At 32.1% G+C, this 459765-nt stretch overlaps 17 protein-coding genes across 33 annotated transcripts; 9 read left to right on the top strand and 8 right to left on the bottom strand.

The window, feature by feature from the left end:
• The first annotated feature begins 3540 nt into the window (after nucleotides 1–3540).
• On the top strand, nucleotides 3541–141098 carry LOC130891122 (uncharacterized). 5 transcript variants are annotated; one of them, XM_057795690.1, is made up of 16 exons: nucleotides 3541–3664; nucleotides 36457–36489; nucleotides 80883–80926; nucleotides 117942–118225; nucleotides 121697–122017; nucleotides 123914–124220; nucleotides 124284–124516; nucleotides 124596–124845; nucleotides 125523–125791; nucleotides 125937–126442; nucleotides 126500–126845; nucleotides 128548–128766; nucleotides 128822–129157; nucleotides 130031–130210; nucleotides 130290–130584; nucleotides 131872–141098. In XM_057795690.1, the coding sequence occupies exons 4-16, from the start codon at nucleotides 117986–117988 to the stop codon at nucleotides 132123–132125; spliced, it is 3756 nt and encodes a 1251-aa protein (XP_057651673.1). In that variant the 5' UTR covers nucleotides 3541–3664; nucleotides 36457–36489; nucleotides 80883–80926; nucleotides 117942–117985; the 3' UTR covers nucleotides 132126–141098. The 5 variants fall into 5 exon arrangements, with proteins under 5 accessions (XP_057651673.1, XP_057651672.1, XP_057651671.1 ...); XM_057795689.1 differs by lacking the exon at nucleotides 80883–80926; XM_057795688.1 differs by lacking the exons at nucleotides 36457–36489; nucleotides 80883–80926 and having other exon boundaries at nucleotides 3569–3664.
• Nucleotides 85569–86930, top strand: LOC130891787 (protein NEDD1-like). Its single transcript, XM_057796750.1, has one exon. It carries the CDS (start codon nucleotides 85569–85571, stop codon nucleotides 86928–86930), a length of 1362 nt encoding a protein of 453 aa, XP_057652733.1.
• A 1891-nt stretch (nucleotides 141099–142989) lies between the features above and the next one.
• Nucleotides 142990–152957, bottom strand: LOC130891267 (radial spoke head protein 6 homolog A). The gene is made up of 9 exons (XM_057795902.1): nucleotides 152755–152957; nucleotides 150542–150731; nucleotides 148422–148612; nucleotides 145560–145647; nucleotides 145024–145254; nucleotides 144719–144911; nucleotides 144452–144661; nucleotides 143454–143762; nucleotides 142990–143301 (listed from the first exon to the last, which is right to left on the bottom strand). Exons 1-9 carry the CDS (start codon nucleotides 152883–152885, stop codon nucleotides 143072–143074), a joined length of 1773 nt encoding a protein of 590 aa, XP_057651885.1. The 5' UTR covers nucleotides 152886–152957; the 3' UTR covers nucleotides 142990–143071.
• A 2987-nt stretch (nucleotides 152958–155944) lies between these two features.
• On the top strand, nucleotides 155945–178496 carry LOC130891249 (nose resistant to fluoxetine protein 6-like). The gene is made up of 11 exons (XM_057795881.1): nucleotides 155945–156212; nucleotides 160731–160942; nucleotides 162158–162383; nucleotides 162475–162570; nucleotides 162715–162911; nucleotides 162966–163123; nucleotides 167319–167487; nucleotides 176108–176240; nucleotides 177106–177308; nucleotides 177603–177935; nucleotides 178180–178496. Exons 1-11 carry the CDS (start codon nucleotides 156008–156010, stop codon nucleotides 178399–178401), a joined length of 2154 nt encoding a protein of 717 aa, XP_057651864.1. The 5' UTR covers nucleotides 155945–156007; the 3' UTR covers nucleotides 178402–178496.
• Nucleotides 178497–182872: 4376 nt separating this feature from the next.
• LOC130891786 (uncharacterized) lies at nucleotides 182873–196268 on the top strand. The gene is made up of 6 exons (XM_057796749.1): nucleotides 182873–183068; nucleotides 191059–191273; nucleotides 194337–194563; nucleotides 194626–194714; nucleotides 194836–195032; nucleotides 196100–196268. The coding sequence occupies exons 1-6, from the start codon at nucleotides 182873–182875 to the stop codon at nucleotides 196259–196261; spliced, it is 1086 nt and encodes a 361-aa protein (XP_057652732.1). The 3' UTR covers nucleotides 196262–196268.
• A 2240-nt stretch (nucleotides 196269–198508) lies between these two features.
• On the top strand, nucleotides 198509–202472 carry LOC130891298 (nose resistant to fluoxetine protein 6-like). Its single transcript, XM_057795939.1, has 4 exons — nucleotides 198509–199672; nucleotides 199745–200080; nucleotides 201214–201546; nucleotides 201610–202472. Exons 1-4 carry the CDS (start codon nucleotides 199547–199549, stop codon nucleotides 201799–201801), a joined length of 987 nt encoding a protein of 328 aa, XP_057651922.1. The 5' UTR covers nucleotides 198509–199546; the 3' UTR covers nucleotides 201802–202472.
• Nucleotides 202473–204022: 1550 nt separating this feature from the next.
• On the bottom strand, nucleotides 204023–235654 carry LOC130891857 (AMP deaminase 2). 11 transcript variants are annotated; one of them, XM_057796897.1, is made up of 9 exons: nucleotides 235121–235654; nucleotides 219144–219294; nucleotides 217655–217787; nucleotides 217433–217598; nucleotides 212695–212805; nucleotides 212097–212310; nucleotides 211324–211606; nucleotides 210519–210868; nucleotides 204023–209921 (listed from the first exon to the last, which is right to left on the bottom strand). In XM_057796897.1, exons 1-9 carry the CDS (start codon nucleotides 235236–235238, stop codon nucleotides 209060–209062), a joined length of 2388 nt encoding a protein of 795 aa, XP_057652880.1. In that variant the 5' UTR covers nucleotides 235239–235654; the 3' UTR covers nucleotides 204023–209059. The 11 variants fall into 11 exon arrangements, with proteins under 11 accessions (XP_057652880.1, XP_057652883.1, XP_057652882.1 ...); XM_057796900.1 differs by having other exon boundaries at nucleotides 211336–211606; nucleotides 235121–235651; XM_057796899.1 differs by lacking the exon at nucleotides 235121–235654 and adding an exon at nucleotides 231377–231845.
• A 2418-nt stretch (nucleotides 235655–238072) lies between these two features.
• On the bottom strand, nucleotides 238073–242330 carry LOC130891801 (mesocentin-like). Its single transcript, XM_057796770.1, has 3 exons — nucleotides 242128–242330; nucleotides 241295–241357; nucleotides 238073–240984 (listed from the first exon to the last, which is right to left on the bottom strand). The coding sequence occupies exons 1-3, from the start codon at nucleotides 242202–242204 to the stop codon at nucleotides 238152–238154; spliced, it is 2973 nt and encodes a 990-aa protein (XP_057652753.1). The 5' UTR covers nucleotides 242205–242330; the 3' UTR covers nucleotides 238073–238151.
• Nucleotides 242331–242746: 416 nt separating this feature from the next.
• LOC130891800 (asparagine synthetase domain-containing protein CG17486) lies at nucleotides 242747–245281 on the bottom strand. The gene is made up of 4 exons (XM_057796769.1): nucleotides 245167–245281; nucleotides 243901–245085; nucleotides 243237–243478; nucleotides 242747–243045 (listed from the first exon to the last, which is right to left on the bottom strand). Exons 1-4 carry the CDS (start codon nucleotides 245227–245229, stop codon nucleotides 242868–242870), a joined length of 1668 nt encoding a protein of 555 aa, XP_057652752.1. The 5' UTR covers nucleotides 245230–245281; the 3' UTR covers nucleotides 242747–242867.
• Nucleotides 245282–245544: 263 nt separating this feature from the next.
• Nucleotides 245545–259099, top strand: LOC130891799 (kinesin-like protein Klp98A). Of its 3 annotated transcripts, none has more exons than XM_057796766.1 (21): nucleotides 245545–245743; nucleotides 246060–246129; nucleotides 246267–246485; nucleotides 246565–246818; nucleotides 247104–247233; nucleotides 247347–247611; nucleotides 247671–247876; nucleotides 248300–248476; nucleotides 248900–249126; nucleotides 249600–249725; nucleotides 249941–250139; nucleotides 250195–250332; nucleotides 251048–251182; nucleotides 251346–251462; nucleotides 251545–251771; nucleotides 252169–252415; nucleotides 253240–253428; nucleotides 253839–254000; nucleotides 254621–254684; nucleotides 254978–255156; nucleotides 255225–259099. In XM_057796766.1, the coding sequence occupies exons 1-21, from the start codon at nucleotides 245697–245699 to the stop codon at nucleotides 255453–255455; spliced, it is 3609 nt and encodes a 1202-aa protein (XP_057652749.1). In that variant the 5' UTR covers nucleotides 245545–245696; the 3' UTR covers nucleotides 255456–259099. The 3 variants fall into 3 exon arrangements, with proteins under 3 accessions (XP_057652749.1, XP_057652748.1, XP_057652751.1); XM_057796765.1 differs by having other exon boundaries at nucleotides 251527–251771; XM_057796768.1 differs by lacking the exon at nucleotides 251048–251182 and having other exon boundaries at nucleotides 245580–245743; nucleotides 251527–251771.
• Nucleotides 259100–259757: 658 nt separating this feature from the next.
• LOC130891798 (protein krasavietz) lies at nucleotides 259758–273709 on the bottom strand. The gene is made up of 8 exons (XM_057796764.1): nucleotides 273373–273709; nucleotides 268370–268440; nucleotides 265325–265501; nucleotides 264295–264455; nucleotides 263470–263784; nucleotides 262671–262898; nucleotides 260652–260978; nucleotides 259758–260097 (listed from the first exon to the last, which is right to left on the bottom strand). Exons 2-7 carry the CDS (start codon nucleotides 268428–268430, stop codon nucleotides 260652–260654), a joined length of 1269 nt encoding a protein of 422 aa, XP_057652747.1. The 5' UTR covers nucleotides 268431–268440; nucleotides 273373–273709; the 3' UTR covers nucleotides 259758–260097.
• Nucleotides 273710–273954: 245 nt separating this feature from the next.
• Nucleotides 273955–277655, top strand: LOC130891429 (stomatin-like protein 2, mitochondrial). Its single transcript, XM_057796181.1, has 5 exons — nucleotides 273955–274428; nucleotides 274480–274584; nucleotides 274692–275135; nucleotides 275219–275572; nucleotides 276620–277655. The coding sequence occupies exons 1-5, from the start codon at nucleotides 274387–274389 to the stop codon at nucleotides 276812–276814; spliced, it is 1140 nt and encodes a 379-aa protein (XP_057652164.1). The 5' UTR covers nucleotides 273955–274386; the 3' UTR covers nucleotides 276815–277655.
• A 902-nt stretch (nucleotides 277656–278557) lies between these two features.
• LOC130891430 (maspardin-like) lies at nucleotides 278558–281865 on the bottom strand. The gene is made up of 5 exons (XM_057796182.1): nucleotides 281569–281865; nucleotides 280939–281179; nucleotides 279328–279557; nucleotides 278979–279227; nucleotides 278558–278837 (listed from the first exon to the last, which is right to left on the bottom strand). Exons 1-5 carry the CDS (start codon nucleotides 281665–281667, stop codon nucleotides 278763–278765), a joined length of 894 nt encoding a protein of 297 aa, XP_057652165.1. The 5' UTR covers nucleotides 281668–281865; the 3' UTR covers nucleotides 278558–278762.
• A 255-nt stretch (nucleotides 281866–282120) lies between these two features.
• On the top strand, nucleotides 282121–283527 carry LOC130891096 (uncharacterized). The gene has a single exon (XM_057795649.1). It carries the CDS (start codon nucleotides 282279–282281, stop codon nucleotides 283470–283472), a length of 1194 nt encoding a protein of 397 aa, XP_057651632.1. The 5' UTR covers nucleotides 282121–282278; the 3' UTR covers nucleotides 283473–283527.
• A 28789-nt stretch (nucleotides 283528–312316) lies between these two features.
• On the top strand, nucleotides 312317–332696 carry LOC130891101 (retinal homeobox protein Rx1). Its single transcript, XM_057795658.1, has 3 exons — nucleotides 312317–312495; nucleotides 319896–320122; nucleotides 326151–332696. The coding sequence occupies exons 1-3, from the start codon at nucleotides 312390–312392 to the stop codon at nucleotides 326607–326609; spliced, it is 792 nt and encodes a 263-aa protein (XP_057651641.1). The 5' UTR covers nucleotides 312317–312389; the 3' UTR covers nucleotides 326610–332696.
• A 41872-nt stretch (nucleotides 332697–374568) lies between these two features.
• LOC130891179 (retinal homeobox protein Rx1-like) lies at nucleotides 374569–441797 on the bottom strand. Its single transcript, XM_057795778.1, has 3 exons — nucleotides 441592–441797; nucleotides 420694–420974; nucleotides 374569–378931 (listed from the first exon to the last, which is right to left on the bottom strand). The coding sequence occupies exons 1-3, from the start codon at nucleotides 441776–441778 to the stop codon at nucleotides 378557–378559; spliced, it is 843 nt and encodes a 280-aa protein (XP_057651761.1). The 5' UTR covers nucleotides 441779–441797; the 3' UTR covers nucleotides 374569–378556.
• A 1694-nt stretch (nucleotides 441798–443491) lies between these two features.
• LOC130891785 (piggyBac transposable element-derived protein 2-like) lies at nucleotides 443492–443896 on the bottom strand. Its single transcript, XM_057796748.1, has one exon. It carries the CDS (start codon nucleotides 443894–443896, stop codon nucleotides 443492–443494), a length of 405 nt encoding a protein of 134 aa, XP_057652731.1.
• Between the last annotated feature and the right edge of the window lie 15869 nt (nucleotides 443897–459765).

Below are 459765 nucleotides of genomic sequence, written 5' to 3'. Positions count from 1 at the left end.
ACTCTATTAAATCTACATCACAAAAATTCATTTCGAACGTTTTAAAAACCCGATAGAGCTACTAAATGTGAAGATGCTCTTCCCTGATGAAACTTCTAGAAATTTACATATTTGTACGATAGGAGACAAGCAAATTTAAAACTATTTTATATTTAGAATTGTTCGTTGTCACTAGTAAGAAGTTGAGAGTAGAAAAAAAGTTTTTAGAATTCGACCAATCGCTTACCAATAACACAAAACAAAAGTTGACTCAATGCATAAAATTTCTATATGTCGATATGACTTTAAAAAGTCTACTTTTTTATTTATTAATAATACACATTATTGAGTTTTACTATCAAAACAACTTACAAAAAAAATGAGAAGTATTAAAAAATGTACGCTTCTACTTTTTCTACTTTCCTTGGTTTCTCATCTGTGGAAATCATTCTAATTTTCGACCAAGACCTCAGCTTAAACTTTTGCTTATGATAATCTCGAAAAAAATTTTTCATGTATCAAAAAGCTTCTGAAGCTTGCTCCAGTTTTTCAAGAAAAAGTTTCTTGAACCCTAATTTAATCTGCAGAAGTGACATTAACACTTTTTCCGCTCCAACAATCGATTCAAATGTTTTGTTTTACGGCACAAAGTAAGAGATGTACTAAGTGAACGTTGGAAGAGACTGGAATTTATTTCCGTTATATAATAAAACAGCTTTAAACCTTTTTTTTTAAATTTGTCAATGAATAAACACCATTTGCAGAATATGCCAATGTCTTCCGAACAACCTTTCTATGTCAATGCGAAATCAAAACCCATATTTTTTTGTGAAAATGTTGGAATTGTTTCATGCCTAGTTCGCTGATTGGTGATATTAACATCATTAAGCAAAATCCACTAATTTAGACGAGGAACATAAAAGCTCTTCTTTATTTTTTTGACAATTAAGTCAAATCCTGGAAATCTTCTTATGTAATAAGATGTTGTTTGAGTTATTCTAAAGCAGGTAAAAATTAATTTTCCGATGCCACTGGTATTGGTTGTGTCAGATCGTACGCAACTGGACCCGAAGAAGATTTAAGGTCAAAATATTCGATGGGTTCAGCATTTTTAACTTTACATCTTTTACTTGGATCCATAAAGAAAAATACTAGTCATTAACATGGTCTGTTGGCTTTTACCAGCTTCTTCGTATTGACAATATCATGCACCGCTTAATTACAAATTGCTTACCTTCCAAACACATTTTAGAATATCTACAAGCAACGTGCAAAGTTTATAATTTAACTTGATTTCGGGCTGAACGAGAAATGCTTCATAGGTTTGACGTTTTTGCGCAAAATTCATAGAATTAGAGACTAGTCTTAACAAGTTACGAAATGTTACTTATGAGACATCCTCTGTAGAATAGCATTCAACAAAATATTTTAATTATCAATCAATTTTGTTTATTCAATCACGTTATCCGAAGAATCAGCTTTCCTTGTTTGGACCACATATATGGTAATTAATAAAACATATCAGATTACTAGTAAATTAAAACTTGTGGACATTACCATTGATTTCTAATAGAGTCTTTGACCCTTACGTTTGTAGAGTGTGGAATAGGGCCAATAACTGTTCCTCGTTATGTGCTGCTCCCACATAATTTAATAATGGGTAGTTTCACGTAACAAGTGCAAACATTCGTTAATCGCTGGTAATTCACTAATTATCGATCATTTTTTTTTTTCTATTATGGTCGTCCAATATTTACACCAACGTGAGGACATAATTTTGGAATTTTCCGTTTTGCGAAACGAAGCTAATAATCAATATCGCTGTTCTTGACTGACGAAGATTCTAGATTCTGATATGTAATGTTTTTATCATTTACTTAAACATTAAATAACAAAACTGTATATTAATACACACGGTTTTACTTACGGAATTTATTTATACACTAATTATTCACTAACACTATACTCAATACAATAATTTATTTAAAATACACCGTTAGTTTCACTTGTGTTTATTATGACACCAAATTGCCCGTTGGCTTGTAATCACCATTTCAACTTAAAATTAGAAACATTAAATATTGGTTTCATTTATTTTAATGACGAAATAACTATTCTAACAAAATTTTCATGAAAATCTGATCATTTTGACACATCTGCGCTACAATTTTATAACAGACCTTGACAACGCTGTAACTCATGTAAAGATCAAAATGGAGACTTCAGGGCGTCCCTTCAATTTGGATACGCAACCCAATTATTCCAAGTAACAAAAATTTTTTTTGAATATTGTTATTTGATCAAAATTAGATTTCATTAAAATCCCCCTTCACTACTTCCTAAAGCTTCATTTTGTATGATTTTCATGTAATGAAAATGGACGTTATAGTTCATAATAGTTAAATGGGTTTTGAAATATTTATGTAATATGAAATTATAGCCTTGCACGGTTGTAGTTTCTACCGGAATAGAGATGAAAGGTATTTCTAATTGATATAAATATAAAATCGATATAACTAAGACTCAGTACAGGGTTCATAACTTCTGTATCAAAACTAGATTCGAATCTTGTATTTTGTCATTACTGGATAGCTGAAAATAAATATATTGACGAATTAATTTTTATTAATAAATGTACAGAATACGAAATATTTTGAATACTTCAAATGACGAAGTTCAAAGTGATGCAGCAAGATATAGAACAAAATGTTTGTCATAAGTTTTATATGTGGGTGATTCCGTTCTAACTGTGATATTCAATGTCCTGTATTGTTTTTTTGTACTAGTCATTAATTAATAATCAATTAATAAAAATTTTGTGTTAATTGAATAATTCTTAAGATATTTAAACATTATTTTTATACAATATAACTTGCCACTTAAAGAAAACTTATACTACATCACTTGAATGTCAGTACCGTGTCATGTCCATTCCTAGAATTTACCGATAAATTATTAATTTTTTTTGTCGTAACAAATGATTTAAACTAATTACCTTATAAATTCTAATGTTTATGATCAAACTGAGGAAAATTGATGCACTTGTTGTTTAATATCTTAAGTTACCATGTCAGTACCGTGGATAAATGAGTCAGTACCGTGGAACTCAAAATCCGACATTTGTGTCTTGCTCGTGATACTTTGAAGTTGTAGTAAATTCCTCTTAGAGTTTTATTTTTACAGTAAAATAGATGAATAATATGCATAAAAAAGTTAGAAAAGTTAAATTTTAAAATCTTGAAATTTTGAATACAAAAAATCACAGTTAGAACGGAATCACCCATGTATATTAATTTCGTGAATTATTAGATTATTATACATAACTAACCTATTTAAAAATATATTTATTGGCTTAACTCTTGCTATCTATATTATAAAGATCATAACTAAGCACTGTTGAAAACAAATTTCTGCAGTAATTTTATAGAAATCTGTATAGAAAAAGTGACTCAATATTTCAAGTGTGGCTTTTGACTAGAAGATGTCACTGTAACTTACGCCGACTGTTTATTATTGAAAAAGCAGCTGTTTTAGGAGGGGCAAAAAAACCGAACACCATCCAAACCTGACAGTGTACGCTCATAGTATGAAATGAAAGGGTAGTGCTCGAGCTTTAGTGAATGTGTTTGTATCTCGAAAAATTAATAGATTTTTCATAAATTATTCCTCACAGCTGAATATAAAGGTAAGTGAAACAATTTAAAGAAAAAATTAGAGCTACTTTAAGTAATCGGTTGTAACTTAATCATGTGCAAACATTTCCGTAGCCGGTTTTCTACTTTTTTTTCTTGTGTTTTCATCTCTCTTTATTTAGAGTAACTACCCTCGCTGTTAGGAGGGAGGGTGAGTGAGAGATGTAGCGAAATCTGGTACCAACGTGAATGAATAGTGTCGTTGCCTTCGTTTATTAATAATACTACCATACACACTACTACGTGCATCGTTGGGCAGCGATCGGGTCACTGAGGTTAAGTTACCAGATCAAGATGCAGTATATTATGAATGATAAAAAAATAATACAAGATTAATTTAAACTTTCATTTCTTTTCAGTTTTAGTATGAATGAATAATACAATAAAAGTCTGTTGATACATAAGAAAATATTCAAAAAAACCCTTAGTACAATTTTAATTTAACATGAATGGTATTTGCCTGAAGTACTTTATGTTTTTAATATATAAATAGAGCCGTTCACCTCGGGATTGAAAAATTTTACTACTGAATTTAGGTTCCTACTTTATTTATTGCTGTATTGTCGTAAACTTTAATAAAAAGCTACTAATTTTCAAATGAATTCATGTCCGGAGTATTTGGTGGTTATTTCATGAAATGATATAAATATACAATTGTTCCCTATGAATAAACAAAGAAAATAAATTCATCAGTAATATTAGTGGTAATTCGTTGGTTTTATACGGTTAGTAACTTTATTCGAACGTCAAATTAAATTATTTTCAAAACATATTGAATCTATCACTAAAAAGTCCGATCCATTAACTTGGCATTCTGATTGCACTTGCTGTTAACAGATGACGTTTGCCGTTCTTAGTAAATTCTACACCCTATTCATAAACTGACGTTTCTGCCGTTAACCTAAAAAATTTGTTATTAATTTTGACGTGTGTACTGCTTTGTGCTTCCTTTGTTTATAATCCGATATTTATGGACGATATTATGGAAAATAACGAAGAGAAAACGAGCAAAGTCAAAAGACCACCATAAACAAACAAACAAAGTCAAAAGACCACCATAAACAAACAAAGAGAAATAACCTTAACATCACGTCATACGTCAAAATCACGTGACAAACACAAACGGATGTGATTGTTTTTTTTTTTCTATTTCTACGAACGGCCGACGGGAGAACTCATTTATTTTGAAAGTAAACAACGGTAGACCGATCGGAAAACGGCAACTATTCATGGACTTTTCAAGTTTATGAATCGGCAATTAAGGCATTTGCAATCCTCTAAGCACCAAATCTATTTTAATACAGCTATATTTCAAACTTAATCTTAAAATGAATGTTTTCTGAATACAGCAACGCTCTACTACATTGATTATTTCAATTCCGGACAAAGGCAAAATTAAAATCAATATACTGAATAAACAATTCGTAGAACAATAAATATCTTGTGAGAAATTCGTTTGTATTATTTACCATAGACACTATAATCAATCAATTCAGTTGTCGGTTATAAGAAGTAAGCAATTGTCTCAAAATCTATTTAGTTAATGGTCTGGAACTGACAATGTCGAAGGCCACACACCCACCAACTCCTTAGTTGAAGTACTGTAAACAAAAACTGTTTTCATTGTTAAGGTAATTATTTGTCTGGAAACTTTGTAACTACATGCTTTTAAAATATCTTTCGACATATGTATATTATTAATTGAGGAACAAAATATATTAGTAATTTTTGATAAATATCACTACAGTTTTAGAATACAGATGGATTTTATTCACCCGTCATATTAGATTTATTCTCATTAATAACTTCCACAAGTTTTCTTCCTCGTTTGAAGTAGCTATTTATGTTGTCGTCGATGTAACATTCTACAACTGCAGTTGATTTAGACCCTCCAAGATTTTTCACAGCTTGTGGGGGGATTTTTGGAAGGCACGTTCAAGACTCAATTTGTTGCGTAATTATCAATTGATAATTAATTTAGTTTTCTGCAGTATTAAGTTACGATAGAAAACTCTTAAATCTTAAATCTTAAATGAGCTGACGACATGAACCAGACGGCATATTTTGTTGTTTTACGATGATATAATGAATTTTTCTTCACCACAATCGTTTTTATAGATACTATATAGATACCCGCGCATTTTAGATAGAAAGGTCTATATAAGAAAAAAGTTATATTATACGACTGAAATGTTAGGTTATATCCAATTGCTACAGTTCCGCCACTGATTTCTCAGCTTCATAAAATATATAATATTCATATATTCAGATGAATAATATATTTTTTGTATCCGAAAATAACTCTTGTAACTAGTTTTGTCATCTTCCGATTATGTAATGAGTTCCAAACAAAACAAATTTCGTTTACCGTTAAATTTCTATGAAAAAGATCTATTTTGATTATATATTTTAAATTAAAAAAACTTGTAGTGTTAATCAGATTATCTTTCGAAATAGACTCTCTGGAAAGCCCATTATTATAAATGTAAATCGAATGAAAATAAGTATTTTGTAGCCGAATAGTTCGGTCAATCGGCATAACTGCGTGTACTGAAACGACCAGAATCATCAAGAATTAAACCTGCCTGTATTTGTGTGGACAGATATCCAAGTTGGGGGACTCATACGTTTTTAGCAGTCACATGACGGGCCAAAATTATCTGAAAAAAGAAATTTTATTTGGCCAAATGAATAACGATCTAATGGATAGACAAACGAGGATTCCTTGAGTGGTCTGCACAGTCATGTGACCTGACACCCTGTCATTTGTTCCTGTGGGATTTCTGAAGAACCGCGTTTTTGCAAGAGAACCACGCACCCTTCCCGACCTCCGAGCTGCAATTAAAACTTTTCGCGAACAGCTCGACATGTCTCTCCGTTGAGAAAAGTAGCCGTAAATGTATTGATCGAGATGGTTATTAATTTGAACACTTGCAGTAACCCTTTTTCGAATTTCTTTTATAATTTCTTTGAATAAATTTATTTTGACGTTGCATTTTTTCTGTTAATACAAATTTGTTGCCTGAATTATGCCGATCTCTGTATATTCGTCACTATAAAACCTAAATGGTTTTCCACAAATTTCTCTCAAAGTCAGCTCAGCACTAATTTGAATATTTTACACACGAAAATACCTTTACTATCGTTCTATCGTATTTTCTTTAATTACCTTCAATTTTTGTTTAAAAATAATATTTTAGTCGGGTCTCTTGAAGCTTCTTCGGGGTTCATCCACGATCTTTTTCATACATTATTGTCGTACGTGATCCACTTCTCATGACAAGTAATTATTTGTTTCAGAAATGATGAACAATTTCGTTTCGTTTCAGTAGAAATTCTCAAATGGAAACTCGGTCCATTCAATTTTCCGATGTTATTTTTTTTATATCCATTATCACGTAAAAAGTTTAAAATTATTTTTTGCTCGACGTTTACTTCCGACTATCTCGATTATATGAGAAATTTCATCGAATTTTTCAAGAGATGCAGTTTCTCCTCCTCGGAATCTTTCTTGCCAAAGTCTTGTTTTATAGACTTTGAAGTAGTCAACATCAAGTTTATTTATCGATTTTAATTGAATTCAGGCTTATTATATCCTGTTAAAGAACCTAGGATCACATATTAGGAATATACAGGTTCAACTAAGAGCAAAAACCGGTGAAGAATAGAACTGGCTAAATATACAATTACCCAAGACCATTACAGAACATTAAAAAATGAAACATTTCACTATCTTCCGAGTTGATGAAAATATTTTGGATTACGTGAATCAAATCATTAGAGAACTGAACATCTACAAGTCACAAACGTACCACATGCGTGGCGCCTAGAACAAGTACCACCGATGAAAACGTCAGCGCTGTAGAAAAACTCATTTTGGGAGACCGATGCAGTACTAAACGCAATATGGCTGAAGAATTGGGTATCGTAGTATTGATAAAATAGGCTTGGCTTGGCTAACGCAAAATTTCAAAATATTAGCGAGATGGGTGCCAAAAATTCTGTATTTTAAGCACAAATCCTTCGTGCTAACTAAAAAAACCTCAGCTCTGTAACTTGATAATAAAATTTTATTTATAGCTAAATTGTGTTTTATATTTGACCCACCCTCGTATCTTAAGGTGGTACAGAAGGTCGAAAGGATATTCTTATTAATTAACAATGGATATTTATCTGGTAAATATATATTTCAAAAATTTCAATACCTGTTTTGACACCTCAATCATCTCGAGCTTTTTTAAGTTTTGATTTGAGAATAAATCACCGCATTTCATTATTCGAACATTTAATAATTGTTATGAACGCAATCATTATCCGTTTTGAAACAATTTTCTTTAATAACGACCGAAAGGGATCATATATCATCCAATTTCCGCCTAGTTTAATTAATTTACGCTCCAGGTCCAACCGTTTCAAACACGGGATGAAATCTGATATAGGGCAGGAGATGTAACGACTCCATTAATTCTAGATCGTGAAAAATGTTGACCGTTATTAAAAAAATATATAATAATTGTTGATTATAATATGTAATATTTCTTTAATAGGTCCCATGAATTAATAAACACTACTCTGCTATCAACATTAATTAGTCATTAATGTGTCTGACAATCCGTTTCAAATTATCACTAGAGGTGCTGGTTAGAGTGTCTGAAATGACGAATCAAATGACAAATGTCTTTTAATATGACCTATATAAGTTAATCTGAATAAATTACGGTTGTGTTTATTTTATTACGGCATAATTTTAGAACTTCCATACTAACTACTGAACAAAACGGAATTATACAACACTCGCGTAATTTCAAGTTTCAGCAGCCACATTCAATGTCAAGTTTCTTCTTCTATTCTCACCTGAGGAAGCACAAAATACTATAAAAGTAAAAAATAACAAAATAATCTGTCTACATAGATTATTAAAGGCTAACAAGTTTACAAGCTTACAAATTTAATTCAAATTATTCGCTACCATATTTTAATTGACGTATCCAATATATAAAGCGACTGTAGGTTATCACTTTATTGCTTTAAATCTACGACACTATATATTGGATAGTTAATAATAATTAAACACTAAAATTGATCGTAAAAATCTCAAACTGATTCCCAAAATCAAATTAAAATAGTCTAAACCTTTTTTTATATATATCAACAATAATTATTACATTAAATACAAGAATGCGAACCGTCACTGTCGATACCAAATGCAACATTTCATTTAAAACTAATAATGGGACGACTTATTTGAAATAATCAGCGGACTTCTTTCACCAGAAAGTTTCTAAGGGAACGATTTCTTATTACTTCTTTATTATTATGCCTTGTCAGGTCCTGTCGCTGACAGGATGTTATGTATGACTGTCCCTTCCCGAATGTTCCACAACTTGCAGTTGAAGTTGAAGCAAAATTTTCTAAGAAAAATCAGGCATTCCATGAAAGAAAGAAGAAAAGATCATTATAGAATATTTTAACGTACATGAACGAGGTATGACAGTTTTCAGTATTCAACTGTTGTCAAAACTTGCCATGTTTTATGTGACCAAATTTCAAATACTTTCAGTGTCCAACAGCCTAGACCAAATATAACATTTAATCATACTACGTCTCAGTTTTCATCACATCATATCGTTGCAAAACCGTGATCTCTGGAAACTTGCATGGAGCCAATCAATCCTGCATTTAATTTTCATATTCTGGTCCAGTCGTTTGGTGATATACCATCTAGGTATTTAAAATTGGATACCCTCTCAACCTTCTTTCTATTTACCTATTCTATGTAACTAGTTGAGATATGGTTGGTGGTTGAAGACCATAAACTTTGTCTTAGCAATATATATAATCAGTTCTTTTTTCTTGTTCCACTGCATTAACAGAATCCAGATTTTAAGACCCACTAAATCATCGCACAAAACATCAATATCTTCAGCATAGCGAATGGTGTTAATTTATTCACCGTTGATTTTGACCCTTAATTGTTTTTCATTTGAACCTTCTTTGAAGACTTTGTCGGAATGTAGGTTAAACAACGATTGAGACAGGATACGTCCTTGTCGAACTCCTTGTTGTGTGCGTGTTCTACTCTTGTTGCTCTCGATATTTCTGGTAAATTGCTTCTTGGTATCAAGGACATTTCTAAAACAAGTGCGTTCCGACTAAATCAGCGTGTATGATGTTATGAAACACTTTTAGTGTGTGGCTCATCAAACTTACCAATCTATGATCCTTATACCTGCTGGCTTGGATGTTTTTGGGGGTTTTTAACTTGAACTGGAATGACATCCCGTTGCTGTATTATTTTTTACAGGAAATTATAAAACTGCGGGTTCACTAAGAATACCAAAACTGGTATATTATTATATTCCTTCAAATTAGAATAGATTAAGTATACTGTAACATCTCTAGTTTGAATAAATTAGTAAACTTCAAATTTCCTCTTCATGTTTTTTAGTTTAAATAATCTCTTTTACATATATTATTTTTAGAATGCTATAGCGTATTTAAATAATCCGATTCGCCTCTTAAATAAGAATATTTTAAGCAGATCATCCGAACGCACGCGGTCTTTGTTTATAAACAATAGGTTTAATCATTCATAAAATTTATTTATCTGCAGATCGACTATAATCGTGTATAATGACATGGGTGTACCTCACTATACACTACAAGGATAAAGGGTCATTTAACTTTAACCTGTTTTTGCAACGAATCCTCATTCACTCACAAAATATACGGTGTACTTATTTATTTATCATTACAAGTAGTAGGAGAAACAACGTTTACATGCACTGTAAGTTGAAGCGAAAATCAGTTACGGTGAAGCGATTTACTGGTAAACAACGTGCTACAAATAACTGTTATTAAACTTGTACAAGAACAGTTCGTCGTCTATGTGGATCCCATCATCATCACGACGTAAATGAAGCACCGTCGGTAGAGTGGATCTGGTATTGATTGATTTGAACCAGAAGTCATGAATACGAACCCAAAAGGGCATACGAGGATAGCAAAAATACTGGAATTATGTAATAAATTGCCATTACTAGTCCTCTGGTACCTTATTTTTAACAAAATACTAACGATACTGCACTTGCGGCTCGATTTTAACATTTTAAAACCTTTAGATGCATAGGGAATATCAACTGGCCAACCAGACGTCCTGATAAAACTCACATTGATTTTTTTCTATGCGTTTACCCTTAACAAAAGGTCTATGTCTAAGTCTATCTTTATGTTATGTATATCTTCTTTATGCGTGAGTTCAAATTAGGTTTTATTGCATAACAATTTGGTTTAATAGAAGTACAAAGCTTATTTGTAATAATTTCTGATACTTCTTATACAAAATATTCTAGATGGCATGAAATAATTATTTACTAGAATTCATATGAACACCAGAATCAATCTTTCGATGGTTTGCTCGCTTGCATAAGTGTAATCGGGCCATTAGAATATTCGTAACGAACGCAGTGATTCTAAATCTTTCACTTCTCTTCATATTATTGAAAAGAAGTCACTAGGGATAAACTGAAATGATCAAATCTGGGAATGAAACAATGAAAAATTTAGACTTTGATCAAAAAATTACGTTAAAGTTGGGATGTAGAAGCAAATAGAATAAAAACATTATACTAGAGTGAACAGAAATCAAATGGTAAAAGGGAGGTTCCAATATACCAGACGAAAACAATTTCTCGAGCAAAAATATGTGTCTAGTTAAACTTAAAATGGAATTATTGCAAACAGGAGATTATCAATACCAAAAGCCAAGCAGGAATTAGAGTTCTTAGCTCCAATTTCATAAGACCCAATGGCAATGTCTGTATACTGTATTGGAGGGAAATGAAACAGCAGACTTGCTAAAGTAGTGGCAGATAAATCTGTTGTAGGACCTAAACCCCAGAATAGAAGGTTTTTAGTAAAGAAACCAGTTACTAGAATTATCTACAGGATTTAAGATATCCTGAGAATCTGTTTAATGTGTGCGCATTTGCTTTTCGAATATGAAGCATCCACGATACTACTAAAAACTTAGTTTAAACATTTTTGAGAGGATACAAAGTTGATTCAGCCCAGCATCAGAATTGTAGTCTGTACGTCCGGATGGTGTTTACAATTTGACATTTGGTTAGTGCCTAAAATACTAATATTTATGTTCAAGAATTTTGATTGCGTTTTATTTTCCACATTTTTCTCTATTTTGAAAGAAGTGTTGTATCATCTGCAAATGTGGCAATTTTTATATTATTCATGTCAAATCAAGACACCACTCTCTACGGCTCGAAGGACCAAAGTTCTTCACATAATTTATTCTATTGTTTCGATTGATGATTCTATTTAATTAACAGAATTTTGTGAAATGAACTCTCATTTAATACCTTTGGTCCCATTTTCGGCTAATGAAATGAAAAAATGAGTATTATAATGAAAAATAACATTTCCATTTAAGCCGGAGAGAAAAACGTTGCACAGTTTCCTGAAAAATAACGTTAGGTAGTATATCAAAAGAAATAGCTCGAAAGAGAAAAATTTAATTTGTGTTTCACCGAGTGGAAAATGATAAAACGTGAAGGATACCAAGACTTCAAAGGGAATTTTTCTTTGACGACAAAATGTTTACTTAGCATTAAAATAGTATTAACGAGAGATCTGTTAATTTTTAAAAACCCCGACATGCAAGGTAGAAATATCAATTAAAAAATGATACATATGTCTATTCTGTTGATTAAAGATTTTCCTCATTCACACTTTATACATAGAATTGATGAAAAAAGGTATAAAAATCGTATCTCATTGATATGGACAAAATCACGGGTCCTTTATGCCTCTCTTTTTTATAAAATTTTTACTTGCTTAGCTACGACAACCCTAAGATTATTGTCTATATTTCAAAACCAAATTACCTGCTTTTCCATATAAATGTTGATGATAATGCAAGTTTATAACAGAGTTTTGAGCTTTTACATTAACTTTAGGCTATCAAACCTCCGACTAAAGTAGGTAAAATGTAATAAAGTCTAATAGTCTGAGAGATCGTCTTATTTCAAAATGAATTTTTTAATACAATCTCAATGAGAGCTTATAAAGTCGCAGTAATTCATCTCCGTCAAACAAAAAATTTTTAAACAATACGCTAAACTTTTCAGCGTTAAATGATATAATTGCCGTGTACACACTAGATTTATTCACGAAATGAATCAAAATGATTCAGATATGCAACAACGGAAGTTTGCACAGCCGGGCAATGTGAATAATAGTTGGTAACTGGATATTACTAAGACATTAATCAGCAGAAAAAATGTTTTTAATAAATGAGACTGGCAATCAGCATGAGCTTTATTCAATTTGAACAGTTGCATATTATTTGATTAATCTACAGACACTACATTTATCATTTTCAATAGCGTGTAAATATTGAAAACAAACAAATAGAAATCCAATAAAACGGTTATCAACAATAATTACCAAAAATCATCAATCTTTGATAGAGAAAAGCATTTGGAAGATTACTATTATACTTTATTCATAAAGTACGTGAAATAATAAAGAATGACTTTAGAAGAATTAGTGCAGAACTTGCGGATTGTCTTGATAAGCGTCTGTACTTCCTCGTTGGAAACAATCTATTTTAATGATATGGGTGTGGGAAATCCGTACAAACTGTTTGTTTTTAATTATTTGCACCCAGTCAGCTGGATTTCCTAATTTCTGTTTTTTAAATGTTGCATTAAATTATGAATCTGGCCTATTCAAAATTATCTTTTACAATTCTTCATGTATAGTTTATTCCCAACCTTCAAAATATATGTTTTGTTTTAAATTTCTCCAAAAACGTCCAATTGGTCTCAGCTAAGGTCCATTAGGAACATTCCTAGATTTCTGAATAAATGGAATATTTAACTCAAAAACACCACAACGTCCATTACATAATATACAAAACATACAAACATAAAATTTCCTTCAGGATAATTTTTCTTGATCAGCTGCATTAATCTAAGTCTAACACACTCTTTATCATATATTTTGGCGTTTACAGAATACATTCGAATTGAACTTTTTGTGTCTTTTGAAATACATTTCTGAATTTACTTCTGACAATAATATTCGCCGTGACACTCCAGTCAAAAGTAAAATATGACTTGTCGATAATGCTTCCCAAACCTTTTGCGGGTGAAAACTCGTCAATGAAGTTTTGATTTCTGTTTCAGAATATTTGGGTACCGATTTTCTTGACTACATTCTGTTTCTTTGAATGTTGTTTACATATTACGAATTTCCGTAAACTGACTGTTTTCCGGGAGTCGCTTTAACTAAAGCTTCCCTCTTCATTATTTACATTTTTTTTCTTCTCTGCCTGATCCTATTTCAATCGAAATACATGTCCCAACACGCCGACAGATTTTTTAAATTATGTTTCTGGTTAAGTCTAGTCAAGTTGAGTCTAAGAGTAAATCTAAGAAAAATCAGCCAATTTCTTGATATTCTATGGGATTAAAATCCGCATGATGTGGAGGTTAACCCAAACGGGATGAAAATGGTCATCATTTGACTTAGAAGACGTTTTCTAGTAAGTTACTAGAAAAAATTAAGTTTATATATCTAAATTTAACTGTCCTCGTGATTTTTGAACGTTTTAGTGGTTTAAAACTGGTTGAAAATAATTCATACTAATCTGTGCGTTTAAGATTCATTACTACGTCAAATTTTTGAATTAACTATAGTGTACATTGGAAACTACAATACATGAGCTCCGTTTTCTATACGATTAAAAGGCAAGTTTTTCACTAAGCTCTCAATTTGTTAATTGTTTGTTGAATCCAGACTGTACTCCTCCACTTTCAAAATTTCCCTAACTTTGTTGATCTCTCTGCTACTACATTCCAACCATCTTTCCAAAACTTGTCCTTTAATGTAAAAATCTCACGATGGAAATTTGTTAAGATCCCTAAGAATTCACCTGGACCGCTATTGAAAGAGTAGATTTTTGTAGAACTTTTCGTGATCCTTTAGGGACTCTTCTTGATACCTGGGATTGACTGGTTCAAACGAACATGTTTACATTATTATTATTATAAATTTTCAACTGCTTTGTAGGTCGGGGAACATCCCGTCTTCATCTGACTCATATCGACTTTCATATCTTCAAAATTACTACATAGTTACCAAAGAAATTTTTTGATATTTTTGCGTTCCTTAACTTAAAGTCATAAAAGCGGTTTTTCTACATGAAATGGTTTGAAAGCAGGAATAATGTGATTTTAAATTTGATCTTTTACATATTTTATCTTATCAAGTTACATTGCAATGTTTCATTTTTAGTAGAAACTCTACACCGTACCTTACGTCTCGCAGTTTCTTTGCGACCAATATCTGCCACGTGTTTGTTGATATCTATTGGGAATTTAATATCTTGATATATGAACAAATATGGTTATTATATTGGTTGGTATAACGATACTTCTTGTAAATAAAATTCTGCGATATATGATCCAATCTAAAAAGCTATTTCTACTCTCAATCAATCATCTTCCATCCCTATTTATTTTGTTATATAACATTAAAACAGAATGTGAAGAAGACGAGGTCAATAAACAAGGTGTCGATAAAAGTGTTTCTGTTCATTGTTAGTCCACCATTGGCGTGTATTTAATCGTTACAACAACGCGAATTAAATCAGAATTATTACCAAACGAAATTCAAAATATATGAAATTTGGAATAATTTTCAAAGAAAAATTCTAATAAATTTTCGTAAAATATAAGCTGTGCTCTATTTAATTAAGTATATATTTTGTACATTGTTTCTCAATATTGTACAAGAAAACGCTCTTGGATAAAATCGCAGCGAATCAAGAATTTTATTGCGTCAAAAATTGCTTGACTGTTAAATTATGATAATAACTTTGTAAAATGACATCTAAATCAATTTAAAATATTGCTCGAAGAATTCTTGGTAGTTTGAATACAATCGCAGCTGTTGCATATATGTGAATATTAGAAAGAAGTTCTCGAAAATACTGACACTCAGTATAACGAGAAAAATATTTCCGTTGACCCCTTGAGGAATCAATCGACTCAAGTCTTAGCTTTATAATGAGTGGTCTATGTTGTTATTTAGTTATTTTTTTTGCAAAGAAAAAATCTCAAATGAAAAAAAATCTTATACAAATAAAATTTATTTAAAAACCTATTAACGTTTAGTGTTCGCTCCCTTGGCCCTAATAACAAGTTTCTGGTGTAGGATTTCAAGCCCGAACTTGTCTCTTAACTTTATCCTATGAAAGTTTTCGCCGATGAAACGAGATCCCCTAAAATGTCTTCTATTTATCGGTTCGTCATTAATTCTCCTGCTCTACCGTCAGAATAAGAATCAACTCTCTTTTTGCTTCCACTGAACAGCTCGTTCAAATCGTCCAGGAATCTCCTTCAAAAGCCACGCTTTCTTTTATTCAATATTTACTAATCTTTCTCCACATCTTTAGTAAACTCATAGACACACTTTGGTTTCATCTGAGCATATAACGTAGCTCCATTGATGGTCAATCCAATTCACGTGTTATCTGGTAAATCGTAGGTAGGCTGCTCGATGGGCTGGGGTGGATTTGTGGCCAGTAGCTAAACTTTTTGGCTCAAGGATAGCTGCTCTTCTGAATATCCAGCTACTCCACACGGTTCTCTGAGCTCTCTTTGGACTTAAACACAAGTGAAGGCCCGATATCTCAGCAGTGTGCTGGTTATGAATCGGTCATCTCTCCCGGGTGCGCATCTTTTTCTTCTGAAAGCGCATTTTTGATGAAAATTACCAGTCTCTTGGTAACGACGGTAAACTTTGGAAACAGTGGACTGACTCATGTCCAGCGAACTCGTCACTTCTCGCTGACTCTGCCCTTGTCGCAATGAGGTAACCGCTTGAGCAGCTTTATTACTTGTTGTGTCCAGTTTTGGATAGAACTCATGTTTGTTGTTAACGAAGATGTGGATTGATTGACTATTGATGGCTAACTGATAGTGGTGGGTCAGGATAACATTTGATTCAGTTAACCCTTATGTCAATTAGAACCTAATACCATTAGCTTTAAGATTTTACTAAGAGGAAATGAATTTCTTCTTTAGTTTTTGTACCAATTCTACAAATGCAATTTAAAAATTTTTGATTTACAAATTTTACGAAAAACGTGTTCTCACCGTAAACAAAAACTATTTAAATTAAATTCTTCAACTCTTTTTGAGTAATTTCCTGTTTTAAGAGAAGCTAAATATTTTCGTTAAAATTCTAAATTTTATTGCAGGTGCCTTCGTTTCTGTTTATATTTTCGATTTAAAAATGAACAAATACTTTCACACATGTCGCGCGTATGGATAGAATCTGTTAAATATGTAACCTTGAGGTTACTCTTGTTCAAGTTAAAATAAGATTGTTATTGAAAAAGATCGGTGTTGACTTAGAAGCATAAAAGAATCAAGGTCGATAAGAATTATTCGTCATTTTATTATCGCATAGGTTAAAGACCGTCTCAATATTTAATGATAAATAGAATTCAAATCGTTGTCATGTGTTGGATGCCTGCAATAAATGAATTTTCTAATAAACTTCCAACTTCTGGACTTCCGAAATCAAGAACCCACCGATTGGCTTCAATACTCTATCATACACTAAATGATTGTACTTAAACGGATTTTTGGCGTGGATTAATATTGAAATTGAGTATATTTATCTTATCACCAACCCAATAGTGGGTTATCATAAAAAATAGTTCTGCAATTGAACCATAATAAAAAAATGATTGATTTTGACAAAGGTAGCAAAAAAAAGCCATTTATCGTTTCAATTATCTTGACTTTTTAATTTAATATTTATTTGTAACAGAAAATATTAGTTGTTTACATTCTACATAACTTTATACTTATATCATTTATCAATTACAATTGTCGACAACTATTAAGGATTTTTGTCTATAGTTTATTTCAGAAATGTATAGACTAATAAAATCTCATTAGGTTTGCAAAGGGACCACAGAGTGACCCAACGAATATTCAAGCCACTTTTATAGTTTGGCATTGATTTCATTGTAAATTTTTTTTTATCAAGTGCAGGTATTACCACCCGGGCTGGGGTCAATATATGGGCTTAGCCTATTGTTATCCATTCACAAACACTGAAAATAGTGTGCCAAACGCGTGCCGGTAGGATACTTATAGCAAGGAAATGTGATGAAAAACAAATTTTCTAATACAACCAAATCCACAATTTTGTTTGTAAATTTACACCATCCAGAAAATGCTGAAGAAATTTAAACAAGTATGCAGTTTAGTGTTGCCGTTCCAATTGATCAATTCTGGTGTATGGTCTGTTTGAATTGCCTCAATTGTTGAGATTAGATAATCACATTTATAGTTTCACCAAGCTCCAGCTTGGTCAATAAGGGATTCGTTATTGCTTGTGAACCTTCTACAGGCTTTAACCACAATATCCTTCTGTTTGAGTCAACAAATGATGTATCTTTATTAACTAGAGGAAAATCCAGTGTAGAAAATAGAAAGGCAGCAATAATCATACAGGAAACAGAATATAATTCCTCACAATTCAAATCTTGGATAGAACATTCATTGAAAACAAATAACATGGAGATTCCAAATTATATCAAAATACTAAACGAAAGAATAATTGTGGGATATTATGTTTTATTCTTTATTATTGTTTATATTTCTTTTAAGAATAAGAAATAAATAGTACGGTGAAAATTTCACGTTTGAGAATAACAAACTTTTTTCATTATACTTCTCCAAAACAGTTCGTTGTGGATGTAGATGAATCTCACGAGAAACTAAAGTAGATTAATGCTTTCCGAGAAAAGAGAAGAGTCCGCACAAACGTATACAAGACCGTGAACGAAGTGACAGAAATCCTGAACTTCTTTAGTAAGTTATACATGAGTTCTGGGAAACTGGTTATTTATAAACATCATTTTAATCTTGCTGGTCGGATGTATTATTTGAATGAGAAAACTTTTGTATAAGGAACTTTGTTTCTATTTTCGAAAGTTTCAAAGTGTTTTTTTTCAACTAGTTGACGTATAAAAAATGGAAATGTCTTCACCAAAACATATCACTAATTGAATTAAGAAATACTTGACACATATATCCACTCTAAATCTTTCATAGCAGATATTTTATTAGGCCTTTCTCTATTTAATGTATAGCTTTTGGTGCATCCCTAATCTAGAATGACCCACATTGACTCTTGGTATCTTTTCCTTAGGTGTTCTCCACATTTTCTCCATGAACCCTCTTAAAAATTATATCCCGTGATATGTATCGGGGTTAGGTTAAGTTCTGCACAACAGAAAACGTTTATTTTGTGTTATATGCTTCACTATATGAAGCAACGTCTTTGTTTCTCGACGCTGGAATATTCATGTGAGAATTCCACGTTACATAACCAGCCTTCAAAATCACTAGACCTTAATGCTTGTGATTTTTTTGTGGGGATTTATGGATTTATAAAAGACATTGCTCATATCCAAATGTAAAAACGTATTAGAGCAGGATTCTCAATACTATTCTTTCAAATACTGTTTGCTGCGAGAAATCCTTGGGATCGTTGTCATGCAGCATGATAAATTTTCTGCGCTGACTAGATTTAATATTTTTATAACATTTTTTTTTCAAAATCTCTTTCAGTTGAACAGGTCTTCAGTTGCTTTTCCTGAAAACATCTCCAGCTATCACCAAGCCTCCGCCGTGTTCTACAGATGGGATTACACATGGATCTGACATCCGTTCTTTTCTCCCACTCTTCGTGCTTCCAATTTTTCTAGTCCTTAGCCCACTACAACTACATAATTCCATTATGACGTCTTAAAAGAGGAATCCTCCAAAAAGGTCAGCTTCTCTGTAGTCTTCTGTAGCTTCTCTGCTGTAGTCCACGACACGCCGAGGTATTTTTAATTTGTCGGCAAAGGAACGGTTACTTTTGTCTAGACTATGAAGAATTAATGCACGATTTTCAACCAACAGTTCCTTGGTTTCACCTATTTTAAAACTTACAAGTCTTCTTCTTCCTCTTTCAATAGGACCAGGTACTGTTCAATTATGTACGTTTGGCCCTCTTCCTGGATCTTCCTGAGAAGCTGAACTCCAGCTATCGTACCACCTCTTTGGTGGTCTGCCTACAGGTCTGCGTGTGTTCGGTCTCTGAGTTTTAGCCCACTTTGCCCATCTGTCTTCTGGCATTCTTTCTACGTGATCCCTCCAGAATTACTTACTTACAAGTCTGAATTTGCTAAAATGAAAACAGTTTGTCTACGAACTTCACAAAAATATGTCTTTGTCCAAAAAACATTAATCATAGCACGTTCTGGGGTCTCACAGGTCTATCTGGGACTAAACTGCAATCATAAACCACGAAGAAATAATTCACAGTTGAATAATAACACACAAATCAGACGGTACTTGCAAGCTCTAACTTGTCGCACTCCCTGACAAACTATAATGCGCTGGTATAAAGTAAAAAAATAACGGACACTATTATATTTGGTTTGTAAGACACCGTTACAAATTTTGCTTGACAATATGAAAAGAAATTTGTTGAAGAGTATTATTCTGACATTTAATGAATTAGAGGGTGGACTAAAACCATAGATTTACTTATATCAAAACATTTTAAAAGTTATCAATTCCATTTTTTGGAATTGGTCTCTATTGAGGCTTAATCATTTCCCCTATCGATGTTATGCGTTTATGCGAGAAAAAGATTACTCAGCTTGAAGTTTCTTAACATTTTTGTGTGTGGTGGTTTTCATGTTTTTACTATATCATATAATACATTACATATCACATCAAAATTGGTACAAAATTGTTAAAGTGGATGTAAATGGAAAAAGAAATTCCACCAGATTGGAAGATACGTTTCAATTGATCACTTTTTGAAAAAGGTAACAGAACAGATTGCATTAATTAAAGAGGCACTGAAGGTCCACGAGAAAATCTTAAAGGCAAATTGAGAAAAAGAGCCGAAAACAAATAAAAAAGCATACTTTGGGTTTACATACATTCAGAACGCATTTGACAGCGTCCGAAGTAATAAAAAATGGAAAAGTTCATAACCAAGGGGAGTTGGAATCAAACATATCAAATGTATATATGAAACAACGAAAAACCAGATAAGGAAAAATAGGATTTCACGACAAAAGAATGATTAGACAAAGAGAAGTAGTGGATGATGAGTTGAAAGAAATGAAAACAAAAAAGATTATGAGTGTGATTTAGTATTCGCTAAAAATGAAGAAGAATTGTAGCATAAATCATTAACATGGAATCAGGCATTAAAATCGAGAAGCACGAATATTAATATGGAGAAAACAAAAATAACGATAGTGGGGAATTTTGTCTTCTACCGCAATCACGTTTCAAACTTGTTTCTAGAGGATTCTATACATAATAGGTTACAATGTATTTCATCAATTTCTTAGGGGCAACGCAAAGTAATTGGCTCTGATGAATAAAAATCATGGAATTTAATGTTTAATATGTGTTTAGCTGTATATAATCACATTAAACGTTTTTCATTTCCTACAGAAAGAATTAAATTGCTTGGAAAACTTCATTGAGTCAATATTCACCAGAAAATTAGATGGTAGGAATAAAACTACGGAGAATTACTTCTAAATCCTAGCATTTCCAACATTTTGAAATTAAAATAGCAATTCTCACAAGTATTATTTTCTAAGATGAAGCTGAAAGTTAAAAATAATGGTGTGAAGAACAATTAGAGGAAATTGTACTCTGCAGCGCCGGTAATAAGAATGGAAAACATTTTTTTGTTTAACTACAGCACATGCAAATCTAAATATTTATAATGAAAGCTCATTTTTGCATGAACGTGAAAGTGAACTTGAATAGAAAAAAAATTATTCGAAACATCTTATTTAAGTGAGAAAAAATAGATATCGATTGAGACAACACTTCCAAGCAGATTTTTCGAAAATAACGTCTCTCGATAATAGTTTTTCTTGTAAACAAAAACAAATTACTATATTTTTTTTGATTATTAGGAAATATTTGACGATTATATTAAGATCATGATGAAAAACAATATTTATGAATGGTGGAATTTTAAGAAGATATAGAAATCAATTTTATTCATAAATTTCAGTAACAGTAACAACACTTGATGCGTAAACAATCTCTTATCCATTACTAAACTAATTTTATAATACGAGGTCGACCAAATGAGGTGACGACTCCAGAAATGTTGAAGAAAATCCACAAAGCGGTACTGGATGATCGTCGACCCAAAGATGGATTGCGTTTGCTCACAATGGAACAAAAACAGCGTCGATTTCTATCGAGTTTTTGGCAATGTTTCACAGAATTTTTACGCTGTTCCATAACCATGAATGAAACATGGATCCTTTACTTCACGCTAGAAAAAAAAAAGAACAATCAAAACAATGGACTGAGAAGGGAGAACCGGCTCCAAAGAAGGCAAAGACAGTTTCATCTGCAGGCAAGATCACGGCATCGGTTTTTTGGTATGTGCGTGGGATAATTTTCGGTCGCATTTGGCTAAGAAGAAGTATTGTTTCATCAAGACAATGCACCAGCTCACACATCCGTTATTGCAATCGCCAAAATGAATGAATTAAAGTTAGTATTACTACCTCTTGACCCTATTCGTCAGATTTAGCCTTCTCGGATTATTTTCTGTTCCCAGACTTGAAAACATGGCTCGGTGGTCAAAGATTTTCCAAAAATAAAGAGGTGATGTCGGCAATTAATGGATATTTTGAGATTTTAACGATTCTCGTTGTAAAAAGGGTATCGAACTTATTGAAGAATAAATATATTTTTTCCAAAAATAAGCAAAATTTATACTCTATACTTTTACTGATAAAGTTGGAGATGATCGACTCTAAATATTTGTATTATACATAATATATAAAATTTTATGAATTTATTTTATATTTACATTTCCCAATCATTATGTCGACTTTTCTAAAGTAGTTTAAGAAATAAGAACAAACTTTGAACTTAATATATTTAGCGTTTGTGTATACGTGGTATCATTCATAGAATTAGTCAATTAACACAATTATACAGGTCATTATGATGCATTTTACACTAGCGACTCAACAGCTGCAGTTATGTGTTCATGTTAGAAAAATAAACACATAACATTTCTAGGAATGTACGAAATATTAAAATTTGTTTATAATGTGCCAAGAAATGGGTCGATTTAGGTAAATACTCGACTCAAACGAAAAATAACGGATCAACACAATCAATTTATTTGGTCGAAGAAAAAGTCATAGGATGTCAGATATTTTATTCATCGAGGAAGGCTTACTACCCTAGAATTTCTGGAATCGTTAGTGATATTCGTACTGAACACACTGTTTACCCTACTACTACACCAATAATCACAATTACACCTTGACACTATGTTCAGTTTCTTTTAAATTTTAACTCAAATAGGAAGCGTCCTCTATTGGAAAAAATATAAAATGTGAAATCCCCACTTTTGAAATCGAAAGCATTTTATTAAAAAATAATAAAATAACCTACAACAGATCAGCCTTGACTTATTTCTGCAGGTGTCTGTGTAAGGTCTTTAGACAATTCTTCCATATATAACTTTCACCAAAATTAGACTTAGATAAACTTATTTTCGTCTAAAGCCTTTTAGTTTAGGCGCTATGCGACAATGAGGAAGATTAACTCAATAAACATTTAAAATTATATTCTAATAAATCTATTAAAGCTGGCATACATAACAAATTATAATTATGTATGTATAAAAACGGAATTATTTGAATTGATAGACACAATAAGAATATTTATCAAATAATTAATTACACTCCCTTAATATAAATTGATTTATTGTTTTTTAGAAACCAAATAAAATTGTCGTTTTTTCAATTTTAAATCTTTTGATTTTTAATTAACATCATAGGTGCTAAATTTCACTTATAATTGTGTAGCTATGACTCTCTTATATGACACAAGTTACGCTGATGATCTGAAGATCCAGGACATTTACCATTTTAGTTTCAAGGTAAAATATATGGGTGATTTTCCATACGGCGCCATTATGTTGAAAAAATTAGAACATTCGTCAATTGAAAATATTAAACTGTGTCTATTCATGCCCTAGATTAAATTATGGTATCAAACAATTCAGATCAACGATTTATTAAAAAACTATCAACATAAATTGTCGTGCAAATCAATTAATAGATGAAGATGAATAGTAAAAGCAGTCCAACCATCTGGACCATCTGGCAAACATAATTCTAATGCAAAATTCAATCGAGAGTAACTACAAATCACTTCTGTCCTAAATTCGATTCCCTAGAAATGATGCTGTGCGGCAATTTAATTCGAAAACGGAAATATTTCTCTTGCTTGATTTAATTTAGAATGTGTATCGACAAATCGTACTAGGATAAACAAACGTTTCATTTAATTGTTAATCCGGATATAATTAAAAATATCGATACATTTTTAAGTTTGATTGGAAACCGAATCTTACAAGCATAAAAACAATTTTTATGAGATATCCTATACATACGGTTTCTTTGGAAATGCCTCATGGCAAATGTCTTTATACAGGACAAAAAATCATTATTGATAACTGCTTATCTGAATTTAAATTATATTTTACCATATCGAACAAACTCTAATTTAATATCAAGTATTTCGTTCCCAAATAAATAAGTCTTTTTCTCCCTATAAAAAGTCATCAGGATCAATTTTTTCCTTTCACACAGTAATAGTAATTGGTACTATTTGTTCCTCTATTTACATAAATAGTTTCCAGAATTTCTCTTCATTTATTATGAAATGTCTTACAGCGTTTTTTCAATTTCGTAGATATTTTTGATATTGTAATATTTTTCTTATATATTCATACGATTTATATTCGTGGAGGGAATTAATAAACACTGTTTCTCACGTTCTTAATTTATTTAAACACTACACACTACACTTAACTAACTAATAATTTATTTAAACTCCTCGATTACTTACTATTTGGGTTTATTCACTATAACTATTCATTATCAACTTAATTAACTGTGCTACATAAACTTCTCATATATATTCCCAAAGAATTCTCAGAACTTCTAGAAAATAAACAAAACAAATGAATAGATAGATCTTCCTATTATTATTCAAAAGAAACAATGTAAATAAACCGCTTGCTATAATTAAAAAACGGATTCCGCGGTTTATAAAAAGTATGTCTAAGACGCCTTGTGCCTTCGTCGAATTTTAGAATTCCAATACATCTAAGCAGGACTGGCTCCAGGGCGGAAACGTGTTCGTAACAATATGGAGTCACATAATAATAGAAGAATATCTTGAGGTTTATATATTGTATCGTTTATCGAGACATATCTCTTCATTTGGACTCAGATTAGATCAATGGGGTTCAATCAAGTCAACAGGTAACCGCAACATTAAATCCATGTTATTACTGTTTGTTTTAATTTAATTATTTGCACGTAATGAAACAATGGGTACTACACTATAATTACACATATTTTATGTAACTGAATCAGCACCTAGTCAGCTCGCTTTTTGTTTTTAAATGTTGCAATTCTTCATGTGAAGTTGCCTGCCAACTTTTAGAATGAACGTTACAACATTTAGAGGAGGACAAATGTATGCCACGAGAATATATCGCCAACACTTTCGGGTTGAACTTTTTTGTCTTTTGGAATACACTAATTTACCACCTCGTTTTTCTGACAATAAAAAGTCTTTTATTCGCCGTTTCACTCCTGCAAAAACTCCTCAAATATGACTAGTCGTCGATAACGATTTCCAAACATTTAGCGAAAACTCGTCACTGAGATTTCTAAGTTTTGATTTTTGTTCTCAGAATATTTGTGTGCCAACTTTTTTTATTTTTTAACTTTACATTCTGTTCCTTTAGAAGGTTCGTTACATAATTCTTATCCATTTTAAAATAATGAATTGCCTACGATTTGATTTTAGAGTAAATTCGAGTTCGTAATCGTGCAACTTCGACACATGTTTAATTATCTATGACTAATGCTATACAACATTGACCGACCATCCGATGACAATGTAAATACGGCATTTTTTTTCTTTCTTTATTACATTGTCTTTAGTTTATTTTGTAAATGTGAGATACTATATGCGAATAGAACATGAGTAATAACGTTGCCGACAAAAAATTCAATGATCTCACAAAGAAATTGTATACTAAGTTATGTCAACCATCAGGAATTTAGCGGTTTATGACTTTGCCTGGTGTGTGGCTAATAATAGACTAGTTATAGTGCTATGGTGTTATTTATACAACAAATAGTGTTTTACGTTTTGATGTTTGTAACGGGAGCCGAGTTTCTAAGGGACATTTACCTCCGATAAATAAAATAAGATCAAAGAAACTACTGAAACTATGAAAGTAGTTTATTCTATAAAAAATTCACCAAAAAAATACATAATTACTTATACTAGGGCTATTCAGAAAGTAAAAAACGATTTAAAATTAACACATTTATAATAAACTTAATAATGTACCCAACAAAATACGTTTTCAATATCTTTTATAACATTTAGCACTTTTGAGGGCTAATAATGGTTGACCCTACAACAGACGGTTAACTAATATGACAATAATTGTTGATTACCAAAGAAAAGTATGGTCACCAAAACATTAAGGCTCTTATCAAAGTGGTGGGAAGGCTTTTTCGTCACAAAATTCTTTCGCTTCTACAGCCACTCTTTGACGTGCTCTTGCTGCTCATTGTCATCGTGTTTCTTTGGAAGTGTGAATAACTTTCTCCACCTCCAATTTGTGCGTGATGACCATGTATCGGACTATATGCGAAATCAGAATTTTTGGCGTCAACTTCTTTAGTGTTTGATTTCAACTGTTCTCTCAAAGCAGCGCCGTAGCACCACAATAAAGACAATAAATTAGAAATTCACTCTATCGATATTATAAGACGGAAGCTTGAATTCCTTTTCATAAACAGTGATTTCTCACCAGCATCTCATCACCATTCGATTTAGTAAAGACTCATGGTTTATCCAAATTATTATATTGAAGTATGTAATAGACATTTTTCATTGTTCCTCAATAAAACAATATTTTTTTGCGCCCTGGCTGATCCAGGGTATTCCAAATTGCCTTATTTTGTGAATTCCAAGTTCCTCCTCAAGCGGAAGTTTGTATTTGTATTCACTCAAGTTTCACTGCGACCTTCGGCCGATATTAACTCGAATTATATTTATTTCAATATATAAGTTCTAAATAGTTAATCGAACTTTGATTAATGTGTTTGCCTTCCTTCATACTAATCCTACCGTATCTTTTATTTGATGATTTCAACCAAAAGAGTCCAAGAAATTTGTGAAGAACCGACAGTTTCCATGACTTTTATCAACTTCAGCGACCAGTTGGTTAGTCACATCCATGAACCATTTTTAAACTAAATGCATCATTTCCGGATATGTACACTTCACACATTTCCCGGTAAATTTCAATAGGTTTTGGGTTTATAGTCTCCCCATCTGTTCTGAGGTATTTTATAATCCATATCCCTGTTAAATACATAGAATTTCGCTAAAACCGAAGACTTACTCGACACATATTCTCCAAGCGGAAGCAGTTAGGAGTTGACTAAACCAAATGTTATGGCTCACAGACAAGAAATCCCAACTTTCAACTCAAAGTGCTATTATCTAAAGTCGAAAGATACAGAGGCATGGCTTAAAATCCAAATATGGAATATGTATAGAAGTGTATGCCGGTATGGCCATACGGAATTCAGTTTCGGGGGATATCCAGCAATTCCAACATATAGATCCTGGATAGTGCCTAATAGTGTTATCAAATTCTTCAAAAAAAGTGATTGTGCAATACGACAACAGCGTTAATCAAAATTATTTAATCAAACGATTATTTAATTGTTAAACAGTGAAGGGCGACGTCTGGAAAGAACGAAATCTGAGTAGACTCATGTGGTTAAAGGTAATTTAGTTTAACCCTACGCAATCAGAAGATATTAGTATCGATATAAGTCATTTCATATCATTGTAAGTCATAACGAAAAATGTTTTACGAGGGCAGCGTAAAATTTTTCCCGTTTCTATGGGTGGACGTCGGCTGAGAGAATATACATGATCAGTATCAGCCAGTCCTTGCAGTTTCTTATTATTTTAACCTCCTTGATTGTTCTTAAATATTACGAATATTCTAATAATATTATCAAAGTATAACTATATAACTATAACTTATGACACAAATTTTCATGTAGCAAAAAGTAGTTGATTCAATAATTAAAAAACTAATAAAATAATTAGACAATTCATGATTATTGAGTTGAAATTATCTTCATTTAAAAAATTATGTTTTATAGTATTTCTCGCAATAATAATTTAATCGAATTATAAAAGGACCCGCAACAATCCCATATGGTTCCAGTCATGAAACATGCTTACTTTATCATCTATAACTGATTAAACTCAAACAATGTTTTATTCAATTATCTTATTTCGTATGAATAATATTTCCAAACAAGTAACTAACGAAGATATTGATACGTTTTTAAACCTTTCAGTAGACGTATTCACTTTCTTTTTTAATTTCGAAACTCAATGTATTATGCAGCATTATATCAATTACTCATAGTACGCTCTTAAGGAGATAATGAACCTGTTTTCCATATAAGCACAGAGTGTAGGATGAATTTTAAAATATTCTTTCATACCTTCAACTGCTTCTCTTATAACGAACAAGTTTCTACTGAATACTTCATCTGATTTATCATCGAATATTACATTTTGTAGCAGATAAGTACATATTTTTAATTAATAACATCTCCTGCTGTTCGAATGAATTATTAATATGAAGTTCGTAGTGTTATTAAAGGAAATAACTTGAAACGATGGATATGGAATACTAACCAAACTAATCGGGTCACAATCACTTTGAATGATGTATAGAACTTCGGAATTATTATTTTAATGAAGTTATCTTGTACGTATAGATATGTATTATCATAAAATTTTATATCATCATATAAAATTTCAATTCTGCTTTTTATAGAAAAGGACCAAAAACCTTTCCGACCTTTCGAAGCAATAAGTTAACTACACATCAAGGTTAACAAACAGAAGACCACAACATTTTTTTCTTGCTCTGCAAACCAGACCTCCACAGCTTTTATTACGGAGCCAAATCTGGTGAATAAAGGGGGTGTTCTAGTAATTCAAACCCTAAATCACGAATTTTTTTACATGGCAACATGAGATTTGTGTGCAGAGGCGTTATCCTGCAAAAACAAAACACCTTTGGATAGCTTTCCGCGTCTTTTCTCTTTAATTTTTTTCCGTAGTGTGGTCAGTAACGTCGAATAGTAATCTTCAATTATTGTTCTACCCTTATACAAAAAATCAATCATGATTACTCCATGGCAATCCCAAAAAACTGAAGCAAGAACTTTTCCAGCAGATTTTTGGACACGAAACTTCTTAAGTCTTGGAGAACCAGAGTGCCGCCATTCCATCGATTGTTGCTTTGTTTATGGATGGTCGAAATGTACCCAAATCTCATACATAGTAACAATTCGGTTTAAGAAGTCTACATCGTTTTCAAATCGAACAGATCGAACGCGATGCTTCTACTCTTGCACGCTTTTGGTCAACATTCAAACATTTGGGGGTCCATTTTGCATCAATTTTTCTCATGTCCAAATTGACGTGAACTATATGACGAACGCGTTCGTATGAAATATTCAGTGCTTCAGATATCCGTTTTAGCCCAATTCGACGGTCTGATAAAATCATGTCATGAACTGCATCGATATTTTCGGAGACTGACACAGAAACTGGCCATCCCGATCAGTCATCATCTTCAATGGAAAATTTACCTGTTTTGAAGCTTGCAGTCCAATTTTCACGGTAGCATACGAAGGACGTTGATCACCAAGGGTATTAAGCATATCTTCGTTAATCTGCTTACCTCTTAACCCTTTTAAATACAGGTAGTTGATGATTATTTTCACAATTTCGGTGGACATCTTTTTTCTTTTATTTTATTGCGTAACTCTAATTTACTTTTTTGACGTCAAACTTTACACTGACACTTCTAATAATTTATTGTTCGTTGCTATGGTAACGCAATATTTTGTTTATGCATGGAACTGGTCGTATATAAGTGAGTATCATATGTACATGGGATTCTTTGTACTCGTTTTTCAGGATATTCCAAAAATGTGTAGAGGAAGTAGAACATTGCTTTCTGACCTCCTTGTTCAATTTGTTCTACAACAACTCAATAGGTTTGGAGTCGAGCGACTAGGACGACCGATTCTTCCTATTCATTTCTTTCAAATACTCTTTACACATCTTCGAGGGATCGTTGTCATACTGAAAAATAAATTTTCTGTCAATCAGGGTTACGATTACTTGTATAATACAAAATGGACAATTTTGTGTGCAGAATACATTGAAAACTATTAACAATCACTGAGGAATATTCTCTCGATGTAAATCGAAAATCAAATATAAGTAGCTGGATGAAGATCAAAGCACTTATCTCAATATTGAGACTTATTCTGCTCTGCCACGACCATAAAATGCAGAAATGGTTTTCTTTTAGATGAATTCTTTTGTTTTGGTAAGAATTAGAATGTGGATAGAAGGATTTGTTGGTTACTATAAAAATTCATTCGAAAAATCAAAAATGATTCCTTATACACTTAGTATCTACCAGATTGAAATCCACATTCTATTCTTCAAATAAAGGGTGTGTTTTGATGGATGTGTCCAAATCTAATCAGACATGATTGCAACAAGGTGAAATTACGGCCCAATCACGCCGTGTACTGACACTGCGTCATTATGTAACGATTCTTGAATAATAAAATTCTTCAATTAAATGTGACTTTCATCTGAAAAACATATATTATTGAAGAAATCTTGACCTTCGTACATCATAGTCAAAAATTAATCGTAATACACAATTCTGTTGTTCATATCTTTGTTTATCAATCAAAATACGTCTTTGAACAAACACAGAATCGACTCTTTGCTGATATCCAACTTCAATGGCGTTCGCCTAGGACTTCCGTTGAAAAATCTAATTGATGACACTTCCATGGTTTTCATTTGTCATTACAGTGCCATGACGACGAGGTGTCTCAATAATACAAAGCACTACTGGGTTGTTTAGTACCTCTTTATGTGAGAAAATTAATTACCAATCAACCAACATCACATAACAACATTATTTTCTGCTAAAAACACATAACGCTTGACATGATGCAAGACAACGTGCAATGCAATGAAAGACGCAATATTCCTTGATCAAAGCATGCGCAGATGAAATTCAGCTGATTGTTTCGTGCATCGGTTTGATGTCATTTTTATTCGCTTACTAACCAACTTGTCCATCAGGCTCCACAAGTGAAATTGCTGCAGATATCATTATTAACAGCGACCACTGACCACTTTTTCACTTCGTTATTTACTTAGTTTGGTTATTCTAATTTTTGGTTATGAATTTGTTTACTTTTACTAATGGAATTTTTTATAGTGGCAGTCCTAATGCGTGTCAGTCATTCGTATGTGCAATATCTGTCAACGTGCATGAAATTGCAATTTCTTGCACCTTGTCAAGTCGACCGCAATTATTCAAACTAGTCACGTTATAAAAACGATAAATATAGAAATTATCAAAATTACCAAATTTATATTTCATTCTATATAATACTAAATTAATTTTACATTCATTAAGTGTAACTAGTTTAATAAATCCCATTTTATCTGTTGCTACTGCTTCGATACGTTCATGTGAAAAGCCTATTTTGAATTAACTTCACGTGCCATCATCTAAGTTGGTGATTTGTGTACTTCCGGCGTAGCTTTTTACATCAATCATTCGTGAATAGCAACGAATTTCCGCTTTTTTATCGAATGATAGAAGGAGAATGGTGAATCGCATCTCTAAGATTTTGATTATGTGGTACGGAGAGAAAGGATTTTGTCTAATCGATCATTTTTCTTATGGGCAAGTACGTAAGGCAGACTGATTTGTTTTACCAATTTGTTTATCGTACCTTTAATTTCATTACGAAGCGATGAAATGTATGTAAATTTTATGGTTTGAGAAGTTTTCATAATTGTGTTTTTAGTAATTTTATTTCTCCAATTTGCAATGCAGTGAATTAACCTAACTTTAATTCCAATTCCATGCACATTGAAAGATTTTCTACTTAGTTTTTCTCTTTACTTGGCATCGTTGCTTGTTTGCGAGTGGATATACAGAGGATAATTAATATTTCTACACAAATAAATACTTTGAGAAAGTTGTATGTAACTCCATACTTAATACTTGATATTTTAGTGTGGATAGGAGATTAGTTTCTTGTACTATGACCAGAATCATTCTATTTAATGATATAGAATCATCAATAAATGTTCTAATAATGTAAAAACTAACGCCACCTTCTTCAGACGAGGCAATTCCACGAATTTTAGATCATGCCCCTGCTGGTTTTGTATTTAATAGCCGAGGTAAAGGTCAATTTCAAGCTTGTCTTTACTGTTCATTACATTTCATTTACATTTCATTGTTTGAGATTCCTTTTCGTTTGATATTTGTTCTTTACCAAACAATAACAACCTAGACCAGGAGTAAACTGCGGGTCTTTAAATGTAAAAGTGCGTTTCTTACAGCCTACTCAACCTGCTGGTGAATCCACCACTGTCTTTAATGGAATTTCAAACCCAACTAAATATCTATAAGCGGTTGTCGAATAAAACAATGTTGCCAAGTCAACATTGCCCACCTTGTATTCAAGGATTGTCTATGATTTTCATCTATGTTTTATGAATTAGATAAATATTTTCCTACTTCTATATTAGTAAATGATTTTCTTTATTTTGTAATTAATGTAATAACGGTTTTTTAATAATCTATTTTCCGGTACATTCGCTCACAATAGTAATTTCACAAATCTATTCAATTTTCCTACTTTTCCCCAAGCGCTGCTGTGCACTTTTGTACGGTAATTGCATATTCTGGTTACAAAGTTCTGTAGTCATTCGAATAATTTGAGTAAATCATATGCGCAATTTCATATTAATTCTATCTTAATATTGGTTTTTCACATTTGCATACTAACATGCATATCGCGTGTACGCTTCGCTGATGAAAGTGCCAACTATAATTGAACTGAATTAAACAACTGAGAGAAGATAACTTGCTGGAACTAAAAGAGAACTACGTTAAAAGATAGAATATTACACAGTAAAGTAACTTTTTTATTGAATAGTCACTTCGCCCTAGTAGCACAACGTTTAATTAACACATTATCTAAATCGCATCGACACGGTCATGAAAATCCGAGTCCAATAAACGATGAAATTGAATTTCGGATTACACCAAAACCCAAATATTGTTTGCTACTAAACCGGTGCAGAATTTAATCCTCAATTAGCGATAAACTATAGACCACAAAAGGATATTCGAAATTCAAAAACATGCGAAGATACTTTTGTATGGGTACTTTTTGGTAGACAATTTTTTTAAGTAATCAAGGTATTGAGAACGAAATTAAAATAAAAACTCATAATAGTGAATCCATATGGGTGATAAACATGGAAAAAGTACCGAAACTTTGGCAAAACAAGGATATATGACATCGATTTAAAAAAAAAAGGAAAACGCAAACTATGTGAGAATTGTCGCGGGATATGAGTCATGTCTTTAATGAGAAGAATACTTAGAAACAGAATTAAACAACAAATAAAAAGAAAACTAAGAGGAGAGTCGGTGGGATTAACAGCAAGAAAATCGATAATAGATCACATCTACACAATTTTATTACTAGAAAAAAACCAAAAACAATAATGTACTGAAAAGAAATATGAAGAGTTATAGGAAAAAATGGCACGTCGTTTTTTGATTTTATTGGTCTTTCTGGTCGTTATGAATTAGAGAGATCGAAATTATTGAACTTAGATAACGATTTTTGATATTTACTCGTCACAATAACCTTTAACACGTCTTCGAAGTGTGCAAATATCAACATTCATAAAAGCGATATTACATCCCGATGAAGAATAAATATATTTCAAGTTCTAAGTTATAGTTTACATAAATTTTTAATTCCAATCTTGAATGACGAAATTACAAAGCTTTTCTCATCTTATAATTACTTGAATCTAGTACACCGTCTCCTAATATTTTGTATATGACCACTACGATTTACTGATTTTATAACACTCGATTTTTACAAATATCTAAGCTATATGTAACAAATCTAGTGAATTATTTACATAAAAGCTCATTTGAATAAACCATCAATATTACTAGGGATTAATATTCTATGTATTATGGTTTAGTGACATCTGAATTCCTTCATTCTTCTTCTTTTGTAAAGACAAGTAATTAAGTTTTTTATTTTCAAAGAAATTTACCACTGGTTGCAGTGTAAATTATCTGATTTTTATATTTTCCAGTAAATGAGACTCCAAGAGGAAATTATTATGAAACTGTAGGGAAACTTTTCGAATATTAATATTTACCTCTATAGAAGAGATAATCAACTGTCGGCTTCGAGGTTTTTTTTTCACTTTTTATTCATTATTTTTATCTTTAAGTGAGTTTTTTGCAATAAACATAATTCACGACTGCAATGTGGAAATAACAAACTTTCTATGGAAGCGTCTACCAATATTTACATGTCATCTTTATTTCAAATTATACTGTGAAATGGAGGTTAAACTGTTCTTTTGCAAAATGTTTGTTTCGAATATACATAATGCACGATATGCTAGAAAAGAACCGTTTATCCCTTTATGTTTACGAAAAGAGAAAATCGACTACAGGTAATTATTGTTACTAGTTCAAAAAGTAGCCTATCGAAAGTAGGTTATAAAAATATCGAGTTAATTAGCGATAGATTATGAATAAGTAAATTTCATAGATATATTTGTTGTGCTAGGGATAATTTTCACGAGAAAATTAATCTTTGTGCACAAATACATGCTTTCAACGCTTCAATTTTACGTATACCTTTCTATCAACTGATGCCCATTTAAAAATACCCACTGTGTGGTTTGTGAACTTATTTGTTTGGTTTTAGAGTTCATTACAACAGTTTAATAAAGAATTGTTGCTAGAAGAAGTGCGAAATTTCCTCCCGGAAACGTGGTTTTTTCCACAGACAGTGTTTTTCTTAGTGTTGGCATGTGGTAAATATAGTATGAACGCAAGTATATTAGAAATTTGTGGAAAAATAGCAGGATTCTCACTAAAGCTATTTTCATCTAATGAAAACCTAAAGCCCTAAGTTTGTCCTTGTACCTCTCAGCTACGCCTATTTGATGTAGAATCAAAACGTTCCTGAATATAATATATAATATAATATAATATATTTATCATTTTTAACAATCAGTAAACTTTTTTAATTATAATGATTTAATAGTTTGCTTCTGACAGATTTCCTCAAAATCTGCCATTGATAACAGTGCTACACTTCATATGAATACCCCCATTAATGTACATAAAAAAAACTTTGTATTTTAGATGCTTTTTTCAGAGAAACCTGCAAAACTTTCTATTGAAGGGTTCTGTTCAAACTTCTGTGACGATCTGGAGCCTCCAACTTCTATTTTCAAAAAATAATAACAGTTTTTCACACATCAGGAATACCCTTTTTATTCTAGATGTTTTTTCAGAGAAACCTGCAAAACTTTCTATTGAACGGTTCTGTTCAAACTTCTGTGACGATCTGGAGCCTCCAACTTCTATTTTCAAAAAATAATAACAGTTTTTCACACATCAGGAATACCCTTTTTATTCTAGATGTTTTTTCAGAGAAACCTGCAAAACTTTCTATTGAACGGTTCTGTTCAAACTTCTGTGACGATCTGGAGCCTCCAACTTCTATTTTCAAAAAATAATAACAGTTTTTCACACATCAGGAATACCCTTTTTATTCTAGATGTTTTTTTCATAGAAACCTGCAAAACTTTCTATTGAACGGTTCTGTTCAAACTTCTGTGACGATCTGGAGCCTCCAACTTCTATTTTCAAAAAATAATAACAGTTTTTCACACATCAGGAATACCCTTTTTATTCTAGATGTTTTTTCAGAGAAACCTGCAAAACTTTCTATTGAACGGTTCTGTTCAAACTTCTGTGACGATCTGGAGCCTCCAACTTCTATTTTCAAAAAATAATAACAGTTTTTCACACATCAGGAATACCCTTTTTATTCTAGATGTTTTTTTCATAGAAACCTGCAAAACTTTCTATTGAACGGCTCTGTTCAAACTTCTGTGATGATCTGGAGCCTCCAACTTCTATTTTCAAAAAATAATAAAAGTTTTTCACACATTAGGAATAGCCTGTTTATTCTAGATGTTTTTTTCATAGAAACCTGCAAAACTTTCCATTGAACTGTTCGATTCAAACTTCTGGAACATTTTAAGCTCTCAACTTCTTTTTTCAAATAAAAAAACATAAAATATTGTTAATCCATGACTCTAACGCTAAAAATAACCTAAAATTTTTCATTATGTACAAGTATAAAAAATGAGTATATTTTTCTATTAATTCACTGAAAAATATAAATTCATAAACGTGTAAAATGGTTTTTATTTATATCCAGTGGTCAGTGACACTACTTAAATGATTATTAATTCATTTCAATCTCAATAGAGACAGTTAAGTGATGATTGCAGTAATAAAGTATCATGAATAAATTATGTTCTGATAGCATATCTTTTTGTTTAAGGCATCGATTCTACGAACTTCTGAGACTACTACGGTAAGTTGTTTTATTTATACATAACGAATTATTTAGATTTATCGCTTTCTTTAATAAAAGGTATTAACTAGAGAATAAATATCAGTAGATAAAATAATCACAATGTGCAAGTATTCACTTGAAACTACTTTTTATAAGCTCAATTACCCTTTTGACCAGTTCCATTTTTTTATAGAGTTGTGATTGTTGTGATTTTCCTTTCACTTCGGGCATATCATACAGAATTCATACCTCGTTGTTTGTCACTATGGATTCCAAATAATCATCTCCATCAGTATTGTTATGGTCAAGAAACTCCAAAGCGAGTTTTGTGGTTGTCACCCAAAATCGTTGGGACCTAGTGAACGCAAACTTTTCCGTAGCGCAATTATTTCAATAGACCACATGGCAGATCGATAATTCACTTATGGTGAAGTTTCGAATTTCCCTAACCGCTTGGTCAATTCGCTGAATAAGTTCTGTAGCGACTTGGCACCTTCCATCATGAACATCATTAAGTTTTCGACACCATTCACGAGAAACGTCTTCACTCATTATTGGATGAATTCCCGCTGCACTGTTCCTTTCTGCAAGAAACGAATAACAGCTCGAAATTAACACTCGGCAGGAGAATCAATAGCGACAGCCATCTTTATGTGACTGCAACTCAAGGAGTCGTCTCAGGTCCTGTATGTCAATCATGTAGCGTTAATAAAAATTCCTTGCGGCGCACCTTGTATATTTCCGTTGGAAATGGTAATTAATTCTTGGGTACCAAAGAAAGAAAAACCACCCCTTGTCCTTCCTTAGAGATTGGAATTTAATATTTCACGCTGTCTAGACGCTTGCGGATTTCGTGGAAATTTTAAGCTTAGAATTTTTACACTCATTGCTCGAAATGAAAATATCAAATTACGTTTGGTACAAAGAATTTCCTTAAATGATTTATCAAATTCTAGGATATCACGTAGCTCTTTACTTGTTTTTTTGTTTATAAATGGGAAATATTATTTACGTTTACGTGGTTTACATGATTTCCACTTTAACATAAACTATGACAATAGAATGACATTTCAACTAAATCATTCGTAATCTAACCAATTAAAAATATTTCTATCAATGTTAATTGAAATATTGAATTTTGAAACTTTTCACAAGAATACGATTCAAAACCACCGAAAATCTTAATCAATTATTGTAAGTAGAAATTTTATTATTTTTATACACTTTTTTTATATTGTATTTGACCATAATTTCAGTCCCAAACGATGAATACATAAGTATTCGAAAGCTCGGAAAATATATTAAAGTTAGTCCACTAAGTGTTCCATTGTTACGTTCCCAATACCGCTGTACATATATATATAAAAAATTAATGAATTTCAAATAGTAATACGAGGGCGGGTCAAGAGGTAACAGGTTTTTAGATATAAAATTCAAAATAGGTATTTGTGATATGATTTCTTGGTTAGAGTCAAATTTCTTTCGTTAGGTTCATAATCACGAAATTTTCAGTACTGAATTCCGAGAATTACAAAGATAGAAGAGCAATTCGTTGTATAATTTATGGGTTTTTATCCCAGTTTCTGGTGTTGAATGAACTTAATTCTTGATCAATTACAATCGTGTTGTTTTAAAATCGATAGTAAATCGATCCAATAAATTGAAATAATATTCACCATTTATTGTTTTACTATTTTTTCAATATGAATGGAACCTTTTTTTGTATAAAACTAGTGATACAAGTCCTAAGGACGTCCAAAAGTCCATTAACAACAGAAAACATTAACCGAGAGAGATTTACTAGAAACTGTTGACATCTCGTTAGGAAATATCAAAAATATTTTGACTGAAATCTTGGGTTACATACTCCGGAACACAAACACAATTTCTCGAAACCGTTTTACAAAGGACACAAAAGAGTTTGTGCATATTTTTGAAAGTTTAGATGTGAATTGACTTTGCTGTCATAATCCTGAATCGAAACAAGGAACTAAGTAGTCATACTGCGGCAACATCTATTCTTCTCGCCAGACTGGAACCTCTTAGGAAGAGTATATGATAAGATTTCTTTCAAACTGTAAAACTGTGTTCTTATTACCGAACACTAAAACTTTTTTATTTAGTATTACTTTTGTCTCTCGAGGAGATGAATATTTTTATGGTGAAGTTTATTTCCGAATATTCCACTTCAAGAATTTTATTCTTGCTAAAACTCGAACATTCGACAGGATTCTGGGTATATGCGAGTATGTGACTTGGTGACACTATTTTATCTATGAACTATGAAATGTGGTGCTTTTGACTGTATCAAAAACTCTGAATATGAAGTTAAAATAATACTAATAAAACAATTTTTGCGATATCTTTATCTAGTAATATGAATTCTTGATATAAATATACACATCATCCTTAACAATTTCTGAAAATTCTTTTCTCCTTGTATTTCATTCCGTTTCAAGAATTTTCGAATTTTCATAATTCATGGTTTGTTACTGCGGCTTTATTTTTTTTTATCATATTGATGAACTTTTAATCTATTTTCTTAATACTGAGATGTCTGTTCTATGTAAACAGCGTTGCAAAGTACTTGATATAAATTACTTTTTTTGTTTTCACGTATAATTTGATAGATGTTGGAAAATTACTTGTACATCCTGTAAGGAGAGGTGTTTTGATTTATTATTCCTGTTTTGTGGTTAAAACAGATTTTTATTTGATATTCATGTTGTAGGTGATCCATTGATTAATATAATTATGTCAGTTGTCAATACAAGGTCATATTTTGATAAACACCGTAAAAGATCGAATCATCAATATTTTTGTCCTTTTTGAATAACTAATTTTCAAGCAAAAGAGACCTAAAATCAAACTTCAATATCGTTTTGCGATATACTGTATAATAATACTGTTTAAAACTAACATTCGATTGGTTTAAATATCAAGTGGTGTAAAAAGAACGCATGGGTTTCAAACCAATATAATTTCCTTTATTTTGATTCAATACAAAATGGACTCACATGAATACGAAGCTTAGATTATCCAATTTATGACTTTGTTCATTGGAGCCTAGTGAAGCGGCGAGGACTTTGAAGAACCGACATTTTGTGGAGTTTGGACCGTGCGAGGACGACTTCTGATCCATAACTGATCCAGTTGTGCAAAAAGAGGCAACCCAACGAAGTATTGTGTTGCGGTCAAGTTTCAAACCATTTCGTAGAACATTGAACTCTGTGCGGAAAAGCCTTTAAACAGTAATAACAGATTCATTACTTTTGAAAATATACTCAAAAGCGATGCGAAACGGTCTACTGCGCCATTGCTACTAAAAATAGACGCCCTAACCCACAAAACAACCAGCCCCGGACCTTCCGCTCCGCTCCTTTTATTCCCACTACTCAACTCAAATTCATGCGTTCTTTTTTCGCATTTTCTCCAATTTATTTTTGTGACAAACAGTATAAAAAATAGCCCATTTGCTCCAGTTCATTTTGGGATAAGCTATAAAAAAATAGTTACTTTGATCCAATTTATTTTTGCGACAAACTGTATAAAAAACTAGTTGAAAATAACATTTCACTTTGCTCCAAATATTTTTTCGTCATACTGTATGTAAATCTAACATTCAATTGGTTTATAATTATTTTTGCGACATACTATACAAATATAATATATAATAATATAAAAAATATAACAATTTATTTTTGTGACACACTATAAAAAAAATAGTTCATTTGCTCCAGTTCCTTTTGGGACAAACTATATAAATTATAGTTCATTGGCTCCAATTTATTTTTATGACAAACTATATGACCATTTAATTCGCTCAAATATTTTGTTGTACTTCGTCTATTTCAAAACAAAACCTACCACGTAGGCAACGTGCAAATCTACAAGCTGTACGTTACATGGAACTTTAAAATTTATAGGGCTAGTAGTCGAATGTGTTTAGGTGCTGAAACGTTACTTTAAATTTATTGTGGTGTGTAGGTTCGAACCCCGGCGTAGGTTTTTTAAATCGTTTCGTTTTCAGTATTTCCCATACAGGACGATGTCTATCAATGGCTCATTCTGTGCATCAATACTGATAGATGAAATTTCTGTATATCCTCTCATTACCACGATTTCTTGGGTTTTAGGGATGGAAACGCAGAAAACAATTTTGATTTTGAATCACAAAAAAAAATAATTAATACAAATTAAAAACAAAAAATTAATTCCAAAACATATGTTTAAAATGATTTAATCTACTATTTCATATACTTTAAAAAGTTCTGGATTAACAACATAATAGTGGGTATAAACAAGCAGATAAATTTGCATGAAATGTTAGGTATTGATAATTCAGCAAGTTTAATTTGGCTCTATCTAAAGCTCAAAGCATTTTGCATTAGCTGAAAACAAAACAAAAATTTTAAGTACACTGAAAGTGCATACACTTATATTCTTACCTAATTTCATTGTTAGTGACATCACTGTCATTGTCATTGACATCACTGTCTTTGTCATTGACAGCACTGTCATTGTCAGTAACAGCACTGTCATTGTCAGTGACAGATAATCCAATAATTAATTTGAGTTCATTTACAGTAAAATGTCCTTTTCGGTTAACTGATATTCAGAAAGCTGCCTTTATTGCCGAATTGGAAGATGGTTGGTCTATCAAAAGACTGACAATTCCTTTTGAATCGGCTACTAGTGCTGCATACAAATAACAAACTTTCCAGGATCTCGTCAAACGGCATGTAGACGAATGATTTCGGATTTGAAAAACTGTGCAAGTGCTAGGGAAGCATTGCTTCCAAATGACTGCAATCAATCCAAAGTTGCTTTTGCACTTGATTATCTATATCGTGATGTGGACTTTTGGGAACGAATTGTCTTAACAGATGAAAAAACATCCAGCAAATTCAAGTTTTATGTTATCTAGCTAGTGATTTATCATTATTATAACCATTAGCTCTATTTTGTATTTTTAAATGTTTTGTGGTTTTTCATATGACCCGGCCTGTACTATAGAAGGTCGTGGGAAGTTATCTTAATCCAATTCCAATACAGGAGACGAATCATTCCCGGGATCCTCACTGAAATCAGTCCTGAAAGCAACCGAATTCGCTGTTCTAGTATGAACCAATACGATTTGTTTCAATGCTCCCATTCTGTACCTCTGTTTCATAATAACATCATTTTACCTTTTTTGTTTCATTATAGATCACTATGAACATTTTTCCTAATGTCTAAGAAACACATTTTTTGAGTACAAAGAGTATTTGTTGTTAAACACAGCTAAAAAATTTGTCCCACGGCTTGTATGCTATTTCAATGAAAAGACACGTACATTAATATATTATTTCGTACATATTAGTATATTACGGTTAATTGTTTTGTCGTATATTTTCCTTCTGGTTGGAAAGTAGTAAATATAAAATTAAATGGAATGGAGAAACGTTATATTCAAAATAACAATTCATAAATTTTTAAATGTTTATATTAACGGTCATGGTAATAAAGTACGATTCAGTCATAAATCAATTCGTACACTAAGCATGCACGTTTCATTTATAATTTTTTGTCAACAAGTCACGTTAAAAAAATTTTAATAAGTTTTCAATCTGAGATAGTCATTGTTGTTTACTATGAATTTATAGGTGTCAAAAAGTGTTGATACTCAGTCAGTCAGTGCTGGTTCTAGAGAGAATGTAGCAAGTCAAAAACCTCATTTTCAGCTTCGTAAATTTCCTCAAATAATGAAGTCCAACTGACTAAATAATTGAATAACAAAAACCTAAAAAAACATTGAATAAGCTAACTATTTACTAGGTTTTTGTGAATTTGTGATCTTTCTTGTACTTGCAAGCAAAAACGCTAATCGAAATACCAAAGAAATAGGTATGAAATACTTTGGTTTCCAAAAAAAAATCTTGGATAAAATCAATTTAAGATATGGTAAATGAATGTCGTAAAATTAACTTAACAAAATAACACACACAATTTCTATTTATTCTCAACCGCGCACTGCATTGAAAACGTTAAATCTAACTGGGAAATTCAATAACCATATAAATAATATATATAGTCATGTCTTTGCATCACTTTTGGAACCAAATTAAAACTTTATAACAGGTATACAGCATGTATTATACTTCACATTTTGATTCCAACATGACGTCACTTCGTGCTTGCTTGCGCATAGGCATACCTTGTATGTTTATGACTCATAACCGGAAAAAAATCTCGGTCCATAAATTTTTGTTGGATTTACAAAAAAATATTGGACGAAATTTTTCTAAAATAATTGCTATATGCGTAGGTATACAAACTACATTAAAAGAACAAGATGACTATGACATCTATGACGAGAAGAAGAAGACGTAGTAGCTTTTTCAATTCTACAATAAAAGAATGAAAAGGGACAGATCAAAGTTGTAAGAACAAGTAAAACTGGAATCAAGCTATTGAAAGAAAAGACAAAGGACTGGATCGCATGGAGAATAATTAGAGTGGAATGCAGTGAGGTTTAATCAATTATTTTTAACTTTCCAGCGGGTCTCCGCGACTGTCATATTTTGCTGTGTTTGAAGATAGTTCAATTATATCATCAATATTAATTGATATATGTTGAGATACTTTGTTATTGAGGTTGGCATGTATAGAATTCGCTTCATTTAGTCGGATTCCATCCATTATTTGTTCGTGCTATTTGTAGTTTCCAGTTGTATCTCCACTATTTTTACCTACTATTGATATAGATGTACCGTTATCAAAACTAGAAATAGCATTATCTTCTTAATAAATCATCATAAGCTTCAAAAAACAAAAATAGACGTTTCGACCTATTTCGGACTTGACAATTTGCATAATAATATTAATTGATAGATCACCTACATCATGAATATCGACATAAAACTAAAAATATAAAAAAATTGATAGTTGTGCTGTGAAAGCATCCTTATTAAATCTTGTAGCACAATTAAGAGTGAAAACTATCTTAAGATAACTTAATATAAATATTCCATTATGTAGATGATTGGATAACCGCTCTAATAACTGTTTTTTTCTATCAAAAAGATTTAAAATCACGCTGACTTATCAAGAAAACGTTTTAAAAGGTCTGAGGATTAAAAATTATTATTTTATAGTTATCGTATGTCACTTGTGTATAAGAAGCACCAGACTCAATACGTTTCCTTGTGGCACACCAGCTTCATTTGGTTTCAGTTCTAAATTTGCTTATTTTTGTTTTAATTTAAAATATCTTATGTTTATTTCTGAATCTGAAATGTTTAGGTGTATAAATCTTTTTAGTAAGAGTTTCTTGAAGAATTTTGGTATTACAGGTAGAATTAATATCCTGTAGGACCTACAGATATAGTGACTTTTAATGTAGATGAACATGGAACGGCTTCGAGACCCATACAAGTATGTGATTTCGTACCAATTGTAGATTTTCGTTCATTTAAAAAATACCAAAGCAAACTAATTAGAAAATAGACTACAATGGACAAATTCAGTACAGCTATTATATTACAATAATTGAAATAACTTAAATAAAGAGGGTGCCTTTATCAAGGTAACAGAACAAAAGTAGAAACGACATTATTGTTCTACAATATCGACTGTATACCTCCACCCCAGGTTATTCGAAAAGTCCTGTATACACCGAACGATGTTATCTGCGCGCGATGCCGAAATATCAAAAGGTAACGCAAATTTAATAGTGATACGCCGTTTGGGAATGTGATGTATATCGAGATAGCAAAACGTTCGTTATTGTATGTTGCACGAGAGGGAAATTTGATTTAGGAGTTAACAACTTTAATTTCGTTTTGGCCACAACCGCTTCTGTTCTCAATACGAGGAATCATACAAAAATCATTACCCAAAAAGATGGTATTATATTATTTATTTCAGTTATTTTCATATCTGTTCTGCTAAACATCAGGAAAAAATCTTTGAAGACACTAAAATATTAATCGAAAAGCCAAATAAACAATTGATATGATTCTTGTAGGCTGCTATCGTTTAGGTATTTGAAGTTACTAAAAGGTGTGACTCATTTTTACAAGACTTGAAGAATAGATATTTTAATTATGATAACAAGAACTCAAAAGGAGGTTTGTGAAATTTTTAATAATAAATACCGTGGTCAACACGATTCACCAGACAGTGTTCAATCAGCGTATCAGTAATTCTGACCCGATTTGAATCGATCAAAGCGGTAAAGCAAAAAATGGCAGAGCTCCTAAAGGCCATCACCAAAGAAGACTTCCAGCACTGCTTCGATCAATGGAAAAAACGTTTGGAGAGGTGTGTGGCGAGGGGAAGGAAGTATATTGAAAGGGAGCAATCTCGCAGAGTTTCTTTAATGATCTTCAGATGGTGATTCACCAGACAGTATTCAATCAGCGTATCAGTAATTCTGACCCGATTTGAATCGATGGAAGCGGTAAAGCAAAAAATGGCAGAGCTCCTAAAGCCCATCACCAAAGAAGACTTCCAGCACTGCCTCGATAAATGGAGAAAACGTTTGGAGAGGTGTGTGGCGAGGGGAAGGAAGTATATTGAAAGGGAGCAATCTCGCAGAGTTTCTTTAATGATCTTCAGATGGTGATTCACCAGACAGTATTCAATCAGCGTATCAGTAATTCTGACCCGATTTGAATCGATGGAAGCGGTAAAGCAAAAAATGGCAGAGCTCCTAAAGCCCATCACCAAAGAAGACTTCCAGCACTGCTTCGATCAATGGAAAAAACGTTTGGAGAGGTGTGTGGCGAGGGGAGGGAAGTATATTGAAAGGGAGCAATCTCGCAGAGTTTCTTTAATGATCTTCAGATGGTGATTCACCAGACAGTATTCAATCAGCGTATCAGTAATTCTGACCCGATTTGAATCGATGGAAGCGGTAAAGCAAAAAATGGCAGAGCTCCTAAAGCCCATCACCAAAGAAGACTTCCAGCACTGCCTCGATAAATGGAGAAAACGTTTGGAGAGGTGTGTGGCGAGGGGAAGGAAGTATATTGAAAGGGAGCAATCTCGCAGAGTTTCTTTAATGATCTTCAGATGGTGATTCACCAGACAGTATTCAATCAGCGTATCAGTAATTCTGACCCGATTTGAATCGATGGAAGCGGTAAAGCAAAAAATGGCAGAGCTCCTAAAGCCCATCACCAAAGAAGACTTCCAGCACTGCCTCGATAAATGGAGAAAACGTTTGGAGAGGTGTGTGGCGAGGGGAGGGAAGTATATTGAAAGGGAGCATTCTCGCAGAGTTTCTTTAATGATCTTCAGATGGTGATTCACCAGACAGTATTCAATCAGCGTATCAGTAATTCTGACTCGATTTGAATCGATGGAAGCGGTAAAGCAAAAAATGGCAGAGCTCCTAAAGCCCATCACCAAAGAAGACTTCCAGCACTGCCTCGATAAATGGAGAAAACGTTTGGAGAGGTGTGTGGCGAGGGGAGGGAAGTATATTGAAAGGGAGCATTCTCGCAGAGTTTCTTTAATGATCTTCAGATGGTGATTCACCAGACAGTATTCAATCAGCGTATCAGTAATTCTGACCCGATTTGAATCGATGGAAGCGGTAAAGCAAAAAATGGCAGAGCTCCTAAAGCCCATCACCAAAGAAGACTTCCAGCACTGCCTCGATAAATGGAGAAAACGTTTGGAGAGGTGTGTGGCGAGGGGAGGGAAGTATATTGAAAGGGAGCAATCTCGCAGAGTTTCTTTAATGATCTTCAGATGGTGATTCACCAGACAGTATTCAATCAGCGTATCAGTAATTCTGACCCGATTTGAATCGATGGAAGCGGTAAAGCAAAAAATGGCAGAGCTCCTAAAGCCCATCACCAAAGAAGACTTCCAGCACTGCCTCGATAAATGGAGAAAACGTTTGGAGAGGTGTGTGGCGAGGGGAGGGAAGTATATTGAAAGGGAGCAATCTCGCAGAGTTTCTTTAATGATCTTCAGATGGTGATTCACCAGACAGTATTCAATCAGCGTATCAGTAATTCTGACCCGATTTGAATCGATGGAAGCGGTAAAGCAAAAAATGGCAGAGCTCCTAAAGCCCATCACCAAAGAAGACTTCCAGCACTGCCTCGATCAATGGAAAAAACGTTTGGAGAGGTGTGTGGCGAGGGGAGGGAAGTATATTGAAAGGGAGCATTCTCGCAGAGTTTCTTTAATGATCTTCAGATGGTGATTCACCAGACAGTATTCAATCAGCGTATCAGTAATTCTGACCCGATTTGAATCGATGGAAGCGGTAAAGCAAAAAATGGCAGAGCTCCTAAAGCCCATCACCAAAGAAGACTTCCAGCACTGCTTGGATCAATGGAAAAAACGTTTGGAGAGGTGTGTGGCGAGGGGAGGGAAGTATATTGAAAGGGAGCAATCTTGCAGAGTTTCTTTTTATAACAAAACCCTTTTTCGTAACCAGTTTTGTTATTTAATAGCCAGACTTCGTAATGATAATAGGGAGTAGGGTTATCCACAATTTAATTATTTATCAATATTTCTGACTAATTTTTAACATTAATTTTCCTGATGGAAATTAAAACCAAATAAAATAAGTATGGCTATTCCCAGTTATATTCTGAATATTTTTCTCCAAGCATAATTATTTTATGAATAATTCTCGAACTTCTTTCATTTACATTTCTATACATAAATTGCCTGGATGTGAAACTTCGAAATGAACGATGTGCTATAAATGATTTTTCTCACAAATGACGTCAATTCAATTCGAGAACGCTTCAAACAGAAATAATAATAAATCAAAAGTACAGAAATGTTAAGAGGAAGTTATTGGCACGAGATTTTTCAACACTTAGAGTTTTTATTTTAATAATTAAACAGAATCAAATGTTCATTAGCGATTAGGGATATTTTATTTCGTAAAGTAATTTATATATTTATTATTTTCTAAATAAACAAGATAAAAATATATTATTTTGAAATAAATAATCCATTATAGAGGCAGCATCACTTTTGAATCATGTTTTAAACTTCTTAACACAAAAAGACAAAACTATTTACATTTAAAAATCATTATTATAATCTTAAAATACGCCTATCATTTGTCGTACAATATGTGGGCGCTAGACTTAGGATCGATTATAGCGTAATAATCAAAGTTCGATAACTACTTAAACTTACTATAGATATAAATATACCAACAAAATAATATGCACAAAAATATAAACAAACGTAAAATTAAACCATGTCGCGCGTGCCGATTCTCTAGGAGCGGCGTAGCTCCGCTGAGATCTAGTAGTTCGAGACCTGCTCGCTTCGCTGACGAGAAGAATATAAAAGAAAGGTCACTTGGAATTCCTAATATAAGACAACCTGCGACTCCCGTTGCGTTGTTCGGGGAAATGATAGAAGGATAAAAAAGTCGTTCATGATGGTGTACTTGTGTTATGTATTTTTGAATGCGTATTTACGTGTATAAACATAAAACTACATGGAACGCCACTGCCCAGGTATTATCTCAGCTTTGAACCACGTTGCCTTTATGGTTCGTCACAGAAAGAATCGATGCGAAAGTTTTCAGTATCAGTAAATTCTTGACAAAAACTAAATTTACAATAAGGTCCTTATTAGACGATGCAGCCAAGCTGCGCAACTAGTTGAGAAACCCGTTGGTTCATATGGAGATTATTAAATGTTTGACAGCACACTGGCAACCACTGGCTGCTCAATCTGGTTGTGCTGCTATGTAGCTTACGGATCTCATTACGCTCTCGTCGACACACAGGAATTTTCTCAGTTACAGATCATTCATAACTCAGTGAGTATTTATCAATATTATGTTATTTTGATCTCTACATGGTTCATCAAGTGTGTAGTAATAATCCTTTTGATGTATATGCATTGTCCTCCGTTTCCATCTTCTTTCATTTTTCACTAATTAATCCTTAACACGGATAATATTGAATTTTTGATGTAGATTTGATCATAACCCCTTTAAATGAAGTTTAATGAGGAAAATTAGACGATCTATCGAGACATTTCACAGTACCCATTGTTCTGATACATCTATTTTGGAACGATCTCTTGAGTCTTGATTTCGGGGTTTACGTGAATGAAAATAAGTATTTCTACAAGACTCAATTTATATTTGTTTAAGAAATGTAAAGATTGAATATATTGAATACACAACAAAAATACGGGTTAATAAACAGAACTAATTGGAGCGTTTTGTCCTTAATAGCTCAATTGAGTCATTTGCGTGACCGCAAAGAGACAATGCGGACCTAAATTAGATCGAGGAATTCACATTAAATTGAATTGATGCATTCAATTCACTAAGAACATTTCTTCATCTTCTATATATACCGGTCACTTAGTCACTTTTCTTTATGATATGGAGTTTATAGCTAACTATTAAAAATAGAAGCATATACAGGGCGGTGCTATGGTAAAAATTATATAAAAACACGTCCCACAAATTTTTTAATGAAGATTCTTTTTAATTCCTAGAATTACATATTTGGTCAGTTGTTCCTTTTTTTGTATCATCCTTTTCAATGTATACTTTTCCGTCTCATTACCTCTGTTTATCATTAAGTTCGATTGAGTTGCTAACTTTTGCTAAATTTGCTTTTCCAATTGTTATAATTGTTTTTTTTTATAAACAATTATTTTATTCAGTACTTTTATGATTCGTATACGAGGTCTCCATAATCTTTTTTCCAATACAAGGCCCCTGCATTAGATCCAAGCAGAATAGCGGAATTACTGAGCGGCCGGCTCAATTAGAATCTAATTCCAACAGCCTCAGATGTTCGGAAACCGAATGTTTCTCCAAATTAAAAAAAAAAACGTGATATTAGCTGCATAATTGCGTCTGGCGGTCACCCAGACCTGTAAAGGTCAATACTGGTTGCGTTTGGGTTAACCATTTTGTTATCTACAGGCTAAGGTTAGATTAGGTTAGGCTAGGTCAAAAAATTTCAAACAAATACTTTAATTTTATGATTAATAAGTTGGTAATATACAATTGTCTTAAACTCCAGGTAAGAAAATGGTTAAACAGAATTCTATATTTAAATATCGGTAATCCTGGAAAGTATAATTAGTTTACAGAAGTATTTGTTACTACATTTCTTGGAAGGTTTTCGGGACGCAATTCATAAACAACCCTTACGATAACCTAGATTAAAATTTGAAATTTTATTGAAAGGGTGGCGAGTTTTCAGGCACAAAAGTTATACCCACAACCAAAATTTCATTCTTGACATTAAATTTTTGTTGGAACGCCGCATATATATAAATTTTCTTCTATAATGCTTTTCTTAACTTTTTTCTATTACGTGGAAGTATAATAACAAAAAGTATTTACATAACGCTGATTAATTTTCCGAGATAATTTTGGTTTTCTTTACGAAAAATTCGTTTTTAAAAAATATATTTATTCTAGCAATTACAAGTTTATTGTTAGAGATCTGAACAGAGAATGCTTTATATTAAATGATATTACAAGAAAGTAAGATTTATCTACATATGTTGTTAAGTAACAATTTCTCAGAAAGTATAATGTTTCTGCTGCGCTTTTAAGTTTCCTTGATAAGCGGCGTATGTAACTCCTCCCTCCTTAAGTCTCGAAAAGTATGGACTGACTTTTCGATTTTTGGGCCCTTTCCAGGTTTTCTTGACTTTTTTCTTTTGTGTGTTTTCTGCATACTAAAATTTTTGATTTGAATTTGAACAAAACACCTGCTATTAAAATAATGAATATTATCGCTAAAAGGCTTTCGATTATTGTTACATGACTCTGTGTATTGGAAATTTCTTGGATCGGCTTCAATTTTCTTGACAATTCGTTGATTTGGAAAAGATCATCGAGATTGAGATTTGTTATGTTATATTTTTCGTAGTGTTTTGAAGTTGATAATTTGTTTGTTTCTAATTTAGGCAGGACAAATGGTTTACCGTAACTGATTTCGTCGTCATTGATGTATCGTTGATTATTGATCCATAGTTCACAGTTTTTTGGGATTTTGACAAGTGATGGTTCTTCTATTTCGAGGTATCGATCGGATTGACATTTTGAAAGTATTTTTTCTTGTTGAATCGGCATTATTAGGACTTCTTTTGCTGTAACTTGTTGAATGATTGTTTCTTCGATATTGACTTCTAGAATTTGGCAATCATCGAGAGTGTTCCCTTCAAGTAGACTAAGGGTGCAATTATCCCTTTGGACAAGATTTTGACGGCAATAGTAAGTACCTTCGAGTGGTGGACATTCTTCTTTTTCAGATTGGGTTTCATTTTGCGTTCGTGCCAGGTAAGGGAATTTAGGAGTGTACATTTTATTATTTTGGATTATTGGAAAAAGGTGGTAAAATTCAAATGTTTCGGAGATGAGTATAGGTACGTGGATAGCAAAGACTAATTTCGAATCAATGATTGATACTTGAGTTCCAAGAAATTGATAGTATGTTAAAATGTTAGAAAATTTAGGAATCTGTTTTTCTGAATATAGTTTTCCTAAATGTTGAATTATGTCCAGTATCTCGTAACTAGAAATTATAGACGTATGTACAGAATTAAGTTTCGAAAATACAACTGCGTTCTCAATATTATCTATAAACGTTATTGTTGACTGACAGTCTAAATTAATCTGATACAACATACCTTGAAACGTTAGATAACTTTCTAGTGTTTCAATTCTGTTATATACAGAGGCTGAAAATAGTTGTAACCCATTATTAAAGTTTGCTTGATTTTTATTTAAAGTAGTAATTGACTTATTGTAATGATCAATGAGTTTCTTATAGAGAGAAATTTGAAGGTTAGTTTCATGGATAATGTTGTTTTGATTTTGTTGTAATAAAGTAATTGCGTTATCGTATTTTATCTCGTCATCTGAATCGAGGTTTCCAAATAGCCATTTGTTTATTTTACCAACGCCATTTAGTAAGCCTCTTCGATTTCTGATATGAGGATTCAAATTTTCGAATTTTTTCTGTACAACATTGATCAAATACTCGGTTCTTATTAACATGTTCTGTGCTAAAGCGTGATAGGATATAGTATTTGTAGTGGTTACAGTTGTAATACTATTTTTTATGTAATTGAAATGCGTAACTAGACTATCTATTTGCTTAATAAGTTGGCTTAAATCTAAATAATGTAAAAACGTGTGTTTACTATATACTAATCTAGCGTTTCCTAATTGGATAGGAAGAAGGAAGTTTTGAATTTTCGTAACCTGTATGTCATCTACACTACAGGTCGCTTGAAATACGCGAAGAATCAGGTAAAGCATCAGGATTCGCGTGCTCGTCGACATCCTGTAACAATTTCCGAACATTACTTCTTGGTTTTCGGACAATACTTTTATGATACGTACCTTTATCGGTTTTTAGCAGAATACCTTTATCTCTGATTATTTTAGTTTGTTTAAATTTAGGGAGTTTTTTATTTCTTAATTTAGTTTTTACGTAGGCGGTTTTTTGATTTGAATAGTCTAAAGGTTCGGACCTTTTTCTATTTAATTTCTCTATAACCTTTTGTTTAGTTTGTTCGTTTTGTTGTTTAATTTTTTCATATAAGCGTTTACTGTTTTCTTTGTGATTTTGAACGTATTGAGATATAACTAAATGATCATTCAGGTCAAACGGGTCAGGATTGTTTATATGTCCTTTTATAATTTCGAAAGGCGTGAATTTTGTTACTGTATGAACTGAATTGTTATAACTAAGAATCGCGTGTTTCATTATTTGATCCGGTGTCAAATTTTTATTATCTTCCTGTATACATCGATAATGTTCTAAAATACTTGAATGAAATCGTTCAACTGGCGAATTGGAATTGCTATTTTTCGCTGTGGTATGATGCAATTCTATATGGTGAAGTTTGCAAAAGTCTTCTAAATCGAAATTCTTAAATTCAGAACCACTATCTGTTGTTATCTTTTGAGGTAGTCCATGGTGAGTTATGAAATTTAGTAAAGAGTCTACTGTGGAAAATCCTGTAACACTTACTATGGGGTAAGCTTGTCCGTAACGCGAAAAAGAATCAATTACTGTTAGATAAATTTTATTTGCAATTTTAAAAACATCCATATGTACATGCTCAAAAGGCTTAGACGCTGTGGGTGTTAGACTAAATTTGACTACAGGGGGATTCCTATCATATTTATTTTTCAAGCATGTATCGCAATTATTGATAAAGTTTTCTACATCTTCGATCATTTTCGGCCAGTAGTATCTACAACTAAGAGATGTTTTAACTTCGTTTATGCCTCTATGACCTGATTTATATATATGATGATATTTAATTTTTTCTAATTGCTCTTCTTTTGTTTCAATATCTGTTACTGATTTGGTACACATTGTAAATTTAAATGCAGAATTCTTAAACATATTCTGTGCAGTTACAATAAATATTCTCGATAAGGGTTCGTTCTGGAAATAAAGTGCATAATTTTTTCTGGGGTCAATATATTCTTTAATGAAGGTTATTATATTATTTTCGATGTCAATTACCGGTAATGTAACGTATAGACGAATATTTTCGAATACTTTCTCTCTTCTAACTTTAAAGGTAATCTTAAGTGAGGTCCTAATAGTTCTCGATTAGTTAGATCAATATTTATATTCATACCTATTAAATCTTTAATACCGAGAATTCCATCAAAATAATTGTGAAAATCATATAGTATAAAATCGATTTGATAGTTTTTATTTTTTAGTTCAGGAAATGCAGGAATAAGCGCTCGATACCTAACGTTTTTACTTCCAAGACTAGTAGATATAGTAGTATCAGAATGATAAATTGTATCTGGAAAGTATTTTTCGGCAATAGAAGGTCTTATTATTGATTTAGAGCTACCAGTATCGATTAGCAATTTAATTTTTGGATTTGCAATTTCTATATATGGTAGCGGATTAACTGAAAGTATATTTATTTCTATGTTTTCCCGTCTGATGGACGAGCTGCTTGAAAATTTTCATCGCGATTGGCTTCGTCGTTTTCATCAAATTCTATTTCGTCATATTCATCATATTGATTGTCGTGATTATAGTCTGAATTGGCATATTGATTTAAGTATAACTCTTCGGAAACGAAGTTTGGTTTAGCGTTTGGATTTGATCGGAAAAATCTATTATTATTATTATTATTATTATTGATAGGTTTTCGAGTACGTTCAGTAAAATTACGTGATGTCGTGGACATCGGTTCAGGTGTTGGTAATTGGTTTTGTGGAATTTGGTTAGGTTTGAATACGTTTTTGGGAGGGCCGAATACTTGTCGATTAGTAAAATATCTTTTATTTTGTGGTATGGATTGAATAGGTATCGGCTGATTTGGCCAACTTTCTCTATTTTGTACGAAATTTGGTTGGTAGTTTTGTCGATTGCTATAAGAATTCGGGTAATTGTTAACAGGTCTGTTATTTGGTACAAAATTTTGATACGTATTAGGATTTTTATAAAAATTTGAATTGTTTCTTTGAGAATTTTGGCTATGCGCATGCTCTCTATTAGCATTATTAGGTGTACTTTGTCGATTATTTTTATCGTTTAAAGAACCGTACAGTCTTTCAAAATTTTCGAATTCAGCCACATAGGCCATCGCGTCTTCTAAAGAATGTGGTTTTCGTAAATGCATATTATTTTTCAGAGTACCGTCGCACCCTGCAATAAACGTATTTAAAGCGGTTTTATCGTATTGATTTATTTGACAATTTCTTTCTTCAGCAGTTATATTGGGGTCATTGCTAATTCTTTGAATTACACTACTACGAATTAATTGAAGTCTACTTCCAAAATCAATAAGATGCTCGTTTTTTAATGGTTTGGCTCTGATCAACTCTTGCACAAGACAATTTAAATCCCTTCTATCAGCAAAACACTGTAATAAGGCCGTTTTTAATTTTGGCCAAGTATTTAATTCAACTCTGTTACCGACCATGAAGGCTGCTCTACCTTCTAATTTCTCTTGAATACATTCTATAATGTGTAAATTTAATTCTGCATCATTATAAATTCTATATGACTCTATTAAATGCTCACACCTTGTAATAAATTTATTCAAATATTCGCTGTCACCGTTAAAAGGCTTAATATTTGATAATTTGGATTTGAAAAGATCCCAATTCATTGCAGGAGGAGCCATTTTGTTAGTATCAGTTTGTTCTACGTTATTTTCGACTAAAGAAATATTATTGAACAATTGAACTATGTTATCGAGATTACTAGAGTTTAATTCACTCATAAATTGATAATTTCTCTTTTATTAATTATATACGTTTTTTGAAACTTTAAAACTTAATAATCAATACTATCTTTTTGAAATCCAAAAAAGGTAGGAAAGGCAAGAAGAGGACAATAAGGCACTTACGTTTCTGAAGAACAGGCTTCTAAAATCTTCTCCTTCGATGATTCCCTGTTACCTCCAATGTTCACCACTAAAGGGCTATTGCACGATAATTGCTAGTCTAATATTGTTCGTTGTATTCGCACTTAAAACGTTGAAACGTTAAAGCCGTGAAGTCACTAAACTATTTCGCACGATCCGAAATTTTGTTACGCACTGTATGCCCGTAAACGTTTTAGTGATTTTTGATTTCTACGACTTGCGCGATCCTACTGACTGCGCCAATTTTGGTTTTCTTTACGAAAAATTCGTTTTTAAAAAATATATTTATTCTAGCAATTACAAGTTTATTGTTAGAGATCTGAACAGAGAATGCTTTATATTAAATGATATTACAAGAAAGTAAGATTTATCTACATATGTTGTTAAGTAACAATTTCTCAGAAAGTATAATGTTTCTGCTGCGCTTTTAAGTTTCCTTGATAAGCGGCGTATGTAACTAGATAACTGTTTTTATTAACTTCAACTGACCCTACGTCAGTCACAACCCGCTACAAAATTGTTTTGTCGTTACTGTTTCACCGAGCTCGTGTTATTACAGCTTTCCGGTGTAAACATATCATGTGCTATTTATATTGAATACCCCGAAGGGTGCTACATCTATCGAAAAGAATGCAATGCGTGTGACAAAACAGAGTTTTAGATATTTCGAGAGTTTCTACACGTTATATATCAAATGGGAAAAAACAAATAAATTTTCGGTTTTTGAAATGAGTTAGAATATACATCTGTTCATCATTTAATGAAATTTACTAGGATTCGAGAAAAATCAAAATTAATCAGTTATATTTGGTGATAAGCAGTTCTATTACAGAATTGTATAATTTGCTATATTGATGTTAAGAAGAAAATTTACTTCTTGAGCTATTGGATTACTCAAAGCGAGCTAAACTGAAACCCATTTCAAGAATACTTAATCAGGAAACCAGCTAAAATGGAATACCCAGAGTAACCGCCATTAATTATCATTAGTTTGAACTTACTGCTCGTAGCAATCTTTGTAATAACTGCAGAATCCTGCAGACAGAAGACTTTTTAACTCTAGGGTTGTTGCTGTATCGATCTAAAAAATGATTATCCTGTGCATAGGCAACAAAGATTAGCTTGGATAACATCGACACTGGTGTAATGAATATCGTTATTGATTGGTTTTTGACAACAGATAAAAACGAATATGGATAAATCAATCGACGGCCTTGCATCACGTCGAGCTGCAGTGGTTTTAGTAAAAATAGAAAATCAAACTTAAATCCAGGTCCCTAATCTAAATCCCATAGTTTTTTTATATTAGTTACAAAAAGCTATTGACGACCACAATTCAAAATTTACAGAATATCAAAAGACCAAGTCAAATATGGATTGAAAATGTGAAAGAAGCAGCTGAGATGAAGGGGATGGGATGGGAAGGAAAGAAAGAAACAAAGGCATGGGAGGAAAATATGTGTAAAAACCCCACTTTTAAACAGCCATACACCACACGGTAATCTGGCTTTGAACTGAATAAACAAAATATTTAAACATTCTTTTCCATTAAATTTCTTAATACATTATTTTGTTTTGTTACATTGTTATTTAATTTTCAGTATTCGAAGATAAGCAAAAAAGATTTTATGATTTTGTTTTTAGTATTCAACAGTTATACATTCTTTTAAGAAATGCCATAAAATTTTTTATTATAGCTTTCAAATTCGAATTCAATCAACAACTTCAACTTTCGAACAGCTGTTATATTCTTTGTTTATGGTGTTAAAAAGACGTCTTAATGGAAACGTCTATGTTTATAATAATAAATAAACCGCATTGTTGTTCTATGTACTATTGTTAATATATTGAATGCCTCAATTCCAATAAAAATATAATCTACAGGGTATATAAAGCTAAGTTTACATTATTTGAGATAGTTGAGACGTTGGAATTTTTCATAAGCTCAACAGACTTTATAGGGCCAATGCTTAGAGTCGCCCTACAGCTTATATCCATTTATTTTTATACATCGCTTCTTCACGCCAGTTCTCTATTACTGTTCTCTTGGTGGCTTCATTTTTTTTCGTTCCTTCTCCCCTTAACAACAATCTGCAAACGTTTTGTGTTGTTGATTTCCCTGGTTTCACCTTTACCACCACTCCCAGGTATTCGAAATCCAGGACTTTATCAAATTTATAGGTACTCTCCTTGTTTTGATCTGCCACTACCTTTAATTAGTCATTCAGATCGGTTCCGATCTCCATATATTTGGTCTCTTGTCTCTCATATTTGTCCTATGATTTAGTGACTTCGTAAATAAAATATATTAAATATTAAAAATAGTTATCAACAGAGACGAGTAGATGTTACTGGTTATAGTTAAATCATCACGAACTGTTTGATTTTGTATCAAAGTTTCGATATTAAAAGTTAATATTGTCCTCAACGAAACTGATCTGTTCAAGTTCTGCAAACCGCACTTATGATTTTATTATCCGAAAAAAATATTTACCGCGCACGTGATTTTCAAATTTTAGAAACAGTCGGTAATCAATAGGTGCCAAATCTGAACAATATGACGGAGGCTCAACTAAATAGAAATCATTCTAAGCTATTGCAGGACTGACGTACTTGTGATTGGGTGCGTTCTCCAGATGCCCCAGCGCTTTTCTTTTATCACCTCCTCAATTTTGCAACGAAATTAGCAATATAATTACCTACATTATGAATCCCTTTCACAGATAATATACTGTAAATAGGGTTAGCATGACCTTCTCTACTAACTGGACTGGAAATAGAGTTTTCGACATTTTTCTATGTGGTACCTCTATGTTCGTATGTAGACGACCCTCTACCACCTTTTCACTACATTATATTATGCTGCAGTTTACCCAGATGTATACACCAAATCTTTGTGAATTGCGTTGGGTTCAATATTTAATCACCACGTGCTGCTCAACGTGATTCATTTTGATACAGAGATGTGACTCTTCAGTAGGTTCAGACTTATCAGTTTTTAGCGTGATTCTATACATAATAGACGACGTACGCCAATCAAATCCACATGGAAAATCTATTCTTATGAATGTGTTTTGTTGTTAATCGCTTTTTGTTACTTTTTTGGTGGCTGCTTATAAAAACTGAATTCTTGTAAATAGGTTTCTGTAACTAATCTAATTTAATTACTAGAATTTCTAGAAGAGAGGTGATAACGCAAGACATTTCTCTAAATTCAGTACATATATCAGTTATTTAGTTAAAAGCGACGCGACGTTGTTTCGTCCGTTCCGTCCACTTTCAGCCTCAAGTTGTACCTTATTAATTCATCTCTGTTAAACATTGTTTTCCGCTCGGTGTATTTGCATGAAATCGTTGAATATAATTAAACAAAATATCCAGAAATTCCATCAGAATTCATGCATCAGATGATCTAGCAGAATATTTAATAGAGTGATACCCGTACTGTTTTGTTAAAATAATTTCGGTGAACAGTAAACATTCCTTTTGCTCAGTAGTTAATTATTCATTCAGTTTAATTGCGAATTTCCAACAAATTCTCAATTCTGATTCTGTTTTAGTATCACACAATTGTTGATGTTGAAATGACCACATATTTCGTATTTCGCGGTTTGTTCAAATAGATCGGACATTGTTGTTTGCATATTGCGACAAAATCCCGAATGATTGTCAATATGAAAATTCTGTACCACTCAAACAGTATATATAGATGAACAAAAGAACTAGGTTCACAGGTTGAAACGCGTTGGAAGGATACTCCTCTCAACCCCTTTTTTTGATTGACTCCAAGGCCTCAATCTGCTCACTCCTTGGAATCTCACCGAGAAAATGAAAAAGTGAAACAAAAAATATAAAATAATTAAAATAGAAGAAAAAAATAATATGCTTACCAAGGATAACACTGTTGATACAAACACAATCACTGTTAGTCTTGAGCTAACAGTTAGCACAAGACAAGCAGTTAATTGGATGTTTTTATTTTTTTCCTCTAAAGTCTTCTTCCACTATTTCTCTCCATCGTTGGTCTATCTATTCCTCTTGCCCACTGGTATCTTCCATGGAATTCGTTTCAAAAGCCTGTCTTCGTCCATTCGTTCTAAGTGACCTAGCCATTGTCTTTATAAACGCGCTGATTGGTGCCTCATTGTAAAGTGTATAAATTTCATGGTTTAATCTTCTCTTCCATCCTAACTGTGTCTGCTTTCCTCCAAAAATTCTTTTTAGTATATTCCTCTCCCAGATTTGCAATTTCTGTTTAGTTTTATTCGTCATCGCCCAGGTTTCGTAGGCTTATGTCAGGGAGGATCTCAAAATTGTTTTATAAACTCGAAATTTCGTAGATCTTGGTATCACTTTCGATGTTAATATTCTTTTAAGGCTGTTACTTTTGGCAATTCTTAGTTCGATTTCCTTTTCTTCTTAGCATCTAGTAGTAAACCCAAATACATGAAATTTTCTACTTCCTTCAAATCTATTAACATATTAACTTTGTTTTGTCACTATTGAAGAATAGACTTACCTCTTCTGCTGCTAGAGACTTTAGTATACTTGATGCACAAGCATCTTCAACAGTCTAAAATTTTGTAATTAATAATGAGACCATTATCTCGAAGCACGTTTGGAGTTTAACTGAGGTAGCGCAAAAACGACTTCTATTGTTAAAAATTCTTGTATATGTACTTTGTTTGCAAGAACAAAAAGAATTTATTGAGTACTAGATCAGGACTTTATGGTGGATGCCTCATCAACTCTATCTTTTAGCTCATTGAACAGCGATGTAAGGCCTTGTATATTTTTCAACGTTTTAGTAATTTCTTCAATAACTTCTGGCAAAAATTTGTTGTGTCTTATTCGGAGTTGACGGATTTATGTTGCTCTAATACCATTCATGTCACATAATCATTGGTGCTAAAAAAAGAAAGCAATTTGCTTTTTCCTCTTAAACAATTTTTGTTGGATTTGATATATCTTCTAAAATCCGAACAGTTAATTCCGTATTTGAGTTCTATAAGAACGTAAGTCACATTGTTTTGCATCACTGATTAATTTTTTTCTTAACGATACAACACTTTCCAAAATACATTCGAATCCAATAGCATATCAATTCTTCAAAATATATTAAATTTTGGATCTGACAATCTTAAATGCTTTGGGATGTTCAGAATATTTTCGATGAACTTGAATTACTTTTTTCGGTTATTTATATGTGTAGAACTGTTTGCGCAAACAATGAAATTAACTAATTTTGACGTTCTAAATCAGGATTTTATAATCTGAGTTTTTATTGGGTTTATTATCAAACTTTCCGTTTCATTAATTTGGCTAAAAATTTATTGGCCTACTCGCTTTGTCGATTTGAAGAATAAATCTATTTTATTAGCCATAAATTTGCTCTGGCATAGATAGTGCCTAGATTATTCGAGGTAACTACTGTTCAGTTAAATTACGTCCAAAGCTTCGTATGCAAGCGTTATTAAATCGATAATTTTTTGAACCATAAATTCACGAAAATTTTCCATCGCCTTAAATCGATGTTTGATATGAATGTTGATAATCAGAAAGATACTTTTTGACGATATATCTAATTCGTAATGTTTGAAATTTGATGGAAAAACCACTAATAAATAATTTTTAATTTGCTTGTTTTTTTATACTCAATATACACTGAGTATCGAATACTATAATGAAATGGATATTAAACTGATGATCTCATCAATTGAATTATGTTAACTTACACTACAGCCGTTTCATAAATTAACCGAGATTATGTAGATTGCGTTGAAATATTGGTCGTTATGTATTTCCTTTTCCTTCTATACATTTCAATTTCTGACAGTTTGACCTACATTTCCAGAATCAACAATGTATCGATGCGTTTTGATTAACACTTTTCAACACATTCTCTTTATAAATGGTTCTTCGATATATTTCAAAGATTGTCTAAAAATATGCATATCTATAATAATTGTAGTGTTATAAACCGAGAAGTTGATCTCCTCGAGATTTTCTTTATAGCCATTATTGAGAGCTTTTGAGACTTTTTTCCTTAAGATAATTAAAACTTACTTGTTAAGCAACTTTACTGTAAAGAGCTAAGTTAAAATGCACGTTTTCATCTAGAACAAATTGAAAGTGTCCAAGGACTTTTTACCTTCAATTCGAATTATGAAAAGTATTTCAATGTGGTTTTTAAGCAATCAGCTTGAAGGAGATTCAAAAAGTGTAATAATTCTATAAGAAGATTTCTGCAAAATAGGTGCCGTATTTGATCGTTTTGTAACTATAAAATATACTTGAGTCTATTACCGTGATCTTGAATCAAAACGAAAGGCAACAAAGTAGTGTGAATCCGATATCTCGACTCCAAAGCGAAATAGAGACCAAAAATTGGGCAAAAATCATCAATTTCCTCAAATATGAAGAAATTTTACTGACAGATTATCTATACACAAGATGTAAGATTGTGTTAAAACAGCTTTCTTCTGAATGTTCTTTTTTCTCAAATCTTAAAAACTTCATGTGAGGAAAACGATTTCCATCGAAGGTAATAGCAGTATGTTAATTAATACAATACGTCTCCAACCATCATGTGTCCCAGAACATGTGAATCGATTCTTGTAAGAGATGAAAAATTCTAGATTCCAATGAGGTTTAACTCTTCTTGACAAAATACTAATTTGAGTTCTGAAGAATCAAGTTTGGTCATTTAACGAGGATGGAACAAGATAGATTAACAAATCAAATATGGAAAAATAGAACTATAAGAAGAAGGAGAAGTAGCAGATAAAGAAATCATGAATCAAAGAAATAGCAGATATTGGAAATAAAGGTAAAAATGGTCATACTGGCACAATACAGAAAAAGATTAAGGAAATGCATAAATGGATAATGAGTACATTTACGAAGCCCTAGAGAGGTTTTTAACACATGAAAGGCACTCTGGAAAATGAACTTTTTTAAAATTTTCAAATAAAAAAATTCAAATCGAAATTTTTTCATCTCTTACAAGAGTCGTTTAACCTATACGAGGATACAGCATATAACAAGAAATCGTAACAAGTATATTTTCCACATATTTTGTATTTTCCTTAAGAAATAATATACTTTCTATTTTTTGAGAATATTATAATATACTCATACATCCAAATATGAACCAAAGATGAAAATTCTGTAATAAAAATCGAAATCTGAATTGTAAACATTCTCCAACGTATTTTCTCATCATTTATAAGACATTTTCCTCTCGTTTCATTTGAAGCGTCTCCGCTCAACATTCTTCTGGATCTTATGAGAGATTTTTGCCTATTCCAACCAGAAATCCGTATCTAATCCGACACTAAATTATTATTTTGAAATAAGAGAGTGTTTTCAGTTTCCTAAAATTCAAAAGCTATCGACGATTCCAGTATTAAGATCCAAATCTCAATTCTTTCTAAGTACGAGGTCTGACAACAAAATAATGAAAATTTTTTTGAAGAACGAAACTTCTACCCCATATTGGGATTACCTACTCTATCTACACATATTTATTTCAGTCAAGTGCGATTATCAATTCTTGTAGAAACGAAATGTCGGGCAACGCGTTGGGGTCAAATTTTGTACGAAACGATTCGGTTAATAAAACTTACGGTACAGTATAAAAAGTATTTGGTGATAATAATTAGAGCTGACCTCGAGTGTTTTATTATGTTCAACCTCTAGTTAACGTTTTGAATGATAGCCGACGAAATAAATATCAACCACGAAACCTCAAACAGATTCTAACTCAATTTTTCACGATGAAAAAGCTCTTAGCAAAAACGTTTCCGAAAATCTCAAAAGAACAAAAACAACATCGAATGTCAACTTCAGAAAACCGTTTGGAATAGGTAGAAAATAACCCTAAGCAGTTCGATTAATTACTAAAACCATAAAATGAAGCACCAGTATCAAAAATAGCCATTATCAAATAGTCTAAGACAAAAAAACCTCATTAGAGCAAATTTAAAGAGATAGCGATGCTTATATTGAGTACTCCATCATGAAATGCATCCAACCACTGCACGTTGATTGTGACGCAGTTTTTAGCGTCCAGTATACGCATTATAAATCGATTGAGGATATCCGGTCAAAGACTTTATGTTATCGATTATTTTTTTTTTAGGACCAATCACATTATTCAATTGTTATATTTTGTAGGCATGAATTCCTATCAAAAATTGTTTCAAATGGTTGTTAGAACAATGGATAAGGCACTGATGATTATTTTTGACTGTTGTTTAAACATATTATGTAGAGAAATTCATGGCAATCAATATCAAGTCGATAAAGCAATATCAGAAGTATGAACTTTTTGTAATAAAACGAAAAGTTTAAAGAGATATTGAATTATTATTCACTTTTGGTGTAATAACTCATATTCAGTGTTTCTGAAAACATCCTTATTCTTTTCATTTATACGTCGCATTATTGCAGCGAATTTTTCTGCGAAATTATAATTAAATTTGTGTCTAGTTTTTTATTTGTTTCGTAATTTTTAGCTCCCATTTGTATTTCGTATATATAACTATGATAAATATCTCAGCATAATAATAAAAAAGTATCAAAGATTATAAAGTTACGTGTCATTTTAATAGACTTAATATTTTAGCACTGTGAATGTCGGATACAAAAACACTGATTTGGAATTATTCATCTTGCACTAACATTGTTTTCACGTATTTTATTACTCCCAGTTTCATTCGTTGCGAGGACAAATACCTTAACAGAATTTCTACATTATATTTTATATAAGAAGAGAATTAAATTTCTTGCAGACGTAAAAGTTTATGAAACTGAAATAACAATGAGATGCCTCATGATATTTGTTTAATTTACCTCAGAAACGGTGACCTAACTATATTCTAATTTATTTTGTGTTCGCCAAAATTTCCACAATATGTTTTTTACAACTCGTTTTGTAACCAATAGATCTGAGTCGGATTTCCTGTCCAGGATTTGTTTTTGATTACTGAAAACTGTTCACTAAGTAGGACTTCCATTTCCATTATTTCTTTCTTTCCCCATTTTCTTAATATGCTCGAAAGGGCTTTTCTGCGCTTAGATGGACGGTAGTGTTTCTTGGCGAGTCTCTTGTGTAAGTGACTGAAATATAAATGCGGTACATGTCTCTAGGACAGCTAAAACCAATAGAATTGGATCTGAATCCTATTCTGAGTCGTCCGAATATTACCAAAAATCACTCAATAAGTATCCCTTTCCTTTATTCTCTATTTCCACATTTACTTAATTGACCCCAAATGGTGCTATTGAACTTAGGACTACGTGGCACTCTATAAGTTTTTACTAGTTTCATTCCAAAATACATAGTTCATCATAGATAGTACCTCACATTTTTATAATTAACAGTAACTTTAATTTTCTCATCAGTAATTTTTTTATTGGTACCTCAATGTAAAACATTGAAATCTCAACGTCAACTTTTAATTATTGACTTGTCAAAAGTACCTTAGCATGTTGAATAAAATGTTAATGCTCCCTTTTTTTAAATCAGAGGAAATGCTGGTGAAACATTTTTGGAAGTCAGTGCACTGATACTATCTTAACCATAATCAATAGATACCGTATGAAAACTCGATCTGTACTAATCCCATCATTATCGGCAACAGTGAAAAGTCAAGCTTTTACTCTATTAGACGGCCACCACATACAAAAATAAATACGCTATGTCCGGTGCATCTATGAAAAATTTTCTCTAATCAGCTTCTTCGAATAGATATGCTTCTTTGACTAAATAATTTTTGATAACCGCCTTCATTAATGCATAATCTTTTACGAATGATTTTATGTCAATTCCTTTGTCTATTCTCAACATACGTTGCAATTTTGATTGACTAGCCCACATTGTTGATGTCTTGTTTTGCTCTAACATTTTTTGATGGTGAGCAAATACAATTTGTTCATGTATATCTGTCACGTATTGCTTTCCCATAGATTCGATGAACTTATCAAACTTTTTTTTATATACAAGCTCCGATTTTTGGGGTATTAATTAATATTAAACTTTACTGTTCAAATAATCAATACCGGAACTCATTTTAAAACAACTGGGAAAAAAACAATAAATTAATCATATATGACAGATTGCAAATTATTTTTCTCATTGTCTCGACAATGGATGGTGTAGAATTCCAACTTCACGATCTCGACCATTCAATTATTAGTTCTTGCATTTTTTGTTATTGTTAAAGCAGTATCTATATGTTTTTTAAACTATTCTTTACTTTTTAGTTCAATGTGCTATTCTAAACCCGTTCTAATATGAACAGATGTGTTGATGGTTGTACGTCGTTTTTCTAAGTCTAGGACTGCGAGCTTACGCAGTTCTCCCACTAACTTTATCATTTTTACCAGGATAATTTGATATTTTGAGCGGATTATTCCATTGACGTCAATCAAAAGTAGGGACAAAATCGAGGCCAAAAAGTCGTGTTGAAAATTATCGAATCTGTAACTTTCTTACACAAACAGATAATGAGATTTAATCAAATATCTTATAAGAGTATCCAGTGAAGCCCTTTTCCGACTCATTTACCAAAATCGAAGTGACAGATCCTCTTGTTTTTCAAGATAACATCAGTAATTGGCTGTGATTACTTTTCTCGAACAGGAGGCGAGCTTCTAATATAATCTTCGGGTCTCTTTCCCAATAATGTACACTCATTATTTATGTTCACCAGGTGGAGTAGGAAAAAGGAAAGTTTTTAATAAATAATATATCACGATTAGGATTTACCCTATTCACATAGAATCTGAGTTTCCGTTATTCGTTTAGATTAATTATATTTTCAATGTCAAATCAAATTGAGTATTTTGAGATAGTTATTTATATTTCCTAAGTTTTTCAATCTCTTTATCCCCTTTTTGAATATCAACTACTTTACCAGTAAGTAATGGTCGAAATTTTCCTTACCAAATTCGATTTTGTTTCTAAGTCTACCAAAAGCTTAAATTCATTATTCCTTACCTTCAAATGGTGGTCTTTTTATAATGTCATATGTAACTGCAGCAAACACGTTCTTAATCCGAATTTTCATATCATCGGAAGTTGTAAAACGTAAAACTTACTAACTAACCACTAACACAACAGTTATATTTTTATCAAATTCGTGAATTGGAACGACGTCTTTCCCAGCTAGATTATGAGAGTTTTCGTAGTGGGATCGTGGCAAAATTAAACACCAAGGTGTACTAATTCCAATATATTTCCGAGCTCCCGAATACTTATCTATTCATCGTCTGGGAACTAATTTTGTTGATTCTTATAAAAAATATTGAATTTTTCGATTTCAAAACGCAATAATCGAAACTTACTAAATAACCACTAATACAACAGTTATATTTTTATCAAATTCGTGAATTGGAACGACGTCTTTCCCAGCTAGATTATGAGAGTTTTCGTAGTGGGATTGTGGCAAAATTAAACACCAAGGTGTACTAATTCCAATATATTTCCGAGCTCCCGAATACTTATCTATTCATCGTCTGGGAACTAATTTTGTTGATTCTTATAAAAAACATTAAATTTTTCGATTTCAAAACGCAATAATCGAAACTTACTAACTAACCACTAACACAACAGTTATATTTTTATCAAATTCGTGAATTGGAACGACGTCTTTCCCAGCTAGATTATGAGAGTTTTCGTAGTGGGATTGTAACAAAATTAAACACCAAGGTGTACTAATTCCAATATATTTCCGAGCTCCCGAATACTTATCTATTCATCGTCTGGGAACTAATTTTGTTGATTCTTATAAAAAATATTGAATTTTTCGATTTCAAAACGCAATAATCGAAACTTACTAAATAACCACTAATACAACAGTTATATTTTTATCAAATTCGTGAATTGGAACGACGTCTTTCCCAGCTAGATTATGAGAGTTTTCGTAGTGGGATTGTGGCAAAATTAAACACCAAGGTGTACTAATTCCAATATATTTCCGAGCTCCCGAATACTTATCTATTCATCGTCTGGGAACTAATTTTGTTGATTCTTATAAAAAACATTAAATTTTTCGATTTCAAAACGCAATAATCGAAACTTACTAACTAACCACTAACACAACAGTTATATTTTTATCAAATTCGTGAATTGGAACGACGTCTTTCCCAGCTAGATTATGAGAGTTTTCGTAGTGGGATTGTAACAAAATTAAACACCAAGGTGTACTAATTCCAATATATTTCCGAGCTCCCGAATACTTATCTATTCATCGTCTGGGAACTAATTTTGTTGATTCTTATAAAAAATATTGAATTTTTCGATTTCAAAACGCAATAATCGAAACTTACTAAATAACCACTAATACAACAGTTATATTTTTATCAAATTCGTGAATTGGAACGACGTCTTTCCCAGCTAGATTATGAGAGTTTTCGTAGTGGGATTGTGGCAAAATTAAACACCAAGGTGTACTAATTCCAATATATTTCCGAGCTCCCGAATACTTATCTATTCATCGTCTGGGAACTAATTTTGTTGATTCTTATAAAAAACATTAAATTTTTCGATTTCAAAACGCAATAATCGAAACTTACTAACTAACCACTAACACAACAGTTATATTTTTATCAAATTCGTGAATTGGAACGACGTCTTTCCCAGCTAGATTATGAGAGTTTTCGTAGTGGGATCGTGGCAAAATTAAACACCAAGGTGTACTAATTCCAATATATTTCCGAGCTCCCGAATACTTATCTATTCATCGTCTGGGAACTAATTTTGTTGATTCTTATAAAAAACATTGAATTTTTCGATTTCAAAACGCAATAATCGAAACTTCAATAATATATTGAAATTAGTACACTTTGGTGATTAATTTTGCCACAATCCCACCACACAAGTTATATTTCAAATTACATATATTCCACAGATGTTAAATTAAAATAGGAGATGCAATGATTAGGGTCGTCAAACATCAAATTAGTACACAATATTCATTAAGTTCCAGCTTCTAGTATTATACACAATATTTTTTCTGTGATCCCATAGAAATAAATTCATTAAAATCTAATCTGCTTCGTTTAAGCAACACTACTTGTAGCACAAAATCTTGCCAGCAACACTTCTAGTTTTCTATTGCTGATATCAGAAAAATGCCTTCAAGGCATTCGCCTTTGAAATCACGTCAATTCTTTCTTGAAGAGAATATTTGTAATGTCACTACAAAGTATTGTTGTTAAGATAAAAACAAACAGAAGAGAAAAGTGTGTGATAGTTATTAAAACATATTTTTCAGATTCAACAAAGGGATGTTTTAGAGATGATAAAAAACCAAAAAGAATCACAACAAAGCTCCTATTCTCGATGTCTGGTTTTTGCAAATATTTGAACCGAGTCACCGAAAGCTTCTTATACATTTTCCGTGACTTTTTCCTACCGCAAGGTGTGATGTGTGTGCTTGTGATGTTAAAACAAACAAAAACAAACATAAATCAACAGCTTCATGAGTCAGAGGCGCCGAAAAGATAGATGTAACGGATAATAATAATTTCACTGCGAATTTCGCATAGTTGGTGATATCTATCAATGTCAGTGGCAATAAACTTTTTTCTCCGAAGCAAATTAATAAAAATAGACTTTTTATCCCAGAATTTGGAATAAAAATAACAGTAAATGTCGTATAGATTTATTTTTTTATTGTCTATGTCTACAAATTATCTAAAGATTTAAGAACAAGTTACTAGGACACATCGTGAAGGCACCTTGATACATTCGGAACAGTAACATCTACAAGGATCTGGACATAGACACTGTCGACCAAACTATAGTGAAATCTGAACTACCACTCCATAACCATACCAATATTGAGGTAATAAAAGGTATCAGAACTCTAAGGAGGCTATTAGTAAGACCGTAGCTGTTCACACCGTGATAATTTAAGTTACCTCAAGATCAGATTGTAATGTTGAAACAATGCTGCGCAGAGGTTGTCGTTTTGCTCAATAATAACAAAAACAACGCTTGATAAAGTTTGGTACCAATCCAAAGAAAAATTTTTTTCAGCAACTCTTTACACTCGTGATGATACAAAGCTGTTAAACTATGCGTCTATGAACCATTCCAATGAGAACTTTTAATGAACATTAACTTAAATTATTTTATTGTTTCATTTTGTTTCTCGTTCCACCCATGGTGGGCTTATCTTTGTGCTACCCGCATACAAAAGCCCTTTTGTGTATTTTGCTCAGCGAGAAACTTTGCAGATGCCAACTTACAATTGGATTTGAACTTGGAGAAATATTTAGGAAACGTTTTATGGATGAATAATCAGAGTTATAGTTTGGAATATATTATAAAGAATCCTCTAAGAAGTAGGTATTGCTTAGAAATAGACTTATGCATATAGTCAGTCTCCTTAATATAAATTTTTCTGAAATTGAACCATAATAGAAAAAACTGAGAGAATTGGAAACATACATCCAAAACTTTATTTAAGATAATTAATATTTAATCACATCTTTCCCGTTCCCATTTTTATATAGGATATTTTTGTTGAGGGTTATTACATCACTTCTTATTATTTTTAACATATTTCTGAAGAACGAATTGCTTCCATTCAAATAATTAAAAATTAATATAAATATTATGAGATAACCTTAAAGTAGTGACATGACATCAATTATCTTAATGTCTTATTAACATCCCAAAAACGTGAACTTTGTAATTAAAACCGTATCACAAAATTTTGAAATAAATGGTCCTCAATGTAACCTATTAAAGGGTTGTATCCAACTCATTATTATTTAACATAAATCTCGTTGGTTTTGCTCATCAGGTGTTTCATAATAAATTAAGGAACAAGCAACATCAGGATATCAAACTATGTCTTTATACGAGGATGGTTCCAAAAAATACCTGTCCCAACAAAGAAAAGAAAAATATTATGGGAACAAATTTATTTATTTTTCAAAGTAATATTTTTTTAGCTCCATACACTTTCCCCAGCGATGTTCAATAAGACGGATACCTTTTTTAAAATAAGAATCGTGTAGCTTTCCAAAATAGCCATTAACTGCCGACATTACTTCTTCATTGTTGGAAAATCTTTGACTTTCGAGCCATATTTTCAAGTCTGGAAACAGAAAATAATCCGAGGAGGCTAAATCTGGCGAATAAAGTGCTTGAGGTTGGAATTCAAACTTTAATTCATTAGTTTTGGCAATTACAATAACGGATGTGTGACTTGGTGTATTGCCTTCGCTCAAACGTTGATAGTTTTTCTTTTTCAAAATAATCATTGGATAATTATCCCATGGGCCAAAACGCGACGCCATGATCTTGTCTGCAGATGGAACGGTCTTTGTCTTCTTTGGAGCTTGTTCTCCCTTTTCTCATCCATGGTTATGGAATGGCTTTATTTCTGAGAAAAATTGCCAAATACTCGAAGGAAATATCTTAACGACGCTCTATTTGTTCTACAGTTTTCTCATGTCCAAATTTTCGCACTTTGTGAAATGCCTACTGTCTGCTAACTCGCGCACTCTCAGTCGGCGTTTAACCAGTACCGATTTGTTGATTTTGAATTTTAGAAATAATGTAAATAATTCTTCATTTACACTGATGATGTGTATAATTACTAAATGACGTTTATCAACTGTTAATAATTTTAAATAAGATTCTATTATTCGATAAATAACTTTGATAAAAATATTATCTTCTCCATATTCTATTGAAACTCTGCATAATCTTCAAACTTCCGAAGAAAAAACGAATATTGAACGATCTTGAATAACTTTCATGGATTTTAGCTTGGAATATCGGATTGGAACACAATAAATAAGTTTTAAGCATCTTTCCACAAACTCCAACCAAGCTGCATAGTTTTACAGAATTGTAATAGGTTTTTAAATCTCTCGAACTATTTCACAGCATGTTGGATATTTTAATATTTCATACGATCGGAGTGTTTCCAGACTTCCGCTTTTCTTTCAGATAGAATTGTAAGATTTATTTGCTGAACGTCTTACATTGGGAAACTCAAAAAATATTCTTCCAGAATACGGAATTTTTGTTACAAATTCGAAACAGGATTGAGGATAAATATTTCATTAACTGATCGTAGGATCAGTTTCAACCCTAATGTTACTTCAAACTGAATTCGATACAATTATTCAATTATTTTTTTCCCAAGGTGAAAGATCTTTTGTAGAATTCTGTTTTTATTTTGCTACCCCAAATGATATTCAATTACATTCTTAGGACACTGCACAATTTATTTTCAACCATTTGGGATGCGTGTGAGATGATTTTCATTGACTATTTTGAAAAAAGAAAAACTACCAACGGCGAGTATTATCAAACTTATTGCAACGTTTGACCGAAGGAATCAAGTAAAAACTGCCGCATTTGGCTAAGAAGAAAGAGTTGTTTCATCAAGGCAATGCACCAGCTCTCACATCCGTATTGCAATGGCCAAAATTAATGGATTATTTCGCACCTCTCGGATTAGTTTCTGTTCTCTTGGAAAAATGGTCAAAGATTTTCCAACAATGAAGAGGTGATGTCGGCAGTTGTACTTCTGAAACCATCCTCGTATTCAGAAAAGTAATATTTATGGATGCAAGGAGTTAAAAATAATTGGGGCGTTGTATTCAAAACAATTATATTAAGAATTTGAAATAATAATTCTCTTTTACTGAAGTGCATTTCGGCATTTAATCTCCTTAGAGGAGGATTAAAGCAAGCTGGCAATGTTGCGATAATGAGAAGATCCCCGGACTCGAAAATTTATAACTAGAAAATGAAATTCCCTCTGATAATGCCGACGTAATCAAAATTTTAATTAATTAATCTACAATTATTTCATTTAAAGCGTTATGTGATTTATATACAACCAAATGCTTATTAATACATAAATTCCTGAAAATATAAATAAGATTTTGTGTTGTTGTTTTTCGAAAATTGTTTAAACGGATTTGAACTTTGCAAAGAATCGATAATGAATAAAAATTTTCTCAATACACACTCGGACAATATTTCTATATATTCATGTATGTTATTTTTAATATTTAATTTTTCTTCAGGCTGTAGTAAATTGGATTCTTTTCCAACATCTGAACGTTTTTCTCTATCTGCAGGGCATACAAAAGTTTTAACTACCTCATTATTTCAGCTCAGTTTCTTTTATTGTTATAAATACACCAACACAAGACTTCTAGAGTTACCCCTCTTCATATTGCGACGAAAGGGTCGAATTCAAAACCAAGCTGTATCTGGGAAAATCCCCATACCTCTCAGTCGAATGCTTTCTCCATTGTCGGTTTGCAAGGCAGACTATATACTGTCCCTAGGCAGGGCGTCGATACGGCCCTCAAACCATTCGGTGTATATTTGTGGAAGGCGTGGAGAAATAATATACAGGACGTCCGAATTAAATGTTTCGATCAAATAATTCAGATAAGCTATTTAAACGTTTTATGGAAAAACTACTATGTAGAATAAAATTGATTTTTTAAAGGAATTTCTATCACACTGTACAGAAATGCGAAAATAAACTGCCTTTGTCGATTTTGAGATCAAATCTCGAGAAGTTGAGTTTGTTTCAGCCATGATTTTTTTGCATTAACATCGTGTTGTCGATTACAATTAACTAACAGATCAGAATCTAGTTCAAATTTTATGTTGGTTGAGTCTTCAAATTTGAAATATATGATGTCCTTTCTACCACAATGGTATTTTTCAAGCAACTACCGCAATCTCTAGGTCAGGTCAGGTACTTTTGGAACCATCCTCATACACGAAGAAAGCAACAAAAACCGTGGAAAACAAACTAGACTGGTAATGGAATTCTGAGGGCGTGTTGAACATCGAAAAATGACTCGTGAATGTGTAATCATGTTTAATACAGTACAATTCATGTTACGAAGGTAAAGAAAAAAATTTAGAAGGGAGGAGAAGAAGAAATAAATATATATCATATATATTTTGTTAGAGCGGCACGTCTAAAGTTTAGAGAAAGAGAATAAATATAAATATAGGGAATGTATAGTTGTGTAAAACTACGGAATATGAAGTTTATATTTTCATTCTACTTTCCAATCGAACTACTTACAAAAAGCAAAAGAATTCACCATTCATTGAGTTCCGGGACACATTGAAGTGTAGAGAAATAAAATGGCGGTTAAACTTGTTAAAGGAGTAGCGGATAAACCTTTTATAAGACATGAACTCTTGTAAATAATCAGCTGCTGGACAATAAAAAAACTAGAAAAAGAATTATGGGAATTACAAGGGCTGAAGAAGATTAAGATCTATTGAATGTTTCAATCTAAATAAGAACAATTCAAAGAATATTGACAATCTTGTCAGGTCTCAATGAACACCTAAATTTGCTAGATTTAACAGAGGATACTGCTATGTAGAGGACGACAGTCTCCTGAAGTCTTGGTGAGTACGGAACTGCTAAATATAACACCAGGGGGCACATGAAACATAAAATGAAAATATTTGGTAGCTAGAGCTGTTCCACATTTAAAACTTTCTAAAAGAATTGGGATAGATAAATCAGCTATATACACGTACTATATCAAGAAAAGGAGATACAATAAAGACTTTAAATCGCATTGTATATGACTATATATACATCCATATATACAAGGAGGAGTAATGGGTGGAAATATGTTGGAGGCTATGCTGTCTTCAGAGACTAACTGGACAGCAACGAGGTATTAAAGAAACTTCACTTTGACAAGATAAAGCAAAATCGAGAGGGAGGTAGCAATTGATAAAGAGTTGTATAGGTCCCCTCGCGAGGTAATATCTAAAGGAGGTACCGCGGAGAAACAGGAGTCAGATGTAGAAGAAGTTTCTTTGTTGGTATGAGAAACGTTCCGATTCCGACATACCAGGCAGAAAAGTAAGCTAAGATTACAGGGTTAGGAAGCAAATTAGGCATAAGTTTCCAATAGAAACTTATCTAAAACGCACATAAACATTCTCTCAGATAGCCAAGCGACCTTGAATGTTTTGAAAGCTATTGAGTGCCCACACAAATTAGCGTGGGAGTGTAAACAAACTCTGAAAGCAATAGCTAACAAAACAAAGTAGCCTTAATGTGGCTTCCAGGGTATACCAGGAAATGAGGAAGCAAACAGCCTTGCCAAAAAAGGGGCAACGACTCCATGCTTTGACCAGTCGTCCAACGACACTCCAAAACAATCTATAAATTTTCCTGTATACACTTTCATTTCTAATCACGTTGCGTTTGACCTACTATCTAGTGTGGATTCAATATCAACGATGTCGTTCAATATCTCACATGAATGTAGATTTATCAAAAAACATGTTTTTTATTGCAGTCTTCTAAAAGGACGATTTTCCAGTAATTTTTGGAAGAATGTTTGCATATTATTAGATATCTACCATGTGGAAATAAGTTTCTTGAACGTTTTTACTTATATCTTCACCAAGTGGAGTTTGTCGATGAATTTGCGATGTGAGTGGCAGTTCAGGTTATTATTCTTCATATAAATGAGTAGCTTCCGTTTGTTTTTTACCTGCCTCCATATAAAATCATTCGTAATCTTGTGTATTCTAATTAAATAACCATATTAAAAACTAGCAATTCCGTTTATTTGTGTAATATCTAGATTGCTAGTATCAAGACATGGCTTTTCCAATACCTCTAAATTCGCACACATTATTAGTATTTTTACTATTGAATTTATTCCAAAATACAGTGTCATATTCTGAAATGCAAATAATTGCTCAATGTAATTCAGTTAAGTCGAGATTTAGATTTCGTTCAAAATAAACAAACCTCCGACGCACATTGACTCATTGAAATGGTTTGCGGTAAGTTTGGCATCAATTTAAACTGGTTTTAGTCATTTGTATAATTAAAACAGGAAATTTAAAAATGGATCAGAATTATCATTAAAATAAACAAAAACTGTTGTTTTTAGAATAATGTAATAAGTATTATTTTTGGATATTTCAATAGAAATTTGCTTATCTGGATATTTTCAGTTGTTTTCACAATTCAATTTAATTGTTCTTTATAAACAATAATGTATAGAGGAAAATGAAGTTTAAAAAACAAATTTTTCAAAACTAATCAAACTGAAACATAAGAAATGTTAATGAACGAAGAGGTAATAGGAACAAATCTTGAATTAAATCTGCTTCATATCATAAAATAGTATTTTTCTCATCGATCTAGAAAACTTATTGAACAACCAGGTATTTTAAGGGCGTTACATTAGAGGACGCAATTTTATTGTAGGGATGTTTATGTGGGGGGTGAAAGAATCACTAGGAGCTTACCTTCAAGTTTTTGGGGTTGCAACTTATGTCCCGCGGTCGCTCTTTTAGAAAAAAGAGTTCAAACGTCTTTTCATTATATTTCCGTTACTACCGATCTTATTTGATCCCTAGCAATTTTAGAGTGCTCTAAAACTATCATTAATGCATAGAACTACTAGTTCTATTTCGAAATGCAAAGTTAAATATAGTACAAAGCATCCTAAGAATATCCACATTATGGTAAAAAGTCGAAGGCTCCAGCCACCCTATGTAACAGTCACATGGTAGATGCCAAGCAAGGATCTAGGGCGGATAATCATCGGCATAGCTCGCTACATTGCCTTCCCGAATTGTCTTTATTCCTTCTAATAGCTCTTCTCCTACCAGATTCCATAGCACGAAAATAGAACACCGATTATCGTGCAGCTCGACGTCACTTTGCCAAAAATGATGGTGTCACCTCATAAGTCGAGATTGTCTGACTAGCTAGCAGATGGTCTATAAATTCTCTGATTGAGAGAGCTATTTCTACTCTACCCAGAGCCCTCTTAATGGTGACTCTTGAAGTGTTGTTTAATCCTCCCTTTATATCTTTAAAAAACCACTTCTACTTGAGCCTCCAATGGAGGTGCTCTCTAAGGTCTCCGTTGATTTTCCTTTTTAACTTCTTAACTTAAATAGAACCTTATTATGAATATATTGAGCATGAAATTGTAACGAAATGGTTTCAAAATTAGCATAATTGGCAAATGAGAAGGTTTATGTATAAGATATGTGCCAGCCGTAATGAACGCAATCAAACAGATTTATATCTTGCTCCTGAGAAGGCTGATGTACGAAGAGGATTGTCGGTTAGACGAAACGAATTAATTCACAACGTTATAGAGAATACCTACAAAAAAAGATTGAATAGTGATTCCAAGAGGATCCTCATAATCTGAATCCTATGTCTATAGTAACTGTTGATCACTTGAATTAGAAACAATGACATTATTTTGTAACAAGTAGATATTTCTATTGAATACGTTTTCTTATAAATCAGTTCTTTTCCATTTCCTTCCATCAATATCTATTTTGAGGTTTAGAACATCGATTAGCTTTTTGACCTTCATTATATGGTAACTTAAAACTTTGTTTAACTGCGAAAAAATCATTGTTAATGCAATAATTTCATGAATGTTTCGAAAGATCTTGACTGAGGTCATCAGATAATCAAAAAAATAAAGAGTGATATGATATTTTAGGGACGAATTGATTTTTACTTCTTCGACAGAGTACTTGCGAATTGTTAAGTAGAAAATTCATGCCCACACACTAAAGAATTCGTCAGTAAATCAATTTTTACGAGATTCTAGTTTATCAAACTAAATTAATTTTTTCTTTTAGTTTTTTTAACCATTATTTATTAAACTTTTCTGTCTATACATCATATTACATAAAAATCAGGTCACAGCAATATCAATTAAACGGCGTTACCAGTAACATTCCAAGCATCTCTCTTCGGCTTCCTGGCATTGATACTCGTATTCGCCTGGAGTAGAATTTCATCCAAGGTATAGATCCTACATCCAGTCATTCACCAGAATAATTTCATTATACCCTTCTATTGTTTGGTTCGACAACAGCCGGCGGGGAATCCTGAACATGCTTCTCTCAAAGATAATATTGAAGTGTATATATATATATATATATATATATATATATATATATATATATATATACACATTTATATTTTACTCATATTTTGATATTTACCATACCGTATTTAATTTATTCTATTCTTATTCTACTAACTTTTAATCAACCTGTTGCCTTGAAGTTTGACAAATTCTCTCGCTTTTGATGAGACAAGAAATCGCATCCCCGGGAAAAGAATGTGACTCGAAAAAATGCTATTGAAGTATTTACTTAAATTACAATTTCAATTTTCAGTAACCAAAGCAACTTATTGAATATTTTGAAAGTTTCTTATCCAAGTGTCAAAAAATTAATTGATATAGAATCATTATTTATCTGTATTTTTTGTAGTAAAACCAAAGGGTCCAAGCCGTGACACTTATTTAGAATAACTTTATTGAAAATGACGCAAACAGAAAAATAATATAAAACATACAAATAAAGCAAAAAATACGTTTATAAATTATTACCAAGAATTATAAAATGACAAGTATTAAACTCAGAAGATCCTCGTTTTTTTGGTTTTCTTGGATTCAAATAGCATTTTTCTAAACATGTTATAAAGTACAAGGAATCGGCTTCTTTTTTCGACATAACTGTATTTGCTTAAATTCTTCATCTTAAGTAGGATTTTCTTCGGTTAATTTCACAACATTCACTTAAGAAATCCCTTAACATTGAAATGTCATCAGTCTATAATCTCTAGAAATAATTATCAAGATAACTGAGTTCATTGACATGAAGGGTTCCCCTTTTTTCGTGCCTAGGATTTGTGCATATTGATTGAGTACGAATGAATGGCCAGATCTTAGACTTCCTTTCGTTCTGACTAACCTTGCTCATTAAATGTTTATGGGTAATTGGTATTTTGAATGGTACTTAGTCAAAGTATAAATATATATGGATATTATATGAAAAAACAAACAAAGTCTAGTGTATTAGCATTATCAAAGACAGTTATCTCTTATTCTAAAAATTTAAGTACACATGAATCTCATCGGCCCTTCTATTACTATGCCCTTCATGCCACAGGTTAATCCCGTATCCAATTTAGACACCATTAAATTGAAGCTGACAATTCGTCGAGGTGTAAGAAGAACCGCTTGCACTTCATAGACTGAAACCATACAGTTAGTATTTGTCTTCTTTTTTCTTTGTTTGATAATTATTTTTCTTCTATATTCAATAGATAGCTACTAATTTTTCCTGATGATCTCCTGTAACATTTTTATAGCTGTCACAAAGTCCACTAGCACAACTAAAAATGTTTTGCTGCACATAATATTAATATCATACGAAAAAGTCACAAGTCCAAATAAAACACTGTTCCACTTAAAGATATTGTAGCATTTACAAAACAATATACACATAAACATATTTGGACGCATCGCCGACTACTAGCCAAAAAGTAAAAGTGTCACTTCCGCCATCTAGAGGTGATGAGTTGAAGATGATAAATGACGCTTTTGTAGAGGAAAGAACTTTGATGTATATTTAACTCAGTAATTGCATTTTTTTGAGTTGTGAATATCGCGTAAATTATTCAAAGTAATTTTTATATGATATATTTTTAATCGAATTAACTGATGCTATGAGTTTTATAAAATAAATCATTTATATGTACTTCAATCCATATTTTCAAATATATAACTTCGATAATGAACGCGACTACAATGGTTGGGACCTGAATAGAAAATTCAGATTTTGTAAATTGTAGATTTTAATTCTAAAACTTTTAGTTAGAACCATACTTTATCACATTGTTCGTAAATATGAATGACAATGAATGACTTCACTCAATAGCTAATTATTACTTTTTCATCTCTGTCATCATTATTCTTATTATTCTTAAAGACCAATTGTATCAAGATTAATGACAAAAATTAAATTTTTCATTTTTAGAGCATGTTAAATATAGTGTAGTTTTCGAAATATGTCACTACAAAAATTGATTTGCTAAAAAAGATTATCGATATCATTGAATTAAAAATAGTAGGAATTATTCGAAAACATTCCTTGTTTTTCTTAGTCTGAAAAATTATACAACTCAACTTTGATATATTTATTAACTACAGCATCACTGGCCCTTGGGTAAATCCACTGCATCTCTAGCACTCTATCACACTGATGACTTGTTAAACTATAGTTGGACATATTTCAAGTGCAAAAAATTCCACCAGGCAAACAAAGAAATTCTACGGTTCACAATTGTAGTGAGATGCACTTTATCAGTTTCAAAATTTGGTATAATAAAATTTCTTTTTGAAATTCACCCAATTTGTATACTACAATTATTATCTCTTAAAAATTTACTATTAGATATATTTATTTTACGTCATTCTATCCCAATATGAATCAAAATAGATAATGCATGTTATAAATTTGCATGCGATTCGTTATCATGTAGTGATTATCCATGGATTTCATGGCTACTAATAGGGTAATTTCCATGATTTAATGGGTAACAATATACATGTTTATGTCTAAATAATTTGTCGTGATAGGAGCAAGATGTTTATTGCTAATATACGTCGGTGGTTAATCATAGTATATGTGTTAGAATCCGGAAGCAAATAGCTCTAATTTAATACTGAAGAACCAATTTTTATTTCAACATACTTTCAATAATGTCAACTGTATCAATCCTTCAATAGTGGTACATAAAATTTGCCAAAGAAATATGAATTTGCGAAGTGATATGATCTACTATGATTTCAAGGTCAGTTTAAGCAAACAACAAAGTCCTTCGGAAGAAATTGTTTCGTTGGTATAGTGAATTTGGAAGAAGACGGATATCGCTTGGTGATGATAGACCATGTTATTCAGTTACTGTTGAATATAATGGGAGGACGAGAAGAATAATCAAAGAAGATTCAAGATGCACTTATCAAGCGATTGAAGCTATTTATTAGTGACGATTTCCAAAGGGCAGAGCGAGTAAGATTCGCGGGGAAAACTTTAGAAGTTGTAAATAATTTTGAAAATTGTATTTTTCTGAAGTAGTAACAGGTGATGACACATACATACGACTTTATGTTATAACTACCCGCCAAGAAAGCTGTGTGTGGATTAACGAAGAACACCAATAATGAATTAAAACCAAAGATTCCCTTGTATCTCAAAATGTATAGCTTCACCCTCGTATAAACTTTCGTTTTGTCAGTTATATCAGTTTTTATAAGGCACCAGTCGTTTACCAACTTTCATTTCATTACAAGATTTCGGTTAGTATGTAAATTATTAAATGTATAACATGTGTTTTTCGATAAAGCTCCTCTTAACTTATACTTTTGTCTTTTCCGGCAAACAATTCGTCTCCCATTCATTTCTAAACAGTTTTTCTTTTGTTTTGTCAAATTCCCTCAACCTAGACAGTTTATTGTATCTTAGTCTTCATCTTTTTTCCTCTTAACTGATTCTTTCCATAGTCAACATCAACTTTAAAGTTTCTTTTTTATTTATTGTAGTTTCAGATTCTATTTCATCTTATTATTCGCATTATTTGTTTTAAATATTCCTTTCCAATTGCTTCATCTTCATCATCTTCACTTAATCTGCGAAATACTTGAATAAACGTTGCCTATGTTATTGTAAGGATAATTATTATCTTATGTAATCTTTTTTTGATTCAATATCTATTTGTTTGTAACCAAAGATTATTTTATTTATTTCATACTATAATCCTGACGATTTATTGGCTCTGTTTTTGAATTATGCGTATATTTATTACCCATCTCTTATTATTTTTGTATTTTCCGTTTATTATCAGCTACTTCGCTCTTCAATCTTCAAAGCAACAGCTCAATCGTTTTACAAAAGTAAACTATACCTTAAATGAAAGTTTATTTCTGAAGATATCATTATCACAAGCTGGGGACAAGAGACGTAATTAATAAGACAAATATTGTAACAGAATACACCCGAGATTAAATTGAATCCCTATTACAGATAATCTAATGGGATTTGTTACCCATTTACACACAGGTATAGGGTTTTAAATTGTTCACTTGATGTCTAATAAAAGCTCTTTAGTTGAATATCATCGATTTATTTCTTTTTTTTATAGTTTTTACGTCTGAAGCAGCGATATCTCTTCACAGGAAGCATTTAGTGAGTTCTAGTTTTATCAGTTAATTCCTTTATAGCTGTAAATGTGCCGAATCGAAAGAAATTTTGGGCAATGTGATCCCATTGGCCAAATAACCTCAAATGATATGAATTGATGTGAATCGACATCAACAGACATCATAAGACATCGATCAATATCAAATGACAGTAGACGTCAATTCATGTCATTTGAGGTCAACTTTTTAATGAAGTTATTGATATTTTTCTTCTTTTATTTTTCATAGAAACTTCCTTTTATAAATAAAAATTTTTGTCAATATTTACTACATATATATTCATGTTTACTCTTTAAAATTAATATATTTATTCACAATATTTCCTGCAACAGTATATTAGTATCATATTGAGGAATATCTTCAAATATTGAATCAAATGACAAGTTATGCATAGAACATAATGCTGGATCATGTTCCATGTTATTGACTTTAAAAATAATACAGACACCTCAAAATCCCAAGAGCAATAACCCAAAATTAGATTTTTGCGAATGTTTCTCCGAACCTACTTTCTTGACTGAGATGACTACCAAAGTTATTCCCAAACTACTTTAACAATAGCTCAAACCTTTTCTTATACAAGTTTCTTGGGTTTTTCTGTACTTATCAAGTGTAATGGAATCGTAATCTGCCTCCTGAAGGATTAAATGGTCCGGGTTAAAATCCAGATCTGGACAAAACTGGAAATTCGACGTGCCACCTGTCAGAAAGTAGTGGAAAAACATAGACATGGCATACGAAGAAGTTAAGGTTGAATGTGTATTCTTAGTCATGACCTCGTTTTTTGCGTAATTCGTCAATAGCATATTTTTATACCAGTAGGCATTTCATCGTTTGAACTTTTGCAGAGAAAGGTATATTTAGACATAAATACTGTGATTTTCTGTTGCTACTGTTGGAAATTTGGGGTTACAACGAGTGATTCGCTCCACTTGACATAATAGTTATTGACTGGTGGAATTTAAGGTAGTTTTTTAAACCACTTTTCAAATGAATCTTCTATCATGTCTTCATGATAATCAGCAGTAACATATTTGATTCGTTTTCCCTTAGAGCATGATAAATTTGACTATTGTCTACCTAACCGCTATTTTCGTATCAAGATCGTGTCCAGAAAATATTAGGTTGATATGTCTCTCTGTTAAGAAATTGAACCTTACAATCGTGGATTTTCATTTTGATGCACGTCAATTAAGTTCATAACAACCATGGCTTTGTTTGAAAGTATACGATAAGCATCAAAATTATAGTTTCGTCATTTCAACTAAGAAACCGAGATGATTTAAGCATAAGAAATAGATATTCAGTGTAAAATCTGTGTAGGTGTTGAAATTAAAATAAAAATTAATCCAGTGTTAATATTATATGGTAAACTATTCCGTTCTATCACAAGTGCAATGACTTATAGGCCAAACTGGGCATCTTCGACACTAATATCGATTTTATACGGTTTAACGAATATCAACCGCGTTTCAGTTTTTGTAATCATTGTATCAAGAATTTATTATTCGTATCTAACTCCAAACCAATTTATTTCTTTATCGTTCGTGACATTTCCAAATAAAAAAGAACGTAGCGAAACACTATGTGATTGAAACGAAAAATAATTGTTAGATCCACTTAAGAGAATTTGGAAGTACGTGACGAAAAGCTCAATTATTAGACGACTATTCATTGGTGGGGGTTAATAGGGAACAAAATTTACTTTGATTCATATTCATAAAAACTCTTAATATCAATGAATGTCAATTTTAAATTTCTTCAATCTTAATTCTTATGATATTAATTTTTTCAAATCTTATACGTGGTATGTGAAAAAATATTAATTGTACTCGAGAGTAAAGCACGTTTTTTCACAATATGAGAGAATGTTAGAAGGCTAAAGGTTAGCAGCAACTGAAATGTCGGTCATTTTGTGATATATTGTGTTTTTTTTCTACTTTATTTATACGATTTCTATTCGTGGATTGAATTGATAAGCACTATCTTCAACGTTCTTAATTTATTTAAACACCAAATACTACACTAAATTATAATACTTAACTTATCACTAACACTTAAATAACTTGAATAATTTATTTAAATTCTTTCTATTTCGGTTTGTTCACTAATTATTATAAACTAAACTAAACTGTGATACATAGATTCCTTAGATATATATATTCCAAAAAATTCTAGAAAATAAAGAAACAATAACAAGAATAAATAAATAAACCTTCCCAGAAATTAGCTAAAAGAAACAATGTGAATAAACTGCTTGTTATAATAAAAACTTATATAAAACAAACATCAAACGGGTTCCGGGTATTTCCAAAGTACATTAAAGGCGCCGCGCTATCGCCGAATTTTAGAATTCCGCTACAATCGGACATGACCGGCTCTAGGATCCATATAGCAGACTTGTTCGTAACAATATTAATAAACTAAAAGAGTTATGGAAACAATTATTCTTCGATAATATTTTTCATATGTTACTATAATGATTTTCTGATTTTTTTAATAATTACCTTATTTTGTTAAAATTATCTTAAATATTATTGATTTTTGTCATTTTTTTGCATTCTTTTGGTGGTGTTCTCCTCGTTATTTTGAATCTTCCAATGCTTTTGTATCTATATGTTATTCGGAGAGAATTGTCGCAGAATATATAGATTTACAACAATATTTTCATAAGTCCCTTTATCCTGAGATATTTTTAGAAAATACAACTTGGAGAAACAAGGGATTTTCACTTCAATGGAATCGTCAAAGATGGTTAATCTCAAATCCGTTTAAAGCAAATTCAATTTTAAACGTCTTTGTAGTCTAATCAATAAATATTCCTTTTGGCACACTTTTATTTAAAAAACCTAACATAGGTAAATCTCTTTAAAAGCTACCCTATCTCATCAATATTTAACGTTCAAACAAAAATATTAAATTATAATTAAACCCTATACAAGAATTTCCGAACCGGTAAAAGGTACAAAAAATCCTGCTCCTTAAAAACATTCCAGTTCGTTATTGAACGAAAGTTTTAGCGACCACACTCTAGGCAGTATAATTTCCGGGCCTCTCTTTCGACTAAGAAGGGTGGATTCTAAACGCCCGGGGGCTCTTTCTTTTTGATTATTTCCCTAAGCACTCCGACGCTTTTCTAACGACTGATGAAGTTACTGATAAATTAGAGTAGGTCAATAGGGATTTGATGGATGTATAAAAATAGAGAGGATCCTTTGGTTGAGATTACTTGACAAAAAAGTGGATAATAAAAACAACGACGATATAATCCAATATGAAGTGTATCGAAACATTTTCCAAAATACTATGAAGAATGGAATTGTTTCATAAAAATATTTATTGTGTTTTTTTCTTTAGGAGATTTCATGAAAACCAGAATGCCAGAATCGTCAGCCTTTTACGTGTCTAGTATCCCTCTTATGTTTTACAGAGTACTACACTTTAAATCTGTTTATTAGCCAAGTTATGACCACTAAAAATAACCTTATAGCTATCGCGTAATCCCAATAAGCTTCTATGGATTAGCAGCCTTGCTAAAACACTAAGCATCTTCTTTCTGATGGTCTAGCTGTTTATCCGGCCTCATATATCAATCGCAGTCTTTTCTGATGTAGTTGATTACTTTAGCTGATGATTCCCAGTTATTTCAATTTTCTACTAGCGGTATTGTCAATGAAACCTAATATTTTCTTCTGAACCAACTGTCAGTAGTTTTGCTGGGCTTTAACGTATCGTGTGATGATGACCACTTTCCTCTCGACGACCTGATGACGGTAATCTCCGCGCTGCTGTGAACACCATGGCCCTCGCCCCTTTGGGGCCCGAGTAGGCGTTGTATGCAAACAGTACCTAGCACCTGGGCACCTAGTTAAATAGTAGTAGAATTTACAATAATGTACGAAACTTTGACATTGTCATTCTGCAATAAATGGTAGGCCGGGCCCTGTAACCAAAGTTGCACCAACCCGTCACTTGAGGAGGCCATGGTGAACATATAGAGTATGATTGAGATAACGGTAGATCTGATGAGGTTAAGCTTGCTCTTCAGCTTTAGTCCACTAGTTGGTCGACGTGATGTTCAAATGTAAGTCCTTGATCTAGGATAACTCCTAAGTATAAATTGGCCATTCAAATGATTTCTCCTCCTGTTACGTTCAAATTATTTTTGCGTTTTTTCCTGTTCTTCTTGAGTTTCCTCAACATTGAGACTCATCTATCAGTAATCAATTTGACCCATAGTTTGATCAACTCAAAAGTGATACTTTTTCTGTCTATATAATGCGATGTTGCCTCTAAGTTTATTGATGATAAATGTATATTGTCAACTAGATGTTTTTGTTGTGTTAAAAATACATACTTTAGTTTGAGTGGTAAACGAACTTCTTAACGCAAAAAAATGTCTCAGTATTAATGGAGAGTGTAGAAAAAACAATAAAACTAGGTCCGATCATTAATTCCTTACCAAATATAATGTCAAAAAATTGATTTCTATGTCGTTGTTGGTACATTCTGTAGAGGTTAATGTCATCCGAGTGACAGTAACTGGTAAACTTCACAATATGTGATATTATCGTACATATGTTCATCAGAATTTGTTCAAATCTATACCTTCGGAATAAATTTTAGTGATGACCCTTGCAGCAATAACCAAGGATGTCAGATTTTATAGATGGCCCAATATTAATTACATAGGAATATATGAAACGCCTCTAGACAGTAAGTCAATAAAAAGTATTTCATGGTCTTGCGATGGGAGAAAAGTGGTAGCCGTAAAAAGCAAAGGCGGTCCAGTGATTATACAAGTGCCTAATAAGGATCAACAAATTGAAATAGTTGATTGTGCTTATGTGAACCATGTTTCCATTGGTGTTTTTTCGAATATAAATCCTGATGTGGTAGCTTATGGAACTGATGAAGGATACGTTTTGATTTACAATATAAAACATACCCGCCACCCTCAAGAATGTTTGAGCCTTTCGGGACAAATTCAAAATTTGGGCTTTTCTGCTGACGATCAACTTTTAGCGGTGGATAATGCTTCCAATTCAATTGTCTTATATAATTCTAATTATAAACCGTGTGCAAGCTTTTTTATTCCGAATAATACTTCTTTTTCAAATGTGATATTTAGTAAATACTCCACAAACTTACTGGCCGCAACGTACAAAGATTCCATCGTGTCTTTATGGAACACGGAAACCATTGATAGTTTATTCACCAGTGAACAACATTCGTCAAAGATAACCGATATTGCTTTTTTTGAAAACGGGCTATCTTCTGTGGGTACGGACGGTAAATTCATTAGCTACGACTTGAGATCCTATAAAGCCAATTGTTGTGTATTAGATTGTCCTTTATCCAGTTTAGCATATCTGAATGGAACATACGAAATTGCTGTGAGTACATTTTCAGGACAAATCAGAAGCTACGACGCAAGAAATATGAAATCTCCTTTGAAAACACTGGTAGCTATCGCTAATAATGGTATTAAGAAAATTGCTTTCCCTTTCTATTCAAATGTATGTTTTCCTCAAGTCAGAAAAAAATACTTGGATGATTTTTCTGCTTCCGGTGATTTTAGTATAGCGTCTGGTTCTTCTCCTTGTCGTCAACACGTAAGCGGCGAAGAAAAAACATTATATAAGATCGAAGGTGATTCATCCGACATATTCGAAACTATAACTTCTAACCAACCATGTATGAATCTTGAAGAAATAAACAAACTCGTAGAAGAGAGATTGAACGAAGCGACTAAGGAATTCGAGGAAAAATTGATTCAAACTTTCTATAAATTGAGAATTGGCACAAGTAAAAAGTTTATTACTTTGGAAGAGAGAATTTTACAAAACTGGAATAATTTCGTGGATTATTTAAAATTGTCTGGAGAAAAAGAAGCGCCTTGTACAAGTGCAGTAGGTATGCGTAAAAGTTGTTATGACGAGAAAAATACAGAAGAAGATTCTGAAATGACGAATAATGATAAAGTTTAGTTATTTTCAAGAAATAAATTCGTTTTTTAGCAATGATTGAAGAAGTTTCATCATTTTAGACAGTTTCAGTACAAAAAAATTAAATAATGGAATAATTAATGGATTTGATTTTGTGCAAAAATTATACTTTATCATAAGCTGTAGAGATTTCGATAATAAAATTATTGCATTTCGATTTAGCTAAATGTTTATGTCGGCAATCTCATAAAGCAAAAGATACAATCAGTTGATTGTACTTATGGTTCCTGTGTTTTCCATTTTGTGGTCTGTCTGAGTCTGAATTTAATGGAAATTTCAATACGATGTAACCACTAAATCAACAGTTTACATATTCCCGTTATACATAAATACGTATGCTGTTGCATATTGATCCATCCTGATGATTTGAAGCAGAAGAAAATTCCTATAAACAGCCATTTTTTATTATGAATAAAACTGCCTTTATTGAAAGTATATTTATTGTTCAAATGTCTCTAATGCGAAATATTTTAAACAAGTGTTTCGCAAAAGTAAATTATTAGTAATTTTCTTTGTAACATACTAACTTCTTAACGAAATCGGAGGGGTGTAACCTAATCGAGATAATTACAAAATCTGTACTAAAAATCTTCACCAAAAATCTAAGATACAAGTTTAAATAATAAAATAAATGCTGAATTTACAATTGATTATTTTATAAAAGTCCAACAGTTTCCAGGTCAGTAACTCGAATTAAACGATTTGATGATAATGATTTAATACAATCTTAATAAACTCAACTACTAGATATAGTTTTCTATCGATCAATAGTGAGAAGTAATTTCTTATTGAATCCAAAAAATCTCGTTCAATGAATCAGCTTATACATATCTACGTCTAAAAATACTATATCTTGACCTTCCAGTAGAAAGATCATGTCCTTGTATCAACGAAAATTGATACAAATACAAATTACATTTTTTTAACACAAAATTAAGAAAAAGCAGCGTTCTCATTCATTCATTCAAAGTTATAAGAGCTAATTTGATAATGAAAGTATTGATAAACAATTTTTAACATCAAGGTCATAATCTTCGAAACTATAGTATTTTTTAATATATATAAAAAATATTATACTTTGAAAAAACTCAACAAATGAAATGTACGCAAATATTTAAGCTTCCAGTTTAAAACGTACCACAAATTAAAATGATATACACATACCAAATTTGTTTCTTTGGAGTCTACGAGTTTGTTTTGAATTTCTTTAATTAATGCTTTAAACATTAACAATAAAATCTGGAACAACGAGGAAACCTTCGAAGAAACCCCAGTATTCAGTTCAGGTGCATACCTTTGTTAAAAATCAAAAAATAAATCCGGGAACATCCATAATGAGATGAGGTACAAAACATTTGAAATATCAACTCAAAAATCAACGTTTTCAATAAATTGTTAACAAAATATCAACATTATTAACCAAAAAGACTCAAGTGCAGAAATTACCGAGACGTATTAAATTTTTAATGTTTTCTAAAATCGGGTTTGAGGTTTTCAAAAAGAAATGCCTCTACATATTTCAAATCTCAGATTGTACAACCCTGCTATTGCAATTAGCTGTTCGAAAGCTTAAAGTTTTGTAAGCTCCATCCAGGTATTCAAAAGTATCAAGGAACGAGCTTCTTTAGGAATTATCGCACAAATTTATAAAGGAAGAAAAACCTTATGAAGAAAATATACAACGTAAACAAAAAGAAAACGAGACAACATTTTAAATTGAAAACATGACATACTGAACACACTGTTGACAGTACCATTTCACAAACACTCAATAATCAAGATATCGTCTGTAGATACTGAAGGTAAACTGAGTTTTCTTTATACCTCTCGTCCCTAAAAGAGCTGTCTAACATAATACCGCCTAGTGTAGTTTTTGCAAGACAGGCAGACGATTGATTTGTTTTTTGTTTTGTTAAATTAGTAACTGTCGCTTGCGGTTTCTTCTGTTAATATAAATGAAACATTTCCTCGTAAAAACATTCATTATCCAGTCTGGTCCTAAATAGTCGAAAATTCGTTGCTCCTATTTTCATTTAATTGTAAATTGTGTTCAAATCATATCCCAAAAATTCTTTAAAACATGGTAATTTGTTCTACTTTCTGTAACAAATAATTTGACAGATTCGCAACCTAGTTATTGATCATTTTGTAAGATTTTTAGAATATATTTTTAGGGCAGAAGCATAAAGTTGAACAACCGAAGCGCATTTTCAATTGAGATAATTTTGCCAACAACCGTAACTATTTATAGAACTGCACATCGGTCTTAAGATATTTTTATCTACTAAACGCTCATAATACTTTAATTGATCGAATGCATGTTTCTGTTCCGTAGATTAAATCAACAAAAACTAAAAAGGCCGACCGCATTATCTTATGTTTCATTAATTTTTTTTATTATTATATTTTGTGGATGATCGCGAACTAATAAAAGAGTCCAATTCAAAAAATACTTAACAACATTAATTCATCATTATGAAAGTTGATCGACTCAGTAATTTATCACAAACTGTTAGATCAGGGACATTTGAGAATAAATTGTTTATTTGGTTAATAAAATGGTTGCTTCAAAAGTAAAAGATTATAAAATACAAAATGAAGGCGTATGGGTAATTTCGGAATGACGGTCTTAATCCCAAAGGACATTTGGGCGCAAGCAACTTGGTTCAGAAACAGGTCAGAGATTAGATTTACACGAGGATGGTCCCAGAAGTACTAGGCGGCTAAATCTGCCAAATAGGTAGCATGAGGTGGCAATTCAAACTTTAATTCATTAATTATGATCATTGCAATAACTGGTGTGTGAGCTGGTGCATTATCCTATGAAACAATACCTTTTTCTAAGCCAAATGTGGCCGTTTTTGCTTGATTTCTTCGCTCAAAGTTTCCAATAAGTCCAACGTTAATATTTTTCCTTTTTCAAGAGAGTCAATGGAAATTAATCCCACGCGTATCTCAAAAAATCGAGACCATGACCTTGCCTGCAGAAAGAACGATCTTTGGAGCCGGTTCTCCCTTTTCAGTCCATTGTTTTGACTGTTCTTTGGTTTCGGGTATGAAGTGATGGTCACAAGTTTCATCCATGGTTTCATCCATGTCTGCCCAATAATTTACTGTTGTTAGTTCAGCTTTTATATTGGTTGGGCTAACGACTTTCAAATAAAAGTATTGTATCACATAACGATGACCAATTTTTTTATGTTTACAAATTCACTGCGAACGTTCACTATTAATGGCTGCCAAACAAATACTAAACAACAAGGTGTCTTCAAACTTGAAACATATGTTGTATACATTGTTTTCTTTCTAATATAGTGGTATTTTTCAAGCAACTACCGCCATCTCTAGGTTATGCTTACTAGGTATTCGAATATTAAACAAAAAATAAATGGCCGAGTTTCTAAATTTCAATCACTTTAATTACAGTTTTTTGTAGTGATGTTTATGTCTCGGGGCATACTTCTTTCACTCATCATCAGAAGTTCTATCTTAATCTCTGAGAAGCCGGCTTATATGAATTTTTTTCTCTAGATATCCCTACCTAATGACTATAGATGGCTAATAACAAACAAATACCCTTCTCGGCTTTATCTTCTAAGGGCTCATTCATATTTGATTGACACTCATATCATAATTATTCCACGTGTGTATTAAGTGTGGATAAAACTTTAATTAATGCTTCTAAATGTTCTCGATTTTAGGTCTCTTCTGTTTTTGAAAGATTGACAAAAATTATTAGAAAAAACTTATTTTAAAACTAAAGAGACGTAAAATCGAGAACATTTAGAAGCATTAATACATCAAAAGGTCTAAGAAATAAGGAATTGAAGAAATTTAAAACGTTAATCACGAATATAATAAGTATTATCTTCTAGTTAGGGTACATATTTGATAAATATCTTTTTTTTTTAATTTTTATCAGTTCACAAATGTATTTACAGTCCCAGAGACATTTTTATGCTACCACATCAAACTTTACGTAATGGTTCGTGATTCAACAAAATAAACTAGGATTTTTGTAATTCATCTCTACAATGTCAACAAATCTACACACAAAATTTTCTCTTGTTTACATCATTGTTTGCGGAAACGAAAAATCCCCTCATAGTCGAGTTTATTTAGTCCGATGTAAATACATTCGTTGGGTGTTGGTTTGTTTGCGTTTCAACGATAACGCAAATCCATATGAGGAAAATATGATTCGATTTGATAACGGTCAAGTGCTCGGACAACATGGAAAATTTTCCATCGATTTTATTCACTTCAATACGGATGAATATCGTTAGTTTTTCGATGCTGTTTATTTAAAGTAAATTAAAATGTTTCGGTTACTCGATAGCATATGGAAACTGCTCGATTCCTTCGAGACAAAGAATTTAAGAGCTAGGCTTGAAGGCATCAATGTAGAGAAGGCAAGACAATAAGGAAATATGTAAATGTCATAAAAATCCTGATATTATTAAATTTATTAAACTGGATGACAGTATAACGATCCAAAACCCATTAAAAAAATTGTTTCTGTCAAATCCTAAACAACAAAGATGAAGAAAGTGACTGAAATCCTTATTGATTTAGCAGTTTTAAAATTTGAGTATCGGGGAATTCTCGCCACCTAGAGAATTCCTTCTTTTTAGAGGATAACCGTAGTTCAGCTCGAGTTGGCGTGCTGTTTATGATGATGCGATATCAGCGTGGTTTTGTCATGATCTTGTTAATATTGAAATCTATCTAATCAATCTGAATACTGGACAGTATTCTGAAAAAATATAAGAATCAAAAGACTTACGTCACTTTTTTCAAAGCGTGTTTCTTATTAGTTTTATTCCGTAACACAGAGTTAGCTTCTGAAACTGTAATTCAAAACAGTGAAAATCAAAATAAGTAGATTCACTTATTATAGCGCCACATCTCAAAAACCTTGTATATTTCGAGACAGTTTGGCTATACTTCGTTCATAAATTGCATATGAACACTTCCAGTCTACTAGTATATTAGAATCGAGATTAATCAGGTTCAAAATGGCATTTTGAAACGAAAAGTTTACCGTTGCCTCAAACTACGATCAACTGAGTAAAATAGCTTAAAAACTCGCTGAAATAGGGGCAAATTAATCCTCCATAGGATCTGAACTCATTTTTGGTGTCAGCTACAGAGTAATGGAGAAAACTCTGGAAAAGAAGGTAGGATAAAGGTAAATCTACAGGGTTTGAGGTGGGCCAAAAAAACTTCTGGGAAACTATAACAATATTTGAATAATAACAGGAGTCTACTGCCACCTGAAGATGTTTAGATTCTGTTACGTAGAGGACAAAACTACTATCTACATTCTCTCGAAGTGTGAGACTACGGAATTAGAGGGCATTACACCTGGTAGTGTATGCAAGAAGATCTCCAGTGATACAGCAAGGAAAGAGGACACAATATATCCTTTAAACTACATATAATATCAATTTTTTCGACACTTATCATATTCTTATCTTTCAAATTAATTGATTTTAGCTTATTTTTTTAAATTGATTAGAACGGATAATTATGTCATGCCCTTTATGTTATCTTTCAACTAACTTCATGTCATACATGGTTTGTTATATTGGCTTTAAAGTCCTGCCCCAAAGTAAATTTTCTATTTTCACCTAAGATTTACTATATACACACTATCTCAGAAACTTTGTTTGGAAAGTGAGCTATAACAATATGACGGCCCTGACGTCAAGCTCAGATTGTCTATTGGGAGGTTACTGATGCTTGGGGTTTAGTTATTGGTAATAAACCTTGAATCAAAATGTTCAATAAGAAATATTAAACATCTTGAAAGAATCTATTATATAACTGAATAAATATCATGAAAGAATAAACACAATATTCTATGTATCAGATTTTTGTTGGAATTTCGACCGAAAATGGAAGGCAATGTTCAGAAACTGTGATCAAAATATCGTTCTGGATCAACAATCAGATGACAGATGATCTGTATTACCTAACATAGTTTCTGAAAAAGCATTTATTGATATGTTCAGAAACAGTGTTATTGGATTTTTTTAATTGCAATTTTTATCTCGAAAATAGAGTTTAAAAATTTTATGTTAAGAATAACGGAAATGTTGGTAAAAGAAAAGTTTCAGTGAATTTTTAGTGGCGATCTTAAATTAATGAAAAAAACGATCTATTCTTATGAAATAAATTCTACCGGAAAACATTATTTCCTTCCGCATCCAATCAATCGTATTCTAATATGTACAAAAAATATACCTTAGCACCATTTGCTAGGATGATTTATTAACGCTACTCCGCAATTTAGTATGACAGCTGAAATTTCCACGAAGGAATAAATGACACAACGATAACCTCCTTTTGCACAAAAAAATCTCAATACTTTTCTCCTTGTATATACTAAAAGAAGGTGATGTTAATGGTGCTTGAATATTGCCTAATGGCGGAAAGCGGGGTTTGATGAAAATTCAGGATTTTCGGCTCTAAGTAACAATAAATTATTTTGAATTTCTTCGTTGCTGAAGTAGCGCGGTAAAGCGTACCATCGACATTTTTCCGGAATATTACGTTTTCTGCTAGATAAGAACTGAACTTCAGTTTATACCTTCAACCGTTTAGGCACACAGAGACGTACTATGTAGAAGTAAATGATTCACCCTTCTATATCATACTTTTAAAGCAACAAAGCATCAACTTTTGACATGTAATTTCTTTTGAATAATCTGTTGTTTACTTATTTTATTTATTATTAAGTTTTTATTAATAGTAATAAGCATTTGATGGCAGCTATTAAAACACGATGTGTGTCAAATGTGTTAAAGATAGATATAACCTTGGAAAAACAGGAAGTACTGTCCTGACTTCAGTTGAGTCCTATGTAAAGAAGGGACATATTAATTGATATACAAACTCTAATTCATTTAACTCTCAAGTGGTGAATTAACCTGTCGGTTGTACGGAAAACTTTTTGCTGGCCATACAAAGACAAAAGCAAAATAGTATGTTATCTTCTAGCTATATGCTAGATGTGAAATATGAAGGAAAAAATTGTGAAACTTTGAAATTTAAGACGTTTTTTTATGGTAAAACACATATCGCATAAGAAACTGCTGACTGCAAAAACCATGACCTCGACCAATGGTTAAAGGGCTAGTGCTGGCACACTTTTTGCCAGTGTATGTCAGATTATTACATTATTTTATCATGAAAAAGGGGAAAATGAATTTTGCTGTTTGTCTATTTTTATGAATAGTGTCAGTGTAACTTTCCTTCCCTAATCTGAAAAAATTATTTTATGAAAACTTACCCTAACAAAAGTTGTAGGTATATACTGTATGTATTGATATTCGTGTACAAAAATTAGAAATTTTGAAAAAGTGCCTAAAAAACTTGTTTAACTCTGAACTTTCCGTTTGCCGTTGTCATTGACTTTTGCTGTTACAAAATTAAAAACATTGAAATGCATAAGACCATTCACAGTTGCCGTTTGACATCGCCGTTTGCTGATCGAACTGCCGTTGTTGATATCAACATAAACGAATCTTTTCCCGTCTGCCGTTCGTAGTAACTAATATAGTCGATAAATACCGGATTACAAACAAAAACACAAAAATATTGTTCCGTCAAGTTCACGAAAAGGGCCCATAAGTCGGAATTCTAAAATTCGGCGAAGGTGGCAACCTTTAATGTACAATTAAAATACCTGGAATTATAAAATTGGGCCGACGCGCTGGCTTCTTATATAACTTTTTATTTCAAGTGTTATGGCATAATTAGTAATGGAAGATTTCGAGGAAACTGTCCTTAGCAAACTTGATATACATATTCCATTATTTTTGGAGATATGTAGATGTTTGCATTACTTCCGTACCAAAGAATCAAATTGAAAACATAAATAAAAAAATCAATTCTTAGGATAAAAAATAATAAAATCAATTTTCTTGATGACACATTATATAAAATTAACAATAACATAAAAACAGAATGGTGTACGAAACCAAATTGGTCCTCAAAATATTTAAACTTCAATTCATGTCATCCTATGACACAAAAAAGATAAGTGATAATAAGTTTGGCTGATAGATAGATCCTGAATTTAGATGCTTAGCTATTCAAAAAGCAAAAACTGTATTGAAAGAAAATAATTATCCAGAAAAAATGATAAACAACATATTCAAGAAAAGGATAAACAGTCACTACAATCAATTAAAAAACAAAAAAATAATGAAACATTAAAACATACAACATTTTTCCTCGTCATATGTACAAGGACTTTTCCAACAACTATCAAATTATTTTAAAAAATATGATATTAGTATGAATTATAGAGGACATAAAACGTTATCCAAATATTTCACTAAATTGAAATCTAAAACACAAGTGCCTTGTACTAATTTTGATGCTGTCTACATAGGGCAGACCTCTCAATATTTAGAAAATAGACAAAAAGGTCATCAATATAAATGAAAAAGTAAAACTGCGTTAACAATCCAGGAAATATCAAAAAAAACATAAATGCAATTATAAAGATTCAAAAATTCTAATCTAATACACGAAAAACAGAATTTTTTGAAATGATTCACAATCATAAAAACGTAAAATATAAATGATTTGAAAGACATAAATAACTTAAGTGAAATTTATAGCTCTAATTAATTTTTTTATTAGAACATTTTCTATTTTGATTTTATTCTTATTTTGATGTCTATGATTATTAAAAAAAATAATTCTACAACAGAAGAGACCTAAAACCAAAACCAAAAACATTTAGATGCATTAATATATCAAAAGGTCTAAGAAATAAGAAATTTATAACTGTTTATTATAGCAGGCGGTTTATTCACATTGTTTCTTTTGAATAATTTCTATTTATCTAGCCTATTTATTTGTTTTGTTTCTTCATTTTCTAGAAGTTTGTGTGGCGCAGTTTAGTTCAGTTTATAATAAATAGTCGTAGTGAACAGGACGAATTAGCAAAGTAATCGAAGAATTTGAATAAATTATTCAAGTTAGTTGAGTGATGGTGAAAAGTGAATTATATAAAACAGTTAAGTTTAGAGTAAGGTACAAATTAAGAACGTAAGAGACAGTTTCTATTAATTCATTATTAATAATTAATTGATAGAAATTCTACAAATAAATAAGAAAAACATTACATTGGTGCCAGGCGTGGAGTTTTGTAGATAAATAGTCATATAAACATGGCCATAAGACTAAGTGATCTGAACGTGGAGGAACTGAAAGCCGAACTGGAGTCGGAACAGTCCAGTAAGAAGAGCGGATCAGTAGAAAGACTCAAAGTAGCTTTAGTAAGTGACGGTTTTCATCCAGATACATATCTATTTAAAACCGAGTCTTCCACCTTGATCTTGTTAATTTTTATTAGAAGATATATCGAAATTTTATCATTAAAAACCGATATTACCGCCTTTGCCGAATTTGAGAATTGCGTAAATGTCGGGCAGGGCCGGTTTAAGAGCCCATTTCGCGAACTTGTTCGTATCAATATCACGGAAATAAAAAAATATCATTTTTAGATTAACTTTGGCAAATTCAAGTTTATGAATTGGGTGTAGAATTTTCTACGAACCTCAAACGGCTAACATCACCCGCGAACCGCAACGGCAATCGGAAAATCAAGTTTATGAATCGGCCTTTATATTTGAATAAACTCACAAAGTTTTGACATTTATGTTCGTTGTTTACGTGACAAAACAAAATTCGTTGTCGACCTCTCGCCAAGAAAGACCCTTATCTCTCTAAATATTAACACTTGTTTAAATAAAGAAGATAAACGGCTGAAATAGGTTGTGAGAAAAAAGAGTATAATCAATTAATGAACTAAATTCCAAATATATCAACGTTCATTCACCTTTATTTTCTATTAAGCACCTAACTGAATAGACGCAAAACAGTGACTCTTGCGAAGAAACCAACCTACATCAAGTTTGTTGGTTAATATCCTCTTGGTGTACAGAAAAACGGTTTTAGACGTTATTGTTCGGAAAGTGACTGTGCCAAAATTCGTCGTTCCTCTCATTTAATAACCTGCTGGCACGTCACCATATCGATTTTCTGAAATATCTGCATTTCTCCCTTAGTCATTGGCGTGCAATACGATCTGAATATAAAGATACTAATTAGCAAGTTCTTATAATTTACATTAGAAACATTTTATTTCAATTACAACATTATTATAATAGATTCTAATATTTTTATCCCCTTGTAGGTAAATTGGATTCATTTTTACGACTTTTGGACCTCGTTCTCAATCATATCTATTTCTAGTTTGGTTCCACTTACGTCTAGTTTTCCTTTTGAACCAAGACAAAGTGTCTTTTATTTTTTAGGTGCTTGATGCCTACTTTTGGACCTCGTTCTGTGTTCTCGCGGTCAAATATGTCTTCAGCTGATTGTGCATCACTTCCAACCCATCTTCTTCACCTGTTCGTAGTTGTACGAAAATTTCTGTCACCTTTCATAAGGAATAATCGCGAGATTATGATTTGATCTTATTTAGTAGTTACTAATTTTATTCTCTTTCAGATCTATTTCTAGTTTGGTTCCACTTACGTCTAGTTCTCCTTTTCTTCCAAGACAAGGTGTCTTATTTTTTTTAGGTGTTTGAAACCAACTGCTCTTCTGCTTATATGAAGAGCATCTTCTCGTTCTGATTGCTCTATCTCTTCTGTAAACTTTATAGCTCCATCAGTTAGCTGCTCTTTTGTTCTTAACGGCATATTTAAGATATTTTTTATCATATGAGTATTAAAATTGAAATCTATGTTATACTTTGACAGATGACACCAGGAATTAACATTATAATCATCGTGTGAAAGTGTTCTAGATATAACTCTTCCGTCAAATCGCTCTCTTTAGAGACAAGTATACGTAGAGGAATTTGACCAATTGTGCACTTTAGATAGATTTCTAATTATATATCAATTTGTTCTTTGTAGTACTGCTTTATGATGTCAATCTAAATTGAAAATGTAGCCACTTGTGAGGCAAATCTGTGAGGTTTATGGGCAAAATGCCTCAATGATTCAATGATTAGAAGATTAGGCACGATTAGGAACGATGTGAACTCCCTTCTTTGGTTACTGATGATCTGGTTCATGCTATTGAAGAGAAACTCAAGCATAACCATAAATTTACAATTAGTGCTTATCACTTATTCTCGAGTTACTAAAAAACTTGGATTTTGAAAAGTTTGCTAACGTAAGACACCTCAGAGACTACATGGCAATCAATGTTATAGAGGTAGATTCTTTTCTCGGAGAAAGTTAATCATAAGTAAACATTGACATTTCGAAAACTCATGTGCATTGTTTTTTTGGAATAGAAAAGGCATTTTGCTAAATGATTTCTCACAAAGAGGTCACGTGTTTACTACAAGACCATTACTACCAAAAGTTGTTGTTTTTTCCTCGATAATTCCCGATCTCACACTGCGAACGTGACAAAGAAACTCCTACAGGAATTTGATCATTCTCCTTCTAGGCGGAACCTCGCTCCAGCGAATTCCATGTCTCTACATACCTAAAAGCTTTAGTTGTTGTTAACACTTAAATGGTGATGAGCTGAAAAAACATGTCACCACGTGGTTGAAAACACAGGCGGCAACCACTTATGAAGATGGCTATAAAGCTTGTGCGTTTACAAACTTAATTTAACAGCTGTAGATATTGTTGTACAATAAATATTTTTTCTGTATCTATACACGAAATTAGAGTGTGTATTTACCCCGTATACTACTTATCCTACCTCCTGTTTTTATTTTTAACCGTTTTTTCATTTAATTCTTCCTAATTTTTTAAAAAATGATGTGTATTTACTCATATTAATAATTTCTCGAAATTTATCGGTCATCAAATATTTAAGTACGTTAGTTCATCTTCACATTCTTGTTATCTGAAACTGTTTAAATATGTATATCTTCGGTAAAACCATTATTTATCAATTTACATGGAATACTTTTTGTATATATGAACCAATAAATAAGATCTGGTATATTTTATTCAACAAACTGATGATTTATGAGTCGAACTTAGCTTTTATCAAAAAGTTTCCCAAACAATTTCTTCCTAATAGTTTAGAGAATAGCTTCGAAAATAATCAATGATTTTACAAGAAATTTGTGAAAGTGATTCCTTTCTGTAAATTTTCCTCGAATGCAACTTTATCAATCTGGAAACCAAGTCCAAAGTTCAAACATTGCGCAATTGAGAAAGCAGAACAACGATTTTCTTGTATTTCTTCACAACAATGTATGTGTACAAAACTTTAATTCTCAATATAACTTTTAAATATATTCAGCGATAAAAATTCATTTCGAGCTTCAATTGCAAGGGTTTTCAAGCTAACCGTGGAATTTCTCAACAATTTCTTGCTCTACTATATCACTTAACATTTTTACTTAACAGCAAAAAAATTCTGGCTACGGCTATACTGATTTGTTCATAGTAACAACAAGGGATGAGCTGTCAATTGTGTTTTCAGTTTATATGTAGCTTTAGGCTTTCCAAAAACTATACTTTCACTGAATATGGACGCCCATGAAATCATTCAACGATAAAAACCATCAACTGTCGATTCGGGAAATGCCATCGTAGAAATGTCTGAACTACTGAAATTCTCACAACTTGTTACGCCATTTTCGAATTCATAAGTAGAAAGGTGCCAATTTAACGGTGGGTGGTTCTGAAAGTTCGCCAGCTATATTGTTCGAAGTTGTTACAACTTTTGGAAGTTGTGTTACTATTTTCTGGAAAGTAATATCACAAATAACCGAATCTAATTTACCAAATTGTGCTGGGAATTTATTGAGACAAAATATTTAAAAATTTATAGCTCTGATAGCACAGTACAACAAAATGTAATATAAATCTACCTGCTGAATCAATTTTACTTGAGTTGTGTCTAAGTTTTAAAACTATTTGTTTGTTTTAAAAAAGTCGATTTTGTACATTTTTTTGCCAGTAAGATTATACAAACCAGAGTAGAGGTACATTCGCACTGTAGATTTTTAAACAACATCTGCTTCCTTTGTCAAGAACGACAAATAAAATGAAGGATTAGATATTAAAAAGAGTAACCAACTTTATTATTTGATGGGTCTCAACTAAAACAACTTGCTAAAGATCTACCATTCACCACATCTATGAACAGGACTGAATCTATAGCTTGGTGTTCATCTGTTCAAGATGCATAACATATTATGAGGTAACATAAAGCAGACATTTGTAACTTGAACATAAAAGCTCGAAAAATAGATAAATAAACAAAATCTGACACCCAGAAATTAATCACGAACAAGTGCTGTTAAAAAACAATTCCAAGAATGGTGCAAAGAACATCAACTTTCCTGGCTACACCATCAGTTCAAATACTATCTTCAATTTCTACTTCAATTCCCGTGGTACCTGCTCCTGGTCCTAATAACGTGAATAGCACTGACGTCAACATACAAATTTCTAAGGTACTAATGCTTCTGAAAACACATTACGATAACTGATATACATGTATTTTTGTGAATAATAAGTAAATGTTATTTTCTGTTGTTTATACCTAACTTGACTCTGATTAGCAAAGGTCAAAAATCAAATTTAGCGCGAATTTAGTATTTATCATAATTTTCAACTAAAATTTTATTGTTGGAGTAAGCAAATTAGTGCAGAGAACACGTTAGGAACAATCTCCAGGATTTAGAACACTATTTCTGCAATACTAATCTCAAAATTAAACAAAAATGGAATAGATATCAAGATATTCAATGAACATTATCCCACCAGCATCCCAAAAAGCCTGTTCTCCCTTTTCAGTCCATTGGTCTGATTTTTTTTGTTTCGGGTATGAAGTGATGGATTCACGTTCCATCCAACGTCTTCACGACGCTGTTTTTGTACCATTGTAACGTACCGCACTCTTTGAAACACCTACAATGTCTACTAGCTTGCGCACTTCCAGTCGAAGATCATCTAGTACCGCTTTGTGGAATTTCTTCAACATTTCTGGAGTCGTCACTTCGTTTTGTCGACCACTGGGATTCTGGTCTTCGCAAGTCGAACTGCCTCGTTCAAACTTGAAACATATGTTGTATAGATTGTCTACTTTCTAATACAGTGATATTTTTCAAGCAATTACCGCCATCTCTAAGTCAGGCCTGGTATTTCTGGGACCATATATGTGCGGTGCTAAGACTATTAACAGGAAAAACTATTTTACCGAGCATTCCTTTTATTCACAAAGTACTTTTTTACCTATATATATATGTATATATTATCTGTCTAAAATAATATATTCTTGTTTTCAAATACAAGTCGGTTAAAACAGTATAAAGCACCTCCATTTCCGCCTGTTATATATATACCAACAACAATAACGCCAAGACTGCGGCAAGAAAATGCGTCGTATATTCACTGTACATTCAAATGCTCACTTAAACAGTTTCCCTCGAGTACATTTAATTTATCTTACTTTTGTATTAAGAACGAGCTTTCTTCGAGAAAATAGCCGATTAGTAAGAGATTCATGCGTTATTTAAAAAACAGTTTCTGGGTCGATATTTCTTTTATTCAAAGTATGTTAAATACATTTTCTTTTCCCATTTTATTTTGTATTACATTAGTTGTTTACTTCCGATAGAAATTGAATCCTAGGTAATGGAAATGGATTGTTCCATACAATAGTTGAAAGAAAAACTAGTAAAAATAGAATTTCACGATTCGTTCAATTGAGAAACAAAAAAATAGAATTACATGTCTGTCGCGCGTTTCGATAACCAAGTTATCGTCTTCAGAGAGACTGAAGGTGAAGTGTATCATCAGTCACTACACCAGCACTTACGATTACAGTGTCTGACGCGCGTTTCGATAACCAAGTTATCGTCTTCAGAGACTAAAGATAAACTGTCTGAAGACGATGACTTGGCGTCGGATGGTTTATCACCAACGTTCCAAAAATTTCAACTTCGATAGGCTGTAGTGTCAATTTTAGCGAAAAAAAATAGTTTCCTTAAACTAATTCTTGATGAATGATGAATGAATTTCTTTGGGTATTCACACAAATTAACCATTGCACTTCCCTTCCATCTTCTTTTTCTTGATCTTCTCGAGTTGATGTGAATTGAAATTAACAGTTGTTTCGTCATTGATGGAAGGAGTTTTTTTTTTCATTTCAATACCAGCAGCACAAACAAAAGGTACATGTTGGTGGAAAAGAGAAGCTTATTGTTTGTAGCGACATTTTGAATTACACCCATAATTGCTTTTCTGGTGCAAGTTGAAGTAGTTGATTCCAAAACATTCCTAATTAGCTTCTTATTGACTTTCAAGCTACACTTGACCCTAGATAATTTTGTTAATGTTCAAGGTCGAAAAAGAAGCAAATGAACGGCACTTTAAAGTGTCATTTGAAAAAAATTCAGATCTTATTCAAGGCTACATGGTCACATAAAATAGGACACTGTGGTTCTTTTCAGTACATATTCTCAAATTCATTTTCTTCAGGGAATCTTAAGGAGAAAAGTATAGGAAAAATGCGTCTAGGTATTCACATTCACGTGTAGAAGATGAGCTATTTTTATTACTGGTTCAAGACACAACTGAAATCTGGAGCAGCTTTTTGTAGCAACGCTTTTCGAAAACAGATAGGAATCTAAGACTCAATTTCCTAGACACAATCTTTCAAGCTCTGATATAGATACAATGTTTTTGTACTGGACCCATCGCCAAGTCAACAAGCTCTGGAGTAATTAAGAGCACTGATAATCATTTTTTAATACCTAGATGCCCTCATCAATTCCTGTATCTGATGGTTCCAACAAAAGTCCAAAAGACAGAAGATCTAAAGAAATCTTTCTGAAAAGGTGGATGGAAATCTCCGACATGTGGCAATTCAGAACCTTATTCGGAGTGCTATCCAAGATATTTGAAGATAGTCCAATTCGACTCAAAAGAAATCAGATTGATTACTAGCTATTGGTATATGACAAAGCACGTCAAAACGTTGAAAAGGTCTGTATTCTAAAAGAAAGGAAAGAGAGAGGAAAGCTATGTAGATACTATCCTGAAAGTACTCCATCCCATATAATGATGGTTAGCTTTTAAATGTAGCGATATGAACGCAGATTATATTGAACATCGTGTACTGTAACTACTCAAAGAATGGTTTATAAAATCCGCGCCTTTGTACTAAGACATAAAAGTATGCGAGAGGGTTAATAAAGTAATATCGACATGTTACATATGACATATACATTATTTAATGCTGATCAAAAGCTCGGAAATTCCATAACAACTTTTGTATATTGCCGTAGATGAGAAAACTCCTGCTATAAAAATAAAAAGAGATTGTGGATCTTTTAGATTATTTAGTTTTCTCGTCGGGTGCACAATTCATTCTACTTTCTTACAATACACCGGTAATGTATTTGATAAAAGTCTTGTACCCGACAAGGGTAACAATTGAGACGAAAAATTTACGGTCAGTCGTTGAAGTAAGGGCTTTTGTAAATTGTAGAGTCATAAATAAAGAACTTGACGTTATCACTAAAGTTCCTAAAGTATTAATTGAATTCTGTGGTTAAAAGGGTTTGTCTTTTGATAAATTCGTTAAATATTCTATGGAAACAATTATGATTACTCTTAGGTGAACTCTATAATGGAATACTTTGCAAAGTTTAACGGTTTCTCAAGAGAAAAAAAAATGGTGTACAAAAATAAGGACGAATTTGGATGTGTTTAAATGAAAATTCTTCTGCAAATAACAAATTTAGTTGGTTGAATAAAAATTATTTAAGTTAAAATTACTGAGTTCTATTACGATAAAGCCCACTTCAGATTAGGATAAAAACACTATAAACCATATCATGTTTCTATTTCACGTTTGAGAGAAGGATATTAATCTCTGAAACTGTTTGGAAGGAGATCGAACTGTCTTCCACAGAGATAGCAATTAATCTTATATTAGGATACCTTGAAAATATAGACAGGGATGTACCAGCCTATAAATACATATAAAATCATTTCTTCAGGAAATTTGACTTGATTAATATTCAACCAAATCGCTTGTATTTTCACCAACACTGTAAAGTTACTCGGGTGATGTAAATTTGGCCGAATTAATTTTAAATTCACTAGTACATTCGGCCAAAAAATGTCTTAAGTTAGGTTTCCGTTCGTAAAATAGATTGCTTGGTTTTTCGCTTTGTAATTAATTTGTCGCGTACTTTACAATGTTTACTTTCTAGTTAAAATTTCTTTTCTTTTCACTTTTGCTCTTGTATTTATATGAATTTGTTTTTTTTTAATATAGGCTTACTTATACTTATCTGACATTTGTATCATTTACGTATATAAATATGCATCCCAAATTTCTTGGGCCTATTCCCAACACCAAAAGGTTATGTTATTATCTGGTCGAATTCAATACAGCGTAAATAAATTTGGTGTAATTTCAATTTATAAAAAAACAATGATCTCAGAATTATTTTTGCTATTATCTTAAGTTTCTTCTTCTTTGCAAGCATCTACTCTCTTGGTAAATTCGTGAGAATAAAAAAAAAACAGGCTTTGTTTTATTTTTTTTTTTTCGAGTGCCTGCTGTTTTTGTTTTAACTTACCATTTTTGACATCACGTGATGATTTGAACTAAAGGTCATCAAATTTATTAAAATAATTTTTCTGCTTAATTTCAAGAATAGATTCTGCGCCAAAACAAAATATTCAATTTTGTAATAAAATATTTTCAAATAAAAATGACTAGTAACGCAAAGAGATGGCACTAAAATTACAGTATATTGAAAATAAATTATTATTAAAAAACTAAAAAATACTCCACTAGCAATAAGAAATGGAAAAATTAACATTAATATTATAAAACCGTAGAACCACACGGTATAAAAATTTGGATGCTTTGTATGATATTTTGAAACTAATTTTGCGTTTTGTTAACAATAGATCTGAATCTGATTCTCAGTCCGGAGACTGACCGAATGAGTTTTTCGATTACTGAAAATTAGTCCCTCAATAACATGACATTAATAACAGTTTTTGACGTTTGACGTATGACGTTTGACGTTTGACGTTTGACGTTTGACATGTGAAATGACGGGTGTAATTGCACTTTTTATGGGAAATTTTAAGTGCTTTTATCTCAGTTCTCTCGGGTTTGAAGTTGGTTAAATATAGTGTGGAAGTTTTGACAGAAGTGCAACACTATTTTAAAGTATGCTAAAGATGGCAATTTGAAACGATGTTTTCATCATATTTGTCTATTTGGTGTAACGTGAGACATGTATTGCGTGTTTGCTAAGGATAATAACAAAACCTTACAACGACGTATATCGTTCATCTAAGATCATTAGTTCACATCGATTTTTATATTTACAAGGATAATATTACCTTGAATCCATTATAAATAAGACGAAAGTGTGCGTGTTTGTAGGAAAATGGAAAAAGCAATAATAAACAGCAGATATAGCATAAAATCGCTTCCACGATTATGGTTCAAAAAGCCACTAATCCCGTTCGACCTTAGAACTTTCCCAATTTTGTGGAAAATAGTCGTTGTTTCATTTTTCAATTTCTAGTATTGTTTCAAATGAATAGAAAAAACTATTTGATATCCATTTCAAATAAATTCTAGTTTTTTGTTGTATTGAAAACAAGTTTTTATTAACCGATTTGTCTAACCTAATCCGATTATTTTGAGATCGTCTTTAAATGATTCAGAAGATTCTACACTATTCAAAGTTTTCAAGCAATCCCAAAAAATGTCAAGTTGAAATAGTTTGTCAACATTTTGTTAAAAAATATTTTATATTTGATCCAAAAAGTTAGGGTGTATACAGTATGGTATGGTACAGGTGTATACAGTAGGGTGTAGGGTGTATAAAGTTAAAAATTTTTTTAAATGCTCAGTGAATTAAAACGTTAGTTTTTAAATCATTGACGGACGTATCTGCAATTACAGATACATGTGTAGGGGCAGGACTGCGATAGCAAGGAAGGAATTTGTTATCAGGGAAGTGTCCCATGAATAAATTTGATTGGACCATCAGACCTCTGTGGTATCCCAGTCAGCCGTACCGTAATGTTTCTACAGTGAGGTTGATTCATATAACCAAAGTAAATATAAACCAAAAGAAATATATAAATACAGCGTAAATATGGCAGGGGTCGATAGAACTGATGTCTTATTACAGCTGTCCACGAAAATAAATTCGCTGGTACAAGAAAGTGATCTTTCATCTGATAGATGTTATTGTTGTCAATAGTTTCCTTCTTAATCGGGAAATTACTCAATCGAAAATAAGCCTCCTTAGTTTTCGAGAAGCTATCATTAAGGATCTACTTGAAATTTTACCAAATATAAAAGATGGGTAAGAACAATCCCTTATTGGACATCAGCCAGCTCTACAACATGTTTTGGAAAAAATTTCTTTGCCTGAAGGTTACAACAGGAAAAGTTACTTTTTGAGATGTTGCCAATGCTCAAGGGATAGACATCATGGAGGTGTTCTGCATGCGAAAATAACCGCCGTTATGCGTTGGAGTTTGTTTCGCAAATTTTTTTTTTTGGTAAATTTGCTTTTCACGAATTTCTTTCTGTTTTGATAGATATTTTCTTTTTGTATTAAATGCTTTTTGTTAGGTTTTCCAAAGAAAATAAACTTGGTTTATTTACATAATAAAGTTTACTTCCGTAGTTTTTTCTTGATTGTTCAATATTTGTTCTTACTACTACATGTCTGCAACAACAATCGTGTCTCCCTTTACATAAATTTCAAATGCTTAGGAACATGCCTAATGGGCACTTGTACTATTTTTTCAAAATCATCCGAGTGTCCGCGAATGTGTTGATCAATACAATTTTTAATTGTTTTCATATTATTAAGAAACAAAACCATTGTCTTTGATAAATGATTACCTTTATAGAAAGAAAATACTTAGAAGGCAATTATTTCAAATTCAATGTTGTTAACACATCCCGTTCTAACAATTTAATGTTAAAAATAATAAAGTTCTTTGCATTATTTTTGACCCAAATAAGTGTTCCGTTCAAAATATTTTATATTGTTTTGTAACGTAGCAATTTCGTCAAAGCAATATATTCAATTGAATTGTGCTGTTTTCGCATATAAAAAGTATTTCTACAATTTGTAACGTAGACCGAGACACTTTTCGAATTCGCTGCAACAGTCTCTTGAATTTCCGCACGAATTGACTACTTTCCGTATGGGCATCATAAAAAAAATAAATCGAAGTATCTATCGAAAGAATACGACGATATTTTCCCGATGACAGGATACAGTTGTTATATTTCATACATTCTAAATGGTTTTTGTTTAAATTTCTCGCGGAGGAAACTGTGAAACGTTGATGACACACACTGTCGGATTGTCTAAAAATGCTGTATCTGGTAGTAAACCCAGATGAAACGAAAACAATTAGTTAGTAGCTGTACTCAACGGTTATGAACAAAGAATTGTAAATAGTTTAAAATCGGTTTAGAAATCCAACAACACATTAAAACAATTGTTTGGCAATCCTAAAGATAAAATCCCAAATTTGGAAAAGAGTGGTATATATGAAATAAATTGTGGTGATTGTGACCGAAAGTATATTGGGCAGACTAAGAGATCCGTTATTGTCCGGTTTCAAGAACACATAGCTCATTTGAAATATGGACGGACCGGAAAATCAGGTATTGCCGATCACGCTGCCAGTCACAATCGTAGCATAAATATTAATAATGTAAAATTGTTAAAAAATTCCTTACAGCCCACTATATAGTTTAGTAGTCAAAGAATAAACATGAATATTACCGCCAAGGAGTTTTTTCCCGCTGGAATTAATTTTTCGCGGGAGGTGGCTCATTGGTGGGAAAATTTAGTGCAGCTGTTATGCAGAAAAGTTTCCTCGAAGAAACTTACCGAGTAAAAATACATTTAGAACAATTGAAAGACGTTGTTGAGAAACTGGAACTGTGTTTTTGAATTTAGTTGATCAAAATCCAACAGTTATCTTAAGGAATATAGCAAGACAAACAATTACGTCTTCTTCAAGTACTTATAGAGCAACAGTTACATCCTTATCAATACAGACAAGTCCAACAGCTCTTGCCGGACGATCTATCGGTTAAAGTGGATTTTTGTAAAAGATTACGTACATACAAGTCATCATTCCAAATTTTTTTAAATCTATTATTTTTACAGAAGAGTTTAACTCCCATAATGCACACTACTGGTGTAATGAGAATCCACAAATATTTTTCAGTTTTCTCTCTATCCTAGAGACGGGATTACCTTTTTTTAAACACCCGGTATGGCTGAATGTTATTATAAATATAATTAACTTGTATCTATCACAAGAAATGAGATAATAAATAGTTAATTCATGACTTTTATCACCTTTGCCAGAAATAGATACTTTCGTAACCAATGTTTTTATATTTATAAAGGATCTGTTGAATGAAAATTACCCGATTGATTATAATAACAATATGATTTTTTTTTTCGAAGAGTCAGTTTTCGCAACTAGGCCACGAACATATTCCAAAACATAAAATTTTAGTATCGGTGTTATGAAACAAACTTATTAATAATAATGTAGCCGCCTTCATTATATATGCATGCAATCATCAAATGTTTTATATGCTCCATAAAGATCGTTATTAATAAAATTGATGGAATACGAATTAAGAGGAAAATTAGATTCACAAAAATATGAATGTTTTATTGTTATTTTATGTTGAAAGGTTTTCATGGCTTTCTAAGAGAAAAGAAAATTTTATTTGTAGTCTACAAAAGCCAACCATCCATTTTTTCAATAGAATTAAGACTCGATAGAAAAACAGGATTTTTGGAAGTGGTAGGTGTCCCGACTATGTGAAACAAATAGTGTATCGTTCTCTCTCTCCTTCATTTAGTTCTGCGCGCATGAAGCATGCGCAATATAGATAAAGTGTCTCGAACGAGAGAGAAAATGAATACTGTCGGCACCGTAAGAACTGTCCATATAGGAGTATTACATATATGAATTTTTGAAAGTCGGGACTGATGAAAGTCATCACTTACCATAGGATACTAAGAAACTAAATCCATGTCCGGCTCTAGAGAGGGCTTTTACAAAATTCATTCTCAAACCAAGATTAATGTGTAAATGATTTTCTCAGATGGTTTTTTACATTTTTCTGACAAGGTACAAAACCGGCCAGTTTCGTTTTATAGAGAACTTTTATAGTATAGCCAGTTTGCAACCCTGAAATTAATGCCACTACCTCTAAATCTGCGCCATTTGCGCTTTTAATAACACTGGCCGATTAGATTTTCATAACACAGGTGAGATCTTTATTTTTAAAATGAAAATATCCATCCAATAATAGAAAAAATATTTATTAAGCCCTAACACGTACCACTTTTCAATAGCTTATTTATCTCTGTTTACATTAGCAGGTAGGAAAATGTCGAGTCAAACGCGCCGCAGTTGCAAAACTTCTCCTGACAAATTTTGCTATATTTGTGGAGAATTTATGGTGAAATTGCAAGTCAGGCCGTTGTCTGAAAATGTGGAAAAAGCCTATTTCAAATATTTTGGTTCTTTAATTGGAGACCAAGACAAGCAATGGACTCTCCACGCGTGGAACCTACCAATGTTATGGTGGGAACCTACTAACCATTTTGACGACTGCTTTTTTTGTCTAACAAAGACTGAAGGTTATTCTGAGAAAGGGAAGCACGAATATAATTTTCCGTCATTTCCGTCTGCTATACAACCTGCTCTTCATAGCGAAGATTTACTACTACCGATTTCGTCTTTAGATCGACAAAATATTGTTAGAAGATACTAAAGACAACGTATCATGAGGAAGCACCGAAGAACAATACACTGACCCCATTTTTACTTCAAGTACCAGTTCTGGTGAGTCACATTTGATTGTACAAAGTGAGTTGAATGATTTAACACGTAATTTGGGGTTATCGAAGCAACATTCTGAACTTCTTGCTTACCGTCTTAAGGAACTTATTAGCCGAAAAGACAAAAATTAAGACCTCAAGAAAAAGAAATGCTACATATGAGTAGAGCCCAGCTTTGTCTTCTTCTATAGAATTTTATGAAGTAAAAATTCTGGAGAATGTGGTAGCGGTATCGGACTGTTAATACTTTAACATACTTCACCGAATGTTTGGATTTCATTGGAAAGCTTTACACAGTTGTTAAACAGTCGTACACGTTATTTTTGGGTTCAAGTTTCGGCATTGGTGCACCAAAAGGCATGTCTTTAATAATACTTTTGTACAAATCCGTCAAAACATACTTTCAGCACCGTCGATTTGGTTTTTAATGACAATTTTAAAATAAGCAATTCTTAGGCATGAATAATATGTACGTGTCTTGAATTTTTCACCCCAATCGCCAAATCAAACAAGAATTTCTCCTAACTTTCACGCGTTCACTGTATATTCAATAAAGTATACAGAGAGACATTAAAACCGATAGCATATCGTCTATTTACACAATAATATTCTTGTGGTATCCAAATAAAAACATCGGCGGTTTATCTTTTGAATGATGAACACGTATCTTATTTATAGTCTGTATACGGTACGTATTCTTTTATGCAAATTCGAGACACCAGTGATAGTCACAGATGTGAAGTGCATTGTGCCTGAAAGAAATTAGTCGAGCTCAACTTGTTGACGATAGTGCAGTTTTTTTTTATTGATGGTATCATTACGTGTCGTTAAGTGTTTTTTATACATACTCAAACCGATGTGTTGAATTGTAAGTTGAAATGTTTCAATTTGCAACAATTCTAATTATATTTTGATAATTGTTCTTAAATAGCCAAAAATATTATCAATAAAATTAATTTGAATTTAACATTTTTATATAGTTATGATAAAGTGATGCGAAAAATCATGAAACGTACAAGGTTTTTTATTGAAAATTCAAAATACGTTACATAAATAGAAACTAGATTTCGCATTTACGGAAAAAACTCATATTTAAAGAATTAAAACTTGAAGTTATGTAGCAAGAACATCTCTTATATCAATTTTTTCAATTGTTTATTAGTATCACTCTCAAATTATTATAGGTTCCGAAAGAGAAAAAGTAACTCTAACGATTACGGGTTTTGGCAATAGATTTCAAAGTCGCAAATAGCATGTGCTTCACTTGAAGAAACACATCATCAAAAATCTTCATTTACCAAAAGCACAGTTTGTGTTTGGAATACTTCACAATCTGGAATTCGTTTGTAGTAAAGTTTTTAAAGAAAGAAACTGCACACATACAAAATTCAATTCATGCACGGACTCTCAGGAGATGATCCGGGCAGTCGTATGGAATTTTGTGAAATCTTCATGAGGTATTGTGATCAAAAACCAAATTTTCATAATAGTGAAATGTTTTCAGACTTGACAACGTTTTAAGTGGTACAGTAAATCGACATGATTGTCGCTACTGGACCTGGGAAAATCCACAACGTATTCATACGGCACCAAAAAATTATTGTTTGAGTAGGATATTTGGAATATCTTCGTATAGCATTGCTTACAGACCTAATTGCCAAATAATAGCATAAACAGTATTTGGTTCCAAGATTGGTGCACCGCCACATTATGGACTTAATGTTCAAACGTTTTTGGATAACCAGGACGCCACCTAGATCACCTGATGTTACTCGCGGAATTTTTTTCTGCGGTGATATTAAAAAAATCAGGTCTGGATTAACCGTCCTCACAATTTATAAGATTTAATGGAAACGAAATTAAATGACACAGATGATCGAAAACTCTTAAATCAGATCTACCATGGTCTCGGTCTGTTAAATAGTGAACGGGATAAAGCTTGAACAATTCCTGTAAGGAGTAGCTTTGTTTTAATAGACTGTCCAGTTAATTTACATTTATTACTAAAATTTAGTTTTTTCGTTTATTTCTTTATGCCCCTTCTCAAATTTAAAAAAAAAAATATTGACATAATTTTGAAAAATTTAACATGGATTAAAATGAACTGTTTGACGTTTTCTTATACGAATTTTATAAATTATATTAATTTGAATAATGAAAATTTAAGACCCTGCTTAAAGTTTTTGAAAATTTTGTATTGTTAGTCGAATTTTTCAAGGAAAAATTAGACTATTACGGTAGGCATGACTAGAAGAAAAATGGGGGGCACATCATTTTTCCCATGTTTTGAGACCTCCTGAACAGGATTATGATGGTTTTTCGAATGTCTATGGGTCCGATTTGGTTCAAAATTAGCATACATGGCTTTTTTGGCGGCGGATTGATGTTATTAGAGTTTGGTTGAAAACAAATGAATATTTCGAGGGGTTGCAGTGCAAAAAAAGTGGTTTTTGACTTTTGCTCACCTCTCAAACGAAAAGCGACTGAAAAATTAAATTTCACATGTAGGTTCAATTAATTGCGAGATGATTTCCCGTCTAAGGTCGAAACTTCTCTCTCCATTTTATGGTCATTTTTGTTATATTTTCTTATTTTTTGGCCAGATAAAGTTTGACTAGAGGGTTGGAAGTTCGCGTGCAAGTAGGGGTGATGTTGAAGAATTGTCTTTCTCAAGTTCAAAGTTTTCTTCTTCAGTTCTTCTAGCACAAAACGCCCGAAATCATTTTGATCGTTGTAATTGTTGAACTGGACCGCCTCCTATTTAATGAATAATACGAGTATGATCGTTGCTAGGGTGATTTTTTTACTTCCCATTTTCGAAATTTCTTGTCGTTATGACAATTTTTTCTTTGTTGTCAATTGGAATTGAACAAGAGTGTTCGAGACCACCGGGTCTATTGAAATTATGAATTTTCATTCGAGAGAGAGAGAGAGAGAGAGTTAACTTGTGAAATGAAAAGTTATTGAGGAATAGCAAATTTTCCATATAAAGAAATAAGATTGAGAATTGATATCATTTCCAAGAAATTCATTTTATGGAAAGATTTGTTTGTATATTAGTTAAATTCTTCATTCGACGAAAAATTCGACTTTCGTGATGGAGCTCTGCTGCTCACGGCTCTTTTTTTGTATATATTTGATTATACAAGATGAAATATATTATTCCACTTCTCTTAGATATTATTTTCAATTCTACTTTTTTTCCATTTTAATGCTTCCCAATTCATATTACAACGAACTTTGAGAATGAGTTTCGATTTTAGTCTAATTGCTTTTACTACTTGCCAAGATCTTGTTTTGAAACCTTGCCAGAATAGGATACTTAGACTCTTCTACACAATCTACATCGTCTTAATGTTAATGTTGAAGAATCCGCCAATTTCCACATCTTTATCATTTGAAACCATTCTCTTGATTTACTAATTGGAATTTCTTTTCATAAGTTGAAAAAGGAACCGATTAATAAGTTTTAAATTTGAAAAAATTATTTCAACCAAAAGAAATTAAGGTAGGCAGCTAACAGAAATAAAGAGGAAACTAATTAAAATCTAATAAACGTTCAAGAAGGTAAATTACTTTTGAGTTGATGAAAAAATATTAACTATAAAATCCAAATTCAGTCCGAGCTGTTTTCAGTTTACCTCTTTTTATACATGAATTAACTTTCTATTCTGCAACAATAGGCTTTTTTTATTTTTATCCACATCATCTTGATATAAAAATAATATTTTAAACTGAGTATAAAAATATTTAGTCAATTAACAACGTCGTTAACTGAAAGTTGGGATACTCGTTTTATTATAAAGAAAGATAAAGAAATACTTAATGGCGTCTCACAATGACCATTAGAAAAATTAAGAATCGCCATAACTCCCTATGGGACAATTACTTATTCCACATTGAACGTATCAACAATAAGTATGATTCGATACGGGTTCTGTTAATTGTCGATTTCCTGAATCGACGGCGATAAACGCCAAGAAATTAAATTTTACTGCAGTTGGCGTCGTAAATTTTTCAATAAATTGGACAAAGATAATGAAAACCAAGCCCCTCGGTTTTATAAATAGAGGTAAACTCAATATTGAGCAATTTGATCACAATTACAGTTAGTATCTTAGATTAGAATGAATGTGATGATGTTAAAGATAAAATGTATTTGTTTGGAATCGTTTTCAATTTGGGCACTGTTTGAATTGTTGTTACTAAATGGTAAACGAGCTTTCAGTCTTGGATTTCGTTTTCCATTTGTGTGAATAGTATAAAGGATATAATGAAATATCACGTATACTGCTTAATGGAAACTGATTCAATTTGCTCATAATAGTTGAGCTGAAAGTTCTCAAAATAGGTCTTAGATTCTACAATTACCTCTTTATTGGAGCAAAATTGAGCGTTTTTTCATTAATTTATGACATATTTTTGATAAAACAGAAATTTTTCTTCTACAAATGGGACTGCTGTTTTTGTTTTTAAGAAAGTTGATTAATATTATATCTTGCGCATCTTAAAAAAATAATGCCATATTTTGGTCAGACGACCTTTGAGTCGGTTTAAAAAGATTTGATGTTTTTACACGTTTATGAGCAGAGCTTTCGCAAATATTCATTCAGAAAATGTCCCAACACGATCCTTTGATATATTTGAGGTCTCAACTAACTGAGTCATCCTCATTTTAAGGTTAATCGAAATTATTTTGTAAACTTTTTGATATTTTACTAGGTTTTTAGTTCAACGATATCTCGAAATAGAGTTTTTTGGTTTATCTAGTTTTTGATTGACTTTTCCAAACCGACGTTAACTTATTTTTCGGAAAAATATTTACACTTCAAAATATTTTGATTCCGTGATATGATTATTTATAAAATAACAATACGACTCAATAAATTTAGTTTACATAATGAAACCAAATAAATACGATTTTTTATATAGAAATATAATGTTCACATTAACTCCAGTTATATATTCTGGTGGCTGCGACGGCGCATTTGCCATATTTTCAAAAATTTGAAACGATCCAATACAAAATACAAAAATAATACGTATCGACATTAATTGATGCAATTAATTTCAAAACAAAATGGAATATACCTTCATCATTATTGACATATGTTGCTTAGACTTTTTATTCTCATATCTTGGCAGTAACTTCCTCCCACTTCTTTATCTTTAGCCTTCTTTTCTTTCTTTCTTTTTCTTTCGGTCCTGCATTCCTCTCTCAAAAATAAATCTATAAGTTCTTATGTTATATTGTGTTTGTTTTGTTCTGTTTCTCTTATGTCCATATTGGTTTCTGTACGTACCACAGCTACCCTTTTTGAACTCATTATTTTGCTCAGTTGAGTTTCTTCAAATTTCTTACTGTAATTAGTTCTTAATCATAATTTTCCTCCTTCTTCTGGTTATTTTCTTTCCCTCTACTTTGGCAAGTATCCACATTTCGCTACCATATTTCTCTAACGTTTTCTCTACAGTGTTAACAATTATTTTAACACTTTAACATTTTAACACGCGATATTTCTTCATAGTTTATACATCCATACTTTTTAGCATTTACAATTATTGCGATTTTTCATATTGTCTTCTTATCTTTTCTCCTTTATGTATCCTTTAACTTTCATCCATTATTATTTCTCTGCCTCTCTCTCTCTCTCTCTCTCTCTCTATTTACTACACATATTCTCCAATTTTCCTCTTATCATATTCTATTTCCATGAAGAAGTTTTCCATAGCTTCGTTCACAAACCTTTCATGTTAACTTGATTTATCTTGTCCTCCTGTTTGGTTTCGATTCTTATCTCCTTTTTCTATTTCTTTTTAGTGTGTAACTATTTTTTTTAATACTTATCACGTTCTTCATAGTGTCTTAAACGTTTCACCGTATTATTTTCGTTTCATATAAAATAGGATATATTGTTTTGTTCACCTTTATTCGTAAACATATACAAATAAAAAACATTTAACTAGTTATTTATTGGACCACACAGATATATTAATTTGGATGATAATAAACATAAAACGTTTCTTATAACGTGTCTCATATACGTTAAAAAGTTTTCTTGCTACGACAGCTTATGTACTTATGAATTCTGTGGAAGGTTACTTTCAGCAACTGGAGTCATTTACTTGCAAGTCAGGTCTAGTGCATAGTTGATGTTAATTTGCAACGGAAGTACTATAAGCCTTTTGATTTAATACCATCAACTATTACAGCTTCTACAGTACGAAATCGAAGTTTAAAATTATTTAATCTCTTTAAATATCTTGTGGGTTGTCTTTTGCATAGAGAAATATGTAAAATATCCGTAAAATAAAGGAGAGCATCTAGTTATAATATGCAATGATTATTAACACATTTCGTACTTGATATTATTCAAAAAAATCTATTTAAGAATAACAAAATGGTTGGGGAAACTAAATGTAAATCGAGTTGAAAGAATATTGAGATAAATAAGACAAAACGTACTGGAAAATCGTAAATTCAGAAAAAGTATTTAAAATTCAGAAAACGAATCAGTCTGAAATACCACTGCACAAGTTTATTTTGATTTTTGAATAATCTCAAAATCTCCAATGGTTCTTGGAACAAGTCAAATATTTTCTCTTCAATTCTAAATATGTATTTAAATTTTGTTTTCATTTCATAATTAAAATCCCGTGCATAATCTTCCGTTACGAGTGGTCTAATCTTCATGACAACCACGATCACGAGTTGGCATATTGCAACAGAAATTAAAATTTTTGGGCGGTTATTAAAATCACGAGTTGGAGTATGCTAATTTAATGATATGACAAATATTTTATAACTCGTCAAATATAACTGTAGTCTTTAAAATCTAGTAATGATGTCCAGCTTTTCCTTCCAAAAATTATGTTCAATCGCTCTACTTTAAGAAAGCGCCACTAGTTGGCGTTAATCCTAATAGATGGTTTTCTTTTGCTGGGGAGAATAATATCAGTATCTGTACAAGTAACTGTATGGTGTAAGATCTTATTTAACCAACAGAACACTTTTTCGAGGAAACAAGGTTCCATTTTGTTACAGTAAAACGAAACACTTATAAAATCGAAGGTAAATTAATTTCTGAACATTCATTTAAATATAAAACGTTTATTAACTTCCTTTGTTCAAAATTAGCGAACCGAATACTAACTCAGTCGTTGAAGAGAGTAAAAAAACAACTAGGAGCTATTTATATCGACAGAAAATATCGAAAATTAATTTAAAATATATAAGTAATTGAAAAAATAAATAAAGAAACGTGAATTTACCCGAATCGATAAAAACATCCAGAGCGAAAAACATTTATGCTCGTCTGATTCATTATTCTGTGAAATGTTTAAGAGCATTCCAACTTCAAATATTTATATTTAATTATTATTTTAAGTGTTCATAGAAACCAAAATTCAATTAACTTGTCGAATGACATCAATTTCAGCAAAATAAATTGAAGGATTGTATAATATCAAGTGATTTCAAAATTCAAATATATTTTATTTCTATTACGTAATAATCAACTGCAAAGTTCTCGATGAAGAACATAAATTAAACCAAAAAAAGTTATTTGATATGTACATATCCATCTGTCGTTGCCAAAATTTTTGATTTCGCCTTGCAATGCATGGAAAATTGCTCCTTGGTTCAAATCCATACTAGATCCATCTGCTACAGGATTTGGAGCCACCACATGCGTCAGATGGAAACATAAACATGAACTGTTTGGTCTAGCACTATGATTTTTTTTAATTGGAGACGCTATTGATCTGGGAAAGATGTGGCTTAATCAAGTTACCGCAGCTGAAAACAAACTTTGGAGATAGGTTGATATTGATGTCAATAGACTTAAAATTGATTATTTCCTGTGAAGTCACGTGGAGCTACTAACTTATTCTAATAAACAGCACAATCTAAGCCTTGGAATCCAACATAGTTCGTGCTATTTTTGACAAACAACCTGTAATGCTCTAAAAAGGGACCCAAAGTTGTGTATTTAGAACGCAATATATAAAATTAGTACTTCTAACTCCAAAAGAAATTTTTCTTTACTAAATTTGCCTTATCAATTGTTTTTTTATTACAGAGCAATGATAGCGTGATCATTTGCCGAGACACCACCCACTCATTATGTGTTCAAGATCATTTCTAGTTGCTTCTCTTCTGGCAACTACGGCTGCAATAATAACTTCTACGATCGCTGACAATGGCGAAGAATTCGCTTTCGATGTTGTAGAAGATTTGGAAGTGGAATTTGAGGGAGAAAAATTGGTGAAATGGCACGAAAAGGATTTGGTAGCTCCAGTTGGAAGAGCCTTCCATTTGGTCGTACCTAAAGAACATTTTAAAGGAGAAGTAACAAGTTTTGAGGTGAGATTAGAATTTTGCCTAGAAAATCAATCATCAATTCTCAATCACTTGCTTTTTATCGCACGCAAATCTAAATCACAAGCAATTCATGCTGAATTTCTAATTTTAAGATAAAGTAGTATGTTTTGTACTTCTACTCATAGAGTAGATGTTTTTATTTGGTAGTTAATACACTTTCTATCAAGGTGTCTAACTTTAGATCTGTATAATAATAATAATAAAGACACCATATTAGGCTCTTCCTAATATGTATTTGTAAATTCGTGATATGATTTAATATTGTTGCTTTCTTCCTGTATTGCTTTCACAAACTTTTTAGTCTTCACCGACGAATAGATACATCCATGAGATTAATATTAAAGTTTACACCGGAAGAGAAACGATCGAGTCTTCATTCATTTCAAATTCCAAGTACTTCGGTTCGTTTTCGTATATTACAAAGCTATGGTTGATTTTCTCGCTTATTTTTAATGCTGTTCTTTATACTTTCATAAATTACTGCAATACCGTTTTAAAGATACCTATAAATATTTTATTGAATGAGTAAAATTAATTAATGTAGGTAGAGGTGAGTTTCTAGACTGGTGCTTGAATTTATTTTCTAAAATAAAATAGGGATTCAGATTTCTATCGTCTTTCTATCTTACTTTTGACATTTTTGCAATAGAATCCGAGAAAAAGACGAAGAGATATATCCAAAAAATTGAAAAATTACCCCACCTCTTATTTTAAATCGCGTGGAAATGCTCTCTGAGATGTAATTTATTTAAAAGTTTGAATATTTGGAATTTTTAATCGCGTTTATTCAATCCAAATTTTAAAAACTTTCATCCAAATTTTCTTAACATTTTTACAAAGAAATAAACATTTGTATCCCCATCAAAATATAGATTTATTTGAAATAATACCTGTCTGATGTCATATGTCTGATGTCATATGTCTAATGTCATATGTCTGATGTCATATGCTACACTGGGTAGATGTTAATTAAAAAAATTCGAAAATCGACATTTTTCAATTCTCTCCTAAATTTTTAATTTGTCATAGTGTGGAGCAATACATTTCGATGTTTGATCGCAAATACGTCAAAAGTTATTGAAAATTTTAGTTTTCACATTTTTAGTTTAGATCATTTCATGTCTTTTTACGTTTTTTATATATTTTCAAAATTGTTGTACCATTTTCTAATTACTTCCTACCCCTCAAAACACTGTTCAAATATATATCACTTAAATGTATACCAAAATAACTTTAATTGCAAAATGCAGATTTGACTTTTGGATGGCGATTTATATCATAGTTTTATTGGACTATTTCATCAAATTTAACAGTAAATGTGTACACCTAAACCTCACCACGAAGTTCTTTTCAATGTACAATCCTTTAAATAACAGACCATTATACTCCTGCCATTTTTATTGAATGCCCTTTGCTATGAGGATGGTCCCACAAGTACCTGGCCTGTTTCAAGTTTGAAGACGCCACGTTGTTTGGTATTGGTTTGGCAGCCATCAATAGTGAATGTTTTCAGTAAATTTGTAATAATGAAAAAGATTCCTCATCGTTATGTGAAACAATACAAATCCAGCATCACAATGGTCGACTCCAGAAATGTTGGAGAAACTCCATATAGCGGTACTGGATGATCGTCGACTGCGAGCTACCGCATATTAACTGAAAATTTGGACATGAGAATGTTGAGGGTCATGAAGATGTTTCCATCGGGAGCTTGACGATGTTTCTCACAAATAAAACCGAATATTCACGCTGTTGCATAACCGTGGATGAAACGTGGGTCTATCACTTCATACCCGAAATAAATAACTATCAAAACAATATACAGTAAAGGAAGAACCGGCTCCGAAGAAGGCAAAGACCGTTCCATCTGCAGGCAAGTTCATGGCGTCGGTTGTTCAGGATACGCATGGAAAAATGTTCATTGACTATCTTGAAATAGGAAGAACTATCTACTGGGGGTATTATGCGAATTTACTCCAACGTTTGAAAGAAGAAATCATGCAAAAACGGCCTCATTTGGCTAAGAAGAAAGTGTTGTTTCATCAAGACAATGCATCAGCTCTCACATCTGTAATAGCAATGGCCAAAGTTAATGAATTAAAGTTTGCATTGTTACCTCATGCACCCAATTCGCCAGATTTAGCCGCCTAGGATTATTTTCTGTTACCAGATTTGAAAAAATGGTTCGGTGGTCAAAGATTTTCCAACAATGAAGAGGTGATGTCCGCAGTTAATGACTATGGAGATTACGTTGAAAAATGATAATATTTGTGCTTTCTTTGTTGGGCCAGGTATTATATAACACTTCTAGAATAGTTAAGTTAAAATACACGATTCATTCTTTTCTGAATGGCTCTTGTAATTCACTTGTTGGTTGAAGAAACCTCATCTCATTTCATCGCCGCAGAAATTATTTATTCAAGTATGTTACACTAAAATAAATATTCGGTATTTTCCAAACAGATTAAAACTCTTCATATTTCCAGAGAATGTAAAATTTTTCAATTGAATTTGAATATATACTCGATTTATGAATGTACTTACTAAAAATCCATAGCCCCTGGAATAATAATCTCGTATTTCTTCAAGTTGTCTTATAAACTGGAATTTTATTTTCCAGAAGGGGCACTGTCTCGGCGAAACATATTAAATCCTATGTCGAGAAACTGTTATTACCGCCATTACTGCTGAAAACTATTGATGCTCCTTTTTATTTGCGGCTAGTACCGAACACGATAGTGTAAAATTTCCTAAAAGGAAATTGAAAGGCGTCCAACTACCATTCTAGAGTTTGCGAGATTTTTTTACTATCAGTATATAACATACTACAATGTTTATGTTTTTTTAAGTCTTCACAGTTTCCAAGATGTGGGATTGTAAATTCTACGAGTAGTAAAACGTTGGATAACAATAAAAATTCCAAGGAAATAAAAAGGAAATTTAAATCCTGTCTACGTAGTGCACTTCACTTAACAGATAAATTTAGACGAGTGCAGGTTATTCACTTTTATTTGGCCGTATCTGATAATATGGAAAGATTAGATTGGCAACTTCCCAGGGTCAAGAAATTATTTCCACTAATGGAAACTGGTATCAAACATTTCCAAGGTAATGTGGGTACGACCCTTCAAAGTGTTCTTATTGGAGATTGACGTTAATGCACCTTCGGCTGAGGTTGACGTTTTCAAACCTGCACAATCAACCCCAAAAGATGCTTTTCCATACAATGAGGGATCTGAAACTGATATTGATACTAAGTCTTCGATTAAAGATGAAGATCCGTCTCCTTCTGACGAATAGTTCGTTAGTTTAACAAAGCTGTGTACTTCGTTTCTGTCATTCTGTTCCATTACATCATTTTCTTATAGTTTTTCATTGGAGTGCAAATCTTGTTCAATAGACTTTGAAAATCATTTGTAAATATTGGTTAAATAATCCAAATGTATGTTCTAGGCAAAGAGACGCACAGGAAAAGCTCTTCCCTCCTGGCTGCTTTTTGATAAAAGGGGTGGAGTATTTTGGGGTGTACCGCTTACTCAAGATATCGGAATAGTAACACTTACTGTGAAAGCATTAGGAAAATTCAACAGCACAGAAGATATCTCAATTAAAGTAATTGAATCTACAGAAGAATCCACAGTAATTGAGAAATGTAAATCGACTGAAGAAAATACGATTCTCACTTTATTGATAGATAAAAATATTAAGGCAATCAAACCGAAACAAAGAGTTATTGCCATTAATAACATCGCCCAGTTTTTCGGATTACCACATGTGAGTAGTCAAAATATTTTTTCGAATAGTTCTTTAGTTAAAAAAAAAATCTTTTTATATTATACTAGTTTAGTATTAAGTTCAAGAAATTTACAAAATAACTTTGTGTGAAAACAAACCCCTTATTGATTTTGGATATTATGATTAACTAATTCATTAGTGGCAGTAGTTAATTACCTAACTGTGTTTTATTAATCAAGAAACTAAGTTATATGGACCTACTGGTTAATTCTGAATATTCTGAGTAACTAATTCATTAGTAGCAGTGGTTAATTACCTAACTGTGTTTTAATAATCAAGAGGCTAAGTTATATGGACCTACTAGTTAATTCTGAATATTCTTAGTGACTAATTCATTAGTAGCAGTAGTTAATTACTTAACTGTGTTTTAATAATCAAGAAACTAAGTTATATGGACCTACTGGTTAATTCTAAATATTGTGATTAACTAATTCATTAGTAGCAGTAGTTAATTACCTAACTGTGTTTTAATAATCAAGAAACTAAGTTATATGAACCTACTAGTTAATTCTGAATATTCTGAGTAACTAATTCATAAGTAGCAATGGTTAATTACCTAACTGTGTTTTAATAATCAAGAGGCTAAGTTATATGGACCTACTGGTTAATTCTAAATATTGTGATTAACTAATTCATTAGTAGCAGTAGTTAATTACCTAACTGTGTTTTAATAATCAAGAAACTAAGTTATATGAACCTACTAGTTAATTCTGAATATTCTGAGTAACTAATTCATAAGTAGCAATGGTTAATTACCTAACTGTGTTTTAATAATCAAGAGGCTAAGTTATATGGACCTACTGGTTGATTCTAAATATTGTGATTAACTAATTCATTAGTAGCAGTAGTTAATTACCTAACTGTGTTTTAATAATCAAGAAACTAAGTTATATGAACCTACTAGTTAATTCTGAATATTCTGAGTAACTAATTCATTAGTAGCAGTGGTTAATTACCTAACTGTGTTTTAATCATCAAGAGGCTAAGTTATATGAACCTACTAGTTAATTCTGAATATTCTGAGTAACTAATTCATAAGTAGCAATGGTTAATTACCTAACTGTGTTTTAATAATCAAGAGGCTAAGTTCTATGGATCTACTAGTTAATTCTGAATATTGTGATTAACTAATTCATTAGTAGCAGTAGTTAATTACCTAACTGTGTTTTAATAACCAAGAGACTAAGTTATCTGAACCCACTAGTAGATTTTGAGTATTATGATTAACTAATTTATTAGTAGCAGTAGTTAATTACCTGTGTATCAATAATTAAGAGGTTAAGGTATTTGGACTTATTAGTTGATTTTGAATCTTGTGGTCCATGACTAATTTATTAGTTAATTACCTAGCTGTGATTAAATAATCGAGAGTTATCTGAACCCATTAGTTTTCATTTAATGCAATCAATTTCTAATCTCACAAATTGTCTGATGAAAAATTTTGATTTATCTTTCTACCTGGAAAAAGTTGATATCATTTTAAAAGAAATTCTGTGAAGAGATGCATTCAACACATAATATATTGGAGAAAATAAATTAGGGAATGTCAACCATCAAGAAGAAGGAAACAAATTAGATAAGAAGAACTGAGAACAAACATTTATAAGTTGAAATTATGCGTTCTGTCCTACACAATGGTAATTTGTATTTCCTCAATGACGAGTTTTTGATATATTTTCGATTTACTTTAATCTATTTTCTAATCTCATGTAATGAAAACAATGTAATCAAAATCTTATTTGTTGTTAATTATGGATTACAAAGTTATGTTTCATTTATTCTTTCACATAATTGTTTAGGATGATCTATTTTTTCTGTTTCTCTATCCAGTACATTTATCGTTATTTATGTGTCATCTCGCATTTTCCTTTTCAGCGTGCCTTTATGTTGAAACCTCAAATACAAAAAGATGACATCACAGATAGTTCTGTAGTACTGGCTGGTCCGGGAAATATCCGATCAAGAAATTCCAAGGTAGCATCTTTTCTACAAGTAGCAGTAGGGTGCGATGGAAGACTGTGGCTCTCTACAACTTCGATGGTGCATCAACTGAAGCAACAAGCAAAAGATGGAACCATTACTGAAGTATTAGGCTTACCTTTAATAGGCTGGAGAGTTAAGACTGAAACTAAACCTGTTGTTAGAACTAAAAGAGAATCTGATATTCTTTATGGAGATGATGGTGAGTTTCTTAGAGAAAAAAATCAGTGGAATAATAATATTTTCTTCGATATTTGATAAATAGGTAGCGGAGACTATAATGATGAAGATGAATATTATGATGATTACGAAGATTCTTATGATAATGAAGAACTTGGAGACGTTGAAAAAGTACCTCCGTCTGCAGCGACTCCAATAACTCTACCAACTCCCAAAAAGACTACAACTTCAACAACAGCTGCTAGTACAACTATATCTTCCGAAATTACTACTCATCCTCATAGGCATCATCATGGTGAACCCAATCCTAGCATACCAGTAAGTTTGATTATATTTAATCAAATGCTAATTTCACTATCATAGTTTCATGATTCATTTAAGAAACTTTATTTTTTAGAATATACACCATCAAACAACCAATAAAAACTTTAATATTGACGAATTTGTTCCTGTAACAATTCTTCCATCTGAAACTGAAATATCTTCTTCTACCACTACATCTACAACCAGTACGTCACAGAACTTTGGACAATCTAAATCCAAACCAGACGATGTATTGAACTATGAAGAAAACTATGATTATGGGGAATATGATGATGAGGACGATGACCTCCCGGATCCTATTGAAAGTGCAACTGTTGTACCAGGTATGTGTATATAGTAACACACTGAGGTTTCATTGCTATTATCATCAAGCACTAAATAAACTCCTTCTCTTTTTCATATTGTAAAGAAACTATAAAGGTTATTCAATAGGAGGAAATTCGTCTTCACTCTATATCTCGACCTTGGTCTATATAATTATGCAGCTATCGAACATTCTATAAAAAATTTGAGGAATGTTCTAAATTAAAAAGTTTTAACTAGAGCTGGATAGAAAAATTCTAATTAGAAAATTTCATGATATTTACTTTGGAATAAATAGTATAAGCTCCTGTATTTTCATATCATTGGTGTAATATCCCCCGTTTTTTCTCCTATCGCCATTAAGTGATATCCTCTACACATCCCATCTCATTGTTTGTCGGTGTTGCAGGTTTTCAAAGATTTTCATGTAACCTAGTTCACCAGCTGAATAGCCAATAATACAGCAACTGCTTTCTTCTTCTCTCCTTTGTCTTTCATTATATTGTGGTGCACAACACACTACCATCCCCCACAACTCAAGCGCTGAAGAGGAGTATTTTCTATATAAGGGTCGAACCGGATGAATCCTTTCCCTCTCATGAATAACGTACAAAGAACAAAACGAACCCCTCTATCTTTTTCCCTTTGCTCATATTTTTGGTTGCAAGATTTTATAAAAATTCCTATCCTCTTTCAGAGTTTCCCAAAAAGAAACAAAAATTTGTTCCTGTAGTTGGAGATACAGAAAGCACAACCACTGAAGAAAGCAGTATCAAAACTCCAACTACTGTTAAGATTGAACCAGATCTAGTAACTGAATCAAGTACTGTTCCTAGTACTACTACAACTAGTACAACTACTACCACTACTACTACACCTGTTCCTTCAACTGTTATCATTACAAGTACAACAAGTACTACTGAAGCTCCAACAACTTTCCAAATCGTTGAAGAAGGAGAGCTAGAGGTAATTAAATATATGCAACATATTCACAGTATACACCTAGAAGAATTTCATTTTTTTTTTGTAAAGATTTACTAGAGAATGTTATCAAGAACAACTCAATGTAAGGCACATATTTATTTTAATTCATTTTTATCATTAATTTTAGATTGAATTTACAACAGAAACTGAAAGACCTCCAACAACATCTGAGGTACTACCAACTTCTGAGGAAACCACTGTTCCAACAACGACGTACCAAGCTATTTATAATATTCCGAAGAAGAGTGTAGAAACTACATCTACTTTTACAACTTCCACAGTAACAACAGTAGCAGTAACATCATCAACTGTAAAAGGGGAAGAATCCACTACACCATTTGTAGAAACTACAACACGTCGAGAGTCTTCAACTACACAAAAATTACCAACTACAATTAGAGAAGTTACGGAAATTGAGTACCACGAAAACTTTGATCCTTTTGTAGAAAATCGTCTTCAGCCTATGTCGGTTATTGCTGGAAAAATATTCAGATTCGTGTTGCCACTACATACGTTCAAAGATTTTGAAGACGAATACGATTTGACATATCAGTTGCTAGATTCTAATAATAATACAATCACCAATAACAGTTGGTTGAATTTTAACCCCACTAGAAGAGAATTTTATGGATTGTAAGTAAAAAAAGTTTACTCTATATAAAAATATTTCACTATTTTGTCGATTTTCAGACCATTGGAAGTTTCCAAGTGGTTCTTCTGGATCAAAGCGACCGATAAAGATGGTGGATCCGCTCAAGAAATGTTAATCATTCACGTTCAACAACATAAATTGGAACTTGTAGTTAATCACGAATTTAGTTTAATAATAGGTATTGAACGACATCAAGAATTCCAACATTATGTTGACTGGTCTCTGAAGGTACTGAGAGCATTAGGAAAAATTTATAATACAAATATGACGGAAATAACAGTCAGAAGGATTAATTATACAAGTGAACCAGTGGTATTTACTTGGTCCAATGATTCTATTGCAACCAATTACTGTCCGAGAAGTGAAATTGTATCACTTTATCAGGTGAGTTGAATTGAAAATAATTAGGATCAGTTAATATTGCAATTCATATTATATTTCATACACTAAGAAGACATTCAAAATTTATATAATAATCCATCTTGGTTCTATAGCAAAACCTCGTAAATATGCCTGCTCAGTAGCACAACCTATTAAATATACCTACAAAGTAAGAAAACCTGTTAAATATGCCAACACACAAGCAAAACCACAGTAGTAAAACGTATTAAATATACCTGTAAAGTAGCAAAACCTCAATTTATATTAAGATATAAAATTTATTTCATATATACATATAATAAGCTAAAAATTTCCAAGTTTGATATAACCTCAAAATATTTAATCTGATTATATTTACATTTCATTCATAAGTAAAGCTTTTGAAAGATGATTTTAAGTTTTTTTTATATCTTGAATACGCCTTTAAAATGGTGTATCCACAAGAAATCTATTCACCTCTGGGAATTCAATTGTAAACAAAGTTTGTTTGAAAGTAGGACATACTAATTTACGAGTTTCTGTACAGTTTTCGGGGTTGAATTTGTATGTTACTCATTATTTGATTCATACTTCATTGTTTTTCAGTTTGCAGTGTTCCCTTTGACTTAAATTTTATTCGGAGTTTATAATCTTTGATTTTATTGATTCGAAATGCCGTGTTCGTACAAGGACTATAGTTATGTCGCAATAATACAGGGTATAAGAAAGATCATTTTTTTTTTTAAAAAGTTCATGATTTTATTTTTCCACTCATCATTTTTATGAAAGGAAACAAACAAGTTATTAAAAAAATGGGTATCTTTAAAGAATATATCCATAACTTCAGTGGTTCTTGCAATTCAATAGCTTTTCTCTACTAAACTGTTCGTCCTGAATCCTGCTTTTCCAATTGAAGACAGATATAGTAAGTTAAGATGATGTCAGAATGATTTATGTTAATTCTAAGAAAATTCACAAGCATAATAAAATTTTATCAACTCTTGTACTGAATTAGATGGAAAACTGACTGAAGAAGTGATTGTAGCTTGACAGACATATAATTTTAATGTACAGTTATGGTGAATTGTTCGTGGACGCGGCGACAACGTCACTTATGACGTCATGACTAACCTTGTCATGTGGTGTCGAAGTCAACGTTACAATAATTAGTGGAATGTGCAAAGCTCAAGCAACGTAAATTGCTATCATGAGAATCTATATCATCATTTTATGCAGTATGGGATGTTATGAGTACTTTTGATGTATTTTTGTGACGCACCACCAAATATTTATTCTATAACCGCAGAAGAAACTTCGATTTTACTTAAATGTAAATTAGTTAACCACTTAACAAATTGTAACATAATTTTCCAAAGCTTTTGCTTCTTTTTTTTATGTATTGCCATTGATTAATATTTATCTTAACACTCAAAACGCCTCGTTATTCCACTTGAGTTTATAATTATAACGCTTTGAATTAATTGGAACGGGAAAGATCGTGGTCTTGATTGTCGTGAGTGCTTAATACATCCTTAAATACAACCTAATAAACAAATTTTTGATATGCTTTACCAGATTTTGAAATTCTGAAAAGTATTGGAAGATTCAAGACAGTATAGCTAAAAAATAATCATTGAATGGATATTTCTTGATTATTTCAGCTCTTGTTTGTTTACATTTTGTACTGGCTTGTTCAATTTCTGAACATTTATTAATTTTTTTTTAGGTATTAACAGCAAATAAAGTTGGAGATCCTTCAAGGGAACTAAGCATTGCTTTATCTCCCGGACTGCGCGTTAAGAAAGTTATATATAAAGAGTTAGGATTATGTGAACAACCCCTTATTCCTGTTACACCTCCAACAAACTTTTCACCAATTTTGAGGAATCCTGTTGATAAGGTGAATGCTACAGTTGGAGAACTGCTTGTTTTCAAAGTTAAAGACGTAAGTATACAGAGCGTCATGTCGGATAGATTCTTAAGAAGATAAATTATTTTAGGACACATTCTATGATCCTGAAGATGTGGATTCGAGAATGTTGAACATATCCCTTCTAACCGGCGAGAGACAACCCATTCCACCGGACAATTGGCTTCAATTTGACAGTAAAAACAGAGAATTTTTCGGTATTCCTAGAAAAGCGGGTAGAAGTGAATATCAGTTAGTCTGTGTCGATAGTGGTGGCCTTCCTGCTACTGATAGTTTAGAGGTTGTGGTGTATCCTCCTCTGAAGAAACCATATAATGTTGAATTTAGTATGAATATTACGGAAATTCCGTATGAAATCTTCATAAACAGTGCTTCTCTTCAAAAGAAATTCGTCGAAAAATTAACGGTGCGTAGAAATTGAATATAATATATGGATTTGTTTGTAAAGTAATTTCCTTTTCAAATAAATACATATACAACAAGATAATTCAAAATATTTCGATAAAGACCGAAGTATATTGAAACGTCAAGATTTTATGTTTTCACACGAAATTTTGATTAAAAGAGACCTAAAATAAAGATAATGTATCAACAAAACTATATAAAAGAGGTCTAAGTTGGAAAAATTTATATAATTTGTTCAATTATTTAGTCTAATTTTAAGGGTTTTGGGCATAAATTGGTTATTTTTTATTGTAGTTTGGGTTAAAAATGGCGCGGCCACTCTCATGTGGCCGCACGGTCTCTATAAAGCCACCACATACTTAAAGCGGATAAGTTTAAGTTAAGTTAGTCAATTTGTTTCATTTTTTGTTTGAAACTTTTTTCTCTATAATAAATATTTAATAAAATTGTTATAATTTTGAAGAAAGTTAATGGGCAAACTAAGCTTTGTTTGTAAAAATCTTTTTAGGGATTTCCTTCTCTAAAAAATAACAAATTTTATCTAAAACTTCAGCAAAATTGGGAGTTAAGCTTTTGGAATTCTGTCCAAAAATTATTATACAGATATGGAATTCATTATAATTAATGACATTACTACCAATCAAAATAAGTATATGATTCACTCATTCATTCATTGTTTGTTGTTTTCATTGAATCATGGAATATCAATAAATCATTCATCTTATTGATTTTCTTTCAGTATAAGCAACCATATAAAATTTTTCGAAATTTAATCTCATTGAGAATAGAAAAGTTTTGATGAACAATTAAAATACCATTTTTTTATCATAATAATTAGTTGCATGTTATTTCATTCCGAAGTGTTTTGTTTCAGAAATTATTCGAAGAAACCAGTGCAAATAATTTCTATTTTCTTCCATTCAAACGGTCTTATGATTCCACCATAGTTACATGGTTCAATAAAACTTTGCCAGTAAATCGGTGCCCACAAGAGGAAATCAAACGCTTGGAATCTGTCTTACATAATATGAATGATAGATCAATTGCACATAAGGTTAGTGAAAAATATTAAAATATTTTCATTATGATTCATCTGTATAACAATATTCACTTACTAATTTGAATATTTCCAGGTCCATTCGATTATGGAACCAGAATTTAGAGTATCAACTATTAAAGTACATCTAACTGGCAACTGTAAACAGAGGGTAAGGGAACAGGAACCAAAATCAGAAATTAGTATCCCGGTTGAAGAAACTACACTTCCACCTAGCAGTGACGATTATCTCATCACTTTCATTGTCCCGGCAGTTATAGTTTTTATAATGTTATTTTTGGCAGCAGTAGCAGCTATTGTTTTATACAGAAGAAGACGTATGGGAAAGATGAATGTGGAAGAAGATGGAAGACAAACTTATGGGAATAAAGGTAAGTATATTTTTTTCTGCGCATCTTATTATTTTGTCTATTTTGTTAGAAAGGAGGATGGTACTAACATAATTGTAGCTCTGAATTTCGAACTTCTCATATTTTTAGTATTAATACAAGCGTCTATATATATTTCAAGGTATATTATATAATGGGTATCCCAAAATTAACGCAAGATTTGAATTAAATAGAAAACACATTTCGTAGTCTTTTGATTGTAATTTTTTCATTGAGTCCTAAAGTACATAGTATAAGGTTATTTATGGAATAACACATCGGACAAATGGTCACGACGGCTTTGCATACGCATACGCTCTCGTTTGTCGATATTTTCCATGACAATTCTGCATAAATGTGGCTGAATTTCGTTGATGCAACGTTGAATCTCTATTTTAGTGCATGAGTGATTGTGAGCTTGTTGACGTAGATCTGTAGGTAATTTTATATACAAAAAATCTAATGGTATCAAACCACAGGATCTAGAGATCACCGAAACGAGAGAGTACACGATCTGAAAATGTCTCAGACAATGACAAAAAATGAAACAATTGAATTGTTTCATGAACTGTATGGCATGTGACACAGTCTTGTTGAAACCACATATTGGCCAGATCAATGTCATCCAATTTCAGCAAAAAGAACTGTGTTGTCATGTCGCGATTCGAGAACCATTACCATCCGGACTTGACCAGCTCCATTTTCAAAGAAAGTAAGGTCCCATTATGTCTCAAGTCCAAAATGCACACCAAACAGGGATACGTTGTGGATGTATTTGTTTTTTGATAATCACATGTGGGTTTTCAGAATCCAAAAGCGATTGACGATTAACAATCCCATCATGATGGAAATGATTTTGCTGATACATTTGTTGATGCTCAATAATCCATTCAAAATTCAACAAACGCTCTTCACTGTGTATGCCCATCAGGCTTCAGTTTTTGTGTTAATTGAACTTTATAAACATAGAGATGCAAATCTTTTGTGAGTATGCGATGTAGAGATTTGGAATTCTTGTCCATCGAGGGTCTGTGTGTCATCTCCAAGGAATCCTGTCTCCCGGAATTTTTCATTAAATATCTTCAGAGTTTAAGAAGTTAAAGCACTATTTAGACCGAAAATTTCATTGTGTAACACTCCATTTTTACTAAACTGTCAGCTATTGTTTTTTTAGGGCTGTCAAAACTTCTCTGCGTAAAAGGCGGCAAATTTAATTTTGAGACACCCATTATATAGTTTAGATGTTTAAATAGAAATAAAAACCAACCTAATTAAAAAAATTATTCTAAGGTATCCCAGTTATCTTTCAAGAGGAGCTTGAAGAAAAACCTGAACCAGGTACAAAAGCACCGGTGATTCTCAAAGACGAAAAACCACCATTAGCGCCTCCAGAATATAGTAAAAGCGGTTCCGTTAAATTAACAGATGATTCGGAACCATATCAACCACCGCCACCTTTCACGCGTACACAGGATAACGGTAGACAATCCCGACCAAAACCCACCCCTACATATAGGAAACCTCCTCCTTACGTGCCTCCTTAACAATTACATTTCACGTTTTTCCAGCAATAAATTTGTTTGTCAAGCTGCTAATACTGCTATTGGTCAATAAAACTATTAGCTACATGAATTTTTACGGCTCGGCAACTTAATAATATTGATATTTTGGACACTATTCCACAATATACATCACAAAATTTACACTGAATAATTGAATACTTTATAGATGAATAACTTTTTTAGATCATCAGAACTTATCTATGATATACTCAATCCTGTTACTCAAAATGTTACTTGATATTATTTTTTATTTTTTCCACCCCTCCTTCATATATAAGCTGTTGTAGTTTTGAAAATTTATTAATTATCATTTGGTATATTTTTTTAAAATCATATAAATCTTAGTGAAAATTTGAATAACATGATTTATATATAACGATGTGATTTGAAAATTAGACAAAACATTAATTGTTAATTATATATAAATGATTTTTAATCCCTGATTGAATATATGTATATTGTGAAATGCCTTTTTATTGTCCATTTTTTGGGTAGCCATCTCGATGCCAAATTATTATTACCACACCCACAGGATATTTTAATCTATTTTATATTTCTTTTATATATTAAATTATTAACTAGTTGCACAAATGATCTTTTTTTATTGATTTTATATTTTTTATATTAGAAAACAATAATATATTATCATTAAATTTGAAAAATGACCTTATAAGGTATAAAAGTCAACAAAGAAACTCATTCTACAATAATATCTATATCTTCTACTTCTCTTTTAAAAGTTTTAGTACCTTCTACTGAAGTTGTCTATTTTGGTACTGGAATACCAAAATGTCTTGGAAATTTCGAAATTTATTTCTATGGATTATGAAGTAAACAAAATCTATTCCTTAGCAATTTAATACTCAACCAATACAATATTTATAGATTTTGAAATAACCCACACTTGTGTTACCATCATGGATCTTCACGCACCAGATTCGGATTCCCAATCCTCCTCCAGCTATTTTTTCATAATTTTCTGTTCCTGGAAAATACTCTTATTCCATATATAGTTTTCCCTTTATTCCTTCTTATCTTCTCCATCTCATCAAACCATTGTATTTGTGCTCTTAATATACTGCTAGTGGACGATCCGGTGTTAAAGATCTCTAAGGAAAATTCACTCAAAAATATGCTTGAAATTAATTAATAAGATGCCAAATTAGCTTTGAATATAATAAAAGACTGGTAACAAATTTAGATTTACTCACCTCAGATGTTATCCAGTTCATTAAAACTTCACACTTTGTCACATAAAACATAATTTGAAACCCGTAGGAAAACCGTGGAAAATGAAATCTTACACTACTGAACACTGTTGAGAAATATATTCATTAATTTTAATTTGAAAGTGCTCCTACTCGTTCGAAGATCGGAAGTAAAGTTCTATCGATTTTGGAGTTGTTGTTTTGGTTGTCTACCTCGCAGTAAAATAACCAAATGGTCAACTCCTAAAGTCGAGTACAAGATTTTCTACATTTAACTGCTGCAACCGACTAAAATAGGCCAATAAATGTATTCTAATGGATTTCTTTACAAAGTCAACCCTTTAATAGACTAAAAGTAGAAATTGGTTTTAATACAACAATTTCTTTATACTTAATGTGATTCATAATATTTTTGAATCGAATTTATACTAAATAAAATTATTTACAAGAAATATGAAATGTCAATAAAAACAATGATAAAAACCTAAACTCAACAATTCTGAAGAGAGGGGTAGAAATACTCAGCAAAGGAGTTTAGGTAGGGGAGGCCAGTACACAGGGCACAGTTTATTCCCCTTGTGAAGCAGTAAAAAGGTTAACTAGAAATCCTATACCTAGAACTAGAAGGATAAAAGTTTCTATTTGTACTAATAGGATGATCTAGTACGGAAATCCACGGCCAAATTACTTCTGTTTTGTATTTTTCTAATAAGAGTATTTTCCTAGACAACGAAAAGGCTCTGGGCTAAGTACTCTTTTTCTATGTCACAAACTAAAGATAATTTTTTTATTTTTATCTATTTTGTAGAGCTTTCAGCTTCGAGTGATGATATAATACCTTAGTGCTTTGATAACTGCTTGAATGAATCTTCATGTCACATTTTCGGTAGACTCTATTCTGATTCAGATACTAAATAATATTGAATAAACAATATTAGGTTTGAATTTAATCTTTGTTGATGTTTTTTATCTTATAATTTGTAAGAATTTGTGCAACCCTAAAAGACATGATGTAGTGATAATTATGCTAATGACAATTTTTTTTATTGAAACTTTTTTACAACAAAACTCAACTCACCACTCTAACTACTATTTCACTGTGATAATCATTGCTACTATTTATTAAATGATATGTAATTTTTTTACTTTTTTTTCTTGTGGGTGAGTATTTTATTTAGGATAAGCCGATAAAATTTAAAACGCGATACTTGCAAATCTGTTTGACATAAATATTCGCGTAACGGATTTTGATATTTTTATTTTTAATATGTAATTGTATTTGAATGGTCATTTCACAAGTTAATTCTATTCTTTTTATAATTTATTATGTGAATATAATCATGTATTTAGCAATATTTCTTCCGAGATCAAGTAATAATTAATTGAACTTACGGTACAATTTTTTCGGATACAAACATGAAACCAAGAAATTATTTAAAAATATCTTAAGAAGTCACTTGAAAATGAAAATTAGACATAAATGTAAACCTGCTATACTTGTAAATGCTGGTGATTGAACTGGAAAGTTATTGAACAGAAAAGTTATTCAGTATTTCGTATTGATTTCATTTCCTTCTAAACGAATTTTCAATTAAAGAAGATCTAAAATCTAAACAAATCATCTTGAAATATATATAAAGAGGTCTAAGAAGTGAAAAGTCGACAAAAGCTTTCAGTATTTGACATCTGGTGAGGAATCTTCGGTTTCTGAAGCAAATATGTGAGCTGTCAAACAAATATTGAAGCTTTAGAAAATATATTAACTATAAATAATTGGATGATGGTTACTTAGTCAGATGAGACGAAAATTAATAGAAATATCACGGTCAGTAGATAATAGAACTATGAAAAAGAAGATGAAGCACTCTTAGTGGTAGTAATATCAAATTGTAGTTGTCTGACAGCTTATGACATTAAGCCAATTTCCAAACTCTTAGGGGTGTTGAACAATATCTTGTAAATGAAGTGGTATCATCAAGAAATCGTCCATCAATAGTTGTTGAAAACTGGCTACATAAGAAAAAATTTCCAGTTCTGTGAAGGCCATTTAAGATATTGATCTAAAAGAAAATTAATGGATCTACTTTGAATAACATGCACTTAAATGAATATAAAGCACCACTAAATTTAAAATATTACTTTTCATAGAAATGTGAGGATCTGACAAGGTTACAGGAAAATCACAGAAAACCTACAACACCAATATATATTTAATCTTTTATTGATTTAATATATTTGATCTCATGGTTCACACATTGAATCACAAAAGAAATAATCGAAAAACAATTTTGACAAGTCCATTTAAGTAATTTAAAATTAACGTGATATCACATAACAACAATTTTCATTATTTTCATAAATATCTAAATATCTACACAAACGCAACAATTAAAGCAGCTGTTGATAACAAAATAACATCTTTTCACTATATACGCAAGATGCAATAATTAAAGCAGATGCAGATAACAAAATAACATCTTCCTCAGACATCTAGGCAGATGCAACAATGAAAGCAGTTGCAGATAACAAAATAACATTTTCCTCAGTCATTTACGCAGATGAAATAGTTACAGCAGTTGCAGATAACAAAATAACCTCTTTTCCAGTCATCTACACAAACGCAACAATTAAAGCAGCTGTTGATAACAAAATAACATCTTTTCACTATATACGCAAGATGCAATAATTAAAGCAGATGTAGATTATAAAATAACCTCTTCGTAACTCATCTACAAAAGATGTATCAATTACAGCAGCTGTAGCTAACAAAATAAAATCTTCTCACTAATATAAGCAAAATACAATAATTAAAGCGGATGCAGATAACAAAATAATATCTTCCTCAGACATCTAGGCAGATGCACAATGAAAGCAGTTGCAGATAACAAAAAAACATCTTCCTCAGTAATCTAGGCAGATACAACAATGAAAGAAGTTGCACATAACAAAATAAAATCTTCCTCACTCATCTAGGCAGATGCAACAATGAAAGCAGTTGCAGATAACAAAATAACATTTTCCTCATTCATTTACGCAGATGAAATAGTTACAGAAGTTGCAGATAACGAAATAACCTCTTTCCCAGTCATCTACTCAAATGCAACAATTAAAGAATTTGCAGAAAATAAAATAACATCTTCCTCAGTCATATACGCAGATGAAATAGTTACAGCAGCTGTAGATAACAAATTCAACATCTTCCTTACTCATATTGCCATATGTGACTTTACAAAAATGTACCCTATTCGGCTTTTTCACTAAATATGGACGATTACTATAGTAGTTTGATAGTTTTTTTACATTCTCGTTAGCTCGTGAATTGACCATTTAGCTTTTTAATTGTAAGGAATTGTTATTAAGGATTGTGCTAAACCTATGATGGTCTTGATATCTGATCTGTAAATATTAAAAAAAAAAACGTGTACATAAAGTTATACAAATAAACAGTTTTAGTTCTAAGAAAGAAAAATGACTAATTGGCATATTTATAAAGATAAAGGTGAAGATATAAAGATTAGATTAGATTAGAAGTTTTTCGACGATCTACGCATTTTCATTGGTCGTTAAAAAAATATAGTGTATAACTGCAGAAATTTTATATTGTATGACAATATGAGTTACAGGTTCATTATCTTATTAAATATTTGTATAAATACAACAAACGTTTGAAACACAACAAACATGTCAGTATATTTAAAAAAAAAAATAACGAGAATGAATTAAGAGCCTTAATTGATCAATAAATCATTCAAGAACTAATGGATCCAGTTGAATCGATTAAAAATAGAATTTGTTAAATAGAATTATCACAATCATACATATCCATTGTATTTACATATCAAGGTAAATAATTTGTGTAAGATTCAGTTTTTTGAACTATTACAGTGTTGCCTATCCCACAAAAAAGTTATGTAACTAACTAAAAATTATGGAATTTATGGTACAACATAAAATAATATTGATAGTGATATAATTGGATTTGAATTTCTTATTTTCGTTATCGAGGTAAAAACAGAGTAATCAAAGTATTTGTTTGTTATACGTTGATTTTTCTCGAATTATATCTTTTCGATAAATAGAAGACTTACTTGTTTAGCTGAAGTTGTGATTACCTCTAAGTTTGATCTACGATGATTCCTGTTGTGTAATCCGACTCGAAGGATCATAAAATGATTTTCCGGTTATTGCCATGGTGTGATATTATTATTGATTGAGTTATGGGTACAATTGAATGAACGTGTTAACTTTTTATTTTACTTCTGAAAATACTTTTGTGTTATTATCAAAAACAGCCTTTTTCACATATATTAAACGATACAGTATATAGAAAAATATTCCGTAGCATTAGGTGTTATTTGAAATTATTTAAAATAAATTTAACACTTTTCATTAACGAAACAATTAGCTTTCTACTATCATCTACATATTCCTTCTAGTTCTAACATATTCTCCTAAATGAAATTGTGAAGAATTTACAATCAAATATAAAATATTGAAGTCGCTACATGGATTTAAAGTTCCACGATGGTTCTCGATGACTTCTTCTGGTATATAGCCCAATTACCTTATCTTCTATTTATTAAAAAATATTTATATTGTTGTATTTAATTTTCAGTCTCATTGAGATTCGCAAAATTAGAACTTATAACAGGGATCGTTAAATAATTGATTTAATACTTTACATATCACTAAATGATACTAAAGTTCCTTAGTAAACCAAATTAACTTTGATGTCAAATGTATTAATTTACATTGAGGATTATTAACATTTAGCGTGGAATGTACATAAAATAATATTTTCGGATATACAAGACCATTTTTAGGTTTTATCATTTTAAACTTACTAGTAGTGCAGTTAACTAAAATAAAATAGACTTAGGCCAAAATGACAACAGTAGGTTACAGAAAATTAACGTATTTTAACATAAACTCATATATATACTGTATTTTAAATTATTTAAAAAACGTAGCTTCCTGTAATCTACTTGATTATTTCATGATCATGCAGGACCGTACTTATACATGAGCGTATATACTAAAAACGTTTTTTTTTGTTCTAAAATTTTGTCATTGTGGTCATGACGTAATCTCAAAATGATTAGCACACATTGTATAGATTCAGATATGTGTAATTCTGACCAAAAGTTGGATGGTAACAATGTAAAACTTTTTATAAGTGACTTAACTCGAATCATAATATATTATTATATCATTATTTAAATATATTTGGTATTTTATTGAAAAATATATGTGAATATTATACTTCTTGTAATTGGACATTTTTTTTTTATAATTTTATACATGCATCAAGTAATATTAATAGACTCCAAATATTCAAAAGAGTTTTCCTACTTTTTTACACCTGGACATGCAAATGTAATGGAAAGTGAAGGAGCCAAAATGAGTTATATTAGAAAGGATATTTCGCATCCTGCTGATTATTTTCTCCATTTATAAGTCCTATAAAATATAACTAATTGGAATAGAGAAAATAATTTGTTTAAAAAATACTCTTTTTGAAATACAGTGCTAGTGAATACAAAATAATCGCTGTGTTTACAATCTCAAGCTCCAACGTAATTGAAAATATATTGTTTTAAAATAGAGGAGCCATAGCAGGGATTTTGGGGTACACTCTAGCGTGTTAAAATTAGGGAAGTTACTTTGCAGAGCATTTCCACCATGGATAAGTCTTTGATAAAGTATAGAGTATTATATAAGCTGTGTTGCCAACTCGGTCTTCATTACAATTTTTTTATATATTTTTTAAAGATTTCTCAGATGAAGATACAGTAGAACCTCTATAAGTTGTCCACCTAAGAAACTAAGGTTTATATAAGTATATTAAATTAGTAGCATTAGATTTATACCTACAAATTTATAATCAAAAAAATTAGATTCTTTTTATCTCTCATAGAAAAAAGAACTAAACATTTTTTTTTCTTTTCATCCTTTCCCGGCTATTCCCAAATTATCATTGGATGTAAACAATTAATGGAGTACTACAAGAGAGGCAAGTTTTACTCGGATAAGCGAAATGACTGATGAAGAAACTTCTGGAAGCCAGATGGAGAACAAATAAAATTCAAGAAAACATCAGTGATCAAGTTACAGAGATTAAGTGACATTTCGGTCAACATAGAGTGTGTGTGTGTGTGTGTGTGAAAGGAAATGGCTTGGAAGCAAGTCCTTAAGCCACATAATTTGTGAATGATTCTACTAAATAATAATTTCAATATCCTTGATAAAATTTACTAATAGATCTGAAGTATTTCGGTTATTTATGCTTAAAAGCTGTGTGATTGAGATCAACACAAGAATTATCATCGCAGGCACAGGCTAAAGATTGTATAATACCCAGATTGGCGAATTTACCTTCAGTCTCTGAAGACGATAACTTGGTTATCGAAACGCGCGTCAGACAGGGTAATTGTGAGTGTTGGGGTAGTGGTAGTGTAAAAAGTGTGTTCAGTATGAATATCGCGAATAACGGTTCCAGAAATTCCAACTAAGTATATATTATTGTCTTGTCAGCAAACTCTGCTAGTATGGATTTCAACAAGATTGAGGTAAAGCGACTAGATTAGGTATAATTAGGAATTATGACTTTGTGGACTTCAAATATAGCTTTATAAGGAATGTTATATATCGATAAAAATCTGTTCAACATAAAAATTTCTACAAAGGTTTGTGTAAATAAAAAATTTCGTATCCATGAAATTTAGAAAATCCTTCCAAATAATACTCATATTTTCGAATAGTTTTGCTGCTAGAACAGTCTGTGTAGTAATTTGAAATGATAGAGTATTTGAAAATGCCTATTTTTTGCTTTTTTAGGACATTCTAAACTATATGATTTTAGACGCATCTCTCACCGCCTATAGGAGAAAAATAATATTTCTTATCATCTAAACTTTGGCTTGACCCTTGTATAAATCCCATTTTTCCTCTTCGGCTCCCATACTATCATATAATACACAAAAATTAAAGAAAGACAAATCAAAACAGATGAATCAAATAAGAAAAATTACTAGTATAATGAGAATATTATTAGGGATATGTAATGTATTGATTATAGTCAACAAAACAATAGTTTGTAAATATCTGAGTACGGAATTGGAAAATATGAGAAATAAGGCAAATGGAAAGCTTTAGTGTTGAAAGAACTGAATACAAAATATGGATATACATAAGCAAGGAAAATGGTTGTAGAAAGTAAAAAACTGTAAAGTTCAAGAAGATACTCGATTATACTATTTATTGTTATAAATTTAAAACATGGTCATAACTAATTAAATTATCAGTATTGGAAATGATTAAAAAACTGCTAAAATTCGAGGTAAAGGTTAGAATTTGTGAAAATGTAAGAAGTGGGAAGGACTCATATTCGTATATCTAGAAGGACTTCAGAATTAATAAAGCAGAATAATTATTAGAAAATAATATATTTTTTGTGAGTAGTAGTTACTATAAAAAGTTTGTCAATTGTTAAAAGAGGATAATATAGAAATCTTCATATTGAATCGTGTTTATAACAATTAGTTACCAATAACTTTTTTATATAAATATTTTGGTATATTTACAAGACAACTTTTTTACGTATTTAAATTCGTATGTATAATCAACTTATTTTTTTGTTTTAATATTAATTATTAGTTAGATGGTTAAATGTATCATATCAGATTTGTCTCCCATATACACATCCATTTTGTATTAACCGTCTTTATTCAATACATAACAAAGTAAACGTAGTCTTTTATTTCATTACCTGTCAAATTTATATGAAAAATAAAACCAAAATACCTAATTTTGACTTATCCATATACGAGGTCTGGCTATTAAATAACGAGACTGCGCTTAGAGGGCTCCTAGGTGGGGTACGAATAGTGCGTTCGGTATCTAGATATCTTGTCTATGCACGTGCCAAAACACGTTATCGTCACTAATATAATATTTGTGCAGTGGCGGTTTGAAACGAACGTGTTTTTATTTTTTGCCGAAAACCATACGTGACGAAAAACAACGTATCAATCACAAATTTCTCGTTAAATTGAAAAAAACTCCCGACTGAGTGCTATAAATTGTTGCAAGAGACCTATGACAAGAATTCTCTATCTCGTACGCGTGTTTTTGAGTGGTGTAAGTACTTTAGTTAAGGCCGAGATAATACTGAAGATGACCAGGTCGCTCTGTGACTGTTTCAACTCCGTATACCGTGACGAAAACCACACAAATTGTGCGTGCAGATCGTGGATTGAGCATCCGGATGATTGCCGAGGCTGTTAACGCCGATAAAGAAACGGTTAGAAAAATTTTACACGAGAAATTACACTTGACAAAAGTCTGTGCGAAGTTGGAGCCAAAAAATCTGACTCCAGGCCAAAAGCTCTTGTGTCAACGGGTCTGCTCAGACTTCCAGCACGGCTTAGATCAATGGAAAAAACGTATGGAAAGGTGTGTGGCGCGGAGAGGGGAGTATATTGAAGGGGAACATTCGAATGTAGACTATTTTTTATAATAAAACCCTTTTTCGTTTCGTTATTTTATAGCCACACCTCGTAAGGTTACTGTATTAATGAAGCGAATACAAACATAGATCAAGTAACGTCAAAAGTGCGAGAAATCAGTTCTAGTAATTACATTTTTATTAAAATAGACTTGAGATAATGTTTTTTCTTTATACATCGGTTGAAAGTACGCATTTTTGGCACCTATTTCTAGGCGGAAAATTGTATTGGTAAAGCTACACATTCAGGACTCTTATCGGGACTGTCATTAGTTATTTTTTATTAACTATGTTCTGGAGAAACAAACAAAAACCAGTTGGATGGAATAGTGGAGTCCATATTCAAAAAAGGAAACTTAAAAATTACAAACCTGTCATCCTATTAAATACGATTTACAAGGTTTGCACTTCCATCGTTAATACGAGATTAAAAAGGTAAACGGAGACTCATTTTGGTAAATGTCAATACAGATTTAGGCCTAGGAGATCTTCTAATAATTTACTGACTTAAAACAAGCTTTCGACAGCATGAAAAAGACATACAGCAGGTCCCAAAAACGTAGAGTTTCTCCAGTATGATGATAACGTAGTGTAAATAGAACACAATGTAATTACGAGGAACGAAAGAACTAAAAAATTCGATACAAATCGTGGACAAGTCTATTCAATACATGTAGCACTAGACGGAGTAATCAAAAGACGTCCAAATATTGGCATACGCAGATGATATAGCGATAATAACTAGAAGTAAATATTCTTGAAGATCGAGCTGAAAGCTAGTAAAAGGGGACTAGAACTAAATAAAGAGAAGAACAAGTATATGGAGTTGAAAATAAATCAAAATGGCGTTAAGGGTGTTAAATACTTGAAAGTAACAGATAACAACCATAATGAACGAGAGAAGGATTCACACAGGCTACCGAGCATACCATCAATTCTCGCCTCTAATGTTATGCCAAACAATTAGTAGACATACTAAAACGAAAATTTACAGAACAAAAATAAGGCCAATAGTAACCTATAGAGGGAAACGATGAATTTAGCAAAAGCTGATGAAGAAAAACTCAACACCTTCGAAAGAAAAATGATAATATAGAATCCTTATAAATGCCGATATAAAGTAAAGTCTGTTTATTTGTAAAATCGAATATGTCACAAAATGTTTTAATAATCTAACGACATTAAACAAACGGAACTTTTTCTTAAAAGTATTTTTAATCTTCGTCTTCTTCCTCTTCTTCTTCTTCTAGTTCTTCCGGTTCTCCTTCTTCTACTACCGGTAGATCTATTTTCGGTACTGGCAAGTGATCTATGCGCCATTTTTCTTCTTCTGCTCCAGTTGGATCCAAGACTTCCATGATCTCCGGACCGATCGGATATTCTTGTTCGACAGGCGGCAGTGGTAATGGAGAAAAGTTACTCTCCATATATTTCAAACCATAACCTAAAAGTACTTTTTTTTCAAAACAAACATACTTTATTGATATCATTATGATTATTTTCAGTATCAGATACAAGTTTTAAATAAAATTGAATTACGTCACCCAAATAATGAAGAGATATTTGCAGAAATCTGTAGGTGATTATCGATCTTACCAAAATAAATATTATAAAATAGTTTCCCTTGTGTCGAAAAGCAAAAGGCTCCTGGCCATAAATTCGATCTAACTACGGCAAGAGCAAAATCGTCTATAATATTAGAAGAGCACCTCACACTCCAAGCAGGTACAGCTTCGAGAGATGCATCTTCTGCTATAGGTATGAGTAAAGGGGGACCAGTTTCAGGTTCCACGCGTTGCATTTTTACTTTATCTTCGACTTCTTCTTCTTCTTCTCCTAATTCTTCGCCTAGCTCTTCATCTGCGACTTCTGGCATTGGATTCGGATTCCACCATGTTGTTCGACCTAACAGATGATATGAAACATTTCAATGTTATTCTTATTCTATACGCTGTTGGATAACATATAAACAAAGTTTTGATTCTACAAGAAAAAAGCTCAAATTAAGTCATTCATGGTTTTGAGAAATACTTTATATGATGGTGCATTAAAGGCTGTGTTAGAGATCGTGGATCCACATAAATGATCCCGAAATAAAACATTTATCAATTGTGTGGCTCTTTCAAGGAGAGACAAATCCAATAAAAAATAGGGCAACGTAAGACGACCAATTTCGAATGGTGTACAAATTTTGGGATTTTGAGAATTATTAAAGAAGAGGCCAATCAACCAGAATGTCCGATTCAACCATATAACCTTGACTTTACTTTACAGAAGAAGCTATTTTTGTGTTCGAAATGCAAAATCTTTAGCTACCTAAGTCGATCTGGAAGAAATGCTTTGAAAATTGGTTCGAATGCTTGTAGAATATTTTTATCATATGTACTTATTTTTTTATTGTTAAGATACACATATAAATAGAGATCGTTACTTCAATGGGAAATTTTTTACCAGAAATTAATATACACTAATATTCTTGCGAAATCCCCTAGTTTTTACACCGAAAAGTATGGTCTTTTTGTTGAATTTGACAACCAAAGAAATTGTCAAACATCATCCTTGACTCAAACGCTACTGCTATTCAAGGAATTTACCTTGAGGTAAAATATATTGAGCATGATGAACCCAAAATGATAGTGACATGTCCAATAAATCTTTCAAAGGCGGTGGCTCATATTTGGGATTTACTCTGTAACTGGTTTTCATATCTCCTGCCACTTCTTCGGGCTCTTCATCTTCTTCGCCACCTTCGCCTTCTCCTCCGATCCCGAAAGTATAATATCCCAAAGGAGAAATCTGAGTGCCTAAAAGAGAAAAAACTCTGAAAATATCGATAAAAATATATTGTTGACTGCTCTAACCTGCGGATATTCTAGCGATCTGTGCTCTAAGATAGTCCTTTTCTTTTCCCGGAAATTCCGGATATGTACAAATCGGCTCCTCTAAATTTCCCGTGAACGATTTGTATATATGTCTAGCAGTACGAATTTGTTTTGGAGTAACGTCCGGTAGTTGAATCCATGGCTCTCCGACGCCATTACATACATAATATACCTTTTTAATCAGTTTGATAATTTATAGAAATGTATTTTTGATATTAAATAGAACTGTTAGAACAATAAGTAAACACTACAGATATTTTGATTTTGATTTTGTCAATACGTACCATCTTATTTAACCCTATTCCGGATAATTCAGACGGTGGCTCCGGGGGCTCTTCATATATAATTTTAGGTAGTGGAGGCAAAGGTCTAGGATATTTACCACCTTCTCCTCCTAATTGTTGCTGCTTGGCAATTTCGTCCAACGCTTTTCTGATTCTGTTTTCTTCCAAAATAACTGTTTCATCTGCGTTTATAACTTGTGGTTTATCTATTTCAGCTTCTTGAGCATAAATCTATACAAAATTTTCTATTTCCTGACATGCTTCGAGTGAAAAATTATTTAGTAACTCTCGTCAAAAGACGCAGTACCAGAAAGTTTCTCTTATATACTTATATACGAGGTATATCCATAATGTAAGTTCCGTTTCTATTTTTATCAGTGGCGGCACTGCGATAGCTGCTGCCAACTTGTTCTTTGTAGTGCGGAATTTACTTTGTAGATATACCTAATATCCCAAAATCAAATTAGATTTAATCAGACTTTTAGAAGTCAGCTAATGATGGAAGCAAATCGTAAGTAAGATAGATTTTTCATTACCTCGTTTCGTTTTATATACTCTTCATCTTTCAGCTCACATTCAACGATAAAATAATCTTTAAGTGTGCCAAATATCTTTCCCCAAAATCTAATAAATAAACAATATCATTTTTGTAACTTTTTTTTTGTGTCGGTTGTTATTTGGCATTAAGCCAAATTTGAAAAATCGCCTACCACCATGTATATACATAAATAAACAATAACTAATTTATTATGAGTTTTATCAATAAATTATGAGTTTTGTGAACATATTTTGAGTCATCTTAAAGTTAGCACAAAGAAACGAGGGTAAAATAATAATTTCATCCAATTTGCTATATTATGAATAATCACAACACACAACAAAAGATCTCTACGCGAATTTTGTTTGAAAATTTACGGATAAGTTTCCTTCTGTGGCTACTATGTTTTCGGTTGTGTTAGGTGTCATTTTCCCCAATCGTATTAATTTCTTTGGTATTTAAAATTTTTTTAAAATAATATCAAACTAAATACTGTTACGTATTTCAATATGATGAAATAGATTATCCTTCGTGACAAATACAAGTTGAACTTTTATAAAATTTATTTTACATGTAAAACATTATTTTGCATTATTCATTAAGTATGTTCTGATCCAAGCAATTTATTGCTGTTGCATTCTATTTTTAAACGTTTTCTCACGTGAAATAAATATTTCTTCATCTTATAGAAAATGATTTGGTTCACTGATCAATCTCATGGTAAGATCTAACGCATAACCAGCAAACTGTGTGGTTAAGATTATGTTTTTTTTAATAAAACAATATTTAATTCCTTCCTGACAATTCTGTATGTATTTACTGAGCTTCTATACAAATCTATAGATTATTTTTCTATTTTATTATTACCTTGGGAGTGGGTATTGAATCGAAACGTTGATGAAAAACAAAATGAATTTTTGGAAAAAGTGTTTGAAACATTATAACAAAAATCAGGAAACAATTTTAAAGTTTAGTTTTCTATTATATATAATATGTGTCAGTAATTTATCAGAAATTAAACTTTGAAATGCTGAGATCCGTGGATAACTATGTCCATCGCGAACATACATTAAAAATGTATACAGGGTGTGCTTATCATTTGTTTTATCAGCTCTTTCTCTAGATATATCTGGTAAACATCAAATCTTTCTTCCTTACCAATTACAAAAAAAAATCGAATTAGAAAATGTTTTAATACAACTTCTACATAAAATATTGTAAATATTTGAAACTTGAAAATATTGATCATTAACAAAGTCACATAATGTGGTGTCCTCAACTCAAATGTACATTATAGAAATCTTAGAAATTATTGGGTATGGAGATAAAACAAGAACAAGATCTTTGCAGAAAAAAAAATCTTGATGTGGCATTTGTATCGCAAAGGAGTTTAAGTACAATATAGAGAAAACCAAGAAGTAAGAAAAACAAATACTTTCGAGAAACTTTCCTTGTATATGTATAATCCCCATAATGTGGGATAGATGTAGCTGCCAGAGATCTCTGACTTTTGTTTCCTATGCTGCTACGTGTTTCACACTTAAAGAATATATGGATAGAGGTTTTATCCTTTGTGTAACAGAATCTGCATATTGTCTGCTAAATCTAGCGTCTTCAGGTGTCCATTGAGGCAATAGCTCCCCAATAAGACTCCTGTAAGTACTCGTAGGCTGCTTTTGCTTAGGCTGAAGCATTCAACAGACCTTCTCTCTTTATACCTCTTTATACCTTCCAATACTTTCTCTATTGTTCTGTAGTTGATACAACAAATAAATTTATGTCCTATGAAGGGTTAATCTGCCCCTACTTTAGCGAGTTCGTCTACTTTTTAATTTCTTTCCACTCTAGTGTGTTGAGGAATCCATTGAAGGGTTACTTTATTCTTGTTTCTAGTTTATTTAGCTTGTCCATTCAATCCCAAATTGGATTCTATGACATTGGAGCTTAGAGATCTAATTGCTGCTTGGCTATCGGACAAGATTTTCTTCTGTTCTAGATTGAACTTAATACATTTTTCCATTGCATATATTTCTGCTTGAAAAATGCTGGTGTGCTGCCGAGGTTTTCACAGTGTTTGGTTTTAGGCTTATACTTCATTTATCTTGTGGTGTTTTAGTTTTATTCGCTCCTACAGCTTAGTTTTGAGGTCATTTTTCTAACAACACTAAACGTCTTCGGTATTTCGTTATGTGGCATATCCCAGACTTGATCATTCTTTGAGGGCGTTTTCCTTTTACTACTAACTATTGAAAAATATCTCTTTCGGAATAAAGAATAAAGATATTGAAATAAGAATGTCAGTAAAGCACATAAATTGCATTCACAATCTTTCAAGAATTACTAGAAGATCATCCTGATAGAGTACTGCATTTTAGTGAACAAATTATTGATCGGTAGGATCCAAACAACATTCTAATTGAAACATGTTACATTCTATTTTCTAATGAATCTACGTTTATGTTACATGGTGAAGTATATCAAGAAAATTATCGATATTGGACGGATAAGAACCAAAACTGGAAGAGACCCCAAAAAGAATGAATGTTTGGATAATGATAAGTGCCGTTATAAGCTGATTCCTAAGCATGTACATGGTGGTATTCCGAATACGCAATTAGATGATGCGCTTCCCAATTTCGAAAGACCTATTCGTATTTCGATGCTTTGTTCCCAGACAGTAGCCTATTGAAGGGAAAAATACTGATTCTAAGTTTATTAATCTTGTGTTAATTGTCTATATTGATTGTGGCCAAACTAGAAGGTAAAGTATAGAAGGAAGAATTATTAGAATATTCTTTAAATAAGGTATAAAAGAAAAGTATAATAATCATTTGGGCTATAATATTATTAGTCAACTCACCTAATCGAAGAAATAGGTTCAGCATATATAAGCTGCCTCATTGATAGCATAACGAAAAACATTTCCGTTCTTGGTATACCCAATCCGCATTGCTCTAGATAATGTAGTAATTCTATCATATTGTTTCGAGACATATCCGCTAATTGTAAATCAGCAGGATCTACAGTAGATGGTTCGGTAGGAGGCAAGGGCTAAAAGTATATGTTTAAAAATATAATTATTGGGCGATTAAATGAAGTATTATAACGTGTTTCATTGCTAAAGCCACAATCGTTTGAAATATTTGCTTCAAGTAAAAAATTTATATGAGAATGGGATATTTTTTTAAAAATATCTTGTAGCTACACACCTAACCTTATGAGGTTAGGCAGAGACAAATTTGAGCTACCTTTGGTTTGTCATTATACTACTGTAGTCGTTTGAGGGAAATCATATTTGCAATAAAAAGAAATCCGAGGAATAATATAATGATTGATATAAATGATTGATTAATTGATTTCCATTCCGATTCCGTTCAGGCGTTCTACCCAACCGATTTGCTTATTTTTTTTTTCAATGAAAGGTATCGATGCACAGATCAGCCATCAACCATCGGATTTCATCTAATTTTCACCATTCTCAAGTTATACTCAAATGCGATTTCACATACACACGTTCTATCCTCAATATCTCAGGTTCTATTCAAGATAGAGACTTCGTTTTGGTTTAAGAACACTCGCCGAAACACCTTCTTTCTTTTGAGTTTTTGAACACTTAAATCGGTTGAATTGGAGAGGAGCTAGGCGCGGACATTCAATGTGGAGTTATGGATTTTTGTAGGTTTTTGGCAATTTTTCTACATTCAAAGATCTATATCTCAGGTTCTAATATAGCTACAGAGTTCGTTTTGGTTTAAGAACACTCGCTGAAACACCTTCTTTCTTTTGAGTTTTCGAACACTTAAATCGGTTGAATTGGAGAGGAGCTAGGCGCGGACATTCAATGTGGAGTTATGGATTTTTGTAGGTTTTTGGCAATTTTTCTACATTCAAAGAACTATATCTCAGGTTCTAACATAGCTACAGAGTAAGTACCTAAGTAAATAACTATATTTACTAACATTACTTCACCAACACTTATAGTAACAAAATAATACTGTCTCTAGCGTGCGTTTAGGTACGTTTCTAGAGACCTAAGGTTTACTTTTACCTCGTGAGTATTGGTAGAAAATAGGGTGCTCATATGAGTATCAAGAAACGGATCTAGAAATTTCCACTTTGAGTAATTAAAAAGTACAAATAAATGAATTACGGTTTTCAACAGATAAAAAAGTACAAAAAGTGTTCATTCAAATAGTATATTGGAGCAAAAAGGCTCATGGAAAGATGTGTCAAAAAAGATACCTATAAATTAAACCAATTGATTTCTTATTAATCATTATATAACACTTTATACCACAAAAGGCTTTTGTTTTGTGATTTTTTCACTGCTAAAAGTCTTCCTGTCTGTTCATTGTCCTCTTACGCACCAGATTTAGCACCATGTAACTGACTCTTCCGTTGTGACACCCTTTCTGACATCGAGAAGGCCACGACAAAGCAGATGAAATCCATTTCGAAAGAAGCCTTCCAAAAAATCTGATTCTGTGTTAAGATAAGCAAGATAGAGGACTAAGATTCAAGTTTAATGGAATGATCCCCTTTAATTCTTGATCATATTCCATATATATCTTTTATTATCTTTATAAATCTATTGGATTTTTCAAAATGACTCTAGGATTAAAGAGCAGAACGTTGATGTCATTACATAATTAAAACATATCAGAATCATATAATTTCTTTGGAGTGATTGATGCCTAGCATTCTAATAGTGCATGCTTCAGTTTCACAGAATTTTCTCTTCCACATCTTGAAGATAATCTAATAATCTGGTAAAACATCTAAATGCACAAAAGTAATGACGGCATTATTATTTTACGGCACTAAGTGAAAACAGAAAATTATCTTAAGATTGTTGTCGCAATTGTTGGTTTGAAGACTATAAATACTTTCCTAGAGCATTTTAGAATATGGAAGTGCTTTACAGACATTGATATCAAATAGTTTGAAGTAATTATTGTTATTTGAGAATATGGTACTCACTTTAAGCAAAGGCATTGTTTTTTGAGCCACTTGTAAGCTACCAGGAGAGCAATAGATATCTTCTAAATGATCAGTTAGTGGTTTAAATCTTCTCTCTTTCACTTTTCTACTATACTCTTCGAAAAAGTCAATTATATTCTGGGGTCTCTCTGCTAATATTTTGTTTAAAGTTTCAGATAGATGATCGTATCTTTAAAAAATTACAGATATTAAAATTATGTCCAACCAAATCTAGACTCTCCTTATGAGCGATTAGGAAAATTTGTACATTCTTTTCAAATAATATATTCCAATGATTGAAGCTATGAAGATGGAATATACAGTGTTTCGCATTTAATTAGATATTTTCATCATTTGAATGAATCCAGATTTGAAATTTTGTACAATAATAAATAAATTCGTAAATTTACACCTAAGCTACTTTAATAAATACTTGTACTTTTTTATTTATTATTTCAAAGTACCCTCTTTATCGTCTCATATCCACTTATACTTAAATATTCCATTCTGGTAGTCGATGCATCCTCTTATAATTGAAGAAATAGTCATTATCAGTTGAACCAACATTGGATAAGACAACAAAGCACTTTCGAGTCGTAGCTACCGAGTTTCTCAACCTTATATCACCCGAATATTATTTACGAGGTATGCTAAAAGTAGAAAGCAGTATCCAAGAAAAAAATTATGTTAGAATGAAACAAGTATCGTAAGAAATCAGCAGCTGAAGAGATTGAATGTAAAAGGCTGAAAATCAAGTTCAAATGATTAAAAATGCATGGAATAGACCTAGTTAAAAAGATAGTTTATTATTTTCGTATACTACCTGAATTTTATCGTACGAGTATCATTAGAAAACAATCTTCCTATCTAAGTTTTCGTATATTCGTAAATTAAAAAGGAAAATTACAAATATTGTCATAAAAATCGGCAGATAAAATAATATTGTACAAATTATTGTACAAAGCTTTGCTTCTGTGTCAATTTTCGTAACAAATATTATCATGAATAAAGATTCAGCTATTTAGGTGTAAAAATTATTTCAAATAAAAAAGTGATCAAGGATAAATTATTTGGTCTATAGACAACGAATGTCTATTAAGACGCAATTTTACAAAATAGGTTAAAACTGAAGTTTAAATTATTGATTAAGCACTAGTTTAAACCAAGAATAAACGAATTTGAACTTGTATTGGTTTTTCAGATGATGTATTAACAAAATGCAACTTCTCTGAAGATGAGGTAGCGCTTTTGCCAACCTTTTGAAGAAATACAAAAAGTTGACCAAAAAAAAAACGATGCAGTAACTTGGAAAGTAAAGAATAAAGAAGTTGGCATAGGAATTTAATTACGAGAATAAAAAATGATAATGCCTCTGAAAGAAGCACAAAACTATTGATTAAGCACTAGTTTAAACCAAAAATAAACGAATTTGAACTTGTATTGGTTTTTCAGATGATGTATTAACAAAATGCAACTTCTCTGAAGATGAGGTAGCGCTTTTGCCAACCTTTTGAAGAAATACAAAAAGTTGACCAAAAAAAAAACGATGCAGTAACTTGGAAAGTAAAGAATAAAAAAGTTGGCATAGGAATTTAATTACGAGAATAAAAAATGATAATGCCTCTGAAAGAAGCACAACCAGTTTCACAAAAATTGCAATTGAAAACAAAAATGTTCTAAAGCTAGTGAAGAATCATCTTGCTCATTTTTTTATTACTAAGATTAGAAATAGTGATTTCCATAAATACTAGGGTGAATGTGATAGAAGGATAAACTATATCCTGGAAATTGCAATAATTAGATATTGCAAATAACTAAAGCTGTATTTACTACCAATTTGAAAAAGCTTTGTTGGAAGTCTTGGTTTCATATTAAACTATCCCCAGAGTGCTAGTAACGTTTCTATGAAATCGATATGTGTAGTTTAAGCTGACGCTATAGGTTAGAGGCAAAATAGGAGCTATAAGAGGATTTAGAAGAAACATAATAAAATATTAGTTCATTATCATCAATTAGAATATGAATAGTAACATAAAACGTCGAAAACATAACGTCAAACCTATTTTTTCACTCAGTGTTTGAATGGTAGGTCATAATGTTGTAATACTTTTAATCAGCTAACAGATTTATACCAAATAAATACAATTGTTGTTAATAATGGAATTTTTTCAATTCTCTTTCGAAAGTTTACATTTTCTTTTATGCATACTTACAAATTATCCCCAGTATTAGTACTTGCCATTTGCAAAAACATCTTAGCGTTAATGAATTCGCTCTCATATTGTGGAATTTGTGGTATTACAATTTGTTCTTCTGCGTCTTGTACTTCGTATTCGTTAATCATATTTTTTATATTTTATTTCTTTCAGAAATCAACTTTAATCAAATTATAGTTTTATGTCATAACGACAGCCGATTCAGTTTTGTTAGTTCTAGAAAATATTATTTCTTTTTATCGACTTTTTATTGGTTATCTATTACGCAACAAGGCATTTTAAAATTTTCATTATAACATCAACCAACCAATAAGATTTCAACTTTTTCCACAATCTTATATTAGTTTCCCCTGTATGTTTGGAACTGACTTTTTGGTCTGGATTTAGCACTACTTTGAGCGATCATTCTCATTTTTGATTCATGAATTCCTTTTTGAATCATTTGTTGAGAATAAAAATTATAGAGCTTGGTGACGAACTACGTAAGCGCGCAGTCCCCGAGTTACAAAATCGAGATGTAGCCATCAACACAACAAATATTAAAGACAGATTTTAAAGAAGAAGAAAATTGATGTCACTATATATTTTAAAATTGCTTTCCATGACATTTTTAAACTAACTCTGTATTTAGGAATAAAAATCTCAAATTCCGAGTTGATTTCTAATGACAAACTTCAGTTGAAATATTTTTTTGAGTAAATAAATCCATCGCATTTAATGAAAAATATGATAGAGTTGTCATTATGAAGTAATTGTCTTTTTTATTGTATAGCGCAGTGACACAATGAAAAATTAGGATTTACTTGAAATAGCTGCTACATTTGTCTCCAGAATTGTATATTACATGCTGAAAGACCCTGCAAAACCAAAGAGAAATCGAAAGAGATTAGTAAATATATAAGATTCCTCCAAAAAAATTTCAATAGTCAGTCATGGTTGGTCTAGTCTTTTTGATATATCTTTGTGACAATGAAGCCACGCGCACTTTTCAGTCGAGACTTTTTTTCTGGTCTGTTGACTCACTATTTTATTATTTTCTTACGTGAATGTGACAGCTATAGCCATTATTGAGAGTTTAATTACTATAATTACTATTTATATTACTAAGTTGAAAAAGTGTCCAGCTGTATACGATAAAAAACAGTCTAAAAATCGATCGTTTGAATCATAATTTATTATTGAAAATATAAACAATATAAACAATAATATTTGACGCTTCCTTCGAAAAATTTGACGCTACCCTTATTTAACATAAGACGGACACTTTTTCATACACACAGATTATTTTCTTTACCTCTATTCTTAATAATAACAACGTTATAATAGAAAATATAATACAGCTGTCAATATGAAGTAGATGTCTTTCTCATAGTATATTGCATTGAATCAATGAAGAATTCACTTGGACTAGTAGCTAATTTGTTATTGCAGTTGTATATTACTTGTTGAAAAACTCTAAGAATTCAAAAACAGATGAGTAAATATATAAATATCTAACAGAAATTTCAATTTCATTTAATTTTTCACTCTTAGTCTAGTTTCTTTGTGACACTGAAGCCACGCGCACTTTTCATTCATTCATTCATTTTTCCGGCCTGTTAACATAATTATTATATTGGCTGATGTAAAACAGTAACAAATATATTGGATGATACAAAAGCTAGTTTAGATTTATAAAGTATCCACTAGCTGTTCGCCCATAAGGTTAAAGTTTAAATCTAAAAGATGTCTTCGGGTAGCAAATCGCAAGTATATGTTTGTATATATGAGGTAGCCATGTGTTTAGATCCGTACAGTTGTTGATTTGAGTTAGTGGAACTCTTAGCATCGCACTTTTAATATCCCTTCTTATCGGAATTAGAAATTGACATAATCGTTGCTGACCTTGAACCCATGTCGCACTAGGCGAGTAATTCAGTCGAGTACAGGATGTTTAGTGCCCAAAAACTTTTCGAACTGCTGTCTAGTACATACACTGTTGGGCTTCTGTTAGGGTTGCCACCTTTTATAATATAATAAAGTACATTTTATGTAAATATTATCTACTACGGATCATAAGCACAGTAAAAGGAAAATTACTTGTTGCTAGTTTTGTACAAACCTCTCAGAAGTACATATCTGACTATAAAGTTAATTAATTAAAGTGATTTTTCCAGAAAGACACGATATAAATTATTTTCTCGTACTTTATTGTTGTCATAAAGAATCGAGTACAATTACCTGAATGCAATGATTTATTACGGGTGGCAACCCTAGTTGCAACGTAAAATTGATTAAGATGACCACGATAGAGATGACGAAAGCCACTTCGAAAGAATGCTTCTAGAAAAACATTCAATTAAGTATTTAACAAGAAACAGTTTTGAGATAGACAAATAACAAAATTGTTTATAATTGGATATAATTCACTTTTGAATACGTTTGAACCAATTGGCGAAATATCTTTTCCATTCCGATTGAGGTACCTCCAAAACATGTGATTTGAACGAATTAACCGCTTCTTCGGGTGAAGAAAAACGTTGATCTCGCCATTTATTTTTGATATGCGCGAATAATAGGAAATCTTTGATTGCCAAACAAGGACTGTATTGAGGATGACCCATCTATTCGATTTTTAAAAACGTTTTTGATGGAACTGATGTGTGAGAACTCGCATTGTCGTAGTGGAAAATGATTCGTGTTCTGCGATTGGTTTCTCTGATTTTTTCGAACAATTCTGACAAAAAAATGCTGTTGTACCATTCAGAATTGACCGTTATACATCACACATCAGTGTTGCCATATCTCAAAACTTTCTAGATTAAATTACTAGCCTATTGTGGATCAAACTTTCCATAGAATAAGTGGGTATTAGTTGAGGTTTTTAAACGTATACTTTTCTAGAGATCCTCAAATTAACTTTGTTGTGGGTTTCACGAAATTTGACAATTACATATTGTTTTATTTTCGTAAAAATCTAAATTTCTGTAAAGTTACGACTCTTCAGAAATAGTTAATTCTTAGAACAATTTATTGCAATGGTATTTATTTACCATAAAAAATGAACGACTGGAAAAGTAATTGATTGCTTTTTGGTGTAATAAAAGATTATAAACAATCGCTGTCTTGCATGACAATATAAACTTTTGTCAAGGATACGAAGGACAGAGCACCTTCGCGCATTATATAAAAGCTTTATTAAGTAGCGATCTTACTTCACTTGTATATATTTCAAATCGATTTTTAAATCTGATATACAAATGCTTCCGGTATGCTTAAGATGTTTCAGTTGAGTTTATTAGGATGGTTGGTTTTTTTGTGCTGGTGTTCGGTGGGAGTTTTCGGTAAAAATGAAGCTTTACAGATCTTTCCACCCCTTCCGGTAACAGTTTCGAAAAGTACAAATACCGTTTGTAGAGATCACAGTGATTTGTATATGGATAATTTGAGGAATTTTACTTTGTGGGCACACGAAAGTGAGTTAAATTTTATAAAAAACTGATTCATTAAATTGATTTAGCTGGTTTTATGTACTTTTTAGACAATAATTATAATATTCTTCAACAATCAACTCACAATATGGATATTTGTTAAATATTATTATGCATATAGGACGTTTATTATAACTATTTCCAATGAATACCTCTAGAAACCCAACATTTTTGAGAATTGTTTAAAAAGCACTTCAAATATTATGGAGAGAGAGACACATTATCTGAAGTATAGTTTATTTTTCTGCTTAACGTCGTAATTTTTTGGAATTATACAATATTTTGGATTAAAATAGTAATAATAACACAAAAAGCTTAACAGTTCAGCAATTTAAATAATTAAATGTTCGAAATCATCTCCATTAACCTCCATATTATGATATAACTATAATTCTGAGAAGTTTTTTATACAGTAGCTCCATGGTAATCCAAAAATTATATTGTAGGGCCATTAAATTTGTCTGATCTGTCTTAGACCCACTATAGAACAGAGTTTTTTGAAAAAAGTATCTTCCAAATCGACATTTTACAGAGGAACACAATTCTAAGGGTGTGGGAACAAAAAAATCATACATTTTCAGACAGCTCAACAATTAACCTTTTTCACTGCTAGTATGACTTTGTCAATCATTTCTGAAATCCATTAGAATGGGTTTACGGGACTATTTTAATCAGTTGTAGCAGTCAGATGTTGAAAATCTGGCGCCCGACTTTATGGATGGTCCGCACATTCGTCTGGCCCTAATAAAATGGGGTAAAGTAGGGAAAGCTTCACTGGCCCGACTATAGAAGGGCGTCGCAGTGAAAAGGTTAAAGTAGGTATTGATTGAGAATGTTATAAATTGTTTTGTCGTACGACGTTTTGTTCCAAGTATGGAATATCTATAAGAAATCGAATTGCAAAGAAATTGTTTACGGTTAATCACTTTGTAAGAATGGGAATAGCCAAATAAATAATTTAAGATATCTGTCGGCGTGTTAAGACAGGTATTTCGATTGAAAGAAAGTCATGATCAGACAGAAAAGCAAAAAAAATCTAAGAAAGAAGAGAGAAACTTTGGTTAGATCACTGATCACTGATATTCAGTTCACGAACATTGGAGATGTTAAGTATTTTATGATTTAATGTAACATTTGAAAACATTTAGCTATGTGTGTATTGATAGTGTAGTAACCATTGTTTTATAGAGTTAAGTGAAAATAATAGAACTAAAAACAGACAATTTGTACGGATTTTTTCTCCCCACATCCATATTTGAACTAAAAGTCATTACATATATATTTTGTATTTAGATAATTGAACAACACAATGTTTGATTATAAAATTAATTCATGTATACTTTAGAATTTACAAAAAATAATAACTAATCTTTAGACAAGGATTAAAAATCATATCGTGAACCAATAAAGCATCATTTTTTTCATGGTTGACATTGTTAACACAAGAGACAAAGTTTTGTCCATCAGTTTTTTCATAACTAAAAGTTAATTGAAAAATGTACCATTTTCTTCAGTCCATTGCAACCTAGCTCAAATATGTTAATTAATTTTTATGCTGTCACTTGGTATTTGCAATAGTATCGTTATCATCTTCCCAATTTATTATTGTACAACAAGAAATTTCGCTTATAATCTCTTGACCAGACAATCTTTTTCTCTTGTTTTCCACACTACCATATTTCCCGACTTATCTGTGTTTAGGTATTAACTCGCTCTGATACTTTAAAACTAACGGGTCGAATAAGTGAATTTTATGTACAATCAAAAATGTGACTTGGATTATAGAGGATACCGGTTGAGACAAAGTCTGAATTTCCGCGAGTCCAATGTATTTTCAAATATCTCCAATCAGGAATCGTCATTCTGATACAATTCTTTGTCGCAAAATATACAAGAAAATTGACATATATTTTGAATTTTAATTTTCCCCACAAAAAGAAATCCAAATGCGACAATTCGTTAATCGGTGGCCAAAAACTATGATACGCTTAATGTGGAGGTGATAGTCCCACTAAAAGTTTCATGTTCCATTAAATCAGTAATCATTCTATTTATATCGTCTTCTTACAAATTTAGTATTTTCACTGAAACTTTTGTTAAAAATTCCAGCACATATATTTAATTTGTGAGATGTTTCTGTGTTTGTTCATGTCAATAAATGTTCCAATTATGTAATAACGACAGTTGAAAATAAAATAACATCAAAATTTGAACCAATTTTATAACGGTAGTATTTATTAGATTTCAAAGAGTGACTGGAAGATGCTTAAACACCAAAATCTCGAACTAATTATATGATATACTATTGATTAATCATAATCAATAACATTTTTCATAGAGTAACATTATTATAATTTTCCTCTTCGTTAATAATACTAACAGTAAAAGTAGATTTTTCATCCTTAATTTCCCTTCTTGATTTTTATCTGTTGTATCTGTATAACCTTCACTCCACCACTGATGATTTTTATAGTAATTAAATCTGCCTTGGTCCAATGGACGTAATGTGCTATGTATGTATGTGCATTTAACAAATTTTGAAATATTGCTATTGAGGTGGACTGCCAAAAAATGTATTCTCATTATCTTTTTAATTTAAATCTCCAAGACGTAGTAGTTTTCAACATTTTTTAAACGTGTTTCTATGCAATGTCGTATAAATATCAATTCAGTTCATTAAGGGGTATTTTAATTAAAAAATTACTTCTAAAATCATTATATAATTTATCACATCGCAACGGCATGCTCCAAATATGGACGCATCCTAGAAAATAAGCATTGCGTAAATATCTAGGTAATTTTAGAATTATTACAATCCGAACGTTCCTTATTCATTGAGCATATTGTCAATTTGAATACTTTCTATATTTTACACCTTATAGAAAATTCAAAAATATGATATGTTGCGTCAGAGTTATTGTTAAAGAACTGTTCTTTTTTCTTACAAAGTGCAGTCATATATTATCTAATAACTTCTTTATTTCAGTTCAAATGCTAGTTAATAATGCCACTCTGTATTGTTTTTGAAAAATATGCTAATAGTTGCATCAAGTTGATGTTTAGCAAGTTAGAACATTTATAAATAATCAAGCAGCCTCCAGTCTAAAACAGTGTTGTTCATAAGCTTGTCAACTAAGTACTTTTGCTTTTTACTCATAGAGAGCGTTGCTTTATTTTTTGAATAACTTATGTTAGTGCTGTACTTTATCACGTGATACTGAAAAACAGCTCATGCTGTCAGTTTAGTGTAATTATAAAGGTGTTGTGTTTTTTTGAACTGTTTCCAAGGAACCAAATAATAAATTCTGATGTTTACTTTCAACAACTAATGAAACGGAATTAAACAAACAAATCGGAAAGGGTTAGTGTCCCGCCATGATAATGCAAGGCGTCACACATCAATGGCAACTCTTGGAAAACTATTGGACCATGTTTAGGAAGTGATGCTACATCCACCATACAGCCCTGATATGGCACCATCTCATTACCATTTATTTCGAAGTTTGCATTTTTTGAATGGTCTAATTTTCACAAAAGACGATGACGTTCAATCGCACCTGCTTGAGTTTTTTGCTAATAAGGACCAGAAATTTTATGAGCACGAAATTATGATGCTGAAAGAAAGATGACAAAAGGTATTTGAGCAAAATGGGGGATATATAATTGATTAAAAACTATTCCTTGTCGCCATCCAAAAATATATTGCATTAGTTAACGATATCTGACCAATTATTAATAATATCTTATCAGAACGTGGCCCTACTCTAATTTCATACAGAACAGGTTGTACATTTGATGAAAACAAATGGTTAAAATAGGATTTTAGTGCCCCCAGCAACAGATTGAAGTCAGTCGAAAAGACTTTTGGGATCTAACATCTACCCTACCAGAAGGATTCTATTTCGATTTCGAAAATCATCAATATAGAAACTTTAATAATTGTTTGGATCACTATAGGCTTGCCCTTGTTAGATCCGGTGCAGGTATTTGTACACACCTGGATATAATAATCACATTTTTAATAGCAACAACAAATTCCATAGGCAATAAGATATTAATTAAAAATTGCTAAGCATTTAAAGAAATATCTTTATTTGTATTGTAGCAAAAAAACTATTCGTAGATTACAGTAAAAGTCCTGCAGACTTAAATTTAGGTAGACCTCTCCCTAATGACCTGACCAATAATTTACATTGACGCTCATTCTTCTGTAACAAATTGTAGTATTTTTATAGATATATAAAGAAAGTAAATTTCTATTTAAGCAGCTTGATGCCAAAATTCTTTGTTAAATGACAGATTTTGTGTTACCTTCTCTCTAAAACTCTCTAAAAAAGCAGTGTCAATGTTTTAGTTAGAATGTGAATATAAGAAATAATCAAATTTCCTTCCGAATGATTTGCAATCTTCAGTCTATAGAGAACGTCTATCAATGTAAGCTGAGGTTTTATTCGAAAATCATGATCTTCTATCTGATTTCTTCACTTTTTTCCTTTGTTTCAGTGTGGGATGCTACATCAAAATCTTCTGCTGGGATTCTACGCGGGAATGTGTTTCAAATGGGGCATTTCGATCAGTGTTTATCGGCTAACGCACCGTTTCCAACACAATATTGTCTAGCAACTCTTACAGCTAGTATACCGAAACCAAAAGGAAACAGAGACCCATTTTCTTTATATTACGATCCATATCAATCTGTATTCCAAAGATTATACGTACGTACTCTAATAATTCTCTAATTAATAAGTTATTTTCACCTCCAAAACAACGGTTCTCACAAATTTATTTTCATTAGAATATAATATTCTCCTATTAGAAGACGATTTGTTGTAATTCAAGTATTTTTGATACTTGTTTTGATTAACAAAACTCTTGCTGAACAATCGTCGGATTGTTGCTCAATACTTAAAAATTCATAAAATTACAAATTGGAACACGTTTGCCTGTCACAATTTTTGTGTTATACTATCACTGTCACTTAAACATATCTAAGAGGGCTTATTGCCTGCCAACTTAACTAAATTGAAAATAAATATAAACATGGTTACCAACTTTGACTCTATATAAAACAAAATAGTGTCAAGGTTGGGATAGATCGGGTCAGCTGTCAATTTGATCAATTCTCAACATGCATCATTCCTTTTTATGACGAAATTCTTCAACTAAAACAACTCATTATTTAACGCTAGTACTACTTAGAGAAAAGGCAATTATGACTTTTTAACACTCTATTAGAAATTGTTCTCAAACCATTAAAAAAAACTATAAACATGTAAACATCAAGCAAAATACGTTTTTTTGGAAACACGCTTTTTGTCTGATTATTATATGACCCCATAGATCAACCATATGTATGACCCCTCAACAACGAATCTATTTTCTTCAATAACTACTTTCAATTCAATATTCGTCGAGGAATTAGTCAGGAAAGTAGTTGTTTTCTCGTTTGAAGAACGGCAGAATACAATTTCGAAATTATTTCAGAGGTGAATAGTAGAAATAATCTATTTTGATATATTTCACACACATTCCATTCACCATCGGAATCTATATTATCGGCGACTTCGCTAGATTTCTACCTGACTAGTGGTTTGCAGTTGGAAGTAAGGATGGTGTCAACTAGCGACGTTCTTTGACTTTGTCTTCAGTTCGGGCCTCAGGCCCTAACGAGGGTTGTTATACCACTGTAATAAGACGTCGAAACTAGTCAGTGGTTATAAACCTCTCTTTGCGAATATAAGCTATTGGGGATATTAATATCGACAACAAGGTCCTCTTCAGAGGAGATGTAATTCAATATTCGTCGAGGCAGTAGTCAGGAAAGTAGTTGTTTTCTCCTTTGAAGAACGACAGAATAGTGGAAATCATTTATTTTGATATATTTTACACACCTGATTTACCATATATATTGAAATATGTTGGTTTTACAGAAATATGATGATAAATCACAACAGTCACGAAACGTTATAAATGTGGGATGGTGTGTGCCTTCATCTTGTTCAATATTAGATCTTGAAGAAAACCTTAACGAGTACTTAGCAAAAACAGAAAACAAATTCACGCAACGAAACATCACATATAAAGCAAAATTTAATGAAGCTTTATGCCATACAAAAGCAGAAAGTCAATATTTTGATGTAGCGGATATATGTTTTTGGAAAGTATTTTTTTAATATTTTATGAACTCATAATAGTTTTTTTTATATCAGTAGAACAAATCTCTATTAACATATATTTTCTAACTTCAGTTTGTTGGTTTTCTTACTAGCAGTTTTGGTAATTTCGGCTACAATATGTGACTATTCCAAAACAGTAGAAACTAAAAAGGACAAACTGCTAAAAAGTGAGTACTGCTTTTTGGTATCCCTAACTCATTATCATTGAATCACATCACATCCTGGAGAACATTTTTTTGGATAAGATCTCGAAAATGTGTTAATCTAAACACTTAAAAGAAGTTGGTCTGGAATTACAAATGTTTTTCTAGAGCCGCGATCCTCAAAATTCATCATGGCTTTTTCTGCTAGAGGAAATTTTCTTGAATTGAATAGAGCAGACGAATCGAATCCAGCTCTAAGCATCCTCTATGGTATGAGGACTATATGCATATTGGCTATCATAATAGATCACCGTTTCGGAACTTTTATATCATCTGCAGTTCTAAATTTTGACTATTTGGAATATGTAAGTAAGAAAAAATATAGTTTTCATATACTAGTACTTAATTTTTATTCTTAGCAATACCGTTCATCTATGGCATGCTTCCTCTTCCATGGTGATCTCTTTGTGGATTCCTTCTTCATTCTAAGCGGATTATTAGTAGTTTATAGTCTTTTGAATCAGATGGAGAGATACCATCTACGTCCTGGATTTATAATTATATTAAGATATATCAGGTGAGTTGTGGGTTTGGTTTTATTCATCATATTCATGGTTGATCCTATGTAGTAATGAGAAAACAAATATTCACGATCTACACTAGTTGTATTATTTGAAACATATTTCCACTCCGACTGAGGTAGCAGTTTTGACGCAAAAACGACTCTTTTTAGTGTTGGGAATACTTGACACGAAGATTGTTTTTGGGTTACGGGAACACAAGGAAGTGAATGCTATTTGAGGAAACAATAATTTTTCAAGAAAGATTGGAGAATAATTTGGAAGTGCATGCTCAATAAACTCCAAATCTAGTCTCCAATCATGCTTTCACTATATTGGCCTTTATACAGTTCTCATTTTTAATATGCTCTTATCTTTTACAACATGGCAATGTAAATTACAGGAAATGTACTTTTCTCAAGTTTGCGTTGCCTAAAAATCCGTAGAATATTGCTCTAAAAATGCTCAAACTTGCCTTTTGACTACTATTCATCAACTTGTTTGTGGACCAACAAAAACTTTAACTTTGTTTCTGATAACTTCGGAAAAACTTTTTCCAGTTTTCAAAAGCTTCAGAAGTTTCATCCAGTTTTATCAACAAATTGTTTTAACAACCTCAACTTAATATGGTTATTAACACTTTTTCCGCTAACAATCGGCTCAAATTTTACATGTTTTCCAAAACAGAGTGCCATGCAATGACCGTTGAATGTCGTCCTCATTCATTCTGCTAGGTCATAAACAAGAAAATTAAGTTTGTGTAGACTTGTCTAAAACACCTGCTCATTGTTTTTTATCATTGGAATGCTATCCAGTGGAGTCATGTTATTGCAAAAAATTTTCAAGTCATAAATGACAAAATGAATTCCATTCCATCGAAAATTTAGAACAAACTTATATCTGTAACCCCGCGAACTCTATTCTGTAGCACATTCATTAGAATTGTTCAGTTGGAGCAAATTACTAATTATTTCAATACATAAATTAGTTTATTCTCGGTATTATTTACAATTATTGCTTGTTATTTCTTTATATATATACAAAATGTAAACGTAATTGTGGTTGGTGTAATTTATATAATTACAAATTTTAAAAAAATGGATTACCAAGTTAATTTATTAATTTCCATTCAGTTTATAGAAAACGAATAAAAATTGTTGGCATAATTCAAATTTTGTAGTAAAAGTTCCCAAGAAACGATTGCTTATTGTGAAGAAAACTTCAATGTACTTTGTATAACCAATATAAACAAATGTCAAAATAACCAATGTAAATTAAGTTCAACCTGTGATGATTTGTAAAAATAACTTTTCAAATATTTAAAAGCCACAAATTCATGAACGAAAACTAGCTTGTAAATTCCTTCGTCCTAGAATTTAGCCTTTAGAATTTTTCAAACCGAGGCGCCAAATCGTAACTTTATATAAGGCACATAAAGAAAATTGTACAATTCGAATTAATTTTGTCATGAAATCCAAATATTGTTATGCAAAAATGAAATTTTGAATGTCAACTTTCAGCGATGCTTGTTTTTAGTTACTCTTCTAAGATAAAACACCATCAACGTATACTTGATCATCGCGCGCCTAGCCACTTGAGACATTTTACTCTCTTTTTGAATAGCCCTCGTATTACTAAAAAATATCCAACGTATTTACTCTCTTTGCATTTCCTCAAAAAATCCAGCTACCTTGATATCACTTGTCGCTGGTCGTACACTGATTCTGAATTGAAAATTTTGAAGCACGTTTCCGAGATTTTTTTCGAGCAATTAAATTGAACCAAAGAAATTTTTTTCTATTTTAAGCGTGGCTATAATTTTTTTCATCGTCTACTATATATAAATAAACTATTTGACTTAAATATATGAAAGTGCATGCACGTAAAACTAAATGAAACAAAATTTAAAGACACTTGAAAGAGGCATTATGGAAATTTATAGAAACTATATTGACTTAGCTTTGAAAATTTCGCTATAGGATATCATTTTATTAATAATCATCTCCTGAATTTTGTCACATGAATTTAGAAATACCGCGAATAATTATTCTTGTTTTAAACTTTTGGCTATACCACGATTTTAGAACCAACCTGTATTTTTATGTCAGCTATGACGAATTTAATCTTCTAGTTTTGTTTTTAAACACTTTTGCAACTCATTAATGACATGTTTTTTATGTCGATAATCTGTATATTCATGTCGTGACTACTTATTACTATTGTTTATAATAATAGCGATAAATCTATGGATACTTTACATCCTATGCGGATATAAAAATAGTAAAATGTACATAATAATAGTTAGCAGGTGTAAGTGATATTAATTTCGACAGATCTCGTTTTAAATAGTCACGGCAATTTAAGAAATTAAACTACCATACTGATTATAGAGTATTTTCTGTCAATATAAACCATGAAGATTTCGAGCAAATAAATTGATAACTCAATAAAAGTTGTTAGAGATTATTAGCGAATAAAACGTTGAATAATTTGCTGGAATCAATAAGAAAAGCTACAAAATCTCTAACTTTGTATAAGCCTGCAATGATAAATTATCTGATTAAGATGAAGTAAACTTTTAACAAAATAAGTAATTGATTAAATAAAGAAAATTTATGATTCATCATGGAAAATTTAGGTCTATTTCTTTGGTGTCTAAGATCGTTCTGGAGCTTCTAGATGCTCTCCCAGTGCCTTCGGTCCTTGAGGTTTTTATTTCATAACTTTTTCCCAGTTATTCGTTGCACAGGAACCAAAACTTTGCTTCAACTAAGATGTCCTCCAGAATTTGCTTCTTCTATCATATAACCGCTCTATGGGAAGGGCTGACATGTTAGATCAATATGTGGACTGTACCAAGTTGCAAATCCTGACAAATGACTGGACCTATTCGCAGAGATATGTGTCACTGTCTGTGGTCTTCCAAAATATCGAATGCGAAAGTGGACACTTGATAAATAGGCCAGAAGCTACTACAGAGTAAGATGGGCTCAAAGAAAATGCGTAGAACGTGAATGCTCTACGATATATTACACCTAAGCCCACTGTATAATGTTTTTTCTATAACATCATTGCCATATGTTGTTTTGTTAAAAAATGTTTTGACAGGATTATTTATAATAATAATTTGATGGATACGAGGGCTGTTATTACTTGTTTTAAGATTTGGCAACATTACCATCATAAAGTTTGACATTTTTAATAGTGAATGAGTTGTCATACAAGTACATTTGAGTTGTTTATGTATAGTTAAAACGTTCATTTTGGTCGAAAATGGAATTAAATAGTGCAATGATTTTCTATAATTAAGCTGATATTGCAAGATCGTCATGTGACATCCCTTGAGATTGACGCATACTAGGGCATTAGTTTCACTCGCATACACTCGGCTGTCAAAAATATTTCGCGTTGTATACCGCATAATTTTACAATCGCTCAAAAAAAACTCGTATCGATTGGTGCGAAGAAATGTGTGGATTTATCCATACGAAGCCTAAACTAAATAACAACCGAATTTATGGGCCTTTCAAACAAGCCAAATCCAACACAAGTTTTCTGCAGTTTGAAACAAATAACCGCCTGTTTTCTGGAATAAATGCACATGTCGCCACCAGTCGTAGAAGATGAATCGTTCTCCACGATGACAGTTCGGGCTCTCACAACATCAGTTCAAACAAAAACGTTTTTGAACAGTCAAAACATCGAATTGATGGGTCATCCGACGTACAGTTTTTGTTTAGCACCCAATGATTACTTTTTATTCCAGCAGATCAAAAATAAATTGCGATGTCAACTAAAGAAGCGGTTGATTTGTTCAAATAACATGTTTTGAAGGTACCTCAATCGGAATGAAAAAAATTGTCTATCTTAAAACTTAAGAAGCAGTAGCAGTAGTTATAAAAACAAAATAAAGACATTTTCAAATTTATTAACACAATAAATATGAATCTTTCTACGATTCTATTGAATAATAAGTATTATTTCCTGTTTTTCAATACTAACACTCCTTAAGATTGTTACAATATAAGCTAATGGTTTTGACTTTCACCTGATTCCATTATTTAAATGGCTGAAGGTTATATACGTTACATATTTTTATAATGCAACAAAATTTTTATTTATATAATCTTATGTAGAAAATATTTTCGATATATCTATTTAATTATTTAACTATATTGTGGTTAATATGTAACTACATACACTATTTTCCAGATTAACGCCAGTATATGCCCTTGTTATTTTTTATTACGCAACTATTTTCAACCACACCGGTGAAGGTCCTCTTTGGAAAATTGTGGCGGGAGCAGATTCGAATGACTGCAGACAAAATTGGTGGACTAATTTATTGTACATAAATAATTACGTAAATGAAGATCACACTGTAAGTAACTTTGATACATTTGTTTTTGGAAAAACTGAATTTTTTATATTTTAAACTGTGAAAATTAAATCACGTGGATATCTCTTTCAATACGTAAATTAAATGAATTGAATTCGCCTCTTAGATTAAAATTTATTGAAGATTACATACTATTGAAATTGCACAAATTTCTATAAATTTTCATTAATCTACACTGGTATTTACTTCGATTAAAACATAATGGAATTAATTAATAACAGTTAACAACAGTTAACTTCAGAATGCTTCTATTGTTGTTTACTGGAAACGAACCGTGGGGTTTTTAAAAAAATTTTAAGTTGTAAAGTACTTCAAACTTTAAATCTTAATGTGTCTTGACATTGCGGATTCAGTCACACACAAACAATCAACGAAACAAAGTGAAAAAAATAATGTAAAAATATCTGAAACTAACCGAAACTGTTGAAATTAATCAACTATCCAAAAGTGATGAAATTTCATTAGATTTTTAATTTTAGCTTGTTACCAACGTCTTCAGTTGGATCAACTGAAAACAACTTGTCGGTTCAAACTATTAAGCCCTTGAATCAACTGAAAATCAGATGAAAACGTTATGAATAAACTAGAAACAATTGAATGCAGTTTGTGATCAATATATTCAATATATTTATTGATATAAAGTAGAACCCAATTGTCAATTAATTAAACTAGTTTATTTAATTGATCAAAATGATACAGAAGCTCAAAATGATTGGAATAGCTCAAGAAATTAGCTTAAGGCTCTTAAAAATAAGTTGAAACAGGCAAAAACTAATTTAAGTGAATATGTGGAGAAATTGAGTTCTCAGAACCTTTGTGTATTTACTTCTTAACAAAATATGTTTGTGAATTGAACCTTTGGAACAGTTGGATATTCATATTCTTATCCATTTTGGTTACCAACATTTCTGAAAACGATATACCTATAATTTCTTTTGTATTACAATTTTGTAGGGTCTTAGTACTTATATTATACCAACTTACTATTGGGTTTTTCGAATAAAAGTCACTGCTTTTATTCTTTTTACTGTTAAAAGAATGAGACCCCATATAATAAATTGCGGCTGAGAATTCAAAACTGAAAAGTATGAAATTATACTGAAAATAAAACTGAAATCAGTGCAATTAATTCAAAAATATGTATTTGTATAGTATATTTTCTACCCGAATTTCTTCCGCATCTACCAAATTCTCCAAAGCTAGTCCCTATTAGCTATTTTCAGACATGAAAACATGCTTTACGAAAAGATAGAAGAAACAAGATAAAAAGTTCTTTAAAAATAGCAAACAATGGTTGGAGAAACTCTGAACTAACAGTACCCCTTTCAAAAAAAATATCTAATTAAAAATAAAATGAAATTTGGTCAATACAGTCATAATATATTTGAAAATAAACTATTTTCAATCGACATAAGACATTTTTCCACCTCTATACTTTTTTATTACTGATTAAAAGATTATTAATAGATTAAACAGCATTCGACCTACTTATTAATAATTTTTGTTTTTCTGCTATATAAATCTAATTAATCTCTTACGAAACAACATTTATTAGTCAAGTTTGTAATCCTAATTATTTACTAGACCGTTTTTTTTGTGAAATAATAAAAATGCGGTCTTATTATCATTCCTTAGGAGAGTAATTCGGTATAACACGCTCGATTTATGCAACAACACATCGTATATTACAAATTGCTTGTTTATCTTTTGTAATATACGCGCCAGTACACTGTTTAACATACAGAGTGCTCTCTCATTTAGTGATAAACCAGCATTTTGTTTAAACAACAATATCAACACAATTTCTGTACTAATCAAATCCGCCCTAGGTGATGAAACATAATATCTATCAAATGTTTGTTGCTATACTTGGTGAAGTGACTCGCATACGTGAAAGATGAACTGTCCTTCCCTTTTCCACATTCCTACGACTCTCTCTGTCTGTGCTATAGCTAATATGCTTCCAGGTCTTGACCACTGAGATTCTTTCATGTATTCAGCAAGTGCGCAGATAGATATTTTCTTTTCTTTCCCAATGAATCTGCAATCTGTAGATTTTCTGCAGCTACTGCATTTTTTCTAGTTGAAAGGTAGTGTCTTAGCTTTTTTATCAATATTGTATCGGTGATGATTTCACAGAAAGGTTCTGGTCCCCAGAAAAGTTTTTCGGACTCTTTTTTGTAGTTTATGCAGTATATGCAATAGCTTGAGTTTCAAATTTCCTTCGATAGCCCTCTGTCAAGCAATTTTCGTTACTCATGTTAAATAAACATAATAGGCCGCCCAAACTTTGAGCACTTTAGAGGTTGTCTTTCCTCATCTTAAGCCTGGTTCTATTGGTGCTATCTGCTTACGTTCTGAGGGTCACACGATGGCGATATTCACCCTCAAGGATACTTGAGCTTCAGCTCAAATTTTTTCTCCTGTGAAGTTTAGAGTAGAATTTCTCTTTTTTCCCTCATAAGCCACTTTCAAAATACTTATTACTAATATTACTAATTACCAAGACATATTACACCGCTTCTAGCACAAGTATAAGCAAATTAATGAGTACGAGAGAGATAGATAGCGAAATCAATTAGTGCGTTACTTCACAGTGACGCAGCGTGACGTAGGGTCTCGTATTGTCACAGTAGGCACCGTCATTTTGATTGCAGAGTCCGCCATTGTTAATACACGTAGCGACATCTGTTCCATAATAGTCAATGTGACGTTGCGCTCTCTCTGTCGCATTCATTGATTTCCCCTGTACTTGTGCTAGAAGTGACCTAATACATCTACTTCCATGGACCCCTGGGGGTGCATCTGGACCACTGCTGTAGAGTGCTTTTTCGTGTTCTTTCCACAGCAGCTTACTATTGAGTGATACATATTTGTGGATAAGATTTGACGTCAGAAATAGATTGTTACATCTTCATTTTTATGAAAATAGAAAAATATTGTATATTATGAAAAACTTTATTACAAAATGCTATATGAAACTTGTTGAATGAAATAGCAAAGTTTATTTTGATGATTCGAAAGTCGTTCTCTAGGAAGTCCCATAAAAATAATTATTACCTATATTCTAACACGTTCATGGTCAAATCGAGTTTAATTACTATTACATAAAAAAATTCATGTACATATTGCTAAAAAGTATCCTCCAAATAAGGTACTAACGGTACACAAAAGACATTATTCGTTTCATGACATACAATTTCTAAGACATCTACAATCGTTAACCTTGAACAGTATTTGCACCACTTTCTCCTACATAACAATTATGAAGAACGGTGAAATTTAACTGGGCTCATTATCATGCATTATATAACATGAAAGAAATTTTGTAACGTCCAGTCAAAATAAATCGCGTTGGTTGGTTAATATTTAAAAATCAGGTTTGATTTCGATTTTACGTATTATTTAAAGAGCAAATCAGAAACGCGGTGAAGTATTTGATTAAAATCAAAATAAAAAGGCTTTTGTCCAGCAATATACTTATCCTAAAGTTAAATCAATGACCGAAAGCACTTCTGAAAAGGTTTTTCTGCTTAGTCGTTGCCTTCTAAATATCAGTCGCGTGGTACTAAATCTGGTGACTGGGGCATATAGTGTTAGCATTACCGTACCACAATCAAGTTTACATTAGTCTCCTTTTAACTAGTTCTGATTCCACAATCGTCTTATAACCATGTCATTGATATTCAATTTTAATTGACGAGCTTTTTTAGTGATTTTCCACGAAGTAATTGTTACTACAAAAGTTTATTTATTATATTTTCTAACACTTTAACTATTGATAACAAATCAAATATTTGACGACGTCTTCAATCATCACCGATTTGCCTTAAAGAGTTTAAGACTGTGAATTTATTGAAAATTTTATGACTACTGAATTCGGCCGATCAGAAGCACAAGTAGAATAATTTATACTTTTATTCCTTATACGTACTGGTATATAATAAAAAATAATTACTGATGTTCGTAAGTATTTAAAAAAAAGAATTTATAATAAGACTGTCTATTTTTTTTTGTTTGTAAGGTCATTGAAACAACGCAATGTTCAGGCACTTGGATTTTAAGGGCTCCTCATAGATAGAACCTCACCTTTTTCGAATATATTTGTTCAATTAGCTGCCTTTTGGCCATTTTTTGGCGACACCAGTGAATGGTTTTTGTTGATCTATTCCTAAAAATATAGTTCGTTTTCTTCTCGAATTTCCTTTTCATCTCTATCTTCATCTCCTTTTTGTTATCAACCTCATCTTCAGAATCGTCACCTTCTTCTACCAAATGCTCGTTTTTTATGAGGTCGATTTCTTTGTAGATTTTTTTAATCCTATATTAAACATGGTATCATGTCAATGGTATTTCAATAATATTCAAAAATATGATCGTATATATCCTATATATGTTTTCGTAGAAGAATATCATTTGGAAATGATAATTATTTCCAGAAATTTCCCATTTACACAGTTCACTCAGTCTCGGAAGTTGATAATTTTCACTGTTGGTGTAGTGGTAGCGTTAATAAAGTGATTACAGAAATCCCATCTTAGCTGAAATTTCTTATTTAAAAATATGATCACATCTAGTACAATTGATTGCTTGGAATCAGAAACATTGTTCAGCAGAAGTTAGAAAAAAAAAAGGCTCTACACAGCATTTTTCTTATCATTATAGATTAACCATATTGTTTCCATTTCTTTTCATCAGCCAGTACCAACAAATAATCTAGAAACAAATTATCAGCAAAATAAAAATCGGTTTTAACCAGAAAAATAATTTTTCTTTAGTATTTACATTTCAAAAATATGTAGCAGCTATCAATTAAATTATAAATTTCTAGAATTGAATGTATGTTTTTTCGTGGTTTTTATTTTATTATCATATTGATGACCCTTAAATCTATTTTCTAAATACCGAGATGTCTGTCCCCTTTTTATGCAGCGTTCCAATTATTACAAGGTACTCCATATATAATATAACTTCTTTTGATTATGGATGTTTTAGATTGTTAAAAATTCTTCTTACCAGTTAAATATCAATAACCTAACAAGTTAATTTTGGAAATATGTGTTGTTTCCAATATGTCAAAACTATAACTCGAAAATTTAACATTACATCAAATAAAAATACAATTATAAGAGAATTATACGTCAATTCAAAAGGGGTTTCAAATGTTTGTGCCCCATGGAAAATAAAATTCATCGATTTTCTGCAGTTTTTGAATTGATTTCAAATGAATATTCAAAATAGTAATAGAACCATTTTGTAGAGGTAATCAACTACTGAAATTATAATGAACACTCGATTCGTAGCCTTCCTAAAATAAATTTTATAAATTTCGTGTTCGTCCTTAATTTCATATTTCAATAACAGGATAAATATTGAAGGAAAACAAAAATAATTACAAGGAAATACGATTCAAAATGTGAATGATCAAGTTTAAATCTCGAAATTTAAGCCAATCAAGTTATACAAACAAAAATATGATAACTAGGAAATTGGAAAACATTGACTGAATCAAAGGTTATAACCAAGGTGAATGAAAACAACATTTTAAAATACGAGGTACTAAAAAATAAGTGAAAGTATTACAGTGTCAAATTTCCCAATCCAGTAGAACCTCGATAACTAATTTTTCTGTACCTTACTACTTTGATACTGAAACATCTTGAACTTGAAATAAAAAAAGTCTTTGAAGGGATAATTGTACTTAACGAAATGTTCAGATAAGGAATGACCGCGTCGTTTCAACATTATGGCACTACGACGATATATAAAAAAGATATTAAGAAGTTTATATGATTCGCTGTGTTATAACGAGTAGAAGAGATGAAGTTTCATAATAATTGTGATTTATACACTCGTAAATGAACTAATTGTATTTTCATTTTGTGATAACAACAATTCGCGGAATCAGAATAAAATGAAACACAATTAAGCAAGACGCATATTTCACATATTTTGCATATTATATGAATTCCAAATATCTGCATATATTCTCAGTAAATAACATATTGTGGATAATATCATTTTAGCTGCACGACCCACCACGGTCATATTAGTTATCAGTTTCAGTCTCAATCGAACAGTAAAAAGCTAAAACCTGAAAGGAAGCCCAAATTCGGACGTAGAACTGACGGGATTGATGGACATATTTGTTTCATTTCAGTTCTAAGAATTCTTGTGTATAAACAAACGGGTCGGGTTCATGCTCTTGCATCAGTTTGGCAACTGGTACCAACCTTTGGATCAGGCATATAGCCAGAATGGAGGAAGATAGTTGAATGAAAAGATCCTTATTGAGGATAAAAATGATAAGAGGGCAGCCACGTAAAAATTGATAAAAGCATGTAGAGAGGATTTAGAAAAATAATGAAACAGCATGGATTAGCTATGAATAAAAACCGAGGAGATAAAAATCAAGCATCGAATTATCGACCGATCGCATTCTTTACCACGTTATCTAAAATCATTGAAAGATTGGTCAAAAAGAGGATTTTATCATTTCTATTTAAATGTAAATTACTTATTATCCATCAATCTAGATTTTTAAATAAAAAAGATCTAAAAAATGTATACTATAGCCTGAACAGCCAACACTCCACTGCAACAATATTGTCTACGTCTTTCGATTGTGTTAATCATAATATTTTAATCAACAAATTGAAGTAATACGGTTTCAGGGGAACACCTCTTGCATGGCTCTAGTCATACCTTACCAACAGAAGTCAGGTTGTAGCAGTTGATAGAACGATGTCTTCTTGCAAACCAATAAAATGTGGAGTGCCCCAAGGCTCAGTACTAGATCGTATTTTGTTTCTTCTGTTTATAAACAACCATCTAGACTTCAGTGGTAAAATATGTCTATTTGCAGACGAATCTAGTTTCTTGAAGCAACCCTGGTCTAACGGCACTTCATAGGACCATATCTAGTGCCCTAATCACCCTTAAATCATGATGCAACTCTAATTTTCTCTGTCTCAAAGTTTCTAGCCTGTTTAAATAACACCACCATTGACGTCGTGAATCTGTAAAATTCTTAGGACTTGTTGTCCACAATTCCTTGAAATGGTAGTTACATATTACCGCCTTATTTAAAAAATTAAGTTCATCCTGTTTTGAGTTGATATCAATTTCCCAAGAACTGAACTTATCCACCTCCCTAACAGCTTATTTTGCCCTTATTGGGTCGCTTTTTCGATATGACCTTCCCTTCTGGGGTACGTGTGGTGCGACTCAATTTAGATAGTTAGATATTTACTCAGACTAAACACCAGAGCTCATTGCAGGGACTTCTTTAAAAGTTTTAAAATTCTGACTTTTCCTTCCTTATTCATATTTGAATCCGTTTGCATAATTCGTGAACACGCTTCTCCAATTTCAGAAAGATCGTTGCATCGCTATCCTCTTAGGAACCTACCTACTCCACGTTCAGAATTAGTTAAGGGCTCAATATTTTACAATGAAAAAAATGCACTATCACTTGCCAATTGAAATTAAATCGATATCATCTTTTCCCGCATTCAGTAATAATTTGAGGGCATATTTATTGGAAAGTGTCTTTTACTCTGTAAACGACTTGTTTGTTTTTTAGTTTTTACAAGCTTTTGTCTACAAATTTTTTGACAATAAAGCTCTCTCTATCTCTATCTCACTCCCTAAGTTCTGCTTGATATATGGACAAAAGAACTAGGTTTACATGTACTATGTAAAGAAAAATTAAAATGTCTGTTTATTTGGCAATTAATCAATTCATGTAAGGGAATTTTCTTGCAAGTTTTCGAAATTTTTGTGCAAATTTGGACCAAATGATTTGCATATTTTGGGTTTTCCATTTGCGTATTCGGGCTACATTACTGGCTATACTATCCGAGTTGGAAAGACGTGCTATTGAATCAGTGCTTCCTACCGAGTACTGTCTAGTCCTGTTACCAGGCAGAGTGTGCTATCTCGGCCTAGTACTCGGTATAATCGGAACAATAATGTTTTCAGAATCTGAAGCATCTATCGGTGAAACATTCCAAACGAATACAAATGCAAATAAAAAAGATTATTTGTCGAAAGTTCGTTTGTATTGTTTAAATATGTTTAGAAAATGTATATAAGTATTTGTAGGACTATTGTGAACAAATTATTTGATTATTTGCATGGAGAATGTAATTTTTCACCGTTAGCCTTTCTCCTAAAAACATTGCTGGGCGTATGAAAATTATTAATTAGTAAAACAAACTGAGCTATTAAAAAGAAATTCTGAAAATATGAAATAATCAAAACTAGCGAGATTTTCTAGTTTAAAACTCCACCTTTTCCAAATCACATCATCGATCCTGATGCATGGCAAACTGTACTATAATATGGACACAGGTGTTGGTGGGACATTGTGTAAGAAAGGAAAAAATTCACAGAGAATTTTCCAAGATAAATCCTTGTGAAAGTAATATCTCAACATCGTATTTCTCCTAAAAACTTTCCAAATTCACTTCGAGGCCTCTTCATGGCAAGTACATTAAATTCGTGGTCTGAATATGTTATAATGATGAATACTACAATATTTTTTGTTCTTCGGGTACTCATGTTTAAACTCTAAAATACATGGGAATTTTTTTTTTAGTGTATGACCCACGCATGGTATTTGCCTTGTGATTTCCACTATTTCATTATAGCTATTTTTCTTGTGATGGCTATTAAAAGAAATAAGAAATTCGGATTGGGAGTACTTTTTTCCCTACTGGTGCTTTCTTTAGGTATGTAGTAAAGCTTTGAAATATTATGAAGTAATGAAAAATACAAATGGGAAATGTCCAACTAACAGAAATACAATTTACTAATGTGCATTCAACTGATACTTAGCTTCGAAACCAAAAGATAAAATAAGAAAAAAAGATAATTTCTCCTTTTTTCTAGCTTGAAAATATGATACATTAAAAAAATATATGATTGAACGTAACGATATTATTGAACAAAATCGTAATACAACCATCCACCATGTGGCCCCTAGCTTCGATCCTCTGCCACATCTGCTCTTTATTACACATTCACTAGTCTCCAGTCTCTTCTAACCTCCTCCAATCATTCTTTCCTTGGTATTCTTCTTTTTTTAAACCTTCTCCACCTTTTAGTACTAGTTTTAACCATTTCTTATCATTTTACCCATATGTCCCAGCCATCTCTGTTTATTCTTAATCTCTATACTCGATCTTCTCTAGTGCCACTCTAAATCTTTTTAAGCATTCTACGTTGCCATATTTCTAGTTTATTTTGTTCTCTTTTTATCATTGTCTATGTTTCACATGTGTAGGTAACAGAGATTTTATTATCTTTGACATATTCTTATTTTATCTGTTTGTGAAACATCTTTTAATTTTATCATTTTTGTTTTTATTACCTTTTGCTTTTCTCTTTTATGTTTTTCTTCCATCCTCTCCTTCCTATATTCTCATTTCTCCACCTCATTTTTTTAAGATTTAAGATAATTTGGAGTAAATATCCCCAAAGTTATTCGAGGGAATTAACCTCGGGTATCATTTAATTTTGTAGAACATTCAAATATTTATCTCCAAATTATGGCATTAGGTCAGTTTTTATAAACGTATTTTTATGTATTTCCAGCTATACCATTTGCAATTATAATGATGTACCAAAGACCTGGTCTCATGCACTTCTATCCAGAATTTCTTACTGGACCTAAAGTTTATATAGATTTCCAATTGACCTACAATAAAACCCACACCAGAGCCACACCGTATTTCGTTGGTATGTTTGCTGGATATTTATATTATCAGCTCAAAGAATCTAATAAACATGTATGCAGGGTAAGTAACATTTGAATTGCCTAATCAATCCCGTTAAAAAATAACTTTAGGGAAATTTTTGATGATAAAAAGCAGAAACTAACATGATAAGGCAGTAGATTATTTGATCTGTACAAATTAGCAGAATTGATTGTATCGGTAAAACTGATGTCAAGAGTTTTTTGCGGTGTCTAATGGCGTTTTTATTCTCTGCTGTCGTCGTGAGGTTCACTTCTGGTTACGTATAAGACCGAAGTTCAGAATATTAATATGATAATTCAAGTTTTCTAATAAGTATTTAACAATTTGTTTCAGATAAAATCGTTCACTATAATTTTTGCCTCAATTTTGATCATGCTAATTTGCGTGTTTAGCGCTAAAGTGTTTTATGATCCTTACCATCCGTACAATGCTATAGAAGCAGCAAGTTATGCATCTTTTCATAGACTTGGTTGGGGAATTGGTACCGTAGGAATTTTATATACGGCGAGCTTCGGACATGCTACATTTATGAAAAAAATTCTTTCATGGAGACCATGGATTCCTCTTAGTAAACTGGTCTATGGGGCTTATTTATGCCATATGAGCTTTCAGCTTAGGTCTGCGGGAAGATTCATGAGTCCAAGACAAATTACTTACTTTGACGTGGCAAGTATTTGATTTATTCTATTCTCTATCAATATTATATCAGCCTAGAAATAGCTATGAAAATTGTTTTTCACAATTTATTAAATCATCTCTACAACTATGAAAATAAGATTGAGTTCAATAAACCGTAACTATCTTTTTCATTTATTTCGTATATGAATATATTACCTTTTATACTTTGTTTTTAATAAAATAATTCATCATATTATTCATCGCACGTTTTTTCACATGTTTTTTGTTGCAGCTGAGCTTAGCATTGTCGGACATAATTTTATCTTTTATAACAGCAGTAGTATTATATTTATTGGTTGAAGCACCTTTCAGAAAAGTCTTTAGGGAAATTATGATGCCATCAAAAAATACTCAAATGAAACCCAAAAACAATGTGACGCACAATAATCCATCAGCTGAAGAAAATATGATTATAACAAATAATAATAATAATGTACAAGATAGTAGACTGTAACACCAAATGGAAATGTTAATATTTTGATATTTTAATGTACTAATTTGAAAAATAATTTTGTCTTTTAGAGTTTTCTTAATAAAATATAAAAAATATACTTAGATCTTTATTTAAATCGCCTCTAACACTAGGAAGTACTAATCGAAGTATTTTTGAACTACGTTGGCCTACGTGGACCTCTAATGTATATTGTTCCCACCTTTAAGAAGCTGCGCTTTTCACTTGACTATCTACAACTCGCCCTTCAGTTCCAAAGCTTGAATGAACCACCGTATCTGAGATGGCTCCAAGGAGGAAACTTTCGCTCTACTACAAGTTTCTAGTCCAAAACATTATATGTGTTGACGTATCATAGCAAAGGGAATTCGGTAAATATATTATCGGAATGTTCTTCGCGTTCCCCAAAAAACCTTCGTCATTTTCAGCTGAACCTAGTCTGATTATGGCTTTCTAAAATCGACGAGAAGATGGAAAGGGTTCAATTCTAGTAGAATCCTCTGACATGTACTACCTTCCCAGCCTCCTGATTTTTCTTAGTTCTCGAATGACAGGAAACTCGAAGCAAAAAGACTGAAGCCTTTCCAGATTAGATTTGAAGCTTTGACATGGAATCTTTGACTATCAGAATATATAATTAAGTCGCATTTCTGTAAGTTTCTTTCCAGATTCCATTTCCAAAGAGCTGATAAAAGTTTCAGCGGTGGATCCCATTTTCCCGTCTTGCTTTCTACTTAGTGAAAAAATAGTACACGTAATAGCGTTTCTAACAAATCACGAATGCCATATATCCACTTTTCATTCTAATACGGTAACACATCTGTTAACACATGCTTTAATCAAAATCTCGTTGATTGTCTTCATATTTCCAAGTATCTTACAAAGGATTACCATTAATTTATGATGTACAAATGATCAAAATTAGTGTTGTTTTTAAAAATAAAATTCCACACCGATTGAGGTAGCACGAAAATATGCAGTTTTAACACAATCTACAGTTATGAGAATTTTGACCACACAGTTTTTTCAAACAATTGTTTTATAGATATAAATAAGATACGAATATAATGGACGAAAAAGAAGTTGTACAAGTGAATACAGAGTATAGTTGTTGAAGAAGATTTAGTAGCTCTAATTTGAACAAAAACTTAATGTAGCTGTCAAAAAACAAGATATGATAAAAACAGTATCGAGGCTACTCAAAAAACCAATGTAATATTATTCAGTGACAAATTAGATGAAACATCTCAACCCAAAATAAAACCATTTGATACTACTCGAACAAACAACGATGCAATCACCAAAAAAAAAGATGTAGGAAAAACTGTTATAGACAACATTCCCTTCGGTGGAAGTTAATTGAAAAAAATCGGTTTGGAATTAAACTCAAATGAACCTAAAGATGTATTGAAGATAACATTATGGGTTTGTTCTTGGTAGCTGCACTTTACTGGATCAGTGCAGGCCAGTTCATGAGTGTATAGAATTATTTCGATAGGATACAAAGAACGATATAGTGCAGAGTTTGAGGTTATTTGATGTGATTCAGGCCTTGTAGTATTAACAATGATGGAAAACGATTTAGTACTTTTTGATATTTTACGTTCGTCCGATGACGAAGATGTAATGCCAGATTGCACTGCACTGGCTGAACTGTTGAACTAGCTCTCTTGCACAGCGACTCCAGCGCTGGTTCTGTCACAAAGACGCTTTAGTGTGCACTTTCTGAACTAGTTCTGCCAAGAGCAAACCTTATATCTAATTTCATCGCTTCAAGTGCTTCAAATACTTTGAATTCTTCCAAAATTCCCATGAATGTTGTGTACTATTAACGAAACTCGTTTAAAACTAAAAATAGTTACTGGATACTTTTTAGATTTCATACCGTGCAGAAATTTGTATTTTTTTTCGTAATCTTAATAATAAAAATGTTTTACATATGCTACGAATTTGAATTAAAATTAATTTAAATTTTTCTTCATTCAAGTAATTAAATTTAATATTGAAAGCTGTAATTTTTCTCATAAATTCTCCAAGATTTCTTTAGAAAAATGTTTCATAAAGTTCTGTTACCGAAACTTAGAATAATTAGTACGTTTCTTAACTTTGATTAATTCAGAAATATAACATTTCAGTCCAAATATTTCTGTATTTATAATTATAATCAAAAAAAGTTTCTTCTCAAATTTAAATCAATGTATAAAATCATCTAAACAGGAACAATGATGAAAGATTTGATCCGTACGAGGGGAAAAATAACTATCAATACAAATATCTATTATTCAACTTGTTAAATATTCACGTAATTACTAAACATTCACCTTTAAAGATTAAATAAAATTATCATTATATAATCCACATATCTAGGATTACAGTTTGCACAACGTATATCAAACGTGATATACGAAGATATTTCTCAACTCTAGAATAACAGTTTAAAATTAAAAGACATAATGAAAACTTGCAAAACTGTAAATTGGTTGTTGAAAAATATTGAGACATTTCCGGATAGCAAAAATTACCTAAAAGATCTAATTTAATATAAAGATTCCAATTTGCAGGATATTGACACACATAATTTTGCATGCAATTCCAATTACAATAAAACACATGGCAGGCCGTACTTCTTTGCATTTTATAAGCGATCTAGAGAAATTTAGATCGATTCAATTATTATCCTTATGTCGTCTATTTCTGTCGTTATCCATAACAGACTGTACCAAGTGTGAGTTCGATCAAATCAAAGGTTAAAAACTTCTAAGCCACCGACAAGAGTTTTAATGAAAAAACAAACAGGGCAGCTATCGATCAGGGGAAGCGAATCCTAGTCCGTTTTCACTTAAAATATCAACAAACAGAATTGAGTACATAGAGCCTCAAATTAAAGCCTTTACATTCGCCTGAAGTGATGATCATACAGCAAGACGAGAGTTTACTTGTGGTTAAAGAAATGCTCACAAATTGATTTCGCATATAGGCCTCCCTGCAATCTAGACAAACCTCCAGTTGTTTTTTTTTTCATAGCGTATGCTGAAACGTTAATTTGCGTGAATAATATTCCAATTAAAGGAGAACAGTTTACAAATATCTAAGGCAGTTTTCATTAATGCCACAGGAGGGATGGCGATTTTATTTTTAAAGAAATTTCTAGCCCACATTGTAACATCATCATCATTATGAGTGTTATATTGCCGTACAGGTCCAAAAAGTACTTGGCCTGACTTAGAGATGGCGTTAATTGCTTCAAAAATGCCACTGTATTAGAAAGAAAACAATCTATACAACATATTTCAAATTTGAGGACGCCACGTTGTTTAGTATTTGGCAGCTATCAGATTTTAAACGAGGCCGTACGACCTGCGAAGATCAGCATCGTAGTGATCAACCAAATGGGGTTACGACTCCAGAAATGTTGAGGAACATCCACAAAACGGTACTGAATGATCATCGACTGGAAATGCGCGAGCTAGTAGTAGTAGTGCCCTGTTTGCTCACAATGTAACCAAAACAGCGTCGTGAAAATGGTTCCATCGAGTGTTTTCCAATGTTTCACAGAAATAAAACCGAATTTTGATGCCGTTTCAAGACCAAGAATTAAACGTGGGTCCATGACTTGACACCCGAAACAAAAGAACAATCAAAACAATGGACTGATAAGGGAGGTTATCGTGAAAAAAGAAAAACTATCAACGTGAGTATTATGGGAACTTATTGCAAGGTTTGATCGAAGAAATCAAGAAAAAACGGCCGCTATTGGATAAGAAGAAAGTGTTGGTTCATCAAGACAATGCACCAGCTCTCACATCCGATATTAGAATAACCAAAATTAATGAATTAAAATTTGAATTGCTGCTTCATTATATTTTATATTATATATTATATTTTTTTCCAAAATTTTAGTGTTTAGGGCCAAGTACTTTTGGGACCATCCTTGTAAGTAGTCTAAGCCATGTCACAACTTTTCAGAAACAACTTGTATATTATAAAATAAATCGAACAAAAGTGTAATAGTGATTATTCAATAAAATTCATTCAGGAAAATACTAAAAATTCAATGTTTAGAGACAAATTATTCGTGTACCACTTTTGGCGATATACATTCGATGTTATATAACAGAGTTTGTATAAGATGTCAATATCGCTGTTAATCCAATTCATTGACAAACCCATTTCTCTTCAAAGATGATAGTACGAACATAGTTGAAGAAATTTCTTAAATAATCAGTTACCGCAACCGAAAGAACTGCCTAAGTGGGCATATTAGATATTGAATGTGATGGGAGAGAACGACTGGTAGGCATCGGTACGTTTCGAAGAACGTACCCTGAAATCTTGAAGGACGAAAATTACAACATAGGACCGAGACAAGACAAGTTGGCGTAAGATCAGAGAACCGTACCGTGTATTATAACACTTTCAGTAACTCACGACGATAGTCATTTCACTAACGATTTTATATAGTAAATTTCGACAAATGTTAATAAATTTTTTCGTTGCGGTTTTTTGGTGCGCGGTCGTTGCCGCTTACGATGTTCACGATAAAGATGAAAAGTTCGATTTGTTTCCCGCTTTACCGGTGGGTATTGTGGATACGGATAATGTGCTCTGTAGGGAACATTCTAGGATGTATGTGGAACACCTAAAAAATTTAAGTTTGTGGGCATACGAGAGTAAGTAAATTTGAAGATACAAATTCTTTACCGAAAAAAAATTAGTAAAAATATTAAAGAAACAAAATAAAAGAGTTAAAAGGGATCAAATTGCGCCAAAAATTATTCGTTACATTAAATCCCATACGTTGTTATGATTTTTTTATATTAATAAATGTGAAGATATAAACAATTCGTCAATGGTTTGGTTGATTTTGAAATTTTTTTTTTTTAAGAATCTCGAAATTTCCCGATCTCTAGAAATTTAACGATTATATACAGCTTTGTCATATTTTCGAGCTTTTTTGAATAAAACAGAAATTAGAGTTAAGATGAAAACACCCCCTCATTTTCAGTATTCACTTTTGAATTTTTACAATCACAGAAGTTGATGGACTTCGGTTTTTAAACTATCGTGTTATGGAGTGTAAAATTCGAATAACTAACTAGAAATTGTACAAATTTAATGAAAAATGATGGTGTTAATATTTTTTACACCATCAAAAATAGAGATTGCAAAGAAAAAAATTTCATGGACTTCTTAGGAGAAGCTAATATTTTCACGGGAGTATTTTCGATTGAAAATTTGGTTGCTTTTCATTACATTGAATCCCATACTTTCCTAAGATTTTTTTATGTTAATAAATATAAAGATATATAAACAATTCGTGAATGGTTTTGTTGAATTTTCAAATTTTTTTCGATGAAAAATTCTAGCGATTTCTTGGAATGCTGGTAACGTTGTGGATGTTTCTCGAACATTTGTCTTAATTCCAACCACACTTTTTGGATTACTTCTTAAAGAATTTCGAAATTTCCCGATCTCTCAAAATTTTCTGACTAAATACAGCTTCATCTTATTTTCGGAAAAGTACGAGCTTGTTTGAATAAAACAGAAATTGGAGTTAAGATGAAGACACCCCCTCATTTTCAGTAATTTAAAAAATTCACCTTTGAATTTTTACAATCTCCGTAGTTGATTGTTTTCAAACTATCGTGTTATTAAAGTATGAAATTTGAATAACTAACTAGAAATTGTACAAATGTACAAATTTTTTAGATGCCAGTTTTTATCGTTTTTTTACCTTTGCTACAAAAATCTACCATGATGATGGCAATATTTTTTACACCATTAGAAAATAAAGATTACAAAAAACAAAATCTCATGGACTTTTTAGAAAAAGCTGATTTGTTCGATTGAAAATTAGGGTGTTTTTTCGATATTATAAAATAAATATTTCGAATCAAATGAAATGAAAATGAAATATTCAAATCTTTTTTGATGAAAAATTCTTGGAATGCTGGTAACGTTTTGAATGTTTGTTTCAAGTTCGATCGCACTTTTCGATTACTTCTTAAAGAATTAAGAGTTTTCTCGATCTCTCAAAATTTCGCATATTTTTGAAAAAATACGAGCATTTTTTTTAATAAAACAGAAGGAAATATCATTTAAATTAGATGAAGAAACGTCATTTTCAGTATTTTAAAGAATTTACATTTGAATTTATTCAACTTTTCATAACAAAACACGTTTTTAATATTTCTATTATTTGTATCCAAAAATGTTTGTTATACTTTCATAAAAATATCTATTTTACTTCAATGAGGTGAATTAAATTAAGGGACAAAATATAATACGAATAATTAACTGTCTTTAAACATGATTTCTCTCGAATTGCAACTATTTGACTGCATTTTCAGTCCTTCTTTCAGATTTTTTTATTCAATTTCGTTATTTATTTGTTTGTGAGTGAATCCGCAACCTCGAAACATAACTTTGGATCACATAAAACAACTCAAATCCTTTCCAAACTCAAAACACTCGAAATGGATATACATTTTGTTCCTAATATTCTACTTTGATTAAAAATAACTCGCTGTAATCAAAATAATAAATTATAATAAACATTATATTGGGAATAAGTATTCTTTGCACAAATACATATTTTTAAGATAAGATATTAAGCCTTTCGCATTCATTTCACTTAGAAAAAACATTTTCACAATAAATAATAAATGGACTCGAAATAATATTTTAAGTTTAACAAACAAACGATTTATGACGGGAATAGAGGGTTAAATTTGAACATAGTTTCCAGTAGCAACGATCAAAGCATTCCAGACTTTTTACCAAAAAATTTACTTAACTATGCTCAAACGCAAAAGTGAAGTCACGTAATTTAACTATCGTGTACAAAAACATTGTCTGCAATTTCAATAACACAGAATCATCAGAATATTTCCAACAAACAAGGCGAATTCGATTTATTTAACGGAGGTATTGAAGGGGAAGAATGTTTAACAATTCATTTAAATAGGATGTTGTTTTGATTTAGGTCGATAATGCAGATTTTTTCACATACTTGCTTATTCTAGATCAGAACACGTGATTCATGGACCTCGTTATCTTAATTTTATTCACTACCATACCTAATAAAAAACTCTTATCATCTTATCTAAGACATATAAAATTTTTGGTTCAAACAACAACGAATATTTCTTGAATTATGAACGGCTGCAGTATTTACATATCCCGTTACATCATGAACTTTATCCCAAAATTTTCTATCGGAAAAGGTAATCAAACGACCATCGATTAATGATTAACTATTGTCCCAAAATCCTACACATGACATCGACTTTTTGGTCCTCAAAATTCATAACTTAATGAGGTATATTTGAGGAAGCTTCGTATTGTGAATTTCTAAAACATTAGATCTATATCCTTTAGATTTAAGCTGGTGAGTATTTTGTACGTATCTCTATTTTCTGATGGTGTGAAAAATATTACTATCAGCATGATGGATTTTCTCAGAAAAGGCGAAAAAAGATACGAAAAAAAAAACTCTCATCCCAAAATTTTTGTCTTTACGTACAATTTTTGAATATTTATTAAAATTTTACATTCTAATTACTTATGTTTAAAAATGTTACATGGAATCTTACCTTTGTCGTGTTTCATAGTGTAAAATTTGATTAACTAACTAAAAAATGTACAAATGTTCAAATTTTTTAGATGCCAGTTGTTTTGTTCTTTTTTTTCTATTCTGAGAAAATCTACCATGATAATGGTAATATTTTTTACACCATAAAGATTACAATGTACAAAAATCTCATGGACTTTTTAGAAAAGATTTTTTCGATTGAAAATTAGGGGGCTATTATGTCAAAATGAGGTTAAAAATAAATATTTCAAATCAAATAAATTACAGTTTATTTGGGTTCTGGTAGTTGTCGTTTTTCACCCTTTATTCCACTATTTTTATTTTTGGTTTCAAAAATTTATCGACGCTGCTCTAGTAGTTGAATTAAAACATGTAGTATCATCGTTTAGATTAATAACTAAATTGTTATTTCCTCTTAAAATGATAATTTGTTATATTGAAACTTAACATATTCCATTTTGATTTTTCTTGTAAGTGGAAAGGAATAAATTTGTAAATACTAATCGCCGGATCTGTGCGAAGAAATTATAGACTCATGTTGTGTTCTATTCTTTAGCTAGAATTTTATCTTGTACAAATAATAATTGATCCGATGTAGGGAACATAATTATATTTATATTTATCACGTTATATAAACCGTATAAATAATAGGTATATGCAGTCAACAATTTCTCAATAGCAAGAAAAATTTTTGTTAAATAGGTCCTTGAAATAGCTACCTTTCCAATTAATTATTACCTAATTATGAATTATAATCATTGAGATGATGAAATCTATCACAAGTAATTCATAAACAAACATATCTTGAATCTAAAAATAACAAAAATGATCAACAAATATTAATCGAGGTTAAGCATATGTTTTCCCGTTATAGATATGCAAAAGTTATTTTATAAATAAAGAAAATTACACAAAACATCTAATCAACATATTTCATTATTAACAATTAATATAAATGCGAAGGTTATTTTCTTTCTGCCTTACTAACCTACTAATTGCTTTTTTGTTGTCGTCATCTTCCATCCTTTCATTCTTATTAAAGCTCGCTTCAACACTACAACATTTCAATGTTTGGCATCTTGAATGATTCTTCACAAGTTCAAGTTAATATACCCCACTCGTAACAATCTTAGAAGAATTCCTTTTGTATAATCTTAGTTACCAGATTTACAAAGTACGGAAAAATCGAAGAAGAATGAGTATCCTAGTACAAGGTCATCATTATCTTCATGAATACTACTTGACGCTAAAAGTTTCCGTAGCCAGAGTCAGTAAAATGAGTCTTGGTTTTAAGGTATCAACTATACAAATAAGAAGGTCATTCTTTTTAGAAATTGATGCACATTATCAATAACGTGATACCAACTTTACAATCCCCAGATCGTTTTGTAGGATCACGAATATATACGATCAGTTTCCTGATATCGCCACGTGGTTCATTATTTTTTCAGTAACTACGTAATGAATGAAAGTTCTAATTGGAATTGATTCTTAAAAATAGCCTAACGCTCCCTACCACAAATTATATGCAAAAAATTGCTCATAGAAAACCATAAAATTTGGAGTTCTGTAATTCTTGGGTCCTCGTTAATTCCTGGATCTAATTGTATTTGGTAACTGATCGTGGATCAGGCAAGTCTTTTGCGAGAAAAAATTACAATCCACGGAATGGGTAGATACAAGGTTCCTTATAAAACTAAGAAAATTATTGGAAACCTTAACACCAAAGAAGATTTTGAGGTTTTTTTGTATATGCGGTGTGTTTCTAATTGATTTTCTTGAACAAGGTCTTACAATAAACCGTGAATGTCACCGTGTAGGGTGAAGAGACTCTTCCTCATTCATTTTACAGGCCAAAACTTTCATCTAGTGATTCTCCTTTGATTGCAAGAATTAGGTCAACAGCAGGTGGGCGTTATCAAGAGGATGAGATTGTAGGTGTCACAATTATTTAACGGAGGGATTTAAAATATAATTATTTATAATAAAACTTTTGGGATAATATGTATGATAACTAAAAAAAAAAAGATTTTTTCAGAATAATTGAGATATGATACCATTTTTTATGTAGTGCGAGTTTATTAAAGTTAATTTCATTTATAAAAATATTCTTTCTCGTTTTTTATCGTCGTAGTGTACAACTAACGATTCTTATTGAGAAACAAAAGCTGTTTTTCTAATGAATACAATAAATTATGTCATACTTTCACTTTTGGCAAATAATTACTAACATATAACAAATTTATCTTTAGGTTTTATAATGTTTGTGATCATATTAATTGATCTACTAAATGGATTTTGTAAGAATTATGTATATTATTTTCACATTTGTACAAGATTTAATAATTAGTTTAAAAACGGATAAATGAATATTGACATTACTTTAAGATATATAATTTTCATGTTCAATAATTTTTAAATTCACTTTTTCAATAATTTGAGTAAGAGTATGAATTTCAAGACATAAAACGAGTTTATATTGACATGAACAGTGGAATGAAACAAGGCGATAATTCAAAACACTCAGTTTTTCAGAATATACTACGAAGTACATAAATTATAATTACAGATACAGATGGAAAACAGAAAAAATTACAAAAAAGATTAGATAAAACTAAACTTAAAAGAAATGAAATACTCAAACGTGAAAGTGAAAGAAATCATAGAAGATAGATGCAGAAGAAGACGAATTTAACGAGAAAAGGAACATAAAACAGTATTAAAAACAAAACTAGAAACCAAGGAAGAAACAGACCATATACGAGGGTTGCTACTTAAATTTTGAGATAGATGAATAAGAACAAATATTTATAATTGTTTATGGCTTTATTGTTGTTCAAAAGATTCTCCATTGGGTGCCAAATAACGATTATACGGGGGATGAACCATCAATTCGATGTTTCAAAAACGTTTTTGTTTGAACTGATGTGTGAGAGCTTGCATAGTCATTATGGAGAATCATTCGTCTTCTGCGATTGGTTTTCCTGATTTTTTCGAACATTCCTGGCAAATATTTAAAATAATTTATGGCTTTATTATTGTTCAAAATATTCTCCATTGGGTGCCAAACAAGGATTATACAACGGATGACCCATCAATTCGATGCTTTAACTGTTCAAAAGCGTTTTAGTTTGAACTGATGTGTGAGAGCTCGCATTGTCGTTGTGAAGAATGATCCGTCTTCTGCGATTGATTTTCCTGATTTTTTCCAACACTTCTGGCAAAGAAATGTTGGTATGACATTCAGAATTTGTTATTCCAATGGAACGGAGGCGATATGTTCAATTATTCCGAAAAAATAGGCGACCATTTGCTTTGTGCGTAAACAACCATATTATATTGTATATATCTCTTAATATTTAACTAAGTTAGAATTTCTGGAACCGTTATCGTCTTCAGAGACTGAAGGTAAACTCAGTTTACCTTCGTCTCTCGTCAGACAGTGTGGATGTTGATGTAAACAATGTATTCAGTATCTTTTAATATTTGTTACATATCAATTTCATTTGTATAATTTATTTTCGACAACGTAGTTTATAATATAAATTTCTACAAACGTATTAATCTGCAGCAAAACAAAACTCTTGGAATCTTCTACATTAAGTGTTATTGACATTGCGGAGGGTCAAATAGAATATTTATTATCATTCTTTATCACGTGAACAGCACAATACTTTTCACCACTTTTTCATCTTAGGCATTCAAGCAAATGTCTCAAATCTTTATGTCCAAATTTTCGACTGATTTCAATACTTTTTTCACCATTTGACACTGTATCGTCAACCTCAAAACGTCGCCAAAAAATCATCACCAATAGTGAATAATAATAATAATAAAAACAAACTGCTAAAACTTAATACAAAAATGGTAAACTGACCATAAGATCTGCAAAACAGTTTGAAATAATTATAACTTGCAACTCTGTGGACCGCTACTGTCCACAATCGAAACCAAAATAAAAATTTTATGTATTCCAATAAATTATAAGCGTTTCCTTAAGTATTATTCATGATTTACAAGTAATTCAACTCTATTGAAACAAAATGTTCTCGTATTTAGAAATATTTGCATTTTTACTTATTGCACTGCTTAATGCTTTCGCTATAAATTATTTGATTCAATCATTAACCTAGATTAAGAAATGCATAAAAGTACGATTGAATCAATACACGTTTAGAATGGATTTAACTTTATGACTGCGGTTATAGAGGATGCGTATTCAGACGAACTAACGATACCATTAACACATGGGGATGACATGTAACAAAGTAAATTGTATTCATATTTTATTTTGGATTCAATTAGTGGAGAGTAGAGGTAAGGAGGAGTATCTCATATTGGAGAGAAGTTGAAAAAATGTCCAACTGTATACGACAAATAACAATTCAAAAAACTTTCAGAATGGCTCTAGTCGAGACAAATGGTTTGGTATGAATGTAGCAATTGTAGATTAAAGTATGCAAAGTTGAAAATTTTTCATAATTTTTTTCTCAAGTAACTCATTATGAAAAATTTCAACGACAAATATAACCAAAAAGAAATGTACCCTGATGCTAAGGTGGCGCCAACCTTATTTAACAAACTTCGACGGACACTTTTTCATATACATTTTTTAGTCTAAAAATAACTTTAATAATAAAATTAATAGTCATCAAGAATAGTTAAAACACCGTTGCCAAAGTATTAAGATATCAAAGTTGAAAACTCATTATAAAAATTCACGAAAATCGATATGATCTAGAACTGAACCTTTAGATCTACCCAGATTGTACCTAATTTGAGAAAGTACTGGTTAACTTCGTCAATGTATTGTTCTTATCATAAAATTTGCTAGTTTTTATAAAACATATCTACGCAATAATCATCAACTTGTAAAGTACACAAAAAGTTGTGTTAAGGGTATCTCAGTTTCTCTAAAATTTTTACAGGGTGTAAAAAGATTTCAAACAACCTTCAAGAACTTGTAGAGTCGAAACCTTTTTGTATGCACTTTGATACCAAAGTGTTTGGCTCGTCAAAAATTATATTTAATGTTTGATTTATAACTAATTTTTTCATTATTTCAGTGAGAGACTCTACAGCCAAATCCGTAATAGGAATTTTGACTGGAAATATTGCTCAATTCGGCCAATTCAAAGAATGTTTGCAATCCTTGTCTCCGTTTCCAACCCAGTACTGCATATCTACAATCACAGCTGATATTCCTGAACCAACACAGCCATCAAGAAACCCAAAATCTCTTTTATATTCACCGAACGAGTCAGTTCTTAGAAAACTTCATGTAAGTAGTGAAGATATTTCAAGATCAATAAGAAGGAATTTTAATGATCTGTCAACGTTAGAAGTCGTATTCTATTTTATTTATTTTACGCGACTATATAACGTGTGGAATTACGCGGTCCGGCTATTAAATAACGAGATGGGTTACGAAAAAAGGTTTTATTATAAAAAATATTCTAGATTCGAATGCTTCCCTTCAATATACCAATACAATCTCCTCTCCTCGCCACACACTTTTCCATACGTTTTTTCCATTGATCAAAGCAGTGCTGGAAGTCTTCTTTGGTGAGGGTCTTTAGGAGATTTGCCGTGTTTTACTTTACCACTTCCATCGACCCAAATGGAGTCCCCTTCAAAGCAGCCTTTGAAGCCTAGCCTTCAAAGGAAATCTAAGCAGACCCGTTGACGCAAGAGCTTTTGATCAGAGTCAGATTTTTTGAAACCAAGTTTTGTCATGTGTAATTCCTCGTGTAAATTTTTTCCAACCATTTCTTTATCGGCGTTTACAGCCTCGGCAATCATTCGATGATCTGCACGCACATTTTGGTTGATTTTGGTCACTGTTTCCGGAGTTGAAACAGTCACAAGGCGACTTGGGCGCTGGTCATCTTCAGTGCTCTCTCGACTCTTACTAAAGCGCTTACATCGCTCAAAAACACGCGCACGAGATAGAGAATTGTCCCCATAGGCCTCTTGCAACAAATTATAGCACTGAGTCGGAGTTTTTTTCAGTTTAACGAGAAATTTGAAATTGATACGTTGCTCCTGTTTTTCGTCACACATGGTGAGAAAAAAATACGTTCGGCTCCAACCGCTACTGCTCAAATACTATAATAGTGACGGAAACGTGTTTTGGGACGTGCATAGACAAGATATCTAGATACCCAACGCACTATTCGTTTTTTACCTCACCCGTTTAGCGCGCCCTCTAGACGCGCAGTCTCGTTATTTAATAACCAAACCTCGTATTTCACACCAATTTCTCTACATCTTAATAAATATCATCAGTAATCGATCGCGTAAAATTCGACATTGAAATCACTGATAGTTGCATAACTGACCTACAAGTAGGAAAGTAGGTAAAGCTTTTAACGATTTGTTATAGCACACTGGGTTTTATATAAGGTATACTATTATTCACAAATTACATAATATTGTACAATGCAGTTCAGCGCGATCATTCACATTATAATTTTAATTACCAACGGTTGGTTAGTGAACATGTCCAGTTAACCAACTTTTTGGATCTTATATAACTATTATTCATAACAAGTTTGTGATGTACATATATATTTACGCTCCAAAAACGAATAATATGCCATAACTTCTTCGATATTTCAATTTTTTAGTTACTGTATGTTGGAAACGGAAAGTGAATACTTTTAAAAATAGTATACTAATCTCATCATCCTCGAAAACATGAGAAATTTGTTGATGTAAATAGACGTACTTACCCTAAAAGTGCACTTAATATCATTAAGGATAATCCTTTTAGTTAATACATTGACAAAACTACAGGCATACAATGTCCATGACTTATTTTTATTATATCTCATCTATCTGAATTTACACACTGCGATTTTGTATAATATCCTTCGAAACTCCATTCAGCCATTTCCTCTTTAGTCTCCTCCTCCTTCTCACACCTTCTTTCCCTTCTTCAATGACCCTTTTTGAAAATCTATTTCCCACCATCCATTCAATATCCATCTTATTTTTGGGCTTTTATATATCTTGTTATTGATGCATATTTATACAAAAACTTCAGTTCTTTCTTAGTTTTTCTTCTCCATAGTCCTTCACTTGTGTTTATATTCCCCCAAAAATTTCCCTCGACACTTGCTTTTCCCCTTGTAACCAGTTTTGTTTCTTCGGCCTTTATTAAAACTCATGTTTCACTAACTTACTTAAGGATCTCGCGGCTTTAATTCCTCTGACTATTCCCTCATTTATTTCAGTCCGCTGTTCATTTTTATTTGACAGCGTCGCTCCTAGGTATTCAAATTCACTAATTTTTGTCCTTTCCCGCTTTGATCTCTATGTATTCCTTTCTACCAATCACATTTTACTTCCGCTCCACATACTTTATTTCCTCTTGGTTTATTCTTAATCCATGATAATTTTGCAGTCTCCTCTAGTTTACAGAGAGAAATACTTTATTGTCAAAAAAATTGTTACTATATGTAGACAAAAGCTTGTAGAAACTAAAAAACAAACAAGTCGTTTACAGAATAGAAGACACTTTCCAATAAATATGCCCTCAAATGATTGCGGAATGCGGGAAAAGATTATATCTATTTAATTTCAATTGGCAAGTGATTGTGCATTTTTTTGCATTGTACAATATTGAGCCCTTGAGTAATTCTGAACGCGAAGTAGGTAGGTTCCTATATGCAACGATCTTTCTGAAATTGGAGAAGCGTTCGTACGAATTAGGGAAACGAATTCAAAGATGAATAAGAACAGAAGAGTCAGAATTTTTAATCTTTTAAAGAAGTCCTTGCGGTGAGCCCTGCTGTTTAGTCCGAGTAAATATCCAACAGCTCTCTTTGTAGTTTGAAGATTCGCTCAAATTGAGTCGCACCACACGTATCCCAGAAGGTAAGGGCACCTTGTGACAGAGAAGATTAGAATCGCATCATGATTTAAGGGTGATTAGGTCACTATATTTGATCCTATGAAGTGCCCTGAGATCAGGGTTGCTTCAAGAGAAATTAATGTCGTCTGCAAATTGACATATCTTACCACTGATGTCTAGATAGTCATTTATAAACAGAAGAAACAAAATAGGGTTTAGTATTGAGCCTTGGGGCACTCCACATTCTATTGGCTTGCAAGATTATTATGTATAAAAGCAGCATCATATCACGCAATTATTTTTTCTTAAATTGTAATTTCCATACCTTTACATTTCATCATCCTTCCTACTAAGGATCTGTCCATGAAGATGTTAAAGAGTGTTGGTGATAATAACTAACCCTATCACAGATCCTTGATGGTATTGATTTAAAAATTGATATTTGTTAAGTGTAAATTTACTACTCATGATAATACTTTTTCACAGGATAAAAAAGATCCTTCCCAACAACCGAAAAACATCGTCCTGATGGGTTGGTGTATGCCTGCTTCATGTACAGCAAACGGTCTACAGAGATATTTGAATCGATATCTTAACACAATAGATTTTCCTTTGAAACACATGAATGTTACTTATTCGTCATATATCGATGAGTCGTCTTGTCAGAAACAGGATGACAATAAGGACTTCGACCAAGTTGAAATTTCTTTCGGGTGAGTACTAAACTAATTTGTGAGGTAATTAGAAGTTTTTTAGTACTATTTTTTTGTTTTAGATTAGTGTGTGTAATAATAGTAGCTCTTGTGATCATGTCAACAACGTACGACTGTTTCAGGAACTACTCCAATGAGAAATTAGTTGAAAGTTAGTATATTACTTAGTCTTTAATTACTTATTTTGGTATAATGTGTATTTATTAGATAGTTTCTTAAAAGTAAACAGAAAAAGATTGTAGATTATGTCAAGTAATTAAAATAATTTTTAGGATCGCCAATGGCATCACTTTTGTTAACTTTTTCGCTTAAAAAGAATATAAAAAAGCTTCCACAGTCTGATGACAGCAATCCTGCTCTAACAATTCTTTATGGTATGCGTGTTATTTGTATTTTAATGATTATAATGGACCATAGATTTGGAACACATTTAGCTTCTGCTGTACTGGATTTTGATTTTGTCGAATTGGTAAGTTCAGATTTCATTATTTAGAAAAACATGTTCATGCAAATTGAAGTATAGTATAAGGATGATTATTGTTGTAGTGGTAGACTCAACAATTTTATTATATAGCTTTTACCCACGGCTTTGCTCGCATTGAAGCCATTAAATAAGGAAAAGAGATCATTACAATGGAAATGAATCTATATGATTGAAAGCAAGAGTTATCCTTTCTTATTTGCTTCAACTCATCTGTATGACCTTACAATTAAGTTTTAAAAGCTCTTCAACAAGTAATGGAAGTAAAACCTTTCCACTGGAACAGCACATTCCAACAGTTTCATTTGAAAGCATCGCAATAGTAACATTTTTTCATTAATTGAGCCAATAACAATCAAAGGATGATTATGATATCAAATTGAAGAATCATATTGAAGCCTAGTACCACTAAATACCGATCCTGCATTTCTGCATTATGAATTCTTCTCGCCTACAGCGTAGCTTGACTTTTTCCACGAACTCGTATCTAAAGAGGAGCTTCAACTGCCCTCAAAACACTTTGTCGCTCTGCTTGCTGTTGTCTTCTCATCTCTATGTGAACCGAAGATCAATTATTTCGCGCAGCTTTTGCTGCACGGGGTTTTTACTTCCGAGGCATTTTTAAAGGAGAACAGAGTAAGAATTAAAACCAAAGAGTAAGATCTAATATAATGAGTAGCATTTAACTACAAAAATGATACCTAACCTCAAAAATTCAAATAGTTCTATACTACACATGTAATGAAAGAAAAAATAACCAAAAATAAAGAAAATTCCAAACAACTGACACTATAGCCGATTGGATGGCGTTGAAGAAGCTAGATTTTGCGATTTTTGACAAAAAATTATTTTATATCTCGAGAAAAATAATTTTTTGTTCATAAAAAGTATCTAATACTTCCAAGAATATGTGTACAAAGTTTCATGATGATCGGTTAAGTAGTTTTCGCGTGAAAGCGTAAAAAACTTACATTCACATTCATAACATTCGATATTGAGGCATACATTGTAATTGTAATTTTGAAAAATATATTTTCTATAATTACCAATTTCAGCAATACAGATCTCCAGTGGGAAGCATATTTTTCCATGGTGATGTCTTCGTTGATTCATTTTTCATTTTAAGTGGCTTATTAGTAACTTATTGCTTGCTTGTACAGTATGACAAACGATTTATCAACCCAGGAGTCATAGTGTTTATGCGGTATATAAGGTAAGTACGAATTAATTTAATCAAATTTATTTTTCTCAAGGTAATTGATAAAAAATGAAAGAATAAAACTGCTGGGTTTCAACCGGATTATAGACGTATCAGACGACATAAAACAAGATATATAAATAAAGCATGACTACTAAGGTATCGGGTTCTTCATTTACATCAATTAAGTTCTTCCTAAAGTCTTTGTAACATATTTTGATAAAATTTTAAGGGTTTTCGTTATTAATCTTCTATTATGTGTGCTGATAATAATTTTATGGCATATATTTTATTTATAACTTATTTCGAGTTCCTTCGACACATTTTCCGATTTTGTAAAAACAATTTATTAGCGTTGGGTGTATTCAACTTGACTTTTTTCGCATAAAACTTTTAGATCAAAAATATTTAAAAATGTATTCTTTTTGTAAAAGTTGATTTAGATACAAAGTCATAAATTGAAGTTTTCATGTTTTTATTGTTCTTAGCATGAGATGAAAATATTTCAAAATCGTCAGCATGTATATCAATGCAACTTATTGATTTATGGCAACACTTGATCACTCATTATTGAGCTTACAAGGTGGCTTTTAAAACTTTGTAATCATCAAAATTGGAGACACAGACCAGAATATATAATCGAAATTAAGAGAATAAGAGCTACTAAAAATAGATGTCAATTTGGAGTTGATGTTTTCCATTCTGTATATATTTCATTTTGTCAAATAAATTTATAAAAAAAATATCTTCATATAATTTTTTGTACGGGTGTGAATATTCTGTGATCGCAAACTAGCGATCAAAATAGCTCTAATTCAGCTTCTATTTTGGATCGGAACTGGAGTCCTTCGGCTTATTCGACTACCTGAGAACATTGAAGCAGTGAGAGCTTCAATATTTGAACAGATTTCTTTATAAATACCTACATTTACATAGAATGGCGATTGTGCAACAACTGCCTTAATGTGACTACAATTCACAGAGCTTCTTCTGGATAATGTTCCTGAGAACAATATCATTATTGTAGTGATGGAAATGCGCTACTGGACTGACACCAATTCTTGAGAATTGCATGAAAAGCCTTTGCATTCAAATAAAGTCACAGTGTGGTGTGTCATCTGCAATTATTCTTTGAGGAAAGTGTATTCGGTCTGGTATGCAAAATGTTACAGGGATTAAGTAACCACAGCTATTTGAGTTGGACTTGGTTCTAACAAGAAAGTGCAACGGCACACACCACAGGAGAATCAATGGCTATTAGGAGAAGCGATTCTACAGAATTTTTGGAAATCTCGTGTTTATGTGAACCTTACAAGGTTCCGTTTAAAAACAAAATTCAGAAGGAAATTGTTAATACTATGCCTTTTTGTTTAAAGGTCTCATTACAAATGGTTTACTCAATGTATTGGGAACGTCACGTATATTATTTGCTCTTAAAAAATATGTTGAACAAAACTTTAGGAATGTACTGCCACACCCTCAAGTTAAAAACCCGAAATCAGACAGTGGTTTCTTCGAGTCCGGTAAATTATTATCTGGTAAAGATAGTTTTTGTGATTCCATAAATGTTTATTCGAATATAAACGAAATTTCGAAATTATTTCTTATGTAATCACTTTCTTTTAACTAATGGTTTCAAAATATATATATCATTCGGTCGGTATTTATTTCTATAAATTGTTATAATTTTCTTCTTATTTTATTTAAAGATATTTCATTCAAACCAGTCTTGTTGTCCTTCAAAAACATTCACTTGCACATGTTCGTCTGACACCAATCCTCATAAGTAGATTCAGGGGACTCGCTGTCAATTTCAAACGGTATTAAATCAAGTTTCAATGATTCTTTTACGGCCACAAATATTTCGGATTTGGTAAGCCATTCGTGTTTTTTAGGAGCTGTCGAATTCTTTACAATTTTCCAAACTGTTCTTTCAAGAAGCTTTCAATGAAAAGTATTTTCGTAGCCTAGCTCTACTAATTATAAGTAATCACTTTTAACTATATCATCACTCAATAAGTCATGTGACTGACATACAGATGGCGCTGCCATTGTCAAATACATATGACGTTTATGAAGTGACATGAAGAAAAAATGACAGTCATTTAATTGAAGCTACTTTTGTTATTTTTAAAACAATGAATTCACATCACAAAAAAATCATTTGTTAAAGAGTTCGCTGAATTTGAACGTGGTCATACGGACACGGATGAGGGTGAATGTTCTGGTCGTCCAATTGAAGTGGTTACTCCAGAAAACATCAAAAAAGATATCAGAAAGCAGTGTGTTTACATTTATGCGTAAATAATGAGCCATGAGAAATCTTTTTTCAAAGTGGTTGCTGCGGTCGATCCAAAATAACAACGTGTTGATTATTCAGGGCAGTGTTTGGCCATGTTTACATGTAATAAATTAGATTTTTTCGTCGATATGTGACAATAGCTGAAACATTGATCCTTCACTTTACTTACCCGATCATCATTTGAGTGGACTGCAGCCGGTGAACCACGTCCGAAGTGTCCGAAGGCACAACAGTCAGCTGGGAAGGTTATGACTTCAATATTTTGAGATGCGCATTTAATATTGTTCATTGACTATCTCCAAAAGGGAGAAACAATCAATAGCGAATACTACATAGAGTTGTTGGATCGTTTGAATGCAAAAATCAAGGCAAAACGACCTCATATGCCGAATAAAAAACCACTGTTTCACCAAGTCGATGGCAATGATGATTAAATTGAATGAATTACATTTCGAATTGCTTTCTCATCCACCGTTTAGTCCAGATATGGCTCTCAGTGACTACTGACTATTCGCTGATGTCAAAAAAATGCTGGCTGGTAAGAATTTCAGCTCAAATGAAGAGGAAATTGCTGAAACTGGAGCCTATTTTGAAGCAAAAGACAAATCCTTCTACAAGCACGGATCTCGAGAAGTTACAGAACAGTTAGAATGAGTGTATTGCTTTTGAAGGAGATTAAATTGATTATTAAAATTGATTCTTTGCAAAAAATGTGTTTTTCTTACGACTTATTGAGTGATTATCATTATTGCTTCAACGGGTGAATATTTGCACTGTTTGGTAGACATTTCAATAGACACTATCGATTTTTATAAAACACTATATTTCATGGCTCGAAATGAACTGACAAAGACGTTAGGACCATACCTAATCCGAGCCAGTTAACAGTTTTTTATCCTCTTCGATAAAAATGCAAATGATAAAAATTATACATAATAATATTTGAATTCTACTTCTAGACTAACACCTTTATATGCCATAGTTATATTTTATTATGCATCTATGTTTAAATATTCCGGAAGTGGTCCAATGTGGAAAACCATAATCCATCCGGAAGTAGAAGATTGTCGACAAAATTGGTGGACAAATATTTTATACATCAGCAATTATATCAACGTAGACAAAATGGTAATATCTTATCTAATAAGTAATATCTCCTTATGAAATTCTCTGATATTGATAAATCGTTTCAATTTTCAGTGTATGGTACATTCGTGGTATCTCCCTTGCGACTTTCACTATTTCATGATTGCAGTGGTATTATGCATTATAATATACAAAAACAAAAAAGTCGGTCTATCATTCTTAGCTCTGGTCACTTTGGTGGCTATAATTGTTCCATTTATCATTGTATGGCAATACCAAACATCAGCTGTGATATATTTCTACCCGAACTTCTTGAGACAACCAAAGAAACAAGACGACTTTATCATAACATATTCCAAATCGCACACAAGGGCTTCGCCGTATTTCATCGGAATGGTAGCTGGTTATTTATACTACAGAATGAGAGGATCGGAAAAATGCCTCAAAAAAGTGAGTTTATTAGATGTTATCATCAATTTGAAACAACGATTCGTTAAGACATATATCATCGCTCATTATAAAATAATGATAAACTGCAATCATTTATGTACATAATTTCCCCGCATCTTGAAAAAGCTAACTCATAATTCATATCCGGAAGCCTACCAAAACTATGTATGCGGATATTGGGGCATCATATACACTGAGATCCAAACGATTATGTCCCCCTTTCTTGCTGCGATACTGGAGAACCCAGCTGATCTGTTAATCCCAATCCTTTTAAAAAGTCTAGAATTTAGTATGCTCCCAGGTGTAGTACTCTGGAGTTCCTTGGTGTTTCGCACCAGATAATGTGGATAGAGGATTCGTCCTCTGTGCAAAATCTGCACGCCGCATTTTGTGCTATGTCTAGCAAGAGCCCCCTCGTTTTTCGCTTGAACACATACTCCCCTAGAATGAAAAGAAAATATTTCCATACTCTCGAATCAGAATATAATTTAACCTTCATAAAGTCGGATCGATAAACTGAAATATATTTTCCCCATGAGGCTTTTCATGCCCATGAACTTCTCATTTAAAAAATCAACGTAATTCATACTTCAAATTCCATTTTCCACAGCTCATCAATTGATTGTGGATCCTAACCCAAAACGAAATACAGATCACACAGATTTTGCACTAAAGTTCAATACCAATAAGCTAAAATTCAGAAAAATATGAAAATGACGCTGCTCATGAGAATTAAGCCATTTAAGGGCAATAAATAGTTGTCGCAAAACCATAGACAACTGGAACAACCCGTCAGCTAATCGCGTTTATCCTTCGGTCTACCATGACTATGAACCAATTAACTTAATTAATTTCCAAACAATAATGAACGGGATCCGAGTTAGTTTTATAATAAGAATCGTCAAGCTCCTCAAAATAGCCATTAACTGCCGACATCAACTCTTCATTCTTGGAAAATCTTTGACCGAGCAAGTCTGGGGACAGAAAATAATCCGAGGGGTCTAAAACTGATTTTGGCCATTGCAATAACGGATATGTGAGCCGGTGCATTGTCTTGACGAATCAACACTTTCTTTTGAACCAAATGCGGCCGTTTTTGCTTGATTCCTGATAATATATTTTATTTTGTGCAGGTTTATTCCCATATAATATTACTCACATCTATATCCATTATGATGACTTCATTATTAACCGGTATAGTTTTCTACGACGCAGAATACGAATACGATGCAGTTGAATCGGCATTATATGCATCTTTACACAGAGTAGCATGGTCTCTAGGATCAATAGGTGTATTATACGTGGCTAGCTACGGACACGCTAAATTGATTTACAATTTCCTTTCGTGGAAACCATGGATACCTCTCAGTAAATTGGTATACGGTGCTTACCTCACTCATATGCAATTTCAAATGAGAGCAGTTGCTAGGAAAGGCGGAGCTGATTTCATAAGTTATTTCGATGTGGTAAGTACTAATTCAATTTACACATTAAATAAACATAGATTATATGGTTTTATATTATTTCAGATAAGCTACGCCTTGTCAGATATGGTCCTAGCGTTTTCGTCTGCTTTTGTATTATATTTAGCTGTAGAAGCACCTTTTAGGAATCTATTTAGTTTACTTTTGATGCACCCTTCGAAAGATTCTAAATCGAAGCCGAAGCCTGTGGAAGATCAAGAAAGCGTAAGCGAAGTAACTTGTGATAGTCATTTATAAAGTAGCTCAAGTATATTTAGATGAATGTAGTATTAATTTTCGATGTAAAAGGTCTCTATTTTTTTACTAGATCGATAAGTGATTCATGAAATAACCATAAAGGCTGAATGTTTAACATAAATCACCGGTTATTCTATTCCAGTGACGAGCTAAAAAATATTCAACTATTTTATTTTTGCAACTTTGGAATTTTTGGAACTTTTTAAAGATTACGAAGTGTAAATATGAAATATGTGTATTTATCGTTGGTTAGGTTAGGTTAGGTTAGGCTTTTTTCATAGGTAATTCATGGGAGTTTTTCTCTCTTTCACTTTTCAAACAGACTATAACTCTTCTACCTTAAGATAAAACTTATTATTTTTGATTGTATTTTTTTTAAAAATCAATAAGTTTTATGGATGCAACTTCATAGACTTCATACTTAGGCAGTCTGTAAAATTGAAACATTAACTGTGAGAAAAGAAAAAAAATTACTAGTCCTAATCAAACTTTCTTTCAATAGAATGTAATGTAGTAGAATGTTTCATGTAATATTAATAATATTTTGTATTGTTTCATTATATCATAAAATGCTCACTTGTTAAGTACACGCCGCCAATTTTTTAGCGTTGTTCTACTCATTAAATTTACGTTACTTTGTGTTATTTTTGTGAATAAATATTTATACAGTTTGTTGTATTTTTCGTTTATCGTCGTTTTAGATTGTCATTGATATAAACAAGTAAAAATTTAGTCACTTAGTGATGGTCTGTGAACTATTGTGGCACCAATCTTTCATAAAATTTGCGGTAAATTATGAAACTTATGGAAAATTGAAATTTCTATAACGTTTTTATCAACTTTAACGATCAGTTTTAGACTTAATGCTCAGATGTCCACTTTTCTCTTAATAGTTATCGTTAATTCGAACATTTTTAAAGCGAGTCCCAAAAGAAATCATCAAAACATTAATTAGAATAATTATATGGAACGTACTACAACTGTGACTCATGCGTAATAAGTAGAGAGAGGTTCGTTGGGTTGTTTGTGAATATTATGAGGCCATTATTCATATGGATTGAGGATTATTCTATCTTTGGCCCTGATATAGGAAAAATTTTCCTCTGCAGGACAGGAATTGTGGTGGATTAAGGAAGGTAGAGTAGTATGTACCGAATTAAAATGAAATAAAAAAAGAAAGGCTCGGCGAAACAAACATTTTTCAGAAAGTGTAATAATTTCTTCGTTCGAACCGGATCACCAGATCACAGGAAACCTACATGCTAGGAAAATATGAAGAGAAGAGTCTAAAGTCGATGAAGATGACGATTAGATGTTAAAGAAAGAAAGACAGAAAGGTTTTTGTTTTATAATAGTGATATTTGGATGAAATCTAAAATATTTAGTGTTGGATTGTTAGGATAGTCTTTTTAAAGTCACTCTGTTCCTATACTTAAAAGATATTTTGTTTTGCTTCTAAAATGAGGCTCTCAAATGAGGCTATTTTTTTGGTTAGGTTAGGCTTCTGTCTTCACTATAAGGTGAAGAGGAGGCAGGTTTAGTAGAACTTATAAGGCTACGGTAGGGTAGGTTGAAATTGTCCCTGTAATACCTAGACAGATTAAATCATTCAGTTCTCAACCACCAAATAAGCGGTGCATATGTGATCATGGTTGTGATGATTGTTTGGTAACCCCGAAATACCAGCTTATGCTTTAGCTACCATGTATTGCCAAAAAGCCTGCGATAAATCCATATAGTCGCAATGGCTTTTGTAATTATCTTCTCTATGTGATAGGTGTGCTTAAAATTGCTTTTCTTGTAAATGGGACTAGTGTTGTGTTACTGGGATTGATAGGGAGATGCCCTTCATCACCCCAGTTTTTAATTGTGTTTAAGGTCGGACAGAGATTATACCCTCATGCTACTACCACTTTAATAAAATGTTATTTTTTACACATATAATTTTTGGTGAAAAGTTTCCACTGGTCTAAATTCACCATAAGTGTACTGATAATGAACTTACGGTGAACCGCCCGCTTCTAAAATCTGGACGCCACCGGCCAGTGTTGGCTGGCAATCGTGGCCATCAGTTTCCGTTGACAGTGAACTTGACAGATGACAAAGGCGCCAATTATTTCATTACTGTTGTTACACCAACTCTTACTTTTGTATAATTTAATTTTGGGTAAAGTAAAACAAACACAGGATTTTATACAAAAAAAAATAAAACAACTCCCAATTACTGCATAAATTTTATTTCTTTAAATAATTATCACAACAATCGTAAAAATGAATAATTCAGACATAAATTCATTATATAGTTAACTGGGGATGATTAAACATTTATATAGAACTATAAAAAAAACTAAATATCAATGACATATTACAACAATTCTCTTATAATATCTAGAGTAATTAATGATTATGAAATAAAAAAAGGATACAAAAATTTTACAAAAATATCAATATAATCCGATCAACTATCAACATTTAATCAACAAAAGCACGAGCAGCGAATCGCGATCGAGTAGACGTTAGTTTGTTTAAGAATATACCGTAAGGTTTTGAGGAAACACCGTTCCGCCATGTTATATTTGGGTCAGCTACCTGCGCTTGTGAACCCCGAGCGCCCCCCGACGCTTGACCCTTTTCGGACCTTCTGTGTACCTGCTTTTCATTATTGTTGAACTTATAATTGTTTTTCATTGCAACAGTAATAAAAAGCAGGAATACAGAAGGGTCGAGCGCAAGTAGCTAACCCAAATTTAACATTGAGTTTCTTATGCTCCGTTTCCTCAAAATATTATGGTATGTATGACAATGTACTGGCATAACATCTCGATATGACTTGAAATACCAATCACGACTACGAACAGTTTTCCAAGTTTAAAACTAATATTATAATTTGGATTTATTTAAATGTCGTAAAAAAATTGAGTTTTACACTTGAAAAATATTTAAATGAAATGGATATTATGAAAATTTAAACCTCCTGCCGTTATGGAAAATTAAAAGTACGAAGTATTTAACCGACATATGAATGAAAACAGATGAGATGAATAACCTCATAGTATAACCTAATTTTTTTTGTTTTAAAGACAAAAATTCTATTCTTTCAAGATATTAAACATTTCATTTTTAGTTTACTATAATTTGGAGGTGAAAATTAATTATTTGAATAACATTTGGTAAATACATTGTCAATCTTGTAAAATAGTTCATTTTAACCATAAAATCAGGTATAATTTTAAATAGAGAATAGACCATATGGACCCAAAATATTAAGGGACAACCATGGTAAAATTATTGTAAGTAGTGAATTCTCTTGGATCCTTAACATTGTTAGGACATGTTTCCGAAACTCTAATTTAAATATAATTATTTTCATAGATATACTGTTACCTAATCCATAATACTTACAATTTTTTTTTTTCAAAATAAATTTATACGAGGACTAGATAGTTACCATTTTTACAGTGGAAACTTTCGTAATGACATCCGCAACGGTTTCCGCGATCAAATCCGAACGATCCCGCAAACTGTTCGTTCTACCATACGCCGCGGAGCGCGGCTCGTGCGTTGTTATATTCATGAGATTACTAATGTAAGTAAGGCTTTATTTCATCACAATCCTATTTCAACTATTGAATATAAGTAAATACTAATACCTACAAAGGAAGTATAAGAATATTATAATGTTATAAAACGTTCCCAATTATATAAAGTTGTCCAAATTTCTATACATCAATTTCTACAAGTACTTCTTCACGTTAATTTCTTTCCCAAATAATAAGGGAAATATAACCCTTAAAAAGAGTGATTAAAAACCTTATTGTTTCTTCCAAACTAATTTCATATTTTATTACACCACCATCTATCTCATACCATATGAATTAAATGTAAGTGAGGTTATTAAATTACATTTTCGATCACACTGAATCAAAAATATAACTAAGTTCAAATTATTACATTTTGGCATTTAACAATCGGAGGAAACAAATTTTGTGAATTAATTGAAAATTAAGACACTGAATCTTGCTCTTTATATTTACTCTAATTCTTATGGAATGGAGTAGGCGATAGCATATATCAATTTTACCAACTTCTTGTGTATGGAGTTTAAAAATAAAGGAAAATCAAGAAGCATGTTAATCGAAAAGTTCTTAAAAAAAAAAGCAATTACCTCTCTTCATCTTTCCTCGGTGATTATTAAAAAAAAAACAAAGTTAAAAGCAAAATAGGCATCAATGATAAACAAAAATGAAAACAGTGATTTACTTGGTATAAAAGACCCAGAATATTAAATTTAAGTTACGTCAAGGATTGTAAACATAACCTAAAAGAAATGGAGCTGGACATCACCTTAATTTGGATGGTAGGCAACGAGACCTACCTCAGATATGAAGAAAGCAACTTTTTATTCAAGGAACAGCCGAAAAATGTCATCAAAGGTCAAGTCTTTTAGTGATATTGTATTCTCAAAGTATCCATAAAGATTATATGGACAAAGAACTTGAAATTTGGCGGGCGTAGTAACCAAAACAACAGCAAGCAAAGCAATATATCAAACATGGCTTTTGTAAGTGTATACTAGACGTTAAGGTGATAGTACATAAATTTGTGTGTGACTGTGTGGACTGAGGCAAATTTTAAATTATAATCTCACATGAATAGGTCAGTATAGCGACTAAAAGGATGAGCCTGAGCTTGGTACTTGAAAATCACAATAAGTTTATCAAAGACATATATAACGTCTTATATTGACTTCCGAAATATTAGCTTTTTAATCTACACTTTGCAGGAACAAATAAGATCCCCAATTCACTGATTTATTCAGTTTAAAAAAGTTTACTCATTTTTGGACTTACTATCAATTTTAGAAATTATTGTACATAATTCTGGACCACCGGAATAAATATATTAATACATATTAACTGGGATTTTAAAAAAAAGTCAAGGCACAGGCACAAGACTAAATTCCTCAGGTAGTACCTTAATCTTGGAGGTTCGTTGGTAGGTTACTATCCATTTAGCCTTGTTGTCTTTACACTTTATGTACAATAAAAAATAATGCACTCTGCAGTGGAGTACAATCATAAATTATATATTTTTTCAATGTCATAATTTTCATAAGAACTGAAAGTGACTAAAATAATTTCTGAACCACTTTAAATAAAACAAATTTTAAAAAACAACGCATCACAATTATAGAAATATTGTTTTTGGAAAATTTTAGAATGTTCCTTAAAAATTTCTCGTAATTACAAATAAAAATGCAATTTGCATGGATTTTTTATGACAAATGTTTTTGTTGTAACCAAACAAAAGAACTAAAACAATTAACAACTTCAAATAAATTATAATTTGAACATTGTCAAATAAATATTCAACATTTTTCCAAAGCTCGTATTGTATATCAACACTTATGCCTCTTATCTACTGGGAGTGAAGCTGCGAAAAGTAACAAAATAGATGGAACTGTAGAGAACCAAGGCCACTGGGCCCCAAACTTTTATATGAATAAATGCCACAAATTTTCTGTATCTGTGACTGTTGCCTGTGTCTGATACATCAATGAATGAATGAAAGGAAGTTGTAATTACAAAGTGGAAAATTTTTCCTCGGAATTAAAAATATGTTGAGAACAACCATCTGCTGCGAATCAGTACAAATAATGAAGCACTTAACCAGAGGCATCCCCAGAAAGTCTATGTTTCGCAACATTCTTCTCCCAGTTGATGGGAGGATTAAAGTAGATCCTTTTTTTTAGTCCAAGAAAATGAGTCCTCTAATGCGAATTCTGGGTAAGTTCCTGAATATTTTCAATATAATTTATTTTGCACTATTATTCGAAATAGATTTATCAAGATTTTTTTAGAATCATCCCTCGGGAAGGGGTGACAAAAAGTTGATAAAAATCTGAATTTAGGAAAAACGGAAAAATTAAGATAAAAAACATCTGCTCAAATTTGTAGATTTTTGAATTTTACACAAAAATAGTCCTCCAAAGTTTTTTGTTATAACTGATATTTACAAAGTCAGACTGGCTAAAGCTTAAAGAATAATGATTATAGCTTTATTAAACCCCAAGTCACTAAAAACGTGACTCTATTTTCAAAGAATTTTTTAATTATTTTTAAACATTTTTCACCAGTTTGCTTACTGTGAGTGTTTTTGAATATTGCTCAATTATACCATGAAATGTCCATTGAGTAAAATAGTTGGAAACGAAATTTAAAATTTTAGTTTGTTATAATAGACATAAAACAGCATCGATTTGGTACACGGCGTTTGAGTTCGTAAATCGCTAGATAAAAGTTAGTTAATCACCAAACGGGGTATTTTTGGCTGTTCATCCCGACCACAAATGAAAATGGCAGCCTGTTTTCCACAACGAGAAATATGCCGAAAAAACTGAAAAGGTAAACGCGTGAAAGTTTTTTCATACTACCGTAAGAATCTCAACTTAGTGCGGTGTTATAATTCTAGAAATTATCTGGTTGGAAAACTCCCCGCCAGAAACGATTCAAAGTTCTAGAAAATCTATACCGAAATACCGACAAGGTAACCGCGTACAACTTTTTTCATGAACTTCTTCAATATTCACAGACTTCTTATTAGTTTCTTTTTCACAAAAATGTAGGTACTCATTTTGAAGCTTAGAATCTCAGTTTCAATTTTATACAAAAACTCTACATTTTTTGTTACAGGAGTTTTTACCGAATTCCTCATAGTTTTCAAGTTATTAGCGTTTATTTTTTGAGTTTAAAGTCTCAAAATTTCAAAAATCCGTACCCGTAATTTTGTTAAAAGTTGCTAGTCTTATTCAGTATCCCAAAACCTCCCAGAATCTAAAAAATCAAAACCGCCCAATTTAATTTGAGGTTTTAGCTCAAAATCGCCTAATTTGCCTGTACTATAACCGCGAAAAAAAAATTTTGATAAACATATTTCAGATAGTTCAAAGTAACTTATAATGAGAATTCAGGAACTTTTGGAAACAATTACATTATAAGCTCATTTATCCATAACTGTATGTCTTCTACACACGGAGCTACTCATTTGAAACTAATTACTGATCCCCTTGAATCACTACCAATATTCAATGGAACATAACAGAAGGTTTTACTAATGTTACTAATTAATTCCAATGTTACATTGAATAACATTGGTACTTACATAGTTTCGCGTCAGTAATTAGTTTCAATACTTATTATTGTCGGGATTCTGGTAGACGAAATTTTGGTAATGGAGATAACGCGATGTATCTAAATGTTTAAACACATTTCGACTGATGCGGTTTGAAAATGTTGGACAATTCATCGATGAGAGTTTCATAGCGAAAAGCTACCCTTATATCCGGTACGTTCGTTCTCGCTATATCGTTTCCAGCAACTCCTTCTTTAGTATAATTAGGACCCAACCAGTACTGTTTGGTCTTATGTGAAAAACCAGACATTAAAACGCTGTTTCTAGCTAACTCGCACATATCGCAACTGGATAGTTTCCAAACTTGTGCCGCTATACTATATTCTTCCATCAGAGGTTCTTTAGTAAAGTGGAATTGAAGGGGATCATCTGTTGATAGAGATACCACTAGACCTCTAGCTAAATATTCTGGTAAAGGATTACGATGGTAATTTAAGAACAGACTGTTGTTTGATAAAGGACTCATAGCGATACCTATCTGAGCTAAATAATAAAGATACTGCAAAACTGGTACTTTTCTGAGTAATAAACCGTGAGAAATATTCTCGGAAAGCATGTACCCGCAAACCAAATGTTGTACCGGTCCAGCCTCTCCACAATGAGGTCTTAAAACAAAAGGATGCAGTCCTTTTTCTTTTCTAAAATGATTCAATATGGTTAAATTAGCGTACATGTAATATAAGTAATAAGCATAATTAGGATTTTCTTCGTCGTTCCAATTATCTGGAGTGGCGGTGTCCTTATCAAACAATGGATTCTTTTCCGGTTTACTTTCGTCATCTACTGAATCGAATCCAATAACGTACTGAAGAAAATTGTGCAGCTCAGGATGGGAGCTTGGTTTTGCAGTCACTTCGAACAATGGAAGGAATATATTGTCGATTACTTCTTGGAAACAGCTCAATACTTTGTTGGATTTGAAAATGTCGCTGGAAGGAAAAAGAAAATATGAATTTGTTGTGTTACTAGTTAGTTATTAGAAGCCTCTGAAGATGATAACTTGATTATCGAAACGCGTGTAAGATAGTGTAACTGTGAGTGTTGGTGTAGTGGTAGAGTAAACAGTGTATTCAGTATTAATATCACCAATGATTCCAGAAATTCCAAGTTAATTATGTACCACTAGAACTTCACAGATTACCTTCAGTCATTAAAGAATTGACAGCACAAACACAGAACTATTTTGACAAAACACGCTAATATACCGGTGTTGCCGTAACCAGTCGCTCGAGTTACAAATTTGTGACCGAAGGGGTACATGAGAATCTATAAATTCCATAATGCTGCCAATCAAATCAATCCCTTGTAAGAAGGGTGAGTTAAAAATACCGGCCCAGGTCTCCATGTTAAAATGTCTGCCACAAACATTCAAATATTTAGAAGGGCTCTTAATGAATGGCGTTTTCCTCAATTACACTTTTCTTAGTTACCAACTGGCGAATAGAAACACGTTAGGGTAGAGAAAGAGATCAGTTTCTAATATATGGTGATTCGAAATTATCTAAACACATAAATTTCATACTTACAAAAGTCGGGGCACTTGAATCAACCAGCGAACATTATCAGAATAAACATTTTCGTTTATCGCCCATTTAGCTAATTTATCCCATTCGTCTTTGGTCTTACCGTATATGCTTAATCTGAGCTCGGCGTTCTGATATTTGGATTCCTCCAAGTCGCTAGCAACTTCTTTAATAATATTGGCGAAGTATTTACCTTTCGCGTAATTATCTGTTTTTAAGAACACTTCTCGGAGTCTACTTTCTCCTATCGGATTATATTTAGCATTGAATTTGTCGAATCTGTGGAAAGTGTTACGATCGGCGTGAACATCTAACATGTCAACCGTTAAATCGTATGTTGTAAGGTTCATTGACTGAAATAATATTAATAGAATCACAATTTTTTTTAAATGGGTTTTAGAAAAACTAGAAACAGAGAGAGCAAACAAAATTAACAGTCTACTAAAACTAGCCTATTTCCATACGGCCCTAATTCGGTAAGAATAGACCGGTTGGGCCTAATCTGTCAAAAATAACTTTTGAAGAAAATACATGAATTAGGAGATAGACACCAAAAATCATGTAAAAATGTTTCCGCAACATTTTGAGAATTACAAACTTGAGTCTATATAGCACTAACGAGTTCAAGCAACATACTAAAACATATTTTATGAATTTGCATTTGTACAGACCTAAAATGAAAAAATTTAGTTTTAAGAATCAAAATAGCCAAACAATAAAAGCTAAAATTCAACCTTCAACCTATATATACATGATTATTAAAAGTTTGCAGTGCTCCAGTTCTATTTTTCACTAACTTTATAATCACCTGAATCATTACCTGAAACACTTGACGAAGTGTCATTGGTCCTTCTTTAGTTATGGACACTACTTCGTCGGCGTTAGTCTTCAAAGTTTTTTTAATGAATCGCAAAAGATGTTTTTGATTCATACATGATGCGGCGTGTATGTGTGTATCTACTTTACGTATATTATAGAAATCTCGATGTGGTACTGCTTTCTGCGAAGCCAATTCCCTCAGTTCGTTGAGCAGGACGTGCAATTGAAATTTCGATGACAAATACGTTAGACGGCGATAGCAGAATGATTTTCTAAAAAATATATAAATGAATCAGTGATAATATTTGATTTTCACACTTTCACATTATGTTTAAACCGCCCTTATTCAATTTCCAACTTAATTACGACGTCAATACTATGGCATATATATACAACACACCATACACAACCGTTGGCGATCATAGACAACACAGCATACTCGACAGTTGATAGATTGTAGGTGAAACATCACAGCACAAACTCCAGATTTCACGAGACAGTCGAAACAGAGATAAGACGACAGGTGCGATCATAGGCAACATAGCACATACAACAGATAGCAGACATGATCATAGATACCACAAAACAGTTAGCAGAAACGACATATGACACAGCACACAAAACAAACGACAGTTGACTGATGACATTGACATCCAAGATGACAGACAAACCCCTCTCCTTTCAGCTCACCTACTACCAACAATTTTCAACCAAGTTTCGAAAAGAACAATCTAGAATCATAGGACTTTGATAAATACTTACAATGGTCCATCAGCAATCATATTACACATGGTGTAAAAGTCGTCGGTGAAAGTAATGACATCAGGATACTCGTAGTTACAAGGTTTGTCGTTGTTCATGTCCTCTTCGTTCATATAAACTTTATAAACCCCACGATCGTTTTTGAAAGTATGTGCTGTGTCGCCTATTTTGGGTGCTTCCCATGGTGTATGTATGGGTGGATGAATACCGTGGTCTAGAAGAAAATAAATATTCAAACATTGTTTCATATGATTCCACGCAATGAAAAAGCTTACATTTGTTACCACAAATACACGCCATTGAAAAAAAAGCAAGAATCGTTATTATAAATGGAAGTTTGTCAATGAAATATAAAAATAATATTGCAGCTGTACAGAAAAGCCAGTTTTAAAAACCTAAACTACAGTGTACCAATGAAAGTTGAATTTTTTTTGAAACTTGTTTCAAATTTTATTTACCTAAACGAAAATTTTGTACACTATTGACAAAAGACATGTTTACATGAAAGTAATCACACTAAAATCGGTTATTCACAAAGGACCTGTCTAGTTAGGTATTTGTAAGTCCGTGATTTTATACACAAATGAGAACAAGTTACCTGGACCACTTTTTAAAATCTTCTCGACATTCTCAACGGTCAAGATCTTCAAAAAAGAGTCATCAAATGAGGCTCTGGCAGTTCTCAACAGCAATTCGGCATATTCTCGATCTGTCATAGATACGTGTTCCAGGTATAAATGATTATTAAGCTCATAGTATTTTGGGAAAGTCGCAAGATTGCAAAAATTTAAAATTCTAAATGTACTGGGTGGATCAATCAATCAACCGATATACAGCAGAAATTTTAGAGAACAAATTAAAAAACTCAATTATTCTAAATAGTATTTAATTCTTGATTGTTTGCCTTGATTTTGACTTTATTTTCTATAAAAATCAGTTTATTACCTGTTTACCTCTTAGTTAAAACTGATTTTCATAAAAAAGAGATCAAAAATAGAGACAAATCATCACAAAAATATATATAAAAGGTCTAAGAAGAAAAAGTTGGATAAGATATTATTTTTATACTTCTAAATGTACTCAAGATTAGGTCTTTTCTGATTTCAAAATAGTTTCTTTTATAATTTTTCGAAGGCAGGTGAAACTTTGACGTTTCGAATTTGTTTAATTATTGATATTTCGTGGTTCGTCAATGTAGTTTTTTTTTATCGTATTGATGAGCTTTTAGTCTATTTTCTAAATACTGAGATGTCTGCCCTATGTAAAAACAAAGGAAACATTAATCTTTATTGTTAAAATAAATTTCTATTTTCATTTTATTCTTATTTTAATGTTCATGATGTAGGTGATCTATTGATTAATATAAATAGGAAAATTTTCGTCTGTCTTCAAAAAATTATAAAAGAAACTAATTTAAATCATAAGAGACCTAAAATCTACAACATTTAGAAGCATCAACATATCAAAAGGTCTAAGAAATAAGAAATTAAAGAAAAATCATATTTTTTTGATATCCCTGCCTTATAATTTTGAATTATTTATGTTTATCGAAAGACTGAAAGGTGATTAATATTGACATGCATGTAGTTTTATAAGGGCACCTTTTGATCAACTATTTAGTCACTATTTTGTAAATATTTTCAAAATTTCGCAAAAATAACCATAACTTTCTGATGCTCACACATACATTCTATTTGTAGTAACTGTAGTTTAATGTGAATAGTTATTGTAAGTCCATTATTAAACTAAAATTAATTTATACATGAACAAAAACCTCTGATTATCTATCTCGATGTATATACAATAATTTTTATATATTTTTCAAAATGCAGAAATAAATTATAATCCAAACAAAAATGGAAAGAGCGATTTTAAACACAATATAATGAACAATTTTGAATAACTTTATCTTTGACTTTAAATATTTTTAAATATAAAACTAAAGCTTCTTGCATCGATTTAACAGGAAGTATCATCACAAAGATATACAAATGTTTTATTGGTCCACCCAGTATAGTGTATCTATTGTATTCATTAATACTTTCTTCGCAAGTTTATTGAACTTCTTTATATCAAGTTATCATTTTATATTATGATAAAATAAAGGCGTGAATTATGTAGAAAGAGTGATGTCATTTACCAAATTATTAAACTATTAATAAAATGTTATCAATTCCGCTAATTTTCATATTTACTTAAAAAATTTCTTTATAACGTACTAATGAAAGATATAACTGAGCTCAATTTATCTTTTATACCTATGGGAATAAATAAAAAATGGGGATTCGATTAAATTAATAAACAAATCTAAAAATTATCTAAAGCAAACACCAAAAAATCTTAATAATATTATGGGGATGTGAAGGGGTGTGAGTTAACTTTGGTTTATGGGGATAAACTAAAACTGTTATAAATTAATTTCATCAATTAATAGTTTGCATTAAGGGATGTGAATTAATTTTGGTTTATGGGAATAAACTAAAATTGTTATAAATTAATTTCATCAATTTATAGTTTGTATTAAGGGGTGGGAATTAACTTTGATTTATGGAGATAAACTGAAATAAAATTTAACATTTAATAATCGATTTTGTTGCTTATTCTTTAGGCTCATTTGACCATTATTCAATGTAGTAACTAAATCTTCTCTCCATTTCCCGTGTAACAAGTCGAGTTCAAGCTAGCTTGTGTTAAGAAAATTACTGCTAGTATAAAAAATACGTACGGTCTTTTTTTTTCAAATTTTCGGTAGTACTTACTTGCAGCAAAAAATTAACAACAACTTTTGGTTCACTAGTTGACTCGATATTTATTAATTTATCAGAATTTTCTGCTATATTTATATGAATTTAGCATTAATTGCGATTTTTCGGGAACGGCTTAAGCAACTAACTAGCAACAAAAAAGCTACAAATTTGCATATTTTTTTATTGATTTTTGCTAATTTGTCACTGCTACCTTGATAGAGCTCTTGTTTTGTTCTTTTTTAGGTACAATTGTTGATATTTTTTCAGCTAGAAGTCAACTTATTTCAAGAATAGCTCTATTTACAATTACTGTCGCCATTTTAAATCAACTGATCTAATTGAACCGTGTAAACGCCCCTTAAGTAATTCTTCTTCTTAAGTAGTGCCACAATCTGTTGTTATTTGATCATATTGCTTCGTTTGAGGTTACTTATGACAACTAAGAAGGATCGATGCAGACAAATGTAGATTTGATCATTTAAGAGAAAGGTAATAGGTGAAAATTTTGATATCTTTGTGATTTTCTATACATAATTCATTAGCATCGAAAACCGAGAAACAGTGTTTGCCTACAGATGTAGCTTTATAATGATAAAAAAAATATATAGATGATCAGACACTACTAAAAATTATAATCAAAACAAAAAAAAACATTATATTTATACAAATTTTTATCACATATCATTTTATATTTATATTTTATGTACAAGCTTATGTAAAACAAATTCCTTCACAAGTCATCCCAAGTTATTTCACATAGTAGCACTAATAATAAAGGAAAAGTTTCTATTATTTCGAATATTTTTTGTACGAAGCCCTACCTCAATTAAAATGCCCAAAGACCTGATGCTTTTCCTTGGTAAGCTTGAAAGCAACCCAGTTTTCTGAGAACCAATTCTGAAGCATGCTTATAGTTAGTTTACTAGCAATTCATATCCTACCTTATATTAACATGATGTGAAAAGGTTAAAATTGATCAAATTAAGTTTGAAGGACATTAGAGAAAACTATTTATTTAACACGTTGAGCCCTGGTGCGGTCCACAGGCCCGCAACTGAACTTTCTCCACAGCCTAGAGCAGGCCTACAACATATTTTATTTTAAGCCTTCTCCGCAGCCGAAAAGACTGTATTTGAGAGTGTTTTAGAATTTGGTTGGACGGTTCTGTGTCCTTCGTCCACTTGGCCTGTTTAATTTTGTTCTAGTTTCCATATTTTTTTTGTTTTCGACATAATTCGAAAAATATTTGATAAAAATTTTTGTTTTGTACTACTTTTTCATTACCTGTACCTATTCTTGTTAATTTTGTTTTTGAGGGTATATAAAACATGACAAAAAACATTTTACAATATAATAACAATTATTTATGCTTTTTCGAAAAAAAAAGGAATGCAATAATGTGGTTTTTCAAAAAAAACATTGTAAAAACTCATCTTTTTCACTTTGAATACGTTTTTTTTCACTGTACCTCACGCAATCTCTTCTCACCTTGTGACTTTACTTTTACTGTTACTTTCTTCACTAGTTAATGGGTTTATATGGTTTTGGCGCCTTGACGAGCAACATAGGTAGTTTATTTGCAATAACTCTTTTGCTGCACTGATTTAAAAATCAGTTATTGCTATATTATTTTATAAAGAATATGGGCATTTACCATTTCTATACCAAACAGCAATGTCTTTCCCAAAGAAGTGTTGTCACTTGTCATATAGATTTATAGAAGATTTGCCTTTGTTATAGTCGCCAACGGCTTGAGACTCTACAAGCACTCCTGATCGTCTTTCCATGCTTACTATCTCATCAGCATGCTTTGTAGAAAGCATCAACACGCCACGATCTGGGCCCTGGAAAGAGTTTTAGCCGTAAACTTTTCCACGGGCCCAGACCAGCCCTATAGACCGCACACAAAAACATAACTTTTTCGCAAAAGTTTTATATCAATACATTAATATGTTTGCCAAAGCCCAACATATTTGATAAAGTGATAACATAACAAAAGAACAGAATAAGACTAAAACAAAACCTCGAAACGGCATTTCTAGGTTTCTTCAGGATTGTTTGGATGTCCTAATGTCTCCAGTCTTGATGGTCAATTAGAGAAATAGAAAAGGGAGAAACTAAATGATTTTTTGAAACCAAACTTCTTCATTTAATACAGTATAGTGTCCATCAAAATGGGCTAGGAATAATTGTCACAAAAATCAAAGTAGAACGTATAATTTCATCCAAATACCATCGAATACACCTAATTTATTGCTTTGGACCGGAATCCACTTTAATGTAATTGATATTAAAGCTGAAACCTGAATAATTACCAGCAAGGATCTACAAAACTACAAAAAATATTATAGACGTCAGTTATAACAATTACCGATTAAAAATGACTCAAAAATTAATAGGATGTTTATTAGCTATGGAGGAAACATTACTCGCAATTTAAAATAATTTTTTGGCACAAATTCAAACTGACAGTAATAGAAAAAGAGTTCAAAGTTTTGGTAGATACGTTATGAGAAAAATTACGACAAAAAAATTTTGATCGATGACGTGTAGTGGAATTTGTTTTACATTCAGTTTAGTTCAACTAACCTTCAATCGACTGTTTTTCATCATGTTGTCGTTGCTCTTTATTGGGATCCAAGAATCTACCTACCGTAGCAGAGAAATTTTGACAAGACATTTCCATATAGCGTTTTCTAATTTTCAAAGCTTGGATAATGAGTTTTGCAGCTCTTTCCAAGTCTTCAAGGGGAACCTAGCAAATATATTAACTATAACTAACGATCCCAAATTGAAAATATATATGCTTACTCCACTAGTATCCTCTCCGGATATTGAAACCCGTTGGAAATGGGGAACGTACAAATCGTGCTCGTCAAGCTCCTCAACTTCTGCAGTACCTTGAACTGAAGGTTCATATTGACTGCGTTTGTCTTCTAATACCCTATAATATTAAAGTTATACGATCTCATTATTACATTTAAACAAACATAATTTTCTGATTGAACGATTGAAACGATGCAGATAAAGGTGTAAACGTTTATTGTTAATATTGACAAACTTGTACCTATATGGCCACACGTTTGAAAAAAACTGGATAGAGAGTTCTTCAAGTCTTATTTACATGCCATCAAAATTGAAAAGAAATGAAAAAAGATCCATTACGCTAGTTATTGAAATAACCATTTTCATACAAGGAAATGACAAAGAGACCAGCTTTATTCCGAATTGCCATAACTCGATGAAGGTTCAAATATGAACCGGAATTTTCCTGTAAAAAATTTTATCATTAAGATACAGAACTGGATTTTTTTAGTTTTTCTAGATAGTTGCCGTCACACTCTACAACTTTTGCCACCTCTCTGGAAGCTTTTAGGTGCTTTTTTCGTAAAAATCGGCTTGTCACGTAACTATTCGCACATGAACGATTTTACCTCTTTCAATAGACCAAATAAATAATAATCGCATGGCGACGAATCGGGAGAATGTTTCAATCTTTCCCAACCTAATTCGTTCAATGTTGAGGTCTTGCATTGTCTTGCAGCAAAATAGGGTACACAACATCTTCTCCACTGACATTGTAACTTTCACTTTAACTGGCACGTCTTCGTCTTTCATCTTTTTTCCTCCACTCCATACTGCTGCAGGAGACACGTGCAAACTTCCCAGCGTGTGAATTACTACTCAAAATTCAGAAGTCTTGGCAGCAATCTGGCTGAAATTTTGCGGTAATCGAGCTGAACATTCTTCGCGTACAGTACTGCGTCGGTCTCCCAAAATAAGTTTGTCAAAAGCGCTGACGTTCTCATCGGTAACACTTATTTTTATATTATCGTTGACCAAAAAACAAATAAGTAAACCAAAAAGCGAGGTAATGCGATTTTGACTCTTCCTTGGTAACAGACCAGTCTAACATCCAGTGCAGCCACTTTTAGAAAACTAAAGCTATCGCGCATTTATTCAAAAATTTCGATTCATATTTGAACCATCCTCATAAGATGAATTATAAAAAAAACTATAACTAGAATGATTAATACTGATTTGAACCAAAGTGTAGATTAACAAAGCACAGAGATTGCACATCAAGGTTTCCCAATTACTGTTCGGATGTTCTGCTTTGTGTTTTTTTGATGGTCAATTAGGGGAATAGCAAACGGGGTAACTAGATGAAATACTGACACCACACTTTTTCGTCCAAGTACATAAAAAATGATTGCTTCGACTGAGGTAATGTTTGACTCGATTTAATTTTCTCAAATTCACAACTAAACACATAAAAAAACAGAAAGGGATTACTAACTTGCAATTTAATTGTCTCTGTATGGCCAATTTCTTTTCTATTTGTTCGATAGGAAATTGAGGTACTTCGTACGGAGCTGATAGTTCATTGGGTAATTCTGGTTCATTTATAGCAAAAGATGGATTTCCAGCAAACGAAGGGCTTTCGTTTCCTATAAAACAAAATAATTTAATAATTATTATTATATAAAAATATATAAACTTTAAGGCAAAGTCATTCAATTGAAGAAATAGAAATCATCATATAGCGGAGACGATACGTATAATAACGAGTTTACTTGTATAACGGAGTTTTATCCCTTTATAACATTTGAAACATTACGTCGAAGAAACTCACTTGTTTTCAAAAACAAAACTTGTTTTAGTTTCAAAAACAATCTCGAAACTCGATTTCAACCTAACGGAAAAAAAACTAGTCCGATCTGCGCATTTTCTTTTGGATTTGTTTACTATGGTTTTCACTAAACGAACAATTATAATAATCCAAAGGGACTACATACTATAATTTCCTGTATTAGTACTTATCACTGTTATAGAATAGATAAATTCACGTAGGACACATAAAACCGTATATTCAAATTGTTGCCTCTTTTTTGATATCGTTTATTGTCAATCGTTTCCAAGATTTGAAAAAAAAATCACAGACAAAACACCAAACCAGTCATCGGCGACGAAAAGTCCCCAAAATGTTTGTTATTTCCAAAAAAACAGTTTTTGTTTTGCCGGAATCGACAGAGTTGCTATTTTGTTTTAATTTTGTCCGTTTTGAGGAAACCTCTCCTTAAATTTAGTTTTGATTGTTGTCACAAATGCGAATGAACACTTTACATCACTGAACACACTGTTTACACTACCACTACACTAGCAGTCACTCCACCACACCAACACTCACAATTACACTGCCGGAGTGACTCCTGGTGTAGTGAAATGACTGCTAGTGTAGTGGTAGTGTAAACAGTGTGTTCAGTATGAATATCACCAACGGTTCCAAAAATTCCAGCTTACACCTTACACTAATTGTATTTTACTGTTTTTTTCGACTCATCAAAACAATAACTATAAAAGCAACGTTATCATATGTAATTACTTGAGGTAAAATATTGTAGCCCTTGTATATTCTTAATATAATCCACGTTACTAAACGAATAGAAATATTTTCATTAAATAAAACGACTGTTCATTATTTTATTATGTATAATTAGACAGAAAATAATTAAATATATACCAATCTGGCAACACGGTAGTTGTTTTAAGGCATTTAAATTTAAGGGAATTTAGATTCAGAATCAGATTATATCTAGCAGAATATTGATTACCAAATATGTTCCCCCTGTCTATGCGTCATTAAAATATGAGATTTAATAATATTAGCAACTAATGCAAATTATATAAATAGCTTGTTTATAAACCTTGGGATCTGTTTATTAGGTGCTGGTGTGCTTAGTTGATATACGTATTAAAATGAAAATATTTGTTTATATGCAACACATGGTTGCATAATGATTACACGTACTCTATTGGTAATAATTAAAATTTATACCAATAAAAATAGGAAAACAAAATAATTTGTATAAATGAATATGTGTGAACATTATTTTTTATTAAATAATCATGTTTAAACATTTAGTGACCACTCAAATTTAGATAACTAAATTGGATGTAAACTTCAAAGAGAGATATTGGGTTCAAAATGTCAATTTTATATTGAGAAATCAAAAAATTAAAATTTCTTTTTAGCTAGTTAATACGAGGGTCGTTTTTTTCTCAACCTCCGATAGGCTATAAATAAAAGACAAGACGTACGGTCACTACCATTTCATTTAATTATGAGCCTCACTAAACTGTCTTCTGTTTAACCGAAACATATTTTCTGGAATTTCACCAGATAACATGAACTCTCCGTAACTCAATGTTTTTCGCAAATACTCATTTGTTTTACTTCTTTTTCTTTTTGGGAGGTTCCAACATAATAAATCTTTTGTCACCCTCAGATTCAGACTCCAGATCCAGAAGACAGCTGTCATCTTGTATACTAATGGGGATTTGGGTACAAATCGTGGGCGTGGGCTGTGTTCAATATGCGTTACTATTAAAAAACGTGGACATGTGCTGGGTCTGGCCCTCGCGTGTGCTGTGCGTGGGCTGGGTTCAATTTGCGGCGAGCCTGAAGCTTGTCTCTTACGAGCTCTATTCACTAATGAGGCCAAGAACGCATGGACTCCACCAGATAATAAACCATCATTATTTCAGTTAGTATAATCATCACACCTAGTTGCTTAGAAACAAATAATGAAAACATAAAAGATGATCAGCTATATGTACGACAGATAAACAATCATGAGAGTATTGCTGAGGTCATGGAGGTAATTTAGAACATAATCTTATATATTAAAAAAATTGATGATTTCCATTCCGAGTCCGTTCAGGCGTTCTACCCAACCGATTTGCTTAATTTTTTTTTTTCAATGAAAGGTATTGATGCACAGATCAGCCAGCAACCATCGGATTTCATCTAATTTTCACCATTCTCAAGTTATACTCAAATGCGATTTCCCCCTGTACATTACTTATGGGAGTTTTTCACATACGCACGTTCTATCCTCAATATCTCAGGTTCTATTCAAGATAGAGACTTCGTTTTGGTTCAAGAACACTCGCTGAAACACCTTCTTTCTTTTGAGTTTTTGAACACTTAAATCGGTTGAGTTGGAGAGGAGCTGAGGAGCTAGGCGCAGACGTTCAATGTGGAGTTATGGATGTTTGTAGGTTTTTGGAAATTTTTCTACATTCAAAGATCTACATCTTAGGTTCTAATATGGCTACAGAGTTCGTTTTGGTTTAAGAACACTCGCTGAAACACCCTCTTTCTTTTGAGTTTTTACTCACTTAAATTGGTTGAATTGGAGAGGAGCTGAGGAGCTAGGGGCGGACGTTCAATGTGGAGCTATAGATTTTTGTAGGTTTTTCTACATTCCAAGATTTATATCTCAGGTTCTATTCAAGATAGAGACTTCGTTTTGGTTTAAGAACACTCGCTGAGACACTTTCTTTCTTTTGAGTTTTTGAACACTTAAATCGGTTGAGTTGGAGAGGAGCTGAGGAGCTAGGGGCGGACGTTCAATGTGGAGTTATGGATTTTTGTAGCTTTTTCTACATTCCAATATCTATATCTCAGGTTCTATTCAAGATAGAGACTTCGTTTTGGTTTAAGAACACTCGCTGAAACACCTTCTTTCTTTTGAGTTTTTGAACACTTAAATCGGTTGAGTTGGAGAGGAGCTGAGGAGCTAGGGGCGGACGTTCAATGTGGAGTTATGGATTTTTGTAGCTTTTTCTACATTCCAATATCTATATCTCAGGTTCTATTCAAGATAGAGACTTCGTTTTGGTTTAAGAACACTCGCTGAAACACCTTCTTTCTTTTGAGTTTTTGAACACTTAAATCGGTTGAGTTGGAGAGGAGCTGAGGAGCTAGGGGCGGACGTTCAATGTGGAGTTATGGATTTTTGTAGGTTTTTCTACATTCCAATATCTATATCTCAGGTTCTATTCAAGATAGAGACTTCGTTTTGGTTTAAGAACACTCGCTGAAACACCTTCTTTCTTTTGAGTTTTTGAACACTTAAATCGGTTGAGTTGGAGAGGAGCTGAGGAGCTAGGGGCGGACGTTCAATGTGGAGTTATGGATTTTTGTAGCTTTTTCTACATTCCAATATCTATATCTCAGGTTCTATTCAAGATAGAGACTTCGTTTTGGTTTAAGAACACTCGCTGAAACACCTTCTTTCTTTTGAGTTTTTGAACACTTAAATCGGTTGAGTTGGAGAGGAGCTGAGGAGCTAGGGGCGGACGTTCAATGTGGAGTTATGGATTTTTGTAGCTTTTTCTACATTCCAATATCTATATCTCAGGTTCTATTCAAGATAGAGACTTCGTTTTGGTTTAAGAACACTCGCTGAAACACCTTCTTTCTTTTGAGTTTTTGAACACTTAAATCGGTTGAGTTGGAGAGGAGCTGAGGAGCTAGGGGCGGACGTTCAATGTGGAGTTATGGATTTTTGTAGGTTTTTCTACATTCCAAGATCTATATCTCAGGTTCTATTCAAGATAGAGACTTCGTTTTGGTTTAAGAACACTCGCTGAAACACCTTCTTTCTTTTGAGTTTTTGAACACTTAAATCGGTTGAGTTGGAGAGGAGCTGAAGAGCTAGGGGCGGACGTTCAATGTGGAGTTATGGATTTTTGTAGGTTTTTCTACATTCCAAGATCTATATCTCAGGTTATATTCAAGATAGAGACTTCGTTTTGATTTAAGAACACCCGCTGAAACACCTTCTTTCTTTTGAGTTTTTGAACACTTAAATCGGTTGAGTTGGAGAGGAGCTGAAGAGCTAGGGGCGGACGTTCAATGTGGAGTTATGGATTTTTGTAGGTTTTTCTACATTCCAAGATCTATATCTCAGGTTATATTCAAGATAGAGACTTCGTTTTGATTTAAGAACACCCGCTGAAACACCTTCTTTCTTTTGAGTTTTTGAACTCTTAAATCGGTTGAGTTGGAGAGGAGCTGAGGAGCTAGGGGCGGACGTTCAATGTGGAGTTATGGATTTTTGTAGGTTTTTCTACATTCCAAGATCTATATCTCAGGTTATATTCAAGATAGAGACTTCGTTTTGATTTAAGAACACCCGCTGAAACACCTTTTTTCTTTTGAGTTTTTGAACTCTTAAATCGGTTGAGTTGGAGAGGAGCTGAGGAGCTAGGCGCGGACATTCAATGTGAAGTTATGGATTTTTGTAGGTTTTTGGCAATTTTTCTACATTCAAAGATCTATATCTCAGGTTCTAATATAGCTACAGAATCCGTTCTTTTCTATTCCATTCTATTTTAAGTTTAAACGTTAATTTATGTGTGGGAAAATCGTTTTGTATCATTTACTTTCAATATTTTTTAAAATTAGTTTTTAACATCAAAATCATTAAAAGATATCTTTGAAAATATTGAATATAGTATATAATATAGTTACATTTTTCAACAAGGAAAATTATGTAAATCATTTCATCAGATTTTTGCAAAATTACAAAACAAATAAAAATGAATTTATGACTGTTTCTATGCATCAAAACCAACGACGCCGACCGGTTCAATTTCATTGATGACCCTGAACTTATTATTTAGAAGCTTGTTTTTATCTTCTATATAAATGTCAAAATTGAATTGATCACTTATTACTATATAGTGATAGTGCAAATTGGAAAACAAATTATTGTAAACAAATTCATATTTGTATTCGTATTTTCGCAATACAAATTATTTGAAGTGGATAAGACGATATCAAAAACCAAAATCTTTACTAATGATATTCATATCGGTAAATTTTAATCATATTAATAATCAATTATTATTAAAAAATAGGCACATCCGCAAAAAAATCGACAGAGAAACATTTTAGAACAAGGAATCCTGTTCAAGTAAAATTTTTGTCATTAATCAGGCACTTAAACAAAAGCAGCATCACATCTCTGTATTTTTGTACGTGACCAAGGCATTTGATGAGGTTTGGTATTCTGGCCTCGTCTACAAAATTAAATTTACCAGTGCTCTGCATCCGTTATACCTGCGGAAACAACCACCGGAACATTCGGTAACGACTTACTAGCGACTCATACAAATCCAGTTTTTGACATATAGCGTTCACAGGAATCCTCCTTCGAGTTCAAAGTTTCTTCCATAGTGGATAACGAACATACTTCCACCCGACACGATAAGTTAAATTGATCGTAACTTTTCGTTTCAGTCTTAGGTCGTTACTAAATTTTTGAGGTGTCTGAAAGATATTATGTTTTCTAGATATTTATCCAAAAAATTTTTACGAGGTTACATACATACAACTTTACTATTTTCAAAGTACATTTGACATGTCGTTATGTGTTAATAACACAAAATAATTAATTTTTAGTAATAATTTAAGAAATGGTAAATTTTGAAAACGACTCTAAAGGAGGAACCTTGATAATTCTATTTTTGTGAGAATTAACTTAAAAATAAATGTAGTCCCGATATAGACTCATGAAATGAGAAAACAAATTATTTTAAGAATCTTGGCACAAATTAAATCTGTAACATTGACCTCCTAGATACTCGTAAAGTGCGCACTTACAATCGAGAATAATTTCAACATTCGTAAAACAAACATTTATGTCAAAATTTTAGGAACATTAATTATTTTTTAATCTCAGTGTAAATAACTCAACCGATTTTCAAAAATCGGTCTTTATGAAAAGGTCCCTTTGAGAAGCAAATCAGGCGCTTTGTTTTGAACCTTGATGTCATTAGGAAAGGTGTGAGGCTTGGTTAAGTGTTTGAACCGCGCTCGTATGGTTGCTGAGCCCTCACAGATGACGTGGTCAGCAGTTTCATCCTCCTCTATGTACCAACGGCACTACGGATCGTCCGAGATGATGTAGAGATGTCGTCTTCGATATCCGTGAGAGGGAGAAGGTCCATCTATTTGCACCTTCGCTTGTCTCATGCCCTGTCCCTCGATCCACTTTCGCGAGCCCGCTTTACAAATAGACCGTTGAGAGACACTTTCGGCTACACCAAGAATGGGTTCTGGGTCCATTGATCAATTTGCCGGTCTCAATACAGAAGAGACCATTTCGACATACAGGCGATCCAGAGTTGACCAGAAACTTGGACAGCTTGGACTCTATTTGACCGATATCCTTTTTAAAAACGAGTTCATCGATCGAAGGCAGGTGAGGGATCGGAAGAAGGAACATGTCTTGGCTGCAAAATATCCAACAATGAACAGGCCTACAGGATATATGGTCGTTAATACATGCCGCAATGAATAGAGAAATGATAGAAAATATTAGCGCAAACATCCATTAACACGTCGACTGCCAAGACAATTTTCACAAATTCAATTATATCAATATAAATACTAATTTAAATACGAGGTGTAGAAAATGTGTTTTTTTTTTGTTTTATTTCTCCATGGAGTGAATTATGAGTTATTTCATAGTTTTTTGATCTTTCTATCCCTTAGGTCACGCTCAAACCGAAAATAATAGAAAGTATCTGCAATATCGCAGTAAAAAAAAGTTCTAATTAAAAAATAAAGATAATGATCAAATGTTTGTTTTACGTATCTGGAATAATACAAAAAATTTAGTAATAATAATAATAATATAGTTTCATATAGATTTTGATCCATGGAAGGAAGAGGCGAATTTAATTTTATCAGTTTATCCACTGATTCTGATATTATCCGATTTTTAATGTTGTGGCCACGTCGCAAGAAATGCCAATCAGCACTTTTGCCTTGTTTAACAAAACATTTTTTAGACGATGCCATCTGAAAGTTGTTCGTTCTGTATTCATTTGACAGTGACAGTTCCGTACTACACTTTCCGGGACGCTCTGGAGTAGACAACTTTAACTTCTTAAATGTGACTCTAGCCACTTCAATGTTGACAGTTGACAGTTTCACTTGATGCATAACCTTAAATTTTCTGAAATTATTTGTTTTATCCGCAGTTTTGTCTAATACATGGACTCTAAGACAACACTGTCACATTTGGTTGACAGTGGTCCATTGACCGAAATAATAATCTCATAATGAGCAGTTTCAACACTTATTGGTTCCCATTTTTTTCTTTCGATATTTATACTGTGATGTTAGAGATTCGCAAGAGTTTGTATTCATTTTCAGGCATATGCGTAGTTATTTCTTCTAATTTATGAAGAACTGTCCTATATCGAAACACGAGCTTTACATGCGACGTCGAAATTTGCGCTTGCCGATATTCATTTTCTCCAACCTTTAAAATGACTGAAATTTTTTCGCAAAAAAGCAGAAGTATACGAGGTGCGAAGGGGAGAAGAACAAAAAACGTATGTTTACTTTGTCACGCAGCTATGTAGATATCGGTATGTCGTTTACTATTGAACAATTTCTATTTAACAATAGTTATTGTGATACTTTATGATGAATATGGATAAAATTTCTATTGGGGATTCAACGATTGGAATTATCACTAAATCTGTTTTGAATTCGTTACCGTTACCATAAATTTAGGTTAAGTTAACAAATTTTCAAATTCTATTTACTCAAAATAATTAAATTACCTTGTGAACTGGTTGAACTGACAGCAGGACTATCGTAACCGCTCGAGCTTTCAGAAAGTCTAATAGGATCCGGTGTATTAAAACACAAACTAAAACATTTCGTTTCTACTTTCTGTATAGACATCTCCAATGTCTTGACACTTCGTATGATTATTTAAGAATGTCGTTGTTTTTACTGTCAAAACTAGTTTTATACAATTTCCTTAATTGCTTTCTTATTAATCGTATCGAAGACGTTATCCATACTAATTATATAGACGGTAAATCGTGTAGTGTTAGTCAGAATTGTTTTGAATTATAAAATCGAATTTAATTTAAATATATTAATTTCGCATCTCATTAAAACTGTTGCTAATTCAATCAGTTATTGATAAATCACTATGCATTTAAAAATATCAACACAGACGATACAAAAAAAATCGTCCACCAAAATTGGAATGTCATGAATGTCAAATCGCCATTTTATTTTAATTTTATACAGAGTTACGAGAATCATATTATGGAGACAATTACATGAGGGTAGTTTGAAAAGTTCTCGACCTGAATACGTCCTCACTTATTAAAATAAATAGGGAAATTACTTCCATATGCTTTGAGAATTTCTTCGACTTCTTCGTCGAGTTTATAGAAGACCTGGTGAAATATTCGTGCGTATTTGCATGAAAAAGAATGTGGTTGTGGGAGGAGGTTCCTGGATGAAACTATTATTGAAGCAGGGGGATTAACGGCGAACTGATACACACAAAAAATTTTAGGGGATCACGTATACTGCAGGTTCCGTACGGATATCTAAATTGAAACTTTGGATTGGCCTGCGCGTAGCCCGTACTTGAATCCTATCGAACATTTTCTTTACTGTTAATTATAACCTTTTTTGATTGTTTTATTATTATTCTTTAATAAAAAAAATGAACATTATCGAGCTAAAACTAATGGCGAAAATCAGAAAAAGAACGGACGCTACATATTTCACTGCGAGTGTGCACCTTGAATCAATTTTTTTGCTCTGGAGTGTATAAATATGTCGTTTAGAAAATTTTTCTGCTGAAAAAAAAATGAGTATCGAGATGATATTGAAATTTGTGTTTGGACAGCTGAATTCAAACGTGAGCACATCAGCATGATTAATGACGAGTTTCCGGGACGGCCAAAAACTGCGATATCATCGAAGAAGTTCACCAAATTGTACTGAAACACCATTAATATCAGAAATATAGAAGAGGCTATTGGTATATCAAAAGAAAGCATTTGTCATATACGAAGTTTATGTAAAATGGGTCAATTGGAGATCCACAACTACATTCTTCATTGCTTGATAAGGTAAATGAAAAAATCACCAAAAAGCGATCGCGTTTGAAGAAAAAGAAAGTGCTTTTCCATCAGGACAACGCACCTCCACTCTTCAGTTATTGTCAAGGCTAACATTCACAAATTGCATACCGAGTTGGTTGACCATCCACCGTATTCACCAAATTTACCCCCAAACGACTTTTTCCCGTTTCCTAACCTCAAAGTTTCACTTGCAAGATATATTTTTAAAATACAGGGGCGTTGTCACATACGTAAATGTCTATTTTGAGTAAAAAAAATCTGCAATTATCATTTGGAAGGGTTGAAAAAGTTATAGCGTCGCTGAAGCTTTTCAAATAACCTTCAGATTATTATTATTTTTATTACTTTCATTCAAATGAAATAGCTTCGCACCTAACCTAACCTAACAATAAAAGAATGGACTATAATAACGGTTTATCATATTCAGTTTCCAAAATTTAAACTACGTTCTTCTAATGAAATTGAATCAAAATAATGTGGACCGAGCCACTCAAAATATACGCGTTCAAGTGCCATTTCAATATTTAACCAAAATTTCCATCATACACTAAAAGTTAATAATTTGGAGACACCCTGTAATTAATCGTATTTTCCGCACCTCTTATCGTCACATTATCTAACACACGAACTAAAAATATTGAGAGGAAAGCATTATTATGTACTTCCGTTTCTTTAATTGGATTTAATTCGTCATACATCACGTGTTGGGTTGCTAGGGTTTATAACGAATGAATACCGCTTACAATAAACCCCAAATACATTGAAGAATTCAAACATTCTACTTCTTTTGACATAATTATTTAAATTTAAAAACATTGAACAAATGTAATCCAAACAAAGATACAAACTCTTATGTGTAATTTAACCCACCCCCGGTGCGAACCATTGGGACCTGTTCCTTATTTGTACACTCCATTAATGTATCCTCTCAAAATTCCAAATTTTTGTCTTATTATAATGTGAAGAATCATAAATTCGGCTACTTGAATTCAAGGTTTATTGTTTTCATTAAGATTTATGGTACACGATCTTAATGGGGACGCATATCATGATTGATTCCGGGTATCTCTTGGACATTTGAGTTCCATTAAGATATCAAATTATGTACTTTATTTTGTATCGATGTGACTTCAACGACTATACTTATAGATAATTATAACCTTTCACACAACAGGATTTTTCAGTATTTAAGAGCGGTCTACAAACAGATAGATGTCTTAATATTCTGGCGTTCCGTTCGAGTTTAGTCCTCGGATAATTAAAAGCGCGTTAAACTACTTATTTTATTATTGAATAAAAGCTTACCACGCAAAGCTTAGAACTAACTCATTCGTATGTGTCACAAAGTGAAAGGTTCCACCAAGATAACAGAACAATGTAAAATCGGTACCAAGAGCTTCAAATCTTTCGACTTCTAAAAATAATTTCAGTTTCATCATCAGACGATAAACGTATCTAACAATTCATTTTCTATGGACAATTACAACGAAGAAAATGTTTGGTTATAATATATAGGATTGAGATTATATTATAGGTTATATTCAATAATTTTTCGATGGATATGAGCTTCTAAGCTTGCGTAAAGTCGCCTTTAAGGTATAGAAATCAAGAAATCGGAAATTTCCAGAAATATCCAGTTTTCCATGTCAATCCACAAAGAAAAAACCTCTGGAATATCCCATAGAATCTATGTCCAAAATTTGGACGCGAAAGAATTGACATGGGGTGGTAGAATGTTCTTCTTCGCATCCATCCGTGAATTTATCCGGGTGCAGATGCTTAGAGGAACATACTTTCCCACGGGCGTGTGTTTAAAGATCGCTAAAACCGGCTTTAATCTTAATGTAAGATCATGAAACGCACTCCTAAAATTGAAGGAGACTTTAAAATTTTAAGTCATTTTAATTTCATTGTGAAACCTGCCGTTAGCGCTCTAAATAAAACACTCTTTGCTTTTGCATTTAGAAAAAATATTGTATATAACTCGGCCAAAAAAGTGTTTATTGCACTCAATATGTTGACTAACTCGGCCTAACGGCACCGTTAAGGGCGCTTGACATGATGCAAGACAACGTGCAATAAAATGCAAGACGCAATACATTTTGATTATCAAAAGCATACGCAGATGTAGTTATGTTTCATGCAAGATCTCGCACTTGCAACATTATCGGTTTGGTGTCATTTTTATTGCGTACAAGCTGCAAATCTAGTGAAAAATCTAGTTACTTTTTGCTTAACAACAAACCTGTTCATCGGGCTCCAAAAGTAAGACAGCTGCAAATATAATTATTGAAGGCGATTCACTGACCATTTGCAGTGCAGTGCAAGTTGCAATTCTAGGGAGAAATCTAGTTACTTTTGGCTGGCTTTCGTAACACTTAGTTGTATTCTCATTGTTAAACTAGGTACAAAATATTAGATAAAATTTGAGGTTAGGTATTTGTTTACTTTTACTGTCTACACAGACTTGCATGCAATTTCTTGCAGGTTGTTATTGCATCATGTCAAACGGCCTTTAGGCAATTTCACGCGTGCATCACACACACTTATGTCATTCACGTTTCTTCTTATAAAAAAAGAAACAAAAATAGATCTTTGTATTATAATTATGATTCTTATATAAGTGATTAGAGATAATAAGATTCTCGATAGATTTCCCTCAATAAAAACATAATTTTCATGTTGTTCTCTAAATTACGTTATTGCATACATAATCGTGTTAAACTACTTTATTTTTATTGCAGTGGGACATGATAATCCAATTACCTCCAGTGCTTCTGTCGTCATCCACAAACGAATTAACTCTAAGGAAACTGGGAGCGTTGACGACATTTATTTCGTCGGGGTTCGTGGATACGTACACTCCCCTAGAACACATTCTGCAAATTCAATTGTAATTATTATCGATCACGCAATTGAATACCGAATAAAACTAATGGCACCCACTTTTCGATTCAAACATGCCACAACAACTAAACGAAAACTGACTGGCACATCTTCAACTACTGTTAAAAATATACACGCTTTTCTAGTCACGAAAAATCGTAATAAATCTTGGAAAATTTATTATATATTGAGAAACAATGGTATCTACACGTAGAATTTTTCCACGGCACTTGTTCATATTCGTATTGTTTACATTTGTAGTTTATTCGTCATGTGATTAACTGATTAAATATATTTACGACCAGACGTACTTTCAAGGTTGTTTAACGTATATAGAACAAAAAGGAATGGAAATTTTAAGCGGTAGACATAGTAAAAAATAAATTAGTTTAAAAATACTTATACAATATATCGTTAAAAGTGTGTCAAACATTTCTTTCATATGATATAAATCCAATTTTTGCAAAATTCACTCACTATGTAGTAATTAACTTTCATTTTAGTGCCTTTAACATATCTTTGCATTGGTATAATCCGTGACTAAGTAAATTCTTTTGTTTTTGTTATTTTATAAAAAACCCTATCGTACTTTTCCGTAGACGCCATTTTACTACAAAAATGTATCGTTTTGGCGAAGAATCTTTACCAGGTTTCCGTCACCATTCTACAAAAACCGCAAACTTTGACTCATCACTCCATGAAAGTCTCTCCCACTCTTCATGCGTCTAATTTTTATGTCCTTCATCCCGTTACAATCTTTTAATTTTATTTTAACGTCTTAAAGGGTTTGATTGACTGCTACGTTTGCAAAAAGATCAGCTTCTTTCAATCTCCTTTTCACTGTAGAAGTACTCAAAGGCATATCCCTAGATTCATTATCTGCGCTACTATCTCTGGCTCCGTGAGTCGTCGATCACGTTTATTTTCAGCGTTTGTGGTTTTTCGAGGTCCCCTGAACGTTTCCTATCGCCAATCATATTTTTTCATGTAATAGTCCACGGTACTTTGAGGTTGAGTTTCAACCAATAGTTTCTTGGTTTTCCCTAATTTAAAACTTTGCAAAAAGATGTCCAATCACCGGACTACAATTTCAACTAACTCCAACATCTGGGAATCTAGTTAAGGGGTGTAACCATCCCGGATTTCCATAGATAAGTCCCAGTATTTTAATTAAAAACTGCTTTTGTTAGTTGTGCTCTTTTGAATAGTTAATACGAATTTATTTTGTTTTTAATAAATTTATCAGTTGCTGAAACTTCTTTTATTGTTCTTAGCAATAAATATTAATTTGGATAATCGTGACCGGGGACACTTTTAGAATGTTCAATTTTTATTTTTAATTTAATTCATAAGGCGTTTCCGCCTTTTTTATTGATTGTTAACTTCTTTGAAAATCTGGTGGCGTCCAATTTAATATCAATTATTCACCTCAGCTGAGTACCAGTTATTTATATACTTCAACTGAGGCCGAATACCATTCCTGAGGGAGAGTCTCCTGCCGGGGAAATAAGGTTATAGTAATTAAACAATTATACTTGCGTAGTTTACTTTTAATGTTCCCCCGGTATATCCAAAAGAAATTCTTTGAGAGAAAGAGAAATGCTTCATTGTCAAAAAATCGTTACAATTTGTAGACAAAAGCTTGTGAAAACTATAAAACAAATCTTCAATCAAAAATAGACTGCCATCTTGTCATCGACTTCAAAGCATCTCATACAGTTAACTACAAAAATACTTTTCATCGTAATTCTGGTAATTATTAACAATTTTCATTTTATTCGGTTGGTATTTTCTGTTTGATAATATTTGAATTGACTAGTATCTAAAACTGTTCAAATGAATTACACTTGTGTATCAAAATAACCAGATAAATTTTTTATTCAAATTTCAATCGTTTGTTTACATATGGTGAAAATAAAATAAAAACTCTTGAAATTATTTATGATGTCTAATTATTTCCAATCTTGAGTAAACAGTTATAAAAAAACGTCTATTGACTCTGATATGGTTTTAAAAATAAATCGGTTTATTCCGATTTATCGCCTTGATAACCAAGAGTCTCGGTGCCAACAATTCTAATGAGATATATTTTTCTAAAAATATTATTCAGGCATTGAATGTCCTGAATAGTTAGTTCAACTAGCAAAAGATAAGCCTACGAACATTTTTGAATCCTGTACAAGAATTTAGGGTACTATAATTAGTTTAAATTAAAAAGAATAATTCCTATTTTCTTTTATGGATACGAAATAGTGTATTTCAATTATGAAATTTAATGTTGAGTATTGATACTAATTGAAAAAGAGTACTTCTCAAGTTTTCTAATGCGTCTTAAAAACAACTATGGAAATAGAAGATATTATTAGATTTCGTTAATGAATACAAGGTTATTTAGATAAACAAATAAAGCGATATTAATGAGCTGTTGAACTGAAACAATTGAAATTTTTAAAAGAAAAGCGTAGGCGAATGTTTCAAAGCAATACGAGGAAATGTAAACTCATGTTCCAGGAAATGAAATTAATCACGTTAGACAAGTACTTAAAATATATATACCAAAAATACAAAGAAAAACTTCCAAAAATCTATTTCGTGAAAATCTTTTATTACTACCTGGATATATTCATTTTTGTATTAAATGATTGATGATAGTAAACATATGAACTAGGCAAACAAGGTAGTTTTGTATATACTCACACAGATGGCGCCACTAATAATATTTTTTTTTAATCAAAACCTAAAATTCTAATTCAAAGAATGTCCAATGCCAAAATTCTAACCCCCATTTAAAGCTGCAGATGACTGACACTAGAGTTATTTATAAAAATAATCCAACTGTAAGGAATCTCTATAAGGAACATTGAAATGTAATGTACCATGAGATTGAGATGCAGTTTTTAAAAATATGTAAAACTCTGGGTATTTGTTCAAGGCTTTGACCAATCTATATATCCCGTTATTATTTTATATGAAACTTCTGAAATTGGTTTTACTGTACAAAATAAATTTATTCCACAATATAAGCAAAGGGTGTTTTATTTATTTATCTTAATATAAATGCTGAAACTACAAACTGTCAAATTATTTTACAATCCCCCGTACATGTCACAGTCTCGTACAAGGTCCCAGTTATATGTTTACATTTAAAAATGAAAAACGGGTTTTGTCGAATAACAGGAAACTATTTAACTTATTACTTTCGATGATTTTACTATCACGCCGTTGAAAATTACAAAATAGGTCATTCCATTGAGATTACAAAGCATATTTATGAACATATAATAAAACGACTATTATCTGAATTAAGGAATTGGAAAAACGGCTTTGATTTTATTCTTATGTCTAATCTTTAGACTTTAGTAAGTAAAGTGTATCAAAAAACTTCTGAGTTTACATATTACGAAAGAAAATATTATAACAATGAGATTAATATTATTCAACAAACTAATGCTTATTAAAACACCTTTATATAAATATGCTACTACGTATTAATAATTTGCGTTTATCAAGAAATATAAAATAGATTATTCTATAAATATATAACATATTGCAATAATTCGTAACATGTGGCTGAAACTCGCAAGACTGCAACATAACCTATAAAAGTCTTGTTTACTGACTTACCTTCCCTTTGTTCCAAAATATCATTTTCAGTAGTTTCATCTTCACCGTCTGGAAAATCCTGATAAAAATTTATGACACTTTCGGGTTTTTTAATTCCATTTACACATATGTCTGCCATTTTGTGTTTTAATCAAACTATCTTTTGAAGAATGAAAACAAAAACACGTATGTATAATAATTAGATTCAAATAACTTCACACACGATCACTACTATTCAACTAATATAAAACGTGGTATGTGAACTACTATAAAGTCAACTCGGTGTTTATTTCATATATGGGAACAATTATCTTTCAACAGCGTTGAAACGGAGTAGTTAACTTTAAAAAAAATTGATTCTTAACTCAGTGCGTGTTCTGCTGTGTTGTGTTTAGTATGAAGAGTCGCGCGTCTTTTATCGATTTCTGACGCCTGATATTTTCCATGTTGATAAATTTTCTGAATCGCGCGCACTATTCCATCTTCACTATTTTCCAAAGTTATAAATAGCTCGGCGAAAGTCAAGAATTTTTATTGCTGTTCTATAAACTCTTTAATCGATCAAAAGAAATTTGTTCAACTTTATTTTCAATGAATAAGCAACTGGTTTTCTCCCATGTTAATTGTAGGTGATACGAGGGTCATACAAATTTAAATTATATATATTTATTAGTTCTGGGTATCTTTACATTTAATATAATGTAATAATAAATGAATACTTTAGTATTAACATTGAAATGATAATCTAGTAACATTTCTTGCAGATATATTATCGTATTTTTGATATTAATCTATTAAAACTGAATCACAGTCATCACATTATTCATGAATTTAGCTGCCAAATGGAAACTTACAGATAATTATATATTTAAATCGGTTTTTTTACTTGTGATTTAAGAGAAAAGGTGTTATTGTGACACTGCATTTATTAAATCAACAAAAAATAATCGGTCATTATAATTTTAACTACTTATTTTGAAGTGTTCGAAAAAAAATCGAAAAATTTTTTTTTCGTAATGTAATAATTGTATATAATAAAAACTGCATGTTATTTGACATTGTGTATTAATCAAAACTAACCCTTTTTTCTATAAAAGCAAAAAATCAGAAATTATCAAGACTTATTATCACAAACTGATCAGCTGATCTAATTGACATTTGGTTGGTTGTCAAACCAAAACTAACCTAAATAAGGGTGGAGCCACCATATATGTAATATTCCTATATGGACAGTTGTTATGGGATAAAACGTTACAGTGCCGACATTATTCATTTTCTCTCTCGTTCGAGACACTTTATCTATACTGCGCATGCTTCATGCGCACAAAAAGATGCGTAGAACTGACTGAAGCGCTCTGAGGAGAGAAAGAACGATACACTATTTGTTTCACTTAGTCGAAGCACCTTCCACTTAATAGGAACTGTCCATATAGAAGTATTACAAATATGGGAGCCACTCAATTTTTTTAGGTTATATTTACTACATTATTTTGTACAATGGAAGTCGTTGAAATTGTTACCTACGCCATTCTGGATGGTTTTTGAACTGTTATTTATCGTATACAGCTGAATACTCTTTCAACTTTTCTCCAATGAGATACTTACCTCTACCCTCCATACTAGAATTGCAACATGCCCAGCTTTATCTGTACACACATGTGATCAACGCATATTGCGTATTAACGTACACGTTGTCTTCGGACACGCCAAACGGCCTTATAAATATGTATCACAAATTTTACATTGAAATATTTCGTAAGAGTTAATGTATCATTTATAACTATGGAAGTTACCCTGTATCATTCACGTATGACGTCGGCGTATCGATTAATCTGCATATATTTTCAAACTGGGATGATTGTTATCGTCAAATGAATGAGTTAATAGGTTGGTTCAAAATCATCAAAAAACCGTCCTTGGTACGGTAACGATTCTGCGTAATAGAGATTACGGGCAGTTACAGTTATGGATGGTAGAGGTAACCATGTGCTACAGAAAGTATCCATCAAATCCTTTACGTTAGGGAGGCGCTACTAAAGCATGAGTATAAAACGATAATTGACACTCCATAGTTAGTTATATCAACAATTCTGTGTTGACTTAGGTATCGTTTGTGAACAGTTATATAATATGGACAATTGGTATGGGATAAAAACGTCCCTACGTTACGGTGCCGACAATTTTCATTTTCTCTCTCGATCGAGATACTTTATCTATACTGCGCATGGTTGGGAATGCGCAGAACCAAGCTGGAACCTCGGAGGATAGAGAAAGCGTTGTCATTCTGTGTTCCTTAGTCGGAACAGCTTCCACTTGTAGAAACTGTTCATACATGAGTATAATATATATGAAATAACCGTTCCAAGAACGGTCTAGATTAGCAGGTTGAAGCAAACCTAATGTATTTTTTATAACTGTGGAAGTAATTTTGTATCGTTTACTAATGACGTCAACGTGCCGAATAATCTGTTTTTTTTTAAACTGGGTTGATTGTTATCGTCAAATGAATGGTTTGACGACATTTTTATGGCCTGAAAATTGCAACTCTAGAATTCTAGTTACTTTTAGTTTTGCAATGAACCAAATTTCAGTGAGATCATCTGATTGATTGAAGCATCTAGATTTAACCGAGTTTTTCGTGTCTTGGAGAAAAGAGTTTTTATTATATTTCTGTAGTAATTTGGTTTAGTGGTAGCCTTGTTGAAATGGTACGATCTTTACTTTTTGCCAAAAATGTGCAACATTTTAACCTTGTAAACAGTTAAATACAACTTCCTCCAGGTAATCTCGCTCCAGGTCAATGAGCTTTGGAGGTAAAGGATAGCTCTATGGTTGTAATTTGAATTATTGGAAATAGAATAATAAAATACATTTAAGAAAATTGTGATTTTCGAAATCTCAAATAAAAACTGCTGCCCACTCAACCTTACATTTCTAGACTCAGTACACTATAATTATAACATAACCTCCAAAAAGTTTTTATTCATATTTATTTATGAAGAAATGTAGTAGATTTTGCATGAAAACGATTGAAATTTCTCTATGTGCACAACTATTGACTAAAACTAAAATCATTATCAGACATTTTACTAATATTTTGTTGTGAACTTTCCGTATCAGTCTCCAACATTTCCAAAACTTTACTCCTATTCTCAGGTTTCTTTTCTAGAACTGCACCGGAAGAACCTTCTGGCACCACAACGTCGCCGAAGCTCTTGTCAGCATCAAACACTTCATTAGCATCATGAGTTTCGTTATAATTTCTCATCATCTGACTATTTTCATCGAAATGTTCAATTGGTTGACCATTTTTGTCAAATTGTTGGAGCAGTTGACCGTTTTCTTCAAAATTTTCACTCTTTCCTTTGAATTGTTGACCATTTTCTTCCAAATTTTTACTGTTTCCGTTGAATTGTTGATTGTTACTATCAAATTGTTGGAGTGGTTCTCCATTTTGGTCGCAAGTTTGACAGTTTCCCTCGAATTCTTGATTTGGTTGATCGTTTCCATCGAATTGTTGAACTGGCTGTCCATTTTCATCAAATTGTTGAATTGGTTCACTATTTTTGTCATATTGTTTGACTGTTTCGTCATATTGTTGGACTAGTTGACAATTTTCGTCATATTGTTGGACTGGTTGACCGTTTTCGTCGTATTGTTGAACTGGTTGACCATTTTCGTCATATTGTTGCACTGGTTGACCGTTTTCGTCGTATTGTTGAATTGGTTGACCATTTTCATTAAATTGTTGGACTGGTTGACCGTACTGTGTATAATCATACATCGGTTGTCCGTTTTCGTCATACTGAACTAGTTGACCATTTTCATCATACTGTATTTGTTGTCCAGATTGGTCAAAATAGATTGGTTGACCGTTTTCGTCGTACTGAACCATCTGTCCATTCTCGTCGTACTGAACAATCTGCCCATTTTCGTCATACTGAATCATTTGTCCATTTTCGTCGCACTGACCAATCTGCCCGTTTGCATCATATTGAATAATCTGCCCATTTGCATCATACTGAGCAATCTGCCCGTTTTCGTCGTACTGAACCTTCTGTCCATTTGCATTATACTGAATCATCTGCCCATTTTCGTCGTACTGAACCTTCTGCCCATTTTCGTCGTACTGAACCTTCTGCCCATTTGCATCATACTGAATCATCTGCCCATTTTCGTCGTACTGAACCTTCTGCCCATTTGCATCATACTGAATCATCTGCCCATTTTCGTCGTACTGAACCTTCTGCCCATTTGCATCATACTGAATCATCTGCCCATTTTCGTCGTACTGAACCTTCTGTCCATTTGCATCATACTGAATCATCTGCCCATTTTCGTCGTACTGATTCGTTTGTCCATTTGCATCATACTGAATCATCTGCCCATTTTCGTCGTACTGAACCTTCTGTCCATTTGTAGCATACTGAACAATCTGCCCGTTTTCGTCGTACTGAACCTTCTGCCCATTTGCATCATACTGAATCATCTGCCCATTTTCGTCGTACTGAACCTTCTGTCCATTTGCATCATACTGAATCATCTTCCCATTTTCGTCGTACTGATTCGTTTGTCTAAGTTGATCACATTGAAACTGTTGTACATTTTCATCGTACTGCCCATTTTCGTCATACTGCATCTGTTGACCTGATTGTTCAACGTGATTTTCTTCTTTATTCTCGTCGCATTCAACACTTTCATCGTTTTCAATGTGCTGCCTGCTTTGATTGTAATGGATCCGTTGTCCAGTTTCCTCATTATGAAGATTGGTATCATAATGGGGAGCTTGACTTTGGATGGATTGTACATTCTCATCATATTGATATTGAACATTCGGATTGGTATCTTGATTTTCTTCCCTAATCATCATTTTCTTGTCTTTTTCTCCTGCATTTTCAACTAATAGAGTTTCATCGTCAAATTGAACTTTAAGCTGCTTTTTCTTGTTGTTAGAATCTTTAGGTTCTTCACCAACAATATCTTGAATTGACGATTTGGTTATGTTTGTGACACTTTCAGTTTTATTAGAGTCAAAATTTGTTGTGACATCATTAATTTCATTAAAATTATTATTTACTTTTTTAATCTCGACAAAATCATCAGTTTCACTAGTTATTGATAATTTTTTTTCCTTATTAACTGTATTAACAAGGTTTTCTTTTAATGGATTTTCTTCTAGTTTTTCTTTTTGATCAATATTCGAAGTAGCAGATGGAAAATAATGTAATTCATCAGTATCTTCAACAAATTTTCCTTTATCTTCAACATATTTTATTTTATTAACATTGTCTTCTTTTTCGTCTAATGGAACATCATCGTAAATCATTATATTCGATTTACTGTTCGATAAATTTGATAATTCCTCTTCTTGTTTCGGATCTTTATTGTAATGTCTGCTGTATATAGAGTTTATTATGTCTTCAGCTATATGTTGAGCTTTATTTGAATCAAAAGTATCATTAAGTCTATGCTTTAGTTCATCCAATTTATCTAATTCCGATTTTTCCATTTTTTTCTTTTCCAGAAATTCTTTGCGCTTTTCTGACGATATACCTTCTAAATATTTATCAAGTATATCAATCTTTTCGTCATTCAATCTCTCATTATCTTCATCACTTACATATTCACCGTAAAGTTTTTCCGTTATCAAATTATAATGCGGAGAATCCACCTTCGGAACTGATTGACTTGAAAATCTTTGTAAATAGTTGTTATAATGTCTTCTCAAAGTTTTAAACCGTTCTGTTTTGGAAGTTAACATATCGATACGAGTTTCTATCCTCTCTAATGTTCTAACAATTTTTTCATTTCTTTCTTGACGCTTTCGGTCTTCTTCTAAAAATTTTTTATATTGTGCCCTAAGTCTTCTGTAGTAAAGTTGCTCCCTGTAAGAAACAACAATATGACTCGCATGTGTTAATTACGCGCAGGTCTACAAAATGTTTTGAGTATCATTTATTTTTGAAAATTGCTGGAAACAATTTGAATAATTATTTGTGTCATAGTGTTTTTAATCGTAGAGGTTTTCTAAAGTATTAGAAAGTGGTCTCCAGATCCAAATTTTTGTCTATATTTTAGTCAAAACATAGTGAATTTTAAAATTGGCTTCTCAAAATTTTTGAAAAACATTTCTACTCATCAAAATTATTGTAGACCTGTGTTATTATTTCCTTTCGTGTGATAAAAAAAACTTACTCCTCTCTAGATTTATGAACCATTTCATTGAATTTCAATTCTAATTTAAGTCTTTCTTCTTCACTGGAAAACAAAAAAGTATATTTTAAAACGTAATTCATTTAAGCAATAAAAAATCTAAATTTAGTAATAGGCCATTCCAACACTATGTCAAGTTAATATCGAAATCAGGTAATTTGAGCCTTGTATATAAAGAAATTTTAGTTTGGCATCCTTGTGGGGAAGAAAACTTTTCGTGAAGGTATTATTGGATTTAATTTGTGATAATGATCTTCTGTTTTTAAGAAAAGTGTGATAACAACAATAACAGAGATAAACTTAGTTTCTATCTTCCGCTTGCAGTTATCATTTAAAAAAATAAGAAGACGAAAAAGGGAAAACTTAACCAAAATGGAATGTGATCACGAAGTTCAGTTCTTTTTTTAATTATAAATTACACCTATCTGTCTAACAAATACAAGAATGGTTCCGGAACTAGCTGGCCTGATCTAGAGATGGAGGTGGTTGCTCGAAAAGTACCACTGTACTATATGTTTCAAATTTGAAAACAACACTTTGTTTGGTATTCGTTTGGCAGCCATCAATAGACGTTATCAATGTTTTCAGTGAATTTGTAAACATGGAAAAAATTGGTCATCTGTCCCACTTCCCAGTCAATGAGATTATTGTAAAACGGGTAACGCAACTTTGTGAATAACACGTTTTCCAAAGTACCATAATAAAAATTATAAATCAAAATCCAATTCAATAAGAATATTTCATTGAAATTAGTTTCAGAACAAAACGGGAACAATACAAACATTACCGTAGTATTTGTAAAAAGAAAAACTTACCTTTTCCTTAACTTTTCTTGTAATTCTATAAACTTTTCATAATATTCCGCCATTCTAGCATTTATAGTCAAATCCATTTCGATATGTCAACAATAAATAAACAATTGTAAAAATTAATCACATTTTGTCTCTAATACCACTCAATACAAACTTCGCCGACTTCTATAACAACAAACAATGCGTAATAAGAATGGTATAACTACATGGGGTACGTAGATTTATGGAGCTATTACAAAACCAATTACTTGAAACATTTCTAGTGTAATTAACATCGATTTAATCAGTTAAATTGTTATTTACACGCACTGGTTATTAGTACTACACAGAGGATTCATTGTTTTTCAGTTTTTGTTTATCGTTCCCAGTAAAACTCTAAAATGAATAATAAATGTTGAAATACCACTAGTGAAGAAGGATGAGACTGGGAATATATATCTGCAGACTTGATTTTCATAACAAGGACACACGCGATTCAAATTCGGTACCAGGTTAGCAAGGATACGAACTTGACCTTTGAAATATAGGAATATGTTTTTACCACGAAAATAAAAAGCATGTACAATTCACCACTATGTAACACATCATTTAATAAGTCGTGTGAATAAGTAAGAAAAACACATTTTTTGCCAAAAATCGATTTATTTATGAATGTAATCTCCTTCAAGAGCAATACAATATTTCCTGACTGTATATATACCATTAATAGGTATACAAATTTCTTTTATATAACGTGATTCCTTTTATCCTAATCTGGAAGATATTTCATGGGCTACTTCTTTATTATTAGCTATCCTAGATCCGAATTGTAAGGCACGTTTTTTTAGAAAAGCTGCTTTTCGCAATCCTAGATGGTACGCCAAACTTCTGAGAAGAATTTTATCCCCAAGCCCTTGAGGAACTTTTTCAGATGGATATGATCTAATATAAAATATTTAATCATTATCACATACTTGATTTCTTGAAAAGAAATATTTTTTTAAAACAAATATTTGTTTTCAGCATATTTTTTAAATATTTACCATCAGCACATATTTCAACTGAATGTAAATTAATTCCAAACAAATAATGAACCAATCGGCACAATTTATATCAAAATAATAACGACTCACCTTTCCCAACATTGTAGATTATGAACAAAATTAACTAAATTTTCATCTAAATAAGGCGTTCGAAGCTGTTTACCATGATCTGATACAACTCTGTCATCTCTAGCTAAATTTCTATATGGTAAATTATCCCAATCCTCGACTAATGTATTATGTAATCCCAGCCAGGATTCTCTTTTAAAAGCAGCGCGATGTTTGGTATAACCTCCAAAAAGTTCATCAGCACCCATACCAACAAAGAGCACCTGAACCAATAGAAGAAAAATAAAAATAAAATGTAATAAAAAAAGGGGGAGAATAGAAGAATTTCAAATAAACCTACTATTAATATAGTCTGTAAAAATGTTGCAATAGTTATGATTAATATGTTTAAATCACAGATACAGTATAAAAAGAAAAAATATATTAAGACAAAATTAAATGTTTTAATTAAAAGTTAATATGCAGAAAAGATGAAGAAATAAAAGTAGAATAGGTAAAAACAATAATAAACAGGATTGACATAGGAATTCAGAAAAGAATATAATAATATAAGGAAAGTTAAGAACAACAAGAAAATGACCAAAAAGATGTATAGAACAATACAAGCAGCAACAGTAGTAACACCAGGATAAAATATTTGAGAAAAAACTACTTTTTACATCATTATGTTATCATTTATATTTACCCTGCAGTGGGAATCATCATCTCCTCTACTTGCAAACCAAAGAGCACAACCTAAACTATCATCCAAAACTGTTTTCAAGGGATGAATTAAATCTGCTATGCATTCATCCCTTTTTTCATCTAACTCTTTTTTGCTTATATTTATTTCTTTAAATCTCCATTTTCTATTTGGACATAGTTGTTTCAATTCCTGCAACGTTTCTAAACCTGTTAACCTGTCAGGTGTTTTGAATCCATTAATTGCATCAAAAGCGACATTAAATAAATCAATAGGTTTATCTTTATTTACAAATTCATTACATAAAAGTGTTAATATGGAGCAATCTACTCCTCCAGAAAATAAAACACCAAGTGAAGAATGGCTACAATGAATTTTATCTTTGATGCACATTGAACAAAATTTGGGTTGACCTAAAATTCTTCTTGCAACTGAATCTTTCAAAAGAGAATGGAGATGTGTTACTTTGCTGAGCCATTCATTGTTACTCAGTAAAATTTGAAAGACTTCTTCCCCACTTTTACCTATTATTGATTCTAATATACTAAACTGTTCAGCATTAGGGTATCTGAACTGTAAACTTGATATAGTTGGAGTGGAAACAATGTGAATCTTTTGTTCAATAAACTCTTCCAATTCTATTATTTTTTTATGAGAATAGTTATTGTTACTAAAGAGATATAAAACTATATCATTTGATATTAGATTCCAAATAAACGTTCCAACAGATGGAAGTTCCATAAAATTAAAATCACTATTTCTCTTTGCAACACTAGTTAAAATTATTGAATTCCGACCTTTTCCGATGAGCATACTTCTCCTGCCAAATTTATCTCTCCCAAAATAAATGTCATTTTTCAATTTATCATAAAAAATTAAAGCATATGGACCTTGTAATTCGTAAAGTTTTTCATGTACTTCACTAGGTTCAACTCCATTTAATAAATCAAAAATATATTTAGTATCTCCTATCTGGTATTTACATTCCTCAGGAATTCCTTGAAATATGTCCCCATTGTATATAAGAATTGAAGTTTTGTTTATGACAGGTTGTTTCGTAATTTGTTCTCCCTGTAACCACAAGACAGTAGCTGCAAATAATAATTGAATATTATCTTTCGTGGTAAATAATTCTATTCCCAAAGAATTTGGACCTCTTCTGGAAATTACTTCTCGAAAGATCTGAAACTGATGTGTAACATATTCAATAAAAGCTGAAAATTTCTTTAGAATACTAATTGAATGAAATTAAGTAACTAATTTTCATACCAGTTCCAATAAATTTATTTCTGACTTATAATTTCTAGTTATTATCAAAATAATACCACACATTTTAAAACAAATGAAATTCAAATTTAAAACCCTAACCTTATTTTAAAAATTCGTCTTCTTTTTTATATAAAGTACGGATACAGACTAAAAAATGATCATATATCTACAACTAATAGAGTTTATTATTCTACAATCATTATTTGCAATAATACATCTTAATATTATCATTATTTTTAAAACTATAACTTTTATATTTTAAAGTTACAATAATAATTTTTTACTTTTTATTAAATAAAAATTATTTAACGAACTCTGTTAAATTTAGCTACGTCATTAAGTACACATTGCACCGAATTCTAAACGAACACAGTATCTATGTGTATATTTTCATTTATGATTTGACAATCAGAGTGTGGTATGTGAAGGCAAAAATCAAAATAAACGAATTTTATCAAAACAAAGATGATTTACTTCTAGTGCTTATCTTTATGTAATTTATTTAATTAGGGTCAAATAATTTCAACAATATGGCATCTGTAAAAGTAGCAGTTCGAGTACGTCCTTTCAATCAAAGGTAAATTTTCTATGGATGAATGCACAAAAAGACTAATGAACTTCTGAAAAGTATGTCTGTTACACGCTACAATAGTTGAACAAATTTAAATTGAATGAAATAAAACAGTTTAAAAATCAATTTCTTATCATTTTATCACATACGTACATGTTAAATCTTCTATCCTGTTCAAAATATTTAAATATGTGACTTAGTTATATATTTATAGACCAAACCATTAAATTTATCATTATCTGTAATGATCTGCTAAACCCTTTAGTTAGTGTTCAATATTTATATTTGATACTTGCACTCAATTGCTACTTATCTATTGTAGGGAGCTTGATATGGATGCTCAACTAATTATACAAATGCAGGGAAAAACTACTGGAATTTTAAATAGCAAAGTAAGTCAATTTAATTTGTCTTACACTAGGTATATTTATAATCGACTTTTACTTATTTTATTTCAGCTGCAGTTATATTTTTAAAAAAATTACTGTGTAGTAAGCAATAGATGTAATACAAAATATATTTTTTACAGGCTAATACAAGAGATGAAAGCATTAGGTATAAAGAATTTACATTTGACTACTCATATTGGTCTCATGACAGTTCGTCAGGGAATTATGCTTCTCAGGAATTGGTTTACAATGATTTGGGAAAAGAAGTTATAGATTGTGCATTTGAGGGCTATAATGCATGTGTTTTTGCTTATGGACAAACAGGCAGTGGAAAAACTTTTACCATGATGGGATCACCAGTGAGTTTTCTTCAATATATATCTTTTTTACTTCTATTATTTTCGATTTCAGTAACAAGCTGTTATTATTTTTATTTAGGATAATCAAGGACTTATTCCAAGAATTTGTAAAGCTCTTTTTGAAAAGATGTCAGAAAATTCTAAACGAGGAACAACTCATAGAGTGCAAGTCAGTTATCTTGAAATTTATCAAGAAAGAGTTGCTGATTTACTTAGAGACAGAGATAACAACTCACTAAAAGTTAGAGAACATCCTAAAAAGGGTCCTTATGTTCAAGGACTAACCACATGCCTCGTTACTAATTTTGGACACATTCAGGAATGTATGGAAAGGTAACTGTAAAATATAATGATTAGTGTAATTAATTTGCAGTTTTTTTTTATTCTAAGTATCCTAAGAAAGATGTTAAAATGTCCAGATTATGGAAAACATTTCAAGTTTAATATAAGAGTTTCCAAGTATTTCAAAATTTTAAATGCTTATTAGAAAATATTTCTTATTCAGCACGTTTTTCAAAAAATGTTTTTGACAATATCCTGCATTATTTTATTGATTTGATACAACACCCCTTATCATGTACAATATTCCTCTATTTATTCAATTATGTTTGGAAATAGGGGAAATTCTCACAGAACCACTGCAGCTACAAACATGAATGACGTTAGTAGTAGAAGTCATGCTATTTTCACCATTACTTTTGTCCAAGCAGGATACTGTGATGGAGTTCCAAGTGAAACAGTATCAAAAGTAAGTTCTGTTGTTAAAAATCTATCTTAATCTGAGTTAAATAAAGTGGGGACTTTTCAATTACTAGCGATACTATTAGAAATAATTACTGTCTATTATATATTCCCTTTCAGATTCATCTTGTTGATTTAGCAGGTAGTGAGAGAGCAGATGCAACTGGAGCTACAGGACAACGACTAAAAGAAGGTGCTCATATAAATAAATCGCTTGTTACTTTAGGTTCTGTTATTTCTGCTTTAGCTGAGTTGTCAGCCGAACAAAATGGCCACAAAAAAGCTACATTCATACCTTACAGAGATTCCGTCCTCACGTGGCTATTGAAAGATAGTCTTGGAGGAAATTCCAAGACTATTATGATAGCTGCTATCAGTCCAGCAGGTAAGTTATATATAACAGCAAATAATATATAAAGATCTCTTTAACCTCTAAATTTGAAGATTGTAATTATGGTGAGACATTAAGTACGCTCAGATATGCTAATAGGGCAAAGAACATAATTAACAAACCTACTGTTAACGAGGATCCCAATGTTAAACTTATAAGAGAATTGAGAGATGAAATTAGTAAACTTAGGGCTTTGATGTTCTGTGAACAACGAAGTGATATGTTGGCGCAGCTTCATGAAAAGGAAGCTCGAGAAAAGGTGAGTTAATGCATAAACAAGATTTAGATAAAATTTCTTTTAGTTGATTTATATATGTATATATATATATATATATATATATATATATATATATATATATATATATATATATATATATATATATATATATATATATTCTGTCCTTGTTGCTACTGAGACCTCTAAGTTGTCTTATGTGATTGTCGGACCTTTATATAAACCTGGGTCACAGTGTATACGATACCCCATACATGATTTTAGTAATAACTAGTCTACTTTTCTCTGCTCCACTTTTGGTACTTATTGTAATAAAATATTTAAATTGGATTTTTATTTGTTTACTCATCAACTTTTTATTTTAAAATTTTTTTCTTATCAGTTTTGTTTTATTCATTTTAGTTTTTCTGTTCTCTTGTCTCTCAAATTAACTGTGGATTATTTTAGGAATTAACCGAGGAATGGACTGGAAAATGGAGAGAAGCACAAGCCATTCTTCGAGAACAAAGGGCATTAGGTTTAAGAAAAGCTGGTCCGGGAGTAGTTTTAGATTCTGATAGACCACATTTAGTTGCAATTGACGATGATCCTTTAACGACTGGTGTTACATTGTATCACCTCAAAGTAAGACAGATCAATGTATAATAAAATAAAAGATATTTTAATGAATTTAAATATTAAAAATTTTCTTAATGCGATAAAGAACTTGTTTAATTTACAAAATATTTATTAGTCAAATGTTTGAATATATTAAAATATAATTTTCTTCAACTTTTTACTTTGTAGACTTTTTTTATGTTTTGTGATGATTTGTCTTAATTTTAGGTCTCTTTTCAGTTTAAAATAATAGGTAAAAATTTGATGATTTGATATACTTTGGTCTTTATCAAAATATTTTGAGTTGCTCGAACTGTCAGATTTTTACCTGTTATTTTAAACTGAAATGGGACATAAAATTAAGACAAATCATAACAAAAAACTAAAATATATTTTATTAAATTATCATGTACACCTAAAAGCTAAATTATTTGGTGTGGTAATTTGCAGGAAGGTAAAACTACAATAGGAACTGAAGAATCAGACGTTAAACAAGATATAGAATTAAAAGGAGCTGGAATGGAACCTCAACATTGTACCATAACTTTTGAAAATGGAATCGCAACTCTAACTCCTCAAGTAGGAGCGCAAGTTATGTTGAATAATACGCTATTGGAATCACCAGCAAGGCTTTCCCAAGGTTGCATTATATTTCTAGGCAAAGCACACGTTTTTAGGTAACTTAGGATTGAATTATTATTTTAATCGAGGTTTTCTAATTTTGTATTATATTATTTAAAGCAGTGATGACTCTTAAGTTATTATAATTTTACATCTTGATAGCAGAAGTTTAGTTATCTCTCACATTCTTTTTTTATTACAATTATTTCGTTTTGTGCTACTTATAGTGTTTCTAGATTTGTATCTCCTTTGGTTGTACATTTTGGGATGAACACTTTTTCTAATTTTTCACCTAATAATTGAGTTTTTTATTAATTTTCATTCAAATAATTATTATTAATATCTATTGCAGGTCTAGGTACTTCCCCCTATTTTACTTATATGTTTTATCAGAAAATACAAATTGTTCTAGTAGCTCAGAATATTGTCAAATTATTTAATTTTTCTAAAATCGTATGTTATGGATTTCCACAATTTAGATTTTTTATTACTTCTTTTAGAAAAAAGTAATTCAGTATTTTCATTTTAGATTTAACGATCCTGCAGAGGCTGCAGAATTAAGAAAGGGCGAAAAAACTTATAATTTATCTAGACTTAGTCTTTTAAGTTGGTCAACACCTGATTTAGCTATATCAATGGAAAACCTACAGTTAATGTAAGTATTTTGAATAAACTTACGCAATTTAGGATAATTGACATTACACATGAAAATAAAAACAAATTAATGGACTAGAGTCTTGTCTTGTTATTCATATGTATAGAACATCCTTATTTTTTTTATACCCATGGCTTTTCAAACCAGTATCAGCTAATATTTTACTAAGAATACATCAAAACCAATTTCTTTCCAAGGGACGATTATATTTTTAGGAATGCGGATGAAGAAGTTAAAGCTGAAATAGAAAATAAAAGACTAAATTTCGAAAAAGAAAAAGAACAGTTTGAAAAAGAACAAGTGGCTTTCGAGAAGAAGCAGGAAATTTTTGAAAAAAGGAAGAAGAACTTGGAACAGGCTCAAGCCAAATTGGAAGCTGAAAAGCTAACAGTTAAAAAAGAATTTGAGGAACAGGTAAATGCAAATCCTGTTCACTTATTATATTAGGTAATATTCATATTTCTTTTAGAGCCGTCAATTGCAAGATGATTGGCGGAATCTGGCAGCTCAACAAAAGGAGAAAGAATTGGAGTTGGAACAAAAGGAAAAAGAGTTATTATTCGAAAGACAGAAATTGGAAAGAGACAGAAAGACGATACTCTCTGAGGTAAGTACACAGTTGACTGATACCGTCTTATTAGCACAATAATCATTGTCTTCCGAAGACAATAAAATAACATACAGAAACTTATCATTAAGAAGCAAAAACAAATTGACTTGACTAGGAAGAAAATAAAAACTGGACTTGGAAAACCAATTTTGATGTATTATGTCCAGCTATGGAAATATTATAGCAAATCAACTCCGAGTATTATCCAAAGAAGCCAATCCAAAATTCTGCATTTAATTCTGGTATGCTTAAAACCAAATTCTTCACGAAGAGAAAAGTCTGGTAAGAAGTAATCGCAGATCAAAGTATGAAACACTGCGATAGACTAGAACTGCACATCAATCTCCTACTCAAAAGAAACTGACCAATTTACCTGAAGGTTTATCACTGGAGATGACCTAATCATGCCAATAAGAGCTCACAAGCCAATTAACTATTTTAAAGTTTTGATTGCTAATAAAACAAAATTAAAGGTATTGAAATTGTTGTTAATTTCAATACTTGATCGACCAGTTTCCTTATACATTATTTTTTTAATGTTAAATAATAATAATGATAACCATTTAATGGTACATCTTTGCCTGTATTAGGTGCATCATTATTACTAAGAGTCTATTTTTAGATTTTAAGTGATATACAGTAATTTAAGTTTATTATTACTGACATTTTATTTATTTTATTTTATTATTTTCATTTATTATTTTTTATTTAGATAGAAAATGAATGTGCAAACCTGCAGGATGTAAAACATGACATTTTACTAAAGCTGACAAACGTTTGTGAAATTGTTTCATCTAACGTTAACGAAATATTGTTTCCAAGTTCCAAAACTAAGAATATTTTTCAGGTATTTTATTTTTTTGACTCTTTTTTTTCAGATTTTAATTGATTGCAAATTCATTGTGATTACTATTATTAATTTTACAAGGCGCTAAAAAATAAAATCTAAACCTTCTCGTGTTGTTTTTGTTACAATTGGAAATTTTTTTGTTAAATCTAATTTTTTTTAGGAATTAGTAGCAAAATCTAAACAAACACCTCTTTTACCAGAAGAAAACGATCAGCTTATTGAAATATTTAATGGTATAACAGGCTCTTCAGTCATAAAAGATATAGTTGATAAGCATGTAAGTTAAATTTTAAGTAACCAAAAGTCGTTTGTATGAAAAATAAATTAGACCTAAAATCGAGAAAATACATTTTTTTCAGCGTAAAGAATTAGCCGAGCTACAAGCTGAACTTAATAAGAGAGTTGAAACTTTATGTGAACATCAGAGGAATGTAGAATTGTTGGATAAAAAAATAGTAGATTTAGTAGATCAACAAAAATCCTTAGTTAAAAGCGAAAATCAAAATGAAGATTTAGAAAATTTAAAATTGAAATTGCGTAAGCGGACGGAAGAAGAATTAAAAAGAATCGAGGAAAAGAAACAAGGGTAAACATGTATTTAGTACTTCTCAAAAGAAAGTTTGTCGATGTGATGTCTACCATGATTAATTACTGCAGTATTTACATATTTATTTCAGAGAAGCCCCAATATATTTTACTTCAGATTACTTCAAAGACTGAAGTTTTAAACTAGAAAGTTTTCTTTTTGGGGTAAATGGAGTTAGTTTATTTGAAGCACCATTGCGACGCCCTTGTTCCGTGTTTGCAGAACATCCCTAAAGTAGTGCGAAATATTTTCAACATTTGACTGCTGTAACCCTTAAAATTAATCTGGTTCGATGCATTCTCATAATTAGTATAAACACATGAAAACTTTCTTTTGAGACACCTTGTATTAATCAATACCTTTGCAGGTATAAATATGAATTGTTTGGGATTTTCAGATTCACTCTCAATTTAAAAAGAGTAAATTCTGTCGAAAGTCCTGATTCCTGTGAAGTAAATTACACCAGTAGTCCTGATAATGTTCCAGATACATTAAGCAGTGATACTTACCATACAGCTCCAAATACTTGCTCTCCTCGTTTTGTAGATACTAAACTAGATCCTTTGATGAGTGATAGTGGAGTAGAATTAAGATCATCTTCTCGTCCCCAAGATGACAGTGATTTTTCCAGCACTGAAGATAAGGTATACATTCAAAAAAAAAATTACTGTTTATTAAACTTGAATCAACAATTTAACCTACAAAAATATCGAATGAATAGTGTTTTAGTCACTTTATGGTATGAAACACCTAAACACATTCAGCACCTACTAGGGAATAGAGTTAGTATTGGTTATAAATCAGTCAATTACCAGTCTATTCGAGTATCTTTAACGATTTTTTTTCTATAGTACATAAAATAGTGTATACATCTCAGGATTAAGGTTATTTAATCCTTCCTGGACAAATTACAACACTTCCGGGGTATATATTTTTAGTCTCTGCTTAAAGTACCAGTTTACTCCCTTACTCCCAATTATTTTCTAAAGCATACAAAATAGTGTATAAACGTCACAACTAAAGTGTTTTTTCAAACACCTCTGCAAATTATAGTCATCCCAGGTCATAAACTCTTTTTTTTGGGCTTAAAGTACCACTTTATTCCCTAGGTGTGTACTACTATTCACTAAGTTATTAAAAGTACACTTTTGATCCCTGTTCTTAGTGACCTTCAACTTCTATTATTTACATTTCTTTCCTTATAGTTGATATTTTTACTCAATTTCCTCGGGATTGAAATTTACCAGTAAAAATATAAACAATTTATTGTCATAACAATGCTCATAGTTTGATATATCTCACACTACCTTTTCTAGTTTCCCATTATTGTCTTTCGTACAGTAATAAAAGTTGAAACCATTAATAATTGTTGTAATTTTTTATTATTAATTACTAAATGGAATGACTTCATAGTTGTATTATTCAATAATATGTTTGCTTCATGTGTTGTTTGTCTGTTTGTGAAAAGGTGGTGGTTAGCGATTCACAATCTACTAGTTCAACAGAAAACCGTTCACCAACGAATAAGAAAAATAAAAGGAGAGAAACTGAAATGTACTTAAGAAGACTTTCTCAAAGAATAGCCCAACAGAAGCTTCTTATCGTGAAAAATTTGGACGGCAATTGCTTGAAAGTACACTTAGATAATCAAATTGCAGTAAGTATGTCGTTTTTTATCGAACTCTGTATGTATACACTGCAATTGTTATCGATCAAAGCTTTGAAAATAGTCCCCAATATGCAAGTTAGCTCTACTGATTGTAATAGATGTTGCTTTGACTGTGTGTATATGTTAATTTATCTTCTTTGTTTTTGTTGATAAAATGCTCATTAATAGTTAAAAAAAAATAAAATAAGAATAAGAAACTGGTATTTGTAACACTTTTAACCCATTTTTCTAATCTTAAATCTTTACATCTGGTATAATTTCTGCTGTTATATAAAAACAATTTCCATAAGCATATTTTATTTAAACAAATTAAAAATTTTCAATATATATCGGAAACGAATATAAGATATGGCAATAAGCATAAAATTGTTATATATTTTATTATTGTATCTATTTAGGTATTGCAAGATCTTCAACGACAGTACATGTCACTAAAATATGGTTGTACATCGACTTTATCGCCAACTTCGGAACATCCTTTGCAAGATATTGATAGTCCTAGTCCGATAAGACCTACACATACAGGGTCTACTTCTGCTCTTTATTCTCCAACAATACAGGTAATTAATCTATATCTAGTTAGCAAGAATAATGTACAAGATGAGATCTGTATACATAGTCTGATAGAAAAAGTGGACACAACACAACCACAGATACTTTTGGTGTGTTCAGTAGTGAAGAAATGTGCCAATGGAAACCCTGACAAAGTGATATCCTTTGCGTCAACCATGTACTTATTTCGTACATCGCACAGCAAATCTATTTTGATGCCATATTTGTTAGGCTGGGACAGGTCTGCATCGGAAATAACCAAATGCGGAATATTTGAAATTTTGAGTTCAGCGGGAAATTTGAATATGGGTTAGTTATCTCTGGTTGTAAACGCTCACTAACATACCTGATGATATGAGAAATATGCGGAAGAAGACAATCCTATACCAACGCATAACTGAGTCTGACGTTATTTCTGAAACACGCGTTTTCTAACATACATTTATGAATCTAGGGTCAATTTAAAATTTTTTACTAGACTTTAACGTTTTTCAAACTGAAGCCCTTATAGTTTTGGTTTATAATAACTTTTTTCCTTTACAAAATGTGCACATCTTATGGTTATACTTATTTGTGCCAATTAGTAATATGTAAAACTAATTAGAAATAATTCTAAAATTTTTTTCAGGGACATAACTGTTTATCACCATTGAATCAAAATTTATACAGATCCATGCCGTCCATTAATGTTGGTAAGTGTTTTTTTAAATTTTATTCACAATTTTCAGACTAATATTTTCAATAAAATAATTTCAATACATCTTAATTAACTTTTGAAGAGTATTTTGAAATTGTATTTTTCTGAGACTTAGATTTTTAAAAAAAATTTCATTGTATAACTAGTCATCAAAAAATTGAGAAAAAATATTAGCTACTTTCAGTACAATACCAATTTGCTAAGTTATTTAAAACAAAAATTAAATATAGAATCACCCTGTATATCTAAGAGAGAATAGAAAAAAAGTTAAAAGACATGCACTTTTAGATACTGACAACGATGCAATTGTCTCTATAACAAGCTTTTGCTTAAGAGGAGCAGGTAGTAGAACACATTACGAATACGAAGTTAGAATAAATACTATAGATGAAAGGTGGACAATTTTAAGAAGATACAGTCGATTTAGGGACTTACATCTAGCGATGAAAGCAAGGTATAAAGATAAGGTAAGATAAAGAACAATAAAATATTTAAATTTTCATAAAAATTTTTGATTCATATAATTTTTATTTAGGTTTCAGCAATACCGTTTCCATCAAAAACAATTTTTTCTAATACTGAAACTGTAGCTCAATCTAGAAAAAGGCAATTGGAATTATATTTGAGAAGATTAGTGGAGACTTGTAAAAATCATCCATCTTGTCCATTGGCATATGGTGGACCTATTACCAAAGCTGCCTTGATCAATTTTTCACCTTTTTTCAGAAAAGGTGTTTTCGAAAATGGAAAATATGGAACTTCATGATGTAAGAAGCTGAAGTACATTTATATCAACATTGTTTTTAAAGTTATATTTTTTAATTGTTATTTTGTTTAACTAAGTTATTTAGGAATCTAAAGTTGAAAAAAAATAGCTGCAAATTACTAGAAGTTGAGGAAATAGAGCACAAATTGAGTCTAAATATAGGAGATGTATAAACAATTGGGATTGAAACAATATTTTTGGTATTTTAAAATTATTCATAATGGATAATGATAAGGCAAAAATGAATCTCATCATATTTCCTAAGCAAAATTATTAGTTAATATAACTTAAAGTGGAATCAGATTCTCAGAAGCTTTCTCTGATCCCGAATATGATCAAAATGTGTCCATCGCCAACCTGGAACTTAGAATTACAGATGAACGTCATCTAAAATTGAACTAAACTATCCACCAGGCTTTTTTTTGAAAATATGCTGAACGATACCCCCGAAACTTTTCTCCTTTTCGATTCTGGCAACGGCAACAACATCGTGAGATCCGGTACATTGAAACATGGATGACCTCCTCCGGAGTTTTCCTGCAAATTCGTTCAAACGAACTGAAAATCGTATTAGAAGCGTTCTTATGTCGTATTTTCCCGATTCTGGCAACTGAGAAAACTCGGCAGGGCCTGATCCACTAAAACATGGACATCGTACTCGGAAGTTTCTTAACAAATTCATGGGAATAAACGAAAAATCGCATCAGGTGGCTTCATCGGACCGTTTTTCTCAATTTTTGGCATCAAAAACTAATCCGTGGGATTGGGTGCACATTGACATCACCCACGTACGCATTTCAATGATTTCCGGATACAGGAACGCTTCTAAATATGACATCGACGCTCAGGTATTCGAGGGTGATCGCATCTTTTTAATTGAGAATGAATTTCAGTAGGAGCTTCGAGGATGGTGATCATCAGCAACCTGGGTACCTGATTTTTATCAATTGCAGATATTATTAAACAAGTTTTCTTAACATTCTTATATAATATGGTCTCGATACCAATAATTTTATAAAGCGAATGCTAAAAATTCCATTTCAATCCGATTTGTTCAAAATTGAGAGGTTCGGTGCTTTATTGCCTACATGAATCTATAAAATTATCTTTCCATGGCACAGTGTTCCGGCCGCCACAATCCTAAGTTATTTTATCGTATGCAATCTTATATTATCCAAGTTTCATAAAAAAAATTCAATTGGTCCTAAATCCTTGATAAGTATATAAATATTTTTATCTAAGCAAACTCGGTGCATACAATTAGATGAAGATTAGGTGCATTATACTTAGGGGTATATTTGGTGGCACTTTTTTGTTTATAAAATTGCTATATTAACAGATATCGATCAGCAATTATTTTATTAATAAATAACTGTTATTTTATACAGAATGTCTTCGAAGTATATAAATTTTGAACGATTATAACAAACCATAATTTTCTGTTATTCGTTATTCATGCCTGATATGGTTAGTTATTCATTATATGTTGTAATTTTTCTTTTTAATTTACTGCGTTATTAAATTTCATTAAAACGCTCAGCGCATTCTGTTTATTTGTAGATGGAGTCTTGCAATCAATATTTAAACATTTTTTTTTAATTACCTAATTTCAATCAAATGAGAAATCTCTAAAAAATGATCATTTAATGGTAATTAATTAAAGTCCTATATCGAAACCATAGAGATATTACAGATAGAGGCTACAAATCAGCCAGATAGAGATTCAGAGGTTTAGGCTATCCTTCTCTAACGGCACGCTATAGTATAGATACAGACAGAGACGGAAAAAAATAGACGAGAAGCTCGTTCTCTCAGTTGAAGTAAACTTTAGTCGATGTTTTCGAATAAAAGTTTCATTTTGAAACATTTTAAGTATATCACAGTAATGTTTTAAAATATATTTAACAATTCGAGTTAAATATTTTGATTTCAATCCAAGAGGGTGATTTTAGTACTTTACAAATAACGTAATAAATTTTCAACTTGTCCCAAGTTGAACAAAATATTTTTATTGATACTATTTAAATATTTTGAGGACACTGTATTTTTGAAAAATATTGTTTTTATTTTTTAACGCAATTTTAACTACAGCAAACTCCTGATTATTCGTGATATTCGGTAGTAGGACAACCACGGATAATCCGCTAAATTTTCATAAGCTCAAAAAATCAAAACAAAAAGTAAAGAAAAATTCAAGTTATATCAAATTTTTTTTTAAAGAAACCTGGAAATTCTGCACTTTGCTCTGATTTTACACTAAGCACTTAGATACCAACTCAAAAGGCTTCGCCCTTCAGTCTTCTCTTTAGGTGGGTTTTGTCGAGAAGCTTGTGTGCCTCGATGTTCACATGTTTTAAGAGCCGCAAATTTAGTGGATACCTGGTCCCGATGAAGATCGTTATTTCGAAAGGACGCATCAACGATGCTCCTTAACACTTTATTTTGAAATTTCTGGATTATTTGGGTGTTGCTTTCGCTGGCACATCCCCATAGTTGAATCCCTTAGGTCCATACCGGTTTCAGGATTTGTTTATATAGAAGAAGTTTTTAATAATTCACAGTGGGTTGCCTTCCCAGCAAGCATTACATTTTCTTGTATCTAATACCTAGTTCTTCCATCAATATTTCACAAAACCATCTGTCAAATACACAACTACTTTGTTTTTAAATTCCGCTTGCACTATTTTAATTCATTTACCACAAGAAAAAGAAAACGCAGATAATCCGTAAAACGGATAATCAAGAGTTTACTCGATTTTATAGTTTTAAATTATTATCCTTGCTAATAGCAAAAAAGTAGGTAATATTATATTTTAGGGTACAACTCTCGTATGAAGTATATCATTTTAGGGTCATTCTGAGCATTTCCATGAATATTTATATGAAGCGCTCTTGCCTCCTAAGTTCAAATTTTCATAATGTACGATACTATTCTTTTATATCTTCAGCTCACTGTTCCCCTCGGTCTAGTGGTTACTCCGATCGATTGACTGCATTCTTTACTGAAGTTGCTCGTTAGTATCCAGCACTCCACCATTTTCGTATATTTATTATCAACATTTTACCCCCTACCACATATCTCAAGATCAAGACCAGAGAGTTGTACCCTAAAACATAGAATTTCCAAAAAGTGTATGTGATAAACTTTTTGAAAGAATATTTGTTGTGATATAAATCCAGTTTCCACTTGTATGTATATTTAAGAAAAAAAATTTGATACTGTTTATTTTTATGTAAATAAATATTTACAACGACTCTATTAGTGATAACTGTCCATCAAAAACTGGTGTTGGCTGCATTGTAAATTCGTTTTATCTGCATAGAATATATAATTTCAATTTCCAATGATTTTGTAATTAAATTCCAAATAAACAAATTTTTGTTAACACACAATATCTCTAACGGTCAAATTAAAATGTTACAATGGATCAAGTATATGTTTGAAATGCATGTCGATTATAACAGGTTACAATTACCACTAATGTAGTTGTTGCAAACATATAAATTTTGTTTAATTTACTTGAAAAGAGATGTTCGATAGCTTTTATGACAAATTTAACGAAGGTGGTACGATATTAAATGTCCTTATTTTTTTTATTGATGTGTTACACATCCACTAACTTGAAATAAATTATTGTTATTAATTATTAGTATTTTTTCCCAACTCCCAGATTTCAGTGTTATACTCGATAAAATAAATAAATAGTGAAGTCATTGAGTTGATGACAAAAATTGTTTCAAGAAAATTAAGTTTTTAACTATTTCACCTACTTCTGAATTTTCAAAGCTTACTGGAGTTGTAATGAAATTTGATGGTTAAGATTAGTTCGGTCAACATGATTTTTGAGTCTGACTTTTGCATGTTGAATTTCAATCTTTTCTATCCTAAAAACAAGGATTTTTTTATCAGTGTTTTTGTAAAAATTGGAGGTTTTTCAATTTTTTGGAAAAAAATGGTTTTTTAATTTTACTTTCTGTATACTGTTTTGGAGTCATCCCCATACCATTCTGTTCCTTTCTAGTATGTTGTGATCGCTTTTTCTTCTAAAACTTAGTTTTGAAGTTATCCCAAATGTGATCATTTTTTAGGGAGATTTCAGTGTATTCCTAGTGATTCCTCCGCCACGCTTATTAATAATATATGGAGAGATGGTAGATGTAGAATCTCTTCTAGTGTTCCCATGGCCCCAAACCTTTGTACTTTCAAAAGATTGATTGTCGTGGAGTTCTAGTGCTCCAGACTATTGGTCCATGAATAAAAAAAAGGTTAATGAAATATTGAATGTGTTAAAATAAAACTCGTTTTATTAAAATTTCATGTATATTAAAAAAATTGTTTTTCGTAAATCATTAATATAATATATATATAACATTGAGTTACGATTTTATTGGCGACATTTTCAGATAAATATCATTTTTTCCCCTGCACTTATAATACTTTTACATTTATCGAATAAATTTTAGTGAGGTCAAAGTTACGTGTCCCCAGTCAAACTATTGCCTGCCACACACCAACATAGTAAGGCACCAGAAAAAATTTTATACATTATAAATTGAATACATTGGAAAAAATGCTACTTTATATATTTTTACGATGATAGGTGGCACTGATATTTATTCAAAACCAACAAAATCCATTTTCCTGAAACAAATTCAAACAATTAGTACATAGAAAATTGACACAATTTAAAAATCGGCAGAAATCTGTCAATATACATATTGTAAAAACGCGTTTCAGTGTTTCACTTAAATATTGCTTCACCCCTCATAAAACAAATTCATGATTTTATTATGAATCTTTTATGAAACCATCTCGCCATGTATCTATTTTGGAACTTAATAAATAAGTAATGATAATGAAAGAGATGACCATAATATGAAAAAATTCCTGAAAATTTTAATAGAAAACCGCAAGCTGAAATTGAGAGATAGTAGACAGCATAGAATTTGTTTGATTGTTGCATTTTCTCACAATTGAACAAAAAAAACAACTGTTTGAACCCGCTTAGACAAAAAAAAAATGATATTTTACTTAATATTTGACGAAGAATGAAACCTAAAGAACAGCAGCAGTTGAACATCCAAAGCGAGAAATAAAAATTGCTTGGAATGTTATGGTTTCTTTATTTTGCGATACATACGAGATTAATAGTTTCTTATAATGAAATATTTTTTTTTCAATATACATATACTCACTTATTCGCTTTCACCTTCAGAATCGCTCTCTTCTTCCGCGTTCTGTAACCAATTTATAAATTCTTTCATCTGCTCTAAGAACATCATCTTGCCTTTAACATTGTAATCTTGTTTGTACCATTTTAAGATGGTCTGTTCTGAGATCACGTCGGTTTTGTAAAACAACATTATAATTTTTTGAAAGGCCTTCATGAAGATCATATTCGAATAACAATAATCTTGAACTTTTAATACCAGATTAATTTCAGAACGCGCGGATTCCGTGAATGCAGCAAACAAATTTGTGTAGTATTTTAAATGTCTAACGGCTTGTTCCGTTACTAGTTCCTGTAAAAAAATATATATAATTTTACTACAAAATTTATCAGAGTAATATGTGCAAATTATCAAAAACAATGAATTGTAACAACACTCGATAACATCAGCAATATCAAAATTATCTGATGCCAGTACGGTTGCGCTTTAATATGTTCCAGCTTAATTAGGGTTAATTGATAATAAATATTTCATTTCCCATAATTGCTGGAAATTGAATACTATAGAATAGAAGAGATATCACAAAGATGTATAGATAAAGGACCAGCAACTAATTCAATGATAATTTAATACTGATTTACCGGATATGATAATTATAGCAATTTATTCGAATTTGAAGTTGATTCGTTGAAGCCAGTTTTTGTGAATCGAAATATACTAATATTCTTCTTTTTCTTCTAAAAACCAGATAACTTCAATAGGAATCAACTGTTGACCGACAAACTCTGCTTTGACAAAATGAATGCACTTCATATGGTTTATGAGAAAGAACTATCAAAAGCAAACAATGTGTCAAATCTGCAACAGGTACAGATGTATATATAAACCTACTTTGTGGTACTTTAAACCTTCTACATTTTTTGAAAAACCAGGACATAGCAAATTCACTTGCATATCCACTTTCTTTTTGGTATTCACATTTTCTTTTTTTCTTTGTCAAACTAATGATAAATAAACACCACAATGATACTTCCTTAATGGCTAGATGAAAGATTGCACATAAAATCAATGCATTTCAACAGTTATTCACATTTTAGATTTATTGAAATGATAAATTGTGACCATATATTGTACAAATATACAGACCACAAAAATTATCGCATCACTGGTATTTTAGGATATTTTTAATACTTAATTTTAGATTTTTGGGACAATATGTATATGTATCAACTTAATGGATATTTCTGGTTTCTTATCATGGGTAAAAAAATATCACAATTTCTTACAAATTTTTTGGAAGCAAAAATGCTCGAGTAAATCATTTCTGTCTTGAAGAATGCATTGAGATCGAGAACATTCTAACCAAATTGTGTTATTGTATAGTGATAATTAAAATTTATTTTAATAATTGATGTGCCTCAACCTTTAAAAAGACATGTGACGAATGAAGAAGCCGCTATATTTATCGCGCTCATAATAGATAGCCACAAGCAAAGATACGTCGCTGGGGTAATTAGAGTTTAACAAAGCACCATATCCAGAGTTGTTATTCGCTACCAATAAACAGGGCAGCTAACCAGAAGACCCGGAAAAGGCCGCAGATGGGTAGTAGAGAACATCGAGTAGCAAGATTGAAATTTGCACGAGAACACGGAAATTGGAATATTCAAGATTGGTCCAATATTTTATTCACGTATGAATCAAGATTTTGTCTGTATTCATCAGATAGGCGTGTACCTAGCGAGGGGCGGCAACACACGTTATTAGAAATTCATTGGCTGGTTTTAGTTAAGCACCGTTCATTTTTTTTGTATACATGTTTTGTACATTTTTTTTTGATATTTCCTGTTTTGGCAAATAAAACTTTTTGTTCTCTGTAGATTAAACTGATATAAAATAAATGCAAAAGGCGTATCTATTGGTGCTTTGATTCGTAATAATAATAAAATTTGAAAAACAGGTAACACATTTAAAATATTTAAAAAATAATGAGTGATGTGATAATTTTTGTGGGGTGTTTATTAATTCTGATCCACGACTTACTTCTTTTTTAGACCATTCTGGAATGTCCATGACAGTAGTCCATATAATACATGCAATTTCGTGTTCTTGAATATTATCTCTCAAAGCAATCTCTTTGATTTCATTAATTATATCACGAAGAGGTTTGTTCTCACCGAGGCTATCCGCCAAAAGCACCTGTAGCTCTTTCTTGGCTAATTGCTGGTGCTGATCGTTGTACAGTTTGAGTATTTCCTCTAGACCATTATCCTGTATAAATAAAAATAAATTAACATAACATTTCATACATTAAAAACATATTTAATGAAAAGTAATTGTTTAAGTTGACCAAACCTCTGTAAAAGACTTATCAAGCTATATATTGTTCATTCTGTCAAAATTTTTTTAATTATTGAAGTACAGAGTAATCACACATTACAAAAAATTATGACGAAAGTGACAGTTTCTCTTGATTAAGGACTTCCCAAGTTAACATTGTATGGTTAAAAAACAACTAGAGAAGTCTCTAGAACCATGTGATGTAAATATTTTATTCCAACTTTAAACTAGTTTTAGTAGTAATTAAGAGTCTCTAAGAAAAACCCATAAAATACATGGGTGGTATGTAATGGGGAGTCTTCAATCTATTGCTGGTTAATATTACCGAGTAAAATAATCATTTTAATATCAAAAAGTATAGGAACCAATAAATTAAAAACAAACCAAAAATAATTCTCATAATTCCATAACAATGTTCATATTTCACTCTAAATGTTACAGAAAGTGATTATTATGTTGATCTGTTTCCCTAAAAATTAATGCAGAAAAAATTTAAACTCACCTGAAAGGCGTTACGAAAATACAATTGCGATTGTTTGGTATCTGGTATGAAACTCGTCAAATGAGATTCAATATTGGATTTTTTAATAGCAGAATGTAGTGAATTGACCCCTTTCTCTTGACGCCATGCTTTAAAAACGTCTATAAGAAAATCTAACGCGAGGTGGTCTTTTACCAAATGAGAATTATTCAGTACAAGTACTGCTGTAAAGGGTATGCTGCCATTCGCTATCCAAATATACACCATCACGGATAATTTCTTGCGATCGGACGGTAGGAAATACTTGACAAACATAAGTATTTTCTTTATTTCATCCTGAAAATTTAAAAATGAAACTGGTTATGATACATTTTTAGAATTCATGGCAACTTAACATATTTCAGAAATTCTTCAATGATTTAGTTGTACTGGGGAATGAAAATATATTTATTAGAATGTTTTTTTTTACTTGGTTCAATAAAAACAATAAAATTGATTAAATCACTATATGTCTTTTTGAAGCTTTTAACACTGATTTAATTGGCCTGTGGCATCTATTTAATTCTACATACAAGTAAAAAAAGTAGAAGGATTCCTGATGTCAGAGTTACTGGAAACGAATAGTTTTCTCTATTTATCTGTTAATTTCTATTATCAATTCTTCAATATTTAACAATATAAAAATGTAATTATTCAAATTAATCATAGCAAGACTCAGAAAAATCGTATACATAAATTTTTATAAACTTCATAGTAAAATTAATTAGCAGTCAAGAAAATAAGAAAAATCTGAATAATTATATTTAATTACTACTTTAGACAGACTATTCTCATGTAAACACTAACCTGGAAAATTTTTTCCAAATATTTATAGCGACGCATAAGCTTGATAAACACCTGTTCCCAGTTTTTCATTATATCCATGTTTATTTCATCTGGTGTATTGAAAATACACGCTTCCGTTCTATATGGGCCATCACCTTCCTGTGAGAGTGTGCCCCCTGGAACTGAATTTGAAACATATATTAAATAATCTTTTTTATAATTTACAAAATGAAAAAACTACATTGCAGGATTCATTTCAATGCGGAAAATCGATGGCTGAAAGAAGTTAATGGTCAAAATTTGTTACTGAAATGGGTTAAAATTTCAATTACCTTTGTATTATAAATCAGATTTTCGAATTACAATGATACTGATTAGACAATATCTATTGATAAGACTTAATTACAGATTTTCACTCAATCTCTGATAGCTTCAACACTTAGAGACACTTTTTGAAATGCAAAAAAATAGAAAGCATATTTGAAGCTTATTGATGTTTTCCCCAAATAATCCCCAGACATTTATTTATATAAAAAAAGATCCCTCAGAATCAGCCTGTGCAGAGGATGTTTCAAAATTCTTATTACCTGCTTAGGACATTCAGGAACACCTCATAGAATAAAAAAAATATTAGGCATGTTTGAAGCTTATTGAATCTTCCCTCGGACATTTAATTATCAAGGAAAAAGATTAATTTCTCAGAATACAGGTTCTAAAATAACTCCTGTACAGTTTGATTCTGAAAGATTTTTTTTTTATAAATAAGTGTCTGACGAGGAGCTTCAATTTTTAATTGAATAAAGTTTAAAGCATTACAAAGATTGAAAAGAAATAGTTTCAAATTTTATCATGACCCTCAATAGTTTCGGCACTGGATTCATTTCAAATTCGACAGATTTCATGGTCGCTAATTTCAGCTCCATATTTACAAGTATTTATTTTATTAAATATTGTAAATAGTCAATAAGAGAAGATTGTGATTGAAACATTACAAAACTAATTTGAGACATATAGAAATTATTTTTTTTAGAAAGTGAAAAATTAAACTTACCCAAAATTCCACCTGCGATGAGTATATCGAAAAGACATTCGCCATAGCGACGATAATCTAATTTGTTACCAGCACTGTCCAAATAACGTGATATAGCTTCGAAGTCGTTAGAACATTTATCGAGTCCAGAGATTATTGCATCCCTAAACCCAGTTGGATCATACCTCTCTTTTTCATCTAAAAAGAAGCACAATTTTTAGAGCAGTACATCGCTGCGCAAATTTTATTTGTCATATTGATGATGATCTAAATGTTATTATAATAAAAAATATATAGTGCACTCCCTAAACTTTGAAGATATTCAAATAAGGATTCATTTCATCCAAATTCTTTGTTTTGGGGATGACACATGTTCATTGAGTACTTAACTGCAGTTATGTTGATTTTAATGGGATTTCAAACTATTAATGGAATTTTATTTCAACATGTTTACATGTAAAAATGTAGAAACTCCAGGTTAACTATTTCCTGTTAGATACAATATACATGAGAACTACTTGTAAGTTTAGCCATTACACTTTTTTTGGAAAATAATAAATTTGAAATAATAGGTACAAACAAATATTGTGGATCTGAAAAAAATCTGAGGAACAGACCAATGTAAGAGCGAATAATATTAAGATATTTGAGGGTGTTTCTCTAATGATTACCCTGGAAATTTTAGCGAAAACATAAGGAAAGTGAACATAAGATACAATTTAATTTTGTACCAACGGGACAATTATTACTCCAACTATTAAATAATATAATCGACATATACATCATAATTTCTCCCAATGAATGTGTTTGGAATTTCAACAGTAAGGTAAAAATTGGATTTATGCCAATTATTAGATGAAAAAAGACATTTCTATGAGGATAAACTTTTATTAAATTTGTATATTTTATATTCATTTAATTTAAAAAGGTTTTGTTAAATTTTTAATTGAGAACATATATATGGTGGCTTTGTTTACTTTTATTAGAAGCATTTTAATAATAGTGTATTTAAAATAGATTAAAAGTTTTACCTATTTATTTAGTAATTCAAAATAAATCATGAATTTAATCAAATATCTGTATATAGTTCATTACACTCTTTGGAAGTGTAATATAACTTAACGTATTTATTTACGATAAAAAATTATTACGTAAATTAATTAATTTTCAAATACTATATGAGGTTGATTCAAATATAAACCGGAATTTTGTTATAAGAAATTTTTTTATTAAATTACAGAGCTGAATTCTTTTGCAGTTTTCTAGAAAATTTGAAAAAATGTTAAAAACGCGATAAATAAAATTTAATAATGAAAGCTTTTGTTTAAAAACAATGTCAGATGTTCTGTATTTCAAGCAAAACAGAATGTTTGAAAACAAAAGAACATCTATTTTTAATATAACTCTCTTTGTTACAGGCGTTAAGAAAGTATGAGTAACGCTTGCCTTTGAGAGAGTATCGTAAACTACACTGACAAAAAGCATTATATAAATTTACAGATATTTTGATGGCATTCGATTTTTTTGTTAACTACATAATCGTATAATTTAGAGAAAGACTATTTGAGAACATTGCTTGAGATTGTAAAGTATTATAAAAATTCCTAGAGAGCCAAATATTGGTGGAGAGCTGGGGTTTATCATTGAAATGAAGCTTTGAAAAAAACCCTCGATCCTATGTGTGCTAGAAAAGTTATTAGGGGTGAAAGGTGAAAATTTAAAGTTTTTTGGACCACGCTGTATCAAAAAAATCTCAAACCATAGTTGTAGATCTTAAATTTCCCTAAAAAAATGGTCCTCACGATTTTTTTCCTAAGAGTTACCATTCCTGAGATATCGCAATTCTATGAATCAAATATAATATTTGGTTCTCCGGAATTTTTGTTATTCGACAACTATTTTTATGTCTAAATTAGGGCGACCAAATCATTTTCAGAAAACAAACAAAATGTTGGGTTTTCTTAACAATCACTGCCAATAGATGGAGTGGCTCTATCTCTATCTTGAAGGAAATGGTATTTCGTACTGCTTCCGGCCTTTATGTACAGCTTTGTGGTTGCTGGATTTCAGTGGAAATTCCGTAAAAAGCAGACTACTTGATACTATGAAGACTTTTCTTTAAACTCTGGGAAGCGATAACTCCATTTACTGAAGCTGTTACTTTAGTTCTTGCCGAACTAAACTTTTTTGCAATAGATGAATCATCAAACATGACGCTATTAAGCTTATTAGTACAATCAGGTGGTAGGCTAATGTAAGCTCGGCTGCTCGAACTTTGGTGTCTTCACTTGACTGTGGTACAACAACCGTTGAACAACATTGTCAGTCGTAACGTCACACACTATTATTTTGGCTGTAACAGCTATAACAGTGATCGGTGGTGCGACAAGCGGATCATTCGCTAAATACTAGGTTAGTGGGCGTTGTTAGTTCACATGATTGCCAACAGGTGTAGTGATTGTAGCACCACAGCCAATCAACTGCAGATGTGAGTCAAAAGTAACCAAGCAAAATCTTTTAAAAACATTTATAATTTTGAAAACAAAATTGATTTCCGGGACTTTTGTGCGTCCCTGGATAATTTTTCGGGACACCTTATGTTTTTATGAAAAACCGGGGCAATCCCGATATTCCGGGACGTTTGGTCACCCTAGTCTAAATTGACCGGACTATGAACATTTTTTTCAATTTGATTCCGATTGTGAATAATTATCGTGTAATAATAATTAAATATCCATAATAAGCAAAAAATTTAGCAAAACATAAGATTTTAACAATTGAATGAGCGATAGTTTTTTGGGAAAGTGTTCATTGAAATTTTGATTAAAAGGAAATTGAATTAGTGACTATTATCATACAACTCTCTTAGAATTTTTTTTTTTGAAAAATAATCGAAAATTCAGGTTCAAAAAATTATTTGATGAGAAGCAAATCAAAGTTGGAATTAAGGATTCGTTTATACTTTGAAACCAATCAGAAGTACACTATAAAAAACAAATAAGGTTGTGAAAAACCGATTATAAAATAAATTAAGCAAATAAAATAATATAGATATTGTTATCTTACCTCTTTTTCTGGTCTTGATGCGTTGACCGGATAGAACTGGTTTTTCTACCTTCTGACTCATACAAAAAATTCTGGAAAGAATTAAATTTATCAGTATATTATTCTAGATTATTAAAAACCGCAATTTTGCAACATCCTGACAAAACAGCCAATATCAGCTTTCACCAATTAGTAATATAAAAAAAATTATTTCATAACATAAAAAAATAGACACGTTTTTACCACACAAGATGATGTTTAACTCATTAGAATTCAGATATTTTGGATTAATATCAAATTTGTGAATCAAGAAAATTGTCAAATACTCTTACAAATTAGAGGAAAATCCCATGCGTTTATAGAGGAAATACTACATAATATAGTTTCTTATTTTATCTTGATATGAATGTGTTCAATCGTTAGAATCATTATTTCAAGTTTGGCACACATAACCCTACTTTTGAAAACATTTTTGTGGTTTATCAAGAAAAAAAATACAATGTACAATGAATTTCTTTTTGAAACCTCCAAACCTTTATTAGATTAAAATAAAATATCAATTTAAAAAATTGTACATACAAGGTGTTTCTAAAATTTAGGTGATTGCTCGCATAAAATTAATATGGGTCTTTCCTATAACAAAATTTCCTCAGCCAATACCTCAATTGAGTTTATTTTTTTCTTTCTAATATTTTTTGCATTATTCCTGTTACATTTATACGGACGTGAAATCAGCAACCCTTATCTTAATTCATATCAAAACTTATCATATAACGTATTTTACATCTTCATTATTATCCACTCAATTTATAATTATAAATTAAGGTTTTTAAGTTTTCATTTAATTTCATAAAACTAAATAAATAAATAAAGTAACAGTTGCTAATTTCTAGCTTTACTGAAATTTTAGAGAAAAAAATGAAAACTCAATTTTAGTCACCATCTTTTAAGAGTGATATCTTGGAAATGGGCTATCACCTACTGAATTTTGTCGCATAAATTTGGAAACACCCTGTATTACTAAATTTTAAAATGTTAACCAATACAAATATACCTGAAGCTCAGATAAAAGACAAAATAGTATTATCCAAATGATGAGACTATAAACTTCAAAGGTAAGTGAATCAGGTAAATTGATCTCTATTTAGTAAGATTTTTGGGTTTTGGGATCTATTGAATTTACATACAACAGGTAAATAATATATTCAAGGATATGAAAAGGTGTAATAAAACTTTCCTACTACTAAACCAAACAATAAATATACCTAGAAAATATTTCAGTCTAAATAAATATGTTTAATACTGAATCTTAAATTGCTTAAGTATTTACAAATCAAAATTATCAAAAGATTATTTGTAATGATAAATTTTCACAATTCCTAAATACTTATAAAACAATGGAAACATACCTTAAGTACAGACTAAATTAAAACCCTTTTCCACAGAAGGACAAAATAGGACTGGCTTATGAGACTTTTGAAAATGCTATTTAACCTTCTTGTGGCAGGTATTAAATGTGTACCTCTACTTAATGGCAAAACATAAAATACAGCTTAAGTAAATTTTTATGAATGTAAGGATTATAGTATGGACACAAAGAACATATTTTGCATTTAAAATTATAATGAATCCTATTATAGATAAAATTTCAATATAAAATAAACCAAGAGTATAATCTAATCATAAAGAAATCAGAAAAAAAATAAAAACAAGTTTTGTTTTCCGTTAAATTCTAATTTTATATCATATAACACATACACTTGACCAAATTTGTATGAGATTGCCTATTATTTTGATACATATTTTTATTATTCAATTAAAGTTTGGTTTTCATTAAATAATTTTAATTAAAAACTCAAACAATGGAATGGGTTAGCAAAATGTGGTGACTTCCCCATTCTGGATGAGAGTAATTATTGTTAAAAAATCATTGATAGAAAAGTCAATAATAAAAAGACACTAAAAGGTCTAACATTTTAATCCCAGTGTTATAAATTTTAAATAGTATCAATTGTCAGATAGACCTTGGAAATATAACATTTTTTTAGCGACCGTGACAGGATACTGGAAATATGGAAAGGGAAAAACTTGCGTTGAAAGTACAAAGAATTAGTTTCACGAATATTTATAATTAAATATTGAACAAAGAAGAGTAAACAGAGAGTATTGGTAAAATGAAGATACTTGAACAAAATAATGAAGCTACAAATACATATCAATATTATAATTCTTTCCTTATATGTACCTTAATTATAGCTTGTCTTCCTAGAACCCAAAAATTCCAAAGATCTTATCATAAACCTACTCTTGGCTCATCGCCAACTGTCCAGTTTTGGTGTTGGAGGCACCAATTTAGTTAATATACTTAGTTTTTCCAGACACCGAAGCAAGAAATAGTTTTCAAAATGTTTCTACTGAAACACCCGCACTGGTAGCTTCAAAAAGTTGTCATTTTAGTCCTGGATGAGAAATGAGAAACATTTCAATTTCCTTGTGACATCATCTATATTTCTTTCTTCACTTCTTCCCATGATCCTTCTTTTTCTTTTTGGATGTTTTCATTCAATACTTTATTTTCGTCCATTCTAGATGACCCAGCTGATGCAGTCTACATGATTTAATTGTCAAAATGTCTAAATATTTGGTTCACTTAAAAAATCATATTATTCAACATTTGTGTGTCTGTCATAAACAATTTATAATCTCTCCACCATACTATGTATGTAGAATCTTTGTATACCAAGTTCAATCTCTTTTTCATAATCCAGGTTTCTTTGGCATATATAAGAGTTGGCTGCAATTGCATTTTCATTTTGATTTGTGCACAATCTATAATGATTTGCATGCAAAACAAAAAAATAAGCATGTCTCCTGGACTATAGAATGCATTGTTAACAAGAATTGCCAAAATAAATTGAATAGGTTTCTACTTTCAATGGTCACCAAATAAAAATGTGATTAAAGCTAATTTGCATAAGATCAAATATACCATACATAATTGTTCAACATTGTCAATTGAAAGAAATCAATTTCTAAGTAATCCACTTTAGTTAATGTATTTTGAAAAAGAGTCAAAAAATTGTTTCTTTTTATGTGACGAACAATTGTCATTCATTATAAACTTTCAATTTTTTCAGAAGCAACACAAATATCCCTCCTTAGTACCAACAAAATAAGTAAATAGCAACAAAATATTGTATTTCAATTTCTGAATCTCAAAAATATCATTTTCTTATAGTTGTTTTAAATTACTCTTTGTATTGTTAATTCTTTTATGTGCATATAATAAATTATTCTACTAGAATCCTGTTTTAGGATAAATGTGACAATAAAATGCTTTAATAGGCCAACAAAACTTCTCTCAGCTTTATTACTTCTCATTTCAATAGCTTTGATTTTTATCACTATTTCAGTCATCCCCAAGTCATTGGAAATACCTATAAACACTATAAACACCCACTTAAAGATATGCATATCAGATGAGAATTTCCCTCAACTTGCACATCTCTACATATTTTATATAAAGTTGTAGGATAATTTTTTAAATTTCAATTTTGTTTTCCAGAATTCTTTTAAAATAGTTTTTCAAATTAAAAATTCCATTCAGTGGTGGAATGCACTTTCCAATATTTTTTTCCATTACCAATCAAAAAGTTAAATAATGGAAATTTCACTTTGAACTAATTACTCATTGAACTAATTATAGTAAAAGTTAATTTTCCTCAAGCACTACCTCATAAAATACTGCAATCAATATAACACCTACTAACAGAAGATATACTTTTAAAAATATTTAGATTCATCAGCATTGGGAAGACAGTAATGTTGGTAATTTCTTTATTAAGTGGTGGTATGAATATCTATGATTTTGGATGCCTCGTCTAAGAAACATGCAGAAACTTTTGGAGAAAAGTAGAAAAAGAAAATAAGTAATATGAAATCCAAAGATTTGATCCCCACTTATAAAAATAATATATTTATTGATGATAATCCAATAAACATGTATCATAAGATATAGAAATTAAATGTAATAGAAAATTACCTTGGCTCTTATTTTATGAGGAAAATTTTGTTCAAGGACTTGAATAAATGTTTGTCCCAAATGTTGGTAGAATCAATATAAAATGTTATGTTTAAGGTCAGAATAATTCTTTTTATTATGAGAAATTGACTGTGATAATACACATACACAAGTTTATTGCTTTTCATGTTAAGATAATGATTTAAGTATTTAAGCTATTTGATAAACAATGATCAATCTCATGTTAGGATTGGATTCATTAAATAGTAAATTTTGTTAAATTCATTCAGTACAATAAAAAGATCCATTTGGTACCATTAAAAAGGCAAAACTGCATTTTTTAATATAACTCCATTTCTAGCATACATTCAGAGAATTTATAGAGCAAAAATATTTAATTTCATTAAGAGGGATGATTAATAATTATTTATACCGAAATATTAAAGTTTTATTGTTGAGATTTCAACTTTACTGAAAACAAAAAATGCTTGAAATAAATGAGAATCCTAGACAAAACATTCCATGCATTTGAGTCTCGTGGTACATATACAACTTAAATTCAATTAAATATCATTAAGCACATAAATACATTTCATAAACTCTTAATAAAAGCACACATTACGTGTAATTTTCCAAGAATGAGTCAGATTTGTGTAAGGGAGAAGTTGTTAAAAGCATGATAGGTATGTGGCGAATAACGGCACAAAAGAACGTGAAAGCAGGTCATCGACACACATCTACGTATCAACTTTAATAGATATTAAAAAAATAATTAACAAACCTCACATTTAGTTTGATTCATAATAAATTCTTTAAAACAAATCAACTATATTTTACAAAGAAAGTTTCAAGGTGGAATCCACCATTTACAAGGTCTTCATTACGAAATTAAAATGTGTGAGTTAAGTAAACAAAATCTTATCCTACCTCCAAGTTTTTTAGCAGCTTACTTAACTGTATTGTAAAAAATACTATTTTTATTAATAAAAACCTTATAACTTACGTGTATACTATTTTTAAAGAAGCACAGTTAACGGACAGAATTACCACACTCTTATAAGAGAATGGTGCTCCGTTGCGCCGCGGAGATCAAAAATGAAATGGCAGAACCGGAATCGATATGATTTGGAAGCGCGGGAAATTTCAATTTCACAATTATTAAATTGATATTTTTTGTAAGACTATCACACCGAAGATTTCACAATAAAGAAAATTACAACTAAAAACGCTAATTCTTTGGAAAATACTCACGAGACACTTTAAAACAAAAAGAAATTTGTGACAAAAATTTTGATAGAAGTATACTTGATATCTTTTTCCGTTTCATGTCAGAATCAACTAGCTCAGGACTAATTAATACTAAGAAAAAGAACAAAAGTACGAGTATTGCTGAATAGCCGTATACTTAATTATTTGTATTAATTTTTAAAATATTTTGAGAATTATTGGAGAGAAGGGCTCTTCCTAACGCATACTTCTTTATTTATTATTAAAATATGTTATCCCGTAATATTTCTCAGACCCACAAAACTCGATCACCATAGACCCACATACTCCACGTGTTGTATAACACAGGTTTATGGTTATAATTTCAATAGTTTTAACAATAATATATTTGACATTATTAATTCTGAAATTGTATAAAACCTAAAATATATCGAATAATTAGATACCCAACATGAATATCTAACGTTTCAAAGTAAAATATACAAATTTTATAGTTAGGTTCATCTTCCGTATAAGTTATTGTAAGGAAGTATAAATAAGCTATTCAGAGCTTTTTGTAATAGTAGAATTTATATAAAAGGAAAAAAAAAACAAAAATAACGCTCTAGGAAGGCCAAAGCTTTTTGAGATTTCAGATAGTGGAGTACTACACTGGAGCTTCGTAAATGAACATATATTTTATAAATCTGAGTGTTCTTATTTTTAGGTTATATTTTAAATTTCAAGCGGCTTAAAATTTAAAATAAAAGTGGCTGTATTTGACATTATTCTTAGCTTTTAGGTGTAAACAATGATTTCAACTTCTAGAGGTTTATATAGAGTTGTAGTTCAAGTAAGTTGAATATCAAATAATGGTTGTTTTTTATTATATTTTCTATTTTAGCAAAAATTTCTCACTAATGTTAGTAACGTTGCTCGAACTATATCTACAAGACAGAAATCCTACACACCAGTTAATACAGTCGTTATGTTTGTCCCCCAACAAGAAGTAAGTTTTCGTACTATCTCACGTATATTCGCGTCTTTCATATTTGATTAGATAGTTATTTAATGTTTTCACTTCATCCCAAAATTCATGAAAACTGTATCTTTAAGGCATGGATAGTGGAACGAATGGGTAAATTTCACAGAATACTTGAACCAGGTTTAAACGTATTGATTCCTATTATAGACAAAGTAAAATATGTACAAAGCTTGAAGGAAATAGCTGTAGATATTCCCAAACAAAGTGCTATAACATCAGATAATGTTACCCTAAATATTGATGGTGTATTATATCTAAGAATCATTGATCCTTATTTAGCTAGTTATGGTGTAGAAGATCCAGAGTTTGCTATAACACAATTAGCTCAAACTACTATGAGATCTGAGTTGGGGAAGATTTCATTAGATAAAGTATTTCGTGAAAGGGAAAATTTAAACGTCTCAATTGTCGATTCAATAAATAAAGCTAGTGAAGCATGGGGTATGACCTGTCTCAGATATGAAATTAGAGATATTAAACTACCTCCCAGAGTTCAAGAAGCAATGCAGATGCAGGTAAGACAAATAACTATGAGAGAATAATCTCTAATAGGTATAATTAGGTATGAATTTTTTGAAAGCATTGTCACTTTTATCAGGTAGAAGCTGAAAGAAAGAAAAGGGCAGCTATTTTGGAATCTGAAGGAGTGAGAGAAGCAGACATTAATGTTGCTGAAGGAAAAAGAAAAGCTCGTATTTTAGCATCAGAAGCCGAAAGACAAGAACAAATAAATAAGGCGGCTGGTGAGGCTGCTGCAATATTAGCTGTAGCAGAAGCTAGATCTGGAGGTTTGAAATTAGTAGCTGAAGCTCTTCAAAAAGATTTAGGTCCTAACGCTGCTTCTCTCAGTATTGCAGAGCAATATATCACCGCATTTAATAAATTAGCTAGGACAAATAATACTTTAATTTTGCCTGCAAATACCGGTGATGTTTCCAATTTAGTTTCACAGGTAAGGTATTAATTTTTGAAAAAAAATATATGAATTTCAGTACAGTAGTCATTTTTTTAAAAATAGAACTTAACTGTACTTTGTGTTATTTCTGCTGAAAATGGCATTATTAATTATGGAATTGGGAAATATAGGGTTAGAGGCCTTGGTATTTCTGAACATTCAACTAACTTGGAATTGCTGGAACTGTTAGTGATATTCATATTGAACACACTGTTTACAATATCACTACACTCACTCAATAAAGTTCAGAGACTGGAAGTAAACTTTACAGTGTTTTCAGTTCGAACATTCAGGCTAATTTTCTTATAGGTTTTCCCAATGACAAATGATTCTAAAATGGATAGCAATGTTGCATTACTTTTATTTATGCTTATAACAAATTATCATATCCCAAACTAGTGTCAAGTTAGTTTTGATATAACAAAATTATTTTCTAATAATATTCCAATTAGTCAAATGAAATTGTGATTTTAGTCAAGATGACATTAGATAACTCACATAGTAGAGTAACATGTGATGGAATTGCATCATATAAATTTAGAGTTAAAAGGGGATTAAAACAAAGAGATCCAATATCGATAGTGGCTTTTAATTTAGTATACAAGATAGCAAGATATAAACAACAGGGCTTGTTTATCACTCAAACAGTTGCACATCTTTGAGGAATTTGAGTAGGGTTTGCAATTTTTTCAGAGTCATGTAAGATGCCTCTGTAATAAAACTTAACCTGAAACTGTTGTCTTTATGCTGCATATTTGGGACATTCAGTCAAAATGTGATTTTACAAACGGATTAGGAGGTACAAGACATTATATATCGATGGGTGAGTTTTCAGTGGCTGATTCCTACAAATCATTCACTGCCCTGTTATTTTGTTTTCTTTCAATGAGATGGTATAACTTGAAGGATTTTTTATCTGTAAATCTGCTAGTTCGTTACCTATGAAGAAGGTAACCAAATTATAGTAACTGTTTTTTTTGAAATGTCAGAAGTTTGATTTCATTTCAATAATTAATTATTGCACGATTTGGTATTTTTTTTCAGGCAATGAGTATATATTCCACAATTACAAAATCACAACAAGTTCCTAAAAAAATCCCTGCAAATACAAAAGAAATACCTGTCACCAAAGAACAGCGTTTTGAAGATCTTGCAGAATTGTACAGTGACGAAGAAGACCTAAGTCTGGCCAAGCAAAAAAGTGTTTTAGAGTTTGATCCTTTAAAAAAAATGAAATGATTCTAGTTTAGTTAAATGATTTTTATTTTCTGGTACTACCACAATGTGAAGCTATAAAAGTAAAAGGATTTTCTTGAAATAGTCACCGTTAATTAAAAGTTGGTTACAAAATATTTTAAAGATTTTTTAGATGCATTAGTTTAAAAGGAACCAGTGTTTTGCTGTCTGCAGTCAGCTTTGATAATCAGATTCACAAAAGATCGTTACTTTCCATGATATATTTCTGTTTTTAGTAATTATTTTATAATAAACCATTGCCAAGAGGTATTTCTATTGGTAATCTTCATGAAACCTCTCAAGAGAACCCAATAATTTTTTTGTCTATCATCTATTAATAAATTAAAAGTGATATATTAAAAAACCGTTAAAAATTCACATTCAGCAACTTTTCTTTTGTACTTTCAACACAAAGTTACGGAAATCTTTAAAAGAAATGAATTTGTGTTATAGAGAAGATTCACAACCATATCCGGGTTGCAATCAAGTGTTACTATAATAAATATGAGCAAAATGATTATTATGAATCCAGGGATTTTTCGATACATGAATATAATAAATTAGTAGTTATTTTTTTGATTAGTACGCTCACATTTTTTGGTTTATATAAGTTTAGTTGGGGAATACAGATCAGGTTCCACATTCTCTTTGAAATTTCTTTTCATAATTGTTGGTTATTTGAACAGGATTATATCCTTACTTATATATAAGTCCCAAATTTTTTTTTTCGATTAGTCTGTTAGTCTTTATTGAAATTTCCAACTTATATTTGTTTGTAAACTATATCATTTATGTGTAAATGTGAATAAATTTATAAAAACCAAATATAATATTGATACAATAATGTTTTTTATAAAACTTTTGTTTCAGCAAAGTTTCTTAATCTATTCATTTGTGTTAATTGAATCAAATTTTCTAGTAGGTAATTATTGTATTTTAAATAAATATTTTTATTAAAAACTGACCCGAGAAAATAATAAAAATCGACCAAAATTTGAAATATTAGGAAAATTTTTTTGATTTTAAGATTTTTTTAAAAATTTAGATGATAATTACACATAAACAATTAATAATTCATAAACAACTGTTGGTAGAAAAAAGTCATCAAAAGTATTTGTAAAATGCGGTGTGGTGGTTGTTTGTTCAGAAAACAAAAATACTTTATATAGTTGAACTTGCTTTGTATAAAACAAAACAATACGGTTATGTATAAAAAAACATCTTAGGTCGCCTACTATTGGGCAACCAAAAGTGGAATGCATTCGAATTAACTACGAGGGTGAATGATCAAGTATTACTGCAACTAAACCTTATAATTCTAATTTTTTATGTCGATTTCCAATTGTTTTTATAAATTCTACCTAATATCATGTAATTTTCAAGTTTACATTCACACTAAAGAAAATCCCTTTGCTGTATCCTTGACCTGGGAACTTATTATCCTATAAAGGTCCTCAAATGAACTTAACTTGTCTTTGTGGTCCATAATCTAATTCCAAATCGTGGTTATGTGGTTTACTGGAATCTATTTGAAGGTTATCATAATTTTTTTTCTTCAAGTTAAATAAGGATCACAGTATTTCTTCTTTGCCATTGAAAATCCATAATTGGAGGTACAAATACAACATTCTTTCAAGTTTAAAGTATTATTTAACTTGATTTCATTATATTATAGGGTTTTGAAAAATTTTTACTTGAATGTTGAAAAAAACCAATGAAGAGGAAAACCTAAATAATAAAACATGATAAAAATAAATATTTAATACAAACATAAAAATTATCGAGTATTTAGGATACAGATATTTGGTCTCTTCTTTTTCTTTTTTTTTTTTGGAACATCTTACAACTACCAGATCTAAATAATTATCGACATATAGAATCTCACTCTATAGCATCGCTATAGTATACATTTAAAAAATTTTATATCAAATATAGGAAATATAAATTATATCTAATGAGAATTTTTGTTAATCAATGGCCTATCCGACGCAGCATATGCTGTATTATCAAATTGTCTAAGATGAATCTGGAAATAGAAAAAAAATTCCTGTTTAACGATACACTGTTAGATTATATTTACATCCCATGTTCCTTAAGATATTTTCTAATGCCACATATTTTCATTGATTCAAATAGAAAACACTAAATAGGAATTGTCTTTACTAACCTGAAGATGGAGGTTAACTTCAGCACATCGACTAAGGTATGGAAAATTACCTCCTGATTTGAGGTGGGCTAATTTGGCACTTGGGTAGCATTTGTATAATTCTTCTCGAACTGAAGTTGATAGAGCAGATTCATCATATACATCTATTATCGTAACTGATAAATCTTTAAGTTGATTAACTTCTACGTAACCTCTAAGACAGTTGAGTGTTAACCTGCTTGCTAACTCAGTCTGAGGTAACGTTTCTAACTGAAAATATTTCTGCTAAATCACCATAATTGAAAACAATACAAGAAAGTACAATTTCAAGTGTTGTATTTGATTTTTATTAAAATTTCCATTCACTTACTCTTTCAACCATAAAATCTATGGCTTCTACCATATCTGGATCTACCTTCGAAGATCCAAAATTACCCATGATCATTTTCTTCAGTACTAAAGCAGGCAGTATCCAAAATATTGCAGCCGAATCATGATTGTTGAATATGGAAGTATCAGTGAATGTATTACATAATATCAATGATGCTACTCGTTGATTGTTTACTGTAAATTCAGCAAATTTTTGAGCTAGATATCCCCCTATGAAGAAATTGAATCAATATTTTTTTGTATAGAACAAATTACAATGACGCAATTATAAAATACATAGTACCAAGAGGATTTATTATAGCATCATGGGGAACTATTTTATTCGAAAGTTATATCAAGTAAATCCCAAAATTCGTGGGCTTCCTTTTCTATCTATTATCAAAAATATTAATAAAACAATATATAGAATTATGTTACTTGAAACATTAATTCTTCTAAACAACATGTTCAGTACAATAACTATACTGTCAAATTCTTGGTAATACTTATAATAGTTACATTGAATATAACATAACTAAATTATTATTACCATAGCATTTATCAAAAATGAAATTCCCAACTATATCAATTACAGTTCCTAGAAGTACTACACTACCGAGCATAAAAGAGGGTCTCCGTTATTTGATTTATTATTAGGTTTCTCGGGTGTTTTTCGGTTGTAACATAGTTTGATGACTGTTTTCGTGGATAAAGAAGAGGTTTCTGTTGTTGAAAGTTTATGGAAAGTAATGAAAATTAACAATTTTACCTTGCTATGATTTTCGTTGAAATAAAAAAAATTTTAAGGCCTCCTGTTCCCTACTCTGGTAGTGATAACAGCTTGCAAACAACAAAACATGTTTTGGATCAGATATTGGATCACATTCTGTGGAAGACTGTCCCACTCCTGAATCAGTATGTCTCCCTCATCTCATCCCAAATGTGTTCAATGAGATTTAAGTCTGGACTGCGAGCAGGCCAAACAAATTGAGAGACTCATTCTAAAAGTCAAAATATGTGCCTCTTCCTACCATAACTGATCCTCCACAAATGGAAGTCGCTTGAGTATATCTCTCGCTCTTGTCGTCGCCACATTCATCAGAAAACAATATGCGAATTCAATTGGCAATCTAATGGTCACGGGAAAGTAGTGGCCTAGTAGGTTTAGTTCCAACAGCATGAAATCGCCTTCTAACTGTATACTCACTTATGTATACATTCTTCACTTTCTGCAGATGCTTTTGAAGGGAAACTGTCATGACCTTTCGGCTTTTCAAAGCACTATAAACGAATATGCAGTCATATCTAGCTGTTGTAGTCCTGCCTCGCCCTGAACCAGAAATCATGCTCACTGCAATACACAGGCAATGCCCCTATTACACAAACAATTTGCAATAGACAGAAATGAGGGCCCCTTTTTGTCAAATGCTTATCAAAACAACAAAAATATTTTGTTTAATCAAGAGATCAGTTAGATACAACCAAAAAAATTACAATTTTTAAAATAACTAAAATATGAGGGGACGTTAATTTTATGCTTTGCAGTGAATATTCTCACCATTTTCTTGGTTACAACATTACAATCAACTTTCTATAATATAAGAAAAAGTACCTAAAGAACATCCGAATATATGAACTCTGTCAAGATGTAAATGATCTAGCAATTTTCTAAAACCTTCACACCACTCAAGTACGCTCCAATATACGGGAGATTCTGCAGAAATTACTCTTATACCTTTTGCTGAGAGAACCAAAGCTTGTTTGAAGAATATATCTGCAGTACCAGATACCGGTGGAAGACATATTAAAGGACAGTTAACTGTTTTAGGTCCACAATCATATATTCTCCATCCCTATAATAACATCTTAAATATTACTATGTATATTTGTTATTTTCGTAATAGTTTTAATTAAAAATAACGTTTTCATCATTATTTTGCACATTTTGTGATTACAAATAATTATTATTATCAATATTAAAACATTGCACAGATAGTGGCTCACGAAATAATTGATAGTTTAATTGAATTTATAAATTATTGATTAACCTTTTCAAGTATAAGTTTAACAAAATGACATATGGTAGATAACGAATATCTTCTCAAATTTAAGTATAATTTTATTCATTAAAATAATTACGTACAAAATAGATATACATTGAACAACTCTGTCAAATGTATTATGAATATTTCTGAATTATAGTGCACTAATGCATTTTAAATAAATATTCCTTTCAACTTACCTTCGAGTTATCAGAATCAACAACTATTCTTTTTAATGGAACATTACTACGAAAACTTAAATATTCGTTGGACTGACTTAAATCGCTAACATAACTCATAGTTCATAATTTTAATATATTCGGTTCATATACAAAAAAACAAAATAATAAATTTCGTACACTTTCACATAAATACAAAATGTGTGATTAATGTTTTGTACTTGATAAGTTTAATAATAACCTATAACTTAAAAATTGAAAATAAACAAAAAAAGTTCACATTCATGTCTCCCACTTGTACTGAATGATTAAAACAAACTTTGTCTATGTAAAGAACCATCAAGAAATATAAGACAGGTCGAGGCATTCTATTTTTGTAATGTAAAAAATAATATTCAGAAGTATAATTATATTATAAAAATGAATTAATCTATGTAAAGTCAACAAATAATGAATAATTCACATTATTTATTTTGTTTTCAAAAACAAATCATCTAGTTGATTAGTGACAGAAACCACTTACTATTAATAGGTAAAAGTGATCTGTGGTTTTGATCCAACAAGTTTGTCTAAAGAAAATGACACTTGAAAGTTGCAACAAATAATGTCAGGTTAAGTATTCTGATATGAGATAGTAGTTGATATCAAAACTTTTTCCGTTTTTAACTCAAAATGGTAGAGTGTTTTCTCTATTTATGTAGAAATAGAATAGATGCAATAGACGAGCAAATATGAAGAAGTATCATCAACTTATTCTCATTGTCATTTCCATAACAAGTTTATTATTATTTTTAATTTATCGTCACGAATATAATCGCTTACATTATGTGTTGGAAGTTTTCAATTTCTTCGGAAGACCATGTAATTTCTCAGATTTGCAAACAACCGAATTCACATTAAAACAACATGACTGGGGACCACAACCCACTTGGCAAGAATTGGATAATGGTTACGTGTATTCAGCGTTTTTAACGGGAAATATTGAAGTTAAGGCTATAGGTTTACCACTGGATACGAAAAAAATGCCTAGACAATGTTATTTTTGGTTTGAGGACCTAAAGAAACCAGTTACAGGGAAATTTTCTTTTTCAAAAATGTTAAACAATGAAGCTGCTCATTTTTCACCGTTTTTCTATTACTGTTCTGGACCAAAATTGGATCAAGTACCTTTTGCAGTATCTTTTAGCTCTAGATCTAAAAAAGAAAGTGATGTAAAGAAGATACTATTAACAGATACCAGAGTCAACATACATCATACAAATATTAATACAACTATATGTGCATCTCCATCAAGTTTTAACAAAAAAAGATTCATAGAATTTTTTAGTTTTCATAGGCTGTTGGGTGTGGAATCATTCATATTCTATAATAAAGATATTCCTTATAGATTGATTAAGTTGATTACAAATTTATCAAAAAGATTAGATGTACAAGTAGCTTTTTTACCATGGAACTACCCTAAAGGTGATACTGGATTTATCCATTCTATTATTGAGTATGACTGTTTATTTCGCACTTACGGTAAGTCTAGATTTGTAGCAGCTTTAGAATATAATGAATATATCGTTCCATCCAGGTCATTTACAATTAACGAATTATTAAAAGATTTAAACCATGATATCCATAGATTAAGTCTGCCAATTCAAAAGTTTTGCATTAATAATGTTAGCATGAATAAACCACTAGCTTTGCAAAATTTTGATGTAATTTCTGATTTTGATTATAATTCAGTTCGTTATGTATATAAAAATATTGAAAGAGAGTTTTTAAATACGAATGCAGTGGATATAAGTAAAGCATCTATTCACAAGTATGTACGATGCGGAAATGAAGTTAAAACTACTACAGATTATAGCATGCAAAAGTTTTCTACAGATTTCATCAGGTCAACTCTAATTCAGCTTCTTTTGCACAATCAGCTATGAATTTTAGGTTAAGATTTGTTATTGTTAGTGCAATGAATAAATGTCTTTTTCAAAAGTTTTTCATTTAATCCTATAAACATGTGTACCTGAGGTTTGAAACGTTTTTTTCGAAACGAAAATAAAAAAAACTTCAATTATTCCTGTACCAAATCGGTTGAGAAGTAGATACAAGCACCACTGATGATGTATACAGCAAGAACGAAAAGATTAGGAGTAAAAAAACCCTAAAGTCACCCTTGGAATGCAACCCCTATAATTTATTTTGGCTGAAAATAGAAAGAGATTAAGTGTCAGTCTTTAATTCTCAGGAATCATCGACGAGGTCATAAAAAAGGTAGAAAAAAAAATGTTAAGACCACACCATCTCCGGAACATCCCCTAATCATCTCCCCACTCACGCAGTTGTTATCAAATAATTGAAATTAATTAATAAAGGACGAGGATCACTCTGAAATTTTAAGGATTTACTAACAAGGCCATGAAAAACAGAAAAAAAAAACATCGATACTATACCACCCTTGGTACGTCCCCTAATCATCTCTTCAGTAACGCAGCTATTAGTGAATTGTATGAATTTGCAACATATGCGTTAATGATGAAGATAATTCATAGACGGACGTACAGAGATCCATGACGAACAAGGTTTTGGCCTGCCATCGTTTTCGGACGAAATAATTGCGAAAGTGGAAGAAGCAATGGTGAAAGATCGAAGGGTGGCGGGACCTTATGGTGTCTCCTGCTTTCACAATATTTTGAAAGACCGCTTAGGATATGCCAATGTTTGTGCAAAGTGGGTCTTTAAAATGCTGACGAATGTCAACAAACGTCAAGCGGCCCCCAGTGTTTACCATCTCTTTCTTGAATTGAAGAAACATTCGGGGGGGAAGCATTTCACAACCGACGAAGAGGTGAAAGAACAGGTTTTAAACTATTCCCGAGACGCGGCGGGCAAAAAGAAGATGGTACACCACATACCAAAATGCATTGATCTGAACTGCAATTATATCTAAAGTCTAAACTTTTTAAACATGTATTATTCAATGCCAATCAACATGCTTTTCATTGTGAAAATTCGTTGGAATATTTTATGGACAACCATCGTACCTATTGGTATATATTCATCCCTGAATTCTCCAAATTTAGGAATCTCGATGTGGGTGCAGCAATAATTTCAATAGCATTAGGAAATTAATATTTTGAGACCACTAATTTTTATGCTCAATACGATGGGTTCTTGTCTAGTAAAGAAGAATAGTGACCATATTTTCTTTTACCACTTTTCTATAATCTTAAATATTCCACACATGATATATAAAAACAATTGGGAGCCCAAGACTTTCTTTTTTAGTCAAGAGCATCCCAAATTACACAAAATGGATATTTTTCACCATCTCTGATATAACTTTTTTATAATAAAACATTAAAAACATGATGCTTTTCATTTATCCGAGAACTGGAAGGAAGCAGATCCTAATCGATATCATATGTACTTCCGTAAAGGCAAGAGAGGGGCGTTAACACGTCTTAACACGCGTCGGTCACATCTGAGAATTTTGAACCGTTCTACGTGGGTGGCGTGGCGTGGTGTATGGTATGCTGAGTGTGTACCCAGAGAATTGAATTCAATGCGCACATATTCGGCAAGTAGCGTGGCGAGGCGTGCTGCTAGTTTCGACATTTAAACGCATGTATAGCAAAATTGATCTGGATTGTTTAAGCAACGCAAAAACTTGAACATTAGCAACAGTCGGCGGCAACAGACAAAAACATAAATTTTGTAAGGTTCTATAGATAATTAAAAAACGCAATAGGTAATGGGTAAGTCTACAACCGCTTTGGCTCTTTCACCTTTGATTTTGGTCGTACTCTTGCATGCCTTCAGTTTGGATTTCAAGAATTTATCATTATTTTATTTGAGACTTTTCTGATATATAATTTGAATAATTAGACGACCATTTTATCACAAAATCATATTTTCGAACCGTCTTATAGTAAATTATGATAAAGATTGTTAATTTTGTATATTAAAAATTGTAAATGTAACCAAAGTATGTTCTCGTTGTTACATTTCGAGTAAAACCTGTGTGATACGTCACACGAAAAATTCCAGTTTATGCTAACCTTTAGTATAAATTACCAACTCAATGCGGAGTTTCTTTGTAACAAATCGAATGATTGTGTCGCATTCGCTGTGATTCGAAGTTGTCCTCTGTTTCTCAATAGATATAATGGAGCCCTGGTAATCGGCTCATTGCGCTCTAAGTGTCTGAAAGATCGAGTAAAGAAGTGACTAAGGGGAAATGGTTCGGAATGGTGCGAGGAAGGAAACAGTTCAATACGATGTGGGGGAGGTGAATAAGAGTTTCGAATCGAATGAGATAATTTTCCCCTTTGCGGCTCCGATGGCAATGTTACGTTCGACTTATTATAATTTCTTTACTCTTTTACTCTTTTTAAATGATCTATTTAACTTGAAACGGTCGAATATAATACATTCGATGACATATGTATCCTTTTCGAGGGTCTCTTTTTTGAGAACATATAATAACGATATTAAAATAAAACGTAGATACAATTAAAATCGAAATAATGCGCAGACAACTAACAATAGAATAATTTTGGAAGTTATTGTTTGGGAAAAAAACGTCCCCACGTTACGATGCCGATAATATTCATTTTCTCTCTCGTTCGAGACATTTTATGTATACTGCGCATGCTTGAGAATGCGCAGAACCGAGCTGGCACCTCGGAGGATAGAGAAATCGTTGCCATTCTGTCTTCCTTAGTCGGAACAGCTTCCACTTATATATGGAAAATACAAGGTCAAATCACATTGTATTTCTTCAGATTTTAGAGCAAAAGAATATTTAGGTTTTGAAAATTTAAACATACATTATTTTAGTTGTATAATTAAATATTTGTAATCGAGAGTGTGAAAATGAAATGGAGACATGGATGAATTAGTTGTTAAATTATTTATTTAGAAAAATAACGTCTTTTGGGAAACAATGGAATACTGAGTTCACCCTCTGCTTTTTGAGGGTTGATTGATTGTTTTTGCACACAGCAACAGCACATATTCTCCCAGGCATGGCGAACTGAAAAAACGTCTACCAATATAAATACTATTGCCAAAATAATTTTATTTAGTTTGCAAAACAAACTTACTAGTTGAAATAAATGAAATCATTGCGTAAAATGTTTATTTGTCTTTTGTCTAACTCAAACCACAATAAAAGTACTTTAGAAAACACAATTTTATTTAAGGAAATCACACAGGATTTCTCAACAAACGATTCAGCATCGATGGTACGTCAGATGACTTTTCAACGGTTTTCGATCCCTTCCAAACACAGGTTAAATAGAACTGAGCAAATAATTTGTTGTCTATAATCGTTGAGAGACGATCTGATTTATTTTATATATGGTGTCCCGCATAAGAGCTGACACAGAGTAGAGGCGTATAAAGGAATCCAAAATTTGTTGATTGGGGGTAATTTACCTTAATGTAGTGCCTAAAATATCGGAAAAAATTAATTTTTTTGCAGCCATTTAACTTAAAAATACCAATTAGTAGTGACCTAACCTTAAAATTTCACAGTTTTTTATCTATCAATTGATTAAAAAATGTGATTATTTTCTTTAGGGGTCGTTAAAGGAGTCTGTTTATTCTTCTACAATTGATTCCGTAGAAGAATTTTTTGTAGAGCATAACAGACAAATGCGATGTAATAAAAAATGATCTTCAGTTACTAGCTAAGGAAATTTTTCAATTATAACAATTTAATAACTGAAGAACTAGCTTAAAACATCTTCTTTCAGCTCTTCGTCGGTTGTGAAAGAAATGGTAACCATTGAGGACCGCTTCCACACGTTGTCACCCGTCAACATTTTCGGGACCCTCCTTGCTGGAACCTTGGCACATCCTAAGCGGTCTTTGAAAAGCTGAAGACACCATAAAGTCCCGAAACGTCACCCTTCGATCTTTCAGCATCGTCTGAAAATGATGGTAAATCAGAACGTTGTTCGATATAGATGTCAAACACAGTTGGGAATGAATATCTACCGTTTTTGCACACAAAAAACTGATCACTGAGCGTAATTCGCGTGAGAAACCATCTTTCAAGCCTACCGAGGGATTCAACATTGTAGACATTGGGATGGGACTGGGAAGATAGTAAGCTACATGCCAGTGTTGATAAGCGACACGAATAAATCCATATCTTACTTATTGCTGGTAATAAGTATTTGCAATTTGGTATAAAGAAGCTAAAAAAATAAAACACCCACTTTTATTTATAAAGATTACCTCTGTATCTAAATATTAATACCTGCACCCGTTTTATAGCCTCATCTTAGTATTGCTTGCCTTGCTAGCGACATTTCATTAAAAAGGATTAAACACATCGAATGTATGAAGTGCCCTTCTAATCGGTGTGCTTACAGTTTTGTCACCATTGATTTTCCCCGATGTTATATTGGGGATTTGGATAAAAATTTCATTTAGCCTGTTTACAGTTCCGAGTTTCACTATTACATTTAATAAGAGAATATTAAACGTTCATTTGGCAGGGTGGAAATATTCATATTAGGGTTATCGTATTGTATACATGTGGCCCTGAATATAGTTAATCCAGAGATAAGAGTTTGTTATTTTCGAGGACTCACAAAATTTAAAAAACGCCCTCCCTGTCAATATAAAAATTGAGCATTAAAAAAAATAGGGACATAAGGACAGATAACTCAATATTTGAAAAATAGATCAATACTTGGAAAAGTGGTGGTAGTTGATTGAAAAATACCACGTTGTTTAGTATTTGTTTGGCAGCCATCAATAGTGAACGTTTCCAGTGAATTCCACTCTGGGTGAGACTGCTCTTTCGTTATAAACAGTTGCATAGCAGAGTTTACAAGAGGCAGTACGAACTGCGATGGCCAGCATCGCAGTGGTGGACTAAATGAGGCGAGACGACTCCAGAAATGTTAAAGAAAATCCACAAAGCGGTACTGGATGATCGTCGAATGAAAGTTCATCGTTTTTGCTCAGTGTGGCTCTCATTTAGTTGTAAGATGAAAAATATGTATGATATGATTAAATATGGGTACTATAGTACAACAAACTGAAAATAAAATTGTCAGTTACATTATCGTTACATAAAAACTTTAAAAATCTAACGCCATTTGCCGAAGGGATCTAAATTTTTTATAATATTCTAGGTAATTATATACTTTCACGGTCACCTGGTTTTTTGGCTCTAGAAAATCGAAAATTGGATGGATTTTAATGATCTTGGTCTCAAAATGTTCTATTTTACGGCGGATTTATAAAAAAAATTAGTAGACATAGCTGGAATGAAAATTTCTCATAGTTTTACTGTTTTAAATCGTAAAAAAACGGTTTTGCAAAATAATCCTTTACAAAAAATTATCTCATTATCAGATAAAGTTCTTATATTTTTTTTTGTATTCTACATAAATTAATAAACAATTTAAAAAAAAATCCAAAAAGAATTATTTTTTCAGTTTTTATAGCTTAAAATGAAATCGATGAAAAACAATCAATTTTCGTGAATAGTTTCGTACTATATTCTTCAATGTTAATAGTTTTTGGACCATTAAAAATCGAAAAATAGATAAATTTTATAATTTTGGTCTCAAAATGTTCCATTTTACGACGAATTTATGAAAAACACGGGAGTAGTGGCTGAGTTTGCGGTTTTAAATAGTTTTAAACCTTAAATAGTAGAAAAACTTTTTTTTTCAAAATATTCATTTTTTTATGTAAATTGCGAAAAATAATATACGAACTTGATTCCACGACGTCGGAAACAGTTATGAAGGATTATATGTAGAAAGTCATTTTTTTTGCATTTAAAGTCATGAAACTGTAAAAAATATTTATTTTTTTTAATTTTCGTATTTTTTTTTATAAATCCGCCGTAAAATGGAACATTTTGAGATCAAGATCATTAAAATCCATCCATTTTTCGATTTTCTAGAACCAACCTAACCTAACCTAACCAAAAAACCAGGTGACCGCGAAAGTGTATAATTACCATAATTTTTTGTAAAGGATTATTTTGCAAAACCGCGTTTCTTTTACGATTTAAAACAGTAAAACTATGAGAAATTTTCATTCCGGCTATTCCTACTAATTTTTTTTATAAATCCGCCGTAAAATGGAACATTTTGAGACCAAGATCATTAAAATCCATCCATTTTTCGATTTTCTAGAACCAACCTAACCTAACCTAACCAAAAAACCAGGTGACCGCGAAAGTGTATAATTACCATAATTTTTTGTAAAGGATTATTTTGCAAAACCGTTTTTTTTACGATTTAAAACAGTAAAACTATGAGAAATTTTCATTCCAACTATTTCTACTAATTTTTTTTATAAATCCGCCGTAAAATGGAACATTTTGAGACCAAGATCATTAAAATCCATCCATTTTTCGATTTTCTAGAGCCAACCTAACCTAACCTAACCTAACCAAAAAACCGGGTGACCGCGAAAGTGTATAATTAACATAATTTTTTGTAAAGGATTATTTTGCAAAACCGTTTTTTTTACGATTTAAAACAGTAAAACTATGAGAAATTTTCATTCCAGCTATTTCTACCAATTTTTTTTATAAATCCGCCGTAAAATGGAACATTTTGAGACCAAGATCATTAAAATCCATCCATTTTTCGATTTTCTAGAACCAAAAAACCAGGTGACCGTGAAAGTGTATAATTACCATATTCTATAATATTAGAATAAAACACAACCAATGAAGATGTGTTTGATTCTATTTATCACATGCGTTTTTTTCTTCTTAGAAAGTGATTTATTTTGCTCTTCCATGTTAATGCGTACTGCAGTACGTAGCAAACGCTCCAATTTCTAATGTATTATAATACACCACGTTTTTGTCTATGTTTAAGGTGAATCTTCCAATGATTATCGTGGTTGTCGTGAAACAACGACAAATTAACCAACGTAATTGTCTCAAGTTATTCATTAATTTGGAAAATCAGTCTATCTAATTCCCTTTTTACATAGCAATTGTTGCATTTTACCTTTCGGACTCTTTGAAGTAGTAATATCTCAGCTTGGGAGTCGTACATTATACTAATAGAAATATCTTGGTAGGAATCAACTACGAGGATGTTCTCAGAAGTACCTGGCCTGATTTAGAGATGGCGTTAGCTGCTTAAAAATATGTATTGGGAAGTACACAATATGTACAGCATATGTTTCAAGTTTAAAGACGCGACGTTATTTAGTATTTGGTTGGCAGTCATGAATAGTGAACGTTTTCAGTGAATTTGTAAACTGAACTAGATTCTACTCTGGGTGAGACTGTTCCTTCGTTTTTAACAGTAAAATATTTTGTAGCAGAGCTTAAACGTGGCCGTACGACCAATGAATACCAGCATAGCAGTGGTCGATTAAATGAGGTGAGACGACTCCATAAATGCCGAAGAAAATCCACAAAGTGGTACTGGATGATTGTCGACTTAAAGAGAGCCAACTTGCAGACATAGTAGTCATTTCAAAATCCCATATTTGAACAAGAGAAAGCTATGCGGAAGAGGGGTGCCGCGTTTGCTCACAATGGAACAAAAACAGCGTAGTGAAGATGTTTCAATTGAGTGTTTAGCAATGTTTCACAAAAATAAAGTCAAATTATTGCGTTGGATGAAACGTGGGTTCATCACTTCATACCCAAAATAAAAAAAATAATGGACATAAAAGGGAGAACCGGCTACAAAGAAGGCAAAGACCGTTCCATCTGCAGGCAAGATCATGGCGTCAATTTTTTGTATTTTGGTGTATTATGCGATTTTTATTGCAACGATTGAGTGAAAAAATCAAGCAAAACCGTCCGCATTTTGCTATTGTTTCATCAAGACAATGTACCAGCTGACACATCCGTTATTACAATGGCCAAAATTAAGCTGAATTGTACACCAAAATGATGATGATGATAGTGATACTGTTGTAACTGTATCAATGAAATGCATTCCTTTGAAATGCCGTTTATGACCCTTAAACCTGGCTGTTCATCAATCAAGTCAATTAAATACATTAGCACTATTTAATAAGCAACGATAAAAAATAACTTCATGATTCAAATCGTCTGGAATGTCTGGAATGACGGTGAAAGAGCACCGTTATTAATTCCCTGATTTGAAACGCTTGCTAATAACGGCAACTTTCGACAATGAACGAATAGAAATACGCGCGAGACATCAAAGTGCTCCATCATTCAATATAATACAATTATTATTAATTTCTCCAGAATTATTAAATGACAGTATGGATGCTCTTCATTATGTCATTTATCGCAATTATTACATTCCTAACATTTGTTTGGTTCAATACACTTCAATGTAATTGCAGAGACTGAAATTCATTTAGATATTACATCACATCTGCTGGTTTATAATATATAAAGTACAAAATTTCCATGAATATATGGAAGATCTAATAAAGTAATTAGAGTTGTAGAAATTGTCGGCGTATTCGAAATGAAAATTCGAAATCAAGGTAGGCAAATGTTCAAAAATACTATATACAAAAGCTAAAGGAATTAATTTAAAATGGTGGATGGGTAGAATATTAACATCTTATATCTTATCGACACAGTTGCTGGAATGCATCAAACTAGTAATTAGTGGTGGTGAAAAGTTCAGCGGTTTTTCAGGAATACATTTCTATTACAACGAATCGCTTCAAGTTTAGATATAAGCGAAATAATTGGATTTTCAACGCCTCTGATCACTCTGAAAACGTAAAAATGCGTTTTCGACCAGTTTTTGGCGTTCTGTGAAGACCAAAAGTATGAATGTCTTGAGGAACTTCTAAAAATTAGCAGGGCTTTCAGTATAAAGCTTATGGCGAGTTGCCCACGATAGTCTCGTTTGCGTCTCGCTTTCGAGACGATACTCGAGATAATATTTGTCTCAAATCTCGCAAAAGACTCGAGGATTAATTAATTAATTTATTTATCTTGAATGTTGTTGAAAGATATATTTTAAAATGATCTGATAACGAGCAGCCGCCTATATTTACAATAACTGTTATATAATCTTTTCAAAATTTGTTTGTTTTAAACTTCTGGAACACTATCAAAAAACAAATTAGATTCATACCATAGTCTTAATTTTCACTCCTAGGCATAAATTATAAACTTTTGAGGTAACCATCTGTAAAAAAGAAAACCAGAAAATATAGAATTTATTTCTCAAAATTTTAGGGTGAAAAATTGAAAACAATAGGCACTGAAAAGTTCAAAGCCCGATCATGACAAAGGCTTCTTAAACTCAATGCTCTATATCAAGTAGAGGCCTCTATAGCTGTTCTATATCAGGTGGCATCATCATCATCACTTAGCCAAGGAATGATGGAGAAGTTTCATAGATACTACAATTGTGGAAGGACCATGAATCTCAGTTTCCGGTATGGATTGCGGTGGCGAGGATTTTTTCCAGCAATTCACATCTGTATCGACAGAAAAACCGTTTGCCGGGTTTTGTCAACCATCAGGAAACATCGGAATAATACATCCGCTGGATATCTCTTATGTTTAGATGATTGGGTTAAAAATAAAAATAAATTCACCCAAACATTTCAGTTCTCCTATGTAGGAGCCCCCAGACTTGAACGACGGGGCTAAGCTTGGGCAATCGCTGGGAAACCCGGAGTTGGCAAACCAATAATGAGCTGGGTAACTTATCCCCGGTAATTCTGAAGTCAGCCAAGCCTGGTTGAATTCTGGGTAGCCTTACCTCGGCCAATTTTATAAAACTATAATTTGATTAACAATATATTAAAAATCTATTTTTATAAGCAACCTGCCTGGCCCAGGGTTGTAGACCAGTTTTGGGTTTATCTAGGCGACCAGGTCCATTATTGCAAACCAAGTGATAGACATTGTTGTCATGGCAGAGTCCCACCAAAACTGGGCTAATAACGGCTTCCAAGCTAGGACCAGAGTTGTACATACTTGGTCCAAGTCTGGATCTGTACTGGGCCCATCATAAAATCCTATACGGGTGTAGTTGGTGTTTGGTATCCTATCCCATTTTTATTTCCTAGTCTCGTACGCTAATGATAAAAAAAGTATATGATGCCAGTTTATTCATCTTCCCATTTCCCAACATACAATAATCATTGTATTGAAGCTTCTGCAGAAAAAGTTTCAAGATTTCAATCAGATATAGTTTTTGACAGTGCCGGAAACGAACGTAGGTTGTTATGTTTATATTTTACAAAATAATCATTTAAGCCCGACTCTTTTAGGTATACTATGTTAATTTTGACATCAAAAACAAGAGGATGATAAACTAAAATAGCAAAGTATAGGTTATTCGTAATGAAAATAAACAAACATCAGAAAATAGCTTTCCAAATTTGACACCTGAATTGAACGATTGTTGAATTCCGTAATCAAATTTTGCACAAGTGGAGAATATTCATCCAATTTTTTTTGGTTCACCGAACCAAATGATTTTAAATGAAGGAAATGGACTAAAGTTTGATTTTTTACCTGATTTCCCACAGCCTCAACTTTGTTTTCTAGTCTAGACTCGAAGTGCGTGGAAGATTCTGTCGTTCTCGACAAAAATGATTGTCTTGGCACGCGCTGCCCTTGAAATTACTTATAATCATCCGTAGACTTGAGAGTACGAGTATATAAAACATCCGTATTTGATTCGAACGAAGTCTACAAGCTCTAAATAACATGATTCTTCTTCTTGTGACACGATCGCGATCGCGGCTCTTATTGATACGACCCAGGAGTCGGAAGCGGCCCGCGGGCCGTATCTTTGACATGGCTGCACTACACCAACACTCACAATTACACTGTCGACGCGCGTTTCGATGATCAAGTTATCGTCTTCAGAGAATGAAGGTAAATTCACCTTACGAGAGATAGGAGTAGCGTAGATTACGAAACTATTATTAAATATATTGACAACTACCTTGAATGAAAATGATTTTGTATATTGACGAGATATCATACGTCCAAGATAAAGGTTATTTCGAAAATTTCGATTGCGAGTAACAACAAAGTAATATTTTAAACCATAAACCTCATCCAAAGTATTCCACATATTCATCTCTTTTTTTTTTGTTCGTATAAAACAGGCATAATTTGTTTCCCATTTTATTTGACAAATCCTCGCGTCGTGCAAGTAAAGAAAAGAGAAGTGACGACAGAGAAGAACGTAAAGAGCTTATTTCACAGATGGAATGATTGAAGTATTGAAGGACAATGCGCGCCATTACGGAACATTAGCGCTTCTTTGAACGTTTGCAACCTAATAGCAGAGTAATGGATTCCGGTCGCTCTCAACAATCAGCGTTATTCAATTTTTAACTCCCTTTAAGTGCCAGCCCGCGCCTTAGCCCTTCGGGACTTATTATCAGGAGATATTTTTCTGATTTCACATTGTCGTTTATGGAAATTTCAATTATACATAAAACGGCGTTCGATACAACTAAGAGGTTGGTTCACAAATTCAATAAAAAAGTACAAACAATATTTTTAGTTGACTCATTTCATTGTATGTACTCGTAGATATTAGGGTATAGTATTTATAATCGACAGACGTTTTTTTTTATCCTTATTATAATAATTAGTCGGTAAATGTAATCAAACTAAGCTGAATTCTGACAAGAAATTATCAACAAACGAGATGATACTTCAAAGGGAATTGGTGGAAGGATAATGAACGTGATACGATTTATTGAGAAGGACTGACGCAGCGGGCACCGAAATCAAGGCTGTCATCACCATCTGCGTTTTAATAACTCTCTCGTTACCGATTACCATGTTGCGATTTGACGTTTGCATACCCGGCTTTTATGTGTTCCTTAACTAACCAAAAACTCAGATTAATTAACCTGTATAAGCCACTAACTATCTGACTCTGATAGGTTGATTATGTTCGAAACTCGGTAAAGTCGATCCAACATCATTAAACATTCTAATTACTTGTTATTTCTTCGACCAATAATTGTTAACAAAACATTTTACAAAAAGAAATAGAAAAAGCAAGGGCATCGTCAGCTTATGACTAAAGGGGGGCAAAGGGGCAATATTATGGAGGAAAAAAAGCGTTACGCTTTGGAAGTCTTTGCCTCGATGACGATTGTAATAAGAACGCTTCTAATATCAATATCAATGCATAAAACTTCACAAGTCCTCGACAGTTCACAAGGGCTGATCCAGGGTCTTGACAATGTGGGGTCATTAGTATTAGGACGAGTCCTCCTCCAAAGACACGGCATTTTAAACCTTTTACCCACAAAATATAAGTTAATTACGTTGAATTTCTTGAGCATTTTATTTTTGTTTTATCAGGTATTGTTTTGATATTCGTAATATTTGGGGGTATTGGTTCCATTTATCAACTGTGTAAAATAATTCGTACTTTTGTTTACGTAGTTACAAGTTGATTAATCGGGGTTTAGGAGGGGTTATGACCCCCCATGATCCCCATGGATCCACACATAACCTGCGGGGATTTTTTACAAAACTTTAAATCACTTTATCATTAAAATTATTTAGGTTTTTATTCATTATAGCTATGTGCACACTCATCATGGCCAGACCATTAATGCGATCTTCTGCCATGGTGCTTCTTAGCCATGTTTTCAGTCTTCTGAGGCTGCTAAAGGAACGCTCTACTGGACAAATCGTGCATGGTAAAGCGATCAAAATTTTTAATGCTTTTAAGAAGAAATTTGTTTCTTTTAGGACATCAACAACTGTTAGATTTATTAGATTAATCCTATCGTGCCACAATTGCTGTCAAAGTTCGTTTTTATTCTTTATGTTCGGTAAATCTTACAACTGGGCAATATAGGGTGGTCCAATGCTGTTAATTGTAAATGAAATAAAAAGTTTTCAGAGAATTATCTTAATATTTTTTATAATGATAGAAGGATCTAAGAAAATTATGTGTGAATCAAAATATCGGCCAAATGCTCGCCACGGCTTCGGTGGCATACCTCTATCCGATGGTCCATATTTTCAATGACTCTGAGACATAATTGAGGTTCAATGTCGTTAATGTGCCGAATTATCTCATCTTTTAGCTCTTGAATTGTTTTTGGCATAATGACGTACACTTTATTTTTTTCAAATATCCCCAAAGAAAGAAGTCCAACGGTGTCAAATCATATGATCGTTGCGGCCAATTAACATCGCCACGATGTGAGATAACACGACAATTGAATTTCTCGCGCAAAAGAGCCATTGTTTCGTTGGCTGTGTGGCAAGTGGCACCATCCTGTTGGAGCCACATATAGTCCAGGTCCATATCCTCAATTTCTGGTCACAAGAAGTCCATTGCCATCTCGCGATAGCGAACACCATTTACGGTAACTGCTTGGCCGACCTCATTTTCGAAGAAGTACGGCGCCAGCCCATAAACCGCACCAAACAGTTACTTTTGGTGGATGTATCGATTTTTCAACAATCACTCTTGGATTCTCATTTGCCTAAATGCGACAATTTTGCTTGTTAACAAATCCACTGAGGTGAAAGTATGCCTCGTCGCTGAAGATGATTTTCTTTGTAAAGACAATTAACATAAGTTTGTTTCAGATTTTCAGTTGTCATCTTTTGCATCTGCGCCGGGTGTAACTTAGATACTACCTGTCAACTTTTCGTGTTTTGCATTGCTTTTTTAGCTAACTTGATGCCCTGAACCTAAAAGTTCCTAGTTAATATTCCATAATTGCGTAGTCATACAGACAAAGGTCAAGTTATAAGGAAAAAAATAACTCATCTAGTTTACTTATACTGCCCATCCGTTAGAATTGCACGGCTCTCGGCACAAGACGATAATGAAGAGTTTCATCTTAGAATTCCAATACAAAGTTCCAAAACAATATAAATAGTAAATTTTTGCCTGACCTCAAAACCTCGCATCTTCAACGGTCTTACTTTTACCATTGCAGATATCTAGTCTAAGGACTACTACAGCTACATCTCCCAACCAACTTCCAAGTCCCTGTAGCCTCATTTTGCTACCGAACACAAGTGTCTAGGCCTGAAGATTTCTCTCCATCTGAATCTTTACTACTAAAAACGATGTATGTATATAGTGGGGTACCATATACACTACAGTCCAAAGGATCTAATGTGTCCTCCTTTCTTAATGTGATACTGGAGAACCCAGTGTTTATCTGTTTATCCTACTCCTTTTAGAAAATCCAGATTGTGGAATGGCTGTAGCTGCTGTTGATCTTTGTCTTTTGTCTTCGATTTCATACTCTTCTAGGTGTAGTTTCACACGTCAAGAAAATGTCAATAGGGGTTTCGTCTTCTGAGCAAATCTGCACGCCGCAGTATATGTTAAGACTAGCGTCTTAAGGTGTCTACTCTTTAACTTTATTTTCCTCGCCTACACGTTTTATTTTTCTAGGCAAACCCAAACGAGTTTGGGTTTCATGATATTGGATTTTGAAGCTTTTATGGCTGCTTGGATATCTGACCATATGATGATCTCCTGTTTGCGATAGTTCCTCTCTAGATTAAACTGGACACTTTTTACTATCACATAAATTTCTGCTTGAAAAATGCTTGATGTGTTGCCCAGGCTGGTTCTGAGTCAGTACACTCTATTCCAGTTCTGTTGGCTGCTTTAGATCCGTCCTTATTTAATGGCATTTCTGTTAATTTCTTGTATGGTGTTTTGATTTCACTTACTTCTACAGCTTGATATTGAGCTTAAGAGAGACCAAAGAAAAACTCTCCTTGAATAAGGACTAAACCTGAGATACACCTAAGGATGATACATCGAAAAACTTTAGGTTCGAGAAAAAAATTTATTAGAAATGATGTTTCCTTTGTTGATTTGCTTATTCATCTCAACCACGCGTTGTGGAACTGTAATTCGCAAAAACGTCAAACTAGATTGAAGCTTCCTCCATGGATCTATTGTCTTTCTTATTGCTGAAACTCTTCATGGAAATGTCGTCACCAATTGATAGTCTTTGTAAGCTAATCGCTTTTGTTACTATTTTGGCCCTTATTATTGAAGAAAAGCAAACGCTAAATCAGCTAGAAACTATCTAAAATGGTAACATCGTTAAATAACACGCATATTGACATCATATCATACTTTAAACCAAGCTATTATCAATGTGGCAGTTCTTTTCTTATCTTTGTCATCAACAATTAACTTGATCTTCAGCTTCTTCTTAAAAACAAAACTTCACCAATTTGTAGCACACTTCGGCTTTTATATTATTCATTTCAAAACTTAAGGATGGTACATTACCATGGATTATATTGTGGTACTAAAATTTTTGACATTTTTATTAATTTCTCGTGGTGTGATGTGTATATCGAATATTCACCAGAATATTTCCAGAATCTTCGTTGACTATGCAGTTACATAAACAAAGGCCAAGTTATAGAGAGAAGAAATAAGATGATATTTTCAGAACTCAAGGAGTAGATTATTTTAGTAGAAATTGAATAAAACGAAATCTTAATTGAAACTTTACTAGTTGGTTGACTGAATTTCCTACAAAGTAAATTAAAGCGAATCGTCGATTGTTTCCATTTCGGAGATACCGAGTTAGTATATTTCAACTAATGAATTTGTTTCTCGTAGAGGTAATTTTGGAATAGGGAATCGTTTCCAGCTAGAGTATACGGTGAGGAGAATAGAGCCACGTTATTAGTCGGTTGTTGAGTATCGTTTCTAAGAAATTAGACGACATGTTTGTGAAAAAATAGGAAGAAAATTGAATAAACTTATGGACTATTTTGAAAGTTAATGAGATCGCTGCTGAGTTAAGTATCAATTCTGCGCGTTATAACAGTTACAGTAGAGGAAAGGCACGTAATATGAGACATCCTATTTTCTCTCTAACGTAAAGTCGCCACCTAGCGTCAGCACCCAAAATTAATTCATAGAAAGGTGATTTATGAAATTACTTGAATTGATTTCAGTGGCTGTTAAACACAGCATCAGGTTTTATGCATTTATGGAATACCAAACTTGTATTAGTGTTTCCTTTGACGTGATTTTTTTGTTACAAAATAAAGAAATGGAGTACCTTATGGTTTCCAAAACATTCAGTGCTTTATTGGTAGTCGATAAAATCCTCACTATATTTAGCATCGCTGTATTTACAGTTCTAGGCTACGCGCATGATTTAGTAGTAGTAGTATGGAGCAAGTATTAAGCTAAGATAGCTAGAAAGCCCTGTCAAACCAATGAACCAAATACATAGCATGCTGGACAAAGATACCCCATTCAGAGTGGTGATTAACGACCTCGTATCACGGGTCAACCACAATCCTCCACAAGCTCGATATGTATCTCTCTGGTATATAGACGGTTTGAAGCTAGCACAAGCAACATCACTCATCATTTTTCAATTTTTCAGATAGAAGCAAAAGCACTATCTCAGATGGCCAAGTGGCCTTGAAGGTCCTAAAAGCTATTGATTGCACTTCTACACTAGTAGCACTAGCTAACAAAACCAAAGTAACTCCAATGTAGCTTACAAGCCATTAGGGTATATCAAGAAGCAGGCAACGACTTCATACCTTGGACCAGAGCCCTACTGTTGGTTCAGAATCAGATGGTGTCTCACTGGAGAAACACTCCAGGCCTAAGACAATCCAAAAGATTCATAACCATATCTGCTAAAAATTCTGAAGAACTTCTCGTGATGACCAGAAACGACATAAAACTGGTGATAGGTGTTCTGCCCAGTCAAATACCACCTTAAGACGATAGGCATAGCAGATGGCGACAAGTGCAGATTTTGGGGGTAAGCCATGAAAACAGCAGAACATCTACTCTACTAATGTCCTGCACATTTTGCTAAAAGGCTTAAGTACCTTGAAAGATTAGAACTAGGGCAAGTGGGGCATAAAAACCCCCAAAAATAGCATCCTGTACGAGGAGTCTATGTTTTTTAAAAACAGAACAATAAGATGTAGAGTTCCAATGGGACAATGGTAATAAAATATCAATTGATACATCGAATACTTTGCAGTTGATTTTCTACGTCCAATAATTCAGTTCTTAGGCTGAAACTATATAATCTAGTTTCCCTATGTAAGAAGATCTGATAGATTGAATCAAAAGTTAAGAAAAAATCAATAAATCGAAGTTTGATTGACCATAATGGCTGTGGTATATTATGGACGGCATTATCCGCTTTACCAATTACTTCGTGAAGAATTGTATGAATTCAGAAACACAAAGGGAATACTGAAAATGTTTCTGTTTCTGGTTTATATTATATGGACGTTGGTTATAATCGTAGTTGAAATTCTCCTTTTTTGACTTTTACCTCTCCTTGAAGAATAAGTCGCATCAGTAGATATTTATGATGATTTTTCATGGATTAACTCATTACTAATAATTATTATATACATAAAGCTACAACGCATAGTGGTATTTACTTAAATTATCACAATACAAAGATTTAAAGGAATCAATAGACTTAGTTTAGAGTTGATCCTTTCGTTTTATTTATCTGATGACACTTGGGGAAAGTTACAATGAGAAGGATGTACTTATACCAAAGACTGGTTGCAGTTGAGAATTTGAAAAACGTGTTTGTTTAACGATCTAATCTCCTTTAAAAAGAAAAAGTAATTTGAGTGTCGAATTATCTTTGATACAATAGTTAATACCAAAGGGTATATCTTTCGAAAGATCCCAAATATATTTGACTTAAAGTGGGAATTAATCTAGATATGTTTAAATATCTCGAAAACGGGTAGTTATAACTATGAACTATTATCAATACTACATTTTGGGAAACGTAAAATGCAGTTACTTCAATTTTGTAGATACAGGGCGCCTCTAAAATATGTGGTAAACACTAAGCATAAAATTCATAAATTGCATTATTAAATTCGTGTTTAGTTTCAGTAGTAATAATTCAAAGACATTGATTATTGTTCGAAACGATTTTATAACTGATTTCGAAAGCTTTTTTCCTGGAAACAGACCGACGTCGTAAGCGGTATTCAAGCCAATCGCTTCGGAAGACGATTTTGTCCAATTTTGAATCGTATTTCTTCCAATGATCATTATCGGAATAATGTTGAATCTAATATTTAGGACCCTCTTTGGGTATTTTTTAAATAATCTGATAGGAGAAACGTTGCTGCTTTCAATACACAATTCTTGAAACACCTTGCGAAGTTTTGCTGAATAAAAGGTTATAATCAACTCGATTTGTTACAGAACCATCGTTGTTTGATTCGATACGAAAAAGTCAGCAGCTTCCTCACCTCTCCAAGCTAATTCTTTCACAGGTATCGCGGCAATGTGATAGAAATTCCGTTGCAGTTCTTCAGGGGTATTTTCATTCCATAAATTTTTGATTTTCGTAATTTCTACGGAACTTAATGCTGTAGAAGCTTGTTTCTTTTTACAGGGATCTGATTGCAGTTTTCGTCGTTTGTTGAAATTCAACACTTTCGAATGGGTCAATAATAACTTCCATTCCTTTATAACATTTTTCTTGTAATAGCTTACTTGTTAGGCTCCACATGGCTACTGATTTAAATAAACTCTGTATCATCTTTTTTCTCATTTTCATAGCCCTATCCTTTAAAATCAACTCAAATTCTTCCGACGTGCATAATTCCAGAAATGCTTTCCATATAATTCTTCTACTGTCAACGGTATTTTTTTGATATGTTTGAACTATAATTTCATTAATATTCTCGTCAGTATTAGAACCAAATCGTGACATTTTGAAATATTAACTTGTACTCATTGGTTGCCCTCAATCAAATGATAAATTTTGGATTTCTAAACTAATCAATGGGTCAGATAATCAGTCCATGGAAAATGACAGTTTATACCATAAAACATATGAAAATTTAGAAATATGAATATGAATTTAACGTTAAGAAGAGCAATTGTCAATTGTCAATTGTCAATATGATTGTCACCAAGCATGAAGCACCCAATGAGTAACTGTATGTGGTAGGCGAAAAACTGTAAAGAGTCGAGAGGACGGACGGATTATTTGATTAATGTAGATGTTCTGAGAAGAATTGTGAAAGACGTAGAGATCTTTCTTGAAACATCATGGTCACATCATGGAAGGTCCAAAATATGACGTCTTACAGTTGATAATTATAGGACAAAGATCTATTGGGAGAAAAAGAAGCTTAGGACCTGCGAAAATGGTTTGACGTCACATCATCTGACCTATTTAGGGTCGTAGCTTCCTAAGTTAAAAGAGTTATGATGATATTATGGACTAATTAACATCATTCCGGATTCATGGAATGTGGAATTACCACCAATTTAAACGGAATAGACTTTGAAAATAAACAAGATATTTATATTCTGTGTTTTGCATGTATTACTGCAACTAATAAAGTTTTTTTTAGTACACTTCAGCATGCGCACCACACATTAACCTTTGGGCTGTCTCGTTGAAGCTCGACTACTGCAAGTGGGGTTCCAGAACCCCAAATTCGTACGTTGTGGCGATTTATTGTACCAGGCCTCATCACTGAAACACACCTTTTTCAAGAAATCTTCATCATGCCCAATACGTTGTAACATGTCTACGGCAAATTCAACACGTTTTAGTCGATTTGTTAGTAACAGTGTCTGCAGCAACTGTACCTTATAGGTATACAGACGCAACTATTTATGAAGAGCCTTGTGGATTGTGGTTGTAGGCTTTTGGAGTTGCCTTGAAGCCTAACGAATTGAAGTTTTCGGATTGTGCTGGAATGCCGTATTCGCTCCACATTTTCTGGACTTGTGCTGGGTCGTCCGGCTCCACTTTTATGTAATACTGATCCGGTGCTCTTGAAGATGGTGTGGATGGAGGGTCTGGATAGTGAGTCTCTTTGGAATTTTCAGTTCCGTTGAACCTGTGTATCTGATTTCGTCTCTATGAACCATGACACGCATTGAGCTTTCTGTTGTAGTGTCCACATCTTCACTTATAACTGTTTAGTCTATTGAAACAGAAACTTTATTAGTTGCAGTAATACATGCAAAAGACAGAATATAAATATCTTATTTATGTTCGAATTTATGAATTTTTGAAGTTGTAAAGATAATTTTGGAACAACCTGTATATATAAAGAAATAATAAGGAGTTTTGATAAAATTATATGATGAAACTTCAACAAACTACGAAAGTAAATTTTATATTGAGTGTGTAAAATATATGATATTATCTTATAAACTCCCCACACTATAGTGGAATGGTAAAGTGAAAAATCCATGTATGCGTCGACCACCAGGCAACGTATGTGCAAAACGAACTATGAGGCCGATGTATAATTGAGTTTTTTTCGTATATATTGAGGTCCGGTTAAACAAATTTTCTTTGTGCGCGTGAAAACGAGTTCATTGTTGTCAGGACCAAATCTGGTCGAAATTAACTGAGAATTAAATATCGAAATGTTTTTCTGCGGAGTGTGTTCGCCTCGGGATTTAATTTCGTCCATGTTTATCTCGTAAAAACCAATAACTGGTCTCATGAGTGTCTCCTCCGCCAGACTGCGAGCGCAGAATAGGGCTATGCCCTAAGGGATCTCAATACTAACACACTATTCACGCCGAATCTAATTTTTCTCTATTGTGTTAAATACCAACAAGGCTTTTGTTGATGCTTCAGTATTCGATCAAAATATTCCAATTATTTCTTTTAGTTTTATAATTATAAACAAAAAGTTCTAAAGCGTATATCAAAATTCAAACCAAACATATTGACGCGGTATTCACAAAATATCCATTCCAACTTAGGTTTAGTGTGAAATTAACACGCACTTAGCAGCTGTAAAAAGTAGACAATTCGTCAAAAGTTTTTCAATATTTCTATAGAAACATGGTTTCTTACGTCTAGTCGATTATTTAAAGTTGACTTTTGCAATCTGGAAAACCTTGACGTGGTGCATGTATAAAATTGTTAGCAGATGTTGAAGAAATATTTGGACTGGGTTACAGAAAGATCTATGCAAACACCTGTTCAAAAACATGCGACTTTTTCATCAAAATGTCTTTTTATAACTGTAGATGAAATTTGAGACGACCACCACGATCCTGAATCACGAAAACAAGTTAATAAAGCGAGGTAAGATCTACAAATCAAGTAATCAGCTGTGAGGATCCGTTTATTGGGATGCAAAACGAATTTTGTTCACTTTCATCCTGCCAAAATCACGAAAAAAAGTATTATTGTAATCTTTTGGATAAACTGGATATGCAAATTGGAGAAAAAGATATGGTGCACACAAAAAAATATTATTTTCCATAAATATAACACATTTCCTAGCAGCACTCACCGTGAAAATCAATGAATTGAAATATCCATCTTACTCTCCAGACTTGGTCCTCCCAGACTCCAAACGATTTTGGAAGTTCAAAAAATGTAATTGAGAACATATAACAAACTAGCATTCCTATGCTTAATTGACCGCACAAAAGCGTTTGACAATATCAATCTAGAAGATATTATTCACCTATTGTAGAATAGAAACATACCTTTCAATGTAATCTAGACTATCGAAAACATATATTTAGACAGTAAAGTTCATGTTTGCATGGTGAACAACTTAATCCTAAAGCCTTTTCCACAGCAGTTTCTCTTCTTTCCTATCCTGTGTCTTCGTTTTTATTGCCTTATTTCTTATTCCTCGATTTTCTCTTACCATCTTAATTTCTTATGTCCACCTCCTTCTTGGTCTTTTTCTCTTTTTTTTTTGTAACCTCGTGCTTCATATTTCTTCAGAATTAATAATTTTTCTAATATTCTCCTTCCATGGCCAACCCATCTCTATTGTTCTTCGTTGTTTTAAGTTGTTTTGATATTTTCTTTCTATCTGAAAACTGCACTGAATATTCTCCCAGCTGCTCCAGTTCTCTCATTTATCTCTGATTCCAATCTTCCTTCATGTGTGTGTCATGCCAAGGTATTTAAAGCTTTTGATCTGCTCTATATTTGATTCTTCGATTTCATTTTATGTATCTTCTCCTTTCGGATTGTTATCATCGATTTAGTTTTGTGTTCGTTGGTATGGTAAACAAACAAAACCCATAGCAGTCAACAGCATTTATGAACAAGGAGACTTGCTTTGTCCAATGTTATTCAACATAATACTTGGTGAAATCATAAATAATTTGCGAATTAGCAACGGTTAAAGAATGGATGATCTTCAAATACCTTTAATACCACAGGAAAACAGTTTAATATGACCATGCATGGTAACAACTCAAGAGCCCATTAGATGTAAATTAGAACTAGAAGGTCAAATGATACAACAGAGCAGGAAGTTCAAGTACCTTGGAAACGACATAACCAGTTGATAAACGTAGAAGACGAGGATAAGAGGACAAGTGGCCAAAGCAAATAAGGTAGCGGGATGTGTTCAGAAGATATATGATCGATTGGTAAAAATAGCAAGGGACGAATCTCTAAATTTGAAGACAGAGTAGAAGTCGACCACGCAAGAGGTGGATTGACAACCTAGAGCCAAGATCAGAAAAGAAGGAACAGGCGATAGACTTATTATGGAAGAAAGAAACAGAAGAAGGGAGTATATTGAATAATGAAATTGCTATCCAAATCATTAGATCGTGCTTTTCTTAAAACTTCTGGAACAACCATGTAGGTATGTTTGATCCCCTTAGACAAATATCAGTAAACTTGACTGTGTAAAAAAATTCATGCGATGCTTCCTTAAGTGAAACTTGAATTTTTTATTACCGAAATTGATTTAGGTAAACTAATGGATTTACATGATTTAGAGATTTATCTATTGAAAATGAATTCATCTATATATCTCGAAGTCATACATAAATTACGAATTTTTTGCCCCTCCCCTTGTCCTTGTCACATTTAGAAATTATTGAATGAAAACAGCGGTTCTCAAAATCAGTTTTATTTCCTTTTAAATTATTTTTTAATAAAATTAACATCAATCCAAACAATTAACAAAACAAAAAACGATTGATCATATTAATTAGAGAAATTAACAAAATAAAAAACGATTGATTGAATTAATTAAAGAAATTAACAGAACAAAACATATTGAGTCCGTAGACTTTGAATCCACTCCTTTAAATTATTTATAACTGGCGTAGCAGCAGTTTCTTTCTCGTTAGGGTTGTTAATGTCATTAATTGTGTCAACATCTTTTTCATCCATCCATACAGCATCATCGTCATCATTCACACAAAGAAGTTGCACGTCTAGCAGCTATTCTTTGTGGACAAAACAAACAAAATTGTTTGTGTTGATTAGTGGTTTTATATGATGCAAAATATAGTAAATACGGTAAAATTTTATTTTCTTCCGTTCATTTTAAACTTGTTTCGTAACATAGAAGAACTAAGTGCGATGTTGTTTCATCCGCAAAAGTCAAAGGTCAATTGAAAGAAATCGTTGCTGAAATGTAATTTCAAGAAATTAAGGATCACTGCCACCCCCTTTTCATACAATGTCACACTTCATCGACCCCCTCCCGCCCCCTTAACGTGTGACGTGATTTATGGATGGCCCTTAAGTACTACTAAGATTAAGAATCGGTTAATCTAATTTTTTGTTATCAAAATATTTCCATCAATATAATTTTTGTTTTGGAACGAGCTAAAAATCATTAAAATGCCAATTCTTTGGAAATTAACCTATCAAAGTAATTTAGTTGGAAGGAGTAATTAAATTTAGTGTCTACGTGCTTTTTTTCGACGTAGCCTCCTCAAATAATCGGTAATATATATTTAATTGAACTAAATAACTATATTCTTAGTCAATTCGAGCCAAGGAAACGACTAATCTTTAATTAATTAATATGCGTTAACCGTTGTTGGTGGGGAATATTAGCTCTGGCACTGTATTCTATTTTTGGAAATAATATATCCGGTTTAAATATAAATAAATTCGGCAAGTTTCGACAATCGTAAGTTATAGAATTGTTTTAGATTTGGTTCCCCTCCTAATTCAATACTTTTAAGAGATGGTCAATTATCTTCATTAAAAATTAACACCCAATTAGTTGTCAGTGGTATACGTGTTTCTGTTCATGTTTTTCCTGTTTAAAACCAGTAATTATTAGGTAATTTTCTTATCGATATAATCACAATAATTTATTTATTTATTTATTTTATTCGAGAGATAATTATGATTAAGTTTCGAGGAAGAAGATAGATGTTAATGGATTATTTCATATGACATCTTTAGATAACATTTTTTTAATTAATAAAATGCAAAAGGTGGCTTTATGTCTATTGAACCGCAATACGTTCTTATAATACTATGAAGTACCTGGCCCAATAAAAATTTTATTTTTTAACGGAATCTCCTTTTAGCTCCATACTCTTTTTCCAGCAAAACCCTTTTTATAATAAGAATCGACAACATCCTAAAAATATTTGACCATGGAGTCGTTATTTCAAGTCTGGCAACAAAAAATAATACAAAGGGCTAAATCTGGTTAATAGGGGGCATGTGCAATTTATTAATTTTAGTAATTGCAATAACGGATGTATGAGCTGGTGTATGGTCTTGATGAAACAACACTTTCTCTTTTTTCGCCATTCTGGTTCTTTCTGTTTTCTTGCTTCATCATATTTTCTTCTGTGGCTATCTGTATCTTGCCTGGTTTTTCTTTTCTAGCATCAGTATACATAATTTTTCAAACAAATCCTTTTCTGTGCTTGAGATTTTGGTCCTCCAAAAGTAGCATCAGCATCACTAGTTTAGTTAATTGACGGTGACTGATAGGAGCTTGAATGATTCAAACCATTTTGTCAGTCAGTCACTTCACTTTACTACTTCAATTTGTAATAGAATTTTTATAAAAAAATTGATTTAAAAGTTTTTTCCACCAAATTAATCGTTAAGAGCCTCCATTGGTGATTCTTTGATCTAAATAATACTCATATACACGTTTCTGAACAAACATTTTCAATCTAACAATAGTTTATGATACGAATAAAATAATTATATTGACTTCCCCGATATATTGGTATCGAAAACCTCTTTGTATAATATGTATTATTTAATATTGTTTTCAATAACATTAATTATTGAATTTTGTCCTAATTTATAACTAGCATTATTAAATTCTGTTGTTGGAATTTATTCATTTATTAATGTATAATAATAAATTATTGAGATCAATCACGCGAACATTAATATTCATCACATCAAAAAGCTCTCTCTTATCATTTATTAATACCCAACTCACAAATAATTCGACAAACAATATGAAATTGTAATTATTTTCGATAATATAATAACGACACACCTGATTAAATTTTCCTTAATCTCTTATTAGTAATTCGAATAGAAATATATTTCATATCGTTTCAAAAAACTATTCCACATCCAGTATTTTTGAGATACCGTCGAAACTTTGTAATTCTTTGAGAAGTTTGAAGGGAAAGCTCTGCGAGGTTTCCCTTGGTATCATCTAATCGAAATGTCCAATAATTTTTCATGATTCTGGTGCTTAAATCGCACGATTAACATCACCCCCACGTGAGTCGATATTGCTGTTGATTCGTTTGGTGGTAATCGTACTTATAACGATCACCGTTGATGGTAATAGTTGGGCGTCATCCTTTAAGAAATACGAACACCCTCAGTGCAAAATCCACAACAAGCACTAACTTTTACGAATGGATTGGATAGTCTTGGATTCCATGTCTTTTGCATCGTCCTAAATAAAATAATTTTGTCAACTTCCTACACATTTTTAGAAAAATTATCGAAGAAGCTTTTAACAATGTAGATACTGGTTTTTGTTCCAATAAATGCTAAAATAATTCGGCGTTATGTGGCGACAAGATTCAGTATTAGTGGTGAAGAATAAAAAAATTAATTTATTAAAAGACTGACATTGTCATAAACCGGATATCATTTGTAGGTAAATATGAATAGGTACTACCTAAATTCTAGAAATTATTTAGTTAATTTCACAAATTCCTTATCATACAATGACCGGATATTATAGAAAACGATAATCTGACGTTTACAAAAAATACTTTCTAATTTTATTATTGGCAATTGTTTGGGTACCCCTCAACCATATTGTTTGGTTATTAGAAAAAAGTACTTATGTTTCCTTTATTTATTTCCTTCGATCTTTTCAATTTTGTCATTTTTCTTTGAAGTTTCGTGACTAAAATTCTAATTTTTATTAGAAAAATTGCGTTTTAGCTATCGAATAATGAGGTTTTAAAATTAATTCTAACTTCGTTTTTCACTTTTCGGATGATAAATCAAAAACTGACAAAGTTACTAAACTATTTACATGAAATTATTTGAATATGGTACAATAAAAGAAGTTTTCTAATTTTTTAACTTATAACAATATTTGAGCGGAGGGAGAAATATCTTTTTGATATCTAGATTAGCTCTTTAGTATTTTTTCTGATTAAAAACTCAGTATTTTGAGTAGATTATTCGGCTTAGGCGGTTTAATACCCTCTACTGCACTTTGTCTTTTTAGTGCTGCAATCAAAAAGTCGGGTGTAGTTAAATCTAGCGAATTAAGTGACCTGAATATTTTGATATCAAACATTCACCAATAATTTAACGCAGCACTTCCATAGTTTCATTACCAGAGTGCGAAGTTGTTTATCTTGTTGAAACCACTAAACCCTGCCATTAGCCGTGAAAAGTTTTAGAACGTTGTTCTGTAATATTCGAAAATTGTTTCATCCTCGTCCACGAATAGATATGGATCGATAATTTTGTTCGCCATAACACTGCATCAAACTGATACCAGTTATATAAAAACTTGGGTTGTGCTTGCTATTGGTAGTAGTATAGGTACAACTCAATACCCAACTTCAAATTCTACGCATAGCGTTCTAGAAATGTCCAATTGGTTGAAACAGATGAATCTTCTGCAAATGTCTGCCGCATAGTTTACATGTTGTCTTTAGTGTGAATTTTGATGAATATTTCTTTCAGGAACCACTGAACTAAGCATGGAGGCTATGTGATTTGTTCTAGCTTATGTTATTTAACATTGGTAGTTTTATTTGACCCACCTGGTATATCTTTTAAGTATTTTATTTACGCAAGACTGTTTAATTTAATTTTTTCAGTGGAAAGTGATATCAGAAAAAATGTTGATCTCTTTAGCACCTACAACACGCCGACGATAATGGGTAAATTAGAATTGGGTCTAGAGATCGATCCAATCACTTGTTTATCAGCTTCTTAAGAGTGCCTCTAATTGAACAGAGTATTGAAAAGGCTTAGAAAGCAACCATCCGAAACCTGGTTGTTCAATAAATTTGTCCATCAAAGAAGAAAACATTTGTTTTGAAAGAAATTTTATATTCAATATACTTTTTCTAAACTTTGATGGATATGGAAGACCCTCGAAAAACACTCCCAATATTGATGTGCGTTTTTCGACTAGCGATTTTTTCTTTTGGTTCCTGCCTTTCTTAAAAGTAGAAGTAGATACAACCTCTGACACAGGCACATGTCACCAAAGAGTCGTCATTGGAAGGATTTGGTGAATCTCTTGGTTCAAAAGTTGGGGAACCTCTTGGTATAGAAGTTTGTGAATCTCCGGATTCGGTAACTGGTGTATTTGCGGCTGGTTAGATTAGTTAATGAAAGTCCCCAATTGGTAGTAATTTCATACTGGTGGCCTCTTCCTCGTCCGACAGAACTCTTAGGCGATCAACTAGTTCAAATTTCTACCAAGAAGTTTCCGATGTAGAGTTGGAGGATCTTAAGGGTTTCAGCGGTCAATTTTTGGAACATGTCAGCTCTAACGGTCTCTTCTATATTTTGGAGGTAGAATTTTTTATAATTTCTTTACCTTGAGGTCTTCTCGAATGTACGTACCATTTAGAGTCAATGTTTACCTGCAGCAAACTGGAAAATTAAAAAATATAAAATCTAATAGAACAAAAATACAGGGGGGCTCAAGTAGCGTCGGTTTTCGGTACGCTTTTGTCTCAACTCCGCGTTTAACTATTTTATTTCGAGGTTTGAGGGTATTTTTGTTATCGGGCAAACAGTTTTGTATGCGCGTGTAAAAAATTTCGTTTTGCAATCTTTCTATCGATAGCTACTTCATTTGTTATAAATTTTCGTCTTTCTTTCCCATTTTGGACTTGAAATTTAAAAATATAAAATGTTGTAAACTTATGATAATTGACCTAACATGAATTGTTTCTAATTTATATCAATCCTTAACAAAAGAACAATGAATATGTTTGTTCATTTTTAATATATCAAGTTAATTGACATAAAACAGTGCTTAACATTTCTGAGAAAAACCTTCCGCTTCTATTTATTCATTTCAACTTGACAATTTGCCAGCTTTTTTTTAAAAAAAAAAGTTATATTTTTATTAATTATCATAAATATGTTTCAAAGTATTAAAAATTTAAAATATATTGAGAGTATTAGAGCCAACACGTTAGATATAAAGTATAGTTTTAATTTTGAGCGTAGATACACCTGCACCTATTTCCTGCGACTATTAACACCTGCCTATTGTTCTCCGTAACAAATTAATAGTATTTAAACATGCGTATCATTACTATGTAAAGTAATCAATAAAAGCAATAAAAGAATAATTATTTTTAGATGATGATAATAACACACCTGATTACATCTTATTTAATCTCATATTAATAAGCCCCGCATAATCTATTTTATTAACTCCTAACACAATAAACCTATCGCATAATTGAATACACATCTGAAACTGGCGTGGTTATGTGACTTTTGCGTGTGCGCGTTACCCCCAAGACTCGGAATTATCCGTTGATTGGCCGGAACGAGGAAAGGCAGTGTCTACGGTCCCCTAAAAATATCGTTGCAACTAGTCTAAACTGCCAGTTTTAAGTTGTAGTTTAGAGTGGAAGGTGGAAAGTGGCCCTTAGTGTTTTTATAGTGTTGTTATCATCATGTCACACGCTAATTTTTTGGCCGAAGAAATCAGGCCCAGAGCCGTTTATACCATTGATCAAATATTAGGAGTTAATAATTCGACAACGAAAAAAAGTAATATTGGTAAGTTTTTATTAGAATTTTTTACTTATTTATATTAATACGATAATAAATAAATATTTTATTATTTCAATCATCATTATTATGAAATTTTATAAAATGACGCAAAATTTAATGAAAATAGAAGAAAATTTTATTATCAAAGCTCTAATAAAACTTCATTTTAGACGTAGTATTAGGCGCCATCTATTCGTATAAATCTTTAACTAACTTTTTGAATCAACTTTCAATCAACAAAAAGTTGGGAGGATTTAATTCACTATTTTCGATATATTTTGGGTTTCATCAGCTAAGAAAGTTTAATCACGATTATTGTGCAACTGTTTATACACAAAGATTTTTATACTGCTTTAGAACATGTTTTCCACATTCATTGAATAGTCCTGATTTAGTTCTGTTTGATTCCGTAGTAGTAAATCTGCATAATCAGCTTGTCTCACTTAATAATCGATAGAGAAGTGTATAAGGGAATCCAAAATATGACGATTTATTTTACTCATATAGTTGCTATATGGCCCAAAATTTCTAATCAAAGATCAATTTACTCGCCACTATTTGACTTTCAAACGCCAAATTTGGTTCACTGTATGAGACTGTTAAGGGCATTAAGAAATGTTGAGTGAGAAACGATCTGGGGGGTTATATAAGGGTGACCTAACCTTAAAAGTTCACACCGTGGATAATTTGATTTTAAATCTTTTTTTACCCTCGTTATTTGGTCATTTTGAAAAAACAGTGAATAAACGAAGATTTTTTTGAACAAAGTTATAAACAAGTCAAGAATTTATACATAAAATTTGACAATAATTGACGATTTTGTTTAAACACCTTGTAACTTTACGTCACTGTTACCAATGTCTAAACTGTACATAGTAAATAACACCAAAAATCAAATAGTTATTTATGTAACAAGTGTGTAAAGTAGCTTTTTTTAAGGAATGTGAGTGTTATGTTATCACATGAGTCGAAAAAATACCTTTACACATGAATTACATACAATATTTTTTCTACTAGCGAAAATTTCACCAGAAGAGGGAAGTTCAATGGTAATTTTCCTTATTTTATTAACATTTTAATCAAGATTAGAATAAAATAACAGACGAATTTTTGTTATTAATTGGTCAAATCATCTCTTCGGCATGTCACGTAAAAATAATTATTACTACATAGGTAGAAAAATAAAAAACGGCATCAGCACGACTTGAACCTGGAACATCCCGCACGTGAGCCTGGAAGTCTAGCCACTACACTGCGGAGACCTTAATAATACGTTTTTTTACGCACTACTGCTTAAAGTGTTTTTCTTTACGCACTCAAAAGTGTACGATAGTACGTACTTTACGCGTACTAGTAGGACAAATGATTTTCCAAACTATTTCGATATGTCACTCTAATAATATCTACACTATATTAATATTATTGGTATTGATGAAACTGTATTATTGAATAGGATAATTCTGGTCACAGTACAGACAAAGTTTCTGTTTTAGGAATTAATTTCCTATCCAAACTCAAATATCAAATGATAAATATGTAATTATGTACATTTCAAGTGACCATTATTCATAAAAATTATAAATTTTCACTTCTTATATTTTTTATACGTTTTTCTTGATAAATCTTCATTGGGTTACAGACTATGAATGAACCGGTCAAAAGTTTTTGCTCGCCCCATTCATTAAATAACAAAACTGTGTCTTACGAACCTAAAATGATATTTTTCGTTATTTGTATACTTTATTCGAGCGAATGTTTATAAGCAACAAGTTGAAACTGATAAATACCGTCTAATTTGTTTATTATTCTTCACCTGTGAATGATTTCTTCGGTGTTTATGATTGTAGTTTAGTCCTATGAGACGCAAGAATGTTGTGTGGTTTGTACTTTTTTGTAACAAGACATCTTTTTGTGAAGTTCGTATACAAGTTGTTGTTATCGCAAATTTAGACTAAATGGGTAAAATCAAGAAACTGACGATTGAGATACGTAATCTTTATAGTCTAGGCGAAAGTAACAGTACCATTGCTGCCGATTTTAAAAAACCGTGGTCTACAACGTGAACAAATATGAATCCATAAGGACGATAGAAAACGTTCAGGGCGGCCTCCAAAAACCACAATTGTTGAAGATAAACGTATTGAAGTGATCAGTGAAAGTGATCGACTATTCACGGGGCCGGAGATAGCGGCTCAGATCAATGAATCTAGATCTGCCTTTGAGTACTTCTATAGTGAATAGGAGATTGAACCAGTTTGTTTTTTTGGAATGGTGCTAGTAAAGAAACCTTTTTTAAAAGGTCAAAATAAAATTAAGAGGTTGCAGTGGGCCGAAGAACAGCTTTATGGAGTGATGAGTCAAAGAGAGAGAGAAGTGTGTTTGTGCGCAGGTGGAAAGAAAAACGAATGTTAGATCCATGTAAAACAGAGCAGAGGTTCGGGGATGTTTTGGAAAGAAGGATACAAGACAACGATCCAAGGATTTGCGCACCACTGCCAACAAGATTTGGTCGTCACAGTCGCCCGACCTCAACATCATTGAGTTCTATGGAACGATAAACTGCAAGTCAAAAAGCAGTGTCCACTTCACATGTTTGGAATATCCTGAAAAACGAATGTAACCAGATTGCGTATCACGCAAACTATAGGGTGGGAAAAAACTTTTGACCGTTAGTGTTTGTCTGGTATGGATTGTATAATGTATCTGTAACATTTAATATTCAATTGGAGATAAATCTCCATAGATTTGGACAGTGTCGTGTACACAAAAGCAGTTAGGGTAATGTGGGGAGTGAATAAGTCCAGCTAATTGAATTAATTTTTGTAGCTTCCTCAACGAGCAAACGGATTTCAAGCAATTCCGTTCCAATTTCGTTTTTTTTTTATTATTTAACACCTACCTGTTTTTTTAACACCTAAAAAAACAGTTGTGGACATATAACGGATTCGAATACAGAAAGATTTCGAAAAGGTTTTGAATTTTGATGATCATGATGTTAGACGTTTTCACTGAAGAGGAAATATCTGCAAGAGCCATCAACTCATCCCATCCATTTATTGTTTGGTACTTGTACGTTGTATTGTCTGTCATTAGGGGATTGGTTACTATAAAATACGAGGGATTTGTCGATAAAAAATACCATTCTTAACTTTGGGAACCTATATTTTTAGGAAATAATTATAGATATTAGCAAGGAAGGTATTTCCGGAATTCATACGTGCTGCAGTAGCTGGTCTAATTTGTAATATTAACAAGTTGCTTAATTAGGATATAATGGAGGCATAAATCGAAATTATCAAATATTATTTATCAATAATTAATTACGTAGAAGTTACCCCGCTTCTTTCCTATATCATTAAGAAACATTATTAAATTTAATTAAAATAATTTGGAAACGCTACAAGATAATTAAAATTGATGATTATTAAATTGAAACGTATTTATTTTAACTTAATTATATATTTTCTAAAGGCACAAAACGAAATCATTTCAGAAAAGTCACGTTGGACTGTATGAACTCTTAGTTCCGTTGATATGAAGTCAAATGCTTTTCCCAAATCTATGAATAACTTGTACATTTGTTATATTAACAATACAATTAATACAAGCTATGATGCTGACTTATAAAAAATTAGAAAATATTCTTATCCAAGAATATTTTCTAATTTTAAATGAATAAATGAGAGTTTAAGAAAACTAAAAAAACTTATTAAGAAAAGGAAAATAATTCATGTCAAAATAAGACTACTGATGAGAAAATTAATGTCACTATTATGTGACATTTTAAAACTTTAAGATAGAACCTAGTGTTTCTCGGTGGGTCTCTTTGAACGTGATTTAAAACCGGATAGCTTAAACCTGGAAAGCTCAAGTGCGTATCCAATAGATCTAGGTTCGATTCAAATTTTTTTTCCATTACCGAAAATTACTCACCTAATGTCAACAAGGAAAGGTCCTTTATTCTCCATTTCTCCACTTAATTTAATTTTGAAAATGCTTTTTACTTATCAATCTTATCAAACAACTTGATGATTCCTTCGTTTGTCTTGTCTTGTCTTCAATACCTTTCTTTGTAAAATCTTTCTCTTTATTCATTCATTACCTTAGTTTTTTATTATTTTCTTCTATCGTTTAACAATTTTTGAATTTTATCAATTCTTTTTGTTGTTTTTTTGTCAGTTTCAAACTTTAAATTTGTCGTCTTTGAATAGATAGTCAAGGCTTCAATAATTACTTCTGGAATTCGATTAGAAGCGATCGATTTTTCACGTTTACATGTCCAGGACAAGTTTCCCCATCTTGTTTTGAATTAGCATTCAATTTGCATGTATATAAATTTATATGCGCCTGTCGTATCAAAGAGCATTTAAACATATAGGGTAAATCTATGAATACGAAATATGTGTCGTAGTAAAGTTGGCTCGGTTGATGGACGCCGATTATTCCATATTAAATACGGTAAATTATCCAATAACATTTAAGCCTATGTTTTGGTGTTCATCCTTTTGTATGCAAATCTGTGATCGCTTTAGAGTCAATTTACAAAAAGCGTATCATCCATTATTTTATTCCCAGAACCGCATTCAACTGATATAATACAATATTTGCCATCGAAATATATTTATACGATGATATAATTGAATAAAAATTCCAGAAGGCACATTCTAGTTGGACGAATTCTATTTTTTGTTATCAAAGTTAAATTTGAGTTGATCCATTTCGAAGTATTAACCCTTTCGCTGCGCATTGGTCCTTGGTCAAAATATATTTTGATAAAGACTCAAAGTAGTCTAAACGTCTTCCAAAAATTATATAAAAAAAACTAAATTTATAACAGAAGAGACCTAAAATCAAGACGATTTAGAACCATAAGGTCCAAAAAATTAAAGAATCTAAAAGAATATAAAACTTACTTGCCGCCTCTTATATTATTTTAATAATTTTAAGTTAATGTTTGCTGTTTTTCAAAGGAGAAAGCAATTACTTTCCTGGCCAATGCTGCGACGAATATTGAATTACATCCCCTATAAAAAAACGTGATATCCATCGACGTTTTTGCTTATATCAACATCCCTAACGGCTGACTGGTTTCGACGTTATTACGTTTCATTGGAGAGGTATAACAAACTCTCGTTAGGAGTAAACTCCTACGGCCAGATTCTTCTGGAACCACCCTCGTATTAGAATAAATACCGAAGCGATTCGATTTCTATTTATCATTGTAAATTTACTCAGGTTATTTTATGAGGGTATAACAGTTTACCAGCGCCGGTTTACAAGAACAATTTTTTCGATTTTATTATTGTTTAGAACCTTCAATAGTATAACACAGTCGACAGAATCGTGTTCAAAAGAAACGTATGAAAAGAAATTATATTATTATACTCACAATTATTAACTGTAAATCTGTATGCTCGTAATTAACTATTGGACTTGATATTGCCTTACCTTGAGCGATCAGATTTAATTGTTCTTGGCATAAGAATAGATTCCAGAAGTTTCTGGTCTGGCCTAGAGACAATACTACTGTATTAGAAAGAACACAATATATACAGCATAAATTTGAGGACGCCATGTTGTTGGAGATCATCAATAGTGAACGTTTTCAGTGAATTTGGAAACATGGAAAAATTGGTAATAGTTATGTGATACTATACTTTTATTTGAAAGGCTTTAGTCCAACCAATATAAAAGATGAACTAGATTCTACTCTGGGTGAAACTGTTCCTGCGTTATCAACAGTAAAATATTGGGTAGCATAGTTTAAACGATGCCAGAAGACCTGCGAATACCAGCATCGCAGTGGTCGACTAAATTGATTGGCAATTTCAGAAAATCCACAAAGTGGTACTGGATAATCGTCGAATGGAAGTGCGCGAGCTAACAGACATAGCAGGCAGAGTGATAGATCGCATATTAACTGAAAATTTAGACATGAGAAAGCTGTGCGCAAGATAGGTGCGATGGAACAAAAACAGCGTTGTGAAGATGTTTCCATCGAACCGAATTTTTGCGATTGGTGAAACGTGGGTCCATTACTTCACAGACGAAACAAAAACAATCACAACAATGAACCTAACAAGGAGAATCGGTTTCAAATAAGACCGTTCCATCTGCAATCAAGGTCATGGCGTCGGTTTTTTGGGATGCGCGTGAGATAATTTTCATTGACTATCTTGAAAATGCAAAAATATCAAAGGCGAGTATTATGCAAATTTATTGCAACGTTTGCGCAAAAAATCATGCGAAAACGGCCGGATTTGGCGAAGAAGAAACTGTTGTTGCATCAAGACAATGCACCAGCTCACACATCCGTTATTGCAATGGCCAAAATTATGTAATCTATTACCAACATCACTTTATTTAACAGAATAAACTTCATGGAAATTCAAGTGTTCAACAAAGGTATTGGCATTAGTTAAGGGAGGGAGTGGGTATAACTTAGCACATTATTTAGCTCAAAGATGTCAAACTCAATTTTGCAGAGGGCCATATATTAAATTTTGAATTCGTAGGTGGACCAGATTGAAAATAAAAAAAGACCTAACCTAACCATCCGTATCGCTTCGATTACTCGACTCAACTTACTCACGTCACAGCGACGAATTCGTTTCATATGGTTAAAGAAGGTTCTAGTCTAGACTCGAAGCTCGTGGAAGATTCTATCGTTCTCGACAAAAATAATAAGAAATTTCTGCTTGCTGATGACAGATGGCGATACGGTTTTTCTCTCTCGCTTGTCCAGGCAGGCGATGCCCTTGAAATTACTTATAAACATCCGTAGATTTGAGAGAACGAGTATTTAAAACATTCGTAGAGGAATCGAATGAAGTCTAAAAAACATGATTCTTGTTTCTGTGATACATTGCGATCGCGGGCCTTATTGATACGGCCCAGGGGCCGGAAGCGGCCCGCGGGTCGTATCTTTGACATGACTGGCTTAGCCCCACCTAGCACTATGGCTTGCCGCACCTAGACACATTTTCAATGTATTTCCATTTGGTGAGTTAAAGTTTCTTAGAAATAGATAACTGAATAGAATGAAAAGATATATTGATAGGATTGATGTAGAAGGTTTGGGTGTCGGTGTAGAATCATCAATTTTAGCTGCCAGTTCCACAAATAACAAATTTCAACCGTCCAAAAGACATTTCGGCAAGTGAAGAAACATTTATTGTAAGTCTGTTGGCAGATGAATGTAAGCTCAATAAACATCTGATATTGATGGAATTGTCACAGATGTTGTTATGATAGATAATAGATATTACAGTTTTTTTTATATGAAAAATAAACCCTAATTCACTCGAGTAGTTGGGATAGAAGAAACTACGTCAAAGTTGAAAAAACCACAAGGCACTTTAGTGAAACCTTTGGACCAAAACAAATTTATGTTTCGTTTGTTTCAGATGCAGATGCTGTCAAAGGAGAATCTGCGAGCGAGGGTGAGTTAATAGAGGAATCATTGGAAGATTCAGATTCATCGAGACCGAGAAAAGTGAGGAGATCCAGGACTACGTTCACAACTTTCCAATTACATCAGTTGGAAAGGGCGTTCGAGAAAACTCAGTATCCGGATGTGTTTACACGTGAAGAATTAGCCATGCGATTAGATCTTAGCGAAGCTCGAGTACAGGTAAATCTCTCTCGATTTATAGTTTGTTCTTATTATATCGGATTAAAAAAACATTTTCCAAGACAGATTCAATTCTTATGTATAAAAAAATAATCAGTAAAGCCCAACAGATAGAGAAATTTAGAGAATAACACATACAATTACAGATATTAGAATCAGTAAATTGAAGGACAGGTCAACCTCAGTTGAACATTATTCGCATAATCTTTTGAATTGTAGAGCTTGAAATTCATAATATTCTTATAATTGAATGAATTAGTAACAAGCACTATTCTAAATTATTCAATTACTAAACGTTTTTTAATTTACCGAGTAGAGCTATTATGCACTTCAACTTCCTAGGTGTAAGATATAATTGAAGTTGATTAAGTACTTCGTACATAGTGTGTTTCAAAGTTAAACTTCCCTACTATATTCATAAAACGCCTTCTAACTCGACTATGTACGAGAAGGGAAAACGTATGTACTTACATTAAATGAGTAAATGAACATAACAAAAGATTGCGTAATTGACACTATAATATATTAATAAAATTGATGTTATTTGGAATTTGGTGTACTAACTCTAATATATCACGAGATTTCGTATACTTATACATTCATCATCTGGGAATTAATAAGTTAAGAACCGCGGTGTTTAATTTTGCCACAATCGCAGTTCAAAACCTCTTATTTTCACAATATTAATTTTTAATAATGAAGAGTAGAATACAAATTCTTGAGAGCTGGCTTTCTTGATTCTCGATTACTTACTGTGACAATAAAATTATTATACAACGGAGGAGCCAAAGGTTATCGAAATTATTTTTAAAAAAGTATCCAATTTCAATTTTGTAAAAACAACCTTGTCCCATTCAAAATATTCCTTATCACTACTAATGCATTTGCTTCACTAGGTGCTTTTTTGTCACAAGATGTTACTGCTATGGAAAAAGATATTCAGTGGCGCCAACTCTTAGTTACATCAGAAACTGAGATTAGGCCATTTTTGCATCGAAATATTGACTCTACTGAATTAGTTGTACTGAACTTCAGTGTAGGGAAATTGTTGGTTAGTTTGACGGCGTCATATGTTGTTAAATAAGAATAGGTTAGGTCCGGGTAAGGTCTTTCTCGTCTGTCACATTCCACTACAACCAGGATAAGGCTTTGTCTGACCTTCAAACATCGACCTGGCTGTACGCAATCTTCGCTGGACACAATCTCCGCATATTCGCAAGTAAAGTTGGTGGTACTCACTGGACTTACGTGATATGATATTTTAAAGGTTGTTGTGATATCATTCGGTTCACTTTTTATATATTTCTGTCTTCCATTCAGCATCTTTGATTCATTTAATGCCTAGACGTTTCATTTAATCAAAGTGATAAATGAATTTATCAGTGAACCAACCCAGCGATGTTGGATTTCATCAATCACTCGCACTCCGAATGAACGAAAAATCGAAAAATGAAACGTATGAATACGAATAGAACGTTCACTCGAGTTCGTTTGACGACGTATTCGAGGAAATGAGCGAATAAAGCTAATTTTTTTTCATTTTGTGTATTTCTTGTGATGAAGAAGTTCACTTGAGTGATCATTCATTCGAATGAACCGAAAAGTGTATCGTCCAATATCCCCTTTAGGGTTAAATGGGTTGGATTCATAGAAATACTGTATTTGCTCGATGAAAATCGTGCAGAGCAGTGTAATTTTTAGCTTCATACTCATTCGTTAATCAATTTTCAATATTCAATTATTTAATACTATTTTTTCGCTCTTCTGACGTTTTAGAACATTACTTCGATGTTTTTTGACTATTTTTAATATTCTTGATAAAAAAATTTTAGGTACACATGATCTTTCTAACATATAATTTTTAAATTGATTGAGCTATTGAATACCTAAAGCTGTAGCAACTTACAACCTCAAAAAGTCCTCAAATCAACGTAAAATTCATTGAAAGACTTTTGTAGACAATCAACTTTTTTTCAATTTCAAATCCTACACGGTAATCTGCGTTCATGATTTCTCCCTTCAAGTTCTCGAAAAATTAAAAATTAGTATCCAGTACATTGCATGCTTTCGGCTTATGGTCTACACCATTCAGGTCATTGAATCCATAATGCTGGATAATAGCGGACATGAATCGCATCTTAATTGGTAACAATTTGGATAATTAATCTGGCTTGTAGCGGCGTAAGTAGCATTGCAATTGGCCATTGTTCACCACAATAGAGGTAATCGGAACTGGTTCCGGACCCCAGGATTCTCTCTCTGATGTCTCATTTAGAGTGCCTTCTGCAGTGGTGGACTACACCATTTTATAATATATATATTTCTTTTAACAAAAGCGACAATTATTTTTTATATTTTTCATATGATTTCTATTTTTTATAAATCTTGTTAAAGATAGGATAGAATTGAATTTTTAGAAAAATTTTCATAACAATATTGTTCCACAAAAATTATATCGCATTTGAACTGAATATGAGTGAATCCTAGAATTTGTTCTTAGCAGTAATTATAATCAAATTTTATACTTTAAAACCAACAATTGGACGTTTTAGTTTTCCAAATTCTAGCTCGTAAATATTACATACAATAATTTAATATTTTTCTCTTTGAATCATTAATTCTATGGAATCATAATTTCTATGGAAAAACCATCAGTTATAGATTGCAATTTAGGTCTTTCGTACAAGAGAGGTCTGGCCTAGGGATGCAAACGATACATCGTTCATAAACATCGATATGACATCGTTCTTCATGTACGATGTTTTAGGAGTCAGCTATACATACAAACATATATTTCTCTTAGTCATTAGCGTAAATTTTTTCATGTAGTGTCTCCTTCTGCAATGACCAGAAGATGTGCACGCAAAATGAAGCAGTTGCTTCGCTTGAACACATTGAAATTAACGCAAATTAGTCTTCTAACGAATCCCAAAAAGGCGATTATAATGTAAGTGACATATGGAGCTCCCATAAAATATACTGTTACTCAAATAAAAGAAAATGCATTGTGGGATGTGGGGGAGCTATTTCCCAAGATTGATGAATCAGCTACGACCCTTGTGCCAAAAATGGCAACTTCAGTACTCAGTGAGCGGAATCGGAGCTACTATCACCCGGGAGAGAAATCGGTTACTAAGCAATTATTATTTTTAAATTGTGTGTTACAAAAATAATTGTTTTCTGCTAAAATAAATTAATTATCATTCTTTGGAAAGAAATGTCGAAAGAAATGAAGTAGTGTCTCATTTTTACTAAAAAATATCAATATATCATTCATAAAACAAAAATATCGATATTCTAACATCGATGTTTTGTTTTGAGCGATGTTACATCCCTAGTTTTGAATACACCTGCGCTAGAATATGACAAATCTGAATTTTTTGAAGCGTATTAACAGTAGAAGAAGAACTTGAAAGAGAAACATCTCAGTATCAAAATTGATCGTGTCCAGCAAAGAGCGGTGATCAAAGATTTGGTGGATACATCTGCAGTATCATGTGACATAGTGAAGTTCGTGAGTTTAAATGTGGTGAACAGTCGTGGGCAGACGAACTGGCACGTGAAGCACACAAGAAAATTCAAATATTGAGTTAATTTTGTTATGATCTTGTTTTATAAGTCTTCTTTCTCTTATCTAAGCAGCTATTAATGTAATAAAACAGTTAAGTGACCTCTATTAACAAGTATCACAACAGGACATCTTCTGGCCATGCTTTCAAGCAAGTTGTTCAATAAATTTTGTTCGATTTCTGCCCAAAGTTGTGGAAAAGTTTTCTAAGGTCTTGTATGGTTTCTTGTTGTCGTCAATAGCACAGATCGGTCTAGGTGGAAGCTTGATTTTCTACTTCTTTTAAAATCACCCCAACTGGATGTGGTCTCGCATTATCAACAATAAATTTGGACACCTATAGCGGTATGAAATTATGGCGGTATGTTGACCATCAAAACAATAATCTCAGTAGTGTCAGTAAAACAAATTTCCCCCAGATTATAATAGTAACTCATCGTAAGGAGTAAATGTCTTGGATAGTTGATGTAAGAGCGTCTATGAATTGATCAATATTAGTTATCGTCTACTGTCTGGAAAAAATTCAAAACGATACTTATTTGTGAATATCGCGTTCCTTGTACACTAGGTTTCAACGCCCAAGCTAATCTTTGTTGCCTATGGACAGATATCAATAACGAATCGATTCAGTTTCGAAAACTTTCGAATAAGATTTAGAAATACCTTTCTAGTAATTTCCATTGAGCTTAAAATCAGTAAAATTGTTCAAAGTACAATTGAACATAGAATTTGGATGTTCCCCATTATTACTGTTTTTCGCAATTTTCAGCAAAACGGCAAGTCTTATCACAAAAATAACTACGAAATTGTAGATCATAAAATTATCTACAAAATCAGCATACCAACATCGTCGAACTTTAGTTACATCTTGGTCAATTGATAATTTATTTGATGAGCTTGTGACAGTTCCCACCAGTCAACAGAAATTTATTATAAATACTCACAACAAGTCTCGGTTCAATTCAATGTTGAAAGAAAAGTTTACTGCTGAAAATATATTAGTGAAACCATTAACTACGACAACTTTTACAATTTTTTGAATCATTGTACGTTTTTTGTGAATAATTTTATGATCTACAATTTTCGTCTGAGGTATTTTTATGATAAAACTCACTGTTTTGTTGATAATCACGAAAAACTCATTTTTTAACCTTTGACCTTGAATAAAATTTGTTTTCCATGCACGGAAATGATGGGGGACATTCAAATTTTATTTTCAATTGTATTTTAAACAATTTTACTGATTTTCGGCTTGATGGGAATTTATGTAGCTTCACTCTTATTTTTTGGTCTAATTTGACCGGACTATAGTTTATTCCTAAAATTTTTTGTTTCCTTCTTTCCACTACTTGCATTTTTTTCATCTATTGGTACCCTTCAGGAACTTTTTTGCATTTAAAGAATCAGTTAATTGTAATGATTTTTTAGTGATTGAAATATTTAAATTAATCGTTGAAACCTAACCTAACCTAACCTAAATTCATAACAATCATTATACAGGATATTACTTAGGTATCGATAATTTCTATATGATCAAACCCAATATAGGACGAAAATATTGACCCGTCCCTGTCTTGTAATTCTATGACATGGATAAAACGATGGAAAGTTGTCTCTTTTATAATTGCCCTTTTAGCATCGATTTAGATAAGCTCCACTACACACGCAACAAAAGTTTCAGTAAATTCGTTGGCCCCTCTTCATTTATAAACCGTCTTAGTGCTTGATCAAAACAGTGTAATATGCTGCAAATCGGATTTGAACGAGCATAAAACGAGGGCGCACATGTTGCAGTTGATTGGCCGTATGGATATGGACGTACCTGGATGGTAATTATGCATACCTGGCAATCTATGTAATCGCCTGAAGTATAAAACGGGTTGTTCATAAATTGACTGTTGTGGCACAAATAAACTGAATCGAATGAGAAGTGGAAAAGACCATAAGGAGGAAACAATAAATATTTGGATAATATACAGAGTGTGCGATTAAAAAACGAAATTTGTTTATTCTATCAATTATTATATTGAAGTCTGCTGACTACATACCATGAATTTTTTGTATGGAGATGGCATTAATTATCGTTTATCGCCAAAAATCAAAATTTTACACTATGCATTTACACGTGTACTCAATCCATGGACATAGGATAGTAGTTTGTATTAATATAGCATTCTTTTAAGATGAAGGAGGTTAATTTCTTAATCAAAACAAGACTCATCAATGACCAACTTTAAAGATTTACACCAAACCAACAACAGCAGACTCTATTCGTTACAGATTAACTGTTATGATAATAGACGGTACTTATTCAATTCACTGGGTGTAATGATGAAAAAATTATCTTGAATTAATAATTTACTTCCCAATTTACACCACCAACAATACCAATTAAGAACATGTACAAATATCTTTCTCATATTTTGTAGGTGATAAATACATTGAAATATTTTTTTTCAGGTCTGGTTCCAGAATAGACGTGCCAAATGGAGGAAGAGAGAAAAAGCGTTGGGAAGAGAAGCTGTAACTTTTCTCCATCCCAGAGATCAAGCAGGATTATCCGATTACCCTCTTCACGGTCCGGTCGGTATACCTCCTATCCATAGCGATACTTTTTGGCCAGCTGTACCGTTTCCACCAATGCTCAGTCCAGCTCTTGGACTTCATTGGCCGCCGAATACACCGATGCCGACTTTTCAGGCATTTCTTTCGCAGTATATGCTAGCGGGAGGTGGCATACCACCTGTTAATCTTGTTGGACATTCCTCTGTTTCAGAGGAACGTTCTAGGAGCTCTAGTCCAGAAATGCATAGCCCCACACCACTGTCTCCTAAAATATTAGAGGGTATAAGGGCAAGGAGCCAAGAAATTTCTTTACCACCGTCATCGTCACCAAGAAAGGTTCCTGCTAACTCGTAGGTAGCAGTATATAAAAATATTACCAAATCGATGTAAATAATTACAAAACGTTGTAAATATGTGTACAGTATATAATTTTATTTTGGTTTTACATATCCAGTTTCTAGATTATTTTTTTCTTGAAATATTTATTTTATTTTGCTGACGTTATTTTAATTTGTATTTTGGATTGAGAAATATATGGATCAGAGTTTTATTGTGTATTATGTTGTGTATGATTTTTAACATTCTTTTCAGAATTAGTGAAAAAGACCTCACACCTCGTGGCTAAATACATTAAAAAGTCTTTAGAAATATCAGTACATAGATGCATTCTTAAAGTTTCTGGAAAAGGACGAAGCAACAAAAATTTAAAAAATAGAAAAACAAGAAGGGCACTATAGAATTGCATTAAAAGCGAAAATTGTTATGATAACACACAATTTTCCAAGTGGGAAGTTGATTAATCTAAAAATTTGTCTAGAAAACTTCCTTAAACATCTTGAAGAAGATATCTAAGGGATTTCCCCGATACTAATATAAATATTTTAAGCGTATCTCTCATTTCATTTTCAAAGATGTCTACGATGTTGTAGGTGCAAACTTTCTAAACTGGAAATAGTTTCAGGATTAAGTTGGTGTTTCTGAATAACTGTCAATCAGTTTCTCACATTTTTTTTCAAGATATTCTTCTAGAATCCCTAGAATAAATAATAATAATGATAGCTTCTCTAGATCCTCTTGTTGGGGTATATCAGTCCCCAACATGCATGTCTTCACCTCTACGCTTATTTTCCTTCACAACCTCATATTTCATGTCTTTTCCTTCTAACTGTTTAGGTCATCTTCCACATCTTTTAACCATTTTGTTCTAGGATTTCTGCGTCATTTCCTATCACCGGGATCTTATTGCATCCTATTGTTTGTTATAGATTTTGTTTCATGCCCCTACCAATTATCTCTTTGTTTTTACATCTTCGTCGTTGAGTTCGTCAGTTATTTTTCCGTTCGTTCCTATCCTATATTCTCTTTCACTTATTCTCTTTCTTATCAATGTTTCGTCATAATTTCTTGTTAGAGTCATTATTTCAACTGAGTACATCATTACTGATTTAATTATCTTTTTATGTTTCTAATTTTTCTTGATTTTAGGTCTTTTCTGTTTCAAAATTAGTTTTTTTAATAATTTTGATTGACCTTTTGCTGGTTTTGTTTACTTTCTTATATTTAATTTCATATTGACATGGAAGGCTCTATTTATATCTTCTTATCTAACCTTCTCCTCCAACCTTTCTTCTTGACATTGCTTCCCAAATATAAAATAAACGTAAATCAGTTTCTCGAAATATAAAGTTATACTTTTTGTCAAGAGGCATCACTAACGAAAAATATTTGGAATTAAGGCTAGCAGAATAGGTTATGAGTGCCGCCTTTAATTACACAGCCGAATGATTATATTTGAAAAATCGGCGTAAAAATCTTATTTTTTTTTCCATTTATTTATTTTGATGGTAATAATACAGTTTGTATTATTCGTAAAGCTTGTAAGCTCGTTGACGTGTAATCAACTGCTGTCCCTGAAGAAAACCAAATCTTTTACAGTATCCAGAGTACCGAGAATATGTAAACCCGCAATATACGATTAGTATAGAAAGTAATAGAGATCTAAAGAATGAAGTGGAAACTTATACAACAAAGGCGTCATTAATATCAGGGTACCTGGAGCAACCAGAATCAAAGACAGAATATACAAAAACTTGGGTGATACCAGTAATGATATACGCGATAGAGACCAGAGCAGAGAACACCATAACTAAAAGGGCATTTAAGATGCGAACGCTGAGATCAATAGCGGGACACATTATTTGACCAAATGATGAGATATGTGACATCCAGGATTTAGTGAGATTGGCGAGAAATCGGTGGAGGGAATGGGGATACTGAATACACCCCGACCACCAGGACGACCACCAACAAGATGGTATGAAAGCTGGTTGCCATCATCCCAGCTGCAGCTAGGCAACCATTTATGCAAACCAAGGACTAAGTTCTAACGTACGATGAAGAAAAAGAAAAAATTCATCTTCATATTATTGAATCTTTGCTAACTTGGCCATAAAGGTGATTGGTGTGGAGTCGCAGCAATAAAATAACGAAGTATTATCTTTTAAATAGATACTATGAGCTTTCTAAGATTCATAGAATCATTATCGAGGAAATAATTAACCGTGAAATATTCATATATCATATTTTTTGACTCTCAATGAAGATTTTGTTTCGGCAATCTGTAATTCGTGATTCATCGGACATGATCGTACCATTTCAGCTATCTTATATTCAGATCATCCTTATTCTATGATTTACACCCATAATTTTTCGAAAGCGGTTGTATTTTGCTTTCCCAATCAAGATCTTGCGCCTCGTCGTTAAAAATTCGTTTCTGTCGCTTCCAGGATGCGTATATTTTTCTCTTTTAACTGTTTTATACTTTTCTACCTTAGAAAATAATAATTGGAATGTATATTCAGCGATTATTGTTTTTGGATAAGGGGCTATCCCATCAAACGCTGATTAGAATTGATTTTGTTCTGCTCTCCTAGATATTTCTGTCTGCCTGCTCTAATCTTTGTACCCGAATATTTGTATTTTGGCAAAATTTTATAGTTTACCCGTTCTCCGTCGAATATTTTACTGAACACACTATTTCTAAGAATATTGCAAAAAGTTTGGGGGATGGACACTATACATTTTTTAATCCCTTGTATTTTTTCTGTTTTTCAGTTTTATATGGTAGATATCAATATGATCGTAACATTGTTTACATTGTTTACAGGGCTTCCCGAGGCTTATTTAGGTCTACAAATTATAAGTGGACTTCCGTTTTTGCCACTTTCATTGTTTCCTTCATTTTTGTAAGATTGATGATCTTCTGGGCCCGAAATCAAATTTGTTCTTCAACTTTATGTTCAGTGAATTATTGTTCTATTCTAATCTTGAAAGTTTATGCCCCGATCCTCCATTTCGTGAACAAGGTACGACTCTCTTTTCTTTGGGGATTCTAGTGGTGTATACCCCGGATTATTGTTCTTCAAACTGTTGTTTGTTTTCCTTTACTTTCATTACAGATATTCTAATAGGTGAGGCTGAAATAACTATATTATTTACGTTAACAAGAACATTAATTAAAGTGCTTTCAAGGTACATTTTTGCATTTACGTATTTGAGGGTTTCCAGACCATTATTTAATTTAAAATAATTTATGTTTTGCTTTTAATTGATTATAATATACAAAATAACATATTTTTATACATTTTAATTTAATAAAAAACTAAATTTCAATAACCTTTTTTGTCAATATATTTATCACTATCTAAACATAAGTTTGAGATCTGTCTCTTCTCGTAATTACGGAGAAGTTGGCAACAGTTTTTTTTTTGAAAACTTTTTTGGAACTAAAATAGGACGGGGCTTTTATAAAAACTAAAACTCTAGCATATTTTTGATTAGAATTTGAGTTTCATTAAAAAAACATAATTGACACCATTTCCATCACGTCTAAACTCTGATTCAATTATTTTTATATTAATATCCAAATTAAAATAATGGCAGCGATTATTGATATTTCAATATACAGTGTGTCTCATTGAGAAATAGTACAAAAGCAAATTCTTCTCTCGTAAAGCGTGCAATTTTTTTCAATAGACACGTGTATATGTATATATAAAATTCGATTTTACTATACAGTTTTTATTGTTAATTTTTCTATGTTAGTGTGATATTATTTATTTTATAATAAAGGTACATAGTTACGCGGGTCAGTGAGAATGAACCAAATTAAAAAATATTTAAATAATAAGCTTTAAAAAAACTACTTCGAGGACAATTCTTTCTAAAGCTTTTATTAGTTTTAACTGTAAAGAGATCAGCAAAAAGCTGTGATATTTCAAAATTATTCATAATAAAACCTGTAAATTATCCGTTGAGAATAAGCTTAACAAAAGTTCGTCGAAAGTAATGATTTTGAAAAAACGTTTTTACGAAATCCTATTGGTTACGAATTTTTATCCTTTTCAAACAGACAATATGCTTAACTTAGTAGCTAAATCCTGACGAATAAGCAATAGTAAGTACTTCTTCTTTGAAAAATACTTTTGTTTGTTCCAAGAAATTATTTGTTGAAATATGTTCTGTTTCCGAAGGTAAATTTCCATTATAACAATACCTATTAAACTTGTCGCCGAGACTCAGGTAACTTCTGTTTTAGAATGAAATCATTATTTTTAGATCGACATTATTTTCTCCTTAAGTGTTTCCGCTGATGATAAAGTATTTATCCACAATGTACAAGTCAGTACCTTGATGATTTTCAAACAAATCTTAAGTATATTTTTTCAGATCTCACGTTTACTAAAAAGTCTCTCAGTTTGTAGTTAAAAGCTCTATTCAATTCAATCGAAACATTTAAACGATTAATTAGTTTCACATTATTAAACAAAGTATATAATCTTCATTTTCTTTAATGTTTTTTTGGGCATAAAACGTTTTGACTTTTGTTAGATTTAACAATCTGATTTCTAGTTTGAGTTTCGTCTTATTTACCTTACCAATTGGCATTACAGTTAGGTGTCACCTCCAAACTGGTCTGTTCTTCACCAATGCTCCCCATCCTCTCACAATCATTGTATTTGTAAGTTTTGATTAGTCCATCTTATATAGGATCTGTCTCTACTTCTGTATTAGGTCAGGGCACTTTCGAAAAAAAAGGCTTTTGGTGACAAAATTAATAGTAGAAAAAACAACGCCATCGTGTTCTAGGGGTTAAATAAAAGTTATGTGCATAAAATTCTACATTTTTTGTCTATGCCTTGTTTTTTTAAGCAATAAAAACACCAAAAAATCGGTACAAATTTTGTTTTTTGCATTTTGCGCTGAACCTATGCAAAACTCGTCTTTGTTACTATGGGCAATATTGTAGAGAATTGAAAAATCTTCAAAATAAGCTTTTATGAATTAAATTTCGATAATTTGTTGCTTAGATAATTTAACCGAAACGAGAAAATTTTCAATTTTTTAAATTGATTATAATTTGTTTAATTTTAAATATAAAGGTTTCTTATTCACTCAATGTACTTGATGGGCCCTGTGGCCTCAATAGTTTTTGCAATATGGCAATTAAACCATAGGAGGCCCCTTTTTTCAAAGGGCCATTCTTGCTCATCGGATGGTCCTTTCATAATTTGAAAAGTCGCGTTGTAAAGAAAAAGAGTTGAACTAAAAATCCCTATCTCAGTTTTTTGAATTTTTCTTTGAGGGGTAAAAAATTTTTTTAAACAATTTATTGTTTTTTAAACATTTTACAAAAATATAGTAATACCAATGACATATTTGAAAAGATGGCAGTTTAATTTGGGGCGAAGTTAGATATTTTTCTTTAAATTCATTGCAGCTTTGTTTTTCAATATTAAGGAATGTTTTTTGCGTCATTTTGTAGGAGAAGCTTGAGATTTTTACCAATAATCTATTATTCAAAATGTGCAGTGGGAATAATGGAAAGAAACAAAGAAGACGAAATTTTTCTTACCCCTTTTTTGAACACTTTATTGAGGTCAAAAAAACAAAATTTTTATCGATTTTTTGGAGTTTTTATTGTTTAGGTACATAGACAAAAAATGTTGAACATTATAAACATTATAAAAAAAATTTGAAATAACTTTTAAATAAATCCTATTGATATGTTAGATAAATTGGTCTTATTTTTATGTTAATTATGTTTCAGTTTGTGACATCTTCCGTTTAATGACATTTATGGCATATTAATCAGGTTTTGAATTCAATTATCTGTTTATTAACGAGATACGTCGACGAAATGCAATAATTATAATTGTGTGTAATTATATATTGTATTATTAGATGATGTTATTGCATATTGAGTCCTCTAATGTCAAAGATTAATTTGAGTACAATAGACAATTACTAAATCAGTAATTAACTATCTTTTGGTTCATAATACTTATAGAAAAACTTAGCTCCAGATATTTATTGAAACCGACAATTGTAGAAAAATATTTGTTCCAAATGATCAAGGTCTTTTATTAATAAAAATTTATTAAATAAGATGTTTTTCATTTTTTTCCATGAGTTTAAAACCGTTTATAAGTGAATCGTCGGTGCTGCAGGTTTACTGCGCGGTTTTCCTGTAACCTGGTGAACCGATTTACCAGTCAAATGGCCGATGATAGAAATAATGCAGCCGTAGCTACCCGCTCATCCCATTGAACGTTTTTCTATTAAATAATAAGCAATAATAATCCCGTTTGTTCGTTTGTTTTTTTCTTTCTTTTATCAGCCTGAAGCAGTGCATCCACCAATCAGCACAACACCAGCCCTGCAGAGGAGCAGTTCCTATATCAGGACCAATTCCAATGAACCGTTCTCTTTATAAAAAATTTCATCGCATCCAAAATGTACTCAAATAATTTCTCTCTCTCTCTCTCTTATATTTTTGAAGATTCACGAAGAAGAGGTAGAAAATGGACAATAGACTTTCAAAAAACTTCGACTGTTTTTGTTGTTTACAAGTTGTTTACAAATTTGGACGCTAATGTGAAAGAATTAGTATGTTTTACCTGTGAGGTAAATCATTAATTGGACGCTGCTAATAATACAAGAGCTGATGACGAATTCTGAGAAGTTTGTGAAAATGCGGTTTGCCTCGATTAGCTATCCTTGTTGCCTGGAAATTATTTATAACCGGCAAAAACGTCTAGATTCTAGAAATAATAAATCAAAAGAGTTTTTGCAAGCACTGTGACTTTATTCTGACTTGTTTTTTGTCTATTATTTTGAATACAACTACGGACGACGTAGAGTACGCCACAAAGTCGAAGAGGAACAATCAATCTCACCACCAGTTTCCTAGAATAGTCTCCGTGAAAGTCGCAGAAAAGTTGGGACTTTTTGTCCTACATACATTCTATAAAGAATACGGTGCATCAATTAATCGATGGACTTTGATACATCTTTATCTTTTCGTGTTCTTTATTCACAATTTTCCAAACTGTATTTTCAGGGATGATCGTTAAATATGAAGTATCTTTCAATGAAAATTTTCGTTGTAACCTCGCTCTACTACATTTTTGCCAAAACTGGCAAAGATATGCGCTGTTTCACGGCTCGAAATGAACTGACACAGACAAAGGAGTTGGGAGCATACACAATCCGATCCTGTTAGGATAAAGTATAAATATTAGGGTAGAGTTTATTCTATTGCATCTCATTTCTTAGCTCGATGGTAATTACTTTCTAAGATCGTAAAAAATATTATAAATATAAGCATCCAGTATGTCACAAAGTATGTCTCTAATCAACACTATAAAATTTCTTTAATTTCTTATTTCTTAGACCTTTTTAAATATAAATCTTTATCAAAATATTTTGAAAGTCGAAACGTCAAATTTTATCTTCGAAAAAACTAATTTTAAAACAGAAGAGACCTAAAATCAAGAACATCTAGATGCATGAATTGAAATTATATTGGATATCCTGTACAATAATTAAAAGATCAATTAAATACATGAGATATCTTCGGTAATATCTTCTTTTTGTGTTTGATATATAGTTTCATAATAATAAAAACCCACACGTCTTCAATTTCAATGTCCTCAACTGAACACGACGATTTCAAAAGCACGATGAAAGATATGTATCAATACAAAATTGCTACTGTTAGATGAATAGATATATTTGAATGACCGGTATTATTCACAGCGGTATAGTTGAATAGTGTATAACTTACACCTTTTCTCATATTACCTAGTTAATAACATGTAATGCCATCTGAATGTGTTATTTTGTATTTTGTCCATAGTTTTCTGATGTTTACCGCACATAACCACCTGGACTTTTCAATGTAACAAGATATCGTTTCAACTACAAAATAACGATTTACCGCCTCTTTTGGTTCCTTATATCGCCTTAGAATTATTTATTTCTAGCATAACAAAGATGCGATACGACTGGATAGCAGATTTATTTCATGAAGCAGGTAGATCGTTTAGTGAAAATGTAAATTCAATCAAAAAAAATGAAAGAAGTTAGTTCTAACAAGAAAAAATTTTAGATCTTTCTTGATTGTTTTTGTTTTATTATTTTATTATTTGGAATTGGCACTTTGCTCCTATTTAAGCTTTTGTTTTTAGCAGTTTCAATTCTTTCAAATGCATCCAACAATTTATTATTGAATATATTTTTTAACAATTTTACATTATCGTGATCGGCAATACCTGATTTTCTGGTCCGTTCTTATTTCAAATAAGCTAAGTGCTCTTTAAACCGAGCAACAACGGATCTCTTAGTCTGCCCAATATATCACACTCTTTTCCAAATTTGGTATTTTATCGTTAGGATTGCCCAACAATTGTTGGATTTAAAAACCAATTTAATACCTCTTTTGCTTAATATCCTTCCAATCCTTTTGTATTGGTGGGAAAATTTAGTATAAAACAGGTGAGTCAAGTCATTAGATTTTAGTTTACCTTCAGTCTCTGAAGACGATAACTTGGTTATCGAAACGCGTATCAGACAGTGTAATTGTGAGTGTTGGTGTTTTTTAGGAGAATTACCTTCAATAAAAAAAAATCGTTTCAATTAGGGATAAACACACAACACTCGTATGAAACTAAAATCTACCAGGAAGATAACACGGAAGATGCCTTCTAAGCCTTCGCTGGGCGGGAGATCTCATTAGAGGTTGATCCAATGTGTTGGGATAGGTAAAAATGTTTTGAAAGAAGTGAAATATTTCTTCTCTAACTGACTTAATTTGGAGGTCACACGCGATAACTTTCGCTTGAAATATTTGGATGCAGTGCCCCATAGTTGAATACTCCAGGTGGGTTTTAATGTGACTTTATATATTAGTAGCTTGTCGATTGTTAGTTGGATTTTCGACTTATTAACCAGTACAGTTTAAGGCACAATTTCTTTCTCTTGATTAGTATGGGTGTGCTCCAGGTTAGTCGTCGATTCAGATGAATTTCAAGGTATTTTGCACTCTCTTTTTGTTGCAGAAGATGCCCGTTGGGTGTTGGTAACACGCACAGATTTATTTTCATTTGCTTTTATTATCCAAGTTTCTTGCCACAAGGAAATGGCGTCCAAGTTTGTCTGCAATATATACGAGACAATAGCTGGGTCCTGGTGAGATGCTAACGCGGCAGTGTCATCTGCTGCGTGTGGAAATATCAGCTGTGTACTTAAGATAGAGGATCGGACCACTACCTTGTGGAACTCCTGATATAATTGGATGTAATCTGGGACTTAGACTTGAAAATGTCTGCTCTGTAGGTAGATATCAATTAAAACACAAATCCCTTGGATTTTTTTGTAAATTCTCCAACTACTCTAAAGTTTGAACTTGAACTTTAGAACTATCGTACTCAGGGCAAGTATTCATTCTGGGCAAGCTGCTGTATTATTCGCAATGAAATCATCAAACATCACGTGTTTTCACAAGACATCACTCACGTTTATTTTATTTACCTCAGATTTATCCTGCCATGTCCTTCACTCCAATATTCACTAATCTTTTTCTTTGGTTGGCTTCCTATAGTATATTTCGATACGCTTAATCCATCGTTTACTTAAAATTCTCTCTTTAGTTATGAAAAACTTACGAAGAGATTTATTAAGATCCACCACTGAATGGGTGCAATATGAAAAAAATAAGGCAAGGATGTCGATGTTTCATATGTTATTGAGCAAATTCGAAAGATCTGTTATATATAAATTGTCGCGGTAATTCCATTCAAAATAAATTAGAAGATGAAAATGAAAGTGATGTTGAAGTTAACAGAAGTGAGGTTTATACAGAAGTTTGCAAAAGGGAAGGAGTATTATTATTATTATACTGACATCTCCTAAGTTCCGAAGCAATGAATCAAAACTATATTAAAACAAAATGGCGTTTATTCGTGGATTATTGGTAATACAGTCTAATAGCTATTTTGTTGCACTTCGTCAGGATCGCCCCAATAAGGTTAACTTGATAAGATCCTTATGATGTTTTAAGGAAATCAAGAAAAAATTCTAGTCGGGTCGATGCATGTAGAAGTACTTTTAATACAAATATTTGGTAGTCGTGGTTGAATTATACTATTCCACTGGCTAGCACTCGAGGCAATGAACTTCGCCTAGTTAATAATAACCTTCATTAAATACTCATGGTTATTATACTAATAAACTTGCAGTTGAAGCATGTGATTATAATTCAACTTTTGGGAAAATTGTTTTTTGTGACTGAAAAAATATGTTTCATATCTTTCAGAATGTCTTCAATACAAATTCACACTTTTGCAACACGTTCGTCGATAATTCAAAGAAACTGATTTTTGAGATGCAAACTTTCATCTAAAAACCAATTGAAGTTAAATCTTCATTATTTTTCAAATCAACAGTCAACACCGTCAATATTTGAGTGCGCTGCAAATGTGCAATGTGATATTACGAAATAAAAGTTTTGTATTGATTTTGAAAGCCAAGTTTATAATTTCTCCATATTTACCGAGAGCTTATAGAATCGTTATGAAGGCCCATATTAAAAATATAAGTGGCTTTAAAATAGATCCAGTTGGCAAATAAAGGCTCAACTTAAATTTGATCCTTATTAAAATGGTCTTTTGTTTTCGAATATGCGCAGCGTTTTTAGGTATATTCTATATATTCGCGGTATTGAAAAATCGATTAAAAGCAGCACAACCGAAAGTTTAAATTCTAATCTCCTTAACTCCGCTCACTTCATTTTATTGAGAACTATGGTTTAAAAAATACCCTTTAGTTTCAATCATATGGAATTAAATGGGACTCTGTCGTTTATAGATATACAGGGTGTTCCGATATGCAAAAAATTCGGGAGTGAGTATATATTATAAATTATTCTACATTACTATTTGAAGCCAATGGTTAACAATCCATAACTTTTATAGGGACAACCTGTACAATCTAAAGTTAGCAAAACGAATTTTTCAATCGATATTACTCTTTTTTAACTCGATAAAATTTATGGTTTAGTAGATATGTAGTTTGTTAGATCGTTGCACGTGCCAAAAAACCGTTCTGACTTAAAATTTGTTTGTTATCAATGTTTTCAAAACTTTTCATCAATAATTATCACATCGTATTTAAATTTCAATGTGGTAGAATGCATTTGATGTGTGGTTTAGCTTCTGGTAGAACGTGATTGTCTACATAAATCAAAAAAACTAGTTTCCATCATTTTTTACACCTACGAACACCAGTTTTAAAGCAAAATACATTAGATGCAGTTGAAGATGAACCCACAACTAGCGTACGCAAAATCTAACGGATCAGTAACTTCTTTACCGCCTACACATTGAAAAAGTGCATGTCATGGAAGTAGAAGATTATCCAGTTCGTTGGTTTATAGATAAACACCGAGTTGATAATATATTTGTTGGAAAAGTACTATTAACTGATGAAGCTTCTATCAATTCCCTTAATTTTCATTTATGGGCAGATGAAAATCCTCACAGGATCATTCAAACAAAGAATTAACATTTATTTTTGATAATAGCCTAAATTGTTAGCTATAGATAAAATTCCTGCAACCCATGTTATGTGATATTCCTCTAAACATTCGCAGAGACATGTGGTACGATGGAGTTCCTCCTAAATGATGTAAAAAAATAACATTTCTAATAGGTGCATTGGTCGAGGAGGTCCATAGCCACCACGTTCACCTGAATTAAATACAATGGATTCATTTTTTTGGGAATATGTTGAAAGCTTAGTCTATGCAATGGTGAATGATCGATAGAATAAATTTCCATTGATACGCTATAAGGCAGAGTTTTGGAATGTTTGGAAGTTCAAAGAAAAATCGTCCGTAGACTTCGGAAGCGTGTAGATGTGCAAAGTGCATACTTCGAACATTTAACACGATGTTCTACAGTATACAAGCCAATTAGAAATGTTTGTGTTTTAATACCTCCTGTGATTATTTTCAATCACAATTTATGATAATTTTCTTTAGAATGTCTCTTTATGGCGAACGGTTTCTTTAGCTTGTACAACGATCTAAAAATGTACATATCTCCTAAACCATAAATTTTATCGAATTGAACCATCAGTACCTTTTTGTTAAAAACCGATTGAAAAAAATCATTTTTGGTTTTTTTAGATTGTACAGGTTGTCCCTGTAAAAGTTACGGATCATTAACAATTGGGCATGAGCAAAGTAAAGAGAAATGAATGAAAAAAGTTATAAAGTCGTGAAGCTAAAAAGAATATGGAATTGGAATTGAATAATACTTGAAAAGGATGAATAAAGAATATTGTAATGAAAAATTTCAAGAAGAGATAACAGCAAATGGAAATTCTAACTTGGAGAATGGATGGAAGGTAGAAAAAACTAACTCAGGTTGAGGAATATACAGTGGAGGGTCGATTATTGGAAATAACTAATAATAAATCCTTAAGCAAGGTACAGTATAAATCTCCAAATTGTTTTTTCTATTTCTCTAAATAAACCTACAATTTTCTTGGTTAATATAATAATGGTTCTCATACCAGTTAAGAGTGAATAGCATAAGTCACGCATGAAATTCCTTTTAATTCTCCCTTTTTTTACTAACTAATTGAAGTGTGATCTTTTTGCTAGCGAATTTCGCTTTCTGGAGGTCTCGGCGGGTGTCGCTGCTCATTGGTCCGCAACACTGACCTTTCGTCAGTCGTGAGAACTAGTAGGGATTTTTTTTTCGAAATATACAACTTATTGCGGTTGATAATTGGCGAAAATAATCCAACTACGGTTTGAACGTTTACGGCACCCCTTTGTGTATTCCGGATATTTGTCAAGTGAATTGTTGTTTATACATCATCACGTCGGGAAAAAATTTTTAATTACAACAATTCATCATCCAGGAGACTAATTTTTAAGGAAATTATTGAAAAGTTTTTTTGGATGTACCTTGGAAAGTGATGATTTGACACGTATATAGTCGCTATATTAAGTCAAAATTTCTACGTCTAAATTCAAATATGTCGTAACCTTTTAAGACTAGTGTCTATTCCTTTGGTACCCAAACTTTTTTGTTTCATAGATCACTTTCAAAATTTTGCTGTATCCGATGGTTTCGCGGCTACATTAATTGTGAAGATTAGATCTACCTATGGAAACTTGCGTTTTGGTTGGGTTTCAATGAGGAATTAACAGTTTTCGAAAAATAAAAGGTTGAAATTGATTGCTCGATAAAGTCAATTATTTGATCACAAAATCAACTAAGCAAATTTTCAATTATACTTTAATTGATTATGCTATGAGTGGATAACCGAAAAGCAAAGTTTACCAATCAAACTCCATCCAATTGTACTTTTTTCTATCTACAGTGACTCACAGCACAAGAACCAATCAATTCTCACAAATTTTATTTAGAAAACTTCTCATCGGAGTGATAAAAAGAAATATAGTATATTTAAATTAAACATTTATAACGTAAAGTTACTTCTACATTAGTAATTACAAAAAAAATATATAATTTTAATGAGAGGGATCTCCTTGATGGATTGACTATAAAAAATCAATACTTGGCTTGAGGTTTGTAAGGAATTAGAGCAAATCTCCCCATTCTGTGATATTCAATCTACTCCTTTTTTTTTGTTAAAAGTTTGTAACGGCACTAAAACTTTTTTCAACAAGATATGACGAGGGAAACGCGATCAGAAGTTTTTACACAATTTTCCACAGTCAAGGATATTTTCCAAGTATTTCTACTTGTAGCCAACATCTTTCGAATATCACTTTCAGCACCTCATTAGTGCCAAGCTCTAGTAGCTCCTCTTGTAGTATCACATTCTCTACTTCTGTTTCATCAAGTGGATTTATGATCTATGGTGATATTCCCATCGACAGAATGAAATCATTATGCAGGGCAATCAAATGTTGAATGTATATATCTTCATCAAGGGATTCTACCTGTGACAAGTTTGAAAATTATGAAAATTACCGCCGACCAATAGTTTCTTTTATAAATTTTAATTTACCAATATCCCCTTGTAATTTGTTGAGGTCATTAGATTGTTTAAAAGGTTTTCTTTTAAATCAGAAACTTTACTTTCCATAAACGATAAAATTGAGTAGAAAAGTAAATAAAATTTTTAATCCAAAAATGTTGAAACTGCAGTGAGACAATTTTTTGCATTTAAGTCCAAAGAATGGTTTCACCAAGGTCTCGAAGAGCTTGCTATAAAATATTCTTCTTTTGGATACTTTTTTTTCTATTTATCCATTCAACAAAAACTTGATTTTTATATCTTCCTATCCTTGATCCTTGATTTGGTGGTAAGTTTCTTTTATTGCGGGTTTTCTTTCCATGTCTTCCCTCTTTTCTCTTTACGACTCTGTACTATGTTTACTGCTTGAACAGACTTAAAATAATTCGTTTTTCCAAATGTTCTTTTTCCACTTCATTTCAAAGAATGATTATTTTTAATAATAATGCCAGTATGGCCTAATAAATTCTCATCCATTTTACAATCAATTATTAGAAACGTCGAATTAATAGCTTGAATGATTCTTTTTGAGTGAAACCAACGCGGGTTAATTGTCAATTGAGACTGGCGTGGGGGTCGATCACAACCAAGGCATCGTGTATATATGTAGCACCACGGGGTGTCCCAGGTGCTACTACGCCTTGTTTATGGTCTAAATAACCGCAAGTGGCCTTAGTCTAAACAACTTGATAACGTGATAAAATAAGGACGAACGAAGCTGAATATTTTATCCGTATATAAATTGTTGGGGTATTGGAGTATATATATGTTAATAATGAATACTTAAATTTTTAAAAATATATTATAACATGTGTTATAAAATAATCGAATACTAATACAATCGAATTAAAAAAAACTGTGATATATATTTGATGATGCGATATATACAGCGAGTATGTATCAGTAGCAGTACTAAAAACAACCTACGAATACTAACAGTAGCCTTATAGCCTCACTGGATACCTGAAGAATTAGCAAATTTTACATGGTACCCTAATTAACATACATAGCAAGAAACTAAAGAAACTAAAGAAACAACTAAAGAAACTAAAGAAACTAAAGAAACAACTAATGAAACTAAAGAAACTAAAGAAACTAAAGAAACAACTAATGAAACTAAAGAAACTAAAGAAACTAAAGAAACTAAAGAAACTAAAGAAACTAAAGAAACTAAAGAAACTAAAGAAACTAAAGAAACTAAAGAAACTAAAGAAACAACTAATGAAACTAAAGAAACTAAAGAAACTAAAGAAACTAAAGAAACAACTAATGAAACTAAAGAAACTAAAGAAACAACTAATGAAACTAAAGAAACTAAAGAAACTAAAGAAACAACTAATGAAACTAAAGAAACTAAAGAAACTAAAGAAACTAAAGAAACAACTAATGAAACTAAAGAAACTAAAGAAACTAAAGAAACAACTAATGAAACTAAAGAAACTAAAGAAACTAAAGAAACAACTAAAGAAACTAAAGAAACTAAAGAAACTAAAGAAACAACTAATGAAACTAAAGAAACTAAAGAAACTAAAGAAACAACTAATGAAACCAAAGAAACTAAAGAAACTAAAGAAACAACTAATGAAACTAAAGAAACTAAAGAAACTAAAGAAACTAAAGAAACTAAAGAAACAACTAATGAAACTAAAGAAACTAAAGAAACTAAAGAAACTAAAGAAACTAAAGAAACAACTAATGAAACTAAAGAAACTAAAGAAACTAAAGAAACTAAAGAAACAACTAATGAAACTAAAGAAACTAAAGAAACTAAAGAAACAACTAATGAAACTAAAGAAACTAAAGAAACAACTAATGAAACTAAAGAAACTAAAGAAACAACTAATGAAACTAAAGAAACTAAAGAAACTAAAGAAACAACTAATGAAACTAAAGAAACTAAAGAAACAACTAATGAAACTAAAGAAACTAAAGAAACTAAAGAAACTAAAGAAACTAAAGAAACAACTAATGAAACTAAAGAAACTAAAGAAACTAAAGAAACTAAAGAAACTAAAGAAACTAAAGAAACTAAAGAAACTAAAGAAACTAAAGAAACTAAAGAAACTAAAGAAACTAAAGAAACTAAAGAAACTAAAGAAACTAAAGAAACTAAAGAAACTAAAGAAACTAAAGAAACTAAAGAAACTAAAGAAACTAAAGAAACTAAAGAAACTAAAGAAACTAAAGAAACTAAAGAAACTAAAGAAACTAAAGAAACTAAAGAAACTAAAGAAACTAAAGAAACTAAAGAAACTAAAGAAACTAAAGAAACTAAAGAAACTAAAGAAACTAAAGAAACTAAAGAAACTAAAGAAACTAAAGAAACTAAAGAAACTAAAGAAACTAAAGAAACTAAAGAAACTAAAGAAACTAAAGAAACTAAAGAAACTAAAGAAACTAAAGAAACTAAAGAAACTAAAGAAACTAAAGAAACTAAAGAAACTAAAGAAACTAAAGAAACTAAAGAAACTAAAGAAACTAAAGAAACTAAAGAAACTAAAGAAACTAAAGAAACTAAAGAAACTAAAGAAACTAAAGAAACTAAAGAAACTAAAGAAACTAAAGAAACTAAAGAAACTAAAGAAACTAAAGAAACTAAAGAAACTAAAGAAACTAAAGAAACTAAAGAAACTAAAGAAACTAAAGAAACTAAAGAAACTAAAGAAACTAAAGAAACTAAAGAAACTAAAGAAACTAAAGAAACTAAAGAAACTAAAGAAACTAAAGAAACTAAAGAAACTAAAGAAACTAAAGAAACTAAAGAAACTAAAGAAACTAAAGAAACTAAAGAAACTAAAGAAACTAAAGAAACTAAAGAAACTAAAGAAACTAAAGAAACTAAAGAAACTAAAGAAACTAAAGAAACTAAAGAAACTAAAGAAACTAAAGAAACTAATGAAACTAAAGAAACTAAAGAAACTAAAGAAACTAATGAAACTAAAGAAACTAAAGAAACAACTAATGAAACTAATGAAACTAAAGAAACTAAAGAAACTAAAGAAACTAAAGAAACAACTAATGAAACTAATGAAACTAAAGAAACTAAAGAAACAACTAATGAAACTAAAGAAACTAAAGAAACAACTAATGAAACTAATGAAACTAAAGAAACTAAAGAAACAACTAATGAAACTAAAGAAACTAAAGAAACTAAAGAAACAACTAATGAAACTAAAGAAACTAAAGAAACTAAAGAAACAACTAATGAAACTAAAGAAACTAAAGAAACTAAAGAAACAACTAATGAAACTAAAGAAACTAATGAAACTAAAGAAACTAAAGAAACTAAAGAAACAACTAATGAAACTAAAGAAACTAAAGAAACTAAAGAAACAACTAATGAAACTAAAGAAACTAAAGAAACTAAAGAAACAACTAATGAAACTAAAGAAACTAAAGAAACTAAAGAAACAACTAATGAAACTAAAGAAACTAAAGAAACTAAAGAAACAACTAATGAAACTAAAGAAACTAAAGAAACTAAAGAAACAACTAATGAAACTAAAGAAACTAAAGAAACTAAAGAAACAACTAATGAAACTAAAGAAACTAAAGAAACTAAAGAAACAACTAATGAAACTAAAGAAACTAAAGAAACTAAAGAAACTAAAGAAACTAAAGAAACTAAAGAAACTAAAAAAACTAAAGAAACTAAAGAAACTTTAATTCCCTAAACTAGGGAAAAGGGAAATTAATTTAAAACAGTGAGTCAAGTATTTGAATGTTAGTCTGGATAACAAATCAATCATGGTGTATAAAATAGCATGAAGATGTAGTCCCCGCATATTGCAATGGATATACGCCACGATTGTGACACCAATGATCTGTAGAGCAATTGCTTGCTCAATCAATAAAACTTAAGCTACAGCAACAACTTAGAAAGGTTCAAAGAATTTTATGATTGATGATATATGAAGATTTATATCAGAATAACAGGGAAATCATTTTTGGATTCTGGATAGCAAATCTATCATGGTATAAAAGGGGATTTAACCCCCCGATGATGCTTGATGATACAAACTATGATTGCAATGCCAATGATAATCTTTGGAACAATTGCCTGACAAGGAAAACTCGAGCAACAGTAGATGAGGCGAGAACTTAGCAAATAGTAGAAGTTGGAGTTTACCTATATAATAAAAGCCATGAAGAACTCGTATGGGACATGCGTCTTTGAACAAGGGGTTTAGAGGAGGATTCAGAAAAGGGAGCATATGTACTTGGATGTTTTGCTTGAGCTAGATTGAAAGTGGAAGACTACACACCTTTTCCTGTATAGAAAATAATTGGCAGACCTTGCCATGTGCTTTATGATAGTTATTTAGGAATGTAAGTTAAGTTGATTATAATACCTGTTGGAGTATGCCGACAAGTTTAATTAAGATAACGTCGGAAAACAACATTCTTTATACACAATTTCAACAATATTTTTAATATAAATAAGAATTTTTCTGAACATTAAATTCATTGATTCAGTAGTTACTTCAATAATTAGTTCAATAATGTAAATGTAATAAATAAAAAGTTTTTAAAAATATTTTCTTACGTTAAAAAATATAATTCTTCTTATATTATATTGTTCAGTTCGAAAAAATATTTCGTATAATCGCTTTTATAAAAAAAATTGGTGCAAATAAAAATTCCAATAACGGGGAACATCTATTTTCAACTTTATATCTATATATACATAATCTCACCTGGTGATTCTAAAAGGGGATTTCGGTCCATTAGCTTTAAAGACACACGCTCGAACGCCCATGTCGGTTCCTTTTCCTAAAAGATATTTTGATTTTTTTCTTCCTTTTATTTTCTACCTGGGTAATTCTTAACATTTCGAGATCGAGCAGAATGATAGGAACGGATTATGACTTAATGAAATTTGGGTAAACATTTTCAGAGAAAAAAAAATTTAAAAGGTACCGATGAATACCTTTGAATAAGAAGACATATACTTGAAAAAACTAATTGAATGAACTACAAATACGTTATTCTGGTTTGTTTATAAATATTTACAGACCGAATAAATTGTCAACTATATGCATCATCGTACAATTTAGATTTGATTGGAGAACTATTGCCTACACATTTTTAATTATGATTTTTTTATGATTTACCTTACATTACTTCATTCTTTCTTATACATCCATACACTGTTTAAGTTGACTGCAATTTTTTCAGATAACATACGAAATAGTCTGACAATTTATGTTAGTTAGATATTAGTTAGATTAGTTAGATATTAACCTCACAGTAAGCATTATCTGCTGAATAACTGATTGAAATGCAACCAGATAAGTTCAATTATTTCTTATTTTGATTGGTTCTATTTTTTCGACTTTAATCACTAGATAAATTTTGATCAAGACAAAATAATATGAAGAAATTAGGTAATCACAATTAATCTAAAATCCCAGTATTATCATTAGTGTTTTCAAATACTCAATTCTATCTTAACCATGGTTCACGACCAACTCTATGTGAAGTATCGTAAAAATTGAATGGCATACTCAAACCAGAGAAGACTGTATATATTCCGAGATCTGTAATGATTACTTATATAAAAATAAAGTCCAATTTAAAGTTGAGTTTCTTCCGTTGTTATGAATCAAATTGAATTTCTTTTATTATGTTGTTCAAAGCTTCCAGAAAGTACCAGGAATAACTCTTGAGTATTATATAGAACTTGTTTTAAAAGATATGTTGTACTAGTTGTTTTTATAAAATACGAATCGATACGTCGAGGTTGCTTCGGAAAATTGGAATGTCCTACTTTGCATCTCATGCCTTCGATGATCTCTATCAATTTGGGAAAAAGGCAAAGAGAAGAAGAAAGAGTTCTAAGAAACCGTGTGATAAATACAACATAGACAACCCCGATAAAGCAAGGGAGTGTGTACGTTGTAGTTAAATAGAAATTCTCAGAAATGGGTGAATATTCAAAAATCAATACTAGATATACAAAATTGTCAAAACAGCATAAAATATTAATTCATGATATCTCGGGGCAGCTCAATGTGGTCGATCATTTAAGATTTTCCATAGTGTAATCGTCTAAAGGTAACTAGAAATTATCGTGACTTGACCAATTTAAATCAACAATTGAAAAATGAAATAACTAACAACCTGAATATTTTTAGTGTTTAAGCCCATTTTTATTCTTAGAATGTTTGCGAAATATAAAGTTCCACGGATATTTATCTAGTATTAACGTGCATATCGTCTAGTAACATGATTTTTCTACGCCTTGGTGGCAGTCTGCAATATTTTATGAGTTTTCTCGTTGCTCTCATATCTGTTTTTAAGTGTGTTTAAAATTAATGAAGCTATTTCCCATTTTAGTTCTACAATGTCTTCATCAATTTCAGTTTCATCGTATTCATCTACCAATGTTTTACCTAATTCCAAAAAAATGGGTAGAATGGTAGAACCCGTTACAAAATTTTCTCCACACAGAGTTTCTGAAATGTTATGAATTGGAGTTAGTAATTCCAGGATAACAATCAGGAGTTTCAAATCGTCAGCGTTTAGTATCAGCTTTTTGTAATGTCCATTATTATAGGTTTGTAAAAAATTTAGATTTACTTCTTGTTGAACAATTATCTTGATTATATTTAAAAGAGGCCACCACCGCGTTTTAGAAAAGGAAGGAATTTTTGTTTCCTTAGTGTTGCATTTTTTCTGAATCATTTTTAAATCTAACAGCTTTCCAACTATGTACAAAAATATTGTGAATTTTTTCTAATTTTACCTATAGTTTCGCTTACTTTTTCATTTTCAAAACATTTACTTCCGTAATCTGTGGTAAACGATGTATTTGCTTTTTCTTCAATACTCCACTCGTTTAAAGTAAGATTTATGTTATTATTTTCAGCAGTATAGTCTTCATCAACAGCCCAAACAAACGCTTAATAACTGATAATTTTCGTCTACAAAATGGCATGTAAGGGCGATCTAATTGCAATGGAAGTTCAGCAATCGGTGGTACAAGGTATAAATTTGGCTTGTTTTGAAATGTCTTCAATAACTCGGCGCGTTTCATTGTACAAATTAGGAATTAACTTTTGTGACAATGTGTTTCTGCTGGGTAATTTATAGCTTCCATTTAAAACTTGTACAAATTTTTTGAAACCGTCTTTTTCTATTAGCATCATTTCTGTACCTACGAAAAAAGCCAAAGCCATGTCAGACTTGACATAACCACATCGGTGTTGCCATATCTCAAAACTTAAGTAGCAATTCCAATAATAAAACGCTATGTAAACTACTTGATGGTTGAAAGTAAAAAATAGAGATTCCAATTTCAGAAAAGCATAAATTTAAGCTTACGTTGAAAATAAATATAAATGATCCCAATTTGTTACTGTTCCTTTTCATGTATCTTATCGAATGTCATCAAATATAACGAAGGGACAACGTTTATATACATGTAGCCATTTATTAAATTTAACGATCTCAATATCAAAATATATGAATAAACCCATTGTAGAATCGGTTTGGAAAATATGTTTGTAAGCCGTTCAAATTGGGATTTATCTACAAATGCCATTCGATATACTATTCAAATATATATTGAAACTTATTGTTGCCGTGGAAAAATCTACTTGGTTTTCTGCTTTATTCAAAATTAAGACCTTTGTAATTGATTCTATCGTTATACAAGTCATTCTTTGAAATATAATTTTTGATAAAAATAAATGACATCATTCTTGTAATAAAATAGACCAATTTATAACAAGTAATTACAAAATAAAAACCGATTAAGATATGCCAGAGAGATTTTATCAAACTATTTAATCAACTATTGGAAGACTAAAAAAATAAGAACATTTTTTTAATTCTAGAATTTATTTTTCTTTTTCTAGTATATTTTGATTAATACTTGAAATAATAATATTAATTTATTCTTACATTTTATAACGAAGAGATATTGATTTGTATATACCAGGATGACTCCTTGAGACTGTTGTGGTTCCCTATCCACCATGCTCAATGATAAAACTATGACTTTACCATGTAAGGTAATAGAAACACTAACTGTACCATCTCTCATCTCCTCCACATGGATGACATCAAGCTATACGCACCAAATAAGTGTCAAATCAATTACCTCCTTGATATAAAACATCGATTATCCACTGATATTCATATGGAGTTTGAACTGTCTAAGTCTAGGATCCTAAACATCGAAAAAGGCATTGTCATGAACTGGAATGGGTAACTACCCAATTGAAGGTAATTGAAGACAGGGAAACCTTCAAATACCTGCGATCTCAACAGCCTAGGTTATTAAAGCAAGCAGGGCGAAAGCTAGTATTCAGGATCAATACACAAAATGAATAAAATCACTTTTGAAATCCGAATTAAATACAGACTGTTTAATTCAGGCAATCAACACTTATACCACGTACTTTTTTGGAATCCTGAAGTAGATGAAAACAGAGCTAGAAGGTATTCAAACAACAACTACCACCCGAGTCATTCGCTATTAGAACCACCATTAGAAGAGGCTTGACCTTGTCAGCCTACACTCTCGACAGGTAAAGAAACTACAGGAAATTAGAAACTACATCGGATTATAACCAAGTCAGATGAGGACTACTAACCTCTGAACCTCGCCTCGCCAGAATCTGACTTGAAGTTAGTATTAGATACTGAGAAGCTGAAATAATGATCACAAAAGACATTTCACGGTAGACATCATCACGATTTGAACCAGCCCCACAATGAGAAAGGAGCTTTCAATAGATTGTTTACTATGATCAAGTTATTAACTCTAACAACTATAAGAAGAATCTGATTAAGTATCCGAGCACTCAATCCGACAAATGTAACATCTGTTTGTGCGTGCAACATCATTCACCAGAAACCGGCCCACAAGTTAGGTCTTCTCAATACTTAAACACCGTACAACAAGTACTAGCCGCAGCAAAGTAACAACTTTAGAGTTTACTACGATAGACAGAAGACAAATAATAGACCTGATATCGTGGATACCAGAAGAACTTTCGCCGACATGACATTGAATACTTACAGGTCTATCCAAACATTATCAGTACTGATGAAATGCTCATACGTAGGGGAATATTACAGGGTGAATTCTTGAGCCCGTTGTGGCTCTAACTTGCAATGAATCCTCTATTCACAGAAACATTAATTCTGCCATCTCCCATCTTCTGTACATGGATGACATCAAGCTATAAGCAGCAAATGCGCCTCACATTATAATAATTATCTACTAGATATAACATATCTGGTCTAGTTGCAAAAAATGAGGATAATCTTCAAAGGTTTTTAACTGCACAGCTAAATCTTTCAATATGATAATATCTGCGTCCAAAACAAAGTGTATGACCACATCCAAAACACCGCGATTAGATGTAAGCTAGTCGTAGACGACCAGATAATTCACCAAGTAATGAAATTCAAATACATAGGAATCGAGATTTCAGGAGAAAACAACTAAAGTCTCAAGAATACCAGCATGTTTGAACGAATCCATATGGCGAAATAAACATATCGGATTAGAAGCCAAATCGAGAACATACAAGGCCACGGTAAGACCCATAATGACCTACACCGCAGAGACACGGCCAAAAGCGGCGAAAACCAAAAGAATGATGGAAACAGCAGAGATGAAAGTTCTACGCAGGATAGTCGGAAAATCCTAAAAATCCTACTGGACAGGGAAAGAAGGGAGAACATCAGAAGATTGTGTAAAATAGATGAAGTCAACGGATGGGATCTATCAAGAAAGAAAGAATGGAATGAGCACATAAGTCGTATGGATAACAACAGACTGGTCAAGATAGCGCGCGAAAAAGGTGGAGCGAAAACCTTGAAGCAGAATAGAAGGCAAGGATTTCGAAGATAAAACAGGATATAACATATCGTTCCTCCATTGAAATATATATGGAGTTTGAACTGTCTAAGTGCGAGAAAGTCTTTGTTGTAAACGGAAATGTGTAAAACATTTATGGATTACCATGTATACTGTGAAAACCCTTTGTAAATTCTCTAATAAAATACGATTTAATACTTTTATAATAATATTATAAGCTACTTGTTATTTAAAAGAAAATGTTTTCTCGTATTATTTAAGTTTCTCAGTTTAATATGTGACCAGCAGCTAAATCGTGAAGATAGAGTATAAAGCCCAAACGCAAATAAGACATTAAATCCAAGATAATTACTCACAAACCAGTCACAACAAATAAAATTCATAAAGCAAAGAGTGAGAGAAAGCGAGAGAGACGTATAAGGAGAGCACAGCGATGATTCTAATATTGAATAAGGGTAGTTTAATGCAGCGGCAGCAGCAACCAACTAAATTCAAATACAAAGACAAATAGAGAAAGGAAAAATATAAACCTCGAGATCAATGTAAACGTAATAAGTTGGCCCTAATGCCATTGTGAATGGATTTCTGTAGGCGATTACCATATGAAAGTCGATGCGACATAGCGCGCCCTCTGCCTTCAGGCCTCCCAACCCAACAACTATATTCATACCCTGAACCAACCTCGGATATTGGTTTCTGATTCACCCGGAGTCCGACAAGATCAACACTCACTTACATTACTATCGCATTTCGAACTTCCAGTAACAGCGCTACTGTAATTTTTCAGGTTAACTTATAATTCACTTCTCATTAACCTCGGTATACGGGGCGTAGTCAAAAATTATTCAAAACTTATAAGTCGAACAAAAATGTATTTATTAAAAATTAACTGAATGAAATTGAGACGTATCACAATTCAAAATCAACCTGTAACAACCCTCTTGGTAGAAATCGGTTCTTTGTCAATTGATCCGATAGAACTGTGGCCTAAATAGTCCTTGGTGCTAAATCTGGACTGTATGGAGAGTACAGATAACCCAGTTGAACTGTCACACTAATGATATGTGCTACGCTCCTGAATACCACTACATTTTTTTCTTTCATTACCTTATCCATTGTGAACGTTGGCTATTAATAAGACTATTCTTATTTTGATAACTGCGTTTCTAAACAGATCGACAGATCATACTCCAAATTACTGGCGTAGGTTGTGCACCCATGAATGCCGTCTTTCCATGGTCCATTTTGTCTTGGACAATCAACTGCAAAAGACGATATTATGTGGCCAAAATACTCCAGTTACCGTTTTTTCACTGTAAAGACGACTTCCTTCTTTTTCCTTAGTCTGTGCATAACATAGATTTCAGAATAAGTTTGCAATAAGATCCGAGGGTGTAAATGGTGGAGACGTAGAATCGTAGCTGACTAAAACTTTGGCCTTCTAAGATTTGGAAGTAGTAGTATCATTTGAGCCTCAATAGCATAATTTAGATCTTCTACAAAAACCAAAGATAACGTAAATGGATAACATCCTCAAAAATAGGTACGCTGCATAACTGAAAATAGTTTTCCTAGATATGTCTTCTTAGATACTCTCAACATACTTCGTAATTTTAAATGGATATGCCTTATAGTCGACAACTTGCAGTGATGAACGTTTTCTGAAGGTGAGCAAGTCCAACTTGGTCGTTTTGAAAACCTTGATACCCACTTATATCTTACGATTTAGTACAGTCATTGCCCCACAAACATTCTTAAGTCATTGCAGAACTAGAGATTTCAAAGGGCGTTTGTGGGCTATGTTGTATTCATTCCAAATGATTATTTTCAAGGCTACTGAAATTTTTGCCATTGATTAGTCTAATTCATATCGATCGTATTCACATTCAGGTTCCATATCTCTATTAAATGCGTCCTTCACTCTATGATCTGGATCTTGATTAACAAATTGTCGCTCATGAGTTAATTTATATTTTTGATCAAGGGCAAAGCCTGGTTATGCATCTTCTTAAGATCAGAATAGATATTGACATGAATTCGATGTAAAATGTTTTGACATGTTATCTGAGTATTTATTGCTTCAACGATTGTCATGTATAATTTTGTAGCAAACCGAGCTCTTGACATGCAGTACTAAATACACGGATAAATATTTGACAACCAGCATATATATGTGAATCTTTTTTCAGTATTCTACAGTTTAAAAATCAGAGAAACACCATTATCTGAATATTTTGTCGATTTGAAACCGTTCTTTTAAATATATTCTGAAATTAGGAAACCCATGATTATTTTGTATGGGAAAATGTTTTTTTTCTCGAGCTATAAGTTCGAGCAAACCCAACTTTGTTTTGTATATTAAGATTACGGTAGCCAGAATAAGTCAAAAAATGCTTATTTGACTAAAATTCTTTCTGTAATTCCAAGATATATTCATAGCTTTTAAGATCCGCCTATGGAAACTGCTCAAAGTATGTCAATCTAGGTTTTTAACGCCTCTCCAACTTAAATTAAACGCAGGTTATTGCTTCTCTACATATATAAGGCACGGATTAAATTTTGGTTATGTGAGGGGTATTCAACGTTTTCAAACTGTTTGCTTGATATTTGAGTTAGGATTTAGACTGAATGTATAGAACGAGTTTTTAAAATTGCGAAATGTGAATCCTATGGTATATGTACTTTAAGAAACGCTTTGCAAAAACTCTTTTAATTAACCAAACTTGTTCTTTAGCACTGCTGCACAGATTATTTTACCATTGTCAATGAAAAGTTGTTGAAATCAGTCTATTATATTCGAAATTATTGAGTGCTAATTGTTGTTTTGGCCGCTTTCAAATAACAATTTTTTTAAATTATTTCATATCAATATTATTCGAGATAGTAGTTTAATCTACATAGATTGTAGTTAATATTAAAGATAGAGAGAATGTAGTAGAATTTACTATTGGTAGAGAAAGACTATCGGTCGCCCAATTTCTCTCCCTCTCTCTCTCTCTACTCGCTAATAAAATCAAAACTTATTTTCCTTCTTTGTCGTTTCCACCAATCGAAACTTCGACGTCATGGCTATCCAATCAGTAAAAAGTAAAAAGAGATATAGAATGGTTTATTGATGTTATTTCTCTCTTTATCAGCTGTTTGTGCCCACTTAAACAAGTTCCAAAATAAGGGTGTTGCGACAAAAAAATCAGTACAAATTATTTGTTTTAATTCAATTGTTTTAACTTTATTCTATAAAACAATGGTTACTACACTATTTGACAGATTTTATATGACTGAATCAGAGCCCAGTTGGCTCGTTTAACTAATTTTTGGTTTTTCAAACTTGGTTTATGCAACCAAAATAAACAATTACTTGTTGAAAGACACTGAAACTTGTACTTGTAGTTCATGCAGAAAATTAACAGTAAATTTAAATAAATATTAAACTAAGAGTTCGCCAACTTTAAACTTGTTAGTTTAATTCCTTAATTTTGTGAGGTTATGAGCACAGAATACATTAGGTCAGTCGGTATTGGTGGTATTATTTTGTTTATAACATCCTTGATCTTTGGCTATGAAAATATTATACGCGTTGCACCGATTTTAGCCGTGGTGTTTTATTTTTAAAAGTAATTAACCGTAATCGTTCGTTTTCTTTTAGATTTTCCATACTTAAAACAAAACTTCTAACTGAGACGTAATGTCCATAGTTAGGACACTTGACAACAGTAAAATTACGAGAAACAATTAATAATATCGTCGGCACCATGACAAAATAACGAAAAATCGCGTTTTTCAAGTTCGATGGTTTCCCGTAGTACTAAAAAAGGGCTTCGAGGATAAAATACAAACGGAAATAGTACCCCAACCGAAAAAAAGTAAATTTAAATTTTCATAAAATGGTGTTACCCATGTTCCTTTCTACTCAATTCACTTTTAGACCCTATTTGAACAATCATCGCCTCGAAAATATTTTTAGGAAAAAAATTTTAGGTTGTTTCGATAAAATCTCACTTGTAATTTTTCTGTCGAGGTTTGGCGAAGAAAAAAATTATGGGTTGCATTGTTTTCTTTAGGTTTTCTACTTGATTTATTCGAAGAGATTAGCTGCCACAACCTGCAACCTTGGGCACAATAACAAATACAGAAAGCGGTGTTTGGCTGTTTGTAAATAGAGAGGTGGTAAACAAAATATTGTAAAAAAATGTGTATTTGTACAAAATAAAACATATTTATCTCTATCTGTTTTCTTTGTAGGCAGCACACTGCTGCCTAATTAATAAATACATAAAAAAAGTAGCTTTGACTACAAATTATTTTTAAAATTCCTTATTCCTGGGTTTGTCGTTTAATACAGTGAAATTTGTGTTAGTAGCGTAGCACTTAGAAAGCAATGTTCGAAAAATCGGTTTTTCGTTCCAGTGTTCGTCGTAAGTAATAAAACGTTATAATCTAAACTAGCGAAAATGCCAGTTTCGTTAAATTTAATCACATTACTGTAGGAAATCCAGTCAGTTCAGATACTTATCGTAGATGCAAATCTAAATATTACATCTATTTAAAACTTATATAAGGATTAGTTTCAAGCTGAAAATAATATGAAACCTTGTATGAATGAACAGGAAGAGAATAGAGTCTAAATAGAGGCTAAAGCAAAAAATATACCAGTACACGTACTGGGACCAATTGATCAGATTGGGGCGTACAAAACACAAACCTTACGATGTGACTAGCCTCCAGCATGATGATTTTCCAAATTTTAATCCTTACGGAAACAAATTAATTCCAGAAACCACTGAGAAAAAGAAAAACCCAAAAAGTTTCAATTGTTGTGTATGGTTTCAATACCGGAAATCTGAACTGAATAAAATTTTTGTTAAAAGTAATTTTTAATAATGACATTGATTTCAATGTTTTGATCGGAAAACGAAAACGAGGGAAAAAATTCATTACTCCCAATGATAGCCCTCCTGAACCTTTTATGTCATACTATGGTCAGATTTGTGTATATTGGAGGTGAAAAAAAAAAAGATTTGGAAACAAGGGCTAGGTCCTAGTGCATACAGGTCTTGTTATGAGTAGTTTCCGAGTCCAAATTAGTCCGCGATTCTTTGGCAGAACCCGATAATACCGAAATTAAACAGTGAATTTATTTTTTATGTATTATGTGTTTTCGATGAATCGTTTGTAAAATGTAACTAAATTACTTACCTGATTATTTACATTCCATTATTTATATTATATTTTTAGGGATTTATTGCCTTATATTGTGTTCAATAAAAGTTTTTCTTTCATATTTTCATCAATTGTTATTAATTTTTATAGCAATTCTGTATCATAAATGAATGTAAAGTATAGAAAATGAATGCCATGAAACTTCATTGCAATCTATCTAATATTATCTAAAATTTCATATTCGATACTTTACCTTCAATTTAGTGACTTTCAACTTTCAACCAAAAATGTTCATTTTGGTGAAGTACCGAATTTTTTTAAAACAATTATCTTTGATAATTTTACAATTAATTAAAATTAAAATGATACCTTCGAACGGTAATTTTACACTTAAAAATAATCAAACGCGTCAGATATGAAAAAATTATATTCAGTGTTTTAACTCTCATGAAAAATGCCAATTTTCAAATTCGTAATTTTAGCCTGGTGTCGATGATATATCAGTAAACTTTACTTGCTAATCTGTCTAAAAAATGTACGGATTTTTTGTCCCCACACCCTTAAACATGTGATGAACGTTATAATTTTATTTTATTATACAGTCGGTTCAAAGTCGATACAAAATATTTTAGAATGAAGTATTATTATTTTTTACAACAATTTATAGCAAAATATCCATTATAGAAACAACTCCGAACAAAAGGTATCAAATCAATAACAATAATAATCTTAAACATCGAGGGGCAAACAAAATAAGCTGCTCTAAAATTAGGGTAGATTCTGAGTCTCCCACGGTCTAAATGGCATTAACGTAATCTGATACAGGCGACCATACGTGTTTTTGCAAATGAGAAACTATTTATTAACTGCTTCTATTGTTAACATCCGTTGGTTAGAGCTCTGATAAAGGTTATTAGGTATTACATGGAATCGTTTGAGGGCGCTAATAGGAAATAGGCGTGGGGCAATTAGGAACTTCTAACGACGTCGTTTACAATTACTCTTATAACAACTTTTTTTGAACCGAAGGTATCTATTCGTAGCTTAAAAATTGTAACGGAAACGTTAAATACAGGGTTTCTTCGGAAACTTATATTTATAAACTATCTGCAACATATTGAACCCTAGTTTACCGTTTTCCTCGCATAGGAAATTGATCGATTATAGATGAATCATACTGCTACAAAACATAATGCAGGGCAGAGTTGAAGGAAAGAAAGGCATCGACAGGAAGAAGAAATCCTGGCTCCGTAACATAAGAGAATGGATAGAGACTTAAAAACGTGATCGCTAACCTTCAATGAGAAGACGTCATGAGAAGAAGAAGAAGAAGTAAATTTTATATGGCTTTCATAGGCTCATATTTGCTCTATTTCTCTATTTGCTAAAAGACGGTTAGTCTTTTCTGTTCCGGGCCTCATTTTTCGCACAAATAAATATTAGAGGAATGTTTAATGGAACCATTTTGTTAACCCAATAAAGAATTCATTATTTCCTCTTTTATATCTGACCAAGGAGTTTAATTAATTGAATTCAAAATCAGTTAATACTCTCCATTACGATTCATTTAGTAGCCAATTGATATTGAAGATAATTTATTTCCACTATCTATTTTATAATTCTGTTGGGAGAAAAAGTCTCCAATCTTTGCCATAAAAACAGCCCAATAAAATGGAAAGAATACCTCGCAATTTAGTTCTAAAAACGCAATATTTTTCTTCTAGTTTTCACGCTAGAAGCTAAGAATATTTGCAAAAAGAGCTTATGTCTTTCGAATTATTGCACTGGAAAGGTAGAAAATTTTAATACTTAGGGACCGTCCATTAACTCCCTTCCTTTCATTGGTGAGATTTCGGGAAATTTCTTCCTCATCCCCCAAACTCATGTGAGATTTTTCAAAATGTGTGTTTCTAGTGTAAATGCTTCGGATTTATTCTAAAAAGAAAAAAAATAATTTCCCCAATACTTTTATTTAAGATTGATGAGAAAGTAGACTAGAAATACAGTGCAAAATTGAACAATAAAATACTTAAATCGTAACTACTAAGATTCACAAATAGTTATTTATGCAATAAATGAGTAAAGTAATGCTTTTTTTCACGATAAGGACAATTTGACCGAGTGAAAAAAAGTTACTTTATTCACGAGTTTCATACAAAGTTTTATCTACGTCAAAACTTTTACTAATTTTTATTTTGTAATAGTAATATTAAAAGTATAACTGTGATCATTATCAATTTGAAATGAAAAAGAATTGGCAACATTTAGCGAGAAATAACATCGTCTATAGTTTTATTAGTACTTATTGAATTGTTGGCAGGATCATGAACATTTACACTAGTTGTTCCCGTTAAAATTTTCACTGCGGAATCCATTTTGTTTTTTATTAAGTCGTCTACGTAACCTTCCGCAACTGTGCTGGATTTCCACCCACCAGGCTTCTTTAGTAGAATTATACCACCGGAATCCACTAATAGAGATGCCGAAGATTGTCGAAATGTATACCCGGTGGCATTTAGGCAGAATCTACCATTGATTAGCAATAGGCTAAAAATTAGGGGTTTCTTATTGGTTATTGTTAATTGCTGGTACGTTTTGTACAAACATTGCAACTGAGGCTAATGATAGATACTCGATGGAAGTTTTGGCATTAGGAGATAACGCCAAGGAAAGGGATTTTTATGCACCCCTTGTTGAAATTAAGTCTCTAATAATCCAGATTTAGATTAAATAGGTTTAAATTATGAAAATTATGATGCTGTAAATGAAAATACTGAAACACTGTCAGTCCCAGAAAGCAAAAATGCTAATGATAATGAGTTTGAACATTTCTTAGATGCGCTAAGAGAACAACATACTAAGTTTAATACTTTGGAACAGATGTTTAAAAAGGCTGGATAAAGCTAAAACAAAAAATAGTTGGGATACATTTTTAAGTACGTGCGGTAGTACCTTTGGCCTACGCAATCGAGCTGGTGCTTCAATAACAGTTCAGCCGACGTCCATCTCCAGAAGAAAACCAGGTGTAACTAGAAGCATTAAGCGTCGACCTACAGATCGACCAGCAACTGGTAAAAAACACATTCAAAATGGGAAAGAAATCTCGCTTCCAATGTAAATAGAAATGTACCAAATGCAGTCGCACTAAACATAAAAATGTTACTCTAATAATTTAAAATGTTTTGTATGAATAATAAAATAATAAAGCCTGTATTGTTTCTTTTACCATATCTTTCCTTTTCTATCAGCAAGCTCATGAATGAACATGCACATGTTTAGATAAAACATACCGCTGATTAGCATCGTCAAGGCAAATCCTACCTCCTATAGGCAATAGTATTCCTAGGGAGACAAAATCTATTAGCAATATTTGTACAAAACGTACCAGCGATTAACAACAACCAAAGAGAGATCTTAATTTATAGCCTATTGCTAATCAATGGTAGATTCTACCTAAATGCTGCCTAGAGTAGTTTTTTGGATTTGGTAAATTCAAATATATCGCAACAATTTTTGAAAAGGTATACCTAAAACTTGGGTTTTGCACTTTCTATTTCTATACAGCAAAAAGAAATGATCTGTTTCGATATTTGTACGTCGTCGGTTTCTATTTTTCTTATAAATGTTCACAAAATTCAATCAATTCAGATATTTCATCAATAACAGTAAATCGACGTTGAACATGAGTTTTTGTATCAGGTACTGTGATAATTAAAACATTTCCGGTATTATTAATATCGTTACACTTCATTTTATATAATTCCTCCCTCCGCAGAGCTCCTGCGATTCCGAATATTGAAGCAACCACTTTGCTGTCATACTTTATGCATGAGATAATGATCGTTTGGAACTTGCAATAGAAACTTATTTATTTCTTCACGGGTAAATATTCTAGATTTTTTGGGTCTATATCTAACTGATTTATTTTTCAAATATGCAATGAGTTCCGAGTATTTACTGATGTCTATGTCGTTATTTACCATTAGAGTGCCTTTCAGTTTTGAATAAGTCGACCAAACTGTTGAAGACACTCTTTCTTTGAAGCTGTTTATGGCTTTTTTAGTACGCCACTTTACGAAAGAATTATATATTATGTGGGTGATTCCGTTCTAACTGTGATATTCAATGTCCTGTATTGTTTTTTTGTACTAGTCATTAATTAATAATCAATTAATAAAAATTTTGTGTTAATTGAATAATTCTTAAGATATTTAAACATTATTTTTATACAATATAACTTGCCACTTAAAGAAAACTTATACTACATCACTTGAATGTCAGTACCGTGTCATGTCCATTCCTAGAATTTACCGATAAATTATTAATTTTTTTTGTCGTAACAAATGATTTAAACTAATTACCTTATAAATTCTAATGTTTATGATCAAACTGAGGAAAATTGATGCACTTGTTGTTTAATATCTTAAGTTACCATGTCAGTACCGTGTCATGTCCATTCCTAGAATTTACCGATAAATTATTAATTTTTTTTGTCGTAACAAATGATTTAAACTAATTACCTTATAAATTCTAATGTTTATGATCAAACTGAGGAAAATTGATGCACTTGTTGTTTAATATCTTAAGTTACCATGTCAGTACCGTGGATAAATGAGTCAGTACCGTGGAACTCAAAATCCGACATTTGTGTCTTGCTCGTGATACTTTGAAGTTGTAGTAAATTCCTCTTAGAGTTTTATTTTTACAGTAAAATAGATGAATAATATGCATAAAAAAGTTAGAAAAGTTAAATTTTAAAATCTTGAAATTTTGAATACAAAAAATCACAGTTAGAACGGAATCACCCATATCGGCGTTGAAAAAGTTTATTTATTCCAATTCAGTCTAGACTATTGGAACCAAGATGTCATTTAGCCACTCTCAAGTAATGAAATTAGATCACTTATAAATATTATTAATTTATGTCGAGATTGAGTTCTCCCGTAATGCGAATAGTAAATATTTTCACTCTTATTAAGTATTTTTATGTATGATTTGGCCATATTTTAGTCAAGAAACATGTTTTACTTAATTTAATACTATTTTCTCGCAATTTTACTCTGTTATGGAAAAAATGATATTTTCCGAGACCCCTTCATCTCTCTTCTTAATAGTTTTTTTTACATCAATTTCCAGAAAACTCTTAAAGACTGGTAATTGATTTCAATATTTTGTCAATTATATGGGTAAGCTAGTTCCAAATTATTGCAAATTATGATTTATTAGATCCTTTTTCTTTTAAATAACAACAAATTCCAAGTATCAATTAAAAAAAATTGAACGCATTGCACCTCAGTATCACATTGAGTAAGTATTCAAATTAATGAAGAAGTCTAAAACGATAAAATTTCTGTGACTGACTTTTGTTACTGTTAAATCAGTCAATTAAACACATAAAATATTTAGAAAGTATTGCTTAGGGTAGCCTTTAAATCAACAAAACTTTTAGTTGCATGCACCGCCCTCTTATGCTGTTTGCTCTAACTTCCTGCACCTTTTATTGATTTTCCTCTCGTCCAACAGATAGCGCTTAGAGTTTATTTCGTACTTTTTACATAGTTGAATGCATGGAAAGTGCTCCAAGAGTGGTAGTTTTTAAAATATACAGAGTGGATCTTTTAAAAGTACTGAAATAAAATTTGTTAATTCCTATCGTGAAATTGTAATTGTGAAATTATCGCTTGCTTAAAATGGATCTTCTCCTATAACAGTGAGTCTATGAATACCATAAATTTTTGCTAATTGCGTATTTCATTAAATACGCAAGAAGTTTGATGGACGATTTATTTGAATGATTAGTGATGCTAGTTAAATAAAACGTGGCTACTTTATAGAATTACGGAATGCTTTTAGAGTTATTAGCAATATATTTTCGTCATAACAAGACAATAAACGAAATAACTTTCATTATAAACGATTCACGAATGTTACTTTAGTGAACTACGCAATTAAAGCTATATCAATTTAATGAATTTACCATTTGTCGAGTGACGTCCCTAATGGTCTTTATCAATTATTCAATAATGACCGGTAGGTGTCCTCGTCATAAATAATATATGAATCTTTGAATAGTACTTGTATCCATTATCATTAAAAATTTAGTAATCAGATGAGATAAATCAAATTATTTGTTAAGAAAAATATAACAAGTATCTATATAACATAAACCAACGCATAGTTTACGATTCAATCTCCTTGGTTTTCCTCCCGGTTGCTTTATAAATTTTCTTTGATATCCTTATAGATGAATTGAGTCTTTAACCGAATCTTGTTTTAAATTCTTCCGATGTTTAAGTATAGTTAGTTAATACAAGAAATTAATTTCAAAAAATCAACCCAATATCAACTTTTCCCATATATTGTGTCCACAATCGAAAACATTCTCCTAATGAGCTAATTAGACCAGGGTGGAAGCCTTTAAAAAAAATGAAAATAATAATAGTAGGATGAAACCTATTGGAACAGGAGGAGAATATAATAAAAATGAGAGGAAAAATAATTTACGGGGATCTAAGGTGAATTTTAAGGGTTGAAATTAGTTTATCTCGATTCCGGCAAAACTACGAATCTTATGAAGAAAAGTCTAATAGCAAAGTGGTAGGAAATAAGAAGATCTACAACTTTTGTGTCATCACTTTTTTTACATAACCCCAAAATTTATGGGAAAAGTTCAAAAAACCGAGTTTTTTGTTTTTTATGTTTATCTTTTACAAAAATCATTTTTTTTTCACAAAGTTTTGTGAAAACTTATCTTTTTATTTTATCTACAGCTGCAGAAGGTTCAGAGACGTCTATTAAGTGTTTGGAAAACACAGCGGTCTTATCATGTATATACAGAATATGATAGCCAAAGTGATTAAATGATATCTAATTAACTTATTGACTTTTATTGTAATTCCTATTTTAATTAACCAGTCTTCTAACCGTGGTAATCGTAGAAAACGATGAGTATCACCTTAATTTTCGATTTTGACGAAGTTTTTTATGTTTTATGTAATTTTTGGACAATTTCATATTCATAAACCAAATTTTCACTTATATATATATATATATATATATATATATATATATATATATATTAACTTAAACTTATAGTTTAAGTTAATAAAATAGAATTTTCTATAGTTTTCATATTGCTGCTTCGATTCTCGTTCTCCTTGGCACGTAGAATGCGGAAGTTAAAAAAAATTTTGGCTCACCAGTAGAGCCCCATTTGAGAATTTTAAAATTTTTGCTCAGGAATTTGAGAGTTTCCAAATTTTTACTGAAGAAACTTGGAATTTAAGTTGATAAAACAGAATTTTCTATAGTTTTCATATTGCTGCTGCGAACCTCGCTTCGTTCGGCACGCAGAATGCGGAGATTGAAAAAAATTTGGCTAGTCACTAGAGCCTCATTTGAGAATTTTAATATTTTTGCTCAGGAATTTGAGAGTTTCCAAATTTTTACTGAAGAAACTTGGAGTTTAAGTTGATAAAACAGAATTTTCTATAGTTTTCATATTGCTGCTGCGAACCTCGCTTCGCTCGGCACGCATAATGCGGAAATTTAAAAAATTTTGGCTATCCAGTAGAGCCCCATTTGAGAATTTTTGCCCAGGAATTTGAGAGTTTCCAAATTTTTACTGAAGAAACTTGGAGTTTAAGTTGATAAAACAGAATTTTCTATAGTTTTCATATTGCTGCTGCGAACCTCGCTTCGCTCGGCACGCAGAATGCGGAAATTTAAAAAAATTTGGCTAACCAGTAGAGCCTCATTTGAGAATTTTTGCCCAGGAATTTGAGAGTTTCCAAATTTTAACTGAAGAAACTTGGAGTTTAAGAGTTAATAAAACAGAATTATCTATAGTTTTCAAATTGTATTATTGAAATTGTTTTCGCTTGCTTAAAATTACTACGCTCACTTTATATTGAAGTTTTTCAATTGTTCCTTTTAATATTGTTCCTGCAATCTACTTTCCTCATTCAGATCACTTAATTGTAAGAAAATTTGATTTTACAATTTTATTACTAATAATAATTCTATCAAACCCTCTATCGCGAACGAATAAGTTCACTAATTGCCATTCTTTCAAATGGGAATCTTCGAAAGCTTCAAGCTACCACGGTAAAAATTAATTCTTCTCTTATTACTTTATTGGTTTGCGTCTATCTATTGGCCCTTCTCTTTTTTAATCAGAATGTATTCAGACCTCCCAACCATTCTAATTGCCCTTTTATTGCCAGCGGTCGACTCGCTTCATCTCACAGAAATTTAGAGTTTACTCATGCGATGCTTCAATGGACATTTCACAGAGACGCAGTAGCCAGAGAAAAGAAGGAGATTGATTCAACTGACAAATTTTGAAATTTAACCATTATTTTATGGAAACTACTTCTATAATGTAGCAAAATTGATTAATTTCAAAATTTGAACAGCCGTTAAATGTTAAAAATGAAGATTTGTGAATATAGTTTAGATATTGAATTAATAGTTTGTGTAAATAATTTTTACAAAACCACCTGTATCTAAAGGTTAAACCGACCAATTTCGCAGAAAATAGTTATTTTTTTAACTAGTATATTTGAGAATGATGGATGTTTTGACGAAACTAGTTGTGGATTTTAGTATGTAGAGATGATGTCTAAGCTCTTTTCTATACAATTAATATTATACAAAAGACCCATATTTAATAAATTAGTGCAATTTATCTATGCTCGTGGGTAGAACTATACCAAAGTAGAAATATACTAAAAGTCTTGACAATATTAACCTTTGAATATCTATTGACTCAAAAATTGTAGGTGTACATTTTGTGGTGTAATCTGTGGTGTATTCATGTTCATCATCTACTACCATTTTAGAAATAATACGATGTCCAACATTATTAAACAACATTTCCAAAGTCTTCTGCGCGATTTTTATTCGCTCTAACTTTTGAAACGTAAAGTATGTAGAGCCCGAAAAGTAACAATGTTCTGAGTTGTCTGAATCGCTTGATAAATGCATCTGGTGTCTTCTTCGATCTCTCAATATTTCTAACAGCGATATTTGTCCCTTTTTTAATTCGCCGAAGACGATTTTGAACGACTTTCACGATCATCCTGTAGCGGCCACGTTTGAATTCGAAAAACCAGCGTAATACACACTGCTGTTTATTTAATCCACGTCGACAATCATAAAAAATCATCACATGAAAATATTCACGATTCAATTCTATTTTTTCACCATGATGAATGTTTCAAGTATCTGTAAACAATTTAAACAGCACTCGTATGACAAAACGATCTCTGTACGCTCACCATTAAAAATGTCAAACTTCATGATAGCGCTGTCAGATTTGACATATTCAAATCAGTGTTGCCATATCTCAAAACTTAAGCTGCTTAAGCTCATATAAAGAATGAACACTCAGAATTGACCGAAGAAACTTTTGACAACATTCTCTCCTTCTCACAATTTTGAAAAAGGGTTTTTCACAATGGTAAATGTGAAAACAAAATAAAATATGGAAAATGGAAAATAAAATTATTTTGTGTTTGACAAAAATCAACAGTCATTCAATAAGTAGCTAATTCCAAGCTAGCTTCTCATAGTTTTTCTCAATAAATAATTCTGCTGGATTCCAAAGAAGATAGATTTTTTTTCCTTATCCTATTTTGTGTAGTGTGTCTTTTCTAAGTAAACAACTTTTTCTCACAACAATAGGACCTAGGATACAAGTCAGGCAACGAATAAAGCATAAATGCAATGTAACTTTGAAATAATATTGGATTAGTTGCCATTGATATTAAACAATTTTTCTCAGGTACTAAATTAATACGCTTCATCCATTATCCGTCACTCGTATGGTATCTGTGGTCTGATTGTTCTTTATTTTTATTTATCACCTTTCCTCGTGATCTGCTGAGGGTCATGATCTGCCGGTTTAAAACCCCTGTATACAAACGAACCATCCATGTCATTAGAGCTTAGTTTTGTCTTTAACAAAAGTTAAATATACAGATTATACAGTGAATTTCATATAAGCCCTCAGATTAATTTTCTTTGAATAGACATTGTTTTTGTTCATGTTGGATTGAAAATAAAAATGTACCGATCGAGAGCGATTTAAGGACGATCTATATATAACGGTCAAGTACAAAAAACGTGAATTTTTTCATATCGAGTGCTAGAATCCGGAAATTTGTTACGGCACTGAATCTCTCATCTCCATGCTCCACCTCGTTTCCATTGAACTACGTCTAATTTGACATCTCTTATTTTCGATTTAGTTTTTTCCATTTTCAATTGTTGTTTTTTGATTGAGTTTTTTCGTAGTGCTTCCACGAACGGTAATGGAATTATCAGGTCTGTTTGTGTTTCAAAATGACATCACAATAGCTTGATTTGAAGATTGCTTTTAATACCAATTTCAAAGTAAAGCAATTGAAAGATATTTATGGCAAAAACTCGATTTTTCCAGTTATTTATCGAAATAAATTCCGTCACTTCACTATATCGTTTATTGTGATAATTTCGTAGATATTTGTCGGATTATTACAATATCCAAAAAAAATTAGAGTGATCCAGAAAGAGGTTTCTGGATCAAACTCTGCCCGAGGCCACTAAAAGTCTCTTGGTCGTCCTGGTCATCAAACATAAATATATCTGTTTAATTTCATTGTTTACGATGAATAATCAGGCTCGTATTTGCGGATTTTTTAATTAGATTTCTCATTATCTTACTCACTACAAGTTTTTTTTGTAATGTTTGCACATTTTCTTATCTTCCTGCACCTTAATGGAGCCAAATCGTAGTTTTTCTTTCTCGAGAAAACCTGTAAGATCCCCCTATCATTGAGATCTGATCATTATCACGACTATCAATGAATAATTTTGTCTGTATTATCATAACTACAATTATTTTGTCTACACTATCTCTAATATGTAGAATTCGGCACTTTTATCTACTTTTACACTATGCACTTGGATAAGTAACTCAAAAGGCTTCGTCCTCTTCAGTCTTCTCTCTAGGTGCGTGTTGTCGAGGAGCTAGATTGCCTCGAAGTACCAGGGTACATCAACGATGCTCCTTAGCACTTTATTTTGGAATATTTGGATTATTTGGGTGTTGCTTTCGCTTGCACATCCCCATAGTTGAAACCCCTAGGTCCATATCGGTTTCAGGATTTGTTCATATACAAGTAGTTTATTATAAATTGACAGAATAGATTGTTTTCCCAGCAACTAATACATTGTCTTGTATATTATACCTAGTTCTTCTCCTTTTTTGTCATGTGAGGTTTCCAGCATAACTTCCCATCTAGTGTTAGCCCCAGATATTTCGCTGTATTAGCATATGGTACCTGTTCATCGTCTAATCGTACTGGTATCTACATATTTTTCGTTTTTATTTTTTTTTTTTTTGCTTAAACTTATCATCACAGGTGATGAAATAAATTAAAGCTCACTGGCCAGATGCCTCTAATCCGAATATTGTTATCATTTGAGATCCTTCCACCAACAACGCTTGAATTTAAATTTTTTATGGGTAGATAATGTAGCTGACTAATTTCATTTGGATAATAAAACTATTTGAAAAAGTAGAGAAATTTCTAATATGTATATCTTGTAATAATAACATTACATTATATATTATCAAAATCCTAGTATAAAATTAATTTCCTCGGTTAGATAAAATCAAAAAGGTGAAATTAAAAAAGGAAAATAGTTGGTAAGTGGGTAAGATGAATGCTAATGTGTAAACTGACATTAATTTTAGGGGAAACCTGTATACGCAGTCGTCGGTGCGTGACCGAGCACGATATTGTTAATCGTGTGTTTAATTAAGTTAGGATTCAGATTATCATGAAATACGGTCACGTTATTTTTACATTTACGAATTTGAAAGAAGTGAATATACCCTAAATTATTCCTAATATTGCCAAATATCAGATCCACGAAACGATAAATACAATTTGAATTAATTTTTTTTAACAATTTAACAGTTATAGAAGAAAATAACTTTTATCCACACGATCTAGTTAATCGATCGTCTAAATGAATTAATAAGCTTTTTCTTGTTGACCTAGGACATTTTTTTACAAGATTATAATTGAGGCGTTTCTTACAAAAAACTCAGATTCTACAAAGAGAACCATAGTACGAATTTATAGCCCCCAAAAGATCAAGTAGTTCTGCAAAAACAGCCATAGTCCAACCGAATTCCTGCAAAACGCACCATTGTCCCGGACTGTTGATTAATAAGAGTGTTAACGATATTTGTGATGAAAATAATGTTACAAATTCGCAGAAAAAGAAGAAAAAATATGTAAAGAAAGAAACAGTTATAAAGAAAAATAAAGTACGTGGTGTGGCACATATAAATCATAAGGGAAAACAATTTCCGCCTAAAGTTACTAGAGCTGATTGTAGGCATGCCAAAAACTGAATAAATTTCTAAGTATTATTATTGAGTAGATTTTTTGTTTTAGGTGTTCGCGTTTAAAGTTCTTTCAAAATATTAACGGAAGTAATCGACAGAATTTGATAACTCTGTTGAATAACAAGAAAAGTTAGTAATACAAGTGATGATGAATCAAATGCGGAAAAAAGAAATGACAGAATGAAATTGCTTAGTAACTGTGCAGATAAGAGTGGAAGGCAAAGAATATCCAGTATGTTTTAAGGCGTTTTTAAGCATATTTGGTGCTACTAGAGGGAGAGTACGAAAGCTACAAAATAATATTTTGCTTCAAGGTAAATCACCACACGATAGAAGAGAATTTAATAAAAACACATAATCCAGTCCTAAACCTCAGCAATCACATCATTCAAGACAAAAAATTATTATATTATACCTTCCAGAAACAATTTTTGTCAAAACAATGTATAAAATGTTTTTAGAGAAGTTTCATATTAATGTACCTTACAGGTAGTCAATAGATTGATCAAATTTATAGTGCGATCGAAAATTCCGCCTACTATTTTGGAAAAACATTCAATGGCGTTGGCAATCGACCCGCAAAACTTAAACCAAAACACGAATTGTTGAAAATGTGTCCCATTCACTGATAGCAGATTTGATTTACAGAATTGTCCCTCATCAGCGGGATGATACAAGCCTTTTCATATATAATTCGTTCTAAAGTTACCAGTCGGTTAATGTAGGCCCGAATTTTTAAGTTTATATACACAAAAAATAAAGGGAGATAAGATCAGATTACCTAGGTGGCCACTCCATTAATTCATGTCTTCCAATCAACTTTTCTTCAATCTGGTTATCAGAAAACATTAAGACCATAAGGTATAGATGCACCATTTTGTTGAAATCAAGCATTCGCGTCTAGATATTAGTTTGACGACAACGCTCGACTGTTTAGAGAGTGTCCTTTTTTGAATTAACGAATAAATGAAATGTTTGAGCAGGTATCATATTGAGGGCTCTTTCACAAATTCATGGGACCTGAACCCTTCTGTGGTACAAAGGAAAAGAACTGGAAAAGAAGGTAGATGGTAGCAAAACCAATTATTGGGGGATTGGGAAGATCTGCTGAATGTATTAAATCAAGTAAGAACAATCTACGAAAACTGAATTTTACCTAGGGGGTTATCTTAAATCCAAAGTGTATGTGACAATTGCTGAATTCCTTCAAAGAATAATGGAGGAATCTACTTCTCCGAGGAAGTAAATGTAGAATATTTCGAGTATCTTCTGTGGAAGATCAAGTTTTCTTAGGATGTCCAGTCCCTTTAATTTCAATGAATTAATGTAATATAATAATTTTATCTTTCAATTATATTGAAAATTATAACTTCTTGAGTTCTACTTTTCCAACCCTTTCCAACAAAGTAACACACGATTCCTCTTGCTATTTAAAAAATCTGAAGGGGAAAATACCTCGATTTAAATAAAAATTGACGGGTCGAAGATCTTCCATCTCCTAGGGGAGGAGGTTGGACTTACATGAAACAATTGATAGGTACACACTTGATTTGTAAAACGTTTTTAGAAATTATATCTGATAACTTTTCTATGTCTTCACTTCACAGTTTAGATAAAGTTTGATTATTTTCTGTCGTGAATCTTGCGCAATTTTTAAGGTAATTGAATAAATTAAACTGTATAATTTACTTTGTTTTCCATTTATTATGCATTCGGAATTTGATTAACATAAGAAACACTCAGTGTGTTCGATTAAACTATTCGAAAGATCGATTTAATTTGTGAACAATACTGGCAATATCATCAACTAAATTGAAATTAATTAGTATTCAGGCAGAAATTCTTAGTGAAGATGGTGGAGAAACTGAAACTCGTGCCGCTCGTAATGGTTGATCAACGACGACAAACAGGTATTAGCATTTTATTGCTTTAGTCGAACCCTCCACGCCCTCAAGATAAAGTGGAATTAAAACTGAAGAGCTCTTTGATCTCAACTGTATTAACTAAACTGAGCTATTGGCCACACTTATTAAATGACAGGGAGAGAAAAGTAACTTGTTTCTTTTTCTCTTTTCGGTTGCGATGGGAATAACTCGTTCGGTGAGTCGAGTTCATTCTCAAGTTTAGTTGTTACTAAATAACTATTCTTAGAAACTTTTAAATCGAAGCGATATAGTCTAGTTTTGAAGCTACGATAACGATTCCTGGAATGCTGATGTCCAGCTTTCGTACCACCTCTTCGGTAATTCTGCCTGGAAATCTTCCTGTTGGTTAGTGAGAATTTTTCACTCACCGTTGTAAATTTTCCTGGTTTTTCTGGTGGTCCTGTAAATTATTTTCGAATCCGCTTACTAATTACGCTACAACTATACTCATAATAACACTTTTATTTTTGATAAGGACTTAAAGAAAAGTCGAAACGTCAAAATTTATCTTTCTTTTAAAAATTATCAAAAAAACTAATTTTTAAATAGAAGAGACCTAAAATTAGAACATTTAGATGCATTAATATATCAAGATGTCCAAGAAATAAGAAATTAAAGAAATTTACTTTTATCTTTTTCTATAACTAATAACTATTTATATATATTTTCTTTCAGGGTCTCTGTTTTTGATTATTTAAGACTAGTAATAAACCATTGCAGCTTTATTTGATTATATACCTTGTTTCATTAGTTAATTCCTGAATATACAATAACTAACATTTAAATATCTAACTATATTATGAAGATAATATAATAATAATGGTATCTATGAACCTTGTCCTCGCGTCAGTTCAACTCAGTTTATATTGGCCTTTTTGACCTTCAGGATCTTCAGGAAGAGTTTATATTATGTCTAGTTTCGTCCTCTAGTTTTCTTAATTTGTAGTAGGCAGTTTGTAGGGGTTATTTCAATTCTTTTTTCTCTAGTATATGTCGCACAGATTTTTCATTGATATATGCTTAGTTTTCCAGATGATGTACCGCTGTAAACTTGTTCTTAATTGTCTTTGTCACCTGCACTTACAACTTTTTCTGTTAGGTTTCTACTATTGATAATATTGATATCAAGGTGATAAAAGCTTGAATTGATTTATCGTGCTCACAACTCACCTCATTCATTTTGGTGATTATGATAAAATAGATCGTTTCGACATATTCATCTGCCAAATTTCATTCTTTTTTATCTGAAAATTCCAGAGATATGTTTCTCAAGTTCGTATATATCCCCAAGTGGACAAAAATACCAAAGAAGTGCACGAAATATTGAAATTTGCGACATCTGGCATTTCCCGAATTTGAAAAATGAGTTATCGCACGTTGCATATTTACAGAACTTATCAAAGAATATTGTAGAAGTAGAAATAATTGATATATAAAATTTTTTGATCCAGTCCTACTAAAGTTTGGACCAAAGATACTTTCTGTTGTGGATGTATATACATAAAACTATTGGGAAAGCTAAAATAGGAAATAAAAATTTCTATAATTAGCTCAGTACGTTCAATACAATAAACTAAGAATAAATTTTAATTCTGGTTACATTTTTTAAACGCAAAGAATTGATATTTAGTGAAATGATGAAGCCCATCTCTACGTATCTCATTTGGATAGCGCTAAGCGAGTCGTAAAACTGTTATTAGACGGCAATTAAAATTTTATTTTCGTTCAAAATTAACAACCTTAAATGAAATTTTGTTCTTCAGCTACATTGATAAATTTGTTTAATGTTTTATTAAGAAAATTTAATGACTATAAAGATTTGCGTTTCATCTAACACCATTAAGATTTTGATTTATATTTTATTTTAACATTTTCATGCTAAAGAAGCACCTAAATTAATCTCGTATGGATGTAAATAAGGCATTACATATTTGTTTTTGTTCGGTATTGAATACGTCTAGATCTGGCATTCAATAACCTCAATTAACAGACACAAGCCAAAAGCATTACAAGAATTGATGAATCTCCCTAAATCTCCCTAAAGTTTTTAATGATAATGTCAATTCCTGTCCTTGTTCGAGCATTATCTATTACTTTTTATTCTCTATGAGCACTTTACCTCCACAAAGCACTAAAAACAATATTAATATTAACAAAATCTGACACTAAAATACGCACTGGACACGATCAAATGTAAGGGTAATCTGAGGCAGATAGGTTTGAAAAAATTAAGATTACCTACGGGAAAGGATATTAAACATTACTACCCCCGAAAAAACTATTAAAAGGTACACTTAACAAAGGAATTATAGAAAAATTCCACAAAACACTCAATCAAGAAGACCATTGGAATGGGAACGGATCTCTGGGAATTGTAGTGTTGTTACAGAAATAACCAGTAAAAACTGCTTTGTCGGTGCTCTGGCTTTACCAAAAAGACGACGTCAAATACTGGAAGAGATCACACTGTAAATTCTCTCGAAGAAATAGCATTATAATTAGAAAAAACGGGGTTAGGTAGCAAACCAAGTTGTGGAAAATGGTAGATTATAGACCTCATGCCTCCGAGTGAACCACGATCAATTTAATGCAAGAGAAATGATCTAAATATAATAATACAACTTGAAAGATGCACTTTTTCTTATCATACAGTAAAAAAAATTGATTTGCACTCACGTTTTTGGTGTATAACTATAAATATAATACCACCAAATGTAAATCACTCCTTCACTATCAATGGCATTAAAACTTCGAGACTTTACGGTCTTGGAACGTGATATTATTATTATTTTTCCTTTGATATTATGTAAGCATCAGTTTACATCTTCTTCAACAGCCGAAGATACCTCAAAATGGATAGAACTTTAAAAATCCATAAATAATGTTCGGTGCATAATGTATTCCGATTCTCTTTCATTTTTCTGTCGACGTGTGACTTTCACTTTCATTTTCTCCTTCGTACCCATTTGACTACATCTTTTATCTGGTCACAGGCCTGTCCAATGTCGGAACTGCGTTTTCTATCCCAGAGGGTTACTCCGGCTGTTGATCTAAGTTAATCTAAGAGTTGTTTTGTCCTGCTTCTATCCGCTCTCGTTTCAGCTGCTTAGGTTAATAAGGAACGTACAAATGTTTGGTTAGGTCCACTTTAGAGGTGGACTTGAAACTGGATATTCTGGTGGTCTTGTTGGCTTGTTTGCGCAACAAGATTCAACAGCAGACTATATGCAATGAATGTATCTATTTTATATTCCTTATTTTCATTTTTTTTATATTAATATCAATTTTTGCTCGAAATGAATTTGAATGCGATGCCCAAATAGTGAGGGTGGCCAGCTTTTAGATCAGTTGCATTCAAGGATATTATCGTTTACTTCTGCAAAACTTTTATGGTCTTCGCACTAGTAGAATTTCTATTGTGCAGCATTGCCACCATAAAAAATGATTGTATTTTCTTATAATTAACCCATCATTGGAAATTTTTAGATCTTGTGTAACATAACTTAAAGATCCGGCATCATAAAAGCAACCAGGTGTGAATACTCAATTGCCTTCTATTTTTTCGGTTGCTGGAAATAAGACGAGTTGTAATAGTGCATGGGATACTTCAAATGATGACTAGCAAAAGTGATTTTTTTCAAATACTTACAAGAAGCTTCAGTAAGAATTATTTCATTTCTGTATTTGTTTCATTGATTGTAATATGCCACTTTATAATCCTGTTTCGTTGCTGCTTAAATGTATGATCTTTGTGTAGAACTTAAACAGCTGTATCATCATCAAACGTTGTCAACGTCGACTTGGTGACTGATCCTACCTTGTGGTACTCCCGATCTTATGGATTACAATGTAGTCAATTATGACTTTATAATGTACAAAGCTCCCGCTAACTTCTTCTTAACCTTATTTTGTAAACTATTATGCCAGACCTTGTCAAAAGCCTAACCAACATCAAGGAAAACTGTATAACAGTATCTTTTTTCTTCAAAGGATTTATTAATGACACAGACCATTTTGGGAACTTGTTCAATGTGGTAGTGGTCGAGAATCAAGTTCTTCTTCGCTATGATTTTTGATAATATCCTTGATAATAGTTTTTACAAATTTTTGACATTACTGGTGAAAGACTAATTTAATAAATGATGAGCTGAAGCTGACTTTGGGTCATAAGTAATAAAAAATTAAAACTACGCTGCTCATCATCATGAATTTCAAGGTAGAAGTCTGATTTATTATTTGAAATCATGGTGTTCAACACCTGAGATAGTGGTCAAAGAAGACCAAACTTTTTAAACATCTATTGGCTATTCCTGAGTCTCTGGCTAGCTATTGATGTTCGACTTTCTTGACACTATGTCTGATAATATCTGTACTTGTGTTTAATCTATCAGCAAGTATTTGGAACGGAGATAACAAAGGGTTGATGATTCCTATGCGGATTTTTTTCAAGAAAACTGTTTTTAACAAATAAGTCGAACAATTTATCAACGATGATGATATGATCAACTAAACCATATTAATAAAAAATAATATACCACATTTTATTGACTATTAATAAATAAACTAGTTGTAAATGAAACAATGTTAAATTAGAAGATGATTTATTGCAATATTTACAAAAATTCACAGCACTAAATAAAGAAAGTACAATAAATAGGGATTCGAAATACTTCGATAATAAAAAGGATTTAATATCACTATTTACACGTTTATGAAATCACTATATATAGGGTAGTTTGTAAGTAATAGACCAAATAGAATCGGAAGATTATCAGACAAATCGTATTCAAAATAAGTGCAAATATAAGTTTTCGGTTATTTATTGATATTTTGTAACCATAAGCTGTACAGAAAAATAGAAAAAGGTTTGGATTGGGCAAATCTAAAGATTTGTAAGTGTAAGTGTACAATATATTTATGCCATGTATGTTTAGCACGAACACTTCATCGTTTTATTACTCTCTTATTCATAAACATTTACTATATCGTCAATTTACAAATTTGAATTAATATTTCTCACATTCATTATCTTGTTTAATATCAAAATTTCTTGAAGCAAGTTGCATCATATATAATGAAGCAACGAATCTTCCAATTCAGTTTGAACAATTACTTTCGTAAAACCCTGTATGAATATCTGAGATCCAATAGAAAAGTTTACCCATATCTAATAATACTTTCAATGTAATATAAATAATATTGATTCAAATCGTATGAAAGTTTTCAAACCAAGTTGTTTCATTGGCTTGATTACGATATATCTACTATAAAAATAATAAATAATACGAGGACTGGCTATTGAATAACGAGACTGATTACGAAAAAGGATTTTATCATCCTCTTTGCTTTACCGCTTCCATCGACTCAAATCGGGTCCCTTTCAAAGCAGATCTTTTTATAACCTTAGCAGACCCGTTGACGCAAGAGCTTTTGGTCAGGAGTCAGATTTTTTGGCTCCAACTTCGCACAGACTTTTGTCATGTGTAATTGCTCGTGTAAAATTTTACTAACCGTTTCTTTATCGGCGTTTACAACCTTGGCAATTATCCTGATGCGCACAATTTGGATGATTTTGCTTACTGCTTCCGGAGTTGAAACAGTCACGGGGCGATCTGGGTGCTGGTCATTTTCAGTGCTCTTTAGGCCCTCACTAAAACGCTTACACCACTCAAAACACGCGCACGAGATAGAGAATTGTCATCATAAGCATCTTGCAACAGTTTATAGCACTCAGTCGAAGTTATTTTCACTTAAACGAGAAAAAAAAACGTTCGTTTCAAACCGCTACTGCACAAATATTATAATAGTGACGGAAACGTGTTTTGTGACGTGTATGGACAAGATATCTAGATACCCAAAGCACTACATGTTTTTCACTCAACCCGTCTAGAGCTCCCTCTAGGGGCGCAGTCTCATTATTTAATAGCCAGACCTCGTACATTCAGTCAAAATAGTTTTATATTGATTGCGCGTTGAATTCATCAGCTTTTCAGCTAGGGATGAAGGAAAAATAGATTCTGTCTTGATTTTCGTGACCTAGGCTCTAGTGAATCAAACATAAAAATGCACTTATTCAGTATTAATAAAAATTTCCACCAAAAAATTCGTTATAGAAAAAGAACAATCAATACAAATTTATCTATCAAATAACATGTTATTTTCCATCAATCAATCAAGAGATATAAGTTGAAGTTTTGAAATCATTTCAAATATTCGGTCAAAGATTAGTAACAATTTAACATATTTATATTATTATTCAATGTTTATTATAACAAACAAATAAATTTTCGGAAATTTCATATAACGTCATAAATCAATTACTTATTATGTGAGTGTTAAAAGTAAATTTTTATTTCTTGAGTGAATAAGTTTGTGAAACGAGCGGAACGAATTGAACACGAAAAAAATGAGATTGTCATACAAAATTTTTTGCATGACTGCCCTATTTTAATAACAAAATAGGTGAAATTATATGACATAAAACTGCCAAATCACAGGGTTGTAGTGAATGGCGAACATTGCCAACGCTATAATTACTAACAAATGCTTGTTTACAACGATGTCTTTTAGCGTTTTTGTCCTATGTTTGTCTTCGGTTTGTGACTGCTCAATATGTTTGTCGATGGTATAATCAATAAAACTGATAATTTGGTTGTTTTTGAAAATCAGCCCATTAGTAAGGTATTATATATACTAATTTCCCGGCCTGGAAAATGTCAAAGTCAGTTAACCTGTTTTCTTAGCATAAACTCAAGAAAAATAAAAAATTTTCAATGATCAATTTGAGTGCCCTTGTTGGAAATTGTGATGATGTAACTGTTTCAAGGTAATGGCATATTTGAAACGAAAAAGTGGAGGTTATCGTGAATAAAAAATGCATTACCAATCCAGTTGGTATAATTACATTTGATCAAATAACCTTCATTGCTGCAGAATTTCTTAAACCGCCAGAGCAAAAAACAATATACAGGTCACTGTTTTCGAAGATCCAGCGCTTGTTTGCTAGCAGTATTGATACGTTCGAAAAGTAGTTCATCGATGTTGAAAATCTTAAATTCGAACTGAAAGTGATAAATTGTCTGTATTGGAATGAGGCATTCAGATAATCTCTCTCTTCTTTCCATTATCCTCCAAAGGATAAAGTGACACTATTTATATTTGATTCAGAAGTTGTTTCCATGCTTGCCTATCCTGAGCAATCTTTTCGGCATCATGCAGTCTCATATTTATTAATGGTTTTGTTTGGTCTACCCATCTAGTTGGAGATCTTCCTCTTGGGCGTTTGCGTTCTACTCTCCCTGTTATGATCAATCGTTCCTTTGTTCCTGATCTTCTAGCTATATGATTGCGGATATATGCGGTTTATTCTGGTTAGCACTCTTGTACGTGGACCATTTTCTTGTAATACGGATACGTTGGTTCGGTGTTCATGATACCCGTAAGAGTAGTCTATAAACCTACAGTTTGAAAGCTTCTATTAGGTTTTTATCTGCTTTGTTTAAAGTCCAAGTTTTCGTGATAGATTTGTTTTTCCATATTTTATTTAACTTGGTAGTCGCTGATCTTGTTATAATCAGACGACGGTGTATTTTGCTTTCGCATTTCCCAGTGTTAATTAAGGATCTAAGATACTTCGTAGCCTGCAATTTCTGATGTTTGTGGTGATAATTTCTGTTATTGCTGGTATGGTTGACGCCAACTGATATTCCGTCTTGCCACACGTATTCTCCATAATCGTTAAATAAGGTAGGTGAAAGAATGCAACCCTGTTTAACTCCTGCGGACATTCTGAAGGTCCCCGTCGATTCTGCCTTTCGCGTTGTTTTTTTGATAGAGGTAGCGAACTAGTTGAACCAGATGTTTTCAAATAATAACTGAAACTAGTTTAATAATGGGAAGAATTTCATACTGTAATTCCAATTAAATTCATACTTGCCGTGAAAAGTCATGCTGATTTGAATTGAAACCAAAGCAGAGAACGAATTTAAAAAATTCTTCGTTGGCTCAGTCACAACAGCTAAAGATCATATAATTAAACGCATAGTTTACGTTTCTATAAAGGACATACAGACAAACATCCCATGATTTCAAGTAAACATTCACTTTTAACACTGTTGACTGTTCTTCAAAGTGTCATTTTCAATAGCAGTTGTACAAAAAGTGATTTTCCGATGAAAGAAAAATGAGTCGAAAGTTTCAGTAGTCGTTTTCAAAAATATGTTAAATTGCTACATATAAAATAATCATATTTAAGAAGCTATTATCAAATGAGGTTTACTACAAGTGATAACATCAATCCTCATCAAAAAATCCAACAACGATATAATAACTACATTGTAATATACAAGGTTATTTACATACAACAAAAATTTACTGTTTCAGTTCTACTCCATGAAAATAGACAGGATAAAATGACAGCTCTCAAGACGAATATCAAACACCATTCTTTTACAGATAAAACTGTTGTTTGAAATTACTAGAGCTGTATATGTACGCCATGCTTAAGGTAAAATTAAAATTCGTGGTCACACAAATTGGCGCAGTCATTTATAGCTAAATATAACACACTCACTTAAACCATTTGCAAACCTTTAGTAATATTTTCAACATGTTCTTTAGCTTTAAGTCGCAAAGCAGCGATAGAAGTAGTTCTAAGGTCAGGAGGAGTATTGTTAGGTGAATGAGAATGTGAATGCGCCATGGGAGGCCTTCCAGGGTCAGTAGCTATTGGAGAAGTGAGGTAACTGGGATAACCCGTTTGAGGATGACTGAGGAATCCAGGTAAAGCGGATAGAAGTGGTGGTGACAACCATGGATCCATCGGTAAAGTTAGACTCGAGCCAGCTGCCCTCGAAAGAGTCGCAGCATGGTATTCACTTAGACCTAGTCGAGCTGCTTCCATTTTCTCTTGTCTTCTCCATTTCGCTCGTCGATTTTGAAACCAAACCTGCAACAAAGTATTTATCTTTTAAAAAGTTTCATTAGCTATCCAAAAATATGATTTTAAACATAAAAAAATATAATTTAGCTAACTAAATTCAGTATCGAAAATCAAACTAATCACACACACAGATTATATGTAGAATTTTATGACATTTTAATTAGTCAGAAAAAAGTGAAGCTACTTTTGTTGTTTTCAAAACAATGTATTCAAAACAATTTCTTGTGTTAATTTATCATTGCTTTTTGGTGAAACAAATATTGTACAAGCTCAGCAATGGCTTCAATGTGTTATCCGGACTATGCTCCACCGAAAAGAACCATTTGTTATTGGTTTGGATGAAGGTGAACGTTCTGGTCGTCCAACTGTGGTGGTTACTGCAAAAAATATCAAAAAAATCCACGAAATGGTTATATCTAATCGTAAATTGAAATTGCGTGAGTTAGCTGAGGCCATAAAGATATCAGAAGGCAGTGTTTTTCACAATTATACTTGAACATTTGAACACGAGAAAGCTATTTTCAAAGCGAGTGCAGCGTTTACTCACAGTCGATCAAAAACAATAACGTATTGATAATTTAGAGCGAAATAAATTAGATTTTTTGCTTCGATATGTGACAATAGATGAAAAATGGATCCATCACTTCACTCCGGAATCAAACCGATTATCATCTGAGTGGTCTGCGCTGGTGAACCACGTCCGAAGCGCAATAATCAGCTGGAAAGGTTATGGCTTCAGCATTTTTGGGATACACATGAATATTGTTCATCTACTATCTCCGAAAGGGAGAGACAATAAACAGTTAATGTCACATAAAGTTGTTAGATCGTTTAAATGCAAAAATCAAGGAAACACGGTTCCATATGTCAATGAAAAAACCATTATTTCACCAAGACAATGCATCGATGCACAAGTCAATGGCAACGATGATTAAATTGAAAGAATTAGACTTCGAATTGAATGACTACTGGCTATTCGCTGATCTAAAAAAAATGCTCGCTGGTAAGAAATTCAACTCAAAGAGGCAATTGCTGAAACTGAAGCCTATTTTGTGCCTGAATGAAATCGATTATTGGCAAAAAATGTGTTTTTCTTAGTTTGTCACACGATTTATTGAGTGATGTGTTACATAAACCAATGTTTGTATGCACCCCTCTTAAAGAATTTTTGCAGACGAATGAAAAAGGGAAGACCTGTTTCGAGGTTCCACCCTTATTTCCCCTAGCACTTTTGATTATCTGTATTCTTGGGTCGAACTCTTACAGCCATCTTGAAATCAGGTATGGACTCGAATTTCCCATAGAGTGATTTGAAATGGTTTATTTTTTCATATTTTGTTTATTTGTTTGGAAAAAATCTATGAATTCAGTTTATTAACATCAGACGTTGAATTATTTTCTCATTCGGAAAAAAATAATTTTGGGAATTGTTCAATTTTGACAATATGAGTATTTTATATTTGTTACCATTCATATCATGATACGAGGGCGGTTCAAATATGATCGAGACAAATGCTCTGACACAATTATTTATCATCGAAAATATTTACGAAAATTTACGGTTTTTCTAGGTCATTCCACGTTACAAGTTTTTGCAACCTCTACAGAAGCTATTTGATGTCGATAGAAGAATTCCTTGAGCAACTCTGCCATATGCTCACAAAATCTTCTTCTTGGGCGTTGAATATTTGACCTACGAGTGCTTTTTTAGTATTCCAAACATGTTGTAATCGCAGAGTGGTAAGTTAGACTAATAGAGGGATGCTCTAGTAACTCCCACCCTAGTATATAATATCGTATATAACGTAAGAGGTATGAGGGCGCGCGTTATCTTGGAGAAAAATCGCATTTCACGCTGGTATGCTTCTCTGTTTCAAGATATGAGCGGGTTTTATGTGCGTTTTCAGAAGATTAGAGTAGTATGTAGTAATTATGTAACTTTGTGTTCACAGAAAGGCAGCCCACAGTACTCCCCGTCGGTACCAGAATACAGTACACATAACCTTACTCTCAAACTTGGTTATCTTCGCTTTGACTGTCTTCTCTTCTACTTTCTTTACTCTTTAAGCAACACCATGACTTCGGGATTGTAATCGTGTACTCATGATTCGACTGCAGACCTCCTTCACCTCGTATTGCGTCAGCCAGCGACGACAAACTTCCAACCGCACTAATTTTTGCTCGTCCAACAATTTGGAGACCCACTGCACCGTTATTTTGAGATACGGAAGGTGCTCTTTACACTACCAATACTAATGTCGAGTTCAGCCGAAATGTTTGGAAGATTCTTCAAATAATCCTCCAAAATGAGTGGTTTTATCTAGCTAATGTTGTCTGGTGAGGTGCTGTTTTGCAATTATGATCATTCTCGACTGTTATGTGGACATCTTTGAACGCTACTACGACGCACTGTTACTTAGGGAACCCATTAACAGATAATCAAGCCACGATCTTCAAAACATACCAGCGAGCCATATGCAGTGTTTGTCTCGATCATATTCGAACCGCTCTCGTTTAAAATTTGTTTAACGGGAGGAGCTGACAGAAAGCAATATTAAGTCTCTTTTTAAGATAATTTCATACTAGCATTACTGGTTTTTAGAGATTTATGCTCTTGACCTTGATCACCTTCATTTCTAACAAAACAACCTGAAAATATATATTCTGAATTCAAAATTCTAATATTATAATAGCTCAAGTTATTATTGCAGTAATATTCGTCGGTGTTGGGGTGTTTTCCAATAGGGACTTGACAATTCTGAATTTAGTTTGTGGACACACCTTTTCAACTTAACATCGAACTGTCATTGTCAGTTTATTCAGTAGACATAACCTTTTCATCATGGTAAGAATTAACTACAGAAACTCGGAGTCCGATACTTTAAGAGCGTTAACTCCGATTTTCGGTCGTAATTCTCGACAGACAGTAACAATTTTAGTGAAAAGTCTACATATTCGTTGTGTAATGTTGCCGTGCCAGTGAGACTTCGGGTTGGTGTCGAAAATATCGCTGCCATGGAAACACCCGTAGCAAATGATCCAAATCAGTCAATTCCACGGCGTTCTCAAGAGTTGGGCATCGCGAAGACCACGTGAATTTACTTTACACCCATACAAGATCAGGCTCACTTAAGAATTGAAGACGATGGACCATTCGAAGCGACGTCCATTCTCCGATTGGGTTCTGGAAAAGATGCGCCAACATGATAAATTTCATCGCAAAATCATTTTCAGTGACGAAGCTCATTTCTGGCTCAATGGGTTTGTCAATAAACAAAATATGCGGTATTGGGCGGCTGAAAATCCACATGTGCTTAATGAAAAACCACTTCATTCACAAAAGATAACTGTTTGGTGCAGTTTGCGTATCGGCGGCGTCATAGGGCCTTATTTTTTCGTCGACTGTGAATGGTTATCGCTATCGCGCCATGATTATCGATTATATTTGGCCCGAATTGAAATTTATGGACTTGGACAGCATGTGGTTTCAACAGGACGGCACCACAAGCCACACAACACACGTTACAATCGATTTGTTGAAGAACAAGTTTGAGCGTGTTATCTCAAGAAATGGACCAGTCGATTGGCCGCCTCGTTCGTGTGATTTAACGCCTCTAGATTTTTTTCTTTAGGGCTGCGTCAAGTCATTGGTTTATGCTAATAAGCCGACGACGTCGGAAGAACTTAAAGCCAACATTGAACGCGAAATAGCAGCCGTTTCGGCCAAAATGTGTGGCCGAGTCATGGAAAATTGGGTCCAACGAATCAACTGCTGCAAACGTGCTCGCGGTGGCCATATGAGCGAAGTGGTCTTCCATTCATAAATGTTTTAAATGTACTTCAACCCGATAATAAAGTTTTTGAAATATCTCAAATTGTTTTCATTTTATTTTGAAAAAAAGTTTTCCTTATTGGAAAACCCCTCATTTGAAAGAATGCAGCCGCAGCTGTACCCCATTCTGCCTAGTCAATCTTGTTTGTGTGTGTACTCCCAAAAACATCCAATCCCAGCTCTGCAGAGAAAAATATTTCTATGTCAGCCCCGTTCCAAAAGCATGTTCCACTTTCCAATTTCAAAAATAAACCATCTTAGTATAAAGATAACTCTATTTGTATTAAAAACATAATAATGGAAATAAGCGCAGTCGTCGAAATATCAACTATATAGAAAATTGAGACCTGCAAGTGATAAAAAAATTGATTCGATTCTAAATATGTTCCCAAGAAAAAAAGGTACATATGGATATATAAGGATGTAACTTCTTATGAGTGTGAAACATCCCGTACATATCAAATTCATTTGATGATACTAAATCTCGTATACAATATGATGAATTTACTTAATGTAACATATATGCTTTCCAACGAGGTACCAAATAGACCAGTCCTTCTCTGCGGTACAGATATCTTTCTTCTCAGTTATGTTAGGACGCCTTCGGCGAGCTCAAAATTGGTTTTGAACTGATGCATTAATTGACAATTTGATGGCATTCTTTGCCCGGGCTAATAGCGACTGAAGCTGTCTTAAATTGACTAAACCCAATAAGAAGTTTTAGTGAACTCCCATGTTTCTCGAATGCAATTTTCTCGTTGTGTTGGCAATTGTGTAACTTCATAAAAGTAAGCTGACGGCACAGAATGAAATTTTTATTTCGTTTTACGAAAATTGAACTCGAATGAAAAGAACTAATGACCAAAGTTATTATGTTTGTTTGGAATCAAAATGTTTTTAAAATAAATAACGATATTTCAATTAGATTTAAAAATGAATTAAATGATTTTCGTTTTATACACAACATCGGATAAATATAATATGAAGATCGATTGTTAATTAAGCGTACAAATGCTGGGATATAATTTAAACTTATACTACTAAATATAGGTTGATAAACTTTGGAAATTTAACTATATAACTTCAAAAAGATAATAAGATAATAATTGAGAATTAAATTTGAACAAGAAATAGAGGTGAGGAAACTGAAATTTATTAAGAGAAATAATTGAACCTTATCATTAGTTTGTATTTCGAAAAAGCCACTAAATGATGAATCAAATTTTTCTATAAAAGCTACCAGAAAGAATATATTCAACAATACTCCTAGACGAGGGTTGTACGAGGGTTGTTAATTAAGTTTTGAGATGTAAATATGTCAAATCTGACATAAAGTTTGACATTTTTAAAGGTGAACGGACTCAGAACTTGTTGTCATACGAGTGCTATTTGAGTTGTTTACAGATACTTGAATCATTCATTGATGATTTTCTATTCCTTTCGACGTGTAGTAAATCAACAGCAGTGTGGTAATCAGCTCGTCTCGACTTTTGGCGATGAAGCACCATCTTCAGTCACCGTGCTTCGTTGGTTTTCGTGAAAGTCGTCCAATATTGGTTATTGTGCCAGAAACATCGATGCTGTACGTAAACTGAGAACGCAAGAACGTCATGTGACATACAGTGAAATTGAAGCATTCTTGGGCATTGGTTCCAATCGCATAAATTCAATATTGCAAGAAAATTTAGCTGTCAAAATTATTTGTACTCGCTGGATACCGCATAAACTCTCGAAAAAAAAAACTTGTGCAGCTCCTGCGCCTCGGCCTTTTATACGCTGGATTAGAAAAAAGTCTAGTGAAGCCGAGTCTGGACTGTAAGGTACTAGTAACAAGATACATAACTACACGCCAGTTGTTGGCGATGGCTAGGCGTAAGAAACTGTATTAACTGTTTATCCGGGTAGTACGAACTTTGTGGATGACACCATGTTGACCAAGGAAGCAAATATGTATGGAATTTCGCATTTTGGGCCGTGGGGGAGAAGGTTTGTACCATTCTAAGCTCTCCAGCTTCTCTATGGGGCATATTTAAAGACCCACCACTCACCACATTGTCCAAAAAGTCGGTGTTTTCTTTCAAATGATTGAGAAGATCCAGGAAGAGTGCTCAATTTATCAGCAATTATTCTGATACTTTCCCCACCTTCTCGAAACAACTTGTGCTACTCAAAAAAACCGATCTAGACATGGCAGCATAACTGTAGGCCTCTTTAATGTCGTGAGTCCTTTTCCTGTCTACTATTTGATGGTGTATCGCTGCTTCTATAAACGCTCCGGGTAGAGGTTTTTCGACAGGGATTACAGTACTTACAAAAGATCTACTATCTTCAACGAAGACCGCCTCTATGTACGTACATTCGCTTAGGAAAAACTAGTCCTACTAATTTCAGAGCAAACCCTGTATGCTGGAAACAATTTGCACACAGTTTTCATGGCAAAATTATTGAAGAAAATGAACTTTAAAATATGGTTTAGGATGATTTTAAAATATTGGAAAGTCACTGGACTAAGTGTGTCAATTCGAAATTATTAATATAATATTAATAAGTTATTTCTTAATTCTAATGTCATGTTGCCGTTAAAACTCCCCCGTATTTAGCATCTAAATAGATCAATTCGGTAAAGTGATATAATATCCATACATCATTATCCTACATTACGATAATCTGATGCGAACAAACTACTCAAAACATTTCAAAAAACTTTTAACTCATTCTTGATTACACTATTAATAATTGATGAACATATATAGCAATGAATTTTTAATTAAATACCTACTCACAACGATTATTTTTTTTTATAGTCTATGTGAAAATAGAATCCGTAGTCAATGTATAATATACCTTTTTGTGAAATTATCGATCGTCTAATGTCATTATTTTGTTTGAGAATCATGATTATGTTTGTCAAGTAATCAAACTACAATGCCACCAAAGTGGATACTCAGTGGCGACACTTCAAAGCTCCTGACGGATTAATAGGAAGGTCAGAACTACAGCTAAAATACACTCAACAGCAAAAAAAATCGGACCCTTCATACATTTCTTATTAAAAGCTACTTTTCAGCAATGTATTCTAAGCTGTAAGTAGTTTTTCTCACATTTAAACATCTTTAATTTATTAACTAAGCCTTTTCTGTGATTAATATAAATGTTTTTTTTATTTTGATCCAGAATAATGGTTTTTACAAATGTTGATATAGCCCGAGCTAATGCCTTGGCCAAAGAAGGCCGGAGCTTACGGCACATTGCTGAAACGCTTGGGATAGTGAAGTCTACCATTCACGATGCACTCCGGCATCTCCGGGATACTTTGAAAAAAGCTTTCTCATGGTCAAATGTGGACATTTTTGTAACCACCTCAATTGAACGACCAGAACGTTCACCATCATCGGTGTCTGTACGACATTAAACCAATAAACGAATGGAGCAAAGTCCGGTTAACAATTTTCAAGCCATTACTGAGCTCGTACAGTATATTTTTCATCACGAAGCAATGAAAAATTAACACGAAGTTGTTTCGATTCCATTGTTTTGAAACTAAAAAAAGTAGCTTCACTTAAATGACTGTCACTTTTTTCTGACTAATCAAAATGTCATAAAATTCTACATATAGTTGAAAGTTGGTACTTGATAAACGTCATATGGATTTGACCATGGCAGCGCTATCTGTGTGTCGGTCACACGACTTAATGAGTGATGTATTAGTTATCTTTTAAATTCAAAATCTTGACGGTGATGGATTGAAGATATTTTTTGCCGTTTAGCATGTAACGAGTCGCTACTGACATTCAATATGAGAAATATAAAAATGGATTAAGCATTTTTAATATCATTACAGCTGTTTATTCAGGAAATGGATAAAAAATTGTTGTATACATACTATAATTTTCCCCAACAAAATATTCAATTTATATCAAATCGTTTGTCATGCTGACAAACCGAGGAAAGAAATTATATAACCACCTGTTTGAAAACTTACTAGTTTTTGTCATTATTAGCCCAACATTTTCCCCAGATAATTCCATATTATTAGATCTATTCCGTGATTTAATGGAAATATTTTTCTGACGATGCTTATTATTTAAATATATTTTATAATGAGATCATTTCAGAAAAGATTACATCGTAACATCAAACGCCACATTTGAATAATTTTTTTCAACTAATCATATTCTAGTCAGAACCAAGGACCTTCATTTTAACAAAATGGTAACAAATTTAAGGGTCCGTTATACCTCATGCTGAGCTAAGTTTAGCGAGACGTCAGGCGCAGATACGAATGCGGTTCCGTAGTAGAATCTTGGAATATAATAGGACCAATCCGACTGCTGCCGTGTTATTAGGCGGCACAATGCCTCTTTGTGAACTCCTCGAGGTTCTTTTTTCGAATGACAAACATTGATTGTATCGAGTCAGTGACGGTTCAGATTACGACAATTTTTTAATTAATAAGAAATTAAAAAAAATATTTATTACAAAAACATTTGGAATAATAAACGTTATCACACATTTTTTATAAGATAATAAAATGTGCAAGTATACAGTCTGTTTGGAGAAAATAACGCAGGCCATTAAACACTAAACACTTTCTAAAGTTGTATAACTCGCTCAATTTGAAGTCGAATATATTAAATTGAGTGATTTAACATCAAATGAAGATATGTGGTTAAAATAATTGCAAATTTTGTTCCAATTGATGTAGGTTAATAGTTCTGCTGGAACCCACAAGTTTCCCTTACTTGTGTTGTTTATTCGTAGCTGTGAAAACATTTTATTATATTTATTGCCAGTTTGTGATTGAAAACATCAAATAAAAGTTTATCTAACACATATTGGTACTACTCGTAGATAATGACGATAAATCTAGGTCGCATGTTATATTTGTGTTTAAGATCTAGGAAAAATGCTCAAATGAATTCAATATTTCATTACAAAGTTGGAATACCACAAATCTGGTGGTATTCCCCGATAATGAATAAATAAATATTCGAAAGGTTTAAATCTATAATAAAATGAGTTTACTTTGGTATTTTATTGCCACACCCCACAAAAATCATCTTCATTAAAACTAACAAAGTCTCTCTTTGATTTTATATGACATGGGTTTCAAAAAATTTACAAACCGTGATAATTAACACATTTTTTCACTAACTCCACGGCTTACCGCCTGAGTTTTATACTATATCATTGCCTCTAAGTTCATCAAATGATGAGTCTACAGCTTAATTTGTGCGGTTAATAATTTTTTTTTCAATCAAATATATCGAACTTTGTTTTTGCGGGAGTTCTTCTTCATTACTTTAATGTGAAGAAAAATGCTGCCGAATTCATCGTATTTTGGTGGAAGTTTATGGTGAACATACTCTAGCTTAGCGAACGCGCCAAAAGTGGTTTACACGATTTAAAAGTGGTGATTTTGGCTTGGAAGACGATGAATATCATGGGCAGCCAAAAAAGTTTGAAGAATTGGGAGCATTACTCGATAAAAATTGTTGCCAAACACAAGAAGAGCTTGCAGAATCTTTGGGTGTCACTCAAGCAGCCATTTCAAAACGTTTGAAAGCAGCTAGATATATTCGAAAGCAAGGAAATTGGGTTCCACGTGATCTCAAGCCGAGAGACGTCGAAAGGCGGTTTTGCATGTCCGGAATGCTGCTGAAACGCAACAGAAGGACGTCATTTTTGCATCGGATTATTGGTGATGAAAAATGAATCCATTACGACAGCCCTAAGCGCAAAAAATCATCTGTGAAACCCGGCCAAGCAGGCAATTCAGCGGCAAAACCGAATATCCATGGCGCGAAGGTAATGTTCTCCGGGTGAAACCATCAATGGACAACGCCCTCACTGGAAAACTGTTAATTTATAATAAATTACTTGCATATATGGGTGATTCCGTTCTAACTGTGATTTTTTGTATTCAAAATTTCAAGATTTTAAAATTTAACTTTTCTAACTTTTTTATGCATATTATTCATCTATTTTACTGTAAAAATAAAACTCTAAGAGGAATTTACTACAACTTCAAAGTATCACGAGCAAGACACAAATGTCGGATTTTGAGTTCCACGGTACTGACTCATTTATCCACGGTACTGACATGGTAACTTAAGATATTAAACAACAAGTGCATCAATTTTCCTCAGTTTGATCATAAACATTAGAATTTATAAGGTAATTAGTTTAAATCATTTGTTACGACAAAAAAAATTAATAATTTATCGGTAAATTCTAGGAATGGACATGACACGGTACTGACATTCAAGTGATGTAGTATAAGTTTTCTTTAAGTGGCAAGTTATATTGTATAAAAATAATGTTTAAATATCTTAAGATATCTTATTCAATTAACACAAAATTTTTATTAATTGATTATTAATTAATGACTAGTACAAAAAAACAATACAGGACATTGAATATCACAGTTAGAACGGAATCACCCATATACTGAGGCCGGTTTGGACTCTCAAATCTTTTAGAGATTCCAAAAGAACGTGCTGAGTAACATCGTTGATGCACCCTGGTACTTTGGTACTAGCGGCCTTCTGCAAAGACCTGGAGATAGACACTGTGAGGCAGGTAACTAGTAAATGCGCCGAGCAGCGGCGATTATGTAAAGTGCTTAGTGTGGAAGCAGAGTGCGAAATCTTAAATATCAGTATTAATACAATTCAAGGAAGTTCTAGTGTTACTGCAAAAGTTATTATAAATTGAAAATCATACATGATAAAACCATTTCTTGTTTGTCTATATGTCAAAATTGGAATGCAAATATTTAAAATCGATTATTGGAAATTTCCATATAAAATTGAAAACAGTAACGATTTATTTACAAAACTCATTAATTCCACAACGATAGTATCTCACATGAAAACCGTTCCCCAAAGCAAAGTTAACTTCCCTAATAATCGGTTCCGAGTCTCAACATTAATAGCCTTTATTATGCGAGGGTGAGAGTCTATTTTAAACGTACGGCAATGGTGGTCTCTCCCGCTAATAAATTGGCAGCTACACACATCAACGTCAACGTGGTCTTCTTTGTTATATCCAGCTAATCAGGCCTATGACGTGTAATTTGCTATTGCACGTGACGTACACGTGACCAACGTCGTTGCTCCGAATTGTTTAAAACTTGTCACAATGTACTCTCTTGTTTGTTGTGTGACAGCACGACGAAACTTATTAGTGTTCTATTACCGTTCATTCCCCGAGCTTAGCGTTCTCGGTTTGCCTAATTTGCAAGATATTGTGTAACCAGATTTACTGGAATGTTGAATGTGATGTGTTAATTAATGCAATTAAAATGGTAATGAGAATATTGTTAATTGAAAGAGAAGAACCACGAGAGGTATTACGTGAAACAGTAACAGTGTATCAAAAACCAAATTGCTAAGAAAGAGTTTGTGGCGACAACGCCATGTGCCCTCGCATTTAAAAATACTTATTATAGGTACACAATTCCCGATATCTGCCCAGGAAATTTCAAGTCTCTTTTCTTTCAAAACTTTCTTAATGTCTTAATAGCATTAAATTAGCTTAATCCTCTCCGATATACCTGGTACTCGTTTTAAGAAAAACCAACACTTATCTGAGCCCAGACGAGACGTTTTGAATCCAAAACAAACTCATTTTGTCTCGTGACAGTTTATTATTTAGATTTGTAAATAATTTTATGTAAATTGTTTTGTTTGGTATTTATGTATATATAGTAAGTTCAAGTAGCTTTGATTGTTGTGCTACCTCATCACCATCATTTTTAGAGTTTTTTTAAGGGGTCCACGTGGTTTCATTATTTTTTCATCAATATTCAATGTTATTATACAGTTCGAATCAGGGTCATTTCCTATTGGTTGTGTGTGTGTGTGTGTGTGTTTTGTGCAGTACGGAAGCTGTTTTGAACTTTTAAATATCGAATTGTATTCTAGAAGAAAACTATATTTTACGATAATTTTCTTGCTTACTTTTTGGTGGTGATGAATTTTGGACGAGGGTTGTGACGTGATGGAATCAATACTTTTGATAATCATGGCATATATTAAAAACAATTGAATAGTAAAATCTAGTAAATATCTCGACAAAGAGATAAAATAGTGGTTGGTGATTCATATTTTTCTTGTGCGGAAAACAATTATCCAAACATTCACTTTCCTCTTGTAGATTCTATTTTTCGTAAAAAACGTGGTTTATAACCTGTCTTATGATTGCTGATAGTTGAAATTATTTGTTTGAGTTTAATCGTTAGATTAGAAATACAACCAAATATAACAGTTTCTGAATATTATATCACTTACACTCGTAGAAATATATTGATTATTCAATAAAGTTTTTTATGAAGTTAAACGAAAATATTCATATTCAGAAAGAGAGGGAGCTTTCCTTTCTCTAATGTCTCAAGACATACTTTTCCAGGGAGAGTTTCACGCGATAATTTGATCAATAAACACAAGAAATTAATTCACTTTTAAAGACCTTTATAATGAAGACATTATATCGCATTGCATCAACAAAGAAGTTTCTGTTATCAAAGATGAATATTACTAGTCTTTTTACTGCGAAATAAGTATACTTGTTTCTTTGTAATTGTGCGTCCATTCCGTGTGACCTCGCATCTAAAAATACTTAATACAGGTAAACATTCCTCCGAACAAATTCCATCCATAAAACAGTAATCTATCCACAGTTGACTGACCGATACCTGACTTTGGGAAAAACCAATAACCTTCTACCTGATCTTTGTTCCAACCCAGGCGAAGCGTTTGGAATCGAGGAGAAATTCATTCTGCCTCACGAAGCGATCAGATCTGGAATGCCAAGACTTCAGAGAAGCTGCGCCGTTTCCAGAGGCTTAGCTCGACGTATTTTATTTTTTCGATGTTTATATTTTTTGTGTATACAGTTTTGTCGATATATTATAATAAGTTATTGATCTTTGTTTATTGTTGTACCCTTGCCCTCGACACGAAGACTAGCGCCCATAAATTGAGAAAAAACGGGCTTTTTCTAGATTTAGATCGCAGTTTCTGATATGATATACCTAGGCTCTAATACACTTTTTAATTTAGAACTGAAACAGTAACGTGTCTTTTTGAACTATAGTCAAAATTTTAACAAGCTATTTTATTTAAATTTTCTTGACAGCTATTATTCTTTGCGGAAATAACTATCAACATTGATGAGTTTAATAAATATTATATAAACTCGACACTATCAATTTCGATTTTGTAAACGTAGTACTGAATTCCTTGTAAGCCTTTCATGGCTGTGTGGTTTCAATATTGAATTAACGTATATCGCAATTGCTATGTGAACAAAAAATCGTTTCTTGACATTAGTTAGACAAGTTTATGTCAGTAAGATTAAAATATGTTATAAGTTCGAAATAAAAAAAGGCATTTATAATTTGGTTGAACAGATCCCTTAGCCTCACATAGTTCGTCCTTTTCAAATCGAACATATTTCACGTCGAAGCATTCACCGTGCTACAGACTGATGTGAAGAAGGAATACCATATCTGATCCTTCAGATATGGTATGGTATTTCAGAACATAAACAATATTATATAATTATCAAAATTTTAATGATGCTCAGTTAGTTCGTCATACATGTATCACAAGCAAAAGGCTAAATTCAATCCAGTCCATCATTTAAAGGACAGTTTCCTCATCTTTTAGTTTCTTAAGACCTTTTTTCAACATTCTACATTCTTTTCTGTCAGTCTTAGATGGTTTTATAGTAGTTTTCTCAGTTTTTAGCCTTTTCAATCTAGTCGTATTTTCTTTTCAGCCAATTTCTTTTTACTTTCTAGCTCTAACTTAGAGGGCACTGTTCTTATCAAAAATTGACTTTTTTCCTTTTGGTTTGGTCGTCCAATTGAGGTGGTTACTTCAGAAAACATCAAAAGAGTCCACACATTGGTTATATCTAACCGTAAATTGAAATTGCGTGACATAGCTAGGCATTAGGTATCAGAAGGCAGTGTGTTCACAATTATACATGAACCTTTGACCTTGAGAAAGATTTTGTCAAAGTAAGTGCTGCTTTAATCACAGTGGATCAAAAACAACGACTTGTTGATGTTTCAAAGAAGTGTTTGGCCATTTTCACACATGGATCCAACTACATTGCTGAATCAAAACGATCATCATCTGAATGGACTGCAGCCGGTGACCACGTCCGAAGAAAAAACCACTGTTTCACCAAGACAATGCACAGATTCATAAGTCGATGGCAACTATGGCTGAATTGAACGAATTAGAGTTCGAATTGCTTCGAAGATATTCGTTGAACTTAAAAACTTTATTAAATAATCGATATAGTTCTACGAGTGTAAGTGATATAATATTCATAAACTGTTTCACACAAATATCTTGGTTGTATTCCTAGTCTAACGAATAAACTCAAACACATAATTTCAAGTTAAACAAGGAATCGCCAACCTTTGGGATACGAGTCAAAATTAATCGAAGCATCTTTAATTAAGGACGTTAATTGAGAGAGCCTCGAGTCTAGAAAACACGCTGAGCTTTGACGACAAAGCTCACCATAAAACGATTAAATATCAAAATGAAGACAAATTTAATAATGGCCCGTTTATAGGCCCACGGGCTGTGCACGGAGTTGCAACGATGATTTGAGGGAATACCGGAACAGGGACGGATTTGTATAATGAATAATCAGTATACGTACTCTGATAGTTCTATCGACTGAATTAGTCGGATTAGACAGGTAGTAAAATGAAGCTTAGACGATAGATTCTTCCATAGCTGATATATTGACACATGAAATATTGTACTTTACTATTTATTTGTTCTATAAATACAAACGGGACAAACCCAACAAACAGATTAGTATATTATGTTATGAGATTGAAAAGTAATCTTGTAATTGAGATACAGCTTCTTTAATTAAGTGAACAGTGTATAAAATATGTCAATATCAACATTGTTATAAAATTAATTTTTAAAATAATTGGTAAAAGTAAAATTGGTATTTAAAACTCTTATAGGACATTATAACAAATTTTATGAGGTGGCCGATTCGTTGGAGTTTATATTATTTTAACAAGGTTTTATGGGTACGAATTTGAATAATTCGTTTTACATAATATCTTCCAGGGTAGTTTTAGCTTTCAGGTTATACTTGGAATTTACTAAAAATATTCTGTTTGTTGCAATATTCTGTCAATTTAGTATGTAGTACAAGAGAATCGATTGCTATAATCTATTTTTATAAATAAGAAAGCAATAAAATCATGGAATAATTTCCGTGAATATTGAGGCACTTGTCATAACGTGGCACCAGTTTTTGAACACCCTTCTCATAAAATTCTTCCGCCTGACTTATTAACCACTGTATCAAAAGTGTTTTGACTTCGTTGTCGTCTTGAAGACGCTGACCACTCAGGTGTTTCTGCAAGTGCAGGGACAAATGCTAGTCGCTGGGCGCCAGATCAGGGCTGTAGGGAGGATGATCTAGAGTTTCCCATTGAAAAGATTTGATGAGATCTTTGGAATGATTAGCCACATGTGGACGGGCATTGTCATGCAGCACTCATCCATTTCCTTATCATTCCATCATTCATAATGTTTTGTCCGTGAACTTCAGAGATCTCACGATGAATATCGATCGGTTTTACGCCTCTAGCACTAAGAAATCGTATAACAGCCCGTACTTCACAATCGGCGGGACTCACGATTGTCGGAAGCATCTCAAACACTCAGTAAACAACGTACACAATGAAGAATCAGACTGTAATGGCGTCAGTGCGTAGACAAGAGATGTAGGTAACCAGCGCGCATGTGCGGAACGCCGACCTTGGGGTTGCGGCGGCGGAATCGTAAAACGGTACTTACTTAAAAAATAAAATTTTTTGGATTGATAGACTGGTACTCTGAGATCATTTGATTATGTTTATGAGGTTAATGTATATGTTTGACTAATAAGATTTATATCCTTTAATATTCAACCTAAATAAACTCTTTCTTCTCATATTGTATGCTGATTTTACTGTATTATCATTGATTGAATTCTTAATAATCTGTTACAGTAAATAAGCTAAAATTCAAATAGTGTTTTCTCTCTTTAAATTAACTAGATTAACAGAAAGATTAATCACCGTTTTCTTTGGGCCCCAACTTAATTTATTGTTAAAATATAACTTACTCTCTATTTCTTTATGGTTAAGGTGAGTAAATTCTCAACTTTTTCATCTTTTTCCTAGTAATTAATTCATCAGAAAAACTTAAGAATAAATTTGATATAACTAGAAATATTCTAAAGACGATTGTTGCTTAAACAAAGTTTTTTTTGTATTTGATTTAGTGTATCATGTATATGGGGAAAATTATGAATAATGAAATAAATATGTTTGATTGAATAAATTATTCGAAAAAAATTTTTCCTTCCGCAAAGTCGAATGTTGAATTAAGAAGAAAGCAAAGCGGGCACACCCGTTCTTCAGCATCCTGTATATGATATAGGCTTATACAAAAACTGTCAACAAAAAACTTTGTTAAAAAAGGGCGGTGTAATGTAAGTAGGGTTATTTAATTCTCGCATTGTATACCGCCTCCTTTCAAGGATTCTCAGCTTACACAGATCAAATTTCTAGCTACTTGGATACTAACACTACCAACGCATTAGAATTTTTGTTCAGGAATGTATTTTTCTTACCTGCTTATACCAGTTTTTTATGCTTAAGATCGAGTATAGTTATTTTATTAGTTAATAATATAATTTTTGTTATGAAAAATCTTTTGTATTTGAATAAATTCTGAGCTTGTTTGAAATTAGTTATACGAGACAAGTTCTGAGATCCCGCATCTGTATAGTTACGTACAGTTGTTCGTGACTGTTAACAATGACTTTTGAATTGAGAATTCTGCGAAGCACGAGGTATTATGAGTTTTTATTGAGTTAAATGCCTTATAGAGATCAATATGTATTGATATCCGTGCGGTGTAAGGAGAAAACATTAAATATATGTAATGAGAAATGTAATGACCGTGTTTATGTCATTACTGACGATTTAGTGGAAAAGTCTAAGAGCTTCACGATGTCGTCATCATCCGAATAGTTTCTTGAAATACTGTTTATAAGCTTACTATATTCTGACGTCAGTGCACAGCCATATTTATGTCAAATATCAATTTGAATATAGATTTTTTAAAAAAGAAATTTCGTAACACTACAATTCTCGATCAAATATAATTCCCTGGTGATGAATAGATGAGTATTCGAAACCTCGAAATACATATTAAATATAGTACACTACGGAGTTTCATTTGTCGCAATCCCAAAACTAAAATGCTCATAAATTAGTTGTCAAAGATTTAATTCTAATTTATATATATATGTGACATCATTTAAGAATTTAAATCACTTTTTGGGATTTGTCAAATACCCTATTATTTTGTGGTTGAAACAGAGTTGCAACAGTAAATAATTCAACAACCCTAATCCCTACGTACTCGACCAAAACGTTTAACACAAATTATCATGAACCATTATAGTGAAAATTATTAATGAATAAAAAAACATGTGTTACTTCTCAAAACGTAAGGTTGATCAATTTCACCCCTCAATAAAATCCCTCAAAGCCGCAATAAAAGCGAGGCTATAACCATTCTCTACGGTTAATCAAACACTGATACCGTATCATGACATTAGTCTCTCGAGAAATATGTCAGAATCGTAAACTTTCCTGAAATATATTCAGCGAATAATAGTTCTAGTTTTATGGAAACAGCAGAAAGAGCTCTAGTTTTTTTTTATTTTATTAAACACACATCCAATAATTTTAGAATAATACAGAGTATTACAGAGATATTCAAGACTGTTTAGTTCAGACAGTAGTCGCTAATACGGGTCTCGGTCCACCCTACAAGGTGGTGAATAATCAATATTTCATGAATACATACTCATACCAAATTAAGAAATGAAAAATAATGTTTACTCCCCGTATAAAATTCGGTTAACATCTAACAAATCGTCAGTCCACGTAGACTCATCATCTCCACTGCATTTCTTTTGGCCGTAGCTGTCGGAAGACGTATGTACACAATTTCTTCGAAATATTCCTGCCAGATAGTCTGCGATAAGCAGTGGTTTCGTTTGGTGAGATTCATTAAATTCATAAATTTCTTTAAATAAATAGAAATATGGCGTTCTTTAAACCATGGGCGAATGGAATAAAGATTTAGAAATACAAACACAGCAAGTTATTTTAAATATATTCGCATGTTTAAAAAAGGAAAATATTCATGCAATCATAGTAAGAATTGCTGGATTAACTAGAGTAAATAAATTTTCCATTTATGGAATAGTCACGAATTAGTTGACGAAGCTACTCAAGATTTTATACGTAGGACAATTTATAGTTTATATAAAGAGAACTGGGCTGCGACATTAGAAGTAATACAGCAAAAGGTAGCAGATTATCCAAAATGCAACTCCAACAGATACCAAATAATAGTAATAGTAAAGCTCAAATATTAGCATAGTTATTAAAGGTCTAAACCTAGAGAAAATTTATTATATTGACAAGCTGTGCAGAGAACAGCGTCTCCAGAATTGAATAAAGAGGTTGTAGAACTCTTAGATAAAGTTCTAGCAGCAGACCGCCAAGAACTTTGGAAAAACATGTTATCAAAGAAGAAGATGAGTATGTTTATCTTATCTTTACAAACCATAATAACTAAATCAAATGATGACTCTAGGTCAGACGATTCTGACTACCATGATTATTTATAAAGATACTTTGGAATTGAAATGCTTTTTTATTTTTGTTTTATTTGCAAAGAATTTATTTTCCTCTATGGTTTTTGCTTTGAAATGAAAAAAAAAAAAAACGAATGGGGTACAAGAACGACTCAGTTCACGTCTGGTACCCTGTTTAAACCAAACGCCCTTACATGCAGGTACATTTTACTAGTCTATTTACGTTTTCTAATTTAAAATTCAATTGTAACAAGTTATAATGATTTTTTTCTAAGTTCCAAAGAAAAGGAGGAAAAGAGACCTTCGAGAATCTGTTTTACCGGTGCCCTGCCTTGAGGAAGAAACGACGTCAAATGCTGGGAGACGACACACTAGATAAAAATTTTCTGTCTGGGTTGGGAATGCTTAAAAATGAGCTATGAAAGGGAAAGAGTACGCTGGTGGTTAGCTAGTTAAGTAAGTTTCCAAACTGTGGAAAATAAATGGTAACACAATGGGCCTTGAGCTTTCGAGTGAAACAGGACTAATCTAGACCGAGGTTGCTTTAACTTCACCTAACCTAATTTCAACTTGCAACAACGAGCTTCTCAGTATTAATTCCTCCATTATTTTCATGATAAGTTTAAATTGGAAGAGAGTTAAGTAAGACACTCGAAAGTGTTGGAAATATCAGGATTTCTGCCTCAACCATAGTAGGGTTCTTGAACTCATTTGGATCATATTTTGATAAAGACCGAAATTGGACTGATATCTCTTTTGAGACAAATAACATGATAATATACTAACATATATCCAAAATTCATATTAATACTAACCTAAAATGAAAACAAGACTGCAAATACAAAGATAGAATAAGAAAATTTGTTAATTTGTTAATATTCTAATTGATTGCAATGCACTAAATGAAATTTTAAAGAAAATATTCGACAATTCCTTGATTATTATTATGTAATTCGTTTCCGTTACCCAACATTCTTCACTCACTAATGGATAAAAAACTCGATAAAAAAGTGAAAAATGAGAAATAAATTACCACAAATAATGGCGTTAAATTGGATATTGTTGAAACAATTTTTCTAGTTTTCAAACTCTAGATAGCGAGGGTAAAGATCGCAGAAAAGAGCACATTAGTATGGATACACATCACCCCACATCATTTGTCTCTAGAAAAACCCTGTTCCATTTTGCCTCACAAACGAATTTTCTGGCTGGTCGCTTCACGCCTGTGCCTTTTCCCACACTTATATCGCAGTCGATGATCCTCCTCTTTACTCGCTTTTACCGCTTTTTACGGTATCCCGTATATTTCGTTAACAAATTCTCAGTTAAAGGAGTTCGATTTTACTTCCCATATCCAGGGAGAGAAATATTGAGTTTCGACATTTTATAGTCCCTTGTAAATAATATTCATACAGTCGGGCATACAACGAGGATGTCACGTGGATAGTTCTACTATCATATATATATACAGACATATTTATTATCCTTCAAAAGTCGTTTCTCGATGCGTAGCAGTCAATAAGGCTTATAAAAACTTTATGTATTGTTGTGATCAAATATCACTTTACGTTTTCATTTATTTTATTTAGTTTTTTGAAAAATATTAAGCTACTCCGTGAACAAATAGTAAATGAAGCAAATCACGAAACCAACCACCAGAATAACGCATGGGTAAGGCTCAATCATTCCAATTTCAAGGCCAAGATAGAGCTCTGATAAGTGCTAGTCAAGATCAAACTAGTGCACCACATTATATAAAGAAAAAACAGTAAAAAGCTCTTGTTGCAGTCTATTTTGGTATTCTCTATTAAATTCGAACAAATTGTCGAAGCATTTTTAACATTTCGATTGAGGTATCTCCAAAATACGGGATATGAACGCATCAACCGCATCTTTAGGTGTAGAAAAACGTTCACTCGCAATTATTTTTTAATCTGCGGGAATAAGAAGAAATCATTGGGTGTCAAACAAGAACTGGACGGTGGATGACCTCTCAATTCGATGTTTTGACTGTTTAAAAACGTACTGTTGTTTGACAGCTCGCATTGTCGTGGTGGAGAATGATTCTTGATTCGTCTTCGGCGATTGGTATTCAGTATTTCTTTGCATCTATCGATATGAGCTTTTCTGTAACGATTGTCAAAATATGTCGTATCCAACGTGAACATATCTTTAGTTAAATGTTCATACAATATTAATTGTATGCATATGGAACCAAGTATGCCTCAATCTCACGGTATATGACATGATGATCTTGCAATATCAGTTTAAGCACAGCGTCGATGTTTTCTGGTACTACAGCCGATTTTGAACGACCTTCACGGCATTTATCTTGTAGCGAATTGCGACCTTGATTTAATTCAGAAAATCTTCGAACCTCCGTGGCTCGTGGTGGTGCTTCATCACCAAAAGTCGAAGCTAGTCGATCGGCATATTATTGTTCTGAATACGTTCACTATTTAAAACGTGTAACTTCGTCAGATTTGACATATTCACATCGATGTTGCCATACCTTAAAATTTAAGTAGCAAATCTAGTGAAACTATTCACCCTACTAGCCGAACGTTTGTATCTGCAGCAACATAATACAGTTAACTAGAACTTCTGTCAAGCACTTTAGTAGATTCTGGATGATTAAATGATTGTATGGGGCACCACATTAGATAAGATAAGAAAAAAGGCTTTGCCAAGTTGATATTAGAGTGGAAATTCTAATAAATCAGATTACATAACCAATATTCTTTGCTGGAGTTCTAATGAGATGAGAACATGTTTAGTAGTATTCAGTTTATCGTGAAAAGACTGTTTTATGGAATATGGTAACTACCTTGTAGTTTTTGATGCTTCCAACTCCCAATATAATTCAATAATTTTCCATATAATATTCAAAATCCATTCGTCCTAAATATTTACTTTCTATTATTACAGATATTTGGCTGGTTTTAATGTTTCCGACGAAGTTGTTTATCTGGAATCACTAGAACCTGAAGTAAGACGTCGAGTATTTGGTAGTTAGACATCTATACTCGAAATTATGATCGAAACGAACCAAATTTACAAAACTGGACGTCAGAGGAATAAAAAGATATTGTGGCGAAACGATTATCATAGTAAAAATGTGAAAACTTGGGGTAGGTGGAACACCTGGTACGTATGAATAATGGAAAAAACCCTTCAACTCATTCCGAAACGAACTTGAAGGCAGACGAGGGATTGGCCGACATAAATCAAGATAATAAATGATGTAATATGGAAACTGACAATGCCCGTAATACGAAATTGGCTGGAGATAAGAAATATTTGAATGATATTCATCCAAGGCTCACAAGTAGCGCTGACGAAGATGAAGATTTCGCTGGTTTCGAACCCGAACCTTCGACTTCGACTACAATTTTCAAATACAAGTCTATCCATTTTTATTTTTTAGCTCGTTTGCTATTAAATGATGATTCGATGGTAATATTGTCGAATATAATTTATTCAATTTTGTAGATACCATTTTTTTCAAAAACTGTCCTTCATTAACTGAAAAAGTGTTTTTTTTTCTCTAGCTGAATTAAGTCCCTATTCATAATGTTAATTGAGATTAAAATAGTTACTGTCACGACTTCATTCCAATAAAAGTTAATTTAGACATTTCTGCTTTACACAGTGTATACTTAAAGTAATGACTTAATTTTAAATTAATTTCTTTCAAGAAAAAACAACCACCAAACAGAAACGTTGATGAGTCGTTAATACTTTTCATTCTAGTGTATATTATCCCCCACAAACGATGTAACCCAGTTTATTATGGATATATTAGTATTTTATTTACTTAATGCACCGAACAAAAATATTAAGATCCTAATCTCCAATTATATATTGTTGTAACCCCAAAGCTAGATTGATATCATTGTAACGGCTCTTTAACTAAAGGTAATCCCTTATCAAATTGTAATTATAGAATGCAATTGACAAACTTTGTTCCATACACAATAGAATTTAAGTTCTCGGATGAATAGCGAGAGTTTATCCGAAATAATGTTTTAAAGGGACAGAGAACAGTGTGGGTTTCAAGAAGGATATTGAAAAATGCGTTAAAAACTAACATTTTTATTTGAAATTCTATAATACGATCGCTATTTATTGGTGAAAAGAAAAGTTTATATAAATACATAGCATAATTCAAGCAACACTCTTGAAAAATCGGCTTAAGTCCGGCAACGCTATCGAAAAAATCAAAACAAAGCATATTCTTGTTTCAGACAGTTGTGTTTGAAAACGCGTCTACTCGTCGAGTAACTTAACTTCCTTAAATGTAACTCTAGCCAATTCAATGTTGACAGTTGACAGTTTCACTTCGATGATTTTGCATAACCTTACATTTTTATTTTCTTTCCTCAGTGTAATTGAAAAAGTTTTGGATCTTAAGCGTCGTCTAAAAAATGCACTCAAAGTAGCACTTTCAGTCCTTGGCATATAAATAACTGTTGACGTTGCATTTTTTGCAAATTTTTTGCCTGATTTATGCCAACCTCTTTATGAGTAAAAAGTCCTGTCGTTAATGTGAACGAAGTAAGTGAAAATTATATAGATCTCAGTTTTTTTCTATTTCAAAAGTAATAGAAAAACAAGGGATGGCAACTGTTGAAAAATCAACTAATTTTATGACATGATCCAGGACTATGAGAAATCTAGAAGTCAAATTTTGTAGTCTCCTAATTTCTGACATACAGAAACTATTAACACAATGTTTATTAATAATAAAGATGTTTGAAATATTCTACAAAAAAGTTTATTGTATTCATATCTCTTCCAACGTGTTCAACATTTACTATCTAATGTTTTAGGCTTCGTTTAATAATATATTTTGACTTAAATCAAAATCCCAATGATCTGTTTACAGATGATTACTCAAAATGGTACAATGTTTTTTATAACTATTTCAATAAATCTTTTCCTTATTTATAGGGATCATTTTTCCTTCCTGTCTTCTAGAAAATTAACAACCAGATTTAGTACTCAGGTACTTTGTACTTATCTTTCATTTCTTCCTTATTCACTTCTTTCGTATCATTGTATTTGTAACCAGTTTATTATCTGTGAATAAAGTTATTATTACAGGAAGTCAAAATTATGTAGTCCATGCATTATAGTACTCCTCTATATTTTGTAAGTGATTATACAAAGTTCGAAGTAGTATCTCCACATCTGTGGACTCCAAGGTTACTCAGATCTTTATATGTGGGTTTATATAGAATCTCTTCTTCTTCTTTCTCCTCCTCTTTCAATAGGACCAGGTCCTATTCAATCCTGTACGCTTGGCCCTCTTCCTAGATCTTCCTGAGAAGCTGAACTCCAGCTCTCGTACCAACTCTTTGGTGGTCTGCCTACAGGTCTGCGTGTGTTCGGTCTCAGAGTTTTAGCCCACTTTGCCCACCTGTCTTCTGGCATTCTTCCTACGTCATCCCTCGAGAATCTTTTTCGTGCCCTGACCCATCTTACTTCTTCTCTTATGTCATCACTCCTTATTTGCACCTTGAGGGTGACTCCCTTGATGGTTCACAGTATTTTCATCTCTGTGGTTCTCATTATTCTTTTTGTCGTTGATGTCTCGGCTCTGGTTTCTGAGGCATATGTGAGAATAGGTCTCACACACGTTTTATAGATTCTTGTCTTGCTCTGTGAGCTCATCGCTTTGTTTCTATATCACACAATCAAGTGTCTTGTTTACTGAGATGCTTATATTAAATTTTTCGGCAGAAATTTTCATCTTATATAGTAGACGTTGTAAGTCGTCTTCATTTTCTGCTACGGCAATACCATCGTCTGCATAAAACAATATCTTTAGAGAGCTTTGACCCATTCTGTATAGTTACTGCATCTGACAGAATAAATAAAACTTAGAGTCAAAGTTTGTTTATTGAAAGCAATGCATCGCCACGTAACTCATTAACGACTAACTTCACTTTTTGTCTTAAAATATAATAGCGAATCGCTCACAGCAATGTTTCAAATTATTTTGATATCCCTTCAAGAGTATCTTCGCCCAAATCTGAGAATAATGAGCATTAACACGATAATGTGGAAATAGTGGATGCAAATAGAGAAGTTAATGGAAAATGTGGCAGAGCAAACGAGGTAGAGCCGAATTGGAGCTCAAAAGTACAGAATATATGGAGAAGAATTGTGAAGACCGATGAGGAAATAAAAATAAGTCATGGGCTTCATAACGTAAATATTTCATTATAGTTTATATTAAATTCAATAAATATATAGATATCAGTTCAATCTAAGAAATTCAGTCAAAGGTTGTTTCCAGTCGCGACTATTTTGATAATATATTCGATATCAAGTCTTGTTTTCTGTTTTGTTGAACATTTTTTTATAATATAGTCATGAGAGAATTTGCTTTTTTAACTTTACTATAATAGAAATATGCTCTTTGATTTTTTTCCCAAATTTGCATTTTAATAATTTTTAAGCCGAAGAGGAAAAGTTTTAAGAAGCTTTAAATGTTCATAGATAATTTAATGGGATCGAGTTTGTCACAAAATTTTCGTCGAAACTCATTTTTTTTTCAAAAGAAATAATTATCAATCCATGGATCAAGTTTAAAAATTTTATTTCAATTAATTTATCAGTATTTTTTATGATATTTTGAACTTTAGAAATTTTGCACAACCAATAATTACTTCTAATGTTAAGTCACGTGATTCTAGAAGGTTTGTCTGGTCCCTCAAAGTACGCCGCTGTTAATATGGACTCGGTAGTTTCGCGCTTGACTGCTCTAAACACCCAATATCAAAAACTTAGTCGACTTGATACAAACACATTCACAACGCATAGGCAATTGTACTATAATGGGCCTCAACAAAACCCTATTGTGATAGCAAAGGGCTTCTAAATGAAAGGGTGTCTGCATCGTTGGCCGGCATTCTCAAAGGTGCCAGATCTCAAGAGATTCTTCAATATTTTCAATTTCGCTATTTTCAACTCATAAAGATTTTTATATTCTGAACTTGATGATATAATAATGTTCGGTTCTTTTTTGTTATTGTGATTCACTGATTCGGAATGTTTGATCAATATAACGTTAGGGTAGAAGGGCTGAAATGTTGTGGTACGGATAAATTGAACTCATTAAAAATTTAGTCAAGTGATAACTTTTAATATTGCCTAACAGATTGGTCCTTGATATATAACTATGTAACGAATTTTAAATCGGCAAATTAACTAGTGGGGTGATCATATTATTGATCATTCATGTAAGAGTAATAACTTCTAATGACCATAATGTTAGTTTGAAGTATCTAAAGTTAGCACTTCCTCGAAGAAAATAGAATTTTTTATACTGATTTCATAAAATCGTTTCTTTTCGATGGTTCGTTTCAAAAATAATAGAAAAAACCATTTCGAGAAGAACCGTATCCCTTTCGCTTTCTTCTAGCAAAAATATTCTCTTCCAGAAAAGTTAGGCAAACACAACCTCACGCAACCACAATAACTCCAGCTCTGCAGAGGAGCAATTCCTATATCAGGGCCCCACTTCAACAAACCCTCCTTATAAAAATTCTCACTTATATAGTATATGTAGAGATTTTTTTTGTATGTATATGTGAAATATATTTAGTTTGTGAGTGTAAAAAATAAGACTTTCAAATTTCGCGCGCTTTCCTTGAATGACAGAAGCAATATGGCGGTTTTCCTAATATCCGCTCATTTACTAGATATGCTTTGAATTACAATTTTCATCTAATTACTCTTATTTTTGTTCAATAACCGCTATAACGAATGACACCATTAGAAAGATTAATTTCTTAGCAATCGAATCTGTATCCTCATATATCGCGGCAATTATGATTTATTGTGTTTCAAAGAACTCAAAGAGCTCATGTTATAGAACCGAACTTTGAACTCAAATTTCTTTAGATTTTGAATGATAACACATATAAAGTTTTTTCATACTATCAAAAAATATATACCTATCTTGTTTCGTAACATTTTTCGCGACAGTCTCCTTAAAAACAATTTGTAGCTTGCATCTTTTCGGTTAACGTATCTGTTTTATTTTATCTTTCTATTCAGTATCTATTCACACTATTCTATAGTTCTTCCATTTTGTCATTGTGGTCGCTGTCCATAAATTTTTTCCCAGTGATTCTCTTTAGCACAAGCATCTCTATCGTCTCCAAAAATCTTATAGTCTGTGTAATGCCTGATTGTTCACCACGTTAAGTGATTTGACTTCCAGATTTATCGCTTCATCAAAGAGCGAAAATGATATAACAGATGTTCTCACTTTGGAAAACCATAATTGGCTTTCAAAAGTAGATAAGGGATCCATCATTAAAAATTGTACAAAGTTGTACTTAATATAACAAGCGAAGATAATCTCAGTAAAATTAAATAGGTACAAAGATGAATTTTTTACTTCAAAGTCTCATTTGTAAGTTAAAATCTAGAGTAAAAATTCATAGCATTTTTTGATACTAAAACTTTTTAACTTGTTTAAATCAATTACAAGTCTGTCTAAAACTAGTACATGTTTCATATATTGGTTTTCAAGTTTTTGTACGTGATTTATGGCATTTCTCCTATTCTCAGTGATAATATTTGAACATTCTTTTCTATCAGTTCCACAACGGGGGTAGGAAATTGAAAATACCCTCATTGTGCTGATTCAGAGTTTCTGATCTTTTAAAAGATTCCTACTCCGGCTTTTGTCCCTTTTCACCATTCTAGTTTCCATTATGAGAATCAAACTTACTCCTTCTCCACTTTCAGCTTTGGTAAAACGGTAGTTAGATTCCTTCCTTCTCAGGAACTGAAGATTCAAAGATGTCTATAGTCCAACCAAATAAAATATGATGGAAACTTATTTGGTTTATTTTAATTATAACTACTAGATTGACCTTCAGTGTGTTATGACGGTTTTTTTAAGAGTTTATAGAACAAATTGTACAAGTTTTGGGCTTTTCCCGATTTTTAACTGGTCACTAAAATAATGGGTTTGATGATACTCTGGACCATTCTCAGTTTTATCGTTGGTATGATCAATTAATTATTCAAACAGAATATAAGCGCAATAATGTTCATGTACCTACTTTACCAATGGACGTTAATTTAGACCAGACGTTACCATATTTGCATACATCGGCATATTCGCTATACAAATATGTCATCTTTGTCATGTTGACGAACTGTCGATTATATCGTAATATGTTTTGAACTATTTGCATTATAATATTGAATCAGACGGAAAGTGTCCCTTTCTATTTTTAAACGCCAAATATGATGTATAAAATTCGATTAGATTCCCGGATATTTTCTTTTAACTCCTGTCATGATAACGTAAGAGTCCAAATTGCGAAGTCTGCAGGAGGCACGATAGAAAATGAAATGTAATTTAATTTAAATGTTTAGTGTTTGATTCTGGAAGTACAAAGGATTCACGAATCGAATTCAGGAACAGTTTAACATTTGTGAGAACTAACAGATGGTCAAAATACAAAAATGATTATCAAATTTTTGTTCGTGCAAGTCCTTTATTCGACCTGAACAGAATAAATGATATTTGTCATATAATAACTCACAATTGTTTTCAATTTGCACTATAGCTGAGAGAAATTAATAGTTTTCCTGAATTTTTTCAAAAATAATATTACAGAAATGTTGTAAATGCTAGATCAATTGTTTAGCAGCTTTTCAAATTGATTTATTGAAATTGAAATTGATTCTTATGTAACAAGGCAAATTATTCTTTTTCGAACATGTTTGATGTTAGTAGAATTTTGGTACCTTGCAGCTACCACAGAGTAAATAGAGGTACTTACGATTTGTAATTGAAATGTGATTTTTTTCTGGCATATAAGCGCTGTATTTATTATGATTTCAAGATTAGAGTGAACAACGAAGTGTTTAATAGTTTCAACGCGTATTTGCTGCAAAAAATATCCTTCACAAGCAACTGTAGTTTCAGTTACTGTTTCAAACAACTCTTCGTGTTGGATGCGTAACAGCAAACTCAATTTTATATTGTCATCACAGCTTTGTTGTGGAAGCTCTGGTTACAAAAGTTCATTGATGTAGGTGGTATTCCAACTTTAAACCTGTATACTTCTTACAAATATTCAATTGAAGGAATCCAATATACAAAGTCACTTAGACACATGTTTTCTTAATTGGTTAATGTTAACAATAAGTCGATATCTCGAATGGTTTCCGTTTCCTATTCTTCGTTATCTTCTGGTATCCAGTAATGGATGTTTGCTATCACATCTGACCCTTCTGTCTCTGGTGGTATGAATCAATTCTCCTGTGGCTCTTATCTCTGTCCAATTTTTGAGCCAAGACTTCCTCTTTGTGCCCATTCCCTTTCTTCCTTCTATCTTTCCTTCCACCAAGAGTTAAAGCAAATGGTATCTCCCGCTCCGAACCACATGTCTCAGGTATGCCGTTTTCCCACGTTTTATCGTGCCCATCAATTCACGGTTCCTTCCTATTTTCCTCAGAGTTTCTTTGTTGGTTTTTCTGCCGTCTATGGAACTCTCAAAATTCTTCGGTAGATCCACATCTCAAAATGTTCATCGCTCCTGTAAGCTGGGTATTCCAACTAACCCAGGAGCCTTTGGAGGTCATTCATGTTATCTGCTATCAGGACTGTCATCGGCATGCCGTTTTTTGTTTATATATGTGCCATTTACTTTGATAGTGGGGAGAGGATACATCCCTGTTTTACACCTTTAAGGATTATCTAGGCCTTTGAAAGTTCTTTGTCAAATCTAACTGCAACTGATTTGTTTCAATACAAGTTTACAATAAAGCGTATATCTTTATGATGTATGTCAAGTTGCCTCAGTATTTGAACGAGTTTATGGCGTTGTACTCTGTCAAAAGCTTTTTCGTAATCTATAAAACACATAACTACATCATTCGTCTGGTCGAAGAAGTTCTGAACCGGTACTTGGGTTAAAGCTAGTGCCTCTCCCCTTCTAAATCTGGAATTGAAACGAACTATGACTCATCAAACTAATTAATCTATGGTTTTCGCATCTTGTTGCGTTGTTCTTTTTTGACAGGTGGGCTTAAGAAGTAAGCTGTTTGGTTGGGAAGTTTCCTGTATTGTAAATTTAGTTAAAAAGGATTTTCTATACAAGCTTGTCAATTTTTTTTTAAATTATGAAGGGAGAGTATGAAAAAACCATTGGTGTTATATATGTTTGTCCGAAAAATCCAAAACTCATGTTAGTTTCTGATTAAAATGTATAGTTTTCTGTTAATAATAATTTTTTTCTGAACAATTGATACTTTTTTCAGAAATTTACCTAAATTTGAAACAGTTTTCGAAGGATATTGTTTTAAGAAAACTTGAGAAAAATTTTATAGAATTACAAATAGCACCGTTCAAGACATGGTTAAAAGTAATATGTATGTAATATCGATTATTAAATTCCATTATACCAATTGATAAACATCTCTTTCAAAACGAAACTATGAGTATGTAATTTTCGTAAAATCATTTTAATCTTTCGTTTTCCATAATAACTTCTATTTTCTCAACAATCAACTCATCTGAAACCGATAGAATTAGAGAAGAAAATTCCATCAAACTCTTTCCGTTCGCAGCTTTTTTTATTTCGACTGTAATATCCTAGTCATAATTCCATCTGGAAGAAAAGAAGGTGTGTGGAAACATCATTTGATTTTTTCTTACGTGTGTGGCAGTTTATCGAATTTAACTCTACAACGAGGTAATCAAAATCTCCACACGTGTATATACCACATCCATATCGAGCTATTTTTTATCTTCTTACGACGTCGTCTCTCTACGGAGGTTGTCGCACGAGAAACCGCATCTCTGAAAATTTCTGTAGACGTCTGTCCGAGTCATCTGCGCAAGTCTTTCGGCCATGCATTTTTTCTACGACCGACCAACCTTTATCCTTCGATCTTTCCTTCTATTAGGAGAATCACAAGGTACTGCAACTTTCTCTCCTTGATTGTCGTGAGAAGTTACCCATTTGCTGTAGGACCTCGATGTTTGTCTTATGTTCCGTCCAAGATATCCGCAGCATTCGCCTGTAGGCGTACATTTCGAACGCATCAATTTTTTTCTTTGTGGCTGCATCCATGGTCCAACTTTAGCATCCGTACAGAAGAACAGGAAGCATTCTGGTCCGGAGTTCCAGGCAGAGGTTGCGGTTTGCTAGAAGTGTCCTCATGTTGTTCAGAGTTTTCCGCGCTTGCTCAATTCTGATTTTTGGGTCGCATTGCTGGTTGACGAGCGTGTCCAGGTATCTTAGAGATGACACATGTTCAATCATCTCTCCATCGAGTCTTATTTTTGATATAAATTATTAAAACAAGATCTTTATATTCAAAACATACGTGGGCGAAACTTATGGTTTAATAAACATGCATAAAACAAACATATTTCCTCTTCCTTAACCCTTCCTATTATTAGCTTTATATTGAAATGACCGAAAAGGGTGTTCCTAATCAAATAATTAAGGGGTATATGAATAAAGCGACGGCTCAAATAAAATCGAACTAATTATTTTGTTGTTGCTCCACATACGAGTAATTGTCTGTCACTCAGCGTATCTCTGATGTACGAGCATGTTAGCAAGGTGTCCACAATCTCTAGAGAAACAGAGAATGCCGAATGTACAAGTACAAAGCTCCTTGACTGGGGTTAATTAGGGGAAAACGCGAGAAACACATCTTTGTCGGTGATTAGCTCAAGATTAATCCATAGTCGTAACAATAAAAAATTTAAAGGGGGTACTTGCGAATATGTAAATTCGTCTAACGGTTTTCAAAAGTTGCTTTTTTATTAAAAAATATTGAATCTTTCCTTTGCGGTGTTCCATTACTTTGGTAATGATTAAGGAAGCCCAAACATGCAAAGTGTATAAAACATTTTCATATATTCTCAGTATTTTGTGCATAATTGAACAAATTTGAAATATCTAGAGCTTCGGCAGGAGTTTCAATACAAAAGCAATTCAATGAATCTGCTATTCTGAAGCAATTACTTTTATTATAGTTCTCAAGAAACTGATTTTAAAGCATTGAAAGCAAAATCTTTTACTCCAATTTAATACACGTAACATATCTTGCCCATGTTTCACTTTAGAGTACTGAACAATCGGTTAATCACTTTTCAAGAATGCGAACAGCCAGACAAACAATTCACGTTATCTGTTGGCGTGTTAAGACAGGTATTTCGATTGAAAGAAACTCAGGATCAGGCAAAAAAGCCAAAATAAAATCCAAAAAAGTATGTAGAAGCTATGGTTAAAGCGGCTTACGAAAAACTGGGAGTCAGTTTGCGAAAATTAGGCAGGAAATTAAAAATAGATATCGATAAGATAAGAAAATTAAAAACTTAGAAGTTTTAGTGGCAAGGCGAGGAAATGAATTCAGAAGTTAATTCAAAAAAAAACCACAACAAGTTCAACTCTAAAGTATTGTATGGTTGGTAATCTTTTCGTGGTCGTTCTTCAGCAAACATTTGTCCTTCTGGAAATTCTGTAAACGCGAAAATATATGACAAAGAGTGTGTGAGATCTAGATCAATGCAGTTCATGAAGAAAAAGCATCCTGAAAGAGATTTTTCGTTTTGACCAGATATAGCAACTGCTCATCATGCTAAAATTGATGCGGGAGTTTAATGAAAAGTCTAGGAATGTTCCTAATTTGAATCAACTGAGGCCAATTCAACGTTTTTGGCGAAGTTTAAAACGAAAAGAATATTATGTAGGCTGGAAAGCAACTACACGTGAAGAATTAAAAAGAGATAATTTTGAGCAAACTCCGGCAAACACCAGATTCAGCATTTCATATTTAAAAACAAAAGCAAGCAAAAAGCGACTAAGTGCTGATTCAATTATATAAAATATGTGTAATTAGTAGTGTTTCTTAGAGTAAAGTGCGAATAATGAAATTAAAACAAACACTTTTAAGTTCCACACCCATATATTCCCAATAACCCAAACCATCGACCTCATATTAGATAAAAACTGTGTAAGAGGATATTAAATAATTATTTGCTCTATTTCTGACAAACAAATTGCTCCATTCGATATCATATCTCTCAATTTATAAAGGAATTTATTCGATAAATTTTGAATATCCCTGGTAGGAATTATTGTAAGTAATTTGTGATATTGTATAAAATAAAATAGTGAGTGCCACAAATCCCTTGAAAAGACATTCTGGATACGCCACTATAAACAGTAGATTAGAGAAAGGGTTGATTGATAGATGGTGCTTGGCCAGCTGGCAGATGACTGGGCGACGGAAGTGCGCGTGCACTTGACACTTCCGGTCGACCCTTCTTATTTCTGATGAAGCAGCGCTAGAGCTCCGTTAGGGCCCCATCGGTGGGTCCATCAAGTCCCCTCCTTCTTCCCTCCAACGTCGAAGCAAGGGCGGGTGGCGAGGGCGAATTCGCCCCTCCTAATTGTGTTTATGCCTGTAAAGTGCTTTCCGTCCTCAAATGTAAATTTTAACCTTGTTAAGCTACGGCCTAGCGAGTTTAAATTATCAATGGTTAATTAATCTTCAATTTATTCACTTTGTGTAATGAATTTAACACTCAATTTAGTGGTTATTAATCAAAGTTTTAATGAAGGTTGTTATAAACACTAATCAACTGGTATAGAAATATATAAAGACGGCAAATTCCTTATACATCTGCTTCTTCTCACCTAATCTACACTTAATAGACTTACTGCGAAGTTAGCGTTTGTTTTTACACAATTTACTGCTACTAATAATCATCGATTTTAATCAAATTTTAGTTCCGATAACAGATTATGTGTGTATCAAGTTAATTTCTTATAAAAATTGTCTTAACTAGTAAGATTATAGCAAAAATATCATTTTTCGGAGACATAACTTAATGAAGATTACACAAATCCATTTAAAAAAGAATCCGAAAGGTTTTTCTTAATATTTCACTGATCTAGATTTAAAAGGTAATACTTTGTTTTGGAGGAAAACATAACAAACATAACAAACATAAATAATAATAATAAATATAATAATAAACATAACAAAACAACAATATAATAATACATGTTCTAACTTGATGGAACGCCCATTTGATCGACTACTAAACATCAAGTTTTAATAATACTTTGAAAAAGTTTCATTATGTTACGAACAAGCTCGCGAAATGGGTCCTTAAGCCGGCCCTGTCCAGCTACAAAGAAATTTTAAAATTCGGTGAATTCGCGCGTTGTCTTTAATATGTTTTTTTATTAATGGCGGACGCGCCTTTGATGAACTTTTTATTGTAGAAGGCGGTTTATTATGGTGTTTCATAGAAATACAGTGTTTATTAATTCACCCCTCGAATAGAAAGAGTGTAAATAAATACGAAAAACGTTACAATAAAAAAAACAGCTGGAGAATACAATATCGAAAACACGCACAAAGCACACAAAGAAACTAGCAATTCTCTATCTTGGTTTTGGTCTTCTAGACCTAAATTTGTATTGGTTCTGTTTTTGTTTTTTGTGCAAGACCAAGATCCAGATCATCAGTTTTCACCGCCTATTAAGTTAGAACGAGTTCAAACTTGTCTTGAGTACAAAAGTATATGATACAAAGTAGTTTAAATAGATGTTGAATAAGAATCTTCTGCGATATGCTTGCTTCTCTTCTCTTCCTGCTTATCGATATTTGAATCTGGTACGAAGAAGAATAAATGAACGATAAATTCGTTTTGGAACAATGTAAAAATAATTAAGATCAAATTTTGATGTTAGAATCATCTATTGATGTATTAGCGCCTCGTTCCCGTCTTAACTGATAATCTTATGACCTTGATTAAGTGGTGCGTTTAAGGTTAGCGTGACTCCACCAACACCGTTATTAAACACGACATTCAGAATTATTTTATCAGCAGCTGAGACGCACGAGGACCCTTATTTCCTGATATTTATTAGTAATCACGCTCAGCACTAGCCTTTTCTTACCCCGTGCCAGTCTTCGTGATCCTATTAATTATGCGAACTACCCTTGCATGCCGTTCTAACGGTTTTGGTCCCCCCATTCTGTGTTGGTTTACAGCCGAATCGCTGGCCCTGTATAATGTTAGATAAATTAATTTTATTGCCGACTAAACAGTCGAAGATTGTTGTCGGTGGAGCACGCGATGCGACATGTATATATACACGCTATGCTTGCGATGTTGTCAAATACCTATAATTTGCAACAATTATAAGACATTAATGGAAGAATTTTACAATTCGCAACGAGGGTTGAACATAAATGTTTATTGATTGAAGCAATTATACTACAAATAGTATTTTTGTTGAGAGGTTTCTTATGAACACATATCACAAATAAAAAAATTCACATTCAACTGTAATCATGAATGTTGAGAATCAGCAAATTACCTAACTCCGACGGTAAGAACAAGGATTTAAAGACATTAAATAATTTCATAGTTTGATTTAATAATTAATGGAAATACACGAATCAAAGTTTCATAGATACGTAATCTAATGTAGAAACTACAAATGGTGAATGAAAATATACGAATCAAAACAAAAAAAGGGAATTACAGACATTTGAAACATTCGAAGGAAGAAATACTGCTGAAGATAATACTATACAGAAATCTGACTGGCAGAGATGATAAATTAAATATTTGGAAGGCACAACTCTCCATAATTGGAAAACACGGAAAATAGATTGAAATGGAGAAGAATAGTGAACAACCATAAGAATGGAGTATTAGTCTTCAAAACTTTATGTCTATTGAGCAAATTTGAACCTAATAGCTTGGTCATCATTATCCATTTTGGTCTGTGTATACCTTGATATCAGAAGAAACTGACCGATATGACGACGTATACAACGTTTTGAAATCGTGTCAAAATATTGAAGATATCGTGAAGAATCAATGTTTCATACCGTATATGGTGTCTTCAATTGGATAATTATGGGGCCTATTTCTATAAAAATTTAACATTTTTTTTTCATTGACAAAAACTTTTGAAAGCTTGAGACACAAACCAAGACATTCCAACAGTACAAAACGAGGCTATTTTTTCTTGTGTTATTATTCCAGCCTATGGTCTCCTATTTTAGATAATTGCTGACTGATTAGTGAAGAAACAGTAACTGAAGCAGATCATTTACACCTACGTATCTTTGGGTACGGATTCGATGTTTGGAAGCGATGTGGGATTTTCAAATTATCCCGTAGTAAATATAAAATATCAATTGTTAAGCCCATAGAAAATGTTAGGTCCACTTGTAGAAGGCTTGATACTCCTTATTCTCTACACAAGTAATCAAATGGTGTATACCAGATTGATGACAATCTAAAGACCACTGGTCCCATTCGGGATACTGCAAAGGAAGATTCTGGACACCTTTTGTGTTAAATTATACGTCTACTCATTCTAGACACTAGTGAATATAATAGATAGGAAAAATTTTGAACAACTTCTATGTATCCTATTTTGTGATATTACGTAACTTTTATTTGCGATCTGATAAGATTTCTTATCTAACAAGCTTTATTACAAAAACGACAATTCGTAATTGAATTCCAAATTCAAAATTTAAACCTCGTGTGAATCGCATATTCAACCCCAGAGAACGTTTTCTCTTAACAACTTCGTTTATCGGGCGAAATCTGAAACTTTAAATTAAATTTCCGTTTTTGAATTGCACGCAACAAGGCAACCAATTGACGTTTTATATTCGAGAGTTTCGCCCCAGGCCAGCAAGTTTTGCTTTTGGTAAATAGCTTTTCTTATATATTTTTCAGCCAATATGAGACTATAAAGTAAATAAAATGAAAAAACACGAACTTATTCCATTTATTGAAATTTTACGGACGGGATGGTGTATATTGAATCCATGTCTTCATAAGTGGGGAGTGGAACCTTTCGAAATCGAGGATGTCTATGAAAAATGAATATAAATCAACTTGGTTTGTGTAGTCTGTGAACTCGGAGGGTAAAGCACTCCGATTATATCATTTCGGTTATATCGAGGTATACTTGTTGGTTAGTCCTTTTGTTGGAACTCAAGTAGATACGACACATTATAATAAAAACCTTTCAAATATGCAGCATGTTTCATCGATCCATAAAAAAAACGAATTAACAAGATTCCTCCGAAACATTATAAAGTTTTGTTAAAATATTATGGCAAATATAGATACAGTTAGTAATGTAACCAGAAGAGTCTTGCTGACAGTTACCCAGAGCTAATTGAACTCAGTTCACAAGGAAATGACGGCGCTCTATACAACTTAATGTTGAACACCGCTTAAATCTATTAATTAAAAGTGGTTTCAAAGAAAGATGGAATTCTGACTATTGAGATCTTGGAAAAAGCCTAGTGAACGAGTTTAGCCTCGTCAAGTTCAGGAGGTTTGTTCTTGAGAATGTGAATGGCAATATTAAGGACTACAGTGACAATTTGAACCAGTCGCTCACTCCGACATCGGACATTGATTCATATGGAACTTATACGAAGGCACCCAGACGCGCAACCACGTTTTGGCTGCCGATATTGCCAATCCTGGCAACTGTTCCGGCAAGCTCTGGCTGCTCAGACTGGTTGCGCCCATGTGTAGCATAGGGATCTTATTGCACTGGGCACTGTTTATCGTTGTTCTAGAAATATGTTTAAATGCATACTACACGGTTCTATCAGATATTTACTTTACTACCTCGTGAAGAAAACTACTATTAGAGCCTAAATACATTTTAACTTAAATCTTACTTTACCTTGAAGTAACTACAAGATAAATTTTCTCATTAAAGTATCTATCACAGTTATATTATCATCTCTGGTTAGGACTAACACCTTGAAAAAAGGTTCGACATGCGAAAGTAATTAAAAACCTTATAGTTTTCTACATAGAGTTCATTTAAAAATATGTAGTATAGAAAGAATTGGATATTTTATTCGTTCTTCGTCTCCTTTTTTTAATTAGTTGCGACGAAAAAAGCAAATATTCATCTCCCATTCTTGATTGTCATATTCACCAAACATTCTCGTCTATATACTACTACTTTTGAAGCCATCCGTTGCTAGAACGTAACTTTGTATGTCCCAATTCTACCACAAACTGCTCAGCCTTTTTCTGAAGAATCGAGCCTACATATTCCTCTATGTCTTCTCTCTCTCATTATTCTAATCACCAAATTTTTTGAGAAACTACTTTATTCTGAAAACTTATCTTTGAATTTTAAATTTGTAACCAATGTACTTGCGGGAATCCCGAAATTATTAGATTTTGATTAGCATAATTAACGAGGTTTTGTTTTTCTGCGAATGAAAAATTATACATTTTACATCTGATACAAAAAATGTCGAGGCATATTTCACATTGAATTTCATGGACAATTCAAGAGGATTACAAAGAATGTGTTGAATCTAGGGACCACGCTTTGTTCCCAGCAAACTGAACTATGCATTGTCTTCATTTTTCGTCTTCTGTCAAAGACTGGCGCTGGTTGCCCGACTGGTTGCCTCGTCTTACAAAGGCCCAAGATTTCCAGTCAAATCACCAAATTTCAATTCCATGGTACATGTTTGGATTTATATCAAACGAACTCTTCATTTCTACGATCATCCACCGTACATAACAACATCTTAGGTGGTGCGGAAATCTTTGTAGAATGGAGAGCAATAGACTACTATAAAGGATTTGGCAAACTAATAAAATGGAGGTGCCCAAAGAAATCATGAGAAAACACAATTGTCGAGAGTTTAGAGACTATGAACAAAGCTAGGAATAGAAAATAATGGTGGAAATTTGTGTATGACACACCCTACGACATCCACAGCGGGTACACAGAGATTTATGATTATACTTCTTTATACAGTGTGTTTTGAAACAATTGAAATCGATAATTAACGTGGTAAGAGCGTACTTAAATATCTAAGATGAAGCTGGAAAATTGTGGTTTGATGCACCACGCCGAAACTTATACAGAAACATGTCCAAAGAAAGTATTTTTTATTATTATCAAAAAAAAAATCATGTCTCATGAAAATATGTGCATTGTTTGAAATCGAAAATGCAGCTACCAGACGTTTGTCGAAAATATTGGAAATTATACTGAATTATGAAAAATAACTGGAAAAATATTTAATTTATACTTGTTGGGACACAGTGTAGATAACTTAATCATCAAAAATATGATCGTACATTGATTATATTACAATGAACTTAGTCTATTATTGTTTTCAATTTGTTATTTCCATTATCGCTACAAAATAAACGATTTTGATTGAACTATGAATAATCAACTAATGAGTAGTCTTCGTGTAACTCAATTTCGTAAGTCTACTGAAGAGACACCTGGCAGATTACTGCAGCAATTTATCAAAGCAGTGAACTAACAAGACGTCTCTAACGAAACAATCGGATTACACTCTCGATCTCGTGTCGGATTGACGCTTTTTAGTCGAAACTTAATTCCTGAGTTTGCTAATATGATTGCAACTGTCAAATAACCACGTAAACGTCTCTTGGGACCCGGTTACTTAATTCAATTGATACTATGTGTTAGTATATATTTCAGAATGTTTTCGATATATCTGATTAAATCAGAATTTAAGAAGATACGGGTGAAATAAAATGAGAATAGTTGATTGTTACGCAGAGAAGCATTCATGTAGAAGAATACCAGTTTGCTTTTGGTTGAAAAAAAACTGTAATTTACGGTTTTTATATAGTTTTAACTGCATCATTAAAATTGCAGCATAAAAAGCAACACCGAATAAAATTTTAATTTGCATGTAAATGTGTAGTAAAAATGTAATTGTTAATAAAAGCAAATGAACGTTTCATCAATATACCAGGCGGAATTGAGTAACAAACATGTTTTCATTGTCCCTTCCAATGAAATATTTTCAATTATTCCTCTTTATCAGAAATGAGCACTGAACTGAAAATGCCCAATTAAATTTCGTTTCAAATGCGGAAAACACACGACAAACTACGTTTTTATACTCCCTACATCAATAAAAATAATAATTCAACCAATGAAACAAAACTGCGAGCATTATGGTTTAATTTAAACATCGTTGTGATTATTACTCTATAATCTATAACAAATTTTATATATATGTACTAAAAAGGAAATTCCCAATGAAAATTTTATAATATGAAATATATCTTTACAAATAATATAAAAGTTAACGTTTTTCTTATCTCCTAATTGATTTAATATATAATATAATAAACGGTTTTTCAAAGGTGAGGTAAATTTATACGCACTGTCTTTTACTTAATTTATTTAAATATTTATACTAGACTGAATTAACTCATAATAGATATCTAATTCTTATATATTTCGTTCCGTTCGCTATGACTTTTTATTATAAACTAACTATTGGTGCTAAACAACCTCGAAAAAAAGGAATTTCTAAAATTTTAGATGCTAAACAAAAAACAAATAATGAGGCCTTCCTAGAAATCATATAAAAATGACAATATGAACAAATCGCATCTATGATTAAAAAATGTGAAAAAACAAACATCAAACGAAGCGGCGTATTCATCAAATTTTAAGCTTTAATTATAACCGAACAGAACCGGCTTCGCGGTTCATGTCGTACCATTAATTTAAATCTATGAGTCTCAGAGCATCGATCGATTTTAAAAACTGTTGCGCCTGTTGCCGTTTTGTTGTTAATTGCGAACACTGAGTAATTAATTGCTTCACAGGAAATATTGCAGTAGCTGCATTTAGGTTTAGGTTTCTTGCTGATTGAATGGCTTTTCCACTAGTTCTTATACACATTGTTTATTATGGAGTTACAGTTTCCGTTTTGTCGCTTTCTATGGCGTCTTTTGCATATTTTTTTCTTTTTTCGTTACAATAGATTCCTATATGAGATGATATCCATAAGAAAGCAACACTATTGTAGTTTTGTAAAATCAAATGAAGTTTTTGGCTGATTCTAGGAATGGTCTGAGTAGGTGGTTTGTATGGCTTTTAGAGCACTGAGGGAATTCGAAAGAACGATATAGTTATTTGTGTCAGATGCATTTATAAGGATTAAAACTTGATGTAGTGCATACAATTTTGCTGGGTAAATAGATAGATAGAGCTACTTCGTCTGTATTGGAGAGCTTTGGAGCGTCACTGATGTGAAGATGTCAAATCTGACATTGCGATCATAAAGTTTAACATTTTTAATGGTAAATGGTAAACTTATTAAGAACTGTCGTTATACCAATGCTATTTAAGTTGTTTGCATATACTTGAAACATTCAACTTGGTCAAAAATTGGAATTAAATCGACATTTGCGTGCGATCATATCCGATTACTTTTGTCCAACTTCGCTACAGGATGAATTTCGTGAAGGTCGCTCAAAATCGGCTGTTGTGCCAGAAAACATCGACGCTGTGCTTAAACTGATATTGTAAGATCATCAAGTGACATACCGTGAGGCCATTAAGGCATACTTGGGCATTAGGTCCAGTCGTATCCATTCAATGCATACCGCATAATTTTTTGACAATCGCTCGTGACAATTGGTGCAAAGAAATGATGGAAACAATTCAATTGCGTTACCTGATAAACGACGAACAATGGATCTATGCATAGATACCCAAAACTAATCAACAATCGACTGTATGTCTCTTTCAAGTCAAGTCAAATCCAAAAAAGTTGTTCGAAACACTTCGAAGCAAATGGTCACCGGTTTTTTCGGAATACCTGGACATGTGGATAAACAGTCAATTCTGAATGGTATCTACACAAGCATTTGTTTGCCAGGTGTGTCTGTAAAAATCAGGAAAGCCAATTGCATTCTCCACCACGACAATGTGAGATCACACACATCAGTTCAAACAAAAATGTTTTTGAACAAGCAAAACATGAAATTAATCTGTCATATAGTCCATGTTGGGCATCCAATGATTTCTTCTTGTTCCCGCAGATCAAAAATAAATTGTGAGGTCAACGTTTTTCTACACCTGAAGATGCGTTCAAATCACATAAAGTCATATTTTCATCATAATCTTCAGAAACAGTTTAACAACTCTATATTTGCTAATGGAAATTGATTAAACAGTTAAACATAAATTTGGTGAAGTAGAAAATTCATGTTAAATGATTCTATCATCAAGTTTTCTTACAACTTGCTTTAGCATAATGATTTAATACTATTATCAATTATTGAAATTTTTGTTTCGCGATCTTTCATAAACTATAGATTATTTCTTACCTGTACTCGTACTTCGGGTAAATTAACTTTCATAGCTAATTCTTCTCTACTGTAAACATCTGGATAATGGCTTTTTTCGAAAGCTCTTTCCAATTCGTGTAGTTGATATGTTGTGAATGTTGTTCGGTTTCTTCGGTGTTTTTTCTTGCAATTATCGTTTTCTGAGTGCCCGGACGTATTTGTTGCTCCCTCATCTTCTGAACCGCTTCCCGTTGTTGCCGATCCCATCTTTCCGTAGCGGAGATCGCTGACACCGTCATTGGAATTGCAGCTCCCTTCGCCTGAAAATGGAGTTCAAGCTAAAGAAAATAATCGGACATGGGATTATGACCGAAATGGTTAAAAATTAAGTTGGAAATCATGATCAATTTATTGGTATAATATAGATCACATGGAAATATGAGCTTCCATAATTTCCATAATATTTAATAATAATTTCTCTTTAGAAACAACGAATTATCATGCAATTTTTAGTAATTATAACAATAACATGAATAATAACATACAACGATAGATATTACTAACACAACTCATGATTTCAAATGTTTTAATGGGTAAGTATTGGGGGAATCACAAAATAATGTCTTTTCTGAGCATAACTAATTATAATTGGTCAACTCATTATACACTTCAAAGTCGTATAAACGACAATTTAAGGTTATTCGCACTCGTCCACTTCTAAATTATTAAATATTTACACTTTTTGGCAATTTGACCTGAAATATACAGCCAAATATGAAAAGAACGTAGCCATATTTGTATCATTTTTAAATTGGTTACTAAATGATAATGATGATACGTTTCTCAATACCAGTGATGTTTTTCGAAGCTCAGAATCGATCAGAAAGACTAAAATTTGACGAGATAAAAAAGTCGGGAGTCATGTCAACCAATCGAGGAGCTCTACAACTTTAATCAACATTTATCATCCAATCAACAGATGTTTAGGTCACTTATTATATTATCTGTTCAAGTGATTCGTTACATGTAACGTATTGCTTCAAAGCAACCATACCGAACCGTTTTGTGGTCGCTTGATCACTAAAGAATGATGGGATGATCATCCCAATCACAAAAGTAAGTGAATTTCCTCAAATTATTCACTACGAAGGACTGCGAAATCAGTTCATGTCCCAAACACACAAAAACCAACTGAAATTGCTTTCACTAAAAATCAATGTCCAATAAGAAATTATATTTTTTCAAATTACTAAAATACTCAAATTGAACAACTACAAGTGACAGCTGTTACAGTGGAAACTTCTGTTACAAATGCATGGCGTTTTGCTACTGTAATGTGAAAGGTGATTTGGTCTTCAATATCAAGTGAATGGAGTTTCCAGTGCATCTGTATTTCACTATGATTATCTATAAGGATAAAAGTCAATCTCTAAGTTTTGCTGGTGACTGCAGTGGCTAATACTGTATTGCTTGGTCCAGATTTTATCGATAAATAAAAGAATTCCTTTCTCCCAACAAATGAACAAATACTCTGAGTATCCGCTAGTCAAGAAATAAAATATCTGTTTAACCTCAAGGCTTAAAATAGTGACCAAGTATGAGAACCGCATTACACTTGATTAATTCGAGTATTGTCTGCAATGTGATATTGATCTTGAAGTTCTGTCAAATTAGCGATTATCTATACAAGTTTCTGGTTAACTCTGGATTATCTATTAGTCAAATCTTTCTTTTCTTGGAAGCTGAGCTCCAGATGTGCGATGATGCACCAATCTGGGCCTTGTAGAGAATTAGAAACTGTTGAAAAATAGACAGCTTTCTCTAGAAGAGTTTTGTGAAGCCGTCTGAGCTTTTTCGACAACTTCACTATTTCATATTACTCTAAACATCAATATCCAGCCCAATCTCACCTAACCAACAAGTAAATTTGCGATAATTGTGATATTTTATGTCCAGAAATGATCAAACCCAGAGCCTTGTTTGTAAAAAATAGCTACCTGGGTCTTCGATCAATCAGATTAGTTCTACTTTATTTCAGATTGTTTTCAACATCGATATTGATAATAGTGAACTTTTGTTGTCTATGGGATTCAATGTTAGCCGAGTTAATTGTGGCTAAACGTTGAAACGCGCCATAAAACGACGGTCCATGTTGATACAATCGTTTCCCGAATATATTGAGCTTTTTGGTTTTATTATTATACTACGCTTATACAAGTGGCCTTAACAGCCAACCATATGAATTAAACACGAATTTTTTTGACTCTAAGTGATAAGTTTTCATTTCCATATAAATAAAAATGAAACAAAAATATAAAAACATTTCTAATATAGTGTAAGCGATATTTAATTCTGATCAATATAACTGAATAATTTAAACAACAAGTTGGGGTTTTCGTCGAAATTGGTGTTGTTTATGGAACGTGACAAGATGTCGCGATATAACAATAATTAATGTTTCTGCATTGGTAAATAATCGGGGGAACGCTTATGATAGCGATAGTCAACCAGATAGTGCGGACACTGAATCATTAGGTTATGATATATAATGTTAGTGGCATGTTTGTATTGTGTTATATTAGCCAGGAATATTATCAGCAGGATTACGGCATCGGAACAGGTGTGAATTCTATTCTATTCGGTTGAATCGAATTAAGCTCAGCATTATTTGGTCATTATATCGTATTAGTAATAACCGAATTATTACTTCAAATATAGTAATTGAAAGGAAAAATTTTGTATATCGAACTTATTTTAAAAATAGATTTTTTCATCTCAAATATAATGCTCTTCATTTTGGTAAATTTTAGTACAAATGGTTTTTTTATGGATACTATTATTCACATTTCGCTTCATCATCATCATCATCATCAAGTCTTTCAATCCCATCTTGGAAAGCAATAAACAAGATCAAAATCTGGAACATGTAATGTTCAAAGTAGCATGAGCATTTGATAGTTGTATGTGCCTCAAAAAACTAATAAGAATGGTGAGACTGGATACGAATACAACTGAGATCAAATTATTGTTGGAAGAAAGGTTTTCGAGGAAATAGAGGACTGAAGCAGGGAGCTCCTCATCCATGTCACTATCTAAACTCAATTATAAGGAGATCGGCATACAGATACATGGTTCAATTTACTACCGGAAGCTTCATCATCATCATCATCATCATCATCATCATCATCAAGTCTTTCAATCCCATCTTGGAAAGCAATAAACAAGATCAAAATCTGGAACATGTAATGTTCAAAGTAGCATGAGCATTTGATAGTTGTATGTGCCTCAAAAAACTAATAAGAATGGTGAGACTGGATACGAATACAACTGAGATCAAATTATTGTTGGAAGAAAGGTTTTCGAGGAAATAGAGGACTGAAGCAGGGAGCTCCTCATCCATGTCACTATCTAAACTCAATTATAAGGAGATCGGCATACAGATACATGGTTCAATTTACTACCGGAAGCTTCATCATCATCATCATCATCATCATCATCATCATCAAGTCTTTCAATCCCATCTTGGAAAGCAATAAACAAGATCAAAATCTGGAACATGTAATGTTCAAAGTAGCATGAGCATTTGATAGTTATATGTGCCTCAAAAAACTACGAATACAACTGAGATCAAATTATTGTTGGAAGAAAGGTTTTCGAGGAAATAGAGGACTGAAGCAGGGAGCTCCTCATCCATGTCACTATCTAAACTCAATTATAAGGAGATCGGCATACAGATACATGGTTTAATTTACTACCGGAATCGTCAAATTGTAGCATATGCAGATTAAATCGTACTGTTAACCAGATCTCGAGGTGAATTACGAAAAGTATAAAGAAAACTGGGAAAGGAATCAAAAAGAATCAGGTGCAGGGTAAATGACGAAATCAATGAATACATAGAACTAAAAATAAGGGGAAAATAGACATTTTATGACGTAAAACAAACAAATTACTGTATGGGTATGACTCCCGGATACTAACCCAGAATATTGCTGAAAAAATAGAAGTGGAAGTAGGGAAAGTGCTCTGGAAAATACTGGTAGGCGTGAAAATGGACAACAATTTATAGAGATGAACAAATGCAGAGCTGAAAGAAGTATTTAACGAGCCTAATATCACAAAGATACTAAATTGGAATCTCTGGTGGTACCACTGGTGATAGTTATACTAAAACACTGTTTGCATTTCCACTTCACCAACACTCACAATAGCACTAGCGAGGTTTTATCTTCAGAATCTGAAGATGTTAACTTGAATATCGAAACGGGCGTGAGAAGAGTTGGTCAGTATCACAAAAATAGTTAGAGCACAAACAGAATTGCCAAGAAAGCTCGAATGAAAAGAGAGAGAATCAGATTGAGAAGAGACAGATAGGAATGATATCATAAGATTTGAAAAGAGTGTAGAGAGAGAGCAGAGGACACAAACGGATGGAGAAGAAGAGCAGAACTAAACTTAAATAAACTTAAGTTTGAAGATTTTTAATTCTATATAAGGAATAGAGGAGATTCTTTCTTTTGATGTTGATGTCTGAAAAATTCTATTAAAAAAGTACTATCGGCTCGTTCTTATTAATTATTTATCTCTTAGTATGTAGTACTTCTAGTTCTGATTATATCAGATATGAAGATGTGAATTTATAGTCTCACATTAATGCCTGAAGGGGTTTAGTGAATTAATTTACATAATGAGTTGTTAATTATACACGATAATATGTTATTTTTAATTCACCCACAACAATAGTTGAACAAATTTAATGTGACTTTTATTATATAAAATTTATTAGAAGATTGCATGCAGAGAAAAAAATAAACCTAATATGTAATACAGATTAATCGTAACTGACATGTATGCAAATCTAACTTAATGCACACGATACTTTTTTGCATGCTCTTTGTTTACTAATCGAATTTCTAAATTACATCTTATAACGATAACGCGATCAATTTACTTAAACCTTCTATTTAAGCACATTAACTCTCATTATAAGGACTAGCTGGGTTACCTTATATTTGCATAAGCCAATTTCTTTTTTCCGTTAAAATACCTTGCTTGTTATATACTAAAGATTTACCTAAACACGCTTCGTCACACACAGGACGGGATTCTATGATTTTTAAGAAAGATTTAAAGTTCGTTTCGCAAATTTTTTATAGAGTGGTGTTCAAGTTATTTCCTCTAATTTTGGTAAACCACAGCAACCCTGTAATCAATAGGGTGTTGTAGATGCAGAATTTTCTCTAATGAGTAGATGACGTGAAAATAATTTATCAGTTATAGGCACTTAAAGTTGCAATATTAGAACTTATATTTGAGTTTATTTTCTAAATTATACATGCGAAAATTATGATTTTTAATAGATAATCACGTATTTCCAGAGACGGCTTATGCCCAATGTTTTTACGTTTTATTCAGTCATTTGCATTCATTCCGGTGGTGGTGATATCATTCAACCAAAGAAACACGGTGGAAGGAAATCCAACACAGTTGCCGAAGGTTATGTAGATGACTCAATAAGAAACCAAATGGATTCCGCAGTGAAAATTCTAACAACTAGTTCGACTTCAAGCAACATTATAAATGTTCACGATCCTACCAACAATCCAATAAGTACCAATACAACTATAGAAGTACCAATAGTAATGTAATTTATATACAAAATAATAATTGATTCGTCGAATCAAATTTTGTCGAATTTTTTCAAGTCTACGAAAAATATTGTAAGAAAGTCGTGAGTAAAGTAACCTTTTTTTCACTCGTAGGAATTGCCGCACTCAAACCGTCCTACTCGCGAAAAAAAGTATTACTTTTTTCACTTGTTGCATAAATAACTATTTTTTACAAAATTTAAGGTTCAGAACATACGTAGATTTTTAGATTGTTCGCCATAAAGAGACATTCTGAAGAAAATTATCATAAATTGTAATCATTTATTGAAAATATTTACAGAAGGTGTTAAATGGAAAACAACCGATTACTGATGAAGATGGTTTCACACGAGACGGTTTTATTCATGCCCAAAATTTACATTTATGGGTAAATGAAAATCCTCACGATACAAATCAAACAAATAATCAACATCGATTTTGTATTAGTGAGCAGAAATAGTGGGTAGTGATTTAGTAGGTCCATATTTTGCTAATAGATTGAAATAACTCATTTTTTTGAAATAATAAAATTGAAAAGTCATTTCATCTGTTAGAAAAATATGTCATAATACACGCAAGGCTTTATTATAAAAAAAAAACCAATTTAATTTATGGAATATTATTTTTTAATCAAGCGTAGTGTATATCTGTGTTTTTACAAAATATATTCCAACTATAATCATGCGAACTACTTTTTGTAGAACTGATATTTTGAAGCAAGGAAATTGGTAGTTCCAAGATCATTAGAAAGATTGAAAAATATCAATAATTTGATGAATAAAATTATGAAAAATTTTCTATCAAATAAATTTATGAAAACCAGGATTTAATGAATGAAGAAATATTTGATAAAAATACTGAAATTGAGAATAGATGGACAAGAATATTATTATTATATTATATGGTGAAGAACAAAATAGATCAAATCCTATATGGAAGGTTCAATGAATTCGAAACCCATTTTATAAAAAGAATCGTCAAGGTTCTCAAAATAGCATTCATTGTTGGAAGATTTTGACCAACGAGGCATTTTTTCAAGACTGGAATTAGGAAATAATCCGAGAGGGCTAAATTGTCTTTATTTTTTCGCTCAAACGTTGCAATAAGTTTATGGGATAGTTGATAGTTTTACAAGATAGCCAAAGAAAATTATCGCACGATTCATCTATGGTTATGAAACTTCACGTTTATAGTACTAAGTTTAGAATGGGCTGTAAGGAATTGGCCATTTGTCCCTATTTAAGCTTTAAATTCAGTATAAAACAGTTAAGTCAAGTTATTTTATTGTAGTTTACCTGTTCAGTATAAATATTACCAACGGTTCCAAAAATTCCAACTTTGTTATCAAGCAATGTCTAAATTTGTTGAAAAGATGTTATTTCATTCTGATTTGGTGAAAAATTGGTGTTTCTTTTTCTCATTTTTTCCAAAATTGTTTTTTATTACAAGCATTCTGGCTAAAAGTTTTTACAACTTTCAATATAGTCTTTTTGAACAGAAATCTTTCTCAAAAAATGTCCATTCATTTTACAAAAAAGTCTTTCCTTTGTTAATCTGGTCAAAAAACTGCCTTTTTATAGTCTGATTTGGTGAAAAACTGGTTCATTTGGTCCAAATGACTTTTGCTCATGTTAATTTTGTCTAAAACCTGCTTTTATTTGACTTCATTTCAATAAAAAATTGGGTTTTCAGGTGAATTTGCTCTTATGGATTTAACTTGGCCAGCAATTCATTTATTTTTCTATGCTCAATAATTAGTTTCCCTTAAGTTAACTGTATCAAAAATCTACTTTTTTTTTTAATTTGGCCAAAAAATTTTTTGTATACGTGTAATTTAATTAAAAAGTTTCCTTATTGTAGTTTTTTTATTTAAAACTAGTTTTCAATTGTCAACTCGTTCTAAAGCTTAATTTTCTCAAGTTAAGAGAATAAAAAAGAATTCACTGATCACTTTTGAATATCCCTGAAATTCTAACAAATTCTGTCTTAATTTTCCCATCAATTGTACTGGAATCCTGATCGGATATTCCAAATTTATTGATAAATCAAATGATTCGTCAGTCATTTCAGGTTGATTAAGCTGAACACTAAGATTTGTTTAAGATTAGAACTAATAGTTTCCACGGGAGAGCTGCTGTAGTAAATTTCATGAATATCATCATAAAAATGACCAAAATGCACCCAATTTGAACTATATCATAATATAAAAACAATCCTATTAATTCAACGTAATGTAAGTTATAAATTTGATAGAAATCTACATCCTTTTTTAAGTAATTTTCTGTAAACGAAAACTATTTCATTTCAGTCACCCTACTGACTTATTTTGTAAAGATACACCCCAAGCCACTTTTAATAAATAAATGAAAAATATTTACTTCTTATGTCAAGTTTAACACTTTGTTCTGATGGATGTTCAATCTCAGCAAACTGCTGATTTACCGGACATGATTTCAGATCCGAAGAAAACCGTATACTACGTAATCTCTGGGAACCAAATCTAAAGAATATGCCTGCCTGTTATGATTGTGGTAACGGCGTATTAAATGGTTATTTGATCGACAACACTTTTAATTAATATTTTCTTTTCGTAACCCTATCATAAATCTAAATAACCAAACAGAAATGTTTCTCAGAAGAATTAATATTTGAAATATAAAGAAATTATCGTAACAGATTAAAATGTATTATTAAGTTATTGTTAGTTCGTACGAACTCAAGGTTAAAGCTCTCTCAAAACTTATTAAATTATTACTCTTTGACGTCCATTGCATTAACTGGAAAATTAATCAGTTTCTGACAGATAATTAATCTGCTAAACGTACTAATTAGCAACTCTGTTAAGGTTTTATATAACAAGCTTAATAAGTTGTTGATTACTTCGGGGTTCGGTATATCATGATTTATATTCAACGGATTTATTGGCAGACGTAATTAGGGAAAATAGTTTCAATTTTCTATTTTGTTTTTGTTAAAAGAATATGTAACAAGGAAATCAAGTAACTACTATAAATTTATTACAAATTCTCATATTTTCTTCAGTCGTAATCTGACGACACCATTTTGATTTGAATTTTTTTGAAGTACTCAAACACATCCATATCCATATCAAACTTTTTGTATCTAATATTCTGTTTTGGAAATATTTTGTGGAAATGAATATTTCAAAAATATATATTGTTGCAACATATATTGTATGTTTGGGATTAATTTTATATGATATCGTACTTATCTAATAAAGACAATCAATTTTTAGGTTACCAAGAAAATAATAATTTACAGTAGACAATGCATGACTGAGTATTAACCCTCTGTAGCACTACGTGACATTTCTGTCACAAACCGATTCCTAGTCATTTAAAAGTAGAATATTATTTTCAGTTTTGAAAAACTCAGGAAAATATATCATTGTTAAAATTATTGTCTTTCCTAGTATGTAATTTCGAGAGGTGTTGCGGGTTGAGGACTCCAAATAAAACTGTCCAAGAGTTTTTTAACATAATTATAAAACCGTTAATAATCGTACAGATATGGCCAATCTCTGGGTTCAATATAACCATCTTTTGAATGTTTATAAGTCAATACACACTGACCGGACTAGTACTTAATGGTAATAATTAGGATAAGTCCAACAGTTTTCTCCATTCATGCTTTTGTTAAAAATGGAAAAGTTTGGAAGTATTCATTCACTGATAGATGTATCTATCTTAACAGAAGAATTATCTCTTGTCTGTTTCTTTAAATAACTTTTTCATGGTTCTTGTGTTTTATACAATGTTCTTGATTGTTTATATTTCATAGTTTGTCTTAGATGCAGTGTGTCCTTTTTTTTATATATACAGGGTCCTTCACGACGAGCTGAATCGATATGTACTTATATGGGAAAGTACTGCGACAAGAATTCTGAAAATTTGCTTGTTTCAGCTGAAATAATTTCAGTTTCCCATATGCATATCGATTCAGCTCGTCGTGAAGGACCCTGTACATGTATAGACATTAATATTTTCACTTTATTATCATTGTTTTACTTCTAATTTCACAATTTTTTGTTTTCTTGTTTATCTTCATCCACGTTTGAGTTATTATGTACCATGTATTTTTAGCCTAGATAAAGATCAAATAGAAGATCGAAACGTTGGCATTTTGAAAAATTCCTGGACAGTTTTATTTTGATTACTCAACCCATCATTCGGAATTATTTCGATTCTTAATTTCGGCTTAGTTTAACACAAATAATGTAGACAGTAGTGGGTATGTGCAGTATGGCAGCACTTGTTTACCTGGCAACCAAAATTACAGATAAGAAGCTTACAACTGCTGGAATACTCTTCACAAAATGATTTACTGAGTCTTTGTACAATACGCTAAAACAAGAATCGAGATTGCAAATTACTTACAGTCAAAAATATTTCCAAAAACTATTTTGTTTAGTATGTAGCTGATATCAACAGTGTAGATGTAAACTGGAAAGATGAAAAAGTAGAAGATTCAGCATCGGAGAAATACCAAAAGAAGATATGACAAGAAGATCCAGTAGTACATGAGAAATGATTGTCCAAATATTCTTAAAGACTATAATCACCACATGGATGGCGTAAACCTCATTGATAGCAGCTTTATATCAACTGATGGCAAGATCGAATGCTATATCATTTATTGGACTTGAGTATTGCATACATTTGGACTACAACTTTATATAGCTGATTGAATTTCTATTACAACGATGCAAAGATTCAGCATAACATGTTCCTTCAGTGGTAATCATGCAGGATAAGACTGGACTTTGGCCTGTTTGGACAGAAAAGAGAATATGCCGCAAATTTTCTGAATGCTCTTTTAAATTTAATTTTTTAATACAAATTTTAAAATAATTCAAGAAACGCGTGTATTTTCATTTTTTTTTTCAATCAACGTTTCCCACTGCTTATTTTAAAAATTGGATATCTCGTCCTATATCTAGAGGGTTCAAAAATTTTGTCGGTTTTTGCTTTCTGAAAAATTAGTTATTTTGTACAGAAACATTCAGTTCAAAGTTTAATGAATAGAGGGTAGATAAGTAGAAATGATTCAGAATTTGTATATAAAATTAAAATTTTTAAAATGTAAAAAATACAGAATTCAATCATTTTGAAAACTCGATATCAGGTTCTAGAAAACTGTGTGCTTAATTTATTCAACTGATATATCCAAAGAAAAGATGTTTTATGTGCTTTAGGCTTAGGAGAATAATAGATCAAAATTTGAGAGGAATCCAACCAAAAAACGGAAAAAATTAATTATATATTCAACCTTCACGATGTCTGATGTACTCAGAAATGCGTCGTGCTATACTTTTAATAAATTGATTGATTTTCTCTTATAATGTGTTTTTGTTTTGGTGTAAAATCGGAAGATATAAGGGACCAAAACAACAATTCACTATCATACTTCACTTTTCGTGCCTATTTGTTCAAAGAACAAACTAAACTCGCGAATTCTTTCCCTGAGAGTTGAAAATTTTTCAATGTTCTCATTCTAGGCATGATAAAAAAACAAATGGGCTCGTATAATGTGTAGTTTAATAAACACGTGTACTTACTTTCTTGTACATATATTCATCAATAAGATTCAAAAACTTTCGTTTTATAACATTTCCTAATAAATTCATTACCGCTCTCTATGACAGTTTAATTGTAACAGACAACTATGGATGTATGAAAAAATGTCTTTTGTTTTAAATCTTTCCATTTATTAAATCCGGTATTTCAACCATGCCAGGATAATTGTCAATTATAATCATGGTCGTCACATCCATCAAAAGGAAATAGGATTTGCTGGTGCACATGCAATTTGGAAATAAACTAATTTAGCTTGTTTCGGTAACGCAAAGTTTTCATAAATTTTTATTTCAAAAAAAAAACAGTACAGTAATGAGAACTGAACGAACACGATATCTAACTATCCAGGATGATTCTTGAAAATAACAAGATATTACAGTGTACAAATAATTAAAATGACAAAAGGACGAAAGGGAAAGACACGAAAGATAAAACTAGAAGAATCAAAAGTTGTAAATACTTTGTTACAAGATGGAAGTCTGGAACGAGAAGACTGAATCAACTGGATGATTATTCAAAGCAATTAAGAATACCAAAAATAAATAATAATGGAAATATATAAGATTACGGGAAGTATAAACAAAAACAAGGAAGGAAAAGCTAGACATAATGAATAAAGACGGTAGGAGGGAAACGAGGAAAGATAACAGGAAATAGAATAAAAAACATAAGTTAGGAAAGAACGGAAACAGCTGAGTAGAAAGGTGCTCACGCGATGACTCAACTCCAACAATTCTTACAACTGAAAAGGTAGAGGTATCAGGATTAAACTAGGCTGGAATTCATAATAGTAGCAATGATAGCAACAGAAGCGAAATTAATTCTGTTTTTACATTAATAGAAAACTTTCGGAGAGACGTTCGAATGTTATCGTTCAACAGTACATATAGAACACACCAGCGGTTTCTGGCGACCAGCTCTCACCAGTGACGGTCCGATATGGGTCGAAAAGTAAAAACAACAGCCCGGATGGACCGCTGTCTTACGATTGCTTCAACAAGCTCACGGAATAGCAATCATCACGTCTACTGTTCGACGAAGGTTTAAAGAAAGTGGTTTGACAACTTGCAGATCAGCTAAAGGACTTGATTTTGCTTGTAAACACATGAATTGAACAGTTGACGACTGGAAAAAGGTATTGTTCACGGATAAGTGTACTCGGTTACCACGGGTTGCGTATGGGGATGGTTCAGTAATGTTTTGGGCATGTATTTCTTTTGAGGCACACACGGATCTCGTCTTGATTGACAGAGGCGCACTAACAGCGATCCTAGAAGATTGTGTACTACGAGATGCTGGATTTGTTGGTAATGGATTTCTGCTAATTCAAGATATTGCTCGACCGCACGCGGAAAGAATGGTATTGCAAAAATGGACTGGCCCGCTGAAAGCTCCGATCTCAATCCTATTGAGCATACTTCAAAAGACATGTGAGACGACGCATACCTGCTACATCAACACGTTAAGATCTTCTGGTAGGGAAATGGACCAATTTTCTTCAAGCAAACATTCAGAATGTCTTGAGCTCTATACCCATTCGCATGAGAAGTGTCGAGGTGGCAATACGCGTTTTTGAAAAATAAACGCCGTCACTTTTTATGTGTGCTCTGTTCAATAATTGTAGTGTTGACTGAAATGATTGTTTCTTAATAAATTCATAAATTCTCTTGCTAATTGTAACCTGTATGAACATTTATTGCAACAAAAATAAACTACTTGTAAAAATTTCGAAAATTTTTGGGGCGGCCCGTTTTCGTTGACGCGCATATCAAACAAGATATTAATGTATAAAATAAAACAGAATAAATATTTTGAATTATGATTATATCATGAATAATTTATATTCCTCTATTTCTAAGGCACGAATTTTATTAGGTACAGATAATCTAGCTGATTATTTTCATGTTTAGTTTGTTAGAGTTGCGGCCAAAGTAATATGATGGAACGACCATGAGTGCAGCATTAACGGCTTTTACAGTTGAATCGAAATAAAAACATCAAGTTAAGTAATCTAAGTGGTGTTCCATTAAAGTCGCCATATCACGGGCGATATGATTATGTACACGCAATTCTAGTCACAATGGAAATAAACGGCACGGAAAACAAGTATTACTAACATTACTTGCCACCATTCCATTCTGTTATGTTTCCCTTAATTTTATTATATCTTGCTACTCACTCACTTTACAAATACTTGTTTGCATATAAAATAGTTTCGTTGGAATCGGATCAAGTTTTTTTACATAAATCTCTATTTTACTAGATTTATACACTATCTATATGGTAAGCATTATCATTATAGTCCTTCTTCAATTTTGTTTGTGATTATAGACCCAACGAAATAGGATTAAGTCGTATATATCGTACGTGGTACTAACATTTCATTACATTTATCAAAATTTGTAATTATTTTCCGTTAATGGATTAGAATAAATGGTAAATAAAAGTTCCAAGGCCCCCAAGTGACCTACTAGCAATCTACATCGAAGTTGCCGTACCAACTTAATCTTCTAAGTACTACTTGCGCGTAGCCTTTTTAAAGGCCGCTTGATATGATGCAAGACGCGAAATTTCCTGATTAGAAGCATGCGCAGACGAAATTCAGCTGATTGTTTCATGCAAGATGTCGCACTTGCAACATTATAGATTTGGTACCATTTTTATTGCGTGCAAGTTGCAATTCTAGGGAGAAATGAGTATCTGATCTGCTGATATCACGTCTCTACCCATCAAGAATTTTTTATGTTTCATTTCCCTTGGGAGTTTTTCAAATGTTTCTACATCCATTTTCAAATAAATTTTTGTATGTTTTCTCGTCTAATTCTATAGTTTAACTCATATTTTCCCTTGTTCTGTCTAGCCAGGTCCTGTGCCACCATCGCCTGGGTGCATATAAGATATCCATAGTTGTAATTAGTTTTTCCGCTAGCTATGACTAGTCTTGTTTAGGCTCCAGCATTTAAAGACGTTAAATGTCTTTTGAGTGTTGGCTTTTGAGCTTGATTCGGATATAGACTCTACAATTATTGAAAAAGCAAGGACTGCACTGAAAGTAAACAAATTGTAATGTAGAAATGAGGTATCAGACAAACGCCATATAATATGATAAACATTACATTTGGAAGCAGTAATAAAAAAATATGATTATAAGGATCAGATCATATTTAACTACTGTGCTATGTTCTCATCATCTAACTTCTAGTTTAACCCTGTTTATGATTTTTTGATATAATTTTTTCACGCTCTGGTCAGAGAAATCAATTCTGAATTTGCTTGTATATCAAGGATATCAAGATTTTTTTATTAGCATTACTTGAAGCATCCATTTCATTGGATTTCTTTATTTTTTATCGGCTAGTTTAGTTTTTGTTACTTCAAAACTTTGTGAAGAGGAAGCTAATTTTCGCCTACACCACTCAATGTTTCATTTGACCTATCAACGAATCAGTGTCATTAACACTATAAAAAACTATGAGTCCCCAAGAAGTCTCCAAATAATCTATGTACTAGATGAAGTTATTGAATATTTTTCCAAAAACTTCTCGATTAGATTTGTTTTATTGATTTCTAGTAACAGAAACTGCAAGATGTAATAATTTATCGATGTGAACGGTCCGGTCTAAATAACAATAGTCTGGAAAATTCGAAAAAAAGTTGTCAGCCTCGAAATCTTCTTTATCCTCCATATATTGACAGCTCACAAAATTGACGTCTACTCCTCATGCCGAAGAATTATATTTAGGCTTACAAAATTGACAAATAGGATGAAGGAAGCTTAATTGCTTGTTTGAGTTTGTTCGGCGATTGAATTATTCGATTTTATTTCATTCTTTACCTTAAATATGATTGAAAATGAAAAAGTTCTTGGTATAAAAACCGGCGTTATTTACCGATATTATAAAAACGATTCCAATTTTTCTGATATAAATATGATACTAAAATAGATGATTGAGATTTTAGGGTATTTCTAGAAATTAGGAACGTGTCTTAATGGTAGACTCCTGGAAGAAAAACAAGCTGGATTAACCCAAGTTACCTATCTTAGAGGATGCGAAAGCTTCTTTTAAGTTTTTCAGTAAGTTTTTTCCTTTTAGAAGCCTCAGTTAATGTATAATTTAGCCAATCGTGTCTAGGTGTCTTCAATGATGTAAACAGAAATCGAAATAGATTTAGGAAATTGTGAAAAGTAAAATAATTTCACACTTATCGTGGTTAATAGTTAGAAATAAGATTCTACAAACCCTAGAAGAAAGAATAGTGTAATTGATTTCGAGTAGAGACCCACAAACAATCAGCAACATCATGAAAAAGGAATAGAATGAGATCACCGGAAAATGACAAACAGGGGGTCGGTTCTAAAAAGACCGAACCTAGTCTGTTCACAAGGAAATACGGTATTAAAAGTGAATGTTCAAGAACTTTTCTTAACAATTTCTCAGGAATCATACTAGGTTGAAACTTTCAAGGAATAGAAATGAAAGGAGGAATCAACACTATCCATATATGTAGGAAGATGTTTAGGAAAAAATGGAGACTACAATCAAAGTTAATGTATTGATTGTATAGCGTATCTACGTAAAGTACTGCACAAGCAGTACCCGAAGCAATCCTATATCTGCAACCTATATAGAATTGTTCATAAAAAGTGTATCCAAAAAACATTTTTACGGAAAATAATTGTGGACTATTCTACAAGAAATGGATTAAAATTGAGGAAAAAGAATAAAGAATTAGCTCAGAATAGGAAGTATATGATCATTAAAATGGATTTCAGGGAAAGGTTAATAGTGAACATTCGTACAAAAAGAAAATCGATTAAAAATCATAAAGGAAAAAAATTCCAGAAGTCGCACAAACTGAAAATCGGATGAGGAAATTTATAGAATAGAAAAGTCTACCAAATTGTTCATGAAAAGTGCAGGAACGCAACAATCTGCATAGATAGCAAGGCAACCAGGATTCGTGAGTTAGTCTCTGGACACCATAAAGAGAAATGGAACTCTAAACTAGGGGAGATCATTGTAATGATCTATGGGTATTGTACTGATAGCAGAAGACGAAAAGACTATGTAGTTTCAAAGAAGTGGCAATAGAAAAAGTAATTTCTAGTATTCTAGGTTGGATATGCGTAAAAATGAGGTATAAAAGGTAAAAAGATAGAAGGGTGGTTAAGTATTTATCTGAATTTTCAAATTGCGACAACCAAATGGTAACACAATAGGACTCACGTCTCCGAGTGTACTACGAACAACCCAGATCGAGGTAACCCGTACCGACCTAACCTAATTTTTCCAAACTACACTCATGGTTATAAAGCAAATAAAATACTCGCACTAAAGTGGTATTCAATAAACTTCTACTTCTTTAATTTTTTGGGGAAAACGTAGAAATGAACTGTATTTTCACCGTTTGTGGCAAATAAGGCATTTGTGTCGATTACGTAGTACATGGATTAACAAGCTACGGACTCTGAGACTAATATAAAAAGAAACCTGCATGCAAAAAAGCAATTAACATCTACCGCTCTTATCGCAAATCTGTTGTGTTTATTAATAATGCAATGCAATTAAAATGCACGAAAACGGCCTCCGGATCGATGTTCTTAATTAAATAATCAATTGTTTTACTTAAAAGCATATTGAAAAGTTTGTTTGTAAGGAAACGAAAATGATTTATGTCGTGACTTCACTGACGCGACCACGTAATATGACGAACAAGTTTGATATTATCGCCACACTTTGTGGAATTGTAATAAATTTTACTGTACACGTTTTCATAGTCATCTTTATAATGAAATCTGGTTAACGTTCAGGAAATGTCAATACATTAATTTGGAGAAAAATTAAAAATGTTTTATCAGATAATGAATTTTTAAAATGTTTCTGTATTTATTTATGACAAAAAATAATAATGAAAGTGAAATGAGAGTTCAATAAGTGCTTCATCGATCTCACCCAAGCATTTGATAGAGTATTATTGCGGGATGTAACATCTACTGAAGAGAAGGAAGATTCACGCCAACATAACAAATGTAATCGAAGACCTGAACACCAATAATTACACATATATCATAATGGAAAATAAACTGAGCAATAGAGTTCCTGTATTTGTCAAGGAGACAGCCTCAGCCCGATCTTATTCAGCATCATAATGGATGAGATTATAAACGAGGTAAAGCAAGCTGGAAAATGGATAGAAGCAAAGAAATAAAAATAGTATGTTATGCTGATGACGCAGTGATCATTTCAGAAGACGAAGATAACTTACAAAGGCTACTGTATAGATTTGAGCAAAGAAAACCAAATCTTTCACAGTATCCAGAGAACCGAAAAGATGTAAACTCGCAATATGAGATCAGGTTGTAGAACATTCAAATATCTAGGAGCGAACATAACAAGTAATAGAAATTCAAAGAATGAAGTGGAAGCTCAAACGACAAAGGCGTCATTAATATCAGGGTACCTGGAGCAACCAGGATCAAAGTCAGAATATACAAGACCTGTGTGAGACCAGAGCAGAGAAACCATAACTAAACGGCTCTTAATAATACTGAGATCAATAGCGGGACACACATTATTTGACCAAAAGAGAAATGAAGAGATATGTGACATCCAGGATGTACTGAGTTGAGCGAGAAATCGGCGAAGGGAATGGAGAGACCACGTGGAGAGAACGTCAGACGACAGGTTAGCAAGGATTGCAAAGGAAGACCACCAAGACGACCACCTACAAGATAGTATGAAAGCTGGTCTTCATCATTCAAGCTGTAGCTAGGCAACCATTGATGCAAACTAAGGACTAAGTCCTAACATACGATGATGAAGAATAAAATTACGAATGATTCATCATTTTATTACTCTCGGATTCATAAAAATGGACTATAACGTTGTAAGTTGAGTGGATTATAATTTTCAATTTATTTTGGAGAATATTTTATTTCATGTTATTCGATGAGAATATGTGGACTTTATGTCTATTTTCATTTAAGTAAAAAAAGGCAGAAAACTATTATTAGACATTTTTAACCTGTAGGAATATCAAGTTTTTCTTATTAATAATTGAAATTAAAAAAATTTACTAATAATGATGTATACATAAAGTCTTACTATGAGCAGTAATTAAATTACGTTTGGGTCAGCTCTGAATTAGAGCGAGTTAATAAAAATCTGCAGAGAAGGGAGTAGGTATCAGAAACAAACCAAAAAATTCAATCCAAGTTTGTATACTTTAGAAAAACCAAATGGATTTGTAGGTGCGGTGCAAGTTTTGTTCTGTTTTCCTTGAATTCGGTTTGGTAGCGAAATAATAAATGGCATAAAAAATTTGGTATATATCCACTTAGGTACTCGAGGCAAAAACAATTATATACATAAGTCAATTAATTGAATTCCTTTTCGCCGTGCAGTTAAATTACTACAACGAAACTAAAGAGTCGATAAATAAAGAGATTTATCAAGAGCTAATAGATTTTAGCTTAGAATTAGATAAGGAATTGAAATGAAATTTTGATTTAGTAACAATGTCTAAATTTTTCCGCACCAAGATTGTGCAAGATGCTACCTACATCCTGTTATCTTAATATCATCCCAAATAATTTGAACAACATTGTAAATACTAATTTAAAAATCAAAAACAATTTTTTTTATGAAAATTCAATGTATTACTATCACAAACAAAATACTAAAGGAACATGATGATTATTTACATACAAATCTGTACATTCCTTTGATATCTGGTGCTGAAGATTGTCCAAACTTATATCCACTTCTGTAATTGACCGGGGTAGCCATCTTTCTTTAGTCCAGTAGTGAGGTTTGTAGTTTCTTCATGATTCTTCAATTCCCTTTGCACAATTTTACATGGGCGTTCACCTACGTCAACGCGGCTTTTTTGATTTATCAAAGATCTTTTTAGAAATTCTCCAATTCAGTAAAGCAAAAATTTTCTAATACTATAACAATGATTCGTAGCGCTCACTAACAATTTCTTTCAACTCCATTTTCATGATGTCTACAGTGCGGAAATATTCTAGTAACTGAAGATACAACATTGAGTGGAACAGAGAAAATAATTCTGGAACAAACATATAAAAAGAATGGAAGATAGTAAACTTGTTAAAAACAATAAACAACCCAGGAAAAAGACCATCTGAACGATGACGAAAATGCTAGACTCGATGGCAATGAACAAGCAGTAGCCTATTAATATGATCATCCGTGCTAGAACGAAGAAGAAGAAAAAGGAATAGAATTGGATACACTCCAGAAGTATTAGATAAGAGCTATCATTAAAGTCTGATTACGATTTTCGAAAATTTCATTCTTATGCACCCGGTATACTCCCAAGTATCTTTGACATTTTTTAGCCAAATTTAATATTGAAACCGCCGAAGGTTAGATAATTAATTTGGCCAAATTCACATCCATCGGCAAAGATTACAAACAGCGACTGTGGATTTGAAAAGTTAAAATAGTGAATAATTGGTCTTCATCGGGTATATGTTGAGAAATCCTATCACCGGTTTTTAAAAATACACTATAAAGAAAGCATGATTTTCAAAACTCTCACTCTAATACAACAAGTCACGTATACGGCTTCCAAGTCTATTTCAACTTTTTTCTTCTTAGATGAATATGATCAGAGCCCATTAAGTGGCTCATCAGTTTGATAGTCATCCCATTGGTATTTCAAATTATCTGTTGATAATCACGGTAGTCCATTTATCGTTAATTCAGCCTAATTGATTTAAATTTGTATACATCATCTTCGAGAGCCACCAGTCTACCTGATGTAAAACGTTTTTTATAGACTTATAAATTGGTAGGCGTTACATTTAAATATCAATTAAGTAACGCGTCGATTACAGTGAGTTTTATAATTTTAATGAGTAGAAACAATTTTTTTTTATATTTACCAGCGGTAGAATAACGAAAATTTACTTTTAATATGAATTGAAAGGATTTTATTGGATCCACCATTTATTTTCTATTACTAAAATTAGTTGCTTACTCATGCAAAAAAAATATATAAAAATCTTTACACGATATAAAATACTTTCATTTTGTTTTTTTCTTGTTTTTTGAAAATTTTGTCAGAATTGTTCAAGTTTGTGTTGTAGTCCAGCCTCCGCACAAAAAATTTTATGTATATGATAGAAAGAAATCAATAACAAAAATCTTTTGAAACATTTCTGTATTTAGAATGATAAGGATTTACCTTTTAATAACGAAATATCTTCAATTAGTGCTTGAAACGTGAGTGAAATAACATGCTTGAAAGATTCGATCTAATGTGTGTTAAACTGAGATGAATACGACCTCACTTAATGACTGAATTTCACCCTTAATTATTATATTTTTGAGAATTTTAACGAAAACCACGCACACCGAAAGAGGTAATTTTTTTTAAATTACAAATACCCTCACCACACATTTTCAATTTTCGTTTTAGTTTATTCAGTATTTTCCAATCATAGCGGTACCAAAAGCGTTGTATTTTATTCCTCTTTCAATTTCACACTTTCGTATCTACAAACTTCAATATAAAATATTTTATGTTTATTATTACTTAAGAAATACTTTTCATGAAAAAATCAAAAAATTTAATAGCTATGTTTGCGTTCAACCTTTTTTTAGTGCTACTTTCAAATTATTATTATTTAATATATTATCCACGTGCTTGTTAAGACTTACCAGCACTTTCACCGTTTCCAGGAGTTTGTGATCTCTCTAACACATCACCATCTTTTCTCACAAGTCCCAGAATGTTATCTATAGTATGCCTGGGCCCCGTATGAGGGCTTGCGACTATTCTTATTGGTTTAACGTCTAGCCCGTAGCCAAGAATACTTGAAGTATCTTCACAACGGTCTGAGTCCATCGCGCGCTTTCAACCGACTGAAGTTGGCAGCAACTCCGCACAACGAATGGGCGGGCGAAAAGGTGTGGCGACCCTGGTTCGACCAATAAAAGTTATCGAACATCCATCATGGAGTCTACAAGTGTAGACCGAGAGGCTGCCAGCTCTAATAAGCTTTGTACAGTGGATTTTATGGTGTAAAAGCTTCAAATTGGTGTCAATAGTCGAGAATTAAGTTGAGTAAAGTCCTATTGCTACTTGTCTTTGAGTGAGGTTAACCAATGAACGTATTTATTAACTCGTTCTCTCAAATTTCAGAGATTTATTTTGTTTGGGGTAATTGTTTATGTTAGACTTAGTTTAATTAGCCTGACCGGAATTTGTATACATACAATCATGTATTGGGTGTTTATCTATTAGATCCGAGCAGATGTTTACCAAAGGAATAGACAAATATATTATACTGGGTCCACATCCTACATGTGAAAATAACATGGAATCACTGGATCTATAGATATTAACGATGCTTACCTATAAACTTACGTCCAAAAAAACTTCTCACTCCTAAAGCTACAGTTCTAAGCGCAATGTAGAAAAAACAAAAGATAATCTTCAGAATCTGCTAATATAATACTCTACAGTTCACTAAACAAAAATATTTTTATAATAGCAGGTACTTAGATCCACCTGTCATTTTCGCAGTTTGAGGTCGGGCAATTTCATTGAAAAAAAACATCCTTTGATAATAATCCTTAGCGCTTGTTCTGTATTGCGCAGCGCAATTTCTTAGTGGTGTCACAATAAACATCTGCATTGATTGCTTGGCCTCATGCCTACTGGTTAAAAAAACGATGCTCGTGAATTATAGAGGTATCAAAATTTGTTAACGCTTAACTTTCTTAGGATAGAAGTGCGCCTCCAATAAATTGATTGCCGTTTACCTTCTAGGGTGTCGCAATATCATCAAGTTTTATCCCCAGTAACTATTAGAAAAACAAAATCTGCAACAAACAAAAACTGTCCTGCCCATCCGTTGGTTTTTTGTGTTGCTTAGTAAGATTTTTTGACACCTAACGTGAACAAAGTTTTCAAAATTTCAATCTTTCATGAATCGGCGCCAATTCCATAGCAAGAGCACTAATTGAAAATTTATTGCTCAAGCTGTTCTTCATCGGAAACTTGATCATGTCCTTCATTGTACGAACCATTTACTAACCATTGAATCACTCATGTAGAAAACGAATTACAGAACTTATTTCACATGTTAAACACATTTTAACCCATTAGTGCCCACCAGTGTCTTAGCAGAAAACAAATATTAAATCGGATCCAAAATACTTCTTGGCAATGAACCAGAACGTCTATTAGATGTTGATCTTCTTTGTATAGCCTTATTATAGGATCGAATGTAGCGACGAGTAATACTTCTAACATATTGCAAAAGATCCCTTTTGTCATTAGGGTAGATAATTTTATGTAATCTCCAGGCATTTACAACAGTTACGTTTATCATGTGAGTAAAGAGAAACCCACCACCACCAACAGATCAACACCGCCCATGCGGTGGTTGTAGTTTTTAAAAAGTTGCGGCTGAGGCACTGAAATTTTCTCCTTCCTTTTCGAAGACCATCTCTTTACTTATGCTAAAGGTTCGACTGAATCATAGTTTGTAGCCATCGTTACTGCATTATTATCATTCCATCTAACAAATAGAAGTTGGTTTCTTTCATCGTATTAAAAATCAAAGAAACCACGGTCTTTTCTTTTTTTTATTGTCTTGGCGGATACAAGAGGACCTTTCTTTGTACGATTGTCACGTACAGTTCCAGTAGCTCGTATTCCAATCTTTCTAAGTGCATTTAAAACATCATGGCTTGCAAAATGATTGTCGAAAAATAGGACATCATCACTTGGGGCATCAATTATTTTCGTAAAATCAAGGACCACTCGTGAACATAGCGGAAGCGAGGTTTTAATTTTAGTTGGTGCTTGAACAGATGACGGTTTAGCTCCACAATAGGTATCGAATGAATAACAGAATTTATCCGAGCTACACAGCATCCGGTCCTTGTATCCGAAACGAACAGGTTTACCTCTTGTAAATTGCTTCGGAGAGTGATGACCATAATATTTAACCATTGCTTCGTCTATAGACAAGAATTTATGAAAAATTCCCCATTGTTGAAACTTTGAGTTGAGAATGTTCATAATAAGTGGCCGAATTTTGTACATTTTGTCCTCAGTATCCAGTGTTCAGTTATCTGCTAAATGTAAATGTTTTTTTATTTCTCTAAATCTGTTTCGGCTAATTGCATTTGAAATAAATGGTACTCCAACATCCTCATCAAGCTTCCAATAAAGGTGCTCACGAGGTAATTTATGGTACACCAACGAAAATTTTGAACTCTTCTTTGGTTGTTACAAAATTATGATTGTTCTTAGATGCCGCCTAAATGTTGGTTTGGTCGACAATATGTTGGACCACTTCGTCATCAAATAGTTTTTCGAAAATCTGTACAGCATTCAGCCCTCTTAGATCTTGTCGAAGTTGTTCTAACCGAACTTCGGCTCCATCTGTGCTGTCTATCTCTAATACTGTAGGTACTTGCGTCCAATTAGGATTTCCCTTTAGAAGATGCCATCTCTCTAACAGTGGCATACTATCCAAAGTTTCGTTTGAATTAGTTGGTTGCACATTTTGAAGTTCCGTCAGTGGCAGGCCATCTTCGTCTTCAAAATCGGACCCATCGAGATCAATTTCTACCTCACCTAGAATATCTGCTGGCTGATCTGCAGCTACTTCACCAAATTCTTCCTCGTCAGTTTGATAATCCACTTCTGGCCGAATTATAACGACATCAACTTCCAACCCCGACGTTCTTGAAAGGAAAAACAGTCAAGACTATAGATTGTGAAGAGCGAGCCTGCCTCGGAGAAATCAAAGACGGTTTCATCGGCGGGAAAAGTTTTGGCAATCGTTGTTCAGGTTGAACATGAGACTTGGAAGATAAATAAAGTGCTATTCCGTCAGAACAACGTATCTTCATCAGATCTGGCCCCCATCGACTGTTTCCTGCTTCTTACTTTTGAAGTTTCACTTGCAAGAGGGAGATTTTTTCTCATATATAAACGCTTATTTTGACAAGAAAAACTGAAGCTATGATTTCGAAAAATTGAGAAGGTTAAAGAGGGATAAAAGGAAGAGAATTGCTGGACTGCGATTTGAAAGAAGATTATATTGGAAATGGAAATGGTTATTAGAAAAGTATTGCTTCTTTTCAGATCGGATACTTTTCATACATCCCTCGTACGCGTTTAAATGTACCTATAGATACAATATATTCGCAATTCTTGGAAAAATTTATGATTCAAATAATTTTGAATTTGTAGAAATAGTATTTCCGTAATTCAGTTATCAAAAGAGAATTCGTAGAAAATTTTTATAAGACGATATAAATTATAATTCGAATTTGTGGAGTTTGTGGAACAGTACCTGTAAATCACAGTTCACAAGAGATCATCGCCGGAGCGGCAGACATTTTGTGCTTTAAGATAAAGTAACTAAATTATATGTTGGAGCAATTTCCTTATATAACGTGAAAAATTGGTTTTCTTGGCTCTTTTCCATAAAGTGCTAAAAATTATAAAAATCCTACTTTAGACGCGTTTATCATATTTATTTTTAAACGACCGGGCGTCGCGTAATCTCCTTTTATACTCTGACTACCTAATGAAATTATTATTACTATTATTAACGATGCTAACATTATTCTTGCATAGTACAAATGACTTTTAAATTAGATTTCGAGCAGGGAGGATGGGCGCATCAAAAATGGAGTACGTAATATGATTAGTTCGAAGATACGACGGCAGATGGGAGCTTCCATAAAAATGCCTTTATTATATTTTCAACTACAATGGGCTGTTTAAGTTGAAATTGGCACATTGTTATCTTGCGTTTCCCATTCCACAAGATGCGATGATGTTTCTTTTGTTGACTGTTTTACTTTTGATTTTCTCGTTTATTTTATTACGTCGCTTGTTTGTTAGTCCAGCTCTGCTCCACGTATTAGTGTCAAGATCCATTATAAATTAAATAAATATTGAAATTATTTCGAAAAATAACTTCTAAATCGGAAATTTCGAAATAAATGTGTGGTCGAAAAAGTAGATTTTTTACATATGATAATATATATATATATAGGGTGTTCTAATTTAGAGATCGAATGATTTGACTATGTTTTCATAATGTGTGGAGTGATGAACTGATGACAACTTTCTGAAAAGGTAGTCAGGCATGGGGCCATTCAAGATACCCAACCAAATTAAAAAATATCAGCTAACTATGATTACCGGAAACTAGTATACAGCAAAGCACCTCAAGACGATGAGTATCAATGTTCAGGATTCAAGAGAGAAAAAGAAACTTTACGTACTGGTCCAGCGCTCCCAGTCTAGGATGTTCAGGAAGATATTTTGGTAAGGAGCGCTGGAGACTACATCGAAATCAATGTGGGTCATAATCTGTATCATAATCATAATTTATTTTGAAAAATAAATAATCAACTATAAATCAATGAAGCTAAAGCCTCGATTTTATTCATTATCATACCACGTAAAATTTCACTTCATGGCAGGGTGTGGAACGGATCTATACAGTATTTATAGTGTACGGTACTTTCCAAAATTGATATGGGAATTTCACAATTGCTGATTTGTTATTTGATCGACTATTTTTCAATTCAAGCTCATTATCAGATTTAGTCTGGTCTATGAAACCATCTTTTTAGTATTTTTAAACTTTGTTGGTGTAGTCGATAAGGTCGAAGTGCTTGATTTCCAACACAAAGGTCGAAGGTTCGAATCCTCTGTCGAATGAAATTTTTATTAAATAATAATCTATTTGCTATTACTCCAAAAGATAGTTACAAACAAACAAGCAAACCCACATACAAGCGAAACTAATATAAAAGTGTTTGTTAAGCCTTCTTCGAATCATGTAAACGCAAGAAATGAAGTGAATCCATCATATGAATATCAAGAAGATAAATCTGAAGCTATTATACAAAACAATATAAGTATAGGATTCGCTATAAATAAATAGATACTTATTTCATTTATTTGAAGTATTCTCTATGCAATTTTGAGCTTTTCAAATATTATCCAAACTTGAGGAATCAACGTCATAATACCATGTTTCCACAGCATTTGAAGCTCTTTTCCAATAATAGCATCTCTTTCTACATCCATATCTTCTTCACATTCTTTTTTTTTTTCTGGAACGTACAATCCGCAACTATGTTGTAATCCTTATGGTTCTAAGCAACCGATAAATCATCATCAATTCACACAAGTCTTCAAAGTTTTGTTTATTCGTTCTTGTTTCGCAGCAACTTCGTTCCATTTTCAGTTGACCATTCAATATCATGTTGTTTTAATACAGAGGAATTTTGGCTTTCGCAAACCGATCAGTGCTCAGCTTTCCTGTTGAAGATGGTATTGCTTACTGTGAATCAGTTTTTGCATGTAAATTTCATAGTTGGAACCCAAATTATGCCTTGATCTAAAAATAATACTTTTACGTTCATAAGTGTTAGTAAATCTTAGTCGGCGGAGTAGTTATATATAAAAGGACATTTTTTTCTTTTCTTTTTCTTCATTTTCTTATCAAATTCCTCTAACCACTCCTCATACGTTATTCTAGTCATCCAACTACAGTTTTTACTTTTGTTGTAAAGGATTTCTCCTTCGAAACATCTTTGATTATTCATTTCGTGAAATTAAAGCGCTGATGTTCTTGGAACCTTTAAGATGTTAAATCTTCAGATGAATAATAAACACATTAATCCATTGATTTGCTTTTACCAGAAGTCATTTGGAATTTGGAATATCGAACCTTCAAACCCACCATTACTAGCTGGACGAATTTCCATTCCCAGTTTTAACGTGGACATTTAACATAATTATTATACAAAACACTTTTCGATATTGTAAAATTATTATTTTTTTTATGGTAGATTCCCGCGAATTAAAATCACACGTTTACAAAGTATCACTAATTTTTCGCTTCAACACCTTGACGGGACAACGTCAAACGTACTTTCTCTTATGATTGCTATCACCTCAAAGTCTGAACAAGCACACAAATGTGCTGCAGATGTCTTATAATCTCTTAAAAACAATGACGCTTCGGTTTCTTCCATGAAACAAGAGTTTTGATAGTTCTATTGTAAATAGTTTATGATTAGAGTAAACACCTGTCACTTCCAGAGGCTTAGAAATCAAAAAGAGGTTCTTACACTGTCAATGATGGAGGTTTAGACAATAAAAAAAATGAGGCCAGATTATTTTTGTCATTTACAGTGTTTTCTCGTTCATGCAGTCATGTTGTATGTAAATGAATAATCATAATGAAATTGGCTGTTTTGAGCTCCTTAAAACTTAATATTACTTCTAAAATATACTTCAGAATCTGATAAACCTATAAAAATATGATTTTCTCGAACAGACGGAAATATATAAAAACACTTTCGCGATTATTATATTTGAGAAACGCCTTACTGACATCTTGACATTTATCCGTCCTCGAATTATAAATTCTAACTCAATTACTACCCATTAACTGTTATCAAGAGGACAGATCGACGAGAACCAAAAAAGGGATAACTATAACAACACGTCACTATTTATAAAATCCTTAAAAAGCTTATGTAATTCTTTATTTGGAGCACACCTTTGAGGAACCCATTTAAGTTTCTATTAAGGGATTGAAGAGATAAAGGGTAGATAAGGGCGGAATTAGTAAACCCTTAAAACATTTTCGAATGCAATCGGAACCATCAACCACTTTGGTAATGCGAGGAATATTGGCACGCATCGTTTTCAGGTACTCAGTGGTGTAGTTTGATTATATTTCTACTATAAAATCAAAAACAGTGTACTTGAAATTGAGTTTTTACCAAGAAAATCAATGAGAGTTGATGATTATTAAGATGATTTTTGTGTGGACCATCCACATGAGTTACAGCCATTATCCTCTGTTTTTTTTACAACTCTCAGGAACAGAATATCACAGCTTTCCTTTTGCAAATGATTTGATTTTTATATCAAATTTAGCTGACGTTATCAGCTTTCATACGGTGGGTCTAAAGTATACGATTTGAGACGTTCATTCAACTCATTGTAGGTATTCTAACCTATAATTCACTTCGCAAATCTTAACCACGATCTAACCAAAATTTAACGAGTTCAACTTATAATATTCCATGCAAAAAAACGCTACTTACATAAGTAACTTTTATCCAGATAATAATTATAATTGAAAATAATATCACAACGGTTATCAAAAGTTACAGGTGGATAATCTGCATCCGTCAGTAGTACTCCTAGTTGTAGTTGTACCTGTTGATACTTTCTATAGTACACTTATTTTTGTTAATTAATTTCACAATTTTCCTTCCTCGTTCTAATTTATTATTTATGTTGTCGTTGGTGTAACAACCTTCTATAACTGCGCTTGCGGTGTCAACAAACCCGCCAAACCTGTCTTTCCATTTTAGAAACATACCAATTTTTTTGCCCAACTTATTCATGTCAAATTTCGTATGATGCATTGACCATTCTAGTAAAATAGGAGTTTGATGTAGTCTAATGTTGCCGCAATGAAATATATTTTCTACGAAGTTCCTTGTGATTTGTGATACCTTCAATTACCATGTACACCCAAGATCAATGCAACCTGCACAAATCAGTAATGAATTATTGTGAAACTTTGTTCTTGATAACTTAGTCGCTCAGAAGATATTTACTCAGCTCCTCCAGCATGAAAGATTGACTTTTTTATATCAATCGCCTTCGTACAGGCATTTTAGAAACGCTTGCAACTTCTTATAATTTTCTAAATGGATGTTATGTCAATATCTTTTATTCTTCTTTGTGTACAATTTCCATTTCCAAGATTGGCTATCCTCATAGCTATGATGTAACGTTAAACCATTTTCGCAAATTTATAAACCACAAATTCTTCTTCTTCCAAAAGATATTTTCCTACAATTTAGCCCTGAATTATTAGCTCTAGAGTATCATACTTTGGATCTCTCAAGTTTTCTATTCATGAAGGATCTCTACGTCTTTTCCATTCTTAGAACATCTACCTTGATGCTTGTACACCATACCAGAGGACAGACATAGCACTTGAGCATCCGTGTTCTAAGTTTGAAGCTCAGGTCGTGGCTAATGAGAAGCTTATTGATCTTCATGAATTGTAGCGGATTAGAATCCTTATTTCTAAACGGAATAGTCAACACTTGTTTGTTTCCAGTACAAGATGATCAGAGAAGAATGCAAGGTGCTTTATCTTGAGAATAATAACTCGTAGAGACTTGCGGTAAAGAATTTGCTACTGTTGGGCCCCCGAATAGTATTACGTGAAACAGATCTTGAGCAATATAAAAGAATCAATTTAACTTTTAATCTTATTCGTTCTAACTTATTATTTATGGTGTCGTCGATGTAATAACCTTCGATAAGTGCGCTTGTGATATCAACAAACCAGGATCCGTGTTTAGGTTCTTTCCGTTTTAGAAACAATTCAACCTTTCCTAATTTATACTTTTTAATCCACCAAATGGCTGTTAATATAACCAATTATTTGTATTTGCCTTATAACTTTTGGTTACCCAGATAGATTTTTTTTGTATTGTTGTGGAAACAATTAATGTTTGTATAAGAATCCTTTTGTCATCTTTTGATTTATTCTAAACATGTCGTTACGCCTCTGAGGTCACGGTATCATTATTCTAATTGAATTGAATGTGTCTGATTTTCTGACTCTTTTAGATCTAAAAAGATAAGAGAAATTATATACCAACACGATATTTTTATTTATTTGTTATATATGTAAGCTCAAACGTCCGACATTTCTCAAATTACTTTTTTGTTTTATCAGATGATTGGTGTTCTAGATGGACAATATAATTAGTATTCGCCTTAAGTGGATGGACTTAATTAACTACTTGACGGAGACGAGTCAACTAGATTATGGTCTTTACTGGAAACACAAAATAATTTGTATTCCATTTGTCTATACCTAGTCGTATTCTCTGATTTAATAGCATAGAAAAATGTTGGTAGTTAAGTTATTAGTTGAGGGATAATTACTTTGCACTACATTTTTGTCATATAAATGATTTATTCGAAGGCACTCTAATCATTATAAAACATTCCAAGCTCCAGTTCAATCTAAACCGCTTCTAAACTAGACACAAATAACAATTTATCTCTGGAAGAACTTTCTACGATCCCCCTCATATCATTCAATGGGGTTGTTATACTTGTTCTCCATTCTATTTCCATGGTTTAAGTAGAATTCTTTATGGAAAGCATTATTCAAGATCAATTTTAGTCTATTTATAGGAAAAACCCCCATTTTCAGCACAATAATGAAAAGAAATGCCACGTAAGTAGAGCTGGAAACACTGAGTTTTGAAATACCACCATCTATAAGAAGTAAGCTGTAATGGCAGTCCAGTCGCTGTTGTTATAGAGAAGATAATGGTACACATACGATTTGTCATGAAAGAGAATTTTTAACATAAATAAAATCATTTTCTTAGAAAGACTTTTATAGACTAGACTAGAAATAATATGAGCTTCATCCGTATAAATGATTACCCGTCGGTTTCCAATAATCTCTTCGTTTTTCTTTAGTATTTTGGGCGAGAATACACTCGTGAGCAAAAAAATCGACTGGACCGACAACAAAATTCTATTTTTCTTAGTAAACTCTTAAAGCTTACAGCATTAGATTCAAAAAGATATGAAATATTTTGATGTTTTTTGTAAACCACCATTTTCATGCTACAATAGTACTAATTAGGGGTAACTGATCTACCTTACCCACTATCAGTTAGGTATCAAACGTCAACCGAACCGTCAACACATCTGCGTTAACAATAAGTGATAAAGCTGCTCACGCGGTCACCATATTGTGACAAGTTACTTCAGTGCGTTGAATATGAGCCTGTCAGCTCTTTCCAGATTTGACCGTCGTTCCGAAGAGACTGGTAATTTTCGGCGAAGAGACAGTTCCGGAAGAAAAAGATGCAGATCCAAGAGAGATGTTCAATTCATTGTCAGCACATCGATGAGAAATCCAGCATTCACTGTTGTTCATGTCCAAAAAGAGTTCAGAGAAACGCGAGGAGTCTGTAAGTGGCTGGACAGTTAGAAGAAGACTTACAACAGCTTACCTTGAACCAAAAAGACCAGTTACTGTCCCCAAATGAACCGCAGCCTACTGATTGCGGTTCAGTTATCTTCTCAGACGAAAGCAGTGTGTGTCTGCACCATTCACAATTATCTATTTCCAGAATATGAGACACATTTATTGGTTGCAGCGTAAATATGATATAGTATCTTAAAAACTGAACCGGTCTGTTTGAAGGTCATCGTCATTTTTGAAAGTTTGATCATTCAAAGAATTCTGCAAACTCCGAAATAAATGGTAATCAGATGGTGCCAGATCGGGTTTGTACGGGGGATGTGGCATCACTTTCCAGGTAAGTTTCTCACGATTTGTGATTGTGAAGCCTTGGAATACCAAGCCTTTCCGATTTAACAATTCTGGCCGTTTTTCTTTGATTGCTCAATGCAGTTTTATTAATTGTTGTGAATGTAATGAGGTAAACATCAGATTTGATTGTTTGGTTCCTTTGAAGCAGCTCAAAAAACACAATATTTTGTAATTCCAACAAACTGACAGCATCAGCTTTTTTGTTGTTTTTGCTCCTTGATCGTTTTCGAACTATGTTACTGTACAAGATCCATTTTTTATACCAAATTTGACACGTGCGCTGTTAAGCAATCAGCACCATAAACTTCACATATTTCTTTGTGAGCCCCAGCAGTTTTCTTTCTTTTACGGAAATAAAAGTTTCTAAAGTTATATCAACGTGACCAGTATCACGTGACAAAACGACAAAGTACAGCACTAACATAAATTATTAAAAAAATAAAGCAACGCTCTTTATCAGTAAAAAGCGAAAGTACTTAGTTGCCAATCTTATAATTGCTATTATAATAATTCGTCCACCGTATTTTTATCACGCCTCGTATCAATGTATTTAGCACATTAACATCTTGTCTATTATTATTTGGGACTATTGTGCGGAGGTGTTTCTATATTGTTAAAATTCTTTAAACAGCACGTCCACCTTTTCATCTAGTATTATTTATTATGTTCGCTAATCCCTTATTTCCCCAAACACGTTTTATTCTCAAAGACATATGCTGAGAAATATCGATTCACACTTCTTCTATTATGACAGCTTCTAGTTCGTTGATAAAAATTTAACAAACTAATAGAGCATGTAATATATGGAGTGGACACAAATTTTACAAAAACCTTAATCTCCAATTCTTTGTGGGTGACTTGAAAAGAGCATATTGAATAGAAGATCGGCGAACGGAACTGCTTTATGTATCGGAATATAGCATTTCAAAGAGATTTTTTTGGCTACTGTATATTTACAGTATCTTTTTCGGATCTCATGTACTAACAAGTATCAAAAGAAAACATGTATATTTTGTATTGAGGTTTTAAGGCATAGTTCATTGTTATTTCAGTTTATTTGTTGGTTTAAAGGCTTTTGTATGCGAAAGTGGCCCGTGTCGGACGGATTATTTTACCAAAAATTTCCAGTGGCTTACAAATAATTCCATAAAAATCACACGCCATCATATATACAGTTATAGCGATTTGTAATTTATAAATACCCCCAGAGAGGAATGTTTTGTGATATTACAAGCTTATCAGAAAGAGATCAATGAGCAACATAATTCTAACCTAAATGACTAAGATTGGAAAATTTAAAATTAGGGTCTTACTACTACTATACTTTGCTTTCTCACTTGATAATTATTGCACTATCTGGAAGGGTTTAATCCTCTTAAGCCTTCTGTTCATATTTGAGTTTTATAGGAGCTGGATTGCCTCGACGTTCACGTGATGAAGTAGCCGATGCTCTTGACTACTGGCAACTTTTTACTCTTACTGGCACAACCCCAGAGTTGTATGCCATAACTCCAAATAAGTCTCAGTATTTGCTTGTATACAAACAGGTACGTGAAACTTCGTCCTAGTAGTCAATAAATCTTTTATATTTAATATCAAGCTCTTCAAGTTTTTTTTTATATGGACTTTCCATAGTCTTACTTAGATATAGTAAATTTATATAAATTTTGACTTTCTACGTAGTGTGGTCCTTAAGTTCTTAGCCAAATATAGAAAAAAAGTCCAAAATAAGAAAAACTATGATTATTCTTCAATATAATCTCCTCTTATTTCCACTAGTTTCTCAGAACGTTTTACTAAAGCTTCTTCGGTACCACCTGTATCATTTTATATCGTTGCTGTTGAATCTTTTATCTCTTAATTCGGACTTCAGTTTTGCTAACAAAAAAAAGTCGAACGAGGTCAGATCAGGATTATTTGGTAGGTGTACAATAACTGTGAAGCCACATTCGTGTATATTTGGAAATCTTAGCAGTGTTGATTGACATAACTGCTCTAGTAAGTCAGAGTTATATGTATTTGATTCCTTAAAATCAATCAAAAGGATACCCTCGCAGTCCCAAAATATTTTAGCCATCAGTTTTTTGGCGCTTTTCGTGATATTTGCTTGTTTTGGCAAGGGATATTCTTTCTGATGCCTTTCCTCTATTGAATATGGAATCATGGTAAAAGAAACTCTTGTTTAATAACCCGTTACAATTAATCGGAATAATCGACTCTGTTTTTGTTGTCAGATTTAAATGCTTAAGTAGAATCCTTAGATCCACCAGTATGTGCTGCAATTTCTTTTGTTTTTAGGCGCCCCGCACGTGGGTCATATTATAATAATAACCAAGACCAAATTTGAATTCTCAAAAATTCTATACACGAATCACCGTAAAAAGCCTCAAATCTGTTTTTGATTTATCTTAGTGTTAATCAAGTTGAATCTTTCTGCTACGCTTGTCACTGACGCGAGCACAAAAATTTTTACCACTGAAGCAATGGACTCATGGACCTCACTACGAGTAGATACGTTTTTGTTTTGTTCTTTCAAATCTGAAATCTGGAAATCTAGAAATATGTAGATATATTCCATAAAAAATTGTGTACGAAATTCGTGACAAAGATTATTACATTCAAAGTAAGACAAGGGCGTAAAAATGTTTGTTATGATACTTTGAATGACATTGGAACTGATTAATTGAGAACAAAACAAGCACAAGCAGTATAGGCAGTAGAATATGTTAGCACTATCCAATCATTTTGCGAATTTTATTCATATTAAATATATCAACTCATCTTTAATGTTTCAGGTATTTACGAGCCAAATTTCAAATTGTATTAATAATTTTTCATCGCTATTCAGTCGGCTTAACAATGGTGGATCTAATCTCATCGTCATATAGCTCCCAGTGGAGCAAGGGGCAAGGGTATTTCAGCAGCTGTGGTAGTTTGCGTAGTTTTATAAGTTTCGTTCATTTTTGTTCACGAAGGCTCTCCATTTTCTTTTGTTTTTTGGCTAGTTCTGTAGCCTCCTAGTTTATCTGCTGCAGTTTTTTCTAGATAGTTCTTGATCGTGTTCGTACAAGTCTGTCTCTTTTTCTTTTGCCTATTATAATTTAATGCTTGTCTAGATGAGCTGGTTGCTGGTTTCTGTAGGGTATAACCTATTCATCTCCTTTTCGTTTAGTATTTGTGACATCTTTTGTCTCTTCTTCAGTTATGTTTCAAAGGGGTTCATAACTTCCATCTATGAAAGAACGTTTGGCTTGTCATATTTCCATGTTTTGATCTCATATAACAGAAAAGATATCAAATTGGTCTAAAACAATCATAGTTTTGTTATTCTTGAGATATTTGACCATATTTCATTTGGCGACTTGGCTAATAATACCTTTTATACAGATAGATAAGTTCTATTTAATAATTCTACGTCTATGTATGCAAGATTATAATAACATATTTAGGGAAAAGAAAATAATGGGAGAATTATTATACTTCCCTCGATCATATTTCAGGAAACGTTAAAGGTTTTCAATAATTTCAAGATTTTAATCAGTTTCTGACAGATAAAATCTACTATTGAATGTACACGCGACCAATAGAGATTCCGATCGTTTTGTAGACGTCCCGCTATTTACATCTGCGATTAAATTTTATATGAATACAATGACAACTTTCATTCACGAGGACATTCACTACTTTCCTAGATTTCCCTGGCCCTCCACATAGAAGCCTGACGCTAGTGAGCTGAGGTAAATACTCACAGCCTCTTGAAGCTCTTCGCTAGTAGGTGCTACATCAAGACTATGAAATGGATTTCAACTTTTTGAGAAGAACTTAAGTTACTTTAGCATTATACCCCAAAAATGAGCTTTATAAGCAAATGGGAGAGCTCAAAAACACCAAGCTTGGACAATACACAAAATATTTTTCGAATAGTTATACATGCAATCGAAATATGTGACCATTTTAATTTGGAAAGGATATTATTATTCTTTTTGATAGCCTAGAAGCCATTAGAGCTCTAATTCAATATGTTCCAAGCTAGTTTGAGAATGCTTGGACAAGTTAAATGAATTAAGTGAGAAGAGTAAAGTTATCCTGACACATTGAAGTGGAGGGAAATAGCTGACAGACTTGCTAAAATAGGACCTTAAACCTTTTTGTGAAAGCGGCTACAGTAAAATTCAGAAAACAGTAGAAAGGAAGTAGATCCGGTACTGGAATGATCTAAAGAGCTGGAGAGAGTTGGATACTCGTGGGAACCTTCAACCAAAGAAGATCTATTGAATATATCAATCTTAATATGAATAATAACAAGAAGTATTACTGCTTCAATGAAGATGCTAGGATTAGCAGAGGATGTAATGTGCAGATCCTGCTACGTAAAGCATGAAACCTCTATCCAAATCACACCTGGGGAGTATGAAATACGGAATGAGGACCTTTAGTAGCTAGATCCATTCTACATCCGTACCTACTTTATGAAAGGACAACACCAAGCCCGGTGGCTGTGAATTCTCATGGATCAAACAGATGAGAGCATTCCAGTTTGTTTATGTTTTAACTTATTCTTGGTTTCTGAGCTTTTTTTAAGGATCAAAGACTCATTTCTAGTTATAGTTCTCTTTAAGAAACTGTCTATCCCATACATAGTTTTCTATCTGTTCCATGAGAATTTCAGGTCAGCCAAACCTGCGGTAGCATAGACTATAATAATCCTTCACAATCTTTGTCGTAGTTGTCTGTTCGACTTTCGGCAAATTTCCTACAGAATAGTTAGCGGAAAAAGGAGATAAGGAGTCTTCTTTAAAGTCTGAAACAAGGACAAGCTCCCAGAAACATTTGTCACAACAAATTTACTACAAAACGTGATTTTTTGTCTAAATATTTTAAGGAAGCTTTTATGGGAACAATCAATGACCATTATCCGAACCGTATTGTTACTCAACTTGTTTGAGACCAATTTTCACTTATTTGATGTGTAATGTGAATCGCATAATGAAATAACGGAATAACTAGTTTATGAGTAGCGAGCCCTATGAGATTAAAGAAGCAGGGGTAACAACAAATCGCCCTCCTGGGGTTAATCGGCGCCTCTGCCTTATTGTTTACAAGCCGTATTTGACCGCTGTAAACTATTCTTTGCGGAACAATAGTGCTTTTTGTGAGCTGTGTATGTGTGACAGTGTCACCTCACCGCAAAGCAGTCTCAATCCCTCTAATGATGTCTTTTCAAGGAGAATTATGTCACAGTGGCGTTTACCACTAAACTTTTGTCAAACGATTTTTGAAAAAAGTGAAACATTTTTTCTGAATCGTTCATAAAGATGATGAATAAATGAATAACACATTGAATATATATATATATATTTGGAGAGAGTTTTTCCGAAAATTCACACAATCATCGTCATATTTCAACAAATATACACCAAACCTAAATAAATTAAACCCAAATCTTCCTCGTAAATTACCCGGTTCTATCGACTGTAACTTTGTTATTTTAAACAGGACACCCTGTATATTAATACATTTTTGAAATGCACGTGAAATTTTAGTATACTTTTGTCGAAAAACTTTTTTCGAAAAATGCATACTTTTTGAGTTATTAATTTTTTTGTGAAAAATTTGACTGTTGCAGATTATTATAAATTATTTTTTTACGAGGATAACCTTAAAGATATGAAAATGGTTTGTCAGATGTATTTGAATCAACGTTGAAAAATTTTTCATTTTATACGGGGTTTGTATGAAAAGTGTTCAAAGTTTAACTTCATAAATATCAAATTTTTCAAATAAAACCACCCGGCTTTTTCTATTTTAATGCATTCAAGGGTAGAAAATAAGGCAAATTCATGTATACTTTCCTATACCTAAACTTTACCGTTATCCAGATATTAAATGTTTTCTGTAAATTTTTTGAGGGTTCTGCTATTTAAAAAAATGAAGAAATTTGATATTTATGAAGTTAAACTTTTTATACACACCCTGTATGAAACGAGAAATTTTTCTACATAGATTCAAATACGTCTGACCTTGCTAAAAGCAACCGAATAAAAACCATTTACATATTTTTAAGGGTTTCCTCGTAAAAAAATAATTTATAAGGATCTGCAACAGTCAATTTTTTTACAAAAAAATTAATAACTCAAAAAGTATGCATTTTTCGAAAAAAGTTTTTTAACAAAAGTAAATTAAAATTCTACGTATATTTCAAAAATGTATTAATATACAGGGTGCTCCATACAAAATAACAAAGTTACAGTCATTTTTGGAAATATTTTAGTTAAAAAGATCGTATCCGAAAACCCAATCGTAGAAAATTTCATGATTTAACAAGTATTTTGCCATAGTTTTAACTCGTCGTGGGACACACTGTATAGATCTTCTGTTCCTCAAACGAATCAGATAATCACGATTTGATATATGCTTCGAAATAGGTGAAATTTCAGAAAATCTGTAATTTAATAAAAATTGAAAATCAACTTTGGTGCTCTGTATCTTAAAAACTGATAGTACTCGAAATATGCTTCATAACTTGTAGAGCAGCTATTCCTGAAACAAAAATTTTTTTGCTGTGCCAATCTGTTTATTCTCAATAGCGACATCCGCGTATTTGGCCAGTTTCTTATGGTGTTTGTTGAGAATACTATGTTCAGTATGGCTACGTCGACGAGAAGGATTGAATCGACTATTCTTTGAACTACGGTGTATTTGAGAAGACCGAACTTGTTGGACAAAGTCTGAGGGATGATGTTGAACACAAGATTATGCCGCTGTAGATACTCATTAATAGATTGATGAGATAAGATAGAATGTTTGCTAACATTTGAATCTTAATTTGTCGGATTAAGTGTTGATTGTTCGGATCCTTAATCACATTTTTTCTCTAGTTGTTAGTGTTAATTACTTGATCCTGGTTAACCATCATGAAGTCTTCGATGTCTGTAAAGAGAGCTCCGCTAGTAAACCTTCTGTTTGAAGCTTCTTTGTCAATAATCGTCTGGTTGTGGTCGTCATAATGTTTACCGTCTAATATAGTTTCATTATCTGTCGAAAGTGTAGGTTGACAAGGTCAATTAAACCCCTACCACCCTCTTTTCGGAGTATCTAATGTTTTTCTAGTAGTGGATGACTTCGGGTAATGGTTTTTGTTTTTTCGTCATCATCATTGTTTGTGTTAACCTCTGAATACCTTCTAACTCTATTTTCGTCCATTTCAGGATCCCAAAATAGTACGTTAAAACAGATGTTGATTGTCTGGACATAGTTGTCTGCTTTAATTCGAACTTCACTAACGATTTTACTCTTTTTATGTATTGATCGTGGATTTTATTTTTTGCCCGCTTGTGGTCTTCTTCTTGATAAATTGCCACATCAATACCCTTGTTGTACGTGAAATGAAAGTAAGGCGGAAATCAATTAGGGCGGAAAACTACATGGTACTACT

Source organism: Diorhabda carinulata, chromosome 3, assembly GCF_026250575.1.
Source record: "Diorhabda carinulata isolate Delta chromosome 3, icDioCari1.1, whole genome shotgun sequence".
NCBI lineage: Eukaryota > Metazoa > Arthropoda > Insecta > Coleoptera > Chrysomelidae > Diorhabda > Diorhabda carinulata.
Note: the sequence above shows the minus strand (reverse complement) of the source record. Positions and strands in the feature narration are given on the sequence as shown.

What these genes read in the sequence shown, in the direction of transcription:
- LOC130891787 (XM_057796750.1), top strand. Translation starts at nt 85,569, where the DNA reads ATGACCCTTGCAGCAATAACCAAGGATGTCAGATTTTATAGATGGCCC.
- LOC130891122 (XM_057795689.1), top strand. Translation starts at nt 117,986, where the DNA reads ATGTGTTCAAGATCATTTCTAGTTGCTTCTCTTCTGGCAACTACGGCT. An exon ending in TTGTTTTCAAAGTTAAAGAC is followed by an intron (nt 128,767 to 128,821) that starts GTAAGTATACAG and finishes AAATTATTTTAG; the next exon opens with GACACATTCTATGATCCTGA. An exon ending in ACAAACTTATGGGAATAAAG is followed by an intron (nt 130,585 to 131,871) that starts GTAAGTATATTT and finishes AATTATTCTAAG; the next exon opens with GTATCCCAGTTATCTTTCAA.
- LOC130891267 (XM_057795902.1), bottom strand. Translation starts at nt 152,885, where the DNA reads ATGATTAACGAATACGAAGTACAAGACGCAGAAGAACAAATTGTAATA. An exon ending in AAACAATGCCTTTGCTTAAA is followed by an intron (nt 148,613 to 150,541) that starts GTGAGTACCATA and finishes ATATACTTTTAG; the next exon opens with CCCTTGCCTCCTACCGAACC. An exon ending in GAACCTATTTCTTCGATTAG is followed by an intron (nt 145,648 to 148,421) that starts GTGAGTTGACTA and finishes TTTATTTATTAG; the next exon opens with ATTTTGGGGAAAGATATTTG.
- LOC130891249 (XM_057795881.1), top strand. Translation starts at nt 156,008, where the DNA reads ATGCTTAAGATGTTTCAGTTGAGTTTATTAGGATGGTTGGTTTTTTTG. An exon ending in TACTTTGTGGGCACACGAAA is followed by an intron (nt 156,213 to 160,730) that starts GTGAGTTAAATT and finishes CCTTTGTTTCAG; the next exon opens with TGTGGGATGCTACATCAAAA. An exon ending in CTAATAAACATGTATGCAGG is followed by an intron (nt 177,309 to 177,602) that starts GTAAGTAACATT and finishes AATTTGTTTCAG; the next exon opens with ATAAAATCGTTCACTATAAT.
- LOC130891786 (XM_057796749.1), top strand. Translation starts at nt 182,873, where the DNA reads ATGTTAATAAATTTTTTCGTTGCGGTTTTTTGGTGCGCGGTCGTTGCC. An exon ending in AAGTTTGTGGGCATACGAGA is followed by an intron (nt 183,069 to 191,058) that starts GTAAGTAAATTT and finishes TCATTATTTCAG; the next exon opens with TGAGAGACTCTACAGCCAAA. An exon ending in CAAGTTGAAATTTCTTTCGG is followed by an intron (nt 194,564 to 194,625) that starts GTGAGTACTAAA and finishes TTTTTGTTTTAG; the next exon opens with ATTAGTGTGTGTAATAATAG.
- LOC130891298 (XM_057795939.1), top strand. Translation starts at nt 199,547, where the DNA reads ATGTTTAAATATTCCGGAAGTGGTCCAATGTGGAAAACCATAATCCAT. An exon ending in ATATCAACGTAGACAAAATG is followed by an intron (nt 199,673 to 199,744) that starts GTAATATCTTAT and finishes TTCAATTTTCAG; the next exon opens with TGTATGGTACATTCGTGGTA. An exon ending in TCATAAGTTATTTCGATGTG is followed by an intron (nt 201,547 to 201,609) that starts GTAAGTACTAAT and finishes ATATTATTTCAG; the next exon opens with ATAAGCTACGCCTTGTCAGA.
- LOC130891857 (XM_057796896.1), bottom strand. Translation starts at nt 227,402, where the DNA reads ATGTCTATACAGAAAGTAGAAACGAAATGTTTTAGTTTGTGTTTTAAT. An exon ending in CAGAGACAATTAAATTGCAA is followed by an intron (nt 217,788 to 219,143) that starts GTTAGTAATCCC and finishes TTAATATTATAG; the next exon opens with GGTATTAGAAGACAAACGCA. An exon ending in ATTCAAGTGCCCCGACTTTT is followed by an intron (nt 209,922 to 210,518) that starts GTAAGTATGAAA and finishes TTTTCCTTCCAG; the next exon opens with CGACATTTTCAAATCCAACA.
- LOC130891801 (XM_057796770.1), bottom strand. Translation starts at nt 242,204, where the DNA reads ATGGATTTGACTATAAATGCTAGAATGGCGGAATATTATGAAAAGTTT. An exon ending in CAAGAAAAGTTAAGGAAAAG is followed by an intron (nt 241,358 to 242,127) that starts GTAAGTTTTTCT and finishes TTTGTTTTCCAG; the next exon opens with TGAAGAAGAAAGACTTAAAT. An exon ending in GTTCATAAATCTAGAGAGGA is followed by an intron (nt 240,985 to 241,294) that starts GTAAGTTTTTTT and finishes TGTTTCTTACAG; the next exon opens with GGAGCAACTTTACTACAGAA.
- LOC130891800 (XM_057796769.1), bottom strand. Translation starts at nt 245,229, where the DNA reads ATGTGTGGTATTATTTTGATAATAACTAGAAATTATAAGTCAGAAATA. An exon ending in AAATAAATTTATTGGAACTG is followed by an intron (nt 245,086 to 245,166) that starts GTATGAAAATTA and finishes GTTACACATCAG; the next exon opens with TTTCAGATCTTTCGAGAAGT. An exon ending in ATGATGATTCCCACTGCAGG is followed by an intron (nt 243,479 to 243,900) that starts GTAAATATAAAT and finishes CTATTGGTTCAG; the next exon opens with GTGCTCTTTGTTGGTATGGG.
- LOC130891799 (XM_057796765.1), top strand. Translation starts at nt 245,697, where the DNA reads ATGGCATCTGTAAAAGTAGCAGTTCGAGTACGTCCTTTCAATCAAAG. An exon ending in GAAAGACGATACTCTCTGAG is followed by an intron (nt 250,333 to 251,047) that starts GTAAGTACACAG and finishes TTTTTTATTTAG; the next exon opens with ATAGAAAATGAATGTGCAAA. An exon ending in AAACTAAGAATATTTTTCAG is followed by an intron (nt 251,183 to 251,345) that starts GTATTTTATTTT and finishes AATTTTTTTTAG; the next exon opens with GAATTAGTAGCAAAATCTAA.
- LOC130891798 (XM_057796764.1), bottom strand. Translation starts at nt 268,430, where the DNA reads ATGAGTCAGAAGGTAGAAAAACCAGTTCTATCCGGTCAACGCATCAAG. An exon ending in CATCAAGACCAGAAAAAGAG is followed by an intron (nt 265,502 to 268,369) that starts GTAAGATAACAA and finishes GCTTCTTTTTAG; the next exon opens with ATGAAAAAGAGAGGTATGAT. An exon ending in CAGAATGGTCTAAAAAAGAA is followed by an intron (nt 260,979 to 262,670) that starts GTAAGTCGTGGA and finishes ATTTTTTTACAG; the next exon opens with GAACTAGTAACGGAACAAGC.
- LOC130891429 (XM_057796181.1), top strand. Translation starts at nt 274,387, where the DNA reads ATGATTTCAACTTCTAGAGGTTTATATAGAGTTGTAGTTCAA. An exon ending in TGTTTGTCCCCCAACAAGAA is followed by an intron (nt 274,585 to 274,691) that starts GTAAGTTTTCGT and finishes TGTATCTTTAAG; the next exon opens with GCATGGATAGTGGAACGAAT. An exon ending in TTTCCAATTTAGTTTCACAG is followed by an intron (nt 275,573 to 276,619) that starts GTAAGGTATTAA and finishes ATTTTTTTTCAG; the next exon opens with GCAATGAGTATATATTCCAC.
- LOC130891430 (XM_057796182.1), bottom strand. Translation starts at nt 281,667, where the DNA reads ATGAGTTATGTTAGCGATTTAAGTCAGTCCAACGAATATTTAAGTTTT. An exon ending in TTGATTCTGATAACTCGAAG is followed by an intron (nt 281,180 to 281,568) that starts GTAAGTTGAAAG and finishes ATGTTATTATAG; the next exon opens with GGATGGAGAATATATGATTG. An exon ending in TATATTCGGATGTTCTTTAG is followed by an intron (nt 279,558 to 280,938) that starts GTACTTTTTCTT and finishes ATTTCTTCATAG; the next exon opens with GGGGATATCTAGCTCAAAAA.
- LOC130891096 (XM_057795649.1), top strand. Translation starts at nt 282,279, where the DNA reads ATGAAGAAGTATCATCAACTTATTCTCATTGTCATTTCCATAACAAGT.
- LOC130891101 (XM_057795658.1), top strand. Translation starts at nt 312,390, where the DNA reads ATGTCACACGCTAATTTTTTGGCCGAAGAAATCAGGCCCAGAGCCGTT. An exon ending in AACGAAAAAAAGTAATATTG is followed by an intron (nt 312,496 to 319,895) that starts GTAAGTTTTTAT and finishes CGTTTGTTTCAG; the next exon opens with ATGCAGATGCTGTCAAAGGA. An exon ending in TTAGCGAAGCTCGAGTACAG is followed by an intron (nt 320,123 to 326,150) that starts GTAAATCTCTCT and finishes ATTTTTTTTCAG; the next exon opens with GTCTGGTTCCAGAATAGACG.
- LOC130891179 (XM_057795778.1), bottom strand. Translation starts at nt 441,778, where the DNA reads ATGGACTCAGACCGTTGTGAAGATACTTCAAGTATTCTTGGCTACGGG. An exon ending in TGGAAACGGTGAAAGTGCTG is followed by an intron (nt 420,975 to 441,591) that starts GTAAGTCTTAAC and finishes CTCCATTTTCAG; the next exon opens with GCGAAGGGAGCTGCAATTCC. An exon ending in TACCCGAAGTACGAGTACAG is followed by an intron (nt 378,932 to 420,693) that starts GTAAGAAATAAT and finishes ACTTTGTTGCAG; the next exon opens with GTTTGGTTTCAAAATCGACG.
- LOC130891785 (XM_057796748.1), bottom strand. Translation starts at nt 443,896, where the DNA reads ATGGTTAAATATTATGGTCATCACTCTCCGAAGCAATTTACAAGAGGT.